This window comes from Pan troglodytes, chromosome 10 (assembly GCF_028858775.2).
Source record: "Pan troglodytes isolate AG18354 chromosome 10, NHGRI_mPanTro3-v2.0_pri, whole genome shotgun sequence".
NCBI classification, from domain to species: domain Eukaryota; kingdom Metazoa; phylum Chordata; class Mammalia; order Primates; family Hominidae; genus Pan; species Pan troglodytes.
The window spans coordinates 16,421,309-16,983,301 of NC_072408.2; the positions used below are offsets into that span (position 1 = coordinate 16,421,309).

The 561,993-nt window shown below is 40.2% G+C and overlaps 14 protein-coding genes, 2 long non-coding RNA genes, 1 other non-coding gene and 2 pseudogenes across 43 annotated transcripts; 10 read left to right on the plus strand and 9 right to left on the minus strand.

Annotated features, from left to right (window-relative positions):
• Nucleotides 1-9,499: 9,499 nt before the first annotated feature.
• LOC107967740 (small ribosomal subunit protein eS17-like) lies at nucleotides 9,500-9,964 on the plus strand. Its single transcript, XM_054663061.2, has one exon. The coding sequence runs from the start codon at nucleotides 9,500-9,502 to the stop codon at nucleotides 9,905-9,907; it is 408 nt and encodes a 135-aa protein (XP_054519036.2). The 3' UTR covers nucleotides 9,908-9,964.
• Nucleotides 9,965-11,350: 1,386 nt separating this feature from the next.
• LOC107967437 (ovostatin-like) lies at nucleotides 11,351-58,161 on the plus strand. Of its 2 annotated transcripts, XM_063786297.1 has the most exons (15): nucleotides 11,351-11,607; nucleotides 19,566-19,586; nucleotides 20,163-20,330; nucleotides 21,011-21,095; nucleotides 26,419-26,536; nucleotides 29,404-29,518; nucleotides 31,753-31,862; nucleotides 40,711-40,869; nucleotides 41,783-42,013; nucleotides 46,395-46,455; nucleotides 47,005-47,150; nucleotides 47,494-47,643; nucleotides 48,360-48,530; nucleotides 49,458-49,554; nucleotides 57,986-58,161. In XM_063786297.1, the coding sequence occupies exons 3-15, from the start codon at nucleotides 20,282-20,284 to the stop codon at nucleotides 58,144-58,146; spliced, it is 1,653 nt and encodes a 550-aa protein (XP_063642367.1). In that variant the 5' UTR covers nucleotides 11,351-11,607; nucleotides 19,566-19,586; nucleotides 20,163-20,281; the 3' UTR covers nucleotides 58,147-58,161. The 2 variants fall into 2 exon arrangements, with proteins under 2 accessions (XP_063642367.1, XP_063642368.1); XM_063786298.1 differs by lacking the exon at nucleotides 20,163-20,330 and having other exon boundaries at nucleotides 11,356-11,607.
• LOC107973198 (ran-binding protein 6-like) lies at nucleotides 35,337-37,619 on the minus strand (annotated as a pseudogene).
• A 3,160-nt stretch (nucleotides 58,162-61,321) lies between the features above and the next one.
• On the plus strand, nucleotides 61,322-101,906 carry LOC465369 (ovostatin homolog 2). Its single transcript, XM_063786295.1, is given in 30 exon segments — nucleotides 61,322-61,409; nucleotides 61,875-61,960; nucleotides 63,231-63,342; nucleotides 64,103-64,212; nucleotides 64,554-64,712; nucleotides 65,403-65,630; nucleotides 67,105-67,159; nucleotides 67,963-68,108; nucleotides 68,465-68,614; nucleotides 74,394-74,564; nucleotides 75,371-75,515; nucleotides 76,911-77,016; nucleotides 77,455-77,683; nucleotides 77,929-78,042; nucleotides 78,044-78,059; nucleotides 79,629-79,747; nucleotides 80,454-80,505; nucleotides 81,292-81,375; nucleotides 82,098-82,271; nucleotides 83,026-83,107; nucleotides 83,735-83,891; nucleotides 85,875-85,949; nucleotides 87,089-87,254; nucleotides 88,024-88,235; nucleotides 97,088-97,200; nucleotides 98,627-98,717; nucleotides 99,114-99,182; nucleotides 100,495-100,597; nucleotides 101,274-101,348; nucleotides 101,748-101,906. Coding segments are annotated over 27 exon segments (3,222 nt in total). The 5' UTR covers nucleotides 61,322-61,409; nucleotides 61,875-61,960; nucleotides 63,231-63,299; the 3' UTR covers nucleotides 101,327-101,348; nucleotides 101,748-101,906.
• On the minus strand, nucleotides 89,505-94,647 carry LOC107967447 (collagen alpha-1(III) chain-like). Its single transcript, XM_063785360.1, has 7 exons — nucleotides 94,637-94,647; nucleotides 94,109-94,205; nucleotides 93,392-93,651; nucleotides 93,235-93,331; nucleotides 91,749-92,401; nucleotides 90,421-90,495; nucleotides 89,505-89,642 (listed from the first exon to the last, which is right to left on the minus strand). The coding sequence occupies exons 1-7, from the start codon at nucleotides 94,645-94,647 to the stop codon at nucleotides 89,591-89,593; spliced, it is 1,245 nt and encodes a 414-aa protein (XP_063641430.1). The 3' UTR covers nucleotides 89,505-89,590.
• Nucleotides 101,907-111,913: 10,007 nt separating the features above from the next.
• LOC134807549 (uncharacterized) lies at nucleotides 111,914-127,216 on the plus strand. Its single transcript, XR_010148261.1, has 2 exons — nucleotides 111,914-112,037; nucleotides 126,966-127,216. It is a non-coding gene; the product is annotated as an uncharacterized LOC134807549 (long non-coding RNA).
• A 37,035-nt stretch (nucleotides 127,217-164,251) lies between these two features.
• On the minus strand, nucleotides 164,252-180,636 carry LOC134807548 (uncharacterized). Its single transcript, XR_010148260.1, has 4 exons — nucleotides 180,501-180,636; nucleotides 177,300-177,399; nucleotides 176,244-176,354; nucleotides 164,252-164,416 (listed from the first exon to the last, which is right to left on the minus strand). It is a non-coding gene; the product is annotated as an uncharacterized LOC134807548 (long non-coding RNA).
• Nucleotides 173,596-177,202, plus strand: LOC134807547 (uncharacterized). The gene is made up of 2 exons (XM_063786318.1): nucleotides 173,596-175,715; nucleotides 176,262-177,202. The coding sequence occupies exons 1-2, from the start codon at nucleotides 175,270-175,272 to the stop codon at nucleotides 176,482-176,484; spliced, it is 669 nt and encodes a 222-aa protein (XP_063642388.1). The 5' UTR covers nucleotides 173,596-175,269; the 3' UTR covers nucleotides 176,485-177,202.
• A 5,461-nt stretch (nucleotides 180,637-186,097) lies between the features above and the next one.
• On the minus strand, nucleotides 186,098-216,807 carry LOC451825 (ATP-dependent DNA helicase DDX11-like). The gene is given in 29 exon segments (XM_063786296.1): nucleotides 186,098-187,083; nucleotides 187,159-187,313; nucleotides 187,496-187,569; nucleotides 187,876-187,960; nucleotides 188,373-188,473; nucleotides 188,589-188,657; nucleotides 188,917-189,066; nucleotides 189,774-189,877; nucleotides 190,197-190,269; nucleotides 192,909-193,021; nucleotides 194,400-194,531; nucleotides 194,645-194,753; nucleotides 195,011-195,049; nucleotides 196,565-196,632; nucleotides 196,753-196,797; nucleotides 198,074-198,153; nucleotides 198,502-198,548; nucleotides 199,550-199,702; nucleotides 201,329-201,503; nucleotides 201,505-201,523; nucleotides 201,919-202,006; nucleotides 202,258-202,365; nucleotides 203,045-203,090; nucleotides 205,893-206,047; nucleotides 206,346-206,432; nucleotides 206,953-207,201; nucleotides 212,503-212,650; nucleotides 212,752-213,092; nucleotides 216,696-216,807. Coding segments are annotated over 28 exon segments (3,000 nt in total). The 5' UTR covers nucleotides 212,853-213,092; nucleotides 216,696-216,807; the 3' UTR covers nucleotides 186,098-186,856.
• An 86-nt stretch (nucleotides 216,808-216,893) lies between these two features.
• On the plus strand, nucleotides 216,894-340,534 carry CLEC2D (C-type lectin domain family 2 member D). Of its 10 annotated transcripts, XM_063786326.1 has the most exons (18): nucleotides 216,900-217,829; nucleotides 230,210-230,320; nucleotides 248,995-249,151; nucleotides 254,331-254,383; nucleotides 259,331-259,351; nucleotides 259,927-260,095; nucleotides 260,770-260,854; nucleotides 267,287-267,344; nucleotides 288,513-288,616; nucleotides 289,753-289,884; nucleotides 299,330-299,437; nucleotides 311,852-312,012; nucleotides 315,537-315,641; nucleotides 335,807-335,932; nucleotides 337,340-337,422; nucleotides 337,992-338,098; nucleotides 338,689-338,818; nucleotides 339,043-339,339. In XM_063786326.1, the coding sequence occupies exons 4-10, from the start codon at nucleotides 254,333-254,335 to the stop codon at nucleotides 289,769-289,771; spliced, it is 507 nt and encodes a 168-aa protein (XP_063642396.1). In that variant the 5' UTR covers nucleotides 216,900-217,829; nucleotides 230,210-230,320; nucleotides 248,995-249,151; nucleotides 254,331-254,332; the 3' UTR covers nucleotides 289,772-289,884; nucleotides 299,330-299,437; nucleotides 311,852-312,012; nucleotides 315,537-315,641; nucleotides 335,807-335,932; nucleotides 337,340-337,422; nucleotides 337,992-338,098; nucleotides 338,689-338,818; nucleotides 339,043-339,339. The 10 variants fall into 10 exon arrangements, with proteins under 10 accessions (XP_063642398.1, XP_063642389.1, XP_063642391.1 ...); XM_063786319.1 differs by lacking the exon at nucleotides 337,340-337,422 and having other exon boundaries at nucleotides 216,899-217,829; nucleotides 289,681-289,884; nucleotides 339,043-340,534; XM_063786324.1 differs by lacking the exon at nucleotides 337,340-337,422 and having other exon boundaries at nucleotides 338,689-338,770; nucleotides 339,043-340,534.
• On the minus strand, nucleotides 278,430-289,999 carry KLRB1 (killer cell lectin like receptor B1). Its single transcript, XM_001141049.5, has 6 exons — nucleotides 289,837-289,999; nucleotides 283,675-283,773; nucleotides 282,922-282,996; nucleotides 281,657-281,811; nucleotides 281,202-281,317; nucleotides 278,430-278,584 (listed from the first exon to the last, which is right to left on the minus strand). Exons 1-6 carry the CDS (start codon nucleotides 289,919-289,921, stop codon nucleotides 278,437-278,439), a joined length of 678 nt encoding a protein of 225 aa, XP_001141049.4. The 5' UTR covers nucleotides 289,922-289,999; the 3' UTR covers nucleotides 278,430-278,436.
• LOC112205096 (U6 spliceosomal RNA) lies at nucleotides 306,214-306,320 on the minus strand. The gene has a single exon (XR_002938958.1). It is a non-coding gene; the product is annotated as a U6 spliceosomal RNA (small nuclear RNA).
• LOC129136511 (aspartate aminotransferase, mitochondrial-like) lies at nucleotides 323,550-325,248 on the plus strand (annotated as a pseudogene).
• On the plus strand, nucleotides 339,168-418,042 carry LOC134806925 (C-type lectin domain family 2 member D). 17 transcript variants are annotated; one of them, XM_063786308.1, is made up of 6 exons: nucleotides 350,234-350,390; nucleotides 350,880-350,915; nucleotides 363,054-363,164; nucleotides 370,021-370,205; nucleotides 374,948-375,051; nucleotides 375,154-375,457. In XM_063786308.1, the coding sequence occupies exons 3-6, from the start codon at nucleotides 363,119-363,121 to the stop codon at nucleotides 375,323-375,325; spliced, it is 507 nt and encodes a 168-aa protein (XP_063642378.1). In that variant the 5' UTR covers nucleotides 350,234-350,390; nucleotides 350,880-350,915; nucleotides 363,054-363,118; the 3' UTR covers nucleotides 375,326-375,457. The 17 variants fall into 17 exon arrangements, with proteins under 17 accessions (XP_063642380.1, XP_063642375.1, XP_063642372.1 ...); XM_063786304.1 differs by lacking the exons at nucleotides 350,234-350,390; nucleotides 350,880-350,915; nucleotides 375,154-375,457 and adding exons at nucleotides 351,751-351,915; nucleotides 375,945-376,068; nucleotides 376,877-378,494; XM_063786314.1 differs by lacking the exons at nucleotides 350,234-350,390; nucleotides 350,880-350,915; nucleotides 375,154-375,457 and adding exons at nucleotides 351,754-351,915; nucleotides 386,243-386,271; nucleotides 390,983-393,023.
• On the plus strand, nucleotides 377,297-378,494 carry LOC134807546 (nucleophosmin-like). Its single transcript, XM_063786300.1, has one exon. It carries the CDS (start codon nucleotides 377,297-377,299, stop codon nucleotides 378,347-378,349), a length of 1,053 nt encoding a protein of 350 aa, XP_063642370.1. The 3' UTR covers nucleotides 378,350-378,494.
• On the minus strand, nucleotides 395,087-415,548 carry CLECL1 (C-type lectin like 1). Its single transcript, XM_063786329.1, is given in 4 exon segments — nucleotides 395,087-398,705; nucleotides 404,580-404,749; nucleotides 415,194-415,353; nucleotides 415,356-415,548. Coding segments are annotated over 4 exon segments (507 nt in total). The 5' UTR covers nucleotides 415,515-415,548; the 3' UTR covers nucleotides 395,087-398,687.
• A 16,625-nt stretch (nucleotides 418,043-434,667) lies between the features above and the next one.
• CD69 (CD69 molecule) lies at nucleotides 434,668-443,212 on the minus strand. The gene is made up of 5 exons (XM_520732.9): nucleotides 442,936-443,212; nucleotides 438,476-438,598; nucleotides 437,245-437,444; nucleotides 436,767-436,870; nucleotides 434,668-435,769 (listed from the first exon to the last, which is right to left on the minus strand). Exons 1-5 carry the CDS (start codon nucleotides 442,997-442,999, stop codon nucleotides 435,661-435,663), a joined length of 600 nt encoding a protein of 199 aa, XP_520732.2. The 5' UTR covers nucleotides 443,000-443,212; the 3' UTR covers nucleotides 434,668-435,660.
• A 66,532-nt stretch (nucleotides 443,213-509,744) lies between these two features.
• Nucleotides 509,745-526,846, plus strand: KLRF1 (killer cell lectin like receptor F1). The gene is made up of 6 exons (NM_001079918.1): nucleotides 509,745-509,842; nucleotides 514,531-514,629; nucleotides 515,500-515,649; nucleotides 523,980-524,119; nucleotides 524,492-524,604; nucleotides 526,588-526,846. Exons 1-6 carry the CDS (start codon nucleotides 509,758-509,760, stop codon nucleotides 526,694-526,696), a joined length of 696 nt encoding a protein of 231 aa, NP_001073387.1. The 5' UTR covers nucleotides 509,745-509,757; the 3' UTR covers nucleotides 526,697-526,846.
• An 8,544-nt stretch (nucleotides 526,847-535,390) lies between these two features.
• Nucleotides 535,391-552,272, minus strand: CLEC2B (C-type lectin domain family 2 member B). The gene is made up of 5 exons (XM_528730.7): nucleotides 551,416-552,272; nucleotides 544,700-544,774; nucleotides 539,675-539,838; nucleotides 536,568-536,671; nucleotides 535,391-535,595 (listed from the first exon to the last, which is right to left on the minus strand). The coding sequence occupies exons 2-5, from the start codon at nucleotides 544,770-544,772 to the stop codon at nucleotides 535,487-535,489; spliced, it is 450 nt and encodes a 149-aa protein (XP_528730.2). The 5' UTR covers nucleotides 544,773-544,774; nucleotides 551,416-552,272; the 3' UTR covers nucleotides 535,391-535,486.
• Nucleotides 552,273-561,993: the final 9,721 nt, after the last annotated feature.

Below are 561,993 nucleotides of genomic sequence, written 5' to 3' on the forward strand. Positions count from 1 at the left end.
TCTCCCAAAGTTCCCCTTGCTCATTTCATTCCTCATACCTGTTTGTCCTGGTTTGTATATGGGTTTGTCTGTCTGGACAAAGACTAGGTTCTCTGCTGTAGTTATATATATTGATTTGCTCTTTGTGAAATGCAGAGTTGCCCCCTCTACCTCCACAGCAATGACCACCCAGGAAGATGGTAATTCTGGAATCTGTAAAACAGAAATGAGCTGAAGAATCTGCCCAGACTTACTTCTGAATTTCTCAGCCATTAGGAGTTTCTGTCTTCCTGGTTAGTCCCTGAGAATTAGTAAGGGACAAAGTCAAGGATAATGCTCCTTGTCTTAAAAGTAGATTATTATGATGTTGTAACATGACAGTAACATGACTGAAGGAGAAAATATTGCAATAAAATGAGCTAATTCTTCAAGCCAGTTATGACTGAAATGGGATGCTTGCATTTTCACAGCAAAATGGTGATATTAAAATAATTATTAAATTTTATTTTTCAAAGGTCAACAACATTATATATTATCTGGCCAGGCACGGTGGCTCATGCCTATAGTCCCCGCACTTCGGGAGGCCAAGGTGGGCAGATTTCTCGAGCCCAGGAGTTCAAGACCAGCCTGGGAACCATAGTGAGACCCCCACCTCTACAGAAAATCAAAAAATCATCCAGGCATGGTGGTGCCTATCTATAGTCCCAGCTACTCAGGAGGCTGAGCTGGGAGGATCACCTGAGCCTGGGAGGTCAAGGCTGCAGTGAGCCGTGATGGCACCACTGCACTCCAGCCTGGGTGCCAGAAAGAGACCCTGTCTCAAAAAAAATTTTTATGTTATTATTTGTGGTAACTACATATGATTAAACAATTAATACCTTAAGTAGTAAAAGATTAAAAGGACAATACATCCACTATCAACCATTGGTGAGATCTTAGATAAGTTATTTGACTTTATAAATCTCAGTGTTTCTATCTGTAATGGTATGAATATTATTTACCTCAGAAGTTTAAGATCAGATTAAATCCTTTCTATAACTACTGTTAAATTTTATGCATGGCACTCTGTTTGTAAATATCATGTAAGCTGTGAGCATATTCAGTAGAACTTCCATTCTTAAAATCTAAATTGAGATTCACTCTGTACTTCTCATTTTTCTTTCATTATGCATTTTTTATTTTCAAAGGATTAGAACCGAAGGTATCAGCTAATGTGCTCTTTCTCTATCCAGCTCCCTTATTTCAAGGATCAGTACTGACCATGAAGGAACTGCAGTAGAAATAGTTCCTCTTCGTCACCAGGTCTGTGAGGAGGGACCTCTTCTGCATTTTGTACATCAGAGTTACTTTCAGTGCCACTGTCTCATTCAGGTGATTAAGGATGATACAGGTCTTTTCAGGAACTCCAGTGCAGAGGTGTGATGGGAGCAGCACTAGGTACTGCCTGTGGAGGGGAGAAGTCCAGATTAACTATGGAGGGGTCAAAAAGACGTCATTATTATGGCCATTTTCTAAATAATCTTTGCTTTTGTCACCAATCATAGAACAGAGACAGATTTTAGCAGGAGTGTATTCTCCAAAGGCCAACCCAAAAGATCTGAGGAACTGAGAAAACCAGAAGTTAAACCCCAGATATGCTTCTCTTCTGTTGTGAAGTACTCACCCACATAATATTAGCAAAGCTGTCAATAGCCATGGGTAGGCACTCCATGAGTTATTATATATTTTGGATAAAAATTTCAAAATTTCAATATGCAAATCAATCAACAAATCAACATTGAAAGCATTAAGAACCTCTCTGCATGCGGTCTTGGGTTTTGCATGGATGATACTACAGATCTCTTTGTTCCAGGAAACTAGGAAAAATATAACATTTAATACATGGGGAGAAGCTGAATTGCTTTTCAGTATGACCTTGGGAGCAGGGCCTTTTCTTTCTTTAGCTCTTTTCTTTTCTTTTCTTTCTTTAGCTCTTTGGTGATGGAGACGAGGCAAGCTGAGCCAGGCGAATCACCAGACATATTGCCATGTACACCCGGAAGAAAATACCACTCTCCTCTCACCAATTGCCTCTCACAATCACCCAGACACACTACATGTGGGGATGCTGTACGTGTACACACTCTTCTCTCTCTTCCTGAGTGTCCCTGTCTACCCAGAAAACTTCTGTTTGCTTCATAACACATATCTCAAAAGTGACTTTCTCTGTGCAGAATTTGGTGAGGCCCTCTCTCTTACATCAGGCCTGATGAAGAGTGGGCATTCTTTGGAAGTATTCTGACAGAATCCTGCAATGTCTGCTTCTGTTTTTCTTCTATAGTTCATTCTCTGTGCACCATCTCTCTACTTTTCCATACTGTGAGGTGTTGAGGGCGGCGTCTGAATTTTGCTAATCTGTAGATTCCCAAGACCTAATGCCAGCTCCTAAAGGTGTGCCAAAGGATTGAGTGAACTGACACACAAATCCTGGCTTGTCTGTAGAGCATACATTCATCTTGGCAATCCCTTATTTGAGGAAAACACAGATACTGAGTCATTTCACAATTGTCACGATGTGCAATCCATTTTATGAATCAATAAAAAAAGTATCCCTTTTTGGGTAGGAATTCTATATTCTTTTTTGGTAAATATTTCATAGATGTTGCTGCCTTATGTCTGTGACTTTCCTGAAATTGGAGGATGTCTCTTTCCACATGAGTAGTAATGACTTGCTGATACTTCCCGGCCCTTTTGACAGCAGAAAATTGTGTAGGGAATTAGGAAATACAGATCAAAGAGATAATAGAACGGGAAAAAAGGAGGACAATTTAATTTTCTGGAAATAATGCTTATGGTTCTGCAGCAGCTGAAGCATCACTGGGAAGGAGCAGGAAAAGCAGGATCAAGACTGGCTGCGGCCAGTTGATTTCCCATCACGGTGCAGAAAGGAAGAGGGCAGAATGGGAGCCTGAGCCCTCGATTCTTTTAACCCTGTTCTTGCTCCAACTCACTGGTTTTTATTTCATCTGATGGGCAGTGAAAGTAAACTGCCAATCATTTATTTTTGTAACATATTAACTACTTCCAGCATAAAAAAACAATTCCAGATCATTTTCATGACCATATGTATTAATTTATCCACTTTCCCAAATTTTCTAAATTCCTGAAAAATAGTAGTTTTAGGCTACCACTAGCTCAGGTCATTAATCAGTTTTAAAACTATTTTCATGAAAATACAAAATAAATTACATGGTTTGATGAAATAAACCAATATTCTTGCAGTTTTAAAAAGAGGTATTAATGTAAATCCATATCCCAAATATGTTTTGGTAGTCTAGGAAGCACAACATACATTCTTCACCCAAGATTCATCCTAACTGCCTCTTCAGTGAAACAAGGAAGTGAAATCTGTCATAGAATTTTAAATAAGACAAGTTTGGGAGCAACCTCTCCATTGCTTGAAAGATTCACTTTTGATTTGTATAAGTATTCTTATATTTATTATTTTAAAAAGGGAAGTTCATTGGGTATAACAACATATGTAATATATAATTACTGTTTCTTAATTCATTCAACATCTAGAATATAAATTCAATTAATTTATTTTATTCTCTAAGAAAATGATCTCTCTCTGATGAACATTCTTATTTAATTTTATCCTGAGTGATAGAAAATATTTTATCAACAGTGATGCATCATCCTATTTGCTTTCCAAAGGGGATTCAGATGTTAGAATTTATTTTTATGGAACACTGAAAATAAGAAAGTTCCCATTGTTAAATTAATAAAACTAGGGCCTTATAAAATTGAAGTCTGGATATTTTGAATAAAGAACTGATTTCAACTATAAAATAAGATGTGAAGAGAAATAGGCACTTCTGAGAATGGGGAATATTTTACTGTGTTCCTTTCTAAATTGGGGCTAGGCAGATCTTGACATACACTTTTCTATATGACCTGAAAGAGTGATGGAGAAGTAAAGATGATGTATGTGACAACCCTTGGTGGACTGCAAAACTGTAGATATGTAAGCTATTAAAATTCCAATGATGATAAACTATGGCTAAAAAAATCGCCAAGTCAAATGGAATAAACTGTAGTAATACATTGTGTTAGCCCTTGTAGTCGACAAATACTTGCTTGGGTGATTGTAAAACTCTTCTGCTTTATTTTGGCTCCATTTGTATGCTGTCTTACTTCCACTCATCTTCCCAGCTCTTCCCACATCCCACCCTCACCCCTAGATTACCATAAACGTGCTTATTCTCTATCAGTTTAATATGGGATAAATTAACCTATAATAAGCAGTGAATGACTTTTAAGAGGTCTCTATATTACTTTTTCCAGGCATGATCATACTTTTTAGATACGTACCAAACCTGTATTTGACCAAATGCTGAATGACTAAACATAAAATCCTTTTTTGTACGTATGAAGCAAAAATTATCATCACAGTTTGAACTTCTGGAATAGAAGAATAAATCTCAAGAATTATCAGAATTTTATCATTTTAATTTTTAATTAAAAATTTTAGTTGATACATTTGAAATATTTGACATTATAGGGTAAACACAATACTTTCTCAGCACTGTCAGCTAAGGCTTCTATACTCTTGGGATCTTCAAACATTTTCCTTGTATTCCTTAAAAGAATTTTATTAAACATGTAATATCTTACATATACTTGACATCTAAAATGTTTCACCATTATCAAGATGATAAGTGTAGTATAATACTGATGTTTAAAAAATAAAATGTAATACCACTTTTTAAATGTATCCGATGAAATGTAGACACTGCAGTGATTTTTTTGGCCACCACCGTTCCTGTGAAACACACATGAACACTTTTTTCACCAACAGGAAATTTTATATCACTCTTGTTTCTTTTTGGTCTTATATTTTCATTCTATTTCCTCAGGTAGTTTTATCCTGGAGTTGCATACTTCAATATATTTTATTGATCGCCCTATTATATGTTTCTGCAACTAAAGATCATCGAAGATTACTATAAAAATATTCTTGAGCCTGTAAAGTTCTAATTAGTAATAAATGTTTTCTAGGTTGCATTATCATTAAAATTATTATCAATATACTATTTATAAAATTATATATCTGCTATAATCTTAATAGATATTAAAAATGAGAACATTTTGTTCAAAAATAATTTTTTAGTGAAATAAATCGTGTATTCCAGCTGGCTCCCTAAGATTGTGTATTCTTGGATGAATATTGCTTATTGCTGGATTAAAACAAGTTTCATCTATTCTCTATTTGTTCTACCCTGCTCTATTTCAATTCTAGAATATTGCTATTCTGTTTTCTATTGTATAGATGTAAGCACTAAGAAAACCTGTCCACATAAAGAGAGAAATAGAAATAGGGGACGTTCTATTATAACAATGTTATCTAATTATTTAGGCTTCCATGTTAAAAGCCAAAGGTCACATTATAACCATTAAAAATTACTTTTAATTATCTATCAGCTGATAAATCCTCTGTAATTTTATTGAAAGCAAAGTGCTAAACCAGGTCAATTGCAACAGGATTTGGAAATCAGCCATTATGATCATTCTTATTCTCGGTTCCTAGAAAGTATTCAATAAAGGCTTAAAAGGACTTATAAACGGCCACCAATCATTACTTTCTTACTTAAAAACACAACTTTTACCAAATATACTCAGAAAGTTTGGAAATTTTGAAATATCATTTATTTTAATATACTTTGTCAATATAAATCCTCATAAAAGGCTTTTATCTGATCAGAACCATAACCTGCACATTTAGCTCATTTCATTTAAAGAAAGTCTCCACCAGTAACCTGATTTGCAAAGCCAGTCCTTATTGTCGAAATAACCAGTCAAACTGGACTTATTTCTAACAGGAAAAAATGTTGCATTATTTTTAATTTCAATAAACTCACTAATATATATTCCCAGGATGACTCTCCTACTTTGCAATTCTAAGATGAAGAGTTGTGCTGAATATTTGTTACCTAGATGAAGTAAGACAACCCTACTTTGATATTTCCTTCCATGCTTTCTGCTTTATTCTTATGGAACTCTCAGGGGGAATACAACATTGACAAGAGTTGGAAAAGAGAAGAGGGGAATTTTAAATGTGAATTGTAATCATTTCTGTCACCTCTACAATATGTATGAGTACTGAAAATTTCAGAACAGGCCAAAAGAATCAATTTCTAACATCATGTTTTTCTTATACCAGAAATTGTTTTAAGACAGATGGGTATATGATACCTACAATGGGCTTATGATGCCTTGATTAAGAGAGTTTGTGCAAAAGAGAATTTGTGCAAATATTAATATTTTGATTTATCTTTTTGTAAGAGACAAGCAAGGCGTTTTTCACTCCAAGATACATCTAAAATACATATTATAACTGAAAGAGAAAATGTATATTAAAATCAACTCATAAGTTATGCCTTGATTATATTACAGCATGATGACAGTGGTTTTATAACATTGCTTACAACAATCGTAAGATTATTGATCATGCACAATTTCAAGGATCCCAGAAATGACATTGACATAAACTGAGGGCAAAGCTGACTGTAACTAAAAGATTTTAGCCAAATGTCAAAGTCAAAGATAAATGTCATAGCGCCCTAACAAATAGTATGTGTTTATCAAAAGCGATAAACCTGGAGATGTCATCACAACAACAAAAACTTTCATGAAAAAGACAATACAAAGGTAAGTTATGACTGTAATTGTAGCATTAAATATAGGGACTAGAAGAGAAGAGATATATGTGAAAACAGTTGACTTTGTCATTGAGAATAGTTTTGATACATTAATTGTATAACAGATTTTTCAAATGATCCAAAATAAAGCTACTTTTGAAAGGAATTCTACAAAAGACATTATTACCTTTGGACATATTTCTAAACCAACTTTATTTTCAAAGGGAAATGTGTTTACGAAGCATTGAGCAACTTTGAGTGGGTTGAGACTGAAAGTATCCTTGCCACTTGAGTATACATTGCGGGAGGCAGAGTTGGAATCATTGGCATATGTGGAAGGAAATTAATGCATGTATTAGCACATAAGGGATGTCAATAGCAATACTTTTCATAAACAAAAAAAGCAGGATTATTGGTTGTAAAATTTATCTACCATGTTAATATGCTGAATAATCCTGTACGTTTTCTATCCTTGTGAATACTTGGGCTGGCAGAGAACAGGCTGGAAAAATCAGGAGATTACAGACTATGTTTCCATCCTTCAAGTATTTCCCTGCATGGATACTGAGACGTAGAACAAATGATAAAAAGAACATGATTAATGTGCTTTTTGTCTTATTAGAAAGACTCACACTTAATATGACACTATATTAATATTCAGAGATCAGGCCAGTGGGCTTGTCAACTGAGCTGTAATTCCACTAGCCTGCTCTAGTCAATACTGCAATGGTGCTTCCTTCCATACATATTATTAAAAACTGCCCTAGTGGCAAAATAATCTTCTACCAGCCCAGTCTTGCTTTTTATATTAGAATTAAAATTTTTATTCATTAAAAACATTATTAGGAGAGTGAAAGGAAAAGTCACAGAGAAGAAAAAGATATTTTCTGTATATATAATTGACAAGTGCTTATACCCAGAATATATTGAAGACTTCCAGAAATAAATTAGAAAAAGACCTAGCACCTTACACAAAACATCCAAATAGCTAATAAATATATGAAAAGGTACTTGGTCTCCAGAGAAATGCGAATTAATACCACAATGAAATCTCTACATATCCTCCAAAATGGTTAAAGTTAAGATTCATAATGCCAAGTTTTAGTGAGGATGTGGAGCAACCGAATCTCTCATCCAATTGTGAAAATGAATCATCATTATCTACTAGAATTCACCATCCACAGGGCCTCTGTCCCAGCAATTTTTACCGCTACATAAATACCCAGGAGAGTGACAGCAAATGTGCAAAAAGTCACGTATAAGAACATTTGCAGTTGCATTATTTGTAATAGCTCTAAATTGAAAACAACTCAAATGTCCCACAACAGGATATGTAAATTGTGGCATATTCATACAATTAAAACTTTATAGTGTTTTTCAATGAAATAGAATAATGTTAACTGCATCAGTGTCAATGAATCCCAAGAATATAGAACTGAGCAAAAGATTCCACATACACACACACAAACACGTATACACAAACACATTACAAATCATATAATTCTATTTACAGAAACACTGGTGTGTTCATTCTAAGTCATCCAGACTAGTCTTCTTTCTTGCTCTTAGTGAATCATCAATGGAAGTTTTGCTCAGGAGAATGAAATGTCCCATACTTGTACATGCAAACACTGGGATCCCCAGTTACCACAACCCCAACCTGATGGGTCTCCTACCTTCACCTCCTCAGCCATACTAAACTCCTTGCTTTTCTTTGGCAGTTGAGAATCTTTCTACTTGACTTGAAGCCTTCACACCTTTTATTATCTTCTGTTGTATTGTTCTTCTGCAGATGTTCTGATAGCTAACTTCCTTACTGCCTTAAACCTTTGCTCATCTATCAGCTTCTCAATGAGGTCTACCCTGATCACAGCATTTAAAATTGCAAAGTCTAACCCCAATCTTATGATACTCTTGATCTTCCTTGCTGTGCCTTTTTAAAAATAACATTTGTCATTTTATGACATGTTATAAAATGAACTTACTTATATTTCTTGTTTATTGCCTGTCTCTCCTCTCTGGAATATAAGGCAGAGATGTCTTGTTTTTCACTGTTTCTTATTATTCGGAAGTATATCCACTAATAACAAGCATTCAATAATTATTTGTTGAATAAATAAATGAAAAGAATTATGTGCCCATGAGAAACAACACTTGCTTTTTCTTTCTTAAAAGTATATAAAAAGACGAATGGATAAATTGAATTGTATGCATATATTTAATATAGAATGAAGCAATAATATTTCAAGGAGAATGAGTTAAGAATAACTTCAGATGATGTGAAGTCAGTCTTTGTACAAGCAATCACATAACAGAGTCAATTATATAGTTTCATCAGCAGATCACAGGGCCTTGTTTCTCTTTTGTTAGTGACATAGATGAATATATATATATATACACACACACACATACACACACATATATATTCTGTATAATCATTAAAAATGTTACTTAATGTAAGAAAGAATGCGGTTCTCATTTACATTCTTCTAGTTTATTATTATTTCCTGAGAAAATATTGCTGGGTTAATTATAAAATGGTGCCTGTGCTGTGTGCTGAAGAGCGCTTTGCTCAGTACTGATGATGCCAAGGCTGCAGTGAGCTAACTTGCATTTTTCTATCAGCTGAGGGTGTGGTGAAAGCTGAGCACAGAAAGATTGTGAGTTAGTTGAGCAAGAGGGTTACATGTCCTGGACCAAAAAGAAAGGCAGACACATAGCCTATCTGCTTTTTTCTCTTTGCTTTCCTGTTCTCCTGCCAGCCTGACCCTTTCTCCTCAGTTAGGACTCCATAGATAGTATTAAAGTAAGAATTTTTCTTTGACCAAGGACCTGCCAACATGGGGCACGTTCACACCAAAACTGTGAAGAAGGTGGCCCGGGTCATCATAGAAAAGTACTACATGTGCCTGGGTAACAATTTCCACACAAATAAGTGTGTGTGTGAGGAGACGGCCATTATCCCCAGCAAGCAGCTCCGCAATAACATAGCAGGCTGTGTCAAGCACCTGATGAAGTGGATGCAGAGGGGCCCACTGAGAGGTATTTCCATTAAGTTGCAGGAGAAGGAGAGAGAAAGGAGAGACAATTATGTTCCCGAGGTCTCAGCCCTGGATCAGGAGATCATTGAAGTAGATCCTGACACTGAGGAAATGCTGAAGCTTTTGGACTTTGGCAGTCTGTCCCACCTGCAGATCACTCAGCCTACAGCTGGGATGAATTTCAAAATGCCTCCGGGGGCTGTTTGATTCTTTCTGCAATGCTGTAATATTTTCAATAAACCTGGGACAACAACAAAAAATGAAGATTTTGTAAGGTCATAAAAATCTATTTTGAGTCCATGTAGCTTTTACCATAGCCAGTGAATGACCAGAGAATCAAAAGCCAACTAAACGTCATTGAAAGTGGTAAACACGTTTACATTTTCATGATTGATTTTGCAATAAAATGAGAGCACATAATAGCAATAATTCATAGTACTATAGCACTCCTTGGAACCTGCCTTTTTGTAGAAAAAAATGTGAATTTGACAGATGTTAGTCTGCAGTTTACTAAGAAGAGAAAATTCATACATTTTTAAGGAACAACTAAGAGGAACAATAATGGTATTATTTTGAGAGGACGGTGCCCATTTTTGAAAATCTAAAAGGGATCTTTCAGTTCCCCAGATGATATATAGGAGCTCCAAGGTAAAGGGAAGGATAGGTGTTGGGAGAAGAAGCAATAGACATGGTTGTATGTGCCCCTCCCAACTAGACCCGAGCATGGGACAACGTACATTATGGTAAGCACTTCTTTTTGGGGTGTGAAAAATTCAGAAACAGAACCATTAAGATAATAAAACTTTAGTTTAAAATAAAATAAACCTGCCTCAAAATAGAATTACTGACATAGATAGATATGGACTGAATGTAGAATGGTAATGAGTTAAAACATCCTACCAAATGGTAAAAGTATTCTTAGGGATAAAAATTTCACAGTTTGCTTTTAAATTGAAAGTTCATCTTTTGGGTGTAGAAGAGAAAAGACTTGGGAAGAGTTAGATACGTGGAAAAAGTGATTAGTGGGTCTCCCTCAAACAGGTGCAGGAATTTGCCATGGGCCAGAACAGAAATAAATCATATATTGCAGTGGAAATCCAAAAATAAAGAAATACATATTTCAAATTGCTGTTTTTGATCGAACATGAATAAAAGCCTGTTATAGACAGACAAGTAAATGCAATTTAACTAAGACTTTTGGAAACAAAATTGCATTAGAGACTATTTCTTACAGGGTCTCTCATTCTTACCAGTAACTTTAACCTTATCAATATATATTTTTTTATTCTGAAGAGTTAGAAAAATATGAAGTATTTCAAAGAAAACACTAAAATTTTCTCAAAATTGCAGAACCATTAAGCCTGTGCTGATTGAATTAACTCCGTTTTAGGTTGGTGAGGCAAGAGGACTTGCCTCTCGGGGACAGCGCCCAGGGGACGGGCATTAGAACATCGGCTGATGTTTCATCTGGTCAGGGAACCATCCAGCGCTTAGTACACCTGGCGCTAATCGGCGGGGATTAATCTCACACCCCGCAGCTGGCGGAAAGCAGCGGGAGGAGGCACCTAGCCCTGGGGTTGAGATTCCAGTTCCTGCGCGCGCAAACCACGCCCCTGTAGATTCTGGCTGCTGCGTGTTCGCGCGCGTCCCGGAGTGCGCATGCGCAGCGGCGGGCGTTATTCCGGCAGCCTTTCCCTGAGGGGACCCGCCAGTTTCAAATTCAGTGGCGTTTGCCCTGATTCCCGGGGCCTGGCTTTCAGCGTAGCAATTCTGCCGGCGAAGAAGGTGAGCGCAGTGCTGTGTGGCAGCAGAGGTCCTTAGGACGAGGAGCAGCGGGACGAGGAAGGGCAGACTGGTGAAATCGCAAACTGGGCGTCTGTTCCGGCGCCGGACCCCTGCTTGCAAAGGTGGGTGGCCCGTCCGGAGCGGGAAAACATTCCGGAAGTGGAGGGCCGGGCCAGCGTGATTGACAAGCGGGAACCCCTGTGTGGGGACGGGGCAGGCCTAGGAAGGTTGTGCCTGCGGTGGAACTGGGCGGTGCGCAGGAGTGGGCATTAACAGCAGCCGCGTGTCTGGGTCTTAGATTTGGCCTAGCTGTGTTGAGCTTTTCATGGATTATGTTGCGTAGATAAGACACTGCAACAGTGAGTGAGCGCTTGTAACCCACCTGTCTCTTACAGAAACTGAGCCCCAGCGATGCTAACTTTAGCAAGGATACAGCTGGGATCCTAAACTTGGCAATCAGAGCCCAGAGCCGATAAAGTTAGCTGCATGAGTCTAGCTTCCCCCAGGGCGGGAATCGAGGCGGAGCAGGGTACAGTACGGAGGCCAGGGATGAGTGCAGTTGACCAGATTGTTGACGGAAGTGTCATAAAAGTGGACTTAAATGCTGATAAGCAGCTGGTTGGGTTCCACACAGGGTGCGAGCTCAGGATGCACGTTGGAGGGGACACAGGGCCAGAGCAAGGTGGGAATGCGGGTATTATGGGCCAGGCCATCCTCCAGCTGGTGGAGCACCGCAGCACTGCAGTGTGTGGCCCTGGCTTAACAGCAGTGCGGAAAAGCTTTTCTCTTGGGGCTGTGGTGCTTTCCAGGTGTGTGAAGTTAAAACATTTTAGGGCCATACGGTAGGTAGTACCTGCCACATAGTTGTCTTGGTCAGCCCCGGCTGCCATGACAAAATACCATAAACTGGGTGACTTAGACACAGAAATGTGTTTTCTCACAGTCCCAGAGGCTTGGGATGTCCAAGATCAATGTGGGGAGGACACAACTGAGCCCACAACAATAGTCTGTACTCGGTAATGAGTGATAATTGGGGACTGAAGAAAATGAACACGTTAAGAACTAATATGTTCCTGAAGTGCTTTCACAACTCTAACCTCGTTTTATGAGCATGAGCTTTGCTGTCCTGGTGTGTGCCTTGGCACTGGGAGGTGATGGTTGTCCTCCACACAGCCAACCTGAAGAGGACTGAACAAGTCACTGCAAATGTTTTTAATAGGGCTTAGTGAATCCGTTATACTCAGATTTATCTAAACCTCTATGATTTAGCCTGTGCTGCTTCTGGAATAATGAGATCCATAATTACCACTGATGGGGAAGTGAAATAATACTTACGTTTCTTCTGTATTGTTTAGTGTTGTCATTCTAGAGTTTGGTCACCAAGTCTGTCTTTTTTATCCCACTTACCCTGGTGGGAGGAAAAGTGAGGAGATAGAAAGTTTCAGGTGGCTTGGGGGTCTGGCAGATGTGGTTCAAATCCTGAGTTCAAGCACTTGCTGAGTGACCTTGGGCAAGTCATATAAGTTTACTGAGTCTCAGTTTCTTTCTCTATAAAATAGAGCTTATAAAAATACCACACAGGGTTGTGGGGTTATCTGAAAACGGTTTGAAACCATTAAAGAACTGGCCATTTAACTAATAGGTATTCGAGTCATGGGACCTCCGTTACCCAGCCTCGGAAGAGAAACCTTTACTTACAGCCCCGATGTCTGGCTGGCTACTCATTCGTTCATCAGATTTTTGTTGAATGCCTATGAGGTGTTGAAGCACCTAGTTCTGAGTCCTGGAGCCAGAGAAGAGCAAGACAGACAAGGTTCCTCTATTTGTGGAACGTATATTCCAGTGAGGAAGAATAAATAGGTTCAGATGGTGCTAAGAGCTATGAATAAATTAAATACAGAGTAATGTAATTTTTAAAAAGTGACTTAGAGCAAGCTAGGTGGTGAGGAGTGGGGGTGGTGTTTGACCACTGTCCAGCGGCCAGACAGCCGGAGAGGCTTCTCTGAGGAGGTGAGCCAAAGCCTGGATATTGAGGAGGACTCCTTCTCCAGGCCAAGGGGAGCAGCAAGTGCAAGGCCCGAGCTGAGTAGATGAGGCTGGGAGCCTGACCAGTCTCAGGCTGAGCAGTGCTCTGTCTTGAGAGGAGCTGCTGGTCAGCTTTTTGTCTTGGGATTCAGAACGAGGAGACATGAAGACTTTTTACTTGGCAGTGGGAGCTGAAGCTGAAAGGTCCAGGGGCTGATGAGGCCACGTGTAAGCGAAAGTTCGGGATAAGCAGAAACCGAGTGCGCTGAGGGAGTGAGATTGTGGCTGTATCCAGCGCCTGGCTGAGCAGGAGAGTGAACCCCGTGGGTGTGTGTTTGCTGGTGACGTTCCTGGAGCTGTCTTGAAGTCCGAGCTGCCTTGCAGCTCTAGTCTGCTTCTGTTTTTGGCCTTTCCCAGATAGTTTCAATTCTTACTCTCAGTTTGTGAACCTCCCTTCAGTGAACCTCCCTTCACTTATGCTGGATATCTCTTGCAACCGGATGAGCTTCACTAAAGCACAGTCATTTGGACCTGGATTCGAATCCCTGGTTTTCCACTTTTTAGCTGTGACTTATTTAATTTCTGTAAGCATCAGTATCCAGTAGCTGTATCCTTATAGTGTTGTACAGATTAAATGAGATAATAAAAGCAAAAGACCACTGTAGAGTGTTTAACACATAGGAGGTACTCAAAAATTTGTTAGGTACCTTTCTTCCCCTCTCCTTCATGTGTTAAAGCTTTTTCAGTACATACCCCTCTCTCAGGATTGAATTGTAAATCATGTTTTTTAATTACCCTTCTTGTAATAATTCCTCTACCTCTGTAGTCATGTTTTTCTTTTTTCATTTTTTCTTGTCCCCAGAATGGCTAACAAAACAGCCAAATACACCTCTGTAAAGACAGAGGGTAAAATAATGCTAGTTCTGTGAGTTCTCTCTTCTTGTGCAAATCCATAAACTGCCACCAATCTGTAGTCATTTTAATTGCCCCTAAACCGAAGAGCATCGTGGCAACTACCTTTCCCTTCGTAGAGTGACACTATCACTAGTCTTATTGAGGCCAAAGTTATAAAGATGGGCTCTCGATCTACTAATATTAGTAAAATGGGTTTGGGACTTACTAACATTTGTGCTTAGAAGAGACAGACCTGGCAAAGAGCTTGGAGAAGTGAGTTCCAAAGAGAGAGGTGTGGGAACCAGGATGGAAGAGTCAGGCCTCCAGATAGCGTTTACTTCTCCTTTCTTCCTTGAATCACTGTCTCAGAGATAATTAGGTTCAGAAGAGGAGAAAAAAAAAGATGACGTCAACGTGGAGCAGAGTTTTTCTTAGACCTTAGCCTAGCAAGGAAAGAGAAATGCCTGGTCTCAGTACTGGGAAGCTGTTTCAGCCAGAGCCTCGTGGCTCAGAGAAATGTAAAGGAATCTAATTTAAAAATCTACTGCCTACTGAATGTTTACTAAGTGCCAGCCCTGTGCTAAATAAACACTTTCCTGACATCTGGAAGAATAGTATACGGCAGATAGTAGGCTAGTAATATTATACCATTATTAAATTATGTATTGAGTGAATGAGTAATGTTATGTAGAGTGAATATTTTATTTATTTATGTATTTTAGTGATGGAGTCTTGCTCTGTTGCCCAGACTGGAGTGCTGTGGTGCGATTATAACTCACCAGCCTTAACTTCTGGGCTCAAGCGATCCTCTTGCCCCAGCCCTCCAAGTAGCTTGGACTACTGGCAGCACCATCATGCCCAGCTAATTTTTTTATTTTTTGTGGAGATGGGGTTTTGCTATGTTGCCCAGGCTTTTCTCAAACTCCTGACCTCAAGCAATTCTCTTGCCTTGGCCTGCTAAAGTGCTGACATTACAGGCATGAACCAGTGAGCCAAGCCACAATAATACTTTATAATAACTGAATGAGTGAATTACATAACCAGTGAATGAAAGCATTATGGCTGCTTTGTATCTGGAGTTACCAGGAGAGGTATTATCTTAGATCAACTTCTCCAGAATCAGATTCTGAGAGAGGGAAAAACGGACAACTGAATTATTAAGGAAGTGCTGCCGGGGGAAACCAATAAGAGAGTGGAGAGAAGCAGGACAGGGGAGGGGAGGAGGCCAAGCATGGGTGCAATCAACTGATTTTGGGCAAAGTCTTCAGACTGACTGGCAGGAAGCTCCGGAGCATAACTTACACTTCACAGTTTGTTCCACTGTAGGAACCAAAGCTGGGCTTTTGTACTCCAGCATCAGGCAGTTATTGGCTCTGGGCATCACCCAACATAGGAATAAAACCCTAGGAACTTGCCAGGAGGCTCCAAAACAGGCCTCTCAGAAAGTTCACAGGTGAAAGCTGTTAGAAGTAAAACACAATGGAGCTGGGGGTGGTTGGAAAGAACCAGAAAAAGGGATCTAAGGGGGAAGCATTGGCCATGCCTGATACAGATGTCACGGGGTAGGTGAAATCGAGACATTCCTTAGGGAACAGAGATGACCAAATGTATAAATTAGGCCTAGAAGATACTGTAGGCAGAGAAAAAATGTTAGTGAAGGCATGTGGGTAGAGAATCAAGAGGATTTAGGGAATAGTCGTAACCCAGCTTTGCTGAAACTTATAACAAATATAGAAAGTCACGTTGAAGGGCTGGGCGCAGTGGCTCACGCCTGTAATCCCAACACTTTGGGAGGCCAAGGCGGATGGATCACGAGGTCAGGAGATCGAGACCATCCTGGCTAACATGGTGAAACCCCATCTCTACTAAACACACAAAAAATTGGCCAGGCATGGTGGCGGGCGCCTGTAGTCCCAGTTATTCGTCGGGAGGCTGAGGCAGGAGAGTGGCGTGAACCCGGGAGGTGGAGCTTGCAGTGAGCCGAGATTGCGCCATTGCACTCCATCCAGCCTGGGTGACAGAGTGAGACTCCATCTCAAAAAAGAAAAAAAAAGGCATGTTGAAAAACGACTTGGAAAGGAGGCTTGGTGCCATATTAGGAAGGCACTTGAATTACAGTTAGTCATAGAGGAGCAGTTTGTGTATAGAGCAGAGAAATAACTTGACTGGGGATGTGTTCCAGGACCCCTTCCAATTTTTCCAGATATTGTTCTTTATTTACACAGGGATGGTAAAGGGGGAAGTGTTGCTACCCATTAGGGAAAGCGACGCTGACTCACTTTCCCTAATGGGAAATTCAGAGAAGTTATTTCATAGATACTGATGTGCAGTTAGGGAACTAAATACATGGTGGGAACATGGTGATGGTAGTCTAAGACAGTATTTCAGCAGAAGACTACAATCTAGCTAGCGACAATCTGAGAACCAAGGCGATCAACAGTGAAAACTGTCAAAAGACAACGAATCATGACCTGGACTTCAGTCCTTACAACAGGATACCTGACAAATTTCATTTCATGTAGTTTAGAAACCTGTTAGAACTAAGCATTCTTTTGTGGTCTCTCAGATCAATCTATCAACTGAGCGCAGTTACGAAGAAGCTTCTGAAGCTTACAGAAGCTGTGCAGATGGTTTCTCTGTTAGTGCCTTTTCCTCCCTCCAAACTGTACTTCATCCTTAAGACATCGACACTTTTAATCCACCTCCTTTCCCCATCTTCTATAGTTATGCTACATTCACTAGACTGTTGCTTAATTTTAATTTCCAGAGCAGGAATCTAATTTTTAGTGCTCCAAAGACCTCGTAGTAATCTAAATCCGAAATCACTTCCGTAAGATAGCATGTGGTTCCTGTTCTCCTTGGTTCATGGTTGAAGCTTCTATTTCTAAGAATGCAACTCCTCTATTTAACCAAGGCAGTGAGAATTTCTACTGCAATCCTTTGACAATCATCCTTGATTGGAAGCACCAGGGAGAAGTAAAGGGCTTCTTGAAAATCAAAGCCGCTGCAGCATTATCATAACTCCCTTATTAGTTCTCACCCCCCAATGTTGACTTATTATTGTCAATTAGGCCAAATATGATTATCCAACTCCCTGCTTTAGTAATAACTACATTTGCATAAGAACAGGATTAATGGGCTGTTCCCTCAAATACGGGTCATAGATAAGAAGATCGTTTGTACCAAATGTTTATGGCAAGGAGTTTCCATGGCACAACAAACTGCATGTGCTTATATATAGAGATGGAAATTGATGTAGCATTTCCGAAAATGATGGCAGCTAAGAGATTATGTGGTTTTATCTTTCCAAGCCAGTGTTTCTAATTGCTGGACATTATCCGGTTCAGTATTCCATTTAAATCAATAGATTCAATGCATGGCTGGCCTATGAGATTTGGGCATTCATAATAAATTTGACTACATAATAAAAATATAGTAATGATGCAACTGGGCTCATTATCAAATGAGCCAAGATATAGAGCATATACCTAGTTTCTTCTGCCCAAATCTTACATCGGTCTTTTCTTTCATTTTCTGCAATTTCATTACTGGTAGTGCCTTTCTTTTCCTTTAAGTCAGTGTTTTGTAGAATATTCAAACATACTTTTTCCAGAAAGTTTCATTTGCATCAAGAAGTTTCAGATCTTTCTTTAAACTTATCTTGAGACCTGGAACTACTAGTCCTCTAAAAAGAGGCCCTGTGTATGGACAGGGAGAGATAGTATGAACCAGAAGGGGACATGAAGGAGTTGTTGTATTTGTTCTTGGCTGGTTTATACAAGATTTAGTGCAGACAGTCATTAGTGACTAGAGCAGAAGCAGCCTCATTTTAATAATTGTTTTTAGAGAAAAATCAAGCAGCTTAGAACAATGAAAATGTGATTTTACTAGGTTCTTGTTCACTAGTTTTTTGAAATAGACCAAGCTGAGTTAAAAAAAAAACTAAAAAAAAAAGACAAATTAAGTAATAAAAACTAAATCTGTTGAACACAGTTGAAGCCATCTGCATTGGAAGTATTACAAATAGCAAACAAAAAGGGATAGTACTCTAGGTTCATTTCTCATTATTAGAATCTCATCCAAATGGTTAACGTCTTCCCATGGCACCTTTGGGTAATATATTCTTCATTTTCTTCCCATGAGGAAATCTCACGAGAAGCTCTACCTCTCTTAATGCTTGAGTTAATGTTGCAGCAGTAGCTTTCTTCAATACCGTCTCAATATTTCATCAAGATTCAATTCCATGAATTTAGAATAACAAGTAGGCCCTTAATTCAACTGTTACATTTCTCAGTTCCAAGAATTCTGGACAAGGTTTATGAATCCTGTTCCTATCTCCAGACACATTATGTTTTATTAGTGAAGGAATGCTGCAATTAGTGGGAAGGAGCACTTAGCAACTTGGGGAGTGGGCAAAGGACCCTATGTACTCATTTTTAAAATTCTCATCAGCCTATTCACATGAGGGCTTCTGGCCTAGGAGTCTTTAATTTCAACTTGTTAGTTTTGAGGTCCTGAGAGAAAACACGAAGAGATGAAAGTCGAACTGTTGACTATAGGTTTAGAGGGGGCAAGAGTGGTAAACATGGAGAGAACTGAGAGGAGATACAGAGAGGTGGAAGGAGAAGGAAGGAGAGGAAACTCTGCAGGGGAAACTTGGGCAAATGTCTACATTTATTTACTTGTCTGATAAGGAAATGGTGGAGTATAGGAATGGCCAATAATCTAAGACAAAAAAAATTAGTGCTAGATACAGAAATCAAAATTGAAGAATTTCAAAAAGAGGCAACCAGCAGTGTAAAACATTGCAACTGTCAGAGTGAAGACTGACCACGAATTTGTTGATAAGGAAGTTATTATTCATCTAAGAGGGCATTTTTATTATGTTGGAGAGACCCAAGGGCAGGGTTGCTTACTGAGACTGCAGGGTGTATGTTGTGAAAGAGAGAGAAGTAAATGAAAATTCTTGAAAACTAGGCAGATGAGTTTCAATATAATCAATAGATATTCAAACTTTCAGTCAGAAATCAGTATTTGTTTGGGTTGTCCTAAATGTGTTTATGTTTCTTTGCTTCATAATAGATTTATAATTAACCTCTTCACTCATCTAGAAAAAAACCCTTGAGTTCATATATTAACATTATTTTTATTTTTATTTCAGTATCCAGTGATCACCCTTCAGGTAAGATAACTAATAGTTGAAGAATTGTTTTCTCATTTTTTGAACATCTCTCCAAACCTCAAAATCAAAAGGCAGCTCACAGGGAAGATTGTCTATTTAAATTGTTGCAGAATTATTAATTTCATGTAGACAGCCTCAAGAGGACAGAAATAGGTTTCCACCCCCACCACCATGTGATTCATATTAGCATGCACCCATTAATACAGACAATAATAATATAGACAACGGGCAAGTATGATTGTATTTAATTTAATGTTTAGTTGTTGAATGTATATACATGTACACTTAATGTTTTATGCACTGGGGATAAAATATGGCTCGCCTTTAAGAAATCAGAGATTGGCACAGAAAATAAATGTAAAAAAATCACAGCTAGCTCTAAAATATACTAAGTGCTGTAATATGCATCTATGTGACCCCAGATAGGAGAGTAACCAATTCTCCTTGGGTGATGTGAGAACACACTCATGTTTTGAATCCTAAGTAAGTTGGAAACCTAAGTAGGAAACACCTTGCTGAAACTTTATAATGAATAAAAGCATCCAGCATGCAAAAATATGCTTTCTTATTCTCAAGATCCAGAAGGCAATCGAATACAACAGTGGGTGAATGAGGAGTCTGTGGGAGGGATTCTACAACTCTCCTTCCAGTTAATCTCAGAGCCCATCCTCGGATGGTATGAAATCACCGTGGAGATGCTCAATGAGAAGAAAACATATCACTCCTTCTCTGTGGAAGAATATGGTAAATAATAGCAATGAAAATATTACCTATTAATAAAAAAATTATAAAATCTTTCCAATTTTGCAAGGGCAGGATTATTAAATAATGAATTTTCAAGTGAGTATCTCTTCCTTTCCTCTTTCCTTGTCCTCTGTTACTATTTTAGGGTTCTCCATCTACTGTGATTTTTATCTCCTAGTTCAGCCCATAATCTTCCTGCAATTCTCTGTTAACCTAGGCTATCTATCTTCCTTTTGTAGTATCTGGATTCTATTTTATATGATAGTTTCTGGGATGTAAAGCACTTCTTATGAGAAGAATGGAATTAACATTAGTCATATGTTAGCCATTAGTCCCTTCATATTTTCTCCTAAAATCTTCATAAAATTTCTATTGTAGTATCTTTATTACTATTTTAAAGATGAAGATATTGAGAAACACTTTCCCAAGTTCAACACCTGAAAAGTGATGAATTTGGAATTCAAAATATGCATTTTTCTATCCAATTCCAAAATCCAGTCTTAGGCACTTCAGCGTCCTCCTCACACTGTTTATTAATGGCAAACATAAGCAAAGGTTGATGGTTTGTAAAGGAGAAACAATTGTTTTGTATGAATGTATTTATGTTAATATGTATTTATGTTAATAATATATAATATACACATTATAATATAATATATATATTTTTTTTTTACTGGCAGTGTTACCCAAATTTCAAATGACTGTGGATGCACCAGAAAATATCTTAGTTGTGGACTCTGAATTCCAAATGAATGTCTGTGCCTTGTAAGTTGAAATTGTACACAATAGAATAATGTATTCATAGAAAGATACTAGAATGGGATAGATGGCTAAAAAGAAGTAAAATATAAATGTGTAGAAGGTAAGGGAAAAAGAAGGTGTGAAATTGTTTTGCTGATTTTATGAATTCTTCCATGCATCTATAATTCTTTTAATGCATGTTATGACACGTGGTTTTATGTAAGAGTTTAAGACAACTGACTACTGTCTTTCTTACATCATAAGACAACATATTGTTTTGCACCAGCCAATACAGTAGCCATGACCACATGTGGTTATTTAAGTTTTAATTAAAACTAAATATTCAGTTGCATTAGCCACATTTCAAGCTGTCACATGTGACTAGTGGCCACTGAATTGGAGAGCATAGACATAAAACATAGAACATTCCATCTCCCAGAAATTTCCATTGGACAATATCTTCTGTTTATGACGATTTCTCAATTCAATCTTTATGTATTACATGATTATAAAAGAAAACTGAAGCCCAAGATGTATCACAGAGAAAACTGCTGTAAGAGTTACAAGTGGCTCTAGGGTAATGGCGGGGCACAGTGTGGAGGATACTAAGGGCAGACAGGGACTTAGGGGCAAATAGTGAGGATTAACGTGTGGCAGGAGTAGCAGTGAAGCAGGTCAGGTTGTTTTCCCCTCTTCTTGTCACTAAGTTAAGCAACATTCACAGAGTTTATGTAACCAGCAAAGAGAGCCAGGGCACAAACATTAAAACTTTGTCTCCTCAGACCTGATGTGTACTACTTTTCCCTGACTCATGTGTACTACTTTTCCTTTTAATTTTGCATAATTAAAAATAAAAAGTGACCTGGTAATTTCTAGTTATTAGGAGAGCTTCATTACAGTAATCTAAAATTCCACGCCAAACTTTAAGGTGAAAGCTTTGCCTGTCCTCCTTCCTGTGTCTCCTTTAGGCTGGAAGTCTTTAAGAGTCAAGAAGAAGCATGGCTAACTTTTTGATGTCACTACCTTGTGCTTCACCTCCAGAGTCGGAAGAATACAGAAAAGGCAGAGACTGAAAAGTCTCATTGTAGTTGGGTCATAGAGGCAGGGAATTGTCAGCATTGCTGGAAAATCCCCTGAGTAACAGAAATCCCCAAAGCCCAAATGTCTAGGTACTTCCCTATCACTGTGGCTGTGTGTTGGCTCCTGTGTCATTTTTACTGGAGAAGTATTGCATAAGCAAAATAAAGCACTCTAGGACAAGCCAGCTGGGAATCCCAAAACATAAGCATGAATCACTAAATGGTTGAAGATTCTAATGACTTGAAATCAAGGTATTAAGCAAACAAAAAAAGAGCAATATATACCTGAGAAAACTGTTGAACATCAATCAGAAAAAGATTTAGAAATAAGTAAAATGTGTATACTCAGATATGAGTCAATAGTGTAACTTAAAAAATAATTAAAGACCTTGGAATTAGGCATATTATTAATTTAAAAATATATGTGTAGAAAGGCTGACTAGAAGGATCGATGATGCTTAAGAGAGAATTAGTAATTTGGAAGATGAAATTGAGAAATTGTCATAAAACGTAGCCCAGAGGAATCTACTGTTATTCCTTACAAGCAATTTTGTTCTTTGCTCTTTCTACCTATTTAAAATTTTTTAAATTATACTTTAAGTTCTAGGGTACATGTGCACAACATGCAGGTTTGTTGCAAATGTATACATGTGCCACGTTGCTGTGCTGCACCCATTAACTTGTCATTTACATTAGGTATATCTCCTAATGCTATCCCTCCCCACTGCCCCCACCCCATGACAGGCCCCAGTGTGGGATGTTCCCCACCCGGTGTCCAAGTGTTCTCATTGTTCAGTTCCCACCTATGAGTGAGAACATGTGGTGTTCGGTTTTCTGTCCTTGCGATAGTTTGCTCAGAATGATGGTATCCAGCTTCATCCATGTCCCTACAAAGGACATGAAGTCATCCATTTTCATGGCTGCATAGTATTCCATGGTGTATATGTCCATCTATCATTGATGGACATTTGGGTTGGTTCCAAGTCTTTGCTGTTGTGAATAGTGCCGCAATAAACATAAGTGCGCATGTGTCTTTATAGCAGCATTTGGGTATATATGCAGTAATGGGATAGCTGGGTCAAATGGTATTTCTAGTTCTAGATCCTTGAGGAGTCACCACACTGTCTTCCACAATGGTTGAACTAGTTTACAGTCACACCAACATTGTAAAAATGTTCCTATTTCTCCACATCCTCTCCAGCACCTGCTGTTTCCTGTCTTTTTAATGATTGCCATTCTAACTGGTGTGAGATGGTATCTCCCTGTGGTTTTGATTTTCATTTCTCTAATGGCCAGTGATGATGAGCATTGTTTCATGTGTCTGTTGGCTGCTTAAATGTTTTCTTTTGAGAAGTGTCTGTTCATATCCTTCGCCCACTTTCTGATGGGGTTGTTTGATTTTTTCTTGTAAATTTGTTTAAGTTCTTCGTAGATTGTGGATATTAGCCCTTTGTGAGATGGGTAGATTGTAAACATTTTCTCCCATTCTATCAGTTGCCTGTTCACTCTGATGGTAGTTTCTTTTGCTGTGCAGAAGCTCTTTAGTTTAATTAGATCCCATTTGTCAATTTTGGCTTTTGTTGCCATTGTTTTTGGTGTTTTAGACATGAAGTCCTTGCCCATGCCTATGTCCTGAATGGTATTGCCTAGGTTTTCTTCTAGGGTTTTTATGGTTTTAGGTCTAACATTTAAGTCTTTAATAATCTGTCTTGAATTAATTTTTGTATAAGGTGTAAGGAAGGGATCCAGTTTCAGCTTTCTACATATGGCTAGCCAGTTTTCCCAGCACCATTTATTAAATAGGGAATCCTTTCCCCATTTCTTGTTTTTGTCAGGTTTGTCAAAGATCAGATGGTTGTAGATGTGTGGTGTTATTTCTGAGGGCTCTGTTCTGTTCCATTGGTCTATATCTCTGTTTAGGTACCAGTACCATGCCGTTTTGGTTACTGTAGCCTTGTAGTATAGTTTGAATCAGGTAGAGTGATGCCTCCAGCTTTGTTCTTTTGGCTTAGGATTGTCTTGGCAATGCAGGCTCTTTTTTGGTTCCATATGAACTTTAAAGTAGCTTTTTCCAATTCTGTGAAGAAAGTCAATGTTAGCTTGATGGGAATAGCATTGTATCTATAAGTTACTTTGGGCAGCATGGCCACTTTCACGATGTTGATTCTTCCTATCCATGAGCATGGATTGTCTTTCCATTTGTTTGTGTCCTCTCTTATTTCCTTGAGCAGTGGTTTGTAGTTCTCCTTGAAGAGGTCCTTCACATCCCTTGGAAGTTGGATTCCTGACTTCAAACTATACCACAAGGCTATTGTAACCAAAACAGCATGGTACTGGTACCAAAACAGAGATATACATCAATGGAACAGAACAGAGCCCTCAGAAATAACGCCGCATATCTACAACTATCTGATCTTTGACAAACCTGAGAAAAACAAGCAATGGCAAAAGGATTCCCTATTTAATAAATGGTGCTGGCAAAACTGGCTAGCCATATGTAGAAAGCTGAAACTGGATCCCTTCCTTACACCTTATACAAAAATCAATTCAAGATGGATTAAAGACTTAAATGTTAGACCTAAAACCATAAAAACCCTAGAAGAAAACCTAGGCATTACCATTCAGGACATAGGCATGGGCAAGGACTTCATGTCTAAAACACCAAAAGCAATTGCAACAAAAGCCAAAATTGACAAAGGGGACCTAATTAAACTAAAGAGCTTCTGCATAGCAAAAGAAACTATAATCAGAGTGAACAGGCAACATATAGAATGGGAGAAAAATTTTGCAATCTATCCATCTGAGAAAGGGCTAATATCCAGAATCTATAAGGAACTTAAATAAATTTACAATAAAAAGCAAACAACCCCATCAAAAAGTGGGCAAAGGATATGAACAGACACTGCTTAAAAGAAGACATTTATGCAGCCAACAAACATATGAAAAAAAGCTCATCATCACTGGTCATTAGAGAAATCCAAATCAAAACCACAATGAGATACCATCTCATGCCAGTTAAAATGGCGATCATTAAAAAATCAGTAAACAACAGGTGCTGGAGAGGATGTGGAGAAATAGGAACACTTTTACACTGTTGGGAGTGTAAATTAGTTCAACCACTGTGGAAGACACAGTGGCCATTCCTCAAAGATCTAGAACCAGAAATAGCATTTGACTCAGCAATTGCATTACTGGGTATATACCCAAAGGATTATAAATCATTCTACTATAAAGACACCTGCACATGTACGTTTATTGCAGCACTATTCACAATAACAAAGACTTGGAACCAACCCAAATGCCCATCAATGTTAGACTGGGTAAAGAAAATGGGGCACATACACACCATGGAATACTAATACTATGCAGCCATAAAAAAGAATGAGTTCATGTCCTTTGCAGGGACGTGGATGAAACTGGAAACCATCATTATCTGCAAACTAACACAGGAACAGAAAACCAAACACCACATGTTCTCACTCAGAAGTAGGAGTTGAACAATGAGAACATATGGGCACAGGGAGGGGAACATCACACACCGGGGCCTGTCGGGGGTTGGGGGCAAGGGGAGGGATAGCATTAAGAGAAATACTTAATGTAGATGATGGGTTGATGGGTGCAGCAAACCACCATAACACACGTATACCTATGTAACAAACCTGCACCTTCTGCACATATATCCCAGAACTTAAAATATAATAATAAAAAAAAATGAACAGTTTTACTTCTTTCCAAAACAAACAAACAAAAAGAAATTACCCCAAAATCTGATGGCTTAAAATGACATTTATAAAAAATAAATAAATAAATATAATTTACATTTTAAAAGTAAAAACCATAAAATATGCTCATAATAGCAGTTTAAAAACAAAAAAACTAAAAGAAGCAAAATGTTATTTTATTTCATTTTTTGTTTTTCAATACTCCATTGCTATCAGTATGCAAAAAAATATTATTTTTAATGAAATAATGACTGATTTTTTTTTGTTTTTTTGTTTACATTGTATTTTAGTGACTTAGATATATAACTTCTACATGCCTATTTCAACCTTTTTAATTAAAATATATTTTTGCCTAAAGCATTCAACTCAATTTTAGTCCATACCATTGTTTTAGATTTCCTCCAGAAAATAAAATTTATGGTAACTAGCTATTTAAATGTTGTTACGGTGCTGGTTTCAGCTACTAAATAAAGGTTTCAAAACCCTATACAGATTAAAAACGACCTTGACCTCTGTAATTGTGGTGTTGTTATATTCTTCTATTAGATATACCTATGGTGAACCTGTGGACGGGAAGGTCCAACTTAGTGTGTGCAGAGAATCTACGGCTTATCATTCATGTGCTCATCTTATCAGTTCACTCTGTAAAAATTTTACCATTCAGGTAAGAGGTATATCAGCAAAATTATAAATAGGTTTGCATTAACTTTTTATCCTCACCTTCCATTTACCTTCCTTCTTGTTTTCCTCTTTACAGTTATAATATATACTTTTATTCTATATTTCTATCCTATTTGTAAATTTTATATTCCTCTTTTGTCATGCTAAGTTTCATTTTCTATTGACTGACAAAAAGCAAATTATAGTATCAGAAACTGAGTAGTAAATTTCGATTCTTAATTAAAAATACATTTGGTTTCATATCAAAATCTACACCCTATCAATTTACTGGGAACATATGTCCTGTTCTTTATTTTATACTTTGTGGATTTAGTCAGGGAGATGTCATGATGTTTCTGCGTATTCAAGAGTATTAGATGTATAATTATTTTCCTCTCAACCTATTCTCACTGGAAATAAGTGTATATAGGAGCTCCAGATGGGAACCCTATCAGTCAGGTTCTTAACCACTAAAGAGAAGAATCAACTTTTCCAAACTGACAAAGGAGGAATTTCCTAAAAGATCTACTTGGAAGGTTTGAGAACCAACATTCAGAAAACGGACACAAACAGGCTGGTCTAGGATGTAGCAAGGCTTTCAGCTATAATCATGCCAGATCTGACTGTCTAATATACAACTGCCAGCTGCAATCCCCATACTATAGTGTGATACCATTTCTCCATACACGTGTGCACACACACACAGGTGCACACACACAGAGTCACATATTCCTGTCCTGTTTAGAGAATACTTTAGGTTGGAAATAATTAAGAACCTTCTAATTCTTAAATTAAAAAAATGTGGACAATAAACACTAACAATAGTAACAATTATAATAATAATAATTGCTAACATTTAATGGATGCTTATTGTGTGTCAGTCACTGAGCTAAGTAGTTTATGTGCATTTGATTCTCAAAACAAATAGTACCCTATGAGGGGGTACTATTATCGCCCCCTTACCGATGAGTGGACTAAAGCAGAAAGAGGTTAAATACATTGCTCAAGATCATGGGTGCAGCAAAACTAGATCATAAATACATGTCAATACATATATATTTTTAGACAGTCTCACTGTGTCGCCCATGCTGGAATGCAGTAGCGCAATATTGGCTTACCGCAACCTCTGCCTCCCGGGTTCAAGCAATTCTCGTGCCTCAACCTCCCAAGAAGCTGGGACTACAGGCGTGCACCACCACGCCCAGCTAATTTTGTATTTTTAGTGGAGACGGGGTTTCACCATGTTGGCCAGCCTGGTCTTGAACTCCTGATCTCATGTGATCTGCCCGCTTCGGTCTCCCAAAGTGCTGGGGTTACAGGCGTGAGCCACTGCACCCCAACCAAGTCATATAAATATTTAAATAACTAGTGGGGCTGTATCTTTAGGGATATCAGGGATACAAAAATTTTCTCCACAAATTCATTCAACAGATAAATATTGAGGTCTTTTAATATGCAAGAATAATTTTATTTAGAAGCTTCATTGTTGAGCAAGACAGATCAGGTACTATCCTCATGGGTTTTGCACTTTATGAAGCAGTCATAATCTTTAAAGATGCACACTCTAGAAGAGACTAAACCAATATAAGCCAAGTGCACAGGGTAGGTAGATCCCAGAATGCATTATCGAAGGCGGCTATATTATATAGACGCCCTTCAGGAGATTTGAGAGATGTGGAAATTTAAAATGTACATGTAGGGTGGGAAGGGGTGAGGATCAAAAAAACTACCTATTGGATACTATGCTTATTACCTGGATAGTGAAATAATCTGTACACCAAACCCCCATGACACACAATTTACCTATATAACAAACCTGCACAGGTACCCTTGAACCTAAAATAAAAGTTAAAATAATCAAATGCACATGTAAAGCAGGAGTGTGGACTAAATAATTTATCTCATTATTCACCTTTAGTATAGTGGAAATTTTTCTAGACCTTTAAGCTTCTGGAAATGGTTCTAGACCTTCTTATGGTTTCAAGGACCCCCTGAAGTGGCACATGATTTTGACATCTCACCCACATCTTGAGGACTAGATTTCCTCATATCATCATAAGATGAAGGAGTAGAACAAGAATTCAGTTTTTCCCCAGTATTATAGTCCAGGAACCTATGAGCACAATTTATCCCACATTTTAAAAATATTTGACAATTCGTCCTGTTTAATTTTGGTTACTAATTGTGACACTTTAAAATTTTCACTTAGTGAGACATTGTCACTTGACACTGAGAGAAATGTAAAGGAATCTAATTTCTTACAGGAATTCTTAAAGGAATACCTACTGAATGTTTACTAAGTGCCAGGCCCTGTGCTAAACACTTTCCAGTTATTATCTAATGTAATACAATTCTACAAGCTCTTTATTAACATCTCATTTTGTATGAAGTAATAAGTGGTAAAGCCAGGGTTCAAATTCTGGTGTTTGACTGTAAAGCCTGTGTTCCTAACTGCTGTGTAAATAGTCCCATAAATGTCCAAGGCATGGTAACTAAATAATATAAAACTCAGTTTCAAAACTGTAAAAGAATATGGCTGAAATTACCAAAATTGCAAATATCATGTGTGAATACATGTGACTAGTGATGGATGTGTTTATTATCTTGTATAATAACAAAATAATGTCACCATGAAGAGTTTTTTAAAACACAATATTGTAAGAGTTAATATTTATTAAAAAATAAATAGTTATAGGTAAATACATGAACTGAAAATATAATTATAGAAACAATGGATTATTTTAAAGAACTAAAACTTGGGTAATACAATATTCTTAAAGTTGCTTCAGTGAGGTCACACATTTTCCCTATTATAGCTATTTCTTACAGTCTTCCTTTAAACTATAACTTTTTTTTTATTGTTCTTTTCAGTTGGGGAAAGATGGCTGTGTCTCCAAGTTCATTAACACAGATGCTTTTGAGTTAAATCGGGAAGGATACTGGAGTTTCCTCAAAGTGCATGCTCTTGTTACAGAGAACGGAACAGGTAATGCTCTCTAAGAAGCCAGACCCCAATGGATATCACTGTCTCATTCGAATTGTTACCTGATTGCCAACTATACAATGTTAATACAATCATTTTTTCCCTGAGGGCTTTTCATTGGGTTCATCTGATTCAAATTCTGAATGTTTCATATATCAACCAAAATTTTCACACACATGTTGATGGATGGTCAAGTATTACATTCAAATAAGGCTACAATAGAAGTAAGAATGCCAATTTATTGATTTATAATGGGAGTATCTGGTTTTAGATATAAGCATATTCCTTTTCCTTAATCATTCCACAGATAAATATAATTGAGACATGTAGTTGTCGATTATAAAATTTTTTTGGTGAGCATAGAATTAGAACATGGGAAGTAAAATAGTTTGGGGAGAATATTTTACTGAGCCTCTGAAAATAAATCCAGTGAAAAATCTTTATCTCATCCAGGAAAATCTGTCTCCCTCCCCCCTCCCTCCCTCCCTTCCTCCCTTCCTTCTTTTTCTTTTTCGGAGTTTCGCTCTTGTTGCCCAGGCTAGAGTGCGGTGGCGTAATCTTAGCTCACTGCGACCTCCGCCCGCCAGGTTCAAGCGATTCTTCCGCCTCAGCCTCCCGAGTAGCTGGGATTACAGGCGCCCGCCATCACGCCCGACTAGGTTTTTTCATTTTTAGTAGAGAGACGGGGTTTCATCATGTTGTCCAGGCTAGTCTCAAACTCCTGACCTCAGGTGATCCTCCCGCCTCGGCCTCCCAAAGTGCGGGGATTACAGTCGTGAGCCACCTCGCCCGGCCAATAATATTTCTAATGACTAATTTCTTGTATCTCCTGGACCTAATACCCCTTCTTCCTAAAGCACAAAATGGTAAGTCTTAATCCTTGAAATGCTTTTTTCTGTGCTGACCACTTTGTGTTACTATAGTACTTTTAAACTTATGCATATGTAACTGATATTTCAGCAAAATTTCTGTTCGTGAAATATTAAATTACTAATGTACTTATATCAGTCTTCAAAGTTTTAGAGGTATCTGTCACATCCAGAGGAAATTCAAGTATTAAACAAACATTTAATTGATAATTAGGTATATTTGTCATACTGAACTAAATAAATAATAAAAGAATAGCCAGGCACAGTGGCTCACACCTATAACCCCAGCACCTGGGGAGGCTGAGGCAGAAGAATTATTTGAGCCTAGGAGTTTGAGACCATCCTCAGTGGCAACATAGTGAGACCCCGTCTCTACAAACAATACAAAATTAGCTGGGTGTTGTGTCATGCAACTGTAGTCCCAGCTACTCAGGAGGCTAAGGTGGGAGGATCACTTGAGCCCAGGAGGTTGGGGCTGCAGTGAGCCATGATCGCACCACTGCACTCCAGCCTGGGCAACAGAATGAGACCCTATCTCAAGAAAAAAAAAAGAAAAAGAAAGAGAGAGAGAAAGAAAGGAAGAGAGAGAGAGAAAGAAAGAAAAAGAAAGGAAGGAAGAAAGAGAAGGAAGGAAGGAAAGGAAGGAAGGCAGGAAGGAAGGAAGGAGGGAAGGGCTTGCTACATGATAATATATGTCCATATTTATATGAGAAATAATGTAGCAATTAAAAATATAAGTTTTTATAAGGTTTTACAAAAACTTTATAAAATAATGATAAAAAACATGTAAAACTACATATACATTTGCACATATTGAGTGTATGTGTGCATGTACACATATACACACACAATCTCAAACATATTAATATAAATGATAAATATAAAGAGAAATAGAACTTGTGGGAAAAAGCCTAAAATGCTAATTTTGGTTCTCTTGGAGATATCTGATATTTGGTAATTTGTATTTTCTTTTTTAAGCATTTCCATTTTTAATAATACACATATATTACAATTCTTACTATTAATAAATTAAAGCGTATGTTTTAGGCAAGCAGAGAGTAAAAGAAATGTTGTTAAACAATCACTTAGGAATAATGAGAAATCAACGTTTACTAATCCATCATGAAGAAATGGTAAGTGAATTGGATATTTTATAATAAGCAGCAACACCAGTTGGCACAAGCTTTTTGTGCCGTCTTGATTAACTTTCTTTATAAAAGACATCTGAAGTACCTATATATTAAAACTGCTTAGGAAAGGGAAGGGAAACTATTAGAAGGAATGGTGAGCTTTTGTGGTTTTTTTCAGAAGCTCTGTTTGTCTGTTTTTGGAAGTGACAGTTTCTCAATAATACTTAATTGACTGCAGGTGTGCAGCTTACAGGCTCCAAGTACGTATACATAGACTCATCAGTGGTGAAGATTAGTTTTGAGAATATGGATATGTCCTACAAACAGGGACTTCCTTATTTTGGCCAGGTAAGAAAGCAATCATTTTTTACATACCTTATTCATTCATTCATTTGTTCTTTCATTTATCTACTAATCTTCCAACAGCTATTCCCTAAGAAATTACTATGTAGGAATCTCTGTGCTAAGCACTGTAGGGTGACCTACACTGTTGATTTTCATAGATCTGTCCTGGTGTATATGTTTTATCAAGTTGTAACTGTTAATAGTTACAACCACTTCACTCTAAAAGTGTCCAAGTTTGGACAATAAATTATATAGTCTACATCAGTATTAGGAATAAAATGGTGATGTAGAGAGGCACTTTTATCACTGCTTTTATGGAGTTTATAGTGTAATACAGATAATAAACATTAAACAGATAATTTTACAAAGAATTATTGTAGTCGTGATAGGTGCTATGTCAGTGAAATACTGACCATTTAACTACTCTACATCAGGAGCTGACAAACCACAGCCCATAGGCAAATCAGACAGAGACCTGCCTTGATACAGCCAGTGAACTATGAGTGGTTTTAACATTTTTAAAAGATTATTTAAAAAATAACAAAATGGCCGGGCGCGGTGGCTCACGCCTGTAATCCCAGCACTTTGGGAGGCCGAGGCGGGCGGATCACGAGGTCAGGAGATCGAGACCATCCTGGCTAACAACGGTGAAACCCCGTCTCTACTAAAAATACAAAAAAATTAGCCGGGCGTGGTAGCGGGCGCCTGTAGTCCCAGCTACTCGGGAGGCTGAGGCAGGAGAATGGCGTGAACCCGGGAGGCGGAGCTTGCGGTGAGCCGAGATCGCACCACTGCACTCCAGCCTGGGCGACAGAGCGAGACTCCGTCTCAAAAAAAAAAAATAAATAAATAAATAAATAACAAAATATATGAGAGAGAGACCATGGTGTTTTACGAAAGAAGTTTGCTAAAATCTGGACTAAATGATCATGGAAAGTTTCCCTGAGGAAGTAATATTTAGGTTGACACAAGAACACTAAAAAAGAAATACAGAAGTGGGTAGCCTGGCTTACATCTTACAGAGCAATGGTTCTCAAACTGGCATCAGCATCACCTAAAGGACTTACTGAAACAAATTTCAGTAAAAGTCATTTAATGAACAAATTTAGATTGAAATACAGCTTTGGCAGATAGATAAATTTGATGTATGTTCATTTCACTTACTGAATAGTGGTGGATAATGTTAACATAATTTTTTCTAACCTTTCTCTTCACTTTGTACATTTTTGCTTTATATATTTCCATGTTCTGTTACTAAATATATAAAACTGAGAGATATCTTCAAAGAATATAAAATTTTTTCTGAATATAAAATAATTTTATCTAGACTTGAGAATTCTCCATTTCCTCCCTCTTATGTTGTTGTTACCCAAGATGATTTCTTGGGTTCCCATTTGTCTCTTGTATCTTTTCTGTGCTATTTAAAAGTGTTTTCTGTGTAAAGAGCATTTTGTGTGAAAATGTTATATTTTAGCTTCCTTTCTGAACTTAACCTTCTGAGGTTTTTGTTATTAGTTTGTTTTATTCGATTGGCAAAGATCTCCAAATTGAATATTAGAGATGATAGTGGACTTCCTGGTTGTATTTTGCATATTTTGGGGAATGCTTTTAAAAATGTAATGCGTAAACCTACTAAGTAACTGTAGCATTTTGTGAGACATACTTTATCAAGTCAAAAAATTTTCCTTTTTTAGTTCACTAAGAATTTTCTATAATATGTTAGTTTCTGTATCTAGATATTTCTTATTAAATTTAGGTTTTAAAATAGAGGGCATAAAAATATGTTCACTTATGATTTGAAAAAATAAATCTGTCATAATTTATTTCCCCTTTTTTATTACTAGTTGTGTTTGTGTTTTTTTCCCATTAGTTTTTGGATTTGTTAATTATATTTATTTTTAATGTTATTTTAAATGATTTTCATTTCATCATTTATTTTTATTATATTTTTTCTTCTACCTCTTTTGGTTTTTTTTTTTCTAGCATCTTGTTATAAATACTTATGTTAAACTTCCATGTTTTCAAATTTATACAATTTTTCCTGAATACTACTTTCCTCCTCACAGGTGTTTTTCTATACTATTTTTATTTTTTTAATTATGAAAAAATGCACATATCAAATTTACCATCTTAACAGTTTTTAAGTTCAATTAAAATCATTTTTGATGATTTCATTATTTTTATTTTTATTTTTCCCTAAGAATTACTTAGAGTTTTAAGTTTTCTTCTCTAGTATGTGTGATTATGGTTGTATATTTTTTTAAAAAGTAATTTTTTCTTTTGTAGTAACAGCTACAATTTATTGAGCACTTACTAGGTCTTAAATATTTGCTAAATACATATACAGTACTCACAATAGCCCCAGGAAATGATAGATGTATTTAAGTTTTGGATCAATGATTAATGATTAGCTGAGTAGAAAGCTCTTTTCTACCCTATAATAAGCTAGACATTAGAGACCGACATTCCAATTAATATAATTAACCCTGAATTTATAGAACTGTTTTCTCATAATAATGCACATCTACTGCTAAATGACTACTCTCAAAGTTGCTTTCTTTTTCATGTCCAAAGAAAATTACATTTGCTTTCCTCTGAGTTTTACAATAGAATACTCTTCAGTGCTACTATAGAATCTATTAGGGAATTCTTTGAAATATAAATCAATTTAAGCCCTAACATCAGAGCTTCTCGTCTTGTTGAACTGCTTTGCAGGGGGGAAATGGCATACATATACAAATTAATACTCTCCTGAAACACACAACACTGACTCCCAAGAATACTGATGACTTACTATTTGTTGAACACTGTTACATGCTACCAATGTTAGATGAATCAGTAATCCCTTTTCAGTAACTATGGTTCTTGGAGTCCTGGATAACTTAAAAAAATAGAGACCAGTCTGGCTAAAGAAATTTAAAAGTTCTCTCTCAGCTGGACACCTTGGGAACTAGAATATGGATATGTCCCACCCAGTTCCCCGGAGAACATCATGAAAAAGTTTATATACATCCCACATCCTCTGCAATATCTCAAAACTCTCTCCTAGTTCCAGCATCCTCCCATCACCACAAATATCAAGAGTATTAATCAAGGAGGGGCAAGCCTGCCACTATATCCTTCACTCACAATTCCAAAGATGTTTGTCCTGGAAATTCTGTCTTATTTTCATGAGCTCTTAGCATATCGTGATAGCATGACATCTTCACATCAAGTATACTGCTTGGCTAGCATTGATAATAGTTCAAACAAATAGCAGCAATTTATATACTTCACATCAACTAGGGGAAAGGTGACAAATATTGTAAGACAGCTTGAAGCACAGGTTATCACCAAGGTCTGTGTTTGGGAGATAAAACATACAAGATAAACAGAGGACTAACATTGACTAATTCTGGAGAAACATGGGAAGAACTATAAACAGCTTAGCAGAGAGAAAACAGTTCACTGATTTATAATAAAATCCATTCACAACACTTATTTGTAGTTACTTTTATGGTAGATAATATTCAAGTTATATTAAAGTGCTTCAAGCAAAATTTAGCAACTCCTGTAAGGCTTCCTGCTGTTCATTATCAAGTTGAGATACACATTCCAACCATAAATCTTCAGGAGTCTGTACCTGAGGCATGACATCATCTAGGCGTTTGGCACAGGGATCTTCATAGTTAATAGTCCCATTAATTTTTTCTTCTGCAATTATTCTGATTATTTTGGGAAAATTGGAATTATTTGGACCAATTACAACTGGGTGGTTACTTTCAATTAGGTCACAGAGAAAACTCAAAGTCTGAATAGCTTCCTATTTATCTTCATGCAGTGGAAGCCATGATAGCCAGTATGAAAGAACTTCATCTACATTTACACAGTTAGGCTTAAACTTCAAAATCTTCCCTCGTGCGGAGATACAGTTCTCTGTAGCAATGACGTTTTTTTTTGTTTGTTTTGGAATTTGCACACTTAATAACTTTTACCAGCAGTGGGACAGCTTCTGAACATAAAGAATGATAATCATCTCCACCAAGCTGTGCCATGACACCCAGGCCATAAGCAGCAGCTTGCCTGACTTCAGGGTTGTTATCTCACACATTTAGTAGCATTGGCCACCAAAAATAGTCTACATATTTAAATGAAGTTGGACTACATATTTAAATGAAGTTGGATTGCAGTGCTCTGTGATGTCATCAAATATGCACAATCCCCACTGTCTGCCTAGCCATGGCCGACTTGAACAAATTAGATTTACAATTAATGGAAGTAGTTGTTCAAATCATGGTAAAATCTTTTCCTTATAAGTACTAAATAATGTGTGCAAAATATCTGATACTTTGGTCAGAATATAAACATCACATTCATCCTCATCTTGCAGAGACATCTCAACCTTTTGATCATAGTTTTCTTCCTGACTTTTAACCTGTCACAATTCTTCGTTTTTAAAGTGCCCTTCAAGTTTTGCTCTCAGTGTTCCTCCCAGTTCTTCCAAGTATTCATCATTAAGGCAATCATCTCCCATAACTTCAACGAACTTTGCAAAATAATTCATTATTTCTGAGAGCACATCTGTATCTGGTTCAGTACCAGTAGCCTTGATTAAGGGGTTATGTATGAATTGCCACATCTGTGCAAGATACTCTGGGCCACAAATTCTTGCACATTCCAGGAGAAAAGGCATGGACTCTGCTGCTGCCACCCGAACATTGTCATGGAAATAAAATTTCAGTAAAGGAACCATCAGCTTCACAACTTGTTCTGTATAGTTCACAAACCCTTCCCTTAACTCCTTAGCATAGTAAACCAACATCTGGCAAGCAGTTACTTTTGCTTCAAGTCCTGAAGTTTTAATTCCAAAACGCTGTTGGTCTCCAAGATTTACATGTTGCCAGCCATCATCATCATTCATATTCTCCACATCCTGTGTGTCTAAGAGAGCAACATCAGGTTTAGCTGAAGCAGTCTTAATAAGAGGCTCGATAACCAGGGAAAGGTACTGTTGAAAATCTTTTCCAAGAATTTTATACTTTCTAGCCCATGCTGAAACCATGTAAGAGGTCTGAGGGTCATTATCTTCCGTATTATTTAAGTCTGATTGTGTCTTCAACAAGAGCTGCATCACATTTGATGCATCTTACATAAATTTTTTCTTCCCAACAGCAAGACCAATATGGCTAATGCATGCAATAATTTTTCGTCTCAGAAGCTTGAGTTCCTTCTGAACAGCAAGCTCAATGATGTGCTTTAGTGAGGGCATGAATATATCATAATATGGGACAAATTTTTCTTCTATTGTATCTGCAACTGATGCGATGGTTGCCACAAGTTATTCCAGGGCCAGCTTAGTTCCATTCCGAATCAACTCTTCAAGCTTAATCACCAAGACAGAATGTAGATTTTTCACCATACTATCCAAATATAGAACTAGGAATGATTTGGGGCAGTCTTCAATAAAAACAGTAAGAGCAGAATCTGCATGTGATTGCACCCACTGATTACCTTGATTTTCCGTGGTACGTAACAGAGCCGGAATCACTGTTTCATGAAATTTCTTTTGGAAATTGGGTGCAAAACCTGTAGCCATCTGTCCAAGTGTAGTACAGGCTGGAGCCCTCACCCTTGGATGAGGATCCTGGGATATTTTCACAGATTTCCTCTGCTTGCCTCCGCACCATACAGCTTGGATTGATCAGGTTCTTCAGAAGCTGATAAAACTCTTTGCTTTTCTGACAAGTTCGCCGGCACCCCTGTGGACGTGGTCGCCGCCATTATGCTCTGTCAAAGCTACCATGACTGGGAAGGAAAATAAGTAATTTTTAAATTGCAGACAACACATATATTAACAAGAAAAATAACACTATAAATTAAAATATGAAGGACAATGAGCACCTGTCCCCTCTAATCCCTTCATTTCATGAATACTTCCCCAGAAGTAACTACTTTCAGTCCTCTGTGTTTCCTATAAACCAGTAGTGAGGTTCAGAAGCTTGATCAGATTCAAGTTCATTTTTGGTGGGTACAGTAGGCAAGAATATAATGTAGGTAGTGTCATGTACTTTTCACAGAGAGCACTCTTCCTCTCTTACTGAGATGTTAGCAGACATTGACAAGAATTACTTAGATGCATTGTTTCTCTAAACCATTCTTTCTTAGCCTTGGCACAACTGAAATTTTGGGCCAGATAATACTTTGCTGTGGGGGCTACCCTGTGCATGGTAAGAGTTTAGCAACATCCCAGGTCTCTACCTGGGATGTAGCACCATCCTCTTCCTATTTGTGATAGCCCAAAGTGTTTGCAGACATTGCCAAATGGCAACATTTATTGGCTAATAAGTTAAAAAGTGATAAATTAGAATTTTGCCACTCTTAGAATAGTGATTCTCAATGAAGGGTGATTTGAGATATTTTTAAAAAGATTACCTAAATCCTATTATCCCCTCTAAAAAATTAGCAATAATCCACTAAAATCTGCCAGTCAATCATGCTCCAGATTAACTCAGGGGTTTTATTTCTGTCTTCTCTAGCATAAGACATGGTTGAGAGGGGTGTGTGTGTGTGTGTGTATGTGTATGTGTATGTGTATGTGTATGTGTGTACTTAAGCCCTAGCCTAGTCATTAAGGCCCAGCTCCTTCCCATTCCCTCTCAAAGCTTCTTGACACTTTAAGGTATAGTATTATCTTATCCTATAATCAGGAACTCCAAGACACCTTTTCCTATAGAGGAGAGCTGGGAAAACCAGCTGAGGGTGGTAATAGTTTGTCAGGGAGGTAGGGAATAGGTAGTACCTACATGAATCAGGCATCCGTGGACAAAGTAGTCTGTTATTAATATATTGTAATACAGTACAGTGTCCTGCCTGGACACACCCTCTTCATTAGCATTTGAAAGAATTAGTTCCTGAAAACTCATATATAAGAGCTCTTATTTCCTTGATCATTTTAGGGAGACCAATGGCAGCTATAAACAGATGTGAGTCTCAAACAATAAAATGCTTTAGTTCAAAAATATGGTTGTATAAAGTGGTATCTTTTGGGTTTTTGGCCATTTCACAGTGGTGAATGCTCTGATCACTTCCAGGAGATATGCCAGGAGAAACAAGTCATTCCTGTTCTACTTTTGGAAAAGGGACTGGTTTCTCTGTGATATAGTGAGTCACTACAGTAGCTGCATTACTGGAAATTAAAAATGGTTTATCTGGCCATGCGTTGTGTCATAAGGCCATGAAACACGTGGCTCAGTATTGCTAGGGAGCGCTTTTAAAGAGTAAGCTTTATTACCAGAATGAAGGTACTATCTGCTTTTTTAGTGTCCCCTACAAATTTCAAGACCTCAGAGCTATGACTCCAAGAGTAACATATGTGAACATAGAAAGCTGGGCAAGGCGGTGGGCTAACAAGGGTATTTCTTTATAAGTGACAGCAGCAGCATCCGTGGATGGCTGAAATGATACTGTTTAAAATTGTAGGACATACGACAAATACCTTTGCCACAAGAAACATCTGCTAATGAAGTGTTGCATGCCTGGCCCCAGCAGTTGATAATGGGCCTGGTGTCATCACTTGGGGCACTATTTGGGTTTGGGGACAAAGAAAGAAAGGAAAGTGCCCAGAAATCACATGGCTTGTTCATCTTTCTGTGACTGGAAGGGACTCAAAGGATCTTTCTAGACTAGGTGTACTAAAATTAGAGCAAACCTCTGTGTGATCATGAAGGCATGGTGTCACGTGTCTGTGGCCTGTGGATTGCTGAGACAAGTTGAATTTTTCTTAGAAGATCAAGCCTTGAGATGAAACTAAGTTCCAAATCTGTGTAGATAGTGCAAATGAGGCATCAGTCTACAGATGCTGAGCAAGAAAAAAGGATTGTGTTTGCTTGGACCAGCAGGAAAATGATAAGTGGCAGAAATAAGATGAAAGGCTCAAAGCAGAAGTTGTTTTGCAGAAACTGACTGAGCTAAAAAAAGGATGTCTCAGACAGTCTTCTTCTGGTTGTTGTGGCCTTAGATGTTGTTAAGAAGGTGCCTTTAAAGGCTTCAAACTGGCATAGATACTGATGCAGGCATTGTATCTACTACAAATCATACAATTTCAGAAGGGACTTTTTAAAGCAATCATTGCCTGTACTAGTAAGAGAATGAGAAAGAGATTTCTAGCGAATAACCATGGCCTATCAGAGCAGTCACTACAATGTTTTAGGGAGGATAATGCTAAATTTTGCATTTTAGAAAATTTGGTTTGATGCCAGTATAGAGAAAGAACAAGCAAAAGCAATACAGACAGGAGAGAGAGACTGGATAGAAAAAAATAGAAGACGTATGAGGGGAAAAAGATAAGATATTGATACAAGGAATAGCAACAGGAACAAACATGATCAGTTGGAAACAGAAAATGTTAAAAAGATACAATTGAAAATATTTGATCAACAATTGAAAATTATAGGAGAAGGTAAATAAAAAGTCTAAGATGTCTCTAGATATTTGACTTCAGTGACTAAGTGAATGGTTGAGGTATTCACTGAGATAAATAAGAGAGAGAAAAAAAGGAAGGTTGGGCACAGTAATAAATCATTCCAATTTGAGAGTTTCTGTAGCATTTTTATTATAAAAAATACTCAGGATGATTAATTCTATGGGCCTGAGTTTTCAGAGATCTTCGTGGGCAGGAGAAACAGAGTTTAGGCTCATTAGTATATTAATGGTACATGTCATACACTCAACAGGAATAGATGAAACCACGCAGGAAGTGCATACGCACCAAGGAGAGCGGGGGTCCCCATGATAGAAGCTTGGCAAATGCCATCAAAATGGATTCCCAAATTTACTACATGCTTCCGAAATGTATTTTCTTCCTCCTGTACAGATTAAATTGCTTAATCCAGACAACTCTCCAATCCCAAATGAAGTTGTCCAGTTGCATCTGAAGGACAAAATCGTGGGAAACTACACCACAGATGTAAATGGCATCACTCAGTTTTTCTTGGACACATATACGTTTACATACCCAAATATCACTTTGAAAGTAAGTTAAACGAAAGGCAAGTAAAATAAAAACAAACAAGCAAACAAAAAACTGCACTGGCTAGCTAAGGTTTAGGTCTATGCGAAATTATATTTATGGAACAGAAATGAAAAGATACACCTTGGTGTGAATCTAGAGTACTGAAAAATAGTTAAATATTAAGAATATAGGCCCTATGAAAAGTAGGTTAAAAATTATTTTAAGAGTCCCGGGAAAAGACAGAAGGATAGCATACATACTAAATTGTATAAAGGAGAATTAGCTGAAAATAAGCAACGCTTCACTTTTATTAAGGAAATAGAAAGAGAATTGTGTTTTTATAGAAGGAAATATTTGAGAAACCCTGTAATCTATTACCTTGGAATAATGTAAAGAATTTCTCTGGATATATTCAAGAGAGAAGTAAACTACTATCTGTAATAATTAAATATCAATCCTTCCTAGATATTTTTAAAGGACTCCTCAGACTTTTTGTGTTAATAATGGTAAATTACTATGGTCAGAGTAAACTCCTTGCTGTATTTCATAAAAACTTTCCCATCTTTCAGCAAAACTTCATATTATGTTATCAGTAGCAAGGTAAACGTTTGCAGTCATGGGTTCTTCGTATTATAGTGAGGGAGATATAGCAATCTACATGCTAGCAAAAGTAATAATTATAGTAAAGAATACAGTAAAATATTTAATGTAATATTATTGAAGTAGGACTTGAATAGACTAAATTGTAAAAACCATAGTGGTCGCTCTGGAGTATAACTAGAAAATGGGGAATTGGGTTAGATTTAATGTAGAATGGCTATAAAATTTTCTTGCAGAGATAAAGCAGCATGATGATAAACCATCTTATCAAATATTCTTTCACTCATCCTTTCTCTTTATCCTAAAATAACCGTAAGTTTGATTTTTTGTCTAGGCAGCCTACAAGGCCAATGAAAATTGCCAGGCTCATGGCTGGGTGTTGCCTCAATACCCTCAGCCTGAGTACTTTGCATATCGATTTTACTCCAAGACGAATAGCTTCCTAAAGATTGTCCAAGAGATGGAAGAACTGAGATTCAACCAGCAGAAGAGGGTGCTAGTGCACTACGTTCTCAATGTGGAAGACTTTGAAGACAAAACCTACACAGCAGACTTCAATTATTTGGTATGAGCTGAAAATATTCTTCCACAACCAAAATTGTTTCTTTTCTTTAAAACTTCTTTGAACCTAATGAAATCCCTGTACCTATATGCCACGAGGAAGCTCAAAGTTAACATAAATGATAAAACTTATATAACTGATATCTATTTTTAAGAAAGGAGGGAAAAGGCCATGCCACCACAACCCATATGCACTCTGTCATTCTCAGACCCTTTCTTCAGAGTTACCCATTTCTATTTGGACATTGCTGGGATCAAACCAGAGTTCTGATATGTACTAGCTTTGTGTTACTTTTTGAAAGCCACTTCAACCTCTAGAGAATCTTAGTTTTTTGTAATATATTGTCTAATCATCAAGATAATTATTTAATAATACATATAAAGCCCTTTGCCCAACTTCTGGCACACAAAAGATATTAAGTATTAGTTTGATTTTAATATATTGCTATTATGGATTATTTTACACTGTCTAAATGGATGCATGATACTTCATTGAGATTTATGAAGATGATATAAAATTAATGAAACATGAATTAATTCAATCAGCCAACACTTATTGAATGTTTTTCATATTCCAGGTGCTGTATTAGCAATTGTAACAGTAGAAGAAATAGAAAAAGTATAACTGGGGACAAAACATATATTAGAATTACATAAGTGTTACAAATGAAACATGTATGGCCACTGAGGTGTTACAGAAAAATGAATGATTAACTTTAGCTAGAGTTTAGGACAGTGATTATCAGAGTATATTTCCTAGAGTAGCAGTATCAGCATCACCTGGGAATAATTTAGAAATTCTGGGAATAAGTGGCCAGGCGCAGTGGCTCACGCCTGTAATCCCAGCACTTTGAGGGGCCGAGATGGGCGGATCACGAGGTCAGGAGATCCAGACCATCCTGGCTAACACGGTGAAACCACGTCTCCACTAAAAATACAAAAAGAAATCAGCCTGGCATGGTGGCGGGCGCCTGTAGTCCCAGCTACTCAGGAGGCTGAGGCAGGAGAATGGCGTGAACCCAGGAGGCGGAGCTTGCAGTGAGCGGAGATGGTGCCACTGCACTCCAACCTGGGTGACAGAGCAAGACTCTGTCTCAAAAAAAAAAAAAAAAAAAAAAATTCCAGGAATGAGTTAGAAATCTTGTCCTCCGAAGCACATTAAAATTTGACAACCACTAGTTTAGGAAAAAGATATATATTTACATTTCTATGTATATACATATTTTTAAGGAAAAAATACATAAAGAGAATATGCCTAAATAGGGTTTTGTGGGATGAATAGGAGTTTTCTGGATGATTAGAGGATATGAGAAACACATTTAGCTTATTTTAGGAAATAATATAAGAGGTCAAAGATGGCTGAAGTGTATTATTCTGAGAACTAAAGGTGTTTGAGTCTATCTATGTGAAGAATGAAAGTAGCACCACATGATTTCTCACATTTTGCAAACTTAGAATTCTGGAATAGTCTTTTGATACTTCTTTTTTTCATGCTATTTACTGCATCACCAATTTCTATCACTTTTTCATTATATTATCTCTCGCATTTTTTCTTTCCTTCATCATTTCCACAAACATTAAAATATTTCAAACCAGCAAGGTATGGACACCAAACCATCAGAAAAGGTATGAGTCATAATTCCACTGAAGCCCTTAGCTAAGCCAAGCATGGCTCATTTAGACTGGGGGCAAAGTGGTGGGAGTGGGAGGAGCTGGTTGTGGAGGAGAGGTTCTAGGGAAGCAGGGAGGGGACTCTGGGGAGCTCAGGGAAGTGGCTCTTTACCAACCGGTACAGAAATCCTTCAACATGTCAACACTAATATTGCCATACTGGGGTGTGAGAAATACCAAGCATCCTTGAGTGAGAAGCTGAACCTCTTTTTTTTTTTTTTTTTTTGAGACAGAGCCTCGCTCGGTCGCCCAGGCTGGAGTGCAGTGGCTCGATCTCCGCTCACTGAAAGCTCCGTGTCCTGGGTTCACGGCATTCTCCTGCCTCGGCCTCCCAAGTAGCTGGGACTACAGGCGCCCGCCACCACGCCTGGCTAATTTTTTTGTATTTTTTTAGTAGAGACGGGGTTTCACCGTGTTAGCCAGGATGGTCGCGATCTCCTGACCTGGTGATCTGCCCGCCTCGGCCTCCCAAAGTACTGGGATTACAGGGAAGCTGAACCTCTTAACTAGTTTTTATAAAGACACTCCCACATGCCCCTGACTTTTGCCTTCTTTTCTGGCCACACCTCTGCTCGACTTAATATCCAGTACTTCCCAATCCAGAGCTGAGCCATTTTGCAGGTCTGTGGTGTGAATTGATCTACTTGTCATCAGCTTCCCTCTTGAAATAGCTTAGGTTTGCCCCCCTCTGATCTGATAAGGCCTTTACAATTACTTTACCTCATTTCCATTTTAAATGAGTCTGCTAGTAGCCTTTTCCTTCCTCTCTCCCTTCTTTCTTCCTCCCTCCTTTTCTTCTTTCTTTATTCTGGAAATCTAGAGTGATTTTTTTAAAAAAAGCAATTAGGATTATTTATTTCACTCCCTTAATTGAAATAGAGTTAATGACTGCCTATTTCTATTAAAACAAATACCAGACTCCTTTCTTTTGCCTGCAACACTGTATCTGCTCTGCACCTGTGAAGCTCGCCCGCTTCATTTTGCATCATTCTACACTTCAGCCTTCTTTATTGCAGACACAGAGGGCTTTCATTTTCCTGGACAAGCCATGTGCTTTTCTGGCTCCGAAGCCTCCCACAGGTTTTCCCTTCTGCCCATAACAATCTTCGTTCCCATTTGCTACCACAGTTCCCAATCTGCCTGCACCTCATTTTCCAAGCTGATTCCTCCTCAGCATTCATCTCTTGGCTTAAATGAAACTTTCTAATCTCCTAGACAATTCCAGTCTTCTACATATTCTTTCATAATAGGCTGGGTGGACTTTAATTCTGCCTAGCAGGGTACACATCACAGAGAGAACCCTCAATATCATATTTTAGAATGAATGGATAGAGGCTGAATTAATTTGATTCTCAGGCTTTCAGTAATTAATTTGATACTCAGTCTTTTAAGCTTTTTTCTTAATTGTGTGACCTGACAAATATCAGTACCTCTGTGTGCCTCTTCAGTTTACTCACCTGTTACGAGAGCTGTCTTTCCATTTTGAGAAGTCAGTGAGCTACTACAGCTAACAGTGCTGAGACCTCTCAGGCTCATTAAACTTTGAGCTTTATGCCTTTTTGCAAATGTTCTAGTTCCCAAAACAATATTTTCCAGCTAGTTGAGGCTCAGTTCTTTTTTTATAAACTAATAACCCAAGCTTGGCACTTCAGAGATTTAAAGCAATTTTAATATTCAGTGAAATATTAAACGGACTAGGAGTACCAGCTCCTGCAATTTCAAGCTGCAAGATCTTATGGAAGCTTTAAATTTTCTGCAAGTCTCAGCATCTTTTAAAATAATATTCTAAAACTGTAATTTAAAAATTCAAGGAGTTTGTACTAGATTTCAAGTGTCCAGCCTTTGTTTGCACTTTAGAGATCATAACAAAAGTCTACTGATGCAAATTTTTTTTTTTTTTTTTTTTTTTGAGACGGAGTCTCGCTCTGTCGCCCAGGCTGGAGTGCAGTGGCGCGATCTCGGCTCACTGCAAGCTCCGCCTCCCGGGTTCACGCCATTCTCCTGCCTCAGCCTCCCGAGTAGCTGGGACTACAGGCGCCCGCTACCACGCCCGGCTAATTTTTTGTATTTTTAGTAGAGATGGGGTTTCACCGTGTTAGCCAGGATGGTCTCGATCTCCTGACCTCGTGATCCCCCCGCCTCGGCCTCCCAAAGTGCTGGGATTACAGGCGTGAGCCACCGCGCCCGGCTACTGATGCAAATTTGCACACAGTTGCTGATAAAGGTGAAGTGAGAGAAGCTTTTTTCTGGAGCACCCCCAGCTTGCTACTTTATTTTCTTTTCTTTAAATTTTGGGTGGAGATGGATGAACAGGCCTTGCTTATACCTTGCATATCAAACACACCTTTCAGAAAACCAGACAAGCACTGGGAGACTCTTAATGCCTTTGTGTAACTTTGTTTCACTGAACTAAATAAATTTAGATGTAATTCAGCATTTGCAAATATGAATAAAAAGTTGTTTATTGGTCTTAGAAAACTGTTTTGGAATGTGGAACATTAAATTGCTTTATAGCAAGTTTATCTGTGACTCCTAAATTCTCTTGAATATAGCTATTAGAGTCATATGCTTATTTACTGGTAACCTGAGTTTACTAGTAAACAGGTCAATAGTATTGCTCAGACAAGAAAAGGAGGTAAATCACATTCGTTTATAATTAAATGAAATTTAGTTTCTATCCTCTAAACTTTATGATTATATTTTCATTTTCCTAGGTGATTTCAAAAGGTGTAATCATTCTTCATGGGCAACAGAAAATTGAGATCAACGAAAATGGTGAGACCTCTAATTTTAGCATATAATTTAATACAAATAGAATGCTTTAATTGGGATATATTTTACATTTTTCTTTAAAAGTCACAATCCTCCCATTTTAGGACTGTTTACTGCCCCCTAAACTACCCTTGGGGAACATGTAAAGACATGTGAATAGGCACAATGCCAAATGAAAAAATAATTACTTAATAGTGCATTAATTATATTCCAAACACTACTATAATGGGAAAGGGTCATTGTCCTTCCCTTTCTTTTCCAAGAACGACAGGTAAGTACTTTTACATTCAAACAAGAAGGGATTTTTAAAAAGAAACAAAAGTAGACTGAAGTTTGACGTAATAAGAAATGTTCAACTATTTCTTTCTTTTATAATTTATGGAATAGGTTATGAACTCCTCCTAGAAATGCTTTATAAATTAAATTTTGTGGGTTGGGGCAGTCTCTTTGGCAGTGGGTAGGATGGCTAGAAGCTCAGTGGAGGGTTTCTGCAAGATGACAGTCAGCTATCTCACCAAAGCACTTTTTCGGTTTGAAATTTTCTTTTCACAGGGAGGAAGGGCATATTTTCCATTTCTATAGACGTTAACCCTGAATTAGCGCCCTCAGTAGATATGCTTGTCTATAGCTTGCATCCTGGAGGAGAAATGGTCACTGATAGCACCCAATTCCTAATTGAGAAATGCTTCGAAAATCAGGTAGGTGCCAAAAATGATTCTTTTTTAATTTGGGGGAAAACTAAGGAGAACTTAAGAGACTGTTGGGTTTAAACTCCCAATTTTTCATAGAATTGCAAAATGAAAAATAAAAGAAAGCTATGGAGAAGTTAATATGTTGGATGATTGAAGAGTAGCAGGATTATAGCATTCACTTTGGATGTTGTTCCAAATCCAGTTGTTCCTAATAATAATATTATTAGGTGGGTAAAGCACAGAAAGCCCTTTTAACTTATGTGTGTTTTTAAAAAAGTTAAGAATAGTCTAAAAGATGATTCTTCTCATATGGCTTGCCATCCTTTTGCCCTTTTATTTTCATTTTCAGGTCAACTTAAATTTTTCTAAAGAAAAAAGTTTACCAGGATCCAATATCGATCTTCAAGTCTCAGCTGCTTCAACCTCTCTTTGTGCTCTTTGGGCTGTAGACCAGAGTGTATTGCTACTAAGGAATTATGGTCAGCTGTCAGCACAAACTGTGAGTGATTAAAACCATCTTTGTTTACCACCAACAGTATAGTTTTATGTCTTTACCTTTGGATAAAAACAGGGTACCTTAAATAAACTAGAGGAGAAAGAAGTTGTCCAGAGTTCCAGGCATAAAAAATATTTTAGGTTAGAAATCATGTACAATGACTCTACTCCAATTATACTGATTCTCTTATGGAAAAAATGAGCAACACTTTTAAAAATAAATAACAATTGCTAAAGGTCTACTATTTGACACTTGCTCTACTGAGTATTCCCGTATCTATTATTTAATTTTATTCTCATATTAATCAACCCTATAGAACTAATGCAGTATTCCCATTTTGATTAATGTCTGATCTTAGGCTCAGGGAGATTTAGTAAATTAACCGAGAACATTCTCTAACAATGTCCTTGAATGAGTCCTCAAAGAGTATTGAGCAGTGCCTTTATCTGGAATGTATTAAAATCCAGTTGAGCCTCATGGACTTTTTGTTAGTTTTAATGTGATTTAGCCAGCAATTATTTAACTGATTAAATAGTATTTCAAAGTTTTTACAGATCTAAGATCCTATACTTTCTCAATATGTGTTTATTTGGTATAGGTATGATGACAGTTCTACATAGGATATTCATAGGATTATATAGGTTATTTATATACTGCTTGTGGGGAAAAATGAATTGTTTTCTATGAAAAAATACAGTTGATTCTCTTCTACCATCTAGGTGTACAGTCAGCTATATTCCAGCGAACTACATGGCTATTACTTCAGAGGACTTAACTTAGAAGATGGCCTTAAAGTGCCGTGTCTTGAAGATGAACATATCCTTTACAATGGAATTTATTACACACCTGCATGGGCTGACTTTGGAAAAGATGGCTATGACCTTGTGAAGGTAAGGCAACTAAGTCTTAAAATGGTGAATATATGTGACAATATATAAATAAATAGAAATATTCATGGTGTGGGTTTTTAATCTCAGAATTCTTAGAGTACAAATTTACAATTAGTACTAATGTCTGAGAAATAATATCTCAAATAATGTTATAATAGCAAAAAGACTTTAATAAAGTTCTTATAGTTATAATTATATAATAGTTATAATATTATAAAGCTATAATATTCTATATAGTTATAATAAATTATAAAGTTATAATATATTTTTTAAAGTTGTATTAATATAATTTTATTTAAAAGTTTTAAAGTTATAATTATAAAGTTATAAGGTTATTATAATGTTATAATAAGGTTAAGTTATAAGGTTATTAGAACTTCATTATAAAACTATAATAATATTTTAAATAACTAATAATATTATAATATTAGGAAAAGAACTAATATGTGAGGGAATTATCAGCTTTCCTGACATAATATTATGTACATTATATACTGGTGTCTAATATAAATCCCCATTTTGCTCCTACATCTACCCTCGAATTTGATTTCTACTATTTTAAAGTATTCTACTATATTTAAAGTGTTTATAAGTGAGATACTATCCCTACTTAAAAATGCCAAATTCAAAGTAGTGAAAGTATAGTGGGATATGATATGAGATGTCTTTTTTTGTCCTCTCTTATTTAAAGGTTTTCATCAACAGCTCTTAATTAGGAAAATAGAGCAAAAGCCATTAGAATTAGAGAAACTAAGGAACTCAAAGACATGAAATTTAGGAAATGTCAGTGAAGTATCTCTAAATATATGACAATTAGAGATGGAGAAAGAAATAAGTGGAAATTGAAAATATACATAGAACAAAAAACCAGTCCAGACTGCTAGTCTTATGTTGTTATGTGATCTAAAATTGATTTTATCTTGAAAGGCAACAGGATTAAAGATTTTTACCAACTCTCACCTCCGGAAACCAGTATTGTGCAAGGATTCTAACCATCTTGACTCTACTGATTACATACCCTTAGGTAAGTCACAGTATAATGCGAAGGGCAGGTGACAGGTTATAATCTCTTAATGCTTTTAAACTGATTGGGAAAAGAAGGGAGGTGATTATTTTCTTTTGCTTTGTCTTTTAATTCATTTAATGTGCCTGTCATATCAGATGTTAGAAATACAGTGAGAATAATGCAGGTAAATCTTTATATTCATGAAGTTTACATTGAATTTGGGATGCAGACAATATACAAATGGCTGCATATTGTCATTTGTATATTTCTTGTGTTGCTGTAAAGAAATACTTGAGGCTGGGTAATCTACAAAGAAAATAGGGGCCAAGTGCGGTGGCTCACACCTATAATCCCAGCACTTTGGGAGGCTGAGGCAGGCAGATCACCTGAGGTCAGGAGTTTGAGACAAGCCCGGGTAACATGTTGAAACCCTGTTTCTACTAAAAATACAAAAAATTAGCCAGGCGTGGTGGTGCACGCCTCTAATCCCAGCTACTCGGGAGGCTGAGGCAGAAGAATCACTTGAACGCAGGAGGCAGAGGTTGCAGTGAGCCAAGATTGTGCCATTGCACTCCAGCTTGGGCAACAAGAGTGAAACTCCTTTTCAAAAAAAAAAAAAGACAGGAAGAAAATAGGTTAAATTGGCTCACAGTTTTGCAGGCTGTACAGCAAACTTGGTGCTGGTATCTGCTCGGTTTCTGGGGAGGCCTCAGAAAACTTACAGTCATGGTAAAAGACAAGGGGGAGCAAGTGTCTCACGTGGCCAGTATGGGAGCAAGAAGAGGAGAGGCGTCACACACTTTTAAACAATCAGATCTCACAAGAAGTCACTCACCATTGCAAGAACAGCACCAAGCAATGAAGGGTCTGCCCCCCATGACCCAAACACTTCCTGCCAGGCCCCACCTCCAACACTGGGGATAACAGTTCAACCTGAGATTTGAGGGGACAAATATTCAAACTATATCAATGGCATAATTTCAGATGGTATTAAGTGCTCTGATAGTTAATCTTTCCTGAATTATTGCTACATACCAAGCAACATTCTAAGCATTTTACAAATGTCAACCCATTTATTCATCACAGTCTATAGATTAGAAGCTATTATCTGCAATTTATCAATGAGAAAAATGAAGTTTAGGCAGGTTAAGTAACTTGTCCAATGCAACAGATGCTAAATAACAGAGATGGGATTATAATCCAGACGTTCTGATCCCAAAGACCATGTTTCTCTATCGTGAGTTACTATCTCTGAGAGAACTACTGTAAGGAAAATAAAACAAGATAAAGGAAAAGAGCAGAACATCAGGACGCTATTTTATTTTATTATTTTATTTTTTAATTATTATTATACTTTAAGTTTTAGGGTACATGTGTACAATGTGCAGGTTAGTTACATATGTATATATGTGCCATGCTGGTGCACTGCACCCACTAACTCGTCATCTAGCATTAGGTATATCTCCCAGTGCTATCCCTCCCCCCTCCCCCCACCCCACAACAGTCCCCAGAGTGTGATGTTCCCTTTCCTGTGTCCATGTGTTCTCATTGTTCAATTCCCACCTATGAGTGAGAATATGTGGTGTTTGGTTTTTTGTTCTTGCGATAGTTTACTGAGAATGATGATTTCCAATTTCATCTGTGTCCCTACAAAGGACAGGAACTCATCATTTTTTATGGCTGCATAGTATTCCATGGTGTATATGTGCCACATTTTCTTAATCCAGTTTATCATTGTTGGACATTTGGGTTGGTTCCAAGTCTTTGCTATTGTGAATAATGCTGCAATAAACATACGTGTGCATGTGTCTTTATAGCAGCATGATATATAGTCCTTTGGGTATATACCCAGTAATGGGATGGCTGGGTCAAATGGTATTTCTAGTTCTAGATCCCTGAGGAATCGCCACACTGACTTCCACAATGGTTGAACTAGTTTACAGTCCCACCAACAGTGTAAAAGTGTTCCTATTTCTCCACATCCTCTCCAGCACCTGTTGTTTCCTGACTTTTTAATGATTGCCATTCTAACTGGTGTGAGATGGTATCTCATTGTGGTTTTGATTTGCATTTCTCTGATGGCCAGTGATGGTGAGCATTTTTTCATGTGTTTTTTGGCTGCGTAAATGTCTTCTTTTGAGAAGTGTCTCTTCATGTCCTTTGCGCACTTTTTGATGGGGTTGTTTGTTTTTTTCTTGTAAATTTGTTTGAGTTCATTGTAGATTCTGGATATTAGCCCTTTGTCAGATGAGTAGGTTGTGAAAATTTTCTCCCATTTTGTAGGTTGCCTGTTCACTCTGATGGTAGCTTCTTTTGCTGTGCAGAAGCTCTTTAGTTTAATTAGGTCCCCTTTGTCAACTTTGGCTTTTGTTGCCATTGCTTTTGGTGTTTTAGACATGAAGTCCTTGCCCATGCCTATGTCCTGAATGGTAATGCCTAGGTTTTCTTCTAGGGTTTTTATGGTTTTAGGTCTAACATTTAAGTCTTTAATCCATCTTGAATTGATTTTTGTATAAGGTGTAAGGAAGGGATCCAGTTTCAGCTTTCTACATATGGCTAGCCAGTTTTGCCAGCACCATTTATTAAATAGGGAATCCTTTCGCCATTGCTTGTTTTTCTCAGGTTTGTCAAAGATCAGATAGTTGTAGATATGCGGAGTTATTTCTGAGGGCTCTGTTCTGTTCCATTGATGTATATCTCTGTTTTGGTACCAGTACCATGCTGTTTTGGTTACTGTAGCCTTGTAGTATAGTTTGAAGTCAGGTAGTGTGATGCCTCCAGCTTTGTTCTTTTGGCTCATGATTGACTTCGCGATGCAGGCTCTTTTTTGGTTCCATATGAACTTTAAAGTCGTTTTTTCCAATTCTGTGAAGAAAGTCATTCTTAGCTTGATGGGGATGACATTGAATCTGTAAATTACGTTGGGCAGTGTGGCCATTTTCACGATACTGATTCTTCCTACCCATGAGCATGGAATGTTCTTCCATTTGTTTGTATCCTCTTTTATTTCCTTGAGCAGTGGTTTGTAGTTCTCCTTGAAGAGGTCCTTCACATCCCTTGTAAGTTGGATTCCTAGGTATTTTATTCTCTTTGAAGCAATTGTGTATGGGAGTTCACTCATGATTTGGCTGTTTGTCTGTTGTTGGTGTATAAGAATGCTTGTGATTTTTGTACATTGATTTTGTATCCTGAGACTTTGCTGAAGTTGCTTATCAGCTTAAGGAGATTTTGGGCTGAGACAATGGGGTTTTCTAGATATACAATCATGTCGTCTGCAAACAGGGACAATTTGACTTCCTCTTTTCCTAATTGAATACCGTTTATTTCCTTCTCCTGCCTAATTGCCCTGGCCAGAACTTCCAACACTATGTTGAATAGGAGTGGTGAGAGAGGGCATCCCTGTCTTGTGCCGGTTTTCAAAGGGAATGCTTCCAGTTTTTGCCCATTCAGTATGATATTGGCTGTGGGTTTGTCATAGATAGCTCTTATTATTTTGAGATACGTCCCATCAATACCTAATTTATTGAGAGTTTTTAGCATGAAGGGTTGTTGAATTTTGTCAAAGGCCTTTTCTGCATCTATTGAGATAATCATGTGGTTTTTGTCTTTGATTCTGTTTATATGCTGGATTACATTTATTGATTTGCATATACTGAACCAGCCTTGCATCCCAGGGATGAAGCCCACTTGATCATGGTGGATAAGCTTTTTGATGTGCTGCTGGATTCGGTTTGCCAGTATTTTATCGAGGATTTTTGCATCAATGTTCATCAAGGATGTTGGTCTAAAATTCTCTTTTTTGGTTGTGTCTCTGCCCGGCTTTGGTATCAGGATGATGCTGGCCTCATAAAATGAGTTAGGGAGGATTCCCTCTTTTTCTATTGATTGGAATAGTTTCAGAAGGAATGGTACCAGTTCCTCTTTGTACCTCTGGTAGAATTCGGCTGTGAATCCATCTAGTCCTGGACTCTTTTTCGTTGGTAAGCTATTGATTATTGCCACAATTTCAGCTCCTGTTATTGGTCTATTCAGATTCAACTTCTTCCTGGTTTAGTCTTGGGAGAGTGTATATGTCAAGGAATTTATCCATTTCTTCTAGATTTTCTAGTTTATTTGCGTAGAGGTGTTTGTAGTATTCTCTGATGGTAGTTTGTATTTCTCTGGGATCGGTGGTGATATCCCCTTTATCATTTTTTATTGCATCTATTTGATTCTTCTCTCTTTTTTTCTTTATTAGTCTTGGTAGCGGTCTATCAATTTTGTTGATCCTTTCAAAAAACCAGCTCCTGCATTGGTTAATTTTTTGAAGGGTTTTTTGTGTCTCTATTTCCTTGAGTTCTGCTCTGATTTTAGTTATTTCTTGCCTTCTGCTAGCTTTTGAATGTGTCTGCTCTTGCTTTTCTAGTTCTTTTAATTGTGATGTTAGGGTGTCAATTTTGGATCTTTCCTGCTTTCTCTTGTGGGCATTTAGGGCTATAAATTTCCCTCTACACACTGCTTTGAATGTGTCCCAGAGATTCTGGTATGTTGTGTCTTTGTTCTCATTGGTTTCAAAGAACATCTTTATTTCTGCCTTCATTTCGTTATGTACCCAGTAGTCATTCAGGAGCAGGTTGTTCAGTTTCTATGTAGTTGAGCGGTTTTGAGTGAGTTTCTTAATCCTGAGTTCTAGTTTGATTGCACTGTGGTCTGAGAGATAGTTTGTTATAATTTCTGTTCTTTACATTTGCTGAGGAGAGCTTTACTTCCCAGTATGTGGTCAATTTTGGAACAGGTGTGGTGTGGTGCTGAAAAAAATGTATATTCTGTTGATTTGGGGTGGAGAGTTCTGTAGATGTCTATTAGGTCCGTGCAGAGCTGAGTTCAATTCCTGGGTATCCTTGTTGACTTTCTGTCTCGTTGATCTGTCTAATGTTGACAGTGGGGTGTTAAAGTCTCCCATTATTAATGTGTGGGAGTCTAAGTCTCTTTGTAGGTCACTCAGGACTTGCTTTATGAATCTTGGTGCTCCTGTATTGGGTGCATATATATTTAGGATAGTTAGCCCTTCATGTTGAATTGATCCGTTTACCATTATGTAATGGCCTTCTTTGTCTCTTTTGATCTTTGTTGGTTTAAAGTCTGTTTTATCAGAGACTAGTATCGCAACCCCTGCCTTTTTTTGTTTTCCATTTGCTTGGTAGATCTTCCTCCATCCTTTTATTTTGAGCCTATGTGTGTCTCTGCACATGAGATGGGTTTCCGGAATACAGCACACTGATGGGTCTTGACTGTTTATCCAATTTGCCAGTCTGTGTCTTTTAATTGGAGCATTTAGTCCATTTACATTTAAAGTTAATATTGTTATGTGTGAATTTGATCCTGTCATTATGATGTTAGCTGGTTATTTTGCTCGTTAGTTGATGCAGTTTCTTCCTAGTCTTGATGGTCTTTACATTTTGGCATGATTTTGCAGTGGCTGGTACCGGTTGTTCCTTTCCATGTTTAGCGCTTCCTTCAGGAGCTCTTTTAGGGCAGGCCTGGTGGTGACAAAATCTCTCAGCATTTGCTTGTCTGTAAAGTATTTTATTTCTCCTTCACTTATGAAGCTTAGTTCGGCTCGGTATGAAATTCTGGGTTGAAAATTCTTGTCTTTAAGAATGTTGAATATTGGCCCCCACTCTCTTCTTGCTTGTAGGGTTTCTGCCAAGAGATCCGCTGTTAGTCTGATGGGCTTCCCTTTGAGGGTAACCCGACCTTTCTCTCTGGCTGCCCTTAACATTTTTTCCTTCATTTCAACTTTGGTGAATCTGACAATTATGTGTCTTGGAGTTGCTCTTCTCGAGGAGTATCTTTGTGGTGTTCTCTGTATTTCCTGAATCTGAACATTGGCCTGTCTTGCTAGATTGGGGATGTTCTCCTGGATAATATCCTGCAGAGTGTTTTCCAACTTGGTTCCATTCTCCCCATCACTTTCAGGTACACCAGTCAGACGTAGATTTGGTCTTTTCACATAGTCCCATATTTCTTGGAGGCTTTGCTCATTTCTTTTTATTCTTTTTTCTCTCTACTTCCCTTCTCGCTTCATTTCATTCATTTCATCTTCCATTGCTGATACCCTTTCTTCCAGTTGATCGCATCGGCTCCTGAGCCTTCTGCATTCTTCACATAGATCTCGAGCCTTGGTTTTTAGCTCCATCAGCTCCTTTAAGCACTTCTCTGTGTTGGTTATTCTAGTTATGCATTCTTCTAAATTTTCTTCAAAGTTTTCAACTTCTTTGCCTTTGTTTTGAATGTCCTCCTGTAGCTCAGAGTAATTTGATCGTCTGAAGCCTTCTTCTCTCAGCTCGTCAAAGTCATTCTCCATCCAGCTTTGTTCCGTTGCTGGTGAGGAACTGCGTTCCTTTGGAGCAGGAGAGGCACTCTGCTTTTTAGAGTTTCCAGTTTTTCTGTTCTGTTTTTTCCCCATCTTTGTGGTTTTATCTACTTTTGGTCTTTGATGATGGTGATGTACAGATGGGTTTTTGGTGTGGATGTCCTTTCTGTTTGTTAGTTTTCCTTCTAACAGACAGGACCGTCAGCTGCAGGTCTGTTGGAATACCCTGCCGTGTGAGGTGTCAGTGTGCCCCTGCTGGGGGGTGCCTCCCAGTTAGGCTGCTCAAGGGTCAGGGGTCAGGGACCCACTTGAGGAGGCAGTCTGCCCGTTCTCAGCTCTCCAGCTGCATGCTGGGAGAACCACTGCTCTCTTCAAAGCTGTCAGACAGGGACATTTAAGTCTGCAGAGGTTACTGCTGTCTTTTTGTTTGTCTGTGCCCTGCCCCCAGAGGTGGAGCCTACAGAGGCACGCAGGCCTCCTTGAGCTGTGGTGGGCTCCACCCAGTTCGAGCTTCCTGGCTGCTTTGTTTACCTAAGCAAGCCTGGGCAATGGCGGGTGCCCCTCCCGCAGCCTCGCTGCCGCCTTGCAGTTTGATCTCAGACCGCTGTGCTGGCAACCAGCGAGACTCCGTGGGGTAGGACCCTCCAAGCCAGGTGCGGGATATAATCTCATGATGCGCCGTTTTTTAAGCCCGTCGGAAAAGCGCAGTATTCGGGTGGGAGTGACCCGATTTTCCAGGTGCCGTCCGTCACCCCTTTCTTTGACTCGGAAAGGGAACTCCCTGACCCCTTGCGCTTCCCAAGTGAGGCAATGCCTCGCCCTGCTTCGGCTCGCACACGGTGCACGCACCCACTGACCTGCGCCCACTGTCTGGCACTCCCTAGTGAGATGAACCCGGTACCTCAGATGGAAATGCAGAAATCACCGTCTTCTGCGTCGCTCATGCTGGGAGCTGTAGACCAGAGCTGTTCCTATTCGGCCATCTTGGCTCCTCCCCTCCACAGTCAGTAATTTTTTAAAAAATCCCTCACAGGTAAATTATCAGCCTCTATCTAAGCACGTACAATAATGAGACATTTTGATTACAGAACTGCTCTGCAATAAATGAGAGTTTTAACATAAAAATTGAAAGTACTCACTTTTCAATGTATATCTTCAACCAAAAATTTAGAGCAACCTTTCTCAACTGTTATATAAGAAAATTGCTTAATTGTTTAACTCCACAGAGAATGTTTCGAGAGACCATTTGATGCATAAATAGTACCATTCAGGTTACATAGGAGAGAATGGTACTATTTATGCATCAATAAATGTAATGTTAATTCATTACATTCAGTAGCTGTATTGGAGACTTAAAGATAATTCTGTTACAGAACTCCGGATGATAAGGGCTAATTTAAAGTTCCTAGCTTGTTTTTCTTTTCTTTAATTTTCTCAGAACTCTTAGAAGTAATCAGCCTGGTATCGTTCTATAGCAGTGGAAATTTGTGGTCCCCAAATGCTTGCTGTCAATAGGCACTTTGTCAATGGTGAACAGGAGATTATTTGATTATCTTTTTCACCAGTGCGTGATAGGGAGTGCTGAATTTTCATGCCTTGATATTTATATAATTTTCACTGGAGTCCACTTCAGTTAGGCAGACACCCATCCCTAAGGTCTCACTCCTATGTTTCTCAAAGATATTCTGCCTCATTACCAAAGCACATGAGCTCCTGGAAAGATAAATATCTAAATATTCTATAAAATACTGAATATTACCTCACTAATAACATGTGAGATGAGAGGCAAAGATTATGACTGTCAGGAATAACCAGAATTTGGGGCCAAATTGTCTTCATTGTAGGTCTAACAGAGACCGGATCCATCTTCTGGTTATTTATTCATTTTCCAAATGTGTAGGTATAATTGACAAGTCTAGCAATGATCAGAATTCCCACTGTGGCTCCTCGTGTGTGGAATAAACACATTGGAGTGGATGTGAAAAGGTTCTGCCTATCTTATCCTCAATGAACTAGAAGTTGCCATTATACTCACAGTTCCCTGAAAATAAACTCTTCCATGGCCTCCCCATTTCACTCCCTTCTGATTCCCAGTCTCAGAACAGAGCATCTCATTGGTCGAGCCTGTCATTTACCTGCCCCCTGGATTCAAGGTAATCTGGGAATGGAGTCTTCTAACTTCTTTACTGGAAGTGAAACGCAAATGTTGGGAAATTACCAAAGTATATGACAAGTCTACAAATGGCCTGAGGTAAAGATGTACACTCTTTTATAAGCCTTAACAAATGTGTGGCAAGATGATCAGGGATTTAGAACAAGACACATTAAGGGACTAATTCCAAGGAAGTTGAGGAATGAAATTATATTAAAGGGCTTGTTTCTGTCTCTTCTAGAGATATGTCTGGGAACCAAGGTACGGACTGGTAGTGGCTTTTGCAGAATACTTGTTTTCCATCCTTAGCAATAGGAGTTGTTTTCATTTAGACCTTTTAGGATCCAGGAAAGAAGTATATTTTCATTAACGTGCTTAAGAATAGTTTCACTGAATTGGAAGCTGAGAGTATTATCTGGCCATTTGGAGATTCCCACATCCAGGCCTCTGGGATAACACAGCCAAACTGTCAAGAAACAATACATTTAATGATATACTTTGGGGACAGGAGGATGAATGCAACTAAATGGATCTCATGGAGCCCCTCCATGTCCCACAATGCAGTCTTCACATTTCATGGAAGGAGAATGTTACCCTCCCACCACGTTCAAGTGGAACCATCTATGGATCAGATTCCTCAATTTGTGAAATTAAGACCACACAACTGGTAAAGAATCTTAAGGATCTACAGGCTTCACTGCAAGAAAAAAAAAGAAAAGGAATAAAAACATCCTAGTAACTTTTTAATATATTCCTTTACTCCTCAAGTTAGCAGGAGAGACCTAATACATTTCATCTCTCAATGTAGATGGCTTTGATAATTTATTTCAAGCAGGATCAGACTTTTTTTTTTTGCTTGTATCGATTGGTCTTGTACAGATTTATAGATTTTTATATTTAAAGAACAATATATTCTATGTAAATAACATGGATTTAGATGTAAAAATTCTGCTTGGCTCTTCTAAGATTATTTCTCCGAGCTTCTCACATACCTAATCTCCAAATAAGAAGGATCTAATAAAAATGAATGTCAAAAATATGAGGGCCCTTCATTGCATAACTTTTGTAACACTCAATAATTCATCCAATCAATTTTGATTAGGGTTGAAGTTCTGATTTCACTCTGATAAGAATGGATTTGCAATTCACAATTCCAGCAGAAAGAACAACCTGGAGCTAATTATCTCTAAGAATGACAGTATTACACACCAAGCCCTGTGAGTCTTCAAGGCCTAGCTAGTTCACAAAACATCTTTAATTTGTTTACTATACAAGTACTTTATTGATGTACCAGCACTCTTCACTATCAAAATATTGACGCAAAAGGTAGCCCTGTCTTCATATAAAATATAATTCATTATGGATCTTCCAGAATAAAAATCTATCCTAAAACAGTTGCTAAATGAACTTATTATGACAGCTTGTGTGTGTTTATTTGTGTAAACTCAATGTAACATTTTGGCAAAATATATATTGAACTATCCATCCTAAACATAATCTAATAGGGCTATTTTCTTCTTGAGATTACTTCTGCAACAAGTTAGCAAAACTATAGCAGAGATGGCCAGTTTTATTAGTACATCAAAAAATAGACCTATCAGAATAAAATTTTGGCCTGAATTCCTCATGTTATGTATTTAAATATTTAGACTAGGACTGGTCACTTTTAGATGTAATTCTTCCAAGGGTTCATATTTTTTTTGACTTGGCCTGGGAAGAGATAGAATTAAATATACAAGGAAACTTTAAGTAAATTTTGTTAACGTGTAATTCAATTTGATTAGAACAACAATTATTAAGCCAACACTTTACTTAGACACCTATACCCTGATTACAGAATGTGAATTGCAGCCATAATGCAAGAAAATTATATGACTATAATAACAAGGAGCACAATGGCTTAAAATTTTAAGCTAATATGGGCTGTGAACATGTCATCTACATTTTTGTGCCTTGAGCACTTGGATCAGTCCTTGGAACACATCTGACACTCTACGAGTGTTTTAAAATTTTATTTAATCTGAAAAGAATGAAGAAGGAATGAGTTCTGGTGTTCTATTGCACAGTATGATAACAATAGTTTACAGTAAGATTTAGCAAATTACAAAATAGCTAGATGAGAGGTTTTTGAATGTCTTCACCATAAAAAAAAAAAGATAAATGAATGAAGTACTGGTAACACTGCCCCAATATGATCATTATACTACATATATAGATGTGTGTGTGTGTGTGTATTGAAACATCAAATTGTACCCCCCCCACTTTTTTTTTAATTTTTGAGACAAAGTCTCACTCTGTCACCCAGGCTGGAGTGCAGTGGTATGATCTCGGTTCACTGCAACCTTCACCTCCCACGTTGAAGCAATTCTCCTGCCTCAGCCTCCCAAGTAGCTGGGATTACAGAGGCACACGCCACCATACCCAACTAATTTTTGTATTTTTAGTAGAGATGGGGTTTCACAATATTACCCAAGCTGGTCTTGAACTCCTGGGCTCTAGTGATCTGCCCACCTTGGCATCCCAAAGTGCTAGGATTACAGGTGTGAGCCACTGTGCCCCGCCAATTGTATCCTTTAAGTATGTACAATTACAATACTTTAAAAAAAGAAAAAAGAATAAAGGCAGTACAAGTTTTTATGACCAAAGCATAGTGTATAATCCTCTAAGATTTATAGACATTAGGGTTCTTAAGCCCTCACAGGCTCTACCAAAAGCTACTTGTTTGTTTCATAAGAGAAAATATTGGCCTAAAATAACCCTTGTGAAACTATCCAAAACTATCCGAAATATGGCAGCAAAGGGTAATACTCTCATACAAATTCTGATTGTTTATATTTTTTTCATTATTTTCTAGGATCCTCAAAACAATCGGACTTTTCAATGGCAAAATGTGACTTCTTTCCAAAATATTACCCAACGCTCGTTCCAACTGATTTCAGAACCAATGTTTGGAGATTACTGGATTGTTGTGAAAAGAAACTCAGGGAAGACAGTGACACACCAATTTGCTGTTAAAAGACATGGTAACCAGTTGCTATTTGTAGCTGTCCTATGTAGATGAAGAGTTTAAAGGATGGACCAACACAACATTTATGTTAGACTTAGGCAGGAGTAGGTGAAGCTAGAACTGATTTTCTTTGTCTCCCTTCCTTGACCTGGTTGGCTTCGTCATCAGCACTTTGCTGCTCCTCACTCCTTCCCCAGTATCCTTATTCTGATTCCTGCCTTCTTTTTCCCCCTAGAAAATATACATTTTTTCTAGAATCCCCACAGTCTCCTAGGAGAGATCTAAGAGATTGCAATAGAAAGAAAATGTGAGGCCGGGTGTGGTGGCTGCCTGTAATCCCAGCACTTTGAGAGACTGAGGTGAGTGGATCATGAGGTCAGGAGTTCGAGACCAGCCTCACCAACATGGTGAAACCCAGTCTCTACTAAAAATACAAAAATTAGCCCAGCGTGGTCGTGCATGCCTGTAATCCCAGCTACTCGGGAGGCTGAGGCAGGAGAATGGCTTGAACCCTGTAGGCAGAGGTTGCAGTGAGCCAAGATTGCACCACTGTACTCCAGCCTGGGCAACAGAGTGAAACTCCGTCTCAAACAAACAAAAAGAAACAAAACGTGAAATTCTGAGGATAGGGAAAAGAAAAGAAAGAGGAAGAATTAATCATTAGTGAGACACCACCATGTAGAATGGTGCCACACAATTTGGGGCAAATGATACATAGCTCATACAGATGGAGGATACAAGGAATCATAGTAAGCTATACGACTGCAATAAGGTTTGCTTGCCTGTGATTGTGCAGGCTAACGTATATTTCTCTTCGTTTCCAGTGCTGCCCAAGTTTGAAGTTAACGGTCAATGCACCACAAACAGTAACTATTTCAAATGATGAATTCCAAGTGGATGTATGTGCTAAGTGAGTATTTATTCAGGAGATTTACCTTCACAAGAAAACACAAAGCTCAGAGAGAAGGAGAAGTGAGATTAACCATAAAACCTTAATTATTTATATGCTTACATTAATGTTATTAGAGAAGCAATGAATCCTCATTGTAGAAAATTTGAAAAATATAGAGAAAAACACAAGACATTACCTATTATTAATTTGACCAACTGCCATTAACATTGTAATGTCACTAACATTCTAAGTTTCCTCTAATTTTAACGAATATTTTCCATGACTGCAATCATACTTTTCTATTTATAATAATTAAGAAAACATGCCTTCATATTATGCCAATCTTTTCATGAATTCCAATTTTCTGCTGCACATATTTTTATGTGACTATACCAAATTTAATTATTTTATTATATAATATGTCGGCTGTTTCATTTTGTTTTCCTGGTAATTAATAATTTTGCAGTATATGTCTTTGTGTATAACATAATAGGTAGCTTTTGAATGAAAAATTATTTACTTAAGAAAGATTTCCAGACAAGGAATTACCAAGACAAAATATGTGACATTCTTTTAGTCTTCTGATTGCCATACTCCTCACTAAACATGTTGTGCCAGTGTAGAATTCTAGCAGCTGGTGTGAAATTCTCATTGAATCTTTACTATCATGGCACATTGAATCTTTACTATCATGGTCTCAGGTAAGCAGAGGGATGACTGAGTCTGTCTTTTGTCCCACGCCTGTAAAGATAAGCTATGAATTTATATTGCCAGGGTGAATTTCCAAAGAACTGTTTTAAGGAAAAGTTCTTGAGGTCCACAAAGAATTTCCTTGTGGGCAAATTGTGAGGGAGGTATGTAGTTTTTATCTTTGTAGCTACCTTATTTGGGAATAAAATGGGAGACAGATTTGCCCAGCTGTTCCCAGCTTGCCCTTTCCCTTTAGCTTAGGGATGTTGGGCTCCTGAGATTTACTTTCCTTTCACAATACCATTCGGCTTCATTTCCATCCTTTAATCTTTTCTCATCTATAATGTTTCCAGGAGAATTTCCTTGAAATCTGTAAAATACAGATTACCTCCTTCCCTTATTTAAAATGCTGATGTAAATATTCGCCTCCTCCTACTCCTCCTTTAATTCTTTGGCCATTTCAACAAGTTTATGAGGTAGAGCCGTGGCACGGGGTGGGGATGTTAATATATTTGTGCAAAAACCATATTTTAAAAGACACTTAAAAAAACCTCTTGGATCTCTAACATTTTAATTGTACCTTCTCTTTATTTTTCAGTTGGAAAATGGTTGTGTTTCTCAAATTGTAAATACAGAAGTCTTCCAACTCTACCGTTCGGGATTGTTCATGACATTTCATGTCGCTGTAATTGTTACAGAATCTGGGACAGGTAATTACTGTATTTTTTGGACGACCTGGGGATATATGTATGGCAGCTTACTGGGAGAAGCGTGTTGAGTTAGCACTAAGTACAAAATTCAGATTATTTCTAATTTAATACAACTGGGAATAGTTGCAAGTGCAAAAATTATTACTGAAAAATTTACAAGATTGCACAAAGTGAGTGTTCAATAAGTATTTGTTAAAAGAATGAAAGAAGAGGCCGGGCACGGTGGCTCACGCCTGTAATCCCAGCACTTTGGGAGGCCAAGGCAGGTGGATCACCTGAGGTCAGGAGTTCAAAATCAGCCTGACCAGCATGGTGAAACCGTGTCTCTACAAAAATACAAAAAATTAGCCGGGCATGATGGTGAATGCCTGTAATCCCAGCTATTCAGGAGGCTGAGGCAGGAGAATCGCTTGAACCCGGGAGGCGGAGGTTGCAGTGAGCTGAGATCGCACTATTGCACTCCAGCCTCCAGCCTGGGTGACACACCAAGACTCAGTCTCAAAAAAAAAAAAAAAAAAAACCAGAAAGAAGGGAGAAAGAGATTAATTATTTCATTTGGAGTGGGAAAATCAGATTTAACTACTAATTATTTCTTGTTATTTAAAAAGGAGTTTGTGATTATGCCATTGTAAAGTGCTCTATATAAGCATACTTGATCAATATCATGATGCTATTCACACTGGGCAAGCTGGTCACATTTATATTGCTGTGGATGGTAACTTAGACATTTTCACTCTGCTGTGTTCATCATTCCTTACAGGTATGCAGATCAGTGAGAAGACCTCAGTTTTTATCACTCAGTTGCTTGGAACTGTAAACTTTGAGAACATGGATACTTTCTATAGAAGAGGGATTTCTTATTTTGGAACTGTAGGTTTGACTAAAGAATACATGCTTCCATTTCATTTTCTTGGATCATAGATTGCCCTTTGAAAAATTCTGGTCACTTTTTTCCTAATTTTATAATACATCTTAAGCACTACTATGTCTGAGGTGCTAGAAAGTGTCCTAGATTGAAAGAAGCAATAGATAACAGTATCGTTTTTTCCATACTTTATATTATATATCTATGTATTTAATAGAGCATCTTTCTGTCTGTTGGAATTTAGGAAAATGACTAGGGATCACATTTATGAGTAGAAAGCTATTTCTCTGTAAAAATGTAAACATTTTGTGTTTTAAGTCATATTAATTATTCTTTTCTTGTACAGCTTAAATTTTTGGATCCCAATAATGTACCTATGGTGAACAAGTTGTTGCAACTGGAGCTCAATGATGAATTTATAGGAAACTACACTACAGATGAGAATGGCGAAGCTCAATTTTCCATTGACACTTCAGACATATTTGATCCACAGTTCAACCTAAAAGTAAGACATCAAAGAACAGAAGAAGACCATTGGACATCCCACAGAGGATTTGGATATCAGAAATGTTAAACATTAGGAATATCTCAAAAGATAGCTTGTATACAGAATATATTTTAAAGAAAATTTAAAATGTAACTTATTTTATAAATTTGCTTGTTCACTAAATAATACATGAGAATACTTGTTCAAGAGGATGGGAAGCTAAGTCTATCACGATTGTTATAAATTTGCTAACAACTAATATTTTCCTCTAGGAAACAAGAAGTAGCTCATGAGGATGATTTGACTTTCTTCCTCAGATCATTTCATGCATAGATAGGGGAGATCCTATACTTTCTGTTTATTTTCTGCTGCTTAAACAGAATTTTGCAGCTAAATAATTTATCAGTGTTCACATGTAGCTGAAAGAAACAGAACGGAAACCCAATTCTGTGGCTTCAATTAAAGAGTAAAAAACATAACAATTCACCATCAGTCTAATGAAATATTTACACAATCTTTCATGGTCACGTTTTGTATACAAAGAGCAGAGTGCTATTATTATTTTGATTCCAATAACTTAACATTAAAACGTCAGCCACAAGCTGAGATTCCTCCCTACTCTGGAGAGTTGAGAAGCCTCCATTCTCAGTAACAACTGTCTTCGGATGTCATGATACTAAGACCCTTCACTTTTGTTTGTCATCTCAGGCCACATATGTTCGACCTAAGAGCTGCTATCTTCCCAGCTGGTTGACGCCTCAGTACTTGGATGCTCACTTCTTAGTCTCACGCTTTTACTTCCGAACCAACAGCTTCCTGAAGATTGTTCCAGAACCGAAGCAGCTTGAATGTAATCAGCAGAAGGTTGTTACTGTGCATTACTCCCTAAACAGTGAAGCATATGAGGATGATTCCAATGTAAAGTTCTTCTATTTGGTGAGTCTCAGTTAGTGGGTTCCTGGAATCCTGTTCAATTGCACGTCTGCTTAGCCCAGCACAGCTTAGAAAGCATGCATCAGTCATGCCACGGTGACCAGAGTAAGGGCAGCCTTCTCACTTTGCTGGTGAATACTGTTCAATCCATTAACAACAAACAAACACATAGAACGATCTAAGGCAATTAAAGTTTCCCTAAGGTTGAAGAACTTGCTGTTCAGAGTCCACTTGTTTAAGCATTCAAATGTAACTCATATCAAGTATTTATGACACGCTGTAATAGTAAAATATTGGGCAGATGCCAGATAGGTGGAAAGCTTATTTTGATAAGCAGTAAAAGGACTTTATTCTCTTGGTTCTGTCCATTTTGTCTTTCTAAGGAGGAGCCCCTAACCTTTGTGGCACCAGGGACTGGCTTCATGGAAGACAATTTTTCCACAGATGGGGTGGGGATGGTGGGATGGCTTCAGGATGATTCAAGCATATGACATTTATTGTTCACTTTATTTTTATTATTATTACATACTCACCATAATGTGGAATCAGTAAGAACCCTGTGCTTGTTTTCCTGCAGCTAGATGGTCCTATCTGGTGGTGATGGGAGACAGTGACAGATTTTTAGGCATTAGATTCTCATAAGGAGCGCACAACCTAGATCCCTCACATGTGCAGTTCACAGCAGGGCTTGTGCTCCTATGAGAATCTAATACCACTGCTGATCTGACAGGAGCTCAGGTGGTAATGCTTGCTCACCGCACTGCTCACCTCCTGCTGTGTGGCCTAGTACCTGACAGGCCATGGACAGGTACCTACCGGTACACAGCCTGGGGACTGGGGCCTTCTGCTCTAAGGCCTGTTGAAGAGTGATAAGACACAGACCTGGAAATTAAGACATTAACTTGAATCCCCCACCCTCTCCTAGTTAGCATGCAAGTTAGTGCATCTTGGACGGATTGTTTGAACTCTTTAACCCTTGGCTTCCTCAGGTGTACAGTGTAATTGGAGATTATAAGACTTACCTCTTAGGGTAAGTGTTCTGTGTCAGGCACTGTTATAAGGATTGTATGTGTGTTAACTCATTTAATTAGCCTTATAGATATCTCCATTTTACAGATAATGGAACAGAGGCAAACAGATAAAACATCATGTTTTAAGTCACAAAGTTAATGAGCAGGTGAAGGTGTATTTGAAACCGGACAGCCTTGACAATTTCAGAGCTTTATGTGCCACTTTGCACAGTGCATTGCACGTAGTTCACAAAGTTTCCAGTACATGATAGAATCTCAATCAGTTTTAGTCGCTTTCTCTGCTCTTTTCCAACTTATGCAAAGTCTATTTTTAATATTTGCTTGTGGAAGCTACCCTATCTTATGGAACAGAATTACCATTAAGTAATGAATTACCTAATCACAATATGAGAATATGATGACATCAGATAATATATTGCATGTTATGTTTTCTTTGTTCCACACAGATGATGGTAAAAGGAGCTATCTTACTCAGTGGACAAAAGGAAATCAGAAACAAAGGTATACATAATGTATTCATTTTAAAATATGTGCTCTAACTTCATTTTTTCTTGTTAAGGATATATAGACATTATATATATGGGAATTATATATATTAAGAAAATATATTTAGTCAAACATATATGTGTGTGTGTATATATATGTGTGTATATATGTATGTGTATATATATATAGTGAAAAGAAGTTAGAACAAGCACTTATTTCAATTTGTGGATGAAGGGAATAGTTAGCACAGCCTGAGGGAAGCTACTAAATGTCTTGACGAAGGAGAGTTCTACCTGTTTCTTTTATTGTCAGATCATTGAGTACATTAGAAAAGTGGTGTACAACCGCATATTCTCACTCATAGGTGGGAATTGAACGGTGAGAACACATGGACACAGGAAGGGGAACATCACACTCTGGGGACTGTTGTGGGGTGGGGGGATGGGGGAGGGATAGCATTGGGAGATATACCTAATGCTAGATGACGAGTTAGTGGGTGCAGCACACCAGCATGGCACATGTATACATATGTAACTAACCTGCACATTGTGCACATGTACCCTAAAACTTAAAGAAGAAGAAGAAGAATAAATAAAAAATAAAAAAAAGAAAAGTGGTGTACAAAATCCCAGTATTGTTATTATCTAAATTATGCAGTCTTCTTTATTTGTATATGTACTTCCTATTATTTGATTTATTTGTCTTGAAAACAGGGCCCAATTTACTCTTTCTGTCCATGAGCCATTCTCTTTTATCTAAGTGTACCAGTGATTCAGGAAACTTTCAGCATCGTATCTCTTCGTCTCCTATTTACACAGCCTGGAATGGAAACTTCTCGTTCCCAATCAGCATCAGTGCTGATCTGGCTCCTGCAGCTGTCCTGTTTGTCTACACCCTTCACCCCAGTGGGGAAATTGTGGCTGACAGTGTCAGATTCCAGGTTGACAAGTGCTTTAAACACAAGGTGATGTTTCTCCTATTTCTGGCCTGAGAAGTGGGAACAGTTTGCTCCCTGCTGTCTTCTCGCCTGACTGCTATCACCTTCACGTGGGAAACTCACACTCAGTGCTGGCATAATTGAATTATTAGGGGATGTGAGAATCACCAAACACAATGCATGATCCTTGGCAGCAGTGCCAATCCTGACACGGCAGCAGGGTGGTGAAGGGGGTCTCCTGCAAGGAAAGCTGAGGGTGAGAGTGGGCAAGGGAAATACAGTATAGAAATCTATAAGGATTTATTCAGGAGAGATTAAATGTATTCAGATCATCTTTACATAAAATGGTCTCTACTCTCATCTCTTTTTTTTCTCTATTTTAGGTTAACATAAAGTTCTCTAAAGAGCAGGGCTTACCTGGTTCCAATGCTAGTCTCTATCTTCAAGCGGCCCCTGACTCATTCTGTGCCCTCGGGGCTGTGGATAGGAGCGTCCTTCTACTGAAATCTGAACAACAGCTGTCAGCTGAAAGTGTAAGCTCTCTGACTTCCTCGTTTTTCATGTTTCTCTGGACTACCAGAAGTCTTATCCTTCAGATGATGTCTTGAACATGTTGAAAATATTCAATGTTTTCTTCCTTTGTTCCTTCATGGATTATATACTTATTTTTCTTGGCTATCCTAAGAACATGCTTATAACAATACAGAATTTGATAGATAATTATAACAGTTTAGGAATTTTACAACTGTGATTTTTAAAAATCATAGGTGTAATCACAGATGTGGAAACCTGGAATAAAATGAAATCTCTGTGTTCAAGGATATGCTTGGATTCAGTGTAAAGTTATTATCTATAAATGGATATTGTATTTTCTTAGACATTTCCAGACCTGGAATTCCAGAAGTTCACATCCAATTTATTTTGGTTAACAATTGTTGGGTATTTTCCGTTTATTTCTAACACAATTACATATAAATAACTATTGAAATTTATGATCATATTTAAATCTAATTTAATAATTTAATTTTTTCTGATTAATATTATACCTGTATAATTTGGAAAATGTGCAAAGTATACAAAGACATAAAGAAGGAAATCTTTAAAATCATTTATAGTCCTAACACTTAGGCATCTTTATAGTTTTGCTGTAATTTTTCAAATCTCTTTTCTGAAGGCATATATAATTTACAAACTTGAGATCTCACCAAAAAATACAGTTTTGTATTTTGCTTTCAACATTCTGTAGTAAGTCCAGTTTTAAGTATAAAATTATAGAATTCAGTAATAATATTGAATAACTATGGATCATTATATAAAACATATTTTTCTCAATGCAAAACATAAATACATTTAAGTTTTCTATTTCAGGGAGCAAAAATACTTTTAGTTAGAAACTTTCAGAATCTGAGGGGGCATCAACAAATAAAGGGTAAATTTATCTATAAATATGGAATGTGGCCATGTGCTGTGCTCACACCTGTAATCCCAGCACTTTGGGAAACCAAGGCGGGCAGATCGTTTGTGCTCACGAGGTCGAGACCAGCCTGCACAACATGATGAGACTCTGTCTCCCCCGAAAATATAAAAAATGAGCAGGGCACAGTGGTGTGCACCTGTGATCTCAGAAACTTGGGAGATTGACATGGGAGGATCACTTGAGCCCTGGCGGGGGCAGAGTTTGCAGTGAACCAAGATCGTGCCACTACACTCCATCCTGGGTGACTGAGCGAGACCCTGTCTCAAAGAAAAAAAAGGAATATGTATATGTGTGTGTGCATGTATATATATATATATATATATATACACATGCACACACATATATGTGTATATGTATATATATACACACGTATATGTGTTTATGTATATATACACACACATATATGTGTGTATATATATGTATATAAACATATATATTTACACACACACACACCTTTTTTTTCCCTTGAGAGTTTCATGGATTCAGAGTAAATAGCTTCTGCTCATTCTTTCTACAGTTGGAGGTGGCAATATCTTAGGAAAACTGCCTCAAGAAAAGACCATCAAGGGACCTCAAAAAGAAAATTCTAGAGGCATTTTTCAGGGGTCTCAGAATATATCAGAGCCAAAAGAGGTTGCCCTTGTTTATTATTAATAGCTATATTAATAGTATAAATCAAGTGAAGTTCTATAAATGGGTGAATTCCAATTTATATTCTATAAGTTTGTTATTTTTTGTATTATCTTATGTAAGCTTAGTTTTTAGTTTTAAATAATTTTTAAAAGTGCAAGAATTACACAGAGAACTCCTATGTAACCTTGGCCTGATTCACCAGTTTGTGAACATTTCGCCGTACTTGTTTTCTCTTTCTCACTCTCTCCACCCCTACACACACACACACACACACACACGCACGCACACACACAGAGTTTATGGCATTTCAATTTTTTCTGAATCATTTGAGACTAGGTTACATACATCAGTCTATTGTGAAAGAAAAATACAAACAACTCCGGACCCCAATTCACGATGCTAAAAGGACAAAAAATGAGGCTGAAAACTGAGTCATGGAAGAAGTTGTTTTTCTTTTGTTCCTAAGCAGATAGCTACTTTTTCTTCCTTGTTAGATTAGTTAGTGGTTTACCTATTTTGCCGAGTTTTCCAAAAACATATAATTTTAATTTATTAATGTGATGTAATATGATATGAGGTTTTTTGCTACTCCATCACATTAATTTCTATTTGTAGCTTTATTATTTCCTTACTGGTACTGTATTTTGTTGTTATTTTTAGCTTTTTCACTTAGAAATTTACTTCATTTTCATTAATTTATTTTACTGGGCTAGGTATTTTTAAGCCTGTAAGTTTTTCCATGATTTCTACTTTTGAAGTATCTCATAGATCCTGATACATAGCAATTGCACCATTTATATTTTTCAGAAATTCTGTAATTTCTGTTTGTATTAACCCTTTCACTGAAAATTTACTTACTGGAGTACTTTATAATTTTGATGTAAAAAGGAATTTATTTTAGAGTTTTCTTTTAAATTTCAAGTTCTATATCTTCATGGTCAGCAATATTTCCACCGGTATATTTTTGTGCCCAAATATATAATGAGTTTTTGCGAATATATCTCATGTGTTGAGAAGATATAGTCTCTATTATCAGTTTGTTTTCTATCCATGAGGTTGGATTATTTTGATCCTTTGTATTCTTACTTATTTTGTAAAATTTATTTAACCTTCTTCTGCTGAGTGATGTGTTTTAAAATACCCTACAAATAGTGCTCTGTTTCTTCTTGCATCTTCTGTAGTTTCTGCATAGATAATCATAACTGTTGTGCCTTTACTATGAATTGCAGCTTTTAGCAGTAAGTATTCTTCTCTATCTTGTTTGATGTCTTTTGGCCTTACTTCTACGATTTCCGATAACAGGAGGATTGCAGCCTTTGCATTCTTATTATTTTCCTTTACTTTTCCTTTGGATTTCACCTTTTGAAATATGCACTTCACTTGTTTTTTGTATGAAGTACAACATTGTGTTTTGTTTTAAATATGCATATCTTTGTCTTCTAAAGGAGAATAAAGTCTATTCACTCTGTTGATATGATGTATGTGTTAGGCGTCAGCTCTATCATACTATTTTTCTTATGATTCTGTATTGTATTTAAAGCTACTTTATTTCTTTAGCTTTTATGTTTGTTTGTTTGTTGTTATCTTGCTTAAAGCTTCTTTGCGTATTCAGGCTAGCTTGAATTTTTATTTTAGTGGTTATTTTTATATTTACATATTTTATAATATCCTAATATCCTAATCTCATTTTTTCTTGCTTAACTTTAATATCTAGTCAGTTATGGCCGGGCGCGGTGGCTCACACCTGTAATCCCAGGACTTTGGGAGGCCAAGGCGGGTGGATCATGCAGTCAGGAGATCGAGACCATCCTCGCTAACACGGTGAAACCGCGTCTCTACTAAAAATATTAAAAAATTAGCCGGGCGTGGTGGCGGGTGCCTGTAGTCCCAGCTACTCAGGAGACTGAGGCAGGAGAATGGCGTGAACCTCGGAGGCAGAGCTTGCAGTGAGCCGAGATCGCGCCACTGCACTCCAGCCTGGGCGACAGAGCGAGACTCCATTAAAAAAAAAAAAAATCTAGTCAGTTATTTTTAATCTTTGAGTCTTAACTGCTACCTACACAACAGTCAGTAATCTCTAGTTTCCACTTTTCTCTCCCTCTTCTCTCATTTTATTGTTGCATCTTTCCTTTTTTGTCAGAATATATAATGTTTACATTCTGTATTGTTTCTCCTATTCATCAAGTCTTACTAATTTGCTGAGTCATCTTTTGGTTACATAAAGCTCATTCTCCAGGAGGCTGGGGCGGGAAGATTGCTTGAGCCTGGGAGATCGAGGCTGCTGTGAGCCATTATCATACCACTGAGCTTCAGCCTGGGCAAGAGAATGAGAACCTGTCTCAGAAATAAATAAATAAAAATTTTTAAAAAGTGCATTCTCTACTAGAGTCCTCAGGATATCACGTAAGTATAGAGTTCTCTGACATTTTCATATTCAGAATTATTTTTTCTAAAGCCTTAATAAATGAAAGACAGGTATTTGTATATTAAATCTTTGGTTTATACATTTTAAAATTTTTTGAAATGCTACCTTACTATTGACTTGCTTTGAATATGCCTTTTAATAGTGCTGACATTAGTTTAATTCATTTTCCATTATGGGCTACTTTATCTCTATGTCTGAAGGCCTTGAATGTTTTTTCCCCTTTATACTTTAATCTAATAGTTTCAGTAAGAATGTTATTCTGTAGAAGTTTTGCCAGGTACACAGTGGAGTCATGCAATATGTAAGCTCAAATCTTCTTTTATTTTCAGATAGTTCCACTGAATTATAATTGTAAATATTAGTCTTTCCATTTTTTTTGTTCTAAAAAAATCTCTGTACATTTGTTGGATCTTCCTTGCCTGCTTTCCAATTCAATCACTTTGTGACCTGTTTTAATTCATTCTTTTTCAAGTTTGTTCTTTTGTTTTTCCTCTATGCTGCTTTTAAAGTTTTCTCTGAACAATTTTCTCTTGATGTCCTTGTACTTTAGAGTTTATTTATGATATAATTTTGTCTAGTTTTCCTGAGTTCAATAAAGCCTCATTTTATTTCTTCTTGGGTTTTGTCCATTTCTGTATTTTCTTAATTGAATTTCTGACTCATGGTGCCTTTTAAATACCTCAAATACATGCTTGAGAATATTTCACTCATGTTAAATTATTTTGGCTTGGCTTTTCTTTGTTTACTTATTTACTTAGTGACTTTAGTGGAGAAGTTTCATTAGCTGAAGTGTTTTGGTTTGCATTTCCTATTTTCTCTTACAGCAGCTTTGTATGGAGTTGATTTTTTCTAGTTCTTGATATTTTGTGCAGGGTGTTCATAGGTGAAGAGCGCCCTATTTTTTTTTTTTTTTTAGTAAAATGCATTATTTTTAAAATGTTGGTGATGGAAATGAGGGTAGAGGGAGTTATTTTATCCTATGACATCCTTTCCTTTTTTAAATTCCCTGTCTCCAAGGATCTGCATACCTCTTCTTGTGATCTGATTATTTCCCCTTAGCTTCCACTTCCAGGCCCATTCATTCCAAGCCCTTTTCCTGTGTGCTGTACTGGGAACTGTTGAGTCCGAAAACTATGATTTGTATTTTTAACAATGCTAGACTTTCTCTTACCTGGAGTTGACTTGGTGTGTGTTTCTTCTCATTTCTCCATGCCATTCTGCTCTGTTTTTCTCTGCAGTCTCTTAAGCCTTCCCTCTGCAATAGCAGTAGAAGCTCTCTTGGAATTTGGTGTTTGTTTCTCTACTAAGAAATAATTTGAAGATCATGGTATTCTCTGTATTGTAGTAATGTTAAAGATATTAGTCATGAGTATCCTTACTTGTTCTCTTTGTTGATTTTATGTTTTCTTCAGAAGATTATGTAAGAAGATTTAAAATCAGGGAGCTAAGATTATTCTCCAGACTTAGAAATTCTAGCATTATAATTGATTGTCTGTACAATGGGCCTTGGATTAATCAATAGTCAGGCATTGCTTTCTTACATTCTCTCTTAAATCCTGCGCCCAAGCTGAGAAATTCTGTGAACATTACATCAGTTGCCTAAAACAAAACTGGTTTGCTCTTTCGAAAGGAAGAGCTTATGTGAAAATACTGGATTAAATATGATGGCCGTCCTCTTAAAGAAAAGAACAAAAATAAATGGTACAGTAGACAATTTGCCAATTTTGTAATTTTAAAAGAAGTGCTGAAAATTACTGGGAAACGTTTTTTCTCATAGGTGTATAACATGGTTCCAAGTATAGAGCCGTATGGTTATTTCTACCATGGCCTCAATCTTGATGATGGCAAGGAAGACCCTTGCATTCCTCAGAGGGATATGTTCTACAGTGGTTTATATTACACACCTGTAAGCAACTATGGGGATGGAGATATCTATAATATTGTCAGGGTAAGATCACTAAGGATTTTGGAAAATATTTCGTCGCAATTTTTAGTATTCATAATGCATATTAATGTTTTCTTAATTATGTAGTTTTCTTCCTATACTTTGAGATTCGTGTCTGTAATCTGCCAATAGAGTACATAGAAATTCTTATAAAAAGGAGATATTAATTTTGTTGATTTTAAAATTTTCTGCTGAAAATAAATCATGTAGCTATAATTACAAAACCTCACTTTAAAAAATGAGACAGTCTCCAATTAATACAATAAATCTTATGCAAAGATAGTCAAATCAAGAGGCTAAGAGAGTGTGGACTCCAGATATCCCTAGGCCATTAATGAGACATGCTGAGCCTTCCATGAAATAATCTTTATAATTAACATCACAAGTGTGTAAGAAAAGGGTATTGAATCAGACAGACTTTATCAGGTTCCAGCTCTTTAATTTACTGAGTGTGCCGTGTGTGTGTGTGTGCGTGTGTGTGTGTGTTTGATGTTAATTAGGGTAATGATAGTGCTGATCTCATAAGTATTTTCCACTTAGGATGAAATGGAGAATAATGGAAAATACTTAGAAAAATGCTAGCACATAATAAGTGCTAGATAAATCATAGTGATTATAATTTTTTCTCTAAATTAGGGATTTTCCATAAGTCAAATAGAGGTAAGTTGACTTGTAACTTCTCAGGCCTTTGTTAACACATAAAATATGGATACTTATGATCCATTTATCTTTGCAATATAAATAATAGGCCTTTTATAGTTCTTGCATGAAAAGAATGAACAATATTTTTGTTGTTTGTTTCTTTAAAGAACATGGGTCTAAAAGTCTTTACCAATCTCCATTACCGAAAACCAGAAGTATGTGTGATGGAGAGAAGGCTGCCACTCCCTAAGCCGCTTTATCTAGAAACAGAAAATTATGGTCCAATGCATAGTGTTCCGTCTAGAATTGCATGTAGGTAATCTTACATTTTTTTGTTGGGGGATGACCAAACCGGTTTGTGGAATTTAGTGTATCTGGGATAAACTACACAATTTTGAAATTTTATATGTGAATTATGCCATGTTTTTGGCTACAGTTAGACATCCTATAGTTGGATAAAGCAGACTAAGACAGACTAGACGTGCTTTTGGCTATAACAAGAAATTAGCTTCAGATGTGAGATGTAGTTTATTTTTATTGATAAAATACAATGTCAGAAATACAATCATGCTTCACTTAGTGATGGAGAATTTGTTCTGAGAAATGCATTGTTAGGTGATATTGTTGTGCGAACATCATAGAGTGTACTTACGCAAACCTAGATGCTGTAGCCTGCAACACACCTAGGCTATGTGGTACAGCCTATTTTTCCTAGGCTACAATCCTCCGCAGCATGTGACTATACTGAATACTGTAGGCAGTTGTACCACGATGGTAACTATTTGTGTATCTAATCATTGCTAAACATGGTAAAGGCACAGTGAAAATGTGGTATACAAGATAAAAAAAGTTATACTTTTATATAGGGCACTTCCCATGAATGGAGCTTGCAAGGTTAAAAGTTACTCTGAGTGAGTCAGGGTACAAATATATTTTCTTTCTTTACATTCTTATTCTATAAGCTTTTTCCTATTTTTTAATTTTCTTTAACTTTTATACTTTTTTGTTTAAAATGAAGATGCAAACACACACATTAGTCTAGGCCTATACAATGTCAGGATCATCAATATCACTGTCTTCTACCTCCACATCTTGTACCACTGAAAGTTCTTCAGGGGCAATAGCACGCATGGAGCTGTCATCATCTATGACAGCAATGCCTTCTTCTGGAACATCTCCTGCAGGACCTGCCTGAAGCTGTTTTGCAGTTAATTTTTTTGATAAGTAAGAACAGTACACTCTAAACAGTAAACAGTATAGTATAGTAAGCACAAAAACCGGTAACATAGTCATCATTATCAAGTATTATGTACTGTACAGAATTGTGTCTGCTATATTTTTATAGGACTGGCAGTGCAGTAGGTTTGTTTACACCAGCATCACCACAAACCCATGACCAATGCATTGCAGTACAACGTTATGATGGCTTTGATGTCAATAGGTGGTAGGAATTTTTCAGCTCCATTATAACTTTATGGGACCACTGTAGTCTAAGTGGTCTGTCATTGATCACAATGTCATTATGTGGTACCTGACTGTGTAGAGGAACAGGCAATGTATGGTGATACAGGAAAACAGTCATAGTAAGTGACTGTGATACAGGAAAGTGAGGTGTTTTATGGAGACCTTACACCCTGCTAATATATAGACCATAATTTGCAGAGTCCAAGGTCTGAATAAGGTACTTCTTCCTTTTTTTTTTTTTAGCTAGTGGAATCAGAGGGGAGAATGCTGACTATGTAGAACAGGCTATAATTCAAACAGTAAGAACAAACTTCCCAGAGACATGGATGTGGGACCTCGTCAGTGTCGAGTGAGTTTTAACCATTTTCTCTCCTGTGTATCTTTATTTCTATTTTCTTTTTCTTTCTTCACGTTTATTCCTGGGTATATAAAACAGTACCATATTTGTAAAATATGTATCATTGATTTGCATGTACTTATCATACATTTTATTTTATTTTTTTCTCTAGCATTGTTTTCCCTTCACCAAGAGTTTCTCTTCTATTCATTTTATGCAGACAGATTTAACCTGCCCCAATTAAAAAAAAATGTGGCGTTTAAAGAAAAATGACCTTTCCATACTCAAATTTTATAAACATCCAGCTCTCATTATTTTTATCTAACACCCCATCCAAACAATATAACTCACTTTTGAGCTTCAGTCAATACTTTTCTGCTTGCTCTGCACTTAATTTTAAGTTCTTGGTTCAGACAAAGAATGTGTTTTACCGATAACCTCTTCTTCCAGTTCCTCAGGCTCTGCCAATCTTTCGTTCCTCATTCCTGATACGATAACCCAGTGGGAGGCAAGTGGCTTTTGTGTGAATGGCGATATTGGATTTGGCATTTCCTCTACAACCACTCTAGAAGTCTCCCAAGCTTTCTTTATTGAAATTGCCTCACCCTTTTCGGTTGTTCAAAATGAACAATTTGATTTGATTGTCAATGTCTTCAGCTACCCGAATACATGTGTAGAGGTGAGTTGTTCTGTTTGATCTGGAGGCAAAAATCTAACAAAGCTAAAATATTTCTTAATATTTCCATATTCTCTTTATCCTCAAATGCAAAATGCTACTATAAAGGTGTAAGACTTAGGTCCATATTCCTCAAACAAATACAATTGCTTTCATTCACAGTGACAGTTTAAACAGTGTATTGAGCATGGTGTTTCATAGTGATGTGTGTTTCAGTGCTATCCTCATTGCCATGATTGTTTTCTTAGATTTCTGTTCAAGTGGAGGAGTCTCAGAATTATGAAGCAAATATTCATACCTTGAAAATCAATGGCAGTGAGGTTATTCAAGCTGGAGGGAGGAAAACAAACGTCTGGACTATTTATACCTAAGAAATTGGGTAAGCAGCTATCTGTCTACAGCAGTCACTCATGGAAAACCAGCCCATATTTATTGTCTCCATTTACTTTCCTTAAATTGTCTATACAAACGTGATTTTCTCCCTCACATTTTTAAAATTCTTATTGTAAATTCTCCATTAGAAATTCTAATCTATAGTAATCTAATTTCTGGTTGTTAATGCTGTGTAGATCAAAACCACCATTCATTTTTACAAGAGCGTAATGTAATTAAAATACAATATAAATGCCAACTGGCATGACCTATCACGGACTATATGTTTGGCATATGCCATATCCCAAATGAAGGCCATGTTATCATTAATGCCACCTTAATTATTTGACTTCTCGCTGGGTCCTTCACCTACCATCATGAACCCAGGCCACCTTCACGAAAATTGCTGCTCCATCACAATGACCAATGAGGGAATTGTCAGGTTTGTAAATTTACTAGATGTGCCATGGGGATACCAAAAACACTAAATGATTGGATTGAGATCAAAAACTGAGAATATTGTCTTAGTGCCTATGCTATCTGCAAGATGGAAAAATAAACTTGTCTCCTATTGAAATATTGAAAATACATGGAATGGAAAAAGTTTAAAACTCTAGTAAACAAGGAATGCTAGATACGATGTGCGTGACACTTTTAATCACTACTTTTAAAAAATGGTCATTTTCTTTAATGTACTATATTCATTGTATTATTTTAACAGCAAATAATATATCTATGAGATTATTTTAGCTCAGTTGTGATGCTGTTCTCAGACTATTTTTCTATTAGATTTGAAGTTTCTCAATATTTCTACTGCACAAGATCTTCAAAATCTTACCTTGGCGATTGAGACAGAATACTGTACCAACTTGTATAGTTTTATGACATTAAGTCAAAGACACAGTTTTAAGAGTGAAATAGCAAGCTTCCTGAGACAGAGAAACAATAAAACAACAACAACAACAACAACAACAAAAAGAACAATATATTGGTTATGTATATTGGTATATAGTCACGTAACTAATAATAACCTTAAAGAATGATTGTTTTCAATCCTGTAATTTTTACAAGCAAGGAAACTGGAGATCAGTTCTAATTACATAATGTGAAATCAGGAAGTTTAAAAACAATGGATTCCTTGCTAGGACATTATTTCAATCCAGTGCCTATCTACTATATCATATTTTACTATGCTTGCTTGATTTTGGGAAGTTAGGAGCCCTAGTTCGCTGACATTATTAGCCTATATTGTCATAAGTAACCTTTATAAACAATCAATATCAAGAAATTGACTCAGACAACTTTGTAAAATGTTACTTTTCCTAAAATTTCTTAAGTTTTAATTAAGTAAATTTATCATTTAATGTAAGGAATCATGAAAATCATGGAACAGGTGAAATGGAAGATACCACATTATACCTAGGAAGGAGAAGAAATAAGTTATTTTGTTCTAAGCATTAACTTAATGATAGAATTTGGTTAATCCAATTCAAGACATGGTTCACAGACTCTAGTCATTTCTCATTACAGAAGGGACCAATGATGAATTTAATTTATATTTGGGAATGTCTTCCAGGTAAAGTGAATATCACTGTAGTTGCTGAGTCCAAACAAAGCAGTGCTGTCCCAAATGAAGGAATGGAGCAGCAAAAGCTAAACTGGAAAGACACTGTGGTCCAAAGCTTCTTAGTAGAGGTATGGATATGCAAACAGTCAAGCTTTTCCTGAAAAGAAACAGACATCTAAGAGGTTCTGTATTAAAAGATCTTCTCATTGAAGAGACTTAATTAGTTGGCAACATTTACTTTTGACACAAGACATGCCATTTTAAATGAATTAAAACAGCATAAAGTTCATCCTTTCTTTAATTAATACCTCACCCAGGATAGTAAAACTTAACATTTGAAACAGACTTGACAATTTTTTGTTTGTTTCTGAGTCAAGATGTTTCCTGTACACCTATTTCTCTTCCTTTTTCCGATTCTCAAATTCAAGAGACAAATCTACTTGTCCTACACTCCCGTGCAGTTCCCGTCATCCTCAACAAGAATCAGCGCTTGTCAGAGGAACACTCTTGATTTGCCTCTTGGCACATCCCTGCTCCACAAAGCACTTTTAGTTGTTTACTGGAGATGCTATACAGGATCAGAGGAGCTGAGAGTGTCCCACAGTGACATCAAGATAATGCCTGTCCAAGCTACAGAACGCAGAGGCTAAAATGGGTGCCGGTGATGTCCCGTGCCTTCCAGATATGAACAAAAGGGGACCATGAGTTGGATCTTCTCTCAGGGATAAACTTGCACCAGCCATGCTTAAGTGAGCTGGTGCTTAATCACTTTTCCTTCATGGACAGAGGATCTAGACTCATTCTTCTGTGCTTGTTTGTGTTATTCTTTGACAGCCTGAAGGTATTGAAAAGGAAAGGACCCAGAGTTTCCTTATCTGTACAGAAGGTAAGAGGATCTTTTAGGGAGTCAAATTAGTCCTAAATAAAATTCACCAAAAGAATCAGTTCATGTCCTCTCCTTCCACATGAGTCCATGTGCCCTGTGATTTCACTTTAAATAACTCATGGAGGATTCTTGTGTTTCATGCTTTATCTTTATGGTATGATTTTAGCCATCAAAAAGAATATTCAGGAGGTGGTTTTTAGTTCACTTTCTGAGGCTGGTCTGCTCCTATTTTTTTTTTTCCATCATGTGTATTCTTAGCTCCTCTTATGATATGGTTGTCACACAATATTGGACAATGAGATATTAGGATTGAGGTCCAATAGCACATAATATAATCTTGGCTTTTGTACTCTTAGGAGAAAATAACCCATAGATACATCACTGCCCCTGCCCCTCAGTCTCCGGTTTTATGGCCATGAGGGGTATTATTTTAGCTGGTTGATGGTGATCTGATTATATTCCTTCATCAGAGTCCTCAAGCTTTACCTTTTGTGTGTGTTGTTTTATGTGTTACAGTCTGTGTAGTTTTTACATTTTTTCATACATAAATAGTTCAGGCATTAAACCAGTGAAGAACGGGGGCCACAATCTAACACACAGATTTATATGCCATTTTCTGAATGTACTATTATCCTAAACTGGGTCAAAACTCCAAATTCATCTCCTCTAATAAACAACTTGTAAAATAAAAATAAGTAATGGAATCTTATTTCCAATATGTTTATCCCCCAAATCTGCTGATATAAAGAAGCCATCACATTTTTTAAATCAGTATTTTCATTCTAGGTGCCAAAGCCTCCAAGCAGGGAGTTTTGGACTTGCCAAACAATGTAGTAGAAGGGTCAGCCAGAGGCTTTTTCACTGTTGTGGGTAAGTTGATTAAATTTTGTGTTTCACTATGATTTGAAAATCTTGGTTGAGGTGGTCTTTAAAAATCCTTAAAATAACAGAATAGAGAGATTTTCCTAAGCTATCAATTGGAGGGAATTATTGTTCAGATCATCCTCTATGTTTCCTGATGGGATCTAAAGGGATTACAGTACGTTTCCAGACCTGTATTCCCAGGAAACCTTAGCTTGGGTAGATGGTAACTAGTGTTCAGAAAGCAAGAGGTTCTTTATAATTATTAATCTGAAATATGAAATTCACCTCTTGGAGAATCGAATTAACGTTGCCTGTTAATGACGTTGGGAGTTTTCTCAATAAAAGGAGAAATGTTTGTTGTTGATACAAAAGGCAAACTTCTTTGTCTGTTATTAACATGAACATCTCTTGGAAGGGATGGATTACACTTTGTAATTCATAGGATTGATTGATTAAAAAAAAAAACTAGCAAACAAGCAAACAAATGCATTCTCCTAACTTCCTCCTCTCTCTGGTAATGAGACTTTCAGAAATATTTTTCATAGCAGTTTAACTTCACCCTTCATGGCTGTCTCCTCTTTCAAATTGCTTCATAAAACTTTCTTTGTTTCCACCATTTAGACTTAATTTTAAATGTTACCTATTCCACTATGCCTCTTTTGTCTATAGTTATTAATGCTGAGATGGCAACTATAAACAATACAGCTTTCCGCTTTTCCTGTTTTTAGGGGATATTCTAGGACTTGCCATGCAGAATCTGGTTGTTCTCCAAATGCCCTATGGAAGTGGAGAGCAGAATGCTGCCCTACTAGCATCTGATACTTATGTTCTGGACTATCTGAAATCTACTGAGCAACTGACAGAGGAAGTTCAATCTAAGGCTTTCTTTCTCTTATCTAATGGTGAGAAGATTTAAGTAATTTCTGCCCATAATTGTTGAAAGCAACTGTTACTCATACCAAGATGTCATAAGCTGTTTTTATGCAGTAGTCTGGTGAAATAAAAGTGAACCTGAACCGAGGAACTCTCAGTCCTAGCGCTGTTTTCCGTCTGACTTCAAAATCTGTGTGGTCAGCTAGCTTCATAATTTACAGCTGCAAAGTTTTCAAGCTATGCACTTAATTTTTTTTAATGCCTGGTATTTTGCAAGCTACCTTGTTTATTGTTGTTATTATTGTTTTTGTTAGGAGTTGTCAGTGGTTCATCTATCAACGTCTGTATTTGTTTGCTCAGCTGTGGTCTGTTGCAGTGAAGTGATTGGCTTTGTATACAGAAAGAGGGCCAATGTTGTGAAATGTGAGGTTAAGGAAAAGTCCAGGAGCATAAAATAATCTTCTTTGGTTTTTCTTCTCAGAAAGATAACACTGAAATAAAATGATCTTAGAGGAAATATACCGAATAGTTAGTAGGTACCAATGACGAGGCAATTACTGAGCCAGACATATCCATGTGTATTATCTTGTGATCAAAATCCTGTAAAGTAAGAGTTATTTTTTCTCCCTTATGAATACAGAACCTGAGTTTCAGAAGTTCAAATGGAAATGATCATCCTAGAGATTTGTGTCTAACACCAATACCTAGGGCTTGCACTGCACTATTCTTTCTCTTCTAACTTTCTTAGGTTAAAAAATAATTTCCTACAATGTTCTATTTTAGGTTATCAAAGGCAATTATCTTTCAAAAACTCTGATGGTTCCTATAGTGTGTTTTGGCATCAGAGTCAGAAAGGAAGCATATGGTGAGACATAAAAATTTTATTTTATATAATATAGGAATTACCTGAGGAGGGCTTGCAAGGAGGTGAAGGAGGATAGAGTTCAGTGGGGATTTAGAAGCAAAGTGGGTTTCAAAGTCAATTTACAGAAGAGAAATAGATAAAACTAAAGATTTAGTGATTCCAATTCTAATGCAACAATGTTCCTTCAGTCTCATGACGATTTGCTTAGCAGTCTGATCCTTTCATGACAGCCCCTATACATGCACCGCTGGTTAACTCCACCGAAGAGGGCACGTCTTACTCTGTGCTTCTCAGAGTCCCATATAGATTCGGGAAAGTGAAATTAGAAGGACCCAAAATACCTAATTACATCATTTCTCTCTCCATGTGCAGATAATCTAATGGGCTATATACAACAGGACCTTTGGGTGCAAACATGCTGAAAATTACCTACTCTAATTTCCACTTATTGCTAGTCATAATATTTTCCTGACCCAAAGGAAAGGGCCACTAACAATAAAGATGGTTTACAGTAGATGAGTTGAATGTATCCTTTACTCAAAGGGAACAATGGTGATGAACCTGTGGAATTGCTGACATTGTCACTTCCTCTTTATCTAACTTTTGCTTTGGTGATTTGTATTACAGGCTCAGTGCTCTTACTTTTAAGACATTGGAGAGAATGAAAAAATATGTATTCATTGATGAAAATGTTCAAAAACAGACCTTAATCTGGCTTTCAAGCCAACAGAAAACAAGCGGCTGCTTTAAGAATGATGGCCAGCTTTTCAACCACGCCTGGGAGGTGAGAGAGGAGAAGCACCAGGCTTTCCTTGTTCCTGGGCATTGCCTGCCTTGCCCTGCCTCTGGCTTTCCTGATCTGGAATATGAATATTCTTCCTGTGCATATGAAACCTTCTGAGGCACTGCAGTCCTGGGCCTGTGGTGGGTTGGTCAGCAGCACCATTCCTGCTTCGTGCATGTTTAACTACAGCCTGGATGTGACTCCTTCTGAGTCTCTTGTCTGCCTTATTCAGTCTGTAGTCCTTCCCGAGTCAGTCCTCTTCAGAAATTAAACTAGAAATAGAAGGGAGGGGAGAGAAAGGGAACCTAGAAAAGAAACTTTCATAAATTTGGAGACAGTCGATGTATAAAGGGAGGGGGCTGTGAGTGTATGAGGAAGGAAAGTTTATTCCTGTCCATGAATGGCAAGAAAGTTCTGGGGAGAATATCTAGTAATTCCTATTGTTTCAATGAAGCAAGTTTTTCTAAGACCCTCTCAAGGAAAAATTCAAAGGCCAAGCTTGCCCCGGGGCCAAAGTACAAATGAGGTGAAGTATATCCTTGGCAAAATCCAACCCTTTTCCCGTCCATATTTACGTAAATCCCTCCCTTCCAACTTCCTTTCTTTGCAGATACCTGTCCATCTCCAGCCCATCTTCTATCTCCTTTCCCCTCCTTTTTTTCCCTGTGGTTGCTCAAAATCTCCTATCATGGCATTTTAGCATGCTCTGATGGCCCCTGAAATACCCTGAGCTTTTCTTCAGCATCCTTCCTCATAATCATCACTCCTGTTCTTGAAACCCAGAATGCATATCTAATCCACACCAAAATATGAATGAAAACAGACACTCTGATATTTAATTTGCATGCAAATTGTATTCAAATTGCTTTGTGGTATTTTTAATGTATTCCAAACTTATTCCTTACAACAGGAGGACCCTGATGGAGAAGAGCTCTTAGAAAAATCCAAAACTTTCCCACGTTCTCTTCTAAAACATCTTCACATCTTTCTTCTTATTGGATTCATTACTGGTGAATCATTGCTGATTACTGCTACAGTTTGTCTGATCTTACCTAGTATTTTCTCTATAATTAAATATCTGTGTGGGTGGGTGTCTGTGTGTGTTTTGAGTTGAGAGAAAGAAAAATGCAAGGGAAAAATCAAAGCTTACACTGCAGAGGAATGGTGATCCCACTTGCTGTAATTTAGATGTACTGACAGTCCTCGTACCTCATGTTAGTGTCTACCATATGCTGTTATTTCCATCTTAAACACTTGGTTTCTCAGAAGTATTTCTTTTCTGAAGAAGACAGGAGTTGTCCTTTGCTTAAATAGATAAAATGGGAAGCTTCTACAAGATCAGTAGATCCCAGATGCCATTCTGAATGCTATTTGCATCAGAGTCACTAGAGCACCCATTAAAATGCATTTCGCTGTCGTATTCCCAAGTTTTTTGAACCAGAATCTCTGTGTAGACACTGGTTGATTTAAATACCCCAGGGGACTTTTATGCACAGTCAGTTTGCAAACCACATGATTTATAAATGAGTTTCTCATTTTACACTGTAAGAATCTGAGACTTGATTCTAGTGATCTCCTAGGGTGCTTTTCCAGGAATTTCCAGGAATCTTCACGGCAACTTTCTGCTTCACCTCATTAGAAATTCTTTGTTGGCTTTTTTCAGATTTATACCAAGCGGAGACAAATAGAGTCCGGTGAATTCCTTAGAATGCATGCTTAACACCAGGCCACATAAATACGATTGAAATTAATTGTTATAACAACTTAATAATTACGATTTAATTATTGCATAGAGTCTGAATGAATTCTTGCTTAGATAGTATGATTATTAACCATCTAATTTAAAAACTACACATGTTCGGGTGTTTTTATGAATAATGGTATTTGTTCCAGTATTTTTTTCATACCTAGTTTTACTTCAAAAGAATACTTGCTATTTTGTGCTCTGCTGTCCCGAATGACTCCTTGTTCCTTTGTTTTCAGGGTGGAGATGAAGAGGACATTTCACTCACTGCATATGTTGTTGGGATGTTCTTTGAAGCTGGGCTCAATTTCACTGTATGGATTCCCGTCATTTCTGATTTCAGGCAGCTGAATGCACATTCAGTAGACTGTAGAGTCAGAGTCACTTGAGATTCTAAGACTGGATGAAACCCCGAGATAACATTTAGTTTATTACCACCCTTTAAATTCATGCTGTTCAAACTGTTTTTCATTCATAGACAGCTTTGAAAAACAGGATTGGGTTTCTCCCTAGGGAGGATACACATATGCACACAGAAAAGAGTTATTCACACAATTGCAGGCATTCACATCTCTCCTGAAGTTCAGCCATGAATTTCAGATTAAGAACCACTGTTCTAAGTAAAGCCGTAGCCTAGTATTCTGTTTCTCTCTAAACAATAAGTGAGTAAACATTTTCAACTTAAGTGTGGCTCACCCTAGCCACCTCCCAATCCATAGATTAGATTTCCAAAATCTATTCCTGAACTAAGATGCTAGGAATTGTCAGGGTCATTAGTATACCCTGAAAATTATCTTCAGAAATGTAAGCCTCTATTTTAGGCATTAGAAAAAAAAAACTCTTAGGCCTATGATAAATGTGGATGCTTTGCCGCATAGAAGACATTCATAACTAAAATATCACTGATCAAATATAAAAACTGCCATTTTCTTACTAAATTTCATTGGGCCTGGCATGGTGGTTCATGTTTATAATCCAAGCACTTTGGGAGGCTGAGGTGGGTGGATTACCTGAGGTCAGGAGTTCAAGACCAGCCTGGCCAACATGGTGAAACCCTATCTCTACTAAAAATACAAAAATTAGCTGGGCTTGGTGGTGCATGCCTGTGATCCCAGCTACTCGGAAGATGGAGGCAGGAGAATCGCTTGAACCTGGGAGGTGGAGGTTGCAGTGAGCTGAGATCATGCCACTGCACTCCAGCCTGGGTAACAGGGCGAGACCCTATCTCAAAAAAAAATTATTGCTTAGGTACTAATAATGACATTATAAATTTATTTTAATGATATTTTTGAAGGATAAAATATATGTGTGTATATAAATGGATTTGTATGTAAAATATACTTTGAGGATATATTATATATATTATAAACAATGATTAGTTTAAATGTTCAACAAGTTCATGGAATGTTCGGGTATCAGTTTGCAATATATGATTCTTCTTCCTGACCAACAGTTTCCTGCTCTACAAAACGCACTCTTTTGCCTTGAAGCGGCATTGGACAGTGGTGTCACTAATGGCTACAATCATGCAATTCTAGCTTACGCTTTTGCCTTAGCTGGAAAAGAGAAGCAAGTGGAATCTTTACTCCAAACCCTGGATCAATCTGCCCCAAAACTAAGTAAGCGTTATTATTCATTGTTGCTAATGGAGGTGATCTTGGAGCACAGTGAGGAAGCGTTCTAAGCAGTCACATAGGAGCTCCCTCTTGATGACCAGTATGTTTCTGTTTCTCTTATGGAATTTATCAGTGGCCTTTATACCTTTCAAGAACGCTACATATTCTAGACTTTCCTCTTTTGCTTTATGCTAGCTTCCTCTCAAATGAGTGATGTCAGGGGAGTCAAGCCTGGTGACCAAGCCATAGGCTATCAAAACTGCTGGGGAAGCTTAATCACCTGCTACTTAGAAATTTGCTATTTAAGGCTGTAGTAGTTTGCTATAGCTGTCATAAAATACCACATACTGGATGACTGCAGCAACAGAAGTTTATTTTCTCATGCTTCTGGAGGCTAGAAGTCTAAGTTCAAGGTGTTGAAAGTGTGGTATCTTCACCTGCAGATGACCACATTCTTCCTTTGTCTTCACAAGATCTTTTGTGTGTGCACAGCCCTGCTCTCCCTTTTGTGTGTCCAAAATTTTTCTTCTCATAAGGTCACCAGTCAGATTGGATTGTGGCCCATAAGCTTCATTTTAACTTAATCACCTCTTTAAAAAGTCTTATCTCCAAATACAGCCACATTTTGAGGTACTTGGTGTTAGGGCTTCAACATATAATTTTAGGGGAACAATTCAGCACAAACAGAGGTCGGGAATGGAATTTTCATCCGTCTTTATGTGTAACCCATGACTTTTATACAGACTATGTGAAAATTCTTCCTTTTTCTCAGATAATGTCATCTACTGGGAAAGAGAAAGGAAACCCAAGACAGAAGAATTTCCATCCTTTATTCCCTGGGCACCTTCTGCTCAGACTGAGAAGAGTTGCTACGTGCTGTTGGCTGTCATTTCCCGGAAAATTCCTGACCTCACCTATGCTAGTAAGATTGTGCAGTGGCTTGCCCAACGGATGAATTCCCATGGAGGCTTTTCTTCCAACCAGGTGATTAATGTAGGCCTGATATTAATAGCAATATGTTTAATGCAGAAGCTGTAACTCTATGACGAGTGAGATATTAATAGTACAGCTATCACAACAAACCCTTTCTGAGAGGAAGAATCTTTGGTAATAAGATTCTTATTATCTTATTAATCTTATTTTATTTCCTCAACAATTATTTATTGGCCAGTTACTGTGTATCAGGCACTCTACTAGGAAGCCTCTAAATAGAAATGAATGAAATGAGGTCTCCTGTTCCAGGAATTTATGACCATTTGTATCTTCATTCACACAGCAAACATAGAATAAGTCTAGAGGACATTTTTGTCGTAAGCACCACTCTTGGTGGTACATTAGACACCTGATGATACTCTGTTCAAATTATATACGGGCCAAAAAGAAAGCTTTCGCTCTAGTTCTGTGGGCTGTACACTGGGAAAAGCAAATGAAAAGAAGGCAAACAGGAGAAATGGGGGGTATGAGAAACAATGACATGTTTTTCCTTACTTGGAAACAAATTGAAAATGCAAAAAAGCAGTTTTATCTCCATGAGAAAAATCTTCATTTCTCTTTGTGTTTGGTCTTAGTTTCGGAGTAAAACCATATGCTAATGAATTTCCAAAGATCTTTTCCTGATTCTGAATTCCCTTCTTTGAAGATGAACAGAAAAAAAAGAATTATCCATGGCAGCCACAGGGGCCACTGAATTATGTAATGCCTTAACTTTTAGAAAAGGTTTGACACCATTTTTAACCAAGGAGGCTATATTTTATTAAAAACTTTTAGAAAGTAAAAATATAATTAACATTTGTTGAAAAAAATTAATTTAAGTGGAAACAATTTGCACAAGCAAGGATATTTTCCCATCATTCAGGATATTGCTTCTTGGTGTTTTGCTGACCTGTTTTAGGAACATTTCTAAGGGTTGATATGAAGTCCATGGTCAAATGATGACCAATATTGTGTTGTAACTGAGCTTGGATCATTGTTTGTGCTGTTCTGTGCAGGAGACTGCAGTTTGTCTTCTTGCCATAACCCGCTACATAACCCGTGAGGCGGGGACTGAGAGCCAGGAGGGGAAGAGGGGGAGAGGATGATGATAATGTCAGCATCGCCGGCTGTGTTCACCCAGCCTGTGAAATTGTTATTAATATCCTGAAAGGGAGAGAATGATATTACTCCCCATAATAGACAGATATGACTCTGCATAATAGAGCACGAGGTGGACACCCACCCTGTGATATTCTTCCTCATATTCAGAGGCCGAGAAGTTGATATTACTCGTAATATCACAGGACGTATACACCCTCGTGTTAGGTGGTCCTTAATAATATTCCAAGGCAGAGTGGGTGATGTGACTACATATATGGCAGAAAGGGTACACCCCCCTGGGATATTGTTCCCACGATCCTGGAGGGAAGAAAATGATATTACTTTCAATATGGCAGAAGGTGGACACGCCCCCACTGATATTGTTTCTAATTGCAACATGGGAGAGGAGGATGTGACACGCGATATCGCAGGGAGTAGAAACACCCCTGTGATACTGTTCTTAATATTCAGGGAGGAAGAGGATGATATTACTCCCAATACAGACGGGTGTACACCCACTGTACACCAAGGGTGTACAGCCGTCTGTGAAACAGTTCATAATCTCCAGAGGGGGAGATGATATTACTCACAATATGGTAAACAGGCTGTGAGTCCACCGCAGATCCTAAGAGCCAGGGGGGGAAGAGGGGCTGGCTCTCAGTCACCACAGCATGGGGGGCCTTTATGTTCAGGTTTTGCCCAACAGTCAGCTTATTTGCTTCTAGTACTAGCAGGGAAGTTGCTGCCAAGGCCCTCAAACAGGGGGGCCATCCTTTAAAAACCCTGTCTAGTTGTTTAGAGACGTAGGCCTCTGGCCTCAGCCAGGGCCCCACAGTTTGGGTTAAAAGTCCAGCTGCCATCTTTTCTCTCTCTCACGCATACAGTGGAAAAGGTTTTGTCAGATTGGGTAGCCCCAGGGCTGGGGCTGCCAGAAGTTTTTCCTTTAACTCATGAAAACCTTGCTGTTGTTGGGATCCCCATTGGAAAGCTTCCCGGTCCCCGCCCCCTTTGTGACCTCATACAAAGGCTTGGCTAATACTGGAAAGTTTGGGATCCACTGTCGTCATAACGCCACAGCTCCTAAGAATTCTCTCACCTGCCTTCTGCCCTTAGGCTCTGGTAGATTGCAAACGACCTGCTTTCTTTGTGATCCCGGGCTGCATTCGGACCCCTGTCGGACAGTAAATCCCAAGTAAGGTACCTGCCGTCGGCAGATCTGAGCTTTCTTCTTGGACACCTAATACCCACAGTCCTCCACTTGGGTCCTAAGGGTCTTAGGATCCGCGATGGGGGTAATAGCCAGGGGGGGAAGAGGGGCTGGCTCTCAGTCCCCGCCTCGCGGGGGGTGCCTCCCCCCTCTGCGATGTGGGTTCCAAGAGCCAGGTGGGGAAGAGGGGCTGGCTCTCAGTCACAGCCTCGTGGGGGATGCCTCCCCCACCTGCGACGGGGGTCCTAAAAGCCAGGGGCGGAAGAGGGGCTGGCTCTCAGTCCCCGCCTCGCGAGGTGTGCCTCCCCCACCTGCGATGGGGGTCCCAAGAGCCAGGGGGGGAAGAGGGCCTGGCTCTCAGTCCGCGCCTCACGGGGGGTGCCTCCCCCACCTGCGATAGGGGGTCCTAAGAGCCAGGGGGAAAGAGGGGCTTTCTGTCAGTCTCTGCCTCGCGGGGGGTGCATCCCCCCACTGTGATGGGGGTCCTAAGAGCAAGCGGGGGAAGAGGGGCTGGCTCCGGTAGATTGCAAATGACCTGCTTTCTTTCTGATCCTGAGCTGCGTTCGGACCCCTTTCGGATATTAAATCCCAAGTAAGGCACCTGCGGTCGGCAGATCTGAGCTTTTTTCTTGGGCACCTAATACCCACAGTCCTCCAGGTGGGTCCTAAGGGTCTTAGGATCCGCGATGGGGGTCCTAAGCCAGCGGAGGAAGAGGGGCTGGCTCTCAGTCCCCGCCTCGCGGGGGGTGCCTCCCCCCCTTGCGATGGGGGTCGTAAGAGCCAGAGGGGGAAGAGGGGTTGGCTGTCAGACCCCGCCTCGCATGGGGTGCCTCCCCCCACTGCGATGGGGGTCCCAAGAGCCAGGGGGGGAAGAGGGGCTGGCTCTCAGTCCCCGCCTCACGGGGGGTGCGTCCCCCCCGCCATGGGGGTCCCAAGAGCCTGGGGGGGAAGAATGGCTGGCTCTCAGTCCCCGCCTCGCAGGGGGTGCCTCCCCCCCTGCGATGGGTGTGCGAAGAGCCTCGTGGGGAAGAGGGGCAGGCTCTCAGTCCCCGCTTAGCGGGGGATGCCTCCCCGCGCAGCGATGGGGGTCCCAGGAGCCAGGGGGAGGTGGGGCTGGCTCTCAGTTCCCGCCTTGCGGTGTGTGCCTGCCCCACTGCGATGGGGTTCCTAAGAGCAAGGCGGGGAAGAGGGGCTGGCTCTGGTAGATTGCAAATGACCTGCTTTCTTTCTGATCCCGAGCTGTGTTCGGACCCCTGTCGGATAGTAAATCCCAAGTAACGTCGGCAGATCTGAGCTTTCTTCTTGGGCACCTAATACCCACAGTCCTCCAGGTGGGTCCTAAGGGTCTTAGGATCCGCGATGGGGGTCCTAAGCCAGCGGAGGAAGAGGGGCTGGCTCTCAGTCCCCGCCTCGCATGTGGTGCCTCCCCCCACTGCGATGGGAGTCCGAAGAGCCGGTGGGGGGAGAGGGGCTGGCTCTGAGTCCCCGCATCGCGTGGGGTGCCTCCACCCCCTACGATGGGGGTCCCTAGAGCCAGGGGGGAAGAGGGGCTGTCTCTCAGTCCCCGCCTCGCGAAGGGTGCCTCCTCCCCTTGCGATGGGGGTCCCAAGGGCCACTGGGTGAAGAGGGGCTGACTCTCCGTCCCCGCCTCGCGGGGTGTACCTCCCCCCACTGCGATGGTGGTCCCAAGAGCCAGGGGGGAAGTGGGGCTGGCTCTCAGTCCCCGCCTCGTGTGGGGTGCCTCCCCCCGCTGCGATGGGGATCCCAAGAGCCGGGGGGAAGTGGGTCTGGCTCTCAGTTCCTGCCTCGCAGGGGGTGCCTCCCCCCCTGCGTTGGGTGTCCTAAGAGCCAGGGGGGGAAAAGGGGCTTGCTCTCAGTCCCCGCCTCGCGGGGGGTGCCTCCCCCCACTGCGATGGGGGTCCTAAGAGCCACGGGAGGAAGAGAGGCTGGCCCTCAGTCCCTGCCTCGCGGGGGGGTGCCTCTCCCACCCTGCGATGTGGCTCCTAAGAGCCAAGGGGGGAAGAGGGGCTGTCTCTCAATCCTCGCCTCGCTGGGTGGCCTCCCACCCTGCGATGGGGGCTCCTAAGAGCCACGGGGGGTAGAGGGGCTGGCTCTGAGTCCCCGCCTCGCGGTGGGTGCCTCCCTCCCCCCCCTGCGATGGGGGTCCGAAGAGCCGGGGGGAGGAGAGGGGCTGGCTCTCAGTCCCGAACTCGCGGGGGGTGCCTCCCCCCCTTCGATGGGGGTCCTAAGAGCCAAGGGGGGAATAGGGGCAGGCTCTCGATCCCCGCCTCTCGGGGGGTGCCTCCCCCCCTTGCGATCCGGGTCCCAAGGGCCAGGGGGGGAAGAGGGGCTGGCTGTCAGTCCCCGTCTCTCGGGTGGTGCCTCCCCCCACTGCGATGGGGGTCCTAAGAGCCGGGGGTGGTAGGGGCTGGCTCTCATTCCCCGCCTCGTGAGGAGTGCCTCCCCCGCTGCGATGGCAGTTCTAAGACACAGCGGGGGAAGAGGTGCTGGCTCTCAGTCCCCGCCTCGCGGGGGGTGCCACGCGCCTGCATTGGGGGTCCTAAGAGCCATGGGGGGGAAGAGGGGCTGGCCCTCAGTCCCCGTCTCGCGGGGGATGCCTCCCCCCCCCTGCAATGGGGGTCCTAAGAGCCAGGTTGAAAGAGGGGCTGGCTCTCAGTCCCTGCCTCGTAGGGGGTGCCTCACCCGCTGCGATGGGTGTCTTAATAGCCAGCGGGGGGAGAGGGGCTGGTTCTCAGTCCCGGCCTCCTGGGGTGTGTCTCCCCCTCCTGCGATGGGGGTCCTAATAGCCCGTGGGGGAGAGGCGCTGGCTGTCAGTCCGCGCCTCGTGGGGGGTGCTTACCCCTCCCGGGATGGGGGACCTAAGAGCCAGGGGGGGGAAGAGGGGCTGGCTCTCAGTCCCCGCCTCGCGGGGGGTGCCTCCCCCCCTGCGATCGGGGTCCCAAGAGCCTGGGGGGGGAAGAGGGGCTGGCTCTGAGTCCCCGCCTCGCAGGAGGTGCCTCCCCCCTCTGCGATGGGGGTCCGAAGAGCCTTGGCGGGGAAGAGGGGCTGGCTCTCAGTCCCCAACTCGCGGGGGGTGCCTCCCCCCCTGCGATGTGGGTCCTAAGAGCCAAGGGGGGGAATAGGGGTAGGCTCTCGATCCCCGCCTCTCGGGGGTGCCTCCCCCCCTTGCGATCGGGGTCCTAAGGGACAGCGGGGGAAGAGGGGCTGGCTCTTAGTCCCCGTCTCTCGGGTGGTGCCTCCCGCCACTGCGATGGGGGTCCTAAGAGCCGGGGGTGGGAGGGGCTGGCTCTCATTCCCCGCCTCGTGAGGAGTGCCTCCCCCGCTGCGATGGCAGTTCTAAGACACAGGGGGGGAAGAGGTGCTGGCTCTCACTCCCCGCCTCGCGGGGGGTGCCACGCGCCTGCATTGGGGGTCCTAAGAGCCATGGGGGGGAAGAGGGGCTGGTTCTCAGTCCCCGACCCGCGGGGGATGCCTCCGCCACCTACGATGGGGGTCCTAAGAGCAAGGTTCAAAGAGGGGCTGCTTCTCAGTCCCCGCTTCGTAGGGGGTGCCTCACCCCCTGCGATGGGTGTCCTAATAGCCAGCGGGGGGAGAGGGGCTGGCTGTCAGTCCCGGCCTCCTGGGGTGTGTCTCCCCCTCCTGCGATGGGGGTCCTAATAGCCCGTGGGGGAGAGGCGCTGGCTCTCAGTCCGCACCTCGTGGGGGGTGCTTCCCCCCACCGATGGGTGACCTAAGAGCCAGGGGGGGAAGAGGGGCTGCCTCTCAGTCCCCGCCTCGCAGGGGCTGCCTCCTCCCCTTGCGATGGGGGTCCCAAGGGCCACTGGGGGAAGAGGGGCTGACTCTCCGTCCCCGCCTCGCGGGGTGTACCTCCCCCCACTGCGATGGTGGTCCCAAGAGCCAGGGGGGAAGTGGGGCTGGCTCTCAGTCCCCACCTCGCATGTGGTGCCTCCCCCCTCTGCGATGGGGGCCTAAGAGCCAGAAGTGAAGAGGGGCTGGCTCTCAGTCCCTGCCTGGCGGGGGGTACCTCCCCCCCTGCGATGGCAGTCCTAAGAGACGGGGGCGAAGAGGAGCTGGCTCTCAGTACCCGCCTCGCATGGGGTGCGAAGCGCCTGCGATGGGGGTCCTAAGAGCCCGGAGGGGAAGAGGTGCAGGCTCTCCGTCCCTGCCTCTCTGGGGGTGCCTCTCCCCCCTGCGATGGGGGTCCTAATAGCCGGGGGGGGGAAGAGGGGTTGGCTCTCAGTCCCCGCCTCGTGTGGGGTGCCACCCCACCCTGCGATGGGGATCCCAAGAGCCGGGGGGAAGTGGGTCTGGCTCTCAGTTCCTGCCTCGCTGGGGGTGCCTCCCCCCTCTGCGTTGGGTGTCCTAAGAGCCAGGAGGGGGAAAGGGGCTTGCTCTCAGTCCCCGCCTCGCGGGGGGTGCCTCCCCCCACTGCGATGGGGGTCCTAAGAGCCACGGGAGGAAGAGAGGCTGGCTCTCAGTCCCTGCCTTGCAGGGGGTGCCTCCCCCACCCGCGATGTGGCTCCTAAGAGCCAAGGGGGGAAGAGGGGCTGGCTCTCAATCCTCTTCTCGCTGTGTGGCCTCCCACCCTGCCATGGGGCTCCTAAGAGCCAGGGGGGGTAGAGGGGCTGGCTCTGAGTCCCCGCCTCGCGGTGGGTGCCTCCCCCGCCTGCGATGGGGGTCCGAAGAGCCGGGTGGAGGATAGGGGCTGACTCTCAGTCCCCGCCTTGTGGGGGGTGCTTCCCCCCCCGGCGATGGGGTACCTAAGAGCCAGGGGGGGAAGAGGGGCTGGCTCTCAGTCCCCGCCTCGCAGGGGGTGCCTCCCCCACCCTGCGATGGGGGTCCGAAGAGCCTGGGGGGGAAGAGAGGCAGGCTCTCAGTCCCCGCTTCGCGGGGGGTGCCTCCCCGCACCGCGATGGGGGTCCCAAGAGCCAGGGGGAAAGTGGGGCTGGCTCTCAGTTCCCGCCTTGCGGTGTGCCTCCCCGCCCTGCGATGGGGGTCCTAAGAGCCAGGGGATGAAAAGGGGCTGGCTCTCAGTCCTCGCCTGGCGGGAGTGCCTCCCCCCCCGCGCTGGGGGTCCTAAGATCCTGGGGGGGAAGAGGAGCTCTCTCTCAGTCCCCGCCTCGCTGGGGGTGCCTCCTGGGTGTGCTTCCGACTCCTGCGATGGGGGTCCTAAGAGCCAGGGGGGTAAGAGGGGCAGGCTGTCAGTCCCTGCCTGGTTGCGGGTGCCTTTGCCCCTGCGATGGGGGTCCTAAGAACCAGGGAGGGAAGAGGGGCTGGCTCTCAGTCCTCGCCTCTCGGGGAGTGCCTCCCCCCACTGCGATGGGGGTCCCAGGAGCCAGGGGGGAAGTGGGGCTGGCTCTCAGTTCCCGTCTCACGAGGGGTGCCTCCCCCCGCTGCGATGGGGGACCTAAGAGCAAGGTGGGGGAGACGGGCTGGCTCCGGTAGATTGCAAATGACCTGCTTTCTTTCTTTTCCTGGGCTGCCTTCGGACCCCTGTCGATTGTAAATCCCAAGTAAGGTACCTGCCGTGGGCAGATCTGAGCTTTCTTCTTGGACACCCCATACCCACAGTCCTCCAGGTGGGTCCTAAGGATCTTAGGAACCGCGATGGGGGTCCTAAGCCCGGGGGGAAGTGGGGCTGGCTCTAAGTCCCCGCCTCGCGTGGCGTGCCTCCCCCGCTTGCGATGCGAGTCCTAAGAGCCGGGGGTGGGAGGGACTGGCTCTCAGTCTCCGCCACGCGGTGGGTGCCTCCCCGCCCTGCGATGGGGATCCTAAGAGCCAGGGGGGGAAGAGGGGCTCTTCTCTAAGAATCAAAACATTGTCACCTTTAGCAGTGAAGGATCCAGTGAGATTTTCCAGGTTAACGGTCATAACCGCCTACTGGTCCAACGTTCAGAAGTAACACAGGCACCTGGACAATACACAGTAGATGTGGAAGGACACGGTTGTACATTTATCCAGGTGACAGAAATCTGCCTAAGAGGGTGATGAGTGTTTGCCAGTAAAAGAGTCAGACTGTCTGTTCAGTTCTACGTGAAGTGTTACTTGACCATTTTGTGTATTTACGTGATCAATAGCCAAAATTGCAAGTTACTTTATGAAAAGCTACTCAGCTGTCTAAGAGAAGTTTCTTGAGGAATATTGCTATTAGAAAGTATTCTATCTTCATTAAATTACTTTATTCTGAAAACTAAAGAATTTAACCTGATTCCCTGATGATAAAGATGTAAACTGCATTAGTAATAGAAATAAACAATAGGTTCTTTCTTTTTAAAAATGTTTAATTTTTAATTTTTGTGGGTACATAGTAGGTGTAAATATTTACCGGGTGCATGATACAGGCATGCAATGTGTAAGAATCACATCAGGGCAAGTGGGGTATGCATCACCTCAAGCATTTATCCATTGTGTTACCAATGATCGAAGTATACTCTTGGTTATTTTAAAATGTAAAATCACATTACTACTGACTCTAGTCAGACTGTATAATTCTTAATACAGGATGGGTTTTCTTATAATTTGCTATCCTTTCTAGGCCACCCTTAAGTACAATGTTCTCCTACCTAAGAAGGCATCTGGATTTTCTCTTTCCTTGGAAATAGTAAAGAACTACTCTTCGACTATTTTTGACCTCACAGTGACTCTCAAGTAAGTGTCATATTTTGATAGTAACTCCCATGTGAACAAGATGGTAAAATATTTTAAAAGTTCAAACAGTAGTGAAATAACAAAATATAAATCATGGTAATATGATGAGTTCTCATGTTGGTGGTGACAATTCTACAGCACAGTCACTTTTTAGCCCTCTGTCCGGACACCACAATTTAGTACATCTTCAGCTAAATCAGAGCTAAAATGGGGCAAGAAAACATGCAGTCTATGTGAGCAGGATTTGAAAGCTTTCACTGCACTGATGTTTCAATGATACTTTTTATTCTGTTGTATGGAAGTACTCCTAGTTTTGAAAAACAGAGATTCTATATTTCTTTCTCAAGACAAGCATGCATGGTCATATAGTAGCAAGCCCACAAATGTTTCTTTTGTAACTGTAAAGAGTAACATTTTAGATTTTTACTTTTGAGAATAGAAAAACAAAATGATCCTCTTGAATTCAAGCATGATTTATAGATGCTAAAGGCTTTTAGCCTTAGTTAATATGTGGAAAACATTGAGTAAAATTAGTTTGGGAGATATTTTTTAGAATTTCTAAATAAAAATCGCTTGAGCTCCAGGGCTAAGAACTCAATGAATTGGGGAACTCTTTTTCTTTTTTGTTTTTGTTTTTGTTTTTGAGACAGAGTCTTACTTTGTCACCCAGGCTGCAGTACAGTGGCACAGTGGCACAATCTCAGCTCACTGCAACTTCCAGCTCCTGGGTTCAAGGGATTCTTATGGCTCAGCCTCCTGAGTAGCTGGGATTAGAGGCGTGCACCACCACATCTGGCTGATTTTTCTATTTTTAGTAGAGTCAGAGTTTTGCCATATTGGCCAGGCTGGTCTTGAACTCTGACCCTCAAGTGATCCACCCACCTTGGCCTCCAAAAGTGCTGGGATTACAGGTGTGAGCAACCATGCCCTGAAGAACTATGGAACTCTTAACTTCACACCCCAATAGTCTTATCCAGAAGCAGGAAACTGAGCTAGAAGTTCTCCTGGGGACATATCTACTCTATAATTATGCTCATATACCACCTTTTAAGCAAAGATGTCCTCTAAGTGTTATGCAACTCTAACACTAACCTAAGTAGATGTAAAAGACTTAGAAGCTCTGTTTATCAGTTCAAACTTTGAGACTGCAGGTAAGCTTAAAAGCAGGGTTTGGGGAAGATTTCATGTCCAGATAATTCATTATTTGCTCCAATTTCTGTTGCTATGTATCATCTCTTTCATTATCATTCTGGTCGTGCCTATTCACAGATGCTTGAAAATGACTTTCTTCCGATGTTTTCTCTTCAGCTTTTACCTGTCCTCCAGATTTCTAGCCAATTAGTATTTATCCACCTGGCACTCTCATTATAAGATAAGTCACTTTTTAAAATTGATATCTAAACGAGTGTTTTCTTAAAATTTTCAGATACACTGGGATTCGCAATAAATCCAGTATTGTGGTTATAGATGTAAAAATGCTATCAGGATTTACTCCAACCATGTCATCCATTGAAGGGGTAAATAATAGAAGCCTAATCTTTCAGCACAAAGACAGCTACATAGAGTATAAAGATAAAATAAATACTTGTTTAGCCGTAGTTTAGCAAAACAAAACTATAGAATTCTTCTTCAACATTCACCTTTGTATTTTTGCGCTAACACTGGAGAGCTGGTGTACTTCATTTGTACCAATTAGCAGTCAGTATTTCCCATGGTTCATCATATGTTTTTCTTTAGTTGCTACCTGTGTTTATGAAAACATCATGGCACCAAGGAATGTTCCATAAAACAGAACGAGGAATGTTCCATAAAACAGAACGTGACGTAGAAAAGAGTGGACATTCAGTTCTGCAGTGGCGCTGTCATTTGTTCTAATATCTATTCTCCATCCTTCCCTAACAATTTCTTCAAAGCTTGAAAACAAGGGCCAAGTGATGAAGACTGAAGTCAAGAATGACCATGTTCTTTTCTACTTGGAAAATGTAAGTTTAGCAATATTTTTTTTTCTTTAAAGTTTTTCTTTTTTCCTTCCAAGGATAATTGGATGCTTCAATTTCTTATAGATATGTATGATAGGATTTGTAAAAGGAAAAAATAAGGGACGTTAAGGATTACCAGTGTTTTATCCCACTGATGATCTTCTCCTTGCTATTTCCAAGGCTATTTCATATATGCCCTGGCTATGTGACTAGACAGCTTTCCATTTTAGAAACATCATCTCCCTATCAAACACAGTCTGGTCACAGAGTAGATATGTAATTATTTTATAATTTGACTAAACTCTTACAAAGTTTGCCATAATTTTTTGAAAGTACAATTGTGTATTGAAGGTATGTGGTGTGACGTTTTGATATATATAGTGAGCTGATTGTTATCACCTAGCGTGACTGTATGTGAATTAGCTGACTAACACATCCCTCTCTTCACACAGTTACCTCTTCTTTTTTTGTGACAAAGCACTTAAGATCTACTCCCTTAGGGAATATTACATATACAGTACAGCATTGTTAACTGTAGGCCACCGCTGTACCCGAGATTTGTAGAATGTATTCATCCTGCACAGCTGAAGCTTTCTATCCTTTGACCAGCATCTCCCCATTTTCCCATCCCTGATAACTGCCATTCTACTCTCTGCATCTATGAACTCAACTTTAGATTTAACTTACAGGTGAGATCCTGCAATGTTTTTTGTGTGTTTCTGGTTTGTTTCATTCCACATAATGTCCTCCAAGTTCTTCAGTGTTGTTACAAATGGCAGAAATTCTTTCTTTTTTTAAGGCCGAATAATTTGTATGTGTATATGCCTCAGTTTCATTATCCATTCATCTGTTTCGAACACTTAGGTTGATTCCTTATGTTGGCTATTGTGATTAATGAAAGAATTAGCATGGGACTGCAGCTGTCTCTTCAAAATATTCATCTCATTTTCTTTGGATGCATACCCAGAAATGGGATTGCTGGATCATAGGATAGTTCTATTTTTATTTTACTGAGGAAACGCCAAACTGTGGCATGCGCTTTAGAGACATCCTTTCTGTGTGTATTGTTACCACTCACATAAATGCCTACATTCCTCTAAGACTTCCAGCTAAATTCCTCTCACCTCAATGTAAGCAAAGGAACTTGAAATTTTATATGATTTAAGGTTAACAACTCATTATTTTGCCAATATGTAAGTTAATCATACCCTAGATCTATTTAATTATGTAGATCATAAACTTCTTTGGATAATTTTCTCAGTGATGATCTTTTCTCAGACCTGCTACAATGTAATTATAATTTGTGTCATGATAGGTTTTTGGTCGAGCAGACAGTTTCCCTTTTTCTGTTGAGCAGAGCAACCTTGTGTTCAACATTCAGCCAGCCCCAGTCATGGTCTACGATTATTACAAAAAAGGTAGGCAAGCAACAGCCATGCCCTAAGGTTATTGAATGTGGTATTTATATCTAACATTCCCTGAGCTTACTAAACTTTCCAAAATCAACCTCCATCTTCACAGAGTAAACAATAGATGGCATTACTTTGTATACTGGTTTCTTTATCCCATGATGTGTCTTCTGACTCAACCCATTTTCCAGTTACCAGAGTTTTTCAACACCAGAATCCTTGCAATATAACCTGACAGGGCTCCACTTGAACTTGAAATACAAGCCACACTAAGCTTCCAGGTCTTTGTTGTTCATGCTAAGACTGACTGTTCCAAGCTACTTCTGTGGACTTTGACTTAAAGAGAGGAGTGGGGAATATTCTGAAATGTTAACTTAAAAATTTGATAGATTAATTTCTAAAACATATACTAAGATGTTGTAGAGACCATACAACTGTTCCCTGGAAGGTTGGTACTATTTATTTCTTGTTGAATGCTGTGTGAAGTTTGTGGAGTGTTTGAATTCTGTCTCTATCATTTACTAATAGAATATATTTCATCAAGTGTCTTAAATATTATTAGCATATTTCTGGATGTATAAAATGGGAAAGTAATTGTCTCTATTTCAAAATTATTGGAAGGATTAGATCTAATGTGCTTATATCATCTATTTAATAAAAATACATGTTCCCTTTATTTTTTCAGAAGAATATGCCCTAGCTTTTTACAACATCGACAGTAGTTCAGTTTCCGAGTGAGACAAAGCAATTACTGGAAGAGGTAAAGAAATTTTATTACATCATAAACCATTGAAAACACATCTAGTAAGAAAATGAAAACCTGAATAAGATAGGACAATAGTTGAAGAAAGAAAAGTGTCTGGTACTTCATTAGACTTGTGTAGCTGTGTACTGCATGAGTAATCTGATAATCATTAAGATTAATTTCTTTAAAAATAGCTTTAAAGAATTCACAGCTATATATGTACCTTTTATAAATCTCTCATTTTTGTTTTGTAAGTTGACAGGTCAGTAAAAATTTAGGCATATATATTTGTACATATGTGTGTATATGTATGTACATGTCTATGTGCCTATATATGCATGTTTTTATATCTAAATATCTATTTATATATACATACAAACGTGTTTATTGTTTAAACGATGTTTTAAATCCCAGGTGGAGAAGCATTTCTTGTAACAAACCAATTCTTCTGTATCAAACCTGGAAAAAAAATCATGAACCATCTGACATCGTGAACAGTCTGCAGTGGGCTATGGTTTCTTGTCAAGTCTTATTTCCTTATCATCCCATTAAATGTTGTCATTTTGCATCTGAGTCTATGACTTTTGAGTCTATGACTTTTTTTTCTTCCAGTACTCTATTCACAGTTTTAATCCTAGAAAACGCAGGGATTTTTTTTTTTGACAGCAACTTGAATAATTTGCTGTATGGCTGTCAACTCTAAATTTGAGTATTTAGACATCATGGAACACAGAGTTACAATTCTTCCACATACAAAGAAAGAGAGAGAGAGAAAGAAGTGGGGGAAGAGAAAGGAGGAGACTAAGTGAAAGTTGAAATGGACTCCATGTTAATTCAAGGAAACAAAAATAAATGCACAAAACACATAGACTCGAATGTATCTTCCGAGATCAAATCTGCCTCAGGCCTAATCCAATGTTGCCCATCCCGTTGGAGCAAAGGCATTGCTTGTGCAGAGGATCGGCCAGGACGTCCTATGCTTGCATCCTTACTCACCAGGTAAACACGCTCCTCATGCTCCAGATGTAGCCGGTCATCACCCCCGAGGGATACTGGTCAGGTACTCAGGGATGGTTGAGAAATGGTTGTGGCCCGCCTCAGACCACCCCACGCAGTGGGCTGAGTGAATTTCCAAAGCACAGAGACAGCATTGCAAAGGCACAGTGTGCCGGGATGGGCCCTGGACATACACTGTGCAATCCATCTCAGATGAGGTAACGGGAGCAAGTTGGTGTGTCCCAGGCCACAGGCACTTCTCACATCCCACCTGAGTGGGAGCCATCACAGGCTAGCATCCTCTTGTCCTGCCCTGATCCTGGTTTTCTGCCTGGCTTTGCAGGTCAAAGGGCATCCTTCCACCTGGAAGGATCCTGGGGGAGACATCTCTCAGAAGACAGTCCCAGAACATGGAATGTGACCTTGTTTGGAAATAGGGTCTTTGCAGATGTTACCAAAGTAAGAGAAGCTCACAGTGGATTAGAGTGGGCCCCATCTAGTCTAATGATTGCTGTCCTTAACACACACATCCACACACACACACACACACACACGCGCGCGCGAATGTGCCCGTGAAAAAGGGAGGCAGAGGTTAGAATGATGTGTCTACCAGGCATGGGAAGTGAACGGTTGCCAGAAGCCAGGAGAGAGCCATGGAGTTGATCTGCCTCACAGCCTCTAGTTGGAACTCATCCCGTCAATACCTTGATTTTGCACTTGTAGCCTTCTCAACTGACAGAATAAACTCCTGTTGTTTAAAACCAGCCAGGTGTGGCATGTTTTCACGAGAGCCCTAGGAACCCAATACATCGACTTTCAAGGGCCGCATCCCACTGACTTCGAAGCAGGCCTGGATCCGTGTGTTGTCTCAGTTCTGGGAGCTCCCATGAGCCTGCAGAGAGACTGCAGGGTCTTCCTGGACAGTTCCTGAGGAGGAAAGAGAGACTCAGAGGATTGCCCCGATGTTGCCCCTCCCTCCTCCTAAACTCTACTGGGCTCTCCCACTCCCCCAGGAAGACTTCCCTGCTAACTTCTGCCCTGCAAGTTGACCCTGACATTTTCAAGTGCCACCTGCCCCTGTGAACTTGAATGGATTGCACTGTTCTTTGCACAAGAACAGAAACGTCTGCCTGGAGTGCAGCTTGTCCTAGTGGCTGGGACTTCCCTGACACACAGCTCCCCTTATCTGTTGTGGAGCGGTCTCACTGACATCTGAGCAAGCAACTGGAAGAAGCTTCAGCCCCAGTTCTAAAGGTTCACAGTGACTGACAGCTGGGGTTGAGACAGACCCGCCTTCTGTAGGTGGACTTCGGCGCTGGCCTTAGTTATCCTTTTATAGACATTACCTTTGGAGGGGGCACAATTTTCACCCTCCTGCCCTGCCAGTGTGGCAGAGTATTTTTTATTCTTTGTATCCAGTTATTTCTTGGTGTTTCTTGGTGAATTGAATGGAAGAAGATATGCTTTTTCCTAAGCATGGCTATGGCACAAGAGGCTTTCCGAAGCAGCTGCTCAGGTGGCTCAGCCTGGAAACTGGGGCAGGCTGGGAGGGAGCGTCTTCCTGAGCCCTCAGTATGTCATCCACGAGGGACAGGATGGGCTCTGGGGACTTGTTCTTCACCCCTTCCAGAGCTGAAACCAGAATGAGACTACCTGTGTCTCCAAAAAATAAAAAAAATTATCTGGGCTTGGCAGCATGCACCGGTAGTCCTAGCTACTGGGGAGGCTGAGGCAGGAGGACTGTTTGTGTGTGCCCAGGAGTTTGAGGATACAGTGAGCCATGATCGCACTTAAGCCTGGGTGACAGAGAAGGACCCTGTCTCTTAAAAAAAAAAAAAAAGAAGAAGAAAAAGGAAATCACCTTGTTTGTGAATAGAGACAATTTCTTTCTTTCTAATCTTACTACCTTTATTTTGTGTCATTTTCTTCCCTTATTGTATTGGCTAGGACTTCCAGTACCATGTTGGATAGGAGTGATGAGAGTAAACATCCTTGCCTGGTTCTCAATCTTATGGGGAAGGCAATCAGTTTTTCATCACTAAGTAAGATGTTTGCTGTAGGCTTTTTGAAGGTGCCATACATCAGGTTAAGAAGCTTGCTTCTATTCCTAGTTTGCAGAAAATCTGTAATAGGAAAATATGTTGAATTCCGTAAATTTTTTTTCTGTATCAATTGATGTGATCATGTTGATTTTCATGTTAGATTATTACTATGGCAGATTACATTGACTGATCTTCAAGTACTGAAGCAGTCTTGCATTCCCAGGAAAAACCCACTTGGTTATGGTGTATTACAAGGACTATATAAACGCACGCGCATGCGCACACACACACAAATTCCAGAAGTAGCACAAGTTCAAAATACAAAACTCAATTTGTATATACTAACAGTAACTAACAGAAAATCAACATTTAAAAATAATTGCATTTGTTCTATCTCTGAAAAAATGAAATGATTAAGTCTATATAAGATCTGTATGCTGAAAATTGTACAAAATGCTGTAAAGAAAATCACAGAAGACCTAAATCAATGAAGAAATACATGGATCCATGGGTAGAAATACTTAATAAAGACTTCAATTCTTCCCAAATTGATCTATACTTTTAATACAACTCCATCGAAATCCCACCAAAGGATATGTTGTATATCAGGTAATCTGATTTTAAAAGACATGCAAAGATTAAAAGGTAGAAAAAAGAATGATGTCAGAAAAGCGATGCTACACAGTTTTAAAGTTCTGCTCCAATGCTAAAGTAGTCAAGACAATGTGATTCCAGCAAAGGGATAGACACAGAGATCAATGGGACAGACTGTATCCAGGAATAGATCCACACTGACATGGAAAATTGATTTCTAACAAAGCTGCAAAGACAACTCAATAGAGAAAGGACAATCTTTCAACAAAAGCTACTGAAACAACTGAACTTTCATAAGCAAAAAATTGAACCTCAACCTAAAGCTCCTACCTTTATATAAACATTAATTCAAACAGAGCACAGATTTAAATAAAAAATGTAACACTATGAAACTTTTAGAAGAAACCATAGGAGAAATATTCAAGACTAAGTTGTTAGACATGACACCAATATAACAATTTGTAGAAGAAAATACTGACAAAATGAACTTCCTCAATATTTAGGACTTTTGCTCTGTGAAGGATCTTATTAAGAGGATGAAAAGACATGCTACAGGCTGAGTGAAAACATCTGCAAACCATATAGCTGACAAAGGACTTGTATGTAGAATCTATGAAGAACCTTCAAAATTCAACACATTAAAAAAAAAAAACAATCCGGTGTAAAAGTGGGCAAAAGACATGAAAAGACATTTTGTCAAAGAACATGAACAGCAAATAAGCACAAGTGAATATGATCAGCATCAGTAACCATTAGAGAAATGCAAATTAAAACAATGAAGTATTGCTATGTCTGTTAGAAAGGCTAAGCTCAATGATGACACCAAATCCTGGCAAGACTGCTTAGAAACCAGACAACTCACACATCACTGGCATCACTTGAACAAGGTATAGCCACTCAGGAAAAGAGTTTGGCAGTTTCTTATAAAACCAAAGGTACATGTCCTATGTGACTCAGCAATTTCACTCTTCAGGATTTAACCTGAAGAATGAAAGCAGGTTCACAAAAACCTGTACATGAATGTTCTTAAAAGTTTTATTCAAAATAGCCTCAAACTGGAAACCACCCAAATATCTTTCAATGGTGAAAGACTCAACAAATTCTACCATATCCATATAAGAGACTACTACCCAGGAATAAAAAGCAAGAAATTATTGATACAGGCAAAAACTTGGAAGTTTTGTTAGAGCGTGAAACTTGGTGAAAAAAGCCAATCTTTTGTTGAAGATGGGCTTTTGGCTTTTGTTGACGAAAGAAAAAACTTTCTCTTATGAAAAAAGCCAATCTTCTAAAAGGTTTTACACTTATAAGCTTCCATGTATAAAACATTCTCCTGTCGTGGGATAATTTAGGAATCAGAGAGACCGAGGGGTTGAGGAGGATTTATTATTATTATTTAGGTGCATTGGCCCAGTCGGATTAACATCCAAAGGACTGAGCCCCGAACAAAGAGTCAAGTTACCTTTTAAGCATTTCATGGGTAGGGGAAGATTTGTGCAGGGGGAAGCATATTACAGAAGCGAGAAACAAAGACAGTTATTCAATTGAGACTTGCATTACATTATTTCTTACTTTTCAAGGAAAAACATGTTTTACAACTTGAGTTTATCTGTCTAGTGACCTTGGAGCTGCACAGCTAGAGAAACAGGGTCTTCACAATGCCTGGGAAAGGGAGAGATAAGGCTCACTAGCCACAGAAAAACAGGCAGTTAATTTTTAAAGGACTCCAGCTCTTTCTCTTCCTCAGGGGGAATTGGGTTTTCTTACATACAACTGAGTTTTTGCTTACACATTCTTTAATTTCTTTTAATTCCTGTTCCACTCCAACTAACAAAACTATAGAGATGGAGGACAGATTGGTGGTTGCCAGGAGACAGGGACAAGGTACGAGGATGTGACTAAAAAGAGGTAGCACAAGTGAGTTCCTCTCAGTGATGAAACAGTTCTTTGGCAAGGACAGTGGTGCAAGTGGTTACAGGATACTACACATGAGATCACCTTGCATAGAACACACACACACGAAGGAGTGCATGCAAACACTGTGAAAACTGCATAAGGTCTGTAGTCTAACAATAGTCAGACAATGCCCGTGCCCTGGTTTTGATGGTGTCCTGCTGTTCTGTAAGATAGCTGTTCTGTTAGGGAAAGCCGGGTAAAGCATCCAAGGGACTCTGTCTACTACTTTTGTGACTCTCTGTGAATCTACAATCATTTCAAAATAAAAACTTTAAAGAAAAGCAACCAAGTGATTTTTATATAATAAACGTCAGGTTAATCCTCACCTTGGGAGGGAATAGAGACTAGGGAGCATCACAATGGTGGGTTCTGGAGTGCTGGCAGTGTCCTTTTTTGTTTTTCTAACCTAGATGATGATGACATAGATACTCCTTTGTGACAAGTCATTGAGGTGTACGTATTGTTTCATAAACTTTTCTGTGTGTTAAACTGTCGAAAAGAATTATTTAAGTTAAAAGAAGAACTTTAAGGTAAATACAGCATTTTACATAAAAGAAACATGGAGCTGTATTTTTGTTAATGGGTCCAAAACAGAAAAGCAGAGATTGATTTAAACAACTCTCTAGATAGGTTTCACAGCAGACTAGGCACAGCTGAAGAGTGAATGAGTGAATTGGAAGACAGAGTGACCAATTTATAGCACAGATATGTAGAAAGATGAGCAAAGTAAAACAGAGTTTTACTCCAATATGTGCTTAAGGGGAATTAAAAAAAAAAATTGAGTAGTTGGGCAAGAGGTAATCATTGAAGTGACAATGGCTGAGAATTTTTCAGAATTAAAAAAGACATCAACCCTCGGGTTGAAAAGGCACATCAAGTCTTTTACAGGATTAAAAATACATATTTATTTATTAGATAGTAGATAAACCCCTAGACACATTGGGATAAAAGAAAAAATTTTAAAAATGAGGAAACGCCAAAAGGTTAAAAGAAAAAAAGAAAGATTTGCTGCAAAGAAAAGATTGCCAAGCCAACAGCAGACATCTCATCAGCAACAGTAGATGAGACAATGGAATAATAACTTCCACGTTTTGAGGGAAAATAACAATGAGCCTAAAAATTTATCCCCAGCTACCCCAGTATTCACGAGTGAGGTTATTTAAAATAATTTTATAAAATGTGGCTATTTTATAAATGCAGTTATTTAAAATAATTTTATAAAATGATATTTGATGATGGGGAAATGTTCACACATTAAGTTAAAAAAGACAAGTTAAGGAAATGGATAATGGGTATAAAAATACAGTTAGAAGGATTATGACCTAGTGTTCAGTAGCACAATAGGGTGATTGTACTTAATAATTTATTGTATATTTCAAAATAACTGAAAGAGTGGAATTGGAATGTTCCTAATACAAAGAAATGATCAATGCTTCAGGTGATGGACATCCCAAGTACTCTGGTTTGATTATTACATTTTGTATGCTTGCATCAAAATATCACATGTACCCAATAAATAGGTACAACTGATGTGTATCCACAATAATTAACAACAAAAAAAGTAAGACAGGTTACAAAAAGTATGTATACTATTGTTGTAGACATAGCCAATGATATGGATAACAGAGGTGGATATATCCAGATTATACACTTATGTGTATACTACATATATACACACAACTATACACATATGTATGTGTACATACACTCACATATGAATGCACAGATAAAACTGAAAGGACATACATCAAAATGGTAACATATCTATTAGTTTTTGAAGGGAAGGCGAGGGTTAAAAAAAGACACAGGGAGTGCTGGCAGCTCGACAGCAACACAAGTTGATTGCCAGAGCAACCTGCTGAGGTGGGGGACCAGCTTAACGCCAGAGCCCACCACCGCTTACAGGCTAGGGGTACTTACAGGTATGGGCGGGAAGGGTCTGGGTGGCGTGGTTTGCTGCTTGACAAAGATGTTCCTTCAGTTGGGCCTTTGCTCGGCAGGGTATGATAAGGACATTCCTGTGCCTTGTGGTCAGGTGGCCCTGGGGCAGGATATTTCTCACGGTGGAACCCCCATGGAATGTTTTGCTCTGCCAAGGTCTGTGAAACGGCAGGGGGCTTACAATACAGTGCAGTTTGGACTAACAGTACCCAGATTGTACATTTAAAAATCATTTTTCTGTTCTTCAAAGGGCTTTTCAATATGTTCTGTATAGTCTAAAATAAGCATATGTTACTTTGTCACATTTAAAATGTTATTTTTTAAGTATGTTCTCTTCAAAATGCATTTAAACTATTTGACAAATTAGAAAATTGTTTATTAAAAGCAAGGAGGCTTATAGACAAATCCTAATTCAGGTGGATTCAACAAATATTCTTTAGGCATTTTCTATATGCTGGCAATTATAAGAGTATTTAAGATAAGTGTAGTATAAATCTAGAGAAAAACATGACAAATACTTATAACATAGGATAACATATGTGATATTATAGGCACACACAATGTTCTGAAATAATACAGAGGAGGGCATAATCATACACCAGCTAGGAGGAGGTTCAAAGAAGAGGGCCTACTGAGTAGGGCTTTCCAGGATGTAAAGGAATAGAGGGAATGGCGTGGGAGGAGAAAGAACTTCTCAAAGACAGCAGGGCCAGGAGTGGTGGCTTGTGCCTGTAAGCTCACCACTTTGGGAGGTCGAGCTGAGGGGATCACTTGAGCCCAGGAGTTCGAGACCAACCTGGGCAACATAGTGAGACCCCTGTCTCTATTGAAATAAGTTTAATATTTTAAAAAGACAACAGAGTACACAAGAAGCATCGAGGCAGAGAAAACACGACATGCAGAAGAAAGCAGAGTCAAGTGGGTAACATTGTTTCTGGGTAACATTGTTTCTAACATCAAATGATGAAAGCAGCATGAGGCTGTTAAAAGTGGCATCAGAAAGTGCATTCAGTGACTTCAATCTTCAGTGGAAGTTCCTAGTGTATGAAATGAACAGATGAGGAAAGGCCTTAATTGCTGTGCTATGGGAATAGGGAACCACTAAAGGGCTAAGGATGAGAGGATCTGTAATTCAGAGAAATTGCTCTGTTGGTAAAGTGGAGGGTGAATTTGAGGGGAATGAGACTGGAGGCAGGAGCAAGGCAGTAATGAAACGGCCTCATTGACTGGAGTATCACCTGAAGTTTGTGGTCTCACAGCCATGGAGAACAAGGATGCGGACTCACAAAGAGTGAGGTAAGAGTGGAAGTTCAACAGGCAGAAGAAAAGCTCTCTGCTGCAGAGAGGGGTCACAGAGAAATGGATTGCCGGTCCACAGCCAAATGCAGAGGGTTTTAAGATGAGCTGGTGAGCAGGTGGTGTCTGATTTACACAGGACATGAAAGACTAGTCAGACCAAGCATGCCATTTGCATAGGGCGTGAAAAACTGCTTAGACCAGGTGTGTTGTTTGCATAGGGTGCGAAATTCTAGTCGCCCTCTCCCTAATCTTGTATTATGCAGGTGGGTTCTCTGCCTGAGCCGCGCCATGTTGCCCATTTCTCTATTACTGCACACGTGGTGACAGAAAAGGGAAGATGGGCCCTCCATGTTGGACATGCCCGACCCCCAGGTAGCCCTTTTCTATTGGCACAGCTGCCAGCATTCCCCCGTGCAAGCTTCCAGCTTGCTTATCTACGTTTGCAGCTCAATTTTTCAGGCTGCTCTTTGTTAGAAAAAAAATTTGTTGGGCTGCTTTTTGTTAGAAGGGAAGCTCTGCCAAGGACTCTGTTCCCCTCACTATCTGCCTAAATAATTTCTTTACCTCCTGTATCAGTAGCAGTGGAGGTGAGGAGAAAAAATATGTCAGACTTGGCCACTGATTAGAAAAGGTGAGAGGAGGGGTCAAGGAAAGGGAAAAGTGCTGGATCACGCCCAGGTTTCAGGCTGGAACAGGGCAAATGGCAGAAGCATACAATGTTGAAAATAGAGGCAGAGAAGACCACTTGAGTGGAGAGGGATAACAGGGCATTCTAGGACAGGATGGGTTTGAGATTTCCTGACCGTATCCAAGTGGATCCAAGTCTTGGGAGCATGAGGATTCACCAGAGCTCAGGGCAGAAAACAGGGAATGTGGAGTCATCAGCTTGCAGGTGATGGCTGAATCCATTCTCCCACTTCAGCAGAGAAGCACCCAAGCAAAGTGCTGAGAATCCTGGAGAACACCAACATTCCCCAGTGAGCTGAAAGAGAATTTAGAGGAGGTGCAGAGGGAAAATTAAACGGAAGAGAGTGCTGTAGAGAGCACCATAATCCAGGGCTTGGTCTGGAGGCAGGCTGCTTGAATAACCATTTCCTTTTCTGTAAATCAGAGTAAAATTATCTACCCATGCATGGAAAAAAAAAAAATTCTCAACAAACTAGAAACAGGAAGGAACTTCATCAACATAATACAAAGCATCTGTGAAAACCTTACAGTTAACACATTTAATGGTGCAAGGCTGAATGCTTACCCCCTAAGATTGGGAATAAGACAAGGATGGCCATGTTCAGCAGGTCTATTCAGTTTTGTAATGAGGTTTTGGCCCAGGCAATTAGGCGATCCATATACAACAGAATCCAGACTAGAAAAGAAGTAAAACTGTCTTACTCACAAATGACATGATCTTGTATACAGAAAATCCTAAGGAATCCCCTAAAAAAAAAAAAAAAAACCCTAGAACTAGTTCAGCAAGTTCACAAAATCGGCATAGAAAAATCATTTGTATTTCTATACACTAGCAATGAACAGTCCAAGAATGAAATTAATTAAGAAAATTATTCCATTCACAATAGCATCCAAAATAATAAAATACTTAGAAATAAATTTAACAACAGGAAAACTTGTACACTAAGAACTTCAAAACATTGTTGAAAGAAATTAAAGACCTAAAGAAATGAAAGATGTTACTTGTTCATAGATCTGAAAACTAAATGTTACTAAGATATCAACACTCTCAAAATTGGTCTACAGGTTCAACCCAATTCCTGCCAAAATCCCAGCTGCCTTTTCTGCAGAAATCGGCAAGTGAATCCTAAAATTCACATGGAAATGCAAAGGACACGGAATAAGCAAAACAATCCTGACAAAGAACAAGGTGGGAGGACTTACCATCCTAACTTCAAAACTTACAAAGTAATCGAGAGTATGGTACCAGCATAAGGACAGATGTATAGGTCAATGGAATGTAATTGAAAGCTCAGGCAAGTACTCTCACCTGTAATCTCAGCACTTTGGGAGACCGAGACAAGGGGATCCCTTGAGGCCAGGAGCTCAAGACTAGCCTAGGCAACACAGTGAGACCTGTGTCTACATACAAAACATTTTTTTGTATCAATGTACCAAAATCAATTTTAAAAATTTGCTTTTAATTAGCCAGGCATGGCGGTGCACACCTGTAATCCTAGCTACTCAGGAAGTTGAGATGGTAGGATCACCTGAGCCTAGGAATTTTGGCCTTCAGTGAGCTATGATTGGCTACCACACTCCAGGTCAGGCAACAGAGAGAAAGATCGTGTGAGTAAAGAAAAAAAATAAGTAAATAAAAAGCCAAGGATGGTGGCTAACTCCTGATATCCCAATACTTTGGGGGGCCAATGAGGGAGAATCCCTTGGAGCCTGGAGTTGAGATCAGCCTGGGCCACATAACAAGACCCTATCTCTAGAAAAATAAAACTAAAAATTAGCTGGGCATGGTGGCACACACCTATAGTCCCAGCTACTTGGGAGGCTGAGAGGGGAGGATGACTTGAGCTCGGAGTTCAAAACCAGTCTGGGCAACATAGTAAGACACTGCCTCCAAAAAATTAACTAATTTAAAAAATTGAAAGCCCAGAAATAAACCCTTACATTTACAATCAATTGATTTGACAAAGGCACCAAGAAAAATCATTTGGAAAGAAATAGTCTTTTCTTTTTCTTCATTTTTTGGTTCTTAAGAGATGAGTATCTCACTATGTAGCCCAGGCTCGTCTCAAACTCCTGGACTCAAGTGATCCTCCTACCTCAGCTTCCGAAATACTGGGATTACAGGTGTGAGCCACTACACCCAGCCAGGAATAGTTGTTTCAACAAACGGTGGTGGGACAATGGGATATCCACGTGCAAAAACACTGAGTCCCTAACTACCACCACACACAAAAATTAACTTAAAATGAGTCATATACCTAAATGTAAGGACTAAAACTATAAAACTCTTAGAAGAAAACATAGAAGTAAATCCTTGTGATCTTGTGTTAGGCAATGATGCCTTAGATACAACACCAAAACCACAAGTGAGAAAAGGAAAAAATGGCAAATTGGACATCAGCCAAATTAAAAACCCTGGCACATCAAAAGACACAAGAAAGGCTTCTCCCAACCCACAGAATGAGAAAATATTTATAAATCATATCTCTAGTAAGTGACATATCCAGAACTCTTACAACTCAATATTAAAACATGATCCAGGCCAGGCGTGGTGGCTCATGCCTGTAATCCCAGCACTTCGGGAGGCCAAGGTGGGCAGATCACTTGAGGACAGGAGTTCGAGACCAGCCTGGCCAACATGGCTACACCCCATCTCTACTAAAAATACAAAAAATTAGCCAGGTGTGGTGGTGCATGCCTGTAATCCCAGCTACTTGGGTGGCTGAGGCATGAGAATCGCTTGAACCCAGGAGGCGGAGGTTGCAGTGAGCTGAGATCGTGCCATTGCATTCCATCCTGAGTGACAGAGAGAGACTTTGTCTCCAAGAAAAAAGAGAGAGACAATCCTATTTAAAATGGGCAAAGAACCATCCAAAAAAGATGTATTAAAGTCCAAAAAGCACATTAAAAACAGCTCAATGCCGTTAATTGCTAGGAAAATGCAATTCAATTCACAATGAGAAGTCACTTCACACCTGCTAGAAGGACTATAACCAATCAGAAAAATAATATCAAGTGCTGGAGAGGATGTGGAAAAATCAAAACCCACATAGATTGCTGGTGGGAATGTAAAATAGTGCAGCTATTTTTTGGGAAAACAGTATGACAGTTTCTCAAAATGTTAGATGAATTGCCTTAAACCCAGCAACTTCACTTCTGTGTACCTGTCCAGGGAAAATGAAAGTCTATGCCCACACACTGACTTGTATGTGAATGTTCATGGCAGCACCATTCACAAGAACCAAAAGGCGGAGACAACACAAATGCCCATCATCCGGTGAAGAGATTAAAAAAAAAAAAAAAAGTGTGGTGTATAACGGAATACTATTCAGCAATAAAAGGAAAATTCTGATGCACGCTACCACACTGATTAACCTCAACAACACAAAGCTTTGTGAAAGAAGCCAGATGCAGAATAACACACACTGACTGATTCAATTTATATGAAATGTCCAGAATTGCCTGATGTAGATTAGTGGTTGCCTAGGACTGGGGATGAGAATGAAGAGTGACTCTGATAGGCACAACTTTTCTTTCTGGGATGATGGAATGTTTCAAAAGTAGATTTTAGTGATGGTTGCACAATTCTGTACATAGACTAAATATATTAAAAATCACTGAATTGTACACTTAAAAGGGGTGAATTTTAGTAGGTAAATTCTACCTCAATTAAAGCTGTCAATTAAAAAAAAAAAACTTTTAAAACTGTAACATCGACCCTTAGCACCAAGATTGTGGTCCTCAAATACCCTTACCCACTAAAGGAAACCAAGGCTTAGAGAAATTGATGATTCCAGGTCTGGGCTAGAAATGCTTAAGACAAGACTGGAACATATTGTCACTCTAGATAGCAAGGAATCTATCAAAGATCATTAGGATGGTATCAACATGCTTCAAGAGCCAATCTGAAGGAACTCCTTCTGACCAAAGATAGAACATTTTCTATATCAATAAGTATAATAATTGCAATGGACTGAAATACATCAAATACGTTTAAATCTCTGCATTCATAATGATTCTTTATTAAAAATAAGAGTGAGCCAGGCAGGGTGGCTCAGGACTGTAATCTCAGCACTTTGGAAAGCAGAGACAGAAAGATCACTTGAGCATAGGAGTTCGAGACCAGCCTGGGCAACATAGGGAGACCTCCGTCTCTAAAAAACATTTTAAAAATGAGCCATGCCTGATGCTGTGTGTCTGTGGTCCCAGCTACTTGGGAGGCAAAGGTGCGAGGACCCCTTGAGCCAGGAAGGTTGAGGGTGTGGTTAGCTGTGATTGCGTCACTGCACACCAACGTGGGTGACAGAGTGAGAGAGACCCTATCTAAACAAATAAATAAAGCAACTACCTGGCCTTTTCTATATAAATTGTACAACTGGGTAACACAATAATTTATAAAGAGAAGTATCTCTTTTTATATTTACTTTTTCATTTTATTTTTTTCTTCTACAAGGCTGTTCTCAGGGTAGCAGTATCTCTTTGTAGAAGTATGACAGCTCAAAAATGAGCAGGAATGATATCACAATACCACCATTGTTCAACCCATAATCGATCAGTGGCTGGCAACATCGCCAAAAAAAAATATATATATATATATATATGTGTGTGTGTATATATATATATACGTATATATATACGTATATACGTATATATGTATATATGTGTATATATATGTATGTATGTATATATATGTATATATATGTGTATATATATGTGTGTATATATATATATGTGTGTGTGTGTGTATATATATAGCCGGACAGTACACACCTCCTGATGGAAGAACCTAGCAAAGTATTTTTACCCTGCCCCACAAATCCAACCTGCCTCTGACCAAGTTTTTAGATCGTACCACTAATTTATAGTAAATAGAGAGAACAAAGTGAAAACCAAGTTAAACACCACAAGGATACAATTAGCAAAATCCAAACTATGAGAAACACCATAATGAGGATACATTTAGCAAGATCTGAAATACAGGGAAACAGTCTTGTTTCTTCAATAAATAAATTGCAAAGGAGAAACAATTGATGAAAGGAGAAACCTATAGATCCAGAAATACTAACAGGCAAATCAAACAATCATAAGGAGAGACTTTATTTGGATTTTGATTCAAACAAACTAACAAAAAAATGAAATTACTGGAAATTTGGAGACAGTAGGGTAGTTGGTAGTATTAAAGAATAGTAGTGTGCGATGGTTGGTATGATAATGGTATTGCAATTTTGTTTTTTTTTAAAAGAGTTCTTGGCTGGGCACGGTGGCTCATGCCTGTAATCGCAGCACTTTGGGATGCTAAGGCGGGAGGCTCATTTGAGGCCAGGAGTTCATGACCAGCCTAGCCAACATGGCAAAACCCCATTTCTACTAAAAAAAAAAAAAAAAAAAAAATACAAAAAAATTAGCCAGATGTGGTGGCACACACCTGTAATCCCAGCTACTCGTGCAGCTGAAGCAGGAGAATCACTTGAACCCAGGAGGCGGACGTTGCAGTGAACTGAGATTCCGCCACTGCATTCCAGCATGGATGACAGAGCAAGACTCTGTCTCAAAAATAAATAAATAAATAATAAGTTCTTATCACTGGGTATGGTGTCTCATGCCTATAATCCCAGCACATTGGGAGGCCAGGGCAGGAAGATCACTTGAGATCAAGAGTTCTAGACTAGCCCAGGCAACATAGAAAGGCCCTATCTCTACAAAAATAGAAATAAAAAAATTATCTGGGCCTGGTGGTGTGCATCTGCAATCCCAACTATTCAGGAGGCTAAGGTGGGAGGATTTCTTGAGCCCAGGAGGTTGAGGCTGTAGTGAACCATGATCACACCACAGCACTCCAGCCTGGGCAACAGAGACCCTGTTTCAAAAACAACAAAACATTAGTCCCTTTCTTTTACAGATACATACTAAGATATTCACAGATGAAATTACATAATGTCCGGGATTGGCTTTAAAATAACAAGAGAGGGGGATAAGTGGGTGGGAGTATACAGGAAACAAGATGGGCCATGAGTTAACAAATATTTAAATCTGCTGATAAGGAGGTGAAAGCTCATTACCCTATCCTCTTGTTTAAAATGCTCCAAATAGAAAGTTTTTCTAAAAATCTGCTTCATGGGTTTGTAGTGAGCATTGAATAAGGTCATGTATACAGAGTGCTTCATCACCATGGCTGACAGGAAGTCAGCATTCAAACATTGTTTTTAGTTTCGTATAGTCCCTGTCCATTAACCACACCCAAAAGAGGTGGGTTATTTACACCAAGAACCCTGGCCCATGGACCTTTGCCCACTTGGAGGTAATTCATTAAAATTTGAGGTTTAGGATGAGGAAGTGCCAGCCTTCAGAGTCCCAGGCCTATTGTGCAACAGCAGAGCCAACAGCGCCAAATGCCTCCCTAGCATGTCTGGTGAGTAGGATCACTTTCCTCTCGCCTTGTAGACATACTTGAGATCATTCACTACTTTTCATTCATTTCTTATGTGCCAGGCATTGGGTGCTGGAGATCCATAATACAGTGGATCCTTAACTGACTGGAAGCATCACTTTCAGAGCATCATTTCAGGATGAGTGTTTGAGTGCCAAGTGAATTCAAGCTACAGGGCTAAGGATCCATGGCCTCAGTCACCATGAAGACCCTCCCAAGAGCCAGTCCTACGAGGCACATAGAAACGAGTGGAGACATAGAACTCACTCCTGCAAAGCCTAGAACCTGATAGAGCACACGAGACAGGAGCCCAAAATAACCAAGAACCGGGAGCTGAATGTGAGAGGTGGGCTCCAAAGGATTCGGCCACCAAGGTGGACAAAGTATGTGTGCAGAATGGGAAGTAGTCAGGTTTGGCTGACACATTTAGCAGGCATTTGGGGAGACGTGGAAACTGAGGCTGGAATGATCCACTAGGGCCACGTGTGTAGAAGGTCAGGTTCAGGCATCTGAATCTCGGTCGGTATCAACAGAGTTGCTTCTTGGTGCCGAGCAAAGGCTCAGAGGCTTAGGACCAGGATTCAGGAAGTGGTCTCTTGCAGCAAGTGGCTGAGTCCACCCTGGGAAGGCCCATCCCAGCCTGACGGTGCACCTCAAGCTCACATCACATGACCACATGCGTCAAACAAACCACATGCATGTTCACACACGACCATATCTATGTTCCCACAACCATATGCATGTTCACACATAACCACGTGCATGTTCACACACAACTATATGTATGTTCACAGGACCATATGTATATTCACACAACCATATGCATGTTCACACGACCATGTGCATCTTACATGCCACCATATGCACATTCACATGTGACCACATGCATGTTCATATACGACCATATGTGTGCTCAGGTGACCACATGCATATTCACACATGACCACATGTATGTTCACACACTAAATGATTCACAGCTTTATAAGACCTGAGACAGATGTGCGTTTTGGGAGATCCAGCTTCACGGTATGGGCTCATCTTGTCCACACATGGAGACTAGGCCTGAACTATCTCTGAGAAAGTTGCCTGCCAGTTTAGAGCAGGGCTTGGGAAACCTTTTCCATAAAAAGCCAGTTAGGAAATGTTTGAAGCTTTGCAGGCCATGTGATCTCTGTTGCAACTACTCAACTCACTAAAGCAACCATGGACAATACATACATGAAGGAGAATATAAAGGTGCATTCTGATAAAACAGGAGCTGGCCATAGTTTGCCCAGCCTAGTCTAGAGTTTGTAGCCTCTTTCCAGAGCCCAAGTGCCCCCTCCAGACACAGACCCACTCCAACTCCAGCCAGAGACCCAGGCCTCATTCGTCAGAGACTGGGAATGCTCCTTCAGAAGGACACCCCTCCAGGCCTGAGGATCTGTCCACTGTGGGAGGCCTGGAGCTACTCGTTCTCCACCCAACTTGGTGCAAGCTGACCCCATCAGGCCCTGCCACCATTAGTTATCCTTGCTGACCACCCTCGGCATCCTCTCAAGCGGAGGCTGCCCACTTCTCACGTTCTATGCCACAGGGTCGGGCACTGCACTGGCTCCTTCCAGCCCCAGAGAAGCCCGTCTCCACAGCCTGTCACTCAGGAGCCCCTGCACATCCAGCTGAGCCCAGACAATTTCTTTAGGAAACCACCTCAACACTGAAGTCCAGATCGCAGGCCTGTCCTGGAATGTTCTCCTTGCAGCCTGTTCTTCACTTATGAGACCACACTGCATATTGGACTACAACCATCAGCCTCACCATCTATCTCTTCCTTCACCTTCTCCCCTCTGTACCAGGCCATGAGCTGTATGGGAGAAGGAACTCATCACAGTGCCTGGCCCGGGAAGGCTGTTCATAAACTTGCAGTGAAAGAATTCACAGGCTCTTCCAACAAGAGGAGAGACTGGACCTTACAAGACCCAACAGGAAGGCACTGTCTCAAAACCAGTGAAAAATACCAAGGATCTAGATAAGAGGGTGCAGTGGGAAATGAAATAGTGGGGTCTGGGGAGACGCCCCATATTTGTCAATGACTCATAATCTTTCTCCCGAGATCGCTCCTCCACCCTTGTGTTCAGCTCCACCAACACTTACACCAGCCACTGAAGCCAGAAACCTGGGAGACTTCTGCCCTCATCTGGCCACATCTAGCCAAAGACCAGAACCTGTCATTTCAACCTCCTGTTCACCTCACTGCCCTTCCCACTGCTCCTGCCTTAGTTCAGACAACTGCCCTCGCTCCCTCCACCTAGTTCAAGCCCAGCTGACGGGGCCAGTGGCCTTCAGGCCTGCCCTTCTCCATCCTGCCACGTCTATCCTCCACAGGCAGAACAGGGAGCTGTCATTTTAAAGTGCAGGTCTGCTCTGGTTGTTCTCCTAATGAAACCCTTCGGGGGCTTATCGGATCCTTCCAGGCCCTGGTCCAGACTCCTTAGCATGGGCATGCAGGACAGCCCTCCATGATCGTCCCCTCCCTGAGACCCCTCCTGCCCTCAGCACCCTGTGTTCAAGCCCCAGCTCGCCCTGTGGTGTCACACTCAGCCCAGCTCCCCTGCCTGGGGTGCCCTGCCTGGCCTAGGAACCAGGAAAACCTGCCGGCTTCCAAGACTCAGCTCAAGCACCTCTTCCTGCTGGGTGTTTTCTGAGACCCCTCCTCTCCCCACTTTCCGGGGATCCCACAGTCCCCTGAAGAGCCTTCTGCCCCAGCGTTTGACCCCACTGTTTGGCCCTGCATCTGTTTCCATGGCTGCCTCACCCTTTTACACCACCAGCTCCTGCAGAGCAGAGCCCCATATCTCAGTTGGCTTTGCATTCCCAGTGCCTAGCACAGAGCCTGGCTCCCATGAGCCAGGTAATTTTCAATAACCCTCGAAAATTCACTGGAATCCTGGACAGTGCAGAGGAGGCACCTGGGATGGGAGAATGATCTGCTGCCCTCTCCTGGGGCAATGTGAGACATTGTCATAAGCCCAGACACCTCCCTCCCGGCCTTACAAACACAAGGGCAGGAAGGGGAAGCTGGAAAAGGAGCTGATGGAGAATGGGGGAGATGGATGTTGTCTAAGGAGACAAACTAGATTGAGAGGTTGCTGAGACTCTGCCAGCTCCCACACTATTCCCACGTCCATGGGCGCAGGGGCCAGGTCAGTGCTTCCAAAGGAGGCTGCATTCTTAGTGGCTGTGGCTCCCTCCAACAAACCCTAAATGAGATCTTGCTTCTCAATATCACCTGTTGTCGTGCTGTTGTAACTATCACTGCAGCTTTTATTCACTTCATTGGGTAATCACTGAGTTTTTCCTCCATTGCTGTAGAACATGTGGCTTGCTCTTGTGTGTAAAAAGACTGAATTTAACCGCTGGCTTTTCCTGATTTTAACTCAGCTTCCTACTGTTAGGAGGTTATTTCTAACATTCTGGGTTTCTCAGCTTTCTGTCAAAACCCAAATACGGTCGTTCCTTAGTAATTATTGGGGATTGGTTTCAGGATCCTCCCTTAAAGATACCAACAGCGCAGGTGCTCAAGCCCCTGATATAAAATGGTGCAGCATTTGCAGACAACCTATGCACACCCTGCATGCACTTTCAATAAGCTCTAGATTACTTGTGATACCTAATTCAATGTAAATACTATGTCAATAGTTGTTTAGGGAATTATGATAAAAAGAAAAGCTTGTACATGTTCAGCACATATGCAATGTTTTTTGAACAGTTTTACCCAACATGGTTGAATCTATGGATGCAGAGCCTACAGATACAAGACACGCAGGTGGGGAGGGCTAGCTACTCTGGTTAGGATCCCCCAAACCCCACTCTGTCCACTGCTTCAACAGGTCAGGTGATGTCATGTGCCCCTCCTCGAAAGGAGTAGCATTATCTCAGCTCCTCTGGGGGCTGCAGGTCTATTGTCTGCATCTTGACACCTGGAAAGTTTGCCCAACACCTAACACAGGACGTGGATTAGGGGAAGGAGCTTGGGACTGTAGATGGATATTTGTGAGGGACCGTAGATGGATATTTGTGAGTGATGTGCATAGAGACAGCCCCCTGCAGAGAAAGATCATCTGTTGTTCACCTTTGAATCCTCAATCTCTGTTGCACAGGGCATTCAGTAAACATCAGATGTCTGTGGAACAAATGCATGGATTGTACATAAAAGAAGCAAAAGGGACTACCTTCTCATGGTGTAGAAATTTAGAGCTGCATGACACATTTAGCCCTAAATTTAGGAATCCACCCCTCTAGGCAAGAAATACCTTTTCCAATGAACTAATGATCTCTCCACTCCTTTCCCTGAAGAGTTTACTGAACAATGATCAGGAGGGCACCATAAACTTTATTTTCATGTCATACAGTACCTGTCCTCCAATGGTTTATCTATTTGGTGAGACATGATACAAATGAAGAAAGATTGCTCCCCATCCTCAGAAAGTCTGTAACCTCACCAGACGAGGCATCCGTCTCACACTTGCTTCTCCAGAAGGACTAGAGAACCACAGGAGACCATGTGTACTGAAAGGTTGAATGCACAATCACTTAGCACTGAAAATATGCAGCACAGAAAATAAATGTTTGTAGTTGGGTGGCACTATCAGGGCAGGCTTCCTGAAAGAAGCTGGCTTTGAACTGCCCTAGGCTGGGAAGAAGTTGAAAAGAGAACAGAAAATTCACTGGTCTGTGGTCTGGAGGCACCCTGGGTCCTCGGACCCTGAGTCTCAGCCAGAGATCCTGGTGGGGAGACAGAGGTGTGAAGCCATTGACCACCCTGCCCATGTTCTCACTCTTCAGAGTGTGGCACCAGGGCAGAAGCAGCAAAGATGGCCACTGCATACATTCCAGCTCCCAGAGGTGCACTTGGCTTCTGATGCACAAGGCCCCGTTCAACAAAATCCATGCCTTTTCAGGGTGCAGGATAATAGAGTGAAGTGCGTGTGGACCGGAGAGAAGTGCTGCCCAGGTTAATGGCACCAGCTCAGAGCATCCTCAGGGAAGCCAGCACCAGTTTGGAGAAGATTGAGGGACGAGGCCATCTAATGAGCCAGAAGGTCCCTGAGAGATGAGGCGGCCTTGGCCTCTGGGATTCCCTACCCCTCATTCACAGAAGCAGCTTGGTCCATGGAGTTAAGCAGCACTGTTCTGAAATAATAATGAACAGCACACCTGGCATGCCTCCTGTCAGAGCCCAGTGAGGTGGGCAGGCCAGTGCTGTCTCCCCAGCACCTGCTCCTACCCCAGCCAGCAGCCCTGACCCTTCTGACAAACCCCAAAATGCTCCAACCACTATGTGGTTTCTCACCATCTCCAGCCCAAACTCTCTGCTTCCAAAGCCTAGTGGATCCACCCACTGGAACTCACCTCCCGCAGTCCCAGCACACGCTGCTTAATCTGAGAGGAGCCTGCTCCCTGCGCGGCAGCGTGCATGTTGACCTGGGGGCTTTCTCGCACTGTTCCCACCACCTGAGATACTGCTCCCTTCTACCCTGAACAATGGTAGGAAAAAATCAACATGGACTTAGAATCAGAAGAGCCAGCTTCAAGTCCTCCACTGAAGAGAGAGTGCATATTCCCAAAAAAGAACATAAACTTAGGATCTTACAGTGACAGAGGTCCGATGTCCACAGTCAGTCTCCGAGGGCTGAAGTCACGGTGTCATCAGGGCTGGCTCACTCTGGAGCTCCAGGGAGACGTTGCTCCCTTGCCTTTCCCAGTTCCCAGAGGCGGCGTGGGTTCCTTGGCTCATGGCCCCGCAGCACATGGACCTCTGCTTCTACGGCCACATCTCCGTCTCTGACTTTGGTCATTCTGCTTCCCTCTAATGAGGACTCCTGTGATTACATCAGACCCAGCCAGGTAACCCAGGAGAATCTCCCCATCTCAACATCCTTAGTTGAATCACATCTGCAAAGTCCCTTTTGCCAGGTAAGGTAAGAAACTCACAGTTTTTACAGATTAGGTTGCGAATATCTTTGGGAGGCCATCATTCAGCCTAGCACAGTGAGATATATATGTATCTTTACTTTCTGTTTATTTTTAGTGACAGGGTCTCACCATGTTGCCCAGGCTGACCTCAGACACGTGGGCTCAAGTGATCATCCTGCTTTGGGCTTCCAAGTAGTTAAGACTACAGGCAGATGCAACTATGCCTAGCTTATATCTTATAAATCAATAAGAAAACAGTTTGATTTTTTAAATGGGTAAAAGGCTTGACCAGGCACTTCACCAGAGAAGTATACAAAATGGCAAAAAAAAAAAAAAAAAAAAAAAAAAAAAGTGCCTGAAAAGATTCAGAACATCATTATTCATTAGGGAAATGCAACTTGAAACCACAACGGTATCCACACTAGAACAGGTGAAATCAAAAGACACATCTGCGTTGGCAAGCCTGCAGAGCAGGGGAACTCTCACACGGTGCTGACGGACATAGAAGATGGCACAGCTGCTGTGGAAAACAGTTCAGCAGTTCCTTATAAAGTCAAACATAAGACCCAGTGATCCTTCCCCTAAGTGTTTATCCAGGACAAATAAAAGCAGATTTCCACACAACAATCTGTACAAGAATGTTCCAGCAGCTTCCCTCTGCTCCCCACAAACCGAGAGCAGCCCAAGTGGCCTTCAGCTGATAAATGGATAAACAAACTGTGGTACATCCATAGAGCGCAATATATTCAGTAATAAAACAGGGCAACTTACCGATACACATCTAACACGGATACCTCTCAAGAGCTTTACACTAAGTGAAAGCAGCCAGACACAAAAGATACCTACTGTAGGATTCTTTTACCTGAAATTCTAGAAAAGGCAAAATGACAATGTGAGAAAGCAGGTCTGTGGATACTGAAGGCCAGGAGGGAGGCTGCTGGGGAGGAGCCCTAAAGGGCACACGGGAACTCTGAAGGATGCTGGAAATGGTCCATGTCTTCATTGTGATGACCACGTGGCTGCATGCATTTATCAGAACTCACTGAGCTGCACACCTAAAGCTAGCAAATTTTAACATATGTCGACCATAGCTCAACAAAGCTGATATTAAAAATCAATTGAACTGTTGCACAACAACGTGAGTATTCTTAATGCCACTGTACTCTACAATTAAAAATGGTTTAAATGGTAAATTTTATATTATATATATCATATCACAATTGAAATAAATTAACCCCCCTAAATCAATTGCATTCCACATACTGGCAGTAAACAATTGGAAAATACACTTTTGAAAGGAGCATTTACAATAGTACCAAAACCAAAAAATACCTAGGAATAAAACTAAGGCAGGCAAGACCTTTACACTGAAAAATATGAAACACAAAACATTGCTAAGAAAAAAATTAAAGAAATACCTAATTAATGGAGGATTATATCATGTTCATGTATTGGAAGACTCAATATTTCCAGATGCCAAATCTCTCTAATTTGATGTACAGATTCAGTGGAATGCCAATCAAAATCCCAGCATTTTTTTTTTTGGTATACCTTGAAGATGATTCTGCAGTATACATGGAAAATCAAAGAATCAAGAACAGCCAAGGCAGCCCTTAAACAGAAGAACAAAGCTGGAGGATTGAACTGCTAGACAGCAACACTTCTTTTAAAGCTACAATAACGAAGACGCTGAAGTGCTGGCACAAAAATATATTCTAAGACCAATGGCGCAAACAAGAGTGCACAGAAGTGAAAAATGCGGTAACACCTGATAGATGACACGGGAGACAGCACAGTTAAGTGGGGAGAGGGTGGTCTTTCAATAAATGGCCCTGGGGTAGCCACACATCCATATAGAAAAATAGAAACCGTGACTCTCCACCTCAGTCCTGATGTAAAGAAATCTGAGATGGATCCTAGACCAAAACATGAAGGGTAAAAAAAGTCGATCTGTGTTAAGCATGGTGTATTGAAGAAAAAAAAGGTCTAGATTTTTTTTTAATAAGTTTATCTTTATAACAAAGGGATAGGCAAATTTTTTTATACAAGACACACATAAAAAACCACTAACTATAAAAATAAGTAAATAAACAAAAATAATAAATATATTGACAAGGTTGTTAAAAATAAAATATAGTAAAAGTAGATTAATTGAACTTTATTAAAATAAAAAATATATGGTTCATCAAAAAATACCTTTATGTGAGTGAAAAGACATGCCACAGAGCAGAAGATTATTACAATATATGTCTTTCAAAGCAAATCTTATCTAGAATATATCAAGAAATCCCACAGATTTCTTGTGGGAATTTCTTGTGCTCACGCCTGTAATCCCAGCACTTTGGGAGGCCGAGGTGGGCAGATCAGGAGGTCAGGAGATTGACACCATCCTGGCTAATATGGTGAAACCCCGTCTACTAAAAATACAAAAAATTAGCCAGGCGTGGTGGCGGGTGCCTGTAGTCCCAGCTACTCAGGAGGCTTAGGCAGGAGAATGGCGTGAACCCAGGAGGCGGAGCTTGCAGCGAGCCAAGATTGAGCCACTGCACTCCAGCCTGGGCTACAGAGTGAGATTCCGTCTCAAAAAAAAAAAAAAAAGAAAAAAAGAAAAAGAAACCCCACAGATTAATAACAAATGACAATAAAAATCTTTATAAATGGGTCAAATAAGTATTTCACAAAAGAGGCCATTCACACAGCCAATAAGTATATGAAAACCTGTTCAACTTCATTAACTATCAAGAAAATACAAATTAAGCTGACCATGGTGTGCATGCCTGTGGTCCCAGCTACTCCAGAGGCTAAGGAGGGACAATTCCTTGAGCCCAAGAGATGGAGGCTGCAGTGAGCTATGATCACACCATTGTACTCCAGCCTTAGCAACAGAGTAAGACCACGTCTCAACAACAACAAAAAAAAAAAGAAAGAAAGAAAAAAAGAAAAAAGGAAAGAAAATGCATGTTATATAGCACTGCATTCCCCAGATGCACTAGAATGAAAAGAACTAACAATACCACGTGTTGGCAAGAGTGTGGAGCTACTAGTGCTTTTGTCTGCACTTGGTGGGCGTGTAACTTGAACCACAACTATAAGAAACTTTCAGTATCTGCTAAAGCTACATGTAAGAAAAAACCATGACCTAGCAATTCAATTTCTTAGGTATCTACCAAACTGAAATGAGCACTTATGTTCACCAAAAGTCATATACAAACACATTCAGAGAAGCTTCATTCATCATCATCAAAAAGTGGAAGGAATAGGATGGATACAGTGTGGGGTGCTCCGGCCATGTAAGATTACAAGACAGTGAAAGGCAGTGAGCTCCTCCTGTCTGCCACAAGAGGGATGAATTTCACAGACATAATGTGGAAACAAGGAAGCCAGTCACAAAACAGTCCATACTGTATGATTCCTCTCATTCCCTTCGATTTCAGAAACAGTGTTTGGAGGTTACTCAATTGTTGTGAAAAGAAAATCAGGAAAGACACTGACACACCAATTTACTATCAAGGGTAGGGTAACCAATTGCCATTTGTAGTTGTTCTGTGTAGATAAAGGATTCAAAGCATGGAACAAAACACCTTTGGTGTTAGACGTAGGCAGGAGTAGGTGAAGCTTGATCTGGTTTTTCTCATCTCCCTTCCTTGGCCTGGTCAGCTTCATCATCAGCATTTTCCTCCTCCTCACTCCTCCCCCAGTATCGTTATTCTAATTTCTGTCGTTTTTTTCCCCTAGGAAATATACATTTTCTAGAGCCCAATCTGCCAGGAGAGATCTAAGAGATTACAATGGAAAAAACTTGAAATTCTGAGGACAGACAAAAGAAAAAGGAAGAGTTAATGACTAGTGAGACACCATCATGTAGACTGGTGCCACATGGAATCTGGGGCAACAGAATATGATCTATCCAGATGGACATACAGGGAAAGCTGGTGCTGGGAAGCACCTTAAGCTACATGATTGCAATAAATTTTGCTCACCAGTGATTGTGGGGGCTGAAGTATATTTCTCTTTGTTTCCAGTGTTGCCCAAGTTTGAAGTTAAAGTCAATGCACCATGAACAGTAACTATTTCAGATGATGGATTCCAAGTGGATGCGCGTGCTAAGTAAGCATTTATTCAGGAGATTTGCCTTCACAAGGAGACACAAAGCTTAGAGACAATAAGTGAGATTAACCAGGGAACTTAAATTATTTATATGCTTGCATTAATATTATTAGAGAAGCAATGTATTCTCATTGTAGAATATTTGAAAAATATAAAGAAAAAGATTAGAAATTACCTAAAATTAATTCTACCAACTGCCATTAACATTGTGATTTATTGTTCTACCATAAAGAAATACATACACACATGTTCATTGCAGCACCATTCACAATAGCAAAGACATGGAATCAACCTAAATGTCCATCCATGGCAGACTGGATTTAAAAAAAAATGTGGTACATGTGCACCATGGACTACTCTGCAGTCACATAAAAGAACTAGATCATGTCCTTTGCAGGGACACGGATAGAGCTGGAGGCCATTATCCTTAGCAAACTTACAAAGGAAAAGAAAGCCAAATACCAAATGTTCACATTTATAAGTGGGAGCTAAATAATGAGAAAACACGGAGACAATAAGGGGAACAACAGACATTGAGGCCCACTTGAGAGTAGAAGGTCGAAGGATAGAGAGGACCAGAAAGAATAACTATTGGGTAGTAGGTTTAGTGCCTGGAAGACAAATAATATGTACAACAAACCCATGTGACATGAGTTTACCCATCTAACCTACATGCATTTGTGCCCCTGAACCTAAAATAAAAATAAAAGAGAGAGACAGATACACAAGCTCAAAACCAAGGACTGAGAACAAGCTTCTGCCTGGAGCAGGAATGGATGACATGGTTCACCAATCCTGAAAAGGACATGGAAGTGATAGATATACCAGTAAATCCAGATATGCTCATGGAAAACAGATGTAGAGGGAGAAGTTGTATTTAGCTTAAGGGAATGTATTCTGGAAATAAGGAAAATAGAATGCATGAGAAAAGTGGTTAATGGTCACTGATGTCTACTGGTTGTTGTGGAAAACAGTCAACAGTCTTAACTAAAAAAGAGATGAACAGACTTTTAGGGGAGGGTCACAGAGTCCAAACTTCAGTTATAAAACAGAATCTCAAAATTAGCTAGCTAGCTAGATAGACATATTTATTTTCCTCTAATTTTTAATGAATATTTTTCATGACTGCCATCATACTTTTCTGTTCATGATAACTAAGAAAACTTGTCTCTATATTATGCCAATCTTTTCATAAATTCCAATTTTCTGCTGCATAAACATATCTTTATGTGACTACACGAAATTTATTTAGTTATGCTTTTATTATATAACATATAGATGATTTCATTTTGTTTTCCTAGTAATTAATAATTTTGTAGCATATGTCTTTGTGTATAACTATATAGTAAGTAGCTTTTGAATTAGGAATTGTCCACTTAAGAAAGATTTCCAGAAGAGGAATTAATTACCAAGACAAAATAGGCAACATTCTTTTAGTCTTCTGATTGCCATATTGCTCACCAAATATGTTGTGTCAACGTAGAATTCCAGCAGCTAGTATGGAAGTGCCTGTCTCACTGAATCTTCACCATCATTACATATTTTCATTAAAATAAGAAAACAAGCTATTGGAATGTCATTGTGAAGATAAGGCATCATCCATTTAATTTGAATTAACTGGAATCCTCTTAATGTTACAAAATAAGTCCTATATGATTTGAGAAATTTTTATTTTCTTTTTGGGGAATTATTTTCAATGCCTTTTATCCTTTTTTAGTGTGATTCTTTTTCTCAAATTTCTAATAATAATTTTTTAAGAGCTAATATTTTTGAATGTCAATTAGTGTGATAAGCTCTGCATATATGATCGCTACAGTGCTATTAGGTAGGAGCAATCATCACCTCTATAAGGAAAGATACTAAGACACCAATAATTCAAATAACTTATCAACAGTAATGGAGCTTGTTGATGAAAGAACCGGGATTTAGACCTAGGCTGTTCAGCTTCAGAGCTACTCTCCTAATCAATAACTCTCTTGCACTTTACATAAACAGTTAAAAATAGTAATATTTGCCATATTTGTTAAACATTTTGTTTAGTTGATTACATGAAAATTACTTGCCTTTGAGTATTTTCAGCAGACTATTAGAGATACATTGGGTAAAGGGCCGTCTAATGAACATGCAAGGGGAGTTCTTAAGGATGCCCCAGAGATTCTTGGAAACCAGTTTTTAGCCTTTTTTTTTTGGTAGTATTTAACATCTTCTTTGGATTCCAGCAAAGTGATCCTAAAATTTTTCTCAGTTTCAATGAAGAGCAGTTGAACTTGTGCCAGAATTTAATTTATGTAATAGATGAGAGATCGTAGATTATCCATGTTAAAAATGATGGGATAATCAGAACAGCTTGGACAAATCCAGGATCCTAAACAGGCTTCACTAGAAAACTCTACACAAAGCCAGAACTTGCAATGGCATTAATATCTCATTTATTTATCTGCACAGTAGTATGCTAAAAAAAACTACAACACATTGTTTGGGAGAGCAAAACTGTTTCTCAAGCATGGCCTTTGAAAAAGACTTGCTAACCAAATGCTTACATGGAACTGATGGTTCCTTAGCACTACGTCAGGTTATAATCCATGATCCTGATTTCTTGAAACTTCTTTAATATATTCTGGGTAGACTTACATTAAAAAGTAAATTAGTATCAGTAATAATAATATCCTGCCAGGCTGCCAGGCAGCTAGACTGGAACTATGCTTGCTACAAAGTTATTTCTAGACAGACTGTGAGCACACTGTGCCTAGAAGTTCACATCAATTGTATAATACTGTGTCTCAAATTGTATGATACTGTGTCTGTGCATTGCTTCTTTAGTACTTCCTGGGATTTAGCTTGGAATGGCTACAGAAAATGAGCAAATTAGATTATTTTAGTAAACAAACTCAGAGATGCATCAGGCTTTTAAGAGAGAAAAACACTTACAGGTGAAGGTATTTTAACAAATCGCTTTAGCATCCATGGAAAGCTTTCAAATCACAAACAAAGGGAGAATATTTAACCTATCCCATAGAGATTTAAGCTACATGTCTCATGGGCATATATTAGCCTGCCAATAATACTAGGGTGCGAGTTTGATTGTATACATGAGAAACATTAAAAAGAAATAATAAGAAATGTTTAGGCGTAACATTTGTGGCTGAATCTTAGTCTGGCTTCTATATGATCATCAGACGTGACAGATGATTTTAGTGATATGAGTTGAGACAGAATCTCAAATGTGTTACGAAATTTTTAATAGAAAGAGAAAAAGATGAGTGGGAAGGAAAAAGCACAGACTGTGGAGTGAGGCAGATCTGAGTCTGAATTTTAGTTTCATCAATTACAATGTGGAAAAGTGAGTTGCTTGACCTTGAACATTTTACAGATTGAGAAATTGAGGTTTAGAGATTAATTTGCCCAAAGTCTCATAGCTAGCGAGTAAGAAGCTAGAGGTTTCAAACTGGGGACTTTCTGATGTCAGAGCTCAAGCTTGTCACCACCATGCTCATGGGGAAATGGTCAGGAGAAAGCCAAGTTTCCAGGAAACCGGAATGGCCGCAGTGAAGAATAAGCCTCTTATATCCTGCTGATTAGATGACCAGACTTGATGAGATTTTGAGCATCACAGTGGAAGAGGGGCCAGAAGAGGAGGGCAGTTTCCTGTGTTGCTCCGGAGTTGCCTCATGTTGCCCACATTTTTCTGGGGCTGACATATATTTTTCCAGTAGGTGTGACCTGAGGGTGTTGGGGTTTTACTTTTGTGCTGGTGCAGGCAGTTTTCAGGCTCATATAAACACTCACTCGGCTGTTTATTTATTCATTCAACAAGAATTTCTTAGACACCTCCTCTTCTAATTCTTGGGCCAGTAAATAAATATGGTCCCTGACCCAACAAATCTAGCTCAGGTTCAGAGATGCGCAACCTCATTCCAGCAAAGCTTTCTGTAGATTATCGGGGGCAGCTCTTACTACCCTTGCTCTTTCCCACTTCTCAGCTATTCCTGTACCAACAGAAAGCTCTCCCATGGAGGAATGGCAAAGAGATGGAAAAAATGCGGCTGTGAATTGGGCTGAAGTTTTGGGGAAGGATGTGGAAGCCAGAGACTAACAAGAAGTTTTGATAGTGGGTGTGATATCCCTCCCCCTCCCTGCTGTTCCATTTCCTTGGGCACTTAGGCTGGTCTCATGATCTAAGGGCCAACTGCTCATGTAAAAATCCATCCCAGCATCCTCAGCTCAAATAACTGCCGCTTGCCACACGCCTACCCCAGCGGAATTAACGGAAGCTGCTGATAGCCCTGCTGACCTCATTGGATGGAACCGTGTCCTCAGCAGACAGGAGCTCCTTCCTCTTCTGAGTGAGACTCCCTCCTATCTTGGAGCAGGAAGTCCTCTCAGGAGAAGTCCAAGCTTCAGACAGAGAAGGAGCAGATGCCATTCATTTACTCCCCTCAGTGTTGAGCCAAAAGGCAGAGGCTGAGACACAAAGTATAATTTAAAGAGTTTACTTGAGCCAAAGTGAGGACAGCTGCCTGGAAGACTCAGACCCAAGTACTCTTGGCTGTGAGCTTCCTAGAGCCTTTGTTCCAAGCAGGTTTTTAAAAACAAAAGACTGGGACCGAGAGAGTGGGCTGGTACAAAGTTGTTGATCAGGAACTCTCTTTGGATTACAGAAACAAAATTGATGAGCAATTGGTTATTGTTAAGTTATAGGATGTGGTTTATGCTTCTGGTGAGACACTATAATAATCCTAAATTAAAATTAATTCATAGCTACTTGTGGCAATAGCAAGCAGTTTTAAGAGACGAATACATAGCTCAAAGCGGGGAGTAAGGTGTGATTGCTCTCATTTTAACGTCTCTCCAGGCCTCATAGTTTAAAAAGGACTCACCTTCCTCAGATGAAAGCTCTTTAGGTTTTGCATCAGGAACCTCCTTTTCTGCTTTCTTGGAGGGTCAAGATGGGTCCCATGAAGAGCTGCTGGTGGGGACAGACAGAAGCCAAGGAGAGGCCGGGCAAGGAAGCTGAAGTGCTTGGCAGGGGGCAACAGTCCCCTGCCTGCAACCAACATTAAAAAACACTGTCACTTCAGGCCGAAAGTGGTAGAAACCAGTTTGTTAAATCACACGAATGTATATATTAGGCGTGCCTGGCTAGTCCTTTGCCAAGAGATCTTGTAGCATAACTGCAGGCAAATAGAAAAGACATGAAAATCGTTAATCACTGCACAAGCTTAGGGATCAGTTCTTTTTGGAGGGTGGTGAGTGGTGGAGGTGCTGGAAAATGTGTACAGAAAGAGTGAAATAAGCGGAAGAAAGGCCCTAGGACTCAGGGTTTGCTTACAGTGGGATCAGAGACACCTGGAAGGATGAAGACAAAAATCCAGATTATAATTGGTCCTGGGAGTGAGACTTCATGACAATTGTGTTACCTTGAGAATTTCTTTTTAGTTCCTGGCTTCAGATTTAAGGTTATGGTTGATGGATGAATATACTTTTGGAATCTACTTTTGGAAGATTTTCTCTGGGCTGAAGTTGATAGCTAGGTTAAAATATCAAGGACTTTGGTAAATCTCTAGCGGAGCTTCACTAGAGCAGAGAGGGAAAAACACCAGATTTAACATTTCATTCTTGGTGCTGCTGAGCTGTGTGCTCTAGGACAAGACATTTAACTTTTTCAGCTGCGTCCTAGAAGGATTCACACCTGTCTCCCAAGACTTTGGCAATGATTAGGAGGGAGAATAACTAGGAAAAAGATAAGTGAACTGTGAAGAGCTGTGACCTTACAATGGTGACGGTGACGGTGATGATCTTTATACTCTTGGGAGGGTTGGTGCACATTCTTGCCTACAGCAATCATAAGCAGAGGATAATGCTTCCATCTTTAAGATTCTCATAGTAAGGTTAAAAGATACCGATATTACCTAATGTTTAACATAACTGGACCCACTACCTACTGCTTCATGCACAGAAGTTACAGGGCTGAGGGACCCTCCATTAGCCACACTGAGGATCTGGGTTACAAATGAGTGGAATGTGTAAGGGGAGAAGAGATCTTTAGCGATCTTTGAGAGCAGTATTAGCAGTGAAATGAATGCAAACCACATCTTGCCTCTTTGAAGTAATAAAGGAAGGGAAAAAAGTTATGCAAGCAAAGAAGTGCTTTTGTTTCCCCAGCCATGAATCCTGGTTAAAAATTGCACACAAACCACAAGGACAGTCAATACCATCATCTCAACTCCTAATGTGCTGTGTTTCAGGAAAAAACAACAACAACAACAACAACTAAAATTAAAGCAGTATCACACTGTCTTTGACTTGCTAGCTTTATATTCTTTTGTGAAAATCTCAAGACGTTACCCATCTTCAGAGGTAGCTCATTCCTCCCAGGCATGGAGCCGGGGAGGGTAAATGAAATGTCTCATACAACTCAGTCATTCATTTACTCAGTGTTTATTAAGACCTAACATGTGCCAGGCTCTCTCCTAGGTGGGGCTAACTAAAGTAAGCCCAAGAGGTACTGTCCTTAAGGGGAGGAAAGACACGTACTCCAGTATCTGTATTTGGGTAAAGAAAGTGATTTGTCAAGAGAGAACAGGATTGGGATTGTTTAAAGTATGTTCACAGCCCACAGACCAAATGGACTCCCTATGACTCACTGAGGTACTCATATTTAAAACAGAAACCCAGTGGCTACAGCCGGGTGTGGGAGCGATCACATACTCTGTGTTCTCAGAAAGATATAAGAGCATCACAGGACCCCTCTTTTCACAATCAAGCCAAACCAGCGCCTGCTGTTGCTCCCAGGACAAACTGCTGCTGGGCCCCTCCCACCACCAGCCAGCCACAGTCTGACAGAGACTCCCAGTTTAGGGCTTGGAAACCAATCAATCAGAGCTCATCTGCTCGGTTAATCAAGGGCTCAGCTGCATCAGAGGAAAGCAAATGCAAATGAACCTGATGGGGAACCTGGGCAGCAAATTTTGCTATAAAGCCCGACTCCTCTCTGTTCTCTGAACGCACATTCATTTTACACTGAACTCTGGTCTCTCAGTGTTAGTCCAAACTGCACCATGTCATAAGCTCTCCCTGCTATTTTGCAGACCTTAGTCAAAGTGAAACAGGGGTTCGGGTGTGAGAAACATCCTGCCTAACCACAAGGCAGACAAGGGCCTAACCAAAGACACATCTCTATCACATCATGCTGGACAAAGATCCGAGGAACACCCAGAACACCACAACGAAATCCCACTGGAACAAGGGCCAGAACCATCTCATCACGGGAACATCTTATCAATATCCTGCCAGGCAGCAAGCCATACTGCGCAGACCCCTTTGGCCCATAAATTGCCCCAGCCTGTAAGCAGCAGTGGGCTCTGGCATTATGCTGGTTCCTGACTTCTGTAGGTTTTATGCTGGACATAAAGCCTGCATTTGCTATTAAGCCACCCTCTTACGTATGTCTTTCTTTAACCCTCGCCTTCCCTTCAAAACCTAACACCCAGTTTTGTCCACTGGAATAAAGTCTCTTTCCTCCAAATACCTTTTCAGAAAACGTTTGTTCATGGGGTTTAGAAGGAGGAGTAGTTATTTCTAGGAAATCTAATCAGCTGGAGGTAGACTGAGTTGAGTGCCTGGAAAGGAAACAGTGGGCAATACTACTAGAAATAGATTTTGACCAGATCACAGGTGGCCTTGAATGATGAGATAGGAATCTGTGACTTTAATTTCAAGGAATAGGGGTCACCGAAGCTTTTTGAGCAGGGGAGTATTATGATCATCTGGCTGTAAATAAACCCTGAAATTTAGAATCTCATTTTTGAGAAAGAACTTAGAAGATAATTACATGGGTAGGTTTGAGGATGACTTGAGGACATTTAAAAAGGGCATAGCAGTTTTGGCTTGCCCTCCTGCTAATAGCATTTGCTGCTTTTCATTTACACTTTATCGTGCACGGAGAACTCTGCATACATACAAAGCAGAGTCTAATTTTTCCTAATTCATCTCTGTAGCCAAAGTAGACTCGGACACTTAAGAATATAGACAACACTCCTACCTAAAATGCCCAGAGAGAAATTTTACATGGCTAAAAGTGGGAGCTAGCTACCCCAGCCCAGAGATGTTTCTTCCTAAGAGGAAGGGCACTGACACAGAAAACTGTACTATGCTGCAGTGACCAGAAGAATGGACCCTCCCTGCACCTGCTGTGGAGGAGGAGGGTGGGACGTGGCAGTGCACCAGACTCTGCTCATCTCAGTTCAAGTCTAGGCATTGCCACTAATCTGTGCGACCTTGAATGAATCACTTTTCCTCTCTGGGCCTGAGTCTCCACATCTGTTAATCGAGAGGTGAGATTGGATGGTTTTAAGAACAGGTTCTTGTGCTGACGTCCTGTGGGCTTGTGGGACTGAGTAAGACTGCTATGAGCTCTGGCGTGGCTGGTCTGATGATCCCCAAGTTTCTCTCCTTTCTCCTCGGTGCTGAGGGAAGCAACACAATGAGATACGCTTTTGTTCCAAACGCTGGCCGCATCTCACGGTCTGAGTTGAGTCCTGGCCCTGCTGTAGGTTAGCAGTGTGAACTTGGGCAAGTCACTTAACCTCTCTGAGCCTCTGTTTTCTTTTCTGAAAAATAATGAGTCAATGTCGTCTAACCCAAGAAAAATGGAGGGATAGAAACAAAAAATTAGAGGCTGGATGGTGTGGCTCACGTCTGTAATTCTAAGTTTGGAGGCTGAGGTGGGCAGATTGCTTGAGCCCAAGCAATTTGAGACCAGCCTGGGAAACATAGCAAAACCTCATCTCTACAAAAAATACAAAACGTAGCTGGGTGTGGTGGTTGGGCACCTGTAGTACTAGCTACTCAAAAGGCAGAGGTGGAAGGATCACCTGAGCCTGGGAAGTCCAGGCTGTGGTGAGCTGTGATTGTGCCACTGCACTGCAGTCTGGGTGACAGAATAATATCCTGTCTCAAATAAATAAATAAATAAATAAATAAATATTAAAATAAGAAATGTAAGCTTGTTTTAAATAAAAAAGTAGAGGGAACTGGCTTCCAGTAAGTATGAAATTATGACTATCAGGCTAATTAGGTTATTTTGCAAAAAAAAAGAAAAGTTAGAAAAACATATTTTTGACAAATACTCTCAAAGCTAGTGAAATTATCCTGTTTTGGACAACAGCTTGGCCTTCGACAGTTTTATCAATCTGTACAACAAAACCCCAGCACTTATTAATCCCTGAAGTATGGAAACAAATGAGGAAGGGACTGTGTCTCCTGCATTAAACACATTGATGTCTCTTTCCCACAAGAGAAGCTCTTCACGGGGCTCCTTCCATGTTTGCTGTACAGAACCTCTCAAACCTCATTCATGTGAAAATTCCCCAGAGCGGCCACTGCAGTTTCAAACGGTGTCTCAAGAAATTGTGTCAGAGGCATAAGATGAGTTCACACGACAGTGAGGAAATCTGAAAGCAGCAGGTGTTTGGCCTGGGGAAGAGCCACTTCCGATGAAGAAGGTCGCACGGGCACCCGAGCAGTCCGAGAAGAGACTTCGTGCCTCCAGAGCTTGGTCAGAGGCCACAGGCTGATTGTCCCCAATCCTCCTGATTCCAGGCAGAGGGAACTTTAAAGTGAGCAGTTCTCAGGAACCACACAGAGACAAAGTTGAGGGGAAAATCCACCCTTAGGTATGAAAACAGTGACCTGGGGCAAAGCTCATTCCAATGAATGCTGGTCTGAGGGGAACTCCTGAGCACTGTGACCTCCAAGACCAGCTTGAGGACAGACTTCCCGGGCCCCTATCAACTACTGAATTTTCCACTTAGAGACAACGCTTAGAACATTGGACCACCAGATAGACATAGGAGCATTTCTCAGAAGGCTAGACAGCAGTTTCACCGTGGAGCGGGGCAAATCTGATCAGATCACCAGGAAAAGTCGCACAGCACCTCATTCCCAGAACAGAGCACACCTGAAGCGGAGGGGCCTCAAGGAAATATCAGCCTCCATTCAGCCCGAGCTGCCTTCCAGCTGTGGGCCACCCGGCACCTCAGACAGAGGGAGACACCCTGTATGTCTCAGCTGTGTCCACCCTAACTGAGGCGGGGGTTCTTGTCCAAGGGGGAGGGCTTCAGCTGACTCAGGGAACCTCTATTTCTGCCAATCCTCCTAAGCTAAAAAACCACCAAGAACTCACCTGTAGCTGAACCAAAATGGGTTTATTGACTTGTTGCACAAAGGAAGAATGTCCAGCAGTAAAGATGGACTTCAAAAGAACTTGCTATAGATGCGGGCTCGTGGCTGGTGAGTCTCAGGAGGGCTTAGGAAGCAAGGCCTTTCTCTGGGTTGGATATCGTGCATAAAGGGACCACATGGCACAGGATTCCATTCTATGCAAAAGTGCAGAACAGGCAAATCCAGAGAGACAGAAGGTAGGTTTGTGGTTGCTGGGGGCTAGGGGAAAGAAGTGTGGAGACTGACCATGCGTATGAGGTTTCTTTGTGGAGGTGATGAAAATGTTTAGAATTAGATAGTAGTGATGGACGCACAATTTTGTGAATATATATGAAAACCACTTTAAAAGGGTGATTTTTATGTTAGGTGAATGATATCTCAATTTTTAAAAAGTGAAAATAAAAAGAGGGGCCTCAAGATTTGGTGAGCTGATAGACTGATAGCAAGAGAGGATACTAAGGAAAGACACTAAGGAACACATATTCACAAAGCAGAACCGCCCAGAGCAGCAGGCTGTCAGCCTTCATGCCAGAGCCTCTGTTGGCTTCTGTCAGTGCAACCCCGCAGACACACACAGCATCGCCATGGGCTGGCCGAGGTGCCGAGGAGCACACAGAGGACTGAGACATGGTCCCTGCACTCTGGGGGAAATGACATCTCAACACAATAATGGTGTTCATCATCAGGACCCCAAGTCATGATGAAAAGGTTAAATTATTCTCAAAATGCTCAATTGTAAGAAGGCAGAGGAGTGGATCATAAGGAATAAATGTATGAAAAAAAAATTCAAAATTGCCAACCTTTTCAAGAAATATTGAAACCTCTGGTGCAGGAAGGTAATCCGTGTGGAGTGGCAGCCAGGGAATGGGATGCTGTGTGTGTGTGGAGAGGCAAACATCCCCATAGTCTTCAGGATCCCCCGAGAGGGGCCAAGTCAGAGGCCGTCAAAGCCTCCAGTCCCCTGGGCATCCAGGGCCTCATGGCAACTGTACCAGTTGTTCTCACTTTTGTTATTCTTCCATAGAACTCAACGTGCCTCTCACGCAGGGACTCAGGATGGTGCTGAGTCCAGGTGGAGGGAAGGGGTCGGATGGGGGGCTGGGTGGGGGACATGGTGGGGGCTCTGTTGGAACCTGCCACCCTTCTGGCTCTCTACCGTGTTTTTCTTAGTTAGTGGGAGGTCTGTGAGCTCCATACCTCCAGGGCCTAGCTGTGAAGCTGTTGCTGGTGTGGATCTGTCCAATGGAGTTTGCTGGGTGGGGGAAGGTGTGAGGGAACCTCCATCTTGGAACGGCATCTCCAGAATGCAGGAGTGAGGCTGGCACACAGCACTGCCTCTGTGGACAGGGGGTCCAGGGGGGTTGGGGAGGGGCCTCAGGGATGGAGGGACAGAACTGGGGCCTCCCATTCTATCCACATCAGCCTGGTGAGTTCAGATCATCTCTTTAGCACCTTATCACCACTTCCACACTCAGGTGATTTCAAGGAACCTTAGGTCCCCAATTGCCACAAGCTTTGGGGCACAGCTCCTGCCTTATAAAATAAATATTTTGGAGATTTTAAAGATGTAAATTCAAACTGGCTTTTGGAAAAGACAGGTTTTAAGGGATGGTTCCCATTCTAATGTCGGGGCTTTCCATCAGGCCACCCTGGGCAGAACCCGGGGGTGAAAACAGAGAAATGAACAAAGCCTCCAAGAAATATGGGACTATGTGAAAAGACCAAATCTACAATTGACTGGTGTACCTGAAAGTGACAAGGAGAGTGGAACCAAGCTAGAAAACACTCTTCAGGATATTATCCAGGAGAATTTCCCCAACCTAGCAAGGCAGGCCAACATTCAAATTAAGGAAATACAGAGACCACCACAAAGATACTCCTCGAGAAGAGCAACCCCAAGACACATAATTGTCAGACTCACCAGGGTTCAAATAAAGGAAAAAATGGTAAGGGCAGCCAGAGAGAAAGGTTGGGTTACCCACAAAGGGGAGCCCATCAGACTAACAGCAGATCTCTCAGCAGAAACTCTACAGGCCAGAAGAGAGTAGGGGCCAATATTCAACATTCTTAAAGAAAAGAATTTTCAATCCAAAATTTCATATCCAGCCAAACTAAGCTTCATAAGTGAAGGAGAAATAAAATCCTTTATAGACAAGCAAATGCTGAGAGATTTTGTCACCATGAGGCCTGCCTTACAAGAGCTCCTGAAGGAAGCACTAAACATGGAAGGGGATAACCTGTACCAACCACTTCAAAAACATGCCAAATTGTAAAGACCATCGATGCTATGAAGAAACAGCACCAATTAATGGGCAAAACAACCAGCTAACATTGTAATGACGGGATCAAATTCACACACAACAATATTAACGTTAAACGTAAATGGGCTAAATGCCCCAAATAAAAGACACAGACTGGCAAATTGGATAAGGAGTCAAGACCCATTAGTGTGCTATATTCAGGAGACCCATCTCAAGTGCAGGACACACATAGGCTCAAAATAAATGGATGGAGGAAGATCTGCCAAGCAAATGGAAAGAAAAAAAAAAGCAGGGGTTGCAATCCTAGTCTTTGATAAAGCAGACGTTAAACCAGTGAAGATCTAAAGAGACAAAGAAAGCCATTACATAATGGTAAAGGGATCAATTCAACAAGAAGAGCTAATTGTCCTAAACATATATGCACCCAATACAGGAGCACTCGGATTCATGAAGCAAGTCCTTAGAGACCTAGAAAGAGACCTAGACTCCCACACAGTAATAATGGGAGACTTCAACACCCCACTGTCCATATTAGACAGATCAATGAGACAGAAGGTTAACAAGGATATCCAGGACTTGAACTCAATTCTGCACCAAGTGGATCTAATAGACATCTACAGAACTCTCCACCCCAAATCAACAGAATATATATTCTTCTCAGCACATCACATTTATTATAAAATTGACCACATAATTGGAAGTAAAGCACTCCTCAGCAAATGTAAAAGAACAGAAATCACAACAAACTGTCTTTCATACCACAGTGCAATCAAATTAGAAATCAGGATTAAGAAACTCACTCAAAACCATACAACTACATGGAAACTGAACAAGCTGCTCCTGAATGACTACTGGGTAAATAATGAAATGAAGGCAGAAATAAAGATGTTCTTTGAAATCAATGAGAACAAAGACACAACGTACCAGAATCTCTGGGACACATTTAAAGCAGTTTGTAGAGGGAAATGTATAGCACTAAATGCTCACAAAAGAAAGCAGGAAAGATCTAAAATCGACACCCTAACATCATAATTAAAAGAACTAGAGAAGCAAGAGCAAACAAATTCAAAAGCTAGCAGAAGGTAAGAAATAAGATCAGAGCAGAATTGAAGGAGATAAAGACACTTCAAAAATCAATGACAAAAAAACCCTTCAAAAAATCAATGAATCCAGGAGCTGGTTTTTTGAAAAGATCAACAAAATTAGTCGACCACTAGCAAGACTAATAAAGAAGAGAGAAGAATCAGATACACACAATAAAGTGATAAAGAGGATATCACCACCAATCCCACAGAAATACAAACTACCATCAGAGAATACTATAAACACCTCTACACAAATAAACTAGAAAATCTAGACCAATAAAAGGCTCTGAAATTGAGGCAGTAATTAATAGCCTACCAACCAAAAAATATCCAGGACCAGATGGATTCACAGCCACATTCTACCAGAGGTACAAAGAGGAGCTGGTACCATTCCTTCTGAAACTATTCCAATCAATAGAAAAAGAGGGAATCCTCCCTAACTCATTTTATGAGGCCAGCATCATCCTGATACCAAAGCCTGGCAGAGGCACAACACAAGAAGAGAATTTTAAACCAATATCCCTGATGAACATTGATGGAAAAATCCTCAATAAAATACTGGCAAACCAAATCCAGCAGCACATCAAAAAGCTTATTCACCAACATCAAGTCAGCTTCATCCCTGGGATGCAAGGCTGGTTCAACATATGCAAATCAATAAACATAATCCATCACATAAACAGAACCAATGACAAAAACCACATGATTATCTCAACAGATGCAGAAAAGGCCTTTGACAAAATTCAACAGCCCTTCATGCTAAAAACTCTCAATAAACTAGGTATTTATGGAACATATCTCAAAATAATAAGAGCTATTTATGACAAACCCACAGCCAATATCATACTGAATGGGCAAAAACTGGAAGCATTCCCTTTGAAAACTGGCACAAGACACGGATGCCCTCTCTCACCACTCCATTTAACATAGTGTTGGAAGTTCTGGCCAGGGCAATCAGGCAAGAGAAATAAAGGGTATTCAATTAGGAAAAGAGGAAGTAAAATGGTCCCTGTTAGCAGATGACATGACTGCATATTTAGAAAACCCCATTGCCTCAGGCCAAAATCTCCTTAAGCTGATAAGCAACTTCGGCAAAGTCTCAGGATACAAAATCAATGTGCAAAAATCACAAGCATTCCTATACACCGACAACAAACAGAGAGCCAAGTCAGGAGTGAACTCCCATTCACAACTGCTACTAAAAGAATAAAATACCTAGGAATCCGACCTACAAGGGATGTGAAAGACCTCTTCAAGGAGAACTACAAACCACTGTTCAACGAAATAAAAGAGGACACAAACAAATGGAAGAACATTCCATCCTCATGGATAGGAAAAATCAATATTTGTGAAAATGGCCATACTGCCCAAGGTAATTTATAGATTCAGTGCCATCCCCATCAAGCTACAAAAGACTTTCTTCACAGAATTGGAGAAAACTAAAGTTCATATGGAACCAAAAAAGAGCCCGCATTGCCAAGACAATCCTAATCAAAAAGAACAAAGCTGGAGGCATCATGCTACCTGACTTCAAACTATACTACAAGACTACAGTAACCAAAACAGCATAGTACTGGTACCAAAACAGATTTATAGACCAATGGAATAGAACGGAGACCTCAGAAATAAAACCCACATCTACAACCATCTGATCTTTGACAAACCTGACAAAAACAAGAAATGGGGAAAGGATTCCCTGTTTAATAAATAGTGCTGAGAAGACTGGCTAGCCATACATAGAAAGCTGAAACTGGATCACTTCCTTACATCTTAAACAAAAGTTAATTCAAAATGGATTAAAGACTTAAATGTTAGACCTAAAACCATAAAAACCCTAGAAGAAAACCTAGACAATACCATTCAGGACACAGGCATGGGCAAGGACTTCATGACTAAAACACCAAAAGCAATGGCAACAAAAGCCAAAATAGACAAATGGGATCTAACTAAACCAAAGAGCTTCTGCACAGCAAAAGAAACTACCATCTGTGAGAAAATTTTTGCAATCTACCCATCTGACAAAGGGCTAATATCCAGAATCTACAAAGAACTTAAACAAATTTACAAGAATAAAGCAAACAACCCCATCAAAAAGTGGGCAAAGGATATGAACAGACACTTCTCAAAAGAAGACATTTATGCAGCCAACAGATGGATGAAAAAATGCTCATGATCACTGGTCATCAGAGAAATGCAAATTAAAACCACAATGAGATACCATGTCATGCCAGTTAGAATGCTGATCATTAAAAAGTCAGGAAACGGCCAGGTGTGGTAGCTCACACCTGTAATCCCAGCACTTTGGGAGGCCGAGGCAGGTGGATCACGAGTTCAGGAGACTGAGACCATCCTGGCTAACACAGTGAAACCCCGTCTCTACTAAAAATACAAAAAAATTAGCCGGGCTTGGTGGCGGGCCCCTGTAGTCCCAGCTACTCGGGAGGCTGTGGCAGGAGAATGACATGAACCCGGGAGGTGGAGCTTGCAGTGAGGCAAGATCGCGCCACTGCACTCCAGCCTGGGCGACAGAGCGAGACTCCGTCTCAGAAAAAAAAAAAAAAAAAAGTCAGTAAACAACAGATGCTGGAGAGGATGTGGAGAAAGAGGAACGCCTTTACACTGTTGGTGAGAGTGTAAATTAGTTCAACCATTGTGGAAGACAGTGTGGCAATTCCTCAAGGATCTGACCCGGCCATCCCATTACTGGGTATATACCCAAAGGATTACAAATCATACTACTATAAAGACACATGCACACGTATGTTTATTGTGGCACTATTCACAATAGCAAAGAACCAACCCAAATGTCCATCAATGATAGACTGGATTAAGAAAATGTGGCACATATACACCATGGAATACTATGTAGCCATAAAAAAGGATGAGTTCATGTCCTTTGCAGGGACATTGATGAAGCTGGAAACCATCATCCTCAGCAAACTATCACAAGGACAGAAAACCAAACACCGCATGTTCTCACTTATAAATGGGAATTGAACAATGAGAACACTTGGACACAAGGCAGGGAACATCACACACTGGGGCCTGTCAGGGGGTGGGGGGCTGGGGAAGGGATAGCATTAGGAGAAATGCCTAATGTAAATGATGAATTGATGGGTGCAGCAAACCAACATGGCACATGTATACCTATGTAACAAAACTGCATGTTGTGCACATGTACCCTTGAATTTGAAGTACAATAAAAAGAAAAAGAAATAAAGTTATCAGAAACTTGAAAAAAAATTCAAGAGGGGGAAAATTGTTAAGTACAATGAGTTCTGAGTTCCTCTTCAAAGAACCAACATGTCAGTATGTTCAGCTTCCCTGTTGTTTGTTCTCCACTTTAAAGTTTAACTTTGTTCTTTACGTCGCTTTGCCCCTAGTTTTGGTAAACAACCCCCTCCTAGCCTCTATCACCTGCTCTGTCCTTAGTCATCCTTAGTCACCTGCTGTGTTCTTAGTCATCCTTAGTCACCTGCTCTGTAACCATCCTTCCCACCAAAACTACTCACCCCGCCTCTCTGGCTCATACCCCTGCTCTCTTTAAAACAGCCAGTTGGAATTAGCTTAGACTGTGCAGTCCAACCCCAGCCAATAGGGGAAAGACACAGCAGTAGGGACTAGCTGCCTTAGGAATAAGAACCCCTTCCCCTCCCTTGTCCAGTGTGCTCTTGCCATTGCTCCATCCGTGAGATGCACCCTTCTGTAGAAGTAAATTGCCTTGCTGAGAAAACTTTTGCCTGAGTGCTATTTTCACTTGGCAGCACTGAGCATTTACTTCCAACACTCAAGAGGTACAAGACCCTCCTGGAGACACTTCAAGGCTGCCACTGTCAGCTGGGATCAACTTTCCACCCACAAAACTGCATGGACAGCTGGCATTGCAGGAGGGGCAGCAAGGCTCTGGCCTGGCCCTCACATCCCTAACACATGGTCTCTGGGAAGCCCACTACAGGGCAATGCCTCCCAGATGCCCTCAGGGTATTCTTCCATTTCTAGTAGCTACACCAGGCAAGTCACCTAAATTAGTGAAGGCCAGGTGTGTCAAGAGACTCAGAAAGAGAAGGAGGAAGGTTGTGAGAGAGTCCAGGTTGTTCTAAGTGACCCCATTTTAAAGTTCTTTCAGCAAAGTGGGAAATGTAGATTTGTAAGCAAATTTTTCCCATTTTAACATGTCAACCTAAAAAGGAAAAGCATTCCAAGGCCACCGTCACTCCACCAGCTTGTTGGTTTGCAGTCACAGTCTAAGCCCCCAGCTGTCTCAGGAAAGCTGCATGAATGAACCCACAAGGCTTCCCTGTGCCCTGCCTATGAGGCCTTCCACTGCCTACACCCCTGAACATGGATATTGTAGCTGAGAAACTGGCCCACAGCAGAGGAGGCAGTAGGGAGGTGAGAATTTAAAAAGCTAGAGCTCAGTAGGACTGCAGAGAAAACTGAGTCCAAGCCTCCATTTGATAGGTGAATGAATCATGACTAACACAGGACAGGGGACTGGCCAAGGCCCTGCACCTGCTGAGTGACAGAGCCAGGAGGGAGCCTGGCCCCTGTTCTGCAGGCAGAGCTCCTGCCTCAGCGCCACACTACTTGCAGCACGTCTCGGCCCCACTTTTTCATGACGGTGCTCATCAGCTGCCCAATAGCCAGAGACAGCTTGGCACTGCTATTGGCAAAAGACAGGCAAAAGACAGCTTGTGGGTCAGTTATTATACAAGACCTTTGCCTTCCTCAAGAGCCCATAGACCCTCCTTAGGATGGCTACAATCAATTCCATAGGTAAGGTGGCCACTCCTGGTGACTCCTCCCTCCCATCTTTAGCAGGGGAGCCCCCCTTGGTCTGAGCAGCTCCTTCCGGAAAGCCTTTGGTGCCAAAGCCACGCCCCAAAAGAGGCATATCTTTAATTCTGTTCCCATCGTATGCCAAGAAACACAATGAAACAACCTGCTTGAAAGAATAAAAAATGCACTGCCACACTGCTGGGGCAGGAGGACGAAAATCACACTCCTCACAATATGTCCATAAAAAGACAACCAAGGCCAGCACCAAAGTCCACCTACAGAAGGCGGGTCTGTCTCAACACCAGCTGCCAGTCACTGTGAACCTTTGGAAATAGGGATGAAGCTTCTTCCAGTTGCTTCCCCAGATGTCAGTGAGACCACTCCACAGCAGATGGGGGAGAGCTGTGTATCAGGGAAGTCCCAGCCACTAGGACAAGCTGCACCCCAGGCAGATGTTTTTGCTCTTGTGCAAAGAACAGCGCAATCCATTCAAGTTCACAGGGGCAGGCAGCACTTGAGAATGCTGCAGGGCCAACTTGCAGGGCAGAATTTAGCAGGAAGCCTTCTTGGGGGAGGGGGAGAGGCCAGCAGAGTTTAGAAAAATGGTGGAACAATATCTGGGCAATCCTCTAAGTCTCCCTCTCATCCTCAGGCACGATTCAGGAAGACCCTGCAGTCTCTCTGCAGGCTCATGGGAGCTTTCAGAACTGAGACAACACATACATAGATCCAGGCCTGCTTGGACGTCAGTGGGATGAGGCCCTTGAAAGTTGGTGTATTGGGTTCCTAGGGCTCCCTGGTTTATAACAATAGAAATGTATTCTGTCTCAGTTGAGAAGGCTGGAAGTGCAAAGTCAAGGTGTTGGCAGGGTGAGTTTCTACTGGAGGCTCTAAGGGAGAAGCAGTTCCATGGCTGTATTCTGGCTTCATATTTAAAATACGAGAGGACTAGAAATGGAATAAGCTCCCTGAGAAATGGGGACGAGAGGGGACTCAGTGCTGTGAGGAGGCATTAGCTTTACTCAAAAGTAAGGCCCCCTCCCACAGCTGTAGAAGGAGAGGTTGCCAGGGAGAGGGGGTCTGCAGAGGGAGGCTAGAAATTTTGAACGTTCCCCCCACATAAGGAAATTTACTTCTACCTTGAAGCAGAGGGTAAGTTCATTGTGAGCTAGGGCTGGGGAGGGGCGAGTCAGTAGGAAAGAAATCTTCAGGAGACTGGTGAAGGTCTGTTATAGCCATTGGGGGAGTAGGACATAAAGCTGGCCAGAGACCACAGGACTTACGGGCAGCACCAAGGATGAAGCAGAGGCTGGGAGCTCATGCCCGTCTAGATCCATGAGGCCGTGTGGTCTCAACAGCGCTCAGCTGCTTCAGGCAGGACAGAGAAGGCGGCAGCTGGACTGAGTCAAATGGAGTCCTCTTGTGATTGTCCCCAGGGGCAGGCGGTGAGGTCAAGGGGATGAGGGATTGCTGAAATAACTGACAGGACGGGCCATGCAGAAGCAAGTGAAGAGGCTGAGGGGACTCAGCGAGGGTCCTGGGAGGAAATGGAAAGGTTGAGTCCTTGATGTTGGACAGGGCCACCAGGTAACAAGGCAGTGAACAGCAAGGACAAGAAATTGGAACAGAGGAGACAGCAGCATGCTAGCTTGAAGAAGTGCACTGCTTATTGCTAACAAGGAAGAGGGTAATTGGACTGGGACGCTGGAGATGGAGCCCTAGGCTCTAGCCAGCATAGGGCTGCCAGACTTAGCCACCAGCTCTGAATTCTCAACTCCTGTTCTGGGAAAATATCCTGACTTTGCTAAGCACAGATTTGTTTTTTAAATAGAGACAAGGTCTCCCTCTGTCACCCAGGCTAGAGTACGGAGAAGGGATCATAGCTCACTGTAACCTCAAACTCCTGGGCTTAAGCAATCCTCCTGCCTCAGCCTCCTGAGTAGCTGAACTGCAGGTGCATGCCACCATGACCAGCTAATTTTTTGAATTTTTAGTAGAGATGGGGTCTCTCTCTGTTGCCCAAGCTGGCCTCAAACTCTTGGCCTCCAGTGATCTGCCTGCCTCAGCCTCCCAAAGTGCTGGGATTACACGTATGAGCCACTGTGCCTGATCTATGCATGCCTTTGACTTAATAGTGACCTTGACCTTGAGCTCATCTTTGATGCTTCAAATGTTTGTAAATATGGTTTCAAAACCACACATAGTAAAAAAATTTGGAGAATACAGAATACCAACAGAAAAGAATAATACAGAAAATCCATACAGGAGAGAAGATAAAAGTCTCTTGTAATCTTCCTACCAGGATTTGGACATGACTAATTTGGGGTTAGGTCTTTCCAGCTTGCCTTTTTCTCCCTTATTCAGCAGCATTTTAATCATCTATCCTCCAACTTACTGGGGCTTCGCTCTCTGCAACTCAGTTTTCCTGTTTAGAAAATAGGATGGCTACATGGTAACAAATTTCTCCAACTGCTTTTCATGTGGTTTCCTCATCCCTGTGACCAGGAAGTCTGCATATGTGCCAGGTGATGGGTACAGAGTCATGCAGCAGGCCCATGGGCCCCAGGGCTTCTCACTCTTAACCCAAGTGGGTGCCAGAGAAAAATCTCATCTCAACGAGAGGAGGCACAGACACCAGGCTGCCAGGGCCGTGCACCACAGGTCAGATCATCCAGGATCTCCTGCGAGCTGTTCTCAAGCCTCTGTGACACACAATCAGAACAGCAGCCACTCCCTCAAGAGAGTTTACAATTAAGCCAATCAGAACTTTAAACAAAATGTCCTCTTTTCCACAGTGTATCCGTCCTGTTCACCTTCAGTTTGGAGAGCTGTTCTGACCTTTCTTAATGAAATGGGTCTCTCCCCTTCTTCAGCAAATAATAAACTTAGTGTCTGCTTTAGACGGCTTTGGCGCCGTTTGTGTTCTGCTGTGGCATGAACCTCTCTTTAGTCATTGCTGTGGCCAGTGGATAGCCACTCCTTTCTGAAGGCTGTCCCTGAATTCCTCCTTCCTGTCTGTTTATTGGTGATGGGGCAGGGGGTGGTCAGGGGTCCCAAGCCTCCCGGGCGAAGGCCAAGCCCTGCTTTCTTTACCAAGTTCCTCAGGGGTCTCCATTCGCAAATCATTGGCCTCATCGGGTTGGCACTCGTCCACTTGCATTTCTAGCTGGGGCATTCTCTTCTCTGAAAATAGTCTGTGGATAGAATGAACGGACAAAGGAATTTGTTTCTGTTAAGGTGTTGCTTATGGTAGGGCAATGGTTCTGACTCTTACTGTTCAGTTAGATTCCTTCATTTCCCAAACTGCTCTGGACTTCGCCTAATCTTGGAAATCAGAACCTAGTTTGACTAAAAAGAAAAATCAGAACTTCTGGGTAAATTACCAGATATTCACTATTGGGAGGAAACAGCTCCACACTTGGGCTTCCTCCTGTCCTTCCTTGCCCCATCTTGGATGGAATAAATGGACCCCATTCCCCTCCACACCTCCTGAGTCTTCCCTCATGGTGAGAGGAGCCTTTTTCTGCCTATTAGCCATGACTTCAAGCCAACGTTGAAAAAGCTCTGTATTCCTGGATCGTGGGCATCCCAGCCTCACATACCGAGTGCCTCTCCCAGCCCCGTGTAGCAAATCAAGTGTGCCCTCCTGAAAACTTCCTTTGACTGCAAGTGCCCTCATTGTGTTTTCTCTTATGTTATTGGAGTCAAGGCGTCTTGAATACAACCTGCAAATTTATGCAAGCACTATGCCAAAATTTTTTATAAAAATTGGCGAAGGACACCCCGTCTCGGAAGTGAGGAGTGCCTCTGCCCGGCCGCCACCCCGTCTGGGAAGTGAAGAGCTCCTCTGCCTGGCTCCCCTGCCATCTGGGAAGTGAGGAGTGCCTCTGCGGTCGCTGCCCCATCTGGGAAGTGAGGTGCCCCTCTGCCTGGCCGCCCCTCCAAAGTGAGGGAAGTGAGAAGCGCCTCTGTCCGGCCCCCGCACCGTCTGGTAAGTGAGGAGCGTCTCTGCCTGGCCGCTGTCCCATCTGGAAAGTGAGGTGCCCCTCTGCCCAGGGACTACACTGTCTGGGAAGTGAGGAGCGCCTCTACCTGGCTGCCGCACTGTCTGGGAAGTGAGAAGCGTCTCTCCCTGGCCGCCCCACCGTCTGGGAAGTGAGAAGCCTCTCTCCCTGGCCGCCCCACAGTCTGGGAAGTGAGAAGCGTCTCTCTCTGGCCGCCCCACCGTCTGGGAAGTGAGAAGCGTCTCTCCCTGGACGCCCCACAGTCTAGGGAGTGAGGAGCGCCTCTACCTGGCCACCCCACCGTCTCGGAAGTGAGAAGCGTCTCTCCCTGGCCGCCGCACCATCCGGGAAGTGACCAGCGCCTCTGCCCGGCCAAGGCACTGTTTCGGAAGTGAGGAGCACCTCTGCCTGGCCGCCCCATTGTCTGGGAAGTGAGGAGCGCCTTTGCCCAGCCACTGTGCAACCCTCCAAGTGTGAAGCGACAGCCTTGTGTGTGATCTTTCTGCCCTCCCCAAGTCTGCATTTTCGATATTAAAGTTTACTTTTAAATTTAAAAAAAATTGGCAGAGGAAAACCTTTTGCAAGTGAAGTGCAGCTAACACCTAATGGCTAGCAGAGGGCTATTTGGGGTGGGGACTCAGGTGAGAGTTGAAGCAGAGGTGGGGAGGAAGGAGGGTTGGTTGGTGTCTACAGCAGTGATGGAAGATGCTGGGGCCTTGCTCCTCTCCTGCCTTCCAACGTGGGAGTAACCGGTGAAGGAGCAGAGAGAGTCAGGGGCTCCCTGTCTCTTTCTCATAGTGGAGGCATCTTCAGAGCTGGGGTGAGGACAGAATCTCTTAGCCCCTCTTGAGATGCTCCCGATGCCGCATCTAGTACAGAGAATGAGGTTGGGAGGCCCCCATGCCCTCCGGCCTTCCTATGCTATTACATTCACATCAAACTCTACCACATCGTCATTCACTTCACATTAAAGCATCTTAATTGACCCCTGGGAGGTTAAGCTGTGTGGATCTTACTTTTTTATGATCTCTCTTTATCAAAGAGCCATTTACCCTTTAAGTCTTAACATTGGAAGGACCTTTAGTGATCCATCTGGTCCAATCCCTCTGTTTTATGTATAAGGGGACTACGACATGAAGAAGTGGTTTACCCCAGTTCTCAGACCCAGACTCCAAACCAATCATACCCCCTCTAGGTGACATTACTTACTGGACAACAGGCCCTCAGCAATCTAGGTGCCACTATAAGATATCATGGGAGCAAAACATGCTTGTCTTCTTTTAAAGAGGTACTTTGGGTCAAGAGTTACTTTGTAAATATACACCTCTGTCATTTCCCGGTATGTGGTCCCATGGACATCACCAGCTTCTAAGTGTGCTTTTCAAAAGGCCAGGCAGTTGAGTAGGCCACAGTAGTTACTTACAGACTGTCAAAAACTGTCCAGTTTTCTGATCATTTTACCCTTTGGCTGTTCATAGGCCATGATGAAGCTGGGGGGTTGGGAGAGGAAGACAAAGAAGGTAATGGCAGAATGAGGTTTCGCAGTAATAAAGATAAACTTTAATTGAACACTAACTACATTCCTGACATGGCGCTTAGTGCATTACCCAATATTACCCCCATTATACAGATTGAGAAATTGAGATTTGGAGAGGTTAATTTGCCCAAAGTCTCATAGCTAGCAAGTAAGAATATTGAGGTTTCAAACTTGGGGCTGTCTGATTTCAGAGCCCAAGCTTGTCACCACCATGCTCATGGGGCAATGGTCAGGAGAAAGCCACGTTTCCAGGAAACTTCTAAATGGCCACAGTGAAGAATGACCCTCTTACATCCTGCTGATTGGATGACCAGCCTTGATGCGATCTTTAGCATCACAGTGGAAGCGGGGCCAGAAAAGGAGGAGGGCAGTTTCCTGTGTTGCTCAGGACTTGCCTCATCTTGCCCACAATTTTCTGGGGCTGACATATATTTTTCCAGTAGGTGTGACCTGAGGGTACTGGAGCTTTGCTTTTGTAAGCACTCACTTAGCTGTTTATTCATCCAACAAGTATTTATTAGACACCTCCTGTGTCAGTTCTTGAGCCAGTTAAGTATGGTCCCTGACCCAACAAATCTAGCTCAGGTTCAGAGATGCACAACCTCATTCCAGCAAAGTTTTCTGTAGATTATCTGGGGCAGCTTTTACTACACTTGATCTTTCCCACTTCTCAGCTATTCCTGTGCCAACAGAAAGCTCTCCCATGGAGGAAGGGAGAAGAGATGGAAAAATGAGGCTGAGTTGGGCTGAGGTTTTGGGGAAGGATATGGAAGCCAGAGACTAAGAAGAGGTTTTGGTGGTGTGTGTGACGTCCCCTCTCCCTGCTGTTCCATTTCCTTGGGCACTTTAGCTGGTCTCACGATCTAAGGGCCAACTGCTCATGTAAAAATCTATCCCAGCATCCTCAGCTCAAATAACTGCCACTTGCCAAGTGCCTGCCCCAACGGAATTAACAGAAGCTACTGAAAGCCCTGCTGACCTCATTGGATGGAACCGTGTCCTCAGCAGACAGGAGCTCCTCCTTCTGAGCAAGACTCCCTTATGTCTTGGAGTAGGAAGTCCTCTCATGAATAGTCCAAGCTTCAGACAGAGAAAGAGCAGGAGCCATTCATTTACTCCCCTCAGTATCCACCTGAAAGGAAGAAGCTGAGACACAGAGTACAATCTAAAGAGTTTACTTGAGCCAAAGTGAGGACAGCTGCCTGGAAGACTCAGACCCAAGTACCCTTGGCTGTGAGCTTCCTAGAGCCTTTGTTCCAAGCAGGTTTTTAAAGACAAAAGGGGGACAGAGAGAGTGGGCTGGTACAAAGTTGTTTATCAGGAACTCTCTTTGGTTTACAGAAATAAAATTGATGAGCAATTGGCTATCCATTGTTAAGCTATAGAATATGGGCTATAGTTCTGATAAGACACTATGCTAATTATCCCAAATTAAAATTAATTGATAGCTACTTGTGGCAATAGCAAGCAGTTTTAAGAGATGAATACATAGCTCAAAGCAGGGAGTAAGGTGTGATTGCTCTCATTTTAACGTGGCTCCAGGACTCACAGTTTAAAAGGACTCGCCTTCTTCAGATGATAGTTCTTTACTTTTTACATCAGGAACCCCCTTTTCTGCTTTCTTGGAGGGTCAGGATGGGTCCCATGAAATGCTGCTGGTGGGGACAGACAGAAGCCAAGGAGAGGCCATGCAAGGAAGCTGAAGTGCTTGGGAGGGGGCAACAGTCTCCTGCCTGCAACCAACATTAAAAAGCACTGTCACTTCAGGCTGAATGTAGTAGAAACCAGTTTGTTAAGTCACACCGAAGTATGTGTTAGACAGACCTGGCTAGTCCTGATGCCCAGAGGTCTGTGGCATAACTGTAAGCAGATGGAAAAGACATGGAAAGCATTAATCGCTGCACAAGTTTAATGTGTGCAACCAATTGTAGTATTCAAAGAACTGGAGTGGCAGGTATTTAAGAAATGTACTTTGTTTGTAACTTTATAGGTTTTGATTATTATTCCTTTAAAGCCTTAAATTTTTTGGTTTTTAAAATTATTAAAGTTAAAAAATCTACCTATATTAAAACCTCTTTTTCTATTATTCAGAGAGTGCATAATATTCTAGCTGTATATTAGTTTAGAAAATATAATGTCAGGCTGGGCATGGTGGCTCATGCCTTTAATCTCAGCACTTTGGGAGGCCGAGGCAGGCAGATCACTTAAGCCCAGGAGTTTAAGTCCAACCTGGGTAGCACAGTGAGACCCCCATTTCAACAAAAATAAAATAAATTTTTTTTAAAAAAGATGTCATATTTATTGTATGATTTCCAAAGGAATGAACTGTTATGGTCTCTCTGATTGAATTATAATTTTAATACTCTTGGTTGTATGTAGCTGAGAACTAGTTCATCCCAAATTCATTTTTTTCTGATGTAGACAAAATTCCATCAACTGAGTTCTGCTTCTGGGCCTAGACTTCAGACTTCCTGCTGAGAGAAACACCAGGGGCTCTGATTCTTCCTCAAACTCACCACCACTAAACTGAAATGCTTGCTTGAGGCTTTACAATTGTTATTTCCTGCCTCAGGTTAAAATGTGTGAATTTTTTCATTTTTAAAAGGACACATTCAGAACATAGAGTGTGTAGATAACCTGCACTGCAAGAGAATAATCTTTTGATACTTTTCTGGTAGATCTTATAAATTCTGATCCAAAAATTTGATGTAGCAAAGATATGAGGTACATTAAACACTTTAGGGTTTGCTTTTTTTTTTTTTTTTTAAATTTGGTGTGAGAATTATCATGGCATCTGTAACACACATGCCTGTGCTATATTCTCACAATTTTGTTCAGGTTGTGCATATTAAAATATGGAGCTCCATATTTTTTCACTTCCTAGTTGATCACAGTTGACTGGGTTGTCTTTTCTGTCACCTGTTAGTTTTGAAGAGATGTCTCATATGTAGTGATGCTAGGTATGATGCATTCAGCCATAGTAAATACCTGGTACTGTCTCTCAAAAAAAGCCTTTAGCTTTTTTGTAAAGAGGACAACAGAAAACACACCAAAAAAGCAGAAAAATATGTGTTGGTGATCGTGGGAGAAACTTATAAATCATGGTCATATGTTACCCCAGAGAAGGCTTACACAAGGTCAGCTAGAGTTTACCTAATAACGCTGTGATTGTCTGGTTCCTTGGCTTAGAAAGCTTAGTCTCTGCCAAGTGGCTAAAGCAGGAGAATCCAAGGTTACTCAGATTCTCTGTGATTTTGTTTTACCATTTAGGAAATAAACCCTACTGCTGTGCTGTACACTGTTTAGAAATCCACATAAGAAAGGGTTCTTCAATGTTTGGGGGGTCCAAGATAAAAACTATCTCGCTTTGAGAAATTAGAAAATCATTCCTGTGATTCTACTCTGTTAAACCTTGTCACCCAAAATCCATTTAGAATGAAAGGCAGCACCACGTTATTTTCTTACAGTCGCAATTTAGATTTAAAATTTTGGATTCCAAGAATTATAGGAGTTTTATGCCAGGAATCAAGATGAAGACCAGATATATATTTCATAATATCACAGTTTCTTGAGGTTCTTTAAATCCCAAACACACACTTCTCCATTGCCTCTGTCCCCACCTCTACCTGCCAGTTCTTACTCTTAAATGCCATCTACTAGACTGCAGCCTAAATTACACCTCAAACAAAATTATATCACAAGAAGCAGTGTCTGAGGAAGTCACTGCATGAACCTATTTGCAACTGAGGAACCCATACAAAGCCTTGGCACCCTGAAAGTACTCAGAAACCAAACCAGCTGATCATTAACAATATACAGCAGCCATATCCCCAGGGGAAAAAAGAATAAAAATTCAAGAAGCACCATCCAAACAATAGCAAATTCTGTCCAACCTCAGGATTTCTGGCCTCTCTAGTGTGAGCAGCTGCTCTGTCCTCAAAATCTCATTGGCCCCCTACTGCCTCCTCCTAAAGGACGCTCTCAAGTACCTCCCCAACATGTAGGGCCAGGTCTGAAAGGGCCTTGCTCCTCGGCTGCTGGTGACTTTTCAAAGCAACTGTCTTTCCCTCCTTGCCTTGCCCGTGGTCCCTTGTGCCCTTTCTTTGCTCCTTCTGCCTAATGCAGTAGTCACAAGACAAGGGAGCTTTCTGTCAACTGGCAGGACTTGAGCACAAGCAGCTCTGTGCTGTGGGGAGGAAATCTTGTGTTATTACACACCCAGGGCCTCTGAGTCCACACAGCTTATCGTATACCTGGACACCCTTATCCGCACCTCTGGCTCCACTGGTTTTTGTTTTTGTTTAGAACATTTCCTTCTCCCTAAATCTGCCTTGGATCCTCGGCCCTTTTTGCAGTAGTGCCTGATCTCCTGACTGAAAAACCCATTTTATGCAAGGGAAATGGTTGCAGATTTAGGAAACCACTTTAAAAAACAGTTAACTAAAAACTTCAAAGTGCCTAAAAATCTAAAATAAAATCAAATATTTTTGTCCAGCAATCTATACCAAGAGTGTGCTAGATGCACAGTGAAAAGGATAGATGTGATACCAGCTCTAGTAGAGCCTGGACTCCAGTGAACACAGGCACTAAACAAATAGCTACAAGAATGATGATTGTTACAAAAAAAAAGAGGTGCAAGGTACTATAGGTGCCTATGGCAGGATTTGACCTAATCTGAGGGATTTGGGGAGTTTTTATCTCTGGTACTGACTGAATGACCCTGAGCAAACAATTTAACCCTCTCTATAATTAATAGTATTTTTTCTGACCCTCCAAGCCTCCCTGCTCCAGTCAGAGCTTCTGGGTCAATAAACTGTGATGACAAGGGAGGACACTGTCAACAGCAGGAAGGCTAGCTGCAGAGAGCAAACATATAGAGCCAGTGACAGTGGAGGCATAGAATAGGCCCCAGAGCACCAAGGCCACTGGAGGTAGAAAATGGGGGAAAGGCTCGTGGGCAAACAGTAAACTGCACGGGAGACATCCCACCTGTCCTATTCATTGTTATAAACCTGGCACTTAGCCTAGTGATTGTCAAATATTGATGGAATGCTTACTTACTCCTGTCAATTTCCATCCACAACTGCTTGACTCTGAAGGTTAGTGGTGAGCCCTCTTGGGAATGTTGGCAGGAGAAGATGACTCCACACATGGGCTGAACTGCAAATGGAGTGCATCAGATGACCACCACCTCCCTAGAGCAGATCACCCATGGGCCAGCAGGTGTGTGCTCATCTATCTACCCCTTTCTACAAGAATGTTCTCTAGCCCTGCCAAGCAACTGGCCCTGTTCACAATGCTGTCAGGTTATAACGAAATACGTGATAGCTCCATCTACACAGAAAGACTCATCTCAGATGAAAGTTTTTGTCAGGGGAGCGGTGAGAACAGCAGATTTGGGGATGTCCTGAGTAAAGCAATGGGGCAAGCTAAGACTGGGCTATGACCAGATGGTGAAATGGGTTGAAAAGGAGCTTATAGGTTAATCTGAAAGACTTGGTTATGCATCTGGCAGAGGAAAAAGAGAGAAGTTAAAAAATTTAGGAGAGAGATGATAACTGACAGAGCGTGGTCTTGAAGGTGGCAGTAGCTGAGGAAGGGAAATTCAGGTGAGCAGCTTTGTCTTGAAAAGAGGAGGAACACCACATGCAGGGCAGCAAGAGAAAGACTGGGGATGGGTAAGGCTAGGGATGGCTTCAAGCTTCCTAATGACATGTATGGCAGAGGTGTCAGCTGAGACCGAGGGTGCAGGGTGGTAAGCTTGAGTAAAGGAGTGGAGGTTTGAGTTAAAATAAGAGTGAAACCCATCAAGGAATATTTAAAAAACAAAGTTTGTTCTTTTAGATACTGAGTGAAGCAAACCATTTACTACACATACAACCCCTAAACACATTGTCGATATTGCAGAGTTTTCTACATTCACATTAGTAGACCAACCTCTGTTTTAAAAATGCACTCCTGGCCAGGTGTGGTGGCTCACACCTGTCATCCCAGCGCTTTGGGAGGCTGAGGCAGGTGGATCACTTGAGGTCAGGAGTTTGAGGCCAGCCTGGGCAACATGGTGAAACCCCATCTCTACCAAAAAAACAAAAATTACACAGGCGTGGTGGCATACACTTGTAATCCCAGCTACTCAGGAGGCCGGGGCATGAGAATCACTTGAACCCGGGAGGGGGAGGTTGCAGTGAGCCGAGATCATGCCATTGTGCTCCAGCCTGGGTGCCAGAGCAAGACTCTGTCTCAAAAAAAAAAAAAAAAAAAAAAGTGCACTCTGCCTATACACCTGTTACTTACACACACACACACACACACACACACACACACACACCACTCTACATCCTTGCCAATTTATAACCAACTGAATGTAATGGTCAATATTCTTTAACTTCCCTTCAATTAAGGAGTGTGAGAGTCTTTTTTTTCTTTAAACATTGAGTTTCCAATTTAGGTATGTGATCTTTATACAGTACTATTTCATAGTGTGAAGTTTAGGTTCAAGTAATACCACAGTGGAGCTTAATTCTAGCTGCAGGATGTGGTTGGTAACTTTGATAGATCATATGCTCACTGTGATCCAGGGACTATGCTGGATGCTTGACACCTATGTTATCCTGTTAAAAATCCTTAAAATTGTAAGCTGACAGATGGGGAAACTGAGGTTTACTGATGTGAAAACATTTGCTCAGGGTCACCTACCTTGTTAAGGTAAATGTCGAGGTTTCAAATGCAGGCCTGGAACACTAAATGCCATCATGTCATCTAGCTACAGCAAGAAGCTGAAAAATAATCCTCCTTAGTTTTGAAGCTGAAGATGCTCTTCAGCTCATGCTGACTTGAATTTCCTGTGCAGTGAAGGAGAAGGAGAAAGTGAATTTTAATCAACTTCCATTAAATTAAATCTGATTCTACTGACGTTTATTAAGTGCCTCTATTCACTTGGAGAGTGTCAGGCACTTCAGGGGATCTATGGATGAGTCTGACTCAGCCCTGCTTCAAGAGCTTACAAACTAGTGGAGAGGATGGGAGTGTGCATTTTGCTCTAACACAAGATCAAAAGTGATAAGGACCATAAGAAGTGACCCAAACAATGGGTTCTTAAGGCAGAAATGCAAGGTTATGTGAATAATGAGAAAATTGACCCAGCAGTGCCTAAACACTGGAAGCATTGCACAAGGGAACTCTCATAAAGGGTTTTTATTTTAAACATGATCATGCCTTTGGTCGAATCCATGCCACGTCATGAGTGAAGAACGTATGGTGATGACATCATTTGCAAGGCTGTAAGGTCAGCAGTGTCAGCCCAGTGTGAGCCATAGAGTTTGGTGATTTAAGACCCAGGGGCAAGGCAGGAAGGTCACAGCAATCCCAGTGGTGGTGCGTGGCCTGCAGCTGCTCTTGGTTCTTTGTCCATTTTGGCAGGCAACAGCTGTTCAAGACATCAGACTGCAATTACAAGAAAATATATGTTATGTCAAGTTGTTGTCTTTTCTTCTTTTATTCTTTTACGGTGCTTTTTTGAAGTTAAGGAACCTTAGCTTCAGAAATGCTGTGATCCCAGGATAGGTTAAGTCCTACATATTCTGGCTAATCAACCTTTTAATATATTTTTAAGGGAATTTAAAAGTAGGGCAGCCGATACCACCATACAATTCTTGTCCAGGTTTATTGCAAGCTTTTGAAGAAAGGAATCAGAGCTGAAGAGCATGAGCTACTACGAAATACCATGTGCAAATAGGAATTTATAAATGCTGATTCTCTTAGTGATCACTTATATGTGTTAGGTTCCACAAACCACTTCCAAAATACACAGCTGAAATAAACATTGCTTCTGTCTTTGAGGATTTTATCTCTAAATAGAAAGGCTGGGGGAATGATTGGAAGCAAGATTTCAAGTGCCATATAATTGAGAATGCACAGCTAACTATAAAAGCCATCATTCCATAACTTTTGCAACACTTCGCACCGCTCTCTACCACCACATGGCTGTCCCCCGATTCATCTGAACATCCTTGGGTTTTCTTTGCCACACTCCCCTGCTGCAGTCAGTCCGTGCCTCCCTGATTGGTTGGTTGCTGTGGCATTTGGTGTTGCTTGCACGAGGTGATGGATGCTTGTCTCTCCTGTTTGGCTGCTTGGAGCCAAAATACAAAAGTGCTGGTTAAAAGGTGATTTATCTTCCCTAATGGTACCATGCATTGTAAACAGGGCTTCTACTCTGTCCCCGCTAGACTTTATGATACTGTTGTGTGTTGTGCCATTAAAGATTGTTGTCATAACAAGGAGAATCAGAGGGTAGAACATAGTCACAGGCCTTAAAAGGCTGTTTTCTGAGCCAGCGTCATGTGCTGGTGACTTTGGGGTTCTCACTGGTCAGGCATCTGTTTGGACACATTGTGCTGTGGGTCACCAATAAAACTCGATTAGGTTCTCCTTTCTCCTTCCTTCTGTGCATTCTTACTGGGATCCAGAGAGTGCATGGTGTTTTTTTCTACCTGCCAGAGGCACAAATGTTTGTGTCTTCATTCAGAGGTGAGCAGCTGTCAGGCACGAGGTGCATAAGCATCCAGCCCCTGCTCCCCTGGGGCTGGCTAAGCCCAAGTCCTTTGCACTTCTAGGAAAAACTCCTGATCCTAGTGTGTATTTCCTCTCAAGGCTCATTCCCGTGCCCATCTTTCTAAACGGCATCACTAGATCAAGATTTGGCCTCCCGTGGCCACTCTGGGGTACATTTGATTTAAACAAAAATCCTCAATTGAGAGGTGCCTTAACAAGACAGGAAATAAGATTTCTCAGGCCCAGTGAGTAGTAGTTGTTGGTTGGTACACAGAGGCTTCCAAATAACATTTGGAATAAAAAATTTTCTCATTAGTCCAGGTACAGTGGCTCATACCTGGACAGCCAGCATTTTGGGAAGCTAAGGCATAAAAATCACTTCAAGTCAGTTTTAGTCCAGCCTGGACAACATAGGAAGATCCAGTCCTTACAAAAAAAAAAAATATATATATATATACACATATATATATATACACACACATATATATATATATACACATATATATATACACACACACACACATATATATATATATATAAATTAGCAAAGCATAGTTGTATGTATCTGTAGTCTTAGCTAATCAGTAGGCTGAAGTGGGAGGATCATTTGAACCCAGGAGTTGGAGGCTGCAGTGAGCTATGATGGTGCCACTGCACTCTAGCCTGCATGACAGAGTGAGGCCCTGTCTCCCAAAAATTTAAAAAATATTGTCCCCAAAAATATTTATCTGACAAAACATAATGGGCAACTCAGCAAACTGAAGCAACAACAAACTAAACTCATCTTCTTAGGAAACCCTCCCCTTCCTTGTCCTCCAGTTGACACTTATATACAGGGGTCCTTCCTCCCCTTTTCCATTCTGATCTCTTTCCTACTTTACCTTTGTCCTCTCCTCCCTCTACTTCTCCTTGTCCAGACCCCAAATCCTCCCAACAACTCTCCTAAAACTCCAAATGCCCAGTTGCTTCTAAAGTTCCTTTTGTCCTGTGGACAAGTTGTGCAGGCAACTGTAGAAGTTAAACTTTGGACCTAGCTGAATCAAGACCTACAATTAAAATTTTTATTTAACCAAGAGGAGACCAGTGAATATTCACAGAAGATTACAGAATTATTTTGAGTGCAAATGACTCAAGAGTTACCTGATGCTATGGACCAAATGCTTTTGTCCCCCTCAAATTCTTATGTTGAAATCCAGTCCCTTATATGATGGTCTTTGGAGGTGAGACCTTGGGAGGAGGTGATTAGATTATGAAACCAGAGACTTCATGAATGGGATTAGTGCCCCTACAGAAAAGTCTCCAGAGGGCTCCCTCATCCCTTCTGCTATGTGAGAACACAGTAAAAAGATGGCTGTCCATGAACCAGGAAGCCAGCCCTCACCAGACACTGAATCTGCTGAAGACTTGATCTTGAACTTCACCATCTCTAGAACTGTGAAAAATACATTTCTCTTATTTATAAGCCACCCAGTCTTTGGTATGCTGCTTTAGTAGCCCAGACTAGCTAAGACATCTGACATATCAAGTGGCATACATAATTTCTGGAAACTCTGATGCTAAATTCTTGATGCCAAAAGGTGGTAAGATCTGACTCAGAAATGAATCCATATGATCCTTCCTTCCACAATAAATCTAAGAGTCAACAAATGCCAAATATAGGTCAAAGACCTCTAAAAGCCATACCTGAAAGATTTACAATAATGATTGTAATTTAATCACACAAACAACCACAGCAAAAAGATGAAACTCTGAGGTATTTTCAGGATAGCCTCAGCAATGCTATCTGACAATATAGAGGGGTAAAGAAGATATGGAAATTTTCATTAAAAAGTCAAATTCTTTATTTGAAAGTTATTACATAAATTTGAAATCTTATCAATATGAATAAGCGTTTGGGCAGGATGGAGGCATGGAGACCCCAGGGCACAGCTGCTAGTCTTGGAGGCTTTGGGACCTGTACCCTATGGAGGCTGCACCCCCTCCACATACCTCCGCCCTCCTGACAGCCAGAAAGAGCCTGTTTTGGGCAGCATATTGGAGGACCTGTTGCAGGAAGTCAGGGACCCCGAACAGAGGGACCAGCTGGAGCTGTGGCAGAGGAACATAAATTGTGAAGATTTCATGGACATTTATCAGTTCCCAAATAATACTCTTATAATTTCTTATGCCTGTCTTACTTTAATCTCTTAATCCTGTTATCTTCATAAGCTGAAGGATGTATGTCACCTCAGGACCACTATGACAATTGTATTAACTGTACAAATTGATTGTAAAACATGTGTGTTTGAACAATATGAAATCAGTGCACCTTGAAAAAGAACAGAATAACAGCAATTTTAGGGAACAAGGGAAGACAACCATAAGGTCTGACTGCCTGCAGGGTTGGGCAAAAACAGCCATATTTTTCTTCTTGCAGAGAGCCTATAAATGGACGTGCAAGTAGGGAAGATATTGCTAAATTCTTTTCCTAGCAAGGAATATTGATATTAATACTCTGGGAAAGGAATTCATTCCTGGGGGGAGGTCTATAAATGGCCGTTCTGAGAATGTCTGTCCTATGCAGTTGAGATAAGGACTGAGATACGCCCTGGTCTCCTGTAAGTACCCTCAGGCTTATTAGGGTGGGGGAAAACCCTGCCCTGGTAAATTTGAAGTCAGACTGGTTCTCTGTTCTCGAACCCTGTTTTCTGTTGTTTAAGATGTTTATCAAGACAATATGTGCACTGCTGAACATAGACCCTTATCAGTAATTCTGCTTTTGCCCTTTGCCTTGTGATCTTTGTCGGACCCTTATCAGTAGTTCTGTTTTTTGCCCTTTGAAGCACGTGATCTTTGTACCTAACTCCCTGTTCTTGCAGCCCCTCCCCTTCTGAAATCCTTAATAAAACTTGCTGACTTTGAGGCTCAGGTGGGCATCATGGTCCTACCGATACGTGATGTCACCCCCAGCAGCCCAGCTGTAAAATTCCTCTCTTTTTACTCTTTCTCTCTCTATTTCTCAGCCAGCTGACACTTATGAAAATAGAAAGAACTTACATTGAAATACTGTGTGGGGGGGTCCCCCGTTAAGGACCCTAGCCCAGATGCTCAGCTGAAATCAGATCTCAGTCCCTGAAGAAAGAGGTGGCCTCTGGGAGCAGGAGGAGCTGCTGGAGTCCCACCCTGCCTGCTCCTTCACCTCCTGCCAGGAAGCCTGCCATGAACAAGGCAAAGCCTGCACCAAGTATGAGAAAAAGGGGCAGTTCCCAGACACACAGGGTCAAGCCTGTCCCCTGGGAAGCCTTTCAGAGAGGCCCAGGAGCTGGGGTCGCATGCTCTGCTCTCCATCTCCGTGACAACTCCTATGTTCAGGATCTGGAGGAGCATGGGGCTTGGGGACAGGGGCCTCACCAATTGCTCCTTCTCTTCAGCCTCCTGCTGCAGGGCTGAGGCGAGAGGTTGCAGCAGATGCTATGATGTCAGGTATCTCCTTGCTGGACTGATTCTCACAGTCCCAGGACAAGGGCAAGAAGGCTCTGGAGGTGGCTCTAACTGCAGCACTGTAACTGGAAGGTTCTCATCCCATGCTGACATTAACTCAACAGCTAGCACTGGAAATGCTCCTATTTCTGGATATGGATCAGAGCTGGGAAAAGAGATAGGATTACCATCATCGATCACTTTGCACTGGCCTTTCCAAACACCAAAGTGAACTCACTGAATTTAGGGGAATTCCAGCCCCAAAATCCCACATCTCAGAAAATCTTCCAGACTGCAGCCACCTCACTATCTGCCTCTACCTCTCCCTCTATCTGATGGGCTCCAGAGGCTTCATCCACGCAAGAAAAATGTGCAGATGCTGCGGCAGCTTTGATCCAGGCCACCTGACCTATATGTAGGTCACCTTAGGCTTGAAAGATGGAAAGCTTGGGGGCTGAGAGAAATCTACAGAGTATTGATCTGGCCAAGTGGCCAAAATGAAAGAGAAGGTGCTGGGGGCAGGAAGTGGGCATCAGAGTCAGAGGCCTGGTCTTTCCTCCAGCATGGCTCATCCACAGCACCTGTGTGCTGCTGCCTGTCTAGAGGACAGCCCCATCCCAGTCCAAGCCCTTTGTGCTGTCCTGGCAGGGACAGACCTGGTCATAGAGCAGGACTTTACAGATAATTGTGGATCTCAGCTACCCACTGACATTCTCCTCCTGTAGGCCCAGGGCACACAGCTCCGTGTACCTGGGCACCAGGACTGTGGCTCCAGGCAGGCGTGGGAGCAGGTGGCTCGTCACTGCTTCAGGTCTGGGCCCCCTGGTGCTGGGGTTGGGAAAGGTGGATGTGGGGAGGAGGAGGACAAGCAGAGCTGGGAAGTGACTGCTGGGCATGGGTCTTTTGGGGGCCGGCTCTGACTCCAACTCCCCTCTCCTTTGACAAGGACGTGAGGCCCCATCTTCAGCTCACCTTGACTTCTTTCCTCTTGCAGAAGCCCCAGACCTCAGCCATCTTGGGGGAATTATGAGGTGTATGAGATCCAGAGTTCTGTCAGTCTCTCCCCAGCCACAGGCCGTATAATCCCCTCATCCTTTTGGGGTCCCAGGAAGTCCTTCTTCTGGACCCAGAGTCCACCCACTTTAGAGTTGGTCCTGGGATCTGTCATCCTGCTCAGAATCTGGGAGGAAGTGTTTATACCTAGAGGAGGCCAGGAGGGCATTGCATCTCCCACTCTGTGGGCGTGCCTTGCTTTGGATGTCTCCAGTGAGGATCTGACTCCCTGGATAGAATGGAGTTGAGGCCCAGGGGTTGGCAGCTGCTTTGTTTGTTAAAATATGCTAGTCATCTATAAAAGTGCCTGCACAAAGTAAATGCTTAACATATGTGTGTTTAGTGAATGAACACCAACCAGAACCTTCCTAGATAACTGAGCGTGCCTGGGGCCTCTCTTCTAGCACGCAGGGACCTGTATTCATAGCCTGTATAAAGAGCATTATCCCAGCAAATCCTCAAAAACACACCCTCATTTTAGAAATGAGCAAACACAGGCTTTTGGATGTAAGAAGGCAGCTCCAAAACTGCTCACGGGAACTACTGTGTGACTTTCCCTCTCAACTCCCCGAGGCTTGGTCTGTGCTGACACGGAGGAAAAGGACCTGGGGAGGCCTTGTTTCCTCCTCTGTTTTAGAGACAGTGACACAGCAAAAAACTAGAAGAACCCTTTGGACTTAAAGCCAATAACTGTGTTTCTTTGTTTAACATAAAGGCAGTCTTGAGAAACAGCTACCGCAATTGCAGACCCGGCAAAGGGCCCAATGCCAGGAGACTCATTGGGTGGGAGAAAGATCCCATCACAGTGCCACGGATCTGAGCGATGACTCAGGGATGAGAAAATCCAAGTGGGGACTATACAGCCGAAAGGTGACACACACATATCAGCTGGGAAGCTGGAAATGAAAGGATCAATGGAATTTTATTTGTCATGCAGACATCGGATTGACAAAATATTAGAAGACTTGACACCCAGGGGCGGCTGGATGCTGGGAAGCAGCTACATTCAGGACTGCTGGTGGCAATGTATCCACAACAGCCCTTTTGGAAAGTCATCTGACTAAGCCATGAAAATGTCATGTATGCATATTCCTCACCAAGTAACTCCTTTCCTGGGAGTCTGTCTTCTGCACGGCATTAGTATATGTTACAGGATGAATTTTGTCTACTCTTCAAAGTTCATGCTCATGTCTAACACCAGTGCCTCAGAATGGAACTGTATTTGGACATGTGATCCATAAAGAGGTGACACAGATTACGTTCATTAGGGCGGGCCCTAATGCAATATGACTAAAGTCCTTATAAGAGAGGCAGTAAGGACACAGTGAAGCACCAGGGAAGGCCCTGTGACCCAGAGAGAGCTGGAGACCATCAACTAGCCATGCAGAGAGGCCTCAGAGAAACCAATGCAGCCCACAGCTCCATGTCCAATTTCAAGCCTTCAGAATTGTGAGAAACTGCATTTCTGTTGTTAAAGCCCTTCAGTCTGTGGCACTGTATCATGGAAGTGCTAACAAACTGTCATGGCCAATTGTGAAAAGCATCAGATACCGCTACAAGATAGCTGATGTCGAAATAGAATTTTATCATGTGAGGCTCCGGCAGCATTGAGAGGCCTCCCTTATTGAAAGTTATGAAGACATATGAGGACACAGCTCCTCTCCGATGGTGCTATGGGGGTGAGGTCTCTGAGGTGACATATTGCAGACAGATGCATAGAGCAGCTGAATGCTCTTTTTGTGTGACACCCCCACTGTTTGTAAAAAAGAACCTCCCCAGTAAGACTGACAGCTTGTAAGGTTTGGAGACGGTCTGGCAGGACAGTGGAGCTGTCTGCTACAGGAGACACCTGGGGTAGGTAGTTAAAACAATAAAAACAGCAGCAACATGCAAAGATAATCATAGCCTTGTGTAAAGTGAAAACACCACAAAGGCACTTCCTCTGATCTTCCTAAAAGTAGATGAGCAGGGACTTTCCACCTAAACAAGTTGCCACTGGGGACTAATGGAGGCCAGATTCCTTTGGGAGGGGACTGTGGGTCACTCAAGTGGGAAAGCCGAAGGACAGAGCCCAGGGAGTCCCCATTTGTGCGTCTGAGTCATGGGCCACCCTGGACTTCTTGAGTCGCTGTCTGTGGAGACCCCTCTGTGCCTGCTCTCACCCTAGCCCAGCACTGGCCGTGGTTGGTGGCATGTTGCACCTGCCCTTCGTTCAAGGAGATGGTGTTGTTGAACCCATCTCCTGCATGGAGCTCTGCAAAGAGAGTGCCTGACATCAATGGCCTGCCTGGCTCTTTGAGGTTTATTTTATAAAGCTAGTAATCCCAATCATGAGAATTCCACCCTCAGGACCTCATTACCTCCCACCTCCTAATATCATTACATTGGGGGTTAGGATTTTGCCATATGAATTTTGGAGGGGGGAGATATTCAGTCTATTGCAACTGTTATGCTTTTATTATCCCCAAAGCTGCCATTTTTCTGCTGTTCACTCTCTTCTGTTTTTCCTCCCCCAATCTCTCAGTCTCTGTTTTTTTTTTTCTCTCTCTCTCTCTCTGTCTCTCTCGGTCTCCATTGCATTCCTTAAACTGGGGAAGCGAGTTCTGCTGTTATGAGGTGCTCTATGTACAGGCTTACATGGCAGAGGCCAAGGGAGTGCCCAGGCCAAGAGACGGGGAGGAATTTACGCCCTCAGTCCACACTGAGTCCTGCCAATACCCACATGAGTGAGCTTGGAAGTTAATCCTTCCCCAGTCCAGTTTCAGTTGAGACCACAGTCCCAGCCTCAGGAGAGGCAGTGAGGCAGAGGCATCCAGCTAAGCTGTGCCCAGATTCTGCTGGACAGAAATTGTCAGATATTAAGTATTTGTTGCTTAAAGTTGCTAAGTTTGGAGGCACAATGTTGTCAAAGACAAGCAGATCTCTACCCTCATTTCCCCCGACTCCTCCCTCGCTCTGCTCCTCTCCCCCCAGCCTCCCTGCAGCCACACTGTCCCCTTTCTAACCTCCTCTGCCAAACTCAGGTCCACCTGTGAGGCTGTGCCCCAGGGTGGCTTCTTTCTGACACCGCTGTCCCTGACTTGGGCAGCGTTGGTCCCCCATTGTCATTCTGGCCATGGCATAAATGTCACCTCAGTGAGGCATTTGGATTCTCCCCACACAGTGACTCCCCGGCCCTCCCTCCCGTCATCCTACCGTATTTTTATCACAGCACCTGCTCTTTTCTTTCACGTGGACTTGCTTTAGTGGTTCTGTGCAGGTCTCCTAAGACTGGGCTCCTGGGGTGGAGAGGGACTCCTTTGCCATTTTCAGCACCAATGCTGAGCCCACCAGGCCACCTGGCACAAGGTGAGTGCTCAGGGCAGAGTCGCTGAGTGAATAAGTCAGCACGGGGAGAAAGTGATTAAACCCCCTTCCTGCTTCCATTGTCCTCATAATGTGGGGATCATTGATACTAACAGGAGGTGCCTTTCTCAGGAGGCTATCCCGGAGCTCCAGCTGCTCCAGCAAAGCTCCATGGGCACCAGGGACATGGGAGGCTGCTGCCCCCTGGTGACCAGTACTAGCACTGCAGCCCCAGGCAGGAGCATCACAGAGGAGAATAGGCACATGCATTTAGACTTTATTAAAACTAAGAACTTCATCAAAAGATGCCTTCAACAAAATAAAAAGGCAAGAACAGAGTGTGAAGAAACATTTACCATTTGTGTGAGAAGAGCCTGACATGTAGGATGTGGGACTAACTCCCATCAATTAAGAAGAAAGGCGACAGACACACTGGGGAGAATGGGTAAACAATCCGGACATTTCCCAAAGAGTGGCCAGACAGCCAACAGGTGTAGAGAAAGATGCTGCACATTCTCCGTCATCAGGGAGATGCAGATTAAAACCACAATGTGATACCACTATGCAATGGATAACATTTTATTTGAAAAACAACATCGAGTGTTGCTGAGGGGGCTGAGCGACTGGACTCTCACATGCCGCTGTGTGTGTAAACTGCTACAAACACCCTCAAAAGCCCTTTGATAATATTTTCTAAAGACGGAAATATACATTCTATGGCCCCACAATTTGACTCAGGTATAGATCCGTTAGAAATGCCTGCATCTGTTCACCACGCAAAAGAACGTCCACAAATGGCCAGAACTATGACAGTTAAGGGAGGTAAATTCTCAATAGTGGAGCTGTGGGTTAATTTAGTTTCTCCTTAGACTATTTTTCTCTTTTCTCCAATACATCATTATTTAGCACTTTTCCAAACTGGAAACAACTCGCATGTACATCAATAATAAAAAGAATACATGAAATATATATATACAAAAGTCCTAAAATATGATATTGCATATACAGACGCATATAATAAAAGCTATACAGAACTGAAAGTGAACTATAGCTGCCTTTAGAAATACATGAGACTTTCAAATATAATAAATTATCCTGACAGTTTATTCTGTACCATTTCATTTAATAAAAATTTAAACTAATATTAAAATATTAAAATTCTCACTTCAGAAGTGAGAATATTTGTTATCACTGGAGACTCTTCTCCAGTGCAGTGGCCTGAGATGACAACATGAGGGAACTCCTAGAGGGCTGACGATGTTCTGTTTCTTATGGGTACTGGTTACTGGGTGCACTTGCTTTGGATCATTCATTGAGCCACGCACTTATTATTTCCATATTTTTAGGCATATGAAATGCTATGCTATGCTTCAACACACAAATTCACAGAATCAACCTAAATGCCCATAAATGGAAGACTGGATAAAGAAAATGTGGTGCAAATACACCATGAAATACTATGCAGCCATAGAAAAAGAATGAGATCATGTGCTTTGCAGGAACGTGGGTGGAGCTGGAGGCCATTATCCTTAGCAAACTAAGACAGGAACAGAAAACCAAATCCTGCATGTTCTCCTAAGTGGGAGCTAAATGATAAGAACACATGGACACGAAGAGGGGATCAACAGACAATGAGGCCTAGCAAAGGGTGGAGGGTGGGAGGAGGGAAAGGAGCAGAAAAAATAACTATTTGGTCCTAGGCTTAGTACCTGGGTAATGAAATAGTCTGTACATCAAACCCCTGTGACATGAGTTTACCTATAAAATAAACCTGCACAGCCACCCCTGAGCCTAAAATAAAAGTTTTTTTAAAAAAACAAATTCAAGCAATTGGATCTGGACTTTCATTTTTCTGGTTAATCCCAAGGCCAGCAGGCATAGGGGTTGGTTCAAGACTCTGGCATCGTAGCATCTAGATTCCTGTCCTGGGTATCACCACTTCCTATCTCAGAGATCTTGGCCATGGTACTAACTCTCCAAGCTCCAGTTTCATTATCTGTAAAAGGAGTTAATTATGCTTCCCATTTCATAGTTATTCAGAGGATTAAATCCTCACAAGAAATACTAGCTCTTGTGGGACTTCATGTTGTTTTTTGTTCTATGAACTATGGAGAAGACAGATGATGACCTGTGGTAAAGGAAGGAGAAGCATGAGGTTCAACCCAAAGATGTTGTCAAGGTGAAATGTAGACAGGGCCTCTTGGCTTGAACCGATAAATACAATCTATAGTTGTAAATTCTGAGGCCATCCATTAATAAATCCTCCATTCCTCCCACCTTTGTCTACAATTTTGTTAATAACGCTCGATGACATCATCAATCAGAAGATAGCCCAGGGCAGGGTCTCCCCTGAAATTCTCCCTCCAGGTGACAGTGATCCATTAAGCAGCCTGCTATGTGGCAAGAAGGAAAACGGGTTTGGATGTGTGTTGCTGCCACAGCAGCAGCTAAGAGCCCCAGGGACTTGGCTGCTGGCAGCATCCTCTACCAGAGTTTTCCTTCGACAGTGAGAAGACTCCCAGAGTCCTTAGGAGCCAGGATCTGGCTGTCGGGAGACAGCATTCATTCATGCATTCATTCAGTCGTTCTTCATTCATTTGAAAAAACATATTGAAGTCTTCTACAGGCTAGATGTGCTATGTATGTCCTTATAATAAAGGTCAATAGGACACAATGCCTGCCCTCAAGGAGCTTGCCTGTCTAATAGAGAGTAATATCACAGCCAGAAGGACTCTATGAAAGAATCCAGCCAGGTCATGCCACTCTTCTGCTCAATACTCTGCAATGGCTCCCATGCTCCTCAGAGTAAAGTTCAAGGTCCTTCCCACAGCCCCATAGGACCTGGCCACCCCATAGTTCTTGTCCACCCCCCCCCTCCCCTGCAGCCGCACCGCCCTCATTTTCAAACACAGCAGCCAAGTGCGCGCCTGCCTCCAGAACCTTGCACTGTACTTGTCTTTTTTTGTCTAGATGCTCTTCCCCCAAACACCTACCCTCCCCTTCCTTGCAAGCCTTTCCTCGGAAGACACCTTCTCAGTGAGGCTTTGTCAAGCCCCACCCCATCTAAAATTTCAACACTCCCCAGCACTTCATATCCTCTTCCTGATTTATTTCTTCTTCTCAGGACATCTTCCTCTCTAATATTCTCTACCCTACTTACTAATCTTGTTTAATTGCCATCTCTCCCACCAGCATGTAGGCCTCTGAGAGCAGTGGGGAGCTTTGGATTATTTTGATGTGGTTTTGTTTGTTGTACCTGGAACACTTAGATTAGTGACTAATACAGTATATAGAAACTGGGAAAAGGAAGGAAGGGAAGGGAAGGGGAGGGAAGGGAAGGGAAGAGGAGGGGAGGGAAGGGAAGGGAAGGGAAGGGAAGGGAAGGGGAAGGGAAGGGAAGGGGAGGGGGAGGGGAAGGGGAGGGGAAGGGGAAGGGGAAGGGGAGGGGAGGGGAGAGGAGGGGGAGGGGAAGGGGAGGGGAAGGGGAGGGGAGGGGAGAGGAGGGGAAGGGGAGGGGAAGGGGAGGGGAGAGGAGGGGAAGGGGAGGGGAAGGGGAGGGGAAGGGAGGGGAGGGGAAGGGGAGGCGAGGGGAGAGGAGGGGGGAGGGGAAGGGGAGGGGAAGGGGAGGGGAAGGGGAGGGGAAGGGGAGGGGAAGGGGAGGGAAGGGGAGGGAAGGGGAGGGAAGGAAGGGGAGGAAGGGGAGGGAAGGAAGGGGAGGGAAGGGGAGGGAAGGAAGGGGAGGGAAGGGGAGGGAAGGAAGGGGAGGGAAGGGGAGGGAAGGAAGGGGAGGGAAGGGGAGGGAAGGAAGGGGAGGGAAGGGGAGGGAAGGGGAGGGGAAGGAAGGGGAGGGAAGGGGAGGGGAAGGAAGGGGAGGGAAGGGGAGGGAAGGGGAGGGAAGGGGAGGGGAGGGAAGGGGAGGGGAGGGAAGGGGAGGGAAGGGGAGGGAAGGGGAGGGGAGGGGAGGGGAGGGGAGGGAAGGGGAAGGGGAAGGGGAAAGGGAAGGGGAAAGGGAAGGGGAAAGGGAAGGGGAGGGAAGGGGAGGGAAGGGGAGGGAAGGGGAGGGAAGGGGAGGGGGAGGGGAAGGGGGAGGGGAAGGGGAAGGGGAAGGGGAAGGGGGGGAAGGGGAGGGAAGGGGAGGGAAGGGGAGGGAAGGGAAGGGGAGGGAAGGGGAGGGGAGGGGAAAGGGAGGGGAAAGGGAGGGGAAAGGGAGGGGAAAGGGAGGGGAAAGGGAGGGGAAGGGGAGGGGAAGGGGAGGGGAAGGGGGGGAAGGGGGGAAGGGAGGGGAAGGGGAGGGGAAGGGGGGGAAGGGGGGAAGGGGAGGGGAAGGGGGGGAAGGGGAGGGAAGGGGAGGGGAAGGGGAGGGAAGGGAGGAGAGGGGAGGGAAGGGAGGAGAGGGGAGGGGAGGGCATGTTCTCCTTACAGCTCGATCTGACTCCCCTAGAAGAGGGGGCAGGGAAGGAGGGCAAAGCTAGGAGAGTTGAAGAATATTAAGAAGAGAATAAGGTAGCCAGAGTTAGCAAATAAAAATATAAAATGCCTAGTTAATTCTGAATTTCAGATAAAGAACAAATAATTTTTTAGCATAAGTATGTCCCAAACTAAGAATGGCACAAGACATATTTATGCTAAAGAAATTATGTATTCTCTAATAATAAATTATTTTCTCCAATGCACATTGATTTTGCATACTGTATTTTATCTGGCAACCCTAAAATAGAAGGACTACCCCCGTACTGCTTCACTCCATGTGGACTCTTATCCTCTGTGACTACTCTCCTCCCTTAGGAAAGATCCCAGTGGCCCCTTTCCTCCTCATCCCCATCCCTTGCCCTGCACATCTCGTTTTCCTGTGTCACAGCAAGTCCAGCGCCTCCAAGACTTGGCTCTTCTCTCCCTCCTCAAACCCTTAAAAGAAAGGGCCAAGTCTGAACTCTTTGCCTTTGAGTCGTGGAGACACCAAAGATATTTAGGTTATAAGTCAAAGGGGAGAGGGAAGTCACATAGGTCCCACGGGCCTCAGACCTGCCACTTGTCCTCTCCCTAAGTTTCAAAGCTTAAGAAGACAAACCTTATGCGGCAGGAAGTGTTGGTTATAGTTGTTTTTCTACTCCTTCTGGTTATGTTATTTCTGTTCTTCTGATACTACAGCCCCCCTAGGTCATGAATTTCTCTGTCCATGCTAAGTTTAATATCTCTGCTCAAACCTTGTTAAACTGCCTCCAGAATAGGAAACTCTTCTTCCTGGCCTCATAAAGATTGGAGCCCTCTCCAATGTATGTTACAAAATTTCTCTCTAGGCTTCTCAGAGGATTATAGGGTCCGCCTTAAAAAAGGCAAACTCTGGACACTCTGTGAAGTAGAATGGCCAAAGTTTAGAGTCAGGTGCCCCCCCCCCCGCCCCCAGAAGGGTCACTGAACCTCGCAATTGTTCAGACTGTGTGGCGGGTTGTTGCTGGAACTCCCGGTCACCCCGATCAGTTTCCCTACATTGATCAATGGCTGAGTTTGGTCCGGAGCCCTCCTCCACGGCTCCGCTCATGCGCCATTCATAATTCTACCTCCAAGGTCCTTTTGAGCCAGACCTCACTTTCGCCTCGACCCTCAGCCGGCTCGGCTCCTCCTGTATTGCCTCCTTGTGAGGAAGAGGAAAGTTTCCTTCACCCAGTTCCACCGCCTTATAACCCTCCTGCTCCCTCAGAATGTTCTCTTGTCTCCTCCACTACCTCCCCTGTGGGCTCTCCACCTATTGCCTCCTGATCGCGGCCACGGCAGGAGGAGGGGTAGCCCCCCTCCTCCAGCTGAGAGAGGCACAAGTCCCTCCGGGCGATAAGCACTCAGGCCCATTCTTAGTTTATGTCCGCTTCTCTACTTCTGACCTGTACAACTGGAAGACTCATAACCCCCCCTTTTCTGAAAAGCCCCAGGTCTTGACCTCACTGATGGAGTCCATGCTCCGGACTCACCGGCCCACCTGGGAGGACTGTCAACAGCTCCTTTTAACCCTTTCCACCTCTGAAGAGAAGGAACATACCCGAAGAGAGGCCAGAAAATATTTCCTTACATCAGACGGTAGACCAGAGGAGGAAGCTCATAACCTCCTAGAGGAGGTTTTCCCTCTACCCGGCCTAATTGGGATCCAAACTCCTCAGGCAGGAAGAGAGCTTTAGATGATTTTCACCAGTATCTCCTTGCGGGTATCAAAGGAGCTGCTCGAAAACCCATAAATTTGTCTAAGACATTTGAAGTTGTCCAGGGGCCTGATGAGCCACCGGGAGCGTTTTTGGAATGCCTCCAGGAGGCCTATCGGAGTTACACCCCTTTTGACCCGGCAGCTCCTGAGAATAGCTGTGCTATTAATTTGGCGTTTGTGGCTCAGGCAGGCCCTGATATTAAAAGAAAACTACAAAAACTGGAAGGATTTGCTGGAATGAACATTAGCCAACTTCTAGAGATAGCCCAGAAAGTTTTTGACAATCAAGAGTTTGAAAAGCAAAAACGGGCAGCTCAGGCAACTGAAAAGGCCGCCAATAAGGCATCCAAAAGACATGCGAAAATCTTAGTGGCGGCCATCCAGGAAGCCAAGAAGGAAAGGCCCCCATCACAGAGGAATGGCCAGGGAACCCCGGGTCCCCACCAGAAAGGCAAGAAAGGCGAGCAGGCTCCCCTGGAGAAAAACCAACATGCTTATTGCAAGCAGACTAGACACTGGAAAAAAGAATGCCCATTAAAGCCAGAGGAAAAACCAGAAAAGAAAAATTAAGTCCTCACCCACCCCACAGCGGAGGAGTCTGATGACTGACGAGACCGGGGCTCCTTTCTCTTGGCCCCCAGTAGCCCACGGTGACCGCCACAGTGGAGGGCCATGGTGACGTCCGGTAGCCTACTTGTCTTAAGAGGCTAGACCCTGTGGCCTCCACCAAGTAGCCAAGTTGTCTGTGAGCAGTAGCAGCAACAGCGAGCCTGGTCCAGGAAGCTGATAAACTGACTCTGGGCCAAAATTTAACCCTTACAGGTCCTCATGCTGTAGACACTTTACTACGAAGTGCCTCTGGCAAATGGATGTCAAATGCCCGCATCCTGCAGTATCACAGTTTACTGTTAGATCAGCCTCATTTAACTTTCTCTCCCACAAGATGCTTCAATCCAGCTACCTTGCTCCCTGACCCAGACCTTACCACACCTGTCCATGACTGCCAAGAACTGTTAGAGACTATGGAAACTGGCCAACCTGATCTCCAAGACGTGCCTTTAAAGGAGGCGGATGCCACTGTGTTTACAGACAGTAGCAGCTTCCTTGAGCAGGGAGTTCGAAAGGCTGGTGCTGCCATCACTACGGAGACGAATATACTGTGGGCCCAAGCACTGCTAGCAGGTACCTCAGCACAGAGGGCTGAGTTGATTGCCCTCTCTCAGGCCCTCCGATAGGGTAAGGACGAACGTATTAAAATTCACACTGACAGCAGGTATGCTTTTGCTACTGTGCATGTACATGGAGCCATCTACCAAGAGCATGGGCTACTCATCTCAGCAGGAAAGGCTATCAAGAACAAAGAAGAAATTTTGGCCCTGCTTGAAGCTGTTTGGCTCCCTCAACAGCTGGCTGTAATTCACTGCAAATGACATCAAAAAGAAGACATGGCCATTGCCTGTGGTAACCAAAGAGCAGACTCTGCAGCCTGGGAGGCAGCTCAACTCCCAGTCACGCCTCTGACTCTGCTGCCTGCAGTGTCCTTTCCGCAACCTGACTTACCAGATCACCCAGAATACTCCCCAGAGGAGGAAAAACAGGCTTTGGATCTTCAGGCCAGTAAAAATCAGGAAGATTGGTGGATTCTTCCTGATTCCGGAATCTTCATACCCCGAGCTCTCGGGGAAACTTTAATCAGTCGTCTGCATTCTACCACCCATTTAGAAGGAGGAAACCTGGCCCAGCTTCTAAGGAGCCGTTTCAAGATCCCCCACCTTCAGGACTTAGCGAACCAAGCAGCTCTCCGGTGTACGGCTTGTGCCCAGGTGAACGCCAAGCAAGGTCCTAAACCCAGCTCAGGCCACCGCCTCCGGGGAGGCTCGCCAGGAGAAAGGTAGGAAATTGACTTTACAGAAATAAAACCACACCAGGCAGAGTACAAATACCTTCTGGTACTACTAGACACCTTTTCTGGATGGACTGAGGCATTTGCCACCAAGAACGAGACTGCCAGACTGCCACCACGATAGTTAGGTTTTCACTCAATGAAATCATCCCTCAACATGGGCTGCCTGCTGCCATAGGGTCTGATAATGGACCGGCCTTCACCTCGTCCATAGCTCAATCAGTCAGTAAGGCACTAAACATTCAATGGAAGCTCCACTGTGCCTCTCGATCCCAGAGCTCTGGGCAGGTAGAACGCATGAACCACACCCTAAAAAATACTCTTACAAAATTGATCTTAGAGACCGGTGAAAATTAGGTGAGACTCCTTCCTTTAGCCCTTCTTAGAGTGAGATGCACTCCTTACCGGGCTAGGTTTTCACCTTTTGAAATCATGTATAGGAGGGCTCCGCCTATCTTGCCTAAGCTAAGGGATACCCATTTAGCAGAAATCTCACAAGCTAATTTATTACAGTACCTGCAGTCTCTCCAACAGGTACAAGACATCATCCAGCCGCTTGTCCGGGGAGCTCATCCCAACCCAGTTCCTGACCAGACGGGGCTCTGCCACTCTTTCCAGCCGGGTGACCTGGTGTATGTTAAAAAGTTCCAAAAGAAAAAAAAAAAGGACTCACTCCTGCCTGGAAAAGACCTCATACTGTCATCCTCACCACACTGACGGCTCTGAAAGTGGACAGCATTCCTGCTCAAATTCATAACACCCCCTAGTACCAAAGCATGTTTAACTGTAATCCATGACTAACTACTCTAATTACTGAATTGGCAGGACCCCTTTCTCCTCTTGTTTAGTCTTCAAACCTCGTAAGTTAAAACTGGTTTCTTAACTTTATAAAGCAACACATAGCTTCTGTCAAACTTATATATCTTAAAGCCCAATATAACCCTCTTGTAACAAGTGGGGAATATGATATGCTACCTTGTTTTAACCTGAATTGACTCTCCCTTAGCTGAGAGAGCCAGACAAACTCCATTTTGGCTCCTTCACTTGCAGCCCCTTGCCCACCCCCTTCCTCAAGGACTTAACTTGTGCAAGCTGACTCCCAGCACATCAGAGTGCAATTAACTGATAAGGTCCTGTGGCAAGTTATGTCCGCAGTTCCCAGGAATTCGCTCGGGTGATAGTATCCTAAGCCCCTGCATTTGTATCCAGTAGATAGCACCCAAAGCCCTTGCACCCATCACCTTGTGATGGATTTAAAGCCCCTGCACCTGGAACCATTTGTTTTCCTGTAACCATTTGTCTAACTTTTTTTTGCCTGTTTTACTTCTATAAGATTGCTATAGCTAGGCTCCCCTTCCCCTCTCTAAACCAAAGTATAAAAGAAAATCTAGCCCCTTCTTCAGGGCTGAGAGAATTTTGAGCGCTAGCTGTCTCTCGATCGCTGGCTAATAAAGAACTCCTGAATTAGTCTCAAAGTGTGGCGTTCCTCTATTACCCGCTTGGTTACAACAGCTTTATATTAATAATTGTAGTAATAAAGTTGATCGCACATAGGATGGAGGAGGCACCTGCCTGGTAAGATGAGACAACGGTCGGATTCACTGAGGCTCCTGCGTGTCCCAGATTTCCTGCTGGGGGAGGGTGTGCTGCTCAGCGGTTCCCACACCTGCTTCTGTGGGAGAAGCAAGAAGTCAGAAGGGTGGGCGAAGGAGTCAGAAGCTTCTATTATTGGCTCGGGGAGATGCTGTGTCAAGGGCATCAATTATATGGGGAACCAACCAGTTGCCAACTCCTGACCCTTGGAGTTGACCCCACACCGCTTAAACCTCTGCGCTGGTTCCCCGGGGGCCCACAGTGAGGTCTGTAACTCAGGGAGAGGCGCTGGAGCGGGATGTGGGAGAATGGTGTGCAGGACGGGCTCCATGCACTTTGAAATTATAAACTGCCTTATGAGACAGGGGTACGGTGTGTGTGCATTTTCCTGGGAGAGTCCATAGTTTTTACCACATTGTGTAAAGCAACGCTGTGCAGTAGAAATATTACGCCATACACAATACACATGTAGTTTTAGTTGTCAAAGAAACTGAAAGAAGATCTTGATGAACACGGATGGCATAGATGTGAGGAAAGCACCATTATTAAAGAATATGCGTTTATGTAATGCATTAAAAGGTAACAAAATGGATAAGCAGGTAACACAATAGCAAAGACCGAGAGTGAACTGCAGTCATCCACTGGGGAACTGAGGAGTCAGGGTTTCTCATTACGAAACTCCCTGATGGAAGACTATTATTTATCAACTATTTATTGTCTTTCCACTAAATAAGAAGTGATCGTCATCTTTTCAGATGAGCACCACAGACTTTGCAAAAGATAATTGCCAATTAACCTTTGTGCCTGGATTTTCTCATTCCTAAAAATAGATAGTATTACATGACTCCAAAGTTTGTTGTGAAGTTAATTGGGGTGGTGTATCCTAAAGTAACAAAAATGTTGACCACACAGGAGGGGGTGGTTAGTGTAAGACTCTCTGTTTTTCTGTCTATATCTATATATCTATATATCTATATATGAAGTATAGTTTAGGTTTACATAAAGACAAAGTATCATAAAAAGGGGTCTTACAATCGGTAGTACTAAAAAAATTTTTAAACTCCAAGATCTTCAATTTTAATATATAAAAATAATAAAACATACTGATAAATAACAAAAGTTCTATAGTCAGACAACATAGGTTCAAGTTTGGGCTTGATCTCAACTAGAGTTTCAATGTTGAAAAAAAATGCCATGTGGTCTTTCCAACTTCATTTCCTTATGTAACATTGGAGATAATAATAAATTCACTGTGATTAAGAGTTAAATGGAATAGTTCTTGAGAAGGTGTTAGAATGGTTCTAACATACATGGGTATTATGAGCTAATATTTGTAGTACCATTGTAGCATAAGGAAATACCATCTGCTGAGAGAAGCACAATAATGATTATCTTCATGATAATAGTTTAAGAGCTACCAGATACAGAACGAAGGGGCCATAAAATGATAATGTTATGAATGATTTTGATGCTTACGCCAGAATCCATTCTAGGATAGCTCCTGCCTGAAAAGAACTGGGATTCATTTCTTTGGAATCACAGGACACTGAGTGTGGCAAAAAGAAAACAAAAGAAAAATATGGAAATCACATATGTGATTTTAACATAGAAAGAAACAGGAGAGGCTGGGCATGGTGGCTCATGCCTGTAATCCCAGCACCTTGGGAGGCCAAGGCGGGCAGATCACCTGAGGTCAGGAGTTTGAGACCAGCCTGGCCAACATGGTGAAACCCCGTCTCTACTAAAAGTACAAAAATTAGCTGGGCGTGGTGGCAGGTGCCTGTAATCCCAGCTACTCAGGAGGCGAGGCAGAAGAATTGCTCAAACCCCAGAGGTGGAGGTTGCAGTGAGCCAAGATTGTGCCACTGCACTCCAGCCTGGGCAACAGAGCAAGACTCAGTTGAAAAAAAAAAGAAACAGAAGAAATTAGCAATATATTTCATTTACTCCAATGTATCCAAATTATGGTCATTTTAGCATGTAATCAATATAGATTTTAATGAGATAGTCTATGTTCTTTTTTCCTAAGTCTGAAATTCGGTGTGTATTTACACTGACAGCACATCTCAATTTAGACTAGCCACATTTCCAGTGCTGAGGGGCTACATGTACCTGGTGGCTACCATAGTGGACAGCACAGGTCTAAGGATTTCATTCCTGGTTCAAGACCAGACTCCTAGCCTTGGTTTTGGGTGTTTTTCACAAACTGGCCTCTCTTTATCATTCTTTTTCCTGGTACTTCCTCAAGGACGACTGTGTCCCCACCACTCAAGACCACTTGCCGTTTCACTACGTACCTTTGTTCAAGCTGTTCCTTTTACCTGGGATGCTCTCTCGTTTCGTTTTGTTTTGTTTTTTTGAGACAGGGTCTCACTGTGTTGCCCAGGCTGGAGTACAGTGACATGATCATGGCTCACTGCAGCCTCCACTGACCTCCTGGAGCTCAGATGATCCTCTCACCTCATCCCTCCCTAGCAGCTGGGACTACAGACCTGTACCACCACACCCAGCTAATTTAAAATATATATATTTGTTGGTAGAGACAGGAGTCTATGTTGACCAGGCTGGTCTTGATTCTTCCACCACGGCCTCCCAAACTTCTAGGATTATAGGTGTGAGCCACTGCTCCCCACCTGGAATGCTGTCTCTGCACCTTCTCCCTGGGCCTGGTAGAGAGGCACACATTCTGCTGAGAGGTTTTTCCTGACTTCCCTAGCCCTAGAAGGGAATTTGTCCCTCCTTAGCATTGTACTCATGGCTGGATTAGAGTTTAACTGTTTTTGAGGCTGTTTCCCTGGCTATTGCGTAGTGTCTTATTCACCTTTGTTGTGATAATGGTCTGCACTGAATAGATGATCAGTAGATGCTTGCAGACAGAATGAATAAACCACTAATTAGCCTCTTAATGCTTGAATGGACTTGCTACTTCCTTGTTTAGATTCGTGTCTGTACAATCCTCTCACGTGGATAGTACAGTAAACACAGACACCCTCAGATGTGGTAACAAGGAATTCATCTTAAAACGTGTACAGAAAGTCTTACATCTTTATCCTCCTCCTGATCTTACAGGTGGGAGAACTGAGGCACAGGACTGAGTTAAGATGGCCAGCAAATTTGCATGAGTATAAATACAAAGAAGGGGAGGGGAGGAACATTCTTGAAAGGTGTGGGTGGTCTCACATGGTTGGGTTCCTCAGATGGTTGGAGATCAGTTGGCTGTGCCTTGGTTATCTGACAGGAGGGAAGAGAAGTGGGAGGTGAGGAGTAGCTCCTGGGTCCTCATGAGTATTCAAGGCAGGTTCAGGTCTGAGAAGCCGAGGATATCCTTCCTGGAAGCCTCAGTTAGGAGGAGGAACTCACTGCTGGAGAAAAAGTTGAAGAGGAAGGAGGACGGACATCTCAGATCATGGGAAGTGCTGGCCTGAGGAGGAAAGGAGAGAACCATCAGGGTAGAAGGGGCTGAGGAAGCCGGCAGGGGGAGCAGAAGAGTGGGCACCAGCATGGGGAAGAGGTGCAGTGCATTATGCATGATACACACATTATTATTATGGGAATAACCATATATCACAGTGCAGTTCTCAGCCTGGAGAATGGGAAATGGAAAGGACCAGAGATTCAGAGAGGGCAGTTTATCCAAGGTCACACAGCACTTTAAGGCCAAATAGAGCCTCCGAGGCATTTCTTGCCACACTCACCCAGGCCCACCCACACCTCTGTTGCCACGGAGGGTCCCACTACCCAGGAGAGCAGGTCTAGGGCACAGTGCCAGGCCTGATGAATGTCCTTCATGCCCTTTTCAAACAACAGGCTATGATTAGGCCTAATTATAGGGGTCCGGTCCCTTAATATTCTTCCTGGCATGTCTCTTGCCAATCAAATCAGTGCCATCTGCAGTGTGATTCCTGCTTTAGTGGCATCAGCGGGAGGAGTTAATTCAACCCAATATAAATAGACTGTGCCCTCACCTTGCAATTCGAGTATTTTCCCCCCTGTCCTGCACCCCAACATGCACCTCCTTCCTTCTGGCTCCCTAAGCTCTAGCCTGGGTGAGCAGGGCCTGGACACTCTATACCTAGAGTCACTAGCCACTGCCCAGTCTGTGTCAGAAGCAGGCCTCTAATTCCTCAGGGTTAGAGTGGGAAGAACCCATGTGTGCACATTTGCTTTTCCAACCTGGGCACCATTTGGCAGCTGATTCAGGCAATTCTCTCACCACCACCACCCTGCCCATGTACCTGTTTCCAGCCTGTTTTTCTCTGCAGCCAGGGCTCCTTTCTTGTGTTTCCAAGGTGGAGAGCTGAACTGAGATCATGTATGGACAGAGTGCCCGGCAGGTACCCAGCACCTTAGTACCAATTCCCCAGTCCCTGGTCCTGCCGTCTCCCTCCCTCATTCATTCAGCAGGCATCGGCAGAATCCCATCTCCTGTGAGCTCCTGACCTCCCACCAAATGCTCTGCTGCCACCCACCCCCACCTGATCAGAGGGCCACCCCCTGTACTGGGAAGTCCTCTCTCCAGTCCCTGCAACACAACCTCTGGGAGCAGCCCCTTTGGGGATTCTTGGTCCTGGCGGACCCAGCTGTCTTCCCTGGGTGGAAGGGGCCAAGGGGAGAGCCCAACTTGGAAGCTTTCGCTCCTGAGAGCCGGAGAGCTCACTCCCTTCCACCCCACCTAGCCTCCTGGTTTCCTGTGGTGGCTCTGCTCTCCCAACTCATGCTCTTCCTCCCACGAGGTAGCAAGGGGCGGGGGTGGGGGGTGGGGGGTGGGGGGGTTGGGGAGGTTAGTCCTTCACTCTTTCCTGCAGCCAGAAAATATTTACCCAACAGTGCCTGTGTGCAAGGTACTGAGCAAATCACTATAGATCCAGTGATGAATAAGGCAGCGTCCTTGTCCAACTGGTGTATACACTCTGGCAGGAGAGACAGACCTAAATAACCAATTAATGATCAGTTATTTAATTACAGTTGTGATAAGGCCTATTTATAGTATTTTGTAATCACTAATCTTCATGTATCATGGAGCTTGCTCCACCATTGATCTGAGTGCGTTAACTCATTTAATCCTTGCCACATTTTATGAGCAGGCGCTGCTGTTATCCATTTTATAGATGAGGAAACTGAGGCACAGAAAGAGATCTGGCCAAGTGGCAAAGCCAGGGTTCAAAGCCAGGGATCGTGGCCCTGGGTTCTGTGGGTTATCACCGCCTCTGTGGAGGGGAGATGAGGTGCTGCGAGGCTCATCATGGGGGGCCTGGCTTGGTCTCAGAGGTCAGGGAAGGCGGATGTGAGGAAATAGCATTTGTGGTAAAAATCTCACGGTGAGTGGGTAGGTCAGGAAAAACATTCCAGAAAGAAGGAAGCACATGAGCTATAGCCCTGAGGTGGAGGACCTGAAAGGAGGCCAGTGTGGCTGGAGCGCAGGCCGTTGAGGGAGCCGAGCTGGAGGGCTGCAGTTCTTGTATCGGCAGCACTGACCCCGCACAGTCCTTGGGCTCCAGTGACTTTTCACTCAGTGTTTATCTAACTCGAGTGAGTGAATGGTGTTCGCTGCTTCCTGCAAAAGTCCCAGGGGTTGTTGGGTACACAGGTCCTGTCTTTGGCCACAAGCAACCTGAAATGAGGCTTGGTCTTCTTCCCGGGACCCCGGGCTGTGCCTCACTTGGGGGACCCCAGCATGAAGTATGTGACTGCCTGACTCAGGCCCCTCTCCTGGTCCAAGTCACCCCCACCCGGCCCCATCCCTGGTTGTTGCCAGACCTGGAGTCCCTGCTCCTTCACTGGTGCAGCCTCCTCTTCTGTCACCAACTACAGTCAGGAGGTGACAGGGATGAGGCTGCAGTCAGGGGATTTGCAGGCACAGAGGGTTGGGTGAGACAAAAAAAACGACAGGACATGGTGACAGATTAGGAACAAGAACGAAGGAAAGGGAGGAGTCAGCCATGACTGGGAGTAAGGTGGGAGCGCCGACACCTCTCCCCCTCCACTTGCCCCCATCCTGCAGCAGTGGACAAGCATGTGGGCTTTTCATTTTCTGTGGGCTTTTTCAGTGGGGATGTGACGTGCTCCTCCTGCTTGGACACCTCCTGCACAGAAGAGACAGGTGGACAGACCTTGCTCCTTGCCCCTTGTCCTCACTTCCTCCATCCTTCCTTCTCTCCCATTCTACTGATTGGCATCTGGTGGCCCCCAAGGTTACACAGCACTGGATCAGCTGCCGGCATAATTAGCAAATCATTCTTTTTTTCTTTGTTGAGACGGAGTCTCACTCTGTCGCCCAGGCTGGAGTGCAGTGGCGCAATCTCCACTCACTGCAAACTCCGCCTCCCAGGTTCACGCCATCCTCCTGCCTCAGCCTCCCGAGTAGCTGAGACTACAGATACGCGCCACCACGACCGGCTAATTTATTTGTATTTTTAGTAGAGACAGGGTTTCACCGTGTTAGCCAGGATGGTTTTGATCTCCTGACCTTGTGATCCACCTGCCTCAGCCTCCCAAAGTGCTGGGATTACAGGCATGAGCCACCGCGCCTGGCCAGCAAATCATTCTTAATTACCCCAGAGTGGAAGAGAACAAAGGTGAAGACAAGAGCCCAGGTTCAGGATCTGCTTCTTTGGGGTCATGACAGAGGCGAGGGAAGCAGTGAATCTGGATCAGGAGTGGGTGCTCCCTGCTCCCTCCTCCCCAGTAGCCTCTAGGCCAGCTGCTGGTCCAACTCCGAAATCCACCACCCCTCAGCCACCCAGCCCTCCCAGGAGAAGCTGAAGTCCTTTCCTGTGTGTGTGAGCGCCAAGCTGGAGCCCAAGGATGACATGGAGGAGGCGCTTGGGGGGTCTCCCCAAGTCTCCATGCTGCTCGTCAACATCAGAGAGATCCTGTGTAGCAGAAAATGGAGTCGCAGGGTGTGGGTGCAAGACTCAGCCTGACTTAATGGGGTCCCAGGGCATCACACTCAGGTGCAGCACAGAGGCGGGAGCCAGGTGACCAGGGTGGCTTGGCTCAGTGGCCTGGGACCCCTCAGTGCAGTGTCCCTGATGACATGGGAGAGGTAGGTCAGGAACATGGTCCCAGGACAGCAGGTGCTGGCTTGCCTGACCTCCACGTCGCCCCTGTAGATACAAGAAGTCTGTCTTCCCGGACCAACTGGTTGGTGCTGTAACAAAGAGCCATGTGATGCTGGGGGCAGAGACAGAAGAAACTGTTCAGTGCCCCTTGTCCATCAATGAGAGCGCAGCTGGAGCAGCAGGTGCAGGGGCTGGGGGCCCTGCCAGGCTCCTCTCTAGGACAGGCTCTATTGAACCCCTTATGCCACCACAGCTGTGCAGGGTGCACATGAGGTCTCGCTAGCTGCTCCTGCAGGTCCCTGTCACCTCTCACATGTCCCCACCTAATCCCGCGTGTCCCAGAGAACTACTTCTACATGCCAGACCTGGGCCAAGTCCCCAAGGTCGATGTGCCATCCTACCTGACCTGCCTGGCAGACCTCAAGTATGGTGCCAGCCTGGGCCCCAGCATCACCCACTCTGCCCTGGCACCAGGCTCAAGTCTCTCAAGCCCAGTGAGCTGGGTGTTAGGATGGCAGCCAGGCTCCCTGCTCAGTCACCTCCTTCCCTAGGCACCCCACACTTTCTCCCATTTCCACTTCCGACCTATAAGATGGCATGTTAACAGCACCCCAACCTCCCCCAGCTGCTGCGGTGCTGGTCAGTGCACCTTCATCCCCACCCCAGGCCCTGGCCACTGCAGTCCAAGGCGCTGGGCAGGACGACAGCAGCAGCATCCCCTTCAGGAGGGAGCAGCTCTCTGAGGCCACCTCAGTCTCATTTCTTGATCCCTGGTGGATTTTCTGTGGGGTTGTTAGCTGGTCAGAAACCCCTTTTTTTAATAGTTGTCATTTCTTGTTCTACTTGGCTCATAAAATAGTGGTTTTCAAACTGTAGAGCCCTGGAATTCTCACCTCTACGGTAGAGGGAGCCTGGACAAGGGTGGCCCTGGGGCCCCCATTCCTAAACCAAGGAGAAAAAAGGGTCTAATAACAAAAACACTACAGGGGACAGGAACACGGAGCCGGGGGTCAAATGTGACTGAACCCCACACCCCACTCTGTGGCTTTCCTATTGCAGGAGAGCCGTAAGCCAAGGCAGGGAACTGATGTGGGATCTCTTCAACAAGCTGGTCCTGAGACGCAAGGGTAGGAGGCAGGGCCGCTGTCTGCCATGGGCTGTGGCATCGTTAATTCTCTCTTGCCTTTTTCTTCCTGTGTTTAAGTCTCTGGGGCCTGGGGAAACCAGTGCTCCCCACAGACCTCCCTCACTCAGCCTTTGCCCTCCAGCCTTTTCACCTCTGGGGCTGGTGAGGGGCTGGTGAGGGGCCGGGAGGAGAGAGCCCGTATGTCAGACAACAAACCGTCTCTGCTAACCCCCAGCAGCCACAGGCAGAGGAAGAAGAGGAACAACTGGAAATCCTAGCGGGCGCCGCCATGCCTTCCTCCCCTAAACCCAGACTCCAGCCATGGCCCGGACGTGGACACAGCCAGGATGGGATCCTCAGCCCCTGCTGCCCTGGAAGGGGCGGGGATGGAACTGCCCCAGGTCTGTGTGGAGACCACCTTCGGGGAGCGGGAGGCTGGCTTGAGGCCACGCAGCTGGGGTGGGGGCTTCCGTCTGCCTGTGCTCCATCGGAGGATGGCTCCACCCAGCCCCTGCACCAGTGCGCTCCTCGATTCCCTAAAGAGGCTTCCAGAGAAAACAGCAGCACATATCAATAAAAAACTCAGCAGAAACCAACAGTACACTTTTAATTAAGGACCTGTAGCTGTGCAGGATGCAAACATCTGGGCATCAGTGACTTTCCTCCTGCCCTCGTTTGTCCCTGATGGTGGCAGAAGATCCCAGCTGACCACGGCCCCTTTCTCTGGGGTCAGAGGGAGAAGACAGGCGCAGTCAGCAGGGGCAGCTGTTGCAGGTGGGAGGGATATTTTCCCATAGGAACAAAGGTCTCCATGATGACACGGGGTCTCTATAGTCATGTTGAGAGCCTAATGGCCCTTGGCATAATTGCTGGTGTTGGGGTAGAAGGTGTCTTGGAGTTTGCTCAAGTGGTTGAGAGGGAGGGAGGTGCCATAGACTCGGAGGAACTGGCACGAAGCCAAGGATACAAATCCAGGCAGGGCTGTGGGGCAGGATAGGGAACAGGGCCTTCTACTGAAGGAGTGACTCAGGAAGGAGGAGGGGAAGGTGACAAGCCCCTGGGCAGGAGCCCTGTGGCCATGGGATCATTTTAAATTGAGACCAGAGAGTGAGCAGTCCAGTGCAGCTATAACCTTGGCTAGAAAGGGCAGAGGCAGATGGGCCTGATCCATCTCGCCTCTTAAGAAGGTGGGCAGGACGGAGATGCCACAGTGGATGCCACAGCCGCCACAGCCTCCTGCGGAGACCAGGCAGGAAGCCTGGCTCTCAGCCATGCAGGATGGAAAGAAAGATTCTATTCCAGGAGGGGAGCTGCCCTGGAACGCCCCAAGGACAGCCAGGACCCACTGTTCATTCAGGATTCCCACATTTTCTCCTACGGGAGCTAACGCCTGTGCCTGGGTCCTGGCAGCGCTCTGGACTCCACACTCTCCTCCTAGGTTTCACCTTTGTAACAGGATCCCTGCAGACCACGCCCACGACAAACACTGTCTCCAGAGGGCAGGACAAAGGAAGGGCATGGCGCCGGGCGGTGGTGTGATTGCCCATCAGGAAGAGGCCGACTTCTCCCGGTGAAACTGGGCAGACAGAAGGCAGTGAGAAATGTGATCTCGGGGTGGGGAGGCTCTCAGAAAGAAAAAGGTAGGACTGACCTTCTGCACAGCAGCAATGGCGGGGCCAAAGGTAGCTTTGACCTCCACACTGGCTCAGATCCAGGCCGGCAGCTTGGCCAGGACAGGGGGCCGGGCGTATCGCTGGTCCAGGAGCACTATGCTGGCAAAATCCTTCTGGTGCCTGATGGCCCTGCCTGCATAGGAACAGAGGCTGGGGGCTCCGAGCAACACCTGCCTCCCCTACAGCACATTCCCATGGCGACCCCCCCTCCCCTTCCTCAGACTTATATAGGAAACAGGGCAGGCAACCCCTCTTTCCTGTTCTCCCCTTCTCCAGCCCCCATCTGTCCACCCAGCTGGAGGCAGCCAGGCTCACCTATGGACTGGTTGACGGCCTTCATGCACAGGTTCTCCACCAGAGCCTTCCCTGGGGGTGCCTGGCCGGGGGCTCTGGGCTGGGAGTGAAGGGGATGACCCATCAGGACTGTTCCCTGCCTGCAGCTCCCCCGGGGAAAAGACCCTGCCAGGCTTTGGAGCCAGACCAGGAGGCTTCGTGGCCAATGCCAGCAGCAGGGGTCCAGGTGACATCACAGGGAAGATCAAGAGGGTGTGGAGGGGCATCCAAGCTTCCGGAGGGGGCAGGAGACACCAGCGCAGCAGGGAAGGCCTGGCTGTATCAGCCCTGGGGGTGATGCCACTCCCACCCACTGCCTACTCTCCCTGTCACCCCCTCTGTGACACACTGGGGTCACTCACGAGGGTTTGATCCAAGTAGGTCATCTTCTCCTGCAGCTCTGCAGACCTGATGTTGGGGAAGGGCATGCCCACGATCACCACACACCTGGGAGACAAGAGCCCAGCGGGTGGACGTCAGGACCTCCCGGGTCATCACCCACGTCACCAGCTGCTCCGTTCTACCCCTTCCCCCTCAAGCCCTCTCCGACTGTGATCAAAACTCAGCCTCTCTCCACTCTGTACCTACCACCTGGAGAGGGCTTGTTCGGCTGAGAGATCCCATCTAGGCCAATTGATTGGGTCCTGATACAGCAATGGCCAGCCTAAAATCCAACTACTCTCCCAGGGCCAAATCCAGAGCTGCTGAGCCCCTCCCTCCAGCTGGCTGGTCTGAGCAGTCGCAGCCCAGCTGTGGGCTCTAATGGCAGCTGGCAGCAGACAGCAGGCAGGGGCCCAGCTGCTGGAGTGAGGGCCGGCCATGTATCACGGCCCAGGAGATGAGCAGAACCACTACTTACCGGCCTAGGTTGTCAGAGAAGTTGATCCCTTCACTCATCTTTCCTCCAACCACAGAGAGGAGCAGGGCCCCTGTCACCTGGCCTCTCTCCTGGCCACAGGCCTGTAGGAGAAACCCAGATGCTGAGTTGCTGAGCCAAAACTTGGATGACACCCACAATGTTTCCAGCTGCCACCCCCACACGGTCTCAGACCCAAGCTCAGCATGACACCCGCACCTGGATGCACCTGGAATACGCCAGCAGCACCTGCTCCACCTGGTGTGCGCTCTTAGGTTCCTGGAATATCTGAGAAAGACAGAGGACATTTCCCAGAGACAGGTTCAGGGTGCCAGGTCTCGGGTCTGCTCGTGGCCTTGTGTTTTCTGGCCAGGGGACTGGAGAACCTCACAGCCAGGGACTTTGGGGAAATCCTCTGTAGTCAGGGATTGGGAGCAGTGGGGATGAGGAGCCAGAAGCCTGTCCTGACCCGATGAGCACAAGAGCTCCCAGGAGGACTCAGTGGCACTGTCCTCACAAGTGGGAAGGCTGCCGACAGGCCACTCACCTTCTTCCTGGCAGCCAGACGGCCCAGCAGGCCACCCTTCTCCCAGTGGGCATGGACCTGGCGCAGGTACTCGTAGGAGGGGAAGAAACAGACCACCCCTCCAGAAACCACACCGCACAGGTTACAGAGGATGCGACCCACCTCGTCCATCTAAGGAAGGAAGGAAGGGAGGGAGGGAGGGAGCCCCCATGGAGCAACCCCTCAGCCACCCGCAAACCGCGTCTTCACCTTGAGACTCAAAACTGAGGAGAGACCCTCGGCAGGACTACAGCCAAGGAAGAGGACTTGGCTCCCCTGGGTGGGAACCACAGGGTGGTAGGTGCCACCTCCCACCAAACACACCTAGCCGCTGCTGCTGACTGCGCCTTTCCGACACATGTCACAGCACTAGCGTCCCTGGGGGGCCTCCCTATTGCCCTGGCACTGAGTCCTCCCTTCTTCTGTCCAGAGTCCTGATGGGCACCACAATGACAATCAGGGGCTGCACACCCCAGGCACACCACAGGAGATGCCCCCAAGCCCCACATCCCTGCCCCCGGCAGGGACAGATATAACCAAAGGGCAAGAGAGCCAAAGGGAACTAGCAGCTTTCTGCTGCGTGAGGTGTCCTCAGAGGATGCCTGGAGGTTTTATGAATTCATATTTCGCAGCCTAAGGCGTGAGGGGCGGGGAAGCTCAGACCTTCCTCCATAAGCATCTAGATTGACACCGCTCATTCTGTGTGGCTCTAAGTGGGTGTCCCTGTGCAATTTCCCCAACACCTGAAAACACTCAGGGTGGGCCAGAGCGCCCCTGCCCCAGAAAACCCTTTGCTGCCTGAGGCCAGGCTGTGGTGCAGCGAGCTGGCTGGGACTGACCATCTGAGGCAGGTCTCTTTTCTGGAACGTGAATTCCAGAGGCTGGTTGGAGATCCCGCTGCAGATGACAAGGGGCAGGATGTTGTCTGGAGGGATCACGTGACCTGGTAAGAGCCAGGGAGGGGCCGAAAACTGGAGAGGCAGGTGTGCTGCAAGACACTGCAGAGAGGGCATTTCCCTGCCCCATCATCCAGCACAGGAACAGCGACTGACAGCGCTCACCCGCCCACCATCGCCAGTCACACTGGGCAGCAGGCAGCAGGGAGCAAAGCAGGAGAGCCTGGGCGAGCGCACGAAGGGTGAGTCTCCCATCTCGGGGTCTCCTCCGCCTCTGTGCCTGGTCGCAGTATGAGGTATTACCCACAGAAAACGGGGGCCAGAACCTGACCTCTAGCCTGCCCCATCCTGGGCACAGCTTCTCACCACAGGAAAACTCCACCACGCGCTCAGCTTCCACCCCGGCACAGGCCAGCAGCTGCTGCCGGAAGTCAGACACCTGTAGACCAAGGCCACAGCGTCACGGCCCCATGACCCCTCAGAGGCCCAGCAGAAAGGAAGCGAGAAGTCTGGGCTAAGAGACAGCAAGTATACACAAACTGAAAGAAGAGGTCAAAGAAAAGGCTGACGGCAAACTAACAAAAAGAAAAATGGTGACTGATACCCAGTGCTGGCAGTCTCGTTTAAACTACGTGCAGGAACAGCAAAGGAAATCCAGCAAATCTGGCACAGTCATTATCAACCCTGGCCACGCAGCAAAATCACCAGCGAAAATTTTCAAAAATACACGTGGCCAGGCCCCAGCCCAAACTACTGAATAACAATCGCCGGGCTTTCACCTGCTAGACTGGCAAAAATCCAAAAGTAACCACTCTGGAGAAACAGGCATTCCTAGACAGTACTGGTGGGATACAGAATGGTACAATTCTCATGAAATTTCACAGTAGTTAACAAATTAAACATATTTATACTTTTTAACCCAGGAATCCCATATTTAGGAGTCCAGTGAGAAGATACAGCCCACAAATACCAAACAGCATGTGCCCCCGGACCTTTCCCTGTAATCATGCGCCTGCCTATCCAGAGGGTACTGGTTGGATAAGCTCCCTACATCTGTGTCCAACAGAGAACCACACAGCCCACTAGAGGAGCGATGGTCAGACAACTGACTAAGATGCCTTCCGTGTAAATAAAACAGGAAAGGGAAAAATGAAGACATGTTTTTGCTTATTTAGGGGAAAAAGAAAGACTGAAAGGATAAGCTAGTAAAACGGATTCCCTATGGGGGTGGGGAATGGGCTGGAAAGGGATGAGAGTGAGGCTTTCCTGAATAGATCTTTTTATATTGCTTTGACTTTTGAGCCATACAAATATTTACATATTTAAAAACTACAAGTCAGAAAAGAAGAAAGCAAATTCTAAAATTGAAAAGAAAATGAAAAACAGCCTAGCTATCTATGAAACTGACAACAGAAACACACAGAGAGAAGCCTGGTTCCACGTGACTTTAGAGCCTAGAGACCAGGCATCCTTAGTGGGTTACACTCTAAGGGCAAAGAGGAAAGGCAATTTCAATCAGATCTATTGTTAGAAGTAATATTGGTACTATGATTTCAAAACTTTTAAGTATATTATAGGATAGAGCAGATAAGTATGTTAATGTAGCACACATGTTCAGGCTTAAGAGAAAAAGAGGTACAATAAAAGGTCAAGTAAACAAATCCTTTCATTTTTACTTAGAAACACCAATATGGGCCAGGCGTGGTGGCTCATGCCTGTAATCCCAGCTCTTTGGGATGCCAAGGCTGGCGGATCACCTGAGTTCAAGACCAGCCTGGCCAACATGGTAAAACCCCATCTCTACTAAAATACAAAAATTAGCTGGGTGTGGTGGCACATGCCTGTAATCACAGCTACTCAGGAGGTTGAGGCATGAGAATCGCTTGAACCCCGGAGGCAGAGGTTGCAGAGAGCCGTGATCGGGTTCACTGCGCTCCAGCCTGGGAGACAGAGCGAGACTCTGTCTCAAAAAAAGAGAGAAAGAAAAGAAAGAAAAGAAAGAAAGAAATACCAGTATGGATTCATTCTGAAAACATTTCCTAGATCTGTCTATTAAAACGCCCCAGGAGCACGACAAACACCCTAGCACCCACAGCTTGACTTCTAAATGTCATTCCCCATTACAAGAAACCAGAGCGGCTTGGAGAAATGAATCAATCCAGTGTGCGGCAAGGACACCCATGGTGATCCCATGACATTCTGCTGTGCTGGAGGCGAGACTGACCGGGCCACGGGGAGGACCTGAGCTAGCAGGAAGGGGCTCTCACAATGTGAACGTCAGAAACAATAATGACTGTAAACAACTTTAATATGCCGAATGAATAAAACTATGAATCTATCCATACAAAAATATAAAAATCGAAAGCTAAGGCAGCTGGGGCTGGGAAGCACTGCTTCAGGATTCCCAGCAGCTTTTTGTCCAGGAGGCCCTTTGCTAGGTAGGAGTCACCACTGTGCAGAAATGCGGTTATATTCATCACAGTCATGCTCAAAACAGAAAACTGCAAATAGCTTCCACACCTAACAAAAGAGAAGCAGGTACATGAAATGCTATATATCTGTGTAACTGGAATCCAGCACAGCTGGGATACTGAAATACGTGCATGCTTGCTGACAAGGAGACAGGGTTTATGACCCTCTGGCTGCTGAGTGAAAAGAGCAAGTTCCAGTGACAGCACATGGAGGGAGCCGCACTTTTGTTTTTAAAACAGCTATGCACGTAAGTAAAAATTATGCCTACAAAGACTATTATATTCATATACATCAAAATGAACCTTTTAAAAGTGGAATCATGATTTTTTTCCTTGAGTTTGAAACCACAGAACAGCTTTCTCTGGGAGACATATGATCCTGGGGCTACAGAATGGAGCAGCAGAGGAGTCTCCACTGCTCCTGCAGCCTAAAAGGCACAGCAGTGAGAGAATAGCAATGTCACCCAGTGGACACCACTGGGCCTGCTCGAGCTGACCCTTTCTGGCTTCCGGCCCCAGGAGAGAACAGGACTGATAACGCATCTCTCCCAAGCTCCCATCTCATCCCAACACCTGGGGAACGAGGGGCTGGGAAAGGTGTCCTTACCGGCTGCATGGTCCCCCCGGCAATGACCACTGCCCGGCATTCCTTCACCACTTGGGCAAAGTGCACAGCTGGATTCAGGAGCAAAAACTTCAGAGTGCTCTGACTGAGGCTGCCTGGAAAAACAGATCGGTGGGGAGATGAGTGCAAGCCCAACAGACACTTCTATCGTCCCAGCAAAGGGGGTCCCCAGTTGAGTCCAGGTCTGTGGCACAAGTGCTAGTGCTTTCTCTTTAAATTAAACACCATTTAATCTCTAGGACAACCAGCCCACAGAGGTGGACCATACTATCCTCTCCATCTTTTTTTTTTTTTTTTGAGATGGAGTCTCGATCTGTTGCCCAGGCTGGAGTGCAGTGGCTCAATCTCGGCTCCCTGCAACCTCCACCTCCTGGGTCCAAGCAATTTTCCTGCCTCAGCCTCCCGAGTAGCTGGGACTACAGGCACCCACCACCACACCCTGCTAATTTTTTGTATTTTTAGTAGAGACGGGGTTTCACTGTGTTAGCCAGGATGGTCTCGATCTCCTGACCTCACGATCCGCCCCCCTCAGCCTCCCAAAGTGCTGGGATTACAGGCGTGAGCCACCGCGCCCGGCCTATCCTCTCCATTTTCATATGAGGAAACTGAAGTTGAGAAAGAAAATAGTCCAAATCACAAGGCTCATAGATGACAAAATCATGACCCAAACCAAAGCCCACCTACCCCACAATACAAGTTTCCCTAGGACCCCTGCCCTAGAGGACTCCCAACCCAGCTCCTCGATCTCCTCCCATCCACCTCCACTGTCTTACCTGGTCACGGGACCCCCATCCCAGCCCCTCGATCTCCTCCCATCCACCTCCACTGCTTACCCTGGTCACGGGACCCCCATCCCAGCCCCTCGATCTCCTCCCGTCCACCTCCACTGCTTACCCTGGTCACGGGACCCCCATCCCAGCCCCTCGATCTCCTCCCATCCACCTCCACTGCTTACCCTGGTCACGGGACCCCCATCCCAGCCCCTCGATCTCCTCCCATCCACCTCCACTGCTTACCCTGGTCACGGGACCCCCATCCCAGCCCCTCGATCTCCTCCCGTCCACCTCCACTGTCTTACCTGGTCACGGGACCCCCATCCCAGCCCCTCGATCTCCTCCCATCCACCTTCACTGCTTGCCCAGGTCACGGGACCCCCATCCCAGCCCCTCGATCTCGTCCCGTCCACCTCCACTGCTTACCCTGCTCACGGGACCCCCATCCCAGCCCCTCGATCTCCTCCCGTCCACCTCCACTGCTTACCCTGGTCACGGGACCCTCATCCCAGCCCCTCGATCTCCTCCCATCCACCTTCACTGCTTGCCCAGGTCACAGCAGGCCAGTGCCCACTGCACTGCTTCCTCCTAACCCAGGAAGTTCCCAGGATGGAAGGAAAGAATCCTTTCACGCTGCGGCTCCCGGGCTCAGCTTGGCTCCTTCCTGGGAACTGAACCTGGCCAAGAACCACCTGATTACCTTGGCGGCTCAGGATGACCCTGCCGTCCTGGTTGGCCGTAGTGAGAGCTGCCAGGAAGCCTTCGATGTGCATCAGTGGGGAAGCTGGTCGGGGGGTGCTGGCCTGACTCTCGTCTGCAGGGGCTGCAAGAGCTGCACAGAGCAGAATGGGGAGGAGGCCTCCCTCTGGTCAGGTCCACACACGAGGAACAGAAGTCCTTGCCCATGCGTGCAGCCGGCTCTGCCTGCTCACCCTCCTGCCTCACCTTCAGTCGTCCTGGGCTGCAGGCTCTGCAGGAATTGCTGAAACCCAGCCAGTTTGGGCTGCTCCCGGGATGAGAACACTGCTCCGTACCGTTCAGTGAATCCAAAGAGCTGGGTGGGATGAGAGAGAGCAGTGGAGAGGAACGAGGAACAGCCATGAGAGAGAGGCTGGGTGGATCGGAGGCTCTGCCAGGCCCAAGACACCTGCAGCATGCATCCCACCACCCCAGCAAGGCCCACTGCACCAAGGAGGGTGGAGACGAAGGGGACTCTGGAGTTCCCTGAGGGCAGGGGAGGAAAGCATGGCAAGGGCAGGGGGTTGGGGCACAGCTGGGTCTTGTTCAGGACCACAAGATGGGAGCAGTTACCTTTCTGCTGATCATGCTCTTCTCACAGTATCGCTGCACCTGCAAAAAACCAAGCCCAGCTGTAGGCATGTGTGCAAACTGAGCAAGCTGTAATCTTAAAAACAAAACAAAAAACACCAATTCTACCACCCAGACAGCACAACGCAGTGCTACCTTCTGAGGCACCTGGAGCCTCCTTGCCACCAACCTTGTCATCCCCTCTCCGAGGCCACCCCCTCCTCTACTGCCCCTGCCCACAACGCAGTGTCCTCCTCAGGGGGGAGACCCTCTTTCCAAATGTCTCTCTCAAGTCTAAGAGTGCTCAGTACAATCTAGGTCCCCTTGGCTTTCCTTCCAGGTGACAGAGAGTTAAAACAAAGGAACTTCTATGAGCAAAGCCACAGAGGAGATGATGGCTGGGACCTGCTCAGGGGCTGGGGCAGTGCCACTCAGTCGGAGCATCCAATGTGTGTGGTTTGGTGCCAGATCTTAGCTTGGGATGCAGAGATGAGGAGTTTGGAGCCTTTAAACCGGTTTCTAAAAAGAGCGATGTCCTTCGATGAGGAATCCCTCAATGGTGAGTGATGAGACCCGAGACCCATGGGAAGAAGAGGGGAGAAGGAAAGCAAGGAGGGCAAAGGGAAGGCGAGAGAAGGAGCGCCTGCACCCATGTCCCAGCTGTGGGAGAAGCGCGGGGACGGCAGGACTGTCTGAGGCTGTCAGGCCTGGCGGCTGTCACAGGCATGTGGGAGACAAGGGGAGAAAGGTATCAAGGATGACCTGGATCCAGCCTGTCTGGCAGGGATGGCGGCAGTGACAGTGACCCAAATGTGTAATTCAGGTGAAAAGCTGGTTTTAAGAAAAAAAAGGCAGGCAGGATGGGAAGAATGTGGGGCCCCAAGTCAGTGCAGCCAGGTTTGGACGCTGTCTCTGCCACTTGCTATTGGCTCACTTGTGGGAAGCCTGTGCTCGCCACCCTCCTGAAGTCACCTCCATGGGCCTGTTTGCTTTCCTTGCCGGGGCAAAATGATATCCTAGCTCAGAGCACAGCACGTGGCATGCCGCCTAGAACAGAGGCAGAACCCTGTACCCAGGGGCAGTCACTGTTGCTGATTTGAGTTACGAGCTTGGGGTTCAGGCGGCAGTGGCCGTGTTTCATCTGGGAAGCGCTGGGTACGCAGACCTGGAGTGAGCAGAGGTCTGAGGCTGCAACGAGACCCAAGGCCCAAGTGGGAAGACGTGACAGGGGTTGCACAGAACAAATCAACGTCCTATTCCTGTCCATAAGCCTGAGGGAGACTGTGCCAGAAGATGGGGTGAGACAGCAAGGACCTGGAGTCTCTATCTGTTCTATGGGGCACCAAGAAAGGTCCCTTTCTCACCCATCCCTCATCCCTGTGGCCTTCACTCTAAAAGAAGAGGACTTTTGTCTCACAGGCGTGTTGCGTTAAGGGTTAAGTAATTACACATCTGTTTTGCTTTTTCTTCCTTCTACAGTCTTAACATAGTACTTTACCCACAGGTGGTGACAGGAAGGAAATTGGATGTGGAATGTGGAAAGGTGGAAACCTCTACCTTGAACAGGTTGATGTTGTCGATCCGGCTCTGGAAGAGAAAGTCGTTGATGGTCTTCAGCTCCGTCCCTGAGAACAAACACATGAAGGGCCTTGGGAGCTTCACCCTAAGCCTCAGGTTTCAGTCCCAGGGTTAAGCTCGGAAGTGGCTCAGATCAGCTCTGGGCCCTCTGAGAGCAACTCTCTTACCTGTCTGTGACAGACTCTGTGTATTGGGATTTTGCTTAATGTTCCCTAAAAAAGAGAATGGAAATAGGGTCACAATGGTGGTTCTCAGGCCCCCCAACCCTTCCCTATCTTCTCTCCCTCCACACTGCACATCAAGTAAGAAGAGCATCCGTATTTGAACGGCTTTGTTTTGCTTTTCACTGTTTATAGCATGCAACGGACCCACTGAGAGGGCAGGTGGGTCCAGGAGCCTCCCACGTCTGACTCACGTGCTTGCACGTGGAACCCAAAGCCCTGTAAGTTCATGTTTTTCACCCCTTCTCCAGGAGGCCGGGACACAGCAGCCAGACCAAGGTATGCAGGGCACCGGAGCACAGAGGAGCTGCCCAGGCCACTGGTGAGCCTGAGGCAAAGCAGAGCTGGCGGCTCAGAGTACCAACATGAGACCAGCTCCCGCCAGGAGCTCCCACAGGCTTTCTGCAGCTTCCACTTCCACAGACACCTTCCAACAAGGGGGTGCCCCATCATAAAAGAAGGGGACGTGACAGGGTCATGCAAAGAGGCGTGGGAGCTGGAGTCAGAAGATCCCAGGCTCCCGTGCTGGGAGCAGCCCTTGCTCTGAGCTCTAGTTTATGCGTCTATCAACAAGGATTCAAATACCAGCACTGCGTTCTCACAGGGCACACAAAACCGCATATGCAAGGGCTTCGAACACCCCACAGAACTATGCCTATCACGGAAACACCGAGTGTCCATGTGATGCTGTATCCTTAATATCCCCCCAGAGCAGGGCCTGAAATAAAAAGTCCTCAGAACATGGGCAAAGAACCCATGGGTCTAAAAAAAGCTCAAGTCAGACAACTCAACTAAGCTACAAAGAACAAGAATTCTCTAAATCAATGACCAAGACCCTTCTTTTTTTTTTTTTTTTTTTTTTTTTTTTTTGAGACTGACTCTCACTCTGTCGCCCAGACTGGACTGCAGTGGCACAATCTCGGCTCACTGCAACCTCCGCCTCCCGGGTTTGAGCAAGCAATTCTCTTGTCTCAGCTTCCGGAGCAGCTGGGACTACAGGCCACGGCAACACTCCCAGCTAATTTTTTTGTATTTTTAGTAGAGATGGGATTTCATCATGTTGGCCAGGCTGGTCTCAAAACTCCTGACCTCAGGTGAACCACCTGCCTCGGCCTCCCAAGGGCTGGGATTATAGGCATGAGCCACCACACCCGGCCGACCCTTCTTAAAAACACAGAGAACTGAGGCGTCCTGATAGGCATCCAAGGAAAAAGCAGCCCGGCGGGTTTTGCAGGCCGGGGGTCAGCCGGGGGGACGACGCTCTCACCCCCTAGCACAGCCACGAATTTCTCCAGCAAATACAGGATCTGCTTCAGGTACATCAGGTTCTTGGCCTTCAAACGCTTCCTAAGAAGAAGCCAACGGACATTAAGTGGTGGTGCCCTGATGGCGACTCGCCCCGCCCACCCCAGTGGAAGCCTTGCTGCCCGGTGCCTCTCAAACTGGGTCACAAGCTACAAATCCTTTCCCAGAGAGCAGGCTGGCCACGGCCCCAGGCCTCAGAGCCAGCGGTCAGTCCCCAGCCTTCCAGGTCTGTGTGCAGCACACACCATAATGTGCCTAGGACATGAATGGCATGCAGCTCCACCCCGCCACAGCCCGGGCCAGAGGTGGGAACCAAAGTGCTGCCTCTCAGAGGCCCATGCAGGGGACCACCAAGGGACTGTCCCACTACCTCAGAGGGTCACATCTCACCCGTATCGCTCCATGTACTGCAGCAGCTGGGAATGGGCCTGGCAGAGCTGGGGAAAGAACACAAACCAGGCTCTGGGCAAGCAGCCGAGGGCTAAGGTACTGACATCTTAGATTCACCTAGAAGATGCTAGCCCTGGACACACAGGAAGCCACCAAAGGGAGCAGAGGGGGCTGGGTGCAGACAAAAGGTACGGACAAAAGGTGCAGACAAAAGGTTTCCACAGACCTTAGGCTGGTGGGAGCTAAGAGAAAAGGGAAGGAAGGGAAGTTTTCCTCCAGTGTCCACTGTGGGTCAGAGAAAAAGCAAGAGGCTGAATTCCTCAAGTATGGAATCTCCCTGCTAGTTTCCACTGGGTTGGGAAAAGACCTAGAGTCTACAAAGAGTGATGGTTCAAGGTCACCATCACATCCCAGCCTCAATTCAGCCCAGGCACAGGTCAGTAGAGCTGGTGTGATGTCGTGGGGGTTTCACAGTCAGAAACCAGTGGGCACACCCCAGCTCCACACTCATGAGCTGCATGACCTCAGGACAGAGCTTGACCATCTCTGAATCTCCAAGTTTCCAATGTAAAACAGGAACACCACCCCCATGGCAGAGTCAGTGTGAAGACCAGAGACACCTGGTGCCATGCATGGCGCATGATAGGGCAGCAGGAGGAGCCTGCACTGATCTTGAGCATTCCTCAATTCAGTCCCCTCCAGACAACTTCAGTAATGACAAAATCCAATCCTGAGGGGACTTCTGCCTCACACATGCCATCTCCCTGGCTTACAGAACTGGCTGCTGGCATCCAGGGCTGGAGGGACTCAGGAGCATGGGGGCAGATGAGGTGCAGGGAAATGAGGCACTCTGTCATCGCTGGGTCCCCAGAGTTCTGGGATGCACTGGAAAGCCATGGTCAGCCTCCGATGAGGTCACCGCCTTGACTCGTGCACCCTCTAGCAAGCCCCACCTCCGGAGGAATTCTTGGCCCAGGTGTCTGGAGGAACCATCCAAGTCCCTTTACCTCACGGCAGGCCCTGGCCCAGGGAGGGGAGGCCCACGCACCTGGGAGCCGCTGACCTCCATGCTGTGCATGCCCGTGATGGTGTCGATCAGGTTGTGCGCCTCGTCGATGATCACCACCTGGTCCTGCAGCCGGATGCCCGCGGCCTGCCGAGTGGCCGCATGCAGCAGCATCTGATAGGGCAGCACCACCAGCTGGGAGGGGAGATGAGGCCACCTGAGCAGGGCGGGGCTCCCCTGCAGGAGCCTTGCCTGCCTGACACTGAGCTCCTGATGTGAGTGCTTCTATTTCCTGCCTGGACTGTGTAGAGACATTCAAAAAACAGCTTGTAGCAACTGACAAGCTCTCCTCGAGTTTCACATGGAAAGCCAATACATGAAACACAGGAAACTAGGGCTGGTCTGACTCCTAGAGTAAACCAAGGGCAGGGCTGGGTGAAGGGAACCCCTGGCTTAGCCTTGTCCATGTCCTCAAGGTCGCCCCGGAGGCCCCCGAGTTTCCACAAAACACCTGAAGACCATTGGTGCACCAGGAAGCGGCCCCAGCTTCTGCTCCTGGAGCTGCTACTTCCCAGCTGTGTGACTCTGGAAGAGTTGTCTAACCTCTCTGACCCTTGGTTTCCGCATCTGCAAAATAGGGTTGATACATCCTATTTCAAAGTGAGGGTTAAGGCGTGGAGCTGGGGTAACAAAAATAAAAGCAACTCTGCAGATCTTTAGGTGTTTGTTGTTAGGAAAGTTTCCAGTTAAAGGAATACTCATATAAAAAATAAAATATCGGAAAACTGAATGGCTCCATCACCCACGCTTAGTGAGAAAATATGAGTCACTTAACTTTTCTGGGCTCCACTGTCCCCATGCACAGAATTTCACTGGAATACTATTAACATAAAAGCAAAATATGGTCAAAGTACTTTAAAAATTCAAAAATCGTAAAGATTTTGGGCCATATTATGGTATTTGTGTATAAATGCCTATAGCACTAATCTTGCTCTAAAGGCAAACAGACCGGAGGGAAGGCCTGGGACACCACGGGGCCTGGCAGCTTTCCTCAGTTTCTCTGCCAGCGCCCACACAGCTCAGCAGGTATGCTGGTGAGCATTTAGCTGCTGTGCAAATGGTTACTTAGTTCCCTGAATCTTTTAAAACCTTACATTTTTTTCTGGATTATACAGAATTTTCCACATGTGATATCCCGTTTCCAAAGTCACTCAAATTAAAGAAGTAGCAAGGAAATAGTGAAACTGCACCCAACAAATAACAGTGAGATACTACTTTTCATCTGCTACATTAGCAGTTCTTCCTTCTGTTTAAAAATCAAGAGAAGTAGAGGCAGAGAAGACAGTATTCTCACGTGCTGCAGGTAGGTGTAAGTTAGGAAAGCTTTCCAGTTAAGAGTACTGATATTACAAAAAGGAAAAACTGGAAAACTGAATGGTTCCATCACTGACATCCTCCATCACATCATAGGCATGGAAGTTGGGAGCATCACTTGGAAAGCCATTTGTAAATAGATGTATGCAGAGCACTCTTCTCAGCTCCTGGCATCCCCCCTCTCCCTGTGGTTTCACTAGGAATGCACCGGCTTTCCTGGCTCCTAAATACCATCCCCAGTAATGCCAACTGGCCCTGCTGCCTGGAGACCCCAAGGGATCCCACGCGCCTCCTCCAACTCACGCATCAGGAGAGAATGGGTTAAGGTGCCATCAACCTGACCACGCTGGGGGGCATCCCCCAAACTACAGTGTGAGGAGGACCCCCCTCATGGCCTAGACCACAGTGAGAGCCAAGAGAGGCTTTCTGGCCCTGCAGGGCCCTCACCTGGGCTGCAGGGATGGCAAGGCGGCTCCCGTAATAGGGACAGGCCCGGGCCTCCTTCCCAAGGGCCAGCAGTTGTTCAATGTCCTTCACCTCTGCCAGGGCCTCATCCCGGAGAAGGCCCATCTGCTCGTGGTTGTAGAAGGGGCAGGCTGCCTGCTTTTCCTGCCTCCTCCTCCTCAGCTCCTTTCTTCTTCTCTGAGGGTGGCACAGGCACAAAGAGAGAAAACAGAGAGGACAGCAACTGTCCACAGGCCCGAGAGGGGGTTGTGTAATGTTGAGACCCACTTCCACGGGGTGGGGTCTATAAGACCCTCCCAAGTACTGCCTACTGTGGTCTCATCGGAACACTGTAAGGTTTTACTTTTGTTCTCCAGAAAGAGCCCGTAAAATCATCTCCAAGCCAACGATTCGGACCAGACGCTCACCCAGAGAGTAGGAACACTTTTTCCCAAGGAGAGGGGACTCAGGAAGGAACTGGGGTCTCCTCTGCCATTCTTTCTATGAAAGACACTGAATGGTCTTCAGTCACTGCCACCCCTGCCTCACTCTCTCCAGACCACCTGCGGCTACACCATGGTCCCAGTGGCTACCGTGCCTGCTTCTCTGCATGTCCACGCAGCGGTCGTTGATAAGCTGCACAGAACCTAGGCTTCTCACGTCTTCATTTACACAAAGGTTCTGCAACAAAGGAGAAAAAAAGAGGCAAAGAGATGGTGCCAGCTAAATAACATCCTACCAACACACGTGGACCTGCCCCCGCCACCTCTCCTTTGCCTTCCAGTGATGGGCCGGCCAGGCCAGGGAGGGGGCTGCTCCTCACACGGTTCAGCCTGTCACAGACCCAGCGTCTCCCAGGCCTGGACGAGCAGGACAAAGTTGTGGGGAAAGGAGCAGGATGGCCCCTGGTGGAAATACTGGCTACTGTTTACCTGCCGGGAGCCGAGGGAGACAAGCCGAACATCCTTGCCAAAGGGGCTCTTCTTCACCTCATGCACAAACTGGGCCAGCTGGGAGTGTGTCCGACTACAGTAATAAATCTAGCAGAGAGAAAGAAAGGCGCTTCAAAGAGGGAACCAAAACATCCCACGGCATTCTCTAACATCAAGGCACGCCAGGGCCTGAGAGGCTGAGGGAAAGGGAGTGGCTCCCAATGCCCAAAGCCGATGCAGGACAGCGATGTCCCATGTCAGGCATCTATCGAGGGACCCAGGGATTCCCAGGTCACCCACAGCTCCAGAAGTTCAAGGGAATGCCCCAAAGGCAGCTCCTTCCACGAGTCATATCCAGCACCACCCAGCAGGGACAGAAAACACCCAGACTTCAGCCCAGAACAGCTGTTCCTCTATGCCCTGGGGTGGCAAGCATGGCCCTGCCCCCAGGAGAGGTCTCCCCAGGCCCCGAACCCATGAGATGTCTCCCCAGGCCCCAAACTCAAGAGAGGTCTCCTCAGGTCCCTGCTCCCAGGAAAGGTCTCCCCAGGAGAGGACTCCCCAGGCCCTGACCCCAGGAGAGGACTCCAGGGTCCACTGCAGCTGGCCAAGGGAGCAACTCAGGACCAGGGTTGTGTGCAAGAAGCAACAGAGTCCAAGTGCTGGAAGCTCCTCCTCTGTGGAGAGGAGGGTGAGAAGTAGCCGAGTGACTCCAGCCTCTTCCCCAAGGGTGCACAGCCCAGCCCATAGCCCCCAGCACAGCACCAGCTGAGGACACTCGTGTTACCTTAGTTATGTGTTCTTCCTCCAGGTCATCCTCATCCTCATCCACTCTGTGTGTGTGAGAGAGAACAGAAAACAGTCTTCCCTCAGCAAACTCAGCAAAACGCACTGAGCATCTGCTGAGCGCTGGTGCTGAGCCCTGGCCATTCCCAGCAATGGGTTCCATCAAGGTAGCAGGTGCTGCTTGCTCAGAAACTCCCCCAGGCAAATGCCAACCCCAACCTCCCATGGCCGCTCAGGTCTGTGGGTAGGGAAATGTAAAAAGGAGACAGGGGCTCAGCACCCCAAACCCAAGTCTTGAGTTGGAAGCCTCGGGACTAATGGCAGGCTGCTCTCCTCTCTGCCCTCCCTCCAGCAAGCTGGACCCCTCTGAGGCCCCAGGGTGGATATTTGCTCTTCATCATCTCGGGCCTTCGGAGGTTCTGTGCCTGGAATGTTGTCTCCCCTCACCAGCTCCCAGTCAACTCTGAGATAGCAGCAGAAACATCACCTCCTCCAGGAAGCCTTCTTTGACCTTCCCTGGTAGGTCTGGCTGCTCTGACACAGATTCATGGCCCCTTCACACCCATCTCATTCAAAATCGCTTCCTCTCGGTCTATCTCCCCAGACTGTCATGTCCACAAGGGAGGACCCAGGTCGGCCTTGTTTCTGCTGAGTCCCCGTGGCCTCACCTAGAGCTTGGTATGCAGCAGGAACCCCATGACCATCTCCTGGATGAAGCTACAACTGACCAATCGAGTGAACAGAGGATGCTGTCACTTATGACCAGCTACAACTCTTCTTTTGTCAGCGCCTCAGTCTGCCCTTTCCAGCAATGCGGGAAGAATCCATCAGCGCCAGGCGTTGGCAGGGAAGCCAGCCCTGCATCCCATGGCCTGAAGCTGAGCTAGCTCTACTAGTCTATGCTCCTCAGAAAACACAAAACCATCTGACAGGCACACGCTACCTATGGCAACATCACATAAAAAGAAAACATTTTTGTTCACCTTGAAATTCCTTTCTAACAAAGCAGAACACAATTGTCTTGGGCTATCAGAAGAGTAATTATTACAGGCTTGGCTTCATGGTCACTAAAGAGCAGGCGGCTCTATCTTAAAAGGCTTGGATTCAATCTTATGTCGCATGCTGGACAAAGCCAGCAGGAGCTCACTGAGAGGCTGGGTGTGTGAAGAAATGAAGAGCAAAAATTTTCTATTCAGAACTCAGGTCCTCTGAGGCTCACATTATCTCCTCAAACGTGAGGGCATGGGAAGCCCCAGAAGCTGACCTACAGGATCCACGGCTCTTGCCCAGACCTGAAAGAGCACTTTGTTCCTCTAATATTCACCACCTTCATCTCCACTCAAGTTCTCTGCCTTGTCCCCATGGGCTCTAAGGGAGAAGAGAGGGAGCAGAAACACAACCTTGGAGGTGCGCAGGAACGGTTCATGGAGCACAAACTGTTTATGACCCCCTCTCACCAGTGAGGCATAAAGCAGCATGGTGGTCTCTGCCCCGGGCAGGGGCAGAAGTCGAGGTCCACATGGGCAGCCTGGAATTACACTACCAGACTGCAACGAGGCAGCATCTGCTCATTCATGTCAACTCGATTTTATTGAGCACACCCCTATGCCAAACACTGGGTCAGCTCTGGGAACATCAAACTATAAAGACGTGGTTCCTGCCCTGAAGCAGCTCGAGCCCAGCCAGGGAGAGGAGGCAACAACAGAAGCACAAGCAGGTGCGTGAGCAAAACAGAGCAGCTGACACCCGAAGCCACCAAGACGACACCTGAGCCAGGCCTCAAAGGAGAGGAAGACATCTGCCAAGGGAGGAGGGCAGGGTGTTTGGCCACAGCACGTTGCATGAGCAAATCCTGACAGGACAGAGGAAGGCCTGGTGCGCTGGAGGAAGTTCAGGGCAGCGTGGAAGCTGGCGTCTGGTGGATGGCAGCTGGAGGTGGCGTCAGAAGGCGCCCTGCAGACAGACCGTGAAGGCCGGGGATGAACCTTCAGGAATATCCACGGAGGGTCTCTGGTCTTGCAGTTACCCTCCCACAGATGTGGTGGCCAGGATGTCACAGGACACACGGGACTCATCATCAGGTGCAGCCCCCCACCCCATCCACATCACCATTTTGTTTTCCTTGTAGGCAAACATGCTGACTTCACATAGGTGTTATTTGTTTTCATGTCTATTAACTGTCCCCTCCATGTCTTCTTCCCTTCTATGTCCACAGCATCTGGACAGTGCCATACTCAGAGCAGACACTCAGGGATGGTGGTGAGGTTCCAGTGTAAATGGGAACGGGGCTGTCACCAGGGATCCTGTGGGCCCGAAATGGCCTGGGTGGCCTGCTCAGGGCTGTCACCCAGCAGCTCATGGCTCAGCAAGTGGAAACCTTGAGTCTGGACCAACAGAGGCTTTATGGGAGAAGGAAAGCTCAGGCTAAGGACGCCTTGACGGTTGGCACCTCACAGGTTACCCAGTGCAGTCAGCTGCCTCAGAGCCTGAGATCTAGAGCCAGGCCGGGTGAGTTCTAGCCCAGCTCTCCACTGCCGAGGCTTGTGGCCTCAGCCAAGGAGTCCCTCCTTGTGGGGCTGCAGCCTCCTTGTGTATAAGGCGCAGACACAAATGTTCCTGCCCTGCCTGAGCTGCCGTGAGGACAGCTGAGAGGACACAGGCCAGGCCGGTGACTGTCCTCACTGCCACTGGCACTCATGGACCCTAGGAAGGACCTGGCTTAGAGCAGAGGGCAGAGGCCACCATGCCTCTTGCCAGGTGCTTCATGGCATCTGTGGCATGAGGGAAAGAGCTGTCTTCAAGGGTGTCCCCTGGCCTGGGGCAGGGTAGTGCTACCGCCTCTGTCTCACCCGCTCGCCACCTTTTTCTCCTCATCACTCTCGTATTCGGCGAGGACCAGCTCCTCCTCCCCAGACTCCAGCTGCTCCAGCCGCTCAGCCTCCGGGCCTGTCTCTAGCATCTCCCTGCTGAGGCGGAGGAGATTCTCTGTTTCTTCTTCCTGCCTCTGGACAGGGGTAGTGGAGGTGGGGAGGGAGGAAGAAGTCTCAGCACCAGTACCCACCTCCCCACATGCCAGAGACAAAGCACACCATGCCCATTCACATAGGCCTGGCTGCCTGGCTGGAGAGAGGTCGACTCCTAGGATCCACGCCTCAACCACTCACAGCCCAGCTTCTGTACGGGAGCACATAGCCAGTGAGGGTCATGGAGGGGAGACCAAGGCCCTGGCCACGCACCCATGAGCCTCCAAGCAGGGCGACCCTGCCTGGACATAATCCTGCCCCCCAAGAAATGAGGCTCACCAGGCGCTTGGCTGCATACTTGAGCTGCACCCTGTGCTGCAGCTGCTGCAGGCGTTCTTCTCGCTGCTTCCTCCTGGCCTGCTCCACCTACAGGAGGCAGACATGAAGGAAAATCACCAGGAAGCCCAAAACCAGGCGTCTCCTAAGGAGTCTGGGCCACTCAGCCCGGCGCCTCCTCACTGGGGGCATCTCTCCTTCCCCGGCCAGCACTCAAGGGCTGCCGCATCCCCTCCCGGGACCTCATCCCTGCAGGTCCCAGCCTCGCTGCTCACTGCGGAAGGCGGCACACTCCTCCCAAAGCCACACGCTCTCCATCAGATCCATTTGCAGCCATTGAACCATGCTGCCAATGGCAATGATCAGGTCCTTTCCCAGGTGAGTAATAAATGGGCACCAACAGTTCCTTGTGTGGAGAAGGCCTGTTGACCTCCAGCTCAAAAAAGACAGCACAGTGGCAGTACCATCGACCCAAGGAGCTGATGGAAGAGCTGAGAGGCACGGCAACGGCAGGGGAACATGCACTACCTGAGTCTCGGAATCGCCCCAGAAGAATCGCTGAAGCCCTGTTTCCTCCAGCACTCCCACTTCCTGATACCCCAGGTCTCACCTTTAGTCGGTCCACCAGGTCCCTCTCTTCTTTCTTCTGCACAAACTGAGTAACCCAGGCCGGTTCTCCAGCAGGCCTCGGGGTGCCTGCAGCCCCTTCGCAGGAAGAAGATAGACACAGGGATTCATCTTTCTCATCATGTAAGGGGCCAGTTCCAGTTTCAAGGAGTCGTGCCTCTTCTTCACGCTTCTTCTGTTCAAAGTCACGGAGCCAGGAGAGGGCCCCACAAATAAGACTTAAGGACTTCCCCTGCAGGAAGAAAAATGATCTTTAGAAACAGGAAAACAACAAAGCCTCCCAAATGACCTTTCCCCATTTTAATAAAAGCTTGAAAGAAGGTCTGGCTGTACATAGGAGAGGATGCTCTAAGACCAGCCTAGGAAAGGAAAGGAAGGAAATTAGCACTAGAATAGCCAGGAAAAACAGAAAAAAAGGAAGAAATGGAAACTGGGCCCAAGAAGCAGGAAAAAGCTTCTTTAATTATCCAGCTCACTGTTCTGAAAACAAATTTGAAGCAGTTTATCAGATTATCAGATTCTATGTAAATATCGCACATAATTAGAAGGGGAGACATTAGACAAAAAGTCCCCTAAAAGAATTAAGGCCCCAAACTGCTGAGCAAGAAATCCCAGGTACTCGCCAACGGGGAGCCACAGTGACCACGCGGCCTTTGTGCAGCTCGTGCGTGGATACAGGATGATCAGTCACGAGTGCCAGTGTTTACGGTTTGTGTTTTTTGTTTTGTTTTGTTTTTTAAAGCAAACTAATCACTCTGGAACACCAATTTTTTTGTCTGTTTTTGAGAGGAGGTCTTGCTATGTTGCCCAGGCTGGTATGGAACTCCTGGGCTCCCACAATTCTCTGGCCTCAGCCTCCCAAGTGGCTGGGACCATAGGTGTGCGCCTCCACATACAGACTGGAGAACACTACTCTTGACTTAAGACCAGAATTTTCCGTAAGCCTGATTGAATTGTATTCCTCCAAATTCCTGTGTTGAAATCCTAACCCCCAGCATCTCAGAATGTGGCCTTATCTGGAAATAGGACTGTCACAAATGTAATTAGTTAAGATGAGACTACTAGGACGAGACCCAGCCTAAAGGGCTAATATCCTTATTGGAAAGGGGACACGTGGACGCACACATGCACAGAAGGCAGGCGATGTGATGATACCCAAGGAGAACACGCCACCTATAAGCCAAGGAAAGGGGCCTGAAGAGATCTTTCCCTCACGACCCTCAGAAGGGACCAAGCATGCTGACACCTTGATCTCGGACTCCAGCCTCCAGCGCTGTGGGATGTCAGTTTCTGTTGTTTAAGCCCCAGTTTGTGAAGCTTTCCCCTAGCAGCCCCAGGGAACCAATACAGTTCTTCCAGAGAGGACCCTTCAGGGAGCGCCACAAGGAGGCGGCCCTGGTGTCCACAGGGGAATTCAGCTCAGGGGAGTCTCTGGAGGACCCCATGCCTTCTGCTCCAGACAGTCAGCTCTCTGAGCCTGCTGAACCCAGAGGGGATCTCAGAGTATCCAGGGCGGGGTGAAACACCTCGTATGACTAGGGTTGGGGCAGCAGCGCGGCACAGGAGTCAGAGCCTCAAACTCCACAGCCAGGCGCCAGGGTTCCAGCTGCCTCACCCACCTGCAGCTCTGTGGCTCAGGCTGGCCTCACTACGCTTGTTTCCACGAGTACAGAAATGGAAATGACAACAGCAGCACCTTCCTCATAGAGCTGGTGCAAGCAGGACATTAACACACACAAAAGGCCAAATCCTCTGGATTAGAGCATTACCTGGCAAATAACAAGTGATCGGTTGGAGTTAGCTAACTTTTTGCTATCATTAAGTAATAATAATAAAATTATTAATAGCATTATTCTGGAATATGGGATCTATTAGTTTTCATCAAAATCTTGAAAGGCCCTGGGATAGGATAGAATGACCTTGCTGACAAATGGATGGATCCCATATTTTTAGGAAAGCCCCATATGTACCATTTCCCTCAGCTTTTGATAGCAAGTAAATGGCAAAGAGTTCCAGGCAGCATTTCCCAGCAGCACCTGGAGGGCGGCTCTTCTGTGCTGCCTGTGATATCGGAAGCAGTCAGCTTCAGCTGTCACTGGGCTGGGAGACACAATGGTTAGAAAGCCAGTGCCCTCCATTTGAAAGTGAGCTGAGGAAGTTCCTAAGGGTATGGTCAAAGTTATCTTTCAAAAACAACCGTGGTATACTCCGGCACAACAGCAAAAGAATAACTGAGGCCCACTGTTTTCTACATCCTGTAATAAGACCACAAAACTTTTAGACTGGAAAATGTTAAAAGGATTTATAACCAAAGGCTCACCTTCCTGGGGTATCATCAACAGTTACATGATTTATGCCAAGATAAGCAAATTCATTCACTCTGAACACCTGCTGGTTGCAGCAAGCATGGGGCTCAGAGCTGAGAACACAAAGGTGCAGAGCCCCTAGAAAATGCTCACAGGTTCACATGTAACATACAATTCGAGGGCATCATAGATCCCCGCAAAGCATGCATTCCAGGTTGGAGGACTCCTGGAACTGCAGTGTTACACAAGGCACAGCACACACCAAGTGGTAATGGTGACTCAACTTGATAGACCTGTATAAGGCTTAAAAGGTGACTATCAAGGATAAACAGCATCTCGGGCAGCTAAGGTGGGGCACCTGTGCATCCAAGGTGGGGAAGGGCATGGTAGGCACAACAGGTAACACAAACCCCACTCAGGGTGTCCCACAGCATGGCTGCTCCTATGGGCTGCGGGACACCCAGGACAGGAGAAAACACTCTATTCAGGAGACGATTTAGAAGACAGAAGAATGTCAAAGGTAATAAAGCCACAGGGTACATTCACAGAGAGTGCACACAAGAAGATGAAGCTATAGAACCAGAAACATCGACAATTAAAGGCTGAGCAGAGGAGGAAGACGCAGAAGCCTGGAGTGCAGAAGACTGAGATGGAAAGACCTGAGAGGGAGAAGATGGGTTGTCAGGCTAAACAAGGTGAAAGGGGTCAGGTACAGTGGCTCATGCCTGTAATCTCAGCACTATGGGAGGCCACGGAGGGAGGACTGCTTGAGCCTAGGGGTTTAAGACCACCGGCTTGAGCAGCATAGTGAGATCTCATTCCTACAAATTAAAAAATTAGCTAGGTGTAATGGCGCACACCTGTAGTCCCAGCTGCTCAGGAGGCTGACGTGGGAAGATCACTTGATGCCAGAAGGTCGAGGCTGCAGTGAACCATGATCTTAACACTGCACTCGGCCCTGGGCAACAGAGCGACACCCTGTCTCTAAAATTAAACAAGGCAGAATGAACATGCACTCATCTGTGTTCCAAAGCACACTAAAATTAACCAAAGTAATATGGAGGCTTACACCCACAAAAACAAAGAAAGTGGAAGGAGGAATATGTTTTAGGAGAGAGGGAAAGAAGGCAGAGACATGGAAGTGATTCGGCAGAGACACTCAAGCCCAAGTGTCCCCAGAGATCTCCACCACTCATTCTCAGAAAGACTCAGGAAGTGGTAGGAACACAGCAGGCCACTGAAAACAAAGGGACAGGTTGAAATTCTTTTTAAGAACAATTAGATTCCCAGGTTGCAATCCCTGCGCCTGCTCCTTGCAGAAGACAGGAAGTGGGCTCTAAGTGGAAGCTGAGCTAGGAGAGACCTGGAGGCAACCGGCAGATTGAGGAGGCAAGAGGGAGGGACAGGAGGGCCAGGCTGAAAGCAGGCACTGAGGGGGACTCTCCACCTGGATCCCCTTCCCCAGACCACCTCCCGGAAGACCGGCTATTGGGCTTCAGCGTCTGTACCTGCTGGGCCAGAGCTCAGAGGCACCTGCTCTGGAGAGACCGAAGACTCTAGGGAAAAATCCCACAGATGTGCTGGCAACTGGAGGCCCCCAACAAAGGAGCCCAGCCTGGCAGCCACAGCCAGCCTGCCCTGCAGACTCAGCCTTTCTGTGCCCTGTTCTTCAGCATACACAGGCAGTCCAGGGCTGCCAGACGTTTGAGGAAAGCCTCCAAACGGACATATACCCTGATGTGGTGTGGGTGCGGCCGTCTGTCCCCACTAACACTCATGCTGAAATCTGTCAAGTCAGTCTGAGGAGCAACTAATTCAAATGACAGGGAAAGGATGGAGGATTCCAGGAGGGCTCCAAAGTAAAAATGGAATTGGTCACTGCTGTGGACTGAATTGTATCCCCACCAAAATGCATGTTAAAAAAATGTTTTTAAAGAACAAAAACAAAACAAAAGAAGCTGTGTATGGTGGTGTGCACCAGTAATCTTGGATCTTGCCAGCCACCAGGTACTTGGGAGGCTGAGAGGGGAGGATCGCTTGAGTTCGAGACCAGCCTGGGCCACATAGTGAGACTGCCCATCTTAACAAACAAACATATGTGGAAATCCTAACCCCGCCATGTGACTGTACTACAGATCTGGCCTTCAAGGGTAAAGGAGGTCATAACGGAGCAGCCATAAGGGAGCAGCCCTTGTCCTCATAAAAGAGAAAGAGACACCAAAGATTTGGTTTTCTCCTCCTCCTCTTTTCTTGCTCCACAGTAAGAACGCAGCCATCTGCAAGCCAGGAAGAGACCCCCTCCCCAGAACCAGAACCCTGCCAGAATCTGGATCTTCAACTTTCCAGCCTCCAGAATGGTGAGAAAATAAATTCCTGTTAAGTCACCCAGTCTATGGTATTTTACTATGGCAGTCCTGGCCGACTAAGACAGGAGTTATCTGTATGGAAAATCATATTGAGAGGCCACTGGATGATGTGGGAGGAACTGGCATAGGTATATTAAAAACTAAACTAACTTTAAAAGGGCAATTATTAACTAGAAAAAACAGAATATTAGGACATATTGTTCAAGACAAAATTATGTTCAAAACATAATCATAACACACTGGTTCACTCAGCAGAAACTAAAACTTAGAATTATATTTGAAGGATGGGGAACGGGAGGGAAAAGAGTTGGTAAGAAAGCCGTCTCATCTACCGTAATAGGTAGGCACCAATGACTTTAGCCTAATTTTTCTCAGACCACAGAGCTATGTTTAAGACTTTAGGCCGGGCACGGTGGCTCATGCCTGTAATCCTAGCACTTTGGGAGGCCGAAGCGGGCGGATCACGAGGTCAGGAGACTGAGATCATCCTGGCTAACACGGTGAAACCCCGTCTCTATTAAAACTACAAAAAATTAGCCGGGCGTGGCGGCGGGCACCTGTAGTCCCAGCAACTCAGGAGGCTGAGGCAGGAGAATGGCGTGAACCCGGGAGGCGGAGCTTGCAGTGAGCCGAGATCGTCCCAATGCACTCCGGCCTGGGCGACACAGCGAGACTCCATCTCAAAAAAAAAAAAAAAAAAAGACTTTAATAGAGGAAGTGACTATTACTCAGAAAGATAAACTGAGAGAGACTACTCTGCCCAACTTCAAACTATGAAAATCTCTGGATGGGCAAACAGGAAAAGCTAGCACGGCTGCCGTTAAGTTGTCCTTTTCAGTATCTCTCACTGTTCATACTCACAGTGCCAGTTGGACTCTCAAATATCCCAATCTTGCCAGCCTCCAAAACCCGGTACAGCTCTGCCATGAAGTCTTCCTGGATGGAATAGGGTGTGAAGGGAAAAGGAAAATGGATGGCACCAACCTTCTGTGTTTCATTAGCCATGGACCTAGGAAAAATAAATACAACATTAGGGAGCTCTCTCATGGTCCAGGAAGAAGTGGCTTGAAATCTGGAGCATTATTTAAGAGCAGTCTCCACACTTGTTACCAAATTTCTCCTTTGTTCTGGGAAGCAGAGACCATGTTCTCTCCATCCTTCGCAGGTCCACATGAGGCCATACCAGAATCACGCACTCCATCTAGCGGCATTTAACGGCTGTAGCAGAATGCAGACCAGGAAAGCCCCTAAACCCAATCTCCCCTGCATTTCACCGTGGCTCCGATACCTTTCTAATGCCTCTACAAAAGGCTTAGAGCTCTCTTCTCAAAGACCAGCACCCCTAAGATCAAGGGTGTTGCTTATAATGACTTTTGCAGCTTTCTTCTCCCACGTCTCTGCAATGCACATTCACAAGCTGAAGCTACTTCACTTTATCCCGTGGTGAAGTCCTGGAAAATCATGACGCACAGGCAGAGGACCATAAGCACAGCTTGATTTGGATAGCGCAAGTTAACATACACGTCCTTTTTTTTTTTCCCCCGCAGACAGAGTCTCACTCTGTCGCCGAGGCTGGAGTGCAGTGGCGCGATCTCGGCTCACTGCAAGCTCGCCTCCCGGGTTCACACCATTCTCCTGCCTCAGCCTCCCGAGTAGCTGGGACTACAGGCGCCCGCCACCACGGCCGGCTAATTTTTTTTTTTTTTTTTTTTGGTAGAGACGGGGTTTCACTGTGTTAGCCAGGATGGTCTCGATCTCCTGACCTCGTGATCCGCCCGCCTTGGCCTCCCTAAGTGCTGGGATTACAGGCGTGAGCCACCGCACCCGGCCTACACGTCCTTATCTTACAAGTATCTTTAGTTTGCTTCTTAGTTCATCCTGGCCTCCATTTCCAGCACCGACCAGAGCCGCCACCTACTAACTTTTCTGGCCTCAAGACCTGTGAGCTTTCTGTTTGGCTCCAGACAGGAGAGCTCTCTTCACAGCCACGGGGCTCTGGCTGGAACAGCTTCCCAGTACTGAGACCAGGCATTTTTCTTTCCTTGCTAGGCTAAGGTCTAAGAAAAACTCTGCTCCATGTTGACGTCATCTTTTTTTTTCTCCTCTTCTGAACCTAATTATCTCTGAGACAGTGATTCAAGGAAGAAAGGAGAGGTAAACGCTATCTGGAGGCCTGACTCTTCCATCCTGGTTCCCACACCTCTCTCTTTGGAACTCACTTCTCCAAGCTCTTTGCCAGGTCTGTCTCTTCTAAGCACAAATGTTAGTAAGTCCCAAACCCATTTTACTAATATTAGTAGATCGAGAGCCCATCTTTATAACTTTGGCCTCAATAAGACTAGTGATAGTGTCACTCTACGAGGGGAAAGGTAGTTGCCACGATGCTCTTCGGTTTAGGGGCAATTAAAATGACTACAGATTGGTGGCAGTTTATGGATTTGCACAAGAAGAGAGAACTCACAGAACTAGCATTATTTTACCCTCTGTCTTTACAGAGGTATATTTGGCTGTTTTGTTAGACATTCTGGGGACAAGAAAAAATGAAAAAAGAAAAACATGACTACAGAGGTAGAGGAATTATTACAAGAAGGGTAATTAAAAAATATGATTTACAATTCAATCCTGAGAGAGGGGTATGTACTGAAAAAGCTTTAACACATGAAGGAAAGGGGAAGAAAGGTACCTAACAAATTTTTGAGTACCTCCTATGTGTTAAACACTCTACAGTGGTCTTTTGCTTTTATTATCTCATTTAATCTGTACAACACTATAAGGATACAGCTACTGGATACTGATGCTTACAGAAATTAAATAAGTCACAGCTAAAAAGTGGAAAACCAGGGATTCGAATCCAGGTCCAAATGACTGTGCTTTAGTGAAGCTCATCCGGTTGCAAGAGATATCCAGCATAAGTGAAGGGAGGTTCACTGAAGGGAGGTTCACAAACTGAGAGTAAGAATTGAAACTATCTGGGAAAGGCCAAAAACAGAAGCAGACTAGAGCTGCAAGGCAGCTCGGACTTCAAGACAGCTCCAGGAACGTCACCAGCAAACACACACCCACGGGGTTCACTCTCCTGCTCAGCCAGGCGCCGGATACAGCCACAATCTCACTCCCTCAGCGCACTCGGTTTCTGCTTATCCCAAACTTTCGCTTACACGTGGCCTCATCAGCCCCTGGACCTTTCAGCTTCAGCTCCCACTGCCAAGTAAAAAGTCTTCATGTCTCCTCGTTCTGAATCCCAAGACAAAAAGCTGACCAGCAGCTCCTCTCAAGACAGAGCACTGCTCAGCCTGAGACTGGTCAGGCTCCCAGCCTCATCTACTCAGCTCGGGCCTTGCACTTGCTGCTCCCCTTGGCCTGGAGAAGGAGTCCTCCTCAATATCCAGGCTTTGGCTCACCTCCTCAGAGAAGCCTCTCCGGCTGTCTGGCCGCTGGACAGTGGTCAAACACCACCCCCACTCCTCACCCCCTAGCTTGCTCTAAGTCACTTTTTAAAAATCACATTACTCTGTATTTAATTTATTCATAGCTCTTAGCACCATCTGAACCTATTTATTCTTCCTCACTGGAATATACGTTCCACAAATAGAGGAACCTTGTCTGTCTTGCTCTTCTCTGGCTCCAGGACTCAGAACTAGGTGCTTCAACACCTCATAGGCATTCAACAAAAATCTGATGAAGGAATGAGTAGCCAGCCAGACATCGGGGCTGTAAGTAAAGGTTTCTCTTCCGAGGCTGGGTAACGGAGGTCCCATGACTTGAATACCTATTAGTTAAATGGCCAGTTCTTTAATGGTTTCAAACCGTTTTCAGATAACCCCACAAAAACCCTGTGTGGTATTTTTATAAGCTCTATTTTATAGAGAAAGAAACTGAGACTCAGTAAACTTATATGACTTGCCCAAGGTCACTCAGTAAGTGCTTGAACTCAGGATTTGAACCACATCTGCCAGACCCCCAAGCCACCTGAAACTTTCTATCTCCTCACTTTTCCTCCCACCAGGGTAAGTGGGATAAAAAAGACAGACTTGGTGACCAAACTCTAGAATGACAACACTAAACAATACAGAAGAAACGTAAGTATTATTTCACTTCCCCATCAGTGGTAATTATGGATCTCATTATTCCAGAAGCAGCACAGGCTAAATCACAGAGGTTTAGATAAATCTGAGTATAACGGATTCACTAAGCCCTATTAAAAACATTTGCAGTGACTTGTTCAGCCCTCTTCAGGTTGGCTGTGTGGAGGACAACCATCACCTCCCAGTGCCAAGGCACACACCAGGACAGCAAAGCTCATGCTCATAAAACGAGGTTAGAGTTGTGAAAGCACTTCAGGAACATATTAGTTCTTAACGTGTTCATTTTCTTCAGTCCCCAATTATCACTCATTACCGAGTACAGACTATTGTTGTGGGCTCAGTTGTGTCCTCCCCACATTGATCTTGGACATCCCAAGCCTCTGGGACTGTGAGAAAACACATTTCTGTGTCTAAGTCACCCAGTTTATGGTATTTTGTCATGGCAGCCGGGGCTGACCAAGACAACTATGTGGCAGGTACTACCTACCGTATGGCCCTAAAATGTTTTAACTTCACACACCTGGAAAGCACCACAGCCCCAAGAGAAAAGCTTTTCCGCACTGCTGTTAAGCCAGGGCCACACACTGCAGTGCTGCGGTGCTCCACCAGCTGGAGGATGGCCTGGCCCATAATACCCGCATTCCCACCTTGCTCTGGCCCTGTGTCCCCTCCAACGTGCATCCTGAGCTCGCACCCTGTGTGGAACCCAACCAGCTCTTATCAACATTTAAGTCCACTTTTATGACACTTCCGTCAACAATCTGGTCAACTGCACTCATCCCTGGCCTCCGTACTGTACCCTGCTCCGCCTCGATTCCCGCCCTGGGGGAAGCCAGACTCACGCAGCTAACTTTATCGGCTCTGGGCTCTGATCGCCAAGTTTAGGATCCCAGCTGTATCCTTGCTAAAGTTAGTATCGCTGGGGCTCAGTTTCTGTAAGAGACAGGTGGGTTACAAGCGCTCACTCACTGTTGCAGTGTCTTATCTACGTAACGTAATCCATGAAAAGTTCAACACAGCTAGGCCAAATCTAAGACCCAGACACGCGACTGCTGTTAATGCCCACTCCTGCGCACCGCCCAGTTCCACCGCAGGCACAACCTTCCTAGGCCTACCCCGTCCCCACACAGGGGTTCCCGCTTGTCAATCACGCTGGCCCGGCCCTCCACTTCCGGAACGTTTTCCCGCTCCGGACGGGCCACCCACCTTTGCAAGCAGGGGTCCGGCGCCGGAACAGACACCCAGTTTGCAATTTCACCAGTCTGCCCTTCCTCGTCCCGCTGCTCCTCGTCCTAAGAAGCTCTGCTGCCACACAGCACTGCGCTCACCTTCTTCGCCGGCAGAATTGCTACGCTGAAAGCCAGGCCCCGGGAATCAGGGCAAACGCCACTGAATTTGAAACTGGCGGGTCCCCTCAATAAAAGGCTGCCGGAACAAACCCCGCCGCTGCGCATGCGCACTCCGGGACGCGCGCGAACACGCAGCAGCCAGAATCTACAGGGGCGTGGTTTGCGCGCGCAGGAACTTGGATCTCAACCCCAGGGCTAGGTGCCTCCTCCCGCTGCTTTCCGCCAGCTGCGGGGTGTGAAATTAATCCCCGCCGATTAGCGCCAGGTGTACTAAGCCCTGGATGGTTCCCTGACCAGATGAAACATCAGCCGATGTTCTAATGCCCGTCCCCTGGGCGCTGTCCCCGAGAGGGAAAACCTGTTTTCTGACCCCGGCTCTAGTCGGCCTCTGGAGGTCTGCAGCTGGGTTATTTTACCTCTGAAACGGACGACACCTGCCCCGCTCACCCCAGCGGCTCCTCCACACGGAGAGATGGTGTTAGTCAAAGGCCGTCTAGATGACGAGTTTATGAAATTGTTCCTGGCCCGTGCCAGGCACGACCTTGCAGAGAGCCCAGAAGATGAAGCCCCAGCCCTGCCAGGAGCTCACCTGCTAATTAGGAGGACAACGAATCAACTCACCTCCCTAGACTTTGCTTCTCCTTTATTCAGTGAGGGATTGGACTAGCTGGTCCTTAAGGACTTTTCAGAAAGTCTGGTTCTGGGAGATGACCAATGGGATCATCTTATGCTATGAGCTTTCCTGGAGTGACAGGTAATTGGTGCGCCTTCCCAGCAGGGTCAGGGAGAGTTGCTGGGACTTGAAGGGAAGGCTTTTGGGGAGAGGAGCCAGTGTTACAAACTATCGAAAAGCTTGGAGGTGGGAAATTTGCGAAAGGTGATTCCAGGGTCAGCTTTTTTGTCACCTGCTTCCGACTTCGGCAGTTTGGAGAGGACGAGTAATACCCTTCAGGGTCTTGGGATATGGCCCAGCAAAATTCTTAGAGGGTCTTTGGAGTCGTAGTTTTAAGTTTAGAATTAATGGGCAGAGTATTTAAATAGCCATTTCTCCAAAGATGTATACAAATGGCCCACAGGCTCATAAAAATGTTGCCTTCCACCCTATAACATGTTTTTGCATAGAAAAGTTTTAAAATAACTGTTGTCTGGTAAATTGACACCTCTGGAATAGAACGTGCGCTAGGTTTTTTACTCTACTGCTTCAAACCCCATCCTACACACACACTCCTAGGGTGTGAATCATCCAGTTTAAGAAGCATCCTTAGAGAAACAAAGTTGATAGTGTGTCCAGAATTGATGGGTTCTTGGTCTCACTAACGCAAGACTGAAGCCGCAGACCCTCGCGGTGTTAGTTTTTAAAGGCGGTGTGTCTGGAGTTTGTTCCCTCAGATGTTCCGATGGGTTCGGAGTTTTTTCCTTCTGGTGGGTTTGTGGTCTTGCTGGCTCAGGAGTGAAGCTGCAGACCTTCGCCTGAGTGTTACAGCTTTTAAGACGGTATGTACTGGAGTTGCTTGTTCACCCTGGTGGGTTCGTGCTCTCAACTAGCTTCAGGAGTGAAGCTGCAGACATTAGCAGTGAGTGTTACAGCTCGTAAAGGCAGTGCAGACCTAAAAAAACAAAAAGAACAAAGCTTCCATACTGTGGTAAGAGAATCCCAGTGAGTTACCGCTGCTGGCTTAGGGCAGCCTGGGTTTATTCTCTTCTCTGGCCCAACCCACATCCTGCTGATTGGTCCATTTTACAGAGAGCTGATTGGTCTGTTTTACAGAGAGCTGATTGATCCGTTTTGACAGGGTGCTGATTGGTGCGTTTTTATAATCCCTGAGCTAGACACAAAAGTTCTCCAGGTCACCACTAGATTAGCTAGATACAGAGTGTCGATTGGTGTATTTACAAACCGTGAGCTAGACACACAGTGCTGATTGGTGCATTTACAAACTTTGAGCTAGATACAGAGTGCCGATTGGTGCATTCACAATCCCTTAGCTAGACAAAGGTTCTCCAAGTCCCCACCAGATTAACTAGATACTGAGTGCCGATTGGTTCATTCACAAACCCTGAGCTAGACACAGGGTGCTGATTGGTGTGTTTGCAAACCTTGAGCTAGATACAGAGTGCCGATTGGTGTATTTACAATCCCTTAGCTAGACATAAAGTTTCTCCAAGTCCCCACTAGACTTAGGAACTCAGCTGGCTTCACCAAGTGGATGCGGCAGGGGGCAGCAGGTGGAGCTGCCTGCCAATCCCGCGCTGTGCACCGGCACTCCTCAGCCCTTTGGGGGTTGATGGGACTGGGCACCGCGGATTAGGGGGCGGCGCTCGTCGGGGAGGCTCCGGCCGCGTAGGAGCCCATGGCTGGGGCGCCGGCGGGCGGCTCAGTCATGGCGGGCTGCTCAGTCATGGTGGGCTGCAGGTCCCGAGCCCTGCCCCGCGGGGAGGCAGCTAAGGCTCGGCGAGAAATGGAGCACGGCAGCTGCTGGCCCAGGTACTAAACCCCTCACTGCCCGGGGCTGGCGGGCCGGCCGCTCTGAGTGCGGGGCCCGCCGAGCCCACGCCCACCGGGAACTCGCGCTGGCCCGCAAGCGCCGAGCGCAGCCCCGGTTCCCGCCTGCGCCTCTCCCTCCACACCTCCCTGCAAGCTGAGGGAGCTGGCTCCGGCCTTGGCCAGCCCAGAAAGGGGCTCCTACAGTGCAGCTGCGGGCTGAGGGGCTCCTCAAGCGCGGCCAGAGTGGGTGCCAAGGCCGAGGAGGCGCCAAGAGCGAGCCAGGGTTGCGAGGGCTGCCAGCAGGCTGTCACCTCTCAATAGGACGTGAAGGTCGGTCGGGGTCTGGTTGTAGAAGGCTTTAAACAACAAGCTAATAAATTTATACTTCACACACACATTTTTAAACAGAGGAGTGGATTTGCAAATGCAGTGTCTTGGAAATATTAAGCTGGAAGCAGTGTGAAGGATGGTTTGGTGGGGAGAGACCAGAAGTAAGCAGCCAAGTTGGGTTGTGCAGTAAACCAGGCAGTGCAGTAGAGGCTTGGACCTCAAGAGTGACAATAGACGTGGAGAGGACAAAGGCCGTACCCACCAGGCTGTAAATCTGCATTGTGTCCCTCCATCCTCCCCTTGCTTCTGCCCTGGAGGCTTATATTTAGAGAGCTGTACTCCTAACGTGAGGCCCTGGGCTTTGTCTCAAAGGTAAAGGCAAAAGTTCCTTATGTGGACTACCTCTGCATTTGTTATTAAACAGCCTTAGATGATGCCATTAATTGAATGAACTCAGAGGCCTTCTTGATAAACTCTCAAAACTCAGGGCTTAGGAAGAAAAGTGCTTGTACTAATGTAGAAATATTTTCTATAACCGGACAGTGAGAGCTATAGAAACCCATTATGCATTCTTCTTTGCCTTCACTGCTAGTGATCTCAGGGCTAAATATTGTACATTGTTTTAGTTTTCTTCGGTAAGCATTTTTAAATTTTGTTGTTGTTGTTCTCATTCCTTCTTGCTAATTTTAAGTGCATGTTCTAATAAAGTCTGACTGCCTGGCGGGCAGATCACGAGGTCGGGAGATCGAGACCATCCTGGCTAACACGGTGAAACTCCGTCTCTACTAAAAATACAAAAAAAAAAAAAAAAAAATTAGCCAGGCGTGGTGGTGGGTGCCTGTAGTCCCAGCTACTTGGGAGGCTGAGGCAGGAGAATGGCGTGAACCTGGGAGGCGGAGCTTGCAGTGAGCCGAGATCACGGCACTGCACTCCAGCCTGGGCGACAGAGCGAGACTCCGTCTCAAAAAAAAAAAAAAAAAAAAAAAGTCTGACTGCCTGGATCCAGATATTCCCCACTCCACCATTCAACTGGCTGAATGACCTTGGCCTATGACTTAAGCCTTCTGAGTCTCTGCTTTTCTCACGAATAAAATAAAGATAATAATAGGACCTATGTTCTAGAATTCTTATGAGATAAGTGAGATAATCCTGGTAACATAAAGGGCTTAACATCTTACATGTCATTGTGGAAGCTTAACAAATGGTAGCTATTACTGATATGAATTGGGTTTGGTTTCAGCGTTCCTCTGCTTTTATTATAAATTTCCTTAGATCGTCTTCTAGAAGGAGAGCATGTGGGAGGTACAAGTTTGTTTTCAACAAGCAATTCTCTCAGGAACTAAGAGTGAGAACTGAGTCACTTCTGCCATAAGGGCAGCAAGCCTTTCATGAGGGATGTACCCCCATGGTCCAAACATTGCCCACCAGACGCCACCTCCAACACTGGAAATCAGATTTCAACATGAGACTTAGGCCGAACAAACCACATCCAAACTGGAACACCGAGGTAGTGGGAAAGGCTCATGAAATGTGCCTGTGCTATAAGAGAAAACATTATTAGAGACTAGATTGTTCTGTCCCCAAAACCCTATATGCCTCACTGTGGAACAGCGCAAGATGCACCCTAATAATATTTACTTCTCTGAACCCCAGTTTCTTGGATTATTATGTCTATCTTGATATGTTACTTTAGCTCATTAAGCCACACCGTAGTGGGGGTGGGACATGTTGTTTCTTCACATAATAGGTTGATGTACTTAGTCAAACTAAATTTTCAGTGGTGTTTGAAAATGGGGGGACTAGAACTCAGGAAGGTGGTAAAAGCTGGATATATGGATTTGATCACCCCTGGGAAACAACAACAACAACAAAAAACATCTAAACTAAAGCTGTGGAGGTAGTAAGATTACTGAAAGGAAAAGTTTCCAAAAAGAAGGAGGTATCCACATATAAAAGAATGAAGTAGGATCCTTGTCTTATACAATATATCCAAATTAACTTAAGATGGATTTTCTAAAGTTAAAATGAAGTTAAAAATTAAAGTTAAAAGCTATAAAACTATAAAACTGGTAGAAGAAAACAGAGGGGAAAAGCTTTATGACATTGCATTTGGCAATGATTCCTTGGCTATGACACCAAAAAGCACAGGCAACAAAAACATTGATGATGAGTTGAGGGATTTGTAAAATAACATAAAAATAGATGAATTGGACAACAACAAAAGTTACAACTTCTGTGCATTGAAGGACAGGATCAACAGAGTGAAAAGGCAACCTACAGAATGGGAGCAAGTATTTGTAAATCATCTATCTGATAAGGGGTTAATAACCAGAATATATAAAGAACTTCTATATCTCAGCAACATGAAAACAATCTGATTTAAAAAATGGGCAAAATACTTAAATAGATATTTCTCCAAAAAAGATGTGCAAATGGCCCACAGGCACATGAAAAGATGCTCGACATCCCAGTCACTGGGAAAATGCAACTCAAAGCCACGATGAGGTACCACTGCAATCCATTGGGATGGCTACTATTACACACACACACACACACACACACACACAGCCAGGCACAGTGGCTTATACTTGCAATTCCAGCACTTTGGGAAGCTGAAGCGAGAGGATAACTTGAGGGCAGGTGTTCAAGACCATCCTGTGTAACATAGTGAGACCAGATCTCTGCAAAAAATTTAAAAAAATATTAGGGGGGAATCGTGGCACACACCTGTAGTCCCAGCTACCCAAGAGGCTGAGGTAGGAGGATTGTGTGAGCCCAGGAGTTCAAGGCTGTAGTGAGCTATAATTGCACCACTGCACTCCAGCCTGGGTGACAGAGCAAGACCCTGTCTCAAAAAAAAAGAAGAAAGAAAAAACCTCAACCCAAAAGGAGCAAAACAAAAAATAAATGATGGCAAGGATATAGAGAAATTAGAACTTTTGTACATGGCTGGTGGGAATGTAAAATGGTGTAGCCGCTATGGAAAAAAATTAAAAATAGAATTACCATATGATCCAACAATTTCACGTCTGGGTTTGTAAACAACAGAAGTAAAAGCAGTGTCTTGAAGACATTTTTGCACACCTGTGTTTATAACAGCATTATTCGCAACAGCCAAAAGGTAGAAGCAACCCAAGTGTCTATTGACAGATGAGTGGATAAAGTGTGGTATATACATACAGTGGAATATGATTCAGTCTTGGAAGGAAGTTCTGACACATGCTACGACATGGATGAGCCCTGAGGCTATTATTTGTATTAGGGTTCTCCAGAGAAACAACCAGCAGGGTGTGTGTGTGTGTGTGTGTGTCTACACAGAGCGAAAAAGAGGCTTAAAGAATTAGCTCATGCAGTTGTGGAGGACTGGTGAGTGAAAATCTGATTGTATTGGCTGGCAGGCTGGAGACCTAGGGAAGAGTTATGGTTCAAGGCCAAAGGCAGTCTGCTGGCACAACTCCTTGTTCAGGGGAAGTCAGTCTTTGCTCTAGTAAGGTCTTCACCTAATTGGATGAGGTCCACCCACATTACGGAGGGTAATCTGCTTTACTTAGAGTCCATTGATTTAATTGTTAATCTCATCCAAAAAACACCTTCACAGAAACACCCAGAATAATGTTGGCCAAATGTATGGGTACGGTGGCTCAGCCAAGTTGACACATAAAATTAACCATCACATTATACTCAGTGAAAAAGCCAGTCAAAAGACAAATACTGTATTATTCTACTTACATGAGGTTGCTAGAGTAGTCAGATTCATAGAGACAGAAAGTAGAAGAGTGATTGTCAGGGGCTGGGGGAAGGGCAAATAGGGAGTTGTTTTACGGGTGTAAGAATTTCAGTTTTGCAAGAGGAAAAGTTCTGGAGACTGGTCGCACAACAATGCGAGTATGTTCAACATGAATGAAGTGTACATTTGAACAGGGTTAAGGTACATTTTATTATGTATATTTTCTTAAAAGTTTTTGAAAAAAAATGAGGAACAGAGAATGACCTTTAAGAAATGTCCACATTTGAAGATGGGAAAGGAAGATGAGAGAATGATGAATCAGTGAAATAGAAGGCAGTTTACAGCTATCTGAGCCAAAGGACAAAATGATCAACACTGCAATATAGTACAGTCAAGGTGAACACTAATTAGAAAAAAGTCTCCTGGGTGTGATCATTCAAAGGGCAACTGCACTGAGTTGAGTGTTAATACATTAGTTTGAACAAAACCACTTTGCAGGGTGAAGATGACTCTAGGTGATGCGGTTAAAGGAGGAAACCTGGAGGGGCGGAGAGAAACAGGAGAGGAATGGACTTGAGGGTAGAAGGAAAGGAGACCATGCAAAGGAAGACCCTGGAGATACAGACAAAGTGAGAGGGCCACTTTTGCCTCTGCCTTTGACATTTCCTCCTGCCGGGTAGCCTGACTTGGTCAAGATTCTAAAAGTTATGAGATAAGGGCCCCATAAATCAGACTAAGCTGGGGCAGCTGCCCTAAGAATGTGCAGCTAGGGACTGGTGGCAAGAAACAGACCATGGCAGGTTTGGAGAGATCCTCAAGGAGTCCAAGCCTGAAGTAAATTGCAGTGGAAGCCAAAATGTCAAAGACAAAGTACAAAGCTAGGCTGAAGGCCAAGTGGACAAATGCCAATGCACAGTCACGGGCTGCATAACGATATTTCAGCCAACAACAGACTGCATATAGGAAGGTGGTTCCATAGATTATAACAGAGCTGAGCAATTTCTGTGACCTAGTGGCATAGTAACTATCATAACATGGTAGCACAACGCATGACACATGTTTGTGGTGGTCCTTGTATAAGCAAACCTGAGTTGTCAGTGTATATGAGTATAGCTTGGAGAGTTACATACAGTACACAATACTTGATAATGATCATAAATGACTGTTACTGGTTTATGTGTTTACAATACTTTTATTATTATTTTAGAGTGTACTCTTTCTAGTTTTGTTTTGTTTTTGAGACAGAGTCTCGCTCTGTTGCCCAGGCTGGACTGCAGCGGCATAATCATAGCTCACTAAAGTGTTGAACTGGGCTCACGCCATTCTCTCACCTCAGTCCCCCAAGTAGCTGGACAACAGATGCACACTATCACACCCAACTAATTTTTTTTATCTTTACTTTTTGTAGAGACAGGTTCTTGCTCTGTTGTCTAAACTGGTGTTGAACTCCTGGCTATATGTGATCCTTCTACCTTGTCCTCCCAAAGTACGGGGATTACAGGTGTGAGCCACCATGCCCGGCCTTTGCTTTCCAAAAACGAAGCTGACTGAAAAGCAGATTCAGCCAAGAGCCTTCAGGAAATATCCCAGAAGGAAGCATTGTTATCATAAGACGCGGCAGCTTCATACGTGTTACTGCCCCTGAAGACCTTCCAGTGGGACAACACATGGAAGACAGTGATATTGATGATCCTGACCCTGTTTAGGCCTGAGCTAATGTGTGTGTTTGGGTCTTAATTTTTAACAGAAAAGTTTAAAAACTACAAAAAAATTTTTTTAAATAGAAAAAAGCTTATAAAGAAAAGCTGTACAGTTGTGTTTTAAACTAAGCGTTATTACAAGAGTCAAAAAGTTTAAAAAATTAAAAGGTGTATAAAGTGAAAGAGATACAGAAACCTAAGGTTAATTTACTGAAGAAAGAACAATATTTTAACAAATTTAGTGTAGCCTAAGTGTCCACTGTTTATAAAGTCCACAACAGTGTGCAGTAATGTCCTAGGCTTTCACCTGCATGCAACACACACTCCCTGACTCACCCAGAGCAACTTCCAGTCCTGCAAGCTCCATTCATAGTAAGTGCCTGTGTGTGGAAAAACCACCTCCAATGTGTTTTTCTTCTGCTCTCACACCACAGCAACCATCAACATGGAAGACTTCTATGACCACATACAGGGGAATTTCTCCCCACACACCAAGCAAGCAAGCAGTTCTGGAGGGGACACCAGCTAGGTGTCCTCCAGTTCAATTGTGACACCGCCTACCTGGAGATAGCATCAGATCCCACAGGTTGTAGGCTCAGTCTCCCAAGACTGTCCCCTCCTTCCCAAGATAGCAAGTCCAGGTCTCTAGAACATCTGACCCACCAGCTTCAAGTTGGGGTTCCTATGACCTCTTCTTTGTGTTTGATTAATTTGCTAGAGTGCTCACACAACTCAGGGAAACACTTATGTTTACTGGTTTATTACAAAGGGTATTTTACATGATACAAATAAACAGCCAGATGAAGAGATACATAGGGTGAGTCTGGAGGGGTCCCTAACCCAGGAGCTTCTGTGGAGTTGGGGTGTGCCACCCTCCTGGCATAGGGAAGAGTTTTGTCAGCCTCCACGTGTTCAGCTTTCCGGAAGCTCCCTGAGCCCTGTCCTCTTGAGCCTTCAATGGAGACATCATTGGGTAGACATGATTGACAACCATGTACAAATACAACTGGACCAGAAGGGATGATCTAACACTAGTTGTATGAGATGGGATAACCCACCAAGGCTTATCCAGATTCTTCTTGGCCTCTCTGTGCAGCATTCCCACCTCCTAAGGATGGGCAGGACCCTCTCTGGAATGAGGATCTTATGATGTGCAGAGTCCTGCCTTGGGCAGGTGAAAGGAGGGCAGGAGAAAGAGACAGAGAGAGTCCGTTTTCTGAGCCTAAAGTGTCCCAGCACTATAACAAGACTATAATGAGGGCTATAGAAGTTATGAGCCAGGAACCCTGGACAAAGACATGTAAATACTATAATGCTATAGTGCCCTTTAGAGGCATACCACTTTTATCTTTCAAACCATATGTTTACTGTGCCTTTTCTCTGTTGAGACATTTGGAGACACAGATACCATCATGTTGAAGTTGCCCACAGTATTCAGTATAGTCATGTGCTGCACAGGTCTGTAGCTTAGGAAATGTAAACTAAAGAAAAATGACCAAGGTGAATCCTGATCATTTTAGGTTTATTTGCTGAGGTTGAGGACATGCCCAGGAAAGAACGTAGATCCACAGGAAACATTGTGTTTCATGCTTTTTCCAAAGAGGGTCTTGGGATCCCAATATTTAAAGGGAAAAGGCCAGGTATTGAAAGAAGAAGATACATTTTTAAAAGGGTATGGGTAGATAAGAGGCAAGCAGTTGCATTCTTTTGAGTCTTTAATTAGCCTTCACATGTAAGAGGGTAGGGGAACAGTCACTTAAACATTCATCTAGTTCAATGTATCTGCATTTTTACATAAGATAAACAGGCAGGGGGAGCAATCAGATATGCATTTGTCTCAGGTGAGAAGAGGGATGACTTACGTGTCTTGTTCCATGCCTGTGAAGATAAGCCATCAATTTACATGGTCAGGGTGAAATTCAACGTAACTATCTTAGGGTAAATATCTTGGGGGCCCATAAAGAATTTCCTTAGTTTTTCTTTAATGTTATTGAATGACTGTTGGCATTCCACTGTCTAATATAAAGGTTCCGACTCTGACATTTTAAATGCCTCAGATAAGTGCTTTACTAGGAGACCAAAATTAGGGATCAAAGGTGACAAAAGCCAACTATACCTAAGGCTCCTTTTAGTTATCTGATTTTTGAGAGCCTTGATAGTGGCTATTGCTTGTTACCTGTCAGGCATCAGACTCTGCCTACCTTATTGCAGGCAAACCCCTGAATAGACTACCTGCTCTTTGCATATTTGCAAAGAGATACTTTATGATCCAATTCCACCAGGTTGTTTAAAACTAGTATTGGCCGGGTGCGGTGGCTCACGCCTGTAATCCAGACACTTTGGGAGGCCCCCGTTGAAGGATCGCTTAAGCACAAAAGTTCAAGGCCAGCCTGGACAACACTGTGAGACTCCATCTCTACAACAAATACATTTTAAAAATTAGCCATGTGCAGTGGCACACATATGCAGTCCCAGCTACTTGGGAGGCTAAGGTGGGAAGCTCGCTTGAGCCTAGGAGGGCAAGGCTGCAGTGACCCATGATCACACCACTGCACTCTAGCATGGGTGGCAGAGTGAGACCTTGTTTCAAAACAATCAAACAAAAACTGGTATAAACAGTCTTCATAAGTGGGGCTAGCAATGAGTAAATTACCCATGCATTGTAATAGTATTCCCCTGTTTAATTGCAAGCTTCTCAAATCTTTTAGTAAGATTTTTTTCAAAAATGGTAAAGGAATACTTAAATATTTGGGCAGTACAGTCTAGCAGTTTTGGAAGTTTGCCCTAGTCTCCAGATCTTGCCATTCAAGTGCAAAAACAACTGGGCTTTCTCCTCAATTAGTAGACACTGAACAAAAGCATCCTTTAATTCCTACGCTGAGAACCAGCCATAATCCCTGGGGTAGCTGTAAGTGGGGTATATGGGTTAGCCATGATTGGGTGGGTATCTTGAACGATGTCATTAATAGCTCTCAAATTTGCACAAATTGATACTAATTGGAGTTTGGTTTCTTCACTGGCAAGATGGTGGTATTGTATTGAGACTGTCATGATTGAATAAGTCTGTGCTTTAGAAACCTGTGTAATCCCCCTGTATGACTTCTAATTCTTTACCTTTTAAGCAGTGTTGTTTTTATGTGGAATTAATGCCTTTTTAAATTCAGCGTGCACAGGCTGAGCTTTGACTGCTAGTTCAGGTTCCCTGTCTTCCCAAACAGTGCTACTCCCTCTGTTGTAGACTTCCAGCAGGAATGGTTCTTGAGTTCTTTTCTCTGGCTGAATCACCAGTGCCTGTAGGCATAGGACATGTTTGGGTGATACCTGGATTCTTAGATGTTGTTTCTCAGGAGCAAAAGTGACTTGGGCATTTAATTTACATAACAAATCTTGGCCCAACAATGGAATAGGGCAATGTGGCATATACAGAAAGCTATACCTCAATCTTATATCCCTCAATTTATATTCTTAGGGCTTAAGAAAGAATCTCTGTTGTAACTTCCCAGTGACTCCAGCCTTGGCTGGAAACATTGCTACAGTATCAACCAATAAGCCAGTCATTTTGTTCCCCACTGTCGCTTGTACCCAGGGCTCCTGTAGGGAAATTATTGTTGCTCTGTTAAATCAGGCGGAGTCCCTGTGCCCCATCAGTCTTCATCAGAGTCACAATCCTGCTCCACCATCTCCTTCTTTGGTGTATATTTCCCTTTTCCTCTCCCTTGTCTTTTTTATTACCATCTTTTCTCTGTAGCTTAGGGGGGCATACTTCTCATGTCCAGATTTCCCAACTGTAGGCACACTGGTCCTTGTCTAGGGATTCCTTTCTATTTCACCCGTCATTCTTCCACCTTTTTGAACAGTCTCCACAAAAATGGTTGCCTGTCTAGCTTTTCTTGTTTCTCTAGCATTGAAGTCTTTGTAAGCAATATCTGTAAACTGGGAAGGGTTCATTCCAACAGTCCCTTCCTGCTTTTCTAATTTTCTGTTAATGTCAGAAGCACTTTGGCTGATGAAAGTTATATTTATGACCCAAACATGTTCCAGAGCCTCTGGATCAATATCTGAATATTTTCTGTAAGCCTGATACACTTGTTCCAACCAAGCGGCTGGGTTTTCATTGGCCTCCTACCAGAGGTCATGGATGTTTTTTATTGAGGCTTTGCTGCTTAGGTACTCCCTTTCTTAGGAGTAATCCTACAGTCAAGATATAACCTCATTATTAAGGTTTCATTTGCGTTTCACTAAGGAAATTGCCTCTGGGATGTTGGAGGACCCAGCAGGGTCTTCCTGGTATAGCCTTCTGGCTCCATCATTAGTCTTGTCTAAAAATAACCCCCTTTCATCATAAAATTTAATAATGCTTGTACACCTTCTATTGTGGAATGATGAGTAGAAGAAATACTGGTGAATATTTCAGTCATCTCCTATGGATCATCCCTATAGGATGGACTTGAATATTTTTCAATTTACTTAGTCAAAGATAGAAAATGGTGAATAACCAAAATAGCCCAGGAGTATGGTCCTGTGCATTTAATCCTCCAACGGGCAATTTGCATAACAGAAATTGTTCTGCCACATGAGGGTGTACGCTCTGGTCAAATTTAGTTGCCTTGTCAGGTCTTAAAAGGGGAGCCTATTTCTTGGCTACCTTTAAAATGAGGAGGGGCCACCACACCCTGTAAGTCTGTATTATCTGGATAATCCTCTGGTGGAGGGGGCAGAGATGGGGCAACTCAGGGTACTGTGCTGGTACTGCAGCTGGGGCCTCCATGGGAACCTGCACAGGCACCAGAGCAGGCTGCAATGGGACAGGCACCTGCAAAGCCTCAGCATCATTTGCCTGTGGAGGGTTTATAGTTGATAAGATTATCCTATCTCCTTCTCTTCCTCCTCAGGTAATGGAGAGTGAGGAGATTTTACCTGATATGGTCCTGTTTGCACCATCAGCCAGCAACCTTTCTGGGAAGCATGCTTATTATGTACCAACATAGAAGCTTGAATATAAGGTATGCAGTCCCAATTTCCGGATCTCAGATTGAAATGTTCAAGCTGTAAATTCAAAGAACCATGTAATGGCCACCTATCTTCCTCATGTATCACGTACATTGGCCACACCTTATTGCAGTAGATTATCTTTTTTGTCATAGGGTTATCACTGTAGGCTTACCAGTCAGCCAATATGAACCACAGCAGGCTCTGAGAGGGGATTGATGAAAAAAACTTCCCATGGTGGACACAAACAAAACACAACCAAAACAAATGAAGCACTTTTCCAACCCAGGCTTTCACAAAGGAAGAGACTGGTATGGAGTCACTATGAGTCATTTTTTCTACCAGTGGTACCACAAATGGTCCAAAGGCCCAAATGGTAAAGAAAGTGGACTACTACTTTGCACCCCAGTAGACTTACCTGGTTGTACAGCTCATCAGCTCATCCAAAAAGCTAGTTTCCCAGCACTTTGGGAGGCCAAGGCGGGCGGATCACGAGGTCAGGAGATGGAGACCATCCTGGCTAACAAGGTGAAACCCCATCTCTACTAAAAATACAAAAATTAGCCGGGCATGGTGGCTGGCGCCTGTAGTCCCAGCTACTCCTAGGATGCTGAGGCAGGAGAATGGGATGAACCCAGGAGGCAGAGCTTGCAGTGAGCCGAGATTGCGCCACTGCACACCAGCCTGGGCGACAGAGCGAGACTCCATCTCAAAAAAGATAAAAATAAAAAAAATAAAGCTAGTTTCCTCTCACCAACTAAAAGCAAAAGTAGGCAGTCAGTACTGAATGGGGGAAAGGAGGAAGTTTCCCTGAAGTAGAAAGAGTTTTGGCAGCCTCTCTTTGGCAGACTTTGGGGCTGTCTCTGCAGTTCCCTTCTGCCATGAGTAGCCAGTGCCACGGAGCATTTGCCGCTAACCTCTGGTAATGTGAGTGAGTTAGCCCTGACCTGCTGCCGCCATCAATTGCTCCACCTCTTGGGAACCAAGAAGTCCTCCCAACAATATGGATGAGTTAGTCCTGGTATGAAGCTGTGACCAATTGCTTTGTCTGTTGGGAGCTGACAGGGTGCAAACAGCCCAGAGCACAGGGCTTCTGGCTGGGCTTGCCAAAATTTGTAACCAAACCCAGATCTAGGCCACTTGTTGCTTGAAAGCCAAAAGTCTAGAGACGAATGTTGGTGAAAGGGAAAGTTAGCTACATTCAGGAAGCCAAAAACTCGAGGGAGGCTGTGAACTCATCTTCAAAGACCACCTCTCTGATCCGGGAGGTTTTAAGGGAAATTAGGAGCAGGGCAAACAATGATCGAAGCATTTCACAAAAAGTTTTTGTTACTAAGCCTGACCTAACCTGAAAATAGCCTTAGCTTTTTTTCTGTCTCTCTTTTTAGATACAGGGTCTCACTTTGTCACCCAGGCTGGAGTGCAGTGATGTTATCTTGGCTCAGTGCAGCCTTGACCTCCTGGACTCAAGTGATCCTCCTGAGTAGATAAGATGACAGGCATGCACCACCATACCTAGCTAATATTATTATTAATTATTATTATTATTTTTGTTTGTGTATAGGCAGGGTCTCGCTTTTTTGCACAGGCTGGTTTCATCCTCCTGGCCTCAAGCAATCCTCCTACCTCAGCTTCCTGAAGTGCTAGGAACACCAGTCTGAACCACTGTACCTGGCTGATCAGAGCATTCTTATGAAACATGTGAAGTCTCAGGCAGGCAGGCAGGCAATCACTGTTTTCTTGGTCAATGTTGTATGACCTTCTGCAGGTACCATCAGGCTATTCTTATCAAGCCACTCAGCCCATTCCCAGAGTTTTTTGTCAGTGTTTTTTCTTTTATGTCTGCTGAAGGTCCTGTATTTCTGAGGCTGTTTTTAATGAATAATCTACAGTCTCAGGAAAAGCAATAACTGTATTCAAGCAAACAAGCTCTTCTCTAACATGGAGTCAGTACTGTTACAGTTTTTTTTGTTTTTTTTTTTTGAGACAGAGTCTCTCTCTGTCACCCAGGCTGGAGTGCAGTGGTGTGATTTCTGCTCACTGCAAGCTCTGCCTCCTGGGTTCACGCCATTCTTTTGCCTCAGCCTCCCGAGTAGCTGGGACTACAGGCACCCGCCACCACGCCCGGCTCATTTTTTTTTGTATTTTTAGTAGAAACGGGGTTTCACCGTGTTAGCCAGGATGGTCTCGATCTCCTGACCTCATGATCCGCTCGCCTCAGCCTCCCAGAGTGCTGGGATTACAGGCATGAGCCACCGCACCCGGCCATGTACTGTTCCAGTTTTATCCAATAGTGCATACAATTTAGAAGCAGTGAAAAACATTCTGATTATGACCAACTTTAAAGATGTAATGTCAGTCCATTCTGGCCAATGTGGAAACAGGTTCTATGGTCTTTCCATATCTTTCAGTGTTCTCAGAACCAAGTTTCAATAGCCTTAATATTTCATTACTTTTGAGAAAAAAAAAAAGTTGCCCTCTGACTTCATGCCAGAAAAACTGCTAAGGATTTTATATTATCTCCTTAAATCCTCACAGCAATGTTGATAGATTAAGTCAATCCCTCAGGATTGGGTTTGCCTGTGATAGAAAACTCACACTCCCTTGCCCCCTTATGAGCAAAGTCTGAAGGTAAACTGTGCAAAATGATGAATACCTCTGCTAGCATAAGTGATCTAGGTTCTTTCTATCTTTTGGCTCTTCTGCCTTTTAATATATCACTTCCTGCTGATGGTTTAAGATCACTCTTTAGCCCCAGGCATCGTGTTTCATTTTAGTCACGAAGAAGACAGGCAGGATAGAAATGCATGTGCCCTTGCTCTTTAAGAATACTTCTTGAAAGTGCCATATGGGACTCTGCCTTCCACTGCTTGGTCAGAACTTAGCTACGTGGCCACACCTAGCTGCAAGGGAGGGTGGAAAACATATTCTCCATTCCAGGCAGCCAAATGCATGGTTTTTTAAAAAGGAAGAAGAGTATTGGAGGACAGTTCCACAGAGGTGTTATAAATACCATTTTGTGGATGAGAAATCAGGTGCAACGATATTGAGCTCTGACCTTTGAAGGAGCATAAAGAACTAGTCAGGAATACCTGTGTTCTTTTCCAGTAAATTCACAGCTGGAGTCACCCCAGCAGTGGCATCTGGGGAGTTCCCACAAGGGAGTACCCCAAACCATCCCAAGATGGGACCAGTTGGAATCCCAAAGAAAGAAGCACTAGATGCCAGGGTGATCAGTTCAAATTTATTACGAGAACTTAGGTAGAAACTGGGTTTCACCATTTCCTCCAGATAGGCAGTTAGGGAAAGAGGTGCTCTACCTAGCGAGGTCTGCAGCACGAGGATCAGGGAATGGAGTTGATGAGAGATTAAGGCATTTGGCTCAGGGCCTGGCCAGTTCCTCTCAGTGTTTGGGGCAACAACCTAAACACCTTTGTAGGTGTCTGGGAATGTTCAAAGCGTAACCTTGGGTTCCAGCCTGCAGGGCAAATTGTGCAGCTGATGGGGTCACAGAACAGTTGAGGCACGCTCTGTTTCTTGGTTAGGACAGAAAAAGGGAAAACGGAGTACCCTTCAACTACTATGCGGTAGGGGGGACAAAGTTTCAGAATGATTTTAAAAACTAAATAAGAATGAACTTCAGTTATTCCAACAATAGCATAACTTGTTCTATGGCAATCTGACGTGCTTTCTTACATGACGGGGGCTGTAGTCAGCAGCACTCCACTGTATGTATCCCACAGCCCACCTTCTTATGCTCTCATCCGTAATCCAAATATACCCACGGGAGTGTGGCAACCCTGTGAATTTCACCCAACACGTATGGAGATAGAAAAGGGAATTGAAAACCAAACCCGATGCTGCTCTGCCACCCTACTCTCTTCTTGTGTCAGTGAAACCTTTCCTGAAAACTCAAGGAGATGCTTCCAGAACTATTCTGTCACTTGGGCTTACCCCTAGTATAGATACTGACAGCCAACAGTTTCCTAGGGAGATAAGAGACAAGAAGCCTAAGGTATCTTCCAAGATCAAATCTACCTCCTTAGTCCTAATCCAAAGTTGTCCATCCCATTAAACCAAAGGTGGGAGAATCTACTATGGAGTGGCCTCACTGACATCCAGACAGACAACTGGAATAAGCTTTAGCCCCCAGTTCTGAATATTCACAGTGACTCACAAGTGGTTCGTAGATAGACCCAACTTCTTCAGGTGCACTTTGGTGCTTGTGCCTCTGTTGACCTTGTTAACCAAAAAGTGCCTGCGACATGTTTCAGTCGATTACAGGTTTATTTAGCCAAAGTTGAGGACACGCTGGGTCCCTGCACTGCCTTCTTCTCTGTTGGTCTCCTGAAAGCCTCTGCTTAAGGAGGTCTCCGTGGCCATCTTTAGCATCTCAGAGTGAATTAAATCCCCCTTTCTAAGGGCATTTTCCTGTGAAGCTTTATTCTCTGTGACATAAGGGGAGAGGGATTTTTAGAGAACCTGGGGTGGCGGGGGCTTTAGAGGAGAGGGGGGATTCTCAGGGGATTTCCCTCTCCCCAGAGATACATCTCTCCATGAAGCAAACAAACAGAAAGCACACAGTACAGTGCACAGCACACAGTCAGTGCTCATGAAGCGTTGGTTCCCTGTCTGCCTACTGCAGTTGGTACAAACAACACTCAGGGTGCCAAGCTTCAGTTTGGTGAAGAAAAGCATAGCCCACATTCCAGTTCCCGGGCCTCGTCCTGAAGGGTAAGGGCAGCTCAGGCCCTGGCATTGCTTGTCCTGAGGACAGGCCAGCACGTCCTGTGCCTGGTGGTCTCCAGAAATGCTGTTGCCTGCCTGCTGCCACTCTGCATCTCAAGCTTATCCCCCTATGCCTTGCCAAAGCCCACTCCATCTCCCTCCCCTCCCAATCCACCTGGAGCTCCCACCTGTCATCTTTCCTTCCCACCGTGGGGCAGGTGGCGATCTGCAGGCCTCCCTGAGAGAGAACTGCCCCTACCCTGCCTCAAAGCCAGGGGCACTGATCCAGCTCTCAGCTCCAAGAAGATGGACTGGGATCTTCCCTTAATGCCTTCTGGGGTCTGAGGATAAAGATGGAGAGAGGCACTGAGCTGAGCACAAACAGGAAAAGGAAGAGCTCATGGCTCAGAGCTGAAGAAGACAGGACCCAGTGAGCAGAGGACTGTGTCCCCATAGGGAAAGACATGTTCTGGTACAGGCAGGTCTGGAGTTCGGGAAGGATTCAGGCTCAGTAGAGACTCCGGCTCACTGCCCTCTGCTTGGGAGAGCAAACCCTCCTAGGTGAGGTTTCCTTTCTGTGCCTTTACTGCAGGGAGCTGGTGTCAGAATCAAGGGCACCATCAAAATAGGATACCACAGACATCTCAGCTGTGCCAAACTAATGCCCAAAGGCTCAGCTGTTGCAGGTAGGGGTGGGAGGGCAGGCCCTCACAGGTGGGCCTCCTCACAGGCCCACCCTGCCCTTTATGGCACAGCCCAGGACCCTTAGGTCAAAGCTGACTTTTCCCAGTCTCAAAGCGCCGTCTTATCTGTTGCTTTATTTGTAACTCACAACAGGCCTCTGAGTCAGGCAGGGCATATGTCACTCCTATTTCATAGAAAGAGAAACTGAGGCATGGGGTGGGCTAAGTGACTTGGGCCAGAGGGTAAGTGAATTGGAGTCAGGACTCAGATCTCCTTGGATCCACACCAGACATCCTCCCACATGGAACCCTCTCCCTAATCTTAACACTTCCATGGCGTCATGGCTTCATCAACCATCACAAGAAAATGAGGCCACAGAAATTGCATGCATGTTCATGTGTGTGTGTGCCTGTGTGTGTGTATACACAAGTTCATGTGTTTGTGCATGTGTGCATATGTGGATGCATGATGCCTTACTTGCTGAGGGAAGGGGAGGAGGGTTGGCAGCTGCTGCTGATTTTCTCTATCTTGAATGTTGTAAGTGCTTTTCCCAGGAGAGCCAGATAGCCATGGTGTGTCAGGAGAGGTCTCAGAATGAGACTTATGAAGTGAAGATGAACAATGACACAGAGGCCTGCAGTGAGCCCAGTCTGCTCTCCACAGAGATGTGAGCTCTGCTGTCCTCTGCCCAGGATGGCCTTGTGGAGATGGGTCTGGGGAGGCAGGGGCAGGTCCTCAAGATCCCTCCTCTGGGCATGATTTGTAGGAGGAGGGGAGATCACAGAGAAAAAACCTGCACGGCCTCTGTCATCTTAGTGGAATGGGGGCCCCCATCTCTCTTTTTCACACACACACACACACACACACACACACACACACACAGCCCTTTTTAGTTTGGCCTTTCCTGACTGGGAAAACATCTAAACATGGTTTCTTAAACTTTTTAGGCTGTAACCAACAGACATAAATATATTTTCTGGTGACACTTAGTGCACAAATACATATATTGACAAACAAGTGTTTCGTGACACTACTATAAAATAAAGCTGCCCAGAAGAGGGCACTGGTGGCAAATCTAGGCCTGAGATTATTTTGACCTTGCTGGAATTTTTTGAATATTTTAGCTTCATATCTAGATGCGTTAGAAGGTTGTGGCATCCCTTTGGCTTTTAAATGCCAGCTATGAGAGAGGAGGTGGCCGCAGCACTGGCTAAAGGGCAGAAGGAAAAAGGGAAAATTCTCCTCCAAGGGAGTAGACCAATGTTGCTTAGACCCTAGCTCTGATCACTTCTCTCAAAACTCTGCATCCAAACCTCATCCTCAGGTTGATCTCTTCTACCCTTCACTGCTCTGTTCCCAGATGTACTGGGTTGAAAAAGTTCATGTCCACTCAGAACCCGGAATGTGACCTTGTTTGAAAATAGGGTCTTTGCAGATGTTACCAAGGTAAGGGGAGCTCAGTGGATTAGAGTGGGCCCTATCTAGTCCAGTGATTGCTGGTTTTATTAAGAAGAGAACACACACACAGACACACATGCACCAAACACACACACACAAATATACACAAGAATGTGCCCTGTGAAAATGCAGGCAGAGCTTAGAGTGGCCTGGATCTGTATGTTGCTTCAGTTCTGGGAGCTCCCATGAGCCTGCAGAGAGACTGCAGGATCTTCCTGAACAGTTCCTGAGGAGGAAAGAGAGACTCAGAGGATTGCCCTGATGTCGCCCTTCCCTCCTCCTAAACTCTGCTGGGCTCTCCCACTCCCCCAGGAAGACTTCCCTGCTAACTTCTGCCCTGCAAGTTGACCCTGACATTTTCAAGTGCCACCTGCCCCTGTGAACTTGAATGGATTGCGCTGTTCTTTGCACAAGAACCGAAACGTCTGCCTGGAGTGCAGCTTGTCCTAGTGGCTGGGACTTTCCTGAAACACAGCTCCCCCTGTCTGCCATGGAGTGGTCTCACTGACATCTGGGCAAACTGGAAGAAGCTACAGCCCCAATTCTAAAGGTTCACAGTGACTGGCAGCTGGTGTTGAGACAGACCCACCTTCTGCAGGTGAACTTTGGTGCTGGCCTCGGTTGTCCTTTTATAGACATTACCTATTCTGAGGGGCACGACTTTCACCCTCCTGCCCCACCAGTGTGGCAGTGCATTTTTTATTCTTTACATTTTTTATTCATATTATTTCTTGTTCAATTGAAGATGTACTTCTTCCTGAGTGTGCCTGTGGCACAAGAGGCTTTCTGAAAGAAGCTGCTTAGGTGACTCAGCCTGGAAGCTGAGGCAGGTTGCAAGGGGGCATCTTCCTGAGCCCTCAGTATGTCATCCATGAGGGACTGGATGGGCTCCGGGGACTCATTCTTCACTCCTTCCAGAGCTGAAACCAGAATGAGGCCAACTCAGACTCTGGACCCTAAGCACCGCCTCCCTAACCCCCTTCTTCCCACCCCATGCCAGGTCAGCATTGCACAGCTCTGCTTAGAATCATGTTTGCACTATAAAAGTAATACTTGTTTCACTGTAGGAAATACTTAATACACAATTTTTTTTAAGGAAAAGAAGAAAAGTCACTCATCCCAGAGATAACACTGCTAATATTTGGTAGCTGTCCTTGCAGTCTTTTTTTAAAACAGCAACCAAAAAAACAAACAAACAAACAAAAACAAAAAACAACCGAATGTTGACAGATTTTTTTTTCACAAAATAGGACTAGCAATTTTTTTCATTCCATAATATATTCCTCTATACAGCATAACAGGCAATCACATGATTCTACCATAACTTTTTTTTTAAAAAAAAACAGGGCCTCAACCAGTCACCCAGGCTAAAGTATAATGGCGTGATCATATCTCACTGCAGCCTCGACCTTCTGGGCTCAGGTGATCCTCCTACCTCAGCCTCCTGAGTCATTGGGACTATAGGTGTCAGCCACCACATCTGACTAATTCTATCATAATTGTTTTGGTGAATACCCTATTTCTGAATAATTAGATTCTTTGCAATCTTTCACTGTTATAAAAAGTAATCATAAATTCATTCAGCAACTATATATTGAGGACTTACTATTACCAGGCACTGCTAGGGGCTGGGGATCCAGGGGAGGACAAGAAAAACAGATTCCCACCCTTGAGAAGTTAGCATTCTGGTGGGGGAAAGACAAATCAGCAGTTAAATGCAAATTAAGTAAAAGGGAGGAAGTTGAGGGGAGTTCTGAGACCAGATGACTGGGGAGGAGCCCTTAGGCCCATCAGGGGATGCTTCTCTGAGAAGGTGATGCTCCAGCTCAGACCCGAAGTTGAGAGCCAGCCTACAAACACACAGGGCAAGGGCAGAAGACTTCCACATGGTGTGTGTGGGGGGTCTCTTTGTGTCATAGAAAGTACCAGTGTGACTGCAGTTCCCAGAGGGGCAGGAAGTGGTGTAGGCTAAGGGTGAGAGGCCTCAGAGGTCAGGACATTCTGAGTTGGGTGAGTGAGAATATGGGAGCAGACTGAGACCCTAAGAGCAGTAGGGAGCTACTGAGGGGTTTAAAGCAAGGAGTGGCATGTTCCAGCATGCGTGTTCTAAAGAGAATCTGGCTGCTAAGAGCAGAATCGTATAGAGAAGAGGAAGAGGGTGTTGGGAGGCTGTTAAAGTGGTCCCGTTAGGGAATCAGGAGGGTGCAGACTAGGGTGGGAACAGAAGAAATGGAGACAGGAAATTCCTTAGCATGAAAAGGATAAAGACGAGAAAGAATCTTGGTTCAACAAAACTTGTTCGTTATAGGCCTTCAAACCCATCAGTGTCTACAGCATCATGTTCGTTTCATTCACTTAGAACAGAACACAAGAACGGGGCTGAAGCTCTAACAGAAAAGACATAAGACCCTTGAGAAAGCATTACTTGAACACAAGGTTTCTGGGACATTAAACATGGGTATAAGTGCTGCTATAGTACCTTTCTGGGGAAGACTTCCTCCTGTCTCGGGGACTTAGGCATCATTATCAAAGGCAGGGTGGGATGAAGAAAGTAAAGTGAATGCTCTGGTAGACTGAGAAGTCTAGGATATACAGGGGGACTTCAGGTGTCAAAACAAGAGGAGAAGGCTTCAGAAGCACACAATGTCAGGGTCGGAATTGAAGCCAGGTTGTAGCCCAAAGGGGACAGACAGCCCTGCCAGTTACTGGTGCTTCAGAGGTGGCACGGCTGCTCTCGGAGAAGCAACTGACTATTTCAGTTTTCCCTGACTACAGCTATAAGGACGCTCCCTACCTGCCACCCTCCATATCAATCCCCGCCCGCACCTAGACACCCGAATCAAGGCAATGAAATTGTCTTGTGGGATATCTATGTGCCCAGCAAAGCTCAGCACATTATGTGCATTTTTATTCAATAATGACAATGGTGTTCAAGATCAGCGCTGTTACCCTCATGACACAGATGAAGAAAGGCCTAGAGATGAAGTCACGTGCCCAAGTCTGCAGGGTCCTGACTCATAGAGCTGGTATGGAAACTGATCAGGCTGGTTCTGGAGCCCCTGCTTTTCCATTTCACCACTGACTTGGAGGAGAGAGAAGACCCTGAAATATCGTTTAGTTCAATACTTGACTCTCTAGACAAAGAACTGGGAATGACACATACGGGAAATAAGGAATTCTCCATCTGCAGAGGTCTGCTAGGCATTTTCTCTGAGGAATCAATCATTCACCATTCTCTCAAAAGCAGCTTATGCAAAATATGATCTCTTAGCAGTCACAGTATTCAATACCCTGATTAGGTTCAAATCAGAAGGCAAACACCTCAAGGACAAGAGTTTGCAACAAAAAAGGCAAGAACAGCACCCTGGACACGCATGTCAGGACATTCCAATGTGCATACGCCTCCTTAAGCACAGAGGGACTCTGAAGATGATCTACCAAAGCAAACATTCTTTCTGTTTTGTCTCCACATCAAAGGAAGGAAATTGTTACATGGAAAACAGGAACAAATAATTTATAACCCATTTTTGCTTGGTCCTAGAATGGACTGACTATCCTCACACCCTATCACAAGCACTGTTCACCCCTCTCCCTGCTTAGAGAAGTTAAAAACTGTGCTTCAGTGAGCTCCCATCCCACTCAAAGTAAAACCCTCAATCTTGACTGTGCATAGAAGACCCAAGAGGATTCTGGCCCCACTACTCTTCTCTCATCTCATCTTCTGCTCTTCCTTCTGCTCCCTCCATGATCATCATACTGGCTTCTTGATCCTTGAACATGCCAAGGACTCTTCCCTTAGAGAGCCATAGAGCTCCCTTTCTCCCTTCCTTCAAGGTGTCAAAGAAAATACTGTTTCAGCACCCTCCAAGTTTATTACACCCAGAAGGATATGAAGACCCAAGACTGAGTCGCACCACCGGTTTCCAATTCTGCTTCTCAGATTAAAGGAGAACTCTCTTTCCCATTGTTCTTCTTCTGTGAATGAGTAGGAGAGACCAGAAACCAGGCCTTGCCCACTACCGAACCCAGATCTTTGTTATAGTTTAACTGACTCCTTTATTGTCGTGTACCTTGCTAAGACCAGATGACACCCGAGATGCCTAGACTGTTAAATCTTCAGTGAGGAATGTTTAATCTACCTTTCCACAAAGAAAAAGACCACCTGGACTAATTAGATCATTTAAATGATGCATTAAACCTTACATAGAAAGATGTTGAAATTCTGCTAGGCTTTCCCAAGCTTCCTCTGTATAAAGGATCCCAAACTTCACTTTGGAATACAGACTTCCATTCTGTGGAATCTGGGCTTCCCACACAGGCCTGTCCTCAACGTTTGTGGTTAAATCAACTCTGTTTAAGGTAAATTCTGACCTTCTTGCGTCCTTTAGTTTAACACGGGTCTCTGGTGAAATGCCTCCTTATTGGAGAGGACATCTCTGTCACCTCACCCTCATACACTGCTCAGCCCCTCCCCTTGCTTTATTTTTTCCATGGTGCTTCCCTGACATGTATGCCCTTGTTGAGGGCTTGCTTCCTCTCCTTGGCTAGAATGTAAGTTGCATGAAGCCAGGGACATCAGCTTAATTCAGTGCAGCATCCCCAGGGCTTAGAGAATCACCTGGCACACAGGAGGTTTTCAATAATTAAGAAACAAATTTGTGTAAACAGCAAGAGTGGGAGTTGGCAGAAGTGCATTCTATATAAAACACAGGTATTTGTGTTTGGCTGTTGATGCTAAGGAAGGCTGTGACAGGTGAGTTCAAGTTTGCTTCTGATATACATTGGAAATATCAACTCCTCTTTCTCCATAGCCACAACTCCCACTCCCTACCTCTTTTCTTTCTCAGGACTTTGGGAAGATTCAAGAACAATGTAGGGAACACGGGCTGTAGGAAGAGCCCTGAATTGGAATTCTACTGATTCTCCCAGTCATTCTCTATGTGACCTCGGACAAATGGCTTAGCCTCTGAAATGGGTAGGGTTGGATGTCAGGATGGGTAAATGAGAGTGAGCTGGCAATCTCTGGTGTCTGGATGAATTGCTCAGGGCCTCTCTATTCTACACAATCTTGGGATCTCTTTTATCTTAGAAATTTATGCCTAGCTTGCACTTTACTCAATAATTTGTCCACTACAATTTTTAAAAATGTTTCAATTTTAAAAGAATATGATTTTAGAAATATGCACCAAAATAGTTATAGATGAAACAACAGGAAGTCTGGGATCTGATTCACAATAATCCTGGCAGGGAGACAGTGTAAGTAAGGAGACAGAAAAACACGGGTGGCATGAGTTGCTGTGGCTGGGGAATGAGCACATGGGAGTTTGTGATACCATTCTCTATACTTCTGTAGAGCACTGAAAACACAACTGAAAATCTTTGCAGTCATAAAAAAAAAAACAAGATCATGTATTTTTCAGGGACATGGATGGAGCTAGTGTCAATTATATTTAGCAAACTAACACAGGAACAGAAAACCAAATACTGCTTGATCTCACTTATAAGTGGGAGCTAAATGATGAGAACACATGGACGCATAGAGGGGAACAACACACACTGGGGCCTATCAAGTGGTGGAGGGTGGAAGGAGAAAGAGGACCAGGAAGAATAACTATTGAGTAATAGGCTTAGAACCTGGGTGATGAAATAATCTGTACAACCAACCCCCATGACACATGTTTACCTAGATAACAAGCTTGCACATGTACCAATGAACTTAAAATAAAAGGGAATAAATAAATGAAAAAAAAGGAAAATCTTAAACCACCTAGAGAAAAAAGATCACCTACAAAGGAACAAAAATTAGAATGACCCCAGGCTTCTTCACACCGACAAAGAAAGCCAGAAAACTATGCTATATAATATCTTCAAAGTGCCAAGGGAAAACAATTGTCACTCTAGAATTGAGTCACCAGTACAGTGGTCTTTCAAGAATGACAGTAAATAACATTTCAAACAAAAACTAAGGGAGCTCACTTAAGAGCACTAAAGAAACTTTTAAAAGCTGACTCTGCAATGAAGAGAAGTGGATGGGCCCCAAAGGAAGGTCAGACATGCAAAAAGAAATGTAAGAATGTATGTAAGTCTAAACAGTTTGTATAAAATGATAGCAGTCATAGCCTCTGATAATGGTTTGGCTGTGTCCCCACCCAAAATCTCATCTTGAATTGTAATCCCCCTAATGCCAGGTGTCAAGGGAGAGATCAGGTGGAGGTAATTGGATCATGGGGGCGGTTTCCTCCATGCCGTCCTCATGATAGTGAGTTCTCACGAGGTCTCATGGTTTTATAAGGGAGATTTCCCTGCTCTTGCTAGCAATTCTTCCACCTGCTGCCTTGCGAAGAAGGCGCCTTGCTTCCTCTTCACCTTCCATCATGATTGTAAGTTTCCTGCCTCCCCAGCCATGCAGAACTGTGAGTCAATTAAACCTCTTTCCTGAATAAATTACCCAGTCTCTTCATAGCCGTGTGAGAACGAACTAATACAGCCTCTAATTTCTGGGCTAGATAGAACTAAAATAATGGCCATCAAAAGCCTGTAATTGGGAAGGATGGTGATTGGAATGAATGTCAAGACAGGACAGAAGGTTATAATGTAGTTTTACTTCACACTGTTAAGTTTAGAATGCATGATAAAAGTCTACTTTTTGGTACCTAGCCCGGAGAACCCTTCACAATTGTGTATAAGGAGGCATATTTAAAAACGTTCTGGGGACAGTGGGAAGAACAGCATCAGGAGAAATAACTAATGCATGCTGGGCTTAATACCTAGATGATGGGTTGATAGGTGCAGCAAACCACCATGGCACACATTTACCTATTTAACAAACCTACACATCCTGCACATGTACCCTGGAATTTAATATAACAATAAAAAAAAGTTCATGCTAGTATTGCTTGAATAGTAACATCCTGGGAACAACTTCAATATTCATCTACATGGGAAATGATTTATAAACTTTAGAATATCAATACCACGGAACACTACTGGGAATGCAGTAGATCTGTTGGAACCAACATTTCAGTGGGAAACAAACAAGTGTCTGAAACTTTTCATACACATATTTATAAATATCTCTTATGAACATCAATGCAAAAATCCTCAACAAAATACTAGCTAACCAAATTCAACAGCGTATCAAAAAGATAATACACCATGATCAAGTGGGCTCCATACCAGGGATTCAGGGTTGGTTTAACATACACAAGTCAGGCCAGGCACAGTGGCTCACACCTGTAATCTAGCACATTGGGAAGCCATGGTGGTTGGATCACTTAAGGCCAGGAGTTTGAGACCAGCCTGGCCAACATGGCAAAACCCTGACTCTACTAAAAAATACAAATAAATTAGTTGGGCATGGTGACACACACCTGCAATCCCTGCTACTTGTGAGGCTGAGGTATGAATATCCTTTGAACCGGGGAGGTGGAGGTTGCAATGAGCCAAGATCATGCCATTATACTCCAGACTGGGTGACAGAGCAAGACTCTGTCCCCCACCCCCGAAAAATATATGAGTTAATAAATGTGATACACCACATAAACAGAAGTAAAAGCAAAAATCATGTGATCATCTCAATAGACACAGGAAAAGCATTTGGTAAAAATCCAGCATTTCTTTATTATTAAGACCCTCAGCAAAATTAGCATGGAAGGGACAAATCTTAAGGTAATAGAAGCCATCTATGACAGACCCATAGCCAACATTATACTGAACAGGGAAAAGTCGAAAGCATTTCCTTTGAGAACTGGAGCAACATAAGGATGCCCACTTTTACCACTTCTATTCAGCATAGTACTGGAAGTCCTAGCCAGAGCAATGAGACAAGAGAATGAAATAAAGGGCATCCCAATTGGTAAAGAGGAAATCAAACTGTTGCTGTTTGCTGATGATATGATCGTATACCTAGAAAACCCTAAAGACTCATCCAAAAAGCTCCTATATCTGATAAATGAATTCAGTAAAGTTTCAGAATACAAGATCAATGTACACAAATCAGTAGCACTGCTATACACCAACAGTGACTAAGCTGAGAATCAAATCAAGAACTCAACCCCTTTTACAACAGCTTAAAAAAAAACAACTTAGGAATATACCTAATCAAAGAGGTGAAAGATCTCTGCAATGCAAACCACAAAACACCCCTGAAAAAAATCATAGATGACACAAACAAATGGAAACGCATCCCATGCTCATGCATAGGTAGAATAAATATTGTGAAAATGACCATACTTCCAAAAGCAATCTATAAATTCAATGCTCCATCCAAATTATTTTCTCCATCCAAATACCAGCATCATTCTTCACAGAACTAGAGAAAACAATCCTAAAGTTCATATGGAACAAAAAAAGAGCCTGCATAGTCAAAGCAAGACTAAACAAAAACAACAAATCTGGAAATATCACATTACCCAACATCAAACCGTACTATAAGGCTATAGTTACCAAAAAAGCATGATACTAGTATAAAAACAGGTGCATAGACCAATGGAACAGAATAAAACCCAGAAATAAAGCCAAATACAGCCAACTGATCTTCAACAAAGCAAACAACAACATAAAGTGGGGAAAGGACACCCTAACCAATAAATGGTGCTGAGATAATTGGCAAGCCACATGTAGAAGAATGAAACTGGATCCTCATCTCTCACCTTACACAAAAATCAACTCAAGATGGATCAAAGACTTATATCTAAGACCTGAAACCATAAAAATTCTAGAAGCTAACAGAAAAATTCTTCCAGACATTGGCCTAGGCAAAGGGTTCATCACCGAAAACTTAAAAGCAAATACAACAAAAACAAATATAAATAGATGAGACTTAATTAAACTAAAAAAGCTTCTGCACAGAAAAAGAAATAATCAGCAGAGTAAACAACCCACAGAGTGGAAGAAAATATTTGCAAACTACGCATCCCACAAAGGACTAATATGTAGAATCTACCAGGAACTCAAACCAGCAAGAAAAAAACAATTCCATCAAAAAGAGGGTTAAGGACATGAATAGACAATTCTTAAAAGAAGATATACAAATGGCCATCAAACGTGAGAAAATGCTCAATATCACTATCAGGGAAATGCAAATCAAAACCACAGATACCACCTTACTTCTGCAAGAATGTCCAAAATTTAAAAATCAAAAAACAATAGATGTTGGTGTGGATGTGGTGAAAAGGAAACACTTTTACACTGCTGGTGGAAATGTAAACTAGTACAACCATGCTGGAAAACCTTATGGAGGTTCCTTAAAGAACTAAAAGTAGAATTACCATTTGACCCAGCAATCCCACTACTGGGTATCTGCCTTCCCAAAAGAAGTCATTATATGAAAAAGACACTTGCACACATGTGTTTATAGCATCACAATTCACAATTGCAAAAATATGGAACCAGCCTAAATGTCCATCAACCAACGAGTGAGTAAAGGAATTGTGGTGTATATATATATACACACACAGCCAACATAAAATACTACTCAGTCATAAAAAAGTAACAAAATAATGGCATTTGCAGCAACCTGGATGCAGTTGGAGACCATTATTCTAAGTGAAGTAACTCAGGAATGGAAAACCAAACATCATATGTTCTCACTTATAAGTGGGAGCTAAGCTATGAGGATGCAAAGGCATAAGAAAGATACACTGAACTCTGGAGACTTGGGAAGGGGTGGGAGGGTGGTGAGGGATAAAAGACTATACATTCAATGCAGTGTACACTGCTTGGGTGATGAGTGCACCAAAATCTCAGAAATCACCACTAAAGAATGTATCCATCTAACCAAACAGCCTGTTCCCCCAAAACTATTGAAATACTAATAATACATAAAAATTATATGTGTGTATGTGTATTTATAGAATGTATATAAAGACAAAGAACACAGGACTCTACAGCAAACAGGCAGGGGAGGAGGGCAGAGGAGTGAGGTGGAGTGGGGTGAGTGCAACTTTACCCTTGTTGGTCACATTTCTACTTTTTTGTAAAGACACTGTATTTGTGCATTTTCTTCTGTAAATATAAATTAATGTTAGAAGAGTTCAGTGAAATAAAAAACAAAAAACTGCAAGTTTATGAAGAGCAGGGATGTGTCTGTCTTGAACACCATTGCACTGTAAGCACCTATAGCACATTATAAATGTTCATGGACTGGAAGGAGAGATCCCCAAAATATTAGCAGTCTTTTTATCTCACTAAGGGGACAATGTATAATTTATTCGTTCCAACTACTTTTCTCCATTTTCTACTTTTCTATATGACATTGATAATGGTAAAAATAAAATGATGAACCATGTTGTTAAGAAATGTCTTCATCCCCCATTCTCTCTCACCCCATCCACTAGTGTCACCCAGAACCCAGGTGCAAGGCCCAGACTCACCATCCCATATCAGCTGCATATCCTCATCATGGATCTGGTGGATGTTCACCCATTTGACTGTGAATCCTAAAGATTCATCTGCAGTCACGGGTGTTGCTTTCACACAGGGCCAGCCAAGAAATTCTAGTATAAAAATGCCAGAAGTCACTACCAAGGATCGATACACATTTAGGAAAGCCAGCACTACAGATGAAAGGAAACATTCAAGAAACAAAACACCCAGCATCCAGCTGGGCACAGTGGCTCACACCTATTATCCCAGCACTTTTGGAGGCAGAGGCACAGGATTGCTTGAGCCCAGGAGTTCAAGACCAGACTGTGCAACATGGTGATTCCCATCTCTACAAAAAAATGCAAAATTAGCCAGGCATGGTGACATGTGCTTGTAGTACCAGCTGGGAGGCTGAGGTGGGAGGATCACGAGCCTGGGAGGTTAAGGCCACCGTGAGTCATAATCCTGCCACTGCAGTCCAGCCTGGGTGACAGATCCAGACCCTGTTTCAAACAAGCAAAACCAAAAGAAAACCCACCATCCAAGGATGGAGTTAATAATAAAATCTGAACAAAACTTTAGAGAAAGTACTATTGAATCCCCAGAAACTTTTTCTTAAAAGATATTGAGTTCAGTTCCTAAAGTGCTTAGAAATTCAAAATTTGAAGTTATATATAAATCAATAAGTAAATCAATACAGGCACTGGTCAGGCAATATCGCCACAGAATAATGAAATAACTATCAAGATACCACAACATCATCCAGAAGAGAAAAATATAGAGCACCTTCTGCATTAGAAAAACAAAAAGTTAAATGAAAATTCAATAGGTGGGTTGAATAGCAGAATAACCACAACTAAAGGGTGAATTCGTTAAAAGTGAATCAACCCAGAAATTCTTCCAAAGTAGACAAAGAAATGGGAAATATGAAAGAGAAATTACGAAACAGAGAATAAATCCAACTAAATTCCAAAAATGGAACAGAGATCTTCTTCCTGCTTAATGTAGAAAAGAATATTACAGGTTCATGAACACCACCCACTTAACTGACTTTTTAGGGACAGAGATCAGGCTATTTGACTGTATGTGTAAAGTTATTTTAATTTTTAAAAGAATAATATAGTCCTCAGTATGAGATGATGTTAAGTAGAGTCATAAATGGTAACAAGGGCAAGAGCCAAAACATTTGATTTTATGATAGAAAATTGTTGAAGGGAATAAGACATATAGAAAGAATGACTCTTGTGCAGAAAAGGGAAGTTTTAAGAAAGGCAAAAGAATCCATTTAAATGGTGAGATAAGGAAGTGACAAAGCAAGAGAAATAAACAAGGTTGGTTACTGAAGAAATAGATATGACAAATTATGAATTAAAACTTTTAGTGATACCAACACACAGTGATAGAGATTTCTTAACAAAAAATCAGTTTCATGGAGTATTTATTTGTTCCCTAGGTTCCTCAGGCCAGATCTGACCCACTGGCATTTATTACATTTTCTGCTAAAGGAGCCACTCTCAACCTGGAAGAGAGGAGATCTGTGGCAATCAGATCCAGAGAGAATGTGGTCTTCGTACAGACTGATAAACCCACCTACAAGCCTGGACAGAAAGGTGAGTGTACCTAAATCAGGTTACCCTCAACTAATGTCACTTATATGATATTTGAATTGATGGTACACAATACAAGCTCAGAAATTTTATTGTATTAAATTTTATTAGAGAACCTGCTTAAAAATACAAAATAAAAATATAGATTACATAGCCTAAATGTTAGAGATTTCATTTCCATGAGTCTGGGGTAGGGAGCCTCAGAAAGTGCATTTTTAAAGAGCACCTTATTCTATTCTAATAATATCCATATTATTCTAATAATATTCTAATAATATCCATATTATTCTAATAATATTCTAATAATATTCATATTATTCTAATAATATTCTAATAATATCCATATTATTCTAATAACATTCTAATCACATATTTGGGGATTTTGAATTTAATTTATGCAAACTTACAAGCTTATGGTTGAAATAGAAGTAAAACAGCAACAAAGTATGTCATGAACATGTAATGAGATACCCCTAGTGACTAGAGAATTGCCCAAGTAATAGAATGATCAGCGTGATGTTGAATTAAGCTGAAAAGCCTCCTCTCTCCTCCTGGGTACAGAAGGAGTTGATGAATACAGATTACAGCAGTCAGAAGAAAGACATTTCTGATGAGATGAATGGTACATAAAAAAGCACTGAGGTAGAATTAATTTAAAAACCATGCCGTAAAATGAGAAGTATATAGACTTATTTAGAGTAAAGAAACGCAAATGTCCATCAATAATAGACTGAATGAAGAAAATGTGGCACATATACACCATGGAATACTATGCAGCCATAAAAAAGGATGAGTGCATGTCCTTTGCAGGGACATGGATGAAGCTGGAAACCATCATTCTGAGAAAACTATCGTGAGGACAGAAAACCAAACACCACATGTTCTCACTTATAGGTGGGAATTGAACAATGAGAACACTTGGACACGGTGGGGAACATCACACAAGTCCTGTCGTGCAGTGGGGAGAGGGGGAGGGATAGCACTAGGAGAAATACCTAATGTAAATGACGAGTTAATGGGTGCAGCACAGCAACATGGCACATGTATACATATGTAACAAACCTGCACATTGTGCACAAGTACCCTAGAACTTAAAGTATAATAATTAAAAATAAAATAAAATGTGATATAATAAAAGAAAAAAAAAAGGAAGGAAAAGAAGCTGCATTGAATAGAAGAGTTAAAGGAAATCCCTGAATATAGAACTAAAGAGGCATTTTCATGTAGTTAAGTAACACCCATGAGGAGTCACTACAGATGTGGGGATCATGGCTTGAGGAGGCAGTCGTGGATGAACTGGGAATCGCAGTAATCAGAGCCTGCTTAGGCACCAACACACTGTGATCCCAGAACAACACAAGCAGAGGGAGGTGAGGGATGTGTGCTGGAGATGGAGGAATGCACTGCATGCATTGTGCTATCCCCGCCCTTCCACTCCTCTTCCCCTGACCCTTTGCCTCCCTCCCTCACTTCACAAAAGAGGGCATTCAGGTCAGTATTTAGGCACCAGAGAAAGACTGAAGGACTAGACAAGAAAGACAGGGCATGGCTGTACAGTTTGAGCTGGCACCAACAACGGCGGAACAAACATTACGAGAGCATGCATCCTGGCGTGGGAGGTGCTTATGAGGGAGAAGAGTATATGTGCTTGACACAAGAGGATGTCCAAGGAAGGCTTCTAGGATTCTTGCTAAGGAGAGCTATAGAAGGCAGAGGTGGGGAAGGTGGCTGCTACTTCAAAGAGCACAGAAACATTAAATCTTAATTTAAAATTGCTTTTTTTAAATTTCTTATCCATCCACAGTCTAGTAAAGAGTCTAATGCACAGAGGAAAGGTTATAACATAGCAAGAAATTGAGCCAGGAGTCTTACACAATTGAGAGATATTCAGTTTTCAAAAAATGGATCATTACAATCTGAGATTATAATGCTACAAATATTCATAATCTACTCAGCATCATGCTTCTTTTTGAATAAAAATATGGTGTGATATTAACTATGATTGCTAAAACCTCATTGCACAGTTTATTGTTGCTTCATATTTATAATGCAGTATATTAACTACTATATAGTGGCATGAACAAAATATGAAAAAACATAGTAAACAGATAAAATAGAAAGTGACTAATTCTTCAGTTATTAAAAAATAAGTATATCAAAGATGATATTTATGAATGCATTTAGAGAAAGAAGGGATAAGGTACTTGACTGATATACAAAGTCTTCAGCAAAACAGATTCTAGTTATGTTTGGGAGAATTAAGCTATTCAAGCTATTGGGCTATTCAAGCTTACAATGTCAGAGTAGAAGGGAAAGCAGCCCCTCTATGTGAGAAGGAAAGGGCTATTATAGAAATAACCATGACAGAAGTAAGGTCAGTACTCATGATGAAATTACTGCGGGTAAGGGATACTGTATAGCTTCAGGTTAGGGGGCTTGGTGGGAATGGCTGGAAAGGAGGCTGTGGTAGAAGGCCAGGTCAGAACTTCACAAAAAGTAATGTGTGACTTGCTACACATTAAGTTATGAAGACACTGACTTTTGTGCAATGTGAGGTTTTCATCAGAGGAGATTCAAGATAAGATTTAGTCTTCAGAAAGTAGCTCTGATAACCATAGAAAGATTAGCTAGGTTATGGCAACACAAATGGCAGTGATCCAGTTAGTGACAGTTGTGAGAGTCCAAATAAAAGACGATTACATCTTGAACAAAGACAGGGACAGTTTTAGAGTTAAAGAGAAATCTTTTTTTTTTTTTTTTTTTTTGAAACGGAGTCTCACTCTGTCGCCCAGGCTGGAGTGCAGTGGGGCAATCTCGGCTCACAGGAACCTCCACCTCCCGGGTTCAAGCAATTCTCCTGCCTCAGCCTCCTGAGTAGCTGGAATCACAGGTGTGCACCACCACGCCCATCTAATTTTTTTGTATTTTGTTAGTAGAGATGGGGTTTCACCATATTGGCCAGGCTGGTCTCGAACTTCTGACCTTGTGATCTGCCCGCCTCAGCCTCCCAAAGTGCTGGGATTACAGGCATGAGCCACTGCGCCTAGCCAGAATTCAATTTTTAAATGACAGAGCTAACAAAGTAGGTGAACAGATTAGAACTAGAGGGAAAAAATGTTTTAAGATAATTAAGCGGAGACCTGAATGAAGTGAGGACGTCTACCATGGGTGGGAAAAATCATTCTGGGCAAGAGAAATAGCAGATAATATCTTTAAGGTATGTTTTGATGTAGAGTGTAATATAAAGAGGGAACGACAATGAGGGGATGACAAGAATGAGGGAATAAGAATGAGTCTGAAATTTCTAGCCTAAACACTTGGACAGAATTGTCATTTACTAAAATAAGAAAGTGTAGGGCAAGAGGAAATAAATCAGGATTACATTTTTGGGCACACTAAGGATGAGATATCTTTCAAATATTCAGGCAGACATGTCAAGTAGGAAGCAGTATATTTATGAAACTTTAGGTAAGAAGAAAGGGCAGGGCCAGGCGCAGTTGCTCACGCCTGTAGTCCCAGCACTTTGGGAAGCCAAGGCAGGCAGATTACTTGAGCCCAGGAGTTCAAGATAAGCCTGGGCAACATGGCGAAAACCCATCTCTACTAAAAATACAAAAAAGTTAGCCAGGTGTGGTGGGGCAAGTAGTCCTAGTTACTTGGAAGCCTGAGGTGGGAGGATCACCTGAGCTTGGAAAGTTGAGGCTGCAGTGAGCCAAGATTGTGCCACTGCACTTCAACCTGAGTGATGAGAGTGAGACCCTGTCTCAAAAAAGAAAAGAGAAAAGAAAACAGAAAAAAAGAAAGGGCTGAAGATATGAATTTGAGGAACCATCAATGTAGAGACCACATTTAAACCATGATGGGATATGATGGGATCAGCATTTCTCAGCCAATCTTATGAATCCTGTGATAGCCAAACAGCAAGTCTTTTTTCTAAAAAAAAATTTTCAGCATTTGACACTCACACTTGCACATACATATGAATAGAATTATGAAATAGGTTATCAATAAAGGCTTTTAAAATTAATGTGTGAATAAATGAATTGAAGCCAGGAGAGGGTCAATAATCTGGAAGAATGAGATTAACAAAGTTGAACTCTAAATGAACCTGAAAACACAAAGGGACAGAAAGTATCTATAGACAGATGACAACATAGACTCTTGTCATCAGCAATTGACATTTTTTCCAAAATACAATAGCTCTGATATGATGACCAATACCAATTTTGGCATGAATCTTCATTTCCCTTAAAGCATGTCAAAATTTCCCATGACAGGCTAAGCAGTAGAAAGGAAGACCATTAGCCAGGTGACATTCTATGACAGCAACCAGAAAGTCAGATGACATCAACAGGAATAAATTTTCTGAAACTAGTGGCATCTAAAATAATAATTTCTCTCTTTTGAATTAAAATGCAAGAAAAAAATGTTTTGTTGGATTTGTGAATTAGGAAGTTACTTATTTCCCTTCTCAAGCCATGTGGAAGATGAGAGGTCTCCACTATAGAGACCTAGAGGGAGAGAGGCAACCTCAGAGCAAAAAAGAAATCAAGTGTTTTGTGAGAGAAATAGGGGCAGAGAGAAACATCTTCAAAAGAGAATGAATTTTACTGACTGGACAGTAACATAAGTTTGACAAGGTCCATCAGGCTGAGAACCAACTCGGGGATAGGACACAGATGGATAAGAATGTGAGAGTGGGAGAATATAGCTGATTGCAGGTGCTTCCGCTGCGGGTTAAGGGAATAAGGGTATTGGTTGATGAAGGATACACAGAAAAGGCACATGCTGAATAAGCATGCATGCAATCTCTGTGAGGAATTGTACTAACAGTTAAGTGACCTGCCTCCTCTGTCTTTCATTTCTTTAATGAAGTCATTAGGCAGCCTGAGCATATGTTGTGAGAATGCATACGAGGAGAAAGAGAAAGAAGGGATGGAAGTATAAAAGGAAGACAAGAAGTTCTTTTACTGAACCCTTTCTTGGCAGTATAACTTAATAAGCTCAACCTGGTAACCGCAGTATCCAATATGTCTTACATAAGATGTGCATGTAACTCCTCATCACAGGTGGTAGTAACCTAGTGCTTTTTGATTCACCTAAGTTAATCAATGTAGGAGGAAAGCTGTGATGACACAAAAGTTAAATACTTTCTTTACATCATTGTTCTTTCTTTCTTCAGTGATGTTTCGAGTTGTGTCTCTGGACGATCATTTGAAACCAGTTGATGAAATGGTAAGTTATAGCTAGAAATAGGTAGGTATTTGTGCATGGTTTTCCTTCTTAAAATTAATCCATGAAAATGAGGCAGGCCAGTCTTAGTTATTGGTTTTACATTCTTATTAGCCTATGTATTCCTCCCTTACCATCAAACTTTTTCTTTTTTTTCTTCTTCCTCACTCTCTCTCTCCCTCTCTCTTTGGTCAACACAATTAAACCTATTTCCTAATTACAAATAAAAGTCTGTAATTTACTGAATCCTTACCACCTGTAAAAGCACTGTGCTAGGTAAGCCGAGACCCAAAGATACAGAAGAAACTCTTTCTGTCCCCAGAATGATTACATTAGAGCAGAGGTTGTTGGAGAAGAACACAAATGAAGCAACATGCATGACTATATTCCTGACATCTGGAAGAATAGGATACGGCAGATAGTAGGCTAGTAATATTATACCATTATTAAATTATGTATTGAGTGAATGAGTAATGTTATGTAGAGTGAATATTTTATTTATTTATGTATTTTAGTGATGGAGTCTTGCTCTGTTGCCCAGACTGGAGTGCTGTGGTGCGATTATAACTCACCAGCCTTAACTTCTGGGCTCAAGCGATCCTCTTGCCCCAGCCCTCCAAGTAGCTTGGACTACTGGCAGCACCATCATGCCCAGCTAATTTTTTTATTTTTTGTGGAGATGGGGTTTTGCTATGTTGCCCAGGCTTTTCTCAAACTCCTGACCTCAAGCAATTCTCTTGCCTTGGCCTGCTAAAGTGCTGACATTACAGGCATGAACCAGTGAGCCAAGCCACAATAATACTTTATAATGATTGAATGAGTGAATTACATAACCAGTGAATGAAAGCATTATGGCTGCTTTGTATCTGGAGTTACCAGGAGAGGTATTATCTTAGATCAACTTCTCCAGAATCAGATTCTGAGAGAGGGAAAAACGGACAACTGAATTATTAAGGAAGTGCTGCCGGGGGAAACCAATAAGAGAGTGGAGAGAAGCAGGACAGGGGAGGGGAGGAGGCCAAGCATGGGTGCAATCAACTGATTTTGGGCAAAGTCTTCAGACTGACTGGCAGGAAGCTCCGGAGCATAAATTACACTTCACAGTTTGTTCCACTGTAGGAACCAAAGCTGGGCTTTTGTACTCCAGCATCAGGCAGTTATTGGCTCTGGGCATCACCCAACATAGGAGTAAAACCCTAGGAACTTGCCAGGAGGCTCCAAAACAGGCCTCTCAAAAAGTTCACAGGTGAAAGCTGTTAGAAGTAAAACACAATGGAGCGGGGGGTGGTTGGAAAGAACCAGAAAAAGGGATCTAAGGGGGAAGCATTGGCCATGCCTGATACAGTTGTCACGGGGTAGGTGAAATCGAGACATTCCTTAGGGAACAGAGATGACCAAATGTATAAATTAGGCCTAGAAGATACTGTAGGCAGAGAAAAAATGTTAGTGAAGGCATGTGGGTAGAGAATCAAGAGGATTTAGGGAATAGTCGTAACCCAGCTTTGCTGAAACTTATAACAAATATAGAAAGTCACGTTGAAGGGCTGGGCGCAGTGGCTCACGCCTGTAATCCCAACACTTTGGGAGGCCAAGGCGGATGGATCACGAGGTCAGGAGATCGAGACCATCCTGGCTAACACGGTGAAACCCCATCTCTACTAAACACACAAAAAATTGGCCAGGCATGGTGGCGGGCGCCTGTAGTCCCAGCTATTCGGGAGGCTGAGGCAGGAGAGTGGCGTGAACCCGGGAGGTGGAGCTTGCAGTGAGCCGAGATTGCGCCATTGCACTCCATCCAGCCTGGGTGACAGAGCGAGACTCCATCTCAAAAAAGAAAAAAAAAGGCATGTTGAAAAACGACTTGGAAAGGAGGCTTGGTGCCATATTATGAAGGCACTTGAATTACAGTTAGTCATAGAGGAGCAGTTTGTGTATAGAGCAGAGAAATAACTTGACTGGGGATGTGTTCCAGGACCCCTTCCAATTTTTCCAGATATTGTTCTTTATTTACACAGGGATGGTAAAGGGGGAAGTGTTGCTACCCATTAGGGAAAGCGACGCTGCCTCACTTTCCCTAATGGGAAATTCAGAGAAGTTATTTCATAGATACTGATGTGCAGTTAGGGAACTAAATACATGGTGGGAACATGGTGATGGTAGTCTAAGACAGTATTTCAGCAGAAGACTACAATCTAGCTAGCGACAATCTGAGAACCAAGGCAATCAACAGTGAAAACTGTCAAAAGACAGCGAATCATGACCTGGACTTCAGTCCTTACAACAGGATACCTGACAAATTTCATTTCATGTAGTTTAGAAACCTGTTAGAACTAAGCATTCTTTTGTGGTCTCTCAGATCAATCTATCAACTGAGCGCAGTTACGAAGAAGCTTCTGAAGCTTACAGAAGCTGTGCAGATGGTTTCTCTGTTAGTGCCTTTTCCTCCCTCCAAACTGTACTTCATCCTTAAGACATCGTCACTTTTAATCCACCTCCTTTCCCCATCTTCTATAGTTATGCTACATTCACTAGACTGTTGCTTAATTTTAATTTCCAGAGCAGGAATCTAATTTTTAGTGCTCCAAAGACCTTGTAGTAATCTAAATCCGAAATCACTTCCGTAAGATAGCATGTGGTTCCTGTTCTCCTTGGTTCATGGTTGAAGCTTCTATTTCTAAGAATGCAACTCCTCTATTTAACCAAGGCAGTGAGAATTTCTACTGCAATCCTTTGACAATCATCCTTGATTGGAAGCACCATGGGGAAGTAAAGGGCTTCTTGAAAATCAAAGCCGCTGCAGCATTATCATAACTCCCTTATTAGTTCTCACCCCCCAATGTTGACTTATTATTGTCAATTAGGCCAAATATGATTATCCAACTCCCTGCTTTAGTAATAACTACATTTGCATAAGAACAGGATTAATGGGCTGTTCCCTCAAATACGGGTCATAGATAAGAAGATCGTTTGTACCAAATGTTTATGGCAAGGAGTTTCCATGGCACAACAAACTGCATGTGCTTATATATAGAGATGGAAATTGATGTAGCATTTCCGAAAATGATGGCAGCTAAGAGATTATGTGGTTTTATCTTTCCAAGCCAGTGTTTCTAATTGCTGGACATTATCCGGTTCAGTATTCCATTTAAATAAATAGATTCAATGCATGGCTGGCCTATGAGATTTGGGCATTCATAATAAATTTGACTACATAATAAAAATATAGTAATGACGCAACTGGGCTCATTATCAAATGGGCCAAGATATAGAGCATATACCTAGTTTCTTCTGCCCAAATCTTACATCGGTCTTTTCTTTCATTTTCTGCAATTTCATTGCTGATGGTGCCTTTCTTTTCCTTTAAGTCAGTGTTTTGTAGAATATTCAAACATACTTTTTCCAGAAAGTTTCATTTGCATCAAGAAGTTTCAGATCTTTCTTTAAACTTATCTTAAGACCTGGAACTACTAGTCCTCTAAAAAGAGGCCCTGTGTATGGACAGGGAGAGATAGTATGAACCAGAAGGGGACATGAAGGAGTTGTTGTATTTGTTCTTGGCTGGTTTATACAAGATTTAGTGCAGACAGTCATTAGTGACTAGAGCAGAATCAGCCTCATTTTAATAATTGTTTTTAGAGAAAAATCAAGCAGCTTAGAACAATGAAAATGTGATTTTACTAGGTTCTTGTTCACTAGTTTTTTGAAATAGACCAAGCTGAGTTTAAAAAAAACTAAAAAAAAAAGACAAATTAAGTAATAAAAACTAAATCTGTTGAACACAGTTGAAGCCATCTGCATTGGAAGTATTACAAATAGCAAACAAAAAGGGATAGTACTCTAGGTTCATTTCTCATTATTAGAATCTCATCCAAATGGTTAACGTCTTCCCATGGCACCTTTGGGTAATATATTCTTCATTTTCTTCCTATGAGGAAATCTCACGAGAAGCTCTACCTCTCTTAATGCTTGAGTTAATGTTGCAGCAGTAGCTTTCTTCAATACCGTCTCAATATTTCATCAAGATTCAATTCCATGAATTTAGAATAACAAGTAGGCCCTTAATTCAACTGTTATATTTCTCAGTTCCAAGAATTCTGGACAAGGTTTATGAATCCTGTTCCTATCTCCAGACACATTATGTTTTATTAGTGAATGAATGCTGCAATTAGTGGGAAGGAGCACTTAGCAACTTGGGGAGTGGGCAAAGGACCCTATGTACTCATTTTTAAAATTCTCATCAGCCTATTCACATGAGGGCTTCTGGCCTAGGAGTCTTTAATTTCAACTTGTTAGTTTTGAGGTCCTGAGAGAAAACACAAAGAGATGAAAGTCGAACTGTTGACTATAGGTTTAGAGGGGGCAAGAGTGGTAAACATGGAGAGAACTGAGAGGAGATACAGAGAGGTGGAAGGAGAAGGAAGGAGAGGAAACTCTGCAGGGGAAACTTGGGCAAATGTCTACATTTATTTACTTGTCTGATAAGGAAATGGTGGAGTATAGGAATGGCCAATAATCTAAGACAAAAAAAATTAGTGCTAGATACAGAAATCAAAATTGAAGAATTTCAAAAAGAGGCAACCAGCAGTGTAAAACATTGCAACTGTCAGAGTGAAGACTGACCATGAATTTGTTGATAAGGAAGTTATTATTCATCTAAGAGGGCATTTTTATTATGTTGGAGAGACCCAAGGGCAGGGTTGCTTACTGAGACTGCAGGGTGTATGTTGTGAAAGAGAGAGAAGTAAATGAAAATTCTTGAAAACTAGGCAGATGAGTTTCAATATAATCAATAGATATTCAAACTTTCAGTCAGAAATCAGTATTTGTTTGGGTTGTCCTAAATGTGTTTATGTTTCTTTGCTTCATAATAGATGTATAATTAACCTCTTCACTCATCTAGAAAAAAACCCTTGAGTTCATATATTAACATTATTTTTATTTTTATTTCAGTATCCAGTGATCACCCTTCAGGTAAGATAACTAATAGTTGAAGAATGGTTTTCTCATTTTTTGAACATCTCTCCAAACCTCAAAATCAAAAGGCAGCTCACAGGGAAGATTGTCTATTTAAATTGTTGCAGAATTATTAATTTCATGTAGACAGCCTCAAGAGGACAGAAATAGGTTTCCACCCCCACCACCATGTGATTCATATTAGCATGCACCCATTAATACAGACAATAATAATATAGACAACGGACAAGTATGATTGTATTTAATTTAATGTTTAGTTGTTGAATGTATATACATGTACACTTAATGTTTTATGCACTGGGGATAAAATATGGCTCGCCTTTAAGAAATCAGAGATTGGCACAGAAAATAAATGTAAAAAAATCACAGCTAGCTCTAAAATATACTAAGTGCTGTAATATGCATCTATGTGACCCCAGATAGGAGAGTAACCAATTCTCCTTGGGTGATGTGAGAACACACTCATGTTTTGAATTCTAAGTAAGTTGGAAACCTAAGTAGGAAACACCTTGCTGAAACTTTATAATGAATAAAAGCATCCAGCATGCAAAAATATGCTTTCTTATTCTCAGGACCCAGAAGGCAATCGAATACAACAGTGGGTGAATGAGGAGTCTGTGGGAGGGATTCTACAACTCTCCTTCCAGTTAATCTCAGAGCCCATCCTCGGATGGTATGAAATCACTGTGGAGATGCTCAATGAGAAGAAAACATATCACTCCTTCTCTGTGGAAGAATATGGTAAATAATAGCAATGAAAATATTACCTATTAATAAAAAAATTATAAAATCTTTCCAATTTTGCAAGGGCAGGATTATTAAATAATGAATTTTCAAGTGAGTATCTCTTCCTTTCCTCTTTCCTTGTCCTCTGTTACTATTTTAGGGTTCTCCATCTACTGTGATTTTTATCTCCTAGTTCAGCCCATAATCTTCCTGCAATTCTCTGTTAACCTAGGCTATCTATCTTCCTTTTGTAGTATCTGGATTCTATTTTATATGATAGTTTCTGGGATGTAAAGCACTTCTTATGAGAAGAATGGAATTAACATTAGTCATATGTTAGCCATTAGTCCCTTCATATTTTCTCCTAAAATCTTCATAAAATTTCTATTGTAGTATCTTTATTACTATTTTAAAGATGAAGATATTGAGAAACACTTTCCCAAGTTCAACACCTGAAAAGTGATGAATTTGGAATTCAAAATATGCATTTTTCTATCCAATTCCAAAATCCAGTCTTAGGCACTTCAGCGTCCTCCTCACACTGTTTATTAATGGCAAACATAAGCAAAGGTTGATGGTTTGTAAAGGAGAAACAATTGTTTTGTATGAATGTATTTATGTTAATATGTATTTATGTTAATAATATATAATATACACATTATAATATATATATTTTTTTTTACTGGCAGTGTTACCCAAATTTCAAATGACTGTGGATGCACCAGAAAATATCTTAGTTGTGGACTCTGAATTCCAAATGAATGTCTGTGCCTTGTAAGTTGAAATTGTACACAATAGAATAATGTATTCATAGAAAGATACTAGAATGGGATAGATGGCTAAAAAGAAGTAAAATATAAATGTGTAGAAGGTAAGGGAAAAAGAAGGTGTGAAATTGTTTTGCTGATTTTATGAATTCTTCCATGCATCTATAATTCTTTTAATGCATGTTATGACACGTGGTTTTATGTAAGAGTTTAAGACAACTGACTACTGTCTTTCTTACATCATAAGACAACATATTGTTTTGCACCAGCCAATACAGTAGCCATGACCACATGTGTTTATTTAAGTTTTAATTAAAACTAAATATTCAGTTGCATTAGCCACATTTCAAGCTGTCACATGTGACTAGTGGCCACTGAATTGGAGAGCATAGACATAAAACATAGAACATTCCATCTCCCAGAAATTTCCATTGGACAATATCTTCTGTTTATGACGATTTCTCAATTCAATCTTTATGTATTACATGATTATAAAAGAAAACTGAAGCTCAAGATGCATCACAGAGAAAACTGCTATAAGAGTTACAAGTGGCTCTAGGATAATGGCGGGGCACAGTGTGGAGGATACTAAGGGCAGACAGGGACTTAGGGGCAAATAGTGAGGATTAACGTGTGGCAGGAGTAGCAGTGAAGCAGGTCAGGTTGTTTTCCCCTCTTCTTGTCACTAAGTTAAGCAACATTCACAGAGTTTATGTAACCAGCAAAGAGAGCCAGGGTACAAACATTAAAACTTTGTCTCCTCAGACCTGATGTGTACTACTTTTCCCTGACTCATGTGTACTACTTTTCCTTTTAATTTTGCATAATTAAAAATAAAAAGTGACCTGGTAATTTCTAGTTATTAGGAGAGCTTCATTACAGTAATCTAAAATTCCATGCCAAACTTTAAGGTGAAAGCTTTGCCTGTCCTCCTTCCTGTGTCTCCTTTAGGCTGGAAGTCTTTAAGAGTCAAGAAGAAGCATGGCTAACTTTTTGATGTCACTACCTTGTGCTTCACCTCCAGAGTTGGAAGAATACAGAAAAGGCAGAGACTGAAAAGTCTCATTGTAGTTGGGTCATAGAGGCAGGGAATTGTCAGCATTGCTGGAAAATCCCCTGAGTAACAGAAATCCCCAAAGCCCAAATGTCTAGGTACTTCCCTATCACAGTGGCTGTGTGTTGGCTCCTGTGTCATTTTTACTGGAGAAGTATTGCATAAGCAAAATAAAGCACTCTAGGACAAGCCAGCTGGGAATCCCAAAACATAAGCATGAATCACTAAATGGTTGAAGATTCTAATGACTTGAAATCAAGGTATTAAGCAAACAAAAAAAGAGCAATATATACCTGAGAAAACTGTTGAACATCAATCAGAAAAAGATTTAGAAATAAGTAAAATGTGTATACTCAGATATGAGTCAATAGTGTAACTTAAAAAATAATTAAAGACCTTGGAATTAGGCATATTATTAATTTAAAAATATATGTGTAGAAAGGCTGACTAGAAGGATCGATGATGCTTAAGAGAGAATTAGTAATTTGGAAGATGAAATTGAGAAATTGTCATAAAACGTAGCCCAGAGGAATCTACTGTTATTCCTTACAAGCAATTTTGTTCTTTGCTCTTTCTACCTATTTAAAATTTTTTAAATTATACTTTAAGTTCTAGGGTACATGTGCACAACATGCAGGTTTGTTGCAAATGTATACATGTGCCACGTTGCTGTGCTGCACCCATTAACTTGTCATTTACATTAGGTATATCTCCTAATGCTATCCCTCCCCACTGCCCCCACCCCATGACAGGCCCCAGTGTGGGATGTTCCCCACCCGGTGTCCAAGTGTTCTCATTGTTCAGTTCCCACCTATGAGTGAGAACATGTGGTGTTCGGTTTTCTGTCCTTGCGATAGTTTGCTCAGAATGATGGTATCCAGCTTCATCCATGTCCCTACAAAGGACATGAAGTCATCCATTTTCATGGCTGCATAGTATTCCATGGTGTATATGTCCATCTATCATTGATGGACATTTGGGTTGGTTCCAAGTCTTTGCTGTTGTGAATAGTGCCGCAATAAACATAAGTGCGCATGTGTCTTTATAGCAGCATGATTTATAATCCTTTGGGTATATACCCAGTAATGGGATAGCTGGGTCAAATGGTATTTCTAGTTCTAGATCCTTGAGGAGTCACCACACTGTCTTCCACAATGGTTGAACTAGTTTACAGTCCCACCAACAGTGTAAAAATGTTCCTGTTTCTCCACATCCTCTCCAGCACCTGTTGTTTCCTGACTTTTTAATGATTGCCATTCTAACTGGTGTGAGATGGTATCTCCCTGTGGTTTTGATTTTCATTTCTCTAATGGCCAGTGATGATGAGCATTGTTTCATGTGTCTGTTGGCTGCTTAAATGTTTTCTTTTGAGAAGTGTCTGTTCATATCCTTCGCCCACTTTCTGATGGGGTTGTTTGATTTTTTCTTGTAAATTTGTTTAAGTTCTTTGTAGATTCTGGATATTAGCCCTTTGTGAGATGGGTAGATTGTAAACATTTTCTCCCATTCTGTCAGTTGCCTGTTCACTCTGATGGTAGTTTCTTTTGCTGTGCAGAAGCTCTTTAGTTTAATTAGATCCCATTTGTCAATTTTGGCTTTTGTTGCCATTGTTTTTGGTGTTTTAGACATGAAGTCCTTGCCCATGCCTATGTCCTGAATGGTATTGCCTAGGTTTTCTTCTAGGGTTTTTATGGTTTTAGGTCTAACATTTAAGTCTTTAATAATCTGTCTTGAATTAATTTTTGTATAAGGTGTAAGGAAGGGATCCAGTTTCAGCTTTCTACATATGGCTAGCCAGTTTTCCCAGCACCATTTATTAAATAGGGAATCCTTTCCCCATTTCTTGTTTTTGTCAGGTTTGTCAAAGATCAGATGGTTGTAGATGTGTGGTGTTATTTCTGAGGGCTCTGTTCTGTTCCATTGGTCTATATCTCTGTTTAGGTACCAGTACCATGCTGTTTTGGTTACTGTAGCCTTGTAGTATAGTTTGAATCAGGTAGAGTGATGCCTCCAGCTTTGTTCTTTTGGGTTAGGATTGTCTTGGCAATGCGGGCTCTTTTTTGGTTCCATATGAACTTTAAAGTAGCTTTTTCCAATTCTGTGAAGAAAGTCAATGTTAGCTTGATGGGAATAGCATTGTATCTATAAGTTACTTTGGGCAGCATGGCCACTTTCACGATGTTGATTCTTCCTATCCATGAGCATGGATTGTCTTTCCATTTGTTTGTGTCCTCTCTTATTTCCTTGAGCAGTGGTTTGTAGTTCTCCTTGAAGAGGTCCTTCACATCCCTTGGAAGTTGGATTCCTGACTTCAAACTATACCACAAGGCTATTGTAACCAAAACAGCATGGTACTGGTACCAACACAGAGATATAGATCAATGGAACAGAACAGAGCCCTCAGAAATAACGCCGCATATCTACAACTATCTGATCTTTGACAAACCTGAGAAAAACAAGCAATGGCGAAAGGATTCCCTATTTAATAAATGGTGCTGGCAAAACTGGCTAGCCATATGTAGAAAGCTGAAACTGGATCCCTTCCTTACACCTTATACAAAAATCAATTCAAGATGGATTAAAGACTTAAATGTTAGACCTAAAACCATAAAAACCCTGGAAGAAAACCTAGGCATTACCATTCAGGACATAGGCATGGGCAAGGACTTCATGTCTAAAACACCAAAAGCAATGGCAACAAAAGCCAAAATTGACAAAGGGGACCTAATTAAACTAAAGAGCTTCTGCACAGCAGAAGAAGCTACCATCAGAGTGAACAGGCAACCTACAAAATGGGAGAAAATTTTCACAACCTACTCATCTGACAAAGGGCTAATATCCAGAATGTACAATGAACTCAAACAAATTTACAAGAAAAAAACAAACAACCCCATCAAAAAGTGGGTGAAGGACATGAACAGACCCTTCTCAAAAGAAGACATTTATGCAGCCAAAATTCACATGAAAAAATGCTCATCATCACTGGCCATCAGAGAAATGAAAATCAAAACCACAGTGAGATATCATCTCACACCAGTTAGAATGGCAATCACTAAAAAGTCAGGAAACAACAGGTGCTGGAGAGGATGTGGAGAAATAGGAACACTTTTACACTGTTGTTGGGACTGTAAACTAGTTCAACCATTGTGGAAGTCAGTGTGACGATTCCTCAGGGATCTAGAACTGGAAATACCGTTTGACCCAGCCATCCCATTACTGGGTATATGCCCAAAGGACTATAAATCATGCTGCTATAAAGACACATGCACACGTATGTTTATTGCGGCATTATTCACAATAGCAAAGACTTGGAACCAACCCAAATGTCCAACAATGATAGACTGGATTAAGAAAATATGGCACATATACACCATGGAATACTATGCAGCCATAAAAAATGATGAGTTCATGTCCTTTGTAGGGACATGGATGAAACTGGAAACCATCATTCTCAGTAAACTATCGCAAGAACAAAAAACCAAACACCGCATATTCTCACTCATAGGTGGGAATTGAACAATGAGATCACATGGACACAGGAAGGGGAATATCACACTCTGGGGACTGTTGTGGGGTGGGGGGAGGGGGGAGGGATAGCATTGGGAGATATACCTAATGCTGGATGACGAGTTAGTGGGTGCAGTGCACCAGCATGGCACATATATACATATGTAACTAACCTGCACAATGTGCACATGTACCCTAAAACTTAAAGTATAATTAAAAAAAAAATTACTGACTCTGGTAAAAGGTTGGGAAAGATGTCTTTCAAGATGTTTCCTAAAACAAAGTTCTTTAATAATTAAAGTGACACTTACCATGTTCTAGACACTTCTAAGTGCTTTACATGTGAACCTCAGTTGAAGCTCACTATCAGTCCTAAGTGGTAATTACGATTGCTATTGTACCCATTTTACAAATGAGGAAACTGAAGCATAGAGGGATTAGTTAAGTTCAAGGTCAGGTAGCTAGTAAGTGGCAGATTCAGGATGAGAACTCATCAGGCTGGCTTCAGGGACTGTACTTCTTAACCACTAAGAATGTTGGTTTCTTAGGTTGTATATGTAATGTGGCTTGCCCTAATATTCAAATATTTGTATTCTAATTCCGAAATTTTCAATGCCTCTGTGATTCTGTGTATTGCTTTACCTCTCAAGCGTGTTTTCCTTAGTTGAGTTAGTTGCCAAAAGTTAAATTAGTCTCTGAGTTCATTACCAGTTCTGGCTTCTTAGAATTTAGTGAACATAAGAGTCTATTATTAAAAAGTCAAAAACTAACAGATGCTGGTGAGGTTGCAGAGAAAAGGGAACACTTATGCACTGTTGGCAGGAATGTAAATTAGTTCAACCATTGTGGAAAGCAGTATGACATAGCTAAAAACAGAGCTACCATTCGACCCAGCAATTTCATTACTGGGTATATTCCCAGAGGAATATAAATCATTCTACCATAAAGACACATGCATACGAATGTTCATTGCAGCACTATTTACAATAGCAGAGACATGAAATTAACCTAAATTTCCATTAACAACAGATGGGATAAATAAAATATGGTACATATACACCATGGAATACAATGCAGCCATAAGAAAGAATGAGATCATGTGTTTTGTAGGAACATGATCATGTCTTTTGTAGGAGGCCATTATCCTTAGCAAACTAACGCAGGAACGGAAAACCAAATACAGCATGTTCTCACCTGTAAGTGGGAGCTAAATGATAAGAACTCATGGACACAAAGGGAACAACAGACACTGGAGCCTCTTTAAGGGTAGAGTGTGGGAGGAGGAAGAAGAACAGAAAAAACAACTATTGAGTACCAGGCTTAAGATCTGGATGATGAAATAATCTGTACAATAAACCCCTGTGACATGAGTTTACTTATGTAACAAACCTGCACATGCACCCCTGAACCTAAAATTAAAGTTAAAAAAAAAAAAGCAAAGGAAAAAAATAGTCTATGCCCATGGTTGAACTCAGGTTGCAAGTAGAAAGGGGTTCTTTGGGGTATGAAAAGAAAACTGTAATTTAAACTTTTTTTTCTCATAAGCTATTTGTATTGAAATAGATTACAGATTGTAAGTGGGCAAGAACTATGTTATGTATTGTTGTACCTAACTGTGGTCATACCTTGCAACCCACTGAGTGACCAAAATGCACCTTCTCGATTGTAAATATTTAGTATTAACATGATGATAATAAATAGATGGACTAATCAGTTCACGAAAACTTGCTCTTTGGCCAAAATCACTTAATACTAATGTGAGAAAGGACGTAAAAATAACCTTGCATTCTGTGATTTCTGATTCTTCCAAGATATCACAGCCACAGCTCTGTCTTGAGAGAGTCAAGAATGAGGGCTATTTATTTTGTGATGTTACAGGTCTGCCCACATCAGTGCCCACCAGGAAAACTGCTGCTGTGTTATCAAGAATTTAAAGGTAAGAAACCATATCTATGTAGGTAAATTTTTAGACTCTATTCAGAAGATTATTTGTTTGTAGGGGGTTAGGTTAAGTATTATTATATTTTGTAGAGCTTGATAATAGTTATCTAGATAATCCCTGGAGAATTAAACAAAGCAATGTTGAAGATGTCCTGCTTATGTATTGTGTTAAAATTCAGTTTATACTTGGTTTAAAGTGGGAGTGAAAAATTTAGCCTGAAGACATGTATATTTAATTTGTTGTTCAAACAAGCTTGGGGTTTGTAGGTTTTGATTATTTTTGAATATTGAGTAAACTCGGTAATACAGTGTATTCTTTCCATTCAAATCCTGAGAAAATATATTGGCACTGCCAAATGCAGGCATGCTCAATGAGTAATGAAACTAATTTGGTGTTCGTATTGGTCAGGATCCATTTAGAAGACAGAAATCATACCAGCAATCTAACAGGAAAATTTATATAAAGAATTATCAGCATGGTTGAACCTGGGAATTAATATAAATGATTGAACAGTTTTGGTTCATTATTTACAGAGAAACATGAATATGTATACAAGATACTAATTAGTATCTGTTATTTAAGGACATCTTAATACTTTACTAGGATGACAAATTCAATATCATATAGACATTGCTCTATTTAACATACTTATCAGTTAATTATTATATTTTTAAGGCTTTAGTTAAATTTATCATCTATTTGCATATATATATCTTTATATGTGAAAACGCATGCATAGAAACATGTTAAATTCTTTACTGTAAATGTTCACATAAATAGTACACATTAGTAAAATTAGATTTGTCCTTTTTTTCTGTAAAATGAGCAAATTTTCTGTGTTCAGATAACAGATACCCATTTTTTTCTAGCAATCTATTCTGATAACTTTGCTCTTCATGTATTTTAACAAACAACTTGTCTTTGGGAATGTTAAAAGTTCCTGATAATCTTTGCCCTTGTGGTGGTATATCTATAAAACACAGTATTGTGTTTATATCTTGTTTCTTTTGACCATACTCAATTTTGCCTTTCTGAAATTTAGGCCCCAAATTAGAAAGAATAGAATGGTTGTGAAGTCTTTTTATGTACAATCAAATTTTCAGGTTTCTTGGAAAGGCCCCCAAGTAACATATTTTTTCCTTTGTTTTATTCAAAGAAATGAGGAAAGAATAATAAAAATAATCTACTTTGTTTGTATTCAAAATTTGATCATTTTACAGCCACTGTGAGAATACTTTTGTTTAACAAGTGTAAGTCAAAATTTAAAAGCTGATTAATCTAGAAGAAAGTGCTGTCTTCTTAGGTTGATTACAAATGTTGAAAGATACAATGTAAATGTGTTTCAATGATTGTATACTTTTCAAATTAAAAGATGCATACTCATATTTAAGCATAGACTGGTATAATTGTTTACAAAAATATTTTGCTTTTTAGAGCCTAGATTTATAAACTCTTGTCAATTAGTGGCATTCTTTTTTTTTTTGAGACGGAGTCACTCCTGTCACCCAGGCTGGAATGCAATGGTGCAATCTCGGCTCACTGCAACCTCCGCCTCCCGGGTTCAAGTGATTCTCCTCCCTCAGCCTCCCCAGTAGCTGGGATTACAGGCACCTGCCACCATGCCCGGCTAATTTTGTGTGTGTGTGTGTGTGTGTGTTTTTAGTAGAGATGGGGTTTTCGCCATGTTGGCCAGGCTGGTCTTGAACTCCTGACCTCAGATGATCCACCCGCCTTGGCCTCCCAAAGTGCTAGGATTACAGGCGTGAGCCACTGTGCCTGGTCGGGGCACTCTTCTTATACCTTATGAAATAAATTAATAAACTTGCAGTTAAAGTTCCCATACTATTTCTCTCGTCTTCACCTATCAGTATCCACCACTGTAACATGCTGACTCCAGGACTCCTTCCTCTACTAAAGAAAAAAAAAAACCTCTCAATGATTTAATCTGTATGAAAATATTTTCTGGGCTTTACATAGGCTTAACGTAGATTTCCTTGAGTAATTCTGATTTAATTTTGTTTTATAATGGTTTGCATTTAAAAACAAAAACTTGAAATTATCAAACAGGCTATATGATTACAGATTCAAATTCAATCTTGGAACATGAAACTCTACTGGAATTTATATCAGTTCATATAACTGAGTTCATTGTCCTCATCTGAGCCTCCCAGGTAAAAAGAAACAAAGATCAACATTTATACAAATAATAGGCACGTTGTAGTATGCTTGGTCATTGCTTATTTTGAGGACTACCTTTCACTGAGAATGTTATTAAATACCTTGGTAAGGCTTTACTTTCTACTCAAAAACTTCATTGCTCCTATTTGCAATCTTTAGTAAAAAATAGAGATAACAAATGGAATTCAAAACCAAAAATTGGCAATGCCCTCAGACTTTATAACTTCCAAGGCCTAAGATATTGCCATAAGCCTTGATGACATACATAGATTCTTTCTTAGGGCTTAATTCCAGGCCACTTCATGAATTTAGGATACTTCCCTATGGTAAATGGATATGACTAGATATCATCAGTCTTATCATTAAACAGGTACAAAAATCATTTCTAAAATAACTACTCATGACCTTGAACATGGAAGTGTAGTCTTCTGAAAGAAACCCCATTTAAAAAAATCCACCCTTACCCTTCTACAGAAAGGAACTTAGCAGGTGCGGTAACAACCAGCATGGCAGTAAAATTCCAAGAAGTTGATCCTTGGATTCATGTTTCTTAAAAAGACAGACATCATTTCCTTTTGACCACTGCATATCATCTTCTTTTAATTGCTGAGTGTCCGTTGAATTGGGAGACTTTCAACTGAGGATACTTAACTGTCTTCTAAAATCAGAAAGCTCTAGGGAGTAGAAAACTGCCACCCAGCACGAACAAACAAAATCAATTTTGTGATTCTTCTTCATCCTATTCCTTTCTGTTTGCTCTTCTTTAACCTTGCCTACTACTGTACTGTAGCATATCATATTGACAAGAGACCAATTTCTCAAAATGCTTCCTCTCCATCTTTCTACTGTTGGCACCTATGGTCTTCAGTTGCTCAAAGAGAAACAAAATTCTCTTGTGCATTTTCTTCAGACCATTTCTACCACTTTCAATTAACTGATTATTGGCTCTGTCATCCTCCATCCAACCCTGCTGTCATGGATTTAACAGCTGTCTCTTTAAAACATGCATTCTCAGCAGGAGTGGTATCACCCCCACGGACGCAAAAATCTGTTCTTATGAATTAAAAATGTCTTATGGTTTTTATGTATAATCATGGTTCTACGCGTGGTACATGAACAGGTATGCATCTATATGGTATTAAAATTTCTTGGGTATGGCAATTAGAAACAAAATGTCTAAAAAGGCTCTTTAGAAAATAATATTGAAAAAAGTTGACAAACATTACTTAAATATTTCAGAAAGTCAATTCTCTTTTAGAGGTCTTATCTGGTACTTAAATTACCTTTACATTATTAACGCCAACCTTTAATCTTGTAAAAAAGTGGATCTTAACCCTACTCAATGAAATGCTTCCATTGAGGTCATTATATCCTTATCAGCTAGACATAGCTCATCAGACACATGTACTAATTTCAACACTATCATTACTATAGTAGTCTGTCTTCTGTTTTTTCAGAAACACTCCAGCCTGCTTTGCAGAAATTATTTCGCTCTACTTAGAAAATCTGACCAACTTAAGGTACCAATGATTGACTCACTCCTGTTAAAATGAAGGCTACTTAAATTACCAACGGGGCTGTGCTCTTCTAGGATACTGTTTCTTATATGAACATCACTTCTGCTTTAAAGACTCAACAAACCATTTAAAATCCATCAGCCAAGTTTGGTATTATCCTTGATTTCCTTTTAAGGAATTCCCGAGCGAGTGCTTATGCTATAGCAAAATGGTTCTTTCTACACCTCATAAATACAGTCAAGTAAATAACCATGACTAAGCTAAAAGAAAAAGCCATCCAGCTCTTTGAAACAGACCCAGCAATACATTGGGATGTTTTAATGGTCTGGGTTTAGTTCTGGGTCCCTGGCTTTGTGGTCTATTCCAAGGACTAAAACAATTGTGCTGGTAGTTTGTCCGTGTTGTGGTTGGCTGTTTACATCCTATCCAAAATTTTAGTTGCTGTTTGCACAGCCATTGTCACATTACATGATTCAACAACTTATCTTGTAACAAAAGCAGCTGGAAGGATTAACTCTAGTCCAACTTCAAACAACATTTTCTGGAAAATCTCCTGATTCACAGAATTTCAGCCATGTATTTTATTGATTGAAATTTCCCTCCTTCATCCTTTCTAGTTTTTGTGGGTGAAATCACAGAATTGTTGAATCCTAATGTTGGAAAATACCTTCAAGTCTATTTAGTACCAACACCCCAATTAATATCAGAAACTTCTCCACAGATACTTTGTGAAGTCTGGTATAAAAAGAAATAATTTTAAAGGTTATATGTCATTTGAGTTAAAAATTAGCATGAGTTCTGCTTCTCTACACCTCCCTTGCACCTACACCCTGTGTAATGTGACTTCACACCTCCTCTCATCAGGATGAGAAGTCTATTTATCCCACCCCTTGAATCTGAGCTGGCCTTTTGACTTATTTGTCTAATAGGATGTGGGGGGTGATAGTGTTTAGTTGCAAGTGAAGGCCCTTCTACCTTTTGGAACTCTGCCCAGCCACCATGTGAACAGCCTGGGATAACCTGATGGAGAATTAGAAACACATGGATCTAGCAGCCAAGTGGACAGTGAACTAACTGTCCCAGATGTAACTGAGGTCATCGTAGACCAGCCAGCCCTCAGCTGGCCAGTCAGCTGCCCATAGACGCATGAGTAAGCCCAGAACAAATCAGATGAGCAAAGACCAGATCAATAGAAAGTTCCAGCTAACTTGTAATCTCCAGAGCAAAACTAAAGCCTTTTGTTTTAAGCCACTAAACTTTGGAGTAATTTGTAATGAAGAAAATCCTAACTGACATAGGCAGCAAACTACAATTATAATTATATGTATTTATTCTATTAGAACCCTATTTTAGCATTATATAATTCCATTAATTATATTTGAAGTGATTTCGAGTAATTCGTTTGTTCTGATTTGATTGGTTAAAAGATTTTTTTTTTCTTAGAAAGTATTCCTTTGGGTTGTTTTTGTCCGTGTTTAGCTGATAACTGCAGTGAATCCTAATTTAGGAAAGAATATTGAGAAACCAGAAGCAGCTCAATTATGCGCTAAGCAAGTGCTAAGTAATGTGAAAATTTTCAAATAAATGTAAAAAAAAAACTAAAACGGCCCTAAAGACCTACATTTTTCTTAGCATAATAACAAAATTGAGACAGAAAATTGAAAATATATGTAACACAGGCCAGGCTCGGTGGCTCATGCCTGTAATCCCAGCACTTTGGGAGGCCGAGGCAGGCGGATCACCTGAGGTCAGGAGTTGAGACCAGCCTGGCCAACATGGTGAAATCCCATCTCCACTAGAAACACAGAAAAGTTACCCAGGCGTGGTGATGCACGCCTATAACCCCAGCTACTCGGGAGGCCGAGGCAGGAGAATTGCATGAACCCAGGAGGCAGAGATTGCAGTGAGCCAAGATGGTGCCACTGTACTCCATCCTGGGTGACAGAGAGACTCCGTCTCAAAAAAGAAAAAAGAAAATATGTGTAATACAAAGTGTATGACATAGATTGAAATTGCAATAAGATTTCATAGAAAATAGATTTACTGCAGTGCAACCTCATAGGAGACAAACATAATTTGAGTCTTAAAAATATTCATAGTTTTCAACAGGCAAAGTAGAAAATAAGGGTGTTTAATCCGAACAACGTGAACAAAGGCATTCTCACTCCTTATAATGTCTCCTGAAAAATGGTTCTATTAACTGGCTACAGTTTCCTAGAGAGTTTAAATTGTCTTGGAAAATTTATACTTTTTTTTACACCATCATTTATCCAATAGCCACTGAGTGCCTACCATGTGGTAGGCATTTCTCTGTGTCCTTGGGATACAACAGTGAAGAATCAGGCAAAAATAATTGTTATTGAGGTGCTTGCATTCTGTACAGGAATCCAGTCCTCCATTGCCATTTAGGCAAAATCACTTAACCTATAAGTTAACCAACAATTTAAGTCATCCTGTACTCTTCATTTTAACACCAAAAAAAAAAAAAATTGAAATAAAGTAGTAATAATTGGACATTACTGGTTGTGTCTTAAGCCTGAAAATCACTACTGATGAATAAAAATATCTGAACATAAACCTGTGAGCAAAACAAGCTATCTGGGGTTCAATTTCAGTCAAAATTGGAATTACGTTTAGTGATTATGCCTGTTCGACTATTTTTGCCTGGAAATGTTTACTTGTGTAGCAGTTACTTGCTTCCTAAAGTAGAATACTGAAAATTTTTCATGAAGTGCAAAGGACAAATCAAAAGTAAACTCTAGTTTTACAGTGTCCCCATGTTTATTTTGAAAGGGCCCTGGTAGATTGTATTGAGATGCAGAGTGCAGTTGGCTTCCCAGACCTGGGAAATCAGACTTGGGTTCCAGCCCTATTAGTGGGTTACCTTGTAAATGTTGAAAAATTATTCTGTGTGCTTGCTTTATTATTTGAAAAATAGTACTTTTGGAAAAACCACCTTCTGAGCCCAGGTATTACAGAAAATTGATTATATAATAATTTATTTGTTCATAAGAAATATTTTTGAGCATCTACTATGTAACAGAACCGTTTGTTGATTCACAATACTAAGAAGGTCCTTGCCCTCCTGGGCTCATATTCCCATGGAGAGGGCCTAATAATAGTAGTACTAGTAGCAACAATAACAAAATAAGAAAATAAATAAATACTTATTCAGTTTTATTTATTGTGTAGGAAGTAAGATGTTCTGAAGGGGAAAAGTTGATAAACTTGTTCTGATTGGTACAGAACTGTTTTTTATTTGTTCTGTTTTGCTCAGTTGAGAGGAAACAAGAGCACATCAAAGGCAAAAACAAAAACAAAACAAAATGAACCAATAAGCCTCTAAGGTAGCAGGTGAAGCTCGTCACAAACAGTTGTAGAAGTAAACTTGAATTGCCGCCAAGGAGTAGATTAAAGTCTATCTCCACCAGACCAAGATAAGTTAGTTGCTTCATGACTCTATAGGTGTTTAAAATCCAAAATTACTTTTAGAATTTTTTTAATTTTTGTTTTTTTGAATTTTCCCTTTTCCAAGCTGCTTGATATAGAAGGCAAAAGTTACTTTTTCTTATCCATTTCTGCATTATGAAGGGAAGAAATGATTGGTGGCTGCCTAAACATAAGTGGATTGGAAAGACTGGTTAAACAAACAAACAAAAAAAACTAGATGGATGCATTAAGAATATTTAAATTTTTAATTTTCCTACCAGAAATGTTTTTCTACTATGCCTACTTTTTAACCCATGCCATGTGTATTGAAGAAGTCTGTGGAATGGGTGGGGCAGGGAGGTAAAGCAGAGATAGACTTCAAATCCAAGCATGTAGCACAGAAAACACACAGAAGGAATCTCATTGGCCCTGCCTTGAGATCTTTCTACCATAATATAAACAGATTACTCTGCCAAAAGTAATTTCTAAGCCACTATATTAAAATGAAGTCAGAGATGATCTTTTTTTTCCCTTTAATTATTCTGTCTTGGTGATTGTCCAACTCCAGCCATGAGAAAAGTGGAACTAGCTTTATAAACATAAAAGCAACTAATTGTAACACAGCAAAGAATTCAATCAGATTTTGGAAAAGTGGGAAGAAATAGATGACAAATTATGAAGAGCAAAAAGATTGGGGTAAATTTCATCAAAGGAATTAACGTTTAATTCGAGCCTTCGACAACTGCTAGGATTTTTCTAGGCAAAGGGCGAAGGAGTTCAGTGTTGTTTGGACAATGGTCCGTGTGCCTGGAGCAAGGGCTTCACAGAGGCACATAGTGGAAGGCAACGTCAGAAACATAGATGGCAGATCTTTTTTCTTTTTAACTTTAAAAGACTTAATTGACAAAAATTGTATATATTTAAGGTGTACAATGTGATGATTTAATGTACATATACATTATGTGATGATTAGCACTATCAACACATGCATCACCACCCATATCATTTGTGTGTGTATGTGTGTGTGTGAGGAGATATGTTCTTAAAATCTGCTCTTTTACCAAATTTCAAGTACACAGTACAGTATTATTAACTACACTCAACACATTGTACATTAGATCTCCAGAATTTATTCATCTTAGGACCGAAATTTCATACCTTTTGACTAACATGCCCCATTTCCCCAACCGTCCAGCCCCTAGCAGCCCCTCTTCTACGCTCTGCTTCTATGAGTTGGACTTTTTTAGATTCCACATATAAGTGAAATCATATAGTATTTGTGCATCTGGCTCATTTCACTTAGCATAATGCCCTCTAAGTTATTCATGTTGCTGTAAGTGCCAGAATTTTGTTCTTTTTTTGTAGCTGCAAATTATTTCATTATGTTATATACATACACTGTATTTTTATATATATATATATATAATGCGTACCACCTTTTCTTTGTTCATTCATCTACTGATGGACACCCAGAATGATACCATATCTTGGCTATTGTGAATAGTGCTGTAATAAACATGGGGTGCAGATATTTCTATGAGGTGTTGATTTAATTTCCCTTGGATATGTACCCAGAAGTGGCACTGCTGGATTGTATGATGTTCTATTTTTAGTTTTTGAGAAACCTTATTTTTTTCCATAATGGCCATACCAATTTTTGTCTCCACCAACAGCATATAAGATTTTTCTTTTCTCCACACCCTCACCAACACTTGCTATCTCTTCTCTTTTTGATAGTAGGTAGACAGTAGATCTTTAATGCCTTACTAAGGATCATATTTTCACCATGCCTTGGAGTTGCAGTTTATGTCATAAACATTGACTCAAATACTATAACCAAAAATTTCCCCTCAAACCTAATATTTTTTAACCTGCCTGAAATATGGTTAGACATGCCTTCCTCATGGAAATGTGCCTTCATGGTTTGAGATTCAGGGATAACCTCAGAATTATAATATCCAATACATAGTAAATTTATTTAATTATCTGATTTTGCAATAGCACATTACGGTGACAGATAACCTAACTTCTCAGGGTTAAGTTTTCTGCAAAATTTTCTTTCGGATGTGTGCTTTAAGGCTGCTTGATTTCAGATCTAACAAGTACAGAAGGAGGAAAAGGTCAATGTTTGGAGTGAATTCTGGACTAACTGGGTGGATATAGCCTTATCCTGAATCACTTTAGAAGATTGCTATCGACATCATTCCAAAAAGGTGGGAATGTGCGTTTTCCATCATGGGACAATTTTCATCAGATTTCTACTCTACTGATGTCATTACGTGTCCTTCCCCAAAAGTATCAAATACTTCCAAACCTCACTTTGGTTGTATATTATTTTGTAATGACAGATTTGCCTAAAATGTTTCCCTAAGTAATCTATTTTCTAAGTAATTGGCACAAAATGAATTTTGCTTTGATTTTTGATCTCTTCAAAAGTTGTTGTTTTAACAAGTATTATAACTCCTCATGTATGGGATATAGGAATTGAGCCATTATTTTAGCCATGTCATATGCACTTGAATTTATATAATTCAATTTGGTGATGAATTATTAGGGTAAGCAGATGTCTATTTTTCAGAATTTTATTATGATAAGTCTTCTTATCAGGTACATTCACCATTTTCATTTATTTGATTTCCATGCATAATTTGGCATATTTTTAAGAAAGGTGGACATTCAAGAGATTTATGATAATAAATACTTCTGTTTTTTAACTTTAACTTCACAGTTAAAAGGTATAACTTATTTTCCATCAGAATAACTAAAGATTTAATTACATATTTTCTATAGCTTGTGTGTGTGAGCCGTGGGTAGAAGACAATATGGAAGAAAATGATGTAATATTAAAATTAAAATGGGAAGAATGATGGAATGGCAAGAAGAGTTAAGGTCCCTTCCCAAACTCCTTTAATTATGGGATTCTGGTGTCAGAGTTAAAAGAATGAACTTTAATCAATGTTCTGCCACAACTCAATTGTGTACTGGTTTAAAAAATGATAGACTATGATGGATGCACAGGGATTTAGCAATTATTTACTAAAATTTTCCTGGAGATGAGCCATTACATGGAAGGGATCAATGAAGTCCACATATACACGTCAGGATTAGAATCTAATTCTCTTCAGCAGGTCTGGGGTTCTTTCCATTGAAGGGGAGCCACAGATCACCTCCAAAGCCCCTTGTTAGCTCGTAGCAGGCTCTTCTATTGGATCTAGAAACTAAACTGGCACCGGGCAGATGAACAAAATAAAAGTATACACATTTTATTCGTTTTGCATGTACATGAGGAACTCGCAAGAGAGTGAAATCCATAGAAGTGGCCTAAGCAAGATGCTTTTATGCTTTTTAGACCAAGAATGATAAATTTGAAAAGAAATGACAGGATGAAGAAAAGCTGGCTAGGGGCAATAAATTTTCTAGAGGAGTCACTAGGAGATATATTGGTTGCGGGGGGCTGTAAAATAGGTGAAAGATAGGTGTTTATTAAGTATCTTTATTCAGGTTAATTGCAGCATCCAATTCCAGGTCTCTGGCGATAAGAGCTATTTTCTTGCCCTTGTATGACTCGGATAGCCCTCCCAGAGGAATCTTTACGGCTTGCCGCATGCGGGAAGAGACAGGTCAGCTCTCCCTTTCTGAATCTACAATTTCTCCACTGTTTTAAACACAAAACAATCATATACCAATCTGGCATATTCGGGGACATCCTTCACTCCTTCACCATAGAATATCACTGTTTCTTTAAAACGATGCACGTTTTTCTCTATGTCTCTGTTTCCTCATTTAATAGAATGAATATGATAAACATGAACTTCTGTAAGATTCATAACAGTTGTACAAGTCTCAGAATTGTTCACTTTGTGCCACTGAATGTGGCACTATTAGGTAGTACCAATAGTATGTGCAGCTACAAGTACAGAGATCAGTAATGGGAAGCAAATAAATTGAGATGGGATTCATAGTCAAGAGTCAGGATACACTTTATTTCTCACAGTTGTTAGTTCTTTTTGGCAGATCCATCTGATTTCTGTACTACAGTGCTCAGAATACACAGATGTCTGTGAGATGGAAATACAGCTGTTTTCTTTAGCATCACCTCTAATTTCTAAGCTGTGGAGCAAAAGAAAAGTCTGTCTTAGCATTTATGATTTTCTCAGAGCTATTCTCACTTAGCCATTATTTCCTAGGACTCTCAGGAAGCAGTAGAATGATAAACTATTAAAGAAGGCACACGGTCACAAATATAATGGTATGAACTTTTAAGATAGAGCTAATGTAAACCTCTGGAACTTCCAAGTTCATCTTCATTGGAAAAGAATCCCTCTAACAAGAAACTTCACAATTACATTTAAAAAAGAAAGAAACTTTGGAAACTGGGGATTCAGTCTTCTTATTGTTCTACTAACAGGTCACATTAAAAATGTTTCCTAACTTTACTGAGCCACAGTTTTATTAAATATTTAGGCTATAGCCACCTAATATTTAGGGGAGGCATGGAGATGAAATATGAAAATGTGGCAATACTTCAAAAATATGTGCGAGTAAATATGATAAATATCTAGAGGCATGATGGATATTCAGGGTCTATAGAATTTGGAAGCAGTGAGAAAAAGTGGCTCAGTTCATGGTTACGTAGTCAGAGGTTCCTTTCATTCTCATTCCAAACAGAGGTGAACAGGTATCTGCAGCAACATAATATTAGTTTCAAACAGGCATGAGTCCCGTGGCTCACTGCAGGTAGGAGGTGATGATATAATTCAAACAAAGGGACAGGCTGTATTGGGGTTGAGTTGCAAGGATGGTGTGAGTTCAAGACTCTCCTATTTGTCTCAAACGGATGAGGTGGTGGCAGCGTGCTGGGCTCCATCACAGCTTTTCTTTAGTCCTTTGTTCCATTTTCTCATGTAGCCTCTTGGGGCTGCTTGTCTGATTTCTTCCTACTGCCCAACCTTCTAGTCAAACCAAGAACTTCTTTCAACTGGGCTATTGCAAAAGTTCCCTATATTTTATCTCTTCCACCCTTTTAATTGTTTCTTCAATTATCAGGGTAATTTTTTTAAATGCCAATCTGGCCAAGTCAACAATTCCTTTTCCAAAAGGCCCTCAGTGGTTTTACAGGCCTTCCTTGATGAGACATCTGGCTAGCTCTTGAACATTGTCTCCTGTAGCCCCCAAAATAATCCTGTAAAAAAATTATGATTCTTTCCTTTCTTTCCTTGCCTTGCAAATAAAAGCAGAGTCTAACTGGTGCTTTTTCTACTATAACGTGATACCTTCCAGGTTTACCTGATCACTATTATCTTAAAGCATCATCTTTCTCCTCAGAATAAAATGAAAAGTTCAACTGAATTTACTCCATCCACTTTACACATATTTATGTTCACATTTCAATGTTTTCAAATTTTATTTTTTACTGTGAACCACAATAAAATAAACATTTTGCATTATGACCCCATTAAGAAACACACACACAAACTATACTTAATAAATGCTAATTCACCAATACCATGTGTGGAAAGATAAAAATAAATAGCAAACCTACTTTCATTTATTTGTAAATAAAATATTGAAAATAACCCCCAGAAAGCAATATAAAAATCAAGAGAGATGTTTTTAAATATAATGTGTATGTTTGGCTTTTCATAAATTTATTCTAGTCCAGAACACTTATTTTAAATCATCTTTATTTTAAAATCTTACACTTGATAAAATATTTTAGAATGTGGCTCATATAATGTCAAAACTTTGCTGATTGAGCCAACATTTCTTTCAGTGTTTAATACTTTCCATACTTAATAAATTATCTTAGTATAATGTAGACAAACTTAAACATTCTCCTATGTTTTAGATTTTAACCTCTTGTTTTTTGAGTGACGGAAAATACATTTTAAATGTAAATTCTGCCAATTTGACTAAATCATTTACAGACTCATTAAATATAACTTTATATTATCTCTTTTGAAAAACTCATTAAAAGTTCTTTACAGAAATGTGGTTGAAGACCTATACATTTTTGCTTGTGAGGGAAGAAAACACCCTGCCTTTTTCTGCAAAATTATCCACGAATTCTGCTAAAACATGAAATTTGCCTGTGTCGCATCAACCCTCATAGTACGTTGATGGTAATTTTGACCATCTTACACAAGACAAAAAAGCATGTCACACTGAAGAGAAAATAGCAAATAGCTCTTTTGTGGGTTAGACATGTTTTCATCACATCATCTCAAGTACCTCTGTCTTTCACACCAGTGGTTCAAATACACTGCAATTTTTGTCACAACGTGGGTGTCTGGGTTCCACACTCTGATATTTACTATTTTCTCTTTTCTTTTAATGCCAGCTGTGACCCACTAAATTGGTCTCTTTACCTACTAATGTATATTTTCCCACAGTTTGAAAAATACAACGTAAGACATTCTGTGTGCCAGTGGTCTCCAGATAATCACTATTTTTAATTTAATGTGCCCGTTCCAAATCAGTTAGTCTATTTCCTGTCCCCTAAAACTCCATGGCATATAAAAATATATTTTCTCATAAAGAGCTGATATCTTTTCATATATAGAACTTTCCAACCAACTTTGAAATCATCCATGTTCTTATCCTATTCAGAACTTCTTGAGAGTTTTTAAACCAAATTAAAACTACAAAACTCAATCTTCAGTGTTACTACCTTGCAGTGTAAACCTGATATAAATTGAATATTAAAGTTAGCTCATCTAATACTCACTCATTAGAATTTAAAAAAGAGCCGTTTATCCACTTCCAGTTCTTTTCTGATAATGAAAAATTTAATCCAATCCAAAACAGAATTGCTTTGTCACGTATCAGGTTCTGTGTGTGTGTCTATAAATGGAACAGAAGAATATTGAATCTGCTTATCTATTCCTGGTTTGATCCCCTAAAACCTAGTTCAAGCATCACCTCATCTCTGAAGTCTTTCCTAACTCGTCGTCAGCATTAATTCTTCCTTCTTTGTGATATTTCTATCTATGTTTTTATTTCTATTATTGTATTCATCACCTTATATTTAATTATTTGTTTACATATCCACTTAGTCATTCAAATTGTGACGTCAAAGTCATCACTTCCATTGCATAAAACCCCTGGGCTAATGCACAGACATATTAATATGGTTTAAAGAAAGTGTTAAGTTTTATTAAGGTATTTTATTTAATGATTTACCAATTCATCCTTATCTCGAATAAGCAGCAGGCTGGATTCTTTGGTGGAACAATCAGCTAGACTGTTATTCCAAGGGTTGACAGTGTGAGAAAATAACAAGCATTTCTCTCGGAGTTGCTGCCAATATATTGGGCAGTTTAAGAGACCTGGTCTCTCTAAAGTAAAAAACAGAAATAAGAAATAAATGTTATATTTCTAACCTATCCCTGACACACCACAACCACACACACACAGGTCATTATAAATGCTCAAAGTTTTTGATTATCACTGTGAGAACAATGAATCTGTTATAAAGTTGAGATTTTTGAGACCTACTGTTCATTCTGGTACCAAGAATTGGGAATTAGTGACCAGTTATCTTGAGCATAAATGGAATCATAAAATATTAAAATAGGAAAACACCATCAGAATAATTTAAACTGCCACATCTTACATTTTAAGACAGTGAGAGACAGAATAACTTAAGTCCAGCCAGTCAGATGAAATATTTCCCACTATTTCTCAGTTTCCTTAAATTCATCACCAGTGCCTGTATCACTGCACAGGCAACAATATAAAACTCATGTAAAAAGTGCTGACATTAAATGATGCACAAAATGCATAGCAAATAATTATTTTCACTAAATTAATGAGAAATACCATGGAGAAAAAATTATAAGAAAATTTCCAATTGCTAAATGATGTATTTACCTACTTAATGTGATCTATTGGATAGAATTTTCCAGAAGGACTTTCAGGTTTTCTTAAAACTTCCATTCTGTGAGAATGTGCACACAGATCATATTCCACTATAGTCACTCAACAATAGTCACCTTTTTTTTATTAACGCACACTGGAACAAGACTAATGTGGCTGCGTGGTGAGGAAATACAATAAATAGTAAAGAATTCATTCTATGTTTAAGTTCTGTCAATTAACTTCAGACCAAACTTAACAGCTCACTAAAATAATCAGATATTTCACATATTTCCTATCAACAGTGGAGTATCCTAGCAGAGGCTCCTCATGAGGCAGCATGCCTTGCTGGTTAAAACCTTAGGCTCATAAGTCAGACCACTTACGTATAATTCCCAGCCTCATCACTTGGTGCTTATGTGACCCTCAGCAAGTTGTTGAATCTTTTTATGTCTCAATTTTCTAATCCAGAAAAGCAGAATGATAAGAATATCTTAACATATGGATTGTTATGAATTGTGCCTAAGGTAACACATGAAATCTACCAAATATTAACAGTTATTCTTAGGAAATTCAAGCCACACAATTACCTGTTGTTTTATTCCTGCTCTGTTGAATGTCCACACTGCATTTTTCTATTGATGATTTCTGTATTAAGGATGTCACTAGTACATAAGGAAAAACAAGAGTATTAAATGCTGAAATGTGTGGTGGAGTGGATATATTATATTTGTTACTTTAGGAAACTAGATAATCTCAACACGCTTGAATATGGACAGAAAAAAGTATTAGCGAAGTGGTAAAAAAAAAAAGATCTCACCTACAGGAAGCATACAGAAACAAATAAGGAAAAACAAAACAGGTGGACTCACACAGGCATTAGGTTGCCTGTGTCTACTAGGTAAGTCAATCTAAGGGGATTACTTAAGCTCTTAAATTGCCTACAGTCTCACCTGAACTTTATCATCTTCAAAATGAGTCTAATTGTGCCTGTTCCAAGGGAGAGATTGTCTACTGCAATCTGGAATTTTAGTAAGTACATTATAAACCATAAATAACTGGAAATTTTTCTTTTCTTTGTTATCATCAACTGTGATCTTTTTCAAAAGTTCTTGGGCCACATATATAATACCCCGTGATGACTCTCAGGGCAATTAGGAAGACAAATATGAAAGGCTGGTATCCAAAGTGGATATGGACTGACTGTTAGAAGCATTGTTTCATGACTTTTTATTCATTGATTTTACACTAAGATTGGGGTAGCCAAATTATGTTGAGATGCTCTAAGATACATAATGGAAGTAGAGTAAGTATTATGAAACAAATGATGGTGCCCCACTTACCTGAAACACTCAACCCAGTAACAACCAAGACAAGGAGAATAATCCCAGCACAGCTAAGTTTCAGGGCAAATTGATGCCAAGGTGAACCCTGACAGACATCTGAAAAGTTAAAAAGAAAAACACAAAAACAAACAAACAAACAAACGAAACAAAAAACCTTGGTTAACTCAGTGGAGTACATCTGGCACAAAAATGTACTTGGGATAACATAGGGACAATTAGATTCAGCTTGGGGGATGGGGGCAGGGAACAACCTCTATCCATCATTCTAAAAGTAGAGTCCTGCAAGATGGGTTCTCAGATCCAACAGAGTTTGCTCACTGATAAAATACGAACGCTTATGCATGTGTGTATACAAAGGATTGGTGTAAGAACCAAATGAGATAGGTAGAAAGATGTTTTGAAAATTGCCAAGTGCTATACAAAAATTAAGTGCATGTCTTAATGTATGAAGTAAGTCAAAGCATTTTGTCCAAGAAGGAAGACCTTCATTTAGTCAAGATATTTTTTGAGGCTCTATTTTGTGCCAAGTACCATGTTAGGTGCTGGTGGTATACAGAAATTCTGTTCTTGGACATGGAATCCTCTGCTTTGCTGTTGTCTAGAACAATCATCTCCAAGTTGGGTCAAAGCCAACTTGGGATCCCAAGCCATCAAGGGATAAGGTTTTGTGACTGCATACCTTTTTCAATATTATCACTAGTATAACATAACATGCGCTTATGACTACAACATCGCATAGTCTAAACCAAGTGTCAGATATCTCTGCTTTTCTCTGTAATCATATCAATTACTATATAATGAATCTCCCATGTTCTTCAAAAGTTATGATTATATTGATGAAATGTTATAAATTAATCGCAACTTTATCAATGTATTTTGCTCTGTATCTTTGAAAACATGAATTAATAGAAAAAAAGATTTATAAAAATATTTTGGAGAAACACTGGGATATAGCTTCCAAAATTAAATCAACTCTGATAAGGAATTATTCTGGTAGTATATTGCTCAGTTACACTGCTAGAAGTTGTGCCTAAATAGCTCCCCTATCTCTGATTTAACTGTAAGTCTCCCTCTGCTCTCATTTGGTTTTTAACATATTAGATATATTATAATTATAAATTACTTTATAAATTCTATTATTAGAGCTAGGAGCTTTTATGAATAAAGGCTTTCTAATTGATCTGAAGCTATTGATTTATTTGTATTGTCTATTCCTTTTTATTTTTTCTAATATTATTCCATGTAAGTGATTACTTGCTATGAGTTACATGTTAAAAAATTTAGCATCAGATATACTATAATATTATCCTTTAGTCTCTTTATATGTTTCAGAACGGCCATGAAGCCATTTCTACTTTTAATGGTACAGTATCCTTGAGGATTAAGTTGTGCAGTCCAGTTTGCAGACCTGATAATCTCTCACATTAGGATGCTCACACTGATATAAGTGAATCAGCTCTCTCTAAAACGGCCCTGAGGAGATAGAATTTAGTAGCGTTAGAGGTGATCAAAGATTATGGGAGGAACCATAATACACTGGAGTCAGGGTTGTAACATATGGATTATCGTCTGGTACTATTTAGGACATGCTGTATCAGTGGAGGGGGGCAGGGAGGAGTAGATACCTAGAGGAGACTCCAAGGCCCCAGGGATATATCTGAATGTGAGGAAACCAAGCTTGGTAATATTGGCCTAGAACTTCTAATGAGAGCTGGTGTGATACAAGAATGTCTACATGCAGTCAATAAGCCCAAGACAGCACTGGGATGGCTTTCCTTCCAGTTTTATATATGTATGTTATTTCACCTGTCTCTTCTCTTCCCCACCCTTTTCTTCCTTGAAACTCTAAGTTTGTTTGTCTAGTGGAGAAAGCTCTGTATAGTCACTATTTTAAGTGTTAACTTAATTCTATTTATTTATTTATTTATTTATTTATTTTTGAGACGGAGTTTCACTCTTGTTGCCCAGGCTCATGGTGCAATCTCAGCTCACCGCAACCTCCGCCTCCCAGGTTCAAGCAATTCTCTTGCCTCAACCTCCCGAGTAGCTGGGATTACAGGCATGCGCCACCACGCCCGGCTAATTTTGTATTTTTTTTTTTTTTAGTAGAGACGGGTTTCTCCATGTTGGTCAGGCTGGTCTCGAACTCCCAACCTCAGGTGATCCACCCGCCTCGGCCTCCCAAAGTGCTGGGATTACATGCGTGAGCCACCGCGCCCAGCCTAATTCTATTACTAACATGAATTTAGTAATTTTCATTACTAAAGGCTAACATTGATTAAGAACAGTCTTTCCGATCTAGCAAATCTGAATGTGAACATGTTATTTTGGAAAATACGTTCAACCTTCATAACCCACAGATTTCCTCATCTGTGAAATGTGGAATATTATCTATGTCATAATATTTTGGAGAGGATTATATGAAACAATTTTTCTAAATGCTGGACACAGTGTCTGGCACATGGTAACTGTTCAATGAACAGCAGTTCTTTTTTTCTAAAAGTTTTTTTTTTTAAACTATAGGTAAAAGGCAACTTGGTGACTTTTAAAAATCGTTATTCATTCATGCTAAAATGTAAGGAGTTGAGTGGAGTGTACTGTGTCTGGGAGGAATGTACTCCTGTACTGTGTTTCTGTGGCACCACGTGACATTAGAATTAATGAAGTTACAATGAATCACTACAGGGGTCCGGCGGATGTTAGCTGTCTGGAAATACCTACCTATGGCTGTTCTCCATTTGAGGTTAAAAAGTATGTGAAATCATCTCATTTCATTGTTCTAAACCTTCCAATGGCTTTTTCATCAGGCAAATCAGTCTGTAGAATGGCTCATATGTCCCTACTTAAGCTGGCCCCCACTTCTGTTGTATGTTATCACTCACATCTCTCTTTCTGGTTTTGTTGACTGCCTTAGACACAATCACCACGCTACAGAGTGACCACAGCCTCAACAGTTTAGCCAGAGTCCAATAGTGGTTTTACATTTTGCCCTCACCCCATCTGGCCTCCATACGCACACTCTCCACGCAGATGCCTCCTACAATATCACAGGCGTGTTTTCATTTTGATGTGTTTGCACTTGTTGGTCACCTTCCTAGAAGGCTCCTCTCTCAGGGGCTTATGTCTTTGTCCCTCACTTCTGTCAGGTTTTGACTCAATGTCATCTTCTCAGGGAGGCCTTCCTTGAGTATTCTGTTTGATATGCTACCCTCCCCGAAAGTTAAATCCTATATTCAAATCTTTCTCAATAACATTAACACCGTCTCATCTTTTATACTGACTTAGTTATTTGTTTATTTTATTGATGGTGTGCCTCCATTTTTTTAATTTTTATTTTTTATTATACTTTAAGTTCTAGGGTACATGTGCACAATGTGCAGGTTTGTTACATATGTATGCATGTGCCATGTTGGTTTGTTGCACCCGTTAACTCGTCATTTACATTAGGTATTTCTCCTAATGCTATCCCTTCTCCCTACCCCCACCCCACAACAGGCCCTGGTGTGTGATGTTCCCTGCCCTGTGTCCATGTGTTCTCATTGTTCAATTGCAACCTATGAGTGAGAATATGCGGTGTTTGGTTTTCTGTCCTTGTGATAGTTTGCTCAGAATGATGGTTTCCAGCTTCATCCATGTCCCTACAAAGGGCATGAAATCATCCTTTTTTATGGCTGCACAGTGTTCCATGGTGTATATGTGCCACATTTTCTTAATCCAGTCTATCAATGATGGACATTTGGGTTGGTTCCAAGTATTTGCTATTGTGAATGCTGCCGCAATAAACATACGTGTGCATGTGTCTTTATAGCAGCATGATTTATTATCCTTTGAGTATATACCCAGTAATGGGATCACTGGGTCAAATGGTATTTCTAGCTCTAGATCCTTGAGGAATCGCCATACTGTCTTCCACAAGTGTGCCTCTATTTTACTATAAACTCTATGAAGGAAAATAATTTTCTCTGTTTTGTTCACTGCTGTATTCACAGCATGCCTGGTGCAGAGTAGGAGCTTATTTTTTAATGAATGAATAAACTCTAGGGGCATTTTTGCAACACCTTATCCACTTTTCTAACAGACCAAACCCTTGGCCATTTGGCCATAAGCAAGATCGGTTATCACTCACATCTCTCCTTCTGGTTTTGTTGACTGCCTTAGACACAATCACCATGCTACAGAGTGACCACAGCCTCAGCAGTTTAGCCAGAGACCAATAGTGGTTTTACAATCATTTAATATCAGACCAGTGTTCTATAGTCACATATTTTGCTCTGGCTTTATTCTACTCTTGTTTTTTCTTCAGGTTTACTCTCAGAATGACATTTTATAGGATAATTATTATAATCCAAGTAGAAAAAATTGCTGCATCCATTGGTTTGGGATCATAGCAACATTTGGGAAGAGTCTCACTATCTCTATATTCGTTTTCTGACAAAGCCCACTTTCCACCTTTTGCTAGATATGAATAGAGGAAAAGAAAGACTTACTCTTTTCTTTAAAAAAAAATCTTACTCAACCAAATCCTCCCTATAGTTATTAGAACCCTCTGATTTCCTCTACTCTTATGTGAAAATTATAGTGAAACTTAATTGACGGCTCTAAGACTTTCTTCTTGACTTAAAACTTTGAGAATTCAATAGTTTAAAACTTAAACAGTCTTAAAACAGCACAAGTCAAATGCTTGGCATGATATGGAATGAATATCAGATTGGTAAACAATTGTAATATTATCAATGATAGTAAATTCAGTTAGATATCAGAAAATAATAATGTGTCATAATAATTTCATGCTGATTTTCTGCCTCAGTTTCTAGTTTCTTCCCATCCATCCACAGGCCATGCTATCCATCATGTGTTACCTCACATTGGTGTTCCCCGCTTCTTTCACTCAGAATCCTAACTCTTCAGAGACACAGGAAAGTGCCAGTTTCAACAAATGGTAAGTAGGTTCGTTACTGATATGCTCGAGTATTTTGTGGCTTGTCTCATTCTAAGCTGTGATACTTTTCAAACTAGAAACTGTCAGGTAGTAATGATATTCAAATCTTTGATCTTGAATATGATTTTTTTTCCAGAAAGTGTTCCCCTCTCTTGAGAGAGTGAAGTATGTTACTCATTAAGCCTACACTTTATATATATATAAAATATATAAAATATATGTATAAAAAGTATATATATATATATATTTTTTGAGATAGTCTTGCTGTGTCACCCAGGCTGGAGTACAGTGGCACAATTACAGCTCACTGCAGCCTTGATCTCTTGGGCTCAAGCAATCCTCTCACCTCAGCCTCCCGAGTAGCTAGGACCACAGGCACGTGCCACCACACTTGGCTATTTTTTTGTATTGTTTGTAGAGATAAGGTTTTGCCACATTGCCCAGGCTGGCCTTAAACTCCTGTACTCAAGCAAATCACCTTAGCCTACCAAAGTGCTGGGATTACAGGCATGAGCCACTGCAACTGGCCTACACGTTGTATTCTGAAAGGAATATTATGGATGAAAATGCACTGGGACTTAATCATAGTATTGATATTTTGTAGAGGAATTTGGAATAACGTAGGTTGTTATTACAGCAAGTTTGCAATGTGTCTTAAATATTCCTTAGTTCATACATGTAAAATATTTTTCCTTCCTTCCTTCCTTCCTTCCATCCTTCCTTCCTTCCTTCCTCCTTCTCTTTTTCTTTCTTTCTTTCTTTTTCTTTCTTTCCTTTCTTTCTCTCTCTCTTTCTTTCTTCTTTTCTTTCTCTTTCTTTCTTTCTTTCTTTCTTTCTTCCTTTCTTTCTTTCTTTCTTTCTTTCTTCCTTTCTTTCTTTTTTTCTTTCTTTTCTTTCTTTCTTTCCCCTGTAGAGCAGGGGTAACCAATAGGCAGTGTGCCCAGGGTAGCCTAAAGTGTTCAGAGTCTTTTAACCAAGGCTCAGTAAGACAAGTGATGTTTGCTTTTCATGCTAACTTGATTGAAAAAAATAAATGTATGAGGTTTAAAATTTTTTTCCCAAAGTTGTGATTATCTACAGGCAAGCCATGCAACACCCGTTAAACATTAATATAAAACTACTGCTCATCTTTAAAGCAATGATTTAAAGCCATAAATGTAACAGGAAGATCTAATTCTGGAAGATATACAAATGCCGAAAGGAAAATTAAAGCCACTTACCCCGAGGAAGAGATGAAGGTGAAGAACTTTCTGGGCCTGAGTCTGTGGGTAAGTTTAACTCAGCATATATCGCTTGTTGGTCCATGGCAGACAGAGGAAGGTGGCATTAAACTTGTGTGTAAGAACAAACTCTCAATTCTGTGAGGCAAAATCAGCAAAAGGAAGCTTTCTGCCTGCAGTACTTTGTTGTCTCTCTTTTGTCCCCACCCACATACACTTTTTGTTGGTGGTTATCTCCATAAATTACTGAGACAATCCACTGACTGCATGTTCATTGTACCTAGCTATGTAATATCTACTTTCCTTAATTAACTGGCCTGTAGTTTGAGAAAATTCTGGGAGGCTCATTTGTTCTTGTTTTTCTAACCATCCCTTTTGTGTTCCTCTCTCAGGGCCAGGACCAGAGTGAAGCAAATGAGGCATAGCCTGGGGTTCCAATTTAAGGGGCCCCCACAAAACTCACTAATTAACAGAAATAATATTTAGCACAATTTTGTAAAAGTAAAAATTAATGCAAAAAAGTCCATAATGCTATTCAAAGGCTCTAAAATCTTCCTGAAATATCTGTGCTCCAAAGAAAGTTGTGAAATGTGAAAAATGGAAACATAAATGTGAGAAAGCCCCCTGAATAACACAACAGAAAAAGCAATGTGCTAAAGATCACTAGCCTACTGTTAGCTTAGCTCTAAAGGCACTCTTGGATATGATAGCATTTCCATATAAGTAAAAGTATTTGGAAACTGCCAGAATTGTAGGAAGTGGAGTATATGGAATTTTTTTATCTCTTTCAAAGACTTTCTTTTTTTTTCAAGGTGATTATAGTATGTGTCTACTTTTTTTTTTCCTTTTACGTTTTTTTAATTATTATTATACTTTAAGTGCACAACGTACAGGTTTGTTACATATGTATACATGTGCCATGTCGGTGTGCTGCACCCGTTAACTCGTCATTTACATTAGGTATATCTCCTAATGCTATCCCTCCCCCGTCCCCCCACCCCACGACAGGCCCCGGTGTGTGGTGTTCCCCTCCCTGTGTCCAAATGTTCTCATTGTTCAATTCCAATCTATGAGTGAGAACATGCGGTATTTGGTTTTCTGTCCTTGCAATAGTTTGCTCAGAATGATGGTTTCCAGCTTCATCCGTGTCCCTACAAAGGACATGAACTCATCCTTTTCTATGGCTGCATAGTATTCCATGGTGCATATGTGCCATATATTCTTAATCCAGTCTATCATTGATAGACATTTGGGATGGTTCACGAGTCTTTGCTATTGTGAATAGTGCCACAATAAATATATGTGTGCATGTGTCTTTATAGCAGCATGATTTATAATCCTTTGGGTATATACCCAGTAATGGGATGGCTGGGTCAAATTCTAGTTCTAGTCCCTTGAGGAATCGCCACACTGTCTTCCACAATGGTTGAACTAGTTTACAGTCCCACCAACAGTGTAAAAGTGTTCCTATTTCTCCACATCCTCTCCAGCACCTGTTTTTTCCTGACTTTTTAATGATTGTCATTCTAACTGGTGTGAGATGGTATCTCATTGTGGTTTAGATTTGCATTTCTCTGATTGCCAGTGATGATGAGCATTTTTTCATGTGTCTGTTGGCTGCATAAATGTTTTCTTTTGAGAAGTGTCTGTTCATATCCTTTGCCCATTTTTTGATGGGGTTGGTTGATTTTTTCTTGTAAATTTATTTAAGTTCTTTGTAGATTCTGGATATTAGCCCTTTGTCAGATGGGTAGATTGTAAAAATTTTCTCCCAGTCTATAGGTTGTCTGTTCACTCTGATGGTAGTTTCTTTTGCTGTGCAGAAGCTCTTTAATTTAGTTAGATCCCATTGGTCAATTTTGGCTTTTGTTGCCATTGTTTTTGGTGTTTTAGTCATGAAGTCCTTCCCATGCCTATGGCCTGAATGGTATTGCCTAGGTTTTCTTCTAGGGTTTTTATGGTTTTAGATCTAACATTTAGGTTTTTAATCCATCTTGAATTAATCTTTTATAAGGTGTAAGGAATGGATCCAGTTTCAGCTTTCTATATATGGCTAGCCAGTTTTCCCAGCACCATTTATTAAATAGGGAATCCTTTCCCCATTTCTTGTTTTTGTCAGATTTGTCAAAGATCAGATGGTTGTAGATATGTGGTATTATTTCTGGGGGCTCTGTTCTGTTCCATTGGTCTATATCTCTGTTTTGGTACCAGTACCATGTTGTTTTGGTTGCTGTTGCCTTGTAGTATAGTTTGAAGTCAGGTAGCATGATGCCTCCAGCTTTGTTCTTTTGACTTAGGATTGGCTTGGCAATGTGGGCCCTTTTTTGGTTCCATATGAACTTTAAAGTAGTTTTTTCCAATTCTGTGAAGAAAGTCATTGGTAGCTTGATGGGGATGGCACTGAATCTATAAATTACCTTGGACAGTATGGCCATATTCACAATACTGATTCTTCCTATCCATAAGCATGGAATGATCTTCCATTTATTTGTGTCCTCTTTTATTTCATTGAGCAGTGGTTTGTAGTTCTCCTTGAAGAGGTCCTTCACCTCTTTCAAAGATTTTCAGGCATAGAACCTTAGAGCAAGACCTTAGGTGGATTGGGTTCCAAGATGGCCGAATAGGAACAGCTCCAGTCTACAGCTCCCAGCGTGAGCGACACAGAAGATTGGTGATTTCTGCATTTCCAACTGAGGTACTGGGTTCATCTCACTGGGGCTTGGCAGACAGTGGAGACAGCCCATGGTGCAGGGTGGGGCATTGCCTCACCAAGGAAGCTCAAGGGATTGGGGAATTCCCTTTCCTAGCCAAGGGAAGCCATGACAGACGGTACCTGGAAAATCAGGACACTCCCACCCTAATACTGCACTTTTCCAATGGTCTTAGCAAATGGCACACCAGGAGATTATATCCCATGCATGGCTCGGAGGGTCCCATGCCCACGGAGCCTTTCTCACTGCTAGCACAGCAGTCTGAGATCAAACTGCAAGGTGGCAGTGAGGCTACGGGAGGGGCATCCACCATTGCTGAGGCTTGAGCAGGTAAACAAAGCTGCCAGGAAGCTCAAACTGGGTGGAGCCCACCGCAGCTCAAGGAGGCCTGCCTGCCTCTGTCAACTCCACCTCTGAGGGCAGGGCATAGCTGAATAAAATGCAGAAGAAACTTCTGCAGACTTAAACATCCCTGTCTGACAGCGTGGAAGAGAGTAGTGGTTCTCTGAGCATGGAGTTTGAGATCTGAGAACGGACAGACTGCCTCCTCTAGTGGGTCCCTGAGCCCGAGTAGCCTAACTGGGAGACACCTCCCAGTAGGGGCTGACTGACACCTCATACAGCCATGGCCCTCTGAGATGAAGCTTCCAGAGGAAGGATCAGGCAGCAACATTTGCCGTACTGCAATATTTGCTGTTCTGCAGTCTCCACTGGTGATACCCAGGCAAACAGGGACTGGAGTGCACCTCCAGCAAACTCCAGCAGACCTGCAGCTGACAGTCCTGACTGTAAGAAGGAAAACGAACAAACAGAAAGGACATCCAAACCAAAACACCATCTGTGTGTCACCATCATCAAAGACCAATGGTAGATAAAATCACAAAGATGGGGAGAAACCAGAACAGAAAAGCCAAAAATTCTAAAAATCAGAGTGCTTCTTCTCCTCAAAAGGAATGCAGCTCCTCACCAGCAACAGAACAAAGCTGCATGGAGAATGACTTTGATGAGTTGAGAGAAGATGGCTTCAGGCGATTGGTAATAACAAACTTCTCCGAGCTAAAGGAGGAGTTCGAACCCATCGCAAAGAAGCTAAAAACCTTGAAAAAAGATTAGACAAATGGCTAACTAGAATAAACAGTGTAGAGAAGACCTTAAACGACCTGATGGAGCTGAAAACCATGGCACGAGAACTACGTGATGCATGCACAAGATTCAGTAGCCAATTTGATCAAGTGGAAGAAAGGATATCAGGGATTGAAGATCAAATGAATGAAATGAAGCCAGAAGAGAAGTTTAGAGAAAAAAAGAGTAAAAAGAAATGAACAAAGCCTCCAAGAAATGTGGGACTATGTGAAAAAACCAAATCTATGTCTGATTGGTGTACCTGAAAGTGATGGGAAGAATGGAACCAAGTTGGAAAACACTCTTCAGGATATTATCCAGAACTTCCCCAACATAGCAAGGCAGGCCAACATTCAAATACAGGAAATACAGAGAATACCACAAAGATACTCATTAAGAAGAGCAACTCTAAGACACATAATTTTCAGATTCATCAAAGTTGAAATGAAGGAAAAAATGTTAAGGGCAGCCAGAGAGAAAGGTCGGGTTACCCACAAAGGGAAGCCCATCAGACTAACAGCGGATCTCTCAGCAGAAACTCTACAAGCCAGAAGAGAGTGGGGGCCAATATTCAACATTCTTAAAGAAAAGAATTTCATATCAACCCTGAATTTCATATCCAGCCAAACTAAGCTTCATAAGTGAAGGAGAAATAAAATCCTTTACAGACAAACAAATGCTGAAAGATTTTGTCACCACCAGGCCTGCCTTACAAGAGCTCCTGAAGGAAGCCATAAACATGGAAAGGAACAACCAGGACCAGCCACTGCAAAAACATGCCAAGTTGTAAAGACCATCAATGCTAGGAAGAAACTGCATCAACTAATGAGCAAAATAACCAGCTAACATCATAATGACAGGATCAATTTCACACATAACAATATTAACCTTAAATGGAAATGGGCTAAATGCTCCAATTAAAAGACACAGACTGGTAAATTGGATAAAGAGTCAAGACCCATCGTTGTGCTGTATTCAGGAGATCCATTTACGTGCAGAGACACACGTAGGCTCAAAATAAAGGGATGGAGGAAGATTTACCAATCAAATGGAAAACAGAAAAAAGCAGGAGTTGCAATCCTAGTCTCTGATAAAACAGACTTTAAACCAACAAAGATCAAAAGAGACAAAGAAGGCCATTAAATAATGGTAAAGGGATCAATTCAACAAGAAGAGCTAAGTATCCTAGATATATATGCACCCAAAAACAGGAGCACCCAGATTCATAAAGCAAGCCCTTAGAGACCTACAAAGAGACTTAGACTCCCACACAATAATAACGGGAGACTTTAACACCCCAATGTCAACATTAGACAGATCAATGAGACAAAAAGTTAACAAGGATATCCAGGAATTGAACTCAGCTCTGCACCAGCAGAACTAATAGACATCTACAGAACTGTCCACCTGAAATCAACAGAATATACATTCTTCTCAGCACCACATCACACTTATTCCAAAATTGACCACATAGTTGGAAGTAAAGCACTCTTTAGCAAATGTAAAAGAACAGAAATTATAACAAACTGTCTCTCAGACCACAGTGCAATCAAACTAGAACTCAGGATTAAGAAACTCGCTCAACTACATGGAAACTGAACGACCTGCTCCTGAATGACTACTGGGTACACAACGAAATGAAGGCAGAAATAAAGATGTTCTTTGAAACCAATGAGAACAAAGACACAACATACCAGAATCTCTGGGACACATTTAAAGCAGTGTGTAGAAGGAAACTTATAGCACTAAATGCCCACAAGAGAAAGCAGGAAAGATCTAAAACTGACACCCTAACATCACAATTAAAAGAACTAGAGAAGCAAGAGCAAACACATTCAAAAGCTAGCAGAAGGCAAGAAATAACTAAGATCAGAGCAGAACTGAAGGAGATAGAGAAAAAAAAAAACCCTTCAAAACATCAATGAATCCAGGAGCTGGTTTTTTGAAAAGATCAACAAAATTGATAGACAGCTAGCAAGACTAATAAAGAAGAAAAGAGAGAAGAATCAAATAGACTCAATAAAAAAATGATAAAGGGGATATCACCACCAAGCCCACAGAAATACAAACTACCATCAGAGAATGCTATAAACACCTCTATGCAAATAAACTAAAAAATCTAGAAGAAATGGATAAATTCCTGGACACATACACCCTCCCAAGACTAAACCAGAAAGAAGTTGAATCCATGAATAGACCGATAACAGGCTCTGAAATGGAGGCAATAATTAATAGCCTACCAATCAAAAAAAGTCCAGGACCAGACAGATTCACAGTCACATTCTACCAGAGGTACAAAGAGGAGCTGGTACCATTCCTTCTGGAACTATTCCAATCAATAGAAAAAGAGAGAATCCTCCCTAACTCATTTCAAGAGGCCAGCATCATCCTGATACCAAAGCCTGGCAGAGACACAACAAAAAAAGAGAATTTTAGACCAATATCCCTGATGAACATCGATGCAAAAATCCTCTATAAAATACTGGCACACCAAATCCAGCAGCACATCAAAAAGCTTATCCACCATGATCAAGTTGGCTTCATCCCTGGGATGCAAGGCTGGTCCAACATACGCAAATCGATAAACGTAATCCAGCATATAAACAGAACCAAAGACAAAAACCACATGATTATCTCAATAGATGCAGAAAAGGCCTTTGACAAAATTCAACAGCCCTTCATGCTAAAATCTCTCAATAAACTAGGTATTGATGGGACGTACCTCAAAATAATAAGAGCTATTTATGACAAACCCACAGCCAATATCATACTGAATGGGCAAAAACTGGAAGCATTCCCTTTGAAAACTGGCACAAGACAGGGATGCCCTCTCTCACCACTCCTATTCAATATAGTGTTGGAAGTTCTGGCCAGGGCAATCAGGCAGGAGAAAGAAATAAAGGGTATTCAATTAGGAAAAGAGGAAGTCAAATTGTACTGGTTTGCAGATGACATGATTGTATATTTAGAAAACCCCATTGTCTCAGCCCAAAATCTCCTTAAGCTGATAAGCAACTTCAGCAAAGTCTCAGGATACAAAATCAATGTACAAAAATCACAAGCATTCCTATACACCAATAACAGACAGAGAGCCAAATCATGAGTGAACTCCCATTCACAATTACTTCAAAGAGAATAAAATACGTAGGAATCCAACCTACAAGGAATGTGAAGGACCTCTTCAAGGAGAACTACAAACCACTGCTCAACGAAATAAAAGAGGACACAAACAAATGGAAGAACATTCCATGCTCATGGATAGGAATAATCAATATTGTGAAAATGGCCATACTGACCAAGGTAATTTACAGATTCAATGCCATCCCCATCAAGCTACCAATGACTTTCTTCACAAAATTGGAAAAAACTACTTTAAAGTTCATATGGAACCAAAAAAGAGCCTGCATCGCCAAGTCAATCCTAAGCCAAAAGAATGAAGCTGGAGGCATCACGCTACCCGACTTCAAACTGTACTACAAGACTCCAGTAACCAAAATAACATGGTACTGGTACCGAAAAAGAGCCCTCATTGCCAAGACAGTCCTAAGGCAAAAGAACAACGCTATGGATGAATAAGTGGTTTTTACTATCACTTTTGCCCACCTTTTCTTCATATCAGGTTAAAAAATGAACAAATAAAACTTACAGACACAACTAATGGCATTTTTCCCTTTACTTTTTACCAGAGGTAACATCTAATCTGAAGTTGGTGCAGAGTATTTGCAGGCATGTTCTGTCTGCTTTTATTATAAATATTTATTGCTAGATGAGACCTATTTCATGTAATTTTTTTCTCTTCATGGCGTTCAAAATCCAAGCTCCTTGACCACTTGTTTTAGAATGTTATTTGCTTCAGAGAAACTCTCTTACTTTTACCACCATCCGGAACACCACAACCATCTTTGCAAAATCAGCAAGAATTTACCACTTCCTTTTTTTCTGAAGACACAGCTTGTATTTTACATTTGTCATTGCTAGGTTTCTATTATGCATTTGTATTTTATATTCAACATTTTGGTATAACCCTCCCAACAAATAATGTGGAGCGTAACATAGTAGATGTTTTCTGAACAGTAACTGAATGACTGAATTAGAGTCTCACATGACTCTCATAATAAGGAGACCATGTTACTTTCTACTCTGAGAATTTGACTTCCAGCAGCTGCTTTATCCCCCATCCCTAACCTTTGTATTTGTATTTGATAACACGAAAATGATGGGAGAACTGTGCTATTCTAAAAATAAACACAATTCTTAGATTACAAAAGTGAGCTTTAACAATATGTATCCCCATCTTAGTGAATGGACTTCAGGCTTATGCTTATAGCTCCACTGATAGCTGACATGCTGATTGATGACAGTTTATAAAAGTATCTTTCTGTAGAGACTTTTGTGGTAAATATTTCCTGTGCAACTGACCTAATTTTGTTTGCAGTGGAAATTTCTGAACTTTGAACATCAAAAACTTTCATACAATATCTTTTTTCATCACAATTTTGACAATGTTCTGAATACTAGTATAATGTATTATTGAACAGGTTATAGAAAGTACATTTATTATTGGAAAGAGTTTGTATTTCAAGTCTTGATCAGTAGGTTCAGTTGGTATTTTAAAATCATATATTTTGCTGTATGATTTTCTTGCATTAGTAACGGTAAATTCAGTTATAATGCCCAACCACACACACACAAAATTATCTTTTGAGGACAAATATTACCAATCGCCTAGATTAAATGTGGAAAATTTGTTAGGAGGTGTTATGGGCTGAATTGTGTTCCTACTCTTCTCCCCAGAATTCATATATTGACATCTTAGCCCTTAGAAGATGGAGTCCTTAAAGAGGTAAATAAGTTAAAGGTGAGCCCTAATCAAATATGACTGGACTCCTCTTAAGAAGAGATTAAGACATAGATACATACAGAGGTAAGACCAGGTGAAGACAAAGAGAGAAGATGACCATCTGCAAGCCAAGCAGAGAGGCCTTAAAAGAAATCAACTCCTGGCTCATGCCTGTAATCCCAGCACTTTGGGAGGCCGAGGTGGGTGGATCATGAGTTTGGGAGTTCAAGACCAGCCTGGCCAATATGGTGAAACCCTGTCTCTACTAAAAATACAAAAATTAGCCGGGCGTGGTGGCACACGCTTGTATAGTCCCAGCTATTTGGGAGGCTGAGGCAGAGTCACTTGAACCTGTGAGGCGGAGGTTGCTGTGAGCCGAGATTGTGCCACTGCACTCCAGCATGGGTGACAGAGAGAGACTCCATCAAAAAAAAAAAAAGAAAGAAAAGAAAAGAAATTAACTCAACCAACACCCTGATCTCAGATTTCTAGACTCTAGAACTCTGAAAAAAAATTATTTTTTATTTAATTATTTTTATTTAAGCCACCCAGTCTGTGGCATTTCATTATGGAAGCCCTAGAAAACAAATATAGGAGGTTTTCCAGAGCTACGCTCCAGTACAAATAGGAAGCATAGGATAAGCACAATAAATACACCACATATCCATTCTTCCTTCAATATACATTTGTGTCATTCTCTAGCATTACAAAAACAGTCACAGTTCAAGGGAAAATTTTCATTTCCTAGCAAAAATAGACATACATTTATATTACCACATTGCAAATACATTATAAATGTATTTATATGTAAAATCTATAGGAACACAGAAGAAAGAAAGAAGAACTGAGACTTAAATGAAGCTTAACTGGTACATCTGAACTCTGATGAGTGAGAAGTCCAAGCAAATAGAAAAGCCACAGCCAAACGGTGAGTCCCTTCCATGGTTAGAACACATCTGTCTTAACTCAGAAATCACGCCTAATCTTGTTAATAGCTTACATTTTTCGTAGGTGGCAATAAGCACTTTTTAACTGTTTAAATTTAGCAGGAAACATTTTGTTTATAATTCTGAATTTGAATGGGCTAATTACGGTGCACACAGGTGGTAAATAACAGATGACGCAGAAGATAAATGGAGTGATAGTGCCACACAGTCTTTAATCCTTAGAGGCTTTCACTCACTCTCCCATCTTCATTGTCTTACTGCACTCTTCCGATATGAATGACCATCTTCCAATTCTGTGGATGGAGAGAGAGAGGATATTTCGTTGAAAACACTGTCCTTACATTCTCAGTCTTCTCAGAGAATATGCTTCTCTTCTTTTATTTGTCATCACTGAACACTAGGGCTCCCCCAATGACACAACTTTTCTTGTGTATTTTTTTACTATGGTTAAAAAAACACACAATATAAAATGCGCCAGCATAATTGTTTCTAAATGTAGAGTTCACTAATGTTAAGTTATTGACATTGTTATAAAACAGATCTTCAGAACTTTTTTCATCTTACAAAACTGAATCAGTGTACCCTTTAAACAATAACCCCTCATTCCTTGCTCCTCTCAGCTCCTGGAAATCACCGCTTTACTTTTTTTCTCTATGAATTTGACTTCCCTAGGTACTTCATGTAAGTGGAATCGTACATTATCTGTGTGTTTTTTTTTTTTTTTTGAAACAGAGTCTTGCTCTGTCGCCCAGGCTGGAGTGCAGTGGTGCAATCTAGGCTCACTGCAACCTCTGCCTCTCGGGTTCAAGCGATTCTCCTGCCTCAGCCTCCCAAGTAGCTGGGATTACAGGCGCCACCACTACACCCAGCTAATTTTTGTAATTTTAGTAGAGACAGGGTTTCACCATGTTAAGTCAGGCTGGTCTCGAACTCCTGACCTCAGGTGATCTGCCCACCTCGGCTTCCCAAAGTGCTGGGATTACAGGTGTGAGCCACAGCACCCGGCCCATTATTTGTCTTTTTTATAACTGGCTTATTTCACTTGGCATAATGTTCTCAAGGTTCATCCATGTTGCAACATGTGTCAGAATTTCCTTCCTTTTTAAGGCTGAATAATATTCCACTGTATGAATATACCACATCTTAGTCCCTCACCTGCTAGTGGACACTTGACGCGCTTCTACTTTCTGGCTTCTGTAACTAGTACTGCTGCTAACATGGGTGTAAAAATATCTCCTTGAGACTGGTTTAGTCCATTTGTGGTGGTATAACAAAATACCAAGACTGGGTAATTTATAAAGAATAGAAATTTAATTTTTACAGTTCTGGAGGCTAGAAAGTCCACGATCAATGTGCTGGCACTTGCTGTCTGGCAAGGACATACCTGCTACATCCTCACATGGTGGAGGGGGTGAAAAATGCAAAAAGCATGAATGCTGAGTCTTCACATGGCAAAAGGCAGAAGAGCAAAAGGGTCTAAAGCTAGTTCCCTCCATCCCTTATAAAAGGCACTAATCCATTTATGAGGCTGGAACCCTCATGACTCAAACACTTCCCCAAAGACCTCACCTCTTAATACCACCACAATGCAGATAGTTTCAACATGAATTTGGAGGGGGCACATTCAAACCGTAGCAGAGACTCTTTCTTTCTTCCTTTCTTTCTCTCTCTCTCTCCTCTCTCTCTCTTTCTTTCTCTTTCTCTTTCTCTTTCTTTCTTTCTTTCTTTCTCTCTCTCTTTCTCTCTTTCTTTCTCTCTCTCTCTTTCTTTCTTTCTTTCTCTCTCTCTCTTTCTCTCTTTCTTTCTCTCTCTCTCTTTCTTTCTCTTTCTTTCTTTCTCTCTCTCTCTTTCTTTCTTTCTTTTCTTTCCTTCTTTCTTTCTTTTAATATACCTAGAAGGGGGATTACTGGGTCATATCGTAATTCTATTTTTAGTGTTCTGAGGAATCATCACACTATTTTTCATAGTGGTGGCACCACTTTACAATCCCACCAAGAATGCATAAGGTTTCCAATTTCTCCGCATCCTTACCAACACTTATTTTCTGTTTTATTTCATTTTGTTTAACAGTAGCCATCCTAATAGGTTTGAAGTGATACCTCATCTTGTTTTTAATTCTAACATCCCTTCTATGCCTGGTTCTGATGCTTGCTCTGTCCTTTCATTGATTTTTTGCCTTTTAAAATGGCTTTTTTTTCCCCGTTGATAGCCTGATAATATACCAAGAAAAAAGGAACCGCTGCAATTTGATCTTTAGTATTGCGGTGAGGTGTGGGGAGAGGGAAGTAAGACTAGATCTCAGATTTGTAGTGAGGCCTCTGGACTGCGAGCTTCACAAATGTTTCTATTTTCTTTTCCATCCCACTTAGGCGGGAAAGGATGGCTAGAGTGGTCTGAAGTTGGATATTTCTCTTCTCCCATGTGGAAGGCTAGAGCTGACTAGAGTTGTCTAACGCTTCTTCTAGGTCAGTTAGACTCTTAATAATGCCCCAGCAATGTAGGTCCTGGTTTACTATTGTCTCCTGAGGGCAGAACCTTTTTAAGAAGAACACAGTGTAAGAAAAAAAAAATGAAGAAGAAGAAGAAGAAAGAAGAAGAACACAGTGCTCTGGCATATTTTAAAATTATTCCTTTCTCCCCCTACTGGAAGCATGAGAGGGTTTCTCTAATATTTTCTGTGAGAACCTGGTCAAGTTCCCAGAGGTAAATCTCACAAAATTGTGGGATCCTCATATGACTGGGTCCCCCTGGAGTTTTTAACTCTCAAAGTTGCCTGCACTGTGCCTCCAGCACCTCATCCATTATAGTCCGTGTTTTCCTCTCCCAGCTCTTGCTCTCATGATAGTTTCTCTTCCTGTATTTTCCCGTCTGCCTCTTCAAACCTGGGTGCAGCCATTTGCTGTTTCTTCAGTGCTCTTGCATATCCTAGAAGAGTTGTTGATTTGTCAGTCTGTTCAACTTTTCCTTGTATTTAATCTGAAGTGGCAACTTCCAAGCACCTTATAGGCAGAACTGGAAACTGGAAGTTTTTTCTCATTGTGGTTTTGACTTAAATTTTCCTGATGATTAGTGAAGTTGAGCAACTTTTTATCTTCCTGTTGGCCACTTACATGTTATCTTTGAAGAAACATCTATTCAATTTCTTTGCCCATTTTTTAATCAGGCCATTTGATTTTTGCTTATGAGACATAAGAGTTCTTTGTATATTCTGGATATTAATCTCTTATCAAATTTTAGAAATGAAAATCTTTTCTTCTATTCCACACATTGCCTTTTCGCTCTGTTTTCTTGGACGGAGTCTCACCCTGTCATCCAGGTTGGAGTGCAATGGCGCCATCTTGGCTCACTGCAACCTCTGCTTCCCAGATTCAAGCGATTCTCCTGCCTCAGCATCCCAAGTAGCTGGGATTACAAGCACATGCCACCACACCTGGCTAATTTTTTGTATCTTTAGTAGAGACAGGGTTTCACCATGTTGGCCAGGCTGGTCTCCAACTCCTGACCTCAGGTGATCTGCCCACCTTGGCCTCCCAAAGTGCTGGGATTACAGGCCTGAGCCACTGCACCTGGCCTCTTTTCACTCTGTTGATTGTGTCCTTTGTTGCACAAAAGTTTTTAAGATTCATATAGTCTCATTTACCTATTTTTGCTTTCATTACCTGTGTTTTTAGTGTCATATCCAATAAATCATTGTCAAGTCCAGTGTCATGAAGCTTTCCCTATATGTTTTCTTATAGGAATTTTATAAATTTAGGTTTTATGTTTAAGTCATTAATATATTTTGAGTTAATGGTGTAAAATAAAGGCCCAACTTCATTCTTTTGCATGTAGATATCCAGTTTTTTCAATATCAGTTGTTGAAGAGACTGTTTTTCCCCACTGAGTGGTCTTGGCATCCTTGTCAAAGATCATTTGACCACATGCATGAAAATTTAATTTATAGGCTGTGTATTCTATTCAACTGGTCTATTTGTTTTTGTGCTAGTACCACACTACTTTGATTATCATAGATTTGTAATATGTTTTGAAATCAGGAAATGTAAGTCCTCCAACTTTGTTCTTTTTCAAAATTGTTTTGATCATTCGGAGTCCTTTGATATACCAAATGAATTTCAGGATACATTTTTCTATTTCTCCAAAAGATCCCATAAGGATTTTGATAAGGATTGCATTGACTCTGTAGCTCACTTCGGACATTATGAACAATGTAACAATATTAAGTTATCTAATCCATGAACACAGGATATCTTTCATTTATTAGTGTCTGCTTTAATTTCATTCAGCAACGTTTTATGGTTTACAGTGTACAAGCTTCTCATCTCCTTGGTTAGGTTTATTCCTAAGCTTTTTATTGTTTTGAGTGAAATTGTAAATGGATTTGTTTTCTTAATTTCCTTTTTGGATTGTTCATTATTCATGTATAGAAATGTAACTGATTTCTGTGTGTTGGTTTTGTACCTTGCAACTTTGCTTAATTCATTTATTAGTTCTAACAGATTTTTATTGTGTATGGAATCATTAGAGTTTTCTATGTATACGATTTTGTCCTCTGTAAACAGAGATTATTTACTTCTTCTTTTCCCATATGGATGCCTTTTATTTCTTTTTATTGCTTAATTGTTCTGGCTATAATTTTCAGTTCTATGTTGAATAGAAGTAGTAAGAGTGAGCATCTTTGCCTTGTTTCTGATATTAGAGAAAAAGCTTTTAGTCTTTTATCCTTGTGTATGATGTTATCTGTGGCCTCTTTATAAATGGTCTTAATTGTGTTCATGGACTGGCCTTCTCTTCCCATTTTATTAAGTGTTTTAACATGAAAGAGTGTTTAATCTTGTCAAATGATATTTCTCCACTGATTGAGATAATCATGATTTTTGTCCTTTATTCTGTTAATGTGTTATATTACATTGTTTTTTTCTTTTTTTCTTACTTTTTTTTTTTTTTAATGAGACAGGGTCTCACTCTGTCACCCAGGCTGGAGTGGAATGGCACTATCTTGACTCACTACAGCCTTAATCTCCTGAGCTCAAGCAATCCTATCACCTCAGGCTCCCGAGTAGCTGGGACTACAAGTATGTACCACCACGCCTGGCTAGTTTTCACAGTTTTTTATAGAGATGAGGTTTTGCCATGTTGCCCAGGCTGGTCTTGAACTCTTGAGCTCAAGCAATCCACCCACCTCCACCTCACAAAGTGCTGGGATCACAGGCATGAGCCATTGCACCCATAGATTGATTTTCATATGCTAAACTCTCCTTGCATTCCTGGAGTAAATCCCATTTGGTTATCGTATATGATTCTTTTAATATGCTATTTAATTTGGTTTGCTAGTATTTTGTTGAGGATTTTTGCATTCACATTCATCGGAGATATTGGTCTGTAGTTTTCTTTTCTTGCAGTGTCTTTGCCTCACTTTGGTATTAGGGCAATTTTGGCCTGATATAAGGAACTTAGAAGCATTCCCTCCTCTTGAATTCTATGAAAGAGTTTCAGGAAAACTGGTGTTAATTCTTTTGTAAATGTTTAGTAGAATTCTCCAGCGAAGCCATCTGGGATTTCTTTTTAGGGGGATTTTTGATTACTAATTCAATCTTCATACTATTTATTGATCTTTTCAGATTTTTTATATCTACATGATTCAGTCTTGCTAGATTGTATGTTTCTAGGGATTTGTACATTTCTTTTAGGTTATTCAATTTGTTGGCATGCCATTGTTCACAGTATTCTCATGATCCTTTTTATTTCTGTGGTATCAATTGTATTATCTCTTTTTTCACTTCTGATTTTATTTATTTGCATCTTCTCTTTTTTTTAATCTAGATAAGGGTTTATGAATTTTATTGGTTTTTTGTCCATTATTTTTAGTTTTTATTTTGTTTATCGCTGCTCTAATCTTTATTATTTCCCTTCTGCTAAATTTGAGTTTAGTTTGTTCTTATTTTTTGGTTTCCTAAGGTGTAAAGTTAGATCATGAAAATTTCTTTATCATTGCTTTTGCTCCATCCCACAAGTTTTGGTATGTTGTGTTTTCACTCTCATTTGTCTCAGTGTATTTCCTAATTTCCATTGTGACTTGTTTTGTGACCCCATTGGTCATTTAAGAGTTGTTTAATTTCTAAATATTTGTAGATTTTTCAGTTTCTCTTGTGTTAGTGATTTCTAGTTCACTATATGGGGATTGGAAAAGATACTTTCTATGATTTAAATGTTTTTTGAATTTGTTAAGACATGTTTTGTGACCTAACATGTGATGTATCCTGGAGAATGTTCCATGTGCACTCAAAACGAATGCATACCCTGGTGCTGTTGGTTGGAATGTTCTGTATATATCTGTTGGGTCCGATTGGTTTATAGTGTTGTTCAAGTTTTCTATTTCCTTATTAATCTTCTGTCTGGTTCTTCTGTCAACTATTAAATGTAACTTATTGAAGTATACTACAATTGTGTTTCTGTATTTTTCTCCCTTCAATTCTTTCAAAGCTTGATTTATATATTTAGGAGCTATTAGGTTTGGTGCATAAGTATTCATAATTGTAATATATTCATGGTGAATTGAATGTTTTTCATTATATGTTGTCCTTCTTTGTCTTCTGTAAGTTTTTCATTTAAAGTCTATTTGTTTGCTATTAGTATAGCCACTCTTGCTCTATTTTGGTTATTATTTGCCCAGAATATGTTTTTTTCCATTTTTTCACTTTTAGCCTATGTATGTCCTGATATGAAGATTTACTTTGTAATTTTCTTAATTGCTTTTTGTTAAGAAATAAAACACTTCACAAATTTGCATGTCATCCTTGCTCAAGGGCCGCACAAGTCTTCTCTGTCTTGTTCCGACTTTAGTTTATGTACTGCTGAAGCAAGCACTGTCAATTTTTTTTGCATGTCCTGTGAGTTTTTTATCCCTCACTTTCTCTGCCTTCCTTTGTATTACACTGATTTTTCGGAGTGACATACTTTGATTCTTTTTGCATTTTCTTTTTTCCTCTCTTCTATAGATATTTTCTTTGTGGTCACCATGGTAATTATGTAAAGCATCTTAAAGTTATAGTAGTCTATTTTAAACTGTTAACAACTTCAGTCATATACAAACACTGTACTACTTTGCAGCTTTGCCCCTCTGCAACACTTTATGTTATTGATGTCACAAGTTACATGTTTATATACTGTATACCAGTTAACAAGCAATTGTACTTATTTGTTGTGCAATTTTATCATTTAAAATCTATGCACCAAAATTAAGATAGTACATGTTACTCTATTTGCCCATGAATTTACCTTTGATTCTTCTTTTTGATCAAGTCTGCTGTTGAACCCCTCTAATAAGCTTTTCAGTTCAGTTATTGTATTTTTCACTCCATAATTTCCATTTGGTTCTTTGTTATAGTGTTTTGTATATTTGTTAATAACCTCATCGTGTTGATACACCATTTTTCTTATTTCCTTTAGCTGCATACCTGTGCCCTTTTTGAGCTCATTGAGTGTATTTATGACAATTTAAAAAATTCTTTGTCGAGCAGCTCTTAGATCTGTGTTGCTTTAGTTTTAGGACAGGTTTTATTTTGGTCCTTTGATTGGGCCATGTTTCTCTGTTTCTTTGTATTCCTTGTGAGATATATATATATATATACTTTTTTTCTGGGTTTTGGGCCTTTGGAAAAACAACCACCTCTCTTAGCTTTACCAATCAACCCAGTTTGAGGTTCTGGGACCTTTGAAACCTTTTCTCATGTCTTACTTTTCTTGGTGTTGTCCTATAAAACTGCAACTCTAACATGCTGCTTGCCTTTGCCTTCAGTGCCTTCCACACTCTACTACCAGTCCTACCAGCACTGTGAGTCAGGGAAGACGGAAACCAGTTCCTCAGGCAGCCCTCAGACAAGCCAGAGCATTAGATGCATGGTCCACTTTTTTGTTTCCATCAGGAGAGAGAATCCGCTGTATGGGGTGGTTCCTCCCAGTTGCTTCACAGTATAATGCATAAAGGAGGGACATGAATGGGCGTGTCAAATGTCACAAATTTTTTCTATCCTTTTTCTGGGGGGGAATCCTTTCTTGGTTTTATAATGGGCTGGTGCTTCAGCTTCTCCAGTAGTCTCTAAAGTTGCCACAGCAATGGGCCTGTGGGGAAGAGAGTCCCATAATTTCCTATTCTGCTCTCTTGCTAATGTCATCCCTTCCTTTTTTCATTTTTAAGCCTAAAGTAGATTCTCTTAGCTCATGATTAACACTTGCTGACTTTTGTATCTTTACCTTCTTGCACAAAATTATCCTCTTAATCACCTCTTTTTGTGGCTACCTTCTGGGCTCTATTGTGGCTCTTCATTTTCAACAGTTACATTGTTTTTATTTTACTGTATTTTCCTGTCCACCCACCCCAATGCCCACTGCTGACCTGGCAAAGTTCAATGTCAAAAATAGGTAATCTAGTCAAAAACTTGTCTTTATTGTTCCTTGAGCTGCTCAATTATTACCTCTACTATTACTACATTATAAATCTTAGGATCACATATACTCATTAATTCTTTGAATTTTTTAGCTTTCATATTATATTGTGTGTGTATGTGTGTGGGTGTTTTGACGATTCTCTATTTATATTTTCTCATGATAAGATATTCATAAATTCTGATATGCTTTGCTGTAAAGTGTAATTTGCATAATTAGATCATCAAATGGATTCACTAGCATAAATAGAAAAAAATTATAGGTCTGAATTTTCATGAGGGTTTTATGTATGTGTATATATATAGAGAGAGATAGAACATATATGTTTATAGGCACATTGTAATAATATATTGTATATTACATATGTATATACAGCATATACACACATTAAAAATTGTATAACAAGAATCTGTTGTGATAGAAGAAAATTGTGCAGGTGATTGATTGTTGCTCTTCATAGTCTGTAACAAGCAAAATGATCAATCAATATGTTTCATGCCATGTATGGACAAGTGAAGCCTCTTCTTTGGTTGATATTTCTAACTAGTTTATCCTTTTGCACCTTATAGGCTTTTGCAAGCATCTGTTTGAAGAGAATGGCTTACCTCAAATCAGTTGTTTTGGTATGGCCATTGTAGATTCCTAGTAGTCACAGTCATGCTTCAGAACTTGAAGTTATACTTGAGTGCACTAAACCACAATTTTAATCCCCTAATTACGTCATCAGACTTCTAGTCACTCTATTGACCTTTCTAAGATATTCCAACACTTTTCATTTACTTGATGAATGTTTCTTTAAGTGTGGTCCATGAACCACCTGAAATAATTTTTAGCACATTCTCCATTCTAGCTAACTGTACTTTGGGAAGAAAAAGGGAAAAGTTTATGTGGCAAGAATCTGCATTATTAACAAGTTTTCAAGTTATTCTTATATATACTATAGTTTGAGATCTTTATATGCACTAAAGCATTATATACTAAAGCTTGAGAATAATGCTATAAATATGTTGAATTGTTCAATGCAAATGACCCAGGAGACACTTCCATAATTGTGGCAGACTCTGTGCATCCTAAAAATTTAGATAAGATGTATGGCAGAACCAAATACCCTAGTACCAGTAAAATGACTGTTAGTTATCAAATAGTCATATAGTTAAGAACATTTTCACTGAATCACTAAAGAGTGGATTGTGAAACTCACACACACTTACATCTCACTTCATAATTATCGGTGATCTTTAAGAAATAAGTGTGTGCTCTCATGATATACACATAATGAAAATGTTCTTCGATGGATAAACACTTCCTGTCTTCTGAGTTCAAAGCCAGAAGACTGTTTCCACTGTCAAGTAATTTGAGCACCTGGTATAATTCTGCTCCAATAATAGGAAGTGACTTTTAGGAAATCTCAGATTTTGCTGTTTTTTTAACCTGTAATGGGAGAATGTCAGTCTTGGAGACACGTAAGCTCTTTTTTTTTTTAATTTTATATACTTATTTATTATTCTTTAAGTTCTAGGGTACATGCGCACAATATGCAGTTTTGTTACATATGTATACATGTGCCATGTTGGTGTGCTGCACCTGTTTACTCGTCATTTACATTAGGTATATCTCCTAATGCTATCCCTCCCTACTCCCCCCACCCCACAACAGGCCCCGGTGTATGATGTTCCCCACCCTGTGTCCAAGTGTTCTCATTGTTCAATTCCAACCTATGAGTGAGCACATGCGATGTTTGATTTTCTGTTCTTGCAATAGTTTGCTCAGAATGATGGTTTCCAGCTTCATCCATGTCCCTACAAAGGACATGAACTCATCCTTTTTTATGGCTGCATAGTATTCCAAGGTGAATATGTGCCACATTTTCTTAATCCGGTCTATCATTGATGGACATTTGGGTTGGTTCCAAGTCTTTGCTGTTGTGAATAGTGCCGCAATAAACATGCGTGTGCATGTGTCTTTATAGCAGCATGATTTATAATCCTTTGGGTATATGCCCAGTAATGGGATGGCATTCTAGTTCTAGATCCCTGAGGAATCGCCACACTGTCTTCCACAATGGTTGAACTAGTTTACAGTCCCACCAACAGTGTAAAAGTTGTTCCTATTTCTCCACATCCTCTCCAGCACCTGTTTTTTCCTGACTTTTTAATGATCGCCATTCTAATTGGCGTGACATGGTACCTCATTGTGGTTTTGATTTGCATTTCTCTGATGGCCAGTGATGATGAGCATTTTTTCATGTGTCTGTTGGCTGCATAAATGTCTTCTTTTGAGAAGTGTCTGTTCATATCCTTTGCCCACTTTTTGATGGGGTTGTTTGATTTTTTCTTGTAAATTTGTTTAAGTTCTTTGTAGATTCTGGATATTAACCCTTTGTCAGATGGGTAGATTATAAAACTTTTCTCCCATTCTGTAGGTTGCCTGTTCACTCTGATGGTAGTTTCTTTTGCTGTGCAGAAGCTCTTTAGTTTAATTAGATCCCATTTGTCAATTTTGGCTTTTGTTGCCATTGCTTTTGGTGTTTTAGTCATGAAGTCCTTGCCCATGCCTATGTCCTGAATGGTATTGCCTAGGTTTTCTTCTAGGGATTTTATTGTTTTAGGTCTAACATTTAAGTCTTTAATCCATCTTGAATTAATTTTTGTATAAGGTGTAAGGAAGGGATCCAGTTTCAGCTTTCTATATATGGCTAGCCAGTTTTCCCAGCACCATTTATTAAATAGGCAACCATTTCTTGTTTTTGTCAGGTTTGTCAAAGATCAGATGGTTGTAGATGTGTGATATTATTTCTGAGGGCTCTGTTCTGTTCCATTGGTCCATATCTCTGTTTTGGTACCAGTGCCATGCTGTTTTGGTTACTGTTGCCTTGTAGTATAGTTTGAAGTCAGGTAGTGTGATGCCTCCAGCTTTGTTCTTTTGGGTTAGGATTGACTTGGCAATGCAGGCTCTTTCTTCATTCCATATGGACTTTAAAGTAGTTTTTTCCAATTCTGTGAAGAAAGTCATTGGTAGCTTGATGGGGATGGCATTGAATCTATAAATTACCTTGGGCAGTATGGCCATTTTCACAATATTGATTCTTCCTATCCCTGAGCATGGAATGTTCTTCCATTTGTTTGCGTCCTCTTTTATTTCGTCGAGCAGTGGTTTGTAGTTCTCCTTGAAGAGGTCCTTCACATTCCTTGTAAGTTGGATTCCTGGGTATTTTATTCTCTTTGAAGCAATTTTGAATGGGAGTTCACTCATGATTTGTCTCTCTGTTTGTCTGTTATTGGTGTATAGGAATGCTTGTGATTTTTGCACATTGATTTTGTATGCTGAGACTTTGCTGAAGTTGCTTATCAGCTTAAGGAGATTTTGGGCTGAGACAATGGGGTTTTCTAAATATACAATCATGTCATCTGCAAACCAGTACAATTTGACTTCCTCTTTTCCTAATTGAATACCCTTTATTTCTTTCTCCTGCCTGACTGCCCTGGCCAGAACTTCCAAAACTATGTTGAATAGGAGTGGTGAGAGAGGGCATCCCTGTCTTGTGGCAGTTTTCAAAGGGAATGCTTCCAGTTTTTGCCCATTCAGTATGATATTGGCTGTGGGTTTGTCATAAATAGCTCTTATTATTTTGAGGTACGTCCCATCAATACCTAGTTTGTTGAGAGTTTTTATCATGAAGGGCTGTTGAATTTTGTCAAAGGCCTTTTCTGCATCTAATGAGATAATCATGTGGTTTTTGTGTTTGGTTCTGTTTATATGCTGGATTATGTTTATCGATTTGCATATGTTGAACCAGCTCTGCATCCCAGGGATGAAGCCAACTTGATCATGGTGGATAAGCTTTTTGATGTGCTGCTGGATTTGGTGTGCCAGTATTTTATAGAGGATTTTTGCATTGATGTTCATCAGGGATATTGGTCTAAAATTCTCTTTTTTTGTTGTGTCTCTGCCAGGCTTTGGTATCAGGATGATGCTGGCCTCCTGAAATGAGTTAGGGAGGATTCTCTCTTTTTCTACTGATTGGAATAGTTCCAGGAGGAATGGTACCAACTCCTCTTTTACCTCTGGTAGAATGTGGCTGTGAATCCGTCTGGTCCTGGAGTTTTTTTGGTTGGTAAGCTATTAATTATTACCTCAATTTCAAAGCCTGTTATTGGTCTATTCATGGATTCAACTTCTTTCTGGTTTAGTCTTGGGAGGGTGTATGTGTCCAGGAATTTATCCATTTCTTCTAGATTTTCTAGTTTATTTGCACAGAGGTGTTTATAGTATTCTCTGATGGTAGTTTGTATTTCTGTGGGCTTGGTGGTGATATCCCCTTTATTATTTTTTATTGCATCTATTTGATTCTTCTCTCTTTTCTTCTTTATTAGTCTTGCTAGCTGTCTATCAATTTTGTTGATCTTTTCAAAAACCAGCTGCAGGATTCGTTAATTTTTTGAAGGGTTTTGTTGTGTCTCTATCTCCTTCAGTTCTGCTCTGATCTTAATTATTTCTTGCCTTCTGCTAGCTTTTGAATGTGTTTGCTCTTGCTTCTCTAATTCTTTTAATTGTGATGTTAGGGTGTCGGTTTTAGATCTTTCCTGCTTTCTCTTGTGGGCATTTAGTGCTATAAATTTCCCTCTACACATTGCTTTAAATGTGTCCCAGAGATTCTGGTATGTTGTGTCTTTGTTCTCATTGGTTTCAAAGAACATCTTTATTTCTGCCTTCATTTCGTTATGTACTCAGTAGTCATTCAGGCGCAGGTTGTTCAGTTTCCATGTAGTTGAGCGGTTTTGAGTGAGTTTCTTAATCCTGAGTTCTAGTTTGATTGCACTGTGGTCTGAGAGACAGTTTGTTATAATTTCTGTTCTTTTACATTTGCTGAGGGGTGCTTTACTTCCAACTATGTGGCCAATTTTGGAATAAGTGTGATGTGATGCTGAGAAGAATGAATATTCTGTTGATTTGGGGTGGAGAGTTCTGTAGATGTCTATTAGTTCTGCTTGGTGCAGAGCTGAGTTCAATTCCTGGATATCCTTGTTAACTTTCTGTCTCATTGATCTGTCTAATGTTGACAGTGGGGTGTTAAAGTCTCCCATTATTATTGCATGGGAGTCTAGGTCTCTTTGTAAGTTTCTAAGGACTTGCTTTATGAATCTGAGTGCTCCTGTATTGGGTGCATATATATTTATGACAGTTAGCTCTTCTTGTTGAATTGATCGCTTTACCTTTATGTAATGGCCTTCTTTGTCTCTTCTGACCTTTGTTGGTTTGAAGTATGCTTTATCAGAGACTAGGAATGCAACCCCTGCTTTTTTTTATTGTTTTCCATTTCCTTGGTAGATCTTCCTCCATCCCTTTATTTTGAGCCTATGTGTGTCTCTGCACTTGAGATGGATCACCTGAATACAGCACACTGGTGGGTCTTGACTCTTTGTCCAATTTGCCAGTCTGTGTCTTTTAATTGGGGCACTTATTCCATTTACGTTTAAGGTTAATATTGTTACGTGTGAAATTGATCCTGTCATTATGATGTTAGCTGGTTATTTTGCTCGTTAATTGATGCAGTTTCTTCCTAGCATCGATCGTCTTTACAATTTGGCATGTTTTTGCAGTGGCTTGTACCGGTTGTTTCTTTCCATGGTTAGGGCTTCTTTCAGGAACTCTTCTTGTAAGGCAGGCCTGGTGGCGACAAAATCTTTCAGCATTTGTTTGTCTGTAAAGGATTTTATTTCTCCTTCACTTATGAAGCTTAGTTTCACTGGAATTGAAATTCTGGGTTGATATGAAATTCTTTTCTTTAAGAGCGTTGAATATTGGCCCCCACTCTCTTCTGGCTTGTAGAGTTTCTGCTGAGAGATCCGCTGTTAGCCTGATGGGCTTCCCGTTGTGGGTAACCCGACCTTTCTCTCTGGCTGCCCTTACATTTTTTCCTCCATTTCAACTTTGGTGAATCTGACAATTATGTGTCTTGGAGTTGCTCTTCTCGAGGAGCATCTTAGTGGTATTCTCTGTATTTCCTGAATTTGAATGTTGGCCTGCCTTGCTATGTTGGGGAAGTTCTCCTGGATAATATCCTGAAGAGTGTTTTCCAACTTGGTTCCATTCTCCTCGTCACTTTCAGGTATACCAATCGGACATAGATTTGGTCTTTTCACATAGTCCCATATTTCTTGGAGGCTTTGTTCATTTTTTTTTACTCTTTTTTCTCTAAACTTCTCTTTTTGTTTCATTTCATTCATTTGATCTTCAATCCCTGACACCCTTTCTTCCACTTGATCAAATCGGCTACTGAAGCTGGTGCATGCATCATGTAGTTCTCGTGGTATGGTTTTCAGCTCCATTGGGTCATTTAAGGTCTTCTTTACACTGTTTATTCTAGTTAGCCATTCATCTAATCTTTTTTCAAGATTTTTAGCTTCTCTGCAATGGGTTGGAACATCCTCCTTTAACTTGGAGAAGTTTGTTATTACCAATCGTCTGAAGCCTTCTTCTCTCAACTTGTCAAAGTAATTCTCCATCCAGCTTTGTTCTATTGCTGGAGAGGAGCTGCATCCCTTTGGAGGAGAAGAGGCACTCTGATTTTTAGAATTTTTGGCTTTTCTGCTCTTGTTTCTCCCCATCTTTGTGATTTTATCTACCTTTGGTCTTTGATGATGGGGACACACAGATGGGGTTTTGGTGTGGATGTCCTTTCTGTTTGTTAGTTTTCCTTCTAACACTCATGACCCTCAGCTGCAGGTCTGTTGGAGTTTGCTGGAGGTCCACTCCAGACCCTGTTTGCCTGGGTATCACCAGCAGGGGATGCTGAACAGCAAATATTGCAGAACAGCAAATGTTGCTGCCTGATCCTTCCTCTGGAAGCTGCGTCTCAGAGGGACACCTGGCTGTATGAGGTGTCAGTCGGCCCCTACTTGGAGGTGTCTCCCAGTTAGGCTACTTGGGGGTCAGAGACCCACTAGAGGAGGCAGTCTGTCCATTCTCAGATCTCAAACTCTGTGCTGGGAGAACCACTACTGTCTTCAAATCTGTCAGACAGCTTTGAAGTCTGCAGAAGTTTCTGCTGCCTTTTGTTCAGCTATGCCCTGCCCTTAGAGGTGGAGTCGACAGAGGCAGGCAGGCCTCCTTGAGCTGTGATGGGCTCGACCCAGTGCAAGCTTCCCGGCTGCTTTGTTTATCTACTCAAGCCTCAGCAATTGCGTACGCCCCTTCCCCAGCCTCACTGCCGCCTTGCAGTTCGATCTCAGACTGCTGTGCTCTCAGCGAGCGAGGCTCCTTGGGCATGGGACCCTCCGAGCCATGCGCGGGATATAATCTCCTGGTGTGCCATTTGTTTAGACCATTGGAAAAGTGCAGTATTAGGGTGGGAGTGCCCCGATTTTCCAGGTACCATCTGTCATGGCTTCCCTTGGCTAGGAAAGGGAATTCCCTGACCCCTTGCGCTTCCTGGGTGAGGTGATGCCCCGCCCTGCTCTGTGGGCTGTACCCACTGTCCGACAAGCCCCAGTGAGATGAACCCATTACCTAACTTGGAAATGCAGAAATCGCCTATCTTCTGCATTGCTCACACTGGAAGCTGTGGACTGGAGCTGTTCTTATTCGGCCATCTTAGAACCTCATGTCAACTGTCCTCCCTAATCTTTTATTATGCAGATGGGTTCTCTACCTGGCCCGTGCCTTGTTGCCTGTTCCTTTACTGTACATGTGATGACAAGAAAAGAAGATGGACCCTCCATGTTGAACATGCCTGGCCCTCAGGTAGCCCTTTTCTATTGGCACAACTGCTGGCATTCATCTGTGCAAGCTTCCAGCTTGCTCATGTATGTCTGCAGCTCGATTTCTCAGGCTGCTCTTTGTTAGAAAAGAAATGATTTTTTGGGCTGCTTTTTGTTAAAATGGAAAATTCTGCCTATGACTCTGATGTCCTTACTATCTGCCTAAATAATTTATTTCTATGTCCTGTATCACTGGATTCCCCCCACCTACCAAGTTGTTCTTAAAAACTGCTCCCTGAATGCTCTAAGAGACTGATTTGAGTTTTGAATAAAATTCTGGACTCCCACACAGCTGCCTCTACATGAGTTACTCTTTCTCTATTGCAATTTCCCTGTCTTGATATATTGGCTCTGTCTAGGCCTTGGGCAAGGTGAACCTGTTGGGTGGTTACATTCTCACTGTTATAATTTTTCAAAGGTGATTTCAGTCATGCCACCATCAGTGTAGGTCTCACCTGGGAGATTGTTAGAAATGTAGAATCCTGGACCCAGTGAATATGAATCTGCAGTTTTAAAAGATCTCCAGGTAATACATAGATGAATTAAAGTTTTAGAGCTATTGCTATAAGTGACATGGCTTCTTGATAAGTTATTTTCCGATTTTCAATCTGAGGTCCCCTGGGCTGCCTGCATGGATGTGTGGATAGGGGTTGAGGAAAAGGATGAACATTGGTGTTTCTCTTCAAGAGTTTGAATTTGATGTTTGTTTGCACACTTCAATGTATCTGTATATTTTAAAAAGTGGAGCAGTTATTCCTAGAGTGAAACTTTTGTATTCACCTAGAAAATCCATTTCAACTATCTGAGTTAGTTTACCAACAGTTCCCAGAAGAGGGCGCTGCAATGCCTTTCTTTTTCTGTCCTTACACCTGTATACTGAAGTCAGAAACTAATTGATGAAATGTTTAAATCCACATTATTTCATTGGAGGTACCAATACTTGTATTTGCTAAGTAGGTATTCTTTTCTTTACTTTGTAGATGAGTAAACAGGAAGACTGAACTGTTTCTCAACTCCCAAATTCAGGCTTCTTTCAAAATCTACAGTATCATTGGGGGCTGTTATACCAGGACACATGGAGGTGAAGAACTAAAGCAAAATAGTGTCTACTTCACAGTTTTGCCTAAGGCTGGGCTTAATTCTTAAAAAGGTAGCTCTGCTCTTAGTTGAGTGGTCTGGCTAAATTCAAGCAGATTAAACCAGTGTTTATTGTGTTGCTTTGCTAAAAGCCTTTTAGCTGCTTTCAACACAAAATGTTATCCATATTGCTTAGACTTTGCAAACGTAAATAAAATATTCTGTTATGAGTTTTGCAAGAATTTTGAGGGTGAGTTAATGTCAAGGTACCTCTGAACAAGATTTTATACATGTATAGGATGAACGGGACTGCCTTGATGTTCCCCTCAACTTGACTAAACTTTAGACAGATTTCTCCCTGACGTATCACTCCTTTACTTCTCTTTTCTTAGATTGTTTACTTTAGAAAACTTCCCACTATAAATTCTTTCTGTCTTCTTATTTGAGATTTAAATTTTTCTCTAGCCTTTTATCGGTTTTGCAACCCAGGAATATCTTTCTCAAAGACCTGGGAGCCATTTCTTTGAAAAATAATCATCAAGAAAAATAGTTCCCTTATCTTCCCATCTCTGTGGGAGGGTAGTACTCTAACTTCCATATGTGCCAGTTAGCAAATACAGATGGCCTAATCATGTTGACTCACCTTCCCCACTAACATTCTCCAGAACTTTTTCACTAGCATACTCCAGCCTTTACAATCTCTCCTGCTTTTTGTTCAACAGATTTGAATACAGTCTCTCTTTCTTATTGAAACAGGCTTGACACCTATTGCAACAATTTTGAATAAAGTCTTCCTTGCCTATTTAACTTTGTCCAGTGCAATTTTTCTTTGAGAATAGCCTACAGAGATTCAAATACAATAAGGTTATTGTATTAGCTACTTGCATACTACTAGCATTCTTTATGACTCATTATTAGAAAATAATAAGTGCAATTGAGGAATATGGGTATTTTTCCTCTACAATTGAAAACACTGAAAAGTAATCCTATAAACAAAGTAGCCCCTGTCCAATGTCTTTCCCTTATATCTTCCTAAAACACATTATTCTATTGTTATTCCCACTTCAAGGGCCACAGTTTCTCATTTGCTGACTTTTCCTGTGTTTTCCTCTAAATGCAAAATTAAGATTTTATTCTTGGCTCACTTCACTTCTGTATTTACACAGGTACAGATGTGTAGATTAACAGATCTAGTTGTCGCTTCCACAGTTACCCTTCTGCAAACCTGTTCCACCTAGCAGTCAGAGGTATCTTCTAAAATATAAAAATGCAAAAGTATCTTTTCTCTGCTTGAAGTCCTTCAATAACTCCTTTTTGCAGTTAGAGAAAAAAATGATACCCAAATCCTTCTCACTGTTTAACAAGGTCCAATACAATCTAGCATCTTTACATGTCCTCAGCCTCAACCTTCACCACTCCTCCTTCTCCACTTCTGCCTCCACTGCCATGTTGATCATATTAGATCCACAAGAACTTCTTTCCATTCCTAGCACATGCCAGGTTCCCCTTCCTTAGGCCCTTTGCTCCTGCTGTTCCCAAGGTAAGGAATGCTCATTCCTCAGATCTATTTTGGTTATGACAGCTGAAAGCTTTTTCCCAAAGATCTGGAACAAAACATGGATGGCTACTCTCATCACTCTTATTCAGCATAGTACTAGAAGCCCAGCCCAAGCAATTAGACAAGAGGGAAAAATACAGAAAATCTAAATTAGAAAGGAGGAAGTCAAATTGTTCCTGTTTTCCGATGACATAATCTTATATATAGAAAACTGGAAAGTCCACCAAAAAACTCTCAGAAGGGATACAAGAACTTAGTAAATTTTCAAGATACAAAGTTAAGACAGAAAAAATCTGTAATATTTCTATACACACACAATGAACTAGCTGAAAACAAAATCAAGAAGGCAATCCCATTTGCAATAGCTACACACAAAAAAAAACCTAGGAATAAATTTAACCAAGGAAGTGAAAGATCTCTATGTTGTAGGAAAATCCAGGTTCTTGTCACATGACTAAGATAATTTAGGCATGAGGACTCATTGTAGGGTGAGTAGGGCAGAGTTTATTGGGTGAAAAAGAAAAAAAAGTGGGAAACAGGGACTCTCAGCAAAGTGATAGTCCTGCTACGAAGTTTCCCACCTTGCAGATTGAATCCTTGGTTATCACCCAGGAACAGGAGAGGCTAGGCTACTCCCCCTTGTAAACAGTGCTAACGTCCCACGGCTCCACCCCATCCTCCCAGTGCACAGGACGGTCAGAGGTTCTCAGGAGACCCCTTTTGAGGTGGCTGTCTCATTCCCCCCTCTGAAGTACATCTAACTGCTGTTAGAGTAAGGATAAGGATAAAGAAGACCAATCCTAACTGCCTCCTGCCGACAGGGGTGCTGTTTTGGGGAAATGGCAGTCAGATCTCCCTCAAAGGCCTCTCTAAGTGTCCCTAGCAGAAGGCGCCATTGTCCAAGGCTCCAGTTGCATGACTATTTGGAGTTTGATTGCCTGAAGTAGAGAAGAAACAAACCAGGTTAATAGAAAACATGTATCAAAACCAAACAAGGGGGTGGGTGAAGACAGCTCAAAAATCCTGAGGCCTTTTACCAGTTCACACAGGGAGATGGAGGGGGTGGGGGACAAAAGCTCGACTGGTAAGGAAACTTACTTTTGTGCAGGCATGTCATGGTTCTGGGCCTCCTTCTCCTGAGCCCAGTCTGAAGCCAACCAGTCTAAGGTTTGGGAAATTAACTCTTCCCAATTTGGAGGATGCATCTGAGGGGAGTGTCCCATAGTACGGAGACACAATTACTTATTAAAGAGATGACAGAGGAGGAAAAAGGAAGGTGTTTTTTCAAAGGAGTCCCAGGGATTCAAGATGCATTTGAAAGGGGTACAGACTGAAGATGAATGGCTACTCATCTAGAAAGAGGGGAGCCAGTGCCTCTGATTCCTTTCTCTTCCTAGCAAATACACAGGATACATGAGGGAGGAAAAGTGAGGTGTTCCTCTTTCTTTCCTCCATCCTTTTATCCCTGAGTCTTGGTGACTGTGACCAGTGGCCATGGGTGTTAAAGTGGCTTTCACCCATGTTAACAGTGGGGGCCTAAGAGGTGGGAGTATCCATTCTCACCCATGTATGCCCTATCTCCCCTTCTGTCAGTAGCCTTTGGATTCCCTAGACCTCATTTATGCCATGGATACTAGCGTAGACTTTATCCATGAAACTGGAAGCTTGGCTTAATTGGCAGGAATCAGCCACACTCACCTGCACTATATCTTTTGACTTCCGTTATCATCTGCCTCTGGATCCCTCATATCCAGTTTTCTTTCCTAGGCCTTTGACTCAAAACTTGGAATTAAGTTTGGGACAAAAATGCATCTTGGACTGGGTTGCATGGACTCCTTATCATAAACCAAATGCTAAAGTGAAGCTGTGGAATTGAGTCCTCTTCCAACAAGGGAGAGAAAAGGATGTCCAGTGACATGCCTAGATAACTGGTGGCTATAGTTATGCTTCCTAGGATTTGGGTGCATGGTGCTTGGCTTTGGTTAGCTCCCTTGGTCTTACTTTCCCCCACCTCCCCCCCAAAAAAACCCTCTGAGTGATGGGCAACCTATTTATTCCCATCACCTGGTAGCATTTGCAGGATAATTGCTCAGAACTAGAATATTGATCCAGATTTCTACATTACCCATCCCGTTTGTTCTTTCTGAGCTGCACACAGAGATCACTGGTTGGTTCACAGGAACAAGCAGGGTTAGTCTGAAAATGTAGGCAAAAACTGAAAAACAACTAATGAGTTTAGAATTTTAAGACAAATGTATGATAAATTTTGAAACATAATTTCTCTCTCTCCAGTCCTCATTTTTGTGAAAAACACAAATCTTGATAGGACTGAGTTGTTTGCAAAATTGAATTTAGTCTTATACTTGGCCTGATTATTTGCATAAAGTGCAGCAAAAATAATTATTTCTACATAGGCCTTTTGATTGGCTTTGATGGAATGCTGTTCCACAAGTAATCTCAAATAAGATCTTTTAAAGCCACGCCCAGACATGTATTTGTATCCTCAAATACCTGTGAGTTGGGTAATCCTCTTGTCTTAAGGTTCCAAGATAAACTTGGAGCTCCTGGGCCTGTTAGAAAGTGACATTCTTTACTGATCACAGGTCATGAACCCTGTACAGGAACTGCATAGACAAGGCTATGAGACCAGTTTCCTCAAGGGACTTTTTTTTTTTTTTTTTTTTTTTTTTTGAGAGAGTCTCACTCTTGTTGTCCAGGCTGGAGTGCAATGGCACAATCTTGGCTCACCGCAACCGCTGCCTCCCGGCTTCAAGCAATTCTCTTGCCTCAGTCTCCCGAGTAGCTGGGACTACAGGCATGTGCCACCATACATGGCCAATTTTGTATTTTTAGTGGAGATGGGGTTTCTCCATGTTTGTCAGGCTGGTCTCAAACTCCCAACCTCAGGTGATCCACCCGCCTTGGCCTCCCAGAGTGCTGGGATTACAGGTGTGAGCCACCACGCCCGGCCTTCCCCAAGGGACTTTTATTGGCTCTGCAAGTTGAGCTTGACTCCTTAAAGAGAAGCATACCCTTCCAGTCAAAGCCTTGGTAAAACAACCAGTTACTCCAATTGCATCCTGTTGCAAAAGAAAATGGATTTTTACTGCACTGATGCAAACAAGTATATTGCTGTAAGTGAAGAATACTCACAGATAATTTCCAAATTCTACAGGAACCAGGCAGAGAGAAGCAAATATACTCCAAATTTTGTTCACAGGAGTATACTCTACTCAATGATTAAAGGCTATAAATAGTTCAAAATATGTTTTCTTGACTCTAAAAAACAAAACAAGGATCAGCAATATCCAAGCAAAATTGAAAAAGATTGCTTCATTTTTTTGAATTCACCCAGTTAACCCTTATTTTGCTTGATATTTATGAATATTTTAGCTCTTCATGAGTTCTGTACATTTTTCCTTTATTCCAATGTCACAATCCCCAAAGGTATGAGAAACCTGTATCTGAGAGCACTTGTAAAAGTTCTCTAGCTTATTATAAACCATCTTTTGAAAAAGATTAAAACAACAATTGTCTGTGAATAACAATATGTCCAGGGTAGTTACAGTTAGAAACACAATTGACAAAGTTTTGTTATCTCTGTGGTTTACAATAACTTAACAACTTTAATTATGATTGATAGGATATTCTTTAGACATTAGAATTTTAGAAATTCCATACAATTTTGGAACATATATTAGTATTATTCACCAAAATATGACCTAAAGAAGACTGAATACCATTTTGGCAATCCCATGTACCTAAACATGTCACATAATCCTGTTTACCTTTCTTTTCTGAACACTCCAGGGGCCCTCTGAAGTATCTGAAAAGCCAGGTGTCAGAAAAGACAATTTTGAAACTGAAGTTTGATTTTGGAAAGCCTATTAAATATATTAGAGGCTTAAAATACTTGCTGTTATGAAATAGAATTCCGGATTACCATAAGTTATTTATTTTGCTGAAATAACAACTAAGAAATTTTTTTAAAGAAAAAACCTTGTACAGCCCTTTCATACAAATTTTGCTGACGAGCAGATTAGTGCCTTAAGGATACCTTGCTGTGCTTTTATTTGAATGCTCAATTTACAGAAAAAATCATATAATACTTTTTGAAGTTAGTCAATATGTTCACACAGAGAATTTGTTGCAAGATTAATTTTTACAATCCTTCCACCAGTTGTTTGAACTTTTAGCTTTATCTTATCTAATTTAAAACAAATCTTCAACCCTAGGCAGGAATTTACATTTTTATGATTTCTTATAATCTTTATTAAAAACACATTTCACTGTTCTTACGCACCTTGCATGTAAATCTATTTCCAATAGTCTCAATTACATGTCATAATGGTAACTTTTAGCAGTTTTTAACTTTAATGTAAAACCTGGTAAGTTGTTTTGATTATGTGCTAGGTGCAGCCAAGGTTTGACTCCTTCCAACATAATTAAGGGAGTGTTTAGTTCCATGTGTCCCCAGGCCTTGCCAATTGTGAAGCCAGCAAATTGAAAAGTTCTCAAAAACCAAAAAAGCAGTTTATGACCTTAAAATATTTTGCCAACCTAGTATCTGACCTGCATAATTTAGTCCACCTATTTACATTTTGATGACATCTGCTTTTTACCAATAATCTTTAAGGCTGTTTTTATGTCTCCAAGATTAAAGTCACGTGAACTGAAAGGTACCACAGCTTTTTGTCTTCTCTTTCATAAAATATTTGATCCAAGTGCTTGTCTTCCTTTAGGCAAAATTAATTAGAGCTCTTTTTTTTTTATGTAAACATCACACACACAACACATATAGAATTACACAGACAGGTAGAAGATAACCCGGTCCCCATAAGATCTTTCATTGGCCAATCTCCTAATTGGATTATTGGCCTCTGGGTGCTTTTAATTTCTGGAGTCCATGAGAAAAAAAAGAGGTCTCTCCTCTCTTGTGCGTGCATTAAAAAAGTGGCAAAGCAAAATGAAGAAAAAATAATTCAGTTGACCAAGAAAAACCTTTTCCCAGCAAAACAAGGTCCAAGAAAAGGGAAACCTTTTAAATATGACTCTAACTTGGATATCCACTTTTAGTTAAGCTGAGCACTCCTTAAGAAATTCCTCTTAACTCCCTTATTATCTGAATTTAGCCACACCAAGTGGCCAATATTTCTGGCTTTCAAACTTTACTAAAGGCTCAGAGAAAGGAAAATCCAAGGCAGTTCATGGAGAGAAATGGAATCAACAAATAGCAAAAGGTCATGCAGATATCAAACCAGGTAAGTCTCATTCCCTAAGCCAGGATTGAATCCAAGCTACACAGAGGCTACACAAAACCTTGCCAAGTGGTTACAGGTCTTGCTCCCAAGGATGTTAAACAAGATGGAGGTCCTCAGCAAATTTGCTATGGACCATACAGAAAGACATGCAAAGCAGACCAGATTGGCTACAGCTTCAGATCAGCCTCACAAATCGTCTCTCGCAATTAAAACACTACAGAGAGCCCTCTGCTCAGTCCTGCGGCTGCCCACTGCCCTCCTACTGTCCACCATGGCCCTGCTGCACTCTGGCTGCGTCCTCTCTGGGATCGCTGCCACCTTCCACCTGGGCCTCGCAGCTGCGGCCTCTGCCAGAGCCAGCTCCTGATGGACCCATGTGGAAATGGGACCTCCAGATATCATCCTGGCAGTCATTGAAGACTTTAAGAGGGACACCAATAGCAAAAAGATGAATCTGGGAGTTGGTGCCTACCGGGATGATAACGGAAAGCCTTGGACGTGCTGCCTAGCGTCCCCAAGGCAGAGGCCCAGATTGCCACAAAAAGTTTGGACAAGGAATACCTGTCCATTGGGGGACTGGCTGAATTTTGCAAGGCATCTGCAGAACTAGCCCTTGGTGAGAACAGCGAAGTCTTGAAAAGTGGCCAGTTTGTCACTGTGCAGACCATTTCTGGAACTGGAGCCTTAAGGATAGGAGCCAGCTTTCTGCAAAGATTTTTTAAGTTCAGCTGAGATGTCTTTCTGCCCAAACCAAGCTGGGGAAATCACACGCCCATCTTCAGGGACACTGGCATGCAGCTACAAGGTTATCGGCTTTATGACCCCAAGACTTGCGGTTTTGACTTCACAGGCGCTGTGGAGGGCCTTTCAAAAATACCAGAGCAAAATGTTGTTCTTCTGCATGCCTGCACCCACAATCCCACGGGAGTGGACCCACGTCTGGAACAGTGGAAGGATACAGCAACAATGGTGAAGAAGAAGAGTCTCTTTGCCTTCTTTGACATGGCCTACCAAGGCTTTACCAGTGGTGATGGTGATAAGGATGCCCGGGCTGTGCACCACTTCATTGAACAGGGCATTAAGGTTTGTCTCTGCCAATCGTATGCCAAGAACATGGGCTTATATGGTGAGCGTGTAGGAGCCTTCACTGTAGTATGCAAAGATGAGATGAAACCAAAAGGGTAGAGTCACAGTTGAAGATCTTGATCCATCCCATGTATGCCAACCGTCCCCACAATGGGGCCCAGATTGCTTCTACCATTCTGAACACCCCAGATTCATGAAAACAATGGTTGCAAGAAGTGAAAGGCATGGCCGACCACATCATTAGCATGCGGACTCAGCTTGTCTCCAACCTCAAGAAGAAGGGTTCCACCCACAACTGGCCACATATCACTGCCCAAACTGGCATGTTTTGTTTCACAGGGCTAAAGCCTGAACAGGTGGAGTGGCTAACCAAGGAGTTCTCCATCTATATGACAAAGGACAGCCGCATTTCTGTGGCAGGGGTCACCTCCGGCAACGTGGGCTACCTTGCCCATGCCATTCACCAGGTCACCAAGTAATGTACCTGGTGCAAGGAAACAGAGACGACCTTTCTGTCTTCAGCCTCTGCTATTGGGAGCTTCACACAGAGGATGAGAGAGAGCAGATGGTGGTGAGTGGATCATTTTCTTCAACCACAGTGTGTAACACTCAGCAATTGAATGTTTCTCAGAAAAGAACGTGTAGTGACACAGGGCAGAGGGATCTGTGGCTGGCGTCTGGAACATTGTGGCTCTAAATCAAACGCTCCCCTGTCCTTTTATCCCCAACTTTTCTCAAAGAGTTTACATGTACAAGAAAGTCACCACACCAAAAAACCTGTCAATTATGCCATTGCAATATTTCAGAAGCTTTAACTGAAGTGTCATATAGTGTCAGGTTCCTCATGAGAAATAGCACACATTAGAGGCTTTGAGAGAAGACCTAGTTCTGTCATGAACACTTGGCCTCATGTCTGTCCTCCCATCATGGAGCAGCCTTATCAACAGACCGCATTGCAGAAATTATGTTTTATGAAAACCAGTAAGTCTGCTGCCACTACAGCAAGGAAAAGAATGCAGTTTCCTGTCTTATTTAAGAAAAAGAGAAGGCTCTCTTTTCTCCCTTGCCATTGCTGTTCTTTTCCTTATGCACAAAGATTTTTAATGAATGCAGATTTTTATCTCATTCTACTGCCTGACAATCAACCCCATCCTATTGGGATTTATTTAAGAATAAACATAATTTTCTGCTGATGCCATACCCTCACTTTTCTCAGCAAAGAATAATGGAGAGTAGGTAACTGTACTTTATCTCAGCATCCTCTTGAATGATTTTGTAATCTTCTCTGGTTGTGATGTTGTCTCTGCCCAGTTGTACCTCCTCCTTTGTTGAATGTGGTTGTGCAGTCACTCATCTCACACCGTGAGTCCAGTGGCACAGGGTGGTACCAGGAAAGAGGATATTCTAGGCTTTGTGTGCTGCCAGTTGGGTTCAGGCTTCACCTCCTGGAAACCATGTAGACTTATTGCAGCCTACAGATTTGTGGAACTTCGAACTTGAGGGAGATGATTTAGGGTATCTGGCAGAAGAAACTTCTAAGCATTGAAGCAGTTAAGAGGTGACTTGGGTGCTGTTAAAATATTCAGTTTTAAAAGGGAAACAGAGGATGAAAGTTTAGAAAATGTTCAGCCTGATGATGTGATAGGAAAAAAAAAAAACATTTTCTGTTTCTCCATTGTGCACGAGATAAGTGGAATACCTCCTAGCATTCCATAGCACTGTAGGATTACTACAGTTAACAATAATATGTTATATTGTTTCAGAAAGCTAGAAAGAGGATATTAAATGTTTCCAACATAAAGAAATGATAAATGTTTGAGATGATAGATATGATAATTACCCTAATAGAATTGTTGTACATCATATCTATCAAAACATCACTACATACTTTATGAATATGTAGTTACTATTTGTCAATTAAGAAACAAAATGGAAGAAAGGAAAAAAAAACTGTAACTAATCCCAAGTTTAAGTATGAAATTGTATTTCCTATATTAAATGTCTACACCCACACTGTGAATAAATTTTATTTATATTAATATGTAAAGTTGTAATGTGAGAAATGAGCTTACGAGGTTGCATTTATGACAAGATTCTGTTCACTGAAGAGAAAGAGTACCTCAAGTATTTCTATTTACCATTAAAAGTAGAACTGATTTCAAAGATCTATATTCAAGAGAACAGAGAAAGAAATTTTAAGATAATTTCTGCAAGTTAAGGTTATTTGTTTTTAAATCTTACCCCAAATAATGCAAATGATGCCGTGTTTTCAAATTTTATTTTCAGTAAATCATCAATAACTATTTCCAACAAGTTATCCTGTAAATTTCACAATTATTTGTTATTATTTTGCAAGAAGGTAATATGTGAATTTCAGATTTTTATGCACAGTTGGATTGTAGTTGAGAAAATAACCTTAAGATCCCAAACTTCTTAATGTTGTGACTCATACACACTCATGTCAGAAGTGACCCACCACTGAATCTGATGGTACCACACTTGTCTATTTCCTGTCCAACAAGGTGGATTCACCCACTTGGTTATTAAGGAAATGTCAAATTGCTATATGAGTTTTTAAATGCTTACTCTCAATGTCTGTGATATGGTTTGGCTGTGTCACCACCCAAATCTCATCTTGAATTCCCATGTGTTGTGGGAGGCACCCAGTGAGAGGTAATTGCATCATGGGGCAGGTCTTTCCCGAGCTGTTCTTGTGATAGTGAGTAAGTCTCATGAGGTTTAATGTTTATTATAAGGGGAAATTTTCCTGCACAAGCTCTCTCTGCTTGCTGCCATCCATGTAAGACATGACTTGCTCCTCCTTGCCTTCTGCCATGATTGTGAGGCTTCCCCAGCCACATGGAACTGTAAGTCCAATTAAACCTCTTTATCTGTAAATTGCCCAGTCTTGGGTATGTCTTTATCAGCAGCGTGAAAACAGACTAATAAAGTCTGTGTTTACCTCACCATGGACTGATAACACATAGTTCATGAACTGCCACTGATCCATGATATACACTTTGAGTAATACCACTCTAAGGCAAAATAAGAGATAGATATATTGTAACTGCTATGATGATGATGTTAGCAGGGGAACTGGGGCTGTTACTATAGGCAGATCTAAAAAATCCAATAAAGGTTTTTTCATTTCAATTTTAAAAACTCTACATTTTTTACTAGTAGGGCCTTTTATTAACATGCCACCATCTAGCACTTCACGTAATATATGACTCTCCACACAAATGTTTGCCATTTGTTTATTTAACTAGGTAATAATAAGGAGGAAAGATTTGAGTCAGCTTCAGTAAGCATTTCTAACTGCAACAGACTTTGCAAGTAATCATTTTATTCAAAAGCCAAATAACTTACATTCTATGTGTGTGTCCTAAAAGAATCCTGGCTGTGTACTTATTTACATAACCTTTATTTATTGTCCTTTATATACAAAGGACAATAATGCATGAGGCAGAACATTTCCTTTCTTCTGAGGACAGGAGAATTCTGAATGCAATTCCAGAAATTAACAGTCTTGTGCTTATGTATTAACTTTTTTTCATATATAATAGACATGGGCTTACATTTCATTTACTGTGATGACACATTTAAGAAACCTAGTCAAATTTAAGGACCTGCAATCAGATCCTTTTATGCCTGTCTTTTAGAGTTTGAAAAAAGAAAGAAAGAAAAAAAAATTTAAACCACCGTGATGCACTCAAACTCACTCATTTTTCATAGACACTTTTCTTTATAAGGGTTATATTAGGATAGTTATAGCTATATAGTATTATTATTTTTATTATCCGTATGCATACGTAGCAAAATATTTGTTACACAAGCAATAAACTTAGATATTAACATCATATCTCCTTTTCCATACTTCCTCAGAGAGAGTCAAAAGGTGGAAGGACTGTTAAGGCACTACTTCTGAAATGTGATCGAGGTTGTTTCATTATCATGTAAGAAAATTATAATCTTACTGTATCCTGTGGTGCAAAGTATGTGTGTGTGTATACATATATAATATATATACACATACATATATATGATATATATATCAACAAATTATAAGTTAAATTGAAGGATGATTATAGCTTTCTATGTCATAGCTAAAAACAATCATAACTGACAAAAAGTCATCTGCTTTTTAAAAATAATTAATACATGTTATTTTAGAATAGTTTTAGGGTTGTGGAAAAATTGAGTGGCAAGTGTAGATTTCTCATTTATCACTTCTTCCTCCCTCACAATTTCCCTTATTATTAACATTGCCCATTAGTGTTGTACAATTTGTCTTGATGAACAAATATTGATACATTGTAAGTAAGTCCATCGTTTAGGGTTCCCTCTTTCTGTTGTACATTCTGTGGGTTTGACAAACGTGTGAGATATATCTGAAGCAGCCTCGTTGTCTGGGGTAAATACCAAGATTCTTAGTCTCATGGCCAAGGAGATCGAGGTCTCGGACACACACACACACAGTGAGTTTGGAGCAGGAGTTTAATAGGCAAAAGGAAAGAACAGGTCTCTGTTAGAGAGGGATCCTGAGAAGATTGCCAAGTTGTAGTAAGAATGTCAGAGTTTTTATAAATGGGCTCTTGAGGAGGGGGCTCTTGAGGAGGGGCTTGTGAGGAGGGGGTGTCTTATCTTTCTAGGGCCCCAGGGTTTAGTTGGGACCAGGTGTGCTATCTGTACAGAGCAGATTTTTTTTATCATCTCTTAACCCACTCCGTGACCACACAGGCCAACTCTTAGTCTGTGTTTCTTTGTCCTGCTTATCTGGTAGGGAAAGTTTCTGTGTCTGTTCCCATACATCTTCTTGAAGCTGCAGGCATCTTGGTGCGCCTAAAGAGAAAGGAATGTGCTTATTAAGGCCCACTGTTTTACTGGGGCCCATCGTGTAAGTGTGAAGCTTGGTGATTACCCGGGAGACTCCCGGCTGTCCACCCCAGTCCTTCTGTGTCCCAGCTGTCTTTTCTGTGTTTTACTGTCTGCTCTTTCAGGCCTCTTGTTAGAAAAGTGATTTCTTTGAACTGCATGAGGTTAGCAAGGGAGCTATTTTTGAGCTGCTTTTTGTTAAAAGCAAAGTTTTCTACCGGGGACTGGCTTTACCCTGTCTACCCAAATAATTCGTTTCTGCCTCCTATAACATATCCACCATTACACATAGAATAGTTTCACTGCCTAAAAAGCTCCTGTGGCCCAGGGTGGGAATCGGCCCTGGGTCGAGGCCTCCATTGGGTTCCCCCTAATCCCGGGGACAAGGGCATCCTCTGGGTCCTTATCACAGGGTAAGGGGTCCACCAGACCCGGCCAAGCGCTCCTAGCTGGAGGAGGGAGGGTCGCGTTCCTGCCGGATGTGGAAAGGAAGTCCAGGAATCCCCTTCCTGTCTTTCTGGTTTCTCTCTGGGCTTCCTGCTCAGGTCACAAGCGCCAGAAGCGCCGGCGGCTGCGGGGAAACGGTAGGCGGGGGATCCAGCCCCAAGCAAATCTCCCGCGGGCGCGTGGGAGGTGGGGCCAGTGCTGGGTGCAGTCGCGCCTCGCGCCTCCCGCCCCCCGGGGCTGCGGCGGGGACGCTTCTCTGGAGGGTGTGGCGGAAACTTGAGGCTTGGAGTCCGCGGGACCGGAAGTGGCTCCGTAGCTCGGGGCAGGGTGGGCGCGAGAGAGCCTAGAAGCCCATGTAGCCGCGAATCCCGCAGCCCCAATACACCTCCCTCCGTGCCTCCCCGCCTTTTCTGCAGAGCTCCGCCCTGGAGTGAAGGAGGAGGCGTCACCTGGAGCTCCGAAAAAAGCAGAAGAAGGCGCTTTTTATTTAGCCAGTGTGACCCCGCCAGGGCCTTCTCGGTTGGGTGAGCACTCTCTCTGACCAGGCCATGAAAAGAAAAATCTGTGCGATGCCTCCCCACATGTCACGGGACTCTGACTTGCCTTTGTCGTCAGAGTTTGCAGAACTTTGGGGGACCTGAGAGGGGAGTGCCCCCTGGACGGGCCACGGCTGTCTGTGGCTTAAGGGCTTTTGGAAGGGCGGAGAGAGGGAAACAGGACGTCCTAGTGGCCTGCTTCAGGGCCACCCACGGGCCCTCCCCCAACCTCTCTCTGATCCAACTTGTTTTTCCAGCCTAGTTGGAAACTTGTGGATGCTGTGACCTCAAGAAGACTTGGCATTTTATTTGGAAGATAGGCATCTATTTGCAACTGTCCTGAGCCCCTATTTTCCTCCCACCTTTCTTGGGGAAACTTGTTTTTAAGGGGTGCCACTGTTTTTGTAACATGTTGCTCCTAGCTCTTAGCATTCATGGTACTGTTGTAACCGTCCAGTGGGTTCACTTTGCCTGCTAGATAGAGCCGATTTATCAAGACGGGGATTACAATGGAGAAAGAGTAATTCACGCAGAGCCGGCTTTGCAGGTGATGGGAGTTTTATTATTACTCAAATCGGTCTTCTTTAATTTGTCTCCCGGAGCAGTACGTTCTAACATTTTTTAGATGTTACAAATGTAACTTTTGGCTAAGTTACATTCCTACTAAGTTATATTCTTACTAACTAAGCCAAATGTTATATTCTAAAGAATGTTTACAGAACCGAAACTAAATATTTGTTACCTGGTACAGTTGTGAAACTTGTTTTTTAAAATGCATCCTGTGATTTAAGTTTTTCAGATCCTGAAACTGAGTTAAAATTTGATCAGTAATAATGCTTTATTTCTCTGTTCTTCTGAGAGGTAATTCCTAATGTTGTTTTTCCAACTAGAAGTCTGAAGAGTTATTGTGTTCAGTGTGTACCTTAAGAGTGGTATGAATTTGCGGGAGTCAGGACACACTGTAAGAAAGGTAGAAGAGAAATAAGTGAGCAAGAGAGAAGTGGAACAAGATGCATGTGGGAATATTGCTGCAGGACTTTTCCTTATTTCAGCTAAAAATGGGATTCTTTGTCCCACGGCCACGGAAATTCAGGCTCGGAGATGGTTTAAAGGGTGTGTGAAGCAGAGTTTTATTGGGTGAAAAAGGGAAAAAAAGGGGGAAACAGGTACTCTTGCAAGGCCAGAGTCCTTCCGCCGGAGCGCTTCCCACCTGACAGTTTGAATCCCAGGTTCTACAAATGAAAAACAGGGGCCAGGCTCAGGCTTCTCTCTGCTGCAAACCTTGTGAACTTCCCAAGGCTCCACCTCAGTGGGCAGGCTAATTGGAGTTTCTCCAGGGACCCCTTCCCACCTGGCTGTCTCAGTATTAGTAGGAGGGGCTAGAGATGTAAAAAAGAAGAAGAGAAAGCAGGCACATTTAGAAGATTATTAAGAGAGGCAAATGGGAGATTTGGGGGAAGTTTTAAGGGGAGAGTTACACATTACCCTAGTAGCAATGAAAAAGAATTACGGAAGTCTTAGTATTCTGAACCTTTAAGACAATTTTGCATTAGTGTAGAACCAAAAAGAATAAAGGTTGATATTTTTATATGAGCCAAAATCCAAACGATATTTACTGCTTAAGATCATCCAATCTTACCCATCTTTCCCCCTGTCTAGAATTTAAGCTGAAGCTCCCTGTTATTCTTGTAGATGTATATTAAACGGACGAAAGTTGGCAGGGACTTTTAAAGTATTATAATTTATATTCAGTAAAATTCACTCTTTTGGTGTAGATTTCTATGGTAAACATATATACTCATGTAACTACCATAAAAGTCAAGATATAGAGCCATACCCACCCACTCGAAATTCCCTCATGTCCCTTTGTAGAATGTCTCTTCCTCTACCCCTAGCCCTTGGCAACCACTCATCTGTTTTCTGATCTTGCACTTTTGCTTTTCCAGAATGTCACATCGATGGAATCTTGCAGTAGGTAAATGTAGAATCTGACTTCATTCACTTAGCAATAATGCATTTTCAAGTCATCTGTATTATAGTATGTATCATTTGTCAAAGAAAAACAAGTCTGGACTTAGGGAGAAACTTTATTCAAAAGGACTGTTGCAATAGGAATAACACTGATTTCAAAAATATGTTAGTAGGCCAGGTGCGGTGGCTTATGCCTATAATCCCAGCAATTTGGGAGGCTGAGGCGGGTGGATCACGAGGTCAGGAGATTGAGACCATCCTGGCTAACCTGCTGAAACCCCGTCTCTACTAAACAAAATACAAAAAATTAGCCGGGCATGGTGGTGGGCATCTGTGGTCCCAGCTACTCGGGAGGCTGAGGCAGGAGAATGGCATGAACCCGGGAGGTGGAAGCTTACAGTGAGCCAAGATCATGCTCCTGCACTCCAGCGTGGGCGACAGAGACTCTGTCTTAAAAAAAAAAAAAAAAAAAAAAGTTAGTGGTGTGGGAGAGAGCAGGGGGCAAAGTCTAGGTGTTTCAGCAGGAAATGGTGCAATGTGGTCTGTGGTCAGGTTAAGGCAGGATGTTTTTCGCAAGTCTGTGCTTTGAGGCATTTAGGCAAACTTGTGGGCAAACACGTGTAGGGCCTGTGGGGAGGAGAAAAACCTGACAAAAGTTTGGCCAGCTAACACACAGTAAGAAATTGACAATTGTGAATGTGTGATCGAGTTTTTTCTTTTATTAGGGCTGAGGAATAGTTGTTTACCTCTTCAGCAGCTGAAGCATATTTGAGTTGTTGCTAGTTTTTTGTGATAATGAATAAACATGGTGTAAAATATTCCTTACAGGTTTTTGGGTAAACACAAGTTTTCACTTCCCTTGTTTAAATACCTAGGGATAGGATGGCTAGGGCATGTGGTGAATTTACATTTACCATAACAAACTGCTTAACTGTTTTCCAAAATGCCCATAACATTTTGCATTTCCAGTGATGATGCATGAAAATTCCAGTTGCATCCTGTCCATTCTCTCACTGCTATAAAGAAATAGCCTGAGACTGAGTAATTTGTAAAGAAAAGAGGTTTAATTGGCTCACCATTCCACAGGCTGGCCAGGAAGCATGATTCTGGCATCTGCTCAGCTTCTGGGGATGCCTCAGGAAACTTACAATTCATGGCAGAAGGCAAAGGGGGAGTCCATACTTCACTTGGCCAGAGCAGGAGGAAGAGAGGAAGTGAGGGAGGGCACCACACAGTTTTCAACCGCCAGATCTCACGAGAACTCACTCTTATCACGACACAGTGCCAAGGGGGAAATCTGCCCCCATGATCCAATCTCCTTCCACCAGACCCCACCTCCAACGCTGGAGATTACAATTCAACATAAGATTTGGGTGGGGACACAGATCCAAACCATATCACATCCCTTCCTCACCAGCACTTGTTTCTTTTTCTGTTTTGTTTGCCACTCTAATAACCATGTAGTAGTCACTCATGGTTTTAATTTGTATTTCTCAAATGGCTGGTTATTTCAAGCATGTTTTTATGCACTTGTTTGCTATTCATATATCCTCTTTAATCAAGTATATCTCCAAATCATTGGCCCACTTTTTAATCTAGTCTTCGTTTTCTTATTGTTGAGTTTTGAGTTCTTAATATATTCTAGATACAAGTTGCTTTTTAGAGAGATGTTTTTCTGCCTTTGCTTGTCTTTTTATTCCCTTTTCAGGGTTTTTTTCTAGCAGAGAGTTTTAATTACGTTAAAGTTCAATTTATCAATTTTTAAAATATTGATAATGCTTTTGGTGTTGTATGTAAGAAATTTTTGCCTAATTCAAGTTCACAAAAATGTAATTTTCCTCTTCTAATAGTTTTAGGGTTTGAGGCTTTATATATGAGTCTAAAATTTATTTTGAGTTAATTTTCTTATAAGGTATTAGGTGTGAGCTGAGGTTCACTGTTTTGCATTAGGACACTCAATTGTTCCAGCACTACATGTTCAGAAAATATTACCCCTTACCTACCTGATTACTTTCCACGTCTGTCAAATGTCAATTGACCATACACGTTTAGATTTGTTTCTGAAACCTTTTTTCTGTTCCATTGATTTATGTGTCTGTTCTTTTGTCAATATCATACTGTCTTTGTTTCTATTACTTTGTAAATTACGAAAGCAGGTTCCCTGATTTCCAAATTTGGCCATTTTTTTTTCCTTCAAAATTGTTTGGCTATCCTAGTTCTTTGCTTTTTCATATAATTTTAAAATTACCTTGCTTATTTCTACAAAAAATTCATACTGCAATGTTTATCAGGATTGCACTGAATCTCTAAACCTGTTTGGGTATAATTGACATCCAGCAATATTGCATATTCCAATCTATGAATATCTTATATCTCTCTGTTGATTCAAGTCTGCTTTGATTTCTTTGTCCCTTTGGTTTCCTGCTTTCATCATACTGATCCTAAACATATTTTGATATATTTATTTGATATCTTTCATGTTATTATAAATGACACTGTTTTTATATTTAAATTTCCACTTCATAATTATGAATATGGAAATATAAGTGATTTTTATATATGAACATAGGTAATCCTGTAGCTTTGCCAAATTCATTTATTCTCATAGCCATTTGGTAGATTCCTTAGAATTTTACATGCAGACAACTGTGTTGTCTGTGAATAGCAATGCTTTTATTTCTTTCCAATCTGTATGATATTTATTTCTTTTTTCTTGCCTTTTTGCCCCAATAGGACATCCAGTAAAATGTTAAATTGGATTGGTGAGAGAGATCAGACATCCTTGCCTTGTTCTATGTCACTGGGGGAAAGCATTTAGTCTTTCATCGTTAAGGTTGTTGCTAGTTGTAGTTTTTCTGTAGATGCCCTTTATCAGGTTGAAGAAAGTTCTTCAATTTCTAATTTGTTGAGTCTTACTATCGTGGATGAATATTAAGCTTTTCACATCCTCTTGCTGCATTTATTCAGATGCTCATATGTTGTCCCTTGTCTCATTCTGTCAATATGGTGAATTACATTGATTTATTTTCTGCTTCCCTTGTTGCTTCTAACCAGCTGCTTTACTATGGGGCTAAATCTGGATTGTGTATGTTTCTTTTTCATCCCAATTTCTACTCTTTTTCCAATAACTGGAAGATTCCCTGGGGGGTGGGGAGAATTCGATTTTTATCTCTAGCCCTCTTTGGGCCATTATTCTCATTTATGAACCAAGCCCTTTTGTGAAAGGAGTTGGCAGTAGGAGAATTGAAGTACATCTGATCTTAGTGTTGATTCTATGATAAATTTTTTCTCCCTACGATATTCCTGAGATTGAGATTCTGATGTTTCTAATTTACAGATAAAACTCTGCAAAGACAATGTCTAGCAATTATATCTCCAGTAACTCCTGTCAAGGTTTATTGTTGCTTGTTCATCATTGCAGTCCTGACTACAAGTGTGATTGCACTTTCTATTGTTTTGTCAGGTAAGTTACTTGTTCTCCAAACTGTACAATATTCTCCATATGTTTTTGTTGTCAATAAATATTTATTAAGCTCCATTATGTGCCTGTCGCTGTGTGAAATGCTTGAATTACATCAGCAAACAAAATACACACAAAAGAATTCATGCCCTTTGGAACTTATATTCCAGCAGAAAAACACAAGTAAAAATAAATAAGGGTGGAGGTATAACAGGTTGCAGTAGGTTGACAAAACTAAGGCTTCTTAGGAAGATGACATTTCAGCAACCTTTTGAAAGAGATGGAGGAACCATGTGAAGGAACCTATTCCAGGCAGAGAACAAGTAGACCAAAAGCCTAAAGGAGGACTCTTCCTGGCTTATTTGAGGAAGAGCAAGGAGGCTGCTGTAGGTGAAGCAAAGTGAAGATGGAGAAGAAGAGTGATACCATGGGGAATCAGGAACGGAGGAACCTTGAGGGTCAGTTAAAGACTTTGGCTTTGACCTTCAGTGCAATAGGGAGACTAGATGAGGGAAGTTGTACGAGAGGAATGTCTTGATGTGACTTTCATTGTAGAATAATCATTTAATTGCTATATCGAGACTAGGTAGGGGAGGGTGGTCAGACTCTGGATATTTTGAAAGCTGAGCCAACAGTATTTTATGTCAAATTGGATAAAACGTCTCAGAAAGAGGAATGTCAAAGGTTTTGAGCCTTGGCAAGAATGCATTTGCCGTCCATTGATATAAGAAAGGCTATGGGTATAGGAATTCCATTTACGGAACTATTTCCTGACAAGTTCCTCTCAGAATTGTCATTTTTTATTAAAAATAAAGTAAGATCTCTACTTGAAATGTTTTCAGGCAAATCACCTGGCCTTAAGAGCTGGTATCTTCTACTTAAGCAGATTGAGAATGCACGAAAGTACAGAGAACTGTATACATAAAAAAATCATCTCTTGTATAGAGGTAATAATAGGTCCTCAGCATTGCTTTGTCAAGAGAAAGAAGGGCTAATATGAGGGAGGATATGGAAAAATCACCCGTATGACCCTGTGAAAGTACAGTACTATGGAAGTCGATGCTATAGAAATTGATTTCCTTGAAACTGTTAGTGTCAGTGTAAATTTCAGAAAGTCAAGGGTGCAGATACCCAGCTGGAAACCACTGGACTGATGATTGTTGTGCTTAGGATAAGGCACTTTGTGATGAGTTAGGAAAACAACAATCAGATATGTACACTTCACAATTGACCTCAGGAAGGTAAGCAGAAAAATAGATAAAATGGGTGAGAAAATTTATTTATTATGTTTCATTGTGATTGTCTCACTTTTAGCAAGAAAGGAAAAGCCAGTGGTAGAGTCATCTAAATACGCTGCTTGCCCAAAAAGCTGAATTAGATTTAGGAGTAAATGTTTTTATTTTTCTGAAGGCATAAGAAATTGGACATTGAGTCAAATGTTCTGTGTCTCATTAGAAGCCAGCCTTGCTCAGTTTGCAACTATGGAGGAACTGGTAAGAGATATTTTTGGATCATGTTTTCTGTTAAATACTTAGCCGCCTGAGGCAGGTCGGCTACATAGGGTTAAAGCTGAAATACTAAGAAGGATCCCATTCCAGGGGCATGAGATGTGTTTTCATGTCTAACATTTGTTGAGGGTGTGTTCTCTGCCTAGAACCCTGTGAGACATTTTAGATATATTTCCCCATGTAATGCTCATGGTGAGCTGGTAAGATGAGATGTATTGTTCTCATTCTATTAAGAAGTAAGGTAATTATATAATTTGTCATCTAGATTAAGACATATAGGGCATTAAAAGTGATCATTAATACGTTGGTGGAATGACAAGCATAAACTGAGAATTTCCCAATGAAACTGGGATTTATGCTCACTTTAAATAAAGTAATTTAGGATCAGAGACGTTAAATGACTTAAACTGAGAACTGGGAATTAGTCTCACTCCAGAATTTATGCTGCTTAATTATACCACGCTGCCAGTGAAAAAGAGAAGGGATAGGGCAGAGAGACTCCAGAGTAATATGAAAGAAAGGGGCTCATGGTGTTAGTTTCTGTTTTGTTATAGAATTTCCTGAAAAGATAAAAAGGCCCTTCTGACCATTGGATTGGCCTAAGAAGAGAATCATCCCATCACATTTGGAAATGGACAGACAACATGGAATATAATAACATGTATGTTTTGAGACTTCTCATCTTTTGCTGTGTTTATGTATGGTTATGTGTGTGAGTAGTGTTTATGAGATAAGAAATGTAGTACCATGGAAAACTTACTGCAATATGAGGTAAGAAATCTAAACCCTTTTTATGCTCTTCAGTTTGTTAGCTGTGTCTTTGGGAAAGCTTTACCTGTGATTTCAGTTGAAGTCTTTAACATGACAGTGACATTTCTCACAATTTTACACTTTCATCCACTGATTTAAAACTGCTGAAATCCCTACTTATAGCTGACGTGCAACAAAGGTTCTACAATCATAGGAAGCCACTGAGGAGCTGATATCCACAAGGCTGTTAAGCCCACTCTTGCAGGTGTTGCATCCATTTACAATAGGAAAGCATCCAGGGAACTCATGGGAATCTCTCCCTCCTAAAGCTTTATCACCAGAAGGAAACTAGTAACAGTTCCTTGGACTGTGAACATTTCAAAGGGGTATTTTGAATATAATCATTACATTGCAGCAGATAAAATGTAGGAACCCAGTCATACCAATTAATCAAAGCTAAGCCCTTTCAGGAATTTACTAGTTTTTTTTTTTTTTTTTTAGTTTTCACACATTTATAAAACAATTTGGGAGGAGACTGGAAATCATCTTGACTGAAGACCACCAATGGCAGCAGTTCATTTGGGTACAGCAGCAAGCATCAGTTAAATACCTATCAACATAGCTGGGCTTGGTATGGATGAATGATAAGCTTGTGATTTTCAAGCAAGGACCTTGAGGACATAAAGGACACTAAATACAGAAATGGTTTATATTACTATGAAGCAATATTAATGACAGACTTTTGCTTTTCTCTTATTCACATTGAAATATGGAGGGGGTGCAGAAGATGATAGGGGAGGAACAAATGCAGGTGTCTAACTTACAAATATTTACTATTTTTGTGTTTGGATTTAGGCTTGCTATCAGAGGAGGTGGAGAATGTGCCTTCCTGAATGACAATGGAGTCAACAGTGGCAGAATCTACATGAACAGAAAATGGATTTGTAGCAAGCCAAACAATTATGTCTACAGTTGCCAGTTATGTCCCCACTGGGATACTACCTAGTAGAGCTGTGAGAAGAGGGCCACCATCCTCCAGACTCCAGAATGGTGGAATCATCAGCAGCTTCCACCATGCCCCTGGAAAAACTGCAAGTAACAGACCTGCACATGTATCCCCTACATCTAAAATAAAAGTTGGAAAAAATGGAACTTTGATGTTAAGATGCACTGATACAAAACTTAAATTTTGGTCTCCTACATTAAAACAATATGAGTCTCTTAAAATATTGATTTGTTCTTAGTAAGATTACAAGAGGCTTTGATTTTTAATTCTGCAATGTTTCCTTAACAGCCATTCTGAATTACAAACTAATTCCTATTTCTGCCACATTCCTTCCTGAGAACTGTCTAGTCCTGGTTTGGGATTTATCTTAAAGGTCTAGAAAGGCAACATTTTACTTCAGCAAAACTTGATTCTATATTGTTGTTTTTTCTTAATGTGTCAAAATTGTTTTGTTACTAGGATTTCCTATGTTGTTACTAAATGTATTCCCCTGATCAAGGTCACTGGCCTAGAAAACAAAGATTCTGTGTTTTACCAAGATAATTCCCAGTGCTTCATGGTGTCTTTATTAGGCTTTGACTGCTTAGGGAAACTGAGCTTTAAAAGGGTAAAAGTTTTTCCATCCATGTAACTTTCTGAGGTCTTTAGGTTGTCACTCTGATTAAATGAGTAGTATTCTTAGCAGTGACTTATTATCTGTTGAAGGAAGTATTTTAAGCTTTTTGACATCTTTGGCAGGTTTCTCTAGAATCCAAATCCTAAATTAAGCCTTTTGGCCTAAAATTGACTGGGATTTTTCCAGGTGGACCCCCTAGATATGCTCCTCCAAAGGCTTGTCTTTCTCGTAGAGTTATTAAATGATTAGGCTTATTTGGCAAATACTGCTAGAAGCATTGTCAAATAAGAAATGGTGTTTTACCTTTCTTTAAGCTGTGTTTGTGTAAGTTCATCATTTATAGAAATGTGAAATTTTATGAGATTCCTAAGATACTGACATGCTGAGATACCTATAATAATTGCAATTTTTATGTTGGATGATTGTATGCCACAGAAACACTTAAATTTCCTGGTTAATTGGTAACGTTAATCAGATCTTTACCTATGGCTGTTCTGGGTTTTTGTCATTCACAGTTATTTTAATTTCTTCTTTGGAAGCGTTCGCAATCAGCTATAGTCCAAAATTGCTAATTAAGATCAAGCAAAACAAAATTAATTACATAAAATTAATTTATAAGGATGTTTTTATGACTTAAATGTTTTATTTTCCAGAGCCAAGGAAATTTTCTGTCACAAGCTATCTATCATTTGCAATAATTTGATAAATAATCCTTTGTGAACAAATATGGAAGCATTTACTTTTTCTCTCTACTTGATTCCTGCAAAATTCAGAAACTATTTGTGGATATTTTTATTTTTATTTATACAACTTCAGTAAAAATCCACTCTCTCTTTATAAGCAGGATCCAATTGGAAACATTGTTTATATTGCTAAGGTTTGGCTTGAAATGTCATATTTAAGAATGTGCATAGAGGCCAGGGGTGGTGGATCACACCTGTAATCCCAGCATGTTGGCAGGCTGAGGTGGGTAGATCACTTGAGGCCAGGAGTTTGAGATCAGCCTGGTCAAAATGGTGAAACCTCATCTCTTCTAAAAACACAACAATTAGCCAGGCATCGTGTCATATGCCTGTAGTCCCAGCTACTCGAGAGGCTGAGGCATGAGAATCGCTTGAACCCAGGTGGAGGTTGCAGTGAGTGGAAATCCCACCACTGCACTCCAGCCTGGGCGACAGCGTGAGACTGTGTCTCAGAGAAAAAAAAAAAGTGCGTAAAATGCCTTGCTTCGTGCGTTCCCAGCTTTACAGGGAATGAGTAAAAATTGTCACTTTCTGGCAGGTTCAAGAACCTTATTATAAGCAAAATCCAAAGGCTGCTTTGGTTTGGTTTCCTAGCCTCAAGAGGTTCTAAAATCTAAGATCTCCTACATCATCAACGGGAGAGAAAAATTATGCTTCTAAGGAAAGCAAAGTTACACCTGTTTTTAGATTTTAACCCTGTACATTGTCTTCAAGTCCTTGTTATCTGCCTGTGGACTGAAGTAGATCCTGAATTCTCCTAAGTTCCTCCAATATTAGGTTATAACAGTCCTGATGGAGTCCCCCAACCCTCTTGCCTCGATCCTGACTAGGGATGCTCCAGGGACATTCAGGTGACTTCCCCTTCTTAAAAATCTGACCAGCTAGGGACATTAGATACCAGAATTGGGAACAAACTAGATCCATAAGATACTGTGGTCAGTAATGAGATCTTATTGGTCAGTGACTTTTTTTTTTTTTTTAATGGAGTCTCACTCTGTCACCCAGAGTGGAGTGCAGTGGCATGATCTCAGCTCGCTACAACCTCCCATCTCCCGAGTTCAAGTGATTCTCATGCCTCAGCCCCCCAATTAGCTGGGGTTACAGGCATGTGCCACCACACCTGGCTAATTTTTGTATTTTTAGTAGAGATTGGGTTTTGCCGTGTGGGCCAGGCTGGGATCTGGCCTCGAACTCCTGACCTCAGGTGATCCACCTGCCTCGGCCTCCCAAAGTGTTGAGATTACAGGCATGAGCCACTGCACCTGGCCTGCTCAGTGACTTCTAACACTTGCTGCTGTACCTGGGTAAATACTTCCAGTCATATTTAAGCGGGCTTGGAGTTGGCAAAATCTCTGAAAAAGACATCTTCAGAAAGCCTCCACGCTGGACTTAGTGGATAAAGTTTCCAATGTCCAGATATTTTCAGCTGGTTTCTCCTTGGTATAGGATTTCTTCTGCATTCTACCCTACACATCTTAATGATACCCCTCATATTTTGGCTAAGCATTTGACTCCCCTTTAGAATTGTTCTAACTTGTTTTTAACAGATGTCTACAAGAGATTCCCACCAGGATCCTGCCCATGCAATCTTTGAGACTTTAAACTCACTCCAGCTGGAAATAGGAACCAACTTAACCCAAGAGACTTTGGTTCACATTTAACCAGTACTTTCCTGAATGCCTCTCCTAAGTAAATGGCTCTAGTTGCTCTATTGGCCACTGCACTGCCACTAGGATTCCTGCAAGGGATCCGATGGGCCCAGAGCAGGTAGCCAACCACTTCTCTGTTGGATGGAATGCAATGCTGTTTGCCAGCATGTTTGAGACTGTCCTTCAAGATGGATTCTGAGGGACTAACTGGACCTAAATTTAAATAGCACAAAGCAGCCATTTGCTAACTAGATTTCATACAAATGCTCTGAGTTCCTGGAAAACCCACACTCCTTAACTTTGGGACTTTCAAGACTCACCTAAATCAATCAATTAAAGCTCACTTGTGTCAGCTAATCAGGGATCAGCTGTATTGACTAATGAAAACTAAGCGAGTTTCAAATTTTAACCATTCATTTCTGTAGAAGACTTGATTGGGAGCCTGGGTATGAATACTTGCTATAAAATCTGAGCATTCCCTTTGTTCTCTGGAGCAAACAATGTTAAGTTGTTAACTCTCTGTACCTTTCTCTAGAACTGGATGGAAACAACTCCATCTGAAATGCAGCCCTAATACCAGGGAACTCCTACAGTAAAGCGCTAAACAACTTTATTACTCTAACCAACGTTTATGTCCCTAATCAGCAAGAAGTAGTTAGAATGGTCATCATCCCTTTCCCTCAAGATTGAGGAATGGACATAAAAAGGAGGGGATTTGTAACTGCTCCAGACTAATCTGTTGTCAGAAAGGGGCTCTTGAACCAGACTGTGAAAGAGGGTTCTTGGATCTCCTGCAGGAAGGAATTCAAGGAGAGTCACAGAGTGTAGAGAGAATAGACAGTTGATTGAAAGCTACTCAGTTACAGAGTAGGGCATCCTCCAAAAGCAGGAGGAGGAATGTGCTGTCTTTGTTTTAAACTCTTCTTTTATAGGGGTTTAATCTATGTAAAACCTAAGCTATGTCTACATGTGGGTAGGCTGTCAGTGTGACAAAATTTAGTACTTTGTTGATATAAAGAAACTTATCCTTGTCATCTTAGTGCATAAGTACATCAAAGTATGACTTTAGCTACCTTGAAAGCATGTATTGTTATGTGATATTGGGACATCTGGACATTCTGCTGTCGTAGGAGTTTGTCCTTGCAGCATTACTAAATCGCTTCCTTAGCTGTAAACATCTTATAATCGTAGGTCCTAACTGTCAAGGAATGTGCCTTGCTAGTTTTTAGATGGAGTTGATTTTAAAATAGTGTCACTCTGGCTTTCCTATGCTCCTGCTTTCCTAACAAATCTGGTTCAACTTTTTTTTTTTATTCAACATAATCTTTTTTTTCCATGCTACCTCATTTACAGAGTGCTTCCTATAGATATGGTTGGTCTGTATGTTTCCTTTTTCAGCTTTGATTCTTATTTTTTTGAATCACACATGCTTTATGGGGGCTTCCACTACCATGAGCCATATTTTCTGTATTACCAGCAAGATGTTTGGGTTTGTTTTTTGTTTTCTTTATATTTCAAATTTTATTTTAGATTTAGGAAGTACGTGTGCAGGTTTGTTAACATGGGTGTATTGCATGACGCTGAGCTTACAATACCAATGATCCCATCACTCAGGTAGTGAGCATAATATCCAATAGGTAGTTTTTCAGAACTTGCCTTATCTTCCCTCTCTCCCTGCTCTCTTAATTCGAAGCCTATTTTTCCTATCTTTATGTCCACATGTTTCCAGCATTTAGCTCCCACTTATAGGTGAGAGTATGTGGTATTTGTTTTTCTGTGTCTGCATTAATTTACTTAGGATGATGGCTTCCAGCTGCATCTTTTGTTGCAAAGGACATGACTTTGTTCTTTTTTATGGCTGTGTAGTATTCCATGGTGTATATGTACCACATTTTCTTTATCCAATCCACTGTTGATAGGCATCTACATTGATTCCATGTCTTGGCTATTGTGAATAGTGCAGCAATAAACATGCATGGTTCAACTTTTATGGTAACAAAGCTGTGAGTTGTTCTTCAGTTGTCATGGACCCTCACTCAGGTCATGTAACCTGAGCATGGACAGGTGAAACAAGTGTGCAACCACAAGGGAAACCTAATCGTTCAGACTGAGGTACAGGGACCGAATTAAGAAGTGGACACAGGATGGCAGGATCCAGGATCCAACTGGATAGAACTCAGGCATCACTTCATGGCAGGATCCAGTCAGATCTTGCCTCCCAGCATCACCTCATTGCAAGATCCAATCAGATTATTCCTCACTACCCTATGCTTATAAAACCTGACCCACCTCCCAGCTTGGCGAGGTACTACTTTGGGAGCTTTGTCCAGTGTTCTCTTTACTTTCTGTAAGAACAAAATCTCCTTGCTAAATCCACCTTGTCTGTGGTCATTGGGTTGATACCTGCCAAGTGACTGAACCCACCTGTTGTGTGGGTAACATTTAGAACATATTTTCCATTTCTTTATTTTCCTTGACTGTCTGCATTGGTGTCTGTGCACCAGATAAAACAGCTTCCTTTCCAGTCTTCACAGACAGGTCTCAGATAGGACAACACCTTTACCAGTCAGTCCAGACAGAGGTTCTGGGTGCCACTTAAACCTTCCTGGTAGTTGAAACCACAATGTTTGTTCTTAATGGTCCTCAGGCATCTAGAGTATGCCAGGCCCTTCCAGTGCTCTCAGATACATGAGATAAAATCCACTTCCTCAGGTAGCAGCCAGAAAAGCTGGGGTGCTAGTTATTTGGTCTGTCTCCTTTGCTTTTCAGAGAGAAGCTGGAAGCCAGGCTTTATCACTGCACTGAGCCAAAGTGGGGAGCAGGGGGAAGTACCCACATGCTTATTAAAAACCGCTCTGAAAATATTTGAAGTAACAGGGCTATAACAATTATTATTTTAAAAGCAACTGCTGTTTTGTTTTGTGTAGCCCCAGAGGTTTAGCAGATGCTGGGCCCTGTCAGCTCACCAAAACAGGGAAATTAGAAACCAGTCTCTCTGGTAGTATCTAGAGAAGTTGTGATACCAGATAGGTGGTCCAAACCCTTCACTCCTCAGGGATAGACTAAGAGATGGGAGTTCCTTCCCGATCATATGGCATTGTATTAGGGTTGGGGGTTATGATCACAGTGTGTGCAAGTTTTTTCCTATCAGTTTTGATGTGGATAGTTTCACACTCACCTAGGGTGCAGGAGTGGCTCAGTCAGTTTCTGGATTTCCAATGATGGGAATTTGCCTCTGTGTTGCTGTTGATGGTGGGGAAGGAGAGTTTAGAGCCTTCTATTCTGCCATCTGTGACTCTGACAGTTTCTTTTAATGTTAAACTATCATACAATCTAGTTACTACATTTGTAGACATTTCTCTCGCACAAATGACAACTTATATTTACACAAAAGCCTGTATATAAAATGTGCATAACAGCTTTATTCATAATAGTCAAAACTTGTAAACAACTATATGTCTCACAATGGGTGAAAAATTAAGTAAATTCTGTTATAGGCATACAATGGATTACTACTCAGCAATAAAAAGGAATGGGCTATTGATACATACAACAACTTCCTTGAATCTCAAAGTACTTAGGCTAAGTAAGAAAAGCCAATTACTGAAGATTGCATTCTGTATGATTTAATTTACATAACATTATTGAAATGACAAAATGGTATAGATAGAGAATGAGGGTTATGGATGGGTGAGTGGAGAAGAAGGGGCAGTATGGAGAAAGGGTGGTGTGGATCTCCGTCGTGATGGGAGAGTTTCGTTTCCTCATTGTATCAATGGCATTATCTTAGTCGTGATATTATAGTGTAGTTTTTTAGATGTTACCATTGGGAGAAACTGAGTAAAGAAGATGTGGGATCTTTCTTTAGTATTTCTTAGAACTGCATATGAATCTACAACTAGCTCAAAATAAAAAGTTTAATTATAAAATAAAAGCTACATGAAATGAAGCAAAAAATAATTCACCCTTGTCACGCTCACAGAGTCAGAAATGTAACATAATTTGCAGTATCTAGAGCAGAATACAAATGTAAAACATCTTGTTAAAAAATTATTAATAATTTTGAGACATTGATAAAGCATTAAGCCGCCTGTGGGGCCCTTTAAGCATGATAAACTGTGCTACCACACAGATTGCACATTCACGTATCTGGCCCTGCAAATGGAATGATTTTTGCCCATGATCAATTCACCATGGCCTCTTTGGGCTCAGTGAATTTGCTTCTTCAGGTGGGTAATTTTCTCTTCTTTCTCTGCTAAGCTGTTTAACAGTAGTTGCCCTGCCTAATGGGCTTCATCCATCCATTTCTCTCAGATCATTTTCATGATGCACTAGGATGAAGCACACCCTTTCTCCTAGTCTTGAGGAAATGTCGATATTCAGAATATTTAAACCCAGGCACTGACCAATCAGAAGAGTTTCTGGCCAACGTTCCACACTTGAGGGAAATGACATTATCTGAGCCCTGAAGAAAAACGTTGTAGATATTCTCCAGATCAAAGCATCGCCAGGAAGATTTTAGATGTTGAAGTTCGTAATATTTCCTAAAGCAGGTATGAATTACTAGTAACTTAATAGGTATATTAACTGATGAAGTTTTCGTTTCTCAGAACAAACCAGTCAAGGAAGGTGCTATTATACTCCTTTTATTCATATAGATCTTGAGGCTGAGACAGTTTAATCAATATGCTATAATTATTGTGTAATAATAAATTACCATAAACTAGGGGTGCTATGATCTCAATATTTGTATCTCCCACTCCCAAATTCACATGTTGAAATCCTGACTCCCAAGGTGATGGCATTAGGAGATGAAACCTCTGTGAGGTCATTAAGTCATGAGGGTAGAACACCGATGAATGGGATTAGTGCCCTTACAAAAGGGGCCCACCAAAGCTCCCTTGTTCCTTCTATGTGAGGACACATCTAGAAGTTACCATCAATGAGCCAGAAAGTGGGCCCTCACCAGGCACCAAATCTGCCAGCACTCTGATCTTGGACTTCCAGCCTCCTGAACTGTGAGAAATAAATTTCTGTTGTTTATAAGTTACCCATTTTATGGTATTTTGTTATAGGCACATGAACTAAGACAAGTGGATTAAAAACAACACAAATTATTATTTTACTGTCTAGAAATGAGAGGTTCAAAATGGCTAAAGTCAGGGTGCCACTGATAGGGCTGCATTTCTTTTGGAGGCTCTAGGGAAGAAGCCGTTTCCTTGCCTTTTTCAGCTTCCAGAGGCCACCTGCATTCCTTAGCTTATGGTCCCTTGCTACAGCTTTAAAGCCAGCAGCACAGCACCTTCAAATCTCTCTCTGACAGTGACATTCCTGCCTTCCCCTAATAAAGACCCATGTGATTAGATTAGGCCCACCTGGATTATCCAAAATAATCCCTCTGTCTTTAGACCCTTAACCATATCTGCAAAATGTCTTTTGTCATGTAAAATAACATCCTTACCTCAAGGTTTTGGGAATTAGCTTATTAATGTCTTTAGGGGGTCATTATTCTGCTTTCCACATACATTTAAAATTAACTATCAGGCTACAAAAGTCATATATGAATTGAGCTTGTTTTGCCCCAAAGGCTGTGTTCTTTTTTTATTTTTTTTATTTTTATTTTTTGAGATGGACTCTCACTGTTGCCCAGGCAGGAGTGCAGTGGCACAATCTCGGCTCACTGCAACCTCCACCTCCTGGGTTCAAGTGATTCTCCAGCCTCAGCCTCCCAAGTAGTTGGGATTACAGGTGCGCACCACCACGCCCAGCTAGTTTTTGTATTTTTAGTAGAGACAAGGTTTTGCCATGTTGGCCAGGCTGGTCTCCAACTCCTGACCTGAGGTGATCCACCTGCCTCGGCCTCCCAAAGTGCTGGGATTACAGGTGTGAGCCACTACGCCCTGCCAGCTGTGTTCTTTTACATCATAATACATTGCCTTTTATATCCCTCACTTATCCAATATCATTACCATCCATCATGCTGTCACAAACACAAAAACCCAAGAAAAGTTGGATACAGGTCATTGAGAATAAATAATTTTTATAAACTTTTGTTCTTTCTTGTAACTTTTTATCAGTCAGCTATTCCAATGAAGCAAAATCTGATAATATATTGCTTTTATACTACTTAGTTGAGACACTCACATCTATTGAAGAGTAATGGGCACTTTGAAGGGGCTTTCTTCTTTCCTTTTATATCCGGTCAATTAGTCATTAATTTCTGCCTTCTAATATAGACTCAACTAAAAAATTATATTTTGAAAAAAATTTATTTTCTAAATGAAATTAAAATTACTCTGTGTACTTCTTTTCCTCACACTGGAATTCTCTAAGGACAGTGTAAATGCACACCACTGTATCTTATGTGTGGTATCTTATGTGTGGTATCAGCTATTTAACACAAGGTTGCATAAGAAAGTAAGCACGACGATATGGCTTAGAAGTCATGAGATTCACATAGTTTAATATAAAGCTCTTGTGATAATTGGAGAGTTATTTTGTCACATTTCTCCTTTCATAATTTATGCTCCAGCTCTCTCAGATTTCAGGTGTTTTCCCAACTCTGAGATACATTCTCTTCTCTCTGGGCCTAACTAAAGAAACTAGAAGACTTCCTTCAACTGGAAGACTTCTTCCTCCACCTCAAATGCCTCACTTTATTTTTTTTAATTAATTAATTAATTAATTTATTTATTTATTTATTTATTTATTGTTTTGAGACGGAGTCTCGCTGTTTCGCCCAGGCTGGACTGCAGTGGCACTATCTCGGCTCACTGCAAGCTCTGCCTCCTGGGTTCATGCCGTTCTCCTGCCTCAGCCTCCCGAATAGCTGGGACCACAGGCGCCTGCCACCGTGCCCGGCTAATTTTTTGTATTTTTAGTAGAGACAGGGTTTCACTGTGTTAGCCAGGATGTATGTATTTATTTATTTTGAGACAGAGTCTCACTCTGTCGCCCACATGGTGCAACCTTGACTCACTGCAACCTCTGCCTCTAGGATTCAAGCAATTCTCCTGCCTCAGCCTCCCAAGTAGCTAGGACTACAGGTGCAAGCCACCATGCCCAGCTAATTTTTGTATTTTTAGTAGAGATAGGATTTCACCATGTTGGTCAGGCTGATCTTGAACTCCTGACCTCAGGTGATCCACCCGCCTTGGCCTCCCAAAGTGCTGGGATTGCAGGTATAAGCCACCATGCCTGGCTTAAATGCCTCACTTTATTTAACTAACTCCAGCTCATTTGATTGGTACTTTCTTGGGAAAACTTCTTCTGGGTTAAGTGCCCTCATTAACTGCTCTCCTAATAAATTATTCTACTGCCATTCACATCTTGTTACAATAAGTCATGTATACCTACTTATTTTTCAGTTTCATATTAACTTCCTTAAAGAAAGGGACATTACCCTCAAAGTCCACCTGGCGTGCTGGCTGAAAGATGTTAAGTTTGAAAATATTTCTTAAAGGGTAAATGATTATGTACATCTTTAGGACTTCATGAACTTACTTTCAGTTTAGTTTCCACATAACGAGAAACTTACAGCAACGTAGAAACCAAGAGATTGATATGAATAAATGATGTGACTAACTCACAAATACCATGTCATTTGATATTTGACCTTTAAAGTAGTTTTCATATCAGATCTGTCAGTCATGGGTTCTATAGCTTACTGTGAACTTAGACATATTAGTTAGTCCCTCACCCAAAATCATCTGAAAAATAAAGGTAATATCAGCCTCATTAGTTAGTTATGCCAATTAAATAAGAACACATATTTAAATCTCATATTAATGTGTATGGAGCATAGTAAGCAGTAATAACCTGGCATGTTGCCATGCCAGGTTAGTAACAGTAAAAGTAATAGTAGTTTCACTGGAAGGTCCAAGATTAGTGTGGAAATTCCAAGATGATTAGTGTGGAAATTCCAAGATTAGTGTGGAAATTTCAATTTATCAGGGTTTACCTTTTGTCCCCTTTAAGCTAACAATGAAATTATAAAAGGATATAAAAGGGATAAGCCTGACAGTTCATATCCACTTCTGTGTGTGATAATATAACTGGAGAGACATCAAACTCATGCTGAGAACAAGTAGAAGAGTTAGAATTGAAGAAAAAGGATTTCATTAAGATATTAGAGAGTGTTCAAGGCAACTGGAGGCAGAACGAAGATTCTGGAAAGGAGCCACAGAGAAGTGAGTCAGCATTCCAGGAGCCACCCTTCTCTTAGGGGCATCTTGGCAGTGGGTCAGATGCTGAGATTCTGGGGAGAGGGCAGTGGATACCAGGCATTTTTTTGGGGGAGAGAAAAATCTCTTCCTAAAGCACTTGAAGGACCAAAACCCCCAGAGAGGAGAGAGGGCCAAAGAAAATGAGAAAATTTTTTCTCTCAAGCAATTTTCAAATTATTAAATTTCACAGGAAAGGAGGTTAAGAAGAACTATGTGAAAAACAGACTTGAACTTTTGGCAATCACATGTTGTTCAGGAGACAAAACCAAATTCAACTTCCAAGAAAGAGAAGCAGTTTTGATAAAAAGCAGGTTCTCAGATGGAATTACTAGAAGGCTTTATCATAGGTCCTAGGACAAACTAGAAATGATGAAATAGTAAAGAAAAAGATATATAAAATCTTACAGAAACTGGAACTGAGTCCTAATGCAACTTCATTTCTATTCGATTAAGGCAATAGCTGTCCAATCTGGAACTTATTTCTTACAGGTAAGGGGGGCTACTGTATAGAATTCAAAAGCAGGGAAAATATGTTGTCAGAGTTAAGATAGAGATTATATTTGGGGTAATGAGCGTTGCAGGACATGAGTAGGGCACATAGCGTGTTGGTATTGTTTTACGTGGTTTTAAGATATACTTCATCTAGGCACTTGTTACATGTTATATTTTTAATGAATGTGTTTAGTTGTATGCTTATGATTTGTGCACATTACTATAAATTATATTTTAGTAAAAGGTGCCCTTACTGGCATTTATATACAAGAAATCAACACATCTGACAAGAAGCTCTTGCTGCTAAAGAGCCTCTGTGCTCCTGGATCGTGCCAGAGGGAGCACAGAAGCTGCACACCATTCAAGCCCATTTTTGAAAAGTTGTTGTAGCAGCCATAGCAGCAAATTCCCAAAATATCTTGAAGAAATTGAAAACAAGATATTTTTTGAATGAGCGTAAACTCTTGGGAATGAATTTTAATTTGAGATTAAAATTGCCGTTGTCTTTACTTACCTAACATTCATTTCCTCTGAGAGCCAACTCCTTCCTTTCAATAAATTCTTATTTTCTATCATAATATTGCTTTGTACCGCACAAAATACAATTATAATTTTTAATAGTCAAAGAAATTTTAAGTTATCAAACATTAGTTTCTTTCATAACCAAAATACTGTTAGAGAAGTAGCTTCAACTTTTTAAAATTCTTACAAACACCAGTTTATTCTGTTGTGATGAGCTGATTTTTGAAACAATTTATGCTTCATTTGTTCCTCTAGCTATATTTAACTTAAAGGCTTGACATTTTGAGTTACTGGGGCGGTTACACACTGACACGTTTTAGTCGTTGGGCTTTTTTTTTGTTTTGTTTTGAATCATTCTTGGGGTTGAAAACGTAGAGACTGTGGTTTAGATCACTCATAGAAACTGGAGGCAAAATGCATGACAGTAACAATGTGGAGAAAGACATTACACCATCTGAATTGCCTGCAAACCCAGGTAAGAAGCTAGGCTCTACAGAGTAAGTGTGAGGACTGGAATGGGAAGGTAGTGGTAGTGATGGGCTCACACAGGAAAGGTGCTAATCTAGTAAAAAGTTTTCAAGGATAAGAGATGGAATGTGGGAGTCCATAAATTGGCTTATAATTTGTGTAAAACATGCATATATTTATATTCCCAGTTCTAACAACTAAGGAGAGGGAACAATGAGAGAAAGATGTAAGACAATGAGATAAGGTTAAGTTTAGGATTGAAAATAAAAACAGTCAATTTCACTAAAAAAAAAACTATACAAACTCTAAAATGTTACTCAGATACAAGATAGCATCATTATTACATAGGTAGAAAACCTATCATGGAAGCTCTTAAGAGAGAAAAGGTAGAAAATAGTATGTAAAGGACATTTACAAATCAAAAAGTAACAAAGGTTGAAGTAGAAACTTAGTAGGGCATTCTAATGGAATTATGTTACATTGGATGCACTGGAAATATATATATATAGCTTTATATGATGCTTTAGTAAGTGAAAAAAATGACTTTTGCCACAGTTAGGGAAAATCAAGGTTTTATAACTTAGGACTTAAAAGTTTGGAGTTTTCTCCTCCCAACTTAAAAGGTAATCAATTTAGAGAAAAGGTAATTCAGAGGCGGAAAAAGATGAACTCTAAATGTTGTTAAATGACTTCATTTATTTCTTCATTCATTGGGTATTTTGAGCATTTTATACCAAATGCTTTAAAGTGTTTGTCGGATAGTTCCAACATCTCTGTCATGTCCTCCTTGGCTTGTGTTGTCTTTCCCCATGGAAGTTGACATTTTCGTCGTTCTTCATATACTGTGTAATTTTGGATTGTAATTTGAACATTTTGAACAAATATTAGTTAGACTGGATCTTATTTAAATTTTGGAGTATATTGATACTATTGTTTTAGCAAGCAATCACCCTGGTGAGATGAAGACAATCTGTGGGATCTGGTTCCATTGTCAGTTCCATTCTGAAAGCCTTTGTAGTGCTATTCAGACATGTGCATCAACCAGGGGTGAAATTGGGAACTGTGCAATGCTCTACTCATTAATTCAGGTCTTAGCATCTTTAGTGTGCCAATTGGAACCATATCTAGGCATGCATAAGTTGAGGGGCAGGTGAATCCAGGAGTTTATAAATAATGTTCATGGGTCTCTTTCTAAAGTTTCTTCCTCTTCACCATCTGACCCGTACTTTCAGGTTCCCAGGGGCTTCTCCTTTCCATCCTCCAGCTAGAAATGCGGGGCTCCTTTTACTCTGATGAACCATACACTTCTGCAATTATAGCTGCATCTTTAAGCTCATGTGGCAGACGGACAGTGAGAAAGAAGAAAAAAAAGCAAGAGGTTTGGCCCCACTCTCATGGAGCTATAGCTCAACTGAATGGAAAGGATTGACTTTAGATTTCTTTTCTTTTTTTGAGGTGGAGTCTCACTCTTTCCCCCAGGCTGGAGTACAGTGGCGCGATCTCGGCTCACTGCAAGCCCCGCCTCCTGGGTTCACGCCGTTCTGCCTCAGCCTCCTGAGTAGCTGGGACTACAGGCGCCCGCCACCACGCCCGGCTACTTTTTTGTATTTTTAGTAGAGATGGGGTTTCACCGTGTTAGCCAGGATAGTCTCGATCTCCTGACTTTGTGATCCGCCCGCCTCGGCCTCCCAAAGTGCTGGGATTACAGGCGTGAGCCACTGCGCCCGGCCGAGGATTAACCTTTCTCAAGGTTTTGGCTATTGCATGATGCTGTAGTTTCCCCTACCATCATCAGATTGCCTGAGGTTTGAGGCACATGAGAATGTAGACAAGAGGGGGAGAAAAAATAAATGTGGTATTTTCATACTCTATTTGAGGTAGGAGTTTGCTTTTCTGTTCCTCAGACCATACCTCTAGTGCTTCTCCTGGAGCCCTCTCTGTTTTTATGCTGACAGAGGCTCAATTCCATGTTTCTGGCTGTATTAAGTTTGGGGCAGTGATACTAGAGGAGGGAAATTTAAATTCACCACTGGTTTGATGGCTCTTTAAATTTGGATATTCTTGTAAGATCTGCTGCTAGTATATCCTTTTTCCTTTTGCTCTTTTTTGTTTTGTTTAAAGACCATATTTTTAGAGCCATTTTGGGATCACAGCAAAATTGTGAGAAAGGTAGTTTTTTTTTTCATTTTCTCCTTGTTGCCACACATATATAGACTCTGTCTTAGTCTGTTTTGTGCTGCTATTACAGAATACCCAAGACTGGGTAATTTATAATGAACAAAATCTATTGGCTCATAGTTCTGGAGGCTGGAAAGTTCAAGACTGAGAAACACATCTTGCTCCATCATCCCATGGCAAAATTTGGAAGGGCAAGAGAGCACATGCATAAGAAAGAGAGAGAGCAAGAGGCACCAAACTTGCTTTTATAACAAATCCACTTTCGTGATAGTAAACCCACTCCCATTATAAGGACATTATGACCTGATTACCTCTTAAAGGGCCTGCCTCTCAACACTATTGCATTGGGGATTAAGTATCTAACACATGAACTTTGGAGACACATTCAAACCATAGCAGTCTCTAACATCAACATTCTTCACCAGCAGTACATTTATTACAATTAATAACCTACATTGGCATATTGTAGCACTCAAAATTCATAATCTGATGGACTTCCCTTTGTCAGTGACCTGACCTTTCTCCCTGGCTGCCCTTAATATTTTTTCTTCCATTTCGACCTTGGAGTATGTGTCTTGGGGTTGATCTACTCATGAAGTATCTTATTGGGGTTCTCTGGATTTCCTGAATTTGAATATTGGCCTGTCTTGCTAGGTTGGGGAAGTTCTCCTGGATTATATTCTGAAGTGTGTTTTCCAACTTGGTTCCATCCTCCCTGTCTCTTTCAGGTACTCCAGTCAGTGGTAGGTTCGGTCTTTTTACATAGTCCCATAGTTCTTGGAAGTTTTGTTCATTTCTTTTCATTCTTTTTTCTCTAATCTTGTCTGTCTGCCTTATTTCAGCAAGATAGTCTTCAAGCTCTGATATTTTCTCTTCTGCTTGGTCAATTCAGCTATTGATACTTGGGTTTGCAACATGATGTTCTCGTGCTGTGTTTTTCAGCTCCATCAGGTCATTTATGTTCCTCTCTGAACTGGTTATTCTGGTTAACAGCTCCTGTAATCTTTTATGATGCTTCTTAGCTTCTTTGCATTGGGTTAGAACATAATGCTTTAGCTCAGCGAAATTCGTTATTACCAACTTTCTGAAGCCTACTTCTGTCAGTTCATCCATCTCAGCTTCAGCCTTGTTCTATGCCCTCACAGGAGAACTGTTGTGATCATTTGGAGGAGAAGAGGCATTCTGGCTTTTGGAATTTTCAGCGTTTTTTCATTGTTTTTTCCTCATCTTCGTGGATTTATCCACCTTTGATCTTTGAGACTGATGACCTTTGAATGGGGTTTTTGTGGAGTCTTTTTTGTTGATGTTGTTGTTGTTACTTTCTGTTTGTTTGTTTATCTTCTAACAGTCAGCCTTTCTGAGGCAGGTCTGCTGCAGTTTGCTGGGGATCCACTCCAGACCCTGTTCACGTGGGTATCACCAGTGGAGGCTGCAGAACAGCAGATTGCTGCCTGCTTCTTCCTTCAGAAGTTTCGCCCCAGAGGGGCACTGGCCTGATGCCAGCCGGAACTCTTCTGTATGAGGTGTCTGGTGACCCTTGTTGGGAAGTCTCACCCAGTCAGGAGGCATGGGATCAAGCACCCGCTTATGTAGAGAATCTGACATTCCCTTAGCAGAGCTGGTGTGCTGTGCTGAGGGAATCCCACTCATCGGGTTCATCTGGTCTCTTCAGAGCCAGCAGGCAGAAAAGATTAAGTCTGCTGAACCTGAAACTGCCTATCCCCTCAGGTACTCTGACTCAGCGAGATGAGAGTTCTGTCTGTAAGCCCCTGACCAGAGCTGCTGGAATTCTTGCAGGGATGACCTGCCTGGTGAGGAGGGATGGCTCAGGGTCCCACCTAAAGAGGCAGTCTGGCCACAACCTGCCACAGCCAGTTTGCTGCACTGTGGGAAATTTGGCCCAGTCCAAACCTCTCAGGCTCCTTTGCACTGTCAGGGGCAAACCGCCAACTAATGGTGGTCACCCCTCCCCCCAGGAACTTAGTCATTCCAGGCACACTCCAGACTACTCTGCTGGCAGCAGGGATCTCAAGCCAGTGGGTCTTAGCTTGCAGGGATCCATGGGAGTAGAACCTACTGATTGAGACTGCTGGGCTCTCCTCCTTGGCTTCAGCTCCCTTTCCATGGGACTGGATGGTTCTCCTGCCTCACTGGAGTTCCAGGCACCACTGGAGTATGTAAAAACTCCTGCAGCTCAGTGCCTGCCTAAACAGCCACCAATGGGAGTGGCTGTCATTGGTTTGCCCAGGTCTGTGCTTGAGACCCAGGGCCCTGGTGGTGTAGGCTCACGAGCGAATCTTCTGATCTGCAGGTTGCAAAAATCTGTGGGAGAAGCATAGTACCCCTGGTGGGTAGGACAGACCCTCCCCACTTCCCTTACCTCAGGGAGGCAGGTCTCCCCACCCTGTGCAGCTCCTGGGTGAAATGACACCCCACCTGCTTTCTTCCTGCTTTCTGTGGGTTGCACCAGCTGCCCAGTGAGATGAACTTGGTACCTCAGATGGAGATGCAGAATTCACCTGCCTTCCGCATTCATCTCACTGGGAGCTTCAGACCAGAGCTGTTTCTGTTTGGCCATTTTGGCCCCTCCCTTCAAGTATGTTTTCTTTTGTAAGAAACTGCCAAAGTGGCTGTAGCATTTTGCTTTCTTACCAGTAATGCATGAGACTTCTGGTTGCTCCACATCCTTGCTAGTATTTGATATTGTTAATGTTTTAATGTAACACTTAAGTAATATGTAATGATATCTCATTATTTTAACTTGCAATTCTCAAAAGACATATGATATTAATAATTTGTCTTTTCATTATTTTGATTATGTCTTTTGCAGGTCAAAAGTTTTTAGTTTTAATGAAGTCCAGTTTATCAGTTCTTTCTTTCATGGATTGTGCCTTTGGTATTATATTTAAAAAGTCATCACCATACCCAAAGTTATGTAGGCTTTCTCTTATATTATCTTCTACGAGTTTTACAGTTTTGTGTTTTACCTTTAGGACTATGATACATTTTGAGTCATTTTGGGGAAAAATGTAAAATCTGGGCCTAGATTCATTTATTTGTATGTGGGTGTCTAGTTGTTCAGCATCGTTAGTTGAAAAGACTGTCTTTTCTTAATTGTATTGCTTTTGCTCCTTTATGAAAGATCAGTTGACTGTATTTATCTGGGTCTATTTCTTTTTAGTCTGCTACTCTGCTTTCTATCCTTTTTCATTAATTTATTTGTCTATTCCTTTTTTTTTTTTTTTTTTAAGAGACGGAGTCTCACTCTCTTGCCCAGGCTGGAGTGCAGTGGCGCAATCTCGGCTCACTGCAAGCTCCGCCTCCTGGGTTCACCCACCATTCTCCTGCCTCAGCCTCCTGAGTAGCTGGGACTACAGACACCTGCCACCACGCCCGGCTAATTTTTGTATTTTTAGTAGAGACGGGGTTTCACCATGTTAGCCAGGATGGTATCGATCTCCTGACCTCATGATCCACCTGCCTTGGCCTCCCAAAGTGCTGGGATTACAGGCGTGAGCCACCGCGCCCAGCCTTATTTGTCTCTTCTTTAACAAATACCACACTGTCTTGATTACTGTAGTTTTAGAGTAAATCATGAAGTCAGGTAGTATCAGTTGTTTAACTTTGCTCATCTCCTTCAATAATGTGTTTGCTTTTCTGGGTCTTTTGCCTATCTATATAAACTTTAGAATCAGTTTGTTGACATTTATACAATAACTTGCTGAGATTATTATTATCATTGCATTTAATCTGTAGATTAAGCTGGGAAGAATTGATATCTTGGCAATGTTGAGTCTTTCTCTCCATGAACATAAAATACTTCTCCATTTATTTAGTTCTTCATTGATTTCATTCATCAGTCTGTAGTTTTCCACGTATAGATTTTGCATATATTTTGTTAGATTTATACCTAAGTATTTTATTTTTTGAATGATAATGTATATGGCACTGTGTTCTCAATTAAAAGTCCATTTGTTTATTTCTGGCATATAGAAAAGTGATTGACTTTTGTGTATTAGCCATGCATTCTGCAACCTTACATATCAGTAACCTTGCATGTCAGTTCCCAAAATTGTCAATTATTTTGGATTTTCTACATAGATGATTATGTCATCTGCAGAGAAATACAGTTTTATTTCTTACTTTCTCATCTGTATACCTTTTATTTCCTTTATTTCCTTTTCTTGTCTTACTGCATTATCTAGTACTTCCAGAACAATGTTGTAAAGTATTGGTGAGAGGGACATCTTTGCCTTGTTCTTGATCTTAGTGGGAAAACTTCAAGTTTCTCACCGTACTTGAGGATGTTAGCTGTAGGTTATTGTAGATATTCTTTATTAAGGTGAAGAAGTTCTTCCCTATTTCTAGTTTACTGGGAGTTTTTGTCACAAATCTGTGTTGAATTTTGTTTACTGAAAGTTTTTATCACAAATGGGTGTTGAATTTTGTTAATTTTCTTGTATATATTGATATAATCAAGTGATTTTTTTTAGCTTGTTAATGTTATGGATAACATTAATTGATTTTTGAATGTTGAACCTGCCTTAAATAGCTGAAATAAATTTAACTTCATCACAGTATATAATTCTTTTTATACATCATTGGATTGGATTTGCTAATGTTTTGTTAAGGTTTTGCATCTATGTTCATGGGGTATATTGGTCCATAGTTTTCTTTTCTTGTGATGTCTTAATCTGATTTTCCTATTAGGATAAAGCTGGCCTCATAGAATAAGTTAAGAAGTATTCTCTCGGCTCTAACTTCTAAAACAAATTATAGACAATTGGTATAATTTTTTCCTTAAATATTTGGTTGAATTCACCAGTGAGTCCATCTTGACATGGTGCTTTCTGTTTTGGAAGGTCAACTTCTGTAATAAATGTAAACATATTTAGGTCATCTATTTCTCCATGTATGAGTTTAGACAAATTATGTCTCTCAAGTGATTGACCCTCTGTGTGGACATAGAACTGTCCATTTTAGCATCCATGGGATCTGTAGTAACAACTCCTTATTTATTTCTGATATAGATAATTTGTGTCCTTCCTCTTTTCTTCTTAATTAGCCTGGCTAGAGCCTTATCCATTTTTTTTTTTTTTATCTTTCAAACCTAGTTTTTGGTTTTGATAACTTTTTTCTATCAGTGTCCCATTTTTTATTTCTGCTGTAATTATTTCTTTTCTTCTGTTTAATTTGTACCTGATTTGCTCTTCTATTTCTAGTTTCCTAAGGTGTAAACTTAGATCATTAATTTTAGATCTTTATTTTTTCTAATAGATGCATTCAATACTATCAATTTCTCTTTAAACAATGCTTTTACTGCATCCCACAAATTTTGTTAAGCTGTATTTTCATTTTCATTTAGTTGAAATATTTTAAAACTTCTGTTGTGATTTCTTCCTTGACTCATATGTTGTTTAGAAACGTATTGCTTAATCTCCACATGTTTGTGGAGATTAGTGGGATTTTAAAATTTTCTTTCTGTTATTGACTCTAGTTTATTTACATTGTGGTCTGAGAGCAGACACTGTATGATTTCTATTTTGTTAAATTTGTTAGGATATGTTTTGGCCCAGAAGGTGGTCTATTATGGTGACTATTCCATGTAATCTTGAGAGTGTGTATTCTGCTGTTGTTGGACAAAGTAGTCTATAGATGTCAATTATATTCGGTTAATTGATGGTGTTGCTGAGTTCAACTAAGTTCTACTGATTTTCTGCCTGCTGGATCCGGGCATTTCTTTCTTTCTTTCTTTCTTTCTTTCTTTCTTTCTTTTATTTTGTTGTTTTTGAGACAGAGTCTCGCTCTGTCACCCAGACTGGAGTGCAGTAATGCAATCTCATCTCATTTCAACCACTGCTTCCCGAGTTCAAGCAATCCTCCCACCTCAGTCTCCTGAGTAGCTGGGAATACTGGCAAATACCACCACACTTGGCTCATTTTTGTCTTTTTATAGAGACAGATTTTACCACATTGCTCAGGTTGGTCTTGAACTCCTGAGATCAAATAATCCAGCCTTTTGGGCCTCCCAAAGTGCTGAGATTACAGTCATGAGCCACTGTACTCTGCTGGATCTGTGCATTTCCAATAGAGTGTTGTTGAAATCTCCAACTATGATAATGAATTCATCGATTTCTCCTTGCAGTTCTATTAATTTTTGCCTCACGTAGTTAAATACTCTCTTGTTAGGTGCGTGCACATTTAGGTTTGTTATGCGGAAGCATAACATAGTTTCTTGGAAAGCTAATTCTTATACCATTATGCAATGCTTTTCTTCATTCCTGATAAATTTCCTTGCTTTGAGGTTTGTTCTGTTTGAAATTTGTATAGCTTCTCCTGCTTTCTTTTGTTTGTGCCAGTATGATATAATACATATATATATTCATGATCCATTTACTTTTAATTTGTGTGTCTTTATATTTAAAGTGCATTTCCTGCAGACATCATTTAGTTTAATCTCTGATTTTTAATTGGTGCATTTAGATCATTGATATTAAAATGATTATTAATATAGGTGGATTAAATATCTACCATATTTCTGTTTTCTATTTGTTGCCTTTGTTCTTTGTTTCTATTTTTGTTTTTCATTCTCTTCTTTTCAGAGACAGAGTCTCATTCTGTTCATTAGGCTAGAGTGTGGTGGTATAATCATAGCTCCCTGTACCCTTGAAATCCTAGGCTCAAGTGATTCTCCTACCTGAGCCCTGAGTACCTGGTATTACGGGCATGTGCCACAAAGCCTGGCTAATTTTTATTTAATTTTTGTAGCGACAGAGTCTTGCTACGTTGCCCAGGCTGGTCTTGAACTTCTGGCCTCAAATGATCCTCCTGCCTCAGTGTCTCAAAGGGTTGGGATTATAAGTGTAAGCTACAACACCCAGCCATGTCTTCCATTTTTTTCCTGCATTTTTAGTTTTTAACTTAGCATTTATAAAGTTCCATATTTTCTCATTCTTAGTATATCAATTATACTTTAAAAATGTGATTTTAGTGGTTACCCTAGTGTTTGCAATATACACTCACAACTAACATAAGTTTGCTTTCAAATAATACTATACCATTTCACAGGTACTGTGAGTACCTTATAATAAAAACATCCTAATTCTCTGCTTTTATCCCATGTGTCATTTCTGTTATTTATTTTATTTACATGTAAGAATACATAAGCATATAAATATATATAAAAGATGTATACATAAGCACACATAATTAAATATATTGCTACTATTGTTATTTTGAACAAACTGCCATTTGTTAGATCAATTAAGAATAAGAAAAATAAATAGTTTTATTTTACCTTCACTTATTTTTTATATTGTTCCTTTTTCATATAATTTAGGTTTCTAACCTGTATAATTCTCTTTCCTTTTAAAATAATTGCATTTAACTTTTTTGTTTTTTGATATAAGACAAGTCTACTGGCAACAAGTTATCTCAATGTTTCTCCAAAATAGTGTTTGTTTCTCATTCACTTTGAAGAATTTTTTCGGCTAAAGAATTCTAAGTTGATAAGGTTTTTTCTCTTAATACTTTAAATATTTGTTTCCACTGTCTTCTTGCTTGCATGGTTTTTGAGAAGAATGTAAATGTCATTTTTATCTTTGTTTCTCTACATGTAGAATTTATTTTCCTCTAGATTCTCTTATGATTTCTTAAATCTTTGATAAAGGGGGTACAGGGGCATATGTGAACTCTATATTTTTAATTCAGTATTTCTGTCAACTTAAACTGATAAAAACTAAAATCTATTGATTAAGACAAATATCTTGGGAAACATCAATGTAAAGCTTGCTGATCTCTCTAGTGTTGGGGGGAATGTTGGAGAAAAATATGCCTATTTAGCTAAGGACAAACCTAGATAAATTAACTAGAAGTGTGAATTGTATGCAAGAGATTGTGTCAGAACAGGGTTCCAATAATGAACTTCATAAGAGGTTTTAGATAACCTAATACATTTTGAAATATAACACAACTACAGGAAATTATACAATACAAATATGTAGCTTGATTAATTATTATAAGATAAACACCTTTGTTGACTCCTGATATGGCCTAGCTGTGTCTTCACCCAAATCTCATCTTGAATTGTAGTTCTCATAATCCCCACTTGTCATGGGAGGGACCCAGTGGGAGATAACTGAATCATGGAGTTGGTTACCCTCGTGCTGTTCTTGTGATAGTGAGTGAGTTTTCATGATATCTGATGGTTTTATAAGGGGCTTTTACCCCTTTGTTAGGCACTTCTGTCTCCTGCTGCCATGTGAAGAAGAACACATTTGCTTCCTCTTCCACCATTATTGTAAGTTTCCTGAGGCCTCCCCAGCCATGTAGAACTGTGAGTCAGTTAAACTTCTTTCCTTTTTAAATTATCCAGTCTTGGGCAGTTCTTCATAGCAGTGAGGATGGACTAATACAACTGCTAACATTGTCTGAGAAAGATCCTTGTTATGTGGCTCAGAGGCCCTCCATGTATTCTTAACTATTCACTCTCCTATCCTTCCAAGAATAACACTAATTTGACCTCTACAATAATCACTTTATCACTCCAGTTTTGCCTTTTTTCCTCCAAAACAATGCCTTTTAAGTCTATTTTAATCGATAGATTTCCTCTTAATATCATTTAAAAATTCTTTACATTTTTAGACAGGAATCAGAATAATATGCTATGTTGAATTTCCAGTTACTTGGATTTTGTTGATTTCATTCCTGTGGTTTAGTTGACATGAATCTCTCCAGTTGAAAGGGTAACTTGAATATGGTAGCTGGAAAGTTAAAATCAATTCTTTTAACTTTGGAAAATGATTAAATTCTGGAGATAGAATAGTAAGTTCATAAGATGACAGGTCATTTGCATCCTCTAGTGAAAAGCGAATGAATTAAATAAAAATAACATTTTGATGCTTAATGTTTCTGGCAGTATTATGTCTGTATTTAATTGTTAAAATGTTTTTCAATAATTTTTTCCAGGTTGTCTGCATTCAAAAGAGCATTCTATTAAAGCTACCTTAATTTGGCGCTTATTTTTCTTAATCATGTTTCTGACAATCATAGTGTGTGGAATGGTTGCTGCTTTAAGCGGTAAGTGAACTGTAATCTTTATTCATCTAGAGAGAATTATACTTGTAAAAAGAAGAGGAAGAATCTGAATAATTTTGTTATTCTTTACAGCTTTTAATATATTGTCTCACTAACTGAGTTAAACTCCAGTAACTTTTTAAGTGGCACCAAAAATTTTAATTAGGTAAATAGGGTTCACATTATTCCAAGTTCAGTGAGATGATCAGAGTCTTCAGAAGGTAGAAGACAGACCACTATTCCTTAAGAATATTGATGCAAAAATTAAAAAAAATAGTAAACTGAAAAATAGTCTCTTGTCCAATCTAGGGACATGGTTAATTTTACCTCCACAACAACCTTGTTTCATGAAAAATAGCAAAACAGATGGTTTAAAGTACACAAAACTACTAAGTGGCTGTATAACATCACAGGCAGCCTGTTCTTTCTTCCTAGCTATTTGAGCATGTTCTGGCCCTTGTTTTTTTTAGCATATGTAGCCCATCTTCCTAGAAAACAAACTCCTTTTAGTGATTGTACCCTAAAAGCAATTAGCTATAAAAATTATCTTGTACTTCAAAACATGCTTGCAGTGCATCTAATATAGACCAAGCTAAGACATAGAAAACTACAAAAGCACTTTCCCCAAACCTCATGCCAATCTGGATATCAACCTAAAATCTACCCCCTGTTACTACATTCTGAAGTAATTTCAGAGAGACCCTTCAAATACTGCTTACGTAACTTAAGAGTCAGCAATACTTGGAGCATTCCATATAACACTCTAAATAATTTCTATTCATTTGCAAATCTTTTGCTTATTATCTTTTGGCATTTTGAAACCACAGATAATATACTTTATACATTTATGAAGCAAAAATAATTTTTTTATTTCAGAGATTTAAGTCAACTAATTGTAACTATTTAAGAAAGAAAAAATTGGAAAGAGACAATTTCTGTAGTCTGTAAGTACCTCAATATTAATCAAGGGAATGTATTCTGAAATATAATTTAAATTTATAGCCCTTTTTTTTTACAGTAAGCATATGAAATTGACACTTATGACTGTTTTCCTTTATTATCCATTATGTGTTTCTCTTCCTTTCAGCTAGCACTTTGACTGGAAATGATTTCTTGTGTGGAGCCAATAGCTGGAGCCATCTTCTAATCTGGTCATTTTCTTTCTTTCTTTTTTTAAATGTGTTATTATGTATTACTTTATATCATTTTTATGTTTTATTTAACATTTAGATTGTTAGTTAACTATTCAAGTGTGGTATTTCCCCATTTAAATCGAGTTATTTAGATTGGCTTTAGTTCTAAAAATTCCTAATAGAGCTTTGTAGTTATAGCTCTGGTCCCTAACTTGTTTTTTAAATTATACTTTAAGTTCTGGGATAAATGTGCAGAACCCGCAGGTTTGTTACATAGGTATACACGTGCCATGGTGGTTTGATGCACCTATCAACCCATCATCTATATTAGGTATTTCTCCTAATGCTATCCCTCCCGTTGCCCCCCAACCCTCAACACGCCTCAGTGTGTGATGTTCCGCTCCCTGCATCCATGTGTTCTCATTGTTCAGCTCCCACATATGAGTGAGAACCTGCAGTATTTGGTTTTCTGTTCCTGTGTTAGTTTGATGAGAATGATGGTTTCCAGTTTCATTTGTCTCCCTGCAAAGAATATGAACTCATTCTTCTTTATGGCTGTATAGTATTCCATGGTGTATATGTGCCACATTTTCTTTATCCAGTCTATCATTGATGAGCATTTGGGTTGGTTCCAAGTCTTTGCTATTGTGAACAGTGCCACAATAAACATACGAGTGCATGTGTCTTTATAGTAGAATGATTTATAATCCTTTGGGTATAGACCCAGTATTTCTGGTTATAGATCCTTGAGGAATTGCCACACTGTATTTTCCAAAATGGTTGAACTAATTTACACTCCCACCAACAGTGTAAAAGTGTTCCTATTTCTCTACATCCTCTTCAGCGTCTGTTGTTTCCTGACTTTTTAATGATTGTCATTGTAACTGGCATGAGATGGTATCTCATTGTTGTTTTGATTTGAATTTCTCTAATGATCAGTTATGATGAGCTTTTTATCATATATTTGTTGGCCACATAAATGTCTTCTTTTGTGAAGTGTCTGTTCATATCTTTTGCCCATTTTTTGATAGGGTTTTTTGTTTTATTCTTGTAAATTTTTTTAAGTTCCTTGTAGATTCTAGATATTAGCTGTTTGTCAAATGGATAGATTGCAAAATTTGTCTCCCATTCTGTAGGTTGCCTGTTCACTCTGATGATAGTTTTTTTGTTTTTTTTTTTTTTGTGCAGAAGCTCTTTAGTTAAATTAGATCCCACTTGTCAATTTTTGCTTTTGTTGCAATTGCTTTTGGTGTTTTAATCATAAAACCTTTGCCCATGCCTGTGTCCTGAATGGTATTGCCTAGGTTTTGTTCTCAGGTTTTTATGGTTTTAGGTCTTATGTTTAAGTCTTTAATCCATCTTGAGCTAATTTTTGTATAAGGTGTAAGGAAGGGGTCCAGCGTCAGTTTTCTGCATATGGCTAGCCAGTTTTCTCAACACCATTTATTAAATAGGGAATCCTTTCCCCATTGCTTGTTTTTGTCAGGTTTGTCAAAGATCAGATGGTTGTAGATGTTGGGTGTTATTTCTGAGGCCTCTGTTCTGTCCATTGGTCAATATATCTGTTCTGGTACCAACACCATGCTGTTTTGGTTACTGTAGCCTTATAGTTTAATTTGAAGTCAGGTAGCATGATGCCTCCAGCTTAGTTCTTTTTGCTTAGGATTGTCTTGGCTATACAGGCTCTTTTTTGGTTCCATATGAAATTTAAAGTTTTTTTTTTTTTTAATTCTGTGAAGAAAGTCAATGGTAGCTTGATGGGAATAGCATTCAATCTATAAATTACTTTGAGCTATATGACTATTTTCATAATATTGATTCTTCCTATCTATGAGCATGGAATGATTTTCCATTTGTTTGTGTCATCTCTTATTTCCTTGAGCAGTGATTTGTAGTTCTCCTTGAAGAGGTCCTTCACATCTCTTGTAAGTTGTATTCTTAGGTATTTTATTCTCTTAGCAGCAATTGTGAATGGGAGTTCACTCATGATTTGGCTCTCTGTTTGTCTGTTATTGGTGTATAGGAATGCTTGTGATTTTTGCACATTGATTTTGTATCCTGATAATTTGCTGAAGTTGCTTATCAGCTTAATAAGTTTTAAGGGGATGAGACAATGGGGTTTTCTAAATATACAATTCTGTCATCTGCAAACAGAGATAATTTGACTTCCTCTCTTCCTGTTGAATACACTTTCTTTCTTTCTTTCTTTTACCTGATTGCCCTGACTAGAACTTCCAATACTATATTGAATAGGAGTGGTGAGAGAGGGCATCCTTGCCTTGTGCCAGTTTACAAAGGGAATGCTTCCAGCTTTTGGCCACTCAGTATGATATTCGCTATGAGTTTGTCATAAATAGCTTTTATTATTTTAATGTATGTTCCATCAATACCTAGTCTATTGTGTGTTTTTATCATGAAGGGGTGTTGAATTTTATCAAAGGCCTTTTCTGCATCTATTGAGATCATCATGTGGTTTTTGTCATTGGTTCTGCTTATGTAATGGATTACATTTATTAATTTACATATATTGAACCAGACTTTCATCCCAGGGATGAAACTGACTTGATCGTGGTGGATAAGCTTTTGATGTGCTGCTGGATTCGGCTGGCCAGTATTTTATTGAGGATTTTTGCATTGATGTTCATCAGGAATATTGGCCTGAAATTTTCTTTTTTGTTATATCTCTGCTAGGTTTTGGTATCAGGATGATGCTGGTCTCATATAATGAGTTAGGGAGAATTCCTTCTTTTTCTATTGTTTGGAATAATTTCAGAAGGAATGGTACCAGCTCCTCTTCGTACCTCAGGTAGAATTCGGCAGTGCATTTGTCTGGACCTGGGCTTGTTTTGGTTGGGTAGGCTATTAATTACTGCCTCAGTTTCAGAACCTGTTATTGGTCTATTCAGGAATCTGATTTCTTCCTGGTTTAGTCTTGGGAGGGTGTATGTGTCCAGGAATTTATCCATTTCTTCCTTGCCTGGGTATCACCAGCAAAGGCTGAAGAAAAGCAAAGATTGCTGCCTGCTCCTTCCTCTGGAAGCTTCATCCCAGAGGGGCATGCACCAGATGCCAGCTGAGCTGTCCTGTATGAGGTGCCTATCAACCCCTGCTAGGAGTTGTCTCCCAGTCAGGAGGCATGGGGGTCAGGGACCCACTTGAAAAGGCAGTCTTTCCCTCAGAAGAGCTCAAGCACTGTGCTGGGAGATCCACTGCTCTTTTCAGAGCTGGCCGGTAGGAATGTTTAAGTCTGCTGAAGCCGTGACCACAGCCACCCTTTCCCCCAGGTGCTCTGTCCCAGGGAGATAAGAGTTTTATCTATAAGCCCCTGACTTGGGCTGCTGCCTTTCTTTCAGAGATGCCCTGCCCAGAGAGGAGGAATCTAGAGAGGCAGTCCGGCTGCAGTGGCTTTGCTGCACTGGCTTTGCTGCACTGTGGTGGGCTCTGCCCAGTCCGAACTTCCCCCAGGGCTTTGTTTACACTGTGAGGGGAAAATCACCTACTCAAGCCTCAGTAATGGCGGATGCACCTCCCCTCACCAAGCTTGAGCATCTGGGGTCCACTTCAGACTGCTGTGCTGGCAGCAAGAATTTCCAGCCAGTGGGTCTTAGCTTGCTGGGCTCTGTGGGGATTGGACCCACTGAGCAAGACCACTTGGCTCCCTGGCTTCAGCCCCCTTTCCAGCAGAGTGAATGATTCTGTCTCAGTGGGTTCCAGGCACCACTGGGGTATGAAAAAAACTCCTGCAGTTATCTTGGTGACTGCCCAAATCGCCACCCAGTTTTGTGCTTGAAACCCAGGGTTCTGATAGTGTTGGCACTCCAGGGAATCTCCTGGTCTGTGGGTTGCAAAAACCGTGGGAAAAGCGTAGTATCTGGGCCAGATAGCACCTCACAGCACAGTCCCTCACAACTTCCCTTGGCTAGGGGAGGGAGTTCTCCCACCCCTTGTGCTTCCTGGGTGAAGCAGCGCCCCACCCTGCTTCTGCTTGCCCTCTGTGGGCTGCACCCACTTGTGTAACCAGTCCCAGTGAGATGATCCTGGTACCTCAGTTGGAAATGCAGAAATCACCTGCCTTCTGCATTGGTCTCACTGGGAACTGCAGACCAGAGCTGTTCCTAATCAGCCATCTTGCCCTCTCTGGTCTGGTCGTTTTCTTTAAATTGGTTGATACAGGAGCAGTGATAGCACAACAAATATGCACAGATTTGGGGAAAGTCATCCTGCCTTATGGTCTGGTTCAAGAAATTACATTTTAATAGTTATAATTTGGTACCTTGTTTGTGATACCAAACCAGATACAATACACGTTTGCCTCATGTTATGATTTGACATTCAGATTACACCAGTTATTATTCATAACCAAGAGTGATTTCTCATCTCGCAAGAGCCAAATCCAAGGATAATGGTGCCAATTGATAGTAATGATTCTATGAATACCCAGCATTCTGGTCTATCATAGACACTTTCAGAACCATTGAGTTGAAGGTAGAAGGTGGTTATATAATGGAAGATGAACTGGTAGCTACTAGGGGCTCAGTGACAACTATCTGGAGAGACATTCATTCATCTCGATCCCACATGAAGAGAGCATTTCTCCTGATTATATAAGAAGTGGGTCAGAAAAGCCTGTCCAGTGAAGTATTGCTGCCTTCAAAGTGTAGAAAACCTCACTAAATCTCCTTAGTGGAAGGAAGTTCACTGTACAACAACTTATTTCATATTTATGGTAGTATTTAGACATATACAAGGCTTTTTCACATCAAGAAACCTTATTCACATAAGGCATCTCTATCCTGCCCTTCATTTTACCAAGTCATCTGGAGCAGCAGTCCCCAACCTTGTTGGCATGAGGGACCAGTTTTGTGAAAGACAACGTTTTCATGGACTGGGGTCAAGGAATGGTTTGGGGATAATTTAAGTGCATTAATTTTATTGTGCCCTTTATTTCCATTATTATTACATTGTGTAATAATATATAATAAAATAATTATACAACTCACCATAATGTAGAATCAGTGGGAACCCTGAGCTAGTTTTTCTGAAAGTAGATGGTACCATCTGTGAGTGATGGGAGACAGTGACAGTTCATCAGGCATTACATTCTCACAAGGAGCCCACAACCTAGATTCCTCACATGAGAAGTTCCCAATAGGGTTTGCCCTCCTATGAGAATCTAATGCCACTGCTGATCTGACAGGAGGTGGAGCTCATGAGGTAATGTGAGTGATGGGGAGTGGCTGTAAATACAGATGAAGCTTCACTTACTCATTCGCTGCTTACCTCCTGCTGTGCAGCCTGCTTCCTGACTCATCCATGGACCAGTGCTGATCCATGGCCTAGGGGTTGGGGACCCCTAATCTAGAGCACTTGGAGAACTATCTGTTCTCCAAAGCTGATCAAATGCTATCATTAATGTATCTAATATTTTAAGAAAGGGTAACACTGTTGAGAGCCAAATAGATACATGGCCCAGAGCAAGCTTAAGTTACTAATAACTCCTTTTTCAGCTCACCCCCTGCTGAAGGCATGAGTTTGAATCTCAGTTTTGCCATTTGCTGTGTAATGTATGCAATTATATTTAGCATCATATTTCTCATTTGAAAAATGAAAATAATACACTTAATACTTAACAGGAGTGTCAGAAAGTATATTAGCACTTGGTAATTTATACAATACAATATAAAAGTAAGAAATTTTTATTTTATTTATTTTTATTTTATTTTCAGCAATAAGAGCTAACTGCCATCAAGAGCCATCAGTATGTCTTCAAGCTGCATGCCCAGAAAGCTGGATTGGTTTTCAAAGAAAGTGTTTCTATTTTTCTGATGACACCAAGAACTGGACATCAAGTCAGAGGTTTTGTGACTCACAAGATGCTGCTCTTGCTCAGGTTGAAAGCTTCCAGGAACTGGTAAGAAAATAGTTCTGGCCAGAATCAAAGATTCAGCCCTACAAGGATATGTTTTCCTGTGAAATTATCTAAGAGGTAGGTTTAGACATCTGCTTTTACATTGATTTTTTTTTTTTTTTTTTGCATAACGAAAGAGTAACCTAGCATGTATTATATTTTACAGTGAACCATCTAAAATTACCTTAATATTCGTGGCAGGAACAGGCCCAGAGGGCAAGCAAGCCAGAGCCTTCTTTGACTTGTGAGCCAGAACTGTGCAAATAAGGATTAGAAAAGTATTGGTAGAAACCCAATTTTAAGTTTGTACGAAATTAGCAACATTGTTTCAAAATAAATCAAACAAGGCCAGGAGCAGTGGTACATGCCTGTAATCCCAGCACTTTGGGAGGCCAAGGTGGGTGGATCACTTGAGGTCAGGAGTTTGAGATCAGCCTGGCCAACATGGTGAAACCCAATCTCAACTAAAAAATACAAAAATTAGCTGGGCATGGTGGCATATGCCTGTAATTCCAGCTACTCAGGAGGCTGAGGCAGCAGAATTGCTTGAACCTGGGAGGTGGAGGCCTACAGTTAGCTGAAATCATGCTACTGTACTCCAGCCTAACAGAGTGAGACTCTATCTCAAAAAAATAATAAAATAAAAACAATAAGTCAAGCAAGAATGATGTCATAGAGGTTGGTAGACTAAAAAGCTACAGAAATCTGTTCCTCCACTGAGAAAACTATTGAACTGTCAAAAACTGTCTGAAGTAACTATTTTGGAATTCTCGAGTCTAGTTAAACACTGGAAGCATCAAGGGAAGAGTTAGATAAAGAGGATGATAAATTTTGGTTAATGTTGGTGAATTTCAGCCTTTCCACTCAATAATAACTATTTTCCACACCCCATTATTGCAGGGATCCATGGGAACTGCTGCCCATGTTCTTGTAATGAATTCCTGCAGCCAGGGTGAACAATAAGCACCTTTTTGTCCAAATATCAGGGTTATTGCTGATTTCTGCCTTTGAATGCTGAGGGGCAGACACAGAAGTGGGCTATCATTGCATCAGTCCTCATCAGCTGAAGTGGCTTCCCAAGGATTTAAATAAATAGTATGTGTTTTTCCTCCCTTTAGGAAGCAGTCATTTAAGACAATTTTTATTAGATAACTGGCTGACAGCAGAGATAACAGAACAGAGATTTCAATGACCATGCACAACAGAGAATAAAAATAGTTGGGAAAAAATCATGACCAAATGACTCTGAGCCACAACAACCAAGATTTGACAATCCCTGAAGAGCAAAATAATTAAGTTACCAGAGTTACCACAACATAGTACTCATAATGTCCAGTTCTCAAAAAAAAATTACAAAACATGCAAAGAAAAGTATGGTTCATTCACAGGAAAAAAAAGTAATCTGACAGAAACTATCCCTGAAGAGGCTCAGATATTAAAAATATGAGTCAAAAATGTTAAATCAGCTGTCTTAAGTATAACCAATGAGTTAAAGGAAACTAGACAAAAAGCTAAAGGAAACCGAAAACATAATAAATGAACAAAATTAGAATATCAATATAAAGGTAGAAATTGTAAAAAAGAACCAAGCAAAAATTCCAGAGCTGAAAAGTACAATGACTGAAATTTTAAAATAATTTTAAAAACTCAATGAAGAAGTTCAACAGCAGATTTGAGAAGTAAGAGATCAGAAAACTTGAAAATAAGATAATTGAAACAATCCAGACTAAGAAAAACAAAGAAAAAGAATGAAGATAAATAAATTCTAAGGAACCTGTAGGACATCAGCAAACATACTAACATATGTACTGTAGAAATCCAGGAAAGAGAAGAGAAAGAGAAGCAGAGAAATACACTTAAAGAAATAATGAACAAAACTTTCCAAAATCTGAGGAAATACATAAATATATACATCCAAGAGGCTCAATGAACTCCAAAAGGGTAAACTTAAAGAGATCTACATTGAGAAAAAATATAGTCAAGTTGACAAAATCCAAAGAGAGAATTTTGAAAGCAGTCAGAATGAAGCAACTCATCATTTACATAAGACCCTGAATAAAATTAATAGCTGATTTTCTCTGAGAAACCATGGAGATCAGAAGGTAGTGGAATGGCATATATAAATGTCTGAAAGAAAAAATAAAACTGCCAAACATGAATTCTATGTATAGCAAAGTTGTCCTTCAAGAATGAAGGAAAAAGTAACACATTTTCAGATAACCAATAATTAAGGGATTTTATTACCAGTAGACATGTGCTACAGAAAATGCTAAAGGAAACCTTTTAGGCTGAACTGAAAGGACACTAGACAGCAATTCAGAGCCTCCAAAATAAAGAATATTCATAAAAGTAACAATAGAGGTAAATATAAAACCCAGAATTACTACATGTGTCATATAGTTTATAACTTCTCCTGTTTATAGCTTTCTATATTTATATTTATCTATAATTTCATAGGCAAATGAATAAAAATTATAAATCTATGATAGTGGTCATATAATGTATAAAGATGCAATCTGTGACAATCTTATGAAGCAGGAGGGATGAAGACATATAGGATCAAAATGTTTGCATAGTTATTGAAGCTATGTTGATATTATGAAATTATATTGTTACAAGTTTAAGATGCTAATTATAATTCTCAAGGTAACCACTAATAAAATTACCAAAATTATGCAGAAAAGGAAAAAAGAAAAACAATACACTATAAAAAACCAATTAAATACAAAAAATGTCAGTAACAGACAACTTGAGAAACAAAGACATATAAGATATAGAGAAAACAAATGATTAAATGGCAAAAGTAAATCTTGTTTTAGTAATCACATTAAATAGAAAAGGATGAAGCCATCCTATTAAAGGGCTGAGACTGACAAGTTGGCTAAAAACTAAAATAAATTAAAAAGAAAAACAAGACTCATCTACATGCTGTCTATAAGAGACTTGCCTTAGATATAAGGACACAAAGAAGTTGAAAGTAAAAGGACTGAAAAAGATATTCCATACAAACAGTAGTAACCAAGATAGTGCCGAGTGGCTATATTTTTGTCAAACAAAATAAACTAAAGTAAAATTTACAAGAGAAAAAGAAGGGCATTATGCATTGACAAAAATTTTGACATAGCCAAATAATTATGTTATGAAATATATGTACTTAATAATACAGCCTCAAAATATATGAAGCAATAATTGCTATAATTTAAGGGAGAAAAGAACAGTTCTATGAAAAGTTGGAGAATGAAATATTCCACTTTCAACATGAGATTAAACAACTAGACATAAGATCAATAAGGAAATAGAAAAATTGAACAACACTATAAACCAATTATCCCTAACAGGCATATACAGAAGAATCTACCCAACAAGAGCAGAATATTAATTCTTCTCAAATGCACATGGAACATTCTTAAAAATAAACCATATGTTAGGCCACAAAACAAGTGTTAATAAGTTTGAAAATTTGAAGTCATAAAAAGTATCTTTTGCGATTACAATGGAATGAAGCTAGAAATCAATAACTAGAAAAACCGGAAAAGTCATGCATATGTAGAAATTTAAAAACCCACTCTTCAACAGCCATTGGTCAAAGAAGAAATCACAAGGGACATTAGAAAATACCTTGAGACAAATGAAGTAAAAATACAAATAGCACGTTTATGGTATACACTGAACATAGTTCTAAGAGGGAAATTTATAGCTGTGAACAGTTAACTAAAAAAGAAGAAAGATCTCAAATCCATAGCCTAACGGTACACTGTAAGGAACTAAAAAAAGTAAAGCAAAAATAGAAGTCATCTTTATGATTTGAAAGAGTAAAAGATTTACCTAATAAGTCCCTAAATTTACTACTAATAAAGAAAATTGTCTATATATTTAATTGCATTAAAATTCAGAACTTGTAATCATAAAAAGGACAGTACACATTGACAAGGAAACACAGCAAAGGAAACCAGCCTATGCTGCTGCTGTTGTGAGGATAATTTGGTACACTTACATTAGTTTGGTGTCTTTTCTTTCTCTCTCTCTCTTTCTTTCTTTCTCTTTCTTTCGTTCGTTCATTCGTTTCTTTTTGAGACAGAATCTCACGCTATTGTCCAGGCTGGAGTGCAGTGGCGTGATCTTGGCTCACTACAACTTTTGTCTCCCAGGTTCAAATGATTCTCATGCCTCAGCCTCCCAAATAGCTGGGATTATAGGTGCATGCCATCATGCCCAGCTAATTTTTGTATTTTTTTTAATAGAGAGGGGGCTTCATCATGTTGGCCAAGGCTAGTCTCAAACTCTTGGCCTCAGGTGATCCGCCTGCCTCGGCCTCCCAAAGTACTGGGATTACAGGTGCCTGGCCTGGTGGTGTCATTTCTTAAAGTTGACAGAAAGCATATCCTGGGGCCTAAAAATTCTATTCTAGGACAGGTGCCAAGAATGTCATAGTAGCATACATTCCAAACTTGATAAAACCCTGGTGTCAACCGATAGTATAATAGATAAATTGGAGAAGAGTCATACAAAGGAGTACAATACAGAAACAAAAGTAACCAAATTATCAACAATTTCTCTCAGTTTTAAATTATCTTCTTTTGATATGTATGATAATATAGCACACCTATTCTGTATGTATTACTAAACAATACAAAATCAAAAGGAAGAAAATTACGAGTAGTTAAGAATATAGCATAGCAGCAACATTTCTGGGAGAGGATGGGTTATGTTAGATTAATGAATATCATCTCTGTGTTTTCTGAAAGAATTTCCTGTTGAGATATAAAGGCCCATCTGATCACTGGATTGGGCTGAGCAGAGAACAAGGCCAACCATGGAAATGGATAAATGGTACTGAATGGACAAGACAGTAAGTTCTAAAAATCTGGCAGTAATATTTGTATTTGAATTTACTTTGCATTAAATCTGAAGTATTCTCTAGTTACATGCTTTAAAAAATTCTCATTTTAAGATTAGTCATGAAAGAAGATGGTGCCAACTTGTATGTTGCAAAGGTTTCACAAGTTCCTCGAATGAATCCAAGACCTGTCATGGTGAGGGAGACTGACTGTGAACTTGGCTCCAGGCTTATCTATGTCATTTTCAAACACTTTCATTTTAAGCAAACCATACAATATCTTTAAGTCTGTTCCTTACCTCCACAACAAAATTAAATTGCACTTGTCCTCCTGATTTCACAGGGTTGATGTGAGGAACAGAGGTTTTGATGTATCAGGGAAAGATTATGAGTGACAGCAATTATACCTATTATTTAAAATAAGACAATAGTTTTAAAATTTTAAAATGGGTAAAGTTTGGCACTAGAAAATTTAATCTCAATTGTATGTTTATAGGATCTTCAGATTACTAAAAAGATTTGAGATAATGCTGGAAAAATTGGATTCACACAATTTCACTCAATGTTTGTCTGAGAGATGAGACAGTTTTGAAAAGCTACTTTATTGTAATACATTCATCAATATTGGAAATATAACTTTATTTAATAAAAAGAGCCCCAGACTGGACATTGGCAGGTTTGAAATGAGTTTTTTCTCATTAGCTTTTGACCTTGGATGGGATGGTAAGTTTTAGAAATCAGAGAACATGTACATTTATACATTGTTGTATCTACACTGCCTTGCACATTGTGACTGCTTCATAAATATCTAGAATTAACTTTTATTTCTTATTTTACAATATGGAAGTAGTAAATTTTCTCTACCTAATTCTTAAAATGGTTTTTTGTTTGTTTGTATTTTTGAGAGACAGGGTCTTACTCTGTTACCCAGGCTGGAGTGCAGTAGTACCATCATGGCTCACTGCAGCCTTGACTTCCCTGGCTCAAGTGAGCCTCCCATCTCAGCCTCCTGAGTAGCTGGGACTACAGGTGTGTGCCACCTTGCTTGGCTTTTTTTTTTTTTTTTTTTTTCAGCGATGGGGTCTCACTATGTTGCCTGGGCTGATCTTGAACTCCTGAGCTCAAGCAATCCTCCCACCTCGGCCTCCCAAAATGTTGGAATTACAGGTGTGAGCCACCATGCCTGGCCTCTCAAAATATTTTAAGGATCAAATATATTATTAACTAACCAGTTTTTGTTAACTTCTCATCACTTAAAGAAATGTAAAATATTATATGATTAAGGTCTAACATGTTTCAACAATTAGCAAATTATATCATAGATGATAGTGGTTCCAATGAGCAAAGAGGAAAAATTTATAATCCAAATGCTGACCTAAAATATCTGTGCCAAGCCATCTAAACTCAGCTAAATAGCACTGCAGTTTCAGTACTAAAACCACCAGGGAAGTAGGAGGAACAAAATCAAGCATGGTTTTTAGAAATAGCTGCTGAGTCTTCAGTTATTTAAGGAAGCAAAATATTGGGAAACTGTGTAAAGAAAAACTGTGTCAGACTTCTCCCATCAGCCAGCTAAGGCTTTGGATGTACTGGAAAGAATATTTTGCTTACAGACATGAAATAGGTTTGATTCAGGACTTTGCAGTATTCCTATAGTTGATTTATAACATCTCCTGCTAAGCAAAGCCCACTGACTAATTAGTCACCACTACACAAGGAAAAACAGCATTATTTTTAGAGGCTGAATTAATGTTAGTTTTCTCATTTTCTCATCTTCATTCTCTCTGCTTTTGAAGAAATGTTCAGTGGCCAACTGATTCTGCTTCTTCTCCTGCAGGTTTCCTATCCTGGGAGCAGGAGAGTGTGCCTATTTGAATGACAAAGGTGCCAGTAGTGCCAGGCACTACACAGAGAGGAAGTGGATTTGTTCCAAATCAGATATACATGTCTAGATATTACAGCAAAGCCCCAACTAATCTTTAGAAGCATATTGGAACTGATAACTCCATTTTAAAATGAGCAAAGAATTTATTTCTTATACCAACAGGTATATGAAAATATGCTCAATATCACTAATAACTGGGAAAATACAAATCAAAATCATAGTAAAATATTACCTGTTTTCATGGTGCTAATATTACCTGTTGTCCCACTGCTAATGACATACCCGAGACTGAGTAATTTATAAATAAAAGAGATTCAATTGACTCATAGTTCCACATGGCTGGGGAGGTCTTGCAATCATGACAGAAGGCAAATGGGAAGCAAAGTCATGTCTTATATGGTGGCAGGCAGGGGGACTTGTGCACAGGAACTCCTATTTATACAACCATCAGATATCTTGAGACAAGAACAGTATGGGGCTCCCTGGTGTGATTCCGTCCTGCGTGGCTGTTCTCTGGAGCAGCATTCATTTATCTTCGTCTGCCTTGTCTCCTACCTAAGTGTGTGCCGCCACCCGATGGAAGATTGGATGGACATGGACATGAGCCCCCTGAGGCCCCAGAACTATCTTTTCAGTTGTGAACTAAAGGCCGACAAAGATTATCACTTTAAGGTGGATAATGATGAAAATGGGCACCAGTTATCTTTAAGAATGGTCAGTTTAGGGGCTGGTGCAAAGGATGAATTGTACATTGTTGAAGCAGAGGCAATGGATTACGAAGGCAGTCCAATTAAAGTAACACTGGCAACTTTGAAAATGTCTGTACAGCCAACGGTTTCTCTTGGGGGCTTTGAAATAACACCACCAGTGGACTTAAGGTTGAAGTGTGGTTCAGGGCCAATGCATATTAGTGGACAGCACTTAGTAGCTGTGAAGGAAGGTGCAGAGTCAGAAGATGAAGAAGAGGAGGAGGTGAAACTCTTAAGTATATCTGGAAAGCAGTCTGCCCCTGGAGGTGGGCAGAAAAAAGTAAAACTTGCTGCTGGGGCTGCTGATGATGATGAAGATAATGATGGTGATTATGATGATGAGGAAGCTGAAGAAAAAGCGCCAGTGAAGAAATCTATACGAGACACTCCAGCCAAAAATGCACAAAAGTCAAATCAGAATGGAAAAGACTCAAAACCATCATCAACACCAAGATCAAAAGGACAAGAATCCTTCAAAAAACAGGAAAAATCTCCTAAAACACCAAAAGGATCTAGTTCTGTAGAAGACATTAAAGCAAAAATGCAAGCAAGTATAGAAAAAGGTGGTTCTCTTCCCAAAGTGGAAACCAAGTTCATCAATTATGTGAAGAATTTCTTCTGGATGACTGACCAAGAGGCTATTCAAGATCTCTGGCAGTGGAGGAAGTCTCTTTAAGAAAATAGTTTAAACAATTTGTTAAAAATTTTCCATCTTATTTCATTTCTGTAACAGTTGATATCTGGCTGTCCTTTTTATAATGCAGAGTGAGAACTTTCCCTACCATGTTTGATAAATGTTGTCCAGGTTCTGTTGCCAAAAATGTGTTGTCCAAAATGCCTGTTTAGTTTTTAAAGATGGAACTCCACCCTTTGCCTGGTTTTAAGTATGTATGGGATGCTATGATAGGACATAGTAGTAGCAGTGGTCAGACATGGAAATGGTGGGGAGACAAAAATATACACGTGAAATAAAACTCAGTATTTTAATAAAGTAAAAAAAAAAAAGGTATGGGGAAAACTGCCCCCATAAAGCAATTGTCTCCACCTGGCCCTGCCCTTTGCATGTGGAGATTATTACAATTCAAGGTGAAATTTGGGTGGAGACACAACCAAACCATATCAGATGGCTATATCAAAAAGACAAGAAATAACAAGCATTGGTGAGAGTGTGGAGAAGACGGAACCCTTGTACACAGTTGGTGGGAACACAGTTTGGTGCAGCCATTATAGAAAACGGCATGGAGGTTCCTAAAGAAATTAAAAAGAGAACTACCATATGAGCCAGCAATCCCTTTTCCAGATATACACCCAAAGGAAATGAAATCACCACCTCATAAAGATATCTGCTTTCCTGTTTATTATAACACATCTTTATTCATAATAGCCAAGATATGGAACTAACTGAAGTGACCATTAACAGATGAATGGATAAAGAAATTGTCATATATATAAAACACACACATTATATACATATATATATATATATATATATATATATATATAAAATAGAATATTATTCAGCCTTGTAAAAAGAAATCCTGTTATGTTGGGAACAAGCCCCCCAAAATCTGGCCATAAACTCACCCCAAAACTGGCCATAAACAAAATCTCTGCAGCACTGTGACATGTTAGTGATGGCCATAACACCCACGCTGGAAGGTTGTGGGTTTATGGGAATGAGGGCAAGGAACACGTGGCCCGCCCAGGGTGGAAAACCACTTAAAGGCGTTCTTAAGCTACAAACAATAGCATGAGCGATCTGTGCCTTAAGGACATGTTCCTGCTGCAGTTAACTAGCCCAATCTATTCCTTTAATTCGGCCCATCCCTTCATTTCCCATAAGGGATACTTTTAGTTAATTTAATATCTATAGAAACAATGCTAATGACTGGCTTGCTGTTAATAAATACATGGGTAAATCTCTGTTCTGGGCTCTCAGCTCTGAAGGCTGTGAGACCCCTGATTTCCCACTTCACACCTCTATATTTCTGTGTGTGTGTCTTTAATTCCTCTGGCGCTGCTGGGTTAGGATCTACCCGACTGAGCTGGTCTCGGCACTGTTATTTGAAACAATGTAAATAAACCTATAGGGTTTATTATATATACTAAGTGAAATAAGCCAGACACAGAAAAAAAATGTTGCATGATCTCACTTATAGTGAAACTTAAAAAAAAAAACCCAAATACATAGAAATAGAGTAGAATGGTGGTTACCAGAGATGAGGAAAATACAGAGACACAGGTCAAAAGATACAGAGTTGCAGTTACAAAGGGTGAGTATGTCTAGATATCTAACATACAGTATGAGGACTATAATAGTATTGCACTGTGTACTGAAAACTTGATGACAGATTTTAGATATTCTTACCACACACACAGACAAAAAGAAATGTAAGTATGTGAGATGAAGCTTATGTTAATTAGATTAAGTGTATGTACATAAAAACATCACATTATACACATCAAGTATATACAATAAAAAAGCACATTGGGAGATACATGATAAATTTCTATCTGCAGTTGCTATTTGCATTTTTAAAGGATATTTTTATTTTTTAAATTTTTAGCTGACAACTGTATAATTATGGAATACAATGTGATGTTCTGATATATGTGTACACTATGGAATGATTAAATCAAACTAACATTTCATCATCTCACATACTTATCATTTTCTGTGGTGAGAACATTTGAAATTTATTCTCTTGACAATTTTGAAAGATCCAATACACTATTATTAACTATAGTCACTATGCTGTGCAATAGATCTCAAAAGCTTATTCCTCTTAACTGAAACCTACTACTCTGTGACATGTGGGGAACATCTCTCTATTCCCCAGCCCCAGTCCCTAAATGTTGAATACACAATGGGGAAAAAATAGTCTTTTCAATGAATGGTGGTGGGAAAATTGTATATCCACATGCAGAAGAATAAAATTGGACCCTTACCTCCTACCATATATAAAAACCAACTGAAAATCGATTAAAGACTTAAACTGTAAAACTACTAAAAGAAAATATAGGGAGAAAGCTTCACAACGTTGGTCTGGGCAATAATTTTTGGATTTGACCTCAAAAGTAGATGCAACCACAGTGAAAATAAACAAATGAAATTGCATAAAATAAAAAATGTTTCTGCACAGCAAAGGAAATAATTAATGGAGTAAAGAGACAACTTACAGATTGGGAGAAGATATTTCCAAACTATTGTTGGGGCTCAGAAACGGATACCCTAACATATAGTGATTTGACAGGTGGAACTAAAGAAGACTCGAGGTCTCTCTGACCTCCTCCTCAACCTCTGTTTCTTAATCCTCTGTTTTCCCAGAGCACAGGAGGAAGTTGTTCTCTGAAGTTCCTTTATCTGCTTTAAGTTCAGACTCACCAAATAAGAAAACAGTTAATTCTGGTGCCTTCCATGGGTTTTCATTAACTGAAGTCATATTGTAGGAAAAAGAATGAAGTCTCTTAACCCACCTGGATAGATTTTTCTCACAAACCATTGTCTTCTCTGCAAGCCCAGTAGACTTTGTCCCAGGCCATTTATGTGATCTTCACCCCATTAAGTTCTCCCCAAATTATTTACTATTCCCCCCAAATCACCCACACTTCCCCATCTCCCTCTCCCCTAAGGACAAGGGTATATCACCATCTATACTCCATTGCTTGGTGGGGTGATCACTCTGATTCTCTGCATGCATTTTTATAGATTTGTTTGCCATTTATCCTATTAATCTGCATTCTGTCAATTGTGGCAAGTTATCAGCATATTTTTTAACTTTTAATTATTCTTAATGGAAAGACACTTCTGTATACACTGGAAATCTCAGGAAATTTCTTTTTTCCTTAAGCTTAATTGAAATGTTTACTTTTCAGTAAAATTTCAAGCTTGAGTAATGTTCATGCCTGCTTTTCATTGAAATAGAATGAAAAGGTTGCACAATAAAATATTATTTTCATGAAATTACTTCTAGTATAATTCTGAATAAACACTTTGAAAGGCAGCGAACTGTAAATATGTTACAGCTATCTCTTATTCTTCAGGGTGGGTCTCAATTATGTAAAAGATGATTGGCTTTCTGTTTTAAGTAATAGTCATTTTGAAAACACTTTAAAACTGTCAAGTGAAGTGTGATGGCTAATTTTGTATGTCAACTTGACTGAGATAAGGTATACTCAGCAGGGAAAGCATTATCTCTGGATGTGTCTATGAGGGCTTTTCTGAAAGAGACTGATGTTGGAATCACTAAGCTGTGTAAAGATGATCTACCTTCACCAATGTTGGCAGGCATCATCCAATCCGTGCAGGTCCTACCCAAACAGAGCAAAAAGTCAGGTAGGGTAAATTTATTCTCTTCTGAAGCTAGGGCATCCATTTCTTTCTACTCTCAGACATTGGAGTTCCCCTGTTTCAGACCTTTGGCCTTACACTGAGAATTATGCTTTGTTTTATTTAGGCATATTTTAATAATACTTCATGTATTGGTCAGGAAGACATTTCCTGGTTCTAAGGCTTTCGACTCAGACTAGATTACACCACTGGCTTTCCTGGTTCTCTAGCTTGCAGAAGAGAATACTAGGAAGCTTGTACTTCCTACATAGGTAAGAAGAGGAAACTAAATCTCTGGCTTATAAACTATGTAACCAACCACAATTCACAAAGATTCCATAATTTCCTTGGCAGGAGGCTAAGATCTAAAGCCCAATATGATTGTACTTCTCTTATCAGTTTTCTGCAAACAAAAGAGAATAGAACTAAAATACAGCTTTGTTAAAATAATGTTGATTCATTTGCATGAAATATCAGATCACAGAAAAAACATTTTTATAAAATATGAGCTCTGTCACACTGGCCCTCATAGACACATCCAGAGATAATGCTTTCCCTGCTGAGTATACCTTATCTCAATCAAGTTGACATATAAAATTAGCCATCACACTTCACTTGACAGTTTTAAAATTAGGTTGTTTTTTCCAAATGACAAAAAGCAGGAGCAAACTGCAAGTGCTCCTGCAACACATCTAACAAGAAAGCCTTATCTGACTTTTATGAGGTTCAGTATCATGCCCAAACTGCATATTTCAAACTCTTGCCATCAGATTCACCTAAGAAGACAAAAGATCTATTGCCTTTGAACCTACATTCCCAAAGCGTGCAACATGAACTTGCCTACATCCAAAGGGTAGCACCTTACGTAGTGAATTCCCAAAGTGTTGCTGAAATTATGAACAGTGCTCTGCCTCATACTGACAAGTGAAACCTCTATCTCTGATTGCCCAAAAATGTCTAATGAAGCTATAGCATCACTACAATTTGGAATAGACACTTAATCCAGAATTGAAGAGATATAGATAAAAATGAACTGAGTGCAATGCCAAGAGATAGGATAAATATGGCCCCCTCCAAAAAAAGATCCTAAGTCCTTGACAATGGTGCTAGAGATTTCTCACAAAACTCCAAGGAGTAAAACAAGAAGCTATAAAGACAGATGGAGAACCACATGTTATGGTACATCATATAAACAACGAAGAGATGGTAGTCAATTGTGTAAGAATCTTGAAGTTGTTGGGTTCAAATAAAGAGAATTATGAAATGAAATAAGTATCCAATTAACACAGGAAATAATATGAACAATGGGGTTAGGAGAACAGAGATCAATGTAAGAGATGTTTCCAAAAGTAATGATGTTGTCATGGAAGTTGGCAGATGATCAAATTATCAGGTATGTAAAACTGATCATGAAGGTGTTCCAAGGAAATTAATTGTTTCATCAATATTGAACCCAAAATTAAATCAACCCAAACATAGAAAAGGAAAAAAAAAAAGGCAAAAGGCACAGTGTAATGATGCTCTCTTTACTCCTTTGGAAGGGATTGATAAAATTGCAACTACTTCTTGTATAAAGAATCATCCATTTTATAGATGACTACAAATTCAATCCTAAACCTTCAAATACAATGAAAAGAAAGTATGTACTGAGAGCTGGAATGACTACTCACCTAGGCCAAACTCTCACCTAGGAATGAAGCATCAGGCACACAGTGCACTGAGCATGGCTGAAGGTGCATTGACTAATCTTCTAAAACCTACTCCAGAATGAGAGAGACTGGTACAACTCCATTTGTGCTAAATTTGGAGATATAAACAATATTTTGGAGTTAAAACCTTGAAGTTTTCAAATCTACATAAAAAATCAATTTCTTTTTTTTCTTGCAAAAGCAGAAAAGATGAGAGGACATTGGCACCTGCCAAGAGTGTTGATGAAATGGGATACTTCCCTGGCCTCTTTGCAGGAGTTGCAAAGGGGTTGGCTTGTTTACTCAGCCCACAGCTCTCAACCCCTCATGGGAGGGGAAACTCACAGGTGAGTGGGTGTAGGGACCAGGATGAGGGCTTCTGTGTGCCAGCAGGAGTAGAACTCTGTGCTGCCCCATGGCAACATCTAGGGGGGTTCCCATGACCCCTCAAGCCCCAGAGGGTGAGTGTTACAGTGTGCTCTTTTAGCTTTTCTATCCACAGATGACTTAAATATTTAACAGCTCAGTGGAGGGTCAGGGTGACAGCCTTTTGGACCTGCCTTCTTGGTACCTCAGTTCTTGTTTAGCGTCCAGGAAGAATCAGGTCATGCAAACAAATTGAAGGGTAGTGAATGTGGAGGATTTTATTGAGGGATGGAAGTGGCTCTCAGCGGGATAGGGAGCTGGAAAGTGGATGGAATGGGAAGGTGGTATTCCCCTGGAGTTCAGACAAACTCTTCTCCGAGGTCCCACCATCAAGCTGTCCCTCTGAGCTCAAACTGCTTCTCTCTGACATCCGGCTGCTGCTGCTTTTCTTTCTTTCTCTGTCACTCTGCTATTCCGCTGCTCTGCTGCTCTGCCACTCTGGTGATGGGGCCTGTGGTTTTTATGGGTAGAGGATGGGGTGTGGGGTGGGCCAAAAAGCAACATGTGAGTGGGAAAGCAGGAAATGCATGTTCTCATTTTGGTCTGTGGTCCCAGGCTTGAGGATGTGTGGCTCTTGCTTGGGACAGCCCTCTTCTGCCCAGTATTTCCCTGCTTCCCACCCATATCACCAACACTGCTCCTAACCCTACTCAAAAGGTACATTAAAATATAGAGGGGGAAAGTTATATGCTGCTTCTCTCAGAGCAAACCCTTTCTCTCTTATGTAAAATAACTAACTTTCCTCCACAGCATAATTTAAAAAGAAAACTAATGATGACATTAGTCAGAAATCTGTAGACATCTCTACTCCTCTAGTAACTCTGAAAACTGGGTCTGCTAATGAGTTGGTAGCATTAAATCTGAAGACTGAAAGTTTTCTATTCTGTTCCTTCTCTTTTTACCCTTACTTTAGTGGAACAGTAAATTTCAGTAAAATCAGTGAAGGTGTATCCGCCAAGTTTCCAATCAACACAGAGGAAGAGATGACTTATTCTATAACTAAACTAGTAGACAACCCAGAAAAAATATCTCTACTTATAATAAACAGAAATCCTAATTACTGCATCCAACTACCTGACCATCATTCATTTTTAAGAGACAGAATTTTTAACGTTCCAAAGTTCTCACCCAAAAGAGATCTGACAGTTTCTGACTGCAATCCATTCTGGAGAAGTTGCTACTAAATTGAATAGAGTAAAGTTATTGTTCCTTTAAATACAATATCTATGAATGGACAATCAAGATTTATGTCCCTTAAGGCATAGGACAGCTGTTAAATGTTGTTCCTCCATTGTACTAATCAACTTCATACTACTGGAGGATATTTGTAAAAAATATTTATATATACACACATACACACTCTTAAAAGAATTTGTGCTAGGTTATTTATTTATTTATTTATTTATTTATTGAGACAAGGTCTCACTCTGTTGCTCAGGCTGTAGTGCAGTGGCATGATCATAGCTCACTGCAGCCTCAGCTTCCCAAACTCTGGCGATCCTCTCACATCAGCCTCCCAAGCAGCTGGGACCACAGGCATGTGCCATTATACATGACTAATTTTTGAATTTTTTGTAGAGACAGAGTTACACCGTGTTGCCAAGGCTGGTCTCAAAATTTTGGGGTCAAACAATCTACCTGCCTTGGTCTTTCAAAGTGCTTGGATTACAGTTGTGAGCCACTGAGCTCAGCCTGTCCTAGGTCTTTTAATGTCAAAAGAACACTTGCCCGTATATATATATATGTATACATATTTGTCATTTCTTTGTCTTAAAACTGGAATATCCTGCTTTAAAACTTTAAGACAAAGTGTAAATGATTTTCTTTTTTTAGTGAGAAATAATCCCCTTTTGTCAATTTTATTTGCTGATTTTATTGACTTGCGTATTCTACAGTGGAGACCTCAACATATTCTATGTATTGTGTTTTAGTAGCAAGGTGAACATATGTATGATATTTTCCACCTTAATGTTACTCTTTAATTGAATACATTTATAAGTTACATTAAAGCTTATTTTATGTTGAAAGAAGGAGCTAGAAAACTAGTGATGTTAAACAATGTGTTAACATTTATTTTCAATGATGAATCATTTAGTTTACAAGACGTATCTTGTATTTTCTTTAGGTAATTGCCAAATCAGAGTCAAATTTATGGTAAGTTCATAGTACTTTAATATTTTATTAATATGAAATACTTGATTTTTACATCTTTAGAATTTTAATTGCACAAGGACAACTTCCAATAAATATTTTCTGTATATAATTATGACACTTTCTTCACAAATATTACATATTCTATGCTCCAAGGCCTTAAACAATTTCTTGTGAAAATGTTGCTGCATTGTCACAGTTATTTCACAATTTTCATATAGAGAGGAATAGGGATTAAGTTATGTTCATTTGCTTTTTTTAACTTTTAAGTTCAGAGATACATGTGCAGGATTTGTAGATTTGTTACATAGGTAAACACATGTCATGGAGATTTATTGTACAGATTATTTTATCACTCAAGTATTATGCCTAGTATCCATTATTTTTTTAATTCTCTCCCTCCTTTCACCCTCTGCTGTTTGGTAGGCCCCCGTTTTTGTTATTTCCCTCTAGGTATCTATGTGTTCTCATCATTTAGCTCTCACTTACAAGTGAGAACATGTGGTATTTGGTTTTCCATTCCTGTGATAGTTTGGTAAGAATAATGGCATCTAGTTCCATATATGTCTCTGCAAAGGACATGATCTTGTTCCTTTTTATGGCTGCATAGTATTCCATGGTGTATATGTACCACATTTTCTTTATGCAGTCTATCGTTGATGGGTATTTAGGTTGATTTTGTGTCTTTGCTATTGTGAATAGTGCTGCAATGAACATATGTGTGTGTGTGTAGTTATTATAGAACAATTTATATTGCTTTGGGTATACGCCCAGTAATTGGATTGCTGGGTCAAATAGTAGTGCTGTCTCTAGGTCTTTGAGAAATTGCCATACTGTCTTCCACAATGGTTGACCTAATTTACACTCCCACCAACAATGTAAAAGCATTCCTTTTTCAACACAACCTTGTCAACATCTATTATTTTTTGACTTTTTAATAATAGCCATCTGACTGGTGTGGGATGGTATCTCATTGTGGTTTTGATTTGCATTTCTCTAATGATCAGTGATATTGAGCTTTTTTTCATATAATTGTTGTCCACATGTATGTCTTCTTTTGAGAAATGTCTTTTCATGTCCTTTGCTTACTTTTTAATGAGGTCTTTTTTTTTGTAAATTTGTTTAAGTTCCTTATAAGTGCTGGATATTAGATCATCAGATGCATGAATTACAAAAATTTTATCCCATTCTGTAGGTTGTTTACTCTGTTGATAGTTTCTCTTGCTGTGCAGAAGATCTTTAGTTTAATTAGATCCCATTTGTCAATCTTTCCTTTTCTTACAATTGCTTTTGGCATCTTTGTCATGAAATATTTGCCTGTGTCTATATCCTGAATGTTATTGCTTAGGTTTTCTTCTATGGTTTTTATAGTTTTGGGTTTTACACTTATGTCTTTAATCCATCTTGAGTTGATTTTTGTATATGATATAAGGAAGGGTCCCAGTTTCAATTTTCTGCATATGGCTAGCCAGTTCTCCCAGCACTGTTTACAGGGGAATCCTTTCCCATTGCTCATTTTTGTCAGGTTTGTCAAAGATCAGATGGTTGTAGGTGTGTGGTCTTATTTCTGAATTCTCTAATCTGTTCCATTGGTCTATGTGTCTGTTGTTGTACTGGTACCATGCTGTTTTGGTTACTGTAGCCTTGTAGTATAGTTTGAAATTGGGTAGTGTGATGCCTCTGGCTTTGCTGTTTTTGCTTAATATTATTCAGTCTATTCAGGCTCTTTTTTATTCCATATAAATTTTATTCCATATAAATTTTAAAATAGGTATTTTTCTATTGAATCTGTAAGTTGCATTGGGAAGTACGGCCATTTTCAAGATCTTGATTCTTCCTATCCGTAAGTATGGAATGTTTTTCCATTTGTTTGTGTCTTCTCTGATTTCTTTGAGCAGTGGTTTGTACTTCTCCTTGAGGAAGCCCTTCACTTTTCTTGTTAGCTGTATTCCTAGGTATTTTGTTCTCTTTGTAGCAATTGTGATTTGGCTCTCTGCTTGCCTGTTGCTGGTGTGTAGGAATGCTAGTGATTTTTGCAAATTGATTTTGTAACCTGAGACTTTGCTGAAGTTGCTTCTCAGCTTAAGAAGCTTTTGGGCTGAGATGATGGGATTTTCCAAATATAGAATCATGTCATCTGCAAACAAAGACAATTTTACTTCCTCTCTTCCTATTTGAATATGCTTTATTTCTTTCCCTTGCCTGATTGCCCAGGCCAAAACTTCTAATACTATGTTGAAAAGGTGTAGTGAGAGAGGTTATCCTTGTCTTGTGTCAGTCTTCAAGGGGAATTCTTTGAGCTTTTGCCCATTTAATATGATATTGACTGTAGATTTGTCATATAGGACTCATTATTTTGATGTCTGTTCCTTAAATACCAGGTATATTGAGAGTTTTTAACATGAAGGGATATTGAATTTTATTGAAAGCCTTTTCTGCATTTACTGAGATAAGCATGTGGTTTTTGTCTTTAGTTTTATTTATGTGATGAATTACATTTATTGATTGGTGTATGTTGAACCAACCTTGCATCCCAAAGATGAAGCCAACTTGATCGTGGTGAATAAGCTTTTCAATGTGCTGCTGGATTCAGTTTGTCAGTATTTTGTTGAGAATTTTTGCATATGATCATCAAGGATATTGGCCTGAAGTTGTCTTGTTGTTTGTATTTCTGCCAGGTTTTGGTATCAGGATGGTGCTGCCCTCATAGAATGAGTTAGGGAGAAGTCACTTCTTTCAAGTTTCTGAAATAGTTTCGGTAGGAATTGTACCAGCTTTTCTTTATACATCTGGTTGAATTCAGCTGTGAATCCATCTGGTCCTGGGCTTTTCTGGGGAGGTTGGTAGGCTATTTATTACTGGCTCAATTTCAGAACTCATGATTGGTCTTTCAGGGATTCAATTTCTCCCCTGGTTCAGTCTTGGGAAGGTGTATTTGTCCAGAAATTTATCCATTTCTTCTAGATTTTCTAATTTATGTGCATAGATGTATTTTGTGTTCATTTGAAAAAGCTGAAGGATTAATTGGAGTTCCAGAAATTTTAGTTTTAATTCTAGTAAAATGACTAAATAAAATTATGATGTAGGCATGCAGTAGATACCAGTTTAAAGTTCTGGCAAATCCCACCAATCTAAAAATGATGAAGGATAAAGATTATAAAAGTTTTGTACAAAATTAGAAGTATTAGCATCTAAAATTACATAGTAATTTTATCATTTTATTAGAATTAAAGCCAAGATTTCTTAAATGTTTACACATACATTTGATATGGGAGTGCTGGGAAGGGAAGAACATGGTCCCTTTAAATGATATGGAGTGGGGGGAAGGGAAGTGCTAGGTAGATGAGGTTGTGGTCTCTGGCTAGGGCTCCACTTCTGCCCCACTGCCATGAGGTTGGAGCTCCCCAGCCTGCCTGTCTGTGTATGCTCCCCTAGAGATTTGAGCAGTGGGGCACTGAAGAAGCAAGCCACACCCCCATCACATGCCCTGCAAGGGGGCAAGGGAACTTTTCCCATTTCAAATGGGGGCTTTTCCAGGATCTCAGAAGTTGAGTATGAGCAAATACAAAACTATGGGGTCTGCTTTTCTTCCCAAACCCTGCCACTTCTCTTTCTGTGAGTAAGATGCTCTGTTTTCTCTTTGTCTCTTTTCTCTCTCACATGGTTCAAAATGGCTATCTCTTTCTTTATAGTGTTAAGAGTTTTGTTACAGGCTGCAGCAATTTTACTAAGTAAAATGAGCATTTGGCTCAGTCAACAAAGATGCAAGTCAGACCAATTGTTCCTGGAGGTGCCATGTATGCCTCCATGTCGACAGCCACAGGTACACATGGCTCAGGGCACTTCCCGTTACCCTTTTTCCTCCCACTTCGGGTGCCTGGGTGTGCCCACAGCAGGCAAAGGCCAAGTTCAACAGCCACGAGGAGGGTGGGAGGAAGCTGGGGCAGTAACCAGGACTCTACAAGGTGCTTCTTACCTGCCGTGCCAATGGAACATTCCCTCCCCTGGCCAAGGAATTAAATCTGGTCTGAACTGGGGGAAGAATGCGAAAGTTATAAGGACTAGGAGGGCCCACTTGCACTAAGCAAGTGGTTCTTCCCTCAGAATATCTCCCATTTTTGCCCCTTAAGCTATTTTTCTGTTTTTTAAGTGAGAGGGCTCCCCATTCTAACACTGTTTCTGATAGGGAAGTTAACGGTGAAACGACCCCTGCTGGCTGAGAACTGCAAATTCAGCAGGGCATACTTGAGACTCTCTAAATGGACACAAACAGCTTCTGAAACGCCTTTTCAGTCCCAAACTTGATTCCAAGCTTCAGGCTGAGGTCCTAAAAAGGAAAACCAGGTCTGAGGGATCCAAAGCCAGGCAACGGGCACAATATAAATGGGCAGCCAATTTCTGCCAATTGAAACCTCCACCCCATGGAAGGAGGCCTTGCTTCGTGACATAAACAGGCCCAGGGAACTCAAAGTTTGCCCACAGCAGGGAGAAAAGAAGGCATAGATAAGGGCAGTTAATTCCTATTCTCCGGATTTTCTCTACTTCATGGGTACCTACCGCATTGGTACCTATGTCACTTGCCAAGGTCAAGGTCACTGGGGCTCAGGGACAAAAGGTGGAAAGTGAAGGGGGACACTGGCTCCCTCTCTCCATCACACCCTGAGTATTTGCTGAAAGAAGAGAATGATGGACACCTCTGTTCCCTGTCTTTCAGAATGGGCAACCAGTTCTCTTCACCACCTCCAGCTTATACTCCTCTGGAGTGTATCCTGAACCATTGGGACTGCTTTGACCCTCAGAATCTGGAGGAAAAACACCTCATAGCCCTACGCACAAAGGGTTGGCCAAATTATGATTTACAGGAAGGACTGAGTTGGCCTCAGGAAGGAACCATTCATTTCAATACCACTTGGCAGTTGGAACTTTTCTGCAGACATGAGGACAGATGGTCTGAGGCCACATATATGCAGGCTTTCTATATCTTGCAAGGCAATCGAGACCTTGGCTAACAATGTAAGATAGATCCAGCCCTCCTGTTTGCCATCTTGGGGAAGACTGCAAGGGGCAAGCCTAGAGAATTAAAGATATGAGTCCCAGAGGCACCCCCAACAGGGGAGCCAGCTCCCTCAAGCCCTGCTCCTCCAGGTCTACCCCAACCTCCCTATCCAGCTTCAGCCTCTCACTTGCCCCCTCCTAGAAATCCTCACTCTAAACAAGCCCCAGTCTCACTCCTGCCCCTCCAACAGATGCCCAGTGAATTTGGGCCGAGTAAGGTCCAGGTCTCCTTCTCCCTACAGGACTTAAAGTAAATTAAGGAGGATATTGACAAGTTTTCAGATGACCCTTATAGATAGAGGCTCTCCAGAATTTCACCCAAATATTTGAACTCTCTTGAAAAGACATTATGTTACTTTTGAATCAGACCCTGATGGACACTGAGAAACAGTCCACTCTGGCAGAGAGATTTAGGAATGAGCTTTGTATCACATATAGCGTCAGGGAAGGGGACGAATATTATCCGACTGGAAGAGAATCAGTACCAGTGAATGACCCTAAATGGCATCCCAATGATGAGATGGAAGACTGGAGAAGCACCCACTTTCAGGTGTGCATAATGGAAGGCTAGTATAAATGTATTACTCAGGCAGCTCCTGGTATCAGGAGGAAGTTGCAGAAACGATCCCTGGGATCAGCTAGTACATTAGAGGACCTCCTGAAAGTGGCTACCTTGGTCTTTTATAATACAGACAGGGAGGCCCAGGAAGGAGAGAGGAAGTACACAAAAGAGCAAAAGCTTTAATGGCCACCATGCAACCCCACAAACCCTAGAATTCCCAGGGTACACCTGTTAGTTGCTAAAGATATGACAAGAACAGTTATCTCTCTGGTAAAGTTTATTTGCCCCTGTGCAAGGTTTCATTTCTTTCAACAGAGTGAAACAAGTTGGGGTACAATGTTATTGTTAGTATATTTTCTTCTTATGTCTGTAATATTTGGCACTAAATTCTTTCCTTTAATAATACACATGTTTAACCCATGCATACTTAACCTTATAAAACTTGTTTTTTCTCTCATGCCTGGAAGCCATCAAACTCCAAGTGTTCAGGCAACCAGAGCCTCAGATGATGGCTCCGCTTTGCTAGGAACCCCTAGGTAGACCTCTCGGAAGCATCCGACAGCAGTTTACCCCAAAAGAATGCCCCCTGTCAGCAGGAAGCAGCTAAGACCAGTCATTGTCCATATTCTCATGGCAGTTAGATACACCTCTTCAGAGAGGGGAAAGAATATGGGAGTGCTAGGAAGGGAAGAACATGGCTGGCTAGGGCTCCATACCCTGGCTAGTCCTGGCTAGGGCTCCACACCCACGGACCTAACTGAGAACAGGTATTCCCGCCCAAATGTTGCATTTCCCAAGACCACCCTGGCCTGCCATGCCCCCATCCTGTGCCTGCAAAAACCTGAAACCCTAGCAAGGCAGATACAGAAGCAACTGGACATCAAGAGGAGCACATCAGCGGAGGAACACACAGGGAGAGGAACACATAGGTGGCTGGACATTGAGAGGAACACACTGACAGGCACCAGCATGCTGGTAGGCCACTGACTGACAGAACAATGCAGAGTTTGGCTGGGGCAGCTGGAGGACAGTCTGGGCCACTGAGCAGCCTGACTTCAGGGGAAAACATCTCCCTTCTGACTCTCCCATCTGCTGGTAGCTATTTCCACTCAATAAAACCTTGCACTCATTCTCCAAACCCATATGTGATCTGATTCTTCCAGTACACCAAGGCAAGAACCTCAGGATACAGAAAGCCCACTGTCCTTGTGATAAGGCAGGGGTCTAATTGAGTTGACTAACACAAGGCACCTAGAGCAGCTAAACTAGAAGAGCAAAACTAAAAGAGCACACTGTAACACATGCCTACTGGGGCTTCAGCTGCAAACATTCACCCCTAGACATTGCTGTGGGATCTGAACCCCACAGCCTGCCCGCCTGTAAGCTCCCCTAGAGGTTTGAGCAGGGAGGCACTGAAGAAGCCAGCCACACCCCCATCTCACACCCTGCAAGGGGATAAGGGAACTTTTCCCATTTCACATTCAAGCCAGAACTGTTAAGAGAAACAATGGGTAATTTTCTGGCTTATACTTATTCTGGGTTCCAGAGAAGGTTGGTGTTCTGTTTCTACCTTCAGAATTGCATTGGCTACTTAATCTAAAAGCTTTGGTCAAACAAGCTGATTGTGGAGTTAACTGCTCTTCATTAAAGCTACTTAGAGCTTTTCCACTTCATATTATTAAGCTTCTGTGAAAATTTTGCTTTTGCCTGGTTTCAGAGAGTAAGTTATTTAAAAAAAAAAAAAAAAAACTCTTCTTAGTTTTCACCGTACTCAACTATCAGTAGAATTTCACATACTTGATTGCTTCCTCCCTGATATTCTTTCTTTAAAAGAAACCCTCTCCCCACCCCAGATTATTATTATTATTATTATTATTATTTTGCAATGGTCCTTCTCAGCTTTCTTTTGTGGTTCCTTTTCCTTTTTCCACCCCCTAAAATTTGGAATACCCCAGTCCTTGTACCTCTTCTTATCTGTGCTTACTTCCTAGGCAATGTCTTCTGGTCTCATCTATGGGCTGCTAACAATCACATTTATTTCTCTAGACCTAGCCTCTCCCCTGACTTCCAGCCTAAAGTATCTAACTGGATTCCTGACATTCCTACAATGATAGTTAATAGGCACTTTACACTTAACATGACTCAAGCTGAAAGCCTAGTCTTTACTTCATGCAAGCTTCTCCCTCAGTATTATCATTATCGAATACATCTTACTAGTTGATTTTCATTTCATATTACCTATCCAATACATCTAGATAAATTTAGAGTATATCCAGATATTCTCTACCTTTTGAGGCCAGTTTAAGACCAGCTTGGGCAACATAGCAAGACCCTATAGCTTACTTTTAAGGTAAAGATATATCTACCTTAAAAATAGCTGCCAACCCAAACTAAGCCATTTTCATTTCTCACCAGATTATTGTGATAGGCTCTTGACCAGTGTCCTTGTACCTATCTCCTCATCCCCATAGTCTATTCTGCACACATTATTTAGAATGAATTTATAAAAATGTAAGTCTAACGATGTAAGTCTTTATGGCAAATTTTCAACTACCTATCTCACTCAGTAAAACATGAAGGTTTCCCTGTGGTTCACAAGTTACTATATGATGAGGCTCCCATGTACTTCTCCAAACTCACATCTTCCTACAGTTCTTTTTAGTGCCTGTTGCACCATAATACTGTTCTGCTTTAGCCAAGCATGAACAATGCAATCTACAAATGAGATCTGTTTTATTTCTTTCTTTACAATCTGTATGCCTTTTATTTATTTTTCATGTTTTATTGCACTAAATAAAACTTCTATTGTGATATTCAATAAAAGTGGCAAGAGTGGCCACCTTGCCTTTTTTCTAATCTTAGGGAGAAAGCATTCAAATCTTTCCCCATTAAATATGAGGTTATCTGTAGTTTATTACAGGTAGTCTTTAACAAATTAAGGTAATTTCTCTTTTATTCCTAGGCTTCCAAGAGTTTTAATCATAAATGGTTGCTGAATTTTGCCAACTTGTTTTTTTAATCGATTGATACAATTACATAAAGCTTTTTTATGTAAGTACAACTATTAATAAAACCCAGAATCAGAAGACTAAAAAGGACCCTGCCATCTATTGAAATGTTTAGACAAATTAATAACTATATGAGAAACAAAAACTATATTGTAGCAGGATGAGCCGCAGACAAAACCTCTCAGACACCAAGTTGGAGAAGGAAGGGCTTTATTCATCTGGGAGCATCGGCAAGCTACTGCCTCAAAATCTGAGCTCCCCGAATGCACAATTTCTGTTCCTTTTAAGGGCTCACAACACTAAAGATTTCACATGAAAGGGTCGTGATTGATTTGAGCAAGCAGGGGGTACATGATAGGGACTGCATGCACCGGTGGTCAGAGAGAAACAGAACAGGGCAGGGAGTTTCACAGTGTTCTTCTATACAATGTCTGGAATCTATGAATAACATCGGTTTCTAAGTTATGAGTTGATTTTTAACTAATGGGTTTAGGCCAGGCAGGCCCAGGCCTGGTTTCGGGCCTGGTGCTGGGCTGCCTGTCTTTGGTTTTACTTTCTTGTTGTTTTTTTCTTAAAACAGGTACTGAGTATAAAACAATATAAAACAACATGAGAGGGTCTCTCTCTTCCCTCATTTCCCCCATTTGAGACTCTCACTTTTTATTAGGGGAAGTTCTCACTCTTATTTTTGCTACTTATGTCTTTTTGTGCAATAGATCGATAGTGATTTATATAGTATGCTTGTGCTGAAGCATTTTGGTGAACTAAGGTAGCGACAAAGTTTTTTATCATTTGGAGAAATACAGGTGTCAGACAAGGGAGCAGTAAGCAAGTTCCTATTACTATTATTACTCTTATTGGAAGAGTTTTAAATCTTCTTATTGCTGGGAACCAATTTCCAAACATGGCTCCTGGATTGAGTCCGTGCCACACTTCCATGGGTACATGTGCCAGTTTTGTTATATCTTTAACTATGTCTTTAACTACTTGCCTTTGATTATCTATGTGTAGACAGTAATTAGTAAGGTTAAATTTCTTATAGACCTCTCTTTTAGCTGCTAGTAAGTAGTCGAGAGCCAATCTATTTGATAGATAGCATTTCTTCATAAGAGTCTCTTGCCGGGCAAAAACAGTCAAAGCTCAACTGGTTTTATTAGTAATAATTTCTAAAACAGCTTGTAACTGTATGATTCGGTTGAGCATGTAGATGGGGGTTTGATATCTTCATGAGCCATCTTGTGCATAAGTGGTGGGTCCATAGTATTGTATGATTTTTTCAGGAGGCCATTCATTATCTTTCTAATCACCTATGGCTATGCTTCTTTTTTCGCGGGAAGCACAGACTGGGAAGCCCAGAAGTTCACCTGTTTTTATGGGCAGTAAGAAGAAAGATGGCTTAATGGTGCCAATTACACAGCTACCTGTCCACTGATCAGGCAGCTTAGCATAAGCTCTGTGTCCACATATCCAGTATAACCCAGTGGGGGCCATCCAGTCCTGGTGGAATTCTGGGTGGGCCTAAACAGCCTGCAGCTTTGGAAATTTACTGAATGGATTTCTTTCTGTGTAATTGGAACTCCACCATGTAACTGTTTTTGTGGTATCATTATACAGCTTTTGCCTAAGACAACTAAGCTGCCTTACAGGATGAGTGAATCCTTTTCCTTCTCTAGCTATACAATACTGTCTAATAATTGAGACTTTTAGAACTTAAAAATTGTCAGGGTGGTTCTTTTGGGCTGGAAATTCATCAGGAACTGGGTCTGTAGGAACTAATTCTCGGGCTACTTATGGCCATTGATCTCTTATTACAGTTTTTCTACAAACATAACATGGAGTGACATTTAGAGACTGGGCTACATGCTTGGCTAACTGCAAAAACAAATTTCCGGTTTTTCCTGGAGTCTCTGGTACTGGCACATTTAGTTTATCATAGAAAGTCTGAAATACTGGTTCTGGAGAGCATCTTTGAACCTCTCCTTCTATTAGGATATTTACACTAGGATCTAGTCCTTTTCTATCAATGCCTAATGTTACATATTTTCCTTTATTCTACTTTGGGTCTGAGGGATTTGTGATTATCAATTCTAAAGGGCTGCAGCTCCCCCTCATGCAGGAGGGGCTGACTTTTCCTTTTTTGGAGCCAAACAGGATCTTTTTTATCTTCTTTCTAAGTAGCCTAAATGAATGACACAAGACAAGTATTGACACATCTCACATAAATATGATTCTTGACAGATGTACTTATTTTCTGCTGCGTAACTTTTTTTCTAATCTAGAGAACCGCATCTTAACCTATGCTGTTTACTATTAATAGCAGCACAGGCATCAAATTTTAAGGTTACATTTTTGGGGACCCCTTTTTCTTCTGTTCTAGCTATTACTTTACTTGTGTCACTTAGAGAACGACTAGTTCTTAGTCTTACTTCAAGGACTGTGATCATGGGAGGTTCAAAGGAGTCATAGCACACATCGGGCTGGTCACTTCCTGGATTACATACTTTGTACTGGGTGTTACTATACAAAGTTTCTCTTTGGAGTCCCTAGGCATTCATAATAGCTATAAAATAAAAAGATTGTCTTAACTTGTCCTACCTCAGTGACCTGATGTATGCACTGAAGGCAGTCCTCTGTGTGGGAAGAAGTATTGGAAGCTTTTACCACACAGGTCTAGCTCTCATTCACAAATTTTTGGTTTTTTCCTCCTCTACCTCCAGCATCCACTCTCCCAGCTGACACTCCAGAGGTCCAATTGCCATCCCCACCCACTGCTGAGCTCTCTCCAGTTCTGGCCTTTATTCTATCTTCTTATCCTGACCTCTCTTTGGAGGCCTTTCATCATTGGTTCCGATATTGGCTCTGACTCTCCCTCACCATCTCAGTTTTTCTCATTTTCTCATAATGTCACACTGGGTCCGGTTCCTGCAGCGCTCCTTTTACTCACATCATTGGCCTCCTCTCTGCCATCACAGGCCCCTCTGACATTGGCCTGCATATTTTCACTACTTTTTTCCCTCCTGCCCACAAATTGCCTTGTATCTTCTGCCTTCAAAGACTTTCTGGCCCCTGGTTTCCACTCATCCATCATGTGTTCTTAGTTCACCTTCACAGTTGACTTTCTTATCTTGGTTACCAGGGCCTTCTCTGCCATGAGTCCTTGCTCCCCACATCTCCTTTCTGGCTCACTCTCACCACTGTGTTTCTGCCCTCCCAGCCCTTTGCATGACTGAATTTCATATTCTTGTGGGACTGTCTTCTGCCCTCACAACTTGCCTTTTCCATGCTTTTCCTGGAGCAGGAAGGCCTAGGATCCTGTTCCTATATCTGTGTCTCACTCTGTCTCTGGACACCTTCTCTCATAGTATTGTCTTCTCGCCAAACTTGGTCATCTCCATTTATCCCACTGATTCATTTTTCTTTTATCTGCTATCACCAATCACTCTTCCACATCCTCCTTAGACTTCACTGTATCTCCGACTAACACTGACTCTGACTCAAACAGGGCACTGCAACTTGATGAACACTGTCCCAGAGAGTTTATCTCCAGATAATTCTATTGATTGGTCTTGAATTTCCCAATATCCTGGAAATTGATTGTCTATTTCAGCCATCTCCTGGCGGCTGGTGGCTGCCAAGAACTTGTCCCATCCGTCTTGCTCAAGCTGGGATATCAAGCAGAGCTTTGTTCTCTTCATCAGAGGCCTCTTCCTGAGAAGACCCCAGACACAGACATATGGATGCCTGTAGCCTCTGTCTCCTCAGCACTGAAGTCTAGGAACTTCTATATGCATATGTCAAAAAAGATTGGATTTCTAGATTTGAGAGGAGAAAGAAAATAATGAGATATCATTCCCAAAACATTTGAGGCAAAACTACTGAATGGATTATTATGGGACCATCCTAGAATCACTTGCTAGACTCCATCTTAGAATCACATGAGGAGTAAACCACACCCCCATGTCCTTCTGTGAACGGGATGTAAACCAGAGCACTGACACAGCTCCAGCAGGGTCTGAATCCTAAGAACCTGGTGAACCATTAGCAGCATGAACGATGTCAAGTATTCTAGTGTCCATCCCTCTACCCAGCAAATCCTGTATGATTATTGTTCCTGGAAGTATTTCTGTGTTTTAAAATAGCTTAGTTTGAAAATTAGTTCAACAAGACTGGGTGCGGTGGCTCATGCCTGTAATCCTAGCGCTTTGGGAGGCGGAGGCGGGCAGATCACGAGGTCAGGAGACTGAGACCCTCCTGGCTAACACGGTGAAACCCCGTCTGTACTAAAAATACAAAAACTTAGCTGGGCGTTGTGGCACGCACCTGTAATGATGATGGCCGTAATGAGCAGAAACCCCGTAGCAGTCCAGGCAATTATGTCAGAGAGACAACCTATTGCATATGTTCTAAGACAGGTTTTCCCCCAGTGCTAATGTTTTGGAATTGGAAACGTCTTATCAATGACTTGCAGTAGTTTAATTGGCAACTTTATTTTTGCTTTCTAATTGATATTAATCTTACACCTTATAATTGAAAGGACCTTAGATTCACTAAAAGAAGTAAATATTTATCTTGTTTAAGCTACTTTTGCTTCTCAGTCACCTACAGCTGAATTCACTTAGCATATTAAGTTATATAGCTGTTTGCTGGAAAATAGTAATTAGGCATACAAGTGAGATAATAGCTTTCTTGCATGAACTACCTTTGTACTATGTTAAAAACAACCAGTTGACTATATTTGCCTGGGTCTATTTTGAGCCTTCTTTTCAGTTTCACTCATCTATATATCTCTCCTTTGACAATTCTACCCAATCTTAACGAACTTAGCTTTACAGTAAGACCTGAAATTGAATAGTGTAAGTCTTCCATTCTGCTTGCTTTGGGTTTAGCTTGCTCTTCTTTTTCTGTTTTTTTTTTTCTTTAAGTAGATGCTTGGATTATAAATTCTACATTATCTCCTTTTCAAATATAAGCATTCAATATTATACATTTCCCTCTAAACTCTGCTTAAGCTAAAATCCATTAGTTTTGATGCTTTATATTGTTATTTTTATTCAACTCAGAATACGTTTTAAAAATTTCCCCTGATTCTTCCTCTTTGGCCTATACGTTATTTAAAAGTCTGTTGTTTAACTTCTAAATATTTAGGCATTTTCCAAGTATCTTTCTTTTATTAATTTCTAGTTTAATTTTATTATGATTTGGGATATACATTTTGTATGATATTTATATTTTCCACATTTGTAAATATTTTCAGATTTTTATGTCCCCAAATATGATCCACATGAATATTTCGTGTGCACTTGGAAAGAATGTACATTCCCTGTCGTATAGAGTTTCCAATAATGTCAATTAAATCTAGTTGGTTGATATTGTTGTTTAGTTCTTCTGTTTCCTTACTACTTTTTTTTTTGTCTATTAGTTTAATTAGTTACTTAAAGAGGTGTTTACATCTCCAGCTACAATTGTGAGTTTGTCCATTTCCCCTTTCAGTTCTGCAGTCTTTCCCTTGGTGCATGCACATTTATAATTGACCCTTGTTATGGGCTGTGGGGCCCAGAGAGTGGAATATTATGGGCTGAATTGTACTACTCCAAAATTCATATTTTGAAGTCCTAATCGCCACTATCTCAGAATGTGACTCTATATGGAGACACAACCTTTAAAGATGTAATTAACTTACAGTGAGGCCATTGGGGTGGGCCCTAATCCAATCTGATAATGTCCTTACAAGAAGAAGAAATTTGGATACACAGAGACATCAGAGATGTACACACATTGAAGAAATGCCATTTGAAGGTACAGCAAAAAGGTGATCAGCTGAAAACCAAGGAGAGATGCCTCAGAAGAAACCAAACCTGCCAACAACCTTGATCTTGGACTTCTAGGCTTTAGCTGTGAAAAATAAGTTTCTATTGCTTTAGCTACCTAGTCTGTGATACTTTATTGAAACAGCCCTAGCATATTAATACAACTCCTTTATTATTATGGAATGTCCCTCCTTGTTCTCAAGAGTGTCTTGGGTTTTTGTGTGTGTGTCTTTTCATATACCTCTTACATGTTTGTTGAAAGTTGTACATCTTCATCTTGTGTAGGACAGTGGGAATTGAGTTAAAATGCTTTTGTACTTGGAAATGTGCACACAGGTCCTTCTCCTAGGTCTTTAATGTGGGGTTTGAGTTAATCATTAAGAGTTAGAGCCAGGTGCGGTGGCTCATGCCTGTAATAGCAACTGTTCATGAGGGTGCCGTGGGAGGAACCCTTGAGACCAGGAGTTTGAGAACAGCCTAGGCTGGGCGTGTTGGTTCACGCTTGTAATCCCAGTGCTTTGGGAGGCCGAGGCAGGCAGATCACAAGGTCAGGAGATCGAGACCATCCTGGCTAACATGGTGAAACCCCGTCTCTACTAAAAATACAAAAAATTAGCTGGGCGTGGTGGCGGGCGCCTGTAGTCCCAGCTACTGGGGAGGCTGAGGCAGGAGAATGGCGTGAACCCGGGAAGTGGAGCTTGCAGTGAGCCAAGATCGCATCACTGCACTCCAGCCTGGGCGAAAGAGCGAGACTCTGTCTCAAAAACAAAAACAAAACAAAGAGAACAGCCTGGGCAACATAGCAAGATGCCCATCTCTAAATAAATAAATAAGCAGAGTGTGGTGGTGCATGGCCTTCTGGAGGCTGGGGGGGTGCATCCCTTGAGCCCAGGAGTTCAAGTGGGCTATAATCACATCACTGCAGTCAGCCTGGGTGAGAGAGAGTGAGATCCTGTCTCTAAAAATACAACCAAACTAAAAAGAGTTGGTTTGGGTTTGTGATTTGTTCTTGCTGTGATTATCCTCATTGTTTCACACACTTTAAATTCCTGTAATGATAGCTGGTGTCTAATCTGGAGATTTGTTTGCCAGAAAGATGTCTTCTTCATCCTGGGCATTTTAGTTTCCATTTTCACAGTGCCTTGGAGAAGATTACTTGGCACATTCTTATTTCTCTTCTGTTTCTCTTCCAGCAGCATTCTCTTTTACTCCTTTTCTGAAAATGTTATCTTGGTAGTGCAAGGCAGTGAGTGGAAGGGGTGATGGCTGTTCTCACTATGACTCAGTCTTAGGCAATGAGTGAGTGCCTGTAACGTTAGTGCCTGGCCTGCTCAGGTCTCTGCCCCTACCCTGGATATAGTCGTTGGTCCAGTGTTTATTCCTGCCCCTCTTACAGGAGCAGATTTTGTGTCTTGGCACTTTCTCCCACCTGCAACGATGTTCCCCCAGTTCCCTAAGGGCAGAAATGTTTGTTGCCCTTCTCCCCAGCACACACAGTAGGTCTTTTATTTTATTGTGTAGATAGCAGATAGGGGAGAAGGTACTCTGTGGAATTTCATGCCACCTCTGTATTTTTTTTTTTTTTTTTTGAGATGGAGTTTCGCTCTTGTTGCCCAGGCTGGAGTGCAGTGGCTGCGATTATGGCTCACTGCAACCTCCGCCTCCCAGGTTCAAGCGATTCTCCTGCCTTAGCCTCCCGAGTAGCTGGGATTACAGGCATCACCACCACACCCGGCTAATTTTGTATTTTTTAGTAGAGACAGGGTTTCTCCATGTTGGTCAGGCTGGTCTCGAACTCCCGACCTCAGGTGATCTGACCACCTTGGCCCCCCAAGTGCTGGGATTACAGGTGTGAGCCACCGCGCCCAGCCGCCACCTCTGTATTATCACTGTTTTCTCTCTCCAGGTCTGCATCACAATGGACATGAAGAATTTCTGCTTCTCTCCAGTCATTTCTGTGAGAGTCTGGTGGAGTTTGTAGAGAAATAGCCTGGGAGAGGTGGTGGGATTTTCTAATTTCTGCAGACCCCAGGAGCTTCACACTGTTCTGCCACCCTACACTTATCCCTGATCCATCTTTCAATTATCCTGGCTGAATTCTTACTGGTATCTGGTGTTGGATTTGCCTATCCTAAATAAGTAAGGATGTGTTTCCTCTCTCTCACATGTGCCTATCACCATAGATTTTGGCCAGCTGGTTGTTCTACAGAGTTCATTCTTCAATGGATTTGAAAATGTTGAGAAGTTAATTTGGCTATTTTCCATTATAGAAGGGGTAGCAGCATTTCTTTGAGATATCTGCAACATGGAAATGAAAGCCACACATCTCCCTTACTTCTTTTTATGCCTCTTTCCCTGCCCCTCTGCCCTCCTTCTCCTTTTTCCTTCATACTTCTTATTTTATTTGCCATATGATGACACTTGGATACCCTAGATGGACTAATAATCCTTTTTTTTTTTCCACTTTAGCTTTAACTTACTTGAGAACTTGAGAATAATTGCTAGAAAATGATTTTATATTTATTGGAGTAAATGTTCTTCTGTAACATATTTTATCTGTTTTTTACTTTTCTTTTTTGGGAGATGTTTAGAAAGGGACATGCTTATGCAAAAATCATACACTAATTCCTTTTAGAGTCTTGTTTATTCTTGAAAGGGAACAATTGTGTCTGACTCATATATTTACTTAGGAATGATGTGAAGAGGTAAAGCTTAAACTGGAGGAAGTAAGTTTCCGTTAAAATGTGTTGTCTTAGATCACCGTTCTCCTAAATCTGGTTTACTGTTTGCTGAGAGACATGTTTTTCTGCATTTTCACATTTTTCCCTTTGACTGTGAGCAGGAGATATATGAGATTCTTAGTGAAGTCATTCATTGCGCAGTGGCTCCAAGCTATTATTTATTGTTGATTCTTTAGACAACACTCTTTTTAGATGCTTTTTAGTTACTCCCTGCTTCCTCTTTCTTGTTCATTAAAATTTGCTCTAGAAGAACAAACAAAGGTCTCTTATCAATTCCTAATTCCATCCTTGATTTGGCTCATAGTTTGCTGCGCCTGACAGAGCCTTACAGTTTGACATTTGGGGTAACACTAGTTTCACTGAAGATATTAATAGTTTACTTCTCTTTTAGTTTCTCTTGGTGTGGATTTCTGTGACACTCGGGAGGGACTTCTTCCCTCAGATGTCTCAACAGCTGCCCTTTTCTAAGTTCTTTCAGATGGCGCATGTTCAACCAGGTTTGCAAAGCACTGCTAGCCACAGGGTTTGCAGAAACTGAGCTATTGACATAGCTTGTGATTCTAACATACTGAGCCCCATGAGAACCCTTATTTAATATTTGTAATTTAACATGTACATTGACCTTATCACTGAGAAGGTTTAAAATAGTGTCCAACCTTCATTCAGCAAAACTTCAATTTAAATTAAGGCAGAGTTAGCTAAATGTTAGCTATCCTCTGGAAATACTAAATCTAAGTAAGAGATACTGTTCTGCCTTCCCTTTCTCACAACATCATCCTTAATTTCAGCTGCCATGATATCTGGCTACAGCCTTTATGAGCATTGCAATAAACATGTGTGCTGAGATCATATACTCAATTTCTTAAGTTTTAAAATGAAATCTGCTAAGAAGCAATGGTCCCTTGGAGAGAAGAGCTTGGTATAAAATATAAAATGAATTTCACCTCCTCCTAGCCAGAAAAAAAAAAAAAAAACCTCAAAGGTAATCATGTAATTCAACAATTCATTCAACTAATATTTGTATAGTTAATAACACATGAAGTTGAAACTTTTTTTCACAGACTTTTGCCAAGTTTGTAGGACAAAAAATTCACTGCCAGTGTGGGGGATGCTGTCACCTCTAAATGTTAAATCTCACCATAGCAGTAATGTCTTGAATCACCATGAGATATGAATTTTTTATGGCACAGTCATTTTGACTTTTGTTCCAAGATTTCTTAGTTTCAGCAATCCAGTAACATTTTCCCTTATGCACCTTCCAGTTTTTGGCAGGACATGATTTATGGACAGTAGAAAAGTTGAAAGAAACTGGAAGAAAGGAAGATAAACAATTAAAATCAATGTAAAACTGTATCCTAATAATGTATACTAATTGAAGGGTCTCAAATTTGGTTATATTATGTGCTAAGCTTTCTTTGAAAAAAGTATGTGCTTTGTTCCAGGGTACATTTGAAAAAAAATTAAAAGAATTGAAGTCATGTGTATATTCATTAATTCATTCACTCATCCATCCTTTTTCCATTTAATTTATCCTTTTAAAAATATATCATGTTTTCTATAAGCCAGGAAATGCACCAGACACTAGGATAAAACAATGAACATCCAAGCTTCAAGGAACTAAAAACTTTAAAGGAAGAATAGAAATTAGAAATTTTAATTAGTTGTCTACTAACACATCAGAAATGTTGGGAGTTTATATCACACTAGTATAGTTATTCACAAGCAAAATTTGTGCTATAGGTAGTCCCCCAAAATCAAATAGGTTCATCTCTACTATCACACAAAAGGATCTTGACATCTAAAAATGTGCTCTTAACAGCTAGTTCTAATTTATAATATTTCCCAGCAAAGTTAGATGATGATACAGGGTATTCTAGATATACCAATAATTTAGTATTCCTGTAAATAAATATTCTTTACACACAGAGACAGACAGACAGACACACACACACACACACACACACACACACATGACCTGAAGCCATTGAAGAGTAAACAAAGCCAGACAGATTCTAGAGGGGAGATGACACTTCAAAGAAGGTATGGCAGGGCAAAAGTTTATCATTTTTACAATTGTTAGCCTTAGGCCAATTGTAGTCCCATGTAGAGTGAGTAAAACATCATTTAAAAACCTGCAGCCTTTCTCACCTGAATAACCGGAGAACAGAGTTAAGAGAAACCACAGATGCTGAAAATGAAGAATCAATTCCATAAAATCAAAAAACATAGAGGGGGTGCTCTAACTTGTGTGTATAATTTTTTTCCCCAAATCTCTGACTGATGCAAGCACAAGCCAGGTTATGGTAAGAACAAGACAACCGAACTGAGACTTGACCTGCTGCCCCAAAGATAGAGATTTAAATTTAAGTCCAACTACACCAATTGCTTGCTAAGGAAGGAAAATTGGCCAGGTGCAATGGCTCACGTCTGTGATCCCAACACTATGGGAGGCTGAGGCAAGCAGATTGCTTGAGGTAAGTTTGAGACCAATCTGGCCAACACAGCAAAATCCCATCTCTACAAAAAATAAAAAAAAATTGGCCGGGCGCAGTGGCTCACGCCTGTAATCCCAGCACTTTGGGAGGCCGAGGCGGTTGGATTACGAGGTCAGGAGATCGAGACCATCCTGGCTAACACAGTGAAACCCCGTCTCTACTAAAAATACAAAAAATTAGCGGGGCGAGGTAGCGGGCGCCTGTAGTCCCAGCTACTCGGGAGGCTGAGGCAGGAGAATGGCGTGAACCCCGGGGGGCGGAGCCTGCAGTGAGCCGAGATCGCGCCATTGCACTCCAGCCTGGGTGACAGCGAGACTCCGTCTCAAAAAAAAAAAAAAAAAAAAAAAAAAAATTAGCCAGTCATGGTGGTGTGTGCCTGTAACCCCAGCTACTCGGGAGGCTGAGGCAAGAGACTTGCTTGAGTCTGGGAGGTAGAGGTTGCAATGAGCCCAGATCATGTCACACTGCACTCCAGCCAGGGTGACCCAGCAACTCCATGAAAAAAAAAAAAAAGAAAAAGAAAAGGAAAGAAAGGAAAATAAACACTTTCACTTTTTTTGGAGGAATATGTGAGAAAACACAGACTTCTCGATATAACTTTTACAATGTATAGTATATAATCTCAAATGCCTTACATGAAAAACCAGAAAAATATGACCAATTCTAAAGGAAAAGGACAATCAATGCAGCTCAATATAAGGATGATGCGGAAGTTAGAAGTATCAGGCAAATATTTTAAAGCAGCTGTTGTAACTGTGCTTAATGACATAATAGAAAATCTGCTTTCAAACGATGAAAAAATAGGATACCTCAGCAAAGAAGGACAGTAGGAAAAAAGCCAAATGAAATTTAGAATTGAGAAATATAGTAAAACATTTTATATAAAAACCGTCTCTGGACATACTTAAAAGCAAGATTTAACAGGAAAACAAGTTAGCGAACTTGAAATTGTCCAATATGAAGAAAAATGTTGGATAATTTTCAGATCCTCAAGGACTTGTGGAATAATATTGAAACATATGACATACATAGAATTGAAGTCCCAAAACTTAAGAGAAGAGAAAGATTAAGCCAAAACAAGTTGAAGATACAATAATTGAAATTTTTTCCAAATTGCTTAAATCCAGAAATTTTCACTTTCAAGAAGCTCAGCAAAACCTAAGCAGGTAAATATTAAGAAATTCATATGTATGAATAAGTTAGTCAAACTTAAAAGCCAAAGATAAAAATCTTGAAAACAGTTTTTGTGCATTACCTGCAAGAAAGCAGTTATACAAAAATCCCTCATCCTCATTATAAACTATGGGGGCTAGAATACAGTAAAAAATATCTTTAAATTGTCAAAGGAAAAAGTAACTGTCAACAAAGTATTCTATATCCAGTGAAAAATCTTCCAAAAATTGTGGCAAATTTAAGGCATTTTCAGAAAATGAAAAGAACCCCTTGACAGCAGATAATCACTATAGCTAATGTTAAAGGAAGTTTTTCAGGCTGATGCGCAATGTTTCTAAATGAGAACTTGAATATTCAAGGAAGAACATAAAAAATGGCAAACATCTGGATAAGCATAAAAGTATAAGGTAAGAAACATATCTTCAAAAAACATTTGGTCTTGCTTACAAATTAAGTTCATACTGTTGCCTAGCTTATAAAGTTCTTTCTCAGACTGATATAATGCACCTAAATCAAACCCTTTCTGAGTAAGTGTATAATTATTGCAAAAGATAGAGCAACTATGTAGCTGAAAAATTTTAGGACACATTTAATGAAAACTATAAAAACTACAGTTTCACTTCTCTGATAGACTAGATACCTGGAAGCAGTGTTTCACAACCATTTTGATATCATAGAATATAAAAAATAGATTTCTAAAGTAGAACAAGATAGATAAATAATAGTTTATTTATAGTCTGTCAAATAGCAACTTGGATTTGTATAGCTCAGGAACTTCAAGGCATAAAACGTGTCAGGGCATGCAAAGAAACAACTTTAGGAGAAACAACACTGTTGTTTCTTTGAAGATGTTTTCACTACAAGACAATTATAACCTGAGATAATTAGGTTAAACATATTGCTTTCTTTGTAAGAAATGAGGAAATCACTAAAGGAAGGCACTTAGTTAGAAGCAGAATGGGGAGCAGCATTTGGTAAATGAGTTCAAAGGGCAAGGTGGCCCTTCATGGTAATAAATCTATATATTGGTGCTGAGATTCTAAGAATAAGCTCTTGGTTTACTGAAAGGTGATGGGATAAATCAGTGAGCCTTTCATCAGTCTGAAACTTTAAAAAGGGCCTCAAGACATCCAAGTCATTAGCTACACCCTGCCCTCTTACAGATGAAAATGCAGTTAATCTCTGGAAGAAATAATCTTTAATTTTTCCTTATGAATCCCATTATTGAGGTCAACCAAATTTTTAAAAATCATCAAATATTTCAGGAAACAAGCCAACATATCAGTAGGAAATACAAAGAATGAATTTGGTCACCAAGGACTTTAGATATTTAAATAATCCTATGTATTATAAAAAAATAATGTTTAAATGGTTTTAAGAAATAAAAGAATAAAAACATCACATCACAACAACAAAAAACATCAAAAGCCAATAAGTTTGAAAATACATCCCTAGAATCAAAAACTGTTATCATTGAAATTAAACACTCAGTGAATGAGAGCAGATGAGGAAAGCAGCAGGAAAAGGGATAATTAGTGAATTTAAAGATATATCTGAAAATATTGCTAAGAATTCAGCACAAATTGACAGGGACAAAATGTGAAGTTAGGTGAAATGGAGGATAGAAAGCAAAGGCCCACTGCACATCTAATTTGAGTCCCAGAAGGAAACAAAGAGAAATTAGAGAAAGAATTTGGAATGGTGGTTGAATAGATCGACTACGTTTTACTTTACATATTTTAAGTCCATTTTGTTATTTTAAGATAAACACATTTAGATTTGGTGTACTTTCCTAATCAATTGAAAGTAGAACCTTAGGAGAGGTAACTTACACCTCTATAACAATAGAATAAGGGTAAGAAAACAGATTTGGAAGCATTTAAAGCCAGAGCTTTATTTATTATCTCCCTGTGTCACAGGTATAAAGATTACAAGAAAGTGCTTTTGCTTTGGGGATAATATCTCACAAAGTTAAGAAAAATATTAACTTATATTGTACGAGATAGTCTTTAGATTGTGGTTGAGGGAGCTTGGGAACATCAAAGTTCCCAAAGACTTTAAACACCAATGTAAACTCTTAATTAATCCCCAGAATTTGAATCTAGTTTATAATTTGGACATGGTAAGTCATTCTAATATAATTGTTTCTGGATGTTATAAAAAGATATATAATATTTTAATACAGAATTAAAATGTAAATTAAAAAATTAAAATCAAATAACCTAAGAAAATACAAAGGCCATCTAATGACTTTTAAAATATGCAAATACATTCACATGAGAGAGCAAAAGAAAGACTAACAAAATTAGCATTTACATTTTTAAATATGTAATAACGTTAAAAAATTGAAAAACCATCTGCAATGACCATGAATTTTAAGAGGAAAGAAATTTTAACCCCAACCTGTGCTTGCACATACTCCAATAAAAAACAAAATAAAATACAATTATTTCAATGAAATACTTTTAAATTCATTTAAAACTCATTGTATAAGCTCATTTGTCTCATTTTGCCTTGGCCCTTTACATGTTAATATTTTTATCAGAATTGTAATGAGTCCATGAAAAGCAATGATCTAAACCATCTGTCTATTGTGATAGAGAAGTTTCTCCTCTATTCAGATATCATCAAAGAAAATCAAGGCTACTGTTCATGCTTGGTTACTCAGGAATTTGGCAATACAAACTAATATTACCTACTGAGGTGATTGTTCCAGATTTATTTTCCCCAGTACAGTTTTTCTCTTTTGGCTCATTATACAATTTAGTATTGGATAATGAATAGTATGTCATGCAGTGTTGAACTAGACAACTAATGAAAGAAGAAACATGTTTTTCTAATTAGATACAAAGCACAAAACCATTAGTCTGTAGTTATTCCATGAAGTCCAATGATATGGAAATTCCATATCAAAAGTTAAATGATTAAAAATTAAGAGAAAAACATAACTACTCTTTCCAAGATTTAGAGTCTCCTTTGCACTCTTATTAACCTTAGCAATGTTAACTTTAAGAGAATTGGAAAAAATATGACCAGAAGAATAAGCACTTGAATTTTTTCCTGGAGCTGTCATAATTACTTTAATAAGGACAAAATGTCCAGCTCTGGATATGACTCATATTTAGATCATTTGTGTTTAGTGAGTGCCTATTAATTATATCAGGTGTCACCTGGTTGATGTTTTGTATGTTTTGGTTTTGGTTAATGATTTGTTCCTTTGAGATTCTGCATATAAATGCTGCATATATGAGATAGAGTTAGCCCAGAGTAGTTTTTTTCTGCAACGAAGAAAATATTTGTCTTTCTGCTGGCCATTTAACTGAAATTATCTTTGATAATTTATAGTCTCAGAACAATGTATATTAGGTTATTAGTATTGACCATCTAAAACCACATAAACACATCTGAAAGTAATAAAAGTAAATATTTAATAGTGCTTGCCATTTGCCAGGCATTAACACAAGATACCATATTCAGAATATATTTAATTCATTTAATGTATTAAATATATAATCTCTAATTCTTATGTTGATACATCATACTTTTAATCCTTCAACATATATACATCATAATATAGTGCATCCAATGCAAGAATTTTATTAGTGATGTAGCTGGGATTTGAAAACAGGTCCTGGGTCTCTAGAGTATCCGTGAACATTGTTGCCTTCTAGAGAAACTTTTTAAGAAGATATTTTTATCTTTGAAATCTATTAGTAACACATCAATTTTAGTAGCAAAAAAATCTATTTTACTAAAAAACTATTTTAGTAACAAGAAAATCTATTGCCTTCTAAAACATAATGAAAAGTAGTATAGTAGGGATTTTTAATGCTAATTATTTTTGCTCCCCCAACCCCATTTTATAGCCCTAATTATGCCATTGGCTAGTTACATTAAAGTAGTTAAACCACTTATCCCTCTGGGCTTCAGACTGCTCATCTAAACTAGACTTTGCTGATTTCTGGAGTCCCTTCTAGTTCTAAAGTTCTACAACTCTGCTTATTTATTTGTAATAGATAATGCCATTCATAATTACTAACATAATTCTCTAAGATTCAGTGACATAGACACTGCATTGACCTTTTCTAGGGTTTAGTTTAATCTGGAAGCCTGAATTACTTGGAATATATATAATCTGTATATCATCTCTGTTCTACAGATATTTGTAAAGAACTTTTCCCCAAGCGTTTATTCAATAAAACATTAAAATAATGGCCATATGAATAGTTGGGCTGTGTTTGGCTATGTCCAAAGTACATTAGTATAAATTTATAATGCTCAATGGAATTGATTTATTTTAGACAAATTTCTCACCTGTTGACACAAGATTGATGATACTTAGGAGTAGCAGATATGAATAAGCATACACAGAAAGACAAGTCATAATTTAATTTGCTTCCTTCTGAACATGGTTTCAGAGACATCTGTGTATATCCCAATATCAAACTGCACCAGGAAATTCACTGCATGGTCTTGATCATAAAATAAGCAACTAATCTTGCCATCTCTTTTCTTTATCATTGAGATGAATTTATAATGTATATTTTATCACATGGTGAAATTCTATAGAAAATCTCTAATTTTAGTTGTGTATCAAATTTTACACTTTTTGTGAAGTTGTACCATATTGTTTAGGAACCATTTAAATAGCAAACACAGTTACAACAAGTTAGGAGAAAAATAATACCCTGAGATGAATAAATAATATTACTAATTACTTACCCAAAATATTCAGTACAATTACTATTACCAGAAGGATAATATGATTGCACATCCAACGTTAAGAACAATTCCATGGTGGTGAGAATCTACAAAACTGAATAGATTTCACTAGTAAACCCAGCAGGTGGCTCCTTAGATGGTAAGAGGTAGGAGAGGGCCAAATAAACTTTCTCACCTATCATGTTCCTGAGTTACTTTCCTTCGAAATATGTAGACCCAGCTTCTTTTTTTTTTCCACACAAAACACACATATGCGAGTATTCTCCGGTTTGAATAAATATGAATTTTTCCTTTTGGTTTCACTGTTTATATTCCCCAGTATTGATCTTACTTATGATCACTGTCTGTGTCTCTGGGTTTTTATATAAGACTGTGAAACCCTCAAGATTCTCTAATAAGCTTATTGACAGCACCCACTTATTTGAGCTGATCTTTTCTGTTTCTCCTCTTATATAATGTATCCATTTCCTGTGATATAGCATTGTAATTCCATAAAACCACACATTTAAACATAAAAGAAATGTTAGAGATTATTTTAACGCAATACCCACGTGTTAAAATGGGGATATTCAAGTTCACAGTCACACAGTTACTTGAGAGCAGAGCTGATAGCTAACCTCAGGTCTCTTGACTACCAGACTAGCGCTGCCTTCAGTATCCACACTTCTCATTGCATCTGAAGTACTCAAAAGATAATAAATAAACCAAATAAAAGAAGTTGTACTTTTAGCTTTAGGCTGAAAGTTTAAAACAACAGTCTCTGGTACATAAAAGTTACAGTACATTGTTTCCACTAGACATGTGACCTAAACACACAATACACTGAGAAAGTACTGAAAATAGCTGACATTGAAATATAATCATATCAAGACTAAATGGAAGTTTATTTGGTAGATTATTATTGAGTGCATTGTTTTATGTGCTGATTATTATTGCTATTAATTAAAACATCTTTAATAGGAATTTGTTAATTTTCAAAACATTAAAAGAAGTCCACATATTTTCACTCATCAGACAAAACAGTCAAAATTGTGGGAGTCAAGTCAGTCACAGAAAGAATGTGGTGATGTCACTACACGTTTCTTTTTCTTTCTTTCTTTTCTTTTCTTTTTTTTTTGGATAGGCTTTTGTTCTGTTGCCCAGGCTAGAGTGCAGTGGCATGATCACTGCTCACTGCAACCTCCACCTCCCAGGTTCAAGCAATCTTACTGCCTCAGCCTCCTGAGTAGCTGTGAATACAGGCACGTGTCACCATGCTCATTTTTAAAATTTTTGGTAGGCATGAGGTCTCCCTGTGTTGCCCAGGCTGGTACCAATCTCATGGGCTCAAGCGATCCTCCTTCCTCGGCATCCCAAAGTGTTGGGATTACAGGCATTAGCCATTGTGCCTGGCCACTACACATGTTACTAATATGACGAACTGAAATTATGGATCCCTAAATTTAGTAGAATAAAATTTCAGATTTCATAAAAAGACTAACATAAAAGATATTGATCATTCTTTTAGGCCCCCTAAGTAAGATTTAAGCAAAGCATAAATTTCTGGGATATTCTCAGTTCAAACACACACTCTCACTGATGTCCTGCTAAGCTTCCTGATGACATTCCTTTATGCTTTACATCCTGGAGAACCAATGAGCATACATATATACATTCATCGTCTAATGAGATTCATTTATTTATTCAGCCATTTATAAATTATTTTACTTATCAAGCATCTGTTAATTTCCTGCTCTATATTTAGTACGGTGTGAGGTGCTAGAAACGCAAAGATTAATAGATTATGTAGAAAGATTCAGCATTTTATGAGGCTCTGAAATGGTAAGGAATATGACAACCTTTAGGAGAAAAGAAAAGGCCAATAGCCAGAGCAAAATCAGTGAAAGGTATGAGGTTAGAAGAGATCAGGAACAATTGTGTAGGACTCTGCATGTAAGACAACAAAAATCTAATCTATCCAACAGCTCTTTCCCTCGATGATGAAGTGACACATGAGAACAAAAGTTGCGTTTATCTAACACCCACACATATACAGCACAAGAACAATATGATATTTGACTTCTGGTCATAAACATGACTATAGGTAGGTAATTTAATCTTCATATAGTTCGTTTTCTCATTTTTAGCATTCTAAGATTGAACTAGATCACATTAAAAGATGTTGCCCCACATCCCTAAACTGGGAAAAGAATAAGGTTTTATTTATAAAAGTTCAAACCATAGACAGAAAGGCAATTAAACCCTGGAATGCAGAATCAAAAATACTGGTTTTGTTGCTTAAACTGAGTAAAATAACCTCTAGAAAAAGAAACTAACTACAGGACATTTTTGAAGCATAGGGGAATGAGAGTGCAGTTCTAGTCCATGTTATTTTTCAAATTATGTTTCACTATTTCATAGGAAGTGAAAGTGCCTAAGCTGGAAGAAAAGAAAGCAAGTTAGCCTCTGCTGGGTAAAATAGAGAGGTAAGGTTTAAAATAAGAAACAAGATGCTTTTACAACCAGAAAAGGACACACACTAGATTCCTTTGATAACTATAAACTTATGAAAATATAAAGAAGAAATACATTCCTTGGAAATACGAACAAACAAAGTAGCAGATTCATTCCACAAGGGCAAATACAAAGGAGGAACTTTAAATTATTTAAAACACCTACATAAACTCTATGCTACAAAAATTCTTACCCTAGAGCAGAGAATGGAAATGTAACAAGACAGAGAAATTTCCTTAATACTTCAAAGAATAGAAAAGACACTGGTTATGAAAATCTATAATTTTTGAGGGGGTTTGGTGATGAAGGCACCATGTTAAGTTTAGGCATATGCTTATCGCCTCTGATTCCAGAAATATTCAATTACCTAGTCATTAATTCCAGACTTTATAAAATTAAATCTAACATTTCATGTTTTCTTAAGTTTACATTTTTATCCTATTGATATTGTAAAAGAATAAATAACAATATGAGTAAATTGCCACAGGTATTTTTCCCAGTGGAGATGAATTTATCACATTATGTTAAAAGGTCAGATTTGAATGAGAGTGAGCAAAGCTGTGGAGCAGAAAGGGGTGATCCCGCTAGAAGCTGCTGTGTGAATATAAACATTCATCACGAGAAATCAAGAAATAGAAAGGCTATGAAAACAGAAGCAAAGTTCTACATATTAAAACCAAAGTGGCAATTTATTTTATGAACAGACATTTTGCTTCATTAAAAACATTCGCTCTTATTCTTAGCATTCAATGAATTTTGCTTTGAATCCAATCTCCTCTTTTCAGTTTGGCAATTAGAGACATAAGAAAGAAATAAAGGAGATAACTAGTAAAATCTTAATTCTCAAAGGCACCCTAAATCCAGCTTACCAGATCTCTGAAGTGGAAATGCGAGTTCTAACGGGGGAGTCCGAACAGTTTTGATGTCAGCGTAGACTACATCTCCAGCCATTGCACAGACCAAAAAGAGAGAGAAGACCACAAATGATGTCCCACTGAAGGGACAATCATATTTCTGCAAAGAAACTTCTGGTAAGTTAAGTAAATTGAGATGGCAAATTTCCTTCTGCTCCCCAAGTGGGTGGTGGACTTCCTCCATGAATAAATGACAAAACCAATGCGTTCAGTCTTACTAATCAAGGTAGCAGATTTCTCGAATACTTGTATGACATGGAAGAAATTACTAACCATACAGTAGGTTCTCGTTTTTCAGTTAGTTTTCTGCCTAAACTTGAAATGCTTTTAACTTTTATTAATACCACAGAAGATATCTCACCATTTTCTCCTGTAGGCCACTTCCTCTTTTAGTTCAGGCATATATTCTCTGGCGGAAACTCTGAATTTCCAGCATCTTCTCCAAAGTAGGATAGCTATTTGGGAAACAGAACAAGAAAAAGAAGGGATTTTATTATGAAAGTTACAGAAAGGGGCCCTATGTCTTTTATCCTCCTCTCTAAATGCATTGTATTGTCTAGATAATACCTTAAAAATTCTGAAAGCTATTTGCTTTCCTGTATGCTTTATAATATTAACATTAAACTGAGGTAAAACATGAATTATGCAGAGGACTTCTGAACTAAAAAATATATATTTAAGAAACAGAAATAACTCTGTTAAAATAATTCAAGGTAATGACATAAAAGAAAAAAAACTAATTTTAAAATGAGGTGTTCAGAAATTTACCATCGAATACAACATAGCAAACATAGATTTTATCTCCTATTTCTTCTAAAATTCCACTAAAATTGAATTAAGTGAATAAAAATTTGTTAGTCTAAAACAATAACACAGAGGCTCAGGGTCCTATTAGTTGATGAAAAATTTCAACTAATTCCTGGAAAATGGAGAGTAGATGGAGATGTGATCATTGATGAAGAAGTAAAATCAGAGAAAAATGCAGCCAACACCATACAGAGGGAAATAATGGAGGAGAGCCTAGCTACCTGTGAAACTGTCATAGGACATAGAAATGTCAGATATGAAAAATGGCAGGATCCATTAGCTTATGACTAGTAGATTAACTGGAAATCTGCATATGGAAAAACTGGTTTTTTCAATACCCACTCAAGTGCATTCTGCAGAATTAATCTAAACTGCAGTCACTCCATCCCTACCCCTCATCCAAGAAATTTAACTTAGGTTAATTAAATAACTAGAGAACAGATCCTGGCTTTGTGGCATTTAGGGATCCCTCGTATAAAGACCAACTTCTGACCCTGGATGAGGCTTGAGCACCGACCTCTGTCTCTTAAGACTGCATGACACTCTCTCCCTTTTCTGGGCTGTTCCAACTGTTTGTATGTGACTAGACAATACCTACTACATACATGAAAAACTGACTTTTAGAGGTTTTATTATCTGCAGGTGGTTGCATAACCAATAATTTTTTTTTTTTTTTTTTTGAGACGGAGTCTCACTCTGTCACCCAGGCTGGAGTGCAGTGGCGCGATCTCGCCTCACTGCAAGCTCTGCCTCCCGGGTTCATGCCATTCTCCTGCCTCAGCCTCCCGAGTAGCTGGGACTACAGGCGACCGCCACCACGCCCGGCTAATATTTTGTATTTTTAGTAGAGACGAGTTTCACCGTGGTCTCGATCTCCTGACCTCGTGATCTGCCCGCCTCAGCCTCCCAAAGGCATAACCAGTACATTTTAAGAGTGATAACTGAGTTCTAAGTCCATGCCATAATTCAATTATGCTGTCTAGATTTTGAGGGTAAGACTCACATTTTATTATTTTTATTTTCATCACTTAGTTTTGTGTGAAACATAACAGCCGCTCAGTAATTATGTGTTGAATTACCAAATCAGTTATGCTATGCTGAATGTTATAATTAGGCTATAACAGTTTTCCAGAATGAGAATAATCATTTTTCACTAAAAAGTAGACTTTTATTCATATGAAAAATATGACTGATGGGCCAGGTGCCCTGGCTCATGCCTGTAATCCCAGCACTTTGGGAGGCCGAGACGGGCGGATCATGAAGTCAGGAGCTCGAGACCAGCCTGGCCAACATAGTGAAACCCCATATCTGCTAAAAATATAAAAAATTAGTCGGGCGTGGTGGCGCACGCCTGTAATCCCAGCTACCTGGGAGGCTGAGGCAGAAGAATGGGTTGAACTTAGGAGGCAGAGGTTGCAGTGAGCTGAGGTCGTGCCATTGCACTCCAGCCCTGGAGACAGTGCAAGACTCCGTCTCAAAAAAGAAAAATATGACTGATGATCTAGTCATATAAAAGTAAAAAAATTACTAGCATGTAGAGTATTAAAAGAGTGTTAAAAAATTAGGGTAAGTATGTCAATTTCTGCCATGAAAAAGGCAGATGGGATTCAGCAGATCAATTTTGGGAATATTGCAAACTGAGTAATATTCATTTTTTCAATCCATAAATACAGAATCTCTCCTTTATTTAGATATTCCTTAATCTATTTCAGAAATGGTTTGCATTGTTCACAGAATAACTCTTCCACTTCTGTTATTAAACTTATTCTTTATTTTATTATTTTTGATGTTATTGTAAACAAAGATTTTTCTAAATTTCGTTTTTGGATTGTTCATTGCTAGTCTGTAAAAGCACTACTACTATTTTATATTGATTTTTATCCTGTAATCTTGCTGAACTTGTTTATTACCTCTAATTTTTATTGCTGTTGTGAATGTTTTAGGATGACATGATATGCAAGATCATGTTATCTGCAAATAAAGACAGTTTCACTTCTTCCTTTCGTATTCTTGTTTTATTCCCTTGGCAAGAAACTCCAGCATGATGCTGAATAGAAGAGGTGAAAGCAGATCTACTCCATCATTTTCACCAATATCATCCCCAGGTTGGGTTATCAAGGACTGGCTTTGCAGCATCAGGGCAACGAGTCCTTGTTATGTACAGCGTGAAGACTTAGTTAATGAATTTAAAATCACCAACGTTTATTTTTACACAGTTCTATCATACGCGATATATATATATTTTAATACTTTAGACGGAGTCTCCCTCTGTCGCCCAGCCTGGAGTGCAGTGGCGCAATCTCAGCTCGCTGCAAGCTCCGCCTCCCAGGTTCACGCCATTCTCCTGCCTCAGCCTCCCGAGTAGCTGGGATTACAGGTGCCCACCACCACGCCTGGCTAATTTTTTGTATTTTTAATAGAGACAGGTTTTCACCATGTTAGCCAGGATGGTCTCGATCTCCTGACCTCGTAAACCACCCGCCTCGGCCTCCCAAAGTGCTGGGATTACAGGTGTGAGCCACCGTGCCTGGCCTATATGTTATATTTTTTTTTAACAAAGGTTATCCTATTATATTTTCTCTCTGTGTTAGACTTGCTTAAATTAAAATTTACATGTGTATTGATGGACCACAGGTCATATCCAAATCTGACTTAGACACAGACACATAATTTTGAGATCCTGGAGGTGAAGATAAAGACAATAATTGCATAGAAGTATATTTCTCTTAATGGAGGGGCTTCATGTTTATTTATGTATATGTTTTCAGTAGTGGTTTGTGTCGTTCAGTTTTTGAAAAGGAAGGTTTTTTTATATTTAGTTTGAAAAGAAGAATGTGCTTACATAGCCAATACTAAATGCAGTCATAAAAGTGTTTTAACATCTTTGTATGTTTGTTTCTTCATTTCTGTCACTTCATGGTACTTTTAAAAAATTTACACAGTTACTTGTTATTGTTCATATTTTCTGTTTCTTGGCATGTTGAATAATTCCTGATTAGATGCTGGATATTATGATTTATGTTTACAGATGCCTTGATGTTGTGGTCTTTGCTTAAAGCATGTTATGTTGGTTGTCTTCATTTAAAGACTATCAGGCAGTTAATTTACCTTACATGGAGATAAGTTTCATAATTTTGAAACCTGTTTTTAATTTTTGCTACGTATGAACTCATCTCACCTCCTCTTCAGGGATAGTTTATTCCTGCTACCAAGGTCTGATCTTTCTGAATGGCCCTGGTGATTACTGATGACAGCACAATAAGAGATTAAGTGTTAACAGCATTAAAATGTCAAAGATGCAGAACAGACAGTACAGTGTACTAAATAATTAACGACATTTTGGGGGAGGCTAAGAAAAAGGAAGTTGTGCACTTCCAAAAAGAGGAAATATGTTCTAAAATAAAGGGTAAAATATTAACTTAAAAGAAATCAGTAACTTCAAATGTAGATTTAAAACATTGAGGTTTACACAAAAGTGGAGGTACCAGTATTCTCTAGCTAGTAAATGATATCAAAGGTAACTCAGAGACATTTAGTTGTAAGCACATAAATTTGCTTAAGAGAGTTTTGTTAACAAAGACAAGTTACATGGGAGAGAGCAAAAGAGAGAGAACAGTTTTCAGTAATTTGGCTGGAAAGAGTTTTATTGTTCTTATGTACCTGAAGTATAGTTGGACTGAATACAAAAGTTGAGATCTGTTATCAGATTTCCTCTGAATTTTAGTTGCACTTTCTGCCAGATGACATAATTGTTGAAAAACACAATATGATTTTGATTTCTGATCCTGTGTCTGAGGCCTAACTTTCCTATCTGGAGACTTTCAGAATCTTGTATTTATTCCTACAATTCTGAAATTCTGCAGTGAGGTGTCTTTTAAGTCTATTTTTGTCCTTTCCATGGGGCATTCAGTGTGAAGCTTTAAACAGGAAACTCACACCCTTAGCTTCTGAGAAATTTTTTTATACTTATTTCCTAATTTTCCTCGTATCTTTATTCTAATGTCTTTTTTCTAGCATTCCTTTTAGTGAAATATTAGTGCTCTTGGGTTGATATTCTACTATTATTATACTTTTTCTTTTATCTCTTCCTCTTTAGATTTTATTACCTAGGAAATTTCTCAAGTTTTTCCTCCACCCATTTTATAGAATTTTTTTTTTATTTTCTTATAATTTTAATTTTCAAGGATTATTTCTTGTTGTGATCTTTTTTATAGTTTACTCTTTTTGTTTAAGTGATATACTATTTTCTTTCCCCACACCTGAGATTATGAATTATAAGAATATTTTAAGTCTTTCTTTCATTTTTACTATCAATTCTAATTTGAACTTCATCTTATGTGTACTTGTTTTGATCTTTTTTTTTTTTTTGAGACGGAGTTCTGCTGTGTTGCCCAGGGTGAAGTGCAGTGACAAAATCTCGGCTCACTGCAACCTCCACCTCCCAGGTTCAAGTCAAGCGATTCTCCTGCCTCAGCCTCCCAAGTAGCTGGGATTACAAGCACGTGCCACCACACCCAGCTAATTTCTTTGTATGTTTAGTGGAGATGGGGTTTCACCATCTTGGCCAGGCTGGTCTCGAACTCCTGGCCTCAGGTGATCCGCCTGCCTCAGCCCCCCAAAGTGCTGGGATTCAGGTGTGAGCCATCGGGCCCGGCCTGATCTCTTACTTTTATTGGAGACTTTTCTAAATATCTAGTAGTCCTTAAGTGTCTAACAGCATGCAAGACTGAGGTACTAAATAAGCAAAGGGAATTTCTGTGTCTGGGATCAGTGGACATCACTGGATGTTCAGGCAGAAGTTATTTATTTCTTTTTAATCTCAATATTTGTAGGTCTTTATTATGAAGCAGGCCAGTTTTTTCAAAGAGAAATTCTCCAATTTTCTTCTTGGGTGCCTTAAGCCTGATTGTCGAGGATATTGAGGTCAATTAGGAGATGTCAAACTGTGTCCGGACTTGGTGGGTTCTTGGTTTCACTGACTTCAAGAATGAAGCCGCGGACCCTCGCGGTGAGTGTTACAGCTCTTAAGGTGGCGCCTCTGGAGTTTGTTCCTTCTGGCGTTCGGATGTGTTCGGAGTTTCTTCCTTCTGGTGGGTTCGGGGTCTCGCTGGCTCAGGAGTGAAGCTGCAGAACCTCAAGGTGAGTGTTACAGCTCTGAAGGCGGCGCGTCTGGAGTTGTTCGTTCCTCCCGGTGGGCTCCTGGTCTCGTTGGCTTCAGGAGTGAAGCTGCAGATGTTCGCGGTGAGTGTTACAGCTCACATAAGCAGTGCGGACCCAAAGAGTGAGCAGTAGCAAGATTTATTGCACAGAACAGAAGAACAAAGCTTCCACAGCGTGACCGAGCGGGTTGCCACTGCTGGCTTGGGCAGCCTGCTTTTATTCTCTTATCTGGCCCCCACCCACATCCTGCTGATTGGTAGAGCCCAGTGGTCTGTTTTGACAGGGTGCTGATTGGTGCGTTTACAATCCCTGAGCTAGACACAAAGGTTCTCCACATCCCCACCAGATTAGCTAGATACGGAGTGTCCACACAAACGTTCTCCAAGGCCCCACCAGAGTAGCTAGATACAGAGTGTCGATTGGTGCATTCACAAACCCTGAGCTAGACACAGGGTGCTGATTGGTGTATTTACAATCCCTGAGCTAGACATAAAGGTTCTCCACGTCCCCACCAGACTCAGGAGCCCAGCTGGCTTCACCCGGCGGATCCCACACCGGGGCTGCAGGTAGAGCTGCCTGCCAGTCCCATGCTCTGCGCCCGCACTCCTCAGCGAGTCGTCCTCAGTGGTCGACGGGACTGGGCGCCGTGAAGCAGGGGGCGGCACTCATCGGGGAGGCTCCGGCCGCACAGGAGCCCACGGAGGGGGTGGGAGGCTCAGGCATGGCGGGCTGCAGGTCCCGAGCCCTGCCCCGCGGGAAGGCAGCTAAGGCCCGGCGAGAAATCGAGCCTAGCGCCGGTAGGCTGGCACTGCTGGGGGGCCCAGTACACCCTCCACAGCCGCTGGCCCGGGTGCTAGGTCCCTCATTGCCCTGGGCCGGCAGGGCCTGCCGGCTGCTCCGAGTGCGGAGCCCGCCAAGCCCACGCCTACCCGGAACTCCAGCTGGCCCGCAAGCGCCGCGCGCAGCCCGGGTTCCCGCCCTAGCCCCTCCCTCCACACCTCCCTGCAAGCTGAGGGAGCCGGCTCCGGCCTTGGCCAGCCCAGCAAGGGGCTCCCACAGTGCAGCGGTGGGCTGAAGGGCTCCTCAAGTGCCACCAAAGTGGGAGCCCCGGCAGAGGAGGCGCCGAGAGCGAGCGAGGGCTGTGACGACTGCCAGCACGCTGTCACCTCTCAAAAGCAAGTCTGTTATTCAGAATTTCAATTAATTCCTCTGTCTTTAGTAAAGCGCTTCCTCCCTTAGCCTTGCCTAGGGACTCTTACTCTGAATTCAGGCTCCTTGTGGTTCAGTAATGCCAGGCAATAAACTTCCAATCTTCAGTAGACATACAGGGTTGCCGTTTGGTTGTTCAAGGGGCTCCTTGTATATATTTTCTACTAATTCTCCAGTTTTCCCCCATATTGAACCCATACGGTATTAGTTTTTTATTGCTAAATAACAAATTACCTTAAGCTTTGTGGTTTAAAACAATGCACATTTGTTATCTCATAATTTCTGTATGCCAGGAGTGTAGGCATGGCTTGGGTAGGTGCTACGCTTCAGACACTCACAAGGCTGTAGTGAAGGTGTTGGCTGTGGCTCTCATCTCCTCTGAGGCTCATCTGGGGAAGGATCTGCTTCTAGGCTCACATGGTTGCTGGCAGCATTCACTTCCTTGTGGGCCATCAACTGAGGGCCTGAGTTTCTTGATGGCTACTAGCCAGAGGTAGCCCTCAGTTTCTTGCTGTAAGGACTTTCCCGACATGGCACCTTGCTTTCTCAAAGGCAGCCATGAAAAGAGTCCCCTCTGGCAGACAGTTATTATAATCTTAGGCACATTACATTACATTCATGTAATCATGCGTATACCATTACCTTTGCTGTATTTTATTGATTAGAGGCAAATCACAAGTCCTATCCACATTCAAGGAGAGGAGATCACACAAGGGCTTGAAGACCAGAACACAGGGATGATGGGAGCCACCATAGAGTCTGTGGTGCATAGGGTCTCTGATGCTTTAGCATCCAGGGAACTATGGCCTAAGTTACTGAACACAGTCCAAACTTTGTAGACATTTCTCATCTATGCCTAGTTGCTCCCAATCATTTTTTATTCTATTAAATGTTTTATTAATATAAATTTTACTGAGATTTTAGAGAAAGCAGAAACAAATACATCTGTTGAATATTACAAACGTACCTGAAAGTACCCTATTGAATTTTTAGGTAGCCTTTGTTAGTTTGAGAATTAAAACAAAAAAAACTTCACATCTATGAGAAAAAAAATCAGATATATTACTTTTAGTGTTTTATTGAGTTTTCTTAAAGAGCAACCTAATTTAGAATATTAATCAATGAGTTTTCAAGGCCACTTGATATATACATGCCAAAAAGTTTCCATTCAGAGAAACATCGGGTTAGATTTGTATTAATAGATTAATTTTTATGAAATTTCATACAAAATTTATGATTTATATTGAATGTGTTAATTTATGTGGAAATATTCATATGAAAGTAGCAATCTTAATTTACACTAAACTTATAAATACAGTTTGATGATTTGATTAGCTAAAAGCTAACATTCACTAAGAACATTGTGTGTGTCAGGTATTAGCTCATTTAAGTCTTCTGGTATCACAACTGTAGGAGCTAGGCACCTTTATTATCCCTAATTGCTGATGAGGAAAACAAGGTACTTCACTCAAAGTCACACAGAAGGATAGGAGTTGAGCAGAAATTTGAAACCAGATTACTTGACACCAAAGCCTATAACTACAATGGTTAAACTATATTGTTTTCCCTGAAACTGGAAGTTGAGATTAAAAATGATGTCCTCCCTTCAGGGAGCTGATTTTCTAGTATGTCAATAAGTAAGTAATTTACTGACAATTGATATACAAAACAAAAATGCCCCAACAGAGCACGCATGAGATTTTACCGCAGCCCACAGGTGCATCAGAGAGGAAGTGCCACTTGAAATAAGATGTTACATTGACATAAATAAGCATTTAGTTTTTACTAAGAAACAGAGATGATGAATCAGTGGTCTAACCACACTGAAATGGGCGGTGAAGAAGCATTTTCAGGTTTTGCAGCAATTTGTGTTAGGCTGGTTTCTCTTTGTCATTCTAGGGTTTTAAAAAACTTCGTACAAATGGAATCACACAATCTCATGATCATTTATGTTTGGCTTCTTTGCTTATCAGTAGGTTTCTGATATTTGTTTGTGTTTTTGCATGTGTAACGGGTATAGTGCTTCTTGTATGGATGCTGCAACATTTATCTATTTTATAGTTGATGGACATCTGATTCCAATTCAGGGCTATTATGAATAAAACCGCTATGAATATTGATTCCTGTCTTTGGGTGCACATACATGTTTGTTTCTATTAACGAGTGAGTGGAATTCCTGGTTCACAGAGTATGCTGATGTGCAGCTTTAGTAGAGATGACCAAATTAAGATGGTTATCAATTTGAACTTCCTTCAGGTTTATGAACATTTCAGTTGATCTAAATTCTCACCAACCTTTGGTATTCTCAGATTTTATTTCTGTTTATTTCTTTAAAAATTTTAGATATTCTAGTTGGTGCGTAGTGACTCCTTTAAGTTTTTTCATTTCTCTGATGACGAATTTGACTGTTTTGATAAGCTTTTTTGCCATTTTGGTGTCCTTTTTCTGTGAAATCACTTCTGTAGTCTTTTTCTCACTTAAACATTTGTTGTTGCCTGTCTTTTTAAACTGATTCATGAGTTTGAAAACTCTCACTCTCCCATTCTTCGCTGAGAGACTTTGCGTGCACGTGGGGGCACACCCTGGACCCTCAGCAAGCAGTTCGCTGTGCTGTTCCTTCACTTCCTGCACAGGCTGAGCTTCGAGGTCAGCCAGAGGTGAGAGCTTAGGTTCTTCTCAGGTAACTCCTGAACCTGTTTACAGCCCTGTACATTCACACTGCACAGGCTGAGCTTCGAGGTCAGCCAGAGGTGAGAGCTTAGGTTCTTGTCAGGTAACTCCTGAACCTGTATACAGCCCTGGACATTCACACTGCCCTGTGCTTTTGCACAACCTTCGAGATTCCAAGAAATATGTTGGAGATTTTGAAGCCTACTGTAGACATCTCATTTCCAGTTTTTTTTTTTTTTAAGTTTTCATCAGCTCTTTGTCTCAGTTTTTATTATATTGCTGCCTCCGGAAGTTAAACAATTATCCCTGGTGTTTTTGACAAACACCCTCAGAAATTATGGAAAGAGTAGACGAATTTAAATAGTCTGGAGGTGAGTAGGCAAGCTTCAGCAACAGTGCAAGCTGGAAGAAAAGGAGGTGTTCTGCCAGTAGGGGGCCCTGTGTGATTGAAGTTGCCATAAACTTTGACAAAAATGAAACCAGGCATTCAGCTTTAAATATATATATAATTTGAGACAGAGTCTCTCTCTGTCACCCAGGCTGGAGTGCAGTGGCAGGATCTCAGCTCGCTGCAACCTCCCCCTGCCAGGTTGAAGTGATTCTCTTGCCTCAGCCTCCCGAGTAGCTGGGATTATAAGCACCTGCCACCACGCCTGGCTAATTTTTGTATTTTTAGTAGAGGTGGGTTTTCACCATGTTGGCCAGGTTGGTCTCAAACTCCTGACTTCAGGTGATCCACTCGCCTTGGCCTCCCAAAGTGCTGGGATTACAGGCATGAGCCACCATTCCCATCCAACGTCCTATATTTTTGAGTGTCAAAATACGTCATGTTTTTCCAAAGTGTCAGATTGCCTGGCTATGAAGCGTAGATCTGAAATTTAAAGGCTTCCGGTAAAGCAATTATTTGTGACTTGGTTTTGTTACATATTAAATGAGATATTAGATCTAAGTCACAGGGCCGTTTTGGAGATTACATGAATTATATGTAAAACATTTAGTGTCTGGCATATAGAAACACTATAGAGATGTTATAATTATTGTCGTATTTTAATCATCCTTATTGTAATTACCGCCATCTGGTACACACTTTGTTACTTTTATTATTTTGGTGCTTTGGATAATATAGGGAGCAAGAGTGCTAAAACTTAGCAAAGTAGTGTGGGTTGAAGACCACATCATACAGAACCAGCGATAAATCAACAAGATATGACCAGTGGAGCAGACTGGAGCAACAGTTAAGAGAGAGAATTAATAAGCAACAAACAAGTTTTTAAGTACCCTCTGAGAATTCTCAGGATTACTCAGAAAAATATATTTTTAAAGGCAGAATGAGACTTCAAGTTATTTTATTTGGCTATTACAAAAAGTGTGGATAATCCCTTGCTGGGTATTACCAACCCTCTTTCCACTGAGGACAATTTGAAAGTCTAGACAAAATGTTTCAAATCATTAATTTAATTTAATTTAATTTTTTAGACTGGGTCTCAGTCTGTCTCGCAGGCTCAAGTACAGTGGTGCAATCACAGCTCACTGCAGCCTCAAACTCCTGGGCTCAAGCAATCCTCCCACCTTGGCCTCCCAAAGTGCTGGGATTACAGGCACGAGCCACTGCACTCAGCCTCAAACCATCATAAAGGCATCAATGAAATTACATGCTATTGAAAAATAAAACAATACAAATCCAAGAGATAACTGAAACCCAGAAATAAGAGCTGCTTTTCCAACAGAAAATCTTACAGATGAAAAAGCTAAGGAGTCAAGCAGGGCTCTTGGCAGTCTTCGGTGCTAGAGTAACTCCAGTCTCCAAGTAGGGGTGGGGTGAAAAAATTAATAGTTCTAGTTAGTTCACCAAAAGCTGCACCCCAGACAAAATCTTCCGATCTTGACATTATTGGCACTTTGAGTCATATTATTCTTTCTTGCAGGGGCTGTGCAGCACATCGTAAGATGTTTAGGAGCATCCTTTACTTTCATCCCGTAGATGCCAGTAGCCAGCCTCTTCCCCCATCTCACCTACCCTGACACTGACCCTTCACCAAGTCGAACAATCACAAATATGTCTAGACATTGCTAAATACCCTTTGAGGGATAAAATTACCCCATCGCAGGTAGAAAAACACTGCCCTAGGAATAAGACTAATCTAAGAGTAGATTGGCTCTTGAAGGAGGTGAAACTCACCTTCAAATCCTTTCCATTACTAAAACTGAAGGAAAGTTGATCGTAGATTGCTAATTGCTGTGATGATTTCCTAGAAGCACATTTACATTCTTCCTGCAGGTACTTTTTTTGTCAAAGAAAAATTGCATCATACAAACTAAACAGGGAAGAAAGATTTTATTCAAGACCATTGTAATAGAAGAGAGTAATTGAATCCAATTATGCTGAAGTGGGAAGATGTTTAAATACTGGAGTGAGCTGGTGGAAAAGGACCAGAGCATGTTGAGGGGACTCTGGTCAATGTGATTAGGTCATCGGTAGTTGTTAATTGAAGCTCATTGAAGTGAGGTTCCTGTGCTTCCACAGAAGCCGGAAGTAGGGGCACTGTCTCGCTTGATGGTTACATTCCAAAAGCCTGGCTCCCAGGTCTTTGAGAAAGACATTCCTGGGCTGTAAAACTGGAAAGAGGCTGGGAGAAGATTTATGTTTCAAAGAAGCAGAGAAAGAATTTGTAATTACAAGTTTCCTAAATGATCCAAGAAAAGAAAAATCATGGATTCACAGATAAAAAGAAGTCTGAGGGAAACATTAAGGCCATCTTGGTCAAAGAATATAACATAATTCTAGTTTTCAAATAATTACTATATTTTTTTCTTTTGTTTTGAGATGGAGTCTCGCTCTGTTGCCCAGGCTGGAATGCAGTGGCGTGATCTCAGCTCACTGCAACCTCCACCTCCCAGGTTTAAGGGATTCCCGTGTCTCAGCCTCCTGAGTAGCTGGGATTACGGGTTTATGCCACCACGCCTGGCTAATTTTTGTTTTTTTAGTAGAGATGGGGTTTCACCATGATGGCCAGGCTGGTCTTGAACTCCTGATCTCAGGTGATCCGCCTGACTCGGCCTCCCAAAGTGCTGGGATTACAGGTGTGAGCCACTGTGCCTAGCCTCAGTTTTTTCTTTTTTTCTTTTTTTTTTAAGACAAAAGTCCAGCACTCAACAACAACATGAAATAAATAACTGGGTACATAAATAGAAAAGATGACATTAAAAGTTACAGATAGAAATAACAGGCAGTGGTTAAGAAATTCCAAGGGCTGTAGAAAATGCAGTATCACACACAGACTTTAAAGTAAGCATGTTCAAATATTATTTCAAAAAATCAGATTTAAGTCAATACATATTTAAATTTTAAATAAATCATTTCTTAAATTTACATACCTATATAGTATTTAAAATATAACAACATAAAATATTTTTAAAATACTAATATATTTAAAATGAACTCCTGGAAATAAAATGAATATATTAGAATTTGGACTGAAACTTGGAAAGTTTGAAAAAGGAGAAGATGGAAACTCTAGAACTAAAATCCACAGTAACTAAAATTAATTTCACAGAACAAATAATTCTTAATCTAATAATATCTATTCTCAGCATCTCCCCCAAAACAACCAGTCAACCTAACAAGTAAACAAAGCTAGAACAAACATTACAGTTAATGGTAGCATATTAAAAACTTTGCCTTTGACATTGGGAACAAGACAAGGTACTCACTGTTCTTATTTCCACTTAACATCATTGTTCACGATGTTAACAGATACAATATGATTTTTAGGTTATAAAACTTTGGAAAGAAAAATACAGCACACATCTACCATGGATATGATTCTGTTTATAGAAAATCCAAGAAAATCTATCGATAAATTATTAGAATTAATAAAGGAGTTTATAAGGCAGCTGGATACAAATTCAATATAAAAGAATCAATTGTATTTCTGTTTCTCAGAAACAAACTGAAAATAAAAATTTTTAAAGATACGATTTTTTTATATTGCTGCCGTAACAAATTACCACAAATTTAGCAGCTTAAAACAGCACATGATTATCTTGCGGTTTCTATAGCTCAGAAGTCCAGGCACAGTCCGTTTTCTGTTTAGGGTCCTATAAGGCCAAATTCGAGGACCTGGTTGTTTTCTGGAAGCTCTGAGGAAAAATCTGCTTTTAAGCTTGAAATAGTTTGGATGTTTGTCCTCTCCAAATCTCATGTTGAAATGTAATCCCAGTGTTGGAGAGGAGCCTGGGGGGATGTCTTCGGATCATGGGGAAGATCCCTCATGATGGCTTAGTGCTATCCCCTTGGTAATAAATGAGATCTCACTGTGAGTTCAGGCAAGATCTGGTGAGAGCATGTGGCACTTTCCCCCCGGCTCTCTTCACGTGGTGGCTCCCCATTGCCATAATTGTAAGGTTCTGAGGCCTCACCAAGAGCAAGTGCCAGAGTCATGACTGTGCAGCCTGTAGAACCGTGAACCAATTAAACCTCTTTTCTTTATGAATTACCCATCCTCAGGTCTTCCTTCCTTCCCTCCCTTCCTTCCTCCTTTTTTCCCTCCCTCCCTCTCTTCCTTCCTTCCTTCTCTTCCTTCTTTTTCTTTCTTTCTTCTTTTTCACAGCATCCTCACTCTGTTGCCCTGGCTCTAGTGCAGTGGCAATCCCAGTCCACTGCAGCCTCTACCTCCCAGGCTCAGGTGGTCCTTCCACCTCAAACTCCTATGTATCTGGGATGATAGGCACATGCCACCATGCCCGGCTAATTTTTGTATTTTTAGTAGAGACTGGGTTTCATCATGTTGTCCAGGCTGGTCTCGAACTCCTGAGCTCAAGGGATCCACCCACCTCGGCCTCCCAAAGTCCTGGGATAACAGGCGTGATACACTGCACCTGGACAGGGAATTCTTTATAGCAATGCAAAAAAAGTGTAATACAAAGCTTCTTCAGGTTGTTAGCAAAACCAGTTTATTCGACTATTGTGCTGAAGTTTCCTTTTCTTCCTGGCTGAGGACTGAGAGCCTCTCTTAGCCTCTTAAGATCAACAGTCATTGTATTATTGATTTGTTGTCTAGGTACATGATAGATGATAGATAGATAGATGATAGATAGATAGATAGATAGATAGATAGATAGATAGTTAGATAGATAGATGATGGGGGTGGGGAGAGACAGATTCCTTTATCAATTATGCGTGTTAGAATGTCTTCCACTCTGTGACGACTTGTCATTCTGTCCATGATGTATTTTGAAAACTAGAAATCTGTAATTTTAAGTTTATAATGTGCAGATTTTTGTTTGTTGGTTTCAAGTTATTGATAAGTATATGTAAAATAAGAAAATAATGTGAACTTCAGGTCTCAGAACCTAGAAATTTGGAAGCAAGTCAACTTATGGTAATGTAGTTCTTTAGCATAGACGAAGCACTTTTACATGCATTATTTTAATTACATTTTAAATTTGGCATTACAAATATTGAGAAATATGGATGGGGTGCAGCATTATCAAAGGTTAAGTTTTACTTTTCTAGATTATGCCATTTCCTTTATAACTAGAAAAAATACAAAATGTAGTGTTGAGAGAGTGGTGACTGCCACATCTTTCCACTAAAGAAACCAAGAATCATCATCCACACACACACAAGCCACTTGAGTGTAAAAAATAACCAAGATATATTTTAAAAATTTATTGTAAATCGACAAATTATAATTGTATCTATTTGTGGGGTATAATGTAATGTTATTTGTACACAATGTGGAATGATTCAGTCAAGCTAATTACCATATCAATCACCTCAAATACTTATAATTTTTCATTGTGAGAACATTTGAAATTTATTTGCTTCGCGATTTTGAAATGTGCAATATATTATTGTTAATTATAGCCAGCAAGAAATTATTTTTTAATGTCCTTTGACAATGACTTAACACAGAAGTGCAGTAATCTCATCCAGTCACTAGATGGCACTGCAGCTTTTCCAACAGGGATCTTTAAGACAGGCAGGAGGGGTTCTTGAAATAAACTCATTTTTCATATTTGTAATTGGTCACCAGACAGTAGAGTCATGCTTTAAATAATAAAACTATTCGCTTTAAGAATTATATATTTGTATCTATTTAAAGAAAACACTTTTTCTTAAGAATAAAATAATTTCATTATAGGAAAATTCAAAATTGGCCGGGCGCGGTGGCTCACGCGGGTAATCCCGGCACTTTGAGAGTCTGAGGCCGGCGGATCACTTGACGTCAGGCGTTCGAGACCAGCTTGGCCAACATGGCGAAACCCCGTCTCTACTAAAAATACAAAAATTAGCCGGGCGTGGTGGTGCGCGCCTGTAATCCCAGCTACCCGGGACGCTGAGGCAGGAGAATTGCTTGAACCCGGGAGGCAGAAGCTGCAGTGAGCAGAGATCGAGCCACAGCATTCCAGCCTGGGCGACAGAGTGAGACTCGGAAAAAAAAAAAAAAGAAGGAAAAAAAGAAGAAAGAAAGAAGAAAAGAAAGAAAAAAGAGAAAAGAAAAAGAAAGGAAAGAAAGAAAGAGATCCAAAATTATAGAAAAACATAAAGAAAATAAATACTTCCTATATTCCTCCTCCTCAGGGAAAACCACTGTGTTTACTTTAGTAGTTTTACTTTCTGTCAGCATATAGAAATATAAAACATGTTTTGTATATTTAATATTGAACAGGAAATAATCCTATTGTATATATTATTTTAAACTAGCAGCAATAATAGTTTGAGTATTCTTTCATATACATAAATGTTCTTCATTATTTTTTAATGTTGGGATAGCATTTCATCATGTAGGAGCATTATATTTATTTAACTCAATCTTTGGTTTTGGAGAATTAGGTAGCTTCTGATTTTTCACTACTAGAAATATCCCTTTGATAAACATTTTTGTGGTTATGTCTTGCACATCCAAGATGATTTCTTTAAAATCTCCCTCCCTCCCCAGTAAGTATTGTCAAGCTGCTTTCCAAAGGGTAAAGGAAACCAGTTTACACCATCACCAGCAGTCTTTCTGGTCATATATTTCCCAATATTTTTCCCTGAAAAATCATTTACATTTTAATTTCAGTTATAATACATTTTCATGTGCAAAATCTAATCAAATTATGAAAATTGACAGCAAGCTTAAAAATATCATTTCTATATTAGTATCATACAATTTTTAAGTAGTTGAATACTGACTATAGCACCTAACAGTTCAATGGCATTTTAGCCTTTTTAAAAAGTTTTATCCAATCCCTACAATTATGTGAAATGTGCAGCTGATGTATTCCCCTTTCCAGAGGAAGAAATTGAAATTATGTTGAAAAAGCAACGCAAAACACGGATAACTGATAGTTTTATTTTACACATATTTATGTAACTATCCAAGATGAATGTAGCCTACAGAGTTAAAATTTTGATAATTAGCTAAAGGTTTGAATACAGGAGTATATCTTTAATATGCTTCCATAGCACCCTGCGTTTTTCCTATTATAACATTCATCACACCATGTCAATTCATCTTGTTGTTTGTTTTACAAATAGACCACGAATTCCACAAGGCCAGTTGCCATGCGGAATTTGCTGAGTATTTTAACTCTGGTGTCCGCCATAGTAGTAGGTGCTTACTTATAACTTGTGAAATGAAATTTTTAAAAGGCTTTCCAAAAACAAATACAAATAAGATATATTACGTAGAAATAGACATGTGTAGAAACGCGGCTTTATGCCAGTACTGGAAGTTTGAAGACATAGTGTTTCTCGTTCTAATAATCATCATGAGTATTTAATACATGCCTATGGTGTACTAGGGAGCCAGATAATGTTTTAAGTTTGTTTTCATGTACTAACTAATTTAACATCTAACTAATTTTAGCTGAATTTTGAATGAGTTCTGATAAAATAGCTAGTCAGCCGGCGCGTGGCAGAGATGAAACTCAGGCGGTCTGGCCCCCGTGCTTTGGGTCTCAACAGCTCCACGCTCCACACAGATGTTTCGTAGTATCCTTAAAACAGAAGTGCAGTAATCTCGTGTAACCACTAGATGGCACTGCAACTTTTTGTAACAGGGGACTTAGCCTGGGGCAGGAGGGGTTCTTGAGACAAACCCATTTTTTATATTTGTAATTGGTCACTTGCAAGTAGAGTTATACTTTAAATAATAACATTATTCCCTTTAAGAATTGTCTATTTTTTATCTATTTAAAGAAAACAGTTGTTCTTATGAATAAAATGACTTCAAATTATGTGTAAAAAATAACTCTCAGTTATCCCTGTTTTGCGTCGCTTTTTCAACATAATTTCAGCTTCTTCCTCTGGAAAGGGAAATACGTCAGCTGCTCATTTCACATAATTATAGGGATTCAATAAAATTATTTGTAAAAATGATAAAATTCATTGAATTGTTAGGTGATACAGTCAGTATTCAATGACTTAAAAATTGTGTCATTCTAATATAGAAATATTTTTAAGCTTGCTCTCAATTTTCATAATTTGATTAGATTTATGCACATAAAGATATGTTATAACTAAAATATTAATCGCAAGATATTGTTTTCTAAGATGACTCGGGAGTAGATTGTTGGTAATGATAGAATATTACAGCTAGGAGGCTGCTTGTTTCTTTTTTCCCACAGCTGTGGGAACTCAGGAGCACAGAGGTCATTATTTTTCACTAAGCAGTGTCTGAAATCCACATTTCTGTTTGCCGTTTGTCAATAGTTTAGAGATACCATACACATCATACATTTCCAACAAGCAGAGAAGAATATTGCAAATTACATTTATAAAACAATTTTGAAGGCAATCAAATGTATTAGGCTATTCTTGCATTGCTATAAAAATATCTGAGAGCTGGGTAATTTATAAAGAAAAAAGGCTTAATTGGCTTACGGTTCTGCAGTTTTTACAAGCATAATGCTGACACTGGTCAGCTTCCGTGGAAGCTTAGGGAGCTTTTACATATGTTGGAAGGTGAAGTGGAGTGGGAGCAGGCATGTCACATGGAGAAAGCAGGAAAGAGAGAGAGAGAGAGAGAGAAAGTGCTGCACACTTTGAAAAGACCAGATCTCCTGAGAACTCACTCAGGTGCAAGGAGACCATCAAGAGGATGATGCTAAACCATTCATGAGAGATTCGCTCCCATGATGTAATCACCTCCCACCAGGCCCCACCTCCAACAAAGGGGATTACAATGCGACATGAGATTTGGGCAGGGACACACATCCAAACTACATCATTGAGTTTTTTGCTGATTGAAATATCCCATGAAGATTATGCCTCTTTTCTATATATTGAATTATTTTACATAAATAACTAAAGTGTATATAGCACCTCAGAATTGAACAAGATACTTTCAGAGCATTGACTATGAGGAGTAATTATTACAGAGCATCTGCTATATACAGAAAAATGGATATGGATACATACACCCTTTAGCATATAAGCATATGAAAACAATTGGATATGTATAAGCTATTATAAAACTAAGGGTTTCACTCTACATGGGATTTTTTTCTAAGTTATAGTAACTCTGTTTTCTGCTTTCTCATATAGTATATACTTTTTAATGTATTTTGAAGGAATGAACTTTCTTAGAAACCATTGTGTTTATTCTACTTTTATTTCACATATATAAAAACAGCTTATAATTGTACTGAACACAAAATACAAACAAATACATTTTATTGCACATAAAAATATTTTAAATGAAGTATTGAAGTATTGCACGTAATAGAATTGATTTAGGAAAGTCACAAACCTATTATAAGACTAGTATTATTCTAGGTCTGAAGATTACAGAATATTTCCTAAGAGATTTGCCACATCACATATTGCACATTTTCCAACACTATTCTGTGTCTTGCAAATATTCCTCATAGTCTTTGCTTATGTCTTTTCTCTGTAAAACACTGTATAAAAGATTATAAAGGCAAAGAAATATGTACCATCGAAAAGGACCTGTCTACAGCTGAGGAAGTAAAAAAATAAATACACGATCATCCCATTCTTTTTGGGGAAAAATAACAAAGTAAATTGGCAAATTTCTCTAAAAAGAGAGAAATATTGCAAATCTTAGTTTCATAAGCATTTGTCCATTTATAAATGCTCCCTGAGTTTAAGGGATTCAATTAGACTAAAAACCTATGTTACCAGCCATAATTCCTTTGTTTACATTCAGTATCTAGTACCAACATCTAACTCCTTCCAATAGTGCAAATGCATGAAGGGCTCTCACTGTTGGTAGTCATTCAGCAATAAATAGTAAGTCCACGCCTAGTTATTTCATTATTTCTGGATTCAAAATAATATAAAGTGCATCCAAAGGTTGCATAGTCATTCTTCTCATTCTTGGGCATGGTTATTAGTCAACCTGTGATGCTTCCAGCTCATGGCAATAAAAGCCCACAATGCAGATTTTCCTGGAATTTCTTCCTTTTTTCCCATAGTTCTGTTTGGAAGAAAATTCCCAAGACACTATAAAATTTTTTTTCACAAAGTCTATATGGAAGACTTCGGACCACAGAGCAGCATCCACTGACACAGATTTCCTTGAGTTCCATTCTATAATAGTCAATAAGTGAACATGTTTCCTTATTATTTGTAAGGTTTGTTACATATCCAGTATAAATTCTTCTCACATTCCATGCTGCTGACCTCTGTGTTTTTCAGAAAAACACACTTCTCAGACCCTGTAACGTTGAACCTGTCAAACAATAAAGAAACTTAGAATTATTTTCAGCTCATTGTTTTCATTCAGTTACATGAGACTGAACTCGGAGATGGTGACCTCTGCTTCTTTTAAATTCTTAGTGGGATACATAAGTCAAATAATCATAGACTAATCTGTAGAGACAATGGACAAGAATTGAAAAAAAATAGGATGTGGAGAAAAAAATATGGAAGTAAGAGGAAAGCACGCCATTCATTTGGTTGGCATGGCACCATTTAAGTGATTCTTGGTCATTTTTGAGTTCATAGATTTTTCAATAAATAATTTCACAAAATTTTATGCATTCAACAGCCATGCATACTAGTGCATACAGCTTTAAGGGGTTTATGGCTCCTGAAGCCCATCTGTGGATATGGAGCCATAGGACAAATATTAGGAATCCCTTTTCTAGAAACCTGAATTTTAATCTCGATACTTTATCAGTATTATGATCAACAGCAAACTTATAAAATGATCTTCAAACATTAAATGTATTTTAACTAAAGGTAATGAAAATAGAGTATCTAATTCTGGGGCAAATTTTCTTTTAGGTGTATAGAAACTCATAATTAGGCATTGAAACTATTCTTTATTCTGTGGAGATGAAAACTTAGAAATAGTAAGAAGGATTTATTTTCCAGCAACTGTCTTATTAGTAAAGACTAAATGTGACATTGAAAATGGGTTTTTGTTGCATCATCATAATTATTATTGAAATATTTCCAAATTAACCAGATCTGCTACTCACATTAGAGTTTGCTGAGAAAAATTACTATAAGCATTTATTTTATGTATTATAAGTGTGGATAAAGAAAAAGAATAATAATAAAGCCCGTTATTAAAGAATTCCAGAGTATACGCATTCAGAAGAGATTGTTAGAGCTCTTGAAGAGCTCAGCCTTTATATCTAAAGTGCTTTGAAAGGAGAAAAGGAAAGTGATTTTCCTGAGATGCCACCCTGGGGAATATAAAGAGACTTCTGGAGACTTACCAGTTGTTAAATTCTTTGCCATTTGACCACTTCCATGGGTGACCAGGTTCCTTTTTCAGTCCAACCCAGTGTTCCTCTCTACCTGCGTATCGTTTTAGAAAGTTCTTAAAGAAAGCACAAATGAGTTGTTACATTAAACACCCTTCTGGGGAAGTAGATAGTAAAACCTGTTTCTCAAAAGCTGCAACTTGAGGCATGACAGCTTATCTGACCATGTACTCATTCTATATAGGATCAGCATATTTGGATATCTGGTCTTTGAAGCTAAGCAATCAAATCAAATTTAAAAGATTAAATTAAATCTCATTTTGACCTCAGGCTGATCATATGGTTCTCTGGGATGACATTTTCCTACATCTGAAATAGGTACAATGTTTCTTTGTTTGTTTGTTTGTTTTCTCCACTTAGAAACGGAAGGAAAGCACTGATTAGCCATATGAATTAAAATAGTAGTATTTTATATATTTTTTATTCTTACCATGTCCTTTTCAGAATCAATGACAGCAAGAGTAGCACCATGTTCAGAACAAGCATTTTGGGCTGAAGTCCAGCTCCTCTTCACAGTAGAAATAAAGTAGCATTTCCTCTGGTAGCCAACCCAGTCCTCAGAGCATGAAGAAACATGGCTGTCTGATGGCATTGAGAATGTGTATTGGCCTGGACAATTGTATTGGCCCACTGTGAACAGAAAAATGCTTTGTTTTAGTAACAAAAGAAACCAAATACCCACAGCATGCAAAACTAGCCTTAGGATGGTATGTTGTGCTAGGTGGTGATAAAGTAAAGGATAAAAGCTAAAAAGTAGAATTCTGAAAAGGGTATGAAGAAAGAAAGTTCTCAGGACCATATCTGATCTTCCATTGTGCCTAATCATCATTGGATGGAGATATGAGGATGAGGGGATGTACTTTTGGTCATAATGTCAGAAAATGACAGAAATATAGAACAATTCTGAAAATTTGGATTAGATATTTCTTTGGACTAGAAAGGATAAAGTGCATTATACATTTCAAATAAGGTTTTGAATCTGAACGCAGAGGCGGAAGAATTTGAAGATGCAGTATTTATAGCACTAGGCTGGAAAGATGGAGAGAGTAACTTTTAGGGAACCAATTCAAAATACAGAAAGACATATGACTCAGAATATCTCAAAACAATGGTAAACATTCCCATTTGTAAAAGATACAAATATATCTTGGTATAGCTGGAGGTATTGAATACCAAATCACTACTGACTCTCTGGGAACTTTTAAATATAATCTTAATTATTCAGAACTACCATTCTGTGTCCTTTGAGATAAAACACAAAAGACTGGCCACTTCCTCATTAATCTATGGTTTTAGATATGATTTTTTTCCATAATCAATGAATGTGAAGTTCACATTTTTTTCTAGCTAAATAGCTATTTATTCAGAATTCAAATCAGCTCCCTTCATTCTAGATGTAAACATCTTTTCAAATGCAATTTTATTCTATAGTAATATATAAATCATAGATACTTTTAATACTTATAAAAGTATTACATTAATTATTCAAGGATTGTGGAATTATGTTTAGTATTGATTAGGAAATTGGCCATATATGGTACATGGGATGATTCTGAATTAGCTAGTTTCTGATTAACTAGACTAAACTAATATTGATTTCAGCTGGGCATGAATGCTTACAGCTAGGAGGCTTTGAAAGAATTGATGAAGTGTAGACCCACCTGATAAGGCAATGAGAGCTATGATTAAAATGGTGATGAAGACCACATTCATTACAGCACACAGGACAGGAACTTGGAAGGACCCTTCATGACGTGTTGAAAAATGGGGACTGGTGGCATCATCTGGAAGGGAGAAAGTTGATGATGAGTTCAGGCAGACTATAGAAGTACTATAGGAATATGCAACATTCTTTTGAGGCATTTAAACTTAATATTTCCTATCTCATTATATGAAATTTCCCCATCTCTTTATAGAAATTTCTAAGTTAATTTACCCCCAATTTTGAGTGAATTTGAATAGTTTATTGTTGGCTTGAAATGAAACAATTCAAGCATAATGATGAGATTATAAAGTGTCTCCCCAAAATATTTACCGGACACATATGATTTATACACTTAGTAACTATGAAAATTCTAAGTATATAATCAGTTTGTTTTAATAATGATAAGAACGTTTATTAAATATGCACATGCCCCAGAAGACACATAAAAAAATTCTAGGGCATGGTGGCTCACACCTGTAATCTCAGCATTTTGGGAGGCCGAGGTGAGTGGATTGATCACCTGAGCTCAGGAGTTCAAGACCATCATGAGCAACATGGTGAAACCCTGTCTCCACCAAAAATACAAAAAATTAGCTGGTCATGGTGGCACGCACTTGTGTTCCCAGCTACTTGGGAGTCTGAAGTGGGAGGATCGCTTTAGCCTGGGAGGCAGAGGTTGCTGTGAGCGGAGATTGCACCACTGCACTCTAACCTGAGTGACAGAGTGAGACCTTGTCTAAAAAAATAAATAAATAAAAAATTCTAGCATAATTCCTTAATCTCCTTGTAGTTACTGTTTGAGGGAAATGATGTGAATGGGATAAATATGGATAATATCATAAAGTAAAATATTGAATTGATATATAAATATCTGACATTAAAATGACTGAACAAAATTTTAAACGTGACAGTATTTTTTGGTGAAGTTGCTGCAGATGTGGAGCAACTGGAATTTTCAGATATTATTGGTGGGAGAGTAAATTGGAAAAACACTTTGGAAACTGTTTCTTATAAAATTAAATATATGCCTTTTCTATGGCCCAACAAACCTACTCCTATGTATATCCTCAAGAAAAATGAAAATATGTTCTCAAAATGCCTTGTGCAAGAATGTTCCTAGCAGCTTTATTCTGAAGAGCCAAATTCCAGAAATAATCCAAATATCCATCAACAGGAAAATAAGTAAACAAATTATGGTATATCCATACAAGGGAATTCTGCTCAGCAATTCAAAATAAGACAACTGATACATGCAACAAAATGAATGAATCTCCAAAAAAAATGTTGAGTGAAAAAAATCCAGCCACAGAAGATTGTATACTACATATTTGCATTTATATGACATTAAATAATAGTTGGTCTAAGCTCTGGTGTCAAAAATCAGAACAGTGGTTGCCTTTGTGTGTGTAGGAAAGGTAATTTAACTGGAATGGGACACAGGGCAAACTGTCTAGGGTGATGGAAAGATTCAAATGTTGCTGGTCTTGTGGTTATACCACTGTCATAAGTCGTTAAACTGTACACCTATGAGCTGTGCATTCATTGTATGTGAACTAAACCTCAATTTAAAATTATATGCGAATGAACAGTAAAAATTTGAATTTTTCAAAAGATGTTAAAATAATAGAGGAGATGTAACAGTATTATAGACCAAATATTCAGTGAAAGTTATTTCATTTACCCTCTGTACAATGGTGAAACAAAGTAAAAGCCTTTTTTTTCCCCAACAAGTAGTGTTTCTGTGGAAGGATTTAGAATAATAATTTGATGTTAATGATAACTGATAGTTACAAAAAACTCTAAGAGGATGTCTGTTCTACACTCTAAGTAAATAACTGAGGAAGGAGAAAAGAGAATTTTGCGACTTAGATTATGGATTTTAATTTTGCAGGATGAGCTGTCAGGAGTCTTAAAATTTGGCCCCACAAGGAGTATACAGGTCCCTATTATGTTCTCAAAAACCAAAATGTAAAATGGCTGCTTAAGTAAACTGACAATGCAAAACAGTTTCAAAATAGAAAACATTCTATTTTTCAATATGGATGATTTTCATAACTTAAAAAATTTTACATAAGACATATCTTGAAATACACATATTTTTACCCTTAAAACATTTATCTGAAGGTAAACTGGACCAAGAGATGGTGACTTTTTTTCCACAGTAATTTACTGGGTACTGGTGTCCACATCAACTTTTGCTTTATCTGTAAGTTAATTTTCCCATCACAGATCGGCACTCAGATTTTGCAAGAGAAGCCTTTACTTCACTGCTGTCTAGCTCGATTTTCTCAGCTTCTCAAAGCAAATTTTTCTTTGTTCACCGGTATAGAATCATCATTGGAAGCCGCCTTTGCTACCCAAGGTACCAAGTTCGGAGCTCTGTCTGGTTTCACTTCACATTATGTGAGTCAGTCGTGCTGCTTGAACTCAGTATTGCAACAGCTCTGTCTCCTCAGTGAGCACTAACACACCCCAGTGACCCGTGGGTTCCAGAGTCTCAATCAGCCCATTGGCTCAACTAGGGAGTAAGCTTTGGGATGACTCTCAGATGATACTTTATTCCCATTAATGAGGGCTACTGTTTTAATTATTTATTTATTTATTTATTTTTTGAGACGGAGTCTCGCTCTGTCGCCCAGGCTGGAGTGCAATGGCGCGATCTCGGCTCACTGCAAGCTCCACCTCCCGGGTTCACGCCATTCTCCTGCCTCAGCCTCCCAAGTAGCTGGGACTACAGGCGCCCGCCACCACGCCCAGCTAACTTTTTGTATTTTTAGTAGAGACGGGGTTTCATCGTGTTAGCCAGGATGGTCTCAATCTCCTGACCTCGTGATCCGCCCACCTCGGCCTCCCAAAGTGCTGGGATTACAATTGAGGGCTGTTGTTACCCACAGCTTGACTTATCTCCTAGGTGACAAAACATTTCCCTCAACAGCACACTTCTGCTTTGATTTCAGGTCCTGCACATTAATGGAGAAGTTGAAAATCAACTCAATTTGCTACTTATTGAATCACCCAAGGATAACGTCCAAGGATGACTAGGGCAGCCTAAATCAGACATTCAAAAGAAAGTTGAAACAGTATCAGGAAAAGTTAAAAATTTCTGTATTAGGTCCTTCTTTCACCTATGCTCTCTATTTATTGAGTAGTTATTATTATTATTAGTATTTCTTTTTGGCGGCACACATGTGCCGTAAGTAATGGCTCGCTTGATTACCTGAAAATTTGCATGCTTTGCATTTGTTATCCACACTACATTTTATGTTCTTAAACACAGGATGGATTTATGAGAAGTAACTGATGTTTTTCGGAAGTAAACTAATATAGTAGACATACGCTTAGAAAAGAATCCCTTTCCACAAGATTGTTTTAGTTCTCGTGTTTCTCACATATCCCTTTGTTAATAGATCGCTCTTGCTGACAAGTAGACTAATTCCTAAATGCTAGTGCTTTAGGGTACCTCATTAACTAAGGAGAAAGAGGGATAAATAGAAAAACTCAACAAATTTTACAGAAGTAAGGTATAGAAAAACAATAGGCAAAATCCCAGTAACAGGAAATAAACTAGATATGTGGATAGAATAGACAAATAGAAGAGAGGAAAATTTCTAAGATGATTATGTTTTGCTGAGAAACAAAGGAAAGGAAGAACAAATTCTAAGTTACATAGTCTTTGAAGCCAGAGATTGGAAAGGTTAAATAGAAGGATGAAATAGAGGAAAAAAGTCCTATAAAGAATACCAAAGCAGGAGATTGCATTTTCAGGAATTCTTTTGTGACTTTTTTTTTTTAGTAAATTACAAATGGACACTGTAAATTTTCATCTGCTGATATAGCTGTTCTCTCAAAGATGGCAAACTTGCCCATTTCCAGCAACTAGAGGATGCTGTCATGAGAACACAGGATAAGGTACACTGAAAGCGGACACTGAATGCAAAGGAAGGCAAACAGTGTAATTGCTTATGTGGAAAATATAATTTTTCATAAAGAGAGACAACACTTCCTGGAGAATGTACAGATGGATATGAAAAAAATGATGGAGAATAACTGGGCTAGAGCAGAAAGTTTTCTAATTAAATCTAAACACTGAGATGATATAAACTAAAGCAAAGAGAAAGATCTTTAAAGATCTTCTGAAATTCGTTTTTGCGGCTTTCTCTCATCTCAGGTATTCTATCTTCTTATAGATAGAAAGGGATTTACCTCTTCCCTGAAGAAGAGCCTGTCTTCTCTAAAAGACAAAGCCTCACTTCCTTCCCTAACAACCATTAGATATCACATACATAGAGATTAGCAGTATATTTCTCTAAGATTATATATCATATATAGAGAGATTACCAGTATATCTTCTATAACTACTATTAATGTCATATATAGAGATACCAGAGAGTAAATAGGCAATCAGATCTGACTTACTTTCTTGTCCACTCTCCGGATGCAAAGAGCTGTTCTCTGCTACGAAACAATTTTCAGAGCTCATCTTTATTCTCAAGATTCCCTAGTTAATCTCAGGTCAAGTCAAGCTACAGTGAAAGTCTTTGCTGGAGCTCTTGTTGAGTCTGTGAGGCTCTGAGGCATCTCAGAGTTTATACTCCCTGATGATGTCTCCGCCCCCTTCCTCTTGCCGCCTACTTGCTTGACTACCTTGTTTCTCTTTAATTTATGCTCCAGTGGACCAGACAGTGTATAGTGTGTTGTTGTGGTGAAGTATGGGTTTTCCCTGTTGTCTGAAATGTGCTTTCTCACAACTGTAAGGTGTAGCAGGAGGAAAGTGGGATTTTCCCAGACTCTGAGACATCCTGCCTTAAATTTCTAGAAAACACAAATAGTTTAGGAGACAGCATAATCTAAGTAAAGAATTAAAAGTTAGAGATTCCTGTCTTTGAGATGAAGATAATTTGGAGAAGGAGAGTGTAGTATTTTCCAGGAATCCCGTTCATCGATTTATGCATACATTTAACTGATATTTACTGAACACCCCCTATGCACCTGACACTGTCTGGGGCCCCAGGATTTATTGTTGAACATGAATTTTAAGATCTCTATGCTCATGGATCTCTCTCCAGCCTGAAAGTGTTTTATTTAGAAAGCTAAGAATTGGTTTTTGGAAGTGTGTCATTCGCTTCTTCCCTGGTGACTAGATGTATCACGTAGTAAGAAGTAAGAATGCAGGAAACAGAAAGCTTGTGGTCTGGAACTTCCTTGCTGTGGTCTGGAACTTCCTTGCTCTGCTCTAAAGTTGTTTATCTTAAATTATCCGTTTCATTTGTTTCCTGCTAATTTTCTTGTCACATTTTACTGTCATTTAGACTGCTTTTATGTCACCTCAGTAACATCTCCTTCAATTCTCCCCCTGTGCTCTAGGTTATTCTCTTCAATTACCTCTGAGACTTCAGTCTTTTGAGGTATGATTATTATTTAAAACATCGCTGTGGTATCAGTCTCATTCAGACAAGTAATGACAGTCAATGCAAGATGAATGCAGAAAGCTATGTATGGTGATTTAAGGAGGGAAATCAAAATACCACTCTGATTAATGATCTTGGTGCCCTCAATTTTATTATTAATATCACTTATTTAGAATAAAGACATTCTGCTTTCAGAGTAAAGCTTGATGAAATTTTATGCATAGGTGGGTTGGAAGTTATCATCTAGAGAAGTTAGTTGGACCATTAGATGCATTTGGACCATTAGATACAAAGTTAGATTACAAGTTAGTTGGACCATTAGATACAAAGAGGTACATGTTGGCCCTAAAAGCTCCCTTTGCTTCCATCCTATTTTTCAGTCAATTTGTTAGTCCCTTTTCCACATAGCAGCTAGAACCATTGTTTTATAATTAATTCATATCATTTTGGTGAAGTGTTTAACTCCTCCCCCCACTGCCCTTTGAAAGGCTTCCTATCAAATGTACCGTAAAATCCAAAGACCTAATAGTTGAGAATGCTTTATACATAATATGGCCCCTGGTTACCTCTCCTATCATTTTTCCTATTATTCAATATCCTCTCTGACAGAAACCTCCTCCTTAAAAATGCCAAGCATCCTACCACTACAGGGCTTTTACTTTTTCTCTAAAAGATTCTTTTTTCCATCTCCCTGCATGTCTCGCTCTCCCTTTAACCGACTCACTCTTCAGCTGCCACCTGCTCAGAGAAATTGTCAGTTGCTATTACATGTAAAATAGAACCTCACACTCAGTGCCTCTACAGATTGCTGTCAATATCTGATATTATATCATGGTTTATTATCTGTTTCCCTGACTAGACTGTAAGCTGCTTGAGGGCAAGGGCTTTGACTTGTCTCCTCTGTGCCTCTAACACCTGCTGTAGTAACTGGAATCTAGTATGTATTCCATGCCCTTACTGAATGCGTGAATGAATGAAAAATATGTATAAAACTCTAAAAGTTCTAAAATATGGAGTGCTATTTATTGGGGTTCGTAGGATTGTTTGGTTGAGAAGTGTATGACCTTAGGCTGCTACATGCAAAGAACCAGGTAATACATAGGAATGGATGTGAGGTCATTTATATAGGTCATCAGGCATGGTCTTGTTGAGGAGGTCATATGTGGAATTAAATAAAAATGAGAGGAAAGAGTTAACCATTGAAAATTTGAGAACAGAAAGAACAAGAACAAGAACACACTCTATAAAATAAAAAGAAGTTTAGCTTCTTTAAGGAAAAGAATGAAGGTAAGTGCAGTAAGCCAGTAGTGCTTCAGGAAATTGACCATACAAGTCCACTGAGCTTTGGCTTTGTTATCTGTAAACTAAAAATATAACATCCAATTTATAATGTTTCTATGAAGAAAAATTATGAATTCTAAATTTTTTAATATAGTATTTGGTACATATTATGCCTTCAATTATATGGAAGGGAGTGACAGTTTGGTACACGTCATGAAAAGAGAAAGTTCCTCATTTGATGTAAGGCATTCAGAGATAATAACTGAGAAGTCACAGCATAATTGCTGATGTAATGTAATGTGTCTCTTCTCCGTCTGAGAAAGAGACAGAGGAAACTGCAGTCTCCTACAACCACCTCTAGCAGGTTTCACGGTACTAAGACTCATGTGCTTAAGGTTTCTTGCTTCTTCAACCATAATTAAGTTAATGGATGTGTGTATACACACACACATCTAGTGTGCACACGTTTTTATATATATAATATATATTTTACATATATGCCCTAAGCCACAGAAAAACGATACCTAGAAATCTTATTTTGAGAAAATATTTTTAAACATCATGACATTGATCAAAATCTATTAACTTTATTTTGCAGTCACTTTTCTCTGCTTTTTTTTTTTTTTTTTTTTTTGAGACGGAGTTTTACTCTTGTTGCCCAGGCTGGAATGCAGTGGTGTGATCTCTGCTCACTGCAACCTCCACCTCCTGGGTTCAAGCGATTCTCCTGCTTCAACCTCCTGAGGATCTGGAATTACAGGCACCCACCACCATGCCTGGCTAATTTTTGTATTTTTTTTTTTTTAGTAGAGACGGGGTTTCACTATGTTGGCCAGGCTGGTCTTGAACTCCTGACCTCAGATGATCCTCTTGCCTCCGCCTCCCAAAGTGCTGGGATTACAGGCATAAGCCACTGCTCCTGGCCCTTCTCTGCTTTTTTTTATGGGGATAGCCCAAGTATTTTGTTGAAATCAGTACTTGGGTGCGTGGGAGGAGGCAGCCACTGCAAGAAAAAAGTAGCCAACCTACCAAGCACATGGTTGTCAGTGGCCTCCTGGATATCCACTGGGCCCCATGCTGCTCAAGGTCTTCTGCAAGAGCCTGAACTTGTTGAAAAATTAACTTTTTCTTCATTTATCTTCCCTCCCTTCCATAATTCTTTCTATTTTTCTTAAGTGTAAGAAATCTCTTTTAATTTGAGAAAGCAATCAATTTAAACTCACAGTGAATAATGGTTGCTTGGCACTGTCCTAGCTGACACCTGCTGTTAATTATTAACAACATGTAATTATTAACACCACGCTATTTCAGTAATTATTAAGAGTATGCTATTTCACTTGTGACAATGTCCTCTTAGGTACAATAAACTATATGCCCACGGTACTAATCAATACTTGTTAAGCCAAAGAAACATATCTCTACACGTGAAATTCCAGAGAAAAACAAAGCAAAGTGTAGAGGGTCAAGATGCAGTGTGGGAGAGATTTGGGGGTCAGAGAGTTCTTCAGTACCCCCTTTTTTTTAATCAAAACATGGAAGCAAACTTCTTGTGGTTAGCTCTGATGGGTTTAGTTCTCTTAAAAAAACACACACATAAAGAAACAAACCTTGTGCAAGCAAACCCCTTTCAACCTCTTTATAAAACACAGATGGCAATAATATGTAACTTTCCATTTTAGGGAGACATTTTATGTGTCTTCTTTCATAAATGATATGTTAAAAAATTAAGTGATATTTTTAGGGCAGAAATTATCATTCACATTTCATCGTGTAGCTGAGAAAATAGTATAGCCGAGGCTTAGAGAAATTAGTGCAGGGACAAAGTTGGCAAAATCTTTCAGGACACCAAAACTCAATGCAGCTTTCCTTCCTGTGTGACCTTATATGTAGAATCCAGGGTGAGACGTCAGAAAGGAAATAAAGATGAGGTAATATGAGCTAGATGCAAAGCGTGCAGAGAAGGTGGGGTGCTCTGTGCTTATCAGACAGCTGCAGCAGCAGGATGCTTTTGGGTACATGTGAACAGGGACCACAGACTTCCGACCTAAGACAATTTCCGGAGACAACCTGCTCATCTCTCTCTTTTTTTTTTCCTTTCAGTGGGTGAATTAGGTTTCTGAATGGCTTTTAATCTTCTTGTGAATCAAAACTTCAATTTAGAATACATCATCCTCTCTCAAATTAATGCAAATTACACAAATGGGTAAAATTTATTTTTAACCTGCAGGTGCCTTTGTGTTTTTGAATTGTTTACCGTAAAGGGTCAATGAAGGTAACCATGAGTAAACGGGGGATTTCCAGTTTTAAACACTTTCCAACCTTCTGTCCTCTTCAAGTCTTTGAACTTTCTAACTTTCCTCTTCAATGGAACATCTGAAACACAAAAAATGAGCTTGGAAAGTGTGAGCTGGCATTTTCTTCTTTTTGACTTGAGACAGTGAAGGTAAAAGATAGTGCTTGTGTACACATAAGCTTGGACTCTGAAAAACCTGACTGTTTCTGAAAGTAAAATACATAAGAGAATAAAAGAAGAGCTATACTAAAGATGAGATATAACGCTTAACCATGTCTGAGTACTTTACCTAAATTAATTCCAGACTTATCCATATAAAACATTTTTGGAGACTACTCTCAAAGATAATGGTGTGAAAATAGCAAATGTACCATATAGAATTTTAAGGTAGGCCAGGGTCTGGGCTACTATGCTATTATAAAATGTATCCAATTGTACTTGGGTCTTGTTTGATAGATGCATAATGAATTTGAACAGAACTGCTTATCCCACTTCCTGTGGATCTGTGTGCACCTAACATACCTAGGAAATGCCTCCAGGTGGATGACATTCTGGGACTTCTATCTTAAAAGGGAATTCACAAGAAAGTATGAGAGAGGTGAAAGTAGGCATGAAAAATTTTAATAATATATTATGAATATTTTTTGGCTATAATATATTTGACAACATAAGTAAAATGAACATATTCTAGACAGACGTCTCTTCCAAAACTGAAGCAAGACAAAAATAAAGAAATATTCTGTAACTATTAAGTTAATTGAATCCATAATTAAATACACTCTTTTTGGGAAAGAATAAAACAAAACAACAACAGAAACAACAAAAACCCCATGTCAAGATGGTTTTATGTTCTAAAATAACGAACATTTAAAAAAGAAATAGCAAATTACAATTTATTTGAAAGACTGTAAGATCAGATCAAGAAAACACTGCAATCAAAACTTGACCTATTCTTACTTATAAGAACAGATGGCAAAAAAATTAAAAATAAATTTAGAAAATTGTACTCAGCAATATATAAAAAATAATACACCACAGCAAAACTTGGTTTATTGCAGGAATCTAATGTTGATTTTTCATTTGAAAACCAATCAACACAACTTGCCACATTGACAAATTAAGAGGAAACGATATCTCAGAAGATAAATAATATTTTATAACTTTAATCATGAATCAATAATAAAAGTCTATAGCACACTAAGAATCAATGAACTGCATTACTCTGTAGGTTATAGATTATAGAAAAGGGTATCCATAAAATACATCATACTTAATGATGACCGATTGAGAATGCTTCTTGTGAAATCAGAAATGAGATTAGATGCCCAGTATCCCCATTTTAAAGATAATATTTCCTGATGTAACATGCAGTAAAGTTAAATAAATAAATATAAAAAATATATAATGATTGGGGAGAAGAGTCAAAATATTTTTTACTTATTGTTTTTAAAATTTTGAAATAATTATAGATTCACATAAAGCTCCCTTTAGGCTTTTAAGCTTTTGTTTTTTTTGAGACTGAGTCTTGCTCTGTTGTCCAGGCTGGAGTGCAGTGGCAAGATCCTTGCTCACTGCAATATCCGCCTCCCAGGTTCAAGCGATTCTCCTGCTTCAGCCTCCAGAGTAGCTGGGATTGCAGGTGACTGTCACTATGCCCAGCTAATTTTCTATTTTTAGTGGAGATGAGGTTTCAGCATGTTGGCCAGGCTGGTCTTGAACTCCTGACCTCAAATGATCCGCCCCCCTCGACCCCCCAAAGTGCTGGGATTACAGGCGTGAGCCACCGCACTAGGCCCCTTTAAGCTTTAATCCACTTCTCTCAATACCAACATCTTACAAAACTAAGGTGCAATATCACAACCAGGATATTGACACTGACACAGTTAAGATACAGAATAAATCCATCACCACATGAATCTTTTTGTTGTCCTTTAGAGTCAAACCCATTTCCCATTTCCCTCCCCAAGCCCTGGTTTATTAAGAAATTGCCCAGCTCTATTCCAGAGTGGCTGTTCCTTTTTACAGTGCCATCAACAATCCATGAGTGATTCAGTTTCTCCGCATCTTCCCAGCATTTGATGTCGCCACTCTATTTTTAAAATTTCAGCCATTCTGATAGGTGTGCAGTGATATCTCCTTGTGGTTTTCATTTGCATTTCCCTAATGGCTAATGATGTTGAATATCTTTTTGTGTGCTTAGTTGCTGCTTACATGTCCTCTAGTGAAATATCTGTATCTTTTGCCTGTTCTAATTGATTTGTTTGTGGTTTTACTGCTGTTTTTGAAACAATCAATATGAAATTTGAACCCATATTTTCAACTGTTGTTTCACATGCAGCTTGTGCCTGTGGATGTCATCGTTGCCATATTTCTACATAAGATTCTGCCCCCACACTAAAATAAAATAAACCAGAATTGTACTATGCAGGACTACTAACAGAAACACTATAATAGATTTTTAATTAATCTCTAATAAAATCAAGAATATTTTTAAAACTCTAATGTTTAAAGTTAATATATGAAGTGTGAATAATTTTTGAAAGGTCTCACATAAATACAATTCACTAGTTAGAACAGAAGTGAATTGTACTTACAGGGAATTTTTAATTACGTGACATCAAAACAGCTAACAATCTCTGCTATGGTCTCTGCTATTGTATTAAGACAAATACAATGAAGACAGTTAAATAAAAGAGGCAAAGCCAATCAAATGTGAGTTGCATTAATGCAGGTGAAACCTTTTGTTCTTCCTTTAATCTTCTCAACATTAAAAGCTCTTCTGGAACTAAAAACCCAATGATAAAGTTATAGGGTGCTTTGTACAGCTTAAGAAAAAAGCATATTCACTTCTGTAAGTAAAATAATTGTCCAGTACTAATAGAACAAGTACAGCAGAAGCACTACTCTAGAGAATTGGACTGTGCACAGTTGTTTTTATCTACATAAACTTATGGCACTGCGAAATTTATTCTGGGTAATTCAACTATATTGAAATTTCCCCTATCTGTAGTGAACAGTGCTTCGATCGTCTTAAACACTAATATGCCATTAATTAATCAATAAGTAGGTACGCTGCACAATTTTTTTATTGCTTACAAGATTCTGAACAGTGTAGTGGATGCACTGTAGAGGACAAAGAGAAATGTATCACCTGGTTCTCTTCCTCAAAGTCCTAACAACCTAGATAGAATAAATAAGCCCACAAAGTTAAATACAATAGAAATCAAAATAATACATAGGACAATGATAAAAATATATGATATTGTCATACTGGATTGTTTGCCAAATGAAAAGTTTAGGTTAAAAAATCTATAGGAAGAAAATAAATTTGTTCAGGCTGCAGTGGCAGGAGACATTTCCCAGAAGAGTAAGAGGAAATGGGTAGAAACTGAAGACAGAAATAAGTTAATACATTATATCATAGCAGTATTCTAAATGTGAGACAATTAATTGAATATAAAGAAGAATGTGTATGTGCAAAACACTGAAAAGAGCTAGTGAAATGATTCTGATAACAGAAAATGTGAAGGTGATAAAGAGGAAATAGCTAAAGATGACTGAACTACTCAGAGTAAAAAAAAAAAAAGTATTCCTTAACTAGCTAATATTTTCATAGGTTGTATTAACCAAAATAAATCTATGCTTTCCAGTTTTTCCAAATGTGATACACAAATTATTCCCAAGCATAGATGCAACCACATCTTCATCATCCTTTAACAGGTATACAATTTATGCACCTATTATTTTATTTTCCATGCCAATACCATATATTCTCTTCTGATCAGCTGTCAAAATACTGCCCCACCTGTTGCACATGTTAATTAAATGCTTATTTTTTTCTATTAAAAGGATTCTACTTATATGCTTCCTCACAATCTTCTCTCTTACTAATATTCATCAGAAATCTTCATTGAAAAATAATGAAGTGTTTGGCTGGTCTTATAAAATGAATTTGTCGGTGTTTCCATACCTACTATTTTTCTGAAAAAGTTTGTATGTGTTTGTTATTATTATTGCTCTGAATGTTTAAAAGAGGTGACTTGTGAAATCATCTGGACCTGGAGGTACTTTTTGTTGTTTATTTTGCTTTTTAAAAAAGTTTTTTTTTTTTTTTAATGGCAACTTCGGTTTTTTAATAGATGTGAGGCTGTTTTCTGTTTCTCCTTGTGACAGTATTATCGAGTAGTACTTCCAAGTGTTTGGTTGTGTAAGTTGTTAAATTTATTGGTTTATTGTCTGCTTTCATTATCCTTTTAATGTCTACACAATAGGTAGTAACAGTTCCTCTTTCATTTCTGATATTGAGAATTTGTAGTCTCTCTATTTCAACCTCTTTCTTCTATTAGCCTAGCTTGGAAATCGTCCAGTATTTTTAAAGAAATAGTCTTTTAATTTGTTACTTTTCTCTCTGCTTTCAGTTTTTTCGTTTTTGTGCTCTTATCTTTATTATTAGCTTCTTTCTACTTTCTTAGGATTAAATTTGTATTTTTTTAGTTTTTAAGGGTAACTTTAGGTTATTGATTATAGAATTATTTTCTTTTATAATTATATGCAAAGCAGAGATTAGCAAACTATGGCCTATGGGCCAAATTCCTCCTGTTACTTCTTTTAGTAAATAAAATTTTATTGGAATACAGCCATGCCCACTTGCTTTCATATTGTCTATTGCTGCTTTGGGGCTAGAAGATCAAAAAGGAGTTTTGTGATAAAGGTTTTATGTTCTGCAAAACCTAAAATATTTACTCTCCCGCTCTTTACCATACACACAAAAAAAATGTGTGGATGGCTGATTTAAAGCCAGAACATTCACTCCAAAAACTGTTTTAAACCTCTTCCCCTAATTTTGGTTGTTACGTTTTTATCATTGTTCAATTGAGAATATTTTCTAATTTCCTTATAATCTCACACATGCATTATCTAGAAAAGACTTGCTTAATTTGCAAATATGTGTTTTTTCCATTTTGGTCAAAGAACACACTGAGGTTTATTTATAGCTAAGTACATGGTTTATCTCAAATGCATGTGCCATGCACATTCAGAAAAAAAGGGGCAATCTGAAGTTGTTGGGTGTATTGCTCTGTAAACATAAATTAGACCAAGGTGATTGATGGTGTTGTTCAAATCTTCTATGTCTTTACTGATATTTTGGTCTGGTTATTCTATAAATTATTCATAGAGGAATGTTAAAATACCCTTTGGTTATAGAATTGTCTATTTCTTCATTAAAATCTGTCAAAAATTCTTTAATAGATTTTGAGGCTATGTTATTAAACATATTCATATTTAAAATGTTTCTGACTGATGCATTGCCCTTTTAGATTCTGCAATATTTTCTGAATATATATTCAAAACATATTGATATTTTTGTTTTAGCGCCCATTGACCCATTAAACTCAAACTAGAGCTCTCTTAACTTCTGTGGATGGTGGTTGTGATGCTTAATCTTATGTGTCAACATGACTGCATCATGCGGTGCCCAGATATTTGGCCAAACATTATTTGTGGGTGTGTCTGCAAGGGTGTTTCTAGATGAAATTAACCTGTAAATCTGGATTTGGTAAAGTTGTTTGCCTCCCCAGTGTGAATGGGCATTATTTAATCTACTGAGGGCCTGAATAGAAAAAAAAAAAGGTTAAGGAAGGCAGAATTCAGGCCTTCCTGCCTGATTGCTTGAACTAGAATACTGATCTTCTGTTTCCCTTAGCTTCCCTGGTTCTTGGGCCTTCAGATTTGAACTGAATTACACCATTGGCTTTCCTGCGTCTTCAGAAAATGGCATGTAAGTCTAAATTTATTAGTTTGCATTCTTTCCACTAATGGTCAGAAAATGGTGGTGTCTGTTCCAAGAATCACATGCAGACACAAGAGCAACCAGAGAGGGAGCAGTAAATAACTGTATATAACAGAACCAATACGATTATGTATGTATGTATGTATGTATGTATGTATGTATGTATCTATTTATCTATCTATCATCTATCTACTATCTAAGATAGATATATATAAGATATGTGTATATATTTTAGTAAATGAAGTTTTATCATATATATATAACTTCATTTACTAAAAGAGGTGACAGGAGGAATTTGGCCCACAGTTTAAAATTTAAACTGTGCTTAAGAACAGCTTATATAAATACATATATATATATATATGTAATATATAGTGAACCCTGACCAATACAGTGGTACATATCTCATTTCATTTTTTTAGCTTTTGTTGCATTGCAGGGAGACTGTCCCCTGTCCTGCACATGCCTGTTTCAGGGGCCAGCCTGGATATTTTACAACATTTGAACCCATTCTCTGGCTCTTTTCTTTCTGGGATTCTTATCTTTTTCTCTGGTAACTACTATATTAGTCAGGGTTCTCCAAAGAAACAGAACCAATAGGATAGATAGATAGATAGATAGATAGAATTTATATTTATCTTTTATGACACATAAAATTAACCATCACACTACCATTTTCTTTATTCTTTTGTGTTATCTTTTGTGAAAATGCTTTTTCAAATCTTCCCCCCAGATTTTGCCCATTGAACTTCCTTACCACATGTATACTAAAGCCAATCTTTTCACATGTATCTCCCAGGCAGTGAATTAGCTTGGAAGGACACTGAGGTAGCTCTGTTCCTAGATGTGGAATTCCTCTGGCAGGCAACCTTGATTTGATGATTCCCTATCAGTCTTGACAAACATTTTTAGAACTGCACTACATTCTAAGGCTTGTACACTCAACCTCTTTTCCTTCCTTCTTTTCCTCACATGGTATAACATGAAAGCTCTACCATCCTTTTCTGGAGTCTTCTCAATTTTTGTCAACTGTATTTTCTCTAACAAATATGTTGCGTGTCTAATTCTTTATTGAAGTCTGCTTCTCAGGGGACCCAAAGTAACACACTTTGTCTGGTACGTATAGTTAGAAAAATTGCAGAGCTTTTATCGGAAATTGATCACTGATAACTAAATATCTTGCAGTATGCCTGGAGGCAGAGCCGTAATATCACTGGGAAACTCATCTTCATGCTGATAATTTCTCCAAGTTGTGATTATTTTCCACATACAACTATTCTAATTGCTTTTATAGGTCTTTAGATTACTTGGGTTCTTTTTTTTTTTTTTTGTATTTTGTCTGGATGACATATTTCTAATCAGTAATTGTGTGGGTCCGTGTGTGTGTTTGTTGGGGCAAAGGGGAATATAGGTAACACTACCACATGAAGGCAGAAATTTACTCATCGTTTCTTAATGTTCAACTTGTTACTTCTTAGACACTAAGATTCCTCTTTAGGCTGGTTCCATATCTTTTCACTCATCATCTTTAATATCTTTACTTTTCTTTGCATTTGAATAATAAGAATGACTTCAGCTGTAAAAACCAAAAACTTCTGTGTCAGTTGACTAAAACAATAAAGAATCACAATCACTTAAAACAAGAAAGTCAGAAGGGGTCTCTACAATTATGATGCATGTGGATGTGCATACCAGATAATTGACTCAACGTGATTTAAACGTTATTATCTCGTTGCAGTTTGAGAGGTGGTGATTTCAGCAGTTCAAGAACCCAGGAGTTATCTTTCTATTTTGCTATTCTTATTAGTTGGCATCATTTCTCCTAACGATTACAAAATGGCTGTGTCTGTTCTAAGAATCACAGGCAGGCACAAGAACAACCAGTAAGGAAGACATAAATAACTGTATATAACTCATCTTCTGATTGTTAGAGTATTTTCCTTCAGGTTCTTCACACATGAACCAGAACCTTTAGCAATCTCAATGTTCTAGCCTAGATGCAGCACGTCTCCAAGAAAGCTTGTTCCAGAGAATCTATCCAATTCCTCTCTATCAAGGGCTGTCAAGTATAGAATAATCAAGTTCAAATTCTCTTAATCGTTCAATTTTTTTAATCTTAAAATGAGACAACATGTATACTTTCACATAAAATTGTTGCAAAAACTTAATGAGCTCACACTTCAAAAACACTTAATGTAATATATGGTTGAAAGTTGGTGCTCAACCAACATTAGCTACAAATGCTAGCCTTACTGGCCTTTTATAACCCAGTTGCTAGCATAGAATTGATATCACCATGGTTATCTGGACCAGTTAGGATTCGTCTTCTGAGTTACAGGATGGAATCTACTGCTCTTGAAACACCAGGGCCACATGAAAACTGATGAGCATCTAAATAGTCTCCAATTTGCAGTAGGAAAGGTGAAAGAAATAATAGCATGCTGGCTATGAAATCAACATAGTCTGCAACAATTATTGCAAAATATTTGCCAAAAAGAAATCTTTGTTACTGATCTTCATATTCAAGCTCTGGAACTTTATGTCCCTAACTCACATTTGTCTTAATCTCCTAACAGGAAATTTTAAAACCACATCAGATAACTTGAAACTTAAAAAAAAAAAAAAAAAGTGCTATTGTCCAAACACCATAGAGAGGTTTTCTATGAAGTAAAGTTTAGAGAAGTGGGTGGGGAATAGCAGAATCAGATAAAAAGGAAACAAAATAGAACCGGTGCACATCAGTAGCAACAGCTTCAAATGGAGAAGGCCTAAGAGATATATATTCTGGTTGCAAGTTGTAGAAACCCAGGCTAGAAATCATAAAGGAATGTGATTTGAAAATTGACTGCTATTAATGCATAAAATCAGATAAGTAATTGCATTTCACTGAATTGCACCAATTCATTCAATATTCAACCAATATTTAATGCACACTTATGTTGTTCCAAACACTGAAATAAATATGTGCTAAAGATCCAGTATTGAGCAAAACAATTATAGCCTTTTTTTTTAGGGAGTGTGCAGTCTAGCAAAGAGGACACACAATGAGTAATTCAGTCTTCTCTCCTTTTTTTCTTGGTCATTCTAGTCAAAGTTTTATCCATTTTGTTAATCTTTAAAAATAGTAACTTCTGATATCACTGATTCTTTTTATTGCTTTTCTATTCTGTATTTTGCTTATTTTCTCTTAAATTTTCATTACTTTCTTTCCTCTTGCTTTTGGTTAGTTTGCTCTTCTTTTTTCAGTTTTCTTAAGGTGGAAGTTTAGATTATTGATTTTGTTACTGGTGGTGAATCTCTACAGGTTTGCAGCAACCTCAGTTTTTGCCTCCTCAGAAGAAAGAATTTGACCAAGGGGCATAAGGCAGAAGGAGAGACCAGGACAAATTTTAGAGCAGGAGTGAAAGTTTATTAAAAAGTTTTAGGACAGGAATGAAAAGAAGTAAAGTACACTTGGAAAAGGGCCCAGCAGGCAACTGGAGAGATCAAGCGAACTGTTTGACTTTGACTTAGGGTTTTATACATTGTTTGACTTTGACTTAGGGCTTTATACATTGGCATACTTCCAGGGTCTTGTGTCCCTTCTCCCCTGATTCTTCCCTTGGGCTGGGCTGTCCGCATGTGTACTGGCCTGCTAGCACTTGGGAGGGGAGCATACGCAGTGTGTTTACTGGAGTTGTATGCATGCAACTTGAGGCATTCTTCCTTTACCAGTTGAATGCCCCTAGAAGGCCATATACCAGTTAAGCTCTGCCATTTTGCCACTTAGTGTGCATGTTTGAGCCCACTCGCCCAACACCTGAGATCTTACTGGGACGCTAATCAGCAGTTTCAGGTTTTTCTATCTATTGGGAGACCGCCTTTCCCTAGGGCCAACTGCAACCAATTATTATTTTGGAACGAGAGCGTAACAACTGCCTGACCATCACCTGACATTCCTGGTGGGTGGAGGACCTCTCCCACCCTTCTCATGTCTGCTTGATCACCTACTGTAACAATCTGAGATCTTTCTTTAAATGTAGGTGTTTATTGCAGTATGTTTTCTTCTGAGCACTGCTTTTACTGCATCCTATAAATTTTGGTATGTTGTGTGTTTATTGTCATACAATCCAAAGTCTAATTTCCCAGGTGATTCCTTCTGTGACCCATTGGTTATTTAGAAGTTTGCTGTTTAATTTTCACATATATATGAATTTGCCAAATTTGTTTCTCTTATTGATTTCTATTTTCATTTTCATTGTGATCAGAGATCATACTCTGCATGATCTCCATCATTTTAAATTAAGACATTTTTAAACTTGTTTTGCGCTAACATACGGTTAACCTGGAAGATTTTCCATATCCACTTAAAAGAAATGTGTTTTTGCCTGTTAAGTGTCCTATAGATGTCTGTTAAGTAATTGATTTGTAGCGTTGTTCAGGTCTTCTATTTCCTTGTTGATCTTGTGAAAAGAAAGTCTCAAGACTCCAAACCCACTATGCCAAAGGGAAAATTAAGTACAGGAACTGAGTCATGCAAAAACTGCCTTCCTTTTGTTACCAAACCAATAGCTGTAATTTCCCACGCTTACTTTATCTTATGTGAAATGTAGATTTACTGAGTGTAAAAGGAATGCATAATTCATTGTTCCTCTATTACCTCTCTTACTTATAAAATGTGGATCGAATGAGTGCCAACCAAGGCCTCACAAGAATGTAACCACTTGCTTCATTGCTTACCCTCCTCTGCTTTTTTTTTTTTTTGGAGACAGAGTCTCGCTCTGTCACCCAGGCGGGAGTGCAGTGGCGTGATCTCGGCTCACTGCAAGCTCCGCCTCCCCGGTTGACGCCATTCTCCTGCTCAGCTTCCCAAGTAGCTGGGACTACAGGCGCCCGCCATCACGCCCCGCTAATTTTTTGTATTTTTAATAGAGACAGGGTTTCACCGTGTTAGCCAGGATGGTCTCGATCTCCTGACCTCGTGATCCGCCTGCCTCAGCCTCCCAAAGTGCTGGGATTACAGGCGTGAGCCACTGCACCTGGCCTTTTTTTTTTTTTTAATCTCTCCTCTTTCCCTTCCTGCTCTCTTTTCCTCCTTTAAATATTGAAGTCCTCCAAACCTTCTTTGGAAGAAGCACATGTCACAGATCTTACTGTAACTTGTGTTTCTTTTTCCCAGAAGCATCCTCGACTTGGCAAAATAAACCTCAAAACTGATTGAGACTTGCCTCAGTCATTTAAAAAAAATTTTTTGGTTTACATTTTCGTAAACATGAGGGGATTCTGAGTGGAGTTTGGCCCTCGACCTGTGGCAACTCTCTTATTGGTGCCTGGTACTGGGGTGGGCTGTCTTTATTGCTTTGATAGGAAAATATGCTGAAGTCTGGGGGCTTCTCCTTCTAGAGATCCCTGGTCTCCCAAAGGTTTTCGTTGCAATCTGAGGTTTATTTCTGCTGTAGGACTCCTTTTGGGATTTTTTCGGCTTCTGTGGTGACAGAAAGCAGTCTTCAGCATGGGTTCCATCTGCAGGTAAAGAGATGGTTTGGGGTTTTGTTTTGGGATTTGGTAGCTGAAGGACAAGATCTATTTTCAGCTAGTGATAACTTTTCCTTATGCTGAGAGATATTGACTATATGTAAATTGTGTGATCTTTTTTTTTATTTCTCTGGACCTTTTTTTATGGGGGGGGCGGTGGTTGATTCATCTTCTGTTAGATTTGACCAACTCCTGGCCATCTCTAATGTTGACTGAAACTCCCACAGCTGCAGAAAGTCAAATTTCCACCTCTAAAAAACCCGGTTGGTTAAGAAAGATAAAAAATTTGACTACCTGAGAATTTCATCTACATAACAAAGTCTCTGTTGCTAGCCAAGCTCCTGCCTTTCTTTCCCTCATAACCTGTGTTGTCACTAAATCTGACTTAGCAACATAACCTGGTTTTGGCCATGCCCTGATTCTGCATTTTTTACTGTGGCTTTTTAATCTTATTGTTGGGACCGTCTTCATTCTGAAGTCTCTTTGTATACAGATTAAATCAATTTGTATGCCTTTTCTCCTATTAATTAATCTGCCTCATGCCAGTGATTTTTAAGCAAAACTTTAGTGGGCCAATGGCCATGGCCCCTGTGATAGTGCAGTAAAAAGGACTCAAAGCTGTTCTTCGCTTCTAGAAGCTGCTGAGAAGAGAACCCAGTAACCTGATCTGTTGGCAAAGGGGTAAAAGTTTCTTACCCACCAGGCTCCTGGACTCTGTGCACTCTGGTGGGCAGATGGTAAAAATCACTGTCTCCTCTGGAAGGTTTTGTTTAATGAGAAAAAAGGATTTGTGTGACGGCTCTTGGGTTGTAGTGACTCTGGTGCACTTTTGGTACTTTTTGTAGCATCTGAACTTTAAAGAGGCATTTGGATTGAGTCACTATTGGACCTGAGTATGCCACTGAAAATAAAACAAGATTTCAGAGATCTCTTATTCTAAACAATTAATGAAAAGGTTAAATTGAAATAGGATACAAAGTGATGTCATGGCTAGCCTTGAGACTTCTGTGACCTAAAAGTTAAAATCCTTTGCAAGCTCAGAACTCTGCTTGATCTGGTATTCTTCTGGGAAGAACAACAAAGACCACCGCATGCTGTAGTCCAACAGCTAAGGCTCTGTGCTTCCACCACAGTGGCTTGGCTTCAATTCCCAGCCAGAGTATGAGTCTTCTTTGGTTTGATATATGTGTGACTTTTGTAATTTTTTTTTTTAGAAAAACTTTCATTTTAGGTTCAGCAGTACATGTGCAAGTTTTTTATATAGGTAAATTGTGTGTCATGGGGGTTTGGTGTACAGATTATGTTGTCACCCGAGTAATAAGTATAGTACCCAATAGGTAGTTTTTTGATCCTCACCCCTTCCCACACTCCACCCTCAAGTAGCCCTGGTATCTATCATTTCCTTCTTTGTGTTGTCCATGTATAATCGATATTTTAGCTCCCACTTATAATTGAGAATGTGCAGTATTTGATTTTCTGTTATTGTGTTAATTTGCATAGGATAATAGCCTCCAGTTCCATCCATATTGCTGCAAAGAACATGATCTCATTCTCTTTTATGGCTGCATAGTATTCCATGGTGTATATGTACCACGTTTTATTTATTCAGCCTACCATTGATGGGCATTTAGGTTGATTCCATGTCTTTGCTATTGTGAATTGTGCTGTGATGAACATATGTGTGCATGTGTCTCTATGATAGAATGATTTATATTCCTTTGGTTATATAGCCAGTGTGATGGCTAATATTGAGTGTCAACTTGATTGGATTGAAGGATGCAAAGTATTGTTACTGGGTGTGTCTGTGAGGGTGTTGCAAAATGAGATTAACATTTGAGTCAGTGGACTGAGAGAGGCAGACCCACTCTCAATCTGGGCGGGCACCATCTAATGAGCAGCCAGCACAGCTAAAATAAAGCAGGCAGAAGAAGATGGAAGGACTTGACTTGCTGAGTCTTCCGGCCTTCATCTTCCTCCTGTGCTGGATGCTTCCTGCCCTCAACATCAGACTCCAAGTTCTTCAGCTTTTGCACTCTTGGACTTAAACCAGTGGTTTGCCAGGTGCTCTCAGGCCTTCAGCCACAGACTGAAGGCTGCACTGTCAGCTTCTCTACTTTTGAGGTTTTGAGACTCCATCCACGTTGGCCTCGGAAAATGCTGGGATTACAGGCATGAACCACCATGCCTGGCCGTTGTTGAGCCTTTGTTGGCCTGAAGTTTTCCTTTGTTGCGTCTCTGCCAGATTTTGGTATCAGAATGATACTGGCCTCATAAAATGAGTAAGGGAGGAGCTCCTCCTTTTAAATTTTTTGGCATACTTTCAGTAGGAATGGTAGCAGCTCTTCTTTATATATCTGATAGAGTTCGGCTGTGAATCCGTATAGTCCTGGGCTTTTTCTCGTTGATAGGCTTTTTATTACTGGATCAGTTTTGGAACTCATTATTGTTCTGTTCAGGGACTCAGTTTCTTTCTGGTTCAGTCTTGTGAGATTGTATGTTTCCTGGAATTTATTCATTTCCTCTAGGTTTTCTAGTTTGTATGCATGGATGTGTTCATAGTAGTCTCTGAGTTTTTTTTTTTTTTTTATTTCAGTGGAGTCACTGGTAATGTCCCCTAAGTCATTTGATTATTTAGATCTTCTCTCTTGGTTGTTTATTAGTCTAGCTAGTGGCCTATTAATCTTATTTATTCTTTAAAAGAAACAACTCATGGATTTGTTGATTTTTGTATGCTGTTTCAGGTTTCAATTTCCTTCAGTTTCACTTCCAGATTTTCTTTGATTTTTGGTTATTTCTTGTCTACTGCTAACTTTGGGGATGGTTTGCTATTGTTTATCTAGTTCCTCCAGTTGTGTTGGTAGGTTGTTAATTTGAGATCTTTCTAACTTTTTCATGGTGTTTAGTGCTACAAACTTCTCTTTTAAAACTGCCTTAGCTGTGTCCCAGAGATTATGGTATGTCGTATCGTTGTTCTCATTAATTTCATAGAATTTCTTGATGTTTACCTTAATTTCATTATTTACCCAAAAGTTATCCAGGAGTAAGTTGTTTAATTTTCATGTAATTAGGTGGTTTTGAGCCATATTTTCTTGATATTGATTTACATGTCTATTGTAGTGTGTTCTGAGAGCATGGTTTATATGATTTTGCTCTTTGGAGTTTATTGAGAATTGTTTTATGTTCAACTGTGTGGTTGATTTTAGAATATGCATGATGTGCAGATGAGAAGACTGTAAATTCTGTTGTTTTAGGAAGAGTGTTCTGTAGATATCTGTTAGGATCATTTGGTCAAGTGTTGGGTTTAGGTTCTAAATATCTTTGTTAGGTGTCTGCCTTAATGATTGGTCTAATACTGCCAGTAGGGTGTTGAAATCTTCCACTGTTATTGTATGGTAATCTAAGTCTCTTCATAGGTCTCTAAAAAGTTGCTGTATAAATCTGGGTGCTCCTGTTTGTGTGCGTATATATTTAGGATACTTAAGGCTTCTCACTGAATCAAGCCCGTTAATATTATGTAATGCACTTCTTTGTTTCGTGCTTTTTAATAAAAATCTTTGTTACAAGATTTTTAACAAAAATTCTGGTTTAAAGTCTGTTTTGTCTGAAATTAGAAGAGCAATCCTTTCTTTTTGCTATTTTCCAGTTGCTTGGTAGATTTTTCTCCATGCCTTTACTTTGACTATGGATGTCATTGTATGTGAGCTGGGTTTCTTGAAAACAGCATACTGTTGGGTCATGCTTCTTTATCCAACTTGCCATGCTGTGCCTTTTTAATTGGAGCATTTAGCCCATTTACACTTAGAGTTAGTATTGATTTGTTCAGATTTGTTCCTGTCATCATGTTGTTAGCTGGTTGTCATGCAGACGTGTTTGTGTGATTGCTTTATAGTGTCACTGGTCTATGTCCATAAGTGTGTTTTTTTAATGGCTGGTAAAAGTCTTTCTTTCCCATGTTTAGCACTCCCTTCAGGACCTCTTGTAAGGCAGGTCTGGTGGTAATGAAATCCCTTAGCATATGTTTGTCTGAAAAGGCTCTTATTTCTCCTTTGCTTATGAGGCTTGGTTAGATATGAAAATCTTAGTTGGAAATTGTTTTCTTCAAGATTGCTGAATATAGTGCCCCATTCTCTTCTGACTTGTAGGGTTTATGCTGAAAGATCTACTGTTATGCTGATGGGGTTCCCTTTCTAGGTGACCTGCCCCTTCTCTCTAGCTGGCTTTAATATTTTTTCTTTCATTTCAACCTTGGAGAATCTAATGACTATGTGTTGAGGGGACGGAATTCTTGTATATTATTTTACAGGGGTTCTCTACATCTCCTGAATTTGAATGTTGGGCTGTTTAGCAGGGTTCTGAAAATTTTCATAGGTGGTATCCTGAAACATATTTTCCAAGTTACTTGCTTTCTCTCCCTGTCTCTCAGGGTCACCAGTGAGTTGTAGATCTGGTCTCTTTACACAATCCCAGATTTCTTGGAGACATTGTTTACTCTATTTATTGTTTTTCCTGTATTTTGTCTGACTGAGTTATTCCAGACAGCTGGTCCTCAAGCTCTGAGATTCTTTCCTCAGTTTGGTCAATTCTGCTATTAATACTTGCAATTTTATTTTAAAATTCTTGAAATGAGTTTTTCAGCGCTATTAGCTCAGTTTGATGCTTTCTTATAATGGCCATTTCATCTTTCATCTCTTGTATTATTTTATTGTGTTCTTTTGAATCCTTGGATTGGGTTTTGACTTTCTCTTGATTGTCGATGACATTTGTTCCTATCCATATTCTAAATTATATGTCTGTCATTTTAGCCATTTCAGCCTAGTTAAGAACAATTGCTGGGGAACTAGTGCAGTCATTAGGAGGTAAGAAGACACTCTGGCTTTTTGAGTTGTTAGAGTTCTGGCACTGGCTCTTTCTCATCTGTGTGGGCTGAAGTTCCTTTGATATTTGAAGTTACTGTCCTTTGGATGGGTTTTTATTTTTTGTTTTGATCTTGTTTGATGTCATTGGAGGTTTGCTATGGTATAAAATGGGTGCAGTTGACTGACTTTGTTTCTGATAGATTTTTGGGGGGCCAAGATTCAGCTCAACACTCCTGGGCTGTGCACTCTGGGAGGCTGGTATAGGGCTCCCAGCTTTGTTCCCTGGACCATCAAGGTTGGCAACCTGCTTCACTGAAGGGGATGAGATGTTCTCAGACCACTGGCAACAAAATTTCAAAGGGTGGCCCCAGCCAATGGACTTTGTCAGGCAGTGGCAGCAGGATCCATGCTTGTTCACTCATGCCAGAAGCAATGGCATCGCAGCATGGTGCATAATTTGGTGGCTGGGTAGGAGTGCTGGCAGGCCCAGGGCTGTCATCCTCCATGCAGGCATTGGCAGCAGCAGCAGTCTTGGTTTAGGGTGGGCGGGTGGGGACTCCGGCCTTCTTCTGTGCATTCATACCTGTGGTGGTGTTGGCACTGGGCGGGGGCACTGGTGGGCATATATATATACATATATACACACACAGATATACACACACACACATATTATTTTAAATATATGTGAGCTATATATATATTTAAAATATATATATTTAAAAATATTTTATGTTTTTTCTCTTTTTGAATCCTGTTTGGGGAATTTTTTTTTTTTTTTTTTTTTTTTAGTTGACTGTAACCTTTTTTTTTTGAGATGGAGTCTTGCTCTGTCACCCAGGCTGGAGTGCAGTGGCGTGATCTCAGCTCACTGCAAGCTCCACCTCCCGGGTTCATGCCATTCTCCTGCCTCAGCCTCCCGAGTAGCTGGGACTACAGGTGCCTGCCACCACACCCAGCTAATTTTTTGTATTTTTAGTAGAGGCAGGTTTTCACCATGTTAGCCAGGATGGTCTCGATCTCCTGACCTCATGATCGCCTGCCTTGGCCTCCCGAAGTGCTGGGATTACAGGCGTGAGCCACCATGCCCAGCCAACTGAAACCTTTTAAAATAAATGCTTGTGCATGGTTTCTCCATTCACTTCCTTTTCTTAAAAATTGTTCTTTCATTTACTTTTATTCCACAGTATTCCTCCTTCCCCCTGCTATAATAAACACCAAGTGAAAAGATGTACACAAGACTTCTAATGACTCAGACCCCTTAAAGAACTCAGAATAAAAGTGCCACTTACCCCTTTTCTGGGGTTTTCTGGTTTCTTTGTGGAGTTTCAAGAGTCACGGTGATATGGCTCTAATGAGTGGAGGAACACCAGGGGTCTTATCTCATGTGACATGGACACACATGGAGTGGTTTTAAGGAGCAGAGAGTTTAAGAGGCAAGAAAGAAGGTAGAAGAAAGAAAGAAGAAACTCCCTTGTACAGAGACAGAGGGAGGGGGCTCCAAAGCTGAGAGAGGAGACCCTCATATGTAGTGGAAACTTGGCTGCTTATAGGAGGAGGTTGGAGGAGGTGGTGTCTGATTTGCATAGGGCTCAAGGGATTGGTTTGACTCAGTATGTCACTCATGTAGCCCACGAAAAAACTGGCCCCCCACCCTAGTCTTTTAATATGCAAATACAGGGCGCCATGATGTTCTACACACATGGGGAATATGTGGGGGGTGGCCAGGTTGCCAGGAACATGTGGGGCAAAGGCAAGAAGAAGGTGGTGGGAATCTCCATGTTTGGGTGGACCCAGTTTCTAATGGCCTGCATTTGCATATCAAAGGTTACCGCAGGGCTCTAAGAGTGGGCTTTCCTGCTCCACAAGAAACGTTTCTGGAGCTGCTTTAAAAGAAACGAAAACTTTCCAAGGACCCCTTTTCCTCTCTATCTGCCTGCAATAATTTCTTAGTAACTCCTAACACAATAGGTAGACATTTCTCAGGTCTAAAGCTCTGCATTTTTTTGCATTGTGATACTTGATCTTTTCAGCTTTTGGGGGTACCAGAAATTGCTTTGCATTATAAGATAATTTGACCTTTGGTATTTATAATGGCTAAGAAATGGGCTGATTACAGAGTAGGCTGATTGGCTTTGGGTTGCCCCGCAGCCCTGGGGAAATATCCTTACAATGAGGTACATTGGGGGCATTACACTGTCTCATCCCTTAATGTTTCCTTCTTTTTCTGGTCCCAGGGTTCAATGTAAAAATGAGATTTTTTATTTTGCTGGATCTGTGTTTTGCCTTCCAGCTATAGCTGCTTCTCACGTTTTTTGTTTGTTTGTTTTGTTTTGTTTTTTTGAGACAGAATCTTGCTCTGTCGCCAGGCTGGAGAGCAGTGGTGCGATCTCAGCTCACTGCAACCTCTGCCTCCCAGTTCAAGTGATTCTCCTGCCTCAGCCTCCCGAGTAGCTGGGATTACAGTCGCACGCCACCACACCTGGCTAATTTTTTGTACTTTTTAGTAGAGACGAGGTTTCACTGTGTTAGCCAGGATGGTCTACGAACTCCTGACCTGGTGATCCACCCAGCTCAGCCTCCCAAAGTGCTGGGATTACAGGCGTGAGCCACCGCGCCTGGCCTCACATATTTAAATATTAGGTCCTAAAGACTGCATGCTCTCTTTCCCATGTTTACTGAAGGGCTCCACCCTGAAACCAATAACCTAACTAAGAAACAAGACTAAGTTAAAAAGCCAAAATACAACTTTGTAGCATTAGCTGGCTATCCTAAAAAGAAATTTATGTCTTTAAGGAAATCTCCTCTTGTAAGGGTGCTTACCTGTGTACATTAGGAACTTTTACCATTGTTTTAAATTTACAAATATGCTTTTGTTTAAGGTACCTTTTTTGGTTGTCTTAATTGAACTTTTACTTACAGCATTTTTTCCCTTTGGTTTGAACAAATGATGATGCAGTACTTAGGCTTAATTTCTTAGCCCTGTGATTTTAAAATACAAATTCTCTATCTTGTTTTACCAAAGTTGTGCCTTTAGAAATGCAAATTTAAGGTTGCCTAGCCAACAATTGCCTAAGGCAATAAGGCAGGTAATTGAAAGAAATTGACAGTCTAAAATGGGAGAAGCGAACTTAAAAAACTGGCGAATAATGAACTTATAAATCTACAAGATCTGCTTCTATGTCTGTATGTCTATGTGTTTATACATGTCATTTGAATGTGATGTTTTACTACCAAAATATATAAAAGAGCTCTAGTTAATTGGCTTTAAAATAATAAGCACTTAAATTAAATATTTTAACAGAAAGATAAAAATTTTAACTCAAAGACTTTTAGTTCACGTGACTTTACTAAACTTTAGTAAATAGAGATAATTTGCAAATTTTTGATAAAATAATCAGAATGTCTTCCATTGAATTTAGACGTTTCATTTGAATTATTCCAGCAGGTCAGATATTGTCTCTGCTAGATGCTTTAAGGGATAAAACTTTGCTTCTATTTCCCTGTAAATTTAGGTGTTTACATATAAGCCATTGGGGGCCATGGGGAAGTCTACCTTCAGGCATTGTCTTTTGTCCTGAGCTTTGCTCCTCATACGTAATTAAAATTTCTAAACTTCTAGGTTTTTCACTAAAAATAAGAATTACTATGAGTTAACTGTATAATATACGTACACAAAGCTAATGGATATAAAACATCTCTGTATATAAAGTGTATAGGGAAAGCAGGATGTATTTGGTAAATAGAAGGGTTATAAGAAGGCATGGAAATACAGTTTTTGCTAAAGTGAAAGTAATTTTGTCTAGTTTAGAAGTTTTAAGGATGGATTTCTTTATAAGATTTTATTAAAATTAGCTTTAGTGTTAATAATACATTATACATAGGTTTTCTCTTTTAAACAAGATTTCTGTGTAATATTTAGAGATAATAAAATATTTTTGTTTACCTTTTGAGTAAACTGCAAAAAAAATAAAAGAGTAAGGGGAGAGAAGACACAGATTCAGATGACTTCATGCCATCTTTATTAGCCTTTATTGTTTGGGAAAGATATTCTTCTATTGCAGAGTAAGGGTTTTTGCTTTTTAAAATCTTTGAATTATCATTTTGGCTAAATGGATGACTTACTTTACAGAGATCTGTGCTCTTATTTTGTCATATCAAGCGTTTTAATGTTTGCTATTTGACAAACTTTCCAAAATCAAAATTTCAAGTTCTAAATTCAGTCTTTTTGACTTTATTAACTTTTTTAGATACTAGGTTCCCTGAAGTCTGAAAAAAAGACATATTCGGATTATTTGATATGTTAAAAATCATAAAGAAAGCATTGTCAAATATGAAACAATGTTTTCCTTTCTTTGGGTTCTATTTATATAAATGTTATAATATGTGTTTTATTATTGTATGAAGTTCCTATAATTCTGATACGTCTTAATATATAAGTAATAATTATTATTATGTTAAATTATTGTATGCCACAGAAATAACAAAATTTTCTTACCAGTTATGTCTTTAACTGTTACTCTCCTAAGACTGTCATCCACAGATATTGTTTTATCTCGATTCTTCTCAAAAAAACAGTTTATAATCTGCCATAGTCCAAAATTTCCTTCTTTAATAAAATTAATTGAAAGGAGTTCACCAGTACTCCTGAATACAGGTTTCTGATAACTTTGGAAATCATACCATTGGACTAAACAAATGAACAAACAAACAAAAAACATCTTCCAAGATTCTAAAAAGCTGATAGTGTTCATGAGAATTGCTAACTGAATATCAAGCAGAACAAGAGCTCTGGAGCCTGGTACCTTGTCTACACAGTTCCTTCACAGGATTCCTGACCTGTGATAAGTGAAAAAATGTTACTTTCTGACAGGCCCAGGAACCCCAAGTTATCTTGAGACTTCATGAAAAGAGAAATTCACTCAATCCCTACAGGCATCTTGCAGATATTCAAATCCTTGGCTAGGCTCAAAAGGCTTTAAAAAGTGTAACCTCAGATTTCTTATGATAAAAAACATTTCAGCAAAGCCATTTTAAAAGGATCCTATAGGATAAATAATTATTCTTGGAGCAGCTTTTGCAAATAATCAGGCAAAGTAAAATGAGACTAAAATTTATTTTGCAAATAAATTGGTCCTACTATGATGTTGTCTTTGATAACAATGTGGGACTGGAGAGAGAAAAATTGTGTTTCCAAAGAAACTATAGTACACCTGTTACTAGATTCTAGCGTTGTCCATTGTTTTTCAGTTTTTATCATTTGTGTACAATTTAACTAGACTGGATCCTGAATACTACCTACAAGGCTGCAAACTAGTGTTTCCAAAAATTTTCTTCTCCCATTTTTCTGTCTTGGAATCACTAGAAATTATAACTGCTTTTCTTAAAGCCCTGTAAGCTGAAGTTAGGCAACTTATTTATATGTATAAATGCACACACACACACACACACACACACACACTCCCCACATTCTTGCCTGCCTCCTGATGTGTGGACATCTCAGTAATACAGCCTGAATCAGTTATCCAAGATTGTTTTCCCTTTTGTTGCTATAATCTGGCTTTGGTCCCCCTCTTTTTCCCTGCTTTTCCCCCAGTCTTTCTTTGCCTACATTTTCCCCCCTTCTTTCTTGCTCCCCTTATTTTACTCTGTGGGACATAAGACTCTGTGATCTCCTAGAATGAGCCTTCCTAACAATGTGGGACCTATCCTTCTAGGAATAAAGCATTGTAGTGACAAGGGATCAGATCAAGTCTGTGACCAGAGACTCATTTTCTTTTACAATACTTTCCCCAAAATATTTTGAACAATAGGAGGGAATATAAAAGAAAAATAAAATCTCAGGACCCGAAACACACTATGCAAAAAGGAAAGTTAGGCTTGGGAACTAGGTCATGCAAAAACTGATTTTTTTGTTGTTGTTGTTACCAAAGAGATGCAATTTCACATGCTGACTTTATATTATGTAAAATGTAAATTTACGGAGTACAATCCGAATTCATAATCGGCCGTTTCTCCATGCCTTCTTTTTACATGTAAAATGTAGATTCAGTGAGTGTGAATCAAAGCCTCATAAGAATGTAACCACTTGCCTTGTGGTTACACAAGAATGTAACCACTTTCCAAAGAAGGTTTTGAGAATATTAATATTTAAAGACAAAAGAATGAGCAGGGCTTTTCTTTTCTTTCTTCTTTCTCTTCCTGCTCACTCTCTTGTCTTTAAATATTGAAGTCCTCAAAACCTTCTTTGGAAAAAGTGCAAGTCTCAGATTGTACTGTAACTTGCTTGTTTTTTTTTTGTTTTTTGTTTTTTTTCCCCCGTGTGCATCCTCAACCTTGGCAAAATAAACCGTAAAACTATTGAGAATTTCCTCAGTCATTTTTGGTTTTGGTTTACAATTTACAATCTTCTGTTTAGTTCAGTTCATTATTGAAAGTGGATACAAAAATCTCCAACTACTATTGCTTAATTGTCTTTTTTTCTCCTTTCCTTTAATTCTGTTTTTGCTTTATAAATTTTGGGGTATATTTTTAGGTGCATATAGGTTTAAGATTGTCATGTCTTTATGACAGATTAGCCTTTTCATCATTGTAAAATGCCCTTTTTTGTTTCTAGAAATAATTTTTATCTCGAAGCCTATTTTGTCTTTTCATAACTGTATTCATGGTATACCTTTTTTATTCTTTTATTTTCTAACTATTTGTGTGTTTTAAACCTTGATGTTTCTTTTGTATACAGCACTTAGTTGGATCCCATTTTGTGTCAATTTTTCTAATATCTGCCTTTTTTTTTTTTTTTTTCCAGAAGCAGTGTCTCACTCTGTCTCCCATGCTGGGGTGCAGTGGCATGATCATAGCTCACTGTGGCCTTGAACTCCTGGGCTCAAGTGATCCTCCTGCCTAATCCTACAGGTGTGCACCACCACCCCTGGCTAATTTTTCAGCAAAGGTTTTCGTAGAGATGGGTTTCACTATGTTGCCCAGACTGGTCTCCTGGCCTCATGTGATTCTTTCACCTCAACCTCCCAAGTGCTAAGATTACAGGCATGAGCCAGTGCTCCCAGCCTCCACCAATATCTACCTTTAGATCACGATGTTGAATCCATCTAAATTTAATGTAATAACAGATTTGTTAGAGTTTAAATCTGACTTTTGTTGTTTTCTATATGTCTTATGTCTTCTTATTTCTTTATCATTCCATTACTATATTTTGTGTTGAGTAGATATTTCCTCCAATTTAACTATATTGTTTTATTTTAATACATTTTCTCAGCTATTTATTTAGTGGTTTTTCTGGGGGATTACCATTAACATTCTAATTCATAACGATCTAGGTAAGATTAATACAATCTTAATTTTAACAGTATCTCCAAACTTTACTCTTGGATAGCTCTGGACCCTCCCACTGTCTTTATTGTTGCCATATAAATTACAGCTTTATACATTAAATATCTATGCAAGTCTATAAAGTATGCATCTATACACATTTACAATTATTGCTTTATGCAATTTGATTTTAATAAGTTAGCAGAAAAATATAATTATTAAACAAAAATACATTAATATTGTCTTTTATATTTACTCATATAGTTACCTTTACCAATGATCTCTATGTTTTCATGTGGATTCAAGTTACTTCCTAGTTGTCCTTTTATTTCAGTCTGACAGACTCTCTGTAGCATTTATTGTAAGACAAATCTGCTAATAACAAATTCTTTTAATTTATATTTAACTTGGATTGTTAATTCTGGTAATAGGATTGCTAGATCAAATGGCAGGTCTACTTTAGTTCTTCGAGAAATCTCTGTACTATTCTCCATAGGGTTTTTATTAATTTACATTTTCACGAGGAGTGTATAAGTGTTTCCTTTGTAGCATATCTATGTCAACATCCAGAGTTTTTCAGTTTTGTAATTACAGCCATTCTTGCAGGAGTTAGATTGTATCTCATTGTGATTGTAATTTGCATTTCCCTGATTATTAGTGATATTGAGCATTTTTCATGTTTGTTGGCCATTTGTATATCTTCTTTTGAGAGTGTTATTTTATACAATTTGCTCACTTTTTGATGGAATTATTTGTTTTCTTCTTGCTGATTTGTTTGAGTTCTTTATAAACTCTGGATATTAGTCTTTTGTTAGATGCTTAGTTTGCAAATATTTTCTCCAATTCTGTGGGTTATCTGTTTACTCTGATGATTATGTCTTTTGGTGTGCAGAAGCTTTTTCATTTAATTAGGTCCCATTTATTTATTTTTGTTTTGTTACCTTTTCTTTTGGAGTATTAATCATAAGCTCTTTGCCTAACCCAATGTTCAGAAGAGTTTTTCTTTAGGTTTTCTTCTAGAATTTTTATGGTATCAAGCCTCAGATTTAAGTCTTTAATCCATCTTGAGTTGATTTTTGTATATAGTGAGGCATAGGGATACAGTTTCTTTCTTCTACATGTGGCTGTCCAGTTTTTCCAGCACCATTTATTGAATTATTTCCCCAATCTACGTACATTTTGTCAAAGATCAGTTGGTTATAAGTATTTGGCTTAATTTCTGGGTTATCTATCTATCCTGTTCCATTGGCTTACGTATTTAATTTTATACCAGTACCATGCTGTTTTGTTTATGATAGCCTTGTAGTATAATTTGAAGTCAGGTAATGTGATGCCTCCAGATGTGTTCTTTTTACTTAGGATTGCTTTGGCTATTCAGGCTCTTTTTTTGGTTCCATATGAATTTTAGAATTGTTTTCTGTAGTTCTGTGAAAAATGATGTTGATATTTTCATGGGAATTGCATTGAATCAGTAGATTGCTTTGGGCAGTGTGGTCATTTTCATGATATTGATGATCATATTATTATAGAAATTATTAAGAAATTATTTCAGGCAGATAGGATAAGTGGTCCTTGGTAAGGTTTTTTTCTTTAAATAAAAGCAGCTCCAGAAACATTTCTTTTTTAGCAAAAAAATGGCTTGAAGGGCCAAGCCAGCAACCTTTGATATGCAAACGCTGGCTATTAGAAGCTGGGTCCATCCAATATGGCAAGTCCCACCTTCTTCTCCTTGTCACCACATGTGCCAAGCATCATGGCACCCCCAGAGGTCTCCACTGTGTAGAAAATCATGGCGGCCTGCATTTGCATATTAAAAGACTAGGGTGGGAGAGCCAGTTTTTTTGCAGGCTACGTGAATGACATACTAAGTCAAACCAATCCCCTGGGCCTTTAAAAATCAGACACCACCTCCTCCAGCCTCCTAATATAACAGATTGTTTCCACCATACTTGGGGTTTCCTCTCTCTGCTTGGAGCCACCCCCACCCCTCACCGACCCCCCGTCTCTGTAGCTGGGAGCTTCTTCTTTCTTTCTTGCCTATTAAACACTCTGTTCCTTAAAACCACTCCATATGTGTCCATGTTGTTTTATCCAAATTGGCGTGAGACAAAGGACTCTGGTGTTCCTCCATTCATTGAAGCTGTATCAATATTTTGTATCATTTCAATGAACTACTATAGGCAGCCCATCCCTTAAGTTTCCCTCTTAAGTTTTTTGGTCAGCTTTTCCTTTGCCCCAGCTGTTATTCCATATTAAGCAGCTGCAATGTACAGCAATAGGTGCTGATTGTTTTTGTCAAATACCCCTAGGGAAAAAGTCATTTGCACTGAGCAAGCTCTGTTTGAGATCAACTAAAGTCGTAGGTGGGAATTTCCAAGATCATGTTTGATAGTTTGAATAATGACAGTACTCTAAGAATAATTTTTGGGACTTCTAAACCCTTTATGGCCCCTCTGAGACCTGTTGGGCTACAGTTCACTACTGCTACTATAGTTGTAAGACCTACTATAGTTTTTCAAGGCTACTGTGAAGCTGAGGAATATGGAATAGGAATAGAGCAAGTTAAATCTCCACAAAGGTCACTGTTTTCAATTAAATTCACCTATTTTCTTGAGTAAATGCTTGCCAGATTTTTGCAAGTCTTTGGTTAATTCACAGTATTCTGAGGAAGTTTGTTCTGACAATTTTTGTCAATGTTCTTGTTGATTTTATGAAGGAATAGCTTTTTGTAGGTCTTTATTCCACTGTTTATGCTCATGTCTGGCAAGACAATTAAGCAGGTAATTATGAGGGCATGTAGAACACATCTTGGAGAATTTATTCTCAAGGTGGCATTCTATAAAATTATGTAAATATTTAATCTGAGAAGTGAAAGATGAGACAGTTTGCCAGGTGAATAAGGCAGGGGAAAAACAACAACAACAACTGTGTGGACAAGGGTAAAATGTACAAGTCTTAGAGATGGGAGAAAGAATGGTCCACTACAGTGAGACTGAAGAATGGAACAAGGGACAAAGCCAGATTACAGGGTGAAATAAATGCTGTTAAATAGTCTGGAATTATTCTAAGTGCAGAAAGAAAGTAATAAATTCTTATAAATTTGGGACAAATTGCAATTAGATATTAATTTTTGGAAGTGTCACTCAGTCTAACAGGTGCAAGATGAACTGGAATAAAGGGATACCATAGAGAGATGACTGCCTTTAAGACCAATGCAGTGGAAGTAGAGATGATGGAAAGTTGTTGAATTAAAGACATTTTTAGTCATTACAGTCTATGATTTATTAGGTAGGGTCATTTAATCAGAAAAAAATGCAGACAGAGAGTCAAGGATGGCCTTCATGCTTTGATTCCTAAAACTGTGGGCAGTATTCTTTCAAATGAGTCAGAAATTAGGGGGTAAAATTAGATTTAGAAAAGAATCAAAATGATCACTTTTGTTTCTGGAATATGTGGGAAATTGAGTTGGATATTTTAATGGACTTTTGGATATATGCTGCTAGCCCTAAGCGAAGGAGTCTGATCAGGAAAATCTATCTATCTATCTATCTATCTATCTATCTATCTATCTATCTATCATCTGCATATATGTGTGTATATATGTATATATATGTGTGTGTGTATATGTATATATATGTCTTCCTTATCTTTTGATTTAAAAACTGGTTTTCCATTTACAATGGGTGCAATGGTGTGTCTCCACTTTGGACTGAAGCCTCATTGTCTCAGCACCTGGGAGTCAGAAGCTTTCAACTGAATCTTCCTTGTATGGCTCTCAGCTAAACAGAAGTGCCTTCTCAAAGTCACACTCTCTCCCAGTGCCAGATGTATCAAACGGCTGGTTCGTGTGGGAGTATAAAAGCTTGGACTTGTTGCCTTATATCAAGATAAACTTGAAAGGGCACTCACCTCCAGAGCTCCCTATACCGTTAGCTGAACCCTTTGTGTTACTGCATCACAATTCAATATCTGCCTTCGCCCAATCCTTTCTTTCTCATCCACAGGTGCTTAACATCCTTTATGTAATCCTTCATCTGAGAGTCTGTTTTTGAGGAACCTGACCTGTAACACAGCCTGAAGAAATTTTGGGACAAATCCTAGCAAAAAATTGGGATATCATTCTTGATGTATTTATTTTTTGGATGATACATATCATTTTACTCCCTAAGAGCCATACCAATCAATACTACAAAAGAATGAGCAAATGGAATTTCTCTGCAGCCTGTATCTCAACAAGATCTGCTCCTCCAACTCCTTGCATCTGGCATTTTTTGGGGGATAATCATAAGGAATGTTTTGACTCTCTGATAAACACACAGAAATGAACATTTTGTAGGAAACCATAAACATGAGTCATACAGATAAAAAGCAAACATAGTTCTATTTACTGTCATCAGAGTATGTAGATCAATATTTTATTGCATTGGAAGCTTCATCTGCCATTTTTAAAGTAATCATTTCAACTAGGAGGATGGTATATTTTGACTGAAAACCTCCCAGGACCATATTATGTGGGAAAATGATTTTTTCCAAAGAAATAGACAGGAAAGTGGCTGTAAAGACAAAATGTATACCTTTGACTATAGTGGCTAAGGCCGTATCTGTGTTTTTTACATTGACCACATGGTTGGTTTGAGTCATAGGTGTACTGAGTCAAATGGAATTGAATGATAAAATCAAGGAGCACTTTGTATCCAGAAGTACAGCAGAACATATCAAATATTAAATTGATGCATAAAATAGGAAATATCTTTGTTTACCTAGATGTTAATACTAAAAAGTACTATTGCCCCATGCTTCACGATGAATATCAGGAAAGTAAGAACCATGGGAGATAAAAAATGAATAACATAGTCTCCGACCTGTGTGTCTACAGTTGAATTTTATACATATAAGCCTTATAAATAAAGCATTTTACCTGCAAAAAAAGTGATCGTAAAATAATACGATTACACAATTACACAAGGTGATAAAAGGAAAAGTTCTAATAAAGGGGCTAAGGAGCCGTGTGATAAACCAGTTGTAGGAAATATACTTCTCAATCTTGCTTTGGATGTTGGAACGGTTTTTAAATGTCCTGGTTTTAGGAAAACTCACCTTCTACCTTTCTTCAAAACTTCAGAATTCATTTGCCACCAAATAAGGAAGTAACTCCTACGCATCTGTTTCCTATACACGTTTCTCTTCATTTCACCACAAAACTATGTAATTTATAGGAAGTCAATTTAACTTCTTTTCTTAGAAACAAGAAGTTACAAATTTCAAGGGTATTTTTGGAGGTATTATTGGCGGTTTACAATTTCATTCAAGGTTATTGTCATAGTTTGTTACACTTTTTAGTATAAGAAAAGCCTAATACAAAATATGTCAAACTAGCAAATAATTGAATTAATTTAAAAGAAGATAAAATGAGAACATTAATAAGAAGAATAAATATAGAACCCAACGTACCTTGAATTTCAGTGAAGCAACAAATTATTTTTCTTAAAATATCTGTGTTTATATGAGCACTAAGTGGGCTGGGATTGTAAAATCCTGTTAGTAACAGCCGAATCACCTTTGTATCATGACAGTGATGAAGTTACTGTCTCTTGTCACAGCTGTGTGATTTGACTAATATAATTTGGCTTATATAATTCCCCAGCAATTAAATCTACTTTTCTGATTACACTACACCTGCACCTTAATAGGTCTATTTAGCTGGGGAAATAAAAAATCATGCTGAAATGTCTCATTTAAAAAACATAACCCACTTGAAACAGGCTTTTGTAGTTAGTACTGCACCTTAAACTATTCCTGTCAAGACCACCAATGACCTTCATTTTACAAAACTAATGACTGGTTCTCTGTTTTCATCTCGATTTCCATTTCTTTCTCTTTCTGTTTCTCTCTCTCAGTTTGGCTTGCATGAAACTTTTCTTCTATGTCACTAGTCATTTCTCTGAAGAAGCCTTTTTCACCCCTTTGTTTTCTTCTACTTTATCTACACAAGCTTCCTAGATTATCTCATCCAGCCCATAGCATTAATGCCTTCCATATTCTTACGACCTGTTTTTCAGCTTTGACCTCCTTTTTGCATTCCATATTTGTCTGGCAACCGCTTAGTCACACTCTCTACTTCAGTGTCAAATTGACATTTTGAATTTAAAATGTTAAAAACTCATCTTCTCATTTTGCCTTTCATACCAGCTTATTCTCCAGCTTTTCATATCTCAATGGTAGTTTTATCACATTCACACATATCAAAAACTCTTGAGTCAACTTTGTCCTCTCTCTCCTAAACACAACATCTAACCCTCAGTGAGCAATGCACACAGAATCATACGTCCACTGAGACCACTGTATTTCACATTTCACGCTAACACCAACAATTGCCTGCTATTGTTAACAGTGTTTTAATTGTGATCTTTCTGCTTCTGTCTTGAAGCAATGGTAAAGAACTCCCTGGACCCCCATATTTATGCCTGGACCCTGCTTTGTTTCTTCAAGGCACTTTTCCACCAACCGAATTATTAGTATAAGATTGTTCTGTTTACTGCCTATCTCCCTTCATTTGAATGTAAGCAGCATAAGGGCATCAGTTTTGTTGTACTAATTGCTATATCCCTAGTGCCGAGAACATTGCCAGGTGATAGCAGATGTTCAATAATTATTTGTTTAATTAATACAGACATTGATGTGTACATATGATAGTGAGCGAGAGTGGGTAGATCGAGGATGATTATATTAAAAGATGTGATCAGAGAGACTTCTCTGAATAATCCAGATTTCTTCTAGATTTCTCATTTGTAAGTATGGTAGTGCTCCTGAGAGAAAAAGGCACTGCAGACGTGATATGCAGATAGCAAGTCCAAGAAGTAAGAAGCAGAAGCCTTCTTACCTTCGGGTACCATATATTCTCTTTGGTTTTACCCTGCTTTGAAAGGTACCATGACTCTGTACCTCTCAAAATTTCATTTCCAGTGGTCCAATATATACTCAGCCTGAGCTTGCTGAAAAATCTCCAGCTCTTTTTTTCTGGGCAGGTGATATTGGCAGCATCCTGGCCAGGAGGTCTAGCCTGAGAAATAGAACTTTTTCAAATAGCGTGTCTTGTATTGATTCCTCTTGTTGCATCAGTTAACCACCAAACATTTATCATGATTTAAGTTTATATCCTCAACACTTTTCATATCTTTTCTACAGGAGAATGGTGGAAATCAAGGAGGGGGAGTATGCCAACCACTGGAATACTGTGAGGACGAACGCATTGGCTTTTACATGGGTTTTAGGAAGAACCACGTGATTGACAGTGTCAGTCCACATCCCTTCTGATTATCCACAAATTAAAAATTGAGCTGAGATCTGAATAGTGATTGAATTTGTCTGGGAAGACACTACCATTGTTGTTTTGATTGTCATTATTTAATATCTGACATTTAAAGACCCCACCATTTTCTTCCTTTAGGAGGAAAAACCATCTTGGCTTTTCTGCTGTAATTATTCTTCTGGATAACTCTCAGAATCATTTTTGTTCTGATTTTGTCAAGGTATTAAATAATTACTGATATGTTGCTATATTATATATTTAATTTTCAGTTTTCTTCTTACCAGGCTTCTCAGAAAAATTTGACGTAATTGATCTTTACTTTTCCTTTATACACTTCCTTCCTTTGGTTGCTAGAGAAGTAGTATCAATAATACTAGTGGTATCAACATCACGATCTTTACCACTTCTAATGCTGCTGCTGACTCTACCACTATCAATCTCTTCATGTGAATTACGCATAAGGGTTGTTCTGTGTTTCATATTAACTTTCTTAGGTGTTTTCTTTAAAGTAGTCATAATTGTAACTATAATATGCAGTTTCCTATGTAATCATTTGATAGTGGAGGATTTATGGTGAATTATTTTCATGAGACTGCCTGAAATTTTATACTTTCTGGTTAGAGATCTTTTGTTAATTTCTTCCCATAAGTGTGTGTGTGTGTGTGTGTGAATTTCATTTTAAAGAAAAAATGAGAAAAAATTTATTTCCAGGACACAGAATAAGTTGGAAACAGACATACTTCTGTCTGTTTGTTTGTTTTCACTGCTCATTTTATTCAATTCAAAACAATATAAACATTCAGATACTCTTTGAGCTGGTTTCAGGATTTTAGACCTCTGTGAATAATTTTTTTTATTCTTTTTTACGAGTATTCCAACCACATTTTTTGGGGGAGCAGGCATATTCATTTTGCTGTTGAAATTATGGCAAAAACCGCATTGACTTTTGCACCAGTCTAATACATGCTGTCGTTTACAATTAGGTGGCTTTCAAAAGGCAGGGGCCGGCGATCAGCCTTTTATGCATCTAATCTTGGGTAACAAGGACTGGCTGTAATGAACTGTAATGATAACTCCATTATAACTTCAGCTAAAGTATGTGTTGCATATTGTTTTCTTCGTAAATGTTAAACAGGAAGTAAGCATCATTTAGGACAAGGAATTCTCAGAAAAAAAAAAATAAACACCACATTGAATGTTTACCCAAATTTTAGTGGAACTTACTTTGGCACAATGCCTAACAGACTAAGTTACTAACTCTGTTTTTTATTCCTTAAAGAAAGAAAGAAAATAAATGAATTTACAGTAATGTTGGAGTTTTCAGGCCTATTGAAGATTTGGGATAGATTGTGCTAGAACAGATTGACATTGACAGATTTCAAGTTCCTTTTGCAAGTTATTTTACTTTGTATTTTAAAGAGGCAATATGTTTATAAAGCAATCAAATTAGCCTATTTGTGGCATATAAACTTTTTATATAATAAAGCTGGGAAAAAGAAACTCTAATTTCTTTACCAGCTTGAGGGCAATTGACTCTAATACAAGTGGGTTCCTAATCATTAACATATATGTTTATTTGCATTCATAAACTTGAAATGCATATTCAGTTGTCTTATTTGGTATTTAATAGTAGGGGGATATCCTAAATCAAAATTACTTTAGTTTATATAATTGTAATCATTTCAATGTTTTTGGAGGGAGAGATAATCCTAAAAACTAAAATTTAAAAGATGAAACTATTCATTATTCCTGCTGTATAACAGATGGTGAATGCAGGCACATAATAATAGGCAGTGTGGCAATACTGAGCACAATGACCAGATCAGGACAGATGCTTAAAAATATTTTAAAAAAATAATTAGAGTAATTGTTTTGTATGACTCGAAGAAAGAATCGGGTTAAATAATAGAGGGCACAGGGCCAGCGAATTAAAGCACATCACTTGATTTTGTGTTTCAAATAACTGCCTTGGAGTAAATGAGCTCCTCAGACCAATTTCTGACACAAGGCCTCCACCTCGCAGCCTTCCTGTTCTGCATTCCTGCAAGGGCTCTTGCGCGTAGACCTTCAGTTCGCTTGTGAACTGTTGCTCTCTAGTGGTGGTGTGAGGCCTTAAAGAAACACCTGCTACTGTGTGGTCAGGAGGTAAAGTGCTGGGCTCTCATGTTGTCCTCCCTGTAAACACCTTCCTTTCTGCGTTTGGACACCTTCACCAGATTCTATTTTCCATTTGATCATTAGTCAAACACTTATTAGACAAACAAGTGGGCCAGAAACTGACAGATGTTAGAAATACACAAAGAAAAGTTATAGACTCTTCTATTTCATGTGTTTCATAAAGTATTCATGGTATATAAATTAAAAAATAGAAATTAGGTAAGAATAAACTCCATCACCGATATTTGACATTTCCTTTCTCAATTATAAATCATTGATCTTACGTTATTATACTTTCAAGATCTGAAACATTCTAGGTATTAAATTGATATTGAGTGAGTGAATGAGTGAAAGAATGAATGCGTGTATGGTAGAAGCTATTTTGGGGAAAACGGTCTTCAATGCTCAGGTATTATTAAGAGCAAAGCTGCCTTCTCTATCTATGTAGTGTTTATGACCAAGAGAAAAGGCTTAGATACATGAGCAGAAACAGAGGATTTTGCAGTTTATTTTCTAAACTTTGGTCTTTTGTACTTTATGTGAATGTTCAATCACATGGTTTTAATATATTTTTCATATATGTTTCAACTTTGATGTGAAATCACAGAAATTATATCATCTGTTGCATTTTATTATATAATATCTATTTTTTTGATCCCATGGAAGTACCAGGGTGTTTTTTTTTTTTCCTTTCAGGGGTCATTGTTTGCATAAAAAGAAAAAAAAACTAATTTAACTAGATATTTAAGTGATTTGCAAAGCAGTGTGTTTCCAGCTGTTGAAGGACTAAGGTTTTAAGACAGTATAGAACCGATTGTACTACTCTTTAGTCTAGGGAAAGCTTGTGTGGAGAAACAGCTCCATGAAGTCAGATTTGAGGCCTCTAAGTCCTAGCCCCAGAATTTTCCTATCTCTAGGTAACTTTGGAGAATAATATGATTCTTCTTATGTTTCTATTCTTCGTTTTCAAACAAGGATAACGATCTAAGCTGCAACTAAAGTGTGATAAGAGGTTCTAGTGATATAATGCAGGTAGAATACATGTAGAAATCACTTCATGTTTGAATTACCACTACCAGTGCTCAATCAGAAAAAGTATCTTAATATCCACCTTTGTCTTGTCAATTTGTTCCCTTTCTGTTCTATCAGATGTAGTTCTAGAGATTTCTAAGCCTTGCCATCATACACTTTTTCTCTATATTTGAGCTTAGCCTGTATTGTAAATATAAAATCCTTTGAGGCAGTTGAAGCTTTTACTAATATCTTTATTCTCCGGTACCTAGCACATTAGCTGACAAGCAATAAGTTCTTGATTTATTAATTTATAATGTATAGGCATTTAATATTAACTTTTAAAATAATTAGACAATGAATATATAAATTCAGAGCACATATCCATTAAAGGCATGTAAGCAAACACATTACAAACATCTATAAGAAAAGGGCCCCATAATTATTTTAAAAAGTGATTATGTGATATTTTATAGTTTTGTACCTCAAGAATATATTTTTCGCAGCTCATGTATTTTTAATATGCACACTTTTTATTTAAATCTTTTATTTTATTTAAATCTTTTATTTATTTAATTATTTAAAATACGCATTTTAAGGGTCTTCCATGCCTTTTCATAGCTTGATAGCCCATTTCATTTTAGTGATGAAGAATGTTCCATTGTCTGAATGTACCACAGTTTATCCATTCACCTACTGAAAGACATCTTGGTTTCTTCCAAGGTTTGGCAATTATGAATAAAGCTGCTGTAAACATTCATGAGCAGGCTTTTGTGTGGACATAAGTTGTCAGCTCATTTGGATAAAGACCAAGAAGTGGGATTACTGGATTATATGGTAAGAATGTGTTTAGTTTTGTAAGAAACTGTCAACATGTTTTCCAAGTGGCTGTGCCATTTTGCATTTCAGTCAGCAAAGAATGAAAGTCCTATTGCTCCACATCTTTATCAGCATTTGGTGTTGTTCATATTTTGGATTTTGACATTTCTAATTGGTGTGTAAATGTTTTCAAAGAAAATTTTAAATTTCAATAGCTTTTGGAGTACAAGTGGTTTTTGGTCACATGGATGAATTATATAGTGGCGAATTCTGAGATTTTATTACAGTCATCAATCACCCAAGTAGTGCACTCTTTACCCAATATGTAGTTTTTTATTCCAAAACCCCTCCTATTCTTCCCCTTCTGAGTCTCCAAAGTCCATTATATCACTCTGTGTGCCTTTGTATACTCATAACTTAACTCCCACTTATAAGTGAGAACATATAGTAGTTGGTTTTTCTGTAATGGCATGTTTTAATGTGAAATTACCTAATGACATATGATATTGATCATATTTTAATAAGGTTATTTTCCATTTGTATATCTTCTTAACAAGGTATCTGTTCAGATCTTTGGCCCATTTTTTAATCAGGTAATTCATTTTCTTATTGTTGAGCTTTAAGAGTTATTTATCTATTTTGGATTACAGTCCTTTATCTGATATGTCTTTTGTTAAGTACTTTCTTTTGGTCTGTGGCTTATCTTTTCATTTTTTAAAAAATTTTATTCATTTATTTTTAAGTTCCAGGATACAAGTGCAGAACATGTAGGTTTGTTACATAGGTATACGTGTGCCATGGTGGATTGCTGCACCTATCAACCCACTATCTAGGTTTTAAGCCCCACATGCATTAGCTATTTGTCCTAATGCTTTCCCTCCCCTTCCCCCCATCCCCTGACTGGCACTAGTGTGTGTTGTTCCCCTCCCTGTGTCCATGTGTTCTCATTGTTTAACTCCCACTGATGAGTGAGAGCATGTGGTGTTTGGTTTTCTGTTCCTGTGTTAGTTTGCTGAGGATGATGGCTTCCAGCTTCATTCATGTCCCTGAAAAGGACATGATCTCATTCTTTTTTATGGCTGCATAGTATTCCATGGTGTATATGTACCACATTTTCTTTATCCAGTCTATCATTGATGGGCATTTGGGTTGGTTCCATATCTTTGCTATTGTGAATGGTGCTGCAATAGACATATGTCTGCATGTGTCTTTATAGTAGAATGATTTATGCTCCTTTGGGTATATACCCAGTAATGGGATTGCTGGGTCAAATGGTATTTCTGGTACTAGATCCTTGAGGAATCACCACACTGTCTTCTACAATGGTAGAACAAATTTACATTCCCACCAAGAGTGTAAAAGCATTCCACTATCTCCACAGCCTCACCAGCATCTATAGTTTCTTGACTTTTTAATAATCGCCTTTCTGAATGGTGTGAGATGGTATCTCATTGTGGTTTTGATTTGCATTTCTCTAATGACAAGTGATGTTGAGCTTTTTTTCATATGTTTGTTGGCCACATAATGTCTTCTTTTGAGAAGTGTCTGTTCATATCCTTTGCCCACTTTTTGAATGGGATTGTTTGTTTCGTTCTTGTAAATTTGTTTAAGTTCCTTTTAGATTATGGATATTAGACCTTTATCAGATGGGTAGATTGAAAATATTGTCTCCCATTCTGTAGGTTGTTCACTCTGAGGATAGTTTTCTTTGCTGTGCAGAAGCTCTTTAGTTTAATTAGATCCCATTTGTCAATTTTGGCTTTTGTTGCAATTGCTTTTAGCATTTTCATCATGAAGTCTTTGCCCATACCTATGCTCTGAATGGTATTGCTTAGGTTTTCTTTTAGGGTTTTTATGGTTTGTGTTTTCTGAGGCCAGAATCATCCCGATACCAAAATCTGGCAGAGACACAACAAAAAAAGAAAACCTCAGGTCAATATCCCTGATGAACATCAATGCAAAAATCCTCAATATCATACTGGCAAACTGAATCCAGCAGCACATCAAAAAGCTTATCCATCACAATCAAGTTGGCTTCATCCCTGGGATACAAGGCTAGTTCAACATATACAAATCAATAAATGTAATCCATCACATAAACAGAACCAATGACAAAAACCATATGATTATCTCAATAGATGCAGAAAAGGCCTTTGATACAATTCAACATCCCTTCATGTTAAAAACTCTCAATAAACTAGGTATTGATGGAATGTGTCTCAAAATAATAAGAGTTATTTATGACAAACCCACAGCCAATATCATACTGAATGGGCAAAAGCTGGAAGCATTCACTTTGAAAACCGGCACAAGACAAGTATTTCCTCTCTCACCACTCCTATTCAACTAAGTATTGGAAGTTTTGACCAGGGCAATCAGGCAAGAGAAAGAAATAAAGGATATTCAAATAGGAATAGAGGAAATAAAATTGTCTCTGTTTGCAGACAACATGATTCTATATTTAGAAAACCCCATTGTCTCAGCCTAAAAACTCCTTAATCAGCCCAAAAATCAATGTGCAAAAATCACAAGCATTCACATACACCAATAACAGACAAGCAGAGAACAAAATCATGAATAAACTCCCATTCACAATTGCTATGAAGAGAATAAAATACCTAGGAATACAGCCTACAAGGGATGTGAAGGACTTCTTCAAGGAGAACTACAAAGCACTGCTCAAGGAAATAAGAGAGGACACAAACAAATGAAAAACATTCCATGCTCATGGATAGGAAGAGTCAGTATTATAAAAATGGCCATACTGCCCAAGGTAATTTACAGATTCAATGATATTCCCACCAAACTACCACAGACATTCTTCACAGAATTAGAAAAAACTACTTTAAATTTTATATGGAACCAAAAAAGAGCCCGTAAAGCCAAGACAATTCTAAGCAAAAAGAACAAAGCCGGAGGCAGCATGCTACCTGACTTCAAAATATACTGCAAGGCTACAATAACCAAAGCAGCATGGTACTGGTACCAAAGCAGACATATAGACCAATGGAACAAAACAGAGACCTTGGAAATAACATCACACATCTACAACCATTTGATCTTCGACAAACCTGACAAAAATAAGCAATGGGGAAAGGATTCCCTATTTAATAAATGGCGCTGGGAGAACTAGCTAGCCATATGCAGAAAACAGAATCTGGACCCCTTCGTTACATCTTATACAAAAATTAACTCAAGATGGATTAGAGACTTAAGTGTGAAACCCAAAACCATAAAAACCCTAGAAGAAAACCTTTTCATTGTTTTGACAGTATCTTGGGCAGAGTAGAAGTCTTTAAGTCTTTAGTTTGAAAAAAGTTCAGTTTATTAATCCTTTCTTTCATAAATCATATCTTTGGTGTTGTATCTAAAAAATTCTCATACCCAACATCATCTAGATTTTCTTTTAAGTTTTATTCTATGAGTTTTATGGTTTTGTGTTTTACATTTTTTCATAAAATTTATTTTGAGTTAATTTTTGAGAAGAGTACAAATTCTGTCTGTTTTTGTTTAAAAATTTTTCTCTTCTTCTTATTTTTTGCTTGTGGATGTCCAGTTCCAGCACCACTGTTATAAAGAAGATCCTTTGCTCCTTTGTACTCTCTTGCTGCCTTGTCAAAGATCAGTTTACTGCATTTATGTGAGTCTACATCTGGGCTGTCCATTCTGTTCCCTTGATCTGTTTGTCTTTTCTTTAGTTAACACCACACTCTTGATTACTGCAGCTTTATACTAAGTCTTGAAGTCAAGTAATGTCAGTCCAAATTTGTTCTTCTCTTTCAATATTGTGTTGGCTTTTCTGTTTCTTTTCCCTCTCCATATAAACCTTAGAATAACTTTGTTGATATCCTGGAAATAACTTGCTGGGATTTAACATTTTGAGGCATTGCCAAACTGTTTACCAAAGTGGCTACACCATTTTACATTCTCATTAGCAAGGTAGCTAGGTCTGATTTTTCTCCATCCTTATCAATTCTTGTTATTGTCTGTCTTTTTTATTATAGCTATCCTAGTGGGCATGAAATGATATCTTATTATGGTTTTGATTTGTGTTTCTTTAATAACTATGTTCTTGATAATCATTCGTGTCCTTTTTGCAATTTGTGTCTTTTATGTCTTCTTTGGAGAAATGTCTTTTCAGATCTTTTGCCCATATTTTAATGGGCTAATGTATCTTTTAAATAATGAATTGTAGGAGTTCTTTATATATTCTTCTTTCCAGTCCTCTATCAGGTATATGATATGCAAAAATTTTTTCACATTATGGGTTATCCTTTCACTTTTTTGATAGTATTATGTTAAGCAAAAATGCTTTTAATTTTGAGGAAGTTCAATTTATCTGTTTTTTCGTTGATTATTTGGGCGATTAGTGTAATATCTAAAGAAACTATTTCTAAAACAGATTATGAAGATTTATGGTCATTTTTCACTTAAAAGTTTTATTGTTTTTCTGTTACTTTAGGTTGTTGATTTATTTGATTTAAATTGTATATGGTGTAGCAAGAGGTTTAACTTTATGTTTTGTATATGAATATCCAGTTGTTCAAGAATCATTTGTTCAAATACTTCTCTGAGAGTAGATATCCTTGTCTTGTTCCTGATCTTATAGGGAAAGCCTCAAGTCTGTTATACCAAGTATAACACCAAATGTGTTTTTTTGTAGATGTTCTGTATCAGATTGAAAAAGTTCCCTTACCTTAATCATTTGTTGACTGTTTTCAGCATAGAAGAGTGTTTTTATATGTCAGTTGGGAAGATCATATTGTTTTGATGTTTTATTTTATTGATATGGTATATTAAATTAATATATTTTTGGATGTTCAACCAATTTTGCATTTCTGAGATACATTCTATTTTATCATTGTGTAATACTTTTTGTATATTGTTTGATTCAATTTGCTAATATTTTATTGACAATTTTTATATCTATAGTAATAAGAGCCTGTAGTTTTCTTTTCTTGTAATTTTTTAACATAGTATTATATTATTATCAGTGTGTTGTTGGTTTCAAGAAATGAGTTGGGAAATTGTGATTATCTATTCCTGCTGCTGTAACAAAATACCTTAGACTGGGCAATTTATAAATAATAGAAATTTATTTCTTACAATTCTGGAGGCTCAGAAGCCCAAAATCAAGCTGCTAGCAGGCTCAATGTCCAGTAAAGGCCTGGTCTCTGCTTCCAAGATGACACATTGACATCTTGTGTGTCCCTTCTGTCTCACGTGACAGAAGGGACAAAAGGGCAAGAGGGATGGAAGGGCCCAAAGGACCCAAGCTAATTCCCTCCAGCCCTTTTAATAAGGTCACCAATCATGAGAGCAGAGCCCTTTTGGACTAATCACCTCCAAAAGGTCCCACTTTTTAATACTATTGCGTTGATGATTATATTTCAACATGAATTTTGAAGGGAGCACAGACATTCAAACCATAGCAGAATGTTCTCCCTTGTTATAGTTTTTTGGAAGAGTTTGTGCAAGATTTGTATTAATTTTTTTAATAATTGGTAGAATTCACCAGATAAGTAATCTGGATCTGGACTTTTCCTTAGGAAGTTTTAAAACCACTGATTTAATTTCTTTACTTTTATATTTCTATGTGGTTTTTCTATTTCTTTGACACTTTTCATCAGTTGAATCTCTCAAAAAATTTTTTTGTTTCATTTAAGTAATCTAATTTGTGATACTTGATTGTTTGTATTACTCCTTTACAATTCTTTTTTTGTCTTTTTAAAGTTGCTGTAAAGTCAGTAGTTATGTTCCCCTCTTTCATTCCTGATTTTAGTGGTATTTTCTGTATTTTCTTGGTCAGTCTACCTAAAGTTTAATTGAGTTTGTTGATATCTTCAAAGAATTAACTTTTGTTTTGTTGATTTTATCTATTGATTTCTATTCTCTATTTCATTTATTTATACTGTAATCTTTCTTTTTCCCTTCTTTCTGCTTGCTTTAGGCTTATTTTGTTGTACATTTTACTTTAATATTATTATTCCTTAAGGTGGTAGCTTAGGTTATTATTTGAGATTTCTTCTATTTTAATAGTATAGCATTGTAGGTATAAATATTACTATAAGAACTGCTTTGTTTGCATCCTATAATTTTTATATGTTTGCTTTATTTTTCATTTATCTCAAAGTATTTTCTAATTTTCCTTGTGATTTTTGTCTTTGATCCATTGATAAACCTAGCTGTAAGTTGTTTAAGTTCCACATATTTGTAAATGTCAAAAATTCTATCTTTTTTGATATCTAATTTTATTGCATTGTTGTAGGAAGACATAATTTATATGATTTCAATTTTTTAAAATGTGTTGAGGCTAGCCCAGGTCGCTTAATACTGGCTCTTCATTTGGTATCATTTTACAGACTTTTACTTTCAACTTATTTTTATCTGAATCTGAAGTTTCTTATGTAGATGGCATATAGTTGGATTGTGTTCATTTAATCCAGTTTGACAATCTGAGCCTTTTGATTGGCTAATCCATTTCCGTTTAATAGAACTATTAACATGGCTGGTTTTATGTCTGCCATTTTCAGTTTTCTGTGTGTCTCAAGTCATTTTTGTTTCATTTTTCTATTTTTTTTAGAGACAGGGTCTGATTCTGTTGCCCAGACTGGAGTACAGTGGTGTAATCACGGCTCATTGCAATTTTAACCTCTTGGGCTCAAGCAATCCTTCGCTTTAGCCTTCTTAGTAGCTGAGATGACAGGCACATGCCACTATGCCTGGCTAACTTTTAAAAGCATTTTGTAGAGACAGGGCCTTGACCTGTTGCCCAGGCTGGTCTCAAACTCCTGACCTCAAATGACCCTTCTGCCCAGCTTCTCAAAGTGCTCAGATTACAAGTATGAGCTACCATGCCTGGCCTATGTCTTCTGTTTTCTATTTACTTAATTTTTTTTGGTGTTAATGTAATACCTCCTAGTTTAACTTTAATTTCTTTAAAGATTTTTTTAGTACACTTTTCGGGTTTCCTTTTAATGTTTACTGTAGGGCTTATGATGTACAATTAACTTATAAGAATCTATTTGAGATGTATACTACCTTAATTTCAGTAGGATCTAGAAAATCACTCATATGATTTTAATCCTTTTGCCTTTTTTGGTGCTGTTTATACATATTATGTCTTTATATGTTACAGACCAAAGAATAAATTATTATGTTATTACTTTATATAATTTTATGTCTTTTAAAAAAGAAAACAAGTAAACATTTTTAGATTTTGCTATATTAACCTTCTTATTTACTATTCTGAGTTTTCCTTATTTCTTCTTTAAGATATTATCTTCATTTCTTTGTTTCTCAGTTATCTGATACAGTTGACTTACTCCAATATAAGTGTTTCTCTCATCTTCCTCCATTGTGCAGCTATCGTCAAACACATCATATTTCTGTTATACACTCAACATTACAATTGTTTGCACATTGTTTTATACAACTGACTTCTAATAAGTTAAAAGAAGAAAGGAAAGAAATATACAATTATACTATCTTATATACTTAGCTACATATTTACTAATATTTGTTTATTCCTGTTGATTCAAGTTACTGTTGAGTGTCATTTGCTTTCACTCTTAAGAATATTTTTTAGTATTTCTTACAAAGTAAGTCTGCTATCAATGGCTTTTCTCAGTTTACTTTTTTGCGGGGAGGGGTGCTCATTTCACTGTCATGTTTGAAAGATAATATAGATAGTGTAACCAGACATAAGCGTCCTAGTTGACAGAGTTTTTAAATTTTTAAAATGTAATTTAACTTTTATTTTTACTCAGCACACTGAATATGTCATTCCTATGTTAACTATTATTAACTAATAAAAACAACCATCAAGCAAAAAGTAAAGGTGGGTTGGGACATTTCAACTTACAGTGCCAATTTCTTATTAGGAACTGGATTGTATTTATAGGAACTAAAAGGGATAATTATATTTCCCCTCTAATAATGATGCTGCTGTTTTGATATGTTGGTTTATTTTGTATGTGAGTACTTCTTTTTTTTAACTAAAGTAAAACTTGCCTACAGCTCAGTGAATAAAATGCACCAATTTAAATTGTGCAGTTTAATACATTTGACATATGTGTGAATCCATGTAATCACCATTCTGATACATTTGTGGGATAGTTCCAGTACCATAGAAAATTCCTTTGTGCTCCTTCCTGATTAATGCTTTTCCCCCAATGTGTTTGTAAAAGTAAGAAGAAATAATTGGTCTAAAATAAATCTCACTCCACTTGCTTCTTTGAGTCAAATTTACTTGCTTTTTGATTTTTTTTCAGAATAACAGTGATTTCAAATAATTAGAACTTATGCCATAGTTGTAATAACAGGTAACTAGGTTCATGGTAATCATCTATATATCCTAATATGTTAGAAAATATATTCACTTAAAATTAACTAGCTTAAAGATCAATGACAGGATGGTAAGAAAACAGTAGGGTCAAAAAAGACCCACATCCTCCCCAAAAGCAGGAGTGAATGCTAACAGTAGTTTCTGCATGTACCACAGAATGCTGCAATCATGCAGCCTTGGTTTGGTAGACGTTTGAATCAAAGAGCTTTAGGCAAGAGTTGGCAGAGTGCAATATTAAAAATATAGTTAGCTAAGTCTTAGTAAATATCCGTATGTGTAATATGAGTAAGCAGGCAAGTCATGCTAGAATGACCTCGTATTCTTGGTGTTAAAAGACTCATCACATCAATGGTTTTGGAAAACAATGAATGTATATGATTTTCACTGAGATGTATGCCACAGAATGCTATAATATCTACATGAAAGCAGTGCTTCCTCAGGTTAGGTGCCATTAGTTAGGAGAGAGATCATTTTCTATATGCCAGAATGTTTTGCATTTCATTCTCTCTTACTCCACATTTTATAAATGCTTCGGTTAATATATTCAATGTATAGATGACATACAACTTGGATATCTAATACACTGAGTAATAGAATCATAAACTCCAAACATTCTGCATTTCGGAGAAAATTGAGAGTTTAGCGAGATGAATATTTTAAGTGTATTAAAATCTAAACTGAAGAAGTTAACAGGATGGGGAGAATTGCCTTTATTTGTAGATGTATGCAAGAGCACTAGGGGAAATTCAGTGACCAACAAGCTCAAAATAAGACAAGATTGTGTGAAGTAATGAATTTTAGGTAAAATCAATAGAAATATATCTAAAAAGAAAGGGTGGAACTTTTTTCCTCCATTCCTGGCCCAATTCTTTGAAATAATTTTTATGTGATTGTTTCAAACCATCTTAACTTTCTCTTAGTTTTCCTCTGCATACATGCACATATGTAAATGCCTACTTTTAAGAGTACAGACGAGAAAAAACAGGGATTTGAATTAGTTGAAACCGTAACTTAAGTATTATTTCCAGGAACTAAAGCTACTTAGCCAGAATCAGGAAAAGGGCTGCTGGGAATAAGTTTGTTAACGTAAATTGTTCCAACAGCTGTCATATTGATGTTACACTTAGTTTACTGGCTCCAGAAGGCAGAATTGATACCAGTTCTTGAAAGAAGCATCCATATACCCCAGTTAATTTTGACTATGTCATGAGATTTTGTGTAGTATTCAAAGATAAATTGTTATTACTGTTGGAAAAAGCTGGTTACTTAGAATTAAACTTAGGTTAAGAAAATTGATTTAAAAAAATAAGTTCCACTTTCAAAAGTTGTTATTCTATTGATAAATCTGGTTTTTTTAAATGCTGCTTTATTTGATGTAAAACTACTGTTTTGAAAATATTGACTGTACCTGTGGATTAATGTATCAAACAAAATCACCCCATGAATAAATCAAATATTTATTTATTTACCTGAAGTATACAAAAGGAGAATGACATAAAGATCAATTAGCAAGGTTGATAAATCTGCAAGAAACAAGCTTCTCAGTCCTAAATTTCATCATTAAATCATTGAAACTCAGAGTTGTGAATGACAACATCTGAATAGTGAGTGTCAACATAGATTTTCTACAAGCTTGAGGGTTTTTATCTAGGAACAATTGTTTGTAGGTCATCCTGGATATATTCAAGGGACCATTATTTTTGGTATTATACAATATAACTTGATGTTCTCATAGTCAAATGTGAATGCATTTCTCATACTTTATCTGAATCCTCCCAAATTAACAATGTGGTCCAAGTATATTCCCAAAATTAGAGTTTCTGAGCCTGAACGGAAGTTAAGCTCCCAGAAATCGCAGGTAGCTGTGTTAATAAGTGGTTAGAATAACTAGGGCTTATCTTTTGTGTGTCCTTTGATAAATTTAAACAAATTAAATTCCTCTCCAAGATAGGTCTGATTCACAAACTTAATGACTATATGCTTAAATTTTCACCTATAGTTTAATGAAATGTTTGTTTTTAAAAGATTTTTGAAGTCTAAAATAGACTCCCCAAACAGTGTCTGACATGTAATAAGTCCTCAGAAAATAATTCATAAATATTGAATGACTAGCAGGATATTAAAATGTGGTCATTCCTGCTGTTTACTTTTATCTGAGGGCACAAATGTCAAGAACAATTCTATAGGTGCTAGACCTCCTATATAGGACATACTAACAAGCTTGCAAAAGTGTTTATTTCAAATTTTGATCTATCATCTACTTTCAGAGCACATTAAGAGTTTATGAGTGTTCAGAGATTAGGAAGTGAGAATTTTTTTTATGAAGTGACTTGCCAGTGTACTTCCCATTTCCCAATATCTTTCTGTGTCAATAAGCAAAAGAACTTCTCTTTTACCTTAAGCCAAGTTTGGATTCTGACACATATTGGCAAGTGTCCTCTGGGAGTTGGAGGTTGCAGAGGTGAACGCTTTCAGTATGTGAGGTTGTTAGAACTACACATAACTGCAGAGTAAAAGCAGATGTGTAGATTAAGCCACACTTCCAGCAATGGTGAGGCTGAAGGGAGTGTTTCCTATGGGCCGGATGTAGATCTCATACAAAGCAGCCATTTGGGAACCATCCTAAAATAAAATTCACCTAAGACTGCTTCTTACCACAGGCAAGTCAGCCTCAATGAAAAGAAGCTGAAGTATAGAGTAGAAAGCAAAAAAAAAAAAAAAAAAAAAAAAGGTACCTGGGGAGTTGTGAGGGGTGAGGTACAGTGATTTGTAAGCAGGATTGCCAAAGGAGACATCACACATCAGACAACTGCAGAGTACCCCAGGAGCAGAATTTCTGAAAAACCCATAGAAGTAGTCCAAAAAAAAAAAAAAAAGAGAAAACATTTGGAGTGTCAGCATACAGATTAAAACTGTCCAGGCTGGTAACATCTTTATTCCGTGTTTATTTCTATTCCCTTTGTTTCACCTTCACTCATTCTGGGGATCAGGGTTGGGGAATGGAAAGAGATACGAGAGAGAGAAGGAGCTCATGCAGAGCCCGTTATACTCACTTGCCCCCTTAATGGTCCCAAACTAAGCAGATCCAATCCAAGCTGAGAGAGAGGAAAAGTGTTAAATTAGATAAAAGTTAGACTTAAGATATTAGGCAGAATTGGATCTTTTATTATCTTCATTATCAAAAGACCATGAGATCCACAAAGGAAGGAAAGGAGAAGACTTTATTTTCAGAGGGAAAAATAACCCTAGAATTAGGGAAATGCAGCTTTCGGGAAAATCCAAAAGTTCACTCTCCAAAGAAGTGAGAGGGGGCTGGTATACATGTCTTATACAGTCAGTTTTACATACATACTGAGCAGGGTTGGGAAAATTCTGTGAATACTTATGAATATTCATGAAGGAAGTCAAGCACTTGTGCATCGGGTAAGCAGATGTAACATGCACCCCACGGTCACTTTGGGATGGTGTTTTAACATTAAATCGGGTGGAATTTGGCTCTTTACCTCAAAAGGTGAACTATAGGGTACAAAAATAGTTTGTGCATAATCTCCACAAGCTGTCTGTAACTGGTTTAAGGTCTGTGGCCATTCATCAATGAAGAATGTTTATAAGATTGGGTCCGGCTGGGCACGGTGGCTCATGCCTGTAATCCCAGGACTTTGGGAGGCCGAGGCGGGCGGATCACGAGGTCAGGAGATCAAGACAATCCTGGCTAACACGGTGAAACCCCGTCTCTACTAAAAATACATAAAGTTAGCCAGACGTGGTGGCGGGCGCTTGTAGTCCCAGCTACTCGGGAGGCTGAGGCAGGAGAATGGTGTGAACCTGGGAGGCAGAGCTTGCAGTGAGCCCAGATTGCACCACTGCACTCCAGCCTGGGCGACAGAGCGAGACGCCGTCTCAGAAAAAAAAAAAAAAAAAAAAAAAAAGATTGGCTTCTTTTTCCAATCTGAGTTATGGTAGGACAGTCTGACTTATGGCAGGACAGCAAGGCTGGGGAGAAGGTTGTCCGCTGGCATCAGGCAATCTGTCAAGATATTTTGGAAATTTCCCAGCTATGGTTGTTTTGGCAATGCTTTTCAGCATTTCCTTCCTGTTTAATTATGGGAAGGAAACCTTATGGCAATTAATAACCCTGGGATACCTGACTAGTCCCTCATCCTGCTAGCTATCAGATTCTGGTTTCTCATTTGTTTGTCTGTTTCTGTTATTTTACCCACAGGGAGTCTGTTTCATGTTCGTTGGGGTATTATTTTATCACCTGAAATACAGAGGATAATATTTATTACCTTAGAGAGAATGGAAAACTTATGGAAATTGCCTATGATGTGGGAAGAAATCAGTCTGACTTCCTAATAAGCAGGGGCAGTTTTGAGACAGAATATTGTTGTTGCTTTCTCTTTTAATGCAGTTTGACCGTATTTGTCGAATCAGTTACTTATTCATTTAATTTTGTAGTGTTGTTTAAGCATTTCAAATGCTTGTACACTTGGAGGATATGAGAGCATTCACCATCAAGAGGTAAAACTTCCATGGGGGATGGGCCGATCACAGAGTGGGTGGTCAGCCATTGGACTGCCCACCAGGCTTGGGGGAATATCCTTGCAGCAAAGTGCACTGTGGAAACCTGCTGCCAGTCTCTTGGCATTCCCTCTTTTATGTCTTTTTATTTTTTTATTTTTAAAATTATTTATTATTATTATACTTTAAGTTTTAGGGTACATGTGCACAATGTGCAGGTTAGTTACATATGTATACATGTGCCATGCTGGTTCTTTTATGTCTTAACTGACATATAAATCTAACCAAAAATTCCTTCCTAAAAACTTTGTAGGATTTTAAAATTAATTAATTATTTTCGAGACAGGGACTCTTTCTGTAGCCAGGCTGGAGTGCGGTGGTATGATCAGGGCTCACTGCAGCTTCTAACTTCTGCGCATGTGAGCCTCCCACCTCAGCCTCCCCAGTAGCTGGGACTACAAGCACAGGCCCCCACGCCCAGCTGGAATTTTAAAAAATAGAATAACAAATTTACAAGGTCGCAATTTCGACTCTTTTCACACATTTCATGATACCGAGGAAGAAAACATTTTTCCCCCGAGAGGGGCTTCAGGATGGCTGTCTACAGGCCCTCAGTACTTTCCTCCACAAAGAAGAACCAAAACGCCCAGTAGAAAATCAGACTTGGAATACAGCATCTAAAAGAACACATTCGAATTAAGCAGAGAAGCGACAGGAAAGCTCTGAGGCAGGAAAGAGACAGAGGGGAGGCAAGTAGCTCAGCTGAAACTGGCTGGGAGCCCAGAGACTTCTTAGTGCAGGGAAAGTGTGTCCACATTCCCACCGCAGACTCCTGCAGTCGTAGCCATGGGAGAGCCCTGGGGGCCCCGAGACTAGGATGGGGAGCTGCCTGGAGCCTGCACTGCGCAACAGCACTGTTCCAGGACGGAGCTCAGGCGAGGTCCGATACACCTCCTGGACCAGGCTATTTGGAGCCCCGCCCCCACAAGACTTCATCCTGCCTCGGGTCTCAACAGCTTCCGCATCTCCACATCCCTGGAGCCCCGCAGACATCCTTCACTTTCCCCACAACACCCCACACACCGGGAGGGCTGTAGTGGCACAAGGCTGATTGGTGCCAGCCGTGTGGCTGGGTCCCTGGCACTCTAGCCCCAAAGGTGTTCTACACCCGGGGGGAATCGGCAGTGCAGTGCACTGGGGAGGCTGCCTCCAGTCAAAGGGAGCCAAAACGCAAGCTCCCCAGAGCCTGACAGCCACTTGAGTGAGGTCGCTGCCACTGACAGCCACCCCGACTCCCAATAGCAAAGCAGCTGCGCACCGACAGGCTTTCTCCACCCACTGCCATCTCCACAGCCGGGGCTGCCACCACCCAAGCACGCCGCTGGGGGGCGCCTGGGGATTGCCCACTCTGCCAACCACAGCCTGAGCCCCGAGCACAACATAGGGGATTGGGTTGTCTGAGGGTAGGACCACACCACCAAGCAAAGCCTCTCCCAGTGCCTGAGCACACTGCCCAGGGGCCTGGGGATCCATGGCCCTGTCCCACCCGTAGCTCCGCGTATGCTCCTGCACCATCAGGAGGCCTGACTGAAGACCCAGCCTGGCTGCTCGCAAGCCCCACCGAGGCCTGGGGATCGCCCCGCCCCACCTACCACAGCCTGTGTGCACCATCAGGAGGCCTGAGGTTGGACCCGCAAAGCCTGGTACGGCCCACAAGTGCCCAAGTGCATCATTCAGTGGCCTGGGGACCGCCTTTCCACCACCGCTGACATCTGCACTCCTTTGGGGGCCCGAGGGCTGCCCGCCCAGCCCACCGTTTGCTGCCACCATAAAAGGTTATTCTAATGGAGGTAAAGAGTAGAATGATAGTTACTAGCAGCTGTGAAGGATGTGTGTGTGGGGGGGAGGGGGGAGGTATACAAACATACAATTAGAAGGAATAAGTTCTAGTGTTCAACAGGACAGTAGAGTGACTATAGTTAACAACGATGTATTTTATATTTCAAAATAGTTATAAGAGAAGATTTGAAATGTTCCCAACACAAAGAAATAATAAATGCTTGAGGTGATGGATATCCTAAACGCCCTGACTTGATACTTACACAACCGATGCATGTATCAAAATATCATATGTACCTTAGAGATACATGAAAATATTATGTACCAATAAGAATATAAAAAAGAAATAAAATGAAACAAGAATACTTTTCTTATAAATCATGATGATAACAAGAACTATAGAAATTGCACCTTCAAATTAACTTGACAAGGCAAATCCTATTTTCTAATATACTACTTTCTAGCTTAAATGTAAAAAGCCAGTTATTTCAATGAATTCAAAATGTATTTGTGGAAGTAACAAAAATGTCTCAACATGCTATGGTTTGATTAATCATTTCTACACTAACTTCTGAGAGAAGATCTGACAAGAGGACTCTGGGATAGGAGCTATCTATATCCAGGATGATTCTATCTGAGCCGCAGATGGACTTCTGTGGATTTTTTGTGCAGTTGAGGTCTATTTCTCTGTCAGCAGATACCACTTGAGTAGCAGGAGACAAGATATAGCTTGCTATGCACTCCATCTTTCTTTTCTTTGACTCTGTCCAGCTAATTGTACAAAGCATGTGGATCAAGCAATGACCTAGATTATCATTATATTGGATCCAAGTTATTGGTGTGTTTCTTGGGTTGGCCTAGCATTGTATTTACCAAGACTATGAGGAAAGTGGTGCTAAAATACGCTCCTGTAAATCTCCTTGCTTCCAGGCATAGTCCTTACCACAATGTGTAAGAGCAACCCAATTTCTGCCTGTACGGCTGCTGCGGCTGCTGCTGCTTCTTATTCCTCTCCTTATTCTTCTTCTTTTGAGATGGAGCTTCACTCTTGTTGCCCAGGCTGGAGTGCAATGGCATGATCTCAGCTCACTGAAACCTCCGCCTCCTGGATTCAAGTGATTCTCCTGCCTCAGCCTCCTGAATAGCTGGGATTACAGGCACACGCCACCACGCCCAGCTGATTTTGTATTTTTAGTAGAGATGGGGTTTCTCCACGTTGGTCAGGCTGGTCTCGAACTCCTGATCTCAGGTGATCTGCCCGCCTCGGCCTCCCAAAGTGCTGAGATTAAAGTGTGAGCCACTGTGCCTGGCCACAGCAATCTTCTTCTCTGCCAGCTGCTTCAATGACTGAGGAGCCCAACGTGCAACAAGGAAGTCTCATCTTCCTGTTCATCAGGATAATGGTCATATTCCTTATTAGAATAATCTTGCCATAGGCATTAGAACCTCTAAACCCAGCACAAACAAGATCTTGGGAAAAGGAGACAATTTTCAAGTGAATTATTAGGTGTACTAGTACAAGGCTATTCCAAATCTGAATCCTAACTCTATGCTTTTGTTCCCATACCTGTACATTCTGGCTATGGCAGAGACAGCAACATATATTGGTAAGGCAAAAACCCACTCTTAAAAAACTGAATCCCACACTTGCAAGCTGTTTTATTCCAACTGGTGTCATTAGTGTGCTTTCAGGAAGTCATTTCAATACCCTGGTTAGCCAGTTACTTAGGGGCAAGTAACTTCTTTTTTTTTTTTTTTTTTTTTGAGATGCAGAAAACATTTTATTTTTTGGTTATATGGCTCAGATAGTTTCATTCAGTGTCATCAGCAATGAACTTCATGAAACATGTTCATCTTTCCTGTCTAGGTAGATGTCATAGTAGCCCTGGTTTTTAAGTGTTGCCTCTAAAACTTGTCCTCTTTCCAGCGTTCTCTTCTTCTTTTTTTTTTTTTTTTGAGACAGAGTCTCACTCTGTCTCCCAGGCTGGAGTGCAGTGGCGCGATCTCGGCTCACTGCAATCTCCGCCTCTCAGGTTCACGCCATTCTCCTGCCTCAGCCTTCCAAGTAGCTGGGACTACAGGCGCCCGACACCATGCCCGGCTAATATTTTTTTGTCTTTATTTTTTTCTTTTGTATTTTTATTAGAGATGGGGTTTCCCTTTGTTAGCCAGGATGGTCTCGATCTCCTGACCTCGTGATCCGCCCGCCTCAGCCTCCCATCCAGCATTCTCTTCTTTCTCTCAACCTGCCACTCTTGAAAACTCACTTTTCTTTTGCATTTTGTCCTACGTGTGAAAACTATTGAGCTGAAGTAAGACCCAAGGTAGATCCCAAGGGCTTCAGATCTACCCTGTCAAGGGCACAGAATGGTTAGCAATAGAGCCCCTTGTTAAGGTCAATCATGGTTAATAACATGAATGTTAAATTCTAATATTACTTAACAGTATCTGAATTCTAATATCCTAAATTTCACAAAAACAAACTTTTCTAACCCTTCTTTCCAGTAAAGGATTTAGCTCACGTGAATATACTCTCAGATAACCTTAAGAATTCTGCCTTGCTTTGTAATTCCTGCCAGTGCTGCATAAGCCAGCAGTTCTCAGCATCTTTTTATTCTAGCTGATCTCTAGTTTCTCTGGTAGCTTTTTATCACAGACGGAGCTGTTAAACAGGTCGTAGATTCTCTGAACCAGTTCATCCTTATTTCGCTTGAGATTTTTTTCCGGAGTACTGTTTTGACTTTTCAAGGTCAAGCAAGAAACATCCAGGGACTTTGCACTTATGAGTCCTAGTCTTGCATTTTTCAACTTTGGCCACACCGGGTTTCTTCTTTGAAGGTCCACGCTTTTTCTGTCCTTTACCAGCGGGTGTTACAGATACATTTTTGGTCTTTGCCTTCCTCTTCCTCAGTGGCTCCACTATATTTTTGGTCTTTGCCTGTCTTTTCCTCAGTCACCCCATGATATTTTTTGGTCTTTGCCTTCCTTTTCCTTGATTGTTCCACCACAGGTGCTGGCACTTCCTCAGTTGGCAGCTTCCTCTCTGAAACCTCAAGGTTAGCCTCAGGATCACCTGGTGGTTCACTAAGATTCTCACCAAGATCATGCTCAACCAGCATCATCAGATGAATCATGCTGGCAGACAGCAGCCTCATCCAGCTCTTCTTCATCTGAGGCAGTTTGGTCCTCATCATACGAATCTTCTGCTGGCACAGAAACTTCCAAATCATTACTGTCATCATTGTCATCATCACCATCACTAATAACTATTGGAGGGTTCCTGGATGGTGGGCTGCACATAACAACACTCCAGACTCTCATCGTCACTGCTTATTTAGAATATCTTAGCTTTCTTCTCCTCATAGGAGTAGCATTCATCATCAGAGTCAGAGTTGATCACTACCACAGAGCTGGACTGTCTCTTCTGAGCTCTTCTGGCCATAGAAGACCCGTGGTTCTCATCACTGCTTGAATCAACATTAAGGATGTATCAATTCTCCTCTGGGTTGTGCAAGTGGCGCAGCTCTTCTTTGTACCTGTCCATGTCTGGTCTTGCAGCTTCTAGTGTGGCCAGCGGCAGCTCACCTCCAACTGCCCATGGAATGTGTGTGAGATCCCAAGCAACTGGGCAAGTAACTTCTATAGGCATGAACTGATTGTCAATCTTTCTTTGTTGTAAAATGTCAAATACAATATTGTGTGAGGAACCATGACAATGGATAAGACATTCTGTAACTCTTAAGTATTGATGTTAGTAGAAGCACTGTAGGCATAGAAGGCAAATCTGTTCCTAAAATATGTGATTGTTCCTATGAAGACCAAGCAGCATCTAGTCCAAGATTAAAGAGACTTAAGTAATAAATCTGCCCTTAGGTGACTGGCTGGTAAATCTCCTGGTTCCAGGCATAGTCCATGCCAAAATGAAAATGTTTTCCCCCTAAATTTTGCTCTTATTTATTTATTTTTGTATTTAGAATTAGTCTTAGAATGCCAAAAAAATTGTCAGTATTTTTTTGTCTTCTTCAAGTTATAATATTGAGCAAGTGCAGGTAGCTGACTAGAAGCAGCTAGTGTGTGCTGTTCTCATGGGAGAAATAGAAGGGGCTAGTAAATACAGCACCTTCAACTGAAGCATCCAGGTGCACACATTGGGATTCATCAAGAAAACAACTCAATCCGTGGAGGATGAAGTAAAGCAAGGCAGGACGACTGCCCACCCGGGAGCAACATGGAGCCAGGGGAGCCTTCCCCACCCAGGGAAGCAGTGAGTGACTGAGCACCTGGGGGGGCACAATTCTCCCATGGATCTTTGCAACCCTTGGGTCAGGAGATCCCCTTGCGAACCCATCCCACCAAGGCCTGCAGTCTGACACACAGAGCTACAGGGAGTCCTGGAAGAGTAGCCTCTCAGGCACACGCAGAGCCCTGGGAGCCTTAGATACCAGGGCTTCCCAGCAAAAGTGGCTGGGAATTTAGACATCTCTACATCCCTAGGAAAGGGGCTGAATCCAAGGGGCTGAGCAGGGATTGTCCACAGGCCCTGCTTCCATGGCACCTCACAGGATAAGACCCACTGGCTTGGAACTCCAGCCAGCCACTGGTAGCAAGGTTATACCTCCCCTGAGATGAATCTCTCAGAAGGAGGGGCTGGACATCATTTTTGCTGTTTTGGAGCCTTAGCCATTGTTGCCAAAATCCAAGGTGACTAAGGATTGGAGAAGCCCCCAGAATAGCACAGCTGCTCTACAGGGAGGCTGCCAGACTGTTTTTTTCACGTGGGTCTTGGATCCCATTTCTCTTCACTGAGCAAAATCTCCTCACTGAGGTCCACAACCACCTCCACAAGTGTTTTTGAGCTGGCAACAGGTCTGTACCCCTCTGGGATGGGGTTTCCAGAGGCAAGGATAGGCCACCATCCTTGCTGTCTTACAGCCTTAGCCATTGTTGCCTTCAGGGAGTCTGAGGCAACTAGAGACTGGAGTGGTCCCCTGGCAGAGCACAGCAGCTCTACAGAAAAGTGGCCAGATTGCCTTTCCATGTGAATCCCAGACCCTGTTTCTCTTTACTGGCTGGAATCTCAAAACCAAGATTTACAACCACCAGGTGTTTTTCCAGTTGACAACACGTCTGTACCTCCCTAGGATGGAGCTCCCAGAGGGAAAGGCAGGCTGCCATTTGTGCTGTTTCACAGCCTTCACTGTTGTCACTTTTGGGCGTTGGAGAGTCTGAGGTTATGAGGGGGCTGGTTGGACCCTCAACACAGCACAGCTGCTTTACAAGAAAGTGGCCAGAGTGCTTTTTTATAGCAGTCACTGATCCTGTTTCTCCTCACTGGGTGTGACCACCCAACTGGGATCACCAGCCACCCTCACCAGTGTGTTTGGGCCAGCAACAGGTTGGAACCTCCCTGGGATGGAGCTCCCAGTGGGAGAGGCAGGCTGCCATCTTTGCTGTTTCGCAGCCTTCACTGTTGATACCTTCAGGTACTGGAAAATCTGAGGTAACTAGGGACTGGAGTGGACTCCCAGAATACTGCAACAGCCCTGCAAGAATGGTGGCCAGATTGTTACATGACCAGATTGTTACCTTGATCCCATATCTCCTCGCTGGGCGGGTCTTCTCAGCCTGGGCCTCCAGCCACCCCCTGCTGTGGCTATCGAGCCAGTAGCAGCTCTGCAACTTCCTGGACAGAGTTCCCAGTGGGAGGGGAAGGTTGCCATCTTTGCCGTCTTGCAGCCCTCGCTCTGTCTCCAGGCTCTGGAGAGTCTGTGGGGACCAGGGGCTGATCTGGCCCTCAGCACAGAGCACCCACCTCATGAATAAGTGGCTGGACTGTTCTCCACACACATGCTGGATCTCACTTCTCCTCCCTGGGCATAGCCGCTGGACCTGGTACTGCAGCACAACCACCCTGCCCCCAACTTACCACTTCAATCAAAGGCAGCCCAGCATTTCTCTGAGGAGGAAATCACAGAGTCAACCCACAACCCCTCCACCACTGCAGTTGCAGTGGTGCTGCCTAACGGCCGTTGGGCTGGGGAAAGAACAAAGGGCCTAGTGACCACACTGGCCCCTCCAGCACACCACAGTCACCATACAGAAAGAGTCCAGCCCCTTTTCCCTGAGAACTTCCACCCCCTAACTCTTCACCAGGCAGGCCCCTGGCTCATGACCACAGAATCGTTGCCCCATACATGGCTGACCATACCCACTGGTAGTGGCCCAGAGTTACCCTGGGGAGAGGCTTCCAGAGGCATCCAACAGCTCCTCTGCCACAGGGATAGAAACAGTTCTATCCCTGCTACCCTCAGTCTGGGGAAGAAACAAAGATCCCGAGGGCTACACTCAAGCTTACAGCATGCCACAGACACCATAGGGAGAGGAGACCATTCTCTCCTCCTGATTACTCTTAATCCTCTGCTCCCCAAAAAGTGGAATACCAAGCTCATGCCAGCAATGCAGCTGCCCCACCCCCCTGGCTGAACACTCCCAGTAACAGCAGCTCTGCATTCCTCAGACATGAGACCCCCAGGGGCAACCAAAAGCCCATCTGCCACTGCCTCTGCAGCGGTACTACTCCTGCTACCCTCAGACTAATGAAGGAGCAAAGACCCTACCTACCTTATCCATACCCCCATCAAGCAACAGTCGACCCAAGGAGAGGAGCAAAGTTCATCTCCCACAGGTCCTGCACACTCCCCCTGCTCATCACCAAGCAGAGAAACCCTGGTTTGGGCCCATAGCACAGATACCCCCATCCTGGGCAGACTGCACTGAGCAATTGCTGACCCACACCTCCCTGGGGTAGAGCCCCTAGGAGGTAAATAAAAGACCTTCAGCCACAACCACTCCTAAGGTCCCTTCTGCTTCTGCCTCCAAGTTGGAGAGGAAACATAAACACCGAGATCACCCCAGAGCTGTGGGGGAAAGCCCAGGAATGACAAGCCATAATCTACAGCCAACACTCAAGTGGGAGAGGATCCCAAACTTTCAGAGCATTGAGAGGCAGCATGGCTGCAACTGTGAAGAAATATAAGGGAGCCACACAACTGATCAAGAGCCAGCCAACTGAACACTCTGCCTAAGCACAACCTACTGCATCACATCCCAAAGCTTTAATACCAAACTACTTCACTAACATACCCCCCACTCCACTATGAGACCAAAGACAAGTCAGTTGCAAGTAAAGACCCTGCACAAAGCCTCAACCCTGTGAATACATCCAGAAAAGAAGTCTACTGACTATATGCAATCTACATCATGGCTAAAGAAACACTCAAATGCAGAGAAGAGAAAGAAGCAACACAAGAACTCCAGCAACTCAAATGGCCAGAGTTTCTTATGTCCTCCAAATGACTGCACTAGTTATCCAACAAGGGTTTTTAACCAGCAGAGCTGACTGAAATGACAGAAATAGAATTCCGAATATGGATAGAAATGAAGATCATCAGCATTCAGGAAAATGGTAAAACCCAATCCAAGAAAACTAAGAATCACACTAAAACAATACAAAAGCTGACAGACAGAATAACCACTATAGAAAAGAACCTAACTGATCTGCTAGAGCTGGAAAACACGTTACAAGAATTTCACAATACAATTCCAAGTATTGACAGTGGAATTGACCAAGCTGAAGAACTTGAAGACTAGCCCTCTAAAATAAGACAGTCAGACAAAAACAAAGGAAAAAGAATGAAAAGGAAGGAACAAAATCTTTGAGAAATATAGGATTATGTAAAGGCGCCAAATCTACAAATCATCGACATCCCTGAAAGGGATGGGGAGATACAAGCTGGCATAATAACCAACTAACAATACAATGACAGGATCAAATCCACACATATCAATACTAACCTTGAATGTAAACAGACTAGTTGCCCCATTTAAAAGGTGCAGAGTGGCAAGCTGGATAAAAAATCAGAGCCCAGTGGTATGCTATCTTCAGTAGAACCGTCTCACACACAATGACACACAGGCTTGAAATAAAGGGTTGGAGGAAAATCTAACAAGCAAATGAAAATCAGTAAAAAAAGCAGGGTTTGCAATCCTAATTTCAGACAAAACAGACTTTAAACCAATAAAGATGAAAAAAGACAAAGAAGGACATTACATAATAATAAATTCAATTCAATGAGAGGACTTAACTATCCCAAATATATATGTACCTAGTACAGGAGCACCCAAATTCATAAAGCAAGTTCTTAGCTACAAAGAGCCTTAAATGTTTACAAAATAATAGTGGGAGACTTTAACACTCCAGACAGATCATCAAGGGAGCAAATTAGCCAAGATATTCAGAACCTGAACTTGACATTGGACCAAATGGATTTGATAGACATTTACAGAACTCCGAACCCAGAAAACCAGTATATACATTCTTCTCATTGCCACATGCCACATAATCTAAAATTGACCACACAATCGAATTTAAAACAATTCTTAGCAAATGCAAAAAAAAAAACAAAACCAAAAAACCAAAAAACAAAAAAAGCAAAATCATGCCAAACACACTCTTGGACCACAACGCAATAAAAATAGAAATCAAGACAAAACAAATCACTCAAAACCATGCAATTACATGGGAATTAAACAACATGCTCCTGAATGACTTTGGGGATAAATAATGAAATTAAGGCAGACATCGAGACATTCTTTGAAACTCATGAGAACAAAGATACGACATATCAGAATCTCTGAGACACAGCTAAGGCTGTATTAAGAGAAAAACTTATAGCGCTAAACGCCTACACAAAAAAGTTAGAAAGATCTCAAATTTAACAATCTAACATCATAACTAAAAGAACTGGAGAAGTAAGAGCCAACCAACCTCAAAGGTAGCAGAAGACTAAATATAACCAAAATCAGAGCTGAATGGAAAGAGATTGAGATACAAAAGAAACATCAAAAAGATCAACAAATCCAGGGGTTGGTTTTTTGGGGGAAAAAAAAAAAGTCTCTCATTGGACTAATAATGAAGACAAGAGAGAAGACTCAAATAAATACAATTAGAAACTACAATGGGGATGGTACCACTGACCCCCATGAAATATAAATAACCATCAAAGACTACTACAAACACCTCTATGTATACCAAACTAGAAAACTTCGAAGATATAGATAAAAAATTCCTGGACACATACAGCCTCCCAACACCGAACCAGGGGGAAATTGATTTCCTTAACAGACCAATAATGAGCTCTGAAATTGAATTAGTAACAAATAGCCTACCAACCAAAAAACGCTCAGATGGATTCACAGCCAAATTCTGCCAGATGTACAGAGCTGGTACCATTCCCACGGAAACTATTCCAAAAATTTGAGTTGAAAGGACTCCTCCGTAACTCATTCTATGAGGCCAACATCATCCTGATACGAAAACTGGCAGAAGCACAACAAAAAAAGAAAACTCGAGGCCGGCAACCTTGAAAAACATAGATGCAAAAATTCTCAACAAAATACTGACAAACTGAATCCACCACCACTCAAAGAGCTAATTCACCATGATCAAGTGGACATTATCTCTGGGATGCAAGGTTGGTTCAACATACACAAATCAATACATATGACTCATTTCATAAACAGAACTAAACACAAAAATCACATGATTATCTCAATAGAAACAGTAAGAGGTTTCAATAAAACCAACATGCTTTCATGTTAAAATCACTCAATAAACTATGTATTGCAGAAGCAACTCAAAATAATAAGAGCCAGCTGTAATAAGCCCACAGCCAACATTATCCTGAACAGGCAAAAGCATTCCCCTTGAAAAGCACAAGACACGAATGCCCACTCTTAACATTCCTATTCAACATAGTATTGGAAATCCTTGCCAGAGCAATCAGGTGAGAGAAAGAAATGAAGGGCATCCAAATAGGAAGAGAGGAAGTAAAACTATTCCTGTTTTCAGACCACATGATTATATACCTAGAAAACCCCATACTCTTGGCCAAAAAGCTCCTTCAACTGATAAACAACATCAGCGAAGTTTCAGGATACAAAATCAACGTACAAAAATCACCAACATTCCTGTACACCTATACACAACACCCAAGCTGACAGCCAAATCAGGAATGCAATTCCATTTATGATAGCCACAAAAACAATAAAATACATAGGAATACAGTCAACCAGGGAGGTGAAAGAGCTCTACAAAGATAATTACAAAACATTGCTTAAAGAAATCAGAGATGACACAAACAAATGAAAAACATTCCATGCTCATGGATCAGAATAATAAATATCATTAAAATGGTCATATTGCCCAAAGCAATGTACAGATTTAATGCTATTCCTATCATACTACCAATGACATTCTTCACAGAACTAGAAGAAAACTATTTTAAAATTCATCTGGAACAGAAAAATTAGCCCAAATAGCCAAGGCAATCCTAAGCAAAAAGAACAACACTGGAGGCATCACATTGCCCAACTTCAAATTATACTACAGTACTACAATATCCAAAATAACAAGGTACTGGTAAAAAAAAAAAAAAAAAGCAGACACATAGACCATTGGAACACAATGGTCCAATGCAGACACATAGACCACTGGACAGAAAGCCCAGAAATAGTGCTGCACAACTACACCCATCTGATCTTCAGCAAAGCTGACAAAAACAAGCCATGGGAAAAGGATTCCCTTTTTAATAAATGGTGCTGAGATAACTGGCTAGCCACATGCTGAAGATTGAAAGTGGACCCCTTCCTTATACCATATGCAAAGCTCAACTCAAGATGGATAAAATACTTATGTCTAAAACCCCAAAATATAAAAAACCCTGGAAGATAACCTAGGAATTACCATCCTGGACACAGGAATGGGCAAATATTTCATGACAAAGATGCCAAAAGCAATTGCAACAAAAGTGAAACAAAACAAAACAAACAAAAATACTAATTAACTGTAAGAGCTTCTGCACAGCAAGAGAAACTAGCAACAGAGTGAACAGATAATCTACAGTATGGGAGAAAATTTTTGCAGACTATGCATTTGACAAAGGTCTAATATCCAGCATCTGTAAGAAACTTAAACCAATTAACAAGCAAAAAATAAACAACCCCATTAAAAAGTGGACTAAGGACATGAACAGACACTTTTCTTGTTCTATTTATCAATCTTAATTTACTTCTTATCCATTTGGAGTGTCAAATAATGGCCAAAGAAATTGTAATTATAAATTAAAGAACAAAATTTAGCAAGTAAAAATAAACAAAAATAACACAAAAATGTATTATCCTTTTACTTTTGTCATTAAGCAACAAATATATTTCTGATAATTTGTCAAATATTTTCTCCTTGAATTAATAGTTTATCTTATTTAAAAGGGTATATTGTGTTTTTAAAATTTTATTTTAAATTCGTGAGTACATGTGCAAATTTGTTACATAGGTAAACTTGTGTAATGGGGGTTTGCTGTAAAGATTATTTCTTCACTCAGATATTAACCCTAGTACCCATTAGTTATTTTTCCTGATCCTTTCCCTCTTCCCACCCTCTATCCTCCAATAGGCACTAATCATTAGGGAAATGCAAATTAAAACCACAATAAGATACCATCTCATACCAGTCGAATGGCTACTATTAAAAAGTCAAAAAATAACAGATGCTGATGAGGTAGTGGAGAAAAGGGTTCACTTATGCACCTTTGATGGGAGTGTAAATTAGTTCAACCATTATGAAAGATAGCATGGTGATTCCTTAAAGACCTAAAACCAGAAATTTGACCCAGCAATCCCGTTACTGGTATACACCCAAAGGAATATAAATCTATCATAAAGACAAATGCATGCATCTGTTCATGGCAGCACTGTTGACAATAGCAAAGACATGCAATCAACCTAAATGTCCATCAATGGTAGACTGGATAAAGAAAATGTGATACACATATACAAAGGAATACTATGCAGCTATAAAAAAAGAATGAGATGATGTCCATTGCAGGAACCTAGATGAAGCTAGAGGCCATTACCCTTAACAAACTAATGGAGGAACAGAAAACCAAATACCACATGTTCTCACTAATAATTGGGATCTAAATGATGAGCACACATGTACACATAGAGAAGAATGACAGACACCGGGGCCTACTTGAAGGTGGAGGGTGAGAGCAGGGGCAGGATCAGAAAAACATAACTATGTAGTACTAGTCTGAATACCTGGGTGATGAAATAATATGTACAACAAACCCCTGTGACATGATTTTACCTATATAACAAACCTACACATGTAGCCCTGAACCTAAAAGTTAAAAAAAAATCAAATTATACTGTTAAATTATTAGCATGATTTATAAACAATATTGTTTTAGGATAAAGAATTTAATTGCTTGGCAATTGCAAGTTATTAAATTAAATATCAATATGTTAGGGAGGGTAATTCAAATGATATAAATATTTAGGCTATAACAAAAGGCAGCTATATGTTATTAACCTCACCTCAAAAAAGGGCATAATTTCCATTCCCTTGACTTTAAGGGTAAATTAAGAGAAATTTGTAAAGCACTCAAAAGAATATTCAATTCAATATGTGGTGGACAGTTGAGAAATTATGTGTTATCTATGTCATGGGAAGGCAACTTTTAAAAAGAAAACATTTCCTCTGAGGTTTTCACAAATAAGTGAAACTGTGAACCCTCATATGTACTGTGAAAGGACAATTTGAGGAGCATCTCTGATTAGCAGCAGCTTTATTATTCTTTCCTCATTTCATGTTATGCTTAATAAAACAAAACATACCTGTATACACACACATTCACTCACATTGAAGATGCAAGATGAAGAAAGATACATGACATTGAATGTACAGTCAAAGAAAAGGAGTTCTGCCCAAACATCTCAACTTACATTTAAAGGTATGGAATTTAATTTCTTTTTTTCAATTGGTGTGAATTAACATGGTAGTTTCCCGTATCCTGTTCCATTGTGTTATTGGACCGTTTCAGTATTTGGGTGCTTTTCTTTCTCTATCTCTGTATCTCTCTCCCCTGTCCTCTCTTCCAATATTAATAATGATTTAAAAATAACAACCTCTCTTACCATTTAAGAAACACCAGTTGCCGGCACTATACAGAAAGTTTTATCTATGTTCCTTCATTTAATCTTACAAATTTACTATGAGATAATCTCTCTCTCTCCCATTTATCAATGTGGAACTAACACTTACTTGTAATATTTTGTCTGATATAATTTCTTAAGGACATTCTCTGAGGAAATATACACACTCAATTAAAATTAACAATTTCAAATTAGTGAATATTTGGTGCCATTCACCTCCTTATCATTCACAGAATATGGTGTTTTAATGCTTTTTTTTTTTTTTTTTTTGAGACGGAGTTTCACTGTTGTTGCCCAGGCTGGAGTGCAATGGCATGATCTCGGCTCACTGCAACCTCTGCCTCCCAGGTTCAAGCAATTCTCCTGCCTCAGCCTCCTGAGTAGCTGAGATTATAGGTGCCCGCCACCACGCCCGGCTAATTTTTTGTATTTTTAGTAGAGATGGGGTTTTACCATGTTGGCCAGGCTGGTCTTGAACTCCTGACCTCAGGTGATCCACCCACCTCAGTCTTCCAAAGTGTTGGGATTATAGGCATGAGCCACCGCGCCCAGCCTTTAATACTAATTTTTAATTCAACTTCTCAAAAACTTTAAAATATGCTTTTTCACCAAGTTGACTCAAAATAAAGTTTATACACCAGCAATCAACATTTTAATTTGCTACTTCAAGCATACCCTCCATACACAGTGCAATTCCATCATGCCACCTTAATGTGATTTGGCAAAAGAGATAAGCAGAAATTAAAGACACAAATAATCACAGTTATAGAGACTGTCTGTTCTGTTCTGTTGCTTTCTAAATATTTCTCTTTTAATAACTTCACCCATGAAAATTTTAGTTATCTCTTGAGTCCTTCCACAAGTATCATCCATCACTGATTCATCTTAGAGTTACATACGTGCTATGTATAAGAAATTTATTGCTTCTTTCATGTGAATTTTTAGATTCCCATATTTTCAAGTCTTTACTTCCTACATTCAATTTTTATTTCATTTTTGGAAACCAGAGATATTAAACCTGAAAGACTACAACACGTAGTGACTTCTCTGAAGACTTTTTTCCACACTCTGTTCATAAATGTCTGTCTGAAGCAAAAATGTGCAGATTTTCAGCTCCCAGATATTTAAGTGACACATACTAATATTTATGTCTTGTACCTTTAGCTAATATTTATTAAAGCTTGAGGTAAGACGTATTTTATGTGAATTAGATTGACAATGTGAGCCTTGGGGTTATGATGTTCATTCATTTAACTTAATTTTGTGATGACATATTTGTAAATCTTTTCTCATATATTGAAAAACCTTTGTTGCCAGTGATAGTAAGAAATTACATAATTGCTCTATCCCACTATACATATGTAGTAGTTTCAGAATCACTATAGAAATAATATTATAATAATAGTTACTTAAAACAGATTAAAATGTTTTGCGGTTTTAAAAAATCCTGAAGATATATTCCATTGAGCATGCACAGTTAAATGTTTTAAAATCACTTTAAGTAATTCCTCTCTCTATAGTGAAGACACTTAACAATACCTGGTTAGATTCCTTTTCTTCATTTTTTATGGATTTTTTTTCATTTTTGTTTAACTTACTTTATAGTAGCATAAAACATTTACATATTTTCAGTCAAACTTATATAATGAGGGGCCAAGTGTGGTGGCTCATGCCATTAATCCCAGCACTTTGGAAGGCCGAGGCAGGATGATCGCTTGAGGCCAGGAGTTCAAGACCTTCCTGGGCAACAAATCAAGACCCCCATCTCTACAAACAATAGAGATAAAAAATTAATCAGTCATGGTGGCACATGCCTGTAGTCCTAGCTACACAGGGTGCTCAGGAGGGAGGATCTCTGAGCCCAGGAGCTCAAGGTTACAAAGAGCTCTAATGGTGCCACTGCACTCCGACCTGAGCAACAGAGTGAGACCCTGTCTCAAATAAATAAATAAAAATTTAAAAAGTTAAAAAAATTACTTTCAGAGAAATCCACCTTGCATAAATCCAGCACCCTTCATAAAATTTACCATTTTGTATTTCTATATTTCCAGTGTTTACTTAGCTATTCTCACTCTTTTGTTCTTTCAGATAACTTTATAAAAAATTATTCAGGCTCACTCACCACAAACAACAAAAAATAAAACAACCCGATGTAGCTTTTACGTCTAAATTACTTCCTAGTCTGTCATTAAGCTTAGGGAGAATTTATATTTTTGACACATGGTTTTCTTATCCAAGAACATGATCAAATTAATGTTACTCAGTTTTCGGTTAGTTTTGTTTTGTTTTGTTTGTGTTGGGTTGGGACACTTGTTGAGTTTCTGTCTAGTTTTCTTTTTGTTTTTTTTGGTTAACTATCCGTAAGCAATGAATTTCTTTCATCTATGTTTTCACAGTGGTTACTGGATTATACAGGGCACTGATTTTAGTATGTTATTTTTATAAATGCAGCTACTATTTTTTGTTTCTGGAATTAACGGTATTTTTTCAATTGATTCTTTTATTTTACCAAATCTGCACTCACATTACCTTCAAATAATTTTACCTTCTTTTTCTAATATTTCTACCTGTAATTAGAATATTTTTCTTCATTGAATTATATATTACCTCTTCGTATTAAAAAGTAGTGGAGATTTGAGCTATCTTTCTTTTTCGGGACTTAAGCAGAAAAGCTTCTTTCAGTTTTCTCAATTGAATAAGATGTTAGCTTCATTAGACATAAAACTATTATGTTGAACAAGTATCTATTAATTTCTGTTTTTTAACATAAAGATATAAGATTTTATCAATTTCATTTTTTACATCTATTGAGATGATGATAGATTTTTTTCCCTAACTTTATTAACATAATATTAATATGGATTTCCTCCTATTGAATAATCTTTATATTCCTAGAATAAACCAATCATGGTTATAATATATTTTGGTTGCTGATAATGTATTTACCATTTTTGTACAGACATTCATAAGACTGATTTTGTTTTTCCATTTTATTATTTCTGGTTTTGGGTGGTTAAAAGGCTTGTGTTTTAACCATTATAAGTTAAATTAAACCATTTCCTTATAGGAGAAAACACAGGACAATGAAAGTTTTACTTTCTCCATTATTCAGCATCTTTTAAAATTTTTTTTTACTTTTATTTTTATTTTATTATTTTTTTTTGAGATGGAGTCTCGCTCTGTCGCCCAGGCTGGAGTGCAGTGGCGCGATCTCGGCTCACTACAACCTGTAGTGCTTAGGAGAAATAATTCAGTCTGAGTTGAATTTCAACTACCTTCCACAACTTTTTTTCCTAATGTTTTCTGATAATTATTTTTTAAGTTTTAAAATAAATATATGACTTTTTTAAGACACATGCTTGATTTCTTGGAATTTCTTATCAATATTAATATATCAAAAATTCAAAAATAATCTCAGAAATGTGGAGTATTCATTAAATGAATTCTGATAAAATTATTTTAATATCTTTGACAATGTTATGATAAGAGAAAACCTGCAAACTATTTATCTAAAATATCATTCTATAGGGTTCATCATGTGCTTTCTTGACAGGGCTTGACAGCGTCAAATGTAGTTTCTCTATTTTCTCAGGTTTAAAGAGTATTTAGAATATAAATTTCAGCATTAGTAATTCAATTTATTGACTGAACAATAAGAATAATTTCGGTTACAATAGAGGATTCTTATCAATTATTATGATAGATTTACATAAATTATCTTTGATAAGGACAAAATGTTTCACAAAGTATAGATATTCACTTATTCAGTATAACATAATTATTCATGTAATTTCATAAGTCAGTGCCCAGCAGACCTAAATCCTCTGGATGAGACTCTCTACTCTCTGTCCAATGATAGCAGTTTCTTGAATAATAATCATTGAACAAGCACTCTTATCTTAAACCTGACAGTGTAAGTCTATGAAAAATAAAACAGTTCTTAAAAGTTTAGCATGTAATAAGAAGATGAAATATTATTCATGACTTACAAAGGATTTTAGGGTTTTTTTGATTAAAATAGCAGGATACCTAAAGCCATATTTAGTTCTGATTCATCCTTAGTAAATAAAAAAGGCTCAAAGGACTTGTAAGTGTTATATTAATGATTAATTAGAAAGTGTTTATGTGGATACACATGTATTATCTGTAAATGCATGTGCATGTGCATGAGTGCATGTGTCTCTGCAATGGTTGGAAAATTATTCAGTGCATAGAGTAAAATTCTTTCTACAAGTTAATAATGTTAAATATTAGCAATTTCTTAGGATTTGATATGACACGTATCATAGCTTCTGACCATCAAGAGTGTTATCATTATTAAATAAATGTATATATTTTTGTATTTACTTAGCCTTCATGCTTTTGATTGCCTAATATCTTTTGAAACCAAAACTAATATTTTATACAATCCTATTATTACAATTGCTATTGTATTACTTCCTGGAAACATACTTTTCTAAACTAATTTATGTGATTAATGTCTCAGATTATTCAGTGATGTTGCACTGGTATAAAATCTTACTGGGAATATCTGGATCCGTGAATGGTATTCTCACTTTGACTTTGATCTCCTTGATCCTGTTGGGTAAGTTTAGAAGATCTTAATTAAATAAAAATATGAAAGATGTTTACTTGTCTCTTATAAATCTTTTTATAATTATTCATTCATTCTTCACTGCATTAACCAAGATTGAATTAGAAGCTACTGCATGTAAAGCTCTATTAGTACACTCCACAGTGCTATATTTAATATGCAGTCAAATCAGGTAAGTATCTTGCCCTCAAGTGGCATACAGTCTAATACGGAGAAAGGAGTGTATGTGTAGAGTGTGTGTGTGTGTGTGTGTGTGTATGTGTGGTATTTGAAACCATTTTTCTGTGTTTCTTGGATACTTTAATAGATAAAATTTTACTGTTTTGCTTAAATATTTTAATATATTTTATCTAAGGTTGCATTTAGTTTGCTTTTCCTTTTGTCCAACAAATATTCACTGAGCAACTACAATACTCCAAATATTACAAATTCCCCAAAATTTTTAAGAAAAGAATAGTCAGGGTGAGGAATGTGATATTCTAGTGGGAGAAGCAGGTACTAAGTAATTATGGTACAATGTGCTGACTACAGTGTTGGAGGCTGCAGCAAAACATTAAGAAAGGATGAAAAGAGCCTATATACTTCCCTGAGCAGAAACTTGGCTTTATTTATTATTGTATTACCAGTTCGTAGGAATGCCTGGCATAGAATAGATTCTCACCAAATACGTGTTGTATAAATGAATTGATTGTATAATATTTTGAATTCTTTCCATCAGTAGACATGAAAATTTTAAAAAGATCCTAGTGACCGTTTCAATTATTTCTTGTTCCAATCATCAGAATCATTCCATTGAATGTGTCCCTGAGACATTCCATAGAGAAGATATTTACCTAACCTTAAAATAGTCCTGTATTCAAGTTTCTCAGGGAGTATTGCTAAAATGCCAAAAAGGAAGTTGTTCAAATGCCACTCAGTATGAGGACACTGGAGATCTAAAAGTGAATAATGGCACAAGAAGAAATATAAGTAATAAAGACCTTTGTGCTTCGAGATCTGCAGACCAGACAGGTATGTCTCAAGGCTTTGGCTTATCCTAGTTTTAATCTTTTGGACTCTCTAAATGTGAAGTATTTTTGAACAGGTATGCAATAGATTAAAGTAACAAGTAAAGGTTTGGTATAAGTCTACTTTTCATTCAAAACTCGATTTAGGTATCTTTAAACTTGTTGCAGTGGGAGAAAATGGTAAAACAACACAAGAAATAGGCTCTGCCCTCCAGGAATTTAAAATCCAGTTGATACATATAAATATGGAAAGTTAGTTGTTATTAAAAAGCAGTATGTAAATAGCCATTCTTGTTTGTCACTTATTTATTCTTCTTTTTCTGAAATACAGACTGGATAAAAGTCAATATTTTAAAAATTATTCATTATGATTTTAAGGTTAGACTTTTAAGCTTAGAAATTCCAGTCATACAGAATTTTGAAAACATTACCTTCTATTTTTAAATGTTTAACTTTTTTTTTTTTTTTTTTTTGAGCAACAAGGCTGTTTATTTCACCTGGGTGCAGGCGGGCTGAGTCCGAAAAGAAGAGTCAGCGAAGGGGAGATAGGAGTGAGGCCGTTTTATAGGATTTGGGTAGGTTAAGGAAAATTACAGTCGAAGAAGGTAATTCTCTGGCAGGCAGGAGTGGGGGTCACAAGGTGCTCAGTGGGGGAGCTTTTTGAGCCACGATGAGCCAGGAGAAGGACTTTCACAAGGTAGTGTCATCAGTTAAGGCATGGACTGGCCATTTTCACTTCTTTTATGGTGGAATGTCATCAGTTAAGACAGGAACAAGCCATTTTCACTTCTTTTGTGATTCTTCAGTTACTTCAGGCCATCTGGGCGTATATACGTTCAGGTCACAGGGGATGCGATGGCTTAGCTTGGGCTCAGAGGCCTGACAGTCCTGCCTTCTTACAGTAATAAGAAAAATAACATAAAATAGTACTGAAGTGTTGGGGCAGCGAAAAATAAATTTGGGGGCGGGGGGTAGCATGGAGAGATAATGGGCGATGTTTCTCAGGGCTTCTTCGAGCGGGATTAGGTGTGGCGTGGGAACCTAGAGTGGGAGAGGTCAACTTGCAGGAGGATTTTGTGGTAAGGGGTGATATTGTGGGGTTGTTGGAAGGAGCATTTGTTGTATAGAATGATTGGTGATGGCCTGGATACGGTTTTGGATGAATTGAGAAACTAAACGGCAGATACAAGGTCCGAATAAAAGAAGGAGAAAAATAGGTATTAAAGGACTAAGAATTGGGAGGACCCAGTACATCCAGTTAGAGAGTGTCCAAGGGCGTTCAGCATAATTACTTGCTTGGTTGGCAAGTTTTTGGACCCTATCCTTGAGTTTTCTTATGTTGTCATACACCAGGCCAGATTGATTTAGGTAAAAACAACACTCTTCATTTAAGAATATACAGAGTCCTCCTTTTTCAGCAGTGACTAAGTCAAGGCCTCGGCGGTTTTGGAGGATAACTGCAGCTAAAGAGTCAACTTGGGCCTGGAGGACTGATAAAGTTTGTGATATGTCTGTGATGCTAGCAGAGAAGTCATTAGAGAGGCTAAGGAAGGTCGTGACAGAGGTTGAAATGCCTCCTATTCCAGTACCGAGAGCAATAGTGGAGGCAGAAAGTCCTAAACCAACAAGCAAGGGAATTAGTGGAATAACACTTTTTTGTCATGTTGGTGTCATGAGGGGAACAGGGAGCTCTTCGGTCCTATTTGCAAATTGAATTTTGGGAGTAAGGAAAACTAGTGTGCATGTGCCTGTCCAATTAGCAGGTAGACACATGGAGGTAGAGGATCCACAGAAGAAGAAGAGGCCTTGTGCGAGGCAAAACTGGAGATGCAAAGTAAAAAGATGAGGAGTGCTGAAAGGGGTGTCTTGTAGCCAGACTCCTGGGGATCCAGCTAGGGCGACAGCCGTCAGAGGTTGTAATGGGGACTGATGAGGTAACTGCGTAGAGGGGGAGGTTCCATTTTCATGGTATATGAGAAAATGTTGAGTGTCTATGAGCTACCTTTCACTGTTATTTTCGGGGCTGGGTATAAGTAAACAAGAAGAGGGCCTGGGAGGAGGGTCTGACGAGCAAGGGGAAGGTAGCCGAGGATGGAGTGAAATACAGGGTAAGTGTCTTCCTAAGCAATAATTACTGCTAATGTTTTTAAGTTTGCCAGTATTGATAGAGGGCTTTTCTGTAATACAGAGCTGGAAGGCTCCAATTGTTTTGGTGACATGCGTAGCTGGACTTTGGAGATGAAGAGTAAAGGAACATGGAGAAGGTGAAGGGTTACTAGGGGAATTCCAGTGGGTCTTTGCCGAGAGATACATAAAGGAGTGGCCACAGGAATAGGAATAGTAGTTTGTGTTGTGAGAGGTCCAAATATGGGGGGAGTAGAGTTGATATAAGGAGAAAGGTTTTTTAAGTAAGTGTGGAGGAGGGCGGCAGCTTGCTGATATGAAATGTCTGGGGAGGTCTTGCTGGACCTGTCTAGAAAGTAAATGAGTTCTTCAGGAGGGTAAAGGTGAGGGCTGTTAAAGGAAGTTCAGAGGTATAGGGAGACAGATGTTGCCCAGTCTATATGTAAGGTGGGGGCAGCTGTGTAGGCACTGGAAGAAAGGGAAATGCAAAGCCAGCAGTTGTTCAATAAGGAGAGATTAGAAATGGCTAGGAGAGAATAAGTAAGGTTGGTAGTGTGGTGGAGATAGCTGGGGAGAGGTAGAGGGTGACATAAGAATGGGAATGATCCCTTCATTCTATTAGGTCTGTTTGTCCTTACGCTACTTTTTGCAACAGGGCTTTACAAAGTTACCCCCACTACTTGGACCGAGCCCCAAAAACTAGTCATCCCTACTATCTTCTGTCTAGTCATACTCCTATTCACCATTCTCAACTACTTATAAATGCCCTACTCTTGTTTACACTGCCGGTTTACACTGTTTTTCCAAGCCATCACAGCTGATATCTCTTGGCACTATCCCCAAACCGCCAGTCTTAACTCCCTCTTAGAGTGGATAGGTGATCTTTGCTGGCAGGGGACCCTCCAATACTTCCACCCTGATGAAGTTCTATTCTTTACTTTTAAGTTTAACTTTTTGATACTTAACTGATCATTTTGACATTTGTTTTATTGTATGAGATGATATATTATGACTTTCCAGATAAATGTATAATTATTATAAAAGGATTTTTTTCTAATCTACTAGTTCGTATTTCCTCCTTTATCATACGTGAAAATTTTATATATTTTATGTTCTACTTATTGACACTGTCTTCATTTGGCTTATCTGTCTGTTTTACAGGTATATTTCCCAAACTAATAGATATTGTAGCTTTACCTCATATTTTATTGTCTCCCTATCTGTAATATCTGTCATTGTGTTGGGTATCATTGCAATGACACCTTAGAAAAGTTAAGGCGGCTTTGGTAGGTAAACATGGAATCATGTACATGGCATTAAACATTAATTAAAGTAGCTATAAATACTGTATATTGAGCTACAATATATTTATTTCCTATTCCTTTTCTTAGCTGAGGTACAATTCAAAATTTGAACCTTTAAAAGTAAACAATTTCATGATGTTTAGAACCTTCAAACGTTGTGAACTACCATGTTTATCTAGTTGAAAAACTTTTCCCAAAAATAAATCCCTTACATACCCAACAAGCAAATCACTCTCCATTCTCTCTCCCCTTAGCCTCTGACAACTACAAATCTTCTTTCAGTCTATATGGATTTACCTATTCTGGATTTTCATGGAATAGAATCACACAATATTTGGCCTTGGGCTTCTTTCACTTAGCATAATGTTTTTAAAGTTCATCCACATTTTATTCCTTTTTATGGGTGAAAAATAGTCCATTGTGCGTGTATATCTATAAATATAGATACATATATACTTATATGTATCTCTATATCTATAAATACATATATATTTATATGTATCTCTATATCTATAAATATTTATAGTTTTATGTATATCTGTAAATATAGATATGCACAATGTTTTTGTGTGCAGAGCTTAAAGGTCAGCCAAAGGTGAGATCTTAGGACCTTTTCAGGTAATTTCTGAGCATGCATCCAGCCCAGGGCTTGTGCCTGGCCTTCCAGATTTTCAGGATTATGTGGGAGCTTTCCAAAGTCCTTATTCATGAAACAGCTCATTCTCTGGCTTTTCCTCTCAAGCTTTTCAGTCAGTCCTATTGTTTGTTCCAACTGTTATACCTTGCCTCATGTGACAAAAGCTAACACAGTCAACTTAATTTTTACAAACATCCTTTGGTAGCCTCAAGGCAGATATCTAAGTCTTCTTTACTGGCAGTGATATCTACTGCTAAAACAATTCAAGAGTCCATAGGTGCTCTGGATTTCATAGAAACTCATGAAAAACAAACTCAGTTACATGTTGTCTGCTAATTCTACAAATAACACCTCACCTGACTTGAATCAAAATTACTACTGATAGCAAGGCCACCTCTTTGCTAGGCCAAACAAACCAACTACAGCCAGGCCCCTGCTTCAGGGTGAGCCCTGAGAACAAGAGAGTTTATATCGGACCCCAAAAGACAAGCGGGTCCCAGGTTGGATAATCTCCGGTAAACTGGTGAAACAATTACAATACTTACTAGGGTTACATGACAACAGTGCCAGTCTACTCCTTAGCTTCTGGAGGCAATCTTTCCTTCTGCACCTCCCTCTGTATCCATGAACGGCAGGATCCTGCTCCCACATAGGGATATGGTGAGCATGAAAGCAGGGCTCTTCTCGTAGACATCCACTCTTTTACTATATTAATTGAGGTTGAGTCTTCAAAAAATAAACAACTTTGACTGGCTCTGACTGACTTTTAGACATGAATGCCCAAATTCCTCTTATTCCAGGAAGCACTCATAAGTTACAGTGATTTTTCTGGGGGGTGAGTAGCTTTGAGGAAGGGTAAATTAAAGAGGCAATTCCCTGCTCAAATATTAAAATTGGCCCCATTTTGCTAAAAGATGCTTTCATCCCGGTTGTCCCCCAAGACTATTCCTTTGTTCATCCTTGAAATGGACCTTCTCAGTCAGCACGTGATCTCATGGAAAGCTTTTACACTATTGGCGGGCACCACGTAGTGGAAAACAGTCAATCTTCCCTGCCACTGTGAGTGGTAAATGCTCCAAGATACCAACCAAGGCAAAGAACTGCAGGATTGTGGTCTGTTATAGCTGACTTTGTCAAAGGAATTCTATTCTTTACCATGTTGCCTTTTAACTTCCTGGTGTGGCCTACGTTTAAAGCCACTACTAGAGAGTGAAGGCTAACTATAGACTACAGGGAGTTAAGAACAATTATTCCTTTTATTAGAGCACCTCTATTGGATAATTGCTTTAATGAATGACCTTCAAAACATGGGTAAATAGTTTGGGTACAGACTTAGCTAACATGTTTTATTTAGTACACATTTTTCAGGAGAATCAATCACAATTTGCCTTCACATTTACTTGGTTGCTGCTATGAACTGAATTGTGCCCTCCCCCTAATTTATATATTAAAACTTTAATTCCCGAATGTGATGGGATTTGGAGACGGGGTCTTTAGAAAGTAATTAGATTTAGATGAGGCCATGTGGATGGGCCTTACTCAGTTTGGGGTGCAGCAGCTAATTACCATAAACTAGGTTGCTTATAAACAACAGATATTTATTCCTCACAGTTCTAAAGACTGGAAGACTGAGATCATGGTGCCAGCGTGGTTGGGTTCTGGTGAGGGCCCTCTTGTCTGTTGCAGACTGCCAGCTTCTCATTGTAATCTCTCATGGCAGATAGCAGAATGACTCAAGTTATCTCAGGACGCTTACAAGTACTAATCCCATTCTGATCATCTGTTCTTAGCTCCTAAATGCCCACCTCCTAATACCATCATATTGAGAGGCAGGATTTCAGCATATGAATTTTGGGGTATGCAAACATTCAGTTCATAAAAGTTTTACCTCTGAATTCCCAAAATTCATGTCGTTCTAACATGTCAAATGGAAAAGGCAACACACCAAAAGAGAAAGATATCAGATAGGAGTATTATATTCAGAACATAGAAAGAACACTTATAACTCAAAAACACAACCCAGTTTAAAAATGAACATTTAAAAATGAATAGACATTTCTCCAAAAAACACTATACAAAAGGCCAATAAGCACTTGAAGAGATGTTTAATATGATCATTCATTAGGGAAATATGAAATCAAAACCAGGGTGGAAAGCCACTGCACACCCTCCAGGATGGCTATAATCACACAAAAAGAGCAAGTGTTGGTGAGGATGTGGAGAAATTGCTCACATATTGCTGGTAGAAATGTAAAATTTTATAGTACTGTGGAAAACAGTTTGACAGTTCCTCAAATTATCACATGACCCAACCTTCAACTTTTAGGTATATATTTAATAAAATGGAAGACATATGTCCTTACAAAAATTTGTACATGAATGTTCATTGTAACAATATTCATAATAGCCAAAGAATGGAAGCAGCTCAGATGTCCGTCAGCTGATGAAGAGATAAACAAAATGCACTACATACATGTTATGAAATATTCTTACAACCATAAAATAGAATGTAGTACTGATACATGCTACAACTTTTATGAACCTTGAAAACATTGTGCTGAATGAATGAAAAAGCCAGATACAAAAGGCCACATATTGTATGATTCCATTTATATGAAAGGTCCATCATAGTTAAATCCATAGTGGCATAAAGCAGGCTAGTGGTCGCCAGGGCTGGGGGAGTAGAAGATGAATAGTGACTACTTAGTGTTTATATGTAATGAAAATGTTCTAGAATGAGATAGTAGTGATAGTTGTACATTGTGGGTGTATTAGAAGCCACTGCACTTGCACTTTAAAATGGCTAAAATGGTGAATTTTATGTTAAGTGAAGAAAAATAATCACGATAAAAAATAAATAAAAAGAGACAGATTGTAATGGGCCATAAGTTAAAATAGTTATATTGGCCTTTACATATATTTTTATATATATCTCACTTTTTCTCAATACTATGCCAAAAATCTCGGTATTTTCCATTTAATTTAATTTACCTTAATATTAAGCTAGGAAAATCAAAGAACTTCATAATATTTCAGTTATTAAGAGGTTGAAAATAAAGAAGTTGAAAATAAATTGTTATTCTTGACATAATTTAATCATTAATTAATATTAAGAGGGAGAAGGGGATACACATACAAAACTACAAGGAGAGCGATTTTAAAACTTTGTGTGGTTTTTACTTGCATTTCTTGTAATTATCAGTGATGTTAACGACGATGAGGTACTAACTCACACCAGTCAGAATGGCCATTATTAAAAAGTCAAAGAATAACGTGCTGGGGAGGGTGTGGAGAAAAAGGAATGCTTATACACTGGTGGTGGAAGCGTAAATTTGTTCAGCCATTATGGGAGACTGTGTGGCAATTCCTCAAAGACCTAAAGGCAGAAATACCCTTCAACCCCTCAATCCCATTACTGGGTATATACCCAAAGGAACGTAAATCATTCTATTATAAAGACACATGCATCTGTATGTTCATTGCAGCACTATTCACTATAGAAAAACACGGAATCAACCTAAATGCACATCAATAGTAGACTGGATAAAGAAAATGTGGTACATATACACCATGGAATACTATGAAGCCATAAAAATGAATGAGATCATGTTCTTTGCAGAAACATGGATGGAGCTGGAGGCTATTATCCTTAGCAAACTAATGCGGGAACAGAAAGCCAAACATTGCATGTTCTCACTTACAAGTGGGAGCTTAATGATGAGAACACATGGACACATAGAGGGAAAAAACACACACTGGGGCCTACTTGAGGGTGGAGGGTGGGAGGAGGGAGAGGATCAGAACAAATAACTAATGGGTACTGGGTGCTACTTGGATGTTGAAATAATCTGTACATCAAACCCCCATGACACAAATTTACCTATGTAACAAACCTGCACGTATACCCCTGAACTTAAAAGTTAAAAAAAACCTTTGTGTGGATAAATTCTAAGTGATACAAATTATATTTTATCTAATCTCTCAAATAGCTATTTTATTTTGTTCATGCTATTTTAGTCAATATAATAGATCTTGCATCAAAAATCCCATTATGTCTAGGTTTTGCTTCATCTCATTAAATTAATTGTCTTAATTCCCAAGGACCATCATTTGTGTTTTGGCCATCTTTTGTGTCTGGACAATTTGCTATAAGTGATTTTATTGTAGCTCAACTCTTATTTATACAACATGTAAGTATTGTTCTTATGGCCAATTTTCAGAGATGCATATGTAATTTAATTTCATTTTGTTTTCTACATTTCTCTGTAGTACTATGCCAATCAGAATGGCTCAAATACCAAGGGAAGTGTTATTGGTTCTCTAATGAGATGAAAAGTTGGAGTGACAGTTATGTGTATTGTTTGGAAAGAAAATCTCATCTACTAATCATACATGACCAACTTGAAATGGTAATTGGTCTAGTATCAGGGTTATGGCATCTTTGCAGTAAAAAATGGCTTTCCTCAAATATCTTTCCATCTTTGCATTAAATCATCATTTACCTTGATTGTCGAGTTTTGGGCACCCTCTTAAATTTTGTATTCCAAGTGAGTGCCTCACTTCTCAAGCTAGATCTGGCCCAAATTCATATCTTCAACTTGCAATTGTGTGTGTGTGTGTGTAACATATATATGATATAATGTGTGTATAAGTAAGATATGAATTGATTACCATAAGAATCCCTATGCAGAGTGCTTTTTTGCAATAACATTTAAAATATTCAGTGTGTCTGAATTGCTAAAATATTTTGTTCATTTAGTCCCTCATTGTCCACATTTTAGGCTTTTATACAGAAAAACCTAAGACAATTAAACTACGTATGGATTGGGCTTAACTTTACCTCCTTGAAAATGACATGGACTTGGGTGGATGATTCTCCAATAGATTCAAAGATGTGAGTCTTTCTTAAAAGGCAATCTGATTTATTGTTTATTGTAGAGTATGTCTCCTCCAGGTTCACCAAATTCAACTCTGAAATAGTTACTGGTACTACAGAATTCAAAAGAGTGAAAATTAATTTAGTATTTACAGGAGTAATGATGGATATTTTGATTTGATTTTTAAAGAAAAAGGATTTGAAAATGGTGGTTTATGATTTTAAAATTTCTCACACTTTATATAGAAAAGTAGATTGAATGAATGCAGTCTCTTATTTTTAAAGGTCTCAATGTTTTCTTTAGCCATCTTCAGTAATAAAATAAAACCAATGTGCATTTTTTGTGTTATGTGATTATCATAGTGTCAAAATACAAATGATGTATACAACATAGAACAAGATTATCCAAAAGTCTCGAACAAATGCATGGAATTATTGATTTTAAAAGTTCTATCAACATTTTTGTGTGCATTATTTTATAATAAAATATTTAATTAAAAATATAAACAGTAAAACAGGTAAATTCAAAATCCTATTCCTATGTTAGCAGGCAAGATAATGGTCCCCAAAGATGTCCACATTCTAATTCCAAAATGCTGTGAATGTGTTATTTTATATGGCAAAAGAGCCTTTGCAGGTATGATTAAATGAGGAATCTTGAGATAGGGATATTATGCTGGATTATCTGGGTGGCCCCAATTAAATCACAAGGGTCCTTAGAAGAGGGAGGAAGCAGAATTAGAGTCATACTGGGAGATATGAAGTGGAACACAGAGATTCATATGATGTGAAAGCACGTCTGTGAGCCAAGGCACGCAGGTGGCCTCGGATTCCTGCCTAGTACATCCAGAAGGTGACTCTGCAGACGTTTTGATCTTAGCCCTGTAGGGCAGTCTTGGGCTTCTGATACTCATAGGTGTAAGATAATAAATTAGCCTTGTTTTAGGCCACTACATTTGTGATAATTTGTCATAGTAGTGATAGAAAAATAGTACATTATAGTAACCAACTTAATGGTGTTATTGTATTATTTTCCCCTTATTTCTATTCATCATTAAATATTACATATTTTCTATCTGACTGCACTAAATCAATATAAAAAGTGAATAAAAAACATTATTTGGAATGCAGTGTAAAATTATGGATGTGTGTCATCTGAGAGCAGAGTTGTGTCACTGAACATCATGAAGTTGCCCAACTTGGTGTTGTCTTCATTCCAAATCCATTCATCACTACCCTTTAGGGTTGAGTTTTAAGTCTAGATCATGCTTGGAGATTTTTGTCCATAATATGTTCAATACAAAATTTAAAACTAAACTCGGACAAAGTGTATTTTCTAATATGAAAATTCAGTACTTACTTGCCCTTATCAATTTGGAAGCTTTGAAGATCATGTGCACCTTTTCCAAGATTCTTTCTTGAACTTTTTCCACAGGTCAAACAAATTTATCAGAATGTATCACTAACACTACATTATTTTATACGTAAATTTGTTAATATTTTTAATATGTTACATTATAAGTAAATAATGCAATAAATATGCAATTTATTATTTAGGTCATGCACAGTTCGTTTTGTGTATTGAGTTCTTTACAAACATCAATTCATATAACTGCTAAACAATATCATGAAGTATTATTATCATTCTTATACAATTAGATATAAGAAGGCAAGAGAGGTTGTTAAGTGAGGTGTCCAAATGGAGTTAATCTTATTTTTAATCTAACTGAACTACATGGGGCAAGAGGAGGAATACTAGAATGGGAATGTGGAGGGAAATTTATTCTTACTTCTGTTAGTTGCAGACTCTCTGGCAACTCTTGACCAACCACAGCTAACAAGGCTAAGTTACAGTTACTGTAATCGTTAGTGAATCCAAGTATGTAAAAATGCTTTGAAATTGTGAATTACTTTTTTATTTCAAAGAGGATATTAGCAGAAGACACAAATGGATGTCTTCAGCTACAGTGATTAACAAAGTATTTATTCTCTCTTCCCTAGATTCTTCATAAAGGGACCAGCTAAAGAAAACAGCTGTGCTGCCATTAAGGAAAGCAAAATTTACTCTGAAACCTGCAGCAGTGTTTTCAAATGGATTTGTCAGTATTAGAGTTTGACAAAATTCATAGTGAAATAATCAATGATCACTATTTTTGGCCTATTAGTTTCTAATATTAATCTCCAGGTGTAAGATTTTAAAGTGCAATGAAATGCCAAAATCTCTTCTCCCTTCTCCCTCCATCATCGACACTGGTCTAGCCGCAGAGTAACCCCTGTTAACAAACTAAAATGTACCCTTCAAAATTTTTACGTGATAGTATAAACCACTGTGACTTCATGTGATCATATCCAGGATTTTTATTCATCGCTTATTTTATGCCAAATGTGATCAAATTATGCCTGTTTTTCTGTATCTTGCGTTTTAAATTCTTAATAGTGTCCTAAACAAAATTTCTTATATTTCTAATGGTTGAATTATAATGTGGGTTTATACATTTTTTACCCTTTTGTCAAAGAGAATTAACTTTGTTTCCAGGCTTTTGCTATTCTTCACTCAGCTACAATAAACATCCTGAATGTTTTCTTAAATAGTAGCACCTTTATTTCTATGATAGAAGCCCGCCCTAAAAGTAGTATTTCTAGGTAAAAGTGTTAAATGTGTTGTTTTATATTTTATACAATTTTTATATGTTGCACTTTTCTTTCCAAATTTAGAAGCTTTCAAACTTATGAGAAGATATTAGGTGCAGAAAAAGAATATACTTATTTCCTTGAGCAGTGGTTTGTAATTCTCCTTGAAGAGGTCCTTCACATCCCTTGTAAGTTGGATTCCTAGGTATTTTATTCTCTTTGTAGCAATTGTGAATGGGAGTTCACTCATGATTTGGCTGTCTGTTTGTCTGTTATTGGTGTATAGGAATGCTTGTGATTTTTGCACCCTGATTTTTTACCCTGAGACTTTGCTGAAGTTGCTTATCAGCTTAAGGAGATTTTGGGCTGAGATGATAGTGTTTTCTAAATATACAATCATGTCATCTGCAAACAGGGACAATTTGACTTACTCTCTTACTATTTGAATATCCTTTTATTGCTTTCTCTTGCCTGATTGCCCTGGCCAGAACTTCCAATACTTAGTTGAATAGGAGTGGTGAGAGAGGGCATCCTTGTCTTGTACCGGTTTTCAAACGGAATGCTTCCAGTTTTTGCCCATTCAGTATGATATTGGCTGTGGGTTTGTCATACATAGCTCTTACTATTTTGAGATACGTTCCATCAATACCTAGTTTATTGAGAGTTTTTAGCATGAAGTGGTGTTGAATTTTGTTGAGGGCCTTTTCTGCATCTATTGAGATAATCATGTGGTTTTTGTCATTGGTTCTGTTTATGTGATGGATTACATTTATTGACTTGCATATGTTGAACCAACCTTGCATCCCAGGGATGAAGCTGTCTTGATTGTGACGGATAAGCTTTTTGATGTGCTGCTGGATTCTGTTTGACAGTATTTTATTGAAGATTTTCACTTCGATGTTCTTCAGGGATATTGGCCTGAAATTTCCTTTTTTGTTGTGTCTCTGCCGGGTCTTGGTATCAGGATGATGCTGGCCTCATAAAATGAGTTAGGGAGGATTCCCTCTTTTTCTATGGTTTGGAATAGTTTCAGAAGGAATAGTACCAGCTCCTCTTTGTACCTCTGGTAGAATTCAGCTGTGAATCCATCTGGTCCTGGGCTTTTTTCAGTTGTTAGGCTATTAAATACTGCCTTAATTTTAGAACTTGTTATTGGTCTATTCAGGGATTCAACTTCTTCCTAGTTTAGTCTTGGGAGGGTGCATGTGTCTAGGAATTTATCCATTTCTTCTAGATTTTCTAGTTTATTTGCATAGAGGTGTTTATAGCATTCTCTGATGGTAGTTTGTATTACTGAGGGATCAGTGGTGGTATCCCCTTTACCATTTTTTATTGCATCTATTTGATTCTTCTCTCTTTTCTTCTTTATTAGTCTTGCTAGCGGTCTATCTGTTTTGTTGATCTTTTCAAAAACCAGCTGCTGGATTCATTGATTTTTTGAAGGGTTTTTCGTGTCTCCATCTCCTTCAGTTCTGTTCTAATCTTAGTTATTTCTTGTCTTCTGCTAGCTTTTGAATTTGTTTGCTCTCGCTTCTCTAGTTCTTTTAATTGTGATGTTAGGGTGTCGATTTTAGATCTTTCCTGCTTTCCCTTGTGGACATTTAGTGCTATAAATTTCCCTCTACACACTGCTTTAAATGTGTCCCAGACATTCTGGTATGTTGTATCTTTGTTCTCATTGGTTTCAAGGAACATCTTTATTTCTGCCTTCATTTTGTCATGTACCCGGTAGTCGTTCAGGAGCAGGTTGGTCAGTTTCCGTGTAGTTGTGCAGTTTTGAGTGGGTTTCTTGTTCCTGAGTTCTAATTTGATTGCACTGTGGTCTGAGTGACTGTTATGATTTCAGTTCTTTTGCATTTGTTGAGGAGTGTTTTACTTCCAATTATGTTGTCAATTTTAGAATAAGTGCCATGTGGAGCTGAGAAGAATGTATATTCTGTTGATTTGAGGTGGAGAGTTCTGTAGATGTCTCTTAGGTTCGCTTGGTCTAGAGCTGAGTTCAAGTCCTCGATATCCTTGTTAATTTTCTGTCTTGTTGATCTGTCTAATATTGACAGTGGGGTGTTAAAGTCTCCCGCTATTATTGTGTGGGAGTCTAAGTCTCTTTGTAGGTCTCTAAGGACTTGCTTTATGAATCTGGGTGCTCCTGTATTGGGTGCATATATATTTAGGATAGTTAGCTCTTCCTGTTGCATTGATCCCTTTACCATTATGTAATGCCCTTCTTTGTCTCTTTCTATCTTTGTTGGTTTAAAGTCTGTTTTATCAGAGACTAGGTTTGCAACCCCTGCTTTATTTTATTTTATTTTATTTATTTATTTATTTATTTTTTGCTTTCCATTTGCTTGGGAAATATTCCTCCATCACTTTATTTTGAGTCTATGTGTGTCTTTGCACATTCAATGGGTCTCCTGAATACAGCACACCAATGGTTCTTGACTCTTTATCCAATTTGCCAGTCTGTGTCTTTTAATTGGGGCATTTTGCCCATTTACATTTAAGGTTAATATCATTATATGTGAATTTGATCCAGCCATTATGATGCTAACTGGTTATTTTACCCATTAGTTGATGCAATATCTTCATAGCAATGATGGTTTTTGGATTTGGCATGTTTTTGCAGTGGTTGGTATGGGTTGTTCCTTTTCATGTTTAGTGCTTCCCTCAGGAGCTCTTGTAAGGCAGGCCTGGTGGTGACAAAATCTCTCAGCATTTGCTTGTCTGTAAAGGATTTTATTTCTCTTTCACTTATGAAGCTTAGTTTGGCTGGCTATGAAATTCTGGGTTGAAAATTCTTTTCTTTAAAAATGTTGCATATTGGCCCCCACTACTCTTCTGGTTTGTAGGGTTTCTGCTGAGGGATCCACTGTTAGTCTGATGAGCTTTTCTTTGTGGGTAACCTGACCTTCCTCTCTGGCTTCCCGTAACATTTTGTCCTTCGTTTCAACCTTGGTGAATCTTATGATTATGTGTCTTGGGGTTGCTGTTCTCGAGGAGTATCTTTGTAGTGTTCTCTGTATTTCCTGAATTTGAATGTTGGCCTGCCTTGATAGGTTGGGGAAATTCTCCTGGACAATATCCTGAAGAGTGTTTTCCAACTAGGTTCCTTTCTCCTCGTCACTTTCAGGTACATAAATCAAACATAGGTTTGGTCTTTTCATGTAGTCCCATATTTCTTGGATGCTTTGTTAGTTTCTTTTCACTCTTTTTTCTCTAATCTTGTCTTCTCACTTTATTTCATTGAGTTGATCTTCAATGTCCGATATCCTTTCTTCCACTTGATCGATTTGGCTATTGATACTTGTGTATGCTTCACGAAGTTCTCGTGCTGTGTTTTTCAGCTCCATCAGTCATTTATATTCTTCTCTAAAATGGTTATTCTAGTTAGCAATTCGTTTAACCTTTTTTCAAGATTCTTAGCTTCCTTGCATTGGGTTAGAACATGCTCCTTTAGCTCGGAGGAATTTGTTATTACCCGCCTTCTGAAGCCTACTTCTGTCAATCTGCTCCTTTAGCTCAGAGGAGTTTGTTATTACCCACCTTCTGAAGCCTACTTCTGTCAATTCGTCAAACTCATTCTCCATCCAGTTTTGTTCCCTTGCTGGTGAGGAGTTGTGATCCTTTGGAGGAGGAGAGGCATTCTGGTTTTTGGAATTTTCAGCCTTTTTGCAGTGGTTTCTCCCTATCTTCGTGGATTTATCTACCTTTGGTCTTTGAAGTTGGTGACCATCAGAGGGGGTCTCTGAGTGGATGTCCTTTTTGTTGATTTGATGCTATTCCTTTCTGTTTGTTAGTTTTCCTTCTAACAGTCAGGCCCTCTGCTGCAGGTTTGCTGGAGTTTGCTGGAGATCCTGTTTGCCTGAGTATCACTGGCAGAAGCTGCAGAACAGCAAAGATTGCTGCCTCTTTTTCCTCTGGAAGCTTTGTCCCAGAGGGGCACCCGCCATATGCCAGCCAGAGCTCTCCTGTCTGAGGTGTCTGTCGGCCCCTACTGGGAGGTATCTCCCAGTCAGGATACATGGGGGTCAGGGACCATGAGGAGGCATTCTGTCCCTTATCAGGGCTTGAACGCTGTGCTGGGAGATCTGCTGCCCTCTTCAGAGCTGCCAGGCAGGGAAGTTTAAGTCTGCTGAAGCTGGGCCCACAACCGCCCCATCCCTCAGGTGCTCTGTCCCAGGGAGCTGGGGGTTTTAACTATAAGTTCATAACTGGGGCTGCTGCCATTTTTTCAGAGATGCCCTGCCCAGAGAAGAGGGAATCTAGAGAGGCAGTCTGGCTGCAGAGGCCTTGCTGAACTGCAGTAGGATCCACCCAGTTTGAACTTCCCGGTGGCATTGTTTACACCGTGAAGGTAAAACCACCTACCCAAGCCTCAGCAATGGCAGACACTCCTTCCCCCACCAAGCTCGAGCATCCCAGATCGAGCTCAGACTGCTGTGCTGGCCGGGGAGAATTTCAAGCCAGTGGATCTTAGCTTGTTGGGCTCTGTGGTGGTGGGACCCACTGAGCTAGTCCACTTGGCTCCCTTGCTTCAGTCCCCTTTCCAGGGGAGTGAATAGTTCTGTTTCGCTGGTGTTCCAGGCACCACTGGGGTATGAAAGAAAAAACTCCTGCAGCTAGCTTGGTGTCTGCCCAAATGGCTGCCCAGCTTTGTGCTGGAAACCCAGGGCCCTGGTGCATGTAGGCACTGGAGGGAATCTCCTGGTCTGCGGGTTGCGAAGACTATGGGAAAAGCTCAGTATCTGGACCAGAGTGCATGGTACAGTCCCTAATGGCTTCCCTTGGCTAGGAGAGGGAGTTCCCTGACTCCTTACACTTCCTGGTTGAGGTGATGCCCCACCCTGCTTTGGCTCAACCTCCTTGGGCTGTACCCACTGTCCAACCAGTCCCAGTGAGATGAACTGGGTACCTCAGATGGAAATGCAGAAATCACCCACCTTCTGTGTCGATCTCTCTGGGAGGTGCAGACTGGACCTGTTCCTATTTGGCCACCTTGCCAGTGTTCTAATTCTTCTTTTTTTTTGAGACAGGGTCTCACTCTGTCACCTAGGCTGGAGTGCAATGGCATGATCTCAGCTCATTGCAACCTCTGCATCCTGGGCTCAAATGATCCTCCTGCCTCAGCTTCCCAAGTAGCTGGAATTGCAGGCATGCACCAGTATGCCTGGCTAAGTTTTGTATTTTTTGTAGAGATGGGGTTTTGCCATGTTGCCCAAACTGGACTCAAGCAATCTGGATGCCTCGGCCTCCCAAAGTGCTGGGATTACAAGCGTGAGCCACTGTGCCTGGCCTTGAGGTTACATTCTAAACAGGTTTCTTCTCAATTATAGGTCCCTAACCTCCCTTTTCTTAGAGCATCTACTTCAGCAAACTTATAATTGTAAATTCTTACTCTGCCCTTTTGACATATCAATCTTTTAAAAATCCTCTTACAGATTTTATAACCCAGGAATGTCTTCCTAAAGGACCTGGGACCATCTCTGAAATGTAGTCCTCAAGCATGATAGAGCCTCTATTTCCCAGTCTCTGTGGGAGGGTAGGAGCCTAAAACTTCAGTGTGATAACTTGCTTCACTTTATAAAACTATCACCTGTCACGGGATTTGTCTTGTTTTTTTTTTTTTTAATTATACTTTAAGTTTTAGGGTACATGTGCACAATGTGCAGGTTAGTTACATATGTATACATGTGCCATGCTGGTGCGCTGCACCCACTAACTCGTCATCTAGCATTAGGTATATCTCCCAGTGCTATCCCTCCCCCCTCCCCCTACCCCACCACAGTCTCCAGAGTGTGATATTCCCCTTCCTGTGTCCATGTGATCTCATTGTTCAGTTCCCACCTATGAGTGAAGGATTATGTGAGGGGCCCCCAAAAGATTTTAACAAGGTTCATACAGTATTTTCTTGGTCTCAAATACTTATCTTTGGTCATAATAATGTTGCTATTCCTTTTAGTATAGGAAAAGTGTCTTTCACCTGGGAATTTCACCTTTTGCTTTTAAGAAACAGCATAAAAGTAAAAATGATTTTCTTTTATATTTTCTGACTTTCCAGTGTTTTTACTTAAATAACCAGTATGCCAGAATGTTTGAGGAGTTTGGAAAGAATTTAGCTTAGAGAAAGATAAAGAGGAAGAATTAGAAGAGGAAAGCCCTGGAGAGGAAAGAGTCTCAGCTAGCTTTGAGATAGTATTTTGTGGTGACGCAATCAATTGAGATTGCAATATAGGAGGCTTATTTGGAGTGCATAATTTTATAGCTGTGGTCTTTTAGTTTAGATTTAAGAATAGAGTTTTTTTTTTTCTTTTTTTTTTTTCTGAGACAGAGTCTCTGTCGGGTTCACACCATTCTCCTGCCTCAGCCTCTCCGAGTAGCTGGGACTACAGGTGCCCGCCACCACGCCCGGCTAATTTTTTTTTTTTGTATTTTTAGTAGAGACGGGGTTTCATCGTGGTCTCTATCTCCTGACCTCGTGATCCGCCCACCTCGGCCTCCCAAAGTGCTGGGATTATAAGCGTGAGCCACCGCGCCCGGCCTAAGAATAGAGTGTTGAATGATCTCTATAATATTTGAACATGCTACCAGCTAGAGTCACAAAAAATACCTTGGCATGCCTTTAAACTTTGAGAATCCATTCATAACTACATTTATCTAGGTGATTAATTTATCTAGGTGATTTTGTTTAATGCCAAATACACAAAAGCCAATTAAATGCAAGCACTGATTATGAAAAAAGCCAAATAAACCCAAGAAGGAAGATCAGCTGCCTTCTCCAACTGAAGGAAAAAATAAAAATGCTTTTGTTGAGGCTTCAGCCTGAAAAGAGAAATCCCATCACCCAGACCTCACAGCTGAGCTCTGCCAGGAAGAAAATAGTCCTTCCTAACAGAAGATCCTCCAAGCAGAGGGAGAAAGAGGTCTCTGAAACAAGAAGAGGAAAGATTCCTCCTCATCCAAAATCCAGATAACACAGAAGCAAACTAAAAGTGGGAGTTCAGTCCAAGAGATTCACCAGGGAGAAATGAGGCAACCTGCAGAAACAGTGACCCCACTGTGTGAGTCAGTGAGCCCCAGTGTGAGTACATCATGCCCTAGCTCTGTGGGCCAGTGATTCTCCCCAAGCTGAGTCAGCTTTGGAACCCAGCTTGACACCAAGTAGGTCAAAATCAAAATAAAATATTGGGACAGATCTCTACACTTAAAATATTTTATTAGAGAGGTGAGAATTGTAGTTTGGCATAAATGCGAGGACCAGGGGGTTTTGGTTTGTCTAAAGCACAAAACGAAGGTTGGAGATGTTATTAAAAAAAAAAACAAACAAAGTTACGTATTGTTTTGAAAGAAAGTTTATTGGCCCTAGTAAAGTTTTGAGGAGCTGGCAAGTTCTGATTGGTGTGTGACAGTGGTGGGTAAAACCAGTTTTGCAGTCACAGTAGGTTGTTTTAGTAGCTGTTAGATAAAACTGGTTTTAGGTTACAACAGGTAGTTTTAGCAACTAGGTTTGTAGAGAATTATATTTTGAAGCAATGCTGTGTGCCCTGAGTGCCTTTTTCCCCTGGCCTGTCTACCCTGTTTTAGTTGCATATGACAAGAATGACCCCATTTGTTTGATCAACTTGTACAGATCAAAGAAAGTTTAATTTTCTTTTGGGTAAAGCCAGTTAGCAAACACATACGGTGTGTGATCTCCTCCTCACCTTCACTCTTAAAGCCCTACCCCCCTTTGTTTTGACAGATTTCAGTTCAGACTGAGTCCTAGTCTCTTTTCCCTATTGTAATAGTCTTGAATAAAATAGCCATTGTCCATATAACATTGTTCAGTGCCATTCTTGCTCTGTCAGGAGGTACTTCATCTTTCCATTTATGTCTTTGTGGACTCCCAGTTTCACATTTTGTTCAATAGGCCATAATCTCCTATTCTGGTACTCAAATTGTTCCATATTGGGTCATGAAAGTCCTGTCTAAGTGCTATGTCTGTCCTTGATCCCCACAATTGTTTTCTGGTTTACAGTTAAAAAAAGAAAGAAAGAAAGAAAGAGAGAGAAAGAAAGAAAGAGAGAGAGAGAGAGAAAGAAAGAAAAAAACTCAGCAGAATACCTGTAACCATTTTTTGCCAATCTTTGAAGTGGCTTTTATGTGTAGCCTGACGCATAAGCAGAATTAACCAGACAGGTACAAAACTCGAACTTTGTTTAATTAAAAAAGTACTTTGCTGGTTTTACACTTAATAATGTTATTTTCTATTTTCCCCATTATCTTAGACATTAACTTAGTGTATTCTTTTCCTGCAAATCCATTTTCTTTCGGTGTAACATCTAGCTGTTGCTGCACCATCATCGCTGAGGTAGGCACATCCTTCACTCCCTCTCATGCCAAACCTGCAACAAAGGGATTAACCATTATGTAGTCATGTGATTTCTTACTTGCCCATGGACACCTTTAAACAAAAATTCTACTTGTCTAAAGTGCTGCAAGGTGTACTATGGCACAGTTCTCTCTTGCTAGTGTTGAGATACCTATACCAATTTGGATCAAAAGAGTTTCTTTTCCAAGAATTTGTACATGTTAAACTGGCATTAGGTTGGTTACATGTAATCAGTGGAGCTATCAGTTCATATAAACCAATGGTTTTCAATTAGGGGTGATTTTGCTTCCAAACCAAGGGACACTTGACAATATTTGGATTTTTTTTATTGTCTCAAGCGGAGGCAGAGGTGAGTAGGGTGGATAGTTTATCCAGGGATGCTGCCAATGCCCTACAATGCACAAAGAAAAGTGCCCCTTTTCCACGACAGAGAGGTATTCAGTACAAAATATCAGTAGTGTTTCTATTGAGAAACTAACATAAACTAAGTGGCTAAGTGACTGAGAGTCACCATTTGGGATGTGTACACACATTTTCCAAATTATAATGCTAAAGATATGAAGTCCAGGACAAACTGCATAACAGTGAAATTGCAAATAAAATCAGATGAAAATGAACGTCAAATTGAAATTGAACTGTAAAAGACATCAGAAAATAGTCAACAAAAAGTTTAAAGAAGAGTCATATAATTGGACAGGATAGTTTATAATCAGAGAAAAGTTTAAATTGGGGTGGGGGGAGTTGTGTATATGAATCTCAGGTCTTTATTTTCAAAATAGCCAACTAGGAGATCTGTTCCCTTACATCTTAATTTCCAACCTTCATGGTTGCCTCCTTACATGAATCTCAATATATATTCAATCTCCCCTCCATCTTTCTAACATGTGCAAAAATCTTGGGCTCTAGAGAAATTTAGCTAAAGCATAAGTCCTAGAGAAGGCTGCACTATCTAAATTTAAGTGATCCCAGAAAAAAATAAACTCACGATTTGGTAAATGTAGCTCCATCTACCCATTGTCCTGTTCGATTTTTTGCCATCTTCAGTCCAATCCAGTGATCAGAACTGCATTTATACCGCCTAAGAAAATTCTTCAGAGACAAAATTAATTTCAAAATCATACATGCCAATTTTTACGACAACCTACTGTGTACCTCTTGTTTCGTAGGTTGTGAAGTGCAAGGCAACAATTGTTCAACTCCTGGCCTCACTAGAAAATAGCTATGGAGTTTTGAAAAAGTACTTTATTTTTCGTCTGACCTTCAGTTTTTTTTGTGAAACAAATATGTTAGATACATTTTCTTTAGATATGATTCCAAATTGATAAATGTTCAATTTGAATATCTATTCCTTCACAATTTTCAAACTGTAAGCTCCTAGAAAGACAAGTTTGAAATTGAGCTCTCGCACAGCATTTCCAATTACCACATATTTATTACACTATTTGTCCACTTCCCAGTAAATAGTAGTAGCTTCATTTTAGTGTTATGTTTTACTTCAGTTTATCTCCCCAAACTACATAGGTAAATACACACACATACACATCCTCATATATCCAGTTTCTTTAGAACCTAATTATCCAATTTTATTTTTCTGCTGAACATTTAAATTTCCAAATACATCATTCAGAAATAAATACAATGCTTTTTTTTCCTGACATTTCTTCTTCTGATGCATTGTTTAACTTACCTTGACCTTGCTTAACCCTCGACATTTTTCTTTAATCATAGAATTACATGAGAAAGTCCTTGAGGCTACCCTGCTACTAAATAGCTTGGAAACGACATTCACACTGTATCACTCTACTTTTCAATTTAAGAGAAATATAAAGGAGGTAGGCCAGATCACAACACTATGGTCAAATCCTATCTACCCCAACAGTGACACCTGTGACTTTTGACATTTTAATACACTATCTTCACAGCACTGCATAAACTAATTTGAAAAAAATAATTAGTTGGGCTAAGTTTTGGCTTGCCAAATAAACAGATTAATAAAAACATTGTCCTACATTCAAAGGCCTTCATTTACAGTGAGGAAAATAATGTAAACATAATGTTAGAAAATATTCTACTAGACATGGAGAAGTTATCAGTGTGATCAATACAATGTGAAATTGGAATTTACGGAAAAGAAATACGAGTTTTTAAGGGAAACTTTGACACAGTATGTGCTCTAAGGGAAGAGTAGAATATTCCGTGTAAATGCAGATGGCCAAGGAGAAGAGGGTAATTCATAGTCTAGACTCAGGAAAGAACTTCAGGAAAGGCTTCAGGAGAGAGCTTGACTGGTCTTGGTGACAGAGAACTGGGAGATGTGTTTCCTAGTCCCGCTCTATGAAAAATGTTAACATTATTTGCTCAATAAAAGCTTGCCCCATTTTAGCCCCTTGTTAGAAGTGCAATAATTCTAAATAGGTGGAAATAGATATAAAAATATTTTGTAAGACAAACTTTATCTCATATTATTTTGTAATTAAAATGCACATTTAAATTAAACTATTTTAAATAATCGATTACAATTCTTATGTAAATTTCTTCTCCACTCCACAGACAGCTTTACTTCATTCTGTTTGTCATTTAAATTTTGCCAGTGTATGTAGTACATAATAGTCATCCATGGTCTTCAAAATATATCAGGATATTTTATGATCAGTATTTTTTCTTCATCCAAACAGTACAAGCATTCTTCCCTGATACATTTGAAGATTTCTCTTAAGTTCAAAACTAATTATTTTTATGTACTTCTGGTCTTCACATTCCATGATCCTCACTATTTATTTAGTCAATCTTTGCTGACAATATTCCTATAGTGGACATATTTATTTTAATATTGATTGTCTTTACATTTCTTCATCTTTCATTTTATTAACACTCATTATTTTTCCATCTCACTGCTAGTTTAGCTTTCTTTCCCCCAAGAGGAACTGTAAGGAACAGTCAGAGTGTTTCTCAGAATGTTCATTTTCAAAAGTCTTGCAAAATTCAGCAGTGACGTTATTGACTACAGAAGCCCTTCCTATGATATTAAGCTTGCACCTTAATTCTTGTTTTGCAGTATCTACTCCTAATCCATCTAGCTTTCAACATTTTACTACCTTTTTTTCTTGCAAAATAGTTTTGTTTCCTTTCACTGACCTATAAATTGGTTCTGCCTGATTCACGTGCATTTAAATTGGAACCAATCTTCAGGCAGATTGAGTAAATAAACTTTGTTCACCACAGGGGTAACACACAATTGTCTTTTAACAGTGTTGACTCTTGTGCTATTCTGCTTTTCATTGAAACACTTCTCAACAGCAAATTATTTGCAAAAAATATTTTTAATCAAGTTATATTACCTCTTATAATTTCTTTTCATTCTTAAAGAGACCAAACAAAGGTAAGTATGTTTACAATATAAATGACTAGGGGAAAGAACAAATTTCATGAATGTAGAGGTGCAGTTTTTCAATCCCTTGTTAAAGTTCTTGGAGACCCTCTTTACTCATAGAGATTTTGTCATGTAAATCAAAATTTATTCAACAAGGATCCGTTAGACTTTTCATTTGTACCTGCTTTGTGCATAATGCTAAGGATAAAATTTCACAGAAGACATGGTATCTGCTCACTGAAAACTGACACTCCGGTCTAGGAGGAAATTTTGATTTTCCTCTCTATTGCATTACTGGTAGAGAGTGTTCTAATGGAAGCTGCCACAGGACCTCAGAGACAGGCAGCAAAACAAAATGGAGAAGTCAGAGCAAAGTTTCTCTCAGGAAGTAGAATGCAGAATCCCCTCCTTCCTCAGACAATTCTCCTTTCTTGGTGGAGTACTGGCTCTTAAAACGTTTTCAAACATTATCAAGCTCTTCTGTGTACGCTCTTTAAAATATAAAGATAGGTATTAAGTCTACTACTTGATGTTAGTCTTATGTTCTTCAAACAAAGCATCACTAGGTGTTTCACCTTTATGTCACATGGCATATTCTGAACATCTTCAATTTTCTGCATAGATAGGCATGAGTGAAAAGACTTCAAGATTATAATGGTGTTTGAATATTTCTAATGCTCCGACTCAAGAAATTCACAAAGAATGTATATTAAATTACTTACCATTTCTTCTATGTTGTCAATTATAGTTAGGTCGGCATGTTGAGTGGAACAGTTGTATTTACTTGAATTCCAATCTCCTTCTTCTTTAGAGAAATAATAGCATTTGTTTTGGAAACCAATCCAATCATATGGGCATAAACTCTGAGAATCTCGAGTTAGTTTAACTGGAAATGAGACAAATATATATCTTAAGTACCATATAGAATAATATGCTACTGTGTTTTGAGATCACTGGACACAGGTTTTTGATGTAAAAGATTATGGTCACTATGAAAGTTGTATATTATAGGATAAGTTGAAAAAATTTTATGTCTTTGTCATGTTAGGTCAAATGACAGTAGTTTAAGATTTATCAGGGCATTTCTTTCAACTTCAACTTCAGTGATACGTAGGCCTTCCAGGAGCCAACAGAATTATTCTACTTGTGTAGGTTACTGTTACCATTTCTAGGTAAATGAAATAAAAGGAAATCCTAGCATTATCTAAGAGTAATACAAGTAATAATTTGTATTAGTCACTAATGAATCTAAATACATGATTTAATCTACAAAGAAGCCACAAAAATAATAAAGCAAAATACAAAATAAGTTGGACTGCTTATTGTCAGCTAGGAATCACCATCACTGTATAGCTCCGGTTTAGCCAATGAATGGAACTAACATGAGATTTGGAAGGTGGAAGTAAAGCAGAAGATATAATTCCTGGAGACCATGAGCATAGGAACTTCACAGGTCTTTCCATGTGTTCCCCTGTTGCAGTCTTGGCAGCTAGATATCTTAGCTTCTTAGACTTTCCTCCAAATGCATGAGTGCATTATGCCAATATTATTAGTGACCATTTCTCCTCCAGCTTGTAGCACAGCCCCAGCCTTGAGCTATGCATCACTTCCAGATCTTCCCACATTCATGTTATCCCTAATTTCTACATAAAAGCCTTATTCTCATAATATGTGTTTGTATTTTGGACCACACCCAGACTGAATCAGTTTTTGGCACCAAACATGATTCTAAGGAAACAGAACCTTGAGGATGAGGTATGGTGTTAGTTTTTCAATATCATTCACTTTAAAGTCATTGATCCAACTACCAGTTATAAATAGAATGCTAATGGCAGTGGAGCACAGTAGCAAAATAATCAGTTAAATTATCACCTATAGTCATCTGGTTCCAAGAGTCTATAGAAGATAAAATTTTATATACATACACAGTGTGTATATATATATGTATATAGGTATGTGTACATATAAGGGTGTATATATACATATACACACATATGTGTATATATCTCTCTCATGTACTGTCTAATATAAATTAGTGTTTGTGTTACTCTTAGATAACGCTAGGATTTCATTATAGTTCATTTACCCAGAAATGGTAAGGATGACCTTTACAAATAGAATAATTCTGGTGCCTTCAGGAAGATATATCACTGAAGTTGAAGTTGAAAGGAATATAAATGCCCTAATAAATCCTAAACTACTGTCATCTGACCTAACATGACAAGACATAAAATTTTTTCAACCTGTTATATGATATACAAATTTTGCTGTGACCATAATCTTTTACATCAAAATCCTGTGTGTCTTCAGTGTTCTCAAAACACAGTAGCATCCAAACTTATGGGATTCAACTAAACTTGTGGGACACAGCAACTCTCTTAAAGCTTACAGGAAAATTTATTGGCTTAAGATTATGTTTTAGAAATGATGAAAGACTTTTTGAAAAGATAATTATCCTACCTTACAAAGTTAATAATAGTGATAAATTAAAACCAAAGTAGAAAGACACAATTTAGAAAACAAAAAGAACAGAAATCAATTGAATAAAAAATTAATGCCAAATAGAAGAAAAGTTTAAAGTCATAAGATGACTTTTGTTGAATACTCTAAAACAGGATTGACCACTAGGAAAACTGATTTTAAAAAATGTAACTGTGAGAGATAAAAACACAAATTAGCAACACAAAGAATGAAAAAGTAGAGAAATTTCTAGAAGAACACAATTTAACACAACTGACAAGATAAAAGCAGCATATCTAAATAACACTATATCTAGTTAAAAAATTAAATCTTTAACTTAAAAAATTGCACAAAAAGAAATCTCCCTGTCCAGATGGCTTCAGTTAGAAATACTTCTAATCGTTTAGGAAAGGCATAACACCAATGTTATACACACTCTTTCAGAAAATAGGATAGGAGGGAATACTTTCCAACCAAATTTTAGAAGCCATCATAATCACATCAATACCTGATAATAGTATTGAAAGAAAGAGAAACTATAGGTAGATCTTTTATGAAGATGTAAGATATATGTGCATATATCTTAAAATACTATTCAGCTTAATTGAAGAATGTTAAAAGGTTAATAGGTTATGATCAAGTTGAATCTATCACAGAAATTGAAGATTATCTTATCTTAATATTACAAAATCTGTGTAGTTCTACATATTAGCAGAGAAAAGAAAGTATCTCAATAGATCAAGATAAAGCATTTGATATTTTAAATTAAATTAAAGGGAAGTAAATAAAACACCTTTAATCTGATTAAGAATATCTGCAAATACTACTACTAAATTGGGAAATATTAAAAACATTTTACTGATTTAAGAATGAGACAAACATGTAAGCTGTCACTACTTATACTCAACCTTGTACTGGAAGTTATAGCCAGTAAAATAAGAGAATACAATGAATAAAAAAGGCATAAGGTTTCCAACAGAATAGGTAAAACAATTATTATTTTCAGATAATGTAAATTTTTACATAGAACTTGCAAAAGAAACTGAAGAAAATTTATGAAAATGAATAGTTAACTATAGCAAATTTGCTATATGAGGCTTATATAGGTATATATTAAATTTATATAGATAATTTTTATAGGCCAGCAACAGACTAAATAGGACAATAGTGTTAATGAAAATACTTCTATGCTACTTACAATTGCATTATAGCACATTGAGTCTTTAAAAAATAAATTCTTAAAAGGATGTGTGTGAAATCTATTCTGAAAACTATAAAAAATTGCTGGCAGAAATTACGGAACACCGAATCAATATTTTAAATGTATGATTCAATATTAAGATAATGATTCCATGAACATTGACTATGGTTTAATGCAATCTCAATCAAAATTACAGATAATTTATATGGCAGCTTAAAGGATCTAAAATGCTCCAGGTAAACTTGAAGAATAAAAATAAAACTTTTAAAACATTTAAACAACCAGACATCAAGACTTAATTATAAACCAACAGTATTGAGACAGAACGATATAGATACAAAGACAGATAAAATAGAGTAAGTTAATGTAATAAAATTTTAGCAAAAATGACCTTCTCCTACACAGTTGATTGATGACAAAGACCAACTGCAGTTAAGTAGGGAAAGTATAGTCTTTTTAATAAGTTGTTTCAGGTTGAAAGATTAACTAAATGGGAAATAATGCATCCTAATATCTATCTCCTAAAATTTATAAAAATCAACTTCAAGAGGACTATATTTTGGAAAGTGAAAGGAAAATAGAAACCCTACAAAAATATTTTTATGTCTTTGAAGTAAAGTGAATTTCTTAGAATGAAAAATATAGTGACAATAGAGAAAGACATAATTACACTACTTTAAAATTCAGAAGCTCTGTTGATTGAAAGACATGACACAGAGGGTAAACTTCAGCTTCATAGTTAAAGAAGATATTTGCAATACCTATAAACTACAAAGAGTCTCATCTAGAATATTAAACAACTCTTATGAACCAAGCAGAAAAAGAGAGCTAACTTACTAAAATATGGGGAAAGTATTGAAACATTCCCATCACAAAATATTACACCTAAATAAACAACAATTATGAAGGTACTGAACAGTATTGATCATCAGAAAAACGTCAATTAAAGCCCAAATCGGGTAACAACATGCACTCACTGGAATGGCAAAAATTGATAAAACCAACAATAAAGTATTGACATGGCATGGAGCAACTGGAATTCTCATACACTTCTGCTGAGATTATCTACATTTTTGGTAAAATACACTTAAGTTAATCTATGCGTATTCTGTGCTTAATAATTCTTCTTATAAGTATATCTCAAGTTATTTCCAGTATTCATTAAAAGACAAAAATATAAAACTATACAGTTGTTCACAACCACCCAATTTGCAATAGTCAAAATGTAACACGATCCAAATGTTCATCAAAAGTGATACATAGCAGTGAATGCACTATACAAAACATCCGCTAATACAGCCTGAGGCCAACTCAGCTCACCTTCTGTTTTTGTAAAACCACCAGGTAAAAATAATTTTTACATTTTAAAAAGAAAGAAAGTAATCAAAATAATTAAAAATGAACAATATTTTGTGACATATAAAATTTTATAATATTTACATTTCCATGCTCAATTTTATTGACACACAGCCATGGTCAATGTCTATGCATTTTCTATGACTGTGTTTCTATGAAAAATTAAGTAGTTGCAGCAGAGACTGTATGGCTAACAAAGCATAAAATATTTACTATCTGGGTCTTTTTATAAAAAAAATTTCAACCTTTTTCCATAATAGTGAGTTAATGAACTTCTGCTACCTATGATGACATTGAAAAATCACACAAGCATGATGTTGAATAAAAGGAAAAAGATACAAAGATACATGCAAATTGCATGACTGTATTTATGATACATGCAAATTGCATATTGTATTTTATATGTATTTAAATTTGATTATATTTAAAAATTTTTAGTAGGCAAAACTAAGCTATAGCAATAGAAGTCAACATAGTGATTAACATAGGCAAGAAAGTGTTGAATAGAAGTGAGATTATCAGGGTGAATAATTTTACCACAATAATTTTGGTATCTCTGATGCCTTACATAGGTCATGTAATTAATAAAATTTATTCATTTGTACCAATTAAATGTTATCATGTATAATGGGAAGATAATGAGATACTGAGAAAAGATCATGACTGAGACAGAAAGGAATAGGATCATACATAGAAAGCCATGAAAAATAAAATAAAGGATGTAACTTACCTATCAGAGTAATAATATTAGTTGTTATTAAAACACCAACAATTATAAAACACTTTTTATGTTTGGTCATCATACCTGAAAAATAAAAATAAAGACATTTAGGAGACTTCTGGCTCCAAAATGATGGCATAAAAGTAAGTTGGCTTTAATGTCCCCCACAGAAAACAACAACAAAACATTAGTGCTGTGATTATCCCCAGCAATATCCTAGAATTCAAATATGAGAAGAAGACAATTCCTGGAGCCACAGGAAAGTGAAAAACCAACAAAAAACTCCATACAGATAATAAGAGAATTAGACTTCCATATCCATGAGGACTCTCCCTGCAATCTTTCCGGTACCCAAGGGCATGGAAACACCATTTCTATACTGGAAAAAGTGAGATCAAGATGGATAACCAGCTTCCCCACCAGCTTGAGTTTCCTGGCAGGAAACTTGCCCCTGCCTTAACACTTGGGAAGCATCGGGGTGCCTGAACGAGGACAGGCAGAGACAAAGTGGGGAGGCAGGACTACCATCCCCAATACCAGAAACTGTGCTCTGTTACTTGGCCAAAGGAGATGTCAACTTAGAGTGGCTGTCCAGCAGCATCATGGTATAGGAGGTTTGTTGCACAGGTCCCCTGGGCTGGAACACCTCGTCAGTCTTCCCACACTACTGGGATATCCCCTTTGGAACCACCCTCATTTGGTATGAGTGGCACTCTAATTACAAGAACCAAGGCAAACCTGGGTTAAGGCACCATGTAGTCATAACAAGGAGGCCGAAACCTAGCCGCCGCCCCCCACCCCCCAAAAAATCGACAGGTAAATTACAAGGAATATTTAAACAAACATATTCAATGTAAACCAAAACAAGCCATATAAAATCCTTCAACACAAAGACATAGATGCATATCCATAAGAAACAACAGCAAACAGGGAACTGCGATACCCCTAAATGGACAAAGTCGGAATCAGAGACAGATCTTAATGAAATAGCAATATGTGAGCACTTGTACCAAGCATTCAAAATAGTAGTTTTAAGAAAACTCACTGGTCTCTAAAATAACACAAAAAACAATTCAGAAATATATCAGAGGAATTTAACAAAGGGATTTAAATAATTTTTAAAAATCAAAAAGTGATATTGGAACTGAAATTTTTATTAGCTGAATTTTCAGCTGAACTGAAAATTTTATTAGCGGCTCTCAAAAGAGAATGGATCAAGAAGAAGAAATAATCGGTGAGCATGAAGATGGGCTTTTGAAAATACACAAGGAAAGGAGAAAAAAAGAATAAAAAGGAAGGAAGAATGCCAACATGTTGTAGAAAATTACTGCAAAAGACCATATCTAAGAATTACTGGTGTTTAAGAGAGTCAAACCAGAGCAAGAGGTAGAAAGCCTATTCAAAGAAATAATAACAGAAAGTATTACAAAGCTTGAGAAAGAGATAAAGATTCAGGCAGATAAAGGTCAGAGAACACCAAACAGATTCCGACCCTAACAAGACTACCCCTAGGCATAGAATAATCAAACTCTCAAAGGTCAAGGAAAAAGAGAGGATCCTAAAATCAGCAAGAGAAGAGAAGCAAATAATATTTAAAGGAGCTCCAATTTATCTGATGATAGACGTCTCAGTGGAAACCATACAGGCCAGGAGAAAAGTGATGACATTTTTTAAGTGCTGAAAAAAAAAAAACCCTGCCATCTAAGAATACCGTATCCTGCAAAGCTAACCTTCAAATATGAAGAAGAGACAATGTTTCCCAGACAAACAAAAACTAAGAGAATTCACCACCACCAGACATATCTTATAAGAAATGCTAAAGGGAGTTCTTCAACCAAAAAGAAAAAAACACACGAACAGAAAACAGCTGAATATCTAAAATACACTGATAAAATTAAGTGTATGCACAAATCCAGAATACTCTAATACTGTAATTGTGGTGCACAATCTTCTCATATCCCTAGTAATGAAGACTGAAAGATAAATCTATCAAGAACAATGATAACTGCAGAAACCAGTTAAGAGGTAAGCAATAAAAATACGTGAATTGGGAAAACTAAATTAAAAATGTGTGAGGGTGGAGTAAAAGTGTTTTTTTCCTTTGTTGCTATTCTTTGTGATATAAGTTGTTATCTCTTTAAAATAACTTGTTATATCTATAAGATTTTTTATAAGCCTCATAGTAATCACAATGCAAAACCTATAGTAGAGTCATTAAAAATAAAAAGCAACTAATTAATATATACCACCAGAGAAAATTATATAACCCCAAAGAATGACAGTAAGAAAAGAAAAAAGAGAGAAATTTAAAAACAACCATAAAACAAGCAACAAAACAGCCCCAGAAAATCCTTACTTAACAATAATAACACGGAATTTAAATGAACTCAACTCTCCAATTAAAAGACATAAAGTGCAGGCCAGGTGCAGTGGCTCACGCCTGTAATCCCAGAATTGTGGGAGGCCAAAGCAGGCAGATCATTTGAGGTCAGGAGCTCAAGACTAGCCTGTCCAACATAACGAAACCACGTTTCTACTAAAAATACAAAACTTAGCTTGGTGTGGTGGTGTATGCCTGTGATCCTGGCTACTCAGGAGGCTGAGGCAGGAGAGTCGCTTGAATCCAGGAGCTGGAGGCTGCAGTGATCCGAGATCATGCCACTCCACTCCAGCCTGGGCAATAAAGCAAGACTCTCTCAAAAAAAAAAAAAAAAAAAAAGCATAAAGTTAAAGTGGCTGACTTGGTAAAGAAAAAACCCTAACTGTATGCAGCCTACAGGAAATCTGCTTCACCTATAAAGACACACAGAGAATGAAAGTGAAGGGGATGAACAAAGATATTCCATGCAAATAGAAACCAAAAAAGCCGGAGCAGCTATACTTATATCAGATAAAATAGATTACAAAACGAAGACTACTTTAAAAAGAGATAAAGGTTACTATATAATGCTAAAGAGGTCAATTCAGCAAGAGGATATGACAGTTCTAAAAATCTATGGACCCAACACCAGATCTCCCCAGTATATAAAGCAAACATTCATTGATCTAAAGGGAGAGATAGACTGCAATGCAATAATATTGGGGGAATTTAACTCCTCACCCTGAGTAAATGGACAGATAATCTAAACAAGAAATCAACAAGGAATATTGGAGTTATACTGCACACTTTACCAAATATATCCAACTGACACGTACAGAAGCACTGCTGCAGAATACTCATTATTTTTATCAGTACATGGAGCATTCTCCAGAACAGACCACATTGTAGGCCAAAAAACAAGTGTTAATATATTTTAAAAAGTAGAAATCTAATCAAGTATCTTTTCTGACCACAATGGGATGAAACTAGAAGTCAATAACTTGAGAAACCTCAGAAACTGCACAAACATGAAAATTAAATAATGTGCTCCTTAACGACCAAAGAGTCGATGTTGAAGTTAAGAAAATTTTAAAAATTTCTTGAAACAAATGAAAATGGAAGCACAATAAACTAAAATCTGTGGAATGCAGAAAAGCAGTACAAAGAAGGAAGTTTATAGTAATAAATGCCTTTTTAAAAAGGTAAAAAGACTTCAAATAAATAACCTAATGATGAACTTAAAGGATTTGTAAGAGCAAGAACAAACCAAACCCCAAATTAGTAGAAAAAAGAAGTGTTAAAAAATCAAGCTCTTTCTGATGAGGTTTCTTATCTTTCATATATAACCTTATTAATATCATGAATTATTTATTAATTTTCTTTAAACCTCAGGTATCGAAAAGACAGGAAGTTTTTTCTCCGTTTTCAATGCCATGAATCAAGTAAATATGTCAGTATGTCATTCCGTTTTTCTCCCCATGAATTGGCATAATGTAAAAATATAGATGTTAGAGATATCATGATTTCAAAATCTTGATCAAACCTTTGTGGCATGTAATTGTATTTTCTTACCCCCATTTGATCCTATACTCTTCATCCATTAACTAGTACCACTTCTATTTTTTTTTAAATTAAAGAGCATATGTGTGTTGTGTTTTAAGAAAGTATAGTTACAACAGGAAGTAAATAAAAGGTAACTTTTGCTATTATTTTTTTCTTGTGTTATAGTTGTCCTGTTTTTAAATATTTTAATTATTTTGTGTGTGTTAAGAGTGTAAAGATTATTTACATTTGCAGCAAGTGGAAGTATTTTTTGAGTCAATTTCATATCTGTTATTTGAAGGAGGTAGTCAGACCATTTTGATATTCTTTCTTCCAGAATGACTGTTGAAAAGAAAACCCTAAGCTGCTTAAATCAATGGCCTTTTCAATTAAAAAAAAAATCTAGCTTATTGAAGTAATGTTTCTGAAAATTGTGAAGGGATTTTAAAAAGAGGAAATAACTTCGAGCTAACAGGTAGAGAGAAGGGCAATGCACATCCTGACAATATGAGAAATGACAATTTGCAGATACAGCGGAAAATAGGAGCCCTTTCCATTGCAAAGTTGGCAAGATATTAGAGTATAAGGACTTGGTGGTGTATACAGAGTTGGTAGATTTTACATACAGATGACCCCAGCTTCAAAAAAGATGATCGTACTTTAAATGTGGCAAAGAAACAGTGTGGCTTTTGTTACGAGTGCAGCACAAAATAGCAGAGCTAGACCCGAAGAGGTCATTTATATTGGAACACGGTCTTCTCAGGTGTAATCAGTGGAAACTGATGAATGGAGACCATTATAACACTTTGGTGTCTTATAAAACCTGGGAAACTTCATATAACCTTGGAAGAAATCTCTCACTCTCAATACCACCAAATGACAGAAAGTAAGTAAACTGTCCTGCCCATTCAGTGGGATGGAGACTTGAAGTAACATTTAATTTTATTTAAATAACTAATGAATTCAACATTTATTGCACTTCTGAATATGTAGGTACAAATTTAAACCTATTATGTGTTCATTCTCTACTTAATCTATATCGTGAACCCTGAAATCTAGCTTTTTACACTCAGCATAAGTTGTTTTCAGTTGTTTTTAATTTCCCAGAATCTTTTCATTGTTACTGAATTCTCAATACTTATTTAGGAGGCTGTAATTATTTACATGAGTTATCAGAAAAATTAGTGGCATTGGTAGAATGTGGTTAGCATAGCTGCCTTTCAAACAAATTAAAAAATTGTGATCTCCCACGATGAAGCTTATATCGAAACATGAATTTCAAAGTTGCTGAGCCTTCTTAACGTTTGATGAGGCTATGCTTAAAAGGACACTTCCCCAGACAGTTCGAGAACAATGGATTTAATTAACAGTGTAACTAAAATAGTTCTATATTTAAATGTATAATCTAAACAGTTAAGGACTGCAATTGTTTTCCCCATAGAAAAGTTTCAGTGACTCAACTGTTTTCTGTTTGATTCTGCTCTCTAAGGAAAGATAAGAAAGATGCAGAGTGACCAATGCATTTAAAATCAAACAGAATATTATTTTTCTTAGCTAATAGCTGTAGAAAAAAATCATAAAATACTGATAAGCAGAGCAAATAAAATATTTGTTAAAATGTATATAAAAACTGACTGAATTATATCACACTGCCCTAAATTACTGCTATTAAAACGATGTTCATAATTTCAGATATATATGTATCTATAATATATACAATATTATACTGAATATATTATTCAGTAACTTTTAAAATATATTCATATGTAATATGATATATAATATTGTATTATATAATGTATTTATATACAAATGTATAAATTTATACAATTGATTGAAAGTAGAAAATAACACTGGTTTTACTAGTGGCTGGAAGGCATTCTTAAAACTTTTGATTAAAATGATATTTTATGCTACCATCAAATATTGATCTCATTCCCCCCAAACCTCTTTTATCTAACTTTAGGCAGAATTATAAAACTGGTTAAAATAAGGGAGGAAGGATAAAGTGTGCATTCTATTGTACCACAGCAATAATTTTTTTGACCGTAGCATACGCTGGTAGGTTGACATTTAGTTAAACGGGAAATGCTTAAAGCTCATCACAGTCCCTAAATCCCTAAATCATAGATCGTTGTATTGAATGCATTTAGTTTCAGCCTTTTCTCTTTCAAATATTTTGACATAAATAAACCCTGTTGAAATCTCAAAGATGTAGCTTGGAGCTTATATATTCTGAACTTGCTATTTAATAAATCCAATGTTACCAGGTTGTTTCATAGTGTATTTTTTAGAACATTTTCTTTCCTTATCCTTCTTAGGGTTGGTAAAGACATCTCCATGGATATCGGAGTACTAGCAATTCCTTAGTAAGAGTAGGAAAGGGATATATTCTTTCTGTTAAGTACTCCTAAAGCCCGGAGTATCTTTACACCATCCAATAAAGCAATCTTTAAAAATATTAGAAATATTGGCTAAATTTTTCATATTATGTATGCATTCTGAGAACTGTATGAGTATCTGGATCATATCTAACATCTTCTCAAGTATTTGTTTTATAAAATACTTAGTAAAAATGAAACTAAATCTTGAGCAGTTTTAAGTCATGGTTAATCCTTCTCCATTGTAATTCAAATAATGTAAAGTAAGTCTGAATTTATTAGGACAAAACAGTCATATGCAAATCTCAATCTTGTTATAAGAAGGAATTTTCTAGTTTCACAAAAGAAACCACAAAATTTAATTCTTTTCTCGAAGGCTTTAACATTCTGCATCACAATTTCAATAAATAACGGTCATTCTAAACAAACAAAAATGTTCTTACCGTGCTTCTTTTAATCAGTGTTTTGATTTTCTGCTAGCAGCTTTGTGTCATGTCTTGCAGAAACTCTCTTCAAAGTTGTAACTTTATTTAACTTTAATATAAGAATGTTACTCTTGTTTTTACAGCACAGCTCCAAACTAGAGGTATACCACTTTTGAAGAGTAACTCAAAGTATAAATAGCATTTTGCAAACTGGAAGTAACCATGTGACTATCTATTAGTCATACTGTTGTTTATTACAATTTTCTTCTCGTCAAAAAAAAAAAGCTTGCCAAGGAGGAAGGAAGTTTGTGATATAACAATTTAAAGCTGAAGAATAAACACATATTTTCTTACTTTCTCAACGGGGATTCTCATCTGAACCACAGAACATGAAATTGCTCAAGTGGCTGTTTTTCTGATTCACCCAGGAGTGGTACTTAACATGTATCCTTCCAGAACTGTAGGAGAGGCTGATACTAATTAATTCAACAGCATTCTTTAGGACATTACTGCTTTCTTATCCTGTGTTAAGAAAGATCACCTTAAAAGCGATAGAATCAAAGAAAAAAGCAATGTTTTAAACTTTGGCTACTGAAAGAAAAACAAAAACTATTATCTCTCTCTCTCAAAGACAAATGCGTGCAAAGTCACACGTGTGGGTGTGAGCACACACACACACACACAAACACACACAAAGACACACAGAGGGAAAAAAGAAAATGAAAGTAACAAAGTGCCCAGAACGTTATCATCAGCATACAAGATGACACCATTATGCTTTTGCTAAGTTACCAGGCCACAATTTTATCTTCAAATCTGCTCTAATCAGTTTCCCAGTGATTTTGTATTACCCCTCAACAAATATATTAGGGAGGAAACTGAGGAGAAGAAGCCAGTGTCCCGCAAGCGGCTTCGGGATTAACACTGCATTTGTTCTGAGAGAGAAACTTTAAGAGGAAAAGCAAATGAGAATAGAGAAGAAACTGTAGTACAAAGGAATTAAAACAAAGAAAATATGAAGAGAATAAGAAATACAGGTTTAATCATTTCTGGGCAGAAGGAAAGGACAGATAACAAAATTGCTCTTTTCATTTTTGGACAGAAAAAAAAGACAGAAAATTCATGAGGAAATGAATATATTCTACCTTTGTTGTTAACAAAAGATTGTATCCAAAGAACTATTAGAAAAGCATGTATAGAAAAATATAGAGATTACTCAAGTATGGTTGAGTGAAATTTAGTTTTGTTCCAAAAAGGAAAACAGTCAAGGTACAACAGTTAAGATATAAAACATTTTCAACACAGGGAAATGTTCCCCGCTGTTGCTTTGCAGTTCATCCTCACCCCTGAAACCAGGCAGCAGCCAACTTACTGTCAATAAACATGAGCTTTGCTGGTTTTAGAAATTCCTGTTAAGCAGAATGATACAGTTGGCAATTCTTGTAAGTCTGATGTCTTTCACTGAGCATAATGTTTTTGAGTTTTATCCATGTTTTTGCACAGATCAGCAGTTAATTTCTTTTTATTACTGAGTAGTATTTCATTGTACAGACATAAAATATTTTTATCTATTTTATAATAAAATGTATCCATTACGACATTGAGCTTTTTCCACTTCTTGGATATCATAAGTAAGGTCAAAATAAACATTTATGCAAAAGTTTTTCTATTGACACGTTTTTTAATCTTTTGAAGAAATACCTGGATGTCAAACTGCTAGGTTACATAGAAAATGTATGTTTTATTTTATAAATGTATTTTTTTCCAAAAAGTTGTGCCATTCCCAACATGAATATTGGATGGTTCTATTTGCTCCACATCAATAGCAATATTAGATATGCCCAATCTTTTTCAATTTAACCATTCTAGTAGGCGTGTAGTAGAATCTAAATGTGATTTTAATTTGTACATCTCTGATGTTATATTGAGCATTTACTCACGTGCATATTGGTAACTCATATATCTTTTTTCAATGACCTATTTAAATATTTTTCCCATTTTTATGGATTTATTTGTTTCCTTATGGTGATTTTTAAGATTTTATATATATATGTAAATATATATGTAGAGAAACATACACATAAAAATGTGTATATAAATAAGTAAAATGGGTTGCAAAATAATGTAGAAAAATTCCATTTTTAGATAAATGTATTAAAAATACTTTCCATCATTTGTATAGTGACTTTTCACAATTTTTTTCTCAAAAATTTTAAAAATCTAGAAGCTTCTAAACGTTGGACTCTCTAATCCTAACAAAGTTACATGTTCTCCCTTGTCGAGGTCATGCCTTTTTCCTTAAAGAAAATATTGTGCCCTTCACACCCTCCTTACAGGAATCCCTCCCTTACTTGCCTTTCTTAGTTATTGGTCATAAGGCCAATAACTAAGGTTATGTGCTAAGCTTATAAGGGAGAGAAAGGGCTATGCTCAGAATGAATTTGGACCTAACCAATATATAATAACAACAGCTTGGAGTGTACACAATGGGATTGGATTCTGAGGGTGCTAGATCATGAGAGAAACATAAAGCTGGATAAGGGAGATTTTATCAACATTGGGGCATTCAGTTGCAATACAGAATTTAATAACTTGGAAAAATACTGTGAACAGTGCTGACATACTGCTGAAATAACTCCAAGAAGATTGGAGAAAGCAATGGCTCATGCTGAGTAGAGTAACATTCCAGAATTCCCATGGCAGGTAGCTGAAGAAAAGATAAAAATGCTTAGAGAAGTGGGCATGCTACAGTGGATCAACTAGATAAGGACAGGAAACCCACCAACTGACTATGTTCTATGGGATGGTATAATGGGCACCTTATTTACCAAAGCAGTAAGGAAGGCGCTGGTGGAAGAACTTAAGTCCTACATAAACATCACTGAGAAGCTTAGCATAGTTCTTCTCTACATGCCAAAGATTACAGTGGGAGATGTTCCCACAGAACTGAATTCAGAGAGAGTATTGGGACAGGGTTTGAAGTAGGAAACGCCAAGTGTCAGAGTGCCACTCTGAAACAAGGTGGGGCCAATTATAGTAATGAGGGTCAAATTGCAATAGCAGCCAGGATTACTGACATATAGAGCCATAGCAATGTCAGATAGAGCTCAATGTTCACAGAAGTAATATAGAGAGCCAAAAAGGGTGCTTCCACTTCTGTGCTGTCCTTTAACAACTGGTGGAACAGAGAAAAACACACACATAACAAGCTCTGGTTTGTAACACCAGCTGATTTCCGTGATGTAATTATTCCCGCCATTGCTGATTTCAAGGTACCCAGGTGACATCACTGAACACACAGAGTTGGAAATAAATATGCAGTAGTACAGCATTACGTATTATTTTCACTATACGGATGTAACAGATGTTAATAATTTCATGCATGGATAATAGCAAAATCTTCTAAAAATCATCACAAATTGATGAGTTCTAAGTATTTATTTTATTAGCATGGCATTAGGGCCACAATGACTCCAAATGTCATGACCCGGGTTAGGTTCCAGCCCATGCTGAGGTCTGAGGGGAGTGGGTGGATGGGCAATAGCTGAAAGAACACTTGGGGGCCCTAAGCAGATGAAATGTAGTTTTATTTACCAACAGCGACTCTCTCACACTGTCTGCCTTTATCTCCGCTGTCTGCTCTGGCTCTGGGACTCCTGCCGCCACCACGCCTGCAGCAGCACGCCCTGGCCTGCAAGGCCAGCTCTGTCAGGATCAGCAGCTTAACTCTTTCCCTCTGGGCACAAGCTCGTTCCTGGTTCCCCTCTGCCTGCCTTCAAGGCGACTGGCTCTCCCTTACAAGGGCCAATAGTGCTACTCTCTTTCTGGGCACCAGTGCGAGCCATGTCATGCCATGCCACGCCATGCCATGCTGAGCCAAGGCAAGCCCAAGAGCGCCTGTACAGCATCAGCAGGGCAGTTATACCTTTTCCAAACAATAGTGGATTTGAGCCAAGTATGAGCTTACACAAACAGGTTATATAACAAGTGGGGTTATATGCCTGCACTCCAAACTCATTAAGTCACTATGGCCTGGATGTCTACCTCAGCCTACTTCTTGACCAAAGCACATTTATGCACCTTACTGTTGGTGCAAAAGTTACTTTAGATAACAATTTTTAAAAATAATGATGTTTAACAATTGGCTCGAGAACCCTTGAAAATTTAACAGTCAGCTGTATACCACTGACTTTGCTGGACATGTACAACGGGAAAGAAATCAAGGGTGGATTACTAGTAGGCTAAGGGCAACCATGTACTCAAAACGTATAAACTATTAACCCTAATCTAGTTTGGCCCAAGCCAGTTTTCTGACAGAGGACCCAATAATGGGAGAACTCATCCTTAAAAAGAAGCCCTCTTCAACACCAAGACTAGAGTAAATGGTAAGTATTTCTCCAGTCCATCCCCAGTGCGACTTATATTAGTCTTCTCAAGCTACCATAATGAAATAACATAGGCTGGGTGGCTTAAACAACAGAAATTTATTTTTCATCATTCTGGAGGCTCAAAGCCTAAGATCAAGGTGCTAGCCAGGTTAGTGTTCAATGAGGTCTCTCTTCCTGGAGCCGACTACTGCGTTCTCACTGTGTCCTCACATGACATTTTATCTGTGTATGTGCAGAGAGGGTATCTTTCCCTCTTTTTATATGTATACCAGTCTTATGAGATTAAGGCCTTACCCTTATGACCTTATTTAACCTTAGGTTCCTCCTAAAGACACTCTCTTAAAATATAGTCACACTGGGGGTTATGTCTTCAGCATATGTGTTTGGATAGGAGCACAAATCAGTTCACAACAGGATTCATGGCCATTTATTTGAATAACTGGGAAAAAATCCAGGACATACATTTCTAGGATTACAGAATACAGATGTAAGTTGACATTGATTCCCAAGAAAGGATCATGACCCTCCTGTTAGAGTAGAAGCTTATGGAGTCCCAGTAATAGAGTATTTGCTTATGTCTGGTTCACAGTAGGCCCAAGGACTCACCCAGTAGACATTCTTTGGTCTTTGAATACATAATGGGACACCACATACTTAAGAATTGGTACAAAGTTCACATTGGTTCCTTCGCCAGCTTGGTATGTACTGCGGTGAGAAAGACCAAGGCTCCTGAAACTGCTCCCCTCCTCTCCACTGGACATGATAGTCAACCCAAAATAATTCTGCATTATAGAGCGAATGACAAAGGTTATTGCCACCCATAAATACCTCAAAGACGCAAGGATGCTGGTATCCATTTATCTCTATTTTATTCACCAGTGCAGCTCTGACAAAACTATATGGATTCTGGATGATGACAATTGATTATTGCAAGCTCAATCAAACAATAATTCCAAGTGTAGCTGCTGATTTAAATACGGAATACTTGTTAAAGCAAATTACCCTATGCTCGGGTACAGAAAATATGGCCACTAATTTGGCAAAAGAATTATTTTTTATCTCTTTTAACAAATGAGTACCAAAAATATTTGGTAGTTATTTAGGGCTGACATGAGTAGACACTTACATTCTTGCCCCAGGTCTGTTAACTGTCCCACTGTCTATCAAAATATAGTGAAGAGACCTGGACTGCTTGGACAGCCTACAAAATTTAACTCACTGTGCTAATGACAGTATACAAATTGAACTAGATGAGAAAGAAGGAGCAAGTACATTGGAGACATTGGTAAGATGCATACACTTCAGTGAGTTGTGAATACAGCAAAGATTGAATGGCCACTGCATCACATCAGTGAATTTTTTTTTTTTTGGACAAAGTCTCATTCTGTCGCTCAGGCTGGAGTGCAATGGCGCAGTCTCGGCTCACTGCAAACTCCGCCTCTCGGGTTCACGCCATTCTCCTGCCTCAGCCTCCGGAGTAGCTGGGACTACAGGCACCCGCCAATTTTTTTATATTTTTAGTAGAGACGGGGTTTTACCATGTTAGCCAGGATGGTCTCAATCTCCTGACCTCGCGATCCGCCCGCCTCGGCCTCCCAAACTGCATCAGTGAAATTTTTATGTTTACATGGGTTTGGTGCACGCCAGGGCATCCCTTTAAAAAAGTAGAGAACACAATGTCTGGTAGGCTTCACTGGATACTGAAGGGCCATTGTTCATACTTGGAAATAGAGTTCTAACATACATATTGGTGTGTCTGGAATTGGTAGGTTCTTGGTCTCACTGACTTTAAGAATGAAGCCGCGGACCCTTGTGGTGAGTGTTACAGTTCTTAAAGGCGGCGTGTCCGGAGTTTGTTCCTTCCGATGTTCGGATGTGTTCGGAATTTCTTCCTTCTGGTGGGTTCGTGGTCTCGCTGGCTCCGAAGTGAAGCTGCAGACCTTCGCGGTGAGTGTTACAGCTCTTAAGGCGGCGCGTCTGGAGTTGTTCCTTCCTCCCGGTGGGCTCCTGGTGTCGCTGGCTTCAGGAGTGAAGCTGCAGATCTTCGCTGTGAGTGTTACAGCTTATAAAGGCAGTGTGGACTCAAAGAGTGAGCAGTAGCAAGATTTATTGCAAAGAACAAAGCTTCCACACTGGGGAAGGGGACCCCAGCGAGTTGCCACTCCTGGCCAGGGCAGCCTGCTTTTATTCTCTTATCTGGCCCCACCCACATCCTGCTGATTGGTAGAGCCCAGTGGTCTGTTTTGACAGAGCTCTGATTGGTGCGTTTACAATCCCTGAGCTAGACACAAAGGTTCTCCACGTCCCCACCAGATTAGCTAGATACAGAGTGTCCACACAAAGGTTCTCCAAGGCCCCACCAGAGTAGCTAGATACAGAGGGTTGATTGGTGCATTCACAAACCCTGAGCTAGACACAGGGTGCTGATTGGCGTGTTCACAAACCTTGAGCTAGATACAGAGTGCCGATTGGTGTATTTACAATCCCTGAGCTAGACATAAAGGTTCTCCTCCTCCCCACCAGACTCAGGAGCCCAGCTGGCTTCACCCAGTGGATCCCGCACCTGGGCTGCAGGTGGAGCTGCCTGCCAGTCCCGCGCCCTGCGCCTGCACTCCTCAGCCCTTGGGTGGTCGATGGGACTGGGCGCCGTGGAGCAGGGGGTGGGCCGGCACTGCTGGGGGACCCAGGGACCCAGCACACACTCTGCAGCCGCTAGCCCGGGTGCTAAGCCCCTCATTGCCAGGGGCCGGCAGGGCCGGCCGGCTGCTCCGAGTGCGGGGCCCGCCAAGCCCACACCCACCGGGAACTCGCGCTGGCCCGCAAGCACTGCGCGCAGCCCGGGTTCCCGCCCGCGCCGCTCCCTCCACACCTCCCCGCAAGCTGACGGAGCCGGCTCCGGCCTTGGCCAGCCCAGAAAGGGGCTCTCACAGTGCAGTGGGGGGCTGAAGGGCTCCTCAAGTGCCGCCTTAAAGTGGGAGCCCAGGCAGAGGAGGTGCCCAGAGCGAACGAGGGCTGTGAGGACTGCCAGCACGCTGTCACCTCTCATTAGGGGACACAAAAGGCTGCAAGGCTCCCATCGTGGCCCAGAGAGTAAACATGGACTCCTCCGCAAATCTGGCTGCAGCAGAAGCATCTTTACCACTGGAGCCATGTAACTTACCGCACAGTGTAATACCAGAGGTATCAATGGTGAGAAAAAATTTTGTGGAATTTATGGCCAAGTCCTAACGGGTGAAACATAATTTCTACTGATCCTTTGAGTCCTAGAGCAATACCAGGTCAATTATAGCTAAGCATTTATAGAGCTTTTGTGAAATAGCTCCTGGCATGCTACTGGACCTTGCAGAAATAGATTACTTGGATGTGAGTCAGCAGGCATCCGTATGTTCTGAACTGCCATTAATAAAATGAAACCCACCCAGGCGCAGTGGCGCATGCCTGTAATTCCAGCACTTTGGGAGGCCAAGGCGCGTGGATCACTTGAGGTCAGGAGTTCAAGGCCAGCCTGGCCAACATGGTGAAACCCCGTCTCTACTAAAAATACAAAAAATAGCCTGGCGTGGTAGTGGGTGCATGTAATCCCAGCTACTCAGGAAGCTAAGGCAGGAGAATCACTTGAACCTGGGAGGCAGAGGTTGAGTGAGCCAGGATCCCACCATGGCACTCCAGCCTGAGTGACAGAGCGAGACTCCCTCTCAAGAAAAAAAGAAAAGAAAGAGAAACCTGTAAGACTCACCAAATACAAGTTCAGGCACTCCCAGCAGCAATTCATTATATGATGAGATTGGTATATCCAGAATCAGCACAGGCAGATTCTCAGTGAAAAGGCAAGCTGTAGACCCCTATGCCAACCAGAGAGCACAGGCAAGCTTCAGAAATGATACTAATGATACTATCCAACTGTTTCACTGGCACCTCTCCCTCGGCTCATGTCTATGGCTGTTTAAGATATTTCCTATTACCTGCTGATAAACAAGGAATAAAGTTTAGTTGGTTCTCAGAAAGGTCTGTTTTGGAGGTAGATGAAAGCTCTAATTGGACGATGGTTACACGACAGCACCACTAACTGAGCTTCATAAGACAATAAAAATAACTCACATTTAAAACATATATGAACTCCTGGGCAGTGGGTAACATGTGTCTCTGTCTCTGCCACTGGAGTGAAAGCTCCTCGAAGTCATGAAATCAGAGGGGTTTATCTGTTTTACTTGTTGATGTATTCTCAGTGGTTAGAACTGTGGCTGTAGCATAACATATATTCAAAAAGTCTTATTGAATGAGTCAACATATGAATGAACATATACAGAGGAATAGTCATAAATACATTAGTAACAGAAAATGAACAAGGCACAAATAGTTAACCCATAACAATGCATATACAGTCAGTGTATCCAAAGTTGTCTAAACACAATGAAAATCCAAGAAATCTAAAGTGTAACAATGCAACAGCCTATCAGATTAAAAATGTGTCTATAATCACTTGAGCTCAGGAGTTTGAGGTTACAGTGAGTTATGATGACACCTCTACATCCAGCCTGGGTAACAGAACAAGACACTTCTGAAAAAAAAAATGCCCATTTAAGATTAAAATGATAAGCTGGTATGGGTGTGGGAAATCCTAAATTTCAGAAGCGTAAAGTTGTAACGTTTCTGGAGAGAATGGAGACTTCCTTTTATTAACTAATTCATACATGAGGATATGAATTTTGTAAAAGATGCACATTTTCTATGTCTATTTTGGATTTGTGGGGCATCAGATTTATTGAGTATCTCAACCCTTAAAGATACTCTTTTGTTTTATATGGGCCAAGGGGAGAGGGCAAAAGGAGACTAAATGCCATGAAGGAATAATGTCAGCCCACACGGAGGTTGAGCCAAGATGATGGCTTTTAAAATGGGAAGTAATGAATTTACTAGGGAAATATGCAGGGCGTTAAACTGACAGAACTTAATTACTAACTCTATAGAGAACACTGAATAAATCTATAGTTTGGGAAAAACAAGATACAAATTTTAGACATCTTCAAGTTTTGATACTCTAAAATATTTCAGCATTCAATCCCACCAAATCTGTTAGACCCATACTGAGAGAACTGGCCCAGGCATAGAAGGTAAAGGGAAGAGAAGTTTCTGAAGCTACTTGATGGCCCTTGGGTAGAACTGAGGGGTCTAGAGGCCAGGATGGAGGGTGGGGGAACAGTTTTAAAGTTGCTACCTTTTATACAGTGAGGAGGCTAGGCAGTCATTGACCACCTTCTCTCTCCTTTCTACAGCCTCCTCCAGGCTTTGATTTCCTCTCTTCAAGGTCAGTTTTGTGAACCGATTTTTTAGGAGGACGGAGGGATGGAGAATGCTTTTGTGAGGGAACCTGGTGACGACCTGCTGTGGCAACTGTTCTCTGTTGACTATAGATGTATTGGGAGATGCTACAGCAGAATCAGGCTTTCTGATATCAACGGCAATAATTTGATTCTAGAGGTCAAGGGGTTGCAGTTGCCACAATAAGCCAGAGGGAATGATTAGTAATCAGAGTTTTCATCCACAGAAATCTGTGACAATGATTAGCTGATTTTAAGTTTTGGGAAATGAAAAAGAAAAGAAAAGAAAAGAAAAGAAAAACAAAAAAGGATATTTCACTAAGGAGCTGCTTGATATGCTAAGGAAAATTACATGTATGTTGCCCAGAAACTTTGCCCATATTTTCAGAGAGGAGATTCATTGTGTCTTACCCAATCCCCAGACTTCCATATAGTTAGTAGGCAAAGCTCTTCGCAGAGCAGGAGCCACTCAACTGGGGAGGAGGTAGGTTTGGTCTCTTGGTGAAGGACATTGTAACATGGCCACAGGTGTAATTATGATATTTATTCCCCAACACCTAAACCGGAGGAAACTTCAGCCATTTTCTTGAATGACTATACACTGGGAAAAAGCTGAGAACCTGTGATGGTTTCCGGCTTGTATTTACAAACAGAAATAACAAGTATTTCTTTGCTGCCTTGCCCAGGTGTATGTCAGCTCTCCTGATCTCTGTTGTAAGATGGCCCAGAGGGAACTAAATCATCTTGATATAGCTCCGAATATGTTATACCTCAGAACTGGTTGCACACAATAGATTCATTACATTGATGCTATCATGCCAACTGTTCCTGATGAAAAGTAGGCAGTAAACCTACTACATATTTTTATAAGACATATGTTCACCGCCATT

Bases quoted from the DNA above. Each gene is read 5' to 3' on its own strand.
- LOC107967447 (XM_063785360.1), bottom strand. The intron at 93,332-93,391 runs GTAAGCACCCCC...ACGGGCTATTAG, and splicing joins GGTCCCCCATCCCGGGAGGG to GACCCCCATCGCAGGAGGGG. The intron at 90,496-91,748 runs GTCATTTGCAAT...ACTGTCCGACAG, and splicing joins CGGGATCAGAAAGAAAGCAG to GGGTCCGAATGCAGCCCGGG.
- LOC107967437 (XM_063786297.1), top strand. From the start codon at position 20,282: ATGCTCAATGAGAAGAAAACATATCACTCCTTCTCTGTGGAAGAATAT. The intron at 42,014-46,394 runs GTATGAGCTGAA...TCATTTTCCTAG, and splicing joins CAGCAGACTTCAATTATTTG to GTGATTTCAAAAGGTGTAAT. The intron at 47,644-48,359 runs GTGAGTGATTAA...TCTACCATCTAG, and splicing joins GTCAGCTGTCAGCACAAACT to GTGTACAGTCAGCTATATTC.
- KLRB1 (XM_001141049.5), bottom strand. From the start codon at position 289,921: ATGGACCAACAAGCGATATATGCTGAGTTAAACTTACCCACAGACTCA. The intron at 282,997-283,674 runs GTAAGTGGGGCA...CTTATGTACTAG, and splicing joins TACTGGGTTGAGTGTTTCAG to TGACATCCTTAATACAGAAA. The intron at 281,318-281,656 runs GTAAATCATTAA...TTCCATTTATAG, and splicing joins TTCGAGATAAGGATGAATTG to ACACACACACAGAACCTGAT.
- CLEC2B (XM_528730.7), bottom strand. From the start codon at position 544,772: ATGATGACCAAACATAAAAAGTGTTTTATAATTGTTGGTGTTTTAATA. The intron at 536,672-539,674 runs GTAAGTAATTTA...TTGTCTCTGAAG, and splicing joins TTGACAACATAGAAGAAATG to AATTTTCTTAGGCGGTATAA. The intron at 535,596-536,567 runs GTGAGTTTATTT...CCTTTGTTGCAG, and splicing joins GGAGCTACATTTACCAAATC to GTTTGGCATGAGAGGGAGTG.
- LOC134807546 (XM_063786300.1), top strand. From the start codon at position 377,297: ATGGGAAGCAAAGTCATGTCTTATATGGTGGCAGGCAGGGGGACTTGT.
- LOC107967740 (XM_054663061.2), top strand. From the start codon at position 9,500: ATGGGGCACGTTCACACCAAAACTGTGAAGAAGGTGGCCCGGGTCATC.
- KLRF1 (NM_001079918.1), top strand. From the start codon at position 509,758: ATGCAAGATGAAGAAAGATACATGACATTGAATGTACAGTCAAAGAAA. The intron at 514,630-515,499 runs GTAAGTTTAGAA...CCTGTATTCAAG, and splicing joins GATCTCCTTGATCCTGTTGG to TTTCTCAGGGAGTATTGCTA. The intron at 524,120-524,491 runs GTAATTGGTCTA...TCCACATTTTAG, and splicing joins TACATGACCAACTTGAAATG to GCTTTTATACAGAAAAACCT.
- LOC134806925 (XM_063786301.1), top strand. From the start codon at position 362,280: ATGATATCTGATGGTTTTATAAGGGGCTTTTACCCCTTTGTTAGGCAC. The intron at 362,386-363,053 runs GTAAGTTTCCTG...AATTTTTTCCAG, and splicing joins CTTCCTCTTCCACCATTATT to GTTGTCTGCATTCAAAAGAG. The intron at 375,052-375,153 runs GTAAGTTCTAAA...TCTCATTTTAAG, and splicing joins GGTACTGAATGGACAAGACA to ATTAGTCATGAAAGAAGATG.
- CD69 (XM_520732.9), bottom strand. From the start codon at position 442,999: ATGAGCTCTGAAAATTGTTTCGTAGCAGAGAACAGCTCTTTGCATCCG. The intron at 437,445-438,475 runs GTGGGTCTACAC...TTCTGTTCACAG, and splicing joins AGCTCTCATTGCCTTATCAG to TGGGCCAATACAATTGTCCA. The intron at 435,770-436,766 runs GTAAGTCTCCAG...ATTGTTTGACAG, and splicing joins GGCAAAGAATTTAACAACTG to GTTCAACGTTACAGGGTCTG.
- CLEC2D (XM_063786319.1), top strand. From the start codon at position 254,333: ATGTTTCGAGTTGTGTCTCTGGACGATCATTTGAAACCAGTTGATGAA. The intron at 259,352-259,926 runs GTAAGATAACTA...TCTTATTCTCAG, and splicing joins ATCCAGTGATCACCCTTCAG to GACCCAGAAGGCAATCGAAT. The intron at 260,855-267,286 runs GTAAGTTGAAAT...GTGATGTTACAG, and splicing joins CAAATGAATGTCTGTGCCTT to GTCTGCCCACATCAGTGCCC.
- LOC134807547 (XM_063786318.1), top strand. From the start codon at position 175,270: ATGGCCATTGCCTGTGGTAACCAAAGAGCAGACTCTGCAGCCTGGGAG. The intron at 175,716-176,261 runs GTAGGAAATTGA...TCTCTCCAACAG, and splicing joins GGAGGCTCGCCAGGAGAAAG to GTACAAGACATCATCCAGCC.